The following is a 576716-nucleotide window of genomic DNA, read 5'->3' on the forward strand; positions in this document are numbered from 1 at the left end:
CATAAGGCAGAATTTAATATGGCCAGTTGCTTCATCCTAATTTAAAACACTGTTGTAGGATTTTTCTGTGGTCAACTTGGCTATGATTGTTTTTACTATAAAAAATGTACATTTTGGCTGTCAGTGGGCATGCACTTTACACTTATATTTCTTTTATATAAACTCACATCCTCTTAATTTTCCAAAACTTAAAACTTTCTTCCAAGCTTCCATCATGTTTTGTTAATCTATTCTATAATACTATTTATACTTACTTAAAGAGGAGTTCTCCATATTTATACAGTCATGTATGCACGTAGGTAGCATTAGTAGTTCAGTTTCTACATTTCATCATGGTGTCTTCCATCATGTTTTCTTTATTTATTATATAACAGCATTCATCACTACTTAATGATAAGCTCTTCATATTTGTACACTTTTATCTGCATCTTGGTAGCATTAGCAGATCAATTTCTACTTTCCAGCATAGTCTTGTCCTGGACGAGTGTCTTATCTATTTATACTTCAATTCCTGCTTCTAAGGAAACTTCTTGGAAATGGTCCTACCTGGCCTGTGTCAGTAGGCTTACATAATTATTCTATAGATCACACATCTTTAGTGTCACTTTGAAGTATCTGCACGTGTCTCTTGGTGTCTCTTGATGATGAAATGAATAAAAACTAATGCATATTTATTTACCCATATTCTATACTTTATTTAATAAACACAAGAATGCATAAAACAGGATGCATATAATTTTCAAAGAAGGACTTAAGGAATGTTCAAGGTGCCTACTAAAGATTATTTTAGCTCTACTGCTGGACAGTCCTAATCTTTGGCTGGTAAATCATTCATTTGACTATGGAAAGACTTATTGAATTTTACTATCTTAATATAATTGAGATTTCTAATCTAAGCACATAAAGTAAAACACACAATATTTTTACCTAGACTTTAAAATAATTCACCTAGTTATCTGCATTGAGATACAGTATTTATAAGGGTAAGTGCTCATGATAGACTTTATTGGACTTTGATAGGACACACAATGGACTCTTCAAAACAGATTCCATTATTTTTACATATTAGTCCATTATTTTTCCCCTGGAAACCTTTGTCCTCAATGAGAGATACCACTTTTAAGGCAATGTTGTCCACAGGTTTCACTTGGAAGCCAAAACATCCATCAGACTGTAATATCTAGAACAATAGTAAGCAAGGTATTTGGGACACTTAATTCTCTACCTAAAATTTTTTCTATCCATTCTCAGTAAGTCTTAAGACATCCCTATAATAAAACTATGTACTCTTCCCAAATGCATCATACATTATTTTGTTATTTGAAACCTTTGTAATATTTTCTTATTTACCAGTTCTGCAATTCTTTACATGTTGAACTTTAGGTTAAAGCCTATAGCACCTGCCATGTTTTGCACGATATTATCTTTTGTACCAATATTTAGATGGAATCTCTTTTCCTGACTCCCAAACCTCTTCAGATACCAATTGAATGGATTGATTATACACACTTATCACTTCCCATGGACCAAATATATATATTGACATTTAAAACTCTTTGGTCCATGTATGTATATATGTGTGGGTGTGCCCCTCCCCACCCCACACACTTATGTTAAGAGACACTGGCCACATGATCAAGCTCTTAAGAAAAAAGACCATGACTCACAATGCCACGTGATCTATTTCCAGGAGAATTTTTGATGCGAAGATTTCAGTGAGGAGTAAAATTGCATATTTAAATGTTACCTCTCACGTTAGAAGGCTTATGGAGCTTTCTGGAAGAGTAGCTCCAATAGTCTCTATGGCATTCTAATTTGTAGTCTTTTTCCACCCAGGCATATTAGTGGAGTAAATGCTGTATTCAGCAAAAATATCCACTTCCTTGAGAAAAATAGGCAATACTGAAGGTGTTGCTCTTTGTACCTCATCTCTCTGACATATTGAATCAATTAGGCCAAACCAATAAAATCTCCATTATCTTTGGTCAAAAATAATCTAGATTCATTAAATACACACAGTCCAAAGCAACACATTTCTCCTAATTCTAAATCATGTGTGACAGTTACATTGAAGTTTCCTTTTGTTTCATTTTACTGTAGGCAACATCATCTGATCATTAAGGCTAGTCTCTCTTGCTCCACCACTAGTTAGCAACAGATATACATAACACATGCGGATTCTTCTTACACATGGTAAACTGTACTGCTTGCTATTTATTTCTGCTAATTTTAAATAGAAAGTGAGGCTTTCTTGAACCTGGGCTCTTGGCTTCAAAATCATCAGTATGACTAATGTAACCTTTAGAGACCTCTAGCATAAATTTTCTCATCGGTGAAAGTATTATGGAGGTTAAATATTAGATCTAACCATGAGACACAATGTAGTTTAGTGCATGGGTGTATGCATAATACAGTGGGGTTTTAAAAATTTTTAAATAATTTATCAAACACAGCTTTCTCTGGAATTTCTAATATATGGCAGTCTCATAACAAGGGTGTTGAGGATAGGACTATAGACAATTTTATTATACTTATCCAACATGGCTGATACCACTAATACTTTAAATATACACCTACCCACAAATCTTGAAATATTTATAATAATAAGTGATAAACTTCAACTGTTGTTTCAGGTTTGACTTCCAGTATATACCACCTAGAATATTAGCACACAGAAAATGTTAACACTTAGGGATTTTTCTTTTTCTGTTTTTCCTTTCCCTCCTCCTTAGAAGCCTTGGCACAAGAGCTTTGGTGTGTTTTCTGTTGGTAATAACCACAGGCTGAAAAGTCATGGCAGAGTTTATGTAAGCAAGTTAGAGGGCTGAAAGAACAAGGCGTCCTAAGTCACATCTTGAAGGAAAACAAACAAATAAGACCTCGGTGAAAATCTTAATTACAGTGTAAACATACACGCTGCCCATAATAATCTTGGTGTTAATAGGCTATACCAGCTCTTTTTGAGACCCTTACATTTAAAAGTTTGAAGAAAATTTTTAATGAAAAATTGAGGATTAGTTTTAGAATTACATAAAACTTGAGAACATCCAATTCCCATAGACCTGCAGCTAGTTTCCCTGTTATTAACATCTTAAATAAGTACAATACATTTATAACCAACTAACTCATTTATCTAGTACTATAAGACAAAATTTATGTTCTATTAAATTCTTAATTTTTTGCCTTAGGGCAGTTTCTTACCCTTGACATCCTATGGAATTCAGTTGTCATCCTTTTTAGTCTTCCTTTATCACATGTTTCTTGGGCTTTCCTTGTTCTTGATGACATTTTGAGGAGTCAATTTAGATATTTGTTTTGGTGTGTGACCCTCAGTTAGAGGTAGTCTGCTGTTTTTCAAGTGATTATGTTACAATCTCTAGGGAATTAGATTATAAAGTTATAATGCTATTGCTTGACTTCTCACACTTGAGTTAACCCTAATCAAAATTATATATACATTTAATAACATACAGTTAATGTTATAGTTTTCTTATAAGAGAAACAACTCATTCTCTAGTCTCTAGTACTTTAGACTCTCTACTTTTGCAGCTTTTGCATATCTATATTTAATATTAAAATTAAACTTTAAAAGGGAAGTCATCGCATATATCTCCATTAATTTCTTAAGTTTTATTGTTAATTCAGTAAATACCATCAAATGCTTCATTTTCCAGTGTTATTCTGAGAGGAACTCTTAGCAGTGAATAAAGCACAGCTCTCATTCCTATGGGAAGTTAATTCTAGTTGCAAAAATATAAAGTGAACAAATAAACCAAAACATGATAGATTCAGTAATGCAAATGACTCAGATAAAACGAGGCAGAGTAAGGGGATGATGGAATGGAAGTTATGGATCAAATCTACCCAACATGTTCAGGAAACCCAAACTCCATTTGAACACATCAAGTTTGGAATTACCGTTAAGAAATTTTCCTGGAGATGTAGAAAAATGGGACTTCTTTGAAGGAAAATGTATTCTACAAAGTAACTATGAATAGATGCTGAATCTATTCACTTTTTAAAAATTATTACATTTTCCAAGATTATAATCTAACTATATATTTTTCTTCCTTTCCTCTCTCCAAACCTTCCCCTCCTTGCTTTCTTTCAAATTCATGACCTCTTTTTAACTATAATTTTTGAGTAGCCAAATTGATTTCAATATCATAACTTTAATCCACACTACGCAGAAGCAATACAAGTTTATAGGATATATGCCATTATTAATTTGTTCTGAGTAGCATAAATTAAAGGTAATTTACACAAATGTGAACATTACAAGATAAAATGTGGAGCATTTCCCAAAATAAAAGGAAAAAATTAAAATTCAAATTGTCCTCAGAGAGAACATGAAATTGAATATCTCTTTCTAATTCCAAGTAGTTAAATTTAAAGGATATTCTTTAAAAGTCTTAGGTTTTGAAAGGAGTCCATCCCTCTGTGGCTGAATGAGGTTGAGATTTAGTGAGGAAAGAGTGGTGAGTGCAGGCATTACTGTCTCTTTAGGCAGCTTGGCTTCTCAGCACTGCACAGAGAAGGAGGGAGATTATGTGCAGCTTGGCATGTACTTTAGACTTATTTATGTCACATCCGTAGCTTTCCATTGCATTCTGATTCATCTTTCACCAGAACCATGTCTCAGTCCATTTAGACTTACTAAATAGACCCCATTATTTAACAAAATCACAAGACTGTTTAGTCTTACCACACACTTAGATGTCTCAAGAGTCTGGCCTACCAGGAAAACCTACAAGGATTTAAGCTATTGCCAAATAAAACTAAGGCTTATTTTAAAAACTTATCCAAACCATTTTTTGACATCTATTACATGAAATCTAAATATTATATTCAGAAGCTTAGATTTTTAAGTTCAGAATACAGTACATAGATGACATAATCATGTAATCAACTATAGTAGTCACAAATATATTTAATGGATGTGACATGTAGCACATTGGATGCTAATGTTGAAACTCCTTCATGCATTATCTTTTTCAGGTGAACATATATCTGTAATGAAATACACACTGAATATCTATTATCTAAACTTGTTTAATTCCCCATTCCTCTTGGGCATAGATCTAGGCAACACTTCCCAAACAGATCCCAGTGCATTAGGCCGTGGCTCTGTGGATCAGTTCTATATGTTAATTAGAACATGGCCAATACCTCACAGAACCTCTTCCAGCTCTTCCTTCATATGTGGGCAGACTGTGTTACCTAAGATAATAAGAAGCCACATATTCTGCTCGTGTACACAGGTCTTTCAATCCCTGGATCACTGAGTGGAGCGTCTCTTGCTCCAAGGGACACTGATTGCAATTCATGTGAGTGAAAAATACATTGTAAGTCATTAAAATAATGAGATTTCTCTATTGTAATGTTCTATTTCTTTAATAAACACAAATCTCTACACACAAGGTTTTCATAAAGGTTGAATGAAATAGTATATACAAAAAATACAGTAAAGTTGCCACACAAAGTAAGATCCGCAAAAAATATGAATTGCTACAACAGAGTAAGTTGTGCTCAATGGCAAAAAGTGGACACAAATCATACCAGTTGGTGTTCCAGATTATTATAGATTAATTTTAACTATGGAAAAGTGTCTTTCATTTTAGGTCATAGTTTAATTTTTGAATAGTATGAAGTTTAAAAAGTCGTAGTATCAATCTAAGCAGAAGCATTCTTTTATGTGGCAAATATGTAAAAGCATTGCTGTTTATCTGTAAAATCAGTTTCCAGAGTCAGAGACAGTCCCTGTTCTCACTGTTAGGACGCCCACAAGAAGACCAAGTTGCACAACTGTCACATATATGAAGGGGGCCTAGGTCAGTCTCGTGCATGCTCTTTGGTTGTTGGTTCAGTCTCTGTGAGCTCCTATGAGCCCAAGTTAGTTGATTCTGTGGGTTTTCTTGTGACATCCTTGACCCCTCTGGCTCCTACAATCCTTTATCCCTTTCCTCAGCAGGATTCCCAAAGCTTGGCCTAATTTTTGGTTGTGAGTCTCTGCATCTGCTTCCATCAGTAGCTGAGGCTTGCTTTCACACCCTTTTCCTTCTATTGACTTGCCCAGCCTTACTACAAGGTGAGGTCTTACTCCAACTTAATATGCCATGTTATGTTGATACCCATGGAGGCCTGTCCTTTTCTGCACACAAACAGAGGAGGGGTGGATTTGGGTGGCAGATGGGAGTGGAGGCAGAGAGGACCAGGGACAAGAGGAGGAAGGGGAAACTGCAGTGGGCTATAAAATAAATAAATACATGAATAAACAAACAAATAACTAAATATATAAATATATTCTTTTAAAAGAAAATGTATCAGTGTTTCCAAAAGCAGTTTCTCTCTTGCTTTTCCTTTTGTATCTGAAAGCAAATAATAGACTCTTGGAAAGATGGATAATGCAATTTTAAACAAAAGTGGCATTGCCAATCAACTGTAGAAAGCCATCACTGTCATTCACCTTTTACGCTTATGTCATGACTGCTGTTTTAAAAGGCAAAATAAATAAGAGTCTAATGAAATAACTTTCATCTCTCTCTCTCCTTCTCTCTCTCTCTCTCTCTCTCTCTCTCTCTCTCTCTCACACACACACACACACATCTCATTAAGGAAATCTGTAAGCCCAAATTCCTTATTAGTCACCAGGACTTCCAAAATACTAGGCCATAGTTTGAATAAAGCTTTCCCCAACTTTACTTTGCATTATCTAACATCAGGCACTGGGAAGGGAAGTGGTCTGGAGAGATGGCTCAGTCAGTACTCATGAGGACTTGACTTCTACCCCTAGAATCCATGTAAAGATCTGGACACAGTACTTTTGGGTAAGAGGGAAGATGTAAACAGGTAGATCCCTGGAACTTGCTGGACACCTTGCCTAGCTTACATGGTAAAGTTCCAGGACCATGAGAGACCCTGTCTCAAACAAAATATGAAAGGTGACTAAAGAAACCTCGTTTCTTATCAAAATTTAAACTGGAAAATAAAATATATAAAAAAAAGAAAGGTGACTAAGGAGTGATCCACTCTGACTTCCATCCACATCTTCAAAACTTGTGGAGGTATGCAAGTATACTTTCACGTGCATCGACATTCATATAAACATAAATATATTAATAAATGTATAACCTCACTCAGAATAGTGACATCAGTTGAAAAATCCATTTTGTTTGAAAGAATATGAAAACTGATTTTAAAGTGACATATAGTATTTGAAAGCAAGTAGATTTAAATTCCTAATCAAGTTTCCATGTGTGAGAAATACAAATTTAATTTTGATAAACGAAGATGGAATATAACTCAATTAAAATTTTGAAGGTGTAGGAGTCAGAATAATAGAACTGCTATGTTCCATCTCACTCTGCAGGTCTACCATGTGGGTCACCCTTGTAGCTTCGTTAACTAATTCAGGACGTACTCACAGCTCTTGTCCTAGTTTGCTTCTTTGATGGTGTGATTAACATTGACCAACACTAACTTGTGAACAAAACTCTTTATTTTACCTTGTAGGTATAGTCCACCACTAAAAAAACACCCAAGGCAGTAGTTCAAAGCAGGAGCCTGGAGTCAAAGACTGATGAAGAGACCATGAAGGACCCCTGCTTATTGGCTTGCTTCCCCTGACTTGCTCAACTTCCTTTCTTACTCAGCCCAGGCAAGCTGCCTAGGATGGTTCCACCCATGGTGGGCTGGGCTGTCCTACTTCAGTTAGCAATGAAGAAAATGTCCCATAGCTATACCACAGGCCAGTGTGATGATAATCCTTCAGGTGAGAATTCTTCTACTCAGGTCTATCTAAATTTATATCCAGTTGACAAAAACTAATTAAATCCTGAAACATCTTATATAAAGCATATAAAAATTAATCAAATAGTAGCTTATAATTTTCTATACCTGTACAATTTCCTATACTCACATTCAGTATGTTTCTCATATTCTAAACTATGTAGTTGTGAACATCTTGACAACAGGATTATAGTTTGTTCGTCTATTACCAGAAAATGTCCTAAACTGAGGCCAAAATATTTGTCTAACCCAGTGTTTATTTCTCGAAAGACAGAAAGGCAATGAAGTATTTCACAAAAACTTGATTGCAGAATGTGGGACTCTCCATGAAACATGATATTTATTTGTTAGAAAGAATTCAGCATTACTTAGTAACAAGTTAACACTGGAAATGAAAAGATTCCTTTGCCAACATTCTGATTTTGTTTACTGCCTGTATGTCTGAAATGAAGAGGATTATTGAAAGTAGTTGGCATGCTTCCATGTATTGGTCACAAATTGATGATACTAAAAATCAAATGGCTGAAGCTACAATTGTACTCCTAATCCTTCTCGTGAACCTTAATCTACTTCTTTAAAGAAAAATATAATCAGATCTTTTTTTGTTCTTTTCTTATGCCTAGTCTTTCACATGGGATAGAATCATAAGCTTATGTACTTTATGAGATCATGTGGAACAACATTTTAGTTCTTCAGGACACTGTGTTCTTTGTAAGGTCACAGTGACATGAAACAAAGGCAGCTTAAATGACTAATAGAGAATCTTTGCTGTCTCCATGAGAATGCTTTAATGTGAATTTGACATTGGAATTCAAAACAAAACATGTTTCTGATTAGAACGATTAAAATATTTCTTTTTTGTTTCAGGTACAAAGCCACCACCCAAACCCTTCCTTAGCTTTGCTTTCTCAGAACTCCTGGAAGATAAGCCTTTGTGCGTATAAGGCATGTCTTCCAAAAATTAAATCACACATGTCACAATTTTCTAGGTAATTAAGCAAAGAAACAAAAACACAAAAGAAAAGACGGGGTCAAAGCTATTGGAACTCTCTGTTGTTTCTACTTAGTTATATGCATTATAAAGAAAACAGTAGTTTCAAAGGTAATCTACTCTGAACACTAATTTGCACTTTAGTGATGGATGGGCAGCGAGTAATGCATTCACATGGAGGTGTTGAGTATTCTCAATTGTGATTTCACCAATGCCATGAGTTCTCTGGTAGCATGAAGCTAGATTGCAGGGAGAAGCTGTCACTTTCTCTGCTGTCCTGCAAGCCTGGCATTTTGCCATACCCCATCACAGAAGGTTTTAGAGACTAATTCACCCATCATATGGAACTCTGAAATATGGATCCTAAATTCTCAATATATGAAGACCAAAATATGTCATGTTCACTTATGAAAGTCTTGAAAATGATTTTATATACGTAAGTATGAAGTTGTGATCAACAATATATGCATATTTAATGTAGTATTGTCTAGAAAACAACTACCCCCACCTTTCTTACTACTCTAACCCACCACTTTCTTTCCTAGTCCTTTGTACTACTCTTAACTACATAGAAAGTAGCTTTCTGGAGTTGGAGAGATGGCCCAGTGGGTAAGAGCACTGGAGCTCTTCCTAAGAACCTGGTTTCAATTCCCAGTGTCTCCATGGTAGCTCATAACAACTGTCTGTAATTTTAGTCTCAGGAACCCTCACACTGACAAACATGCAGACAAAACAATACACACAAAAATAAATTTAAAATATTAAAAAAAGAAAGACTTCTATCCATTTTTTGTTACCAAAGAATCATTTTACTTGGACATGTGTATATTATGTTTAATAAAGGTTCACATAGATATGGGATTCTGATCATAAATTTTAATAAAAATACAGTGCCTGATGATAATATTTTGGATTTTCCTTCCTTGGTAAATAGAAGTTGGATGGATGAAATCTCTCAAAGTTAACCAATATAAGGTGAGTGACAAGATCAGAGTAGAAGCAACATGAATCTAACCTGGTGGGAAGAAGTGCCCAATAGGATTGTGTAGAAATTCCAGCAGCAGATTGCATTAGTGCAAATTGTCTGCTACTTAGATGAACTTTCCACAGACAACGAGCTCCTCTATTGCCTTCATACAAGTGCATTTTCCTCACTATCTGCTCCTCTGTCTACTCGGGACACAACATGACTGCGTAGTGCCAATTCTTTGCTGTTAGCAGCTGCAAATTTCAGGACATGCATATTTGAAGACTTCTGCTGAATTTTTCTCTAGTGGTCTTGAGATCCCTTTATAAGGATGACTATCAACTCTAACACTGTCTTCACCAGGCACTACAGGTCTTAGTTGTAGATGTTTAGAATGTGCATTTCACTGGACAATTCTTTGTCCTGGCAAACAGCCTAATGCTTATGTCTAACTTGTGACCAAGTGTCCTTGTTGTAGCGAATGTGTTTATGCTAGTAGATGTCCTTGTGGCTCTTTGATAATCTGAGTCTTGTTTATTCCTACTAATACAGCTACTGTAACTCGAGTCCCATGAGATGTAAATCTAAGAGGAGACACGGATGAGGTAATATAACAAAACATAGACATAGATGCAGCTTAGTACTCACAGTTATAAAGAGAAAAAATTATACCCTGCAGGCTGATGGGAAATGGCAAGCTATTGGCAATGGTACATTCATTTCTTAGGTGGAAAGCCTGATAAGGAATGGATATATGAACTGAGGACTCTAATGTAGTATGGATGTGACTGAACAATTTCCTTGAAGGAGTTAACTTGGCTTGATGCTCAGTGGAGCTATATGCTACCTTTTTGTCATTCATTTCATCCCATAGATATTAAGCATGTGACAGGACAAAACTTTCCTTAGAAGAGACTTACAGGGAATGAAAGTTAATAAATAGACATGATTTTTACGTGGTAAATTGTTAATGTGCTCTATAGATTCTTTTTATTTTTGAAGTAAAGAGATACATTTTTATAATCTTGAAGTACCATGCAAAGGTCAGAAGGTGTAGTCAAATGTGGAAATGTAAAGCCGTCAAAATTCTGTGTAAAAAGAGAAAGCCTTAAGTTTGGTCAAGAAAAATACCATCGCCAGACTTGAGTGTTCACACACCTGAAATCCTACCATTTGGGAAGCTGGAGTGGAGGATTTTGGAGAATAAGGACCAGCCTAGGCTACACTGGGGCAAAGGGCATCAAGGTCAGAGAACAGATTTCCAATGTTGCTTCTCTCCTCCCATGTGTTTCCCTGCAACTGAACTCAGTATGTCATTCTCAGCAGTAAAGCACTCCTGTGTTGTCTTTCATCCCAGACCCACTGTGAGCATCACTTCTGAGCTCCTGTTTCTGACCCTTGTAGGAATGACTTAACTGAGATTATAAGATTAGAGTCAAGAATGTGCTGTAATAACACTGAATAGATGCTTAAGTGATGACTATGTTTCACAAGGAAAATCTTTGAGAATACTACAAAGTTTTCTTGATCTCACCAACTGCATCATTTGTTGACAATTTCACATCTGGCAAAACTAGTTTCTCTTCTGTCTTGCTAAAATTCCAATCTCAGTAAATGGTGACAGGTAACCTTCCAGACAGGGTCATCTCTAAATGATTCTGTACCTTCTGCAATGTCAACTTGATTCATGGGAGATATTTTCTGTTGGTGGACATACAAACCACTATTGCTTTTTCTTTTACTTTTCTTAGTTTTTGAGACAGGGCTTCTCTATGTTACAGCCCTGGCTGTCCTGAAAGTTGCCTTGCTCGTGCTGGGATTAAAGGACTACTTCATCACTGCCCAGCTGTGTAGACTGCTCTTCACCCAGACTTCTGATGCTGCTCCAAACACATTTTTTTCTTTTTTAAAAATTTATTTTATAGAAAATTTCATATCTGTCACCCTATTTCCTTTGCCCTCCCATCCTGCCATGCTTCTCACCAACCCCCCAACCCACCCACCACCCACACCCCATGGATAGTGAGACCCTCCAAGGGTCCATCACATCATTTGGGGGAGGTCGCAGGCCCTCCTTTCCATATCTGGGTTGCAGTAGTATCCCTCCATTGGGAATGGACACCCCAAGTACATGTGTGGCCTGGGAATAAACCCTGGCTCCACTGTTAGAGGTTCCATAGACTGTCTCGGCCTCCTAGCTGGTATCCACATTCCAACCAAATTTTTAAAAATAAAAATCTATGGCCAAATCAGGCACCAATCTCCAGGAAAACAGCATAGATCTGCACCTTAGGTTACTTTAAATTTTCTTTTGGCTTCACTTTGGAGTGCGTGGCTGTATTATACTACTGAGTATCTGTTATCAGCAAATCATCTGCTAAGGGATGAACCAGTTGGAGCCTGAAGAAGATAATTTTGAGGATTAATACAGCACTATTCACCAAAGATCCCATAAAAAAATCTCCATTTTTTAAATTAAAGTGGTTGGGAAATAATTGAGAAAATTATGCTGTATGTAACACAAAGACAGCTGGAACTATTTACATAAGTGGGAGCTTAATTATTTAAAATAGTATATGCAGAGGGAGGGTATTTTGAGATTGATAATGCAACTCTCTATAAATCACTTGTGATCTAGTTTCTGGCCAGTTCCCAAATTTTGGATATATAATTAGCCTGGGTATGAGGCTTAAGCATCTCCTTAGAATGTGAAGGTAATTATAATCTATTGTTCTTAGAGTAGAGGACCAAAACAGAAGCTGGGAAGATATTCAGTTTATAATGCAATAAATACAGATGGTGCATATGTTCATGGTTTAAGATGGAAGAAAGCTAGTGTTTCAAACAATGGTTTAAACATGAATGTTTTCAGAAAATTGAACATATTTACAGATAAAATGAAATACTAGTTTTGACACTGTTATCATTTTTCTTTTTTCTTTTAATTTTTTCTCTCATAAAATACATCCTGACCTCCAAGTGGCATCAGCTAGACACAGCATAACAAGATGCAGTAAAACTAGGCACAAACCCTCATATCATGGCTGGACATGGCAACCCAGTAGGAGGAAAAGGGTTCCAAGAGCAAGCAAAAGTGTCACAGACACACCCCACTTCCACTGTAAGGAGTCCCACAGAAATTCCAAGCTAAAGAACCACAGCATATATGCAACGGAACTCATACAGGCCCATGCAGGCTCCATGGGTGCCACTTCAGTCTCTGTGACCCCCGTGAGCCCTGCTTAGTTGATTCTGTATTTTGGGTTCTTCTGGATATTGTATAATTTTTAAATTTTTGCTGATATGCAACAAATATCCCCAAACACACAGATAATATATAATGTTTGAGCATTTTTTAAAATAAATGTTTGAGCAGTTTTGTAACAAACACTCAAAGCAAGATGATTTTGGAACTGCTCAGATAGTTCCTACATACCCTTATCCTATGATGCCTGTAGTGGGCACCCAAAGCACTAATTATGATTTCCATCTCATTTACATGTGCTGAAGAGGTCATATAATTGAAGTCACAATGGATGTGCTCATTGTGTCCCCTTTCTTTTGGCTGGTGAGTCAACAATTAGTTCGTTAGTATTTCTCAATGCTCTTCTATTCCATGTCAATGAACTTTGTGGGCACACTTTGATTTATTTCCAGTTGTAAACAACACATATGAGGTTTCTGTGAACTCTCTTCTATTTCTTTTATTTATTAAATGTCCTTTAAAATCTTTTAAACATTAGTTCAAATATTAAACGTGGGATCTCACACATGCAAGATGAATTCTCTATCATTAGACAACCCCAGGGCCTTCTGTTCTCTTTCTTATACCTTACTTTTTGTTTTTTATTGTGGTTTTTAATCTATATAAAAGTTCAGCTATGGATGCCCTTCAATAGTTCCATACACAGGTTGGATTATCTTACCACTTTTTTTAAAGTATCAACAAATTATGCCATCCATCTTTTCTTGTCTTATGAAACTCTCTAGGACATACAGTAAGTAGTTTTGTGCTGCTTCACACATCTTAGTTCCTCTTATTTTGTTGTTGGTACCTAACCCATGTTACAATAATGTAAACTTTGGTAGAGTAAAATCACAACCAGTTTATTTGTTCCTTCTTACTTTCATGGGTTTTTCAATTACTAGAGTTAGATAGTTGGTTCCCATTATATGCCTTACTACTTACTACTTACCACTTAGGCAATAACCTTAAGTGGAACTATTTGAAAAAAAACTTTCACTCATGTCGTCCTTGATGAGGGAAGTCTTTCTGTGTATATATATATATATATATATATATATATATATATATATTTCTCTTATTGACTGGTGAGTAAAACACAGACTGGCCAATGAGGCAGAAAGATAAGCTGAACTAGGACAAGGAGAATTCTGGGAAAGATAGGCAGAAAGGGCCCTCAGATAGAGTCACCATGTAGGCCACCAAAGGGGTAACAGGTTGGAGCATTCTCTGGTAAGCCAAGACCATGTGGAAATACATAGATTGGTAGATATAGGCTAATAATTAAGACAGAGCTATCCAATAAGAAGTCCTAGGAGCCAGAAAACAGTTTAGTAACTAATATAGTGTCTGTTTGTTTATTTGGGGCTCAAAGTCAGCAGACTGGTTGGAGAAAACCTACAACAACACTTGCTGGTTGACACAGACTAGCAGCCAGAACACATGTAAGTCCTTTCTACTCAAACTTGACTTTCTTCATAGTACAGTGGTGTAATTTCAAAGATGGATGCTCTGGAGAGTGTTAAGAGAAGCTTTTTCTTTTGCTAGCCGCTTTGGTTTATCCCCCGCCAGTCGCCTGGGCTCTGCTGCGCCAGCCTGGTTCTAGTCCCCAAATAAACACACAGGAGGCTATATTAATTATGAAGCTGTTGGCCTTGCTTGTCTCTTACTGGCTTGCTCTGCCTTAAGTAATTACCCCATAATTGTTAATCTAAGTATGTCTCTTACTGGAGAATAGTTCCCGGCTTCCTTCCCCATGGCGTCACATCTCGAACTCTCTCGTGTTTCTCCTACCCAGAGTCCTCCTGGACTCCTAGTCCCTCCTATCTAGATTCCCTATTGGCCAGACAGTACTTTATTGACAAATGCACAGGCAAATAACAGGACTTCCCCAACAGGAGAGAAGTAAGTGTGATAACCTTGGCTAACCTATATGGAAAAGCCTTGAAGTCATCCCATTAACTACTTTGCATTTATCAAGGAAACTACGAAGTTTTCCTTTGATGGGAAAATATCACAAAAAATTATGAGTATATTTTAACTTAGTCATTTATTTGTTCACCCCTTTCCTTATGTTTTATCTACCTATTATCTACTGATTAGTTTTCAAGTTCATCAATCCATTATTGTTTATATAATCTCTTGCTAAGCAAATACATTGCACATTTTATTTTGTGTTTTCAATTTCTATTATTTCCATCTGATTCTCTACTCTTTCCATAAAAATTGTCTGCTTTTCTACTGTATCATTTATTATATATCTGGGCTTCTATTTTATAGACCCTCTCGTAGAATCCCAGTCTCTGCATAATTTCAGGATCCACATTATTGACTACTTTATTTCTTTACTTCAGTTTCATGTTGCATGCTCTTAGGCATTTCCACATGTTTGAATCTAGAGATAGTCACCCTCTGTTATAGTTAGATGAAGAGGTCTACTAAGTAATCTTGGTGAAGGATTTGTTAACCCTTTACTTGGATTTAACTCATTAGACAAAGTGTTCACTAGTCAGCTTGATGCCTATGAGCAGGGTCAGATTTTTTCCTGATAATGTCATGTGCCTTACAACAACCAAGCTACATTTTTAATAGCTGGGAAATTCTCTCTCCTCCTGTTTCTTAACCTAACATTTGGCTTACTGTTTTGTAGACACACACACTTGCAATTCAAGAATGCTCAGAAATCCTTATAATTTTTCCAGTTCTCTTTTTCTTGATGTTAATAGATGACAGTCCAAGTATGTAGGGATGCATCCTGTGAACTCTCTTTTTCTGATCTTGCTTTCAGGTAGTGGAGGGACATGAGTGTTTCAATTAGATTCCTCTGGGTTTTGGGTTCTATCTTTCTGTGCACATGCTGAGAATCATCCAGGATTTAGGAACACCCTATATACTAACTTAGAAGGACAACTGTATTTATTTTGGCTTACCTCCTGGCTTAGGGTTTCTAATGCTGTGAAAAGAAACCATGACCACAGCAACTCTTATAAAGGAAAACATTTAGTTATGGTGGCTGGCTTAGAGTTCAAGGTTTAGGCCATTATCATCATTGTGGGAAACAAGGCAGTATACAGGCAGATATGGTGCTAGAGAAGGAGCTGACAGTTGTTACATCTTGACTCACAAGCAACAGGACATGGTCTGAGAAACTGTGTATGGCTTGAGCATATATGAAACCTCAAAGCCCACCTCCACAGTGATACACTACCTCCAAGAAGGCCACACTCACTACAACAAAGCCACACCTCCTAATAGTGACATTCCCTTTGGAAACCATTTCAAACTATCACACCTTCAATTTTAGTGCATTGGTCCCTATCTATTGTGTAACATTCATAATAAAATTTAATCCACAGGTGCAGGGCTCCCCCAAAATCTTATCTGAACACTGGACCATAAGAAGGCCATAGAAATTTGCTACAGTTAAACTTTCCAATATAACTCAAGAAGCTAGTCACCAAAACACCAAATAATCCAATTAAAAAGTGGGGTATAGAACTAAATAGAAAATTCGCAATAGAGGAATCTAAAATGGCTGAATGACACATAAGAAAGTACTCAACATCCTTAGCCATCAGGGAAATACAAATCAAAAGAACTCTGAGATACCATTTACTCCTGTCAGAATGTCTAAAATCAAAAACACCAATGACAGTTTATGTTAGAGAGAATGTGGAGAAAGGAGAACACTCCTTCACTGCTGGTGGGAGTGTAAAATTGTACAGCCACTTTGGAAATCAGTATGGTGATTCCTCAGGAAAATGGGAATCAGTTTATCACAAGATCCAGCAATTCCACTCTTAGGCATACACCCAAAAGATGCACATTCATATAACAAGGACATCTGTTTAACCATGTTCATAGAGCATTAATTGTAATAGCCAGAACCTGGAAGCAACCTAGATGCCACTCAACTAAAGAATAGATAGAGAAAATATGGTACATTTGCACAATGGAGTACTACTCAGTGGAAAAAAAAACAATGGAATCTTGAAATTCTCAGGCAAATGACTGGACTAGAAGAAGCCATCCTGAGTGAGGTAACCCAGTCACAAAAAGAGAAACGTAGTATGTACTCAGCCATATATGGATTTTAAATATAGTACAAAGAATTACCAGCCTACAATCCACACCACCAGAGAAGCTAGGAAACAAGGAGGACCCTAAGAGAGACATACATGATCCCCCGGAGAAGGGGAAAGGGACAAGATCTCCTGAGCTAATTGGAAACATGGAGGGAGGGGGGAGGGAGTTATAACAAAGAGAATGGGAGAAGAGGAGGGGAGAGGAATACATGAGAGAGCAGGAAGATCCAGTCAGGGGAGAACAGGAGAGCAAGAAAAGTGATACCATAATAGAGGGAGCCATTAGAGGTTTACAGAGAAATCTGGCACTAGGGAAATGTCCAGATATACAAGGTTGACCTTAATTAGCAATCTAAGTAATAGTAGAGAGTCTACCTTAAATGTCCTTCTCTGATAATTAGATTGATGACTACCTTATATGCCATGCTAGTACCTTCATCCAGTAGGTGATGGAAACAGAAACAGACATCCACAGCTAAACACTGAGCTGAACTCCTGGAATCCAGTTGCAGAGAGGGAGGAGTGATAAGCAAACAGATCAAGTCCAGGCTGGAGAAACAGAAACAGCTGAACTGAATAATGGGGAGCTCATGAACCCCAGACTGATAGCTGGGAAACCAGCAGAGGACTGTTCCAGAAGCCCTGACTAAGGATGTTAGTTTGGTGGTCTGATTAATTTATGGGGCCTCTGGTAGTGGATCAGTATTTATCACTAGTACAGGAATAGACTTTGGGAGCCTACTCCACATAGAGGGATACTCTCTCAGCCTAGACACCCAGGGGAGGGTCTATGCTTTGCTCTAAATAATAAAACACACTTTGAAGATCCCCCATGGAAGGCCTCACCCTCCCTGGGGAGCAGAAAGGGGATAGGATAGGGGATTGGTGAGGAGCAGGGGAGGAAATGAGGGAAAGGGAACTGGGATTGATATGTAAAAGAAGCTTGCTTCTAATTTAAATAAAAAAGAAAAATTCCATCATTAATTTATTAATTTCTTTGGTGTATAAAGAATTTTTCTATCTTACCATGAGAACGGCTGTGAGTCCCTTTTCTCACTTGAAGGGCTTGTCACAATTTTGAATTTAGTCACTCTTGATTTACATTCTTGTCTAATGTAATACAAGTTTACCCAATCTTTGTTTTTTTAAGTACGACTACATTACCAGGTTGTAAGGACACACTGGCATTTTGTGTCCTCTTATTTTAAGAATAGGACACTCTTGCTATTTTCCTTATTCTGATTGGCTATCTGTCTTTGTAATTAGAATCACATTTTCTCATTACAATGTGTTTCTTTTACAGTCACTACTTATAGTTTTATTCCAGTTTTCTTCCTTTCTATATTTGTTTGTTTGAGACAATGTCTTGTTATTTCATCAAGGTGGACCTAGAACTCATTTTGTAGTGCAGACATATTTCAACATGAGATTACCCTGAGCTGGCCTATTAACGCTAGAATTACAGGTGTATACAAACTTGTCTGGATATTTCTTATGTTTCACATTTAATTATTTTTGTTTTGATACCTTTTTAGTGCCTATTCTTTTCTAAATTTTTCTCAAAAGATGTGAGGTGTACTGACTCTTTCCCTAGGGAAAGGCACTTTAATAAGATCAGATAATATATTTTCCTTCAGCTATATTCTTTATGCCCTTTAAGGAAATACAGATTGTACTGGCTTTTATTTCTTTGGTTTTGATAGCATGGAATATATCCAAATATGCAATGAGTAGTCAAATATGTGTTTGAAGAAATAAACCCTGCTGAAACTAACTATCTTTTGTGACTCGAGTAGGAGATAGCATTGCTGGAATCTAAACCACATGGCTGAATGTAGACTTCTCAGTTTGTGATATCAGACAGGCAAGAATGACACTCTATAAAATGTAAATTAGGGACAGATTCCAGTAAAATATCTATACTACACAATCCATACCAAGGATGTACGATCTTTAGAACTAACAGAAAATAATCAAGTTTGTAAAATTACTTCCTGGCCTATTTTTTTTCCTGACATGACTTTTTTGATTTTTAATTTTGAGGTTTTTATACAAATAGACATTTTAACATAAGTGAATTAAACATATCACCTCCAATTGGAAATTTTTGACCAGAACTGTTTAGGCTACCATGAATAATTTCTTTGATCATCATACCTTTCTTAATTATTCAATGTTAGGTGAGTTTTTGAGGTAGTGGCTGTTAATTTTAGTTGTCAAATCAGTAGGATTTAGAATCCCCATAGAAACTAACTCTGGGCATGGCTAGGACTATCTAGATTAAGGTAATTAAAGTGGGAAGGTCCATTGTATATGTGATCTCAACCATTCCATGGGTTGGCCACTGAATAAAAAAGGAGAAAGATTGATGAACACAAGCATTCACCCGTCTTTGCTTCCTGGTGGTGGATGCACTGTGACTAGCTGTCTCAAGTTCCTGCCACTATGATTGCCTTACCATGATTAACTATATTATGGAAATTTCTTCCTCAAGTTGCTTTGTTAAGATGTTTTGTTGCAAAACCTTTGATCTACAATCTGTCCTGCCAGCAAAATGTGCTAGGACAGTGGTTGGTACAAACATTATGTGAGTAACCAACAGATATCTAATTTGACTTAAGGCTAACTCCATTATATGAAACCCAAGGGCTGGACAGGGGGCTCAACCTATAAAGGCTAGGCTCACAACTAAAAATATAAGATGGAATCAATGCCTGACACGGCTAGAGTGACCAAGAATCAGAGTCTAGATAGCTCAGAGAACTAGAGTAAAACCAAATAGTACAGGTCTAAAAAGAAAAAGTAGTAATTGAATGACTCCTAATATTACTCTAATTACTCACAGATTGGTGTCTTTTTCAGCCATTGTGAGAGAGGCTTCTTCCTGCAGCACATGGGAACAAATACAGAGACCCATGGCAAGACATTGATAGATCTCTCTATCAAACTCCCCTCTTCAGCCCTCAGGGAAGGAACCCATCAGAAGAGGAGGCAGAAGGAGTGGGGGATGCAGAAAGGACGGAGGACACCAAGAAAACAAGGCTCTATAAAACAACTGAGCAAAATTCATAACAACTCACTGAGGCTGAAGCAGCATGAACAGGGCCTATAGGAGTCTGTAATAGGCCCTCTGCATACTTATTATATATTTCAATTTAGTATTTTTGGGGGATTCTAGGAGGTGTAAATGAGGTCTCTGATGCCTTCTTTCCTTCTCTTGAGCTTTTAAATTTTTCTGAGAGTTCGTTTTGTCCAGCTTCAGTACAATGGCTTTCATTTTTATCTTATATTTTATTTCAGTGTGTTTTGTTGTTACCTTTTAGAAGCACGTTCTTTTCTAATGAGAGACTTTGGAAAGGGGATGGATTAAGATGGGAGAGGAGGTGAGGAGGATTGGTAGAAGCAGAGGGAGAGGGAACTGTATTCAGATTGCATTATATGAGAAAAGGATCCATGTTTAATGAAAGGGGGAAATATTTTTAAAAAGATGTTTTGTTGCATCATACAGATGAGCAAACATGATAGAGATCTGGCTTCTTAATTAAAGCAATGCTACATGGTAGGTAGCTAGTGATTCAGCCTAGGATCAGTGGACTGTGACTTATAGTCTGGGAGATGAAAACAAAAGATTTTTCTAGAGAAAAAGTAGGTAACATACAATAATGCTCATTTAGATAAGCATAGCACTCCAAAGATATTTCAGAAACACTCAGTGAATTTGAATGCTAGGGTAATTCATTGTTGCTTCATAGTAGATAGTACTGACTTAGAGAAAACAACTGTGCTGATCCCCTGTCTTTATGAGTTGAAGGCATTCTATGTTCTAAAACTCTGAATATTTAAACCTCATGCCATCTTCATAATAAGATAAGGGTGGTTTATATCTTTCTTGTTTAACAAAGGAATAATTTGAGGCTCAGAGAAGTTAATTTCCTCCTACAGTCTCGATGCCAGAATCTGAAGCCACTCTGCTCCAAACAGAAGCTCTTCTTACTTTGCCTAAGAAACCTAGAAAGAAAATGCTGCAACATGAAACAGAAAAGGTCATATAAAACTGCAGACCTATAAGTAATTTGTTAAAGGTAAAGGATTAAAGTATGCTAATGTCATTAAGAAGGCGCAAGGCTTTTTTAGTAAGCAAATATTCATTTCCATTAAAAACTAATCTGATCTGTGATTCCTCCCTTTGTGAAGCATTTCTACAACTTTCTCTTAATGTGGCAAAAGTCCCTCATTATGAACTTCTTGCTGCCAGTAAAATACTACATATTAATGATCCTACAGGGTACTATAGTTAGGACTAGGGGTGTCTTTATAATATTGAAGCAATGAAAGAAAGCATGACTACACTGGGACATTAGACATTAAATAGGAACAGTCTATAAGGCAGAGCAGAGATGCTCATAGAAAATTCTGTGATGGACAGTAAGGGATGGGAGGGGCTAAAGTCAGAAGAGTTACCTGGAGTGTTATAAATCAACATAGTAAAATTCTTTTAGAAAGCAATTTGGTAACTTGTCTGAAAGGCTATAAAGCTTTTATTCCTTCTGACCCAATAATCTCTCTCCTGTGAATTTATCCTGGGGAAATTATTCAAAAGAGGAATACAATTACATCTATAAAATTATTAATTACAGCATTAACTATACCAGTACAAACTAGAAGCAACTTAAATGTACTGCAATCAGATAGTAAATTATGAAACTTTAAATTAAAAAGAATTATCTAGTTCTTAGAGTTGTAATGAGGAAGATGGGAACCACATTATACATGCAGTGGAGTTAATGAATGTATAGAGTAACATTACTTGTACTTAATAATGAGCTTTTCTACACAAAATAAGCATGGGTATGACTTTATAAGATATAGAAGAAAATTAGAGCATGACAGCATCTGAGCAGAATCAGTTTCCTATTGGTATATTGCCTCCCAATGATATATAGTATATAGTGATAAGCAAACAAACAATAAAAGAGCATAAAAGGTCTGTTGTGCTCACTCTCCTTCCATTGACAGTTCTGATACTCAGGGCCAGCAGAAACCAGTGTTCACTCCATGGTTATTTTATGTTGTGTTTTTACTTCATTTAAATTTTCTGTGGTGCTGGGAATAATAATCAATGGGTAGTCTATGCTAGTCAAGTGCTATATCGTCAAGCCACATTGCCAGTCTTACACTAATATGTAAAACGTCCCTTCTTTGATTTGCTCACTTTCAAATCATTATGATTCTCTAACAGTATTACATAGACCACTTTTCATTTTTTCCTATTAGTTAATTTCCCTAATAGTTCACTGCTATAGTATCTTTTTCGCTGTTGTAATGCATTCTGTGAAAAAATGTAAGTATATACCCTTGATTTTTAAATTATTTATTTAATATGTAAGTTGATCATGTTACTGTAATTCACTACTATGGTTACAGGAGAAAATCTCTTAGAGGTTCTCCATGAACCTTCCTTTTTATAGTAATGAAGCAGTCCCTGCTGGCCACTGTGCACTATTTTCACTTCCTCCTGTGTGTTTTGAACATTTGACAATTTATACAAACTCCATTCTGTGTCTCTAAATGTTCAATGTACTTGTCAATGCCAACCAAAGCCCTCCTTCCAGAAAAGTCTTCCCCAGTAGATTAAGCTATTTTTAGAAATTCAGATCAATGTCACTCAATGTTACTTAGTTGAATGTTTTGGTACTATTTTGCTGTCAGGCACATACTTCTATTATCTTTGATTCTTTAGTCTAATAACCATATACTCTTAATTTTAAAGAAATGAAATAAATCTGAGATTCCTAAGGTAGAGAAACAAAGGCATCTAGTGAGGATGCTAACTGGAATGATATCTGTGATGGGTTTTACATATGTTGCACACAAGATTAACCATATATTTGTTTCTGGGTGACACCAAATACTGTCCCATATTCCCACTTTAGTAATCTGTGCATAAATGCTAAAAGCTGTAGATTACTTTATTCCCCATATCATTCTAGAAGATTGTATTACTAGACTCAGGGCCCCAGTCCATGTACTTTAACTTCTTCACAAATTTGAAGCTCAGGATGTATTTTTTATACCCTTGTAACAGAGAAATTTGCTAATATTTCCTGAATGCATAAGTCAGTTAATTGCTTTGGATGTATTACTGGTATGTATTGACATTTAAAACTCTGCATAGTCTCCTTTTGAAATACCATTTAGAAATAATAAAATAATCTGTGTTGCCGTGTGTGTGTGTGTGTATGTGTGTGTGTGTGTGTATGTGTGTGTATGTCTGTGTCTCTGTGCGTCTGTGTGTGTGCAGGAAAGGAAGAAATATAATTTCCTCCTTCCTACTTTGTGCCTAGCTAAATGACTTAACATAAGGTATTTATAAGAAATTTATTTCTTTGCTCATACTTATTTTTACAATGTTTTTAGTATTTAATATGTGATAAGAATTTTTGTCCAGGATTTTCAGTTATACAACTCTCTTTGAGACACACAGCATCACATTAAACTTTAGGCTTCATTTATATACTGATTATTTATTCCTCTTATTAGAGACTACAGACAACAAATCACAACATAATGTTTAATAGTTCTCATGTTCATTGAATAATAACCTTTACTCCTACCATAATTTTTGTAACCAGACAAATATAGTTGTGTTTTAGGTATAAAACTATACCTATAAGATTATATATGAAGTATTCAGATATATTCAAAACCACCATTGTAGTAGAAACTATGGCACAAGTAGTCAGGAATTTTATAATAGTTTAAATGTATATGACAAGAAAGTAGTAGCCCTAAGGCAATTCAATTCCTGACTAAATTATGCTAATCTTTCAGCTTCTACCATACCATACAGTGACATCTTGATTATGTGCTCTCTGGGAGGAAGGCTTATGGTTTACATGAACTCAACTGTTTTAATTTAAAACATCAATTGGAGCATAAAAATTGCCACCCCTCTAAATGAAATGTCATTCATTAACTAAGGAAAGGATATTACTATTACTTTGGTGTTTGTGTTTTACTTTCCAATGAGGTCTTGGATTAAACAAAATCTTTGTCTGACTTGACCTGAAAACAAACTCAATGTTGTTTACTCCAGAAAAAGTAAATATGCAAGTCATAATATTAAAAAGGTGGTGTCATTATTTCTTACTTCTATCCTACATTCTGATTGCCTTCTTCTGATTACTTATCTTGGAAGATAAGCGTACTAGGAGTGAAAATGAAGAAGAGATAAACCTAGTATATGTAACTGCAGGAATGAGATGGCAAATTCTATGGTTAGACATGTCCAGTTTCAATTAAAATTTTGTTTGATTTAGAAAACACTTATATTTGTTAAATATTAGGCACTGTTATAAGCATTTGGCTAGTGCCAAACAACAAAATCCTTTTAGTAACTGTTCTTGTTAGTTTCATGCCATCTCAACACAAGCTGGAGTCATCTGTGAGGAAGCAATTTCAATTGAGATAATGCCTCTGTAAAATCCAGCTGTAGAGCTTTCAAATTAGTTATTAATGTGGAAGGGACCTGCCCATTGTAAGTGCTGCTGCTCAAGGGCTGATGGTCCTTGGCTCTATAAGAAAGTTAGTTTAGCAACTCAGCTCTTGCCAACAGGTTCTTGTCCTGTTTCAGTTTTGTCCTGGTTTCCTTCAATGATGGACTATAATGGTGGAAGTGTAAGCCCAATAAACGCCTTCTTCCTCAACTTGCACTTTTGGTCATGGGGTTTCATTACAGCAATGGAAACCCTAACTAGGATGACTTGGTACCAGGAGTTGGGCATTACTGTGACTAACCTGGCCTTGTTCTTTTTGAGAGTGCTGAAGATGGGTTTGGGCACCACTTTGAACTAGAAAAGTCATTCATTAAGTGTTGAGAGCTCAAAGAAAGTGTTCTTTATGATCTTGTGAAATAAGAATGTTAGGAGAAGTACAGATGACAGATGGCTGTCTTGTGAAGTTTCACAGGAAAGCAAAAACTCTACTGGGACAGATGAGTTAAAAATTTGTGGTTCTTGTTAGCTGGGATTGAAGAATAGACTGTCATTAACAAGATATCAGACCCACTAAAGTGAAACCTTTGCTTTGTTGGGAATATAGACGCTGGTCAGCTGGAGCTGAAGAATAGCTATAATTAGGAAGAGATCAGATTGTTGAGGTTAAGTCTTCTCAGAAGTATTTCCACCAAGTTAGTACATAGAAACTGTGTTCCAAAAGTAGCCAAGGTTATACCTCCTGTTGGCAGCCAAACTTGGTACTAAGGTGATACAGGTTTTGAAGGCAAGAAGTATTCATGGAGAACAGCTGAGGCTCAGCACTGAGTGACAGAGCTAGAGTCCTTGAAGAGAGTCCAGGAGAGACTATTAATGAAAGTATAGCAGTAGACTCCAGTATTTTGAGATGTCAGTACCAAGGGATGGTCATCCAGAACAGCATCAGGTTTGGAATAGAACCAGAGTGAGTCTAGAAGACAATCTGTGTGTATGTTGCAGAGGGCAGAGCCACAGAAGTGACCCAGGCCCTTTGGAGGAGTCTAGAATATCGTGAGTGAACCCAGATAATTGGAAATGGAGTTACTTACAGTTTAGGAGTTTACTTTGTTCAGGTTGCTATTGTGCCCTGGTTCCTCCCTCTTGAAGTAAGAAATTATTTAACTTATTTTTCAGGAGCCCACAATTGACGGAATTTAGAAAGAGAGTTTAGATTTTGGATTTTTAAAGATTGTGAATCTTAATATATTAGAATTGGCAATGGCTGTGGGATTTTAGTGTCTATAAAATGTTTGATATGGTGATGTTGATATGAGTGTGTGATTTTGGAAATGAACAAGAAAAGAAAGATTGAGGCTTGACAATGATGTGTTTTTGTATCACATTGACAAAGGGTCAATTGTTCTAGTTATTTTTATGTCAACTTGACAAGCTAGAGTCACCAGAAAGGAGAAGACCTCAATTGAGAAAATGTCCCCAAATGATCTAGATGTAGGGCACTTTATTAATTAGCCATTGATGTGGTGGGGGGTTCCCACTGCATTGTGAGTGGTGCTTTTCCTGAACTAGTGTTCCACAGCTCCTTATGAAACCAGGCAGAGTAAGCTTTGTGAACAAGTCAGTAATCAGTACCCCTCCATGGCACTTACGTCAGTTCCTTCTTCCAGGTTGCTTCCCTGTTTGAATTCTCATCCCAGTACCTTTGATGATGGACTGCTCTGTATAAGCATAATCCAAAGCAGGACTGGTATGTATAATTTATAGTTTTTATTAGGCTGCAAGCACTTATTTCTGATTGCATGGCCCCCTAGAACTGTCCTTCCTGAAAAGATCAGCTTTCTTCCAATAGTACCATGTCTGTATTTGAACTGGAGCCCTTCATCATCTTTCAATCCCATATTGATTGATTCTAAGACATATTCTAATCATTTTTCTACTTGTTTTGTATCTTTCCTATTAACTTGGCATCTATACTAGCATATGGGAGTGTGTTTGAGCTAGTTTTATTTTCTTCCCAACACCCAAAGGGAGGCTAATATTTGGGAGGAATTCCAAAAGGTGAATGAATGATAATTTTCCGAAGTCTCTGAAATTTTCATCAGTAGTATGAGCTGGTAAAGGCATCTTCATTACTATGCAGGCTACAATAATGATAGCATGTCCAAGATTCAAAAATGATAAAAATGACAAATGAACCAATAGAAATTACGAGCCTAATAATTAAAGAAAAAGACACCATGAACTTAAGAGAGAGTAAAGGGGGGCTATATATGAGAGGTTGGAGAAAGAAAATGGAATGGGGAATGATGAAATTATATTATTATTTCAAAAAATATCATAAAATAATCACAGACAGATTTCACATGGAAAAGTCATGAAGAACACTGGATTTTCTTGTGACTTCTTCTACAATGTCAATTCATACCCAAATTAAAATTAAACTTCATGTATTTTTTCTGGTAAGAGATTTTATGGGGGAAAGCCAGGTTTTTATTTTTTTAATGTAGAGAACTGTAAATTTATTCATTTGTATCTAATGAGATGGATATATAAAACTATAGAGGAAATTGAAATTCTTTTATAAAATGGGCCCAGGGGAAACAATAAAAAGGCAAGTGTATGTGTTTTTAATTACTTGTGAATGGAATCCTATCTTATATATAAAAAGCAGTCAGCCCTCCAAGCACCTGTTCAACTTCGTGCCAATTACCTCCAAGTCAACTGCCTGCCTTGCAGGTCTGGAATCTGCTACAGGATGCAGCCAAGATGAACAAGGGCAGCTGTTGCTAAAGGACAGGTGTGGCTTCTTGATTGTCATCAGTAGTGTGACATAATCTTTCCAGAGGGAAGAAAGAAATTATCAAACATTTGCTTCTTGGATACTGCTTTTCATGTAAGTTTGAAATAAAAAGCATACACTAAGAAATTTAATTGGGTTATATCAAGCCTAAACAAACAATATATGCTTTTGTTGTTTTGGTTTTATTTTGTTTGTTGTTGTTGCAGTTGTTTTGGTGTTTTTTTTTTTCTAGTCAGGATTTCCCTGGCCTGAAACTTGCTCTGTAGACCAGGCTGGCTTGAAATCACAGTTATCTGCCATACTCTGCCTTCAGATTCCTGGAAATAAATGTCTGTGCCACCACCTCCCAGATACAATACTTGTTCTCAAAGGAAAATAAAAAGACTCATGGGGCAAAATTCTACAAAAATTCCATTGAGTATTTTTATTTTTGTGTCATTCAAATTGCCAATCATGGGGCTTCCCTAATGTGTAGCTCATATACCCTGTGAGACTCCACTGAAGAACACTTGTTTTTCTTTTGCAAGTAGTGATCAATTGGAGTTAGCATCTTGGATAAGGCTGAGAGCTAATGTCCACCACCCCCAGTGCTGGGACCCCACCTGAATTTAACCTGTAGAGGTCCTGCTCTGTTGGGATATTTTTAAAAGTCTTACTGGTCTTTACCTTATTTATCATGGCTTCTGATTTTGTGTTTTTATATTTTTGTATATTTCTTTCTCTCTGTGTCTATGTGTGTCTTGTGTTTTTTTTCTTTTTTGTATATTCTGGATTGTTTCTTTATTTGCCTGTTTGTTTTCCAAACAAACAAACAAAAAAGAAAGTATGGAGTTGGATGGGCAGTGAATCTGGGAAGATCTTGGAGGAGTTTTAGGAGGGGAAATCATGATTAGAATATATTACATAAAATTATTTCCAATAAAAAAGTCATGGGGGCTGGGAAGTGGGCTCAGCTAGTGAAGTATTTCTCACACAAACATGAAATGTGGAGCTAGGCAGATTCCTCGAGCTCGCTGATCTGTTGTCCCAATTGAATCAAGACCTTCACATTCAGTGAGAGATCCTGTTTCAGAAAATAAGGTACATAGCAATTGAGGAAGACAAACTTTGACCTGTAATCTCTACACACAGGTGCACACATGTTCATTAATAACAACATGTACATTCACATGCCTATAAGAACAATTAGCTACACATATCAAATACATGTGACACATAAATGCATACATGCACATAGAGAAACAATTTGGGTTACTGAAGTTTCAAAAGGAGATGACCTCATTGATGGCATTATACAAGGTGCAGGTTCATTGACCATCCCCTTGTGACACGGGTAAAAGATCAAGAGTCACAAACAACTTTTAAGTCCACACTGGGTCAACCACCCGGCTGCAGGTCACAGGTCATTGCATGATGAGCTCTTCCCACAAGAATGTGAAGCACTGAGGCCTCACAATTTGATAGTCCCAGAATGTTCTCAATTCCATCATTGACTCCAATGGCAATGTGCATGATCACAGAAGTTAGCGATTTGTAATTCACATGCAAATCCATGTTACACTCTCATTTTATGTTCCCATGGTTTCCAAACACTCACTTTTATACTTAATATAAGAATATTGACATTGAAAACTGTTAAGAGAAGCTTTCCTTGAGAGGAGCCTTCCTGGCCGCCTGGTTCCAGATCCGCATCAGTCCCAAATAAACACACAGGAGGCTATATTAATTATGAAGCTGTTGGCCTTGCTTGTTTCTTACTGGCTAGCTCTGACTTAAGTAATTACCCCATAATTGTTAATCTAAGTATGTCTCTTACCGGAGAGGTTTCCGGGCTTCCTACCCCAATGGCGTTACATCTCGAACTCTCTTGTGTTTCTCCTTCCCAGAATCCTCCTGGACTCCTAGCCCCACCTATCTAGATTCCTATAGGCTCAACAGTACTTTATTGACAAATAACAGGCAAATAACAGGACTTCCCCAACATCTCCTCTTTTCTGTTTAAACAAAAGAAAGGTCTTAATTTTAACATAGTCAAATTGTATATGACAGAACAGTTATCAAGTAAGAACACAGTTACAACATTTTGTCTATTAACATTTAGCTAGATCTAAAGAAAATATCATCTATCTCATTCTTGTGAGTCCAAAGTCCTATATGTAGCTTATCTTTTATCATAACTAAGGAAAACTATAACTATCTGTCTTCAACTCCATCAAAGACCACAGAAGGATAATATATAAACACTAGGATTGACAGAGATATCCTACTGCCTGGACAGTCACCCGAAGTTCCTCTGTAACGTTGGGGCATCCATCTTTAGCCCATAGGCCACAGTGTGTCTGGAACACTTCTCAGCAAAGCAGGAAATTTCAAACTGTCCATCTGCATCAGCAGTCTGTCAGTCATTTTTCTGTGTCCTGCAGAAAGTCCCGTAGACTCTTCCATGAAGCAGGAACCCTGTAAGACTGAGTTCAGCAGTCACTTTCCTGTGGGTCCTGCATGTCCAGATTATACAACAACAGTCAAATCGTCTAGGCAAGAGCAGTTTCTTGCCCAAATGGCTAATCTTGCCATGTTGAAAGCAAACTCCATAATGAGTTTCTTCAGTGCCCATTTTCCTCTCAGACATAATTGGTGCTGCCAGGAGCAGACATTTCTCATTGTCAAGAAAAACCCTAAACCATTTTAAATGCCATTTTATGAAGGTCGTTGAGAGGTTTGAAGACTGTTTATCTATCTCAAATATATTTCTGTATATCTAGAAAATCTAACTTACCTAACTATAAATTCTGACTATTATAAGTAACTATCTATAATCTGTATTTAATTACGCATTATATTTTAAAAGATCAGTATAAGCACAATACTTAATCAAGAGGAGAAATACACATATCACAAAATTGACCTTGAATTTGTATCAATAAATGAAAAACAATACCCATACCATCATTCCCTTTTTTACCATTAAAAGGAGATTGGTTGTGATCATTAACCAATTACAAACAATCCCATTTAAATGAAAACAAAGATTTATAAACAAGATGGGAATTAGGACGTCGCTCATTCCAAACTGCTTCCTGCTGGAAGGGGGCGCTGTTCATACCATGGGGATCATGACAAAACTCAGAAACCTGTATAAGTCCGTATTTTCGGGGTCTGTAAAGCTGCATCATCTTAGTTGGAACACCTGTTCCACTGCTTCCGGGGGTCTTGGTTCGTCAAACCACAGAAGTCTGGAAGGAATCCTCAGCTTTTCATTTTCTGTAGAAACATAAGCAAAAACTCCTTTTCCAAGTAACATATCCTTATACTTAAATTTTGAAGTCAAGGTATTTTCAAAAGATAGAAGTTGGATTAATTTAGCAGCATTTATAATCAAGTGTACTTTAGTAGCAGTTCCTTCCTGAGCAAGCAAAAAACTGAAAAACATAATAGCGTACAGTATCCAGACTCTCTGTGTATTTTCCATCTTTACGTAGCTTATTTATTTATATATTATTACTTTATTTATTTTACTTTTATTTATTTTTCTCTGAGACAGGGTTTCTCTTTGGAAATCCGCCTGCCTCTGCCTCTGGAGTAAATCTTACCGGCGTGCGCCACCACAATGCCGGCTTTTCTATTTATTTACCACTTTGTTGTTTCATTTTATCTCTCAATCTCACATGTATTTTTAAACACACTGTAAAACTTTAGAGGTTTTGTTCATCCAAGTCTGACTTTACTGTAAATCTTTACGTTTTTCTGGCCACGTGTCTTATCTGTAAAACCGTGGCTGTTTTAAACTGCCGGTTTTTCCGTCAAGATGGTGGGCGAAAGCATGATTCCAGCTTACCGCCTCAGTCCATGCTGACATCCAGCAAAAGCTGCCACTTCCAGCTGTATGTACACACCTTTCAATCGTTAGCAGAGTCTCTTAAAACAACCTTGCTGGCTGATTTTTTTTTTCTTTTTATGCCCAGTCAGGAAGACTCCGGTAAGCGAGCCACGTGAATCTCGGCTTGTTGATAGCAAAACAGAGCACACCTGAGAAAAATGCTGCTACCAAAGTCTGTGCTTCTCTCTGTTCTTCTGTTTCTAAAATTCCTTTAAAGCTTTTGTTATTTTACGTGGAAATTCATCATCCCACTCCTGATCACCATTTTGTTAAAGAAGCTTTTCTTGAGAGGAGCCTTTCTGCCCGCCTGGTTCCAGATCTGCATCAGTCCCAAATAAACACACAGGAGGCTATATTAATTATGAAGCTGTTGGCCTTGCTTGTTTCTTACTGGCTAGCTCTGACTTAAGTAATTACCCCATAATTGTTAATCTAAGTATGTCTCTTACCGGAGAGGTTTCCGGGCTTCCTACCCCAATGGCGTTACATCTCGAACTCTCTTGTGTTTCTCCTTCCCAGAATCCTCCTGGACTCCTAGCCCCACCTATCTAGATTCCTATAGGCTCAACAGTACTTTATTGACAAATAACAGGCAAATAACAGGACTTCCCCAACAAAAACTACACACAAGTAAGTTGGTGGTGGCTATATGTAAAAGTTTTATTGGAGTTTAGCCCAACAAACAATTAAATGTTATTGGCATTTACTTTTGTGCTTTAAAAATAGAGCAGTTTTGAAAAAAAACTGTATGTTCTTCACAACCCAACAACATCTGTTCCCTATTCCTTTAAAGAACTGGAGAGCCTTTGTCGATGAACCTCTCACAAGCTGTGTTAACAGGTGATTTACTAAGACACTAAGACACTTGAGCCTCAGTTGCCCCATCTGTTAGGAGACATTGATAGTAACTTCTGGAATGTTGGACAAAATATTTGCACAGTAAGTATGTGTGGGACAAATGAATGGGTGAAAAATAAATAGTTGCCTATGTGGACAGAATTTCCTATGGAATTTGTAGTTCACTTTCCAATGTAATATGAACAAAAGACATCTCATGTCACTATCCCCACATGCATATGTTCCCCCAGGGAAAATTGTCCCCATTGCCACTACTGGCCTTAATAAAAAAGCAAGACAGTATAACAATGATATGCAACAGCTTTTCCTTCATATAAATTACACACATGAGGTCAAGCAACACACTCTTTACATTCTTACTATAGACACTTGATCTAGACACCACACTTTTCTTTAAACAATGTACCATTGACAAACTCACTGAGCATTGAACAGATTTACTGGTATATGAAAGCTTGGTAAGAACCCGAATGAGGGTCACTGATTCAAATTTGAGGCATAACAAGTAGATATCAGCCCAGACTTAAGGCAAAGAACTTTTTTCTTGATATTTATCCACAGATACCTTTAAAATGAAAGCGAAAAATATAATTCAAGAATAAAGGTTGACTCATTTGAAATTGGGAACTAAATTAAGCTCTAGTGTTGTCCCTGTCACTACTACAGATAGAAAATAAATCCAGGAACTCTAATGTTCTTGGACATTAAATTACATGCATGTCAAATTTTATAACTGACTATAAGTCATTTCAAGACAACCAGGGATTTCTGCACAACTAAGCAATTGCTATTCAACATTACAAATACCAAGCAGAAAGACCAAAGGAATGGCAAGCTTACAGACAGGGTAGTGGAGCAATCTTGATTGTGCCTGCCAAGCTGTGTCACTAAATCAGCTTTATTTTAAAGACATCTTTGATATAAGGTCAACTCGAGAACATAGTAGAAATATGTCTCCTTGGGTAACTCAGTATAAACCAAATGTAATATTGGAGATTGTAGTCTTTTCTCGTGGGCATGTCCATAATTGTCTTTGTAACAGTTAGTGCAAGACTTAGATGATCACAGTAGAGTAACAGTTCAGTGTCCCATATTACTGTTCTCTGTGAATCTAAATATACACTCTCAGAAGATCTGAAGTATTCTCTTCTCTGAGGCATCTTTATTTTCTGATTCTTAATCCGTATGGTGTTATAATTTCATTTTTTGAGAGCCTCAATACTCTTAGATTCAGTCTGAAACACTCTTCTCCAAGCCTTCTTCAGTCTCATCAAAGGTATTTATTATGAATAACCACATATCATGTGCAGTACAACTTCAGGGGCAATAATCAGTCAGATTAAGGTAGAACTGGTTGCTCCAAAGTTGTGATATACCTTGGCCTGGCAAGCCACCTAAAAATTAGCTTCTGTACTGGGTCTTATAAAATGCCTTTCTCAGCAATTTTTGTAGCTCTGCTAACTATCTCAACTGATCCAATAACTTCTCTGTATTCATTATGGGAATCAACAATTATTTTATCAATTTATTTATTGCATATTGAGCATATCTGTTCTCTTCTAATCCAATGTGTTTTGGTTATTTTAGCTTTCTCTGCCCTGTACTATCTAGGTTGAAACTTATAATGTCTTACACTTGCATTAGCTCACAGAAGACTCTTGAACAAAGGTAAGTGTAAATAGATATATAAGTGAAGACTTAAAAAAACAAAATTAGGCTTTATTCTTATCAGGGTCTCCACTATCTTTTTTTCCTTGATAAATACTTATTTACTTGAAAAATTGTCAAATCATCACAGAATTGGTGAAGGAAGCATATTTGTCTTATCACAATTTTAAAAATTATAGGTTGTAAGGTAGTTGCATTTACCCCCCAAACAAAGCATATTTGTTCTATTTTTTAGCTGAGTAAATAACAGTATCCTTCTTCATAAGGATTAAGCCCCAACTCCTTGGCACTGGTCCCATACTTCCTGATGTGAGCTCTTCTGGTCTGAAGTCCTTCTGTACCACTATTTTTTTTATTTTAATTTAAAATAGCTTTCTTCACATGTCAATCCCAGTTCCCTCTCCTTCCCCTCCTCCTGCACCCCCACACCATCCGCGTCAGCCTCCCACCCTATCACCACTTCCTTCCACATAGGGGATATCTAGAGTCTGTCATTTCACTCAGGGCAGGGTCCAGGCACTCCCCTAAGAGTCCAGGCTGAGAGAGCATCCCTCTTTGTGTTATGAACACACGAAGTCCGTTTGTATACCAGGGATAAATACTGATCTACTGCCCAGGGCCCCATAGGATGCCCAGGCCTCCTCACTGACTCTCACACTCAGAGGATCTGGATCAGTCCCATGCTGGCCTCCCAGCTGTGGGTCTGGGGTCCAAGAGCTCTCCCCTGTTCAGATCAGCTGTCTAAAATCTATCCTTCAAATAGCAGTGCATGAAACTACCCAAACATTATTTGACATATTTTTGGTTCTTTAAATACATTTAAAATTCAATTGTATTAGTGGAGCACAACCTATCAGCTAACACCACTTCTACTTTTACTAAAATGTGTGTGTGTGTAAGCTGATTCAGTGTGGAACATGGGTAAATGGAAGTGGGGTTATGTTTTGAGAACAAGAACATTTCTGTTTAGTTTACAAGTCTATCTAAAGCCTGGTGCTAACTGTTTAATGAAGAGTAAGACTAAAGCTGATTGCCACAACCTTAAGTACATCTGCCTGTCTCTGATTCCATTGCAGTGATGATGTCACTTTGTATCCTCCCCTTGAAGACTCTTCCTCGTCTCTGAGGACTTGAAAGACCACTCACTCAGTGAAGCACAGGTATAACTGGAATTTGCAATTCAAAAGCAATTAATACTTTGGTGGGGAAGTCCTAACAATTTATGGCAATTACCCCAGAGTTTCTACATTTTGCATGGAACAAATAAAAATGTCTGGATAGTTATTTTTGATAAGTCCACCAAGAAGAATGATCTGGTTATCCAGATGCCATTAATGTGTGGTACTAGATTTGCACTTATCCTCCCCACTTGCCTCAATTCTGCAGTACACTGCATTACTGTCTATCTTTGAAGTTACTGCCCCAAAATTTACCAAAATCTTACCTTAGTCTTTACTTTTGTGGAAAGTCAATTTTCAACCTCTGTAGATTTGTTTAAATGTGTATTTCACCCTTCATCTTACTAAGAATTCTTTTCATGGTTTTTGTGTTACTGTTATTGTATGTTCAGTATCTTTAAACCAAAAACATCAGAAATAAATATAAATTTTTAAAATTAAGATCATTTAAAACTATGCTATAAAATTTGGGAATTCCTGCTTATGAGATATTGTTACTTTTGATTAGGTCTACCTTTTAAAACTTGACTAGGATTTAATATTTCTCTCTTTCTAACATAACAAATAGAACCATTTAAGAAATTAATAAACAAATTAAAATATCACATTAGAACACCAAAGGGCTTGAGTTTCTATCCAGGCCCTAATAGTTGTAATATTTTTTTAGGGAAAGGGATCATAAAAAGGGGAAAAAGGAGGGGGAGACAGTCTTCTGGAGACAGGAGCAGCAGGAGAGAGGAAAGACGGGGAGAGAGAGAAAAGAGGGAGAGAGAGCACAGAAGAGAGAGAGGAAAAGAAAGAAAGGAAGAAAGAAAGAAAGAGAGACAGAGAGAAAGAGAGGTGGGGGAAGGTGGTGGGCAGGGGATTTTTTAAAGGGGGAACATAGGAAATATGCACAGGTGGTGTTCTTAGCAGCTGCAGCTGAGGGTGTATCCTGTCGGAACCCCAAAGGCAGGCCAGTACAGATGCCTGAATACTAATTGTAGTAACTACATTTGCAAATGAAAATTGTTTTTATTTACATTTCTGGTCTATATTTTTCATTTTTTATAAGTTGGTGATTGAAACATACAACTTCTAAGCTAATGTTAAGCATTCACTATCAAGAAACCCACTCTTTACTAATCTTCCATACTTCAGTTACTTAAAAAAAAAGCAACACAAAATAGATCAACATTGGAAAATTTCACCAAAATAGTTAGGGAGAAGTCAAACTGTAGAATCATCTTACACCATGAGCTGTTTCTGCTGAACACAAACTCACTAATTTGTCTTGAAAGTGCTTGTTTATGCATACACATATTCATATATACGCCTACGTGCTTATGTGTGAGAATGTATAATTATCTAACACATGTGTGTGAGAATGTATAATTATCAAAATGTTGTACAAGAATTTTAAGCAGAACAGCGGGTGTGCCACTTTATGAGATAGATTTAAACTTCCTCAGCTTTTATATTTTTGGTAATAAGAGTTATGCATCCATGTGTCCCTTTTGTAATAGTTGACTATATACTAATATATCCATCCTTACTATCTTAAACATGGAATGTGTCTGATAAACCATACACCATCACTTTTTAAGAAATATTATTAAGATATTTGCTATAACATAATATAATGCTTGAGGTATGACAACTACTTAGTAAATGTTAATTAATTAAATTAATGAGTAATTTAAAAACATTATAGATACTAACACTCTAAATCTACCAAGCTTAGCTTATGGTCTACACAGCCTTCTAGTAACCTGAAATATCTACCACACAGCTTGGATAGGGTTCCTAGAAACTCAACTTGTGGAGATATTTTGTTAGACCCAATTAGAATTTGTGCCACACTCACTTTTATTTTATTCTCCAGCATTGCTTTTTGGGTTGTTACTGTCAGTGGAAATTGTAGTATTATTGTCTGTATTGACTCCAGTTGGGGAGTTAAATTCCTTTTTCTACAAGCATAATGAAAAAAATTAGTCAGTATCATTTTTCATCAATACTCTTATGGAAAATATCTGGGGAAAGAGCTTCACTTTGTTTTGTTGTTGTTTTATTCCTGCTGTCAATGGTATCATTCTGGAGGTTGGGATGAGAAGGCTCTCAAGAGGCATGTGGCCAACCATGTGTTAAACCTCAACTTTATATGTCAGACCTTTCAAATTCCTGGATCTGTGGTAGTTCAATCGCTTATGATTTTTATCTATTACTACTCTTCTTCTTGCTGTATGCACTGTACTGGGAAAAGAAATGTGAACATATTGGTCATACTAATGCCATCTGTACAGGCTGGAGATGGTTGGGAAAAACTGTACTCATTGTGACTATTCAGAATAAAACTTAGAGTTGTTCAATAACCAAAGATAGACCCAGAATTTGAGCTATTTCAAACTCCAACAAATATTAAATTGTATTGAAGTAAATAAATCTCAAATTAAATAATGTTTGAAGTTTTCAGTAGGGCTATGATTAAGACTGTTATGAACCTTTAAAGTCGAATTCATAGAACAGTAATGGTGGTGCTGTGGGGGCTGATGCTGCAATGTGCCCAAAAGTTTTAAAAACACTCACTGAAGACCAAGAAATGTGAATGTGTTATTTTATGTTTTGCTATCTTATGTTTTATTTTTATTCTTAAAGATAGCTCAACTGACATTTGAGAAGGTAAAATATTTGCCAGTAGTGATGCATCTGGTGAGGTAGCCAGGATTTGAATTTAATCGACATAACTATTTTATTCCTTCAGTCCCATTTATTGGGTCTCAACCACATTTGTATTAAGGTGCTAGAAATAATTTGTTTCTTCATCACAGTCTCTTTTTATCTTCACTTAACCAAGTAATGGTAATTCCTATTTGATCAAATAAATATTCAATTGAGGACCATGATTATTTTAAACCTTTGCAGGAAGTGTCAAGATAGCCTCATGAAGTAGAGCTGGGTCTGAATTAGTAAAAGAATTAACAGGAGATGTACTTATAGTCAAAGGAAACTTTATTCCCCACCTTAACTGTGTAATACAATTCTTTGCAGTTAAATAATAAGGTAGCAATTATTTGACTATTTATTCAACTCCTGACAAGAACATGACACATAGTGCCTAGTGCTCATTTTGTACTTGCAGTATGAAGGCAGCAGAAAGGTGACTCATCCAAGGTCATGTAGCTAGTCTATTTAACAGTAGGTGCTTGGATCTAAGTATATCTAACACTAAATCTCATCTCCCAGGCTTTTGTAAATGCTTTCACAATTAGAAATAAGAGTTTACAACTAAGAGCTTCAGTGCTCAGTGCTGAAAGGTAGAATTCAATGGTAGTAGCATATTATCTGAACTTTCCTGCCTGATGCTTTCATCCTTGGCTTGTGATCAGAAAGTCCAAGAGAGCACAGGTTGCCCTGGAAAAAACCTATCCCTTGACAAGTAGTTCATAAACAGTATCTAGGCATTGTGTCACTGGGGGCCTCTTTCCTAGAACAGATTTGTCCTATCAAGAACCCACAACCACATGGAAATAATAACATGGCACCTCTGGTAGTTCACATAAGAAATGCCCTCCATAGGCTTATGCATGGAACACTTGGTTCTCACCTGTTGGCACTGTTCCTTTATGACAGGGAACGTTGCTTGAAGAAGTACATCCCTGGGGTGGTATTTGAGGGATATCACTGCCATAATTCCTGTTCTGTCCTTCTTTGCTTTTTCCCTTCTTCTTCCTTCCTCCCTCTCCCTCCCACTTTATCCCTATTCCTCACCTTCTCTCTCTCTCTCCCTCCTGCCTTCTCCTCCTCCCCACCTCTGCCAGTCTCTCTTCCTTCTCCTCCTTTTCCCAACCTTCTCCTTCATCCACCCCCCACACACCACATGTACAAAATTAGTTGCGTGTCTTTTATAAATGTTAACAGTACACTGACCCTGTTGTAACAGTGAAACAGTGAGGGTTGTGTTCACTGTATTCTACTAATATTTCCATAATGAATTCTAGATGGACACTCCTCTGGCTACAGTTTCAGTACTTTGCTTAGATTCACAAGCCATTACTGACATAGTCAAGATGCTAAATGAATCACAGCAGAAAGAATGAATATAAGGTGTATGTGTTTGTGTATGTGTGTGTGTGTGTGTGTGTGTGTGTGTGAGAGAGAGAGAGAGAGAGAGAGAGAGAGAGAGAGAGAGAGAGAGAGAGCTGTTTGATGTTTGATGATTTGGTCCTTTTGAGACAGTGTCTACGTCTGAGGGCAGGTTGGCAGGGAGATCGCTTTGCAACTGAGAATAATAGCTTCAAACTAGAGGCATTCCTCCTGCCTCAGCCTCTCAAGTTCTGGGATTCCCAAGCATGAGAAACAATATGCCATTTTTCTTCTTTTGGGTAAATTGTAGTGTTCAACAGTAGTTGTCATTCAAATATACAACTTTCATCCCAGAGGAATAAAGTCACTCTGATATTACATGAATTGAAAATGGTGGAATACAGGATATGAAGTTCCACTGCATTTTAAAATGTGACTAACATACTACTTAACAACACAAACTGGGCAAATACAAAAAAATTGGGATTGCCAAATACTATTGGCACAAATCAGGGTTTATCCTTACTAATATGGCAATCAAAGGCATCTTGCAATAAAATCTACAAGTATTGGAGTAGTTAGCAGTAGTAGGAATTTGGTGCTGCGAGACGGGACTTCTCTCCTTCATCCTTTCTCCATCAAATGCAAACTGTGTAGCCAAGTAACTCAGGGTCTCTGGTGGGTCACATCTGTTACTATGAATACCATTTAGTTTATGAAACACATCTATTTTATGGATGGCATTTTCCAGGGATCCAAACTTCATAAATGCATAGATTGTTTGTTAATTAACTATAAACAATACACAATCAGAGACAGCCCATTAAGAACATTCCATAGATATAGACTCTCCATAGCACATGTTATTAGTCCATTTATCTTAAGGTCTAGCTATCACACTGATGAGGCAATTAGATAGGGTAATTTGCCTTTTTTCTTTTCCTGGAGTACATTCCCATTAAACAATGAATGGATTGCAGATGAGATGACTTAACTTTTTCTTCCATACCAAATAAAAACAAATGGAAATTATCTAACAAATATAAAATATACATGCCAGTGCTTTGAATATGAAATAGGTCATTGCAGTTGGAAAATATGGAATCAGGCTTGAGAAAAGTTAGCTTTCTCTTTGTAATTTGAGTCCACTATAGTTCAGTTTTCACACCTTCCCAAAATTCTGCCCTTTAGTAGTTTTTTCCCCATAAGTAGTCTTAACTTGGCCACCTGGTTTGTTTTATGGTTACAACATGTGTTCCATGCTGAAGCATGAAGATTCACAATGTTGTTAACTCTTCCACTGACTATTGATGGAAAAAAATATTTAGCCATCTTGCTAGATGATGAGAAAAAACGAAGATCCCATATTTAATCCTTGCTGAGGCTATTCTATATTATCTGCCCATATCAAGATGAAGAATGGCTTGTTTGGGAAGGAATTATACATCCCATGCTCCTTTTCAAGCCTCTGTTGTCTTCCTTAATCCTTAGATTTTTTAGGTCATAGATATATTTCTCTAACATCTGCCTGTATTGTCACATAGCTGTATGTGACATCTTATTGTGACTATGTTTCTTTATGACATTCGTGTTCCTAGAAGCATACAAGTTTGTTATCAAGAGTTTAAACAAATTCTAAATCCAGGACTAATTCATCTCAAGATCTCTATATATATATTTGCAAAGAATATGTATTTCCAAATAAGCTTTCATTCCAAATTAGTCCTAGACATGAATTTTGTAACATACAATCTGGGAATAAAACTAATTAAATGAATGTACCTTTGAAATAATGTTCAAATGAATTTTCTACTACCTTTTGAAGTGCAAGCATGGGCACATGCATATATCTCCACCACCCTACAATATCCATACCAACTGAATCTCTTTGGTGAGACAACCAAACTCAAAATAGATGAGGATTATGAGGGCCCAGCCTCTCCACTTACCCTTAAAACTGAGTCTCTCAATCTGAATTCATAGGCACTGGGGCCAAAAGCAAATGGTCATTGAAACCTGATATGTATGAAGAAGCAAGCTTCAGAAAAAGGGACAGACACTGATGCAGTCTTGCCTTCATGGTTCATGAGAAAATTGAGATGGTGATGTCATTTTTTTGTCCAGTATAGGCAGGCTGGCCTCAGAAAAAAATGAAAGAACATTCCTTACATATAGAGGAGAAATAGATTCATACCTGGGAATTAGAAAAATGTGAGAATACAGTAACTTTAATAGATGAGAAGATGGTTGAAGAAAAAAACAGAAAAACACTCGCATTAAATGTTTAATATAGAAAAGACAAGTAAATAAAAAATAAAAACAGTGTAATCTATTTGTCAAATTTTTATGGGATTACTATAGTACCAGAGAGGATTGGCACTATAATAATCACCAAAATAGATACTGGTGATTATAGATATAGATACAGATTGTAAGATCTTATTAAACCAAATGGTGCTTTTAGAATATGTAAACATGCATTACCTGAGAGTATTAGAATGAGAGTTGTTTTCTTTGCTTGGCATAGTACAACTGGTTACTAAACACAGAAAAGAGATGTTAGCATCCAGGTGTCTCCTCTGACTCAGGAATTTTCACACTCAGTATGGAAAATCTTGACCCTAATTTTGAGCGTAGAATTCATGTTTACAAAGATACTATTTGGACTACATTGGGTTCCTGGTAGCACTGCTTGTCAAAAATAACTATTATGATTAAGAAACAACAGGATATTAATGAATTATTGAAGAGTAATAAGTAACCCCACTTGTTTCAAAGAGCCTTTGCCATGTGGTTAGCACCTTCTTTGAATATGGCACACATCAGATCTGGTGTCTGCATTATTTAGGGTAAGTGTATGGCTATGGCTTGTGGATCCCCTAATAACAATGATGTAAGCTACACAATTTGTTTCTTTCCCAGAAGAGCCTCCTGCTATGACTTTGCAGTCTATTTGGCTATTCTGTGATGGAGACAAAGGTGTCTTATGGCATCTAATTACCTCAAAGACATTAGGCATAGGGATATCTTCAGTATTTAAAGCAACTTACTGATAATTCAGGTAGCATGGAGAGGAACCATGGAAAAAAAGAGTCCATGCTCTCATTTTACTTCTATTTTTTGTATAATATTTTTATTTTTGAATTTACAATATAATTATATCATTTCTCCTTTCCTCTTTCTAACTTCCCCTTGCACCCTACTCCCTTTCTCAAGTTCATGATCTCCTTTTCTTTAAGTAACATGTGTTTACATATGAACAAACACATACTCACATACACCTCCCCCACATATATATGTATGCACATATAAATGCCTATATATTATCAAATATATAAATACAACCTCCTCAGTATGCACAATATATGTAATCTCAGGAATGATCACCAGGTAGAATTGGATAACCAATTGTAGGGCTCTTCTCTGGAGAAAAAAAATTTCTTCTGTTCTCAACATTTTCTGCTGTCCATGATATTTTGTCTAGGGTTAAGATTCCACAAACTTTTCCTCTTCCATGCTATCATGTCAGATTGTGTTGTACTTGTTCAGGTCACATTTAGGCAGTCATGTTGACGAGCTTTCCTGAGTATAGCCACTTGGAAATTTCTGGAAGACTCAATCTCATAGCAAACTTCCTGTTTCTTTCTTTCTTAGCGTCTTTCTACCTTCTGTGCCCCATGATCCCCAATCCTTACATGCAGAAATTGTATTGTAGATGTACTTGTTAAGACTGGATACTGCATGATCATTTGTTGTTTTCTGAACTGGCCTGTATACAAAGAGAATTTTGTTTTATGAGGGGTGAGATCTAAACTTATTTGTGGGTGTAAGGAAAATATTTGGAATGTAGGTGGAGGTCAATCTGATTTAGGAACATGGTGGCTGTCTGTTCTCCTACAGGATCCATGACTTTGTTAGTCCCAGGCCATTTGCTTGGTTTTAAGTACTTGTTGTGCAGGCCTTAAGTCCATCTGATGATCTGTTGGTTACTGACTAACTATGTGTGCAACTATTGAACACTTAGGGTTATCATGCCTTTTTGGTTGTTGATGCATTTCATAGATGTGATAGCTAGGTAGGACTGTTGGTTCCTTCCCTTTCTTGGGAACTTTCATAGAACCTTCTAATGCTATGAAAGCTAGTTCTCAAGAAGGAAGGTTTCAGATCAGAACCAGCTCAGGTTCTCTGGGTTCTGTGGTGTCTTCAACAATTACGTTCGATCTCTGGGAGGCAAATAAAGCATGCTTTCCTTTGATAAAATGTGACTTCATTCTGTTTTTGTTGCATGTAAGAGATGACTGGCATTTACCAGTCATGAGGAAGCTTGTCAGGTGCACATTTGCCTGAGCACCCAAGTAGTCAAACACTATGAGAAAGAAGAATAGTGGGGAATTAGAAGAACAGCAACCACAACTATTAGAATCTGGAAGGATCGGGTCACCATAAGGAAAGTTTCACTATCAAAATTGACAATTTGCAACTCAAATGGAAGATACTAATTGGGCTTAGTGGTTTGTCACACAGAAAGAGGACGTGAAAATAGGAGAGGAATGTTGATGAATATGGAGGGATTGGAGAGAACAAATGGGGTGGAGGCAAACATGTTCATATTTTATTGTATATTTGTAGGGAATTATCAAAGAATAAAAAGACCATTTTAATGAAACAATGACTAGCATTTTACAACATGAAATTAAAATTAAGTTAACAAAAGTGAACTATTAAATAATATGCATGAAAGAGAATTTATGTAATGCTGATAGTAATGAAATTTATGTACATATATTTACTATTGAAAAGGTACATAGGAAATTGGGGAAAAGAAAATGAAACATTAAGCAATCATAAATAACCAATATAGCATGGACATATATGGTCAAACACACTAGTTAAAATGCAAATTTAAGGAATACAATATTGCTGAACTCTCATTATATTAAAGTTACATAAACATTTTATACTTATTCTTGCAAACATTTGAGAAAAATATACTCAGTAAATACTGGGAAAAGAGATACTGCTGTAAGTTTTGAAAATCAATCTGGTGGCAAATAGAAATTGTACAATTGTGTTCATTTTGATTTAAATGCATAGGAATCTATTGCACATAAACAAGAACCATGAGAAATGCATGTGTACTAAGGTACCCAACACAGTTCCTTTTGTAATGGAAGGCCCTGGAAAATAGTTGATGCTCTTTGGTGAATAGGTGAATAAGTTATTAAGCACCTATGCCTAAAATGCTATATTAATAATAAAGCTTTAGCTTTGGCCTTTGAAGGGCTTTAATGGGAAATCTGTTCAGCAAGAATGAGGCAGTATAAATATGCATGGAACGAAGTCTGTCCCATCACCATGTTGAAGCAGGACCAAAGCGTCACCCCCTGTGTCTAGACTGAGCAAGGTATCTCTCCATAGGAAACTGGCTCCAAGTTGGACACTGATGGGTAATGGTCTTCTGTATATATGTTTGTCTTATTAGTTGATGAATAAAGCACTGTTGGCAAATAGGGAAGCAAGATAGGTGGGACTAGGAGAGGTGGAGGATTCTGGGAAACAGAGGCACAGTCATTAACCATGTAGGATGCCAGAGGAGTAAGAGGTCCTGAACCTTTCTCTGGTAAGAGAAGACCACCTGTAAATACTCATATTGGTAGTTATGGGTTAATAATTAAGTCACAGCTAGTCAATAAAAAATCATAGCAAACGGCTAACAGCTTAATAATTATTATAGAGTGTCCTGTTTGTTCATTTGGGACTGATGTGGCTCTGGAACCAGGTTGACAGGAAGAATGATCCTTACAGGACACATTACCCTTTCTGAGAGGCAGATGGGGGATGGGTGAGGGGAAAGTGGGAGGAGGGGAGGGAGGGGAACTGGGATTGGTAGTAATAAACAAAAAATAGTCTGAAATATTACTCAGTGATCCTGTGTTTCCTGTCATGTGTGAGGCTCTAGGGTTCGGGAGAAAATTTGGCTTGAAAATTATTTCTTAATGAAATTAAATGTATATTGTATTTGGCTCCCTTGAAAAAATATGCATGTAACATATATTCTGTAAATGTAGTTGCTTGATTCCTCCAGAAATGTATGTTTAAGTCCAATACCTGAAATGTATGAATGTGCCATTGTTTGGAATTGTGTTCTTGCAAATAAAATGAAGCTAAAATGAAATTATCTGAATTAGAGACCTAGTGTGGCAGGTACCTTACACCAGGAATGTAAGAGCCACACGGCAGAGAACACTATGTTAGGGTTGGGGCAGAGGTTAGAGGGAAGAGTCTGCAAGGGAAGGACATCAGTGATTCCCAGCAATCCTGGAGCTGAGATAAGAGCATCACACAAGCCTGTGTTAAGATTTCCTACCTCCAGAACATGAAGAGCATATGCATTTTGTTTTAAGCCCTAGCCTGAGAAAGCTGATATAGCATCAGTGTTTTCCTACATAAACAACAGAACGTGTGCAAGGAAAGAACAAATGGAAACCATAGCAAAATTGTGAAATTCAACAAAAATTTAGAAAATAAAAAAGTAATCTTAGATGAACATGTGCAATTATTTAAAAATAAGTAACTTAAACATAAACAAGTATGTGGATTTTACTTTTAAACATTGGTATTTGACTATAACTGACATGTTCTCCTGATTTATGTCTTTTTCTGCTGTGTTTCCAGCAGACAAATGAAAACTAGAACCTTATGCTTAAGAGGAAAAATTTCTACTACTGAGCTACATTCCCAACCCTTAGCATGACTTTCATTGTATGCTAAAGTGTGTTTCAAAAGATTGGATTCTGAACGTAAATATATACAAGTGAACAAGAATCAAAATCATTTCAAAAGATTTACTTAAAGATTACAATGCTTAAAGCCTTTATATAAATATGACAATAGTCTACTGATTAACATATTGTACTATACCCTTCATGTATGGAGGTGTGCATAAACCTTATTAAAATAAGTGGCTGCATAAATCAGTAACAAGAGAAAACTTTTAACAGTTACTAAATACACTACTGTGTGTGTTGCAAATTAAGGCATTAAAATATTTTCCAAAATTTCTAACAGTTTTCTTATTTCCCCCTACTTTAGTGGAGTGAGTATTCATTACCCATTGTTACTACCTAGTAACTGATCCAACAAATTCTGAATGAATAGATTTACTATTCACAGGTAATATTTGTAGGAGTATGGTCGTCGAAGGGGCTAGCCATTTGCCAATAATTCCCTTTACATTGTCTTAGACTGCAAAGAAACACCACAAAATCATATAGATGGATGCAGCCAATATCTAGATCAATTAGTATTTTTATAAAGCTACTGATAGGACACAGTCATCAACTCTTCCAGACCAATTGTTGAGAAGCAGTGGATTTCACTGGGTATTTTATGTTGAGCATCTTTGACTTCAAGAAGTCAATTCCATCCAGCAGGGTAGATTGATATCCCCTGCATGCTCAATTCTTAAGCATAATACACATCAGCCCTAAGAAGTAATAACCTTTAAAAGCAAAAGACTTAGATGATCTGACAGTTGTACCGATATGCATAGTGATCAAGATGCCCCTACAGTGAAGTAAAAATATTTTAATGGAAGCATAATAATTGATCAAAGAGACACTCAAGCCTCCTGAGTCTGTAGTGAAGCTGTTCCAAGTCCTTAAATCTGCCATAAATCTCTAATGGACACCCAGGGGGGCACTTCTAACAATTTATTTTACTTTAAGTGAATTACAGGACCTTAAATTACTAGATAGAGAGCCCAGTGACTTTCTATATTAGCCTATGTTTCTGTTTCTGATTGCATTAATGATTAAGCTCAAGTTTTTTCATTGTTGGTAATCTCACTATCAGCAACAAATAGCTAGCAGACATGAATAATTGCACCTGTAAGCAATACTTGCTTATGAGCACAGTTGGGATTTTAGCATCAACATGACATTTATAAACATTGGCTTCAGCTCTCAACATGCTTTCTTGCTGCCTCTCAAAGATGATCTCAAACTGTCTTTAAAATAATATAACACTATATACTAGTGAGGCTAATATACACTCTTCACCTGCCAAAAGTTTATGTCAACCGGTTGGCATCTGAATAGATACTGATAATTATGGGAAATCTCTGAAAAGTTATTCTAATTTCTTAGGAGACCTCAAATAGACATTGACAAAGCAAATCCATTGCTTTGAACAATGTGGAGAGATGACTTCCAATTAGACTATTCAAATACACAAATGATTTCAAACTACACCTTGCCCAAATCTTGTGAGAGATTTTCCATTAGCTACCATCAAAACAGAGGAAAGTATCCTTAAAATGATTCATTTATTGATATTATTTATTAAACAAATCTAATATCACTACTGATTATTATTGTATCTCTGTGTGGTATGCATGTGTGTTTGAGTGCGGGTGTATTTGTGTCACATTGTGCATGTTCATGTACAGAGGACAACCTGCAGGAGTCAGTTCTTCAGATTCCAGGAATGGCAGAGTTGGCACCAGGCAGCTTGACCTGCTGAGGCATCTCCATGGTATGAAAGTATATTTTTTAAGAAAGTGGGATGATTGGGATGGAGGAATGTGGGAGGCAGGCAGGAGGAGAAACAGGAGGGGAAGACAGAGGGGTCTGTATGTAAAATAAATGAACATTTTAATTAACCAAAAATCCAAAATTGTGGGATAAATCTGACCAAAATGCATGACATGAAATTGTAAAAGAAAACTAATAAAAATTGGGTAAAAAGAGAGAAAAGAAATTAGAAACTCAATATCCTAATATTAAAAGCATTTTAGGTTCAAAACGTTGATTGCCTTAATCCTCACCTCCCTCATTTCAAATTTAACTTATTTGAGAAATGCAAATTCTTAAGAATCATATTATTTGTTAATTTTTCAGAATCTGGTATTAAGGTTCATTATGGGTCAGCAGTAGAGTACTTGTCTAGTAAGCCTAGGGTTTGATCTCGTGTGTGTGTGTGTGTGTGTGATTTCTTTTAAGTATTACACTTGATGAATCTTTGTCAATCTACATAGATTTGATATCATTCCCACAGTCAGGACATGGAAATATATCACTTCCAAAATTCTCTTGTGCCTTTGCACCAGGTGAAATTAATCTGCTTCCCCATCACTCTTTCCTGGAAAACATAGACATGTATGCAGATGAATGTAAGAGCTGTATACTAAAGAGAATTTGATTGTAAAATCATGCTCAAGGAGATATATCCCTCTATACACATAGCTGATGTTCCTGAATACTCATGGTTTTTTAATGTCTAAGTATATGGGATATAGCCACATAGGCTAAGTGACTACTTACAACTTTGCATATTTGTTTACAAACATGTTTCTAGTATCCATTAAAATTTACCACTATCTGATCAGCTTTACAGATATCTAATAGTGTATTTACAATAGGGGATAATTAATGAAATTATGCTCTGTGGTTCCAGATGCATTCCTAACATAACCTCAAAGGAAATTATTTCAATAAATTCTTTTAATTTGATGTGAACTAGAAGCAATTACAATTCTGATTTCATCCTAAATATCCTTGGAAGAATATTAAAAACTAATTATAAAAAAGCAAGTACCATGAGAAGCATTAAAGTGAACATCAAAGTAAATGTGTATTTCAAGAGATCAAAAGAATGCAAAAGCATTCTCAGCATTTGCACTTGTATTCTAATGACTAAAATATTTCTTACCTTACTTTGGGCAACAACTATTTTCCATTTGAGCAGTGTTTTATAATATTGAAATCCCCTAGTTCAAATGGTGCTAAAATTCTTTAAAAGAGTATAATATCTCAGAAAATTAATTACTAAGACAAAACTATATGGCATACATAAAAATCTACTTTAATTATAAAGACTCTTGAAAGATTAAGAAATAGAGAAAGACAGGGAATATCATGATAAAACTAGTCAAAAGAAAATGGAACATTTGTGTTAACTTTAGACAAATGAGTTGTCTAATAGAAAAGATTAGCAGAGATACATACAGAAAGACATAACTTGATAAAATTCTCTAGTAATATAGGCAACCATAGGGTTATATACCCCTATAAATGAACATTAAGATATGTTCTGTTTTTAATAAGGCAAAATTTATTTGACATCTTCCAATATCAAATCCAATGGTATTACAGAAAAGAATACTAGAGGTAATTATGAATATCCCTCACACACATGTATAAAAATCAACTTCTTCTCCAGGGCTAGGAGAATAGCAAAGAAGAGAAGGTATAAAGAAGGTAAGAACTTGGAGGATGGGTAGCAATGTTGTCGAATTCTTTTTTCAATGTGTGACATGGCCATTACAGTCAGGAAAGCACAGCAGCTGCAGTACCTACATAAGATCATGACAAGCAAGGATGAGACACAGAAGGGGGGGTATTCTCCAGGCCCAGCTGTGTACTGAGGACAATTGCCCACTGATAGCACCTATCAAAAAGAAAATTATTCTTCCTTGATGGTATGACCACTGGTTAAGTTCCCATGATCTGATGCCCACCACCTCTGCCTCCCACACACATGTAGGTAGTTCTAATTGAACTTGGGGTACTAGGAAGGAAGGAAGAAAGGAAGCAAGGAAGGAAGGAAGAAAGGAAGATAGGAAAGGAGGGAGAGGGAGGAGAGAGAGCGAGAGGGAGAGAGAGGAGGAGGAAGGAAAGAGAGAAAGAAAGAAAGAGAAGAAATGAAGTTGAGAGAGAGATGTGCTAAGTAGTTAAAGAAGTTGGAGAAGAAAATGGTGTGTGGATATGATATTCCATATGTATTAAATTCTCAATAAAAGTATATATATATATGTATATATATATTCCTAAATACAAATGTCTCAGTCTGTATAATGTTACTTGTATGTATATGTCCAGAGCTGACCACTTGGTATCAAATAATCAATTGCTCTGTTCTTCCCTGATGAAGACTGTTTCTCCTCCCCTCAACATTCTTTGGTTGTCTGTGGAACTATGTTGACACATTATGGGCTTTCCTCCATCCATCTGGAATATATATCATTTTCCTTTTTCATGCTGGTGAGGGTATATGGGTGTAGTTTCTAACTGTCCTAGGAGAAATAATCTCACAGCAAACATCCTCGTCCTCTGGATTTTGATTACTTTACTCTGCCTTCCTCCACTATATTCCCTGAGCTTCAAGTGCAAGAGTGTTCTGTAGCTGTATCCACTGGGACTGGGCTCCAAAACTTTGCATTTTGATTGGTTGTGGTTTTCTGTAATGGTCTCCATCTATTGCAAATAGAGTTTCCTTGGTGAGGGGTGTGGACTGCATTAATTTGGGGTATAAGGACAAATATTTAAAATGTAGTAAGTTATGCTGGTTTAGTAAAGTAATGGCTATAGGTTCTCCTCCAATAACCATGACTTCATTAGCCCTGGATAGTTGGCTATGTTTCTAGACCCATTCTTTATTTCTCTCTTGTTTAGTTGGTTTCAAGTTCAAATTCTTAATGGATCATCTCAAAAAACATTTAATATTCAAATCACAAAGTTCTATACTTCCATCTAAGTGTCTGTAACACTACCAGATAAATTTCCATTTTCATTTACCCAAATCCTATACATTTGTGTAAAATGCACTTAAGGAAAAGATTTTAGTTGATATATTGATATATAGATAATGTAATTGATTCATGATGTATAGTTAATATAAATGATGCATTAAAATCACTGTACACTTATTAACTATATGAAAGTACAAAAGGACTTTTTAATGAATGGAACTTTAGAATATACTTGATTTGTAGAGTATCAAACTATTCACATTTTATAAAATACATACAGTTATAAAATACAAGCACATGTAACTATCAAGATGATACAACTATCTAAACTTTAACCTTAAGTAAGCATTTATTTCTGAGTTTTCACAATATGTTGTAGGCAGTAATGATGTTCATGGCCAAGCTAGAAATTTCAGACTGTACATGGGAGTATCTGTCAAGTTCATCTTAAGAAATAGAAAACCAAATTGAGAGCAGATCAGAATATTTAAGTATCTGAGTGCACAGTGTCTTTTGTTTCAAGGTGTTAATCTCAAGGAAAGATGAGACTCAGAATAGCCATTTAAAACCAACCATTAAAATAGAGTGTGTCTTAAAAATCATGACTTTAAAAAAATTTTCTGTTTTGAGGGTGGGGGTTCAAGACAGGCTTTCTCTGTAGCTTTGGAACCTGTCCTGAAACTTGCTCTGTAGGCAAGGCTGGCCTAAATTTCCAGAGATCCACCTCTCTGCCTTCTGAGTGCTGGGAATAAATGCATGTACCAACACTGCCTATCTCAAAATTTTCTTTTTTGTAAAACAGATAAAGAAGGATTAAAATAGGTCCCAAAGGAAGTTTTGGGGAATTAGTGTTATCCACAATTTTATTACACATATTCATAACATAATACTAAAGGATTATTTTCATGGTGTCATTTGTTATATATGCAGCAAGGCTTAATGGTCTCTGTAACTATAAATAATTTGTAAATTGCAGGCATTGGTGAATAAATGAAGTAATTTACAAAGAAAAGTTGAAAAGTATAGAATATGCAGGATACTTGATATTATGTATCTTGTTTAAGATTAGATTGTATGTCATATTGTATGCATTTTGCACAGTTGTTCATGATTTAAATATTTATCTTGGTGTAGGTGACAATCTGTATGTGTGTGTGTTGGGGAAAATGTGCATTCATTTTAGTAAAAAAAAAGAATCATTGAAAAGTTCTAAAAAAAAATAGGTCCCAAAATACAATGTACTTGAAGCAGTCAAATAATACTCTATATTAAGTTTTAGCATGAAAAACAAATATTGTTATTTTGTCAATAATGATAGAGATTTTTATTTTCAATAATTTTAGTGATATTAGCAAATAAAGTCTTCAGTGATTTCACTAGGATTCAGGTGTGTTATGACAAAGCCTATTTTTTGTTGTAAGAGCTGAGCAGATTGACAGCATCAATGGCATCTTATCTTGTTATAGATGGAGTTTCAACTTTAGTGTAAATCAAAATCTTTTCTTTGTGTATAGACTGTTGCAGTACTTCGGACTGTTCTGTACTTCAGAAATACTATGAATATATGGGTTGGTTATCCTAAACAGAATAGAAATGCAACATAATGTGTTCAGTATGGACCACAGGTTCTTTATTGCAAGGAAGGAGGAAGAGAACGGTAAGAGAAGGGTAAAGGAAGGAAGAATGGAAGAGAGGGAGGAGAAATTGGAGGGAAGGGAAGGAAGGATGGATAGAGGAAAGGAGAAAGAGGAAAACAAGGCAAGGAGGGTAAGAGTCAGGGAAAAAATTCAAGAGCATTCTTTATGAGAGAAATTCTGAATGGTCTACAAAAATTCCTGGATACACAGAAGCAAGAGACCCTTTGATATTTTTAAGGGAATAGGCTCAGGGTATCTAGGTATTTCAGATGACTTAGCACCAAGACTTTTGCTCAAGCTATGGTAGTACCTACTCACATTGTAAATCTGATGTCCTAGTTAGGGTTACTATTTTTAAAATGAAGTCCCATGACCAAAATCAAGTTGGGGAGAAAGGGGTTTACTTGCCTTCACTTCTACAATATAGCCCATCACTTAAGGAAGTCAGGACAGGAACTGAAGCAGATTAGAACCTGGAGGCTGGAGCTGATGCAGAGGCCATGGAGAAGAGTTGCTTACTAGTTTGCTCATCACGGCTTGCTCAATTTGATTTCTTATAAAACCCAGGACCACCAGTCCAGGGGTGACACTACATAGAATGGGCTAGGCCTTCCCCATCAATCACTAATTAAGAAAATTCCCTAAAGCTGGGATTTGTGGAAACATTTTACCCAATTGAGGGTCCCGTCTTTTAGATGACTCCAGTGTGTGCCAAGTTTAGATAAAGTAGCCAGCACAGGTGACTTTTATGATGACCTACCTCTCTCAAACCCAGTAGGTAATTAGATTCTCAAGATTGCTTTTCTACCTTATGTTTCCAATATGCCTTTAACTTTAAAGGTCCTGAAGGTAAAAGAATAATAAAGGCATTCAGTAAATTATTTAATCAAACTGATGGCAACCTAATATAGCATATTTCACACTACCTTTTCATCTTGGCAGGCAATTAGTAAAACAGGGTTTTCTTTCTGTTCTAAGATTAATAAACTCAGTCTGCTGAGAAATAATACCAAAGGTGGTTTGCACTGAAATATTCTGCCTCCCTTACCTCCAAAAGTATATATTGCCTACTTCAAATCTATTTAAAATAAAAAGAAGGGTGTATCTGAACTCAAAACTAAATAGCAAAAACAATGGATGATTTTTCAGGATTGAAATTAATTACCAGCTTTTAATATGTAAAATAATATATACCCATTCTAGAAACCAAGAGTTAAACTACATGGGAGATTAGATGACCTGTCCAAGAACCACCATTAATAAAAACAGGCCAAGAGTGTGGCATCCTGTTTTTTCTTTCTTCTTGCTAGCTGATAAAGAGTCTATATGACATGGTAGTGCATAAATTGCTACAATGCCCTGATCTGCTTTGCCCAAAGACAGTGTGTAAAGCAGGCTATGCTATGGAAACAAATTATCAGAGACCAGCTGTATTAAGCTAAAGTGGTAGTAAAAACATACGGAGAAATGTTGGGTACTCCTTCACAACAATGCAGTATTTCAGCATTTTTATTTATATTGTTTCAAAATCTGCATGTGTCCATGGTGTTACTGGCATAACTGAAGAGACCTAAGACAAGGACAGGATTTTTTTGTAGTATGGGTAATACCTACCCTCACAATAAGTGTGACCTTTATCACAATCCACCTCTATAACTCACAATAAGTAAAAGAACAAGTTAGTGACTTAGGTCTATTACTTTGCTTCTCTGATTTCAAAATATGTGTTTTAGATAGAACCTTCCAAAAACTGGGACAATACATACAGTACTGTTTACAAAAGCAACAATGAACTTCCTGGAACCCTACCACTCTTTTCTTACCAGCATATTACCATTTCCACATCTTAACATGTTTGTATATTTGTGTTAATGCACCAGCTGTATTGATCAGAAAGGAAGGAATGTGTTTCTGAGAAGAGGGCATGTGAGCTGCAAGAAATAAAATCATCTGAAAAGAAAACACGAGGGAGAGCCGAGAGATATGGGCAAAAGCACTTGCTGTATACACTTAGAGACCTTAAGGCAAATTTCCCATAAACTGTAAGCTAGCCAGTCACGACCACGCACAATACCCCAACGTTTGTGTGGGTTCACAACAGTAGGATTAGCAGGGGTTTCTGTCTGCGAGCCTAACTTGAGGTGTAGTGAAATATCCTGTCTTGGGGGAACAAGGCGGAGAATGATAGAGCAGGACACTTGGGAAATACTTTCTCACTGTTGCACACACGCGCGTGCATACACACACACGTTGTGTAAAAGAGATAGAATATAAATGGTTGACTAAAAACTGTAAGGAGGGGTTCCTAATGTTCTGGGAGCAACTTAAAGCAGCAGTTCTCAACTTGAGGGTCGTGACTCTTTTCACAGGGGTTGCATGTCATATATTTACATTACAGTTCCTAACAGTAGCATAATTACAATTGGGAAGTAGCAACAAAAATAATTTTATGCTTGGGGGTCACCACAACGTGGAGGACTGTATAAAAAAGTGTCAGCATTAGGAATGTTGAAAAGCTCTGACTTAGAGAACAGAGAGCCCTCAGCTCCTTAAATGACAGCTCAAAGAAGACAGACACTACCTTCTAGAGATGATGATAACAGGAGCAAATTCAAGCATGATAATGCTACACATGGAACTAATGCTAACAATGCATGGCCTTACATTACATTTCCAGTTAGAATCCCAACTCACCATTTCCCAGCTATGGGACCTCAGGAAAATAATTTAGTTTCTTGAGATTCACTTTCTTTATCTAAAGGATGTGATAATAACAGTATCTAATTCACCATAGATATAAAAGTCTTATAAGAATAAAATGGGGATGTACCTCTGTAATCTAACCTTTGTATTTCAATAGTTATGCATTTCTTTGTCTAATGTGCATGTTATTAAGTGACAATTATATTATTTTAGATGACAGCTGTCAATTTCTCTTTAAAATGACTTGTTGAAAGGTATTCTTCATAATTGTTTGCTTAACTAAAACAGGGATTTATTAAATAATTATGCATAAGTAAGCAAACAAATCTTGTTCATAATGTGATTTTAATTTAAAACCAGATTTTGCAAAAACATTAAGTGAAATATAAATCAGTGTTTTGACTTTTTTTCTGTTTGCTCATTTTGGTTTTTGTCACTTATGGGCAATGTCTTAACTAACTCAGATTAGATATCAACTTCCTTTTTAGCCAAGGATAACCTTAAATTTCTTCTTACTTCCTTCACCTCCCAAGTACAAAGACTACAAGTATGGGTCACCATACCCAGTGTTCCTCAATGCTAGGACCAAGCCTGGGGTGTGCTAAGCAATTACTTTAACTTGGTCTTGCTCTCTCCATGTTTGCTTTTTCTTGCTATTTCTAATTTACTCTAAGAACCTCAAAACTGAGAGAAACTGGTAAACATGGATAACTAGAAATTAGTGGTTGCTGAAGAACTTGTCTGACACTATGAAACTAGACAAATAAGAACACTAAAACCTCATATCTAACTTAGATGCCAGGAAGTTGTTCTAAAATTAAATTATTTGAGCTGAATTTGGTGTCATACGATTTTGAGAGGCAGAGACATACAGCCTGCAAGCTTGAGACTAGCTTGAGATACACAGCAAATTCAGAGCAAATTAGGCACTATAGTAATTCCTATTTGAAGCCATGTTCAGGTATATGTTCTAAACTTGCTTACTGATATTGAGCTATAAGAATCATCAGAATGACAAATAGTGCACTCATAATTATGACACTACTTGACTTTAAAATGCAACATGTTGTGTCTCTGTATCTATGAAAAACTGATGAAACAGAATCAGTGAAGATTAGGAGTTCACAACCTGACCAGATAAGAATAACAGTCAGGAATGCAAGGCCTGATTTCACAATGTCTACAATTGAAAACATAAGACCTTCACAAAAGTAGGCCAGTCAAAATTCCAACACAGACAGAGGGATCAAAAAGCCCCACCAATAGTTGAAAAGATATTGACTTCTAGGAGAAACAAAATCACTTTTCTTCTGAGATGTGGTTCCTGATAGGTAGCCTGTGTTCTAGTTCCTACATCTATGCACTTACTGACAGTACTAAATGGACTAAATGGCTATTTAAAAAATATCATGTTAGGAAGGAGATGGTGTCGACTTATGTTTACTCAAAAAGAATTTCGTACTGGTCTTCACAAGTGTAATTTCTCAAGAGAAGAGTCCTGCAGCCGATTATCTCATTATTTGCCACACTAGATTGACTGATAATGCTCTACATCCTAATCCTCCAAGAATCTGTGAATGACTATTACCTTAGTTTAGAAAATCAGATTATCTGTGTAGGAATAGTCAGTCAATGATGTTGAAATGAATACAACATCTTGGATTAACTGACTGGTCCCACGTAGAGTTTTAAGTATCATAAGAGAAGAAGAGAGCTATTTGTGACAGAAGAGCACAGAAGCTGACTGGGAGCACTAAAGTTGCAGAGGTTAAAGATGTATTCATGAGTGATGGGGTACCAGCAACCACAGGAAACTGAGTTCAGAGGACAATATTTTTCCTTAGAGGAAAGTGCAGACCCTGCCAACACTTTCAGTTTTGATTTTGATCTCCAGAACTATGAAAAATCAGCCTTCTGTTGTTCTAATCTAGCCTTTTTAGAGTAATTTGTTTCAGCAGCCACAGGTGCCTGCCCTCATCCAGTCACTATGTCCCCAGAGCCTTTGGCTGTTGTGTCCCATCCCACGTATTTCTAAACTATATTCATCAGGGCCTTTATTTCTGGCAGTTATAAGTTGGCTCTGTCTTTGCTTGGGTTTGGTTAGGAAATATAGTTTTGACTGGCACAATTCCTGTGAAACACCCAAGGAGAGAACAATAACTCTGTTGGATATTCTGGCCTGTTTTAAATGTCAACTTTCCACAATGCAGAGTCACCAGAGAAGAGGGTTTCAAATAAGGAATTATCTAGATTAGGTTGGCCTTAGACAATTTTTGGGGGGTGTGCCTTAATTGCTAACTGACATGGAAATAAAGCCCTCCACACACACACACACACACACAGACACACACACACACACACACACACACACACACACACACACACACACACACCCCAGAATATCGACAATACCACATTATGGGCAGAGCCATAAACTGCATGAGAGTGAAGACAGCTAGAGGAGCAGAAAAACGAGAGCAGCACGAGTGCATCCCTTTCTCTTTGCTCTTGACTGTCGATGTGCTATGACCAGCTACATCACTATATCAAGCACCTGCCTCTGGGACCACCTTGCAATGATGGACCAGAGGCTGGATTTTGAAACTAAACAAACCATTCCCTCCTTTGTGGTTTTTATCAGGGTATCAGCCACAGCAACAGAAATGATGAAGAGACCTGGAAAATAAATTGTGGTTTGGGGTTGGGTTTGTTTAATTTGATTTGTCTGTTGTTGTTGCTTCAGAAGGCTTCAGAAGTTTCCATTTGACAGCTGTGCCTCCTCATCTACATTCATGAGGACAATTCTGAGCAGTCGTTGGGTAGTTTCACTCACATAGAACTTTGACTTCCTGTTTGTTTGTTTTGTCAATGGTCATGAATAGTGGAAGCCTCTATAGCATTGGTGAGTACTCTGTTTAGCAAAAAATAAATTAATGACACATTATGGTAAATGAAGAATATTTGTATAAGGTTGGCCTCTCACAATGAGCATGTATGTGTAACATTATTCTGTGCAAGGCAATTTTTATTTTCGAGAAAGGGTTTCTCTATGGCTTTGGAGGCTGTCCTGAAACTAGCTCTTGTAGACCAGGCTGGTCTCAAACTCACAGCAATCTGCCTGCCTCTACCTCCCGAGTACTGTGATCAAAGGCATGTGCCACCACTGCCTGGCTGTGCAAGACAATTTTATATACACATTACAAGAGTAGTATCCTATGACCCAAAACCAGAATTAAATATATTGTGTGACCTAGCAGTAGTAGAACACTGTCTGCATCACTTTAACTATCTTTGGCTCAACTTGTCATTCAAGAAATGGGATTACATTAAACTAATAGTGCTGTGGGTATTGACAGCATTTGTATAAGGCAAGATCTTAGTATCTTACTTTGCACTAATTACCAGAATTCATTGTTTCTTACATTATGGGCATTTTATGTCACATAATCTGTGGTTTTATAACAGAAGACCACCCTTATATGCCAGCATAGAATTATATGGTGTAATTCCCCATGAGTACAAAAACATTCCATTTTGATATCCACACTGAGTTCTCATCCTCATTCTCTGACCACTTGTTGTAGAAGATATAGTATTTTTGGAGAGAAATGCCATGTGATTTTTCTTTTATAATATAAATTTGTATCCTCTTAACAATATGGGGTCCTCTTTCCAGTAGAGATTTTAAGGTTCCAGTTGAAATGGTTGAATTAGTGAGCCTAATCCTTCCAAAACAATGTCTTAACAATAGTCCAAGGTACTGGATATAACTTCTTGGACTTTTTAGGGACCAACCAGAGGGGTGAGTGCTAATGATGGTGTGTGTTTGCCAAGCTCAGTCCTTGCCTATGCACCAAAAATGTGAGCCAGACCTAGTGTGGAAATGCTTTGAAGTGACAGAATGTCTTGGACACCATGATTAAAGAGAACTTGCTTACAAAACAAACTTCAAGATTACAGGACATTTTCCTCAGAAACTTCATAGAGTATGCCTTTTTTTTTTTTTTTGGAAATCTTTGAGTCATTGGACCAGATCTTTCCTTTCTTTTCCATGCAGTGAAGCTGACCTAGACCACAATAGAGAAAGTCACACTCAGGAATAAGCCTGCCAACTCTGGAGGATGCAATTAGTGGGAAACTTTAAATTGTGGCCTTAAAATAGCAGGTGGGGAAACGATCAAAAATGAAATCAGCTTGGGCTCTTATCTCTGTTTTCATTCGCCATTCATAACTTTTGTGAGTATGTAATTAAAGGGACTTCTTACTTCTGCTTCTAGAGCTATAAATACGACACTGGCAGTCATGGAGCCTTTTGGACTGGGTGACAAAATTGAAACTACTAACCAAGGAGGAAGGCCTTTGAGTATCGTGTAATTTTAAGACTTCCTCTCTTGCTTTTGTTATGTTTGTGTTGTTTGGCTTTAAAAATAGGACTGCTTTGTTTCAAAGAAGGTACTTATCACTAAACCACACTCTCCATTCCTTCAGGAAAGAGAAAATCTAATCTGGGCTCAGGGGTTAGTAAAAAGGCTGCCCTGCTTAGCCTTGTGTTTTCAGAAAACAGCCGTCTGGACAAGCATTGTAAATACTCTTTAAAGAATTGTTAAATAAATGAAAAAAAACCAAAACAACAGCAGCAACAACAACAACAACAAAAACATTAGGGTGACTATTAAGGTGACTCAGTGGTCAAGAGTGCTTGTTCTGCTAGTGGAAGTACCCAAGTTCAAATTCCCTGCATCCATGTTAAAAAGTCAGACATAGCTACACATGTTTGGACGCCAGACTTGCATGGCAGAGGTAAGCAGATTCCCACAGCTATTGGATAATTGAAGCTGGTGAACTTCCAGGTCAGTGGGAGTCAATAAAGAAGAAAGTGATAGAGGAAGGAAGGAATCTGATATCTTGCAATATGGCCAAACAACCCACATACTCGTAAGCATACACTCCCAACACATAAAGATTCTTGAAGCCAGTTTTATTTGATGACAGCAAAGGACTAGTTTTAAGGATACAGCATAGAAGTTGCACACAGGACTTCACAGCAGTGGTGACAGCATGTATAAGACCTGCATAAGTGAAAGCCAGACAAAACAGCAACATGTAGAATGGAGATGGTCATGAGGTCCCGCCCTTAGCTAAGGTGCTATCAGCAATTGATGGCTATTGGGAGAGGGGAAAGGAGAGGAAGACTCAAATATTTTTTGAGGGTGTCACTTCAGATAGGACAACCATACTGTAATTGAAGTCTACAGATCTAAGTGGATATGAGTGGCAAAAACTGTACCTGACTGGTAAAAAAAAAAAAGACACAAAATTTGGTTGGTAAAAAAAGAGGGGATATTTATATTTATAAGACAGATATAATGCATACACATTATTGTCTTGTTTTTTTTAAGGTTTGGGTATACTTTAGTCTTGGGTGGCTGCAATATCAGAGCATCATAAAGTGTATGGCTTACAAACAATACAAATTTATCTTTGTTCTAGATGTCAAGGGAGTCTAAGATCAGGGTGACGCACATGTTTGGTGTGTGCCAATAGTCCATTTCTTGCCTCATAGATGTGGTCTCACTGAAGACTCACATAATGGAAACACAAAGAAAGATGTCTAGATCGTTTTACACTAGAGTATGAGCAAATCTTAACAACCCACTAAAGGTCTAACCTCCAAGTACCATCACATCAGATGTAGGCTTAGATCTGTGAATTCTAGGGGAAAGGGACTGTGGGCTGGCTAGTTTTATGTCAGTTTGATGAAGGCTGAAACACTAAAGAGGCAGAGTCCCAACTGAGAAAATATTTTCATAAGATAAGGATGCAGGAAAGCCTATAGGGCATTTTCTTAACTAGGGACTGATGCAGGAGAGCCCAGCCCACTGTGGGTTGGGTACCACCCTGAACTTCTGGTTCTTTGTGCCATAAGAAAGCAGGCTGAGCAATCCCTGGGAAGCAAGCTATTGAGCAGCACCCCTCTGCATCAGCTTTTGCCTCCAGGCTCTTACTGTTTGAGTTCCTTCCCTGACTTCCTTATATGATGAATAGTTAAATGGAAGTGTAAGTCAAATAAACCCTTCCTCCTCAAGTTGCTTTGGTCATGGTGTTTCATCACAGCACTAATAAACCTACCCAAGACAGAAATTAGTACCATAGAGAGGTATTGCTGCGATAGACCTGACATTGTTTGGGGGAAGATTGTGAAAGAACTTTGGAATTTTGAGATAGAAAATGTATTAAGTATTCAAGCAGTGGTGAACTGTATTGTGGGAGTTTAGAAGATAAGTGTATTGAGAGAAATGCAGAAGATGAAGGACTAACTTGTAAAATTCTGGAAGAAAGTTTGAGAGTTACTTAAAGGCTCTACAAGGACCATCACATAATTTTAGTTGAGCACATGTAGTAATTGTCATCAGAGCTGAAGAACTGGCTATAATTAGCAAGATTCCAGAACCACTAAAGAGAACCTTTCGCTTTGCTGGGATACTCACATCTGATCAGGTATAGCTGCAAAATTAACAGTGAATAAGAAGAGACCAGCATCTTTGAGGTGAAATCTGGGAAGCATTTCTTCAGAGTTTGCATACAGAAACTATGTTCCAGAGGCTGCCAACATTTTCCTTGCCCTGACAGCCAAACTGGAGAGTGAAAAAACTCGCCCAGGTGATACTAGTTTTGAAGTGATGAAGGGGTCATGAAGAACAGCTAAAGGCTGTCACTGTATGGCAGGGCTATTGTCCCTGAAGAGAGCTCAGGAAATGCTATTAGTGAATGTGCAGTTCACTAAGAGCAGAAGACCTCAGAACGTTGGTGATGCTAGTACCATCAGATGGTCACCAAAAACAGCAGTTATAGAGGGGTAGAGACAGCCTGAGCCTAGAAGACAATCTGTGTGTGCTGCAGATAAGCCTAATGAGGACAGACAGAATATAGTATGTAGTGTTCTATTCCTCCCCTCATCCAATTTATTTTCTTCTCACATTGAAAGTATATCTACTATATTTCAACCACTCCCATAGTCATATTCCAACCTCACTTTTTCCAGCATAATATTTTTATTATGGGAATTTCATACAATGTGCCCCATTACACTTGCTTCCCATTTCTCTCAGGTCCACCCTCCATCCTTTAGCCATTTCCTCAAAAGAAAAATACTACACCAAATCCAATTTGTGTTGCCCATGTGTACATTGGAGCATGATCAGACTCCCAGTGGTCAGCCCATTAAAGATAACTGAGTCCTCACCCTCCCCTCTTGCCACAAGCCATCAACTGTGAAAAACTATACTTCAACATTTTTATCACAAATTTTTTTTCAAGTGAGAAATTACTGTGTTTATTTTAGTTACCAAATACAGGAGGGAGTTAAAAAGTTTAAAGCATACGTTTTCAGGACCATATTCTCTGACTTAAGTTGTGGTTCTGCTACTTAATATGAACTTTGTGACCTTGACTTACTTGGTGTCCATGCACCTGGGTTTCTTTGCCTACCAATTGTAGGTAGTCATTCCTACATCGTATGGTTGCTATGAGAGTTAAGTGAGACCGTATGTGTCAAATTCTCAGTACTTCTCAGCTTATAGCAAGTATTCAAAAGATGATCATTTTATTCTTTGCTTTTAGAAATCAGACTATCTCTTTTTGATGATGGTGATGAATGTGTGTGTGTATGTGTGTGTGTGTGTGTATGTGTGTGTGTGTGTGTATGTGTGTGTGTGTGTGTGTCCGTCCTTGGAGGCCAGAAGAGGGAGCTGACTGGAGCTGGAGTTCTGAAAAGATGTTCACAAGATGCTTGATGCTGAAAGAACAGCAAATGCTTTTTTATATGATCTAGGTTCACTTGTCCAGGGGTGGCCCCTAGGTCTTCTCACATCAATACACATAATCAAGACAGCTGACCAGAGACATGCCTGTAGGTCAACTTTATCATCCTGGAGCCTTCATCCAGTGACTGATGGAAGCAGAGGCAAACACCCACAGTTAAATACTGAACAGAACCCAAGGAACCCAGCAACAGAGAGAGACGAGCGAAGAGCAAATTGGCTAAGAATGGGCTGGCAAAACCAGCATAGACAGCTGATCCGAACAGGGGAGAGCTCTTGGACCCCAGACCGACAGCTGGGAGGCCAGCATGGGACCGATCCAGACCCCCTGAATGTGAGAGTCAATGAGGAGGCCTGGGCTAACTATGGGGTCTTGATCAGTGCATCAGTGTTTATCCCTCCAATACTAACAGACATCGTGTGTCCATAACACAAAGAGGATTGCTCTCTCTGCCTGGACTCTTAGGGAAGTGCCTGGACCCTAGCCTGAATGAAATGACAGACTCTAGATATCCCCTATGCGGAAGGAATTGGCAATAGGGTGGGAGGCTGGGGGGGACTGGGGGGGTGCAGGAGGAGGGGAGGGAGAAGGAACTGGTATTGACATGTAAAACAAGCTATTTAAAATTTAAAAAAAAGAGGACTATTTATCACAAATTTTAAGGACTCTCTGGACTTAAACAGTCCTGTCTGTACTTTTTCTTTTAGGGGGAAGAGGGCAAAGGTTGTCACAGAAATCTTCAAAGTCTCCCATTTGCAATCATGAGTCTGTACTCATTGACATCACTGCAAAAGGAGCTTTAGTGTTCATACCATGCAGTGACAGCATTGATAATGGACTTCCATGTGGTTTCCAGCGGCAACACAGAATGCAGACATCCATACAGTCTCTGGTGGCAGCATGGATCATGGGCATCAGCATGGCCTCAGGCAGCAGCACAAATGGCACTAATATAATTTTTAATATTTAGGCCTCTGTGTGATCCTGAGGCTGCAAGAGCTGACCCTGGCCCTCACTGGCTGCAGCATTCAGCAGATCTGGCTCTGCATTCACCTGGGCAACACAGTAGAGTTGACCCTGTTCATTTGGGTGCACGTGATCAGACTCCATGAACCTGTGTGGGATATCTGAACTCACCCCTCATATGGTAGAGGGGGCAAAGGAGAGATGACCTCTCCCCTCCTCCACCCCTCTGCTGCCTGTGACAATGGGCAAGCTGGACCTGGGGTCATGACTGTGGGAGAGCTTTACTGCATCTTACCAACTGCTGCAATCATGAGAGTGGACCCTGCACCTCAACTGAATAAAATAGTAGAGGTGTCCCTGGTGGTGTGAGTTCAGGAGAGCAGGAGAACTGGACCTGCTCCTTGCTGCAGGCTGCATTGGGTGAGCTAGCCTGGGCAGTGCTGGGGAGCTCACCCTGGTGATGATGATGAGCGAAACCCACCCCTCCACATCCACCACAGGTCTTTAGCCCATCTATGGTTTGCTGGATCTTGCAGGACCTGTAGATCCAAAGCTGCAGGATCTCTGTGACACAGTGCAATGAAGGCGATGAACACTTAAAGGCAAAGATGTGTGAACTAAAAGTTTTACTGTGTGTCTCACTGGGCCACTAAAGCTTCCATGATGAGATTTTGTTTGCTGCTTTGTTTTTGTTTTTGTTTTTGCCTTGCTTATTTGAGTTTTGGTTGTTCTTTGAAATTTTGTTTTGCTTTGAAGGGGAGGTTGCAGAAGCAGAGGGCAGAGGCAGTGAGTGGGATCAGGATGCACGATGTGAAATTCATACAGAATCAATAGAATGTTTCTTCTCAAAACAATGATCTAAAGTTTCATCACAATATTGTCCAAGTCAGACATCTACAAGTCTTAAGAAGTATTGACCTACAGACAAACTCTTATCCAGCTAGAAATAAACGAGCAAAAAAGTTCATCCATACGAAAAATGAAGGACACAAAGGTTTAAAACAGACATTCCATTTCAAACCAAAAAACAAACAAACAAAAAAATAGGAAAGGAAAGGAGACTTGCATCCCAAGTGTAAACTCATGCAAACTCCAGGAGACTTTAGTAGCATTCCCCACTTCAGCATTTGGCTTTTGATCATACTGAGGGGAATTTGTGTACAGGGAGTGTTACAGGCTATGGGTAAGGAGTTAAAGTTTGAGTCTTCATAGCTGGAAACAGGCATCTTCTGGACTGTGGTGAAAGAATTATATTTCCACCCATCCAAGCTTTCTGCATCATCAAAACAAACAAATAAAAACTAAAAGAGTGAACACCACTAATTGCTGAGTCACATAACGCTAAGTCCCAACTGTCTGTTTTTATTTATTTAAATTACAAACAAGCTTGCTTCACAGGTCAATCCCAGCTCCTGTTCCCTCCCTCCTCCCCATCCCCCAACCAGAACCCTCCAGTCCCCCACCCAATCCACATTCCATTCCCCAGGAAGGGTGAGGCCCTCCATAGAGGATCTCCAGAGTCTTGTCATTTCATTCAGGGCAGCACCTAGGCCCTTCCCTAGAGTCCAGGCTGAGAGAGCATTCCTCATTGTGGGATGGGCACCCAAAGTCCATTTGTATATCAGGGATAAATACTGATCTACTACCTAAGGTTCCTTAGATTGCCTGGCCTCCTCACTGACACCCACATTCAGGGGGTCTGGATCAGTCCTATGCTGGCCTCCCAGCCATCAGTCTGGGCTCCTTTCAGGGGACTGATCATGCTGTCAGTCTTGCCTAAACTAAGTTGCTTTATGATACAACAAACCTGGGCACACTTTGTCTCCTTTTCTGAACACATTCTCATTTTTTAATGTTTGATAAGCTGGTACCTTGCCAACACTTGTCATTCTAGATCCTTTATGCCTAGCAATTACAACTTTAAGTTATTTTTCTACTCTGCCATTTTATCAAAAGCAATCAAGACAGACCAAGTAGCAACGTCAACACTTTGCTTTGAAATCACTTTACACTGAAGAGTCAGTTCTGGGGCGAGCTAGCTTCACCTTTGACAAGATGCTGGAACGTGAACACAACCAACTTTTCTGAAACTTGAATGAAGTTGCAATGAAATGTTTTTCATTTCCCTCTGGGACCTGATCAGAATCCCCAGAATTATACTTATTTTTATCACTACTCGTTCCATAATTATCTAGGTGTCTTTAATATGGAGGATTTCTATACAACTTCCTGTTTTTGAGTTCCCATTAGAATTACCGTTAAAGGGCTAATCAGAGCAATATTGGCTTTTTCTAGTATAGCCCACCAATCTTCCAGCCTTCCCTCCTTATCTATTACTACAGTTACTTCAATGTTTTCATTTACTTCTTAAAGCAACAAACCCCTTATCAGTATAAATTTCTGACTTCATCAACTTAAACTTCTATAACAAAATATCATAGAGTCGATGCCCATCCTGCATGCACAGACATAAATTTGAAGAATCTTTGAAAGAATTCTCCAGATAAATGTTTGCATTATTTCCCAATTTTTATACTTCTGTACCTACCCACAATGAGATTATATTAAGAAGTGGAGTTTTTCATGCACCAGCTGAGTCCATCTTGTGAATGGAATTTGTGCCTTTATGAGAAACACTAAACTTGTGTCTCACCCCTAGACAAAGAACTATAGGCAACTTATGGCTGATGGAGAAGGAGAATTAGCCTCTCCCAGGGAGGAGGCCCCTTACTGGTTCTCCAAAGCCCTGAAGTCTTCTTCTACACACACTAACAAAAAAGGGATAAGAAGGTTGAATTTACATATTTATATTTATGTTTATATTTGTGAATGCGCCATATACATATGTAAAGCACTAGAGAGTGGGAATAACATGCCAGAGGTTCAGGGAGGTAGCTGGAGAAAGCTGGAGAGAGGAAAGAAAGGGGAAAATGTTGTAAATATATTTCAGTTAGAAACATCTATAAAAAGAGAAAATAATACTTCTCAGAGAACTTAAAGGAAATGAAGAAAAAGACTAAGACTAGAGTTCACTGTGGTAGTTTTATTGTAATTGGACCCCCATAATCTCATAGGGAGGAAGTGTGCCTTTGTTAGAGTGGGCATGATCCTGTTGGAGGAAGTGTGCCATTGTGGGTAGGCTTTGAAGTTTCTGGTGCTCAGGATCCCCCCAATGTCTTATTTGACTTCCTGTTGCCTGCAAGATGTAGGACTCTCAGGTACTGCTCCAGCATTGTCTGCCTGCATGCCACGATGTTCCCTGCCATTATGATAATTAACTGAATCTCTGAAACTGTAAGCAAGTCAACTCAATTAAATGTTTTCTTTATAAAAGTTGCCGAGGTCATGATGTCTCTTCACAGCAACAGAAACCCTAGCTAAGACAAATCCCTTCCAACACACACACACACACACACACACACACACACACACACACACATTACACAAACACACACACAAAATATGGTTATTCCTGAATCAGAAAGTAGTGAACCCTCTTTAAATTGCATCAATCAGCTCCTATATCTTCTTCATATCTCTAATGCTAAAAGAGAGGAAATCAGCTCTTTATAAACTTCTCAATCTACAGTATTGTCACAGCATCCAAAAATGATCAAAACACTGAATTTTGGTACATCAAAATAGTCTGTATCTCTTAATGGTAACTTTTTAATTTGAATATAGCAGTTACATAAAAGAAAGTTTCCCAGCAGTATTGAAATTAAACAACTCTTTAAACCAAAGTTTATGAGATTTCAAGAATCTTAGGGTTGAATATTTGTAGATAAAAATTAATTAAAGTCTTGTCATTATGCTGGTGGTAGTAACAAGAACTTCTCTTACCATACAGTTTACTTTGTTTGTTCTCCTGAGCTTTTCCCCCTAAAATTACTGTTATCTTGATTACATCCTTTTATGTTACTCCGTTTTTAAGTGAAGATGCTACAGTGATATTTATATAACAACAGAAACTTTATTAAATACTTCAGATAATGAATATGAGTGGTTCCAAAAGAATATTTTACAGTAATGAAAAAAAACTTTCGTGTCCAGTATCATAGTTCTTAGATACATGAAAATTTTAATGTGCTTAGAGATTGAGGAAATTAGTTTTTAATTGTACTTAAGGTGATTGATCTTAATTTCAGAAAAACATTGGTTTTAAATGGTATTAAATAATTGAGCTGTAGTTAGTGTAAGGAGATTAACTTTTAATTTTATGTGGTGAGTAGGTACATGTGGTGGATAGGTACCATATTTGACAGTTCATTTATAGATATTAGATTTGTGATTTATTCCCTGATTTCCCCTTAAAAATGCACAGAAGACCAGTTTCAGAGTCCAGGCAGTGATAGTTCTTGTTGTCTGGTACAAAGACTAAAATGATCAACCAATCACCAAGTGGAAGAACACATGACTCAAACCATATTATATTTCCCAACCACATTTGTCCAGAATCTTCTATTTTCTTTACTTTCACAGTAAAATTTTGGCTGTGACTGCAACCCAAATGGTCAAAATAAGGCTGTTTCTCAGGACTGCAGCTGGAAATACATGTGATGATGACACAAGTGGCAAGAACCACATGGAGAAGTCAATATGCCAGAGATTCTTAGCCAGGGTCACCATACGAGAAAGGACACTAGCAAGAGAAAAGGAATCAGACAAAATGAAATAGTTTTGTTTAGCTAGTTCAGAAAAATAATGGTTTTATTCATACTAATATAACCTGTGTAGGGGTCTTGCATTAGTCAAAACGGTTATTTTTGAAGTTAGTAGAGGATTCAATATAAGGAAAAAATTGTATGAGAAATCCAGTACTTTTAAAGACTTGGAAGAAACTTAAAAAAAAAAGCAAACAGATACATCTGTTACTTTACCCTTTTGTACGTCATAAGCCTTGGAGTACTGAACATTATGTTTGAAATTTGAGCTACATAAATTCCAAGTGGAGTATTCACATTAACAACAGTACCCATTTACTCTCTCCTTGAATTTGAAATGGAAATTAAATTATTGGTTTTCCCAGAAGTTTTCAAACGATGTGATTACAAAGGAATCCAACTCACTGCACAAAGTATGACCCCTTTAAACTGTTACCTCACTTTCACCTCTACCATGTCAAATCTATAAGTTTAACAACTTGGCTGTGCAACACAGAACATAGCTTGTCAAAAGGACCACTTCTAAGGGGTGTTTTTTAAATATCTATATATATCACAAGCAGCTTTCAACAAGCTCATAAATGAACATTTGAACCTAAGTAATGGAAATACATCTGCCAGTTATCATATAACCACAAAATCCATGGGAGAGATGAGGGTGAAGTCATAACCACAGAAAACAGCTTCCTCCATTCCATGGCCATCCATAAGAACCTGAATTGTGTATCATGTATGTAATGGAGTCTTGTGGGCTAAAGACAAATAATGTGTGTCCTGGACATTCCATTTTCATCCAGAGAGACATACCACAATAAGAAAAAAACATATTTTTAAAATGTCTGAAACACAAACCAGGAAAAAGTTGGAACTTTAGATGTTAGATATCTAGTACACATATTAATGAAAATTTTATTGATAGGGATTATAGAATTGACCACACAGTATATTACCTAAACCTAGACATAGTTAAGAATTGATGCAATTTAGAGACTCTCACAGACCAAGGAAATTATTTAACCACAGAGTTATATGTGTTTATTTCTGAGATGACTAAATTTCTTCTGGTTGTCTGATTTTTCTCTACTACTTAAGATAAATGTTTTTCAGAAACCATTTCATTCTTGCTGTGTAAGTAGTACTTTTAGCAATGGATGCAAGCACATTAGAATTTTCTTCTCTGTAGTGGTGTAACACCTGCGATCCATTTGGCATACTCACATTAAATTTATCCTTTGCTAATATTTTTGCATACTAATTCTGTTTCTATAATTATAAGGTAAACTAGATGGATAAAATATGGTACATTTACACAATGGAGTACTACTCAGCTGAAAAAAAAACCAATGGAATCTTGAAATTTGCAGGCAAATGGATGACAATAGAAGAGACCATCCTGAGTGAGGTAACCCAATCACCAAAAGACAAACATAGTATGTACTCACTCATATATGGATTTTAGACATAGATCAAGGGAGTTTCAGCCTACAATCCCACTTCCAGAGAGTCTGGGAAACAGGAAGGACCCTAAGAGAAATATGCATGGTACCACAGAGAAGGGGAATGAGACAAGATCTTCTCAGCAGATTGGGGACATGGAGGGGAGGGGAGAAGGAGCTGGGAAAAGAAGGGGTGAGAGGAGAAGGGAAGAGAAGGATATGGGGAGCAGGAAGGTTGAGTCAGGGGAAGAATAGAGGAGAGCAGATAGAGGGCATCATTATAGGTTTGAGGAGAGATCTGGCACTAGTGATATTTCCAGATATCTACAAGAATGACTCCAACTGGCAAACTAAGCAAGAATGGAAAGATTACCTTAAATGTCCCTCCCAGATAATGAGTTTGACAACTACCTTATATGCCATTCTAGATCCTTCATCCAGTGACTGATGGAAGTAGAGGCAGATACCCACAGCTAAACACTGAACTGAACTCCTGGAACCCAGTGACAGAGAGGGAGCAGTGATGAGCAAAGGGTCAAGACTGAGCTGGTGAAACCCACAGGAAACAGCTGACCTGAACAAGGAAGAGCTCTTGCGACTGAACCAGACCCTCTGAATGTGGGTGTCAGTGAATAGGCTTAGGCAATCTATTGGGCCTTTGGTAATAGATCAGTATTTATCCCTGGCATACAAATGGACTTTGGGTGCACATCCCACAATCAGGGGAGCTCTCTCACCTGGACTCTTGGGGAAGGGACTAGCTCTGCCCTGAATGAAATGACAGGCTCTGGAGATCCTCTATGGAGGGACTCACCCTCACTGGGGAATGGAGTGGGGATTGCATGGGGGACTGTTGGTGCTGGTGGGAAGGCAGGGGAGGAGGGGAGGAAGAGTGAACTAGGATTTGTGTGTGAAGCAAGCTTGTTTCTAATTTAAATGAAATAAAACTTTCAGTACCCGTGAAAGAGTTGTTCAACAAATAGCACTCTACTGGTTCATGCTCTGTGTTTTCAAATGCCTGTTTATGTTTTTGACTCCCACAAGGTCTTCCCTAATCAAGGCCACTCAGCAGTACTTGAATGTCTGACACGTAGGGGAATACATAAAGTATTGTCTTCTCAGCTACGTGGCAAGGCTACTGATAGAAGCCACTGTGTCTTAGTTCTGAAGTCCCTAAATGCACACACATATAGCAATGATAGATAGAAGACCTAACATTGGCCACTCCCACTAACATCACATTGCATACCATTTTATAGCTACCGACAGACATGTTATAAACCAGCCTTCTCTAGGAAGACCAAACAAAGAAAAAAGAGATTAGTTAACCAAAAGCCTGCCTAATTGTGCATTGTAGATCTATGTTACATGGTAAGTATGAGTTTGAGGTATTTGTCAGATATCAGAATAAAATCTTGATTGATCAGAGATGCAGAAGAGAAGCAACCAGTGACATCCCCTCTCTTTCCTTGATTCAAAAAGCTAAGTATCTCTCTAAGCCTCTCACTGTGTCTCTATATATCCTGATCCTGGACCCTCAAAAACGTCTCTGGCTAATTTTGGTCACCTAGCAGATCTTTCAAACCTCTGGTTCAAGGTAAACTTTTGTTTTCAGTCTCAAGAGTGTCAGAATTCAAACAAAATATCCCATGATGTTTCACATTTTTGGCTAAATAAAAGGGAAGTCTTTAACTCTAAAACAGTAAAACTATATACAATAAGAATAATTACCAGGTAGGAATTAAATTCACAATGCCAGTGCCTTTACATTTGGCAAAATCAGAGGAAAGACTCCAATGTCTATCCTATCTTGGTGAGTTCAAAGTTTTGTACTTAATTCATTTTCTATTCTAACTTATATTACCAACCCAAAACTTTCTTTTTGAAACCTCATAACATTTAGTTAGATAAACAAGTTAAGTTTTTATGTCTCTCAATCATATGATATGTACTTTACACATATTTTGTGAGGTTTTTTTCTGAGTTTCATAACAAGGAAAACTGTAACTATAACTATCTAATCTTCAGTCCCATCAAAGACCTGAGAAGGATATATTACCTGTGTAAACAGGAAATATGGAGCAAAAAAAAATTACAAAAGTATAGAAATGTCAGCGACAGCTGGCTGCCTGGCATTCAACCAAAGTTCCTCTTCAACATTGGGACTTCCATCTTTAGCCTATAGACCTAGAATATTTGACAGACTTTACTGTGGGTCAGGAATTTTGAAGGATTGTACTACCTTGTTTTGGCAAAGTTCTGCAATCACCTTCTTTTATGTCCTGCATGTCCTATTAGGACAACATACGGTCAGCAGTTGAGGCAAGGACAGTTTCTCAACAAATAGCTAACACTGACACAATTAAAGCAAACTCTGCATGGGTGTTCTTTGAGACCCATCATCCTTTTTGAAGTAAGTTAGTGCTGTCAGGAGCAGATATGTCTCCCTGTCATGAAAAGCCTTATGTTATTAAAAAATCTTAAAGGCCATGTGTGTCTCTGAAGTGGTTGAAGCCCATATGTCTATCCAAAAATCTCTCTCTTTTTACAGTGAAATCATATATAACATCATCACAAATTTGTTAGATGACCAGCTACTAACTTGCATTTCTTAATTACTTTACATAGTTTATAATAGTAACTTTCAAAGACTGGAAATTTTCATTACATTGTTAAATGAACTGCATAAGTACAATGCCTTAAACAAGAATAGAAACATATATAGTATAACAAAAATAATCTTAAATTTGTATCAATATACAAAATACATTAAACAAGAATAGAAACACACACACACATATATATGATAAAAAAATAATCTGAAATTTGCGTAAATATACAAAACTTCATACCAATGTAAATTTTTTAAGATTAGAAATTTCTTTTCCAGTGTAAAAGTAGATTCAATAATCTACCCTTTTATCCTCCTTCCTATATCCCCATTTTTCTTTTTCAGAATGAGATCCCTGAATTTGATCTCATTTTGTTTAGTTTCTTCCCTTGACTATGAAGAATAGCAACCTGCAACCAACCCTCCTAAATGATGATAAATATCCATAATTCATGAAACAAGCAAAAACCACCCTACTCTACCACTTGAGGATGTGAACATTGTGTTCTTTTTTTATATTTTATTTTTGAGTTTAAATTTAGATAAGAAACAAGGTTGCTTCACAAGTCAGTTCCAGGTCCCTCTCCCTTTCCCTCCCCTCCTCCCGTGCCCTCCCCCCCAAACCCCCCTGTTATCCCCTCATTCTCCCAGGGAGGGTGAGGCCCTCCATGGGGGTGTCCATAGTCTGTCATTTCAGATAGGGAGGGGCCTAGACCCTTCCCCAAGAGTTCAGGGTGAGAGTGCACCTCACATTGTTCTATGGGAGTCCAAAGTCTGTGTGTATACTTGGGATAGGTACTGATATGCTGCCCAAGGCTCAATAGGTTACCTAGGCCTCCTCACTGACACCCAGATTCAGGGGGTCTTGATCAGTCCCATGCTGGATACCCAGGCTGATGCCTGGGATTCAAGAGTTAACCTTTGTCTGGTCAGCTGTTTCTGGGGGTTAAACCAGCTCAGTCTTAATCCCTTTGATCATCAGTCCTCCCTCTCTGTTACTGGCTTTCTTGAGTTCAGCTCAGTACTTAACCAAGGGAGTCTGCCTCTTCTTCGATCAGCCACTAAATGAAGTTTCTGTTTCCCAGACTCTCTGGCCATAGGATTGTAGGCTGGCACTCCCCAGATCTATGTCTAAAATCCATATATGAGAGAGTACATGCCATGTTTCTCTTTTTGTGACTGGGTTACCTCACTCAGGATGGTTTCTTCTAATGTCATCCATTTGCCTGCGAATCTCATGATTCCATTATTTTTTTTTCTGCTGAATAGTACTCCATTGTGTAGATGTACCACATTTTCTCTATCCACTCTTTGGTTGAGGGACATCTAGTTGCTTCCAAGTTCTGGCTATTACAAATAAAGCTGCTATGAATATAGTGGAACAGACATCTTTGTTGTATGAATGGGCATCTTTTGGATATATGCCTAAGAGTGGAGTTGCTGGGTCTTGTGGTAGGTTTATTCCCATTTTTCTGAGGAATCTCCATACTGATTTCCAAAGTGGCTGAACCAGTTGGCACTTCCACCAGCAATGGAGGAGTGTCCCCCTTTCACCACATCCTCTCCAGCATAAATTGTCATTGGTGTTTTTGATTTTAGCCATTCTGACAGGAGTGAGACGGTATCTCAGAGTTATTTTGATTTGCATTTCCCGGATGGCTAAGGATGTTGAGCACTTTCTCAAGGGCCTCTCAGCCACCTTCTTCTCACCACCACATGGAACCTTCTCAAAAATCGACCACATACTTGGCAACATATCAAACCTCAGCAGCTACAAAAAAAATTGGAATAACTCCATACATCTTATCAGACCACCATGCTTTAAAATTAGAATTCAACAACAACACAAATTGCAGAAAACCTACAAACTCATGGAAATTGAATAATGCTCAACTGCACCATCCCTGGGTCAAAGAGGAAATAAAAAAAGAAATTAAAGACTTCCTCGAATTCAATGAGAATGAAGATACAACATACCCAAACCTATGGGACACTTTGAAAGCAGTGCTACGGGGGAAGTTCATAGCACTAAGTGCTCACATGAAGAAACAGGAGAACAGTTATACCAGAGAATTAACATCACAGCTGAAAGCTCTAGAACACAAAGAAGCAAACTCCCCCAGGAGGAGTAGACTCCAGGAAATAATCAAATTGAGGGCTGAAATCAATAAATTAGAAACCAGGAAAACAATACAAAGAATCAATGCAAGGAAGAGTTGGTTCTTTGAGAAAATTAACAAACCTTTGTCCAAAATTACCAAACAGCAGAGAGTGAACATGCAAATTAACAAAATCAGAAATGAAAAGGGGGACATAACAACAGACTCTGAGGAAATCCAGAGAATCATTAGGTCATACTTTGAAAACCTGTACTCCACAAAATTCGAAAATTTAAAGGAAATGGATGACTTCCTGGATAGCTATCACTTGCCAAAACTAAATCAAGAACAGATAAGCAATTTAAATAGACCTATAACCCCTATGGAAATAGAAGCAGTCATCAAAAGTCTCCCAACCAAAAAAATCCAGGTCCAGATGGCCTCAGTGCAGAATTCTACCAGAAATTCAAAGAACAGCTTATACCAATTCTTCTCAAAGTGTTCCACACAATAGAAGCAGAAGGGTCTTTGCCAAACTCTTTCTATGAGGCTTCAATAACCTTGATCCCCAAGCCACACAAAGATACAACTAAGAAAGAGAACTTCAGACCAATATCCCTCATGAACATTGATGCAAAAATACTCAATAAAATACTGGCAAATCAGATCCAAGAACACATCAAAACAATCATTCACCACGATCAAGTAGGTTTCATCCCAGGGATGCAGGGATGGCTCAACATATGAAAATCCATCAACGTAATCCACCTTATAAACAAGCTGAAAAACAAAAATCACATGATCATCTCACTAGATGCTGAAAATGCCTTTGGCAAAATCCAACACCCCTTCATGATAAAGGTCTTGGAGAGATCTGGGATAACAGGGACATACTTAAACATAATAAAAGCTATATACAGTAAACCAACAGCCAACATCAAACTAAATGGACAGAAACTCAACGCAATTCCTCTAAAATCAGGAACAAAACAAGGCTGTCCACTCTCTCCATCCCTTTTCAACATGGTACTTGAAGTTCTAGCTATTGCCATGCGACAACAAAGGGGGATCAAGGGGATACAAATTGGGAAGGAAGAGGTCAAACTTCCACTGTTTGCAGACGATATGATAGTTTACATCAATGACCCAAAGAACATTGTGTTCTTAAAATTACTTCTTGTTTTCTGGAATTGATGGCATCTTTAGGAAACCTGAGGAAAGTGAGATAATGGCCAAGTCCAGGGAGAGCTAGCTGTTTTGATATTATGCAAAATTACAAAACTTCTCTAAAGCTCTGGCTGGAGTAGTCTATGAAGCTTGACCATCTTAGCTAACACCTTGAAACTGTGCATTTTGTAGTCCAAAGCTGATCTTTGGGTGGTGTTTTTTAGCTTAGTGGCACTTCCACAATCCAAATGAAGCCATCATTGTGGGACTTCAACATATTTTTGAGGGACTTCAAATGGTCATCGTTCACTGCAGAAACGTAAACATTTTAGATATCATATGTAGCAGATCTCAGAGAGGAAAAAGGATCACAATTTGTTAAGTACATCTGGGGTACACAGACTTAATTCCTAGTTACCTGCTTTAAACTCAAGTCCGGAATCACACACAGGGGGCTAGATGAAGACTATTTCCACAATTAGTTGGTGCTCTATATGAACATTAATATCATAACATAAAGTTTAAATATATATAAATCTTATAAATTTCAAGATAATATTTATGCCTCAAGAAAAGTTTTAAAGGGCAAAAATAAAACCAAAGGATTACGAAATTAGTGGCAATATAATAGTCCTTTAATTTTGAGTTACTTCCTATAGGTAATGGAGTTTGATTATCCAAAGAACAAATAGGACATTGCATTATAATTTCCTTGGCTTGTTGTTAAGTGACAGAAAAATCTTTCTTCAAACCTTTACTATTAACATGGTATTTCTTATAAAGTTCTTGGACTTCTAGGACATTTCCTACCAATAGTTGATCAATTTTATCATTATGTTGTGCTAGAGGGCTTGGTCATCTGATATGTGTTATATACAAGGTATGATTTCTATTTCTGATTCCTTCCTGTGATTGAATAAATAACAAAATTAATTTTGAATCATCTGGAATAAGTTCAGCAGGCTCAATATATAAAATAACTCTATATTGACACTCAATAACTATATTAAAAGTTTCTGGGAAATCTAATAATACCACGAGAATAGCATATAATTCTGACTTTTGAACTGAATCAAAGGGCTTTGAGACACATTACTTAAATTTCGTGACTTATAACCTGTCTTTCCTGATTAATTTGCATTAGTATATAATGTAGGGGCTCCAGAAATTGTTGTTCCTTATACAACATGAAAAAGAAACCAACTAGTTCTTTTTATGAACCAAATTCTCTTGCTTTTGAGATAGTTGTTGCTAATTTCTCTCAAGAAATTAATGAAAGCTCTTTGCCAATGTTCAGTTTCTGCCATTAATGAGGCAATTTCAGCATTGGCAAAAGGTACAAAAGTTCTATTGGGTCTATTCCCATTAATTGGTGAAGTCTCAATTTTCCTTTAGAATCAATTCAGAAAAATTTTCTATATATATCTTTAACTTTTTTGCTCTATTTATGTGATTAAAAACTTCCATTCTAAGATACTATCTTCTCTCTGCAAAAGAATTCCTGTAGGATAATCCTTAGAAGGTATTATGACCATGATACAGTCAAGCTCTGAACTTTAGAAATCCATAGGTATATTCTGTAATTTCTCAACTACCAAAGCCATTGATTTGTCAGTCTTAGCTGATTATTTTCTTGAATCATTTAAGTCGTTATCACCTTGTAAGGTTTGAATTGAATCACTTAGTTCTTGAGGTGTCAGTCCAATTGTGGCCCATATCCAGTTGATATCTCCTGACAATTTTTGAAAATCTTTAAGAGTTCATAATTAGTCTCTCCTGATTTGTGTTCTCTGTGGTTGAATTTTCTGTAAGCTTATCCTATATCCTAGGTAATTAATATAATCTCCTATTTGCATCTGTTCAGGAGCAATTTGTAATTCCCAACAAGACAAAATTTTCTTTACTACTTCAAACATTTTTCTAAGGTATCTATCTGAGTTGAAATCACTAGTAAGATATCCATATAAAGGTATATTATAGATTGAAGAAACTGTTTATGAATTATTTCCAATCGTCATTTTACAAAAGTTTGACACAAGGTGAGGCTTTTTAGCATCCTTTGTGACAGAAAATTCCACTGACAGCTTTTAACAGGCTGGCAATTATTCTAAGTAGGTACTGCGAAGGCAAATCTTTCTTTACCTGTTCTTGTAAAGGTATAGAAGCTAGATTTATGGCTCTTAAATCTATTAACAGTCTCCATTTTCCAGATTTTTTATGACAAATACAGGAGAATTACAAGGACTGATTGATTCTTCAATATGTTCAGCATTTAGCTGTTCCTATACCAGCTGTTCTAGTACCTGTAATTTTTTCAGATGTCAGAGGTCATTGTTCTACCAAGACAGGTTTATCAGTTAACTATTTTAAAAGTAGGGATATTGTTACCTTTAAAAGTTAAGTAGCTATTGTGCCCTGCTTAGGTACAACCTGAACAGTCAGTGACTACTCTTGATAATACCTTTAGTATTTTTTCCTCAAAAGCATAAATTAGTTTATGGTTTATTTCTGAGATTGAAGAAATATTAATTTGAGTTTTTTATTGCAATTGGGCAGGTTCATGTCCTGTGAAGACAGGCAGATCAAAAGAGGCAAAGGTAGTGAGGAAAGCAAAAATGTGGATGACCTGCTTGTCACCTGGGTCATGGTGATGTCTAGTCCTGATCTGATAACAAGGGTCATGCCTGGGTCCATGGCCCTAAAGTAGCCTTGACCTGTGTTGAAGTCCATGGCTTCTGTTACCACCAAAAGCTGTGAGGATACCCAGGGTCTGGACTGCCATGTGTGGTAACATTGGTGCCCAAAGGCTATGCCTCTACAGGATCCATCCCCATCTGTGTGAACTGAGCTACCATCCAGAACCATGAAGACATCCAGGCTTGAGCTGCAGCTGAAACAATGTCTAGATCTGTGGTCCTGCCTCACCTGTGGTCTGTGTTGATGTCTGATACCTGTGTTACCTACAGGGGCCCATGTGAACCATGTGTTGAACTATGAGTAGAACCAGATGTTAAACTATATGTTGAAGTATGAGGACCTTGCTGAACTGACTGCACCCTTCACTGGCTCTGAAATAAAGGACCCTGATAACTCACCCCATCATGGGAAAGCTGGCCCTGCCCCTATTAAGAGAGCTGCCCCCTTCCATTTGGGAAACCTGTCTCTGCCCTTCATTCAAGGGGGTTTTCCCAGCACCAAGCTAACACCCAGACACACATCCTGGGCTTAGAGTAAGCACCCCTCAACATCTATGACCCGGTGAAGCTAATAAAGTGACTGGGCCTGTGGAACCACAGCTGCAGTGTCTCCATGACTTGGGTCAAGGGCAGGATAGTTGAGAGGAATTTTGGTGTAGGTCCAGTGTTGTACCAGAAGTCAGAGGCCTTGAACCTGACTGACAACACATTACACAATGAACATTTCCAAGTACAGCTGTTTGGACAAAAGGGTATACTGTGTGATGCACACTAGCTCCCAATCTGTCCATGGCAAAGAACTGGAGATGGAAAAGAGAGAAGAGCAAAGTGTTTGTTTGATTTTTTGTTTGTTTCAAATCAATATTCTTATTTCCATTTTATTTATTTTAATTTTTATTATTTCTTTTTTAGTTTTTCTTGGGCCGGGAACACTACAAGTGTAAAGGTCGAATATGGAGGTACTGGAAAATGAGGGGATTAGGGCATGTTATATGAAATTCCAAAAGAATAAAAACAACTGTTATAAGAACAAAAACAAAAACAAAGAAAGAAATTCTCAAGTGAAAATTCATTCACTTACTAGATGTTACCTAAGGCCTGAATTTGTTTAGGAAGCTATATCAAAAATACAATAAACAAGGTGACTTCACCAACAAAAATATATTTCTTTGAGTTCTGGAGACTGAGAAAGGCAAGGTTGTGTTACTGGTAGTCTGTGTCTGATGATTGTCTACTTGGCTCCTGATAGATGCAGTATGTTGCTGTGTCTTAGGTGTCAGGGAGAGGAGAACCTGTCTGTAGTCTTTGGAAAGCACTTTAATCCATAATAATCTAATACATTCTCAAAAACCCATCTGCCAAATACTGCAATATGAAGACAAAGTAAAGTTGAGGAGGGCAACTTTCAAGCTATATCAAGTACCAAAAATATCTCACACTCAGATTTTCTTGGTAATAAACAACAGAGCCTGTAGTAGTCCAAGATTACTAGAGAAATACAACTAGTTGGCTACAGCACTTGGAAGGCAGAGACAGGTGGACCTCTGAGTTTGAGACCAACCTGGTCTACAAAGTTTATTTCAGGACAGCAAGGCTGCACAGAGAAGCCCTATCTTGAAAAACTAAAACAAAAATAAAATTTAAAAACCCTCTCTTTTCAAAGACTGGCCTTAACCCTCCCAGTCTTTTTTCTCTGATATTCCTAGAGAGGCATGAGGCAACAGTACAGCATCTAGAACCATGTCTTTCTCATACTGCTTTACTTTCTGGGCAATTGTTGCAACTCTTCCTCTTTCCTTCCTGAAAATAAAACTCAGAATAAAGGAATATCCATAACCTCATGCTATGTCCTCAGTCTCCTTAGTGACTTAGTTTCTTCCCAATTGACCTTCTCTGATCTCTATGATCTCAAGCCCAGCTTTTCCCCTCTCAAAAGATAAACTTTTTGTCCTAGAGGAAGCAGGAAAGACTTCTAAAGATGAGTTCCCTACTAATCATCTGGGCTGGAGAGACAACTCAGAAGTTAAGATATCTTGCTGCTCTTTCAGAGGACCCAGAAGTGGTTTCTACCATTCACACATACATCAGTCTTTTCACAATTGCTTGTGATTGCAGCTTGAGGGTATCTGACACCCTTTTCTGAACTCCATGGACTCTGTACAGAGTGTAAATGCACACAAGCAAATGCTTACAAGTAACAAAATTATATAAAACCTGTAAAAATATTGAACTCAGTGGTGATCAAAGTCAATTTAAATATGAAGGCAGTGAGGTTCAGAGAAGTCAGTAGTAGAAGTAAACACAAGACAGGAGCAAACATCAGTTTCTGAGATGACCCCAGTTTGCCTCAGTTGACAGATTCTAGTTATCGGAGGGTGTTGCCTTTGTCATTGTTAGAACTTGGCATGTTCTGTCTTGCACTTCAGCAGGTGAGAGACTCACCCATGTATCTGAATAAAGACTGACCAGGCTGTTTTCATGCCTTGACTCATGGCTCTAAATCCTATAAATATTCCAAGGACTTCTTTTCATTCATTCATCAAGTGATGCTGAGCCACATGGACTTGACAACACCCCAAGCAGCAACAGTAAATATTGGCATACTTAGATTTCAAGGAGGTACACCTACCCAAATTAGAGGGTTCATGCCTCTGCGTTTGTGAGCAGGATTGCTTTCCTCCCACCTGCCACCAAATAGGGAATGTTCCTCCATAGCCAGCTGACACCATAAGCACTTCATGCAGGCACTGTTGATAGTCTTATACTAACGCTTTGTTCTAAATTATTTTCTGTCTCATATATCTGTAGAACCTAATACTCTCACAATATTTGCACCGACTTGTTCTGGAAGAAATCTTGATCACAGCTTGCCAGGAACAGGAAAATCTTGCGATAAGTTGGAAAGAACTGTGTATCATTGGAAATAACTTCACTGTTAAGTCTAGTGCCCCAAAATTTACTTGTGTTTTGTTTTGAATTAATATTTAACATGTATTATTAATACTTACAAAAATCTTCTTGTTTTTAAGAGTTTCTTTTCTTCAAAGTGCTCTGCATAAATCATGCCTCTTCTATGAAGTCATATTCGTAGATTTGAAACTACTCTTTCAATGCATGCTAACAGCACATTTTTCTACACTTTTGAGTAAAAATAGTCTGACATTTTGCTACATGTTTATGACTTCATATGCTATAGCAGGAGCCTTGCTGTAATTGATATCATGATCTTAGAGCAAACTCCCAGACCGAAAGTCTGTCTTAAACATTCAAGGTAAGGAAGAAAGGAGTAGCCAGGTAGTAGCATGACAACCTCCTATAGCAATGTTAAGAGCTCTTTGTACAAGTTTATTTGGCCAGAAGACTGAGACAAGAATGTCTGGAAGTGAGATTCTTTAGAAGTTAGTGATCAACAAATTTGTTTTTTCTTCAGTTAAATGCTTATATGCTGTTTATATGTGTCTATTTAAAAATTATATTATATTAAACTATGGTATATTTGAATTATAATTAAGAACACTTTGGAAAAATTACACAAAACTTTTACTACATAATATTTAGTGAAAAAACATAGTTTTAAGATTTGAAGACATCGTGCATGTGCACACATGTGCATATGCTTGTTTTGAATGTGTGTGCATTGAGTGAATGATTGTGTGCATGTATATATTCATCTGTGTAAACATATGCGTGTGTACTTGCGACTGTGTTCACATGTGCATGTGTCTGTATATGATACTGAGGTTCAGACCTAGGGCTTCACTCATGCCAACTCCATTGTGTACATGAACTATAGTCTCATCCCACTGTTAATATAACATTTCAAAATTACAAAAATCTCATAATTAAGTATGGTACTTTTCACAATGTAGGAAGTTTTCAGATTTGTTTGCATAGATTAAAGCCAACAAAGAGAACACATCTGTTTGGATAGACTTATGGAGCTGGCTAGAATAATGGAAACTATATAGCTTCTTTCAGTGTTGAGTCCCCAGAATCAATTATAGGGCACCAAGACCATTATTTTCTCCTTGTAAACAAAGATTCTTTAAAAGCTGCCTCTCCAAATTGCCCATTTTGCCTAACTCTGAATCTTCCAGTAAGGTTCACTTTAGGAACTAGACATAGCTTGAGTCCTGTGTTCACACCTTAGGCACCAGTCTATTTTTGTTTTTTATTTATTTAGAGATGTATTTATTTGTTTCTTTATTTGTTGATGGATTGATGTGTGTGACTATTTTACCTGCATATATGTGTGTTTACATGTGCATGTCTTTTGTTCAGAGAGGTCAAAAGAGGACATCAAGTCCCTGAAACTGGAATCACAGAGGGCCTCGAGTCATCATGTGGGTGCTGGGAGTCAAACTTAGGTCCTCTACAAGAGCAACAAGTGCTCTTAACCTCAATCATCCCTTTAGTTATCAGTTCTTAAAAATGAGGGTTTTGAAAGACATTTTGTTCCTTATCTTAGACTGAATGTTTTAGACATAAGCTGACTGCTCATGCTGCTTGGCTGCACTGAAAGTACGTCATGGTTTGGGTGGTTTTCTGATTTTAGCTTCTCAGGGTCTGAACAACCTTCAATCACGCAGGTCTCACTGGCACTTACTGGATTCTTCAAAATAGAGTTGTTCTTTTTTGGGTCTGGGAAGATCTTTTGTAATTATATCCAAAGAATAACACTTAGAGTTTGTATTTAAAAGAAGTATAGGTCAGGCAAGATTGAAGCTTTATTGTAACCATTGCGCAGACTCCACCCCAAAGCTGTCTTAATACAACTTTGAAGTTTTGTTATTATACTTCCTTAGACAGTGATTCCAAAACCTATGAGAGTAAAGAGAAATTCATTGCAAAAGTAGTATGAAAACCCAAGTATTCAATTGTCACACTCCAGGGAAATAAATCATAAAAGAACTGCTTTTATGTGCTTTTAAAAGTATTAAAAAGCAACCTGAGTTATTTGTAAAGAGTAGTAATATCTACATATTGGCACTCACCCTAGAAAAACAATAATTTACAACAACAGTCATTTTAGATGGTAGCTGAACGAATCTTTAACTTTATGAGTAGTATATGATACTATCTCACAACATTCCCACATACAGTGCCTGAAATTAGAATTGTCAAGAACATGCCACTGCATTTAACACTGCACTATGACACAGGTATTAATCAATGGATGAGGTCTCTCATTCATCATTTTGTATCATGTAATAAAAATATTTGATGACAAAATAATTTTATTTTCAATCTTACCGTTTTCATTATATAATTTTCTCAATCCTTGTAAAAATAATAGGGGATATATTCATAGCTAAAAATAAAAGCTCTGGACTCTTATTTCTGCAAAAAATCATATATGTAGGCTTTGAGTATAATAAGAAAATATCTAGACCTTAATTAAAATCTCATTCATATCCATATCTCAAAGAAAAGCCTTTTATGAACTAAGAAAATAAATATTCCCATCTAATGAAACAATACAGTCAATACATTCCAACACCAAGAGGCTAAAAATGGTAAATTACCTGAAAAATAATTGTAAGTGAGCTATGATTTTTACAATACTTTAAATGGAGAAAACACAATTATGGACACATAAAAGTAACTACAACGAAAATTCAAATACTACAAAAGAACATGAATTAATAAAGATTACCAAATAGATAATTTATTTTTAAAAAAAACAAAGTGACAAAAATAAAAAGTTTAGTAACATTTTTTAAAAGTGTGTATCTTTTAACTACCCAGAACATGAAGGAATAAAGAGTTTTTGGACTAGTGCCCAGGATCATTAAGCTAGTAAGAATCCCAAGTGCTATGATCAAACTTATTGTAACATCTCTGTGAGCTCACAGAATTTCTCAGTCATTGTACTATATTCTTTTTATTCATCCACAGCAGAAATTTAGTACAAAAACTATTGGTAATTCTCATACAGCCTCTAGAAGTAGGCCAGAAATACATATACCATTCTATGATGCAGATAGAATGGTGTTATGGTACTAACATATAATTGTATTGCACATAGGTACATATGTGTTTATATGTACAAATATGTGGCATATATCTACTAGACATTGAAATATGTGTGTATTCAACTGAAATTTACATTGAATTATCCTTCACATTGCTCCCAGGTAATAAATAGAATACAATAGACTGTTTATTCAAATGGAATTGATGTTTATTTTTCTATGTTTATTCAAGCAGAATAAATGTTTATTTAAGTAGAATAGGCAATTTCAGATCTCAGGAAGCCCTGATGTTAAAAGCCTGTTTAAATAAACAAGAACACTTTGGGGAAGAATTCCCACTTCCACTACATTAATATTACCCCCAAGTGCATCTATAAGTATGAAAAAATGTGAGTGATCAATTTATACAATTATTGAACAATAAGTGAAGAAAATAAAGCAATTTATATGGATTTAATTACATCACAGATTGGTATTCAGTTATTGGATTAATATTAAGGATACAAAGGAGAAAAATCTTAAAATTAAATAATGTGGTTCAAAATTATTCTGCACATTTTGTTCCTTAGAGATCTTATGTTTCATGCAGATATCACTAGCATTAAGAAAGGTTGAGGTTATTGGGGTGAAATAAGTTACTAAGAATAGTTAGTTATATAGGTACAGGAATAATTTGTACAAAACTGAAAACATTTAATACATTACCAGTCTGAATCCTCATATCCCACATGTCACCATGCTGATAAATAAACAAATGAACAAATGAAAACTTACACAGCTCTTAAGGTAGATACAAAGTAAGAAATTAATGACATTCAACACTTTTCATTTCAAAAAATTGTAAGACTATATAGAAACAAAAATGTCAGTAATGTTTAGGTTTCTGTGGCTTATTACTCATTCATCCTCAGTTAAAGTAGACAATTTATTAGGAGGGGAAACATAATACTCTTAAATCATCAGTGACCACTGTTCAAAGGTGATAATTATCTACATAGGGAGTTCGAGATAATGTATTCATTATTCCACAAGTAAATATGCAAAATTAACAATATTTTACAAATAAAAGCTAGGTTAAAATTAATATTTTTAAGATAACCATAATAACTGTAAGCATAGCACATAAATATTGGTTTAATAATAACTTAAAGGAGGACAAAAAAAGAGAATAATCATTAATATCTAGGGATTTAGTATAAAGTTTTAAATCAAGACCTAAATGTGACAGTAACGTTTTTACTTTTTATATTATCATTGTTTGATAGGTCAGAACAAAAGAAAACAATTTTTAGTTCATTATTTGGAGACAATAAAACCTGCATTTGATAACTAACAGGAAATTTATTATGACAGCGATATTCATTAAAGTCTTAGCAACAATGCTGTTCTTCCTATTTTCTTAACCTCCTGGAGTTAGACTAGCAAAATTAATGGAGACAATTCCTATTTGAGGATGGTTGATTTCCAGGTAAATTTGTTAACTTACAAAGATGTCAAACATTCTTATATTGGATGATTTATAATTTAACCTTTTACCTTCCAGATTGATATCTGTCTGTGATCTATCTATCTATCTATCTATCTATCTATCTATCTGTGTATCTATCTATGTATCTATCTATACATCTATCTATGTATCTATGTATCTATCTATCTATGTATCTGTCTACCTATCCACCTAACATCTATATATCTGAAAAGTACAGAAGTTGTTATAGTTAAAATACCAGTTGTTCCACAGGTTGATGTCATTGCTCTCTTGCTTCTGACTTAATGGCATTGTTTTATGAGGTTGTGGAACCTTCACAAGGTGAGGCATACCTGGAGAAAGGTAGTCCCAGGGGTGATGTCTTCAAGGTGATAAATGCTTCTGGTTCCCATCCAAATTCTCTTTCTGAACAGCTGAGATTTAGTATATTTCATCATAAGTTTCTACCAATGTGAACAGAACCCTAGCAGCCACTCCCTACCCTTAAACCCTGAGTCAAGACAAATCTTCCTTCTTCAAGTTGCTTATGTCAGGTACACAGTCACACCTATGGGAATAGTTACTAGAGTAGACAAATATGATATATAGACATACCTATGGGAATAGCTACTAGAGTAGACAAGTACAAAAATGCTCACATCATGGCTTACAAAAGAGGCAGAATGTAAACAACTTGAACATATTTTGTGGGGCATACAAATGTTATACTGATACACTTGAATAGCATGTTTCTAAAGGTTTAGTAGGAAGTACCAATGTATTAAAAGCATAAATAAGTACCAGCTGATAAAAAAACGAAATTGTATTGTGCTTGTTTCATTGGATGGTAGTAATCAGGAGGAAAAACTCACAATAATAAGATTCATGAAGTTCAAATTTCATAAATATTTAGTATTAATAAATAAATCAGGATGAAGGTGTGTGTTAAAATCTGTGGGATGAACTAAAGTAGTTTTACACAAGAACTATATTATAGTAGTCTCAAAAGAAACTTTAAAAATACTAACAATAAATTAATGACATTGTGAAAGAAATTAGAAAAATAACAAGAGAAAATGAATTCTATGACATGCTAGTCAGTTTTTGTTAACTTGTACATAGCAAGGCCCATCTGAGAATAGGAAATATCAACTGAAACATTACCTCCATCAGATTGACTGTGGACATGTCTGTGGGACTTTTCCTTGAATACCAATTATGTAGAAATGCCCAACCTGCTGTGAGTAGTGTCATCCCTAGGCAGTTAAACATGGGCTGTATAAGAAAGACCAGTAAGGGAGCCAAGGGAAGCAAGGCAATAAGGATCTCTGCATGGTCTCAGCTTCAGTTCTTGCTTACAAGTTTCTGTCTCAACTCTGTCCTGGCTTCTTCTGATGATGGTCTATATCCTGCAAGCTTAAACTCCTCTCCAAGTTGCATTTGGTGATTGTGTTTATCAGAAGCCATAACACATGAAAAACAAAAGAAATTCAGAATAAAATCAGGAACACGAAGTAGTGAGGCTGACAAAACTAAGAAGTGGTTATTTAGAAAACATTAAAAATGCATTAATATTTTGTTTTTTTCTAAACAATAAATCCTAAACTATGAATCATGAGAACATGTTTAAGTAACTTCAAGATAAATTTTTAATTCAACAAAATACTTCATTAATGAATTTTAGAACCTAAGCAACATGTTGTGCTGGAGAAATAAAACATGAAAAATAAGCCATGTGTAAGTAATAAAAAAGTAAATGTAATAATGATGCATACTATCTCATCAATGAACAGAAAAACTAACAATATGAGAGAAATTAAAAGTGCACATTTCTTGTGATTCTATTTATACAAAATAAACAGAAAAGCTGTTAAGTTAAAATTTTGTCAGATAAGAAATAGATCTGGTGATGGGAAAGAAAACCAACTCCCAAAGGACCACAGCGGTCTTCCTGATTTGAAGACAATATTCTGCAAATCAATAGTGATAATGGAGGTAAAATCTACAGTTCATAATTTTGTTATTTTACTGAACATTGAACTTATAGCTCATAATCTGTATCTCAATAGACCATTGAAAGTAAAATTTCTCATGAAGATCATTACCCATTAAGGTAAATAATTATTAAGGAAAAAACAACAACCTTTTTCCCAGACAAGTTCAAACCCTGGGAGAAAATAGGCTTGTAGGATTTTAAAGGTACAATTTATTGAAAACTCCAAGAAAGAACCATTAATTTTGACCCTTGTAACCATTTTAACACAATAAAGAGGAAAATTCTATGCATTTCAATATATGTGATGATATATTCCAATTGTAAATCAGATCAGCAATAGTAAAAGAAAAATTCATTCAATTGTTATATTTAACATATACTTTGAAACATCCAATATAAAGTCTCATTACTCTGAATTGCATTCTGAGTTCATAAAATTGTAATTAAATCATGTTTATCAGAGAACTATAAAGGCTAATAAACTCATTTTGGCAACTTAATGACTGTGAGATAAAAACAACAGGATTGTCTTAATAGATGCTAAAAAGACAGTAAGTACAATGATAACTTAATATGAAAATGAAACTCGCACAGTGTGGCAAATAAATTGATAGCAGACTTATATGTAGAATCTATATACATATAGATTCATTCTTATTTCAAATTATAAACAGTAAATTGTCTCAATGAAAGTTTTCCCTGTGCCCATAACAATTCATTTATTTTTATAATTACTGGATAATTTTTATGTATTATATTAAAGTACTGGTACCAATGTTGATTATTTCTTTGGCTAAATTATGCTCAGCATAGTAACTATAAGCAAGAAGCTACAGGGCATGGCACAATAAATATTGTAACTGACATTTCTGTATAAGGAATAATTATGAGTTTCTCCCTCTTGTGTCACTCTTTTACTTAAAACAGTAAAGCTTTTGGAAATCTTGCCAATATTGTTCTGCTGCTACTCATCTCTGAATATACAAATGCCCTAAAAGAAAAAAAGCCTTGTTTCTAATGTACATGAATTTAAAAAAAAATTTGTTCGAGGAAGACTGAGTCGGGGGAAGTATAGAGGAGTTCAAGAAAAGAGATGCATACTATAATAGAGCGAGCTGGTATAGGTTTAAAGAAATGTCCAGATATCTACAAGAATGACACCAACTAACAATCTAAGCAATAGTGGAGAGGCTACCTTAAATGCCCTTCCCCAATGAGATTGATGACTACATTAAATACCATCCTAGAGCCTTCAGTTAGTAGCTAATGGCAGCAGAAGCAGACACCCACAGCTAATCACTTACCCAAACTCCTGTAATCCAGTTGAAGAGAGGGAGGAGTGATGAGCAAAGGGGTCAAGACCAGGCTAGAGAAACCCACAGAAGCAACTAACCTGAATAAGTAGGAGTTCATGGACTCCAGACCGATAGCCGGGAAACCAGCATAGGACTGTCTCAGAGCCCCTGAACATGGATTTCAGTTGGAGGTCTGGTTAATCTATGGGGCCTCTAGTAGTGAATCAGTATTTATCCCTTGTACAGGAATGGACTTTGGGAGCCCACTCCAAATAGAAGGATACTCTCTCAGCCTAGACACACAGGGGAGGACCTAAGCCCTGATTCAATGATATGACAGACTTTGAAGATCCCCTATGGAAGGCCTCACCCTCCCTGGGGAGCAGAAAGGGGGTGGGATAGGGGATAGGTGGGTAGGGGAGGAGGGGAGGGATAGGGAACCTGGATTGACATGTAAAACAAGCTTGTTTCTAATTTAAATTTAAAAAGAGGTGAAAAACAGAAGTGACAAAAAGAGAAAAAAGTGTTTATTCCTTGAAATTTTCATAGATGTATTTTTTAAAATCTCTTTTCCACACACCATTTTCAATATATTCAAAACATCTCTTTCCCAATATCGTGTCCTTTCTTTTTTTTTTTAACTTACTGAGTTCAATTAGGTCCAACAATCATGAGTTTAGATATGGGGACAACCAATGGAGCATGAAGAACCCACCATACCCCTAAAGAGAAGTAACTCTCTTTCATCCAGCAGCCATCAGTTGTCAATACATCCCCAGGTAATGGTGGAGCCTTGAGTAACACTCTATCTTCTATGTTGGAGTTTTGAATGGCTTGCTTTTGTTGAGGTCTTATGCTGGTAAACACAAGTACCATGACCTCCTGTGGGCAAAAGCTGTGGCTTGTCCAGAAGATAGCATTTCTAGGACTCTTCTTGTTTTCCTGCTTCTAAATTCTCTCTATCCACTCATTTTAATGTTCCCTGAACCTTGGAGGGTGGAAGTTAATACAGATGGCCCATCTAAACCTGAGCACTCACTGTCACTTATTCTGGGCTTTTCCCCAATTTTGAATCTTCTTATTACCCACTGTCTACTGAAAAGGGAAGCTTCTCTGACTGATGTTGGTAGCAGAAAAAAAATACATGTGCATAAACATAAATATTTAGAGGGAAGCTTGACAACAAGATCATTTAGCAAGACAATCACAGTGGTTTCCCCACTAGGACCCATGACCTCCCATACCAAGCATGTGAATTAGTTCGCATGGATCAAACCTTAAATGCAATCAGAGAGTTGATGGTCATCCCCATAAATAAGTCACAGCACTATTGTACCAGTGAACTTATCTTGCTTGGTAGGTCAGAATTATAGAGATGTCTATGCCAGGGTAAATTTATGGATGACTTTTACCTATACCTGCTGGCATAATATCCCTTAGCACCATGAAAACTTGCCAGTAGAGAGAAAATTTACTAGTCAATTCAAGAATGACTTCTTTATGTTCTGAAACCAATGTGTGTGTTGTCTTTGGCAATGGGGTATTAAAATCTAGTTACGGTGGGCAACCAAAAGCAATGGTAATAGCTTCTGTTGGTTTGGGTGTCTTTGGAGATTGCCTGACTAACAACTTATAGTAAGGTAACCCAGGCCTGGTCTTCATTCAGTACCACATGTTCTGAAAGCAGTATCATCTACCTACATGGGGTACCTCTTCGATCTTTTCCTTTTTTCTCATATCTTTTTGTCCTTAAATATATTTTTAATTTAAATACAATTATGTCACCCCCTTTCCCTCCCTCTAGCCCTTCTCAGGTACCCTGCCTTCAAAGCCCCCACTCTCCAGTTGATTGCCTCTTCTTCTTTATTTTTAAATGTGTATATATGCACACATGTGTATGCACAAAAATACAAACATACCTTGCTCAGTCCACTTGTGTTGTTGAAATTAAAGTTTTCCAGCTGACCTGAATAAGGAGGAATCTCATGGACCCCAGAATGATGGATGAGAGGCCAGCATCGGACTGATCCAGACCCTGTGAACATGGGTGTCTGTGAGGAGGCCTTGGCAATCTTTGTGGTCTTGGGTATTAGATCAATATTTATCCCTGGCATATGAATGGACTTTGGGAGCACATTCCACATGGAGGGACCCTGTCCATGATGATATGACAGACTTTGGAAATCCCCCATGAAGGGCCATCCAATGTACCCATATGCACTTAAGTATTTAACTCTCAGTATTCTACTCCCTGCTTTGTTCTTTCAGAGTGCATGGTTCTACTATCAACTCTTATTTTATTTTTTAATTTAAATTAGAAACAAGCTTGCTTCACATGTCAATCCCAGCTCACTCTCCCTCCCCTGCTCCCCTCCACCAGGCCCTCAAGCCCCCACCCAATCCCTACTCCTTTCCCCAGGGAGAGTGGAGCCCTCCAAGAGGGATCTCCATAGTCTGTCATTTAGTTCAGGGCAGGGCCTAGGCCCTCCCCCAAGAGTGCAGGGTGAGAGTGCATTTCTCATTGTGGAATGGATACCCAAAGTCCGTTTGTATGCCAGGGATAAATACTGATCTACTACCCAAGGTCTCATAGATTGCTTAGGTCTCCTCACTGACATCCACATTCAGTGTGTCTGGATCATAATCCAATGACAGAGAGGGAGGACTGAGGAGCAAAGGAAGCAAGACTGGGTTGGTTTAACCCATAGAAACAGTTGACCTGAACAAGAGGGAGCTCTTGGACCTCAACTCTTATTTCATTTTGAAAAAAAAGATATAAAACATTGTGGACAAAATGGGAGACCTTCTTCATTACCTCCTAAGTCTGTTTCTATAATTCTTTCCATAGAAATAGTTACCACTTGCTCCTACCTGGCTCCCACATTCAGAGGTCTTGCTTCAGGTCCAATGTTGGTTCTACAACTTTATGACTAGGGTCTCCTTGCTCTCACAAGGTCAGGTCAACTGTTTCTGTGAGTTTCTCCAGCTTGTTCTTGGCATCTTTGCTCATCTCTCCTTCCTCTCCACAACTGGATTCCATGAGTATGGCTCAGTGTTTAGCTGTGGATTCCTGCTTCTGTTTTGATCAGCTATTGAATGAAGGCTCTAGGAATGGCAACTAAGGTAGTCATCAATCTCATTATAGGGGAAGGGCATCAAAGGCAGCCTCTCCACCACTGCCTAGATAATTAGTTGGGGTCGTCCCTGTGGATCCCTGATCTGTCTCCAAACCTGTACTGGCTCCCTCTATCAAGGCATCTCCTTTCTTGTCCTCTTCTATTCTTCTTGGGTAGTCTATGGGACCTCTAACAGTGGAGCCAGTATTTATCCCTAGTGCACAAATGGATGTTGGGAGCCTATTCCCTATGGAAGTATGCTATTGCAGCCCAAATACATGAAAGAGGGTCTAGGCCCTCTCTCCAAATGATGTGACAGGCTTTGATGGCATCCCATTGAGGGTGTCACTATCCTTGGGCTGTGGGTGAGGGATGGGTTGGGGGGTGTTGGTGAGGGGCATGAGAGGATGGGAGAGCTAGGGAATGGGAGGATTGATACGTAAAATAAGATTGTTTCTAAAAGAAAAAATATTTGTCATTAAAAATATTCCTTCTTCTTAAAAAAATAAACAAATCACTTCCTATTTTCACTTTCTTCAATGTTTGTATCTGCAAAACACTTGAAATTACAGAGAAATCCTGAGCACCTGGGAAGAGAGATGTTTCCATATTTAGTTTTGATGTCTTTCCCACATCTCCTTAGACGATGATGTAGAAAGGCCAGATTTTAACCCTCACTTTGTTAATCAGTTTAAACAATGTGGATTAGCTTCCTAGGGCTGTCTTAACAAAACTGGGTGTCTTTACAAAGGAAAAGCAAATTCTCTGACAGTTCTGGGGTCTAGAAGTACAGAATAAAGTACTTAGCACAGCTGTTTTCCTTCCTATACATCAGGAAGATGATCTTTGTCATCCCTTCTATGAGCTCTGATAAATCCCTGGCTAGTAGCAACATGACATTATCATCTACCTCATTTTTCACTTATCTGCCTATGTGACTTTGTTCCTTCTCTTGTTTTTAAGAACATGTCAGTTATGGTGGATTAGAAGGCCACCCTCATTGAGTATGACCTCATCTTCACTAATTATATCTACAGTGAACTCATTTCCAAATAAAGTCACATTCTGAGATTCCCAGAAGAATTTGAATTCTGGGAGGACATTTATTCAACTTAATAAACAAGAACTAAAAATTTTAATTAGATTTTCTCATGAAATAATGTGAAGAACTCTTCCTAAGAAAATAAAAATTTATCAATACTTCTTTCAATGTTATTCACTTGACTGAAACTATCTTTAACTCCTATGGTAATTCATTTTTGTTTTCTTCTGTCTGTCTGTCAGAAAACATGGTTCTATTCTTTATATAGTTACTGCATTGTAATCCCTGCAAGATTTGGTAGGTCCTTAGGAACTAGACATTGTTTCAATAGAGAGAGAGTGTGTGTGGAGGGTGTATGCATGTGCATGTCAGGAAAACAGAACACAGAACCTCTGGGAAATCAGCACTCCTTTATCCTTTTGTTGCCAAGGGTAAGGGTACATGAAATAGTGTGAGTTGTGTGATCCCTAAGGGTCTAAAGAGTGAGTCTCATAACCTCTTGCAACTACTCAAGACTGATGAGTATTGTTCATCAATTTTCACAGAGTAAAAAGCAGTCTTGAATAATAAAAACCTAAATGTCATAGATTTTGCTAGAGTTTTTTCCCATCAGGGAAGAAACAGGAGACTCTTGAAATTTCAGGGAATGGTTTGATTCCCTGATCTAAAAGATTGGAATAATCACAGATAGTGCCAATGGTGGTGTATTCACAGTGGAGAGAGGTGTCCCTTAAAAATCATCAGTAAAAGCCCTTTCCAATTGAGACCTTCCTTAATTTCTTCACCATGTAGCCTCACTCACTTCATTTCTCTCAAACACTAGAGATGACTTTTCAGTGACTCAGAGGCACTCCTTCTGCTGGTGTTTTCATTTTTGTAAACCAGATGGAAGCCTTTGTTCTTAAGCAGCAGGTCTTTTGCATAAGCCTCAGTGGAATCCTCAGGCTCCTAGCCAGCACAGGGGGACTCTGAGTTGCAAGAACACTCCAACATCCACATGCTTGCTGCTTTAGACTTCAGACAACTAACAGGTACCCAAGAAAACTGTGTCAAGGAAACTGTACACTGACATTTACTGTCACTCCCTGTGATCCAAAAGTGCTGTAGTGTGCTGCTCACTGTACTCAGGAGTGTAAAGGAAAGGACTGCTGATACAGGAGGATGGCTCCCAAGGATGTCAAGATACTGTGCTGTGTGAAACAAGCCAGCTAAAAAACTCCCATGTCTGATTACATTTTCATAATGTTCTGGAAATTGAAGAGCTACAGAAACTAACATGATTTGGGTTTAAGATGCAAGTCAAGAAAGTTTGGGTTAGTTCAGATACCCAAGTCATATTCTCAGGTGATGTTACATACAGCAACTTCATGCTATTAATTTGAGAAGCTCTAGCATTTCTTGAATTTGCAATTGTATATGTTAGTATAGCCAACCTTAAGCATTATTGATATAATATCACCTCTTGCATCTAAATCAAAGTATAATGAAGCTAATTACCTGACCAAAGTAACACATTGATTAATAGGTAATTCCATTATCATCCAATACAATGGCTTGTTTATGCAAACTTTCAGTGAAGTCAGCATCATGTTAAGAACATTCAGGTTCATAGATAAACACTGTTCATCTCATGTAATACACAATGACATCAGATAAACACAACTTTTTGAAAAGAAACAATTTGGTTTAATTAAGAGTAGTTAATACTTGAATATGAGCACTACAGCAACGGTGAGAACTTCAGAAAGCAGGAAGCCTACAGACAGCATCAATTATCTAAAAGGCACCACTAACCCTTCCTACCCCCAAGGAATTTTGATTGTAGTATGGGAGGTGGATTGTGTCTCCTTGAACTAAATCACAGAATGGGTATGGCTTGTTACCAACCATATTTATTGCCAGAAAAGGAGAAAAAATACCCTCCATTGAGTAATGGTTCAACTTGATTTCCCTACTTCTGCATTTCCGGCATCAAGTTCATCCATCACATCAGCACCAGACTGAATTTGCTCATGGCTCAAGGACGCCTCTTCACCTGTAAAGAAGCAATGGAGTCTAGTCTTCTTGCATGACACAGACCCTATCTGTTTCAGCAGCTTTGTTTCACTGCAGCCTACTTTCCACTCTCTCAATGTCCAATTCGCTGAGTCCCAATTTTAATTATTAAACTAGGGGAATGTGTAGAGGAAATCCAATGGATGTTTAGTTTGTTAGTTTTGTTTTATTTTTTGATCATATATCATTACTTGGTATTGGGAGTTATAAGTGTGAGGATGATGTCACAAGCATGAGATCTGTGAAATCTACTGAGTCCAGCTCTGGAAAAGATTTTTCATTTACTAGTTTAATGCTCTAATGTAAAAGTCCCAAAATTCTTAACCATTTTATGTTTCAAGTTGAATTTGGGAGTCCCATAAGACAATAAGGTGTACAAATGAGGAGAGGAGAAAATGCCAGTCTAGTGTCCTTTTGTAGGTATGGGGCTGGAATAAGAAGATTACGTAGAAGTCAACCCTACCTTCATTTCCAGACACAGGGGTAGTCATAGACAACCCTCTTTATTTCTATCATGGTTCCTTCTCTGAATAAAAATGTATGTGTGGTGCTTTTAATGAGAACAGCCCCCATATGGTTCAAATGTTTTCTGGAAAGGATTAGAAGGTGTAGTCTTGAGGGAGATAAGTTACTATGGGCAGAATGTGAAAAGCCCACATTAAGCCCAGTGTCTCTCAGCCTGATGTCTGTGAATCAGGATGCAAAGTTCTCAGCTATTTTTCCAATACCATGCCTGCCTGCATGTTGCCACCGTCCCTGTCATGATGATGATGATGGACTAACCTTCTGAAGCTGTAAGCAAGGTCCCAATTAAATGTTTTCTTCTACAAGTTGCCTTGATCATGGTGTCTCTTAACAGCAATAAAACAGAAACTAAATTAATATAAATATTCCAAGACTCAATCACATTGTCTTTTTTTTTCTATGAAGGCTTTACCAAATCCTATAAGAATCTATTACTTTCCCTTTTGATCCCTCTCCCTAACAGGAAACTGTCTTGTAGAGTGAATATTAGATATTACACAATTAAGGTTAAGGGATATGTAATAACTCAGTTGGTCGAATGCTTACTTTGTATACACAAAATAGTGGGTTTCATCCACAGCCCTAAATGAACCATAAATGGTGGCAGGAACTGTAAGTCCAGATGTAGAGGTAGGTTCAGTTGGAGGCAGGTTCAAGGACAGCCTAGGATATAGCCTAGGAGTAATCCCATCTCCAAAACAAAAATAAATGGGCTGGGGAAATAGTTCACAATAAAATACTCATTATTCAATTATGACGACCAGCACCCACATCAATGCTGGCCAGGTATGAAGGCTCATACGTCATCAAAGTACTCAGAACCTAGAGGAAGGTGATTGCCACAATAAGCTAACTAGCTAAACTATCTGAATCAGTGAGTACTGGAGACAAGTGAGAGACACTTCTTTAGTATGTAAGTTGGAGAGTGATCAAGAAAAATATCTTACATCAACCCATGACCTTTGACACACTCCAAAATATACCACACATATGCAAACACACACAAACACACACACACACACACACACACACACCATGCACATTTATATACACACAGAAGGAATATTGTATAAGTATTCAAAGATAACTGAACCCACTCTGAGGTGTAGATCCCTGCAGGAAAGGACTCGGTTTATTTTTGACACTTAGCACAATGTTCTCCATCATATTTGATTCCTGTTACTGTAAACAGAGAAGGGGTAGGAAAATGAGCATCTTTCTAAATGGTAGTCAGGAGAAAATGTCTGTGTATTTGGGTTCTAGGCTTCCAGGCAATTCGCTGTCATTCAGTTTGTTGAGACAGAGCCATGCCCACATCTCTGAGCCTTTCCTTCCCATCTTCCCACTCTCCTGGCCTGCCACCTGTTTTCAGTCTCTTCTATGTGAAATTAATCTGTCTTAAATTCACTGGGGAGCAGATTCCTTCCACATGATTGAATTTAATATTGCTGTGTTTACTTTCTTGCTTTTTGTTGAGCGTTTAAATCCAGGTGTTTACAATATGGGATTCTTCTTCTCTAATTTCTTTTCTTCCCCAGTGTATTCCTCAAAACAGCTGGTGACACATGTGTAAACAAAATCAAAATATTTGTTTAAAATCTTCTAGGATTTTAGCTCTCCTGGACCTGTTTATTTTCAAATTGACCATGAATGTTGTAATCAAGATTATGTTACCAGGGAAATGTAAAACAATTGAAATGGGGACTATTAAGAAACATCACCTATTCACTATTTAAGACAGTGAATAAAGAGGAAAGGGCATAGCACCTTTCATTAACTGGGATGCATTAAATAATAAACTGAAACTAAGAGAATATGCTATGTCCTGTGAGAGCTTGCTGGATCAAGCGCATATCTGAGGTCAGTTTGTGAGTTACAAATGATTTAGGCACAGATTATTAAATGTATTCACAAATTGCTCCTAAATAATTACTCTCAACATGCCTGATTGATAAAAGCTTGATCATTAAAATCTTCCATTAAGAAAGCAACTCTGTAGAAAGATGGGACAGGGGTAGAAAATATGTACTGATAGGGAGTGGTCATGAGGTCATTTTTCATGGTCAATTACTGAACTCAACAAAGTTGGCACTAATTTTATGTGTCCTGCACAGCAGAAGTATGGGGCAGAGTAAAGGGGACATGGTTTTTGGCCTGTGAGTATGTCTAGATACGTCTGACACAAGTCACAGAGTTCTATGCAAAGTGGTACCTGGGAATGGTGCTATGAAGGAGAGTAATACAATACAATGAAAGTCTGCACGGGGAGGAGCAGGTTTGGCCTGGAATTTAGCTGAGGATATCGGTGAAAGCAAACACTGTAAGCACTAACAGGCTTAAGCATAGAGTCAAACTGAAAGCAGTGTGATAGAAGATGGGCTGCCAGGAGACTGTAAGCCTGGACAACACCCCTCGGATCAAAGAACCCTCGGATCTTTAGCAGATAGTCAAACTCGACAGAAAATATCTGTGTAGAAGAGGACAAAAAAAAAATCAGGGAAATGAAACAAGAGGACCCTTTACGATTTTCTCAAAGCCTCTCATCCAACCCTAGAGTATAAGTGTGGTGTCCAGTATCAGGATCAACTAGAGACTGCACTCATGATCACATGTGTACATACACATACCCATGCACACACACTTATGCACACACATACATATTATTTATGTGTAAATACATACATATTTATGCTTGCACATATTAAGCCTTCTCATCTAAGCATGTAGAAGTGATCCACATCTGCTTGTCAATGTTAGAAAATATCCACATCTATCTCTAAGTGTGACTCGAGTGAGAGCAAGGCCAAGGCTCTGTAAGGTCACACAGCTGTTCAGCAGAAGATCCCTATCCTAGGGGCCATGGCCCAAGTGTAAAACTCAAAACAAGTTTGGATGTTCTTTCATTAGCCTTGTGGAGTCTGGCAGGAGTATGCAAGGCTAGGATAAAAAGGCTCAGGAAGCAGTTGTGTGTGTCAAGGAATGTATAGAAATAAAAATGAGCCAAGAACTTGATTAGGCTTTGTAGGCTCTGACCGTGGAATTCCATATCCTTGTGACTGAACGTTTGTGCTTCTTGCTAATCAAAAGCACCTGAGTGGGAGAAACACAGAAGTCATTTCCTAATTGAAAACAGTTTAGGAATCTAAATCTTGGAGTTGTTCCACCCTCACCCTCCCTAATAAAGTATGTGTAGCTTTCCCAGCATATGGAATAAAGTTTAGAGGCATGATAACATCCTGCTGCACTAACTACCAAATATGCTGGGCAGGAAGGGTGCAACTCATCCCTTATTCTGGATTACACAGATATGAAGTATATCTGGGAGCAATTGCTAAAAATTCTGATAATCTGAGCATAGAAAATCTTACTGTAGGATACCTGAGTTTTCATATGCAAATAATGGTCAATAACTACAACACAATAGTGGCATTTATCTACTGAGTTTCTTCATACTTTCACATTTTGACAGCACACCAAGAATGACAAATGCAACAGATATCTTGCCTTTACTGGACTTATTAACCAAAGCAGACACAAATTCGTTAGCAAATATGAAATTTGACAGAAGAGTAGCTGATGTTACAGTAGGAAGTAGTGGAGGTAAGACACTAGCTAAACACGATTGCCTTCCAGTACTGATATCAGTAGGTTTTTTTTAACTTGGATAGGTGGTTATATCTCTAATGACTACTTTAACTTTACAGCAGGGTTCTGCTTGCAAGGACTTCTGAACAGATGAATGTACACATTTCTAATTTTTCTGGAAAGTCTACCATGCCAATTAATTACAAAGCCCTTCTTTAACTGCTATGCTCCCAAAATTGAGAAAAGCATATTACATACATTACAAACTGCAAATCTCTGGACCACTATCAATGAGGTCTTAATCCTTACATTATAATGTAATCAGATATGTAATCATATATGAATATTTTGTTGCTTTGTATACAGATGAATTAAATGATGAATACAAATGATTGTGTTAATAAGCAAGTATACAAGTCATAATATAAACATAAATGAAGATGAGACCTCCCTGAAGAAGTTAAGAAAAATCACAATATAAGAATCTATTCATAGGCCCCTGACCTTCTGCCACCAGACCCTTCTTGCCACCAAATGCCCCAGAAGGACCTGGAGGCAGTAAAAAGCACCCAATATCATCAGCAGCCATTCAGATCTTGACCCCTCCACCCTCTGGTAGACTGAGAAAGAGGAGTGGGTAGAACCCTGAACCCATATTCACAAGGAGAGGGAGAGACACCAGCTACACCCAATGGATGAAGAGATGGGAAGACAACAGTATAAGAACACATCCAACAATAGAAAGAGTTATATGACACCACCAGAGTCTAGGGACTCTACACCAGCAAGACCTGAACCTCCAAACACAGATGAAACAGAAGAGAATGGCCTTAAAAACAACTTCATGAAAATGATAGAGGCCATCAAAGAGTATATAAGAAAAGTCCTTAAAGAAATGGAAGAAAAACGAACCAAAAATTGCAAGAAATCAACAAATGTCTTAAAGAAAGCAAGGAAAGCCAAAAAAAATAATCAAACAGATTGAGGAACCAATTCAAACATTCAAGACATATAAACTGAAATAAAGACAATAAAAAAAACAAAATATGGAAATAAAAGAGGTGGGTAAAAGATCAGTTATGCAAGCATAACCAACCGAATACAAGACATGGAGGACAAATCTCAGGCACTGAAGATAAACTAGAGGAAATACATTCATCAATTCATCCACCAAAGATAATCTTTTTTAAAAATATAAGTTAGAAACAAACTTGCTTCACATGTCAAACCCAGCTCACTCTCCCTCCCCCGCTGTTGTGCCCCCGCCAGGCCCCCCCATTCCCCCACCCAATCCCCACTCTGTTCCCCAGGGAAGGTAAGATACTCCATGAGGGATCTCCAGAGTCTGCCTAGGCCCTCCCCGCAAGAGTCCAGGCTGAGAGAGCGACCAAAGATGATCTTAAATACAAAAAATCCATAACACAAAATATCCGAGAAATATGGGACACTGTGAAAAGACCAAGCCTAAGAATAGTAGGTATAGAAGAAGATGAAGACAAAAATAGACAGGAAGACCAATAGAATCAAACTGAACATCCTGATATTAACCCATACATGTATGAACATCTGATCATCAACAAAGAAGCTAAAAATATACAATGGAAAAAAGAAAGCATCTTTAACAAATGGTGCTGGCATATCTGGATGCTGGCATGTAGAAGGATGCAGATCAATCCATGTCTATCACCATGCACAAAACTTAAGTACAAATGGATCAAAGATCTCAACATAAATCCAGCCACGCTGAACCTCTTAGAAGAGAAAGTGGGTGGTACCCTTGAACTAATTGGTACAGGAGACAGCTTCCTGAACACAACACCAGTAGCACAGACAGTGAAATCAACAATTAATAAATGGGACCTCCTGAAACTGAGAAGCATCTGTAAGGCAAAGGACACAGTCAGCAAGGCAAAAAGGCAGCCCATAGAATGGGAAAAGATATTCACTAACCCCACATCTGACAGAGGACTGATCTCCAAAATTTACAAAGAACTCAGGAAGCAAGTCTCTAAAACACCAAAGGATCCAATTAAAAAGTGGGCTACAGAACTAAATGGAGAATTCTCAGTAGAGGAGTCTAAAATGGCTGAGAGGCACTTGAGAAAGTGCTCAACATCCTTAGCCATCCAGGAAATGCAAATCAAAACAACTCTGAGATACCATCTTACTCCTGTCAGAATGGCTAAAATCCGAAAACACCAACGACAATTTATGCTGGAGAAGAGGTGGTGAAAGGGGAATACTCCTCCATTGCTGGTGGGAGTGCCAACTGGTTCAGCCACTTTGGAAATCAGTATGGAGATTCCTCAGAAAAATGGGAATAAACCTACCACAAGACCTAGCAACTGCACTCTTAGGCATACATCCAAAAGATGCCCATTCATACAACAAGGATGTCTGTTTCACTATGTTCATAGCAGAATTATTTGTAATAGCCAGAAATTGGAAAAAACCTAGATGCCTCTCGACTAAAGAGTGGATAGAGAAAATGTGGTACATTTACACAATGGAGTACTATTCTGCAGAAAAAAAAAGCAACAGAATCCTGAAATTTGCAGGCAAGGATGGAACTAGAAGAAACCATACTGAGCAAGGCAACCCAGTCCCAAAAAGAGAAACATGGCATGTAATCTCTCATATTTGGATTTTAGACATAGATCTGGGGAGTGCCAGCCTACAATCCCATGGCCAGAGAGTCTGGGAAACAGAACCTTTATTCAGTGGCTGATGGAAGCAGAGGCAGACTCCCCCAGCTAAACACTGAGCTGAACTCAAGGAATCCAGTGACAGAGATGGAGGACTGATGAACAAAGGGGTTAACACTGGGCTAGTTTAACCCCCCAGAAATAGCTGACCTGACAAGGGTTAGCTCTTGAATCCCAGACTGATGGCTGGGAATCCAGTATGGGACTGATCAAGACCCCCTGAATGTGGGTGTCAGTGAGGAGGCCTAGGTAATCTATTGAGCCTTGGGTAGTAGATCAGTATTTATCCCGTGTATACAAATGGACTTTGGACACCCATACAACAATGAGAGATGCACTCTCACCCTGGACTCTCAGGGGAGTTTCTAGGCCCTGCCCTGGATGAAATGACAGACTATGGACGCCCCCATAGAGGGCCTCACCCTCCCTGGGGGAAATGAGGGGATTTTGGAGGGGTTGGTGGGAGGAGGGGACAGAAATGGAGAGGGACCTGGAATTGACATGTGAAGCAACCTTGTTTCTAATTTAAATTTAAAAATAAAAAGGAATGTGAAGAGAAGCACAGTTCAAAGGTACAGAAAATATATTCAACAAAATCATAGAAGAAAACATAAAGAAGGACATGCCTATGAAAATACAAGGAGCTTACCAAACACCAAATAGACTGGACCAAAAACAAACAAACAATAAAAAGAGGCCCTTCACCACATAATAATCAAAACATCAAACATACAGAATAAAGAAAGATTATTAAGAGCAGCGAAGGAAAAGGGCCAAGTAACATATAATGGCAGACCTATCAGAACCTGGCTTCTCCATGGACACTCTGAAAACCAGAATGTCCCAGTTAAATGTTCTACAAACATTAAGAGATCACAGATTCCAGCCCCACAATACTATACCCAGCAAAACTCTCAATCACTATAGATGGAGAAAACAAGCTATTCCATGAGAAAACCAGATTTACACAATACATATGCATAAATCCAGCCCTACAGAAAGTTCTGGAAGGAAAACTACAACCCAAGGAAGTTAACTACACCCACAAAAACATAGGCAACAGATAATCTCACTTTATCAAAAGCCAGAAATAGGGAGAAAACTCACATATAATACCAACAAAAAATGAATCCAAAACAAACAAGAATCAACAATCAATGGACATTAATATCCCTCAATACCAATGATCTTAACGCACCTATAAAAAGACACAGGCTAAGAGAATGGATACGAAGACAGAATCCACCCTTCTGTTGCATACAAGAAATGCACATCACCTTCAAAGAGACTTTACCTCAGAGTTAAGTGTTAGGAAAAGATTTTCCAATCAAATGGCCCTGAGAAACAAGCAGGTGTAGTTATCCTAACATCTAGCAAATTAAAATTCAAAGAAAGAGATGAAAAAGGTCATTTCATATTCACCACAGAAAAAATTCATCAAGATGAAGTATCAATTCTGAACATCTACACTCCAAATACAAAGGCACCCACATTTGTTAAAGAAACATTACTAAAACTCAAATTACATATGAAACCACACAAACTTATAGTGGAGACTTCAACACCCCACCCTCACCACTGGACAGGACTCCCAGACAGAAACTTAACAAAGGAACTAACAAAGTTATAACACTATCAGGTTTAACCAACATCTATAGAACATTCCATCCAAACACAAAAGAATATACATTGTTTTTAGCACCACATGGGACCTTCTCTAAAATCGACCATATACTTGGCAACAGAGCAAACCTCATCAGGCACAAAAAAATTGGCATAAGCCCCTGTATCTTATTGGACCACCATGGCTTAAAATTAGAATTAAAAAACAACACAAATTGTAGAAACCCCACACACTCATGGAAATTGAACAATGTTCAACTGCATCACTCCTGGGTAAAGGAAGAAATAAAGAAACAAATCAAAAACTTCCTAGAATATAATGAAAATGAAGGCACAACATACCCAAACCGTTGGGACACTCTGAAAGAAGTTCTAAGAGGAAAGTTCATAGCACTAAGTGCCCACATAAAGAAACTGGAAAATAGCCTCACTAGAGACTTAACAGAATACCTGAAAGCTCTAAAACAAAAAGAAGCAAACTCCCCCGGGAGGAGTAGATGCCAGGAAATAATCAAATTGAGAGCTGAAATCAATAAAGTAGAAACAAAGAAAACAATACAAAGAATCAATGAAACAAGGAATTGGTTCCTTGAGAAAGCCAACAAAATAGACCAACTTTTATCCAACCTAACCAAAAGGCAGAGAGAGAACATGCAGATTAACAAAATCAGCAATGAAAAGGGGGATATAACAACAGACACTAGGGAAATCCAGAGAATCTTCAGGTCATACTTTGAAAACCTGTACTCCACAAAATTGGAAAATTTAAAAGAAATGGACATTTTTCTGGACAGATATCACTTACCAAAATTAAATCAAGAACACATAAGCAATTTAAATAGTTCTATAATCCCTAATGAAGTAGAAATAGTCATTAAAGTCTTACAACCAAAAACAGTCTAGGGCCAGATGGTTTCAGTGCAGAATTCTACCAGAAATTCAAAGAAGAACTAATACCAATTCTCCTCAAAGTATTCCACTTAATAGAAGCAGAAGAGTTATTGCCAAACTCTTTTTATAAGGCCTCAATAACCTTGATTCCAAAGTCACACAAAGACAGAACTAAGAAAGAGAACTACAGACCAATATCGCTCATGAGCATTGATGCAAAAATACTCAATAAAATACTGGCAAATGGAATCCAAGAATACATCAGAAAAATCATACACCGTGATCAACTAGACTTCATCCTAGGGATGCAGGGATGGTTCAACATATGAAAATCCATCAATGTAATCCACCATATAAACAATCTGAAAAATAAAAACTATATGATCATATCACTAGATGCTGAATAAGCCTTTGATATAGTCCAACACCCTTTCATGATACAGGTCTTGAAGAGATCGGGGATAATAGGGACATACCAAAACATAATAAAAGCAATATATAACAAACTGACAGCCAATATCAAAGTAAATGGAGAGGAACTCAAGGCAATTCCTCTAACATCAGGAACAAGGCAAGGCAGTCCACTCTCTTCAATATTATACTTGAAGTTTTTGCTAGAGCAATACGACAACAAAAGGAGATCAAGGGGTTACAAATTGGAAAGGAAGAACTAAAACTTTCAATATTTTCAGGTGATATGACAGTCTATGTAAGTGACCTGAAGAATTCCACCAGGGACTACCTAAAGCTGATAAACACTTCAGCAAAGTGGCAGGATACAAGATTAACAAAAAAAATAGTAACCTACTGTATATAGACAATAAAGGGGCTGAGAACAAAATCAGAGAAACATCCTTTATTATAGCTACAAACAATATAAAATATCTTGTGGGAAGTCTAATCAAACAGGTGAAAGACCTGTATGACAAGAACTTTGAGTCATTAAAAAAAGAAATTATAGAGGTTACCAGAAAATGGAAGGTTCTCCCATGTTCTTGGATAGGTAGGATCAACATAGTAAAAATGGCAATCTTACCAAAAAGCAATCTATAGATTCAAGGTAATCTCTATGAAAATTCCAGCACAATTATTCACAGACCTTGAAAGAACACTTCTCAACATTATATGGAAAAACAAAAGATCCAGGATAGCCAAAACAACCCTGTACGATAAAGGAACTTCAGGAAGCATCACCATCCCTGACGTCAAGCTCTACTATAGAGATATAGTAATGAAAATAGCTTGGTATTGGCACAAAAATAGACAGGTCGATCAATGGAATTGAAGATCCCGATATTAAGCCATACACCAATGGAAATCTTATATTTGACAAAGAAGCTAAAACTATACAATGGAAAAAAGAAAGCATTTTCAACAAATGGTGCTGGCATAACTGGATGTGGATATGTAGAAGATTGCAGATAGATCCATACCTATCACCATGCAAAAAACTTAAGTCCAAATGGATCAAAGACCTCAACATAAATCCAGTCACACTGGACCTCTTAGAAGAGAAAGTGGGAGGTATCCTTGAATGAATTGGCACAGGAGACTGCTCCTGACCAAAACGCCAGTAGCACAGACACTGAGATTGACCTCATAAAACTGAGAAGCTTCTATAAGGCAAAGGACACAGTTAACAAGACAAAACAGCAGCTCACAGAATGGGAAAAGATCTTTACCAACCCGACATCTGACAGAGGGCTGATCTCTAAAATTTATAAAGAACTCAAGAAGGTAGTCACCAAAAACAGCAAATAATTCTACTAAAAATTGGAGTACAGAACTAAACAGATTTCTCAATAGAAGGATCTAAAACGGTTGAGACATTTAAGAAAGTGCTCAAATTCCTTACCCATCAGGAAAATGAAAATCAAAACAACTCTGAGATATCATCTTACTCCTGTCAGAATGGCTAAAATCAAAAAAACCAACCACAGTTTATACTGGAGAGGTTGTGGAGAAAGGGAAACACTTCTCCAATGCTGGTGGGAGTGCAACCATTACAACCACTTTGGAAATCAGTATGGGAACCAGTCTATCTCAAGATTCAGCAATTCCACTCTTAGGCATATACCCAAAGGATGCACATTCATACAACAAGGATGTCTGTTCAGCTCTATTCATAGCAGCATTATTTGTAATAGCCAGAACCTAGAAACAACCTAGATGCCCCTCAGCTGAAGAATGGATACAGAAAATGTGGTACATTTACACAATGGAGTACTACTCTTTGAAAAAAAAACCAATGGAATCTTGAAATTTGCAGGCAAATGAATGGAACTGGAAGAAACCATCCTAAGTGAGGTAACTCAGTCACAGAAAGACAAACATGGTATGTACTCACTCATATATGAATTTGAGACATAGTAAAAAGGATTACCAGCCTACAAACCATACCTCCAGAGAAGCTAGGAAACAAGGAGAACTGTAAGAGAGACATACACGGTCCCCTAATGAAGCAGAAAGGGATAAGAGCCCCTGAACAAATGGGGAGTATGGGGCTGAGGTAGGAGAAAGAGGAGGGGAGAAGTGGAGTGGGAGGAGAACATGAAGTATCAGGAAGATTTAAGGGGAAGTGGCATTAAGAGAGCAAGAAAAGACACATCAACAGATGGCGTCATTTTAGGTTTAAAGAGAAATCTGGCACAACTCTGGGAATAGTACAGAGACTCACAACGATGACCCCAACTAGGAACCTAAACAATAGTGGAGAGTCTGCCTTAAATGTCCTTCCCCTATAATGAGATTTATGACTACCTGAAATGCTATCCTAGATTCTTTATTCAGTAGCTGATGGAAGCAGAAGCAGAAATCCACAGCCAAGCACTGATCCAAACTCCTGGAATCCAGTTTAAGGGAGGGAGGAGTGACGAACAAAGAGGTCAACACCATGCTGGGGAAACCCACAGAAACGCCTGACCTGAGCAATGGGAACTCATGGATAGCTGGGGTACCAACATAGAACCAAACCAGGCCCCCTGAACATAGGTGTCAGTTAGGAGCACTGGGCAGTCTATGGGGCCTCTGTCAGTGGAACAAGAATGTACCCCTAGAGCACAAACAGACTTAGGGAGTCCATTTCCCATGGAGGGATACTCTCTTAGCCTAGATACACGGGGAGAGCCTAGGCCCTGCCCCAAATATCTTGACAGATTTTAATAATCCCTCATGGAAGGCTTCACTCTCCCTGGGGAGTGGATGAGGAATGGGATGGGTGGAGGTATGGGAGGATAGAAGGGAGAGGGAACTGAGATTCATACATAAAATAAGATTGTTTTTAATTTAAGTAAAAAATATTTAAGAACCTATTCATACATATAGTAAAAATGTGAATAACTTTGTTGTAGAAGAATCAGTACAATATACCATATGTGTACATTATATATACATATATATGCATATATATTTTCTGTGAATGACTCAAGATTTATTGTGTATAACATTTGACATGCACCAGACACATCAAAGTCCAACATGGTGAATCAATGTGTTTTTATTGAGGTCACTAACAAGTATGGGTGAGGGAAATCTCAAAAGCAGGTATATTACCAAAAGTCCCAGTCCCATTCTATTTTATAACAGTGGCATCCCTGGAGCTCTCTGCACAACCTGAAGCCAACTCAATAATTCCCAGAGATCCCCTCCCCATAGTTCATCTGGTCATTATCCCACCTCTACATTTATTCCTTTCTTCTGTAACACTGGTAACACTGGAGAGAGGGCATTGTTTCAGCTTTCCCAAACATGCCTCTCCCAGTTTTATGAGTTTCCCTCTCTCTCGTGGAAAGTATTCTTCAGTTAGGAGAAAACTGCTACATAACATGGCTTCACTACAGTTATCTAGGACCCAATGCCTCCGGAAGCAAAGAAAGTAAGTGTGAAGATGGAGTTCAGAGAACTTTCCTACCCAAGCTGAGAGGCAAAGACTAGCTAGCTAGCCTGTGCAATTTTTTCTCTCAACCAGGAAGCAGATGTCTGTTACCCAAGGAGGGTGGGTCTTGCTAGTGGAGGTAGCAAATGATAGTGAGGGCATTAGAAGTTGGGTCATGAATCTTTACTTCCCTAGGAGAGACCGGGGTAGAAGGTAATGTCATTCTATACCCCTTCAAGAGCCCCTTGGGACACACATCTATGTGTTCTTCAAGATTGGGGGGGGTTCTTGCTTTCTTCATCTTAAAGAAGTTTCTTTCATAATAATGTTTATGTTCAGAGAGAAAATTAGGGTATTACTCTCTTTACTTCCATTTATACACTCTGGAATTCTGAATCCTGGACCACAAGTAAACCTGAATAATTTAGAGGATACCCCAGAGCTAAGCCAAGCCATACCTCAGTAGGCTGCTGGATCCTTCCATTTAAGCGGCAGGTGTTACCAAATCTGTTCCTTTGTGAAATATATGGCCAACTGTGAGAATAAGAGTAACCTCCACCAAAGTTACTCTGTTGACACTCCTTCTTTAATTTTTTTAGTTTTTAATATTCTTGTTTAAATAGGGATGTGCCCACATTTGTCATATAGGTGACAGCATGATTCATTTCCCCAAGATGTTTGCACCTATTTTATCAGAAATAAAAAATAACACTTCATAATTGACACACCCCATTTCCTCAATCCCTCACTTTTGATTGTTTAGTCATACCCTTAGAGAACCACTTAGTACCACAATAGCTTAAGGCAGTGTTTCTCAAAATATGAGTTGTAACCCCTACGGGGGGTCGCCTATCAAATATCCTGCATATCAGATATTTATATTATGCTTCATAATAGTAACAAAACTACATTTATAAAGTTGCAATGAAATAATTTTGTGGTTTATGGCCACAGCATGAGGAATTGTACTAAAGGATCGAAACATTAGGAAAGTTGGGAACCACTGGGTTACGGGGAGGTAAGAGAAATATACATTTTTCAACCTTAGACAGGGACGAATTAAGGGAATCTTGTATATGTGTGTGCCTCTGTGTGTGTGTGAGGGGGGAGGGAGAAAAAGGAGGGGGGGAAGACACTTACAAATCTTAACCTAGATTCCCAAATAGCTTAAATTCATCATTTTCTAGGAAACACAGGTAAATACTATCAGAAAATGAGACTCTCTCCTGTTCCATGCATTGAAATAAAATTTTCATTCTAACAACCCCTCTCTAAATGAGTAAGATGATAGAAGCTTGTGTTTTTGAGTACAGAAAGTGATCTGCGAGTATGAGCAATATCTGCTCACATTTGTTGATGAAATCTATGAGGGTGGCCCAGCTGTAAGCTTTTATAAAATTTTTTGACAGCAGTCTTATCAGTTTCTCTGATTATTTATGCCTATACTTGAATGACTCATATTCTCCTTCTTTCCTGCTTTGTGAGTCACTTGGAGGGATTTTTGCTGAGTTGGAACATTGCATGTCAAGGGGCAGGTATTAGTCTGTGTGTACATGTATTTGAAGATGAGCAGATGTGCACATGAGGACTGTTTGCTCTTTTACAGACCCCTGAGCAAGTTTTATGACAGCTTCAATTAAAAAAAAGAACATAACGCAGGCTTTATAGTTCTCAGTATCAACCTCAACTTTTAAAATTTTTAGAGAAAAGAAATAATTTTGTACCAAATATAGATGGAAAAACAGCATGATAAAAAAATTACACAAACATAAGAGAAAGGAATATAGGGAAAACTCCATCCATCTCATGACAGGTTACTGCTGTCTGTGAATCATTTTTAACAGGCCATGTAGGAAATGCAAAGAAAAAATCATTTAGTATTAAAAAGATCATATACCTATAATGAATCTCAAAGAGAACCAAAAGACTATTTAATAATTTGTTATCAGTGCTAATAAAATTTTTGGTTTGAAATATAAGATGATTCCTTTTTTCACCAAACTTAATTCTTATATATACATCTGTATGTTATGTCACCATATGTGGGTGTCAACAGAGAGAGGCAAAGCAATGGGTGGAGAAATGTAAAAAAGGAGCCGCCATAAGATAAGATGCCAAGTCTTTACACTGTAAAAAAGGTGTGCTGTATAGAGTTCTGTGTTAAATGCTAGAAATTTGTGCCAATCTACAGGAGGGTTTCTTCATCTCAGTACTGCTGACATTGGATCAGGGAATCCTTTGTGATGGGAACTAGCCGGCATGTTGTAGGATATCTAGGAACATCCCTAAATGGTATCAGCTGGATTCCAATACACCTTCCCCACTGCAAAAGCAAATGCTAACTCAAGATACTGTGAGACAATCTTGTGGAAAACAACCCTCTCTGAGAGCCACAGGATTCAGTGGACTAGGTTTGTTATATGGTAGACTCTTGCTGGGTGTGATAGCGCACATACTCTGCTAAGCTTGTCTCCCCAACTCCAAGGGATACCTGAAACTCTCTTCACTGTGACTCACAGTAGGTGGACTCTATTTGGTATCTTTTTCAAGTTGTTATTGTAATTAAAGACTTGACCAGTATTTTAACACTGTATAAATTTTTAATGCTTTTCACAATGTAGGATTGGATTAGTAATGAATACTTTATACTCTAATTCAACAAATACATTATACAAATCCATCAATGGGAAGCACAATGAGCTGTTTTCTTCCTCAAACTCTGATATTCTCTGTGGTCCCAGTTTCTTCCTTTCTTTGTCTTCTAGGTTACTAACCCCTTCACCAGTGACATATTACCTCTCAATATCCTTTTATGGCTACATAATATATACAAGATGTTGTAGCTCTATATCTCACTTCTGGGCCTCATTTTACACCATATATAGATGCCATGTAGATGAAAACTAGTACAGACACAGATATACAAATGTATACCATTAGCATTCATGTCTGCCTCATGCATTTATAAGTTCTGCTGAAAGAAAATGAAATACACAATTTATTTTCATTGCTACTAAAATAACCACAATTTTTTCTTACTGTCTTAAGTAGCCATTCCTCACTATCTTTGTCTTCCACCAAGTATAGGAACCCAGTGATCTCGGGTTGATTGACTATGTAAAGTTCTCATTACCACTTGAACCACTCCCATCAAAGCCAGCATCTAAAATTCCAATTAGATCATTGCCCATTTTTCTTCTTATTAAGATCCAAGCACACTGTCAGTCTATGAGACAGCAGCTCTATGCAAGGAAAACAGGCGGGATTGTAACCTGAAACTGGATCAAAGGGGGAAGAACCACACAGAGATTGAGGTGAAACTTTGACACAGTGCAGAAACATTTTCTTTGTACCACTGGCAATGGTGTCTGGTTTCTCTACAGTCAAATACTAAGAGCAAGATGTGAAAACTGAATTTGGGGTAGGTAGAATAGAGTAGGTTGACATGCTTTGGGGAGGTACATTGTCTGAACTTGAAGAAAACTGATTAATCATTCTCCAAATTTTACCTTTAACATGATTTTATTGAGCAACACAAGGCCCTTCCCTTTCATAATTACAGACTTATTTCTGGAATTGCATCAATGACTTTATATTATACCCAGCACATCCCAGGGTTTTCTTGTTCTGCATTAATATATTCAGGTACTTGAGGTATTACTGGCAGCCTCAGCACCATACATGACTAACTCAACTGGAAAAATTAAAGGAGTTTAATCACTCTAGACTATGCCTATGATAAGCTAGATCATGACACCTGTTTGGCTGAGATTACTAGCACTACTCAGGTTTTATTGCATCTTAAATATGATTTCCTTAGAAATGCTGCAGGACCTGACTGGAAAAATTTCCATGTTCAAAATAATAAAGTATATCTTCCACAAAGACGTAATTAGGCCAAGGTATGTAGGAGTCTCCACACCTTCCCAGGTGCCATCAGAGCCAAGTTTGAATCTAATGGTTATTTTATCTTTTCATCAGAAGAGTAATATTATTCTATGAGTGTTCTATAACTTTGAAGTGCAAAGGATTGGTTCTCTTATGAGAAATTAAAAGGAATCTAAATTATATTCTCAAGTAAGCTTTTTGTAGAAAGATTTCACAAATCAACCACGATATTTATACATTTACACACAGGAATACAATCCACATAATATGTGATGGATGGGTGTTTATATTCCTATGGACATACCACAGCATTGTTAGAGTGAACTTTTATCAGAAGAAGTTACACCAAACCACATTTTGTATAGTAACACCTATCTAGATCATATAGAATTGTCCTGGAGGGACAAGCTCGTGTTTTAATGGAGTGCCCAGCAACAGAGTCTAGCCTGAATGTCCTAGAAATATAAGAGAGGATACCCATGAAATCTCACCAACATTTCTGCCCAAACAAGGGTGACACCAATGAACATGGCAAACTGACATACACAACGGAATATAAGCACCCGAGGTAGGATGGAAGTGGAGAGGACGTCCTCCCCAGGGAAAAGCAAATTATCTAGGGGCAAACAATCAGCTCCAAAACATGCATCTGTATAACATTATATGGAATGAATAGGTTATATTTAAGAAATGATGTATGTATACACATATATGAATATAATAATAATTAATGAAGTCAGAGACCTTGAATTTGAAAGAAAATGGGAGGGGCACATGGGAGATTTGTAAGGGAAGAAAAGGAAGGGGGAATGTAGTCATTAAAATACAATCTCAAAAGTAAAAAAAAAAATTTGAGCAGGGAGTGTCTTTCCCCTTCTCCTCCCAATCCTATCATTCACCTTCCAGAGCACTTTCATAAGAACATTGTGTATTAGCCAAATAAATTTGAATAGGAACTTCTCTCCAAACTTCAAAACTGTGCATCCCAGAGCCTACTGTATCTGGATGCCCCACATCTATCAGTGCGGATTTCTGAAGTTATTTCTAATGATATTTCTTCATGCTCCCTATAATGGAAGCCAACAAAGATACTGTCATGGTTACATGTACATAATTTTCTTAATAAGAATAATAAGTAAACTGGCTGTACTTGTAAATATATGCCAATATCCTGAATATTTTGACAGTTCATCCTTTTCTCAAAGGAAGATTTTGTTCAAATTATAAATTATTGATTAAGGTTTTCCCCAGTTTCAGGATTGCTCCTTCAGTCCATTTTCCATAGTTTTCAGATACCTATCAAAAATATAAATTAAAAGTCATTGCCACTATTCTAATTAAACACTGACTTGTGCATTATTTGGTTGTTTTGATTCTGTTACATCTAGCTAATTCTGAGAGAAAAGCACACACTTCTTTTCCTAGTGTAATTATAGCAGTGCCTAATTTACAGAGGGGATTGTTTATGTTTCCTGAAGCTGGATACACATATAAGAGATTTTCATTAATGGAATCATTTGGAGCTGGAAGATCCATTCTAAGTCTAGGTCTTTTGAGGTGGAAAGATCCACCTTTAACCTGGGCCATGTCTCCTGCTGACAGCCTAAGTAGGGCATGGAAGAAGTAAACGCTTTATGTTTGCCTGCTTGTGCTCAGTCTCATTGGCAAGTTAATTTCCTTTACTATTATTAGAACCTACTTTTTGAGATTTAGGCATATACAGAAAACCAGCTCTCACTGCCTTGGGGAGTGAACTACTACTGGATTCTTAGACTTTCTATCGGCAAACAGTCATTTTTTGGAGTAGTTGAACCATAACCTGTAAGGCACTATAAGACATAGATAGATAGATAGATAGATAGATATAGATAGATAGATAGATAGATATAGATATAGATATCTCCAATAGAATGAACACACACACATTATATATATATATATATATATATATATATATATATATTCTGTCACCTATCAGTTCCGTATTTCTAGAGAACTCTGATTTAACACATGGACTTAACAGAAGAAAGTAGTTCACTAGAGGCAGATACTTTAGGTTATATATCCCTGGTTAATATATGTCTCACTCTTCTTGATTGGTCTCATATCCAGGAGACAAGCTTTGCTGCAATAGAGCTACTCTGCCATACTTACCCCACCAAGATGAAAGAATCCATGAGCCAAATAGATCCTTCCTCACTATAAGTTGACACTGTCAAGTATTCTGTCACAGCAACTGCAATTGTTACTAACCAGAGAAACTGGTACCAAGAAGTGGGATTGTTGTTATCAAAGACTTGATCTTTGGTGGGTTCAAAGGCCCTTGAAACTGACCCCAGGAGGAATGTGAAAGAGTTCAGGACTTTAAACCCAAGAAGGCTGCTAGGCTGTGAGCAGAGTTTTATGGGTGATTCTGATGGGGAAGTGAAAGACAAAAGTAGTGATAAAATACAGTAAAGACTGTGTTCTTTAAGCTTCGCTTGGGGTAAGATTGCATTCAGAACCAGACTGCAGACTCTTTGTGTTACATTCTGGCAGAGAATCTAGATGTGTTCTGCTTATGTCTTGAAATATCAGTGAGGCTGACTGTGGAAATAGTGGGCTGAGGAAAGTAAAACAACAAGCAGTGGCATGATTGATACTCCATTTCATCATGACTTCAGGAAGAATTTGGAGCAAAGAAAAGAATAGGTAGATGGAGAAGCACAGTAGCAAGGAAGCGCATATGTGTGTGTAAGCTTCTTTCTCTTTCTGAGTGAGAATGTCTATAGCTACAGACATCATATATTGGGATCAGATCAGCTTCTCTAGCTTTTCAATGAGGATTCAGTACTAGTGGTTCTCAAATCAATGTTTAGGTCACCAGATTGGAAATGCTGAGATGTCCATCTTCCTGGTCTCTGTTTAGAGATGCCATTATTGGAATACCTAGACCCTGTCATGTTATTCAATCCACTGAATGCAATTTTATCATATATGAATGTACAAATATGCAGGTTTTATTATACATTCATATAATAGCACATATTTTCTTCTTCCAGAGAACTCTACTACACTAATGTTCAAACGTTGTGTCATCATCTGTGTTTTGCTATTAAATTCCTTTGAAAGAAATGTCCTATGTTTTGCCACTCTGTCTTGTATGTCAAATTTTATCTACCTTTCCATTTCATCTTATTTTCTACAAGGATATTTAGCTCATATTATTTCTCATTTAATCTCCAGTTTTGTGTGACTTAATCTTCATTGTAAACATGAATTTCAGTATGTTATAACTTCAATGATATTTGTTCAGTTGCTATAACTTCAGAGATATTTGTTATCAGTTACCCCTTTCAGCATCTAATCAATAATTCAATAAATGCCTGCTGACAAAAGAATTGCTACAAGTATATGCATTTTTACATCTTTCCCATTTGTACAAATGAGATTTACCTTTATTTAAGAAAAAGTGCGAATGGAAGAGTCTAATAGAGGAGAACATTTTTCCTAGTACTGTAAAATCCTATCATGCTGCAGCTCTTCAACTGCTAACCCTGGCAAGGAGGCATTTCCAGTGATTTTCCAATGACTAATATCCTATGACCTATGCAACAGCATTCAGAGGTATCTGTGCTCTACTTGGTTATCTGCAACACAAAACCTGAAACAGAATCTCTGCCACACCTGTCTTATCTGATTTCTAGAGTATAATTTATATCTTTTGGTATTAAAAAAGGCTGTAAATGAAATTTTGATAGGTGCATTGAGGGACCTCAGAAATCTACCTATATTCAGGGCTTTTGTTCTTACAATATGCAAATCAAAATAGCCAGCAATCCTTGTATCAGAATATTTAGGTTTTATAAAACCTAGTATTCATACCAAAGATTGTGGTTTGCTAATTTATATTGTGAGCTTAGTTCTTACTACTGAAAGTCTATTTATGTATTTATGCATTTAAAAATGAGTAAGAATGCATTGCATTGTGTTCATTGCAGCATCCTTTGCTGAATATTGTTAATTATAATAATATGACTGAATCTAATGTCATAATTACCATTCAACTGTCTTATTGTTGGATGGAGACTTTCTCTGTGATATTTTGAATATGTGACCAGAGTCTGATCCACACTTATGTATTTTTTATCATTTATTTTTTCTTTTACTATGTCACACTTGTATACAATGAACTGTGTTCACATTACCTACATTGCCATAAAAATTACTAGATAGTCAATTTAATACACCCAAAATAAAGTGAAAACTTTTGAATAAAATATGTTGGATGGTGTTCTGACAATAAACAAGAATAAATATGATTATTAATTATGACATGATTCTAAAATTCCAGCTTTAAATCCACATAATTTCTACTTTTCTGAGCCTATGAGATGATAATTGTGAATAGACCAGGTAGGAGCCCTGCTCCCACAGGGGTTTGGAGAAGGAAATAAGACTCTGACTGATGAGTGAACTGATGGAAAGAAATCCAGGGAATTACAGGGCAACTCTTGAGGCAGAAGAAAAGGCCTGAGAGATGGGATTCTCACAAAAGGCCATGAAGGTGCTTCAACAACATTTGGCCAAAAACAACCAACAAAAGGGAATAACAACTCCAAATGTACTTGAGAAGAAATGAATAGCAGGTAGGATTATAACACTGAAATTTCATGGTCACAAACAGGAAATTGTTTTTTTTTTTAAGTATCAAAGGTTACATGAGTGAATTTTAAGGCAAAGAATGCCATAATTTTATTAAACTGTTTTACTGATAACTTAAGAAAACAGTATGAATACCTTCACATCACATGCACCCTGTAAATAGGACACATAGGATGAACAAACTCTTTTAGACTCCAAATGTAGGTGCGGGAAAGAAAGGAAGAGAGAGGGGGGGAGGAGGGAGGGAGGGAGGGAGGAAAGAGGGAGGGGGATGGAAGGAAGAAAGGAAGGAAGGAAGGAAGAGAAGGAAAGGAAGAGAAAGAGAAAGAAAAATAATCAGGGGTGGGAGAACATACCTCAGTTCAAAGGAATCTGGGAGTGAAGAATTCCTTCTTATTCCCAGCAGGAAAGTTTAAGTGTTATCTCCTTTAGAAATGAGGAATACATGTTAAATTTCTTAAGATTTCATGAATTTATTCATTCATTATGTATGTTGTTTATAAACAATATTTTCACTTCCTCTTCACCAGTATTTTTGTTTGTCCAATTTCAAAATTATACACTGAGCCCATGTGATTAATATCGAAGACATGGCAAAGCAAATAAATACAAGGTTGGTCACAGTTTTTTGATTCAGGGCGATTAAATGTTATAGTGACTTCCTATAAGTAAATGGGAGACATAAACCCTGTAATTGAAATGAGATGAGCTCAGTTGCTTGTCTACAGTCCAAGCTGTTTATCGTCAATCCAACCCATTTCATACATTCCTAAGACTCTCCATTTCAATCTGAAATAAACATATATACTATTCTAATCTTGAGTGAATTTCCACTCAAATGATTATATTATTAACAGGGAAAGAACAAATAAAGAAAACCTAGATGCTTATTCAATTGGACGAACCAAGCATTGGACCAGTTCCCCAGTGTAATCCTGCCTTTTTACTCAAACAGCTCATTTATTGCTTTCCTTATCTGCCTTGTGTGAAGTCAAGACTTCCCATAGAGCTTCTTCCTGAGCCTTCCTGTAGTGGTTGGATTCTCTATCCCACACTAATCTGGTATCTGCTTTAATCTTGCCAGAACCCAGCCCACTCTATTTAAGAGTGATCTACCTGCATAGCACTCATACTCAGAAATGAGGATGCTAAAGCCCTTTACACCTGCTGGAGATTCAGGTTTCTATGTATTGTTGGCATGATAAGAAGGAATGAAAACTCAAAGAAGACACATGTTTGAGGATGAATGTCTCTAACAGAGTGAAAGAACAAGCAGCTTGTGCACAGTAAAGCATAATAGAGAAAGCAATACTTAAATTTAGCATTTAAATATCACCTATTTTCATAATGCCTAGTCATTTAAATTTACTAATAGTTATCAGTACTATTATTATTAGTTCTGACTTGGGAAACCGCAAGTAAACCTGGAAGTTTCATTTAATTAAGTGTAGTTAATATGCATTTCTGACTCAGAATGAGTACACATTATTTCATTCATCTGTTTGTTCTCCTGTATTAACTCATTTCCTAAATATATATTTAGGAACCATCTGAGCCAAACTGTAATCTAATCAAACCTCCAAATACTCACGAAATAATTGTTTTTTTATTGTCTCAACAGATTGAATTTATAGATTATCTTTTGCTAGATTTATCAAGGGCAAAGATGTTGTCTGTCAGGAATGAAGCAAAAGATATTTTAGGTTGATTTATTTTATTATGTGTGTGAGTGTTTTGTTTAGTATTTTTGTCTAAATGCATGTATGTATGTGCATTATATTCATACCTAATGCCTGAGGAGGTAAGAAGAGGACACTGGATCCCCTAGAATTGGAGTTACAGACAGTTATAAGCCACCAAGTCATCGCTGGAAAATATGGAGGATAAATAGAGAGTAGAGAGCTTGGGATAAAAAGTTCTGGAAGGAGCCTGTTGTATTTTACTTTGTGACACATGAAAAGTCTTAATCAGGAACTGAGATTAGGAGAGGATGAGAAAGGAACCCACTCACAAGGGTTTTATATTCCCATCAGAATGTTTATTGAAAGTCTAGATATAAATATGAGTAAACAGAACTCTCCAGAGGAACAAAGGCAACAGAAGCCCATCAGTTCATGTATCTAAATATAATACACACACACACACACACACACACACACACACACACACACACACACACACACACACACACACACACACGATTCTGGAAGTAGAGAAGTTAGCTGACCTGCCATCTACAAATTAGAAAAACAGAAATTCGTGCATGAGATCCAGATGTAAGGCATTTTCTCAATTAAACACTAACTTTCTTCAAAGAAAGATGTTTACCTGTTTTCCATCCTGAAATCTGATAGTGGATGCAGTTTACAACCTGGTGCTCTTTTGTTATATGTAGGGTCAAGCTCTCCCAAATCCCTCAAATTGTTACATTTGTTTATCCAGACTCTCTCCAACTAGATATTGAACATTGCTTCTCAGTTGATAAAATCCGTCCTTTATGAGACATGTCACTTGTGCTTTACAACAGGCTAGGTAACTTCTGTGTTCTATTAGGGCCAGACCAATCCTGACTTTCACAGGTTATTAAGTTTACCTCAGTCATTCCCTTAGACCCTAATCTTGAGAGCATTGTTTCTGAGTCAACAGTACCCAGCATTATGAAAGATGTTGTGTGTTTCTAAAAGGAAAAATATTAGCATTTTTTCTAAAATATTTCTTCTAGGTTAAGCAATGAAAGGTCACAAAGAAGAAATAAGAACTTAAAGTCTCAAGCAAAATATGTTATGGGGTGAAAGGGCTAATATTTCTTGGTCTACTATAAAATACAATAACTAATCACAAGGTGGGCCATGCAAAACATAGTTAGCAAATATAATGATCCAGATTAGTGTTCAATAACAATTTTCCCTATCTGAATAAATGTGATGATTCAAAAATCTGGCAACCTTTTAAAACACTGTATAGAATAAGGTATAAAATTGCATTGTAAGTAGTATATAAGGACATATTAAGTAAAAGTGTCCCATGCCCACACCGAATACACAGAGTTCTATCATCTTATTATTAAGTTTTCATTACCATTTTAAACATTATCTGTTAGCATAGAAACACACGCACATACACAAATCATTTTGAAATAACAATAGAACTTTAAAATGTTCTAGAATTAGATAATAATACAATAGTAAATAAGATAATATTTGTCTACTGTACTGGCCGTTTTTGTGATTGGTTTGACACAAGCTAGAGTCATCAGAAAGGAAGGAACCTTGGTTGAGGAAATGCCTCCATGAGATCCAGTTGTAAGGCAATTTATCAATTAGTGATCATTGGGGAAGGGCTCACTCCTTTTTTTTATCATTTTTTTATTTTAATTTTAAATAGCTTGTTTTACATGTCAATCCCAGTTCCCTCTCCCTCCCCTCCTCCCACATTCCCCTTCCCCCCCACTCTCCCACACTATTGCCAGATCCTTCCACATAGGGGATATCTAGAGTCTGTCATTTTACTCTGGGTAGGGTCCAGGCACTCCCCTAAGAGTCCAGGCTGAGAGAGCATCCCTCTTTGTGCTATAGGCGCACGAAGACTGTTTGTATACCAGGGATAGACACTGATCCACAGCTCAGGGCCCCATAGGTTGCCCAGGCCTTCTCGCTGACACTCACATTTGGGGGGTCCAGATCAGTCCCATGCTGGCCTCCCCACTGTCAGTCTGGGGTCCAAGAGCTCTCCCCTGTTCAGATCAGCTGTCTCTGCTGGTTTTGCCAGCCCATTCTTTGCCAATTTGCTCATCACTCCTCTCTCTCTGTTACTGGGTTCCTTGGGTTCAGTTCAGTGATTAATTGTGTGTTTGCCTCTGCTTCCATCAGTCACAGGATGAAGGCTCCCGGATGGTTATAGACATCAAGTTCATTATCAGGAATGGGCATTCGAGGTGGTCTCTCCACTATTGCTTAGATTGCCAATTGGTGTTATCCCTTTAGATCACTCGAGGTCGCTCTGGTGCCTGATCTGTATTCGATCCTATGATTCCCTCTTCCCCCTATTCTACTCCCACCCCCTCAACCTCCTGTTCCCCCATGACCAACTCTCTTCCTCTTCACCCCCTCTCTTCTTCCCAGGTCCCACTCCCCCCCACCCCTCGCCGTGTTCCCCATCCATTCAGGGGATCTTGTCTCCATCCTCTTCTCTTGGGTACTATGCGTATATGCATATCTTTTAGGTTCTTTCCTGTTTCCCAGACTCTCTATCAGTGGAAGTGCAGACTGGCACTATCCTGATCCATGTCTAAAATCCATATATGAGTGAGTACATACCATGTTTGTCTTTTTGCGACTGGGTTACCTCACTCAGGATGGTTTCTTCCAGTGCTATCCATTTCCCGGCGAATTTCAAGATTCCATTGTTTTTTTCTGCTGAGTAATACTCCATTGTGTAAATGTACCACATAGGGCTCACTTCTTGGTGGGTGGGGCTATCCCTGGGCTGCTGGTCCTGGGTTAAATAGAAAGCAGGCTGAGCAAGCTATGTAAAGCAAACCAGTAAGCACGTCTTCTCCATGGCCTCTGCATCAGTTCCTGTCTCCAGGTTCCAACCCTGCTTGAGTTCCTGTTCTTACTTCCTTCTATGATGAAAGATGATCTGGAAGTATAAGCTTAATAAATCATTTCTTCTCCAACTTGCGTTTTGACATGGTGTATCATCATGGTAGTAGAAATCCTAAGACAAATTGGCATCAGTGTAGTGGGTTATTGCTGTGACAGACTTAAACATTTTTTGGAAAGACTTTGGAACTTTGTGCTAGAAAAAACACCAAGTGTTAAGAACTTTGTGGGATGTTCCTTAGGAGCTTGAAAGGTAAGAATAGTAAAAGCAGAAGGTGGAGGGCTAATTTGTGAAGTTTCAGGGGGAATATTAAAGACTCTTACTAGGGCCATTTTTTATTTTGAATTAAGGTTCTATGGTTCTGGTTAGCTGGGGCTGAAGAATCAGCCATGACTTGATGCTGGTCAGCTGGAAATATGAAATTAGCAGTAACTAAGAAGAGACCACTTTAAAGAAAGAAATTAAAGAAGCCCTCAGAAAATGGAAAGATCTCCCATGCTCTTGGATAGGTAGGATCAATGTAGTAAAAATGGCAATCCTGCCAAAAGCAATCTACAGATTCAATGCAATCCCCATTAAAATCCCAGCACAATTCTTCACAGACCTTGAAAGAACAATAATCAATTTTGTATGGAAAAACAAAAGACCCAGGATAGCCAAAACAACCCTGTTCAACAAGGCAACGTCTGGAGGCATCGCCATCCCTGACTTCAAGGTCTATTTTAGAGCTATAGTCCTGAAAACAGCTTGGTATTGGCACAAAAAGAGACAGGTAGACCAATGGAATCGAATTGAAAACCCTGATATTAACCCACACACGTATGAACATCTGATCTTTGACAAAGAAGCTAAAAATATGCAATGGAATAAAGAAAGCATCTTCAACAAATGGTGCTGGTATAACTGGAGGCTGGCATGTAGAAGACTGCAGATCGATCCATGTTTATCGCCATGCACAAAACTTAAATCCAAATGGATCAAAGACCTCAACATAAATCCAGCCACACTGAACCTCTTAGAAGAGAAAGTGGGTGGTACCCTTGAACTAATTGGTACAGGAGACAGCTTCCTGAACATAACACAAGTAGCACAGACAGTGAGATCAACAATTAATAAATGGGACCTCCTGAAACTGAGAAGCTTCTATAAGGCAAAGGACACAGTCAGCAAGGCAAAAAGGCAGCCCACAGAATGAGAAAAGATATTCACTAACCCCACATCTGACAGAGGACTGATCTCCAAAATTTACAAAGAACTCAAGAAGCAAGTCTCCAAAACACCAAAGAATCCAATTAAAAAGTGGGCTGCAGAACTAAATAGAGAATTTTCAATAGAGGAGTGTAAAATGGCTGAGAGGCACTTGAGAAAGTGCTCAACATCCTTAGCCATCCGGGAAATGCAAATCAAAACAACTCTGAGATACCATCTTACTCCTGTCAGAATGGCTAAAATCAAAAACACCAAAGACAAAGACTTGTGAACCAACCATGTTTCTAATCTAAATTTAAACTTAATAATAATAAAAAAAGAGACCAGAATTACTGTGGTGAAATCTTCTGGGAAGTGTTTCCTGAGAGTACAGAGAAGCAGTGTTCTAGAGGCTTGTTCATTGTAGTTGTGGTTGTAGATTTTCTGCTCAGACATGTTGATCAGTAGTGAGAACCAAGAATCCTATTCAGTGTACTCAAACACCTTTTATCTATATGGGAGGTTTTTTCTGTGTGCATGCTTGGTGACCACAGAGGCCAAAAGAGATTTTGGATCACATGGAACTGGAGTTTAGCTCATCCACAATGAGCTGCCCTGTGGATGCTGGGAATTGAATCAGGTTCCTCTGGAAGAATAGCTAGTGCTTTTAACCCCTGAGCCATCTCTCAAGTCTGAATCCATGCATCCTTAAACTCCATGTCCTTTTGTCTTTTAGAGGCAAAAGTTAAAAGCCTTTCATGGCACTTATACAATTAGGCCACTCCTTCACCCATCATCTTCACAATAGGTAGACACACCTATGGTACTTCAGTACATTAAGTCCATTATATTCTAGGGTCTTCACAGGCCCCACAGCATCTGAAAAATTCCTGTAGGTCTTTGACAGTTTATTTTTCATACCTCAATTCGCCCATTTACACTTAATTAACAACACATTTTAAAGCAGAAAAAACAACTGCTGTGAGGAATTATCAGAAAATATCAAGCCTAATACTTGCATTTTTTCACATATTACCTTGTTTCTTAGTGCTGAATTTCATCACTTCAGGCTCATCATGGCAACGTCTTTGACAACATTCTCCAATGCTTTATTTTGTGAATGCCTAATATTAATTTGAAAGACATCACAGGCTTAATTACAAATGAAGAAAACTTGTTTTGAAGAGTCCAGCTTACAATTTTTGAGATGAATGGCAGTTGCCTTAAAATTAATAATCCAAATCTTCCTCTGATTGCATAATTCTTCTGAATTCTTGACTTTACCTGGATACCTCCCTCCATCATGCACAGTTCCATGCTGCAGGCCACCATACTACCTCTCATGGACTGACCGTTGGTGCTAGTTTGGGTTTGTATACTGCCTATCTTGGAGTTTGAAAATAGGAACACTCTTTTGTCCAGTGCAACCACTCAATTTCTGAGATCTTTGGAGAATACTGCTCAAATATGTCTGTTGGGAGGCAATTATATGTGGGAAATAGAATTGAGCTTGGAGTAACAGCCCACGTCTATAATCCTAGTACTTTGACAGGTTACAGTAGGAGGATGACTATGAATTCCAGGTCAATGTTAACTACTATGCCAACTCCCACCACCATCCAAAAAAATCTCTGTCACCAAAAAAAAAATGATACTTGGTTAACTGGTTTCTATGGGGAGGTTTCAAATTTGCAAAATGAAAGATGTATCACAGGCTATGAGAATTTAAGGGTAACATAGCGTAGCTCAAACAATAGAAGAAAGGTCTCAAAACAAACATCCATAACATCCTCAGGCAAGAATATAATTTAGAACTGTATAATTAGTCATGTCTAAGGATTCATAAATTGTCTCCAATGGTCTGTACCCTAATCTTATGAATCTTTCTATCATAAGAGGAAATATATGTATTTACCAAGGATACAAAAAAAAAACAGTAAAACCTTTCTATCATCTCTGACCCAGAAGTGTCAAATCCTAGAGAATGAGAGAAGTTGGCAAAAAAAGCCTCTTGTGGAAGAGGACATAAGTTATTACAGCTATTGGAACACTAGCTAACTCTACCACATCTGAGTTTATCACACTTTATGATTCTTAAGATTTTAATCATGTAGATTGTCTTAGTAACACAAATTTCTACTGCAATATGAATCATACCTATTTTGTAATCTGTAAGTGGAGGGAGAGTGTGGCTATTTCTTACTAAGGCTCCTACACCCATCACTGACACCTTCCATGAATTATAAGCATAATTAGTCATTAAGGAAATGCATTTTGTACACTAAAACACATTCCTAGTTGGTTTAATCTTTTTATTTAATTAGGAACAAGCTTATTTTACATGTCAATCCAAGTTCCCTCTCCCTCTTCTCCCCGCACTGATCCCCTATCCAATCCCCTTTGTGATCCCCAGGGAAAGTGAGGCCTTCCATAGGGATCTTCAAAATCTGTCATATCATGTGTCTAGGCTGAGAGAGTAACCCTCTATATAGAGTGGTCTCCCAAAGTCCACTCCTGTCCTTCGATTAAATACTGATCCACTACCAGAGGCCCCATAGATTGCCCAGACCTCCAAACTGACATCCACGTTCAGGGCATCTGGAATAGTCCTATGCTGGTTTCCCAGCTGTAAGTCCATGACCTCCCCCTTGTTCAGGTCAGCTGTTTCTGTGGATTTCTCCAGCCTGGTCTTAATCCCTTTTCTCATCACTCCTCCCTCTCTGCAACTGGATTCCAAAAGTCCAGTTCAGTGTTTAGTTGTGGATGGCTGCTTCTGCTTGCATCAACTACTAGATGATGATCTTTGCTTTTCATTGTTCATAAATCTTTTACAGGTTTCAAAGATATAGTTTTTTGTTGAATTCTATGTATTAATGAAACTACTCTAACAATTTTGATAATGTAAGGATTCTATAAATAAATAAGAATCTGTATAGAAAAATAATTTCCTACATTATATACATACACTAGTATTGGACTGTAAATGGCAAAGTATCATAAAGGTCTCAAAAAGAATTTTTTATATATAAGGAGGTGAGAGATAGACACCACAACCTCAAGGAATATGTAAGTCAGCTTTAATGTTAATCTTATAAGTACACTGAGTTTGCTTGGTTTAGTATATTGGGGAACTTTGGTGAGTATCCTTTAGGTCAATGGAGAGTTGTTAGAAGAGTAATTGGATCAGGAATTTTGATAATGTAAGAGTAAAAACAAATAATCCTGTCTCCAATTTTTGGAACTTAGCATAGATTATGTAAAACAAACCTCCTAAGAAGTAACCATTACAAGGCTTATAATGTTAGTGAAGAGATTCCTAACTGGGAGAGAGGATAGGAGAAATGCACAAAAACTCCCACTGTAGGAAACTTGGCAAAACCTTAATACTGTCATCAGTAATTAAGATCATGAGACAGTAATTGTTAAATAATATTTATGGTACATTTAAATGGAAACATGTTCTTGTGAAACAAAGGTAGCTTCAAATGGTATTTGAATGGTCAATCACAAGGAATTAATTCCATAATAATTTTTCTTTCAATAGTACTCTGTTATAATGTTCCATAAGTAATATGGATGACAAGAAATATGAAAGGATGAGTTCTTTAACTTAACTCTATGACTGGAGTGTTATTTCTAGGAGAAATCATATTACAGTATATGGCATAGAATATTTCTGTTGTTGGCTTTCTAATATTGTCTTTATATTATAGTTCCTTTGGAGACTATGGGCGAAGGAAAAAAGAGAGCAGAAGCAAGAAGAACTTTTGCTGGTCCTACTCCCCAAGGCCGTGATAAATTCAGAATCTCTGAGTATGGGACCCAGAAATCAACCTTGAAAAGCAAATCTTCCAGGGGTGAATGAAATGTTTTTCACAGATAAAAATATTATCATTTTATTATCAAACTTTGCTGCATATGCAAATCATCACCATAGCTTGCTAACTTTCATGTCCCTCAACCCACTAGATCACTGGGGACAGAGTTCAAGGTATCATCTCCAACAACCTACCACATTATCTGTGTCTGTGCTTCCATCTGGATACTGATGCTCTGGAATATCACTTCCAAGGGTTTCCTAAACATAGTCAGGGAAGCCAGATGCTCAGTTATGGATGCTCAAATGGGTGGTCTGTGCATTCAAGTGTCAGTGTGTTCTGGAATTTGGAGAAAGGTGTTAAATCTCAGGGTCTGCAATTCTAATCCAGTGATTAAGAAGATCTCAAGGAAATGGGCATGTGCAGTGAAGTTTGAGAATACCTGCTCTTGTTCTTAAACATATTAGAATCATCTGTGGAATTTTTTTAAATGATATATGGACTTACCTCAGAATTCTCCTTTTAAAATCTTTTTGTCCTCAGGTTTCCTAAGTCTTGGAGAAGTTTTTACAGTGTGTTTTGATCACGTTCATCCCCAATTGTTCCCAGATCTAGCCCCTTTTCTTTACCACCCAACTTTGTGCTCTTTTTCATTCCACCCCCACATCTAACTTATGCTATCCATATGTTCTTGGATGTGTGGCCATCCACCGGAGCATTGTTGACCTACCATCAACACTCTTAAAGAAATCTGGCTCTTCTAACAGCTAACAATTGTCAATAGCACCTCAGCTAGGACTGGGATTTTGTGCCTACCTCCCCTCTCCATACCAGAATTTGTCTGTATTAAGCTTTCACAGGCCTTGAACATACTGTCACAACTATTGTGAGTTCATATGTACAACTCCCCCCCCCAACCCATGTCTTGAAAACATTACTATTTCTTTATAGACACGTACCACTTACTCTCACTCTTGTGATCTGGCCACTTTCTCTTAGTCAATGACCCATGAGACTATTAGAGACAAGATGTAATATGAGTGTTGAGAATTCTGTAGTATCTTATTCTCAGCACATGCCTTCTTGAGACTGAGTGTCATGGTTAGTGTTTTGGTCAACGTGACACAGACTAGATTTATCAGTGAAGAGGGAAACATAGTTCAGAAAATGTCTGCATGAGATTGGCCTGGAGACAATGTATAGGTAATTTCCTTAATTATTGATTGATATAGGAGGGAACAATCATTGTAGGTGTTCTTGGGCTGTATAAGAAAGAAGACTGAATAAGCCAGGAGGAGTAAGCCAGTAAGTAGCTTTACTTCATGACTTTGGCTTCTTGCATCCAGGTTCATGCTCTGAGTTCTTACTCTGGCATCCTTCCATGAGTGAATGTGACCTGGAATCTGTAAATTTTCGGTCATAGTCTTTATCAAAGAAATAGAAACCTAAACTAAGACAGAAATTGCTATTGGAATTACCGTGTTACAGGACAGACCTGGCCACTTGGAAGGGTGTATTATGGAAGGACTTTGCAACTTAGGTCTAGAAATGCCATTGAGCTTAATGATCTATTATTGTCAGCACTTAGAAGGCAGTAGGGATGTAAAGGAACTTAGAATAATGAAAGTCATATTTAATTGAAAATATGTAGTACTTATAGACTGAGATGGATGTAAGATTGGAGTATTGGTGGTAAGGTAAAAGTGACTGGCTATTTCTTGTTAAACCAAGAGGATGCAGAACATCACCCTAAGCACTGGAATACCTGGAGGAACTGAGTTAAACAGTGGCGATAAATTAGAGTCATTTTAAGAAATGATCATGGGCAGGTGGGAAAAGACTCCACCATTAAGAATGCTTGTCATTCTTACAAGGGACACATAGGGTCTCTCACAACCATCTGCAACTCTAGTTCCAGGAGATCCAATGACCTGTTTTGATCCCAAGGGCACCAGGCAAACAAGTGTTTCACATATATACAGGCAGACAAAACATCCATACAGATAAAATGAATAGCTCTTAAAAATGAATGGTGTTACTGATTAGCTATGAAAATATAATCAATTAAAATCACATTAATTATGTGATTATCATATAAGTGGTTGATAAAGGCATTAGAGATCATTAAAGAATATTACATAATTTTTATAAGACCAATGAGCCCCAAAGTCATGTTTCAGATATTCAGGGATAGTTTATTTATTGACATCCTGCCAGTAGTAAATACTGACTCATTATTTCATTTAGGTTATTTCTAGAAGGATGATCATCATAAAATATGACTTAATAGCATCCCAATAAATATCTTCTCTGAAATCATGGGCTTAGGGTTATTGGATTCCATTCTGGTATTAAATCTGACTGGTATTAGGTTGAGTTGAAATAAAATGAAATGTCAAAGGACTTTGAGTAATGTATCATCCTCAGAGAGAAACTAAGTCATAATTAAGGACAACAGGGGTTACATGACTAAAGATTTATAGCCTTTAATACTTACCAGTATCAGTGTCCAACAATTCATACAGCCTCACAAATGATACTAAAAGTTAAAAGGTGTGTTTTTTCTGTAAGTCTTTTGAAAATAAATGTTTATTCTATAAATTATTAAAGGACACTGTGAAATTCTGATATATGTATAGAATGTTTTTAACTTAATCGTCAACTCAATTGCCCTTTTAATCTTGCATCTTGGCAAATAGTTATAAGAAATGACAGCCATCTAATTTAAACTATTGCTTTTATTATAGTTACAAGGGAGCACAAATAAATAAGCACAAAATATCATAAAATATTGTCAATGCACTAGAGAGAAATCAATTTGTTTCAAACAACATCTGGTTACTTCAGTAGTATCAAAGTACATATATAATTACATATTACTAAAAAAATCAAGTACAAAAATTAAGAGACATTAAAACATCAGTGTTTATATTATTATGCATATAGAAATGCCTAGGAATACATGAATAGAGAAATCTCTTATCTAATGCTTATTTGCACAAATATTCAGGCACATACCTGACATTGCTAATGAGTTATGAAAAATGCAATATGACATTCAGATTTTTAGATATGGTAAACACCTTAATGTTGAAATGGATGTTAAATGGTTTTCTTTAAAAACCCTGTCTTTTAAAAATGTAGTGTAATTATCTACTATAAAACAGATTAGTTTATATCATTTTTCATATCTATTTGTTTCAAACGTCTGAAAAGTCAAGAAAGTAAACATACAATTGCTAAATACGTAAACACGCTTTTAGTGCAAGATAACAAAAGTGTGACTGTACTGTGCTTTGATTCTTCTTATAATCACAGTGCACTTTACACAAATTGCTACACTATAAATGTTAAGAAGTCCAAACAAAAGAAGTGCATACTAAACATTGTCATATATATTATATACAGTATGCATTCTGTATCTGAGTGTGCAAATGTTTAAATATAAATGCATGTAGGTGGGCAAACCCAGTTATATTTGGGAACAAATGAATACTTTGAAGGAATATTCATACATGTTTATTTAGGATAAATTCAACAATATTTTTTTAAATGTTTCTTCTTAAATCTGAAGCTTCCTAAGAATAAAAGGAAATGTAACCAGACAGTTTTCCAGATTAGACAGTTTGTTCCAATAAAATTGACCCAAATATGAGAGGGCTTTAAACCATCCAAACCCCAAGCCACAATGTTTACATTAAACATGATAAAACAATGTTTTCTTTTACTGATTTACACAGATAGCAGTACATATTGTAAGGTATAGGTAAAAGCTTACACATACACTATACTTAGACATAAATTTAGTATATTTTCATCTTTTCTTTTGACTGTACACTTGACCAGAGAACAACAAAAATGCTGCATATAAGCAGTTTAAAACTGCCGAACCTGTGAAATCATGTATACCCTTGAAAGCAATTGACATCCTACTTTGAAAATATTACTGATTACATAATTGAGTCCCTTAATTACAAAAATCACATTTATTTCATTGTTCAATTAAAAGTGATTCTGAAACTGTCTAATGAAATGATACAGTGAACTTTTAAAGAAATAATGGATTGCTAACAAATTGTCCAAATTCTGCAATTAGCTAGTTATTATCCCAAGCCACGAAGGTGGTGTATGTTCCCCTATGCACTGTTTGTGTCATTTCTATTTTATTTCCTTTTAAATTTGAGATATAATACATGAGGAGATCATAGTCTATCCTATCTACATTCCTTTTCAAGTAAGACTTACAAACCCTCAAATTACATACTCCATAAATTGTAGTAATATTTGCTTTAATTTCAACTGGAAATGTGATTAATTTACAAGATAAACAGTGGGAATCTGACTGAGTTTAACATGTAAGTTATATAAAAACATCTGTGGGTGCATTCTTCTGATATCCTTATTAAAACAGTAACTAGCTAAGGATGGTCATATGTGTTGATTTTCTACTTAACTTGTTCAACAGAAGTAAACCAAATTCTGGATGTAGACAAGACATATGTCGCTATCTCTGTTTTCTAAAACCATTTGAACAAAATCTTGTTGCTTGTCAATGGTTCAAAACTGTCAGTATTTTAAAAAATGATCTTTCGTCCAAAAAATTACTTTGTATTCAAAGGTGTATGCTTCATAAAATAACACCTTTTAACTCTTGATGCTTGCTTTTCTTTTTCAATTATTATGTAGCTGAAAATTCACGCTTACTTGCACAAATATGCCACATTTTACTCCAAACTTGCTTCAATAGCATAAAGAGGGAGATATTGGCAGTGTCTCTATAAAGTGTGATTTTTCACATAGTTCTGGCTTCTGTGATGGGGGAAACACAGTATTTTGATCTTCCCTTCCATCATTTCTAAGGAAATTTGTGTCTTCTCTACTAAGAAGTATTTCACACCTAAAAGCGTCTTGATGACAGCCAATAAAATTCTGTTTCTACAGCATTTGCTGTGAAAAGACTATTTGTCATAAGTATGAGTTCCCTTGGCCTGATAACATGCCTTTATATTATTTGTTCTTTGGCATTGCTAGAAATATGAGCTTTATCATGACATCATGTACTGACTTCAGATTATCTTCTGACCAGATTCATATGGTGAGGCGCATGATTTATTGTCACAGAGAGTCAGCATGATTTTTTTCTATCCACTAATGACTCTTTTCTCACAACAAACAGAAGCTCTATATGAAGAGGATGTTGACTATAGAATAGCTAATTGCCACAGTGGGCAATCATATGTTGTATAGGCACAGAGTAACAAATCTGTAGTCAAATCCAAGTGAAGCCGTCTTTCCAGATATTCCAACTCTTTCTCGTGTAGAGAGAGGTTTGGACAAATAAATGGAAATGGTTACTCAAGTTCAAATTTTCTAAACAAAAACTCCTCCAAAATAACACATTTGAAAAAGGAGTTTTGACTTGTGGCCCTGGCATGAGATTAACAGAGCACCCATGAATGACTGAGTCCAACACAAATCATTTTAGTACCTGTTTCCTTCTGAGCAATTGACCAATATTAAAAATTATCTTCTGCCTAATTCAGAGGGATATGAATAGGATAAACAGGTGAAAACAAACTTGGAAATATATTACTTACATTTAAATGTCATGAGAGGGCTCGTCTTTAATAGCAAGAATGCACATGCGCTAAGATCACAGAGAGTCCAACAAATTTTGCCCTGTGTTTGATTGATTGCCCTGAATGTATGAGGTCATAATAACTTAAATCAAGACAACAACTTGGGCCAAAACACACTTGATTCAATTATGATTTTATCTTGAAACATTTTTATCACTCTTATATCTGTGTTGTATTGATTGTTGGGTTTGAATTATAAGTCCACATAGCTGGTAAAACACAGCAACAGCATTCATTTAAGCTATTTAAGATCTCTCTATGGTATCCTATATTTGTGATTTTGCCTTTGTCACTATCTTCCTTGTACAAGCAGAACTCACAACTTCAGTAAGCATTTTATATACACAGTTTTGCCACTGATTGTTCACACACACAAACACACACTCACACAACACATGCTCCCACTTACCATTTTCCTTATTTTTTCAGAATTATAATTGGACATGAAAATATACATTAATTATAAAACATTAAAAAATTATGCTATAACATTTCAATCTCTCTTCAAGGAACTATTACTGATAAAGAATTACTAGAATTTTTTTATCAATATAGATTACAAAAATTCCTTAACTTCTGCTATATTTGGCTTTATTGAGCAGCATGAAACTATTGCTGTCAATACCCTTACAAGAAAAACTGCTAGGATAATAAATTCAAACACACTTTTTCCTCTCAGAAATATAATACTAAATTGATTGTTAATGAAGAACCACATACTGTCAATTTTAGGAAGCATAAATATTAATTTAAATATACAAAATATATGTGATAGTTTCTTTTTATTTATCCGTGGCAATATTTACTTTCAACTAACAAGTTACTTTTAAAGATATATACCATTTTTCTTAAATTAAATTTCTTAACTTAAAGTTTACTACCACATAAAGTTGAGTCCACAACATTCTTTCTCCCCTGCATTTCCTGTTTCTTCCTTGAAACAAAATAAAATAAAGAAGTGGTCATAATTCTTTGGTCATGGTGTCATAATCATTAAAATGGGTATAATAATTATAAACAGAAGGTTAAGACCCAAAAATGTAATAACTAACTTTAAAAGATTGGCAAGAAATACTTTTCCATGAATGGACTTAAATTTTGAGGAAGGTTGTCATGGAAAATACTAAGATATGTAAATTGGTATAGTTGAATGTTTCTTTCTCTATTTCTTGTGGAAAAAATCATGCCCATGAAATATTACTTAAAAATACCATGTCTGTAGTACCTTTGCTTCCACTTTCTTGAAAACAGCCATGGTCTTACAGTTTTGATTCTTCGTTCCTTCCAATGTCACAGTGAACCCTGGTCTCCTCCAATCAGATCAATGCTTCAAGGACACACATCCCTAAAAGTCATTTCTGAAAGAAAGTTTGCTACTGGAGTTTCCCATAATATTCTACTACCTTTGTGTGTAGTCTGACTAACTAATACTAAGTGCAAACACCCGGATATGAAAGAAATCCTTAGGAAGTCACTGTAGCAAAGACTGTCAGTGTTAGGGTAACATGGGCGTGCAGACAAATGTCATACTTTCACTCACTTCCCACCAACCCCCTACAAACAGAGAGCAGCAGACATTTCTTACAAATACGACATACATTCAACTTCTGTATTGCTAGCACCAGATCACATATTATGTGCTTAAATAGGACTTATACCTGTGAGCTCTTCTACAGAAGCCAAATGTGGGCAGGAGGACAAGGACATTCTCAATGCAAAAATTAATAAGAAAAGGCATCCAGGGATTACATATAAAAGAGATAACAAACCAGTTAATACCAAATTATATCATCTAGTAAACTTTTCTGATATTTCCCCAACTTAAAATATGTATAATGAATATTATTTCAGTTGTGACCCACAAACCAGCAAAATATTTACAATTTAATATGTTCTGGATTCAAAATAATCCACGACAAGAGAATGTGCCTTAATTCCAAGGACAAACACATTTTATCTTGGGCTTGTCACAGCGCCCATAGATTCTTGTGGAATCCCACATCAACAAAGAATATATGTAACAATTATCACAAGACCAAGTCAACCTCCCTTGTAATAAGCAATGTGGAGCTCACGCCAGTAGAAGCTCATATGGCAGTATCCCAGAATACCGTCTGCTGTTTAGAATAGGGTGGAGGGCTGTACTTCTTTGTTCCTGCGTTCTTCTTCCAGCTGGGAAGGATTGGCATGCTATCCTGTTTGCAAAGGCCCTTTTCCGTTTTCTGTCTAGCCTTTATTTCTTTGCACAAGCAACGCTTTTTCTCAATCATCTCAAGCATTGTATGGTCTCCATGAAACCACTGCATGCATGCCACCTAGCAAAAAAGAAACAGTGAATACAGAAGAAAAAGATGGAATGAAAATGTGTCTTTTGTACTGTTCTAGTAGCTGTCATGAAAACTGTCAGTTATTTATAGACCTACTTTTTGAAAAGTTAAAAATTGACTAATAAGACACAAAAGTCTAACAAAGCAGAAGTGACAGCATAGTTGCTATAAATAAGCATTCTACTTAAATTGGCAAATGTCATAACATAATTTAGTAACAGTTTGGACATAAATACTTCCCAAAATATTTTTGAACTCCTCGGTAAGGACAAGGACATGACACAACAAGAAAAGATATTTGTTTCCCAGTGTAGTGACCTACGCTTGGTCCCTGTAATGCACACAGTAGGAGAAAACCAACTCCTATCAGTGGTCCCCTGACAGTCTACAGTCTTTATTTTGTATTCTCTCTCTTCTCTCTCTCCTCTCTCTCTCTCTCTCTCTCTCTCTCTCTCTCTCTCTCTGTCTCTCTCTCTTCTCCCCCCATCTCTCTCACATACATGCACAATAAATTAATGTTTAAAAAAAGACCACAGTGTGGAAACAAAATAACTTTATTTTCTAAACAGATTTCCAAATATTCAGCAATTTTTATATTCGCTCCATTGTGTTATTGTTCCCAATATATCTAAATAAATATATATGAACTATCTTTCAATTACCATGTTTTAAAGTTGCTAAGGACAATTTTCATTCCTGAAATATGTTTTAAATACTTGGGTTTCTTTCTAAATATAATCAAGTACACATATTTGTAGAATAATTCCACCTGCTGAAGTGACTCTGGCAATGCACTCGAAGTTTGGATGGGTGCTCAAACATCTGTCTGCAGAGTTATTTTTATTGTAGTTTTGATACACAGGAAACATCTGAGGTGAAATCATTGCCCTCTACAAACATGGTGATAAATACTCTACTTGGTTTAAAATAAAACAACTTAGAAAAGACAGTTCATCACGTCAATTAGATTAACAAAGGAGGATCAGTGTGGACTATAGGTTTAACATACAGTAATACATATATTTCTAGACAGGTACACACTGCTCCCCTAATGTATGTAGTAATCTATCGATATTCTTCTGAAGCAATTTTTCCATAGAAAGATAGTAAGGACATAAGCCCATCAATAATCCAAAGAAGCAAAACTACATTTAATTGTTTAAGCAAATACCTCCTCTGACTGAAAGGTTAAAATAAAGCAAATGAAGTCACCAAATTTGTCATTATAATTTTAGGATGATATTTTAAACAAATCCTTATCTAACTTTAATTCTTCATCTGATGATATTGTGTTGATTTAATGACTTAATAGACCCATTCCTTGCAAGAAGGATGTTCTAAAATAAGCACTGTACATTACCATGGTCCAGTACGTGAAGCTTCATGGAAAAACATTTCCCATCCTATAGTAAATAGCTACGTGGTTGGAGATCATTCAACTCTATAACTCTGGAAAATTGCCAAGTCAAAGTAAGATTGCTTTGTAAAATACATTTACAAATATATGTAGCCTAATGTATAGAAGATCCTTATGTCAAATTTGCTATCAATCACTTTTTCTTCAGATCAAAGAAAATAACAAGGATGAAATGAATGACTGAATTATAAAGCATAGTTTATGTGGGAAGATAAACCTCCTTTGTATTTATAATTTAAGTAGGGCATGCTTAGGTTCATCTTAAAATTCTCACATTAAAACTCAGAGCTACTGCTGTGGACATTTAAAATTAAAATCTCTCCCTCCAAAGTGATTTTAAATATTATCTTTTATACTGACATAGTGATGTTAGAACGTCATGTAGTAGAGACACAATTTATCACTTACTTGAGCTAAATGAAAAGTACTATCTGTATTTATCAACCTTTATTATTTTGTTTAATAATAAAACATCATAATCTTGTTAAAATACAGCTTCACAATGACATTCCAATTCTCTATAGGTGAAACAAATTTGGATGTTATAATTAATTTAAAATAAGCCCACCAAAAACATTGTTTTAGTTTAGTTATCTAGTTAAATGACCTTGTTTATTATATGCAACCCAAACATATTTGTTATATATACAGAAAAAGCATATATATATATATATGATAATTACATACTAAGGCATAATTATAAAATAATTGTTTAATTATTTGAATACATAGCTAGCTTTGGGGCAACCTTTTTATTAACATAACTCATTAGAGATGATACTATTGAATAATAAATTCATGGGATAAAATCAAGTGAAGTTTCCCATCGAGGAGGGGAAATGAAAATGTTCTTTTGTTTGTGTGAACCATTCAGTGACATCTGCATTTTGTGAGGGAGAAAGGTGCTGGAGGTAACATCTTATGGAGAAATCTGGGTCTATGCTCTGGAACTTAGTGACCTCTCCAAATTCTTGTGTTGAAACCCGAACCTCTACCTTGATTGTCTTAAAAATGTAAACTTGGAAAGAGGTAGGGGACAATTGAGTTCTACAGCTAGTAGAAATGGCTATATAATACCTAGTTTCTGAAACAGTAGACACCCACCTGTTTGCATTCAGCCACTGAGATTTCTTTAAATATATTTGGTTTTTTAAACAAAATAGAAATGAAAATATTTGACAGCACATGGGAATAATTAAATAAAAATGACTGTATACATAAGTCAAGACTTTTAGCTTACAAACATGATTATCAGTTGGCCTACCATCTACAGAGTGGGGTCATTGAGACAGAGACTTTGTGGCTCACCACACATACAATATTTACAACATGGCCATTTGTAGAAATAAGAGATCATCCTAAAGGGGAAAAATACTAAAAACTGATACAATAGTATTGAAATAATAACTGAAGTATGAAGAAAGTTAAAAGACCAAGTAAATGGCCATCCTACATCTATAAAAGTAGAGGAAAAACAATTAACAAATCAATTAAACATAAAGCTCATGAAATGCCCACGTGGTGTTATTATTATGACTGGTTATTGGAATCAGATCAAACTCTATCATTCTCTGGTCACACTCTTTCCTGAAGATGCTTTCAACTTAGTAAATAGTGAATTGACCCTTAATAAACATGAATTAGACTTGTCTGACAGAAGATGGAAAACAATGCCAATATTGGTGTTATAAAAGGGTTGTGAAACCAAATAAAAAACATTGATTCAGACTAGATTAAGGTGGTGTTATATATATATATATATATATATATATATATATATATATATATATATATTTGACCCATCCAATAAATCAGAGATGATGAGAAACAGATTTGAAGTCACATTAGAGAACTCACTTGGGTGTGCTAGCTATATATTTTGCTGCCATATCCTTATAAGGAGAAGTAGAGTGTTTCAGTTGTAAAGTAGCTAGGCTTAGACTCTGCAATAAAGATTAGTACTAGGTGAGTCCATTCTTTTACACTAGCAGCACACTACATCTAATGTACAATACTAGTGAGAACCTAAAAACAAATATTCACTTTGATAACATTTCCCACAATTTTAGTCAATTATTTTTCATATCCACCTTTCCAAATATATTTTGGAAGGATACTTTCAACCTTACAAAGAGCAGACAATAATATAAACCTAAACCCTCAATAAAATTGAAATTGACAATAACACAGAGCCCAGAGGGTGGCAATTTTCTGAACTTGTCTGTCTATTCACTGGTAAGACTGCTTTATTTCGTAGTTAATGAAACACAAATTCTTCAAATATCACACAGAATAAAAAACGAGAATTTGTGTATGTGTCTCCTACTAAGTAAAATGCTTTGGAAAAATACAGAGGTAGCCCAACTTCCTATGTTTGTACTAAATATTTGAAAGGTAACCTTAACTTAAACTCCGTGACTCTACAGTTGGTTTATGAATACCCCCCAAATTTTCAAAAGTGTAAACCTGAGACTGAATTGATGGCTCATTAGTTAAGCTCACTGGTTAAGAGCACTTGCAGCTCTTACAGAGAACGTAGGCTCAGTTCTCAGCACACATCCATGGTGGTTCACAGTTGTCCCCACTCTAGTTCTCAGGCAGCCAATGTTTTCTTGTGGCATCCACAGGAACCAGACATACATTGACTCATACACATACATGCAACAAAAATTTCATACACATAAAATAAATGAATCTTTTTAAAAGTATAAATCCCAGGACACTAAGATGAGTGTAAACTAACGGTCTGTAATCCCAGGACACTAAACTAACGGTCTGTTTCTTTTTAATTTCTTGAAGGCCATAGTGAAGGTCTCTGCACTGATACCATGAACATGTAATACCAAAACAAGTAGAATGTTTTGATTCTATTGCCCTCAGGCTGACCAGAGGCTTTTGATATGACTTCATTGGTATTGTACATGAGCTATGTGTTGCTTTCTTACTTGAATTATTGTAAGAACTGAAGATGAAATAGAAAGAGTTCTAACTTTTAGAGTTTGCTTTTTGTTGGTGACATTTTTTCCTTTAAAAATTAAGATAGGGTCTTACTGTGTTGTTGTCCTGGTATTTTCCATGTAGTCTAGGATGGCTTTGAACTCCAATCCTCCTTTCTCAGTCTCCCAAGTGCTGGAATTATGGGCATGTATCACCCTGTCTGGTTGTTTTACTTTATTTTGTTGTTTTGATGTGCTGGGGTTTCACAAACATGAATCAATCTATTTTTACACTTTGCCTACACGATTTGGTTTCTGTGTGATGCTTAGTTGTAGAGTGGAGGTGTTTCTGACTCTTTTGCCAGTTTATGGGACTCTTTCCCTCCTACAGGGTTGCCTTGTCCAGCCTTAACATGAGGGCATGTGCCTAGTCTTATTGAATATTATACTATGAGCAGTTGATACCTCTGGGAGGCCTGCTTATTTCTAAAGGGGAGCAGTAGATCTAGCAGAGAGGGGAGATGGGGAGAAACTGGGAGGAGGGAGCACATCCAAACTTTTGTATGTTTCTCTTGTATATCCCTGTGTGCGCGCACGCGCCCGTGTGTGTGTGTGTGTGTGAATGTAATTCTAATCTATTGACTGGCTGTTTCATAATTATTATTCTCATAGATCTTCCTCTTTAACAACATGTTGACCCAGAAAATATGTTTAATGGAAGAATCATTAGGCAAGTCTAACCCTGAGCCATGAACTGGAATTTCATTCTTTATTCGCTATGTCTAAACTTAGTTTTGATATACATCTGTGTTCACAAATGATAACCACACCTTTATTTCAGATTTATTTTACAATACTAAGTAGTGGCTATACACCAATTCCCACTTTTCTCTATTTTGATCTAACTATCCCCTGGATATACAAAATCAATCAGTTACTATGAACATATAAGAAATACTGAATGTTGAATCATGTGTGTGTTTTTTTTGAATCTACGTATCTGTGCTTGCACTGGTTATGTAAATCTCAAAAATAAAAATAATTAAAACATACACATTAATGCCTCTTAATCCAGCATGGGAGTTTTAAGTTAACAACTACTGTATATTTTCTCTGCTGGTATAATGCAGACAGTGTCTAACCCTTCAGTTTTATGGTGACACTCTCTCATTGAAAACATCTCAAGTCACACACAGGGAGAAGGGTTGCTTTCAATTTTCTTCCAAGCTCTCCTAGCCTAACCTGAATGCCTCTTTAGTAATAACTTTGCTGTTTATGTCAACCCCATGTGTTTGCTTTTCTGATTTCTTTGAAATTGTATAAAATGAATAAGATAAAGAAAATGACACGATTTTTAAAAAATCGGTATTTACTGTATCTGGGACTAGTTATTTAAGTGTTCTGTGACTATGTTTTTTTTGTAAAGTGAAAACAGTAAAACCTCATGTCTGTTGAAACAATTGAATGCAATGATGTGGCATTTACTAAAAAGTAGACACACACATACATATATATATATATATATATATATATTCTTTATCTAGATCTTTGAATATAGAAACATTCTTGTTAATTCTTATACCCTTAACTTCTAGAGTAAGAGAAGTGGTAAACAATAAATGTTATTAAAGTTAGTGAATGGATGTATGAACAAATACATAAATACTGTATGTTATGTGATTGTTTCCAGAATAGCCACTTTTGAATATTTTTGTTTTATGAAATATTTAGTTTCACTTTGAATCACTTATATCCAGCAATATCCTTAATTGCACAAACTTGCAAAAATATTTATCTTGGAAGGTAGTCTCAGAAACACATAAAAGGGAATAAAAGATGTCAAAGGTATCTCTAAATAGCCCAGACACATTCTTTTAAGATCTAGTCTTCTTGTTCTCTCTCCATACTACTCTACACAATCTACAAATAAATAATCATTTGAAGGTGGATAATTAGATAAACTTTTCTCTGAGAAAATTGTTGCAAGTGCAATCCATGTATGCATGGATTTTCATGTCTGTATGTATATTTATGCTTAAGTATAAATATCACAAATAATTATATTTCTGAAGCTCTCTGAAAGCCATTCACTTGCTATATTTAATGAAAACAAAAAGGAAGTCTAAAGGGGGAACTCAGGGAAAAAGAAAAAAGTAGCACAAGCTGGAGGAAGAAATGGAGGATGATAATGACTAAAAGACATTATGTTCAGGATGAAAATATTGTAATGAACTTCAATCTCTTGACTAATTAACATATGCTAACAAAATGAAGGATAATAAAAAATAAAGGCATAAAAGTTCAAACGAATAACCTATTTACAGAAAATGAAAATGTCACTCAAGAAAAACCCATAAGACAGGTAAAGTCTCAAATACTGAAATTCCTGATGGATGTAAGGAGCTTATAATATTCTTCAGGGAAACAAGTATGTAAAATATTTGTTCCTTTCATGTGACACTTGAGTGAAGGGTTATAGAAATAAAAGTAATAATTCTTGCAACATAAATAATATAATATAATAGTGACAGAAATTATTAGTTTCCTGTAACCTATTTTGAGCAGTTGATAGGCACAAAGCTGGTATCAATTGCCTAAAGTATAAGAAAAATTAGGTATATCTTTAATGCTATTTTTTTTTGGTTTTTACGAGATAGGATTTCTCTGTATTGTTTTGGAGGCTATCGGTCCAGCCCGGCCTTGAACTCACAGAGATCTGCCCGCCTCAGCCTCCCGAGTGCTGGGATTAAAGGCATGCGACACCACCACCCGGCTTTAATGTTATTTTTGAATGGTAAAGTTAAATTAGTACTGATTAAATCACAGTGGCATCATATCCTTTGCAGAGAATAGAATTTGGATAGGCATTCATGGGACTAACTATAGTAGACACTGGTGCCTCTGCCATTAGTATCACAGTACATTGTCTCAGAGCTCATTATGATTAAAGTAACCCAAGGCAGTAGCATACACGTAGAGAAACAGACAGTGTTGATGGTACTTAGGCCTCATACAGCCAACGGCATGGGACAGTGTACTAAATTAATTGAAACAGCCAAGTTTAAGGCTAAGAAATTCACAATATTTTAAAATTACAAATACTCCAAGGGAGAGGTGAGATTTTGTGCTGATTTCTTATTATTGTCACATTTCCATCCATCCTTTTACAATCAAGGTCATGAACAAAACTGCGGTGCCAGGGCCTTCCAATGAGGACAAATAGTACTGTGGCAGTACGTTGCTTTCTTCACTTCATTCTAGACTCACAGTGCCCCTGTGATGACAGTTGTCTAGATGAGAAAAATCCAGTTTAGAAGCTCTCAAAGACTGTTCGTCAGCCTGCTCCACTGAGAGTGAAAGGGTGGCAGATCCAAGCAGGGAAACAGCCCTTCCTCAGGCTACTCTCTCCTCTTGCAGCTCATAGCCCTTGCCTCTGTCCATCAGAGTGCACCTGCAAAGCCTATTGTGTTTTTGATGGATTTTAGCATCCAAAGGTTGTTGATTTGTGCTCTTTGGTATATCACCTCCAATAGCTGACATGTTGGCATTGAAAGCACTGCCTGCACTACGTACCATACCTATGAAAAGACTGCTGCAAGTACTTTTTATTATTTTATTGACCATGTAATAGTTCATTTCTCAATTACACAGTAGCAAAAACAAAACCTAGCGATCCCCCATGCATATTTATGATTCTCCTAGAGAAATCTCAATTATTGGTGGATGATAGTTTCTTTACTGAATTTCACAAATGTGTTAGTTATTTAGAGTTGAATTAAGAGCAAAGCCCAAGATAATAGTTTCATAAAGATAAAGGCAGAGACTCATTTCATGTCTCCATGAAGCAAAGTGGTGTTCAGCTATCATTTTACAAATACTTTACTAGTAGACACACTGAAGTGGGAAGATAGCTGTGAGAAGAAGTGATGAGAAAATTTGAGATGGGTGCTAAGTTATGGTAGACAGGAGTAGATTCTTGCTCACCGCACAGCAGATTGACGAAGACTTATCTGTGCACAGTGTGTCTGAACCAGTTCGAAGGATAAAGGACGTTCAGCCATGAAGAAATGATGCATAATTTAGGAAACAGATCTATTTATCCAGACTTAATATTAAAGCACGCATGTATGTTGATATAGCACACAATGCCCTCTTAACATGTACATTATTTAGGATTAGTTACTATTTTAAAAAGTAGTGTAAATATAACTTTAAAAAATAATAGATTTTCTGTGGCTGAAGAGAGAATTCAATGACTAACAGTACTGGTTGCTCAGAAGGGCTTATAATTCCAACCGCAGTTGACTGCAGGCCTTCTGCTGGCCTCTGAAGGGACCAGGGACACTAAAGATGCAAAGACATACATACAATCAAAATGCCCATACAAATAAATTTAATTTATTTATTTTTAAATAAAAAGACGGCTAAAGGCTTATTATGACTCTGGTGTCCTACTGCACACAGATGTTTATTTCTTCAGAAAGAAAATGAAGTACAAACTGAGTAGTGTAAAATGGCTATATAAACTTTAATTAATAATATCTGGTGAAAGGACATGATCAAATGTAGAAGAAATGAATCCAATCAACCATGAGGATAAGCTACACCCACAGCTCTACACTTAAGCACAGAGCACACATGCAGGTGTAGTAAGTAGGCTACACTTGTACAGAGTTGAGCATTGCAATGCTACCAAAAAAACAATACTATAAGAGAGTCAATGTGTTATGTCATTTTTATATGTGAAATTAGTTAACTTCCTGCTCCTTTAAAGTCTGTAGGAAGTTCTGAAAGCCATCTAGTGCAGGCATAGATGATGTGTCACAGGATGTACTTCTAACTTCCAAGAAAAACTGATTAGTGTTTGCATATACAAATGTGTATAACTACAGATGTTGTTATCTTAAATTCTATGATTCACAATTCGATTTTGTACTATTGTGGGATTTAAAATTTTTGTCTTTGAAATGTAAAATGGCTATATTTAAAATAAAATACAGTTTTCCAGGAAAGAAGACACAACAGGATTCTCAAGAATTAAACCTTGTAATGACTGCAGAAATAATTCCAGATATTAATTGATTAAGCTAATTGTTTATAATAAAGAAAGCCCTAAGAAATTTACAAAATTAATTCATATGTTTTTAAATGAGTGAGATGTTTATCAAAGGAGAACTTTAAAAAGAAATTCCCTCAAGGAAAGCACAGTGTTACAAGATAAAATTCAATTACAGGAAATATATTGATATTTTCACTAAGTGTATTCTCTTAATCACCTATATTAGGAGTAATTTAATTGTAAGTTTAATTTCATTATAAAATACTGGCATTTGATAATGGATGTAGGCTTGACCCCAGTCTTTGGAAGGAGAATATAACCCTGGTAAACGGGTACTTTCTGTAGAGTGAGGTGATCTTTGGGAAACCTGTGTACTAATTCTCAAAGAGCAGACTGACAATACCCAATGAACTCTGTATGACATGCTCATTCTTACAACCTGGAATTGAGTTGGGGAGACTTGACATGCTTTTCTCCACTAAGGTGTCCTGCCCATCACAGGTAGATACATGCAGGCTATGGAAAGAGAAGCAAGCAGTCGCAAACACAGTGATCCCTTCTGGAGTCAAATTAACTGCCATATTGGTTCTGTGTGACTTGATCCACAAGTCTCAGTCTCAGGATATAAGAACCAGAAAGCCCAAACTGTGGAATATAAAACTACATTAGGCTTCTGATTTATAGAAACTACATAATATTGACAAGTTTTGAACCCACACAGAAAAATGATAATCAATTGAGATACTATAGATTCAAGAGATAAGACGTCGTTTAGAGGAGAGGGTGAAGAGCAGCCAGGAATACCTAGATTTGAGGTCCTCTTGCACATCAGAACAACAACACAACAGTCATCAGGAGCCGTGTTTCCTCTGTCTTTCCAATAGCTAGATTTTCTCACCCAGCCTAGAAATGGTGCAAGTTCAGTGCTCGGGCAAAACGCCAGAAATGGTTTTTCATTTCCTTGGTGGCAAAACTTTTTGTGTAGTAGAAAAATATGTGTTTTTGAATTCTTCAAAGTGAGAAAGTTACAACTCCCCATTGCCTCCAATGCAGATGTAGACACCAGAGTCATTGTTAAACAAATGTTTAACAATTAATTCAAAAATCGGTTATGAACAGCTTATTCCAGTTCATAATCCACAAGCTAACTGTTCAAAGAGGAGTCCCCTTCCTTTCCATCTCTTTATCTCTTCTCTTGTTTCATGGCTGCTTCTGTGTTTCTTAGTGTCTCAGAGGATGCATTCAGAGCATCTAAAATGACACACGCACACACTCACACACCACCCTATCTGAGACTGATGCTGTCTGTAAGATGGGTGGAGACAGGAAATAGAGGCTCCTGTTCCAGTCCTAATTGAAAGCCTTTAAACCTGATTTACAGAATTGAAGGCTCTTATTTCCTGTTAACCTACTCTCGTGAGGATGATTTGATGTGGTTTGCTCAAGTATAAATGACTGTGAGGAATTTCTTATTAAATGGTGGAGACTGTTTCTGGCACTAAGGGTGCAGACTACTTTAAATCTTTTCTAAGTTAATGTTCACAAAGAGCTTCTGTTGTCATGACAAGCAGATACTGTTTGGGCCTGAAAATGATTGAAGCTTATATGGAGAAAAATGAATCTGCCACAACAGGCACTGTCAAGAACCATCTCTCAAAGGACTCCATATGGACCATGATTCGATTCTCCTCTAGAAATAAGACCTAAAATTCTGCTCACTATCTTCCTCTAGAATCATGACCTGATGTGAAATCAGAGATGGGGTAAGCTTCAGTTGGGCCTTTGTCATATCTTGATTCCCCAGTTCCGAAGTCACCTTGACGTTTCCCGTTTCTTGTCTCGGTACCTTTCAGCTGAGTGTTTCGGAAAGAGGTGTCAACAAAGTTTTAGCACCTGTAGCCATGACAAGGGGAGAGTGGCAGGAGGCACAGAATATGGAGAACTAAAACTATGCAATTCTATTCATGAAGTCTGGTGTCTGTTTAGCATTGGTAGGGACCCTGGGATCAACAATATCACATTTACACAATCTAGGTTACTATGGAGACACATAGACAATAGGGAACATCTACATTTCACAATCCCATTGCCTATAGTGAGTTAGACAAAATCTGAGCTCTGGGCTTGGGAGATGACTCAGGATGCAAGAGAGTTTTCAAATGCAAGGGTCTGAGTTCAATCTTCAGCAGCTGTACAAAAATCCAGAAACGGCTGAGAGTGTTTCTGTAACTTCAGCACTGTGGCAGGGCTAGATGGCTTGTTCTTAGAGACAGGAGGATTGCTGAGGACTGGGAATTGCTCATTGTTTCCAGGTTTGGTGAGGAGACCTGTGTCTCAAGGTAAAGAATGACATGACCAGACACTCGATCGTACTCTGGCCTTTGTGTAGGCCCACAGGCAGGCACACCTACACACACATATGCATATACTACAGGTTCACTCACACATGCACACACACAGGTATGAATATACTCTACAGGTGCTGTGTGCACGCGTGCATGCACACACACACACACACACACACACACACACACACACACACCTGAATTCTCTACACCTTCTTGAAACCCATGCCAATCCTGTTTCATTCAAAAGAAAATTTCTTTTGGTTGAGACTGCTAGGTCTTCATCCTAAAGTGCTGACTTATTTTACGACAATGAAGAATTTCTTTTGGCAGCTGCTAAAGTCCAATTTCTAAAACTTCAAGGAAGTGACTGTATAACTCTCAGGGCCATTCTTTCATGAACAGTGTAATGGCGAACATCTCCTTCCAGATACAGACCTACAAACCACTCCAAAATAAAACACAAGTGGGGAAAAATGAAAATCATGACAAAGGGGAATGGAGAGGACAAGATGTTTTGTAATAGTTGTGTAACTCACACAAGGCTTCAATTAGACCTGAGTCAGCCCAAGCACTCCCAGGGTTCTACATTTTAATCTATTCCTCCTCATTTCTCCTGATTTTTCAGATATCCTAACACTTACCAGGAAATGATAGCCCCAAAAGTGTTAAAGTATTTGTTAAATTGTTGTGAGAATGTACACCTTGTTCAAGAGAAAAGAAAAACATAATTTCTCACGGCTGTCCTTAGGACCATCTAGGAAATTAATTTAAAAAGTTTGTATTTAATAATCATGTTATTTTTGTAGATATCTGCCTCAGAACCAATTTCCTCTGAACTAAATGTACATAATTTTGTAAATTGTTCAAGAAAAAATATTCAGTCTCAACTCTACAGTCCTTGGAATTAGCACATGATCGTTAACGTGTTTTCTCTGTCTCTTACTACTTTAGAGTTTAAGCAAGTGAGGTTTGGGGCAGATACCACCCCTGCTCAGAGCAACTGTCCACCTAATCCCGGAGCACACAAAGCTTTCCTGCTCCTCCTTCACAAAATACATCCCTCAGAATGCCCCCCACCTTCCTTTACACTACAGCTGTCATCATGATACTGTATTTATGTCCACAGAAATTACTGACCAGTGGTTCCTTACTGTCACACACAGCCTCATTACAATGACCTCAATTCTGAACTAAAGTTCCATAATTACATCTATCATTTCAAAATTTATTTCCATAACATACATTTGATTTTTTTAAATCAACTTCCTAAGACTGACCATGAACAATACTAGAAAAGTGCAAATTGTTTAATCAAAGGACTTTAACTCAGTGGCTGAGAGCTGGCATCATGAAACGTATGCAAGTAGTTGTCAGTTAAGTAGTTCAGGAAGCAACATCACCGTGCTTATAGTGCCTACAGGAGAAGACAATCTACTGTGTGAATAAATCATAGCTTGCTGTGTATAATAACCCCCCAGAACTTACTGCATACTTCTTCACCGAATTGGAATGTTTTTACAAGGCAGGGCATGCAGGAAGGAGAACTTTAGACACATTTATAAATCTGAGTGGCATGCCTTTCCCTGCACACAGAAACCTCTTTTTCAAACTTCACAGCAACAGAGGGCCAAATACCCATTGACATATGACTTAGAACATCAAAGCAAGCAAATGGTTTCCCAGATGAATCTGCTCTCCATGGAGAATCTTGCACTGGAAATTCCAAGAGATGGAGTAAGTCTCACAGTATGCTAAATACTATACCAAATGTTCTACAGATTACTGCCTTTAGTCTAAAATATTCATGTAATCAGATTTGTTAAAATAGCTTCGTTCAATTATAATGGACTTTTCCAATAATGGTAACAGTAATTCTTTCTACTAACATACTTTGGCCTAGTTAAGAACATCTCCCTTAGGGCTAGAGAGATGGCTCAGAGGTTAAGAGCACTGACTGTTCTTCTAGAGGCCCTGAGTTCAATTCCCAGCGACCACATGTTGGCTCATAACCATCTGTAATGAGAACTGGTGCCCACTTCTGGCCTGCAGGGATACATGTAGGCAGAACATGTATATACAATAAACAAGTCTTTGGAGGAAGTAATGTAGGGGAAGACACTGCATTTCTAGAGCGGAGTGAAAAATGTTTAAAGGGTTTAAGCTAAAGCCGATTGATTCTAGAAGCTGCCATCGTTCTACACACAAACACATGAAAATACTAAGAAGAAAATTTGCTTCAAAATAATGGTCTAAGAAAAGCTTAATACTAATAACTCATGAGTTCCACATCAATTACATTATGTAGGAAGTGCTTTGAACTAAATATTCCTGAGTACATGAGATGTGTGTGCCAAGGGAGTGGCATGGCTGTGTCAAGGCATGCAAATGGATAGAGATTAATAACAAAAATCAATGGTAAAATAGACTTTGAAAAACAAATATAAGATATTAAAAACTGCACCCAGAAATTAGAAATATATTAGTGTGTTTAAATATTCTTTCTAAATAGCATTGATGAGTAGGATTTTTTTAAATTTTCATGTATATGGGTATATTTTCTGCATGTATGTCGGAGTGTCATGTGAACACGGTGCCTGTGGAAACCAGATCCCTTACGACTGGAGTTAACAGATGGTAGTAAGCTGCTGTCTGGGTATTAGAAATAGAACCTGGGTCCTTTGGGAAGAACAGCCAGTGCTTTTAACTGCTGAACCATCTCTCCAGTCGTCTAATAGAACAATATGAAGATCACATGATTTTAAGATGCTTCTCGAACACTGTATTTAAAAAAAGTTAAGGCAAACAAGGGAGATGACTCAGTGGGTAAAGTATTGGCCATGCTACATGAAGACCTGAGGCCGAATCCCTCAAATCCTAGAGAGCACATGAAGTTGGCCATTGTAATACTTATTTGCAATCTTAGAAGTCCTGTGGTGAGATAGGAAACAGAGACTGAAGGATCCCTAAAAGCACAGGGAAGCTGGACTAGTATATAGGAAGCAAGCAAGCAGGCCAACCAACCAACCAACCAATCAACAAAACAGAAAATAAAACCCACAGAGGAAATCCAAATACAAAGCAAACTGAATAAAAAACAAAACCCACAAGTTTTCAAAAATGTTAAGAGTGAAGGACTCACACCCAAAATTGTCCTCACACACATATCTACTCACAAATAAATAAAAAACTTAAGGCATTTCCTATAAAAAATAATTGATATGAAACATATTACTTGCTAGTGTTAGTTTTTCTAGATCATGATTTTGAATTTGTTAGTGTTAATAGTATTTTAATTCCTATGTTTTTCCTGGACATAAGGCGATTGCTGTCTTACAGCATTCCTAAACAATGAGACCAAGCCTCTGGAAGCACTTGTAATCATGTCCGTGCTTGCTGAGCTACATATTCCCTGATCAACACTTGCCAAATTTCTGATACAATATATTTGATATCTTTTTCTGCTCTGGGATCAGCATAAAAGTAATGTATGCACTGTCCTTCGAGTATTGAGCAATGATAAGTAAACCAATGATACTGTCAGTCCACCTTATCATAAGTTACCTTTATCCTGCACTTGTTAGGACTATAATTACAGCCCTCTTAATTACTACCATTCTTCAGACAAGGCACCTGAGTCACAGAGGTTCAATAATGTGTCCATGGAACTCATCAGGGGAACAGTTGACACTGGGTAAAGCCTGCAGATTGCACATCTGCACATTCATATCTAATCCCAGAATCTGATGAGTGACATCTTCATATCTGACTCCAGAACCCGATAAGTGATGGCTCCCATAAATTAGAATCTCCTTGCTGGCTCCCCCAGCTTCCTTCTCACACCTTATCATGCAACACAGAAAAGAATATTAAGTTCAGGAAGGAAATAGACTCTACATGCTTATGTTTTCACTCTTAAAATACTACAAAAGTTTGTAGAATGGGTGTCTCTTTCCCAGGAAATTGTAGAAAACAACAGAAAAGGACTCAACTTCCAAATACAGGGTTGCTAATTCATCCTAAACTTTTAACTCAACAGTTATGAGTAAACAATGAGATATGAAGATGCAATGACTACCATGTATGGGTTGTGAGAGAAGACTGATCTTTTCCAAGTTTCACCATGGTAGTCGCATTCCTCACTTTGCTGAGATGTTGTTGGTTTCTACAATCAATGTGTTATTATAAATATGATTTCCAAGTGATACCTACCCTGAGTTTGGGCAGTGGTTTCATGTTAGAGCACCTGCCTTACATGTGTGAGCAACTAAATTATACCCCTCTCCAAATTACACACTGCTTTTTAATTCCGTGAGTTCTGATGACCTTGCTGTGCTTAGTAACTATTAGCAAATTCCCACACTCTATGGTGACCAGATATAACCCCAGTTTCTTTAGCAGCACACTGCTCCCAGGAGACTCTGAAAGAGATAAGATTTGGTGCATGTCATTAACACAGGATCTAGTTTACAATGGACCGTTGTAACAGGGTTGTCCTGGTCTCAGCTATCCAATGCCGAAATGCTTAGGGAGATTCTGATCACTGGTAAATAGAGGGCACATTACAAGTCTCAAGTTTCCCCAGCTAATCAGTGTCACACCATCACACACCACTTCCCTTTGTAAGGAGTCCAGTCACAGGCTCAAGGGAACAAAGACCAACATAGACACTTCCTGCCAATTACTCCCTGAGCAATTGGAATGATTTCCACATCCCAAAGATAATTTAGATAAAGAGAAACAAACACATGAGACAGATGCTAATAAACTCCTGCTATCGTTAAGTTTACATTACAAGCTATTTCATTGGATAACACACGAGTATATATAGCCCTTCTTATCATGAAACTAGGTACACACTTTAAACCTGCGTGTTGAGCCCCTGAATTCAAAGACTACCAGTGAATATGGATTCACAGTCCCAAACTATGGGAGTTAGCCACAATCTTCTCATCTGGTCCCCCCAGGAGAAAGGAAGAATTAGCTTTTGCCTTCTTTGGCTCTACCCAGAAGCTCTCAGCATAGAGAGTTAATTACTGAAAGTCTCTTGGACTCCACTCCGGTGAACTAGACCCTAACCTTTGTAGGTAGCATCACCTGGCTTATTCTGCACACCACATGGAAAATTCACCAAAGCTTCATCCTGTTTCCCAGTTGGTCTAGGGACAGAAACCTACTTGACCTTGGGCCCAACACAAAAGGGAGACAGAACCATTGGTGTGACTACAGAGAAGGCAAAAGATTCCTTTGGCCTTTTCATCTTCCCACCAAAGGAGTCCCAGCTTTTGGATTCTCCTGAAGGTCTAATACTCACTCATTTATCCTAGAATCCGATTGCTGAAAATGTTACATGACCATGGGTTTGATCCACAAGAGGCCATGGTGAAGCCCACACCTCCTATCACTGACACAGAATGACCCAAGGACATCATTCAGTTTTCTAAAATGAGGGGGAGGGCTATAGAGAATTTTGAGGAGTGTTGATGTTTAGTCAGATCTTTGTCATTCTGAAACATATGAAACAGGATTACCTTGCTAATTACTGCTTACTGCTTCCTAAGCAAGTGCTGAAAAAAACCCACTGCAGGATTTTTAGGAGAAAAGCTGAGACGGTGGCACAGGAAGGAGAAAACACTGAGGCAATACTGTCCTCTTGTGGCCACATAAGAGTTTGTAAGTGATGCGGCCATTTTAAAAGGTTTATTAGCATATGAAGCATTCACGTTCAGCATGTCATTTTTCAAACAAAATTCATTTCTGTTGCCTTTCTCTCCAGTCTCTTTACCCATCCTCCATGCTCACCTTGTTCTCTTCAAAGCCTTTCAAACGCTTTCATGTCATATGTACCCTTCAGTCCTCCTTGAATCCCTCTTGTTACCCTAGAATAATCTCCTATCTAGTTTTATAGAGTATACATTCTCACAACCTTCACATTACACATACACATTAAACAACCTGTGCATAAACAGGAATATGTAGTGTTTGGAATCTCCTACATACTCATCTCGCAAAGACTGGAATACCAACTATCACCCTTTTTGGTTGCCTGGCAGAAACCCATGGGTGGCATCTCATTGCTCCAGAAATCTATCAGTTTTAAAGGTCTTGTGATGAGGGTTCTATGACTTCCATTTCCAAAACATTCCATGGTTTGCTTTCACATCCAATAAAAATGCCATCTGCAGCAGCAGCATGGGCCCATGCTTCTAGTGGAACCTGCTTGTTTGGTTGAGGGAGAAAGCAGTATTCCTCCCCTCTGTTTCTTGATGCTCTTCTTGCACAGGGTCAAACCAGAGAGGCAGAACCACAGCAACTGTGGCATGGGCAGAGGGACTGATCATGATGTGTTCACAATACCTCACAATTAGGAGCAGCAATGCCACATTCTCAATCTAGGACAATCTGTATTTGAACAGATCAAAGTGTGCAAAGCTTCATCAGAAGACCGTGTCATTGTTGTCTTACTAAGGCAATCCCCTGATTCTGCTGTGAGCTTTATACAAACCACTTTCCTCAGAGGGGGCTTCAAAAATTAGAGGTTTTGAATGACTTAATCTATCTGTTTAATACTCTTTGCTAACCACTCAACTAGTAGAAGGAAATGAAGCAAAACTCTTCATTCTTTTCTTCTGTCCCACAACATTTATTATTAATACAAAGGTTACTTACTGTTTTTATTTGCATTTTTAGATCCTGTTAATCTCTCATTGTTTTGCTTTTTTAAGATTTGCTTTTATTAGTTTTAATTATGCGTGTGGGTTTGCGTCTGGGTGTGGATGTGTCCATCCATGTGACAGTAGGTGACTACAGAGGTAATCGGCATCAGATCTTTAGGAAGATGTCTTTGCAGGCAGTTGTGACCAACCTGAAGTGGGTACTGGGAACTGCACTTAGGTCCATAGCAAGAACGCTATCTCCTCTCATTTGCTGAGCTACCTGTCTCTTCATCCCTACTTTCAATTAATGTATGTTTACAAATAATTTAAGATATGGTATGTATGATGTTTGTATATATGTGTGTCTATATAGGTATATGTACATATTCATGTATATGAATCTGGTTTCACTCAGAACATGGCCTGTGGATAGGAATCAGAGGGGAAATTCAAGTGTCGTTCTGGACCATCCATCTTGTTTGAAACAGGGTCTGGTCTATGACCATAACACCACCAGTGTTCTGATCCTCTCTGGTATCACAAGCTGAGCAGTGTGGAGCTTGTTGGAAGAGAGACATGCTCTCTTCACTGCATACTCTAAGCTACCTGGCTTAAGAGGCCTGAGGGAGTCTCCTTCCTCCTCCTCCTATCTCTTCAAAGGAATTCTGGGATCACAGATACTCACATCTGGCTAGATCTGGGATTATAGATACTCACATCAGGGTAAATGTTGATTTAAACTTTTAGAATCATTAAGCTTGTAGAAGTATTTTTATTCACTGAGCCTGGTGTTGTTCTTCTGAAAGACTGTATTTCCCAGCTTGTCTTGTGGACTCTGGAAGTCATTTCTCTTCCTATAAGAGGCAGTATCCCACTTTCCTCATTAGATAAAACATGTCAGGTTGTGTGCATTCATCTGCAGATACACATACATTGTTTATGGATATGTAGGTCACTGGTCTTAGTCTTACAGAGATTTAAATGTATTTTGGATATGAATAATATAGAAAAATTGCTTCATGCTATTCGACTCTACAGAGAAGGCAGGCACTGGAGTTGGAATTTGGTCTGTGTGCCCCAGACCCAAACATGTTTGCTTAAAAGTTTCCTCCAAAGTCTCTGTCCTAGGCCAGGCTAATCACCTGACTTTGTGACAGCAAAAAAGACAGAAACACAGAACAGCTCAGGAAAGGACATCTTTGCACTTGAGAATAACTAATAACTAAACTATTTATTACAAATGGTAAGGTGTTTAACTCTCTGAATTACCCCCCCCCGCAGTCCCACTTTGCCCTCGATGGGGGAAGTCCTTCTGTGTATACATATGAATAAGCACTGTTGGCCAATAGTCAAGCAAGATAGGTGGGACTAGAAGTTTAGGAGGATTCTGGGAAATGTAGTGAAGTGGGTTGTTGCCATATGATCTCCCAGGAGCAATGGGCACTCAGGAGTACATCCTCAAAATTATAAGTCTTTATAAAATACATGTTAGTAATTATGGGTTAATAATCAAGTCAGAGCTAGCCGTTAAGAAAACAAGCAAACGACCAACAGCTTCATAATTAATATAGTGTCTTGTGTGTTATTTGGGGGCTAAAATTGGCAACAGGACCCAGGTGGCGGGCAGGAAGAATACAGGTTACAATCCTGCTCCCATTTTCTTGGTTTTGTTCACTATCTCTAAGGCTTATGTTGAAACTTTAACTTCCTATATTTTAGGATTTGTGAGTTCATTGAGTGTGATTTAAAAGGAGTGTATAGATAATCTTAATCTGCTATAACACATCATGTTTGTAACATGAATTAAACTCTTGTACAGCTCCATTGCAATTGCAGGGATCTACCTACCTACAATTATCCTTATTGACAGGCATTTGGTCAGTGTTTAGGGCCCAGGCAAAAGCATCCCATCTAAGACAATCCCAGATATCCATGGACATGCAATTGCTATATGCCTTAAGTTTTTGATTCATAACTGCTTAGATGGATAGAAAAATAAGCATTCCCTGGTTTTACCTAACTGGCAGACAGAGAAGCAATAACCTAAACTAAAAGATTTTCAAACTTCTTGTTTTATTAACTTAAGATTTTAATTCAGAGATTTACTGCTTCCTCCTATTTCCCCTGGGAAGATAAAGACAAAGGTAATCAGCCCATTTGCTCATGCTTGGGAAAAGTAAGCTTTCCTGAAGGCCCATGTCACCACTGAGGCCAAAGCACTGAAAGACCCCAGGTTTTGTTTCTTATGCAAATTAGACTTAGAGCCTCTCTTTGTCCTACAGCCCTGAGCAATTGATGCTAAAAGTTTCTCCTTGTTTTAGTTTATAGTTCTCTGTGTGAATCTTATCTGTCTTGCTGACTCTGAGAAACTCAAGCCTCACATGGATCGTAAAAAGAATTACTGTTGCAAATGTGTATATACCTGTACCCCAAGAACAGGGGAGAAACAAAGAAACAGAGAAAATGAAGAACATGCAGAGGAGCAATTGTGTGTGAGTCCATTCCTTGTTCCCTCAGATTTAGTTCTTCACTTATTTGTAGTTCCTTTATTTGAACTCTGAGAGAAAACTCTAAAAGCTGGACTTTTAAAGTTTTCGATAGCCAGCACATCCTAACTCATTTGAAATGGAGCCTAGAGACAAGGACCAGAAAAAAAAATAAGCCTTTTCCTATGCTTGGGCTTCTGCTTCCCTCCCACTATGTCTCCTCACTGTGATCATTCTTTCCTCATCATTATTCCAACACTTATGTTTCTACCCCATCTTTATAATGTTTAACTTGCTGAACTGCACCACACACCCAAGCAAAATGTCCTATTCAAGTTATCTCAATAGCGTTCACCATACAACAGCTCCATTTACTCTTGAAACATGTGGAAAAAGACCTTGTAGATGCCATGGAGAAACTGACTAAAAGGAACCTTCATCCCTTTCACCCCAGGCTAGATTCAATTGTTTACATCAGTCCTCTATTTCTCCTGTCCCCTTCCTTAAACTTGTTGCATTGCATTTGCAGTTTGTTATTTTACAATATACTTTGAACTGCAATTCACAAACAAAAACAGAAGAGCACATTTGGGCGACAATGGCTTTTTTTGTTTTGTTGTTGTTCTTGTTGTCATTGTGTGTGTGTGTGTGTGTGTGTGTGTGTGTGTGAGTGCGGGTGAGTGAGTGCATCAGTATGTTGGTGTGTAACTTTAAATTGCAATAAATTCATGACTGTTTAATGATTCCTAGTTCAAGCAAAGGCTGTCATGTTAACTTTGAAGGTCCTCTCTCCCCCTCTAGTGGTGAAAAACTGAATAAGAAGCTTGCAAAAGGCATTTGCTCTGGAACTTTGATGGGAATGGACTTCCGGGAATATACATAACCCAAAGCAATGCACTGAGAGTGAGAAGGGGTGAGGGCAAGTCCCCCACCTACTATTACATAATTTGTGAACATGAAATTTTGTTTGATCTGCTGCTAGTCAATTGTTTCATCTGAAACAGAGTGTTGATTTTCAGGGCTGTCGTGGTTGTCATAAGAAAACACATATATTAGACCAAATTAAATAGGTGATAACACACAAGAAAATAGAATCCTTTCTTTTTCTATATAAAATTCAAGAGGCACAGATATTTAGTCCACCTGTGGTGCACAGGTTCTCAAGATCCTTTGTCTCTGTCCCTTTTTGCCAAGAGCCAACTGATCATGTATACTTGAGCCCTAGCATTGCTGGGAAAACAACCCATATAGAATTCCAGCTAACAAAGGTGAATTCAAATGTAACTGCAAAGGAATTGTCAGAATCAGAAAGAAAAAATAAGAAAAGAAAAGCACACCCTAGCCCTTAAAATGTTATTTCATTGATAGAGTACAGATGACAGAAAACATTCATGATGGAAGTACCAGGTGGGCTGGAGGCTGGAGAGATTCAGTGTCTGCTGCCCTTGTAGAGGCCCCGTGTTCTGTTCCAGCATGCACAGGGCTCTCCTACAATCATCTGTTACTCTGGTCCCAGGTAATCAATGCCCTTTTCTGACTTCAGAGAGCACCATGCACACATATGGTGTACATACCCACTTGCAGGCGACATTCTTTTAAAAGCTCTTTGAAAAAAGAACTCTACAAAAAGAGCAAGGAAATCTATGGAACTAAAACTAATTCACACACCAGGGTTTGATTCTGGATACAAGAAGGACTTTTGAAACTGGCCATTTTGAGATTTGAAACTAAACTTCGATTAGACCATAGAATTGAATCCTTACCAGTGACTTGATTGCTTCATATTTAGGTTAGTGAAAGAGCTTAAAGGGATATTCTAGACACATTGAAATATCCAGAAATGGGTTTTAATGAAAAGAATGTGAGTCTGTCTGCTAGTATCCACATTTCCCTAGATTACCAATATTAAGGAAAAGTAGACAAGCAAATGAATGACCTTAGGAAGTCTGCCCATTTGGGCTCTTTTGAACTGTTCCCCCTTTAGTCCTGTTAATTATTTACTCTGAGGCTCTCTTCTATAATCATCTTGTCAGCCGATCCTTATGGATTATGCACAAAGGAATGAGCATTTGACTTCTAAGGAAGCAGCTCTTGGCAGGTCACTGAATATCCTAAGCAGGCCAGTTGCCTTATTCCCAAGATGGAAAGAGAATGACCACTCAAATGGTTCCTAGGCTTTCAGAGCTTAGACAACTGTTCTTCAACCCTCATGAGTGAGTTCCTCCCCATCCCCATCTTTCCCTCTTCAGCATCCATAGCTTCCTTGATGCTAGTGGCTTGCATCTAGCTACACTGACAAATCACATAGCTTACAGAGCTTCACTCCTTTGCAAGCCTGGTGTCTGCTGTAATGACCTTGTTCCCTCTCTTGTTGAAGTGCCCATCAAATGCCACTTCCTCCTTCTATAAAGCTGTACTCCACCACCTCCGGTGACATCTCCAGCAGTGGCAACTAATCCCCCGTCTTCTGTGCACCTGCTTCTTAATTATACTGATCTGTGGGTGCACACACATGGACACACACATAACTGGTCTCTTTATGGGGCTGAAATTCCTCTGAATATAAGGAGTTGGAGCAAGTTTTGCAAGCTAGAACACCTGTGAGACCACATATTGTGGCAGCAGCTGAACCATGAGAATCTGTTGACTGAATATATGAAAGTCATTAGTAAAGTCTAAGTACTGAGCATTATTGCAAAATGCCATGTCAGCTACACATGTTAGTTCTCAAGGCTTGGTCAGTGGTTCGTAAGAAGCCAGGCTAAATAGGCAGCACAGGAAATGAGCAATCTATGCATACAATGAATGACATTTAGAGCACAGGTGTTTAGAATAAGAACAAGAACAAAAAAGAATGGCCTTAAATTCCTTTTCTTCTCCTCTGTACTTTTGAAGAGTTCCCAGCTGCTGGTTTCTGGCCTATGCCTTACAAGACTGCCAGATCACTACCCTGTCCCAAGGGTCCCGGCATCCTTCAGGGGCTTGCAGCCACCCACCTGGCCTGTCAAAATGCACCTGAGGGAAAAGAAGGAGAGGTAAAGGTGGGACTAGAAAAGGTTACAGCTCCCTCAGCTTCACCTTCCTGGCCTCACTTCACAACGCTCTTTCTGACACAGGTACTGGAACCTGTCACTCATGCTGAAACCTCAGCAATTCATCCTTGCTCGAGGCGGGGGGGAGGGGAGATAAAGTGCTGCCCCTTTCAGGGTGCAAGTTGGCATGGCCTCTCTGTGAGCCCCTAACAGCACAAACTAAACCTGATAGCATTCAGGTCAGCGGAGTATCACCTCCAACCATTGTTGGTCTCTGTGAAATTTCACTTTTTTTTTGGAAGTTTTTGTCTTTCAGTTTGGCTGCAGAGGTATTCTTAAAATTTTTAAATGTGTGTGACTAATGCAGAACCACCAAAAAAGCAAGTGTTTGTGTGTCATGGCACCAGTCCTGTAAGGCTGTGACATAGCAATTCAAGGAGGTGGGATGGTGAGGATGGGGATGAGGGTGGGGTTGAGGATGGGGGTGAGGATGGGGGTGAGGGTGGGGGTGAGGGTGAGGGTGAGGGAGAGAACAAGAAAGAGAAAAACCGCAGCTTCGATAGACCTATTTTTTAAAGATAGTCTCTTGTCCTGAAATATTTGTAGGAAAGTCTCCGCTCCACTCCATTCTCTGGGATTGTACAAGTTTTCATACACTTTCATTCACTCTCCATCAGAGTTAATGTTCTGCCCCAAATACATATATGTATCATTGAAGGATAGAATGTCTTTCTCTAAGGGCACCAGTGATGCGCTATGTCCTTTTGTTGATGAAGCTGATTAAAAATAAACTTCATGTTCAGGAATGAGTCTGATGGGGATTTCTTTCCTCTAGGAGTTGCAACATTGTGTTCTCTCTCTCAGTGGGCATTGCTTTTCTATTATCTCTCTTGTTTTTCCTGGTCACTCCTAGCAAGCTAATGAACTCCTACATTTACTACCTGATGGAGAGATAAGTAAGAATTATGAGAACTGCTGTCATGAGTCTCCATGTGTCTACCAATCATTATCATAGCCTGTTGCAGGCTTATCTATTATACCTTTATCAAGAATCATTCATTCAATGCACACTCAGACAACTAGAACTTTCTAACTTGAAGTATATATTCCCACTCTAAAGGAATCTGTAATCTAATGTAAATACTTATGGCTACTGCATCTCTGGAGTTTAAAAATGTCTTTATGAAAATATTAAAATGCTAATATAGCAGAGAAATGTGATCTCTGTTTGTGTGCCTGTTTGTCTCTCTGTCTGTCTGTCTCCTGTCTCCCCACCTACGAAATATCTGACATATGTCTATAACTTTAAAACTCTGATAGTAAAGAAATTCAACTAAAATGTCCCCTGTTCATTGTTTGGGCACACATAGAACAAAAGTAGCATAAATTAGGAGTAGTAGTGGTCTTTGCTGAGAAAGGACTGATACAGTTACCCTTCAGAAATAGAGGGACTGTTCCAAGAATATAAGAGCCATGGCCAGGCCTCCAGGAGGAAAGCATTAAAAAAGGAAGAATATATTTTCTCACAGACAACTGCTGTGACCTGAAAGGGAAAAGAGAATCTTCTCTTTGAACCCAGGAGGAGAGATTCATTAACAGGGATCAATTAAGTAAGAGTATATGAGCCACAGCCATCATGGGCAGGATGATGGATATGGGTGGGTGCAAGAACAGAGGAGAACCCCTTCAGAGAAATCCTCTCAAATAAAAGAAAACATCTGTCTCATATCCTTTGGGGAAGGCATTACATGACTTAGTTCAACATAAAGTTCCTGATAGAACGCATGGAGGAGTCATCAATTGAAAACTGTTGAGCCACAATACAACATGGCTTCTTAGTTCCACTCCAAAGAGAAAGGGCAGAGGGAGTTAGGGAGACAGACAGACAGACAGATACTTTCTTCAGGTTTCAGGACATGCTGTCTCAGAATGACAAGCCTCTTCAAGGACAGGTCTGTGATCTAGAGTAATATCCTTCAGCCAATGTTTACTACAAAGTAAACATTTTTGATCATGAAGAAAAGAAGAGAAAGGAAGACATGCTTGGGATAGTAGAAACAGCTTCCTAGACTGCAGATTGCATTTGACTCTGTCCAGAGGTTGAACTGTTCCTCATGTCACCACTAGGAGGAGATTCCCAGAAGTGAGAGCTGTGCAACCTTTATGCAATCCCCTGGAGTGTCAAAAAAACGCAAAAGATTGCCTGGTAGGGAGTGTACAGTGGGCAAAAGGAGTAGTGGATAGATATGGAGAAGTGGTGGACAATTTAGTTGAACAAGACCAGGACCAACTCACCGGGATCTTGAAATCCTTTGAGTAATTGCAATGGGCAACTCTACAGAATGTCACACAGAGAAGGACACACATCACATACCATTACTCTTTTACAGGTGTGAAAAATAAATCTGGGCTGGAAATTGGAGTGGAAGAAATGGACTAGAGATACTGGTCCTGCCATAAGACTACACAGCTGTCTGCCAAACATCTGGATTCAAGAGACAAAAATTCAAAGCACAAAAGTGAGGGTGTGGTTTGCCCCTCTCCTGACCTCCTCCCAATGAATGTCTTGTTTTCTTGATGCGTGCTTGTGCTAAGGAATAAGAGACAGTTCTCTGCATTTCGGTACGCAAACAAAATGATCAAAGGAGTCACAGGATGAACAAATGAATAGCAGAAAAAGAACATTGCTGCTTTCCAACATTCTAGTCTAAGATGAGCTTTCAAATCCATTGTCTTATTTTGTAAGAATTCAGAAATCAAAAAACTTGATGATTTCACAGGCTTGGCAACACCAAGATAGTGTGTGAATGTCTGGACTCCCCAGGTATCCCTCCTCCATTTCATCATTTAGACTTCTCTCGGTAAATGACACAGATTGGGGATCTACCTAAGGTGCACTCCAAAAATAAGCAACTTTAGCTCTACAGGCTTCTCTGGAAAGTCTGGTTCATTCCTTTTCATATGCAAAGTTGATGGTTTCAGGTAGGATTACTCCTGACACTCTTAGGTCTTTCAAATGACTTCCTCATTTACTAGGAACAGAGCCATTAAATGCAGCATTTCAAATACCAAATACCATCCCTGTCAAAATAGCTGACAACCAGGGATTATTAACCAGCTCAAATGCAGCCTTTGCTTCACAAAAACAAATGCTTTGAACTGACAGTATGGTTATTTCCCCCCCTTTAAAGTGTCTGTTTATGGGATTGCTGTGGAAATCCAGAAGTCAGGTAAACCTTAATGAATGCATTAATGTCTGTTGTGCATTGTCGGCTACATCTTGCAGCTGATACTTTCAGGTCCAAATGTGAGAGGGGTTGCACTTTGTTTTCAGAACCTGCAATGTATTAGGTGTGCTCAAGGCCTAATTTTCAGAGGCATGCACACTCACATACATAAGCATGTGCACATATGCAAGCTTACACCAGGACATGCACATTTATGCATACTCATACACACACACACACACACGCACACTGTGTGAGCATGTGTGCATGAGCATGCACACACTCTGAATACTCACATTGACTTGGATGAGCACTTATGCATCCTTTCAACATGGTCAGACACTTATCCTGACACTAGTCTACACTCCACAATAGAATGTTGTAGACAGTAGATTACACCTGACACTCTTCTAGCTGTCAAGGAGCTCAGGTGTCAGCAAGCTTAGAGATCACTAGGGATGGATGCCATCCCTATAATCAGTAATGTGTAAAACTAATAATTAAAACTACAGGACTCTGGCTATTGTTCAACAGAATGGGATTTGAATTGTATCTCTGACCCTGGAAACGAGGCATGACATTTGAACTCATAGAAAGTTTATTAACAGTTAACAGCTTAAATCTTTACATGCTGTTCTCTAGCCAGTGGCTTTCTGATTTCAAGTACATCATGAGCCCCCCCCCATAGGAGTCATTTTAAAGGGGTCTACCAGCTACTTAGGCAGTGAAGTCCTCAAAAGAAAGCATATTCTAGAGACCTTAGTGACTGTCTAGAGCCAGTTGTGGTGCTTTAATTGAGGTAGCACCCAGAGTCTCAGGCATTTGAATGTTTGGTCCCCAGTTGGTGGCACTGCTTGGGGAGGCTCAGCAGACATGCCCCTGCTGACAGAAGTATGACTCTGGGAACACACTTTGAGGAGTCAACCTCCCTCATGTCATTCCTCATTTATTCTCTCTCCTTCTTGTTTGCAGTTCAATATGTGAATACTCAGCCCCCTCCTCTAACTGGATACTGGGTTCCATCTTCCTTGTCAAACCGGACAATTATCCCCCTAGAATCACAAGCCCAAACAAGCCCTTCTTTCTATAAGTTTCCTTGGTTATGGTGTTTTATCACTGCAGCTGAAGAGTAACTAAATCCACCAGCCTAAAATACAAATGGAAGCAATGGTCACTTTGGCCGTCTTCCACATCACACCCTCAGATACCTTTCTTTGGCAACAAATTCTGTCTCTTACACCCTGTCTTCTGAATTCTTTTAATGGGGAACACAAGAGTGGGAGTTGAGAGTCAAATCCCAAAGATGGAGTCACATTGACTACTTCATTTCACTTGTGGGATTCTAAGCCATATACAGGACCCTACTTGGTTGAAGTCTTGGTGAAATCTGTCCTCTCGTAAGCAGTCCTCACTTAAGAAAACCTGCATTTTACTAAGCAGATGAGCAAATGAGAATGTGAAGGACAAATGACAAAGGAGGCAAAAGAAGGTATTTGTGTGTAAGGCGTGGCTTTCATAAAATGACCTGGGCTTGCACCTGGGCAGCATATGACTAGTCTCAGAGGTTGAACTGGCAGAGACATTCCCGCTTCAGTTTGACCACTAATAGAACTATGTCTGCTTAACAGATATAAGCATACAAAGTTCCAATAGTTTATGATATGGATATGGTAATGCAGAATTCCAAGAATGGTGACAGTTGCAGGAAGAACACAAATGTTGCTTTAGGTATCTGTTTCCTTCAGAGTGGTGCTTCAACCTGAGGAATAATATTCATTTGCAGCACAGAATAAAGGGTGACAACTAAAGATCTCTAGTCTTTCTTCAGAAAGGCATGCTCTCTGTGACTGTATTTATTCTTCAAATAAGGCAGTGGTTCTCGCCCTGTGGGTCAAAGCTCTTCAGAAGTCACATATTAGATATTTACATTATGATTCATAATGGTAGCAAAAGTAGAGTTATGAAGTAGCAATGGAATAGTTTTATGGTTGGGGGTGACCACAACATGAGGTACAGTATTAAAGAGTCACAGCAGGAGAAAGGTTGAGAACCTGTGAAATAAAGTGAGGTACAGCTAGTGAGCTAGAACTAAGGTATGAGATTTCTTCATAATCCACTGGTCACCTAAGTAGAGGTAAACTTACCCACCAGAAATAAGAACTTCTTTTTGGGAAGAACTCTTAGGTTCTCATTTCAAATACCTTGGTGGCAGAAAAAAACTTCAGGAAGATATTGTTCCTTTTTGTTGAATTAATCTTTTTTTCCCCCTGCACTTTAATTTCCCTCGGTGGAAGAAGGGGAACCTTTGTTTTTGAGACACAGGTTGCATAAAGATGATTAGAATGAATGGATGATAGCATGAAGCTTCATCCATTCATAAAGATGCATAGCACTCAGGGTCATAGGATGTGTCTCCTTAGGTCTCTCTGCCCAAAACATGTTAACAGTAAGATGGTAAGTCTTTAATATAAACCCCCTTTGAAGTGCTGGTTGTAGTATACACTTCAGTTGCTAGGGGGAGCCATGTATCCACTTAATTTGTTAACTCGCTCCAAGCCATATGAGCAGGCCTGTTAAGCACCATTCATTTCAATTGTTAAACATATATTCTACAATGTGCAAGATGATTTTCAAAGAGAGCATGGTATTCAAAACAGTGGGGTGGTAAATCTTAAGGCACATTCTGACCTTAGAAAAATGTGTGCCATGTTTCCACATCTTTTGTCCTAAACACAAGGGATGATAGCATTCTATATACCTGTAGTATTTACATTGCATGTGGTTATCATTTAATTCAAGTAGGACAATAAACAATATTAGATGATAGGTGAGCTGAAATTATACCCACGGTTAATTTTCACATGCTTTGCATCCAAACTATAGTTAAGTACAAGGCCAGAAGAAAAAGACACTACTATCTAGCAAATTCTGAGTGCCTAAGTCCTCACAGTTTTATATATGGCTGGTAATACTGGGAAGAAACAAGCAATCCATCAGCATTCACCTTTATTGTAATACCACTTGTTGGAAGTACTCCTCTTAGAATTCTCCAATAAGTTGGAAATTTAATTATTGGGAGAGAAAAGTAATGCAAAGGAGGAAGAGAAATAATTAATATTTTTAAAGCTGTTAGTATCTACCTAGGCTTTTATACATTTGTGTGTGTGTGTGTGTGGGTGTGGGTGTGTTTGTGTGTATGTATATGCATGTGTGTATATGTATATGCACACATATGAAATTACACTGATTCTCAACAATACTACTAATCAATCAATATTTCTAATACTTTACAGAGAAGAAAAAAAAAAGGCTCAGAAAAAAAATGTGACACATCTGAGTGTTTCAGATCTAGCATAGTCTCTAGGATCCCATAAGCAAAGAAAACAAAACATACACGTAAAAACGTCTGGAGAGGCTGGGTCAGCCACTTCACACTAGCACTCCCAGCTGCCGAGTGGGATAGTCAGAGCACCCATCTGATAGTGTACAATCAGTGCACCCGCAGATACTCCCATAACTTCTGTGCCTTTCACACAGTTAAAAAAAACATGCTTCAGCTGGGCGGTGGTGGCACACGCCTTTAATCCCAGCACTCAGGAGGCAGAGGCAGGCGGATCTCTGTGAGTTCGAGGCCAGGCTGGACCGACAGCCTCCAAAACAATACAGAGAAACCCTGTCTCGTAAAAACCAAAACAAACAAAAAAAAAACATGCTTCAGCCAGGCGGTGGTGGTGCCCAACTTTAATCCCAGTACTGGGGAGGAAGAGGCAGGCAGATCTCTGTGAGTTCGAGACCAGCCTGGTCTACAAGAGCTAGTTCCAGAACAGCCTCCAAAGCCATAGGGAAACCCTGTCCTGAAAACAAACAAACAAATAAACAAAAAAAAAAACCATGCTTCAGTTACTTTATACATTTTCCTGGTTACTTATATTGACATCTTTGACTTCAGATGATAAACGACACAGCCAGCTACGGAGGACTGTAACACCAAGTAGCAGACACCCCAGTGTCCTTTGACCTAATTGTCATATGTTGGGTTGAAGTCTTTTTAGATAAAGTTCTAAATCATATCACTCTACCCCATACCTGGGAGTGATGGATGGCAGCCTGTTGGGGACCACCATGAGTTTGTTTGCTTTATTCAGCTCAGTAAAGGATTCCCTAAGAATCCTGGTATAAGAGTGCTGGATTCAAAAAGTGACCTCTAAATATCTTTTACTTAAAGCATTCCAATTTAATGACCATACAGTATCTAAATTATAAATATCCCATGACACAGTGGCTTATAAAGTGTAATCAGAATTCCTGCCATCTGAGTTCCTTGCAGGGTTGTAGAAATTAAATAATTCCAACATTTCAAGATCCAGTTGCCATTTAAAGGTAATCTTTCCTTTATTTAACTCAGACAGTAATTAAACAGAGTAGAGAGCACTACAGAAAACTAAAGCCTCACACTTTTCTAAATCAATCAGGCAGCATTATTGAGAGTATATATAAGATAATGGGGATTTTTCTACTTGCATTAATGCAACATCACCATAATGCATGGCTACAGGTTAGTTTAATAAGACCAGTAGTCTTTACTAACATTGATTTATTCCATATTTCACAGAGTTAGATCCCATCCTCAATAAACTGCATTGAAATAATCACTACTTCTGTAAGATACACTTTGTTAACAGAATTTCTTTTTCAGTTTGAAGTTGGTACATATAAACACTTCCCCAACACTAGCTGACTTTGTGTAATGGTCTGTGGCTGTTTTCCATGTCCCCTATTTGGGATTTTCTGTAGTTAGAAATACATGCTGAACTGACCTCGAGGTATGCTAACATGAGTGACAGATATTTTTGGCTAAATCTCTGCATGGCCCAGTGGAATCTCTACTGTGGAGAAACTTGGTGTTCAGTCAGAGGTCAGTGTTGGCTGCTACAATACCTATTCAATTTTGGTCATTTCTTCTGGTTCCAACTTATATAATCATAAATACATAACCAGACAAATAACCATAAACTACTCATATCCATACAATTGCACTGTGCAGAATTTCCTGTGTGTTGGAAGGTACTATTCTGCACATGAGTCTTTAAAAGTTTTTCAGTGTTTGAGAGACAGTGGAGAAGGGGTTCTTCTGTCACTGTGATTCAGAGGCAAGTGTGCCCTCCCCACGTATCCTGTAGTCATTAAGTAGTTAATATGGTTACATTTACTCACAAAGGCCTTTAGTGGTTTAAATTAAGACACAAGAAAGCCTAAATGATACTTGAGATGCACCTGAGAGAGACAAGTGTTTGTAGATACTAATATATTCATAAAATAAGTACTGTGAATAGTTTTGTTAGACAAAAATACTAAGAGGCACACTGTTTCTCATTATAAGATGCAATTATTTTGCTTCTTTATAATTTTAAAAGATCCTGACACTTAACGTATTTGATGAACGTGCAATTTGATAATCAGTGCTGGCCTGTTTCCTAGAAGATCTTGTTATCAGTTTTATGAAGTCCCATTTCACCAGAGAACCATGAATGCAAATACAAGAGCTGGGCAGCAGAACAATCATTCCAAAATGGCATTGTCCTGCTTAATACCTGTGACACCTCACAGCAAAAATAACTGAACATCACCATTTAAGGTATTGGTTTCCTATTGGTTAAGTTACGAAGCAAAATTTGTATGTAGTGATTGTCCTAGTTCTAAACTCCTATTCACAGTAATTCACCCAAATAAACGTCAAAACAACATATACTATAAAGGAATAAATGGTATTTTATCTTACATCTTTATTTCTCATCTCTTTTCTCCAAGTGATAATGAAGCTCTCATTTGCCATGCTTAGACACTTACATTCCCTTTCTGAGAACACTTCTGATATTTTTGGTATAAGAGAGAAATGTCATTTATTTAAAAGGTTGTCTTATTAATCTACAGCTGTTGTTAAATATTTAAGTTATTTGGTTGGCTAATTTGTCTGTATGGCCTAAAGAATGAAGAAAGACTAGCTGCCACATTCAATCCAAAGTAGTCAATAGATATATGAATATTTATAAGAACATCAATATTGACATTGTCTTACAGTCATGCTTGAAGCTAAATAAAAATCTGAGTAAATTACCACAAATATTACAGTATAGTAGGATAAGAGTTAAAATATATGTACAGATTCATTGACAACATCTGTGCAAATATTGTGGACAAAACATTTAAAAAGAAATTTACACAAAAAATAGATAAATTTATCAAATGTTGATAAATTTTCAAAATCAGTATAAAAGTACACAAAACATGGAAAAGAGAACGAATTTTTTAACGTAGCCACTATGCCTATACATATAGTGCACATTTACTACATTTATAATTTAGGATGATGGAAATCAGAGACAAAAACGATTCAGTAACAAACAGCAAAGAAAGTTTCACCAATCACAAAGAAGAAGGACATTCTCTTGGGGATGAAAACACAGATCCTGAGCCCCTCCCCTCCCCATACACACAGAGAGAAATCAAAGCAAACGCAAACGTTGTCTACAGCAACACAGGACAGACAGGTGGGAGGCATTTGGTATGTTGCATCACAGGAAGTCAATCACGATTGGCTAACGATGATGGTACCTGGGTCTGTTGTAGGTCACTGGCTTGTCTGAGAGGAGTAACTGAAGGAGGAGGAACTCCTGATGTGGATGCAGACCGGCCTAGCTTGCAGCTTACTTTAGGCTCTGTGAACAAGGGAGAGATAAAACATTAGCTGAACACCATCCAAATTTGTGGGGTGGAGCTCTGCTTCCACTCCTACTTTGCTGCCTGTGGACATGTACAAAATTATTCTGGTGTTGGCTAATAGTTATGCCAGGGACAAACATTTTCATAGCTACTTGTAATCAAAGGCGCTTTATTCACAGATGAGTTCCTGGGGAGTAGAGACAGAATCCCTTTAAGTACAGGCCTTGTTTCCCTGCAAGAAAATCACTCCATTCAGGAGTAGAGCAAATGACCCTGTTTTAGTTCATTTTAGGTTTTAGTTCCTAGGACTCCATGGCCTCAAAATGTCTTATCTAACATCTCCAAGTAATACCTTCTCTCCTTCTTTATTTCCCACTCTTGCTCCTTCCCTTCTTCTCATTCTTCCTCCCCCAATCTCTTTCCTCATTCCCTCTACCTCCTTTGTCCTCTCTCCTCCCTCTGTTGAGTGAAGTCTTCACACCATCCTGGTTCCAGAGCCACATCAGTCCCAAATGAACACACAGGAGGCTATATTAATTCTGAAGCTGTTGGCCGTTTGCTTGGTTTCTTAACTGGGATGTAGAGGACACACTCCTTTTTAACCAAGGAAAAGGCCTTCCTTTGAAATCTCTGCCAATAATGCTCCACAAGGGAAGTGGATGTTGCTTGTGAAACTTCAGTGGCAATCATCTATGATGAGGAAAAGAATTAGAGTAACATGGAAGATTCAGAAACAGACCAACAAAGGAAGATAAGAAAACAGGGCAGAGAGAGAAAGGGAGAGGGGTTACAGGTCATAATCACAAGGTGCTTCCAAGTCAATATTAACCCATTTTTCTCCCCTCAGTTAAGCACTCCGTAAATCAAGTAACTTAGTTCCTATTAGTTTTTGTGCTTCAAAAAACAAAACAAAACAAAAACTATTGAAGCCAGAGAGGCCAGCTCCCAGGATGCACACAAGGTAGCAAAAAGAATATCTTATCTTTGTGAGGGTCTTTAGGAAAGGACTCACGAGTTCTGAAGGTAACTTTCCTTATTACTGACTCTTGAAATAATCTCTCTTCTTTCTGACAATCTTTTTGTAGTTACATCTCTACACAAACAGCTATGTCTTTTGCCTCCACACATTTGTCTTCTATACACATCTCCCCTCTCTACTCTGTTACATTTCTTTACACATTGCTGTATCCCTCTTCTACATTACTCACTCACCCACTCACTCACTCACTCACTCACTCACTCACTCACTCACTCACTCACTCACACACCTCCTCCAGTCACCAAACTCTGGACAATTATGATTTATATATACAGAGTCCTACCAATTCTAATAACATATGATAAGTCACACAGTTTCTCTCAGGCTAGGGAAGTTGCACTGACCAGGAATGAAGGTTAAAGTACACACATAGCCTTAAGTGGTCAGGGCTCCCAGACAGGCCAGGCTGCCCTATTCACAATAAAATTAATGACTTAAACAATAAACAATTAGATGGTTAGATCTTGAGTCCCACATCACAAACTGAGGCCAGGAGTGTGTGCAGAAAGTCAATTGCTGCAGGGAGTTATATGTCTTAATGTTATCAGTCTGACTTCGGTTCAACAAACAGACACCTGTGAACTTGCCCTTGTACTTATTTTGCAGGGGCAATTAGTCTATTTTGAATCTGCTCTGAAGTCTAAAATCAGCTAAATGTGTAAAAAGCTGTCTTTGTAACTGAGAATATTGTAATTTTCCTATGTCAGTCTGAGCTATGAAAAAAATATCCTAGTACTATTTCTAGTCATCAAAATTATACAGTTTAAGCAGAGATCATCTTTCTGATCATCCAGGCCCAGTACATGGAATATATATGAGATAACACACAGTAAGTGGGAAAATTGACCATAGTCATTTTTAGCATTTTTAGAGAAGAATTGTAGTGGCACATGAGAAAAATTACAGAGAACAGCAGCCAGTTTTCACATCCAGTAAGCCCATGGTCCTTGCCCAATGCAGCTCTCTATCTGAGAGTCATTCATCTGGTGAGTTGACCTGTAGAATATTATCTGTCATCTGCTGTATATTCTTTTTTTTATTTGAACAATTTTTCCTTTTTTAAATTTAAATTAGAAACAAGCTTGTGTCACATGTTAATCCCAGCATCCTCTCCCTCCCCTTCTCACCTGCCTCCATATCAACCTCCCCAACCTCTCACCCAGTCACCACTCTGCACCCCAGGGAGGGTGAGGCTCTCCATGGGGGATCTCCAGAGTCTGTCATTCATCCAGGGCAGTATCTAGGCCCTCTCTCATGTGTTCAGGCTGAGAGAGCATCCCTCATTGTGGAATGGGTGCTGTATGTTCTTGTGGCCTCTGGTAAAGTCATTGCTACCAGCAGCTCTCAGCAACAAACAAACAAACAAACAAAACAACAACCATTTCTCATTTCCCCTCATTATGTGACCCAGAGCACTGATACAGAAGAAGGTTCAAGAGGAGGCAGATTTTCTGGATTGGTGTCCCTGCTTTCAGAAAGACACAGGACTACCTGCATGACCATAGTAGATGAATACATTGTCTCAAAAATGAATGAATGTATAAATGAATAATTGAAGATCTCACTTTCATCTAGCATTAAAGAAGAAAATCAACCAAATGTGGACATGCAGCATCTTTTCTCTATTTTGAGGTTCCCTTCACCAGAGCATGTACTAACAGAGACATGTCCTGGTCCCCAAGTCAGTCATGCTTTTCAAAGCTGCATTGAAGTTAGAGAGTAGTTTTTCTTCTAGTATGCAAAATTATGTTTTATTTTTAAAGATATTTTTAAAAATAACTATATAAATCATTTGAGATAAATTGACAACTTAATAAGACCTTGTGACATATTCTAAAGACATTTAAAACTTTTATCACCTATCATAACAAAAATATTAAGATTACCACAAGCTGTGAGCTAAATCTAATTTTCACACACACTTACTAATGAATTTTGATAACTTGTTTTTAATTACTGAGTTTCAGTTAATCCTATTAACATGTGATTTATTACTAGATTGGTCCTGAACTTATGAGCCTCTGACTTCACCATCCTCAGTTTAAGATTTTGAAATGTATGCAACCAACCTAGCATCATATCCCACAAAACTCTTAAACAATTGGACAGTCTAGTCTAGAAAACTTTTGCAATCATAAAGGCATCTTTTTGTTTGTAAATTTCACAACTTCACCCCATGAAACACTGTTCTTGATCTTTACATTATTGTTAACCGGCAGAGTGTGTGTGTGTGTGTGTGAGAGAGAGAGAGAGAAAGAGAGAGAGAGAGACAGAGACAGAGACAGAGACAGAGACAGGCAGACAGAGAGAGAGAGAAAGAGAGAGAATCCATCCATCCATGTGCATATGAGTATACAAGAGTATGTTCGCGCATGCACACATATATGCATGGGTGTGGAGCACAAAGGACAACCTTGCTTGTTCTTCAGGTGCATTACACTTTTTGAGACAGAGTCCCTAAGTTGCCTGGAGTTCACTCATTAGTTCAAGTTGGGTGGCCAGGCAACTTTAGGGGTTATCCACCCTTCACTCCCAAGTTCTGGGCTTACTGGTGAACACCACTACACCAGCTTATATTTGACATGGGTTCTGGGGGTCAAACTCAAGTCCTGATGTTTGTGTGACAGCCATTTTCATGATTGAGCTACCTTCTAAATCTGTCTTTTTTTCTTAGATATTTTTGTAGCTATCTGAGTAGGTGACAGGCCTGAGTGTTATGGATATGGCACCAAAGGGAGAACGAATTTGAAATTGCTATCACCATTATTGTGGCAAAGGAGAAACAGAAAAAAGTCATCAAGATGTAAAAATTTGTCATGGAAAAAGATAGCATTTCTCAATATGTTTCCAAGGAACTTTTCTCTGATGGGACAAGAAAGACATGTATGGTGTGGAATGACTTCCGGCATCCTGAGGCAGCAATGTTCTGTGAAGGGTCAAATAATATGGTTACTCTACTACTGTATGGTAGTTGTCAGCATTATCAGAGACCTGATGAAAACCTAAATTCCAAAGAATAGTGAAGTAGTCACACAGTGTGACACCTGTGATCTATGAATGGATGTGGAGAATTATAAGGGCTATTATATATAAGAGGAAGAGAATCACATACATGTAGTGGTGGGAATATTCATTCAATTCACTTTTGTGATCTGAGGGCTCAAAATCCCTAATCTCTCATATTCTTCTTTGGAGAGAGTATCAGTTACACTGTCCCCCGTATGGTGATGTTCAAGATGCTGTAGCTTCTTACAGGGTGGCATAGTGGGATGTAGCATGAACATGTTTTCCTATATCAGCCTCTTTCAGGGCAATGTGTGTTCTCTAAAGTCCTCTGCTCTATCAGCTGAGCTATCGAAGGGAGAGTAATATGTATTTTCTAAAACACCCTAGGCACTTGTATCTCTTCAAATTAATGCAAAATGTGCTTTCACTTAAAATGGTTTATTTATCTTAAATTATTAAGCATATATATACAAAACAAGATATGTTATCTATTGAACAAATATCTTTAATTGTCTTTGAAAATATTGTATCAGGTAATTCATAACTCAAATGTACATGATTAAATGAATAAAAATCTAAAATACATTGACAGGTAGATAGATATTTCATTTTGTGTTATGAAATTTAAAATACAGTAAGTTAATGCAAAGCTACTTCCATTTCATCTCTTCATTTTCATAAAAAAACATACATTTCTACCTTAAAACAATACCATTTATTCTATTACAAAATATAGAAAAGAAGAAAGTAGTAGGTTTAAATTTTTCATATTACTTAATTTGTTGATGTTAAAACTATTTTCTTCTGAAAAATCAAAATTAAAATTGGCCATAATACTAATGACATTTCCTTTTTATTAGAGTGGATTTTGTAGTAGACTAATGAGCAAACGTGAAAGTATGAGCAGTTATAAATTTCATGCTCTATTAGAGTACTATAAAGAGAAATGGCATGTTTTCTTTCAGTAGCATAAGTCTCTATGCTGCTACATTAATGACTATTACAGAGAGCAACAAAAGTACATGTGGCTGACCAAAGTTCGTTTGCAAGAGTTTCATTAACCTGATTCCATTAATGGCTATTCTTGTTTACTCTGTAACAGAAGTTCCAGGGACCCTAATATCTTTTAGGTATCAGAGAATGAGTTCAAAACTCCTTTTCTATGAAAATATTAAGATGCTTAATTCACTGTGTTAACAGATTCACCAAAATGCCAAAAGTGATGCTCACACCTGCTGTTTCTTAAAGCCATCATAGCAGAGGTACTAAACAGTGCCTGTGCTGCTCTGTTGCCTACCCCATAGGCTTGGAAAGGGACAAATATTTTCTTCTTAATGTCATCATAGCAGCGGTACCAAACAGTGTCTGTGCTGCCTTGTTGCCTACCCTATAGCCTTGGAAACGGACAAATATTTTCTTAAGAATTAATGCAAAGATTCCATGAGCTCAAAGATTAGAGGTGACAGTATCTGTTCACAACAGTAAGTTCGAGCATTTGGGCAAAACCAAATTTTGGGTACTTGGATTTATCACCATGAACTTGAGAACACCCAATATTTGGAGGCTTTTCTTGTGAGATCAATCAGGGTCGTCATTAGTGGATTTTTTAAATTGATTTTATAATGAACTGCCTTAACTTATGACAGCACAGCACTTAGGACGGTCTTGGAGAACTGGTAATTTTCGAGGCACACGAGGTTATAAATCACAGTAACTGAAAGTTGCACTTTGCAGGTCGAGAAAAATGATGGATCTTAACTTGACAAAGATATGATAAGTTTATTGATATGAAAAAATTGTGACTAAACTTTAAGATATTACTGTTCACTGTTAAGATATTACTGTTCACTGGGCCATTACTCCTCCCCCATTAACTACCTATCTGTCTATGGCTGGATTTCCTTCCTCTGTTCAACCCTAGCATGATTACGGCTGGTCCACGATAGGAACTCATTAAGTATTCATGAAACAAATTATTTTAAACCATATTTTAAAGGTGACTGTAAAATGAATTATTTTATAGTTCATATTTATATAATTGAATTTTCTCCATTTCTTAAAGCAAAAAAGTGCTAAAGTTCACTGTGTAGTCTTCAAATTAAAGGATGGACAAGATGGGGAGAGGATGAGAGAGCAGGAGAGTTAGAGTAGGTGAAAGGAAGGGAAGGAAAAGGGGCGGGGGCGGGGGGGGAGAGTGATGATTTAGAGTTTGTAGTTCCTGACTTGAACAATAGATGGCAGTAAAAACATTATGCATCCTGAACAAGTCTCACTGAGTAACATAAGTCAGACTGAGCCTTCTGTAATGGTTTCTGTGGGTTTTCAAAGAAACAGCAAGAGTGTTCTTTGTGAGTAGTGTTGGTACAGTGGACCCATGGGGTCTTGCCCAAGGTAGCCAAGTGCTGCCAATAGGAGCACTAGCAAAGATGGTATCCCCAGAGGGAGGGACAAGACTCATGTGCCGGACAGTGGAAGACCCTGGTTGCTGGAGTCATAACCAAAACTCAGCCAGCACAATGCCATCCCAGTGCTCAGGCAGGTTTAATCTTTTACTGAGATAAGTGATATAAAGCTGCCTTCTCTATCAGCTTAGCTTTCTATGTCTGTTTATGCCTCCTCAAGACACTCAATTAGAAATTAGCTGGAAAGTGAAATTACCACCAGATTGTATTATTTTTCTGTAGTGTTCAGAGAATCTCTATAATGTACAACATCATGTTCTGTGTACATTTTTGATGGATTTTGAGTTTGGTTGATATTGTAAACCTGGGAATTTGAGATTCTAGCTTAAAAGGTGGTTTCATGGGCAGGCACTCTCACAGCCATGTCAATGTCACCCAGATCCTTGACAGACCCTATAACTTTAATTGGCACCTTACTTTTGCCTCCAATTTAAAGTAAGCTGTGTGGGAAGAGTCGGCACCCACCTAAGTACATATCACATTTCTGTTTTGTGGTTTTGTAAATGAGCAAAAACACATTTGTGATTTGGTTGCTCAGACTTTCAAGGATTAACATTATAAATGGAAACACAATAACACAAGCAGCCACAACACACCTTCAAGTTAGTTACAGAAACAGAAATTGCAAGGACTGAGGAGCAAAGGAAACATTTCTCCTTTGCTTTTATAAGGTATGCCATTTGGGACAGGATATTTATCTCCATAATTCTGTTGCCCTTGCTTTAGGAGGATGATAAATTAGAGGCCCCCACTGATCACATAAGCCCTGGGTTTAAAAATCCATAAATGTCTTCCTGTCATTTTAAGGTAAGAATCAAATCACAAATGCAGGCTTTCAACTGCCTCTCTGCTCTCATTTTAGCTCCTGCACATGTGGGGCATCCAATCTTAAAGTCATAGCCCTTCTTGTCCTCTTGCTTGAATGTAATTTCTCCTAATTAACCTTGAGGCCTTGGTCTCTACATCATCAGAATGCCAGACAATGTTCTCCAAAGTAAGTGTTGTGGCTGAACTTTTACCTCCACCATTAAGTATCCCACCATCACCACCACTAGCTTCTAGTAGATACTCAATACCTAAGAATATGGCACTGAACAAAATATATGAATCAATGAATGAATGAATGGCTATTTGACATCAAAGTAGAAATAGAGAAATCCTGTCTAATTTCTGTAAGTCATTGGGCAAGGCCTACCAAGAATACTGAAAATTACACACTGTTATAACTTTGAGCCTTAGTATTGTTTTGTTCAAAAAATAATTTACTAACACCAGCCCATGTATGTGTAGGCTCTTGTGAAGTAGATATCACATGATATCATATTATGTCACACAAAAAATCTACAGAGGTAATCAGGTTCAAGTCTATAATTTGGGTCAAATATCATTTGTAATGCCTTTAAATAACTTTCATTGGATTCTATCTTCTTTAAACTAGTGTATTTAAGTGTTTAGTTGAACATATAAAACCTTATATACAGTCATAAAATATCAGAGCTTCTATTGTTGTGATTAAAACACTTTGAGCAAAATCAACTTGTAAACGAAAGGGTTTCTTTCACCTTGTGGTCCTACAGTATAGTCCATCTCTGAGGGGAATCAGGACAGAAATACAAAATGTAGGAACCTGGAGACAGAGACTCATATGGAGGAGTGCAGCTTACTTGCTTGTTCAGCTTGTTTTCATATAAACTGTAGGACCACCTGCCCAGGAATAACCCCACCCACACATGAGAGATTGACCACGCAACATAAATTATTAATCAAGAAAATCCATCACAGGCTGGCCCTCAAGCCAGTATTTTCTCCATTAATGTTCCCTTTTCCAAAATGACTCTAGCTGTTGTGAAGTTGACATAAAACCAGGTGGCACAGAAAGCCATGCCATTCTTTTCTGAGCACAAATTGAGTTTCATTCGTCCAGATCTTTCTATTACATAAGTTGTAGGCCAAAGTGTAGGGATTTTTGTTTTTGACTTTGGTAACCGAAAAGCATTCTGTTTGGGACTGAAGAAATGGCTCTGTAGTTAAGAGTACTTGCTGCTCTGCCAGAGGACTTGAGATTGGTCCTCAAAATCCAAACTAGGCAGCACAAACCACCTATAGTTCCAGGGGACATGAAGCCCTCAAGTTTCTGTATGTAGTTTCAAAGATGACCTTTCTCTCTCCTCTCTCTCTCTCTCTCTCTCTCACACACACACACACAATAAACTGCTTTAAAAGAAAATAATTTGGTTTGTAAAAGCTAAAAATACAATAATGAAATTGTAACTTAAATGTCTAATCAGGAATCTGAACATCATCTGAAGACACTTCTTCCTCACTGTTAGAGAAAGTTCTTGTAATCAAAAATGCTCTCTTCCTTTCTCATTCCTCTGGCCCAGTCCTGGATGTGCACTCTCTGAGTCCATCAAGACAGGAGCAGGAGGGAAGAGGAGAGATGAAAATTGGAAAGGGTTTATTGACTGCATAGTGTAAGCTGTCTTCTCTCCTCTGTAGATTCAGGAAATATTTGAACTTCAAAGTCTCTCTCCTGCAGATGTTTTTCCAATACTCAGAAGGCCCCCTGGATGGGTTGTCTATCACCTGGAGAGTTCATGGCTTTTGTTTTGTGTCTTTGCTTGTTTGCTCATCATCGTTAAGAGTGCCCTGAGCCAAGACATGATACCTTTGCAGAACCAACAGTGATATGTCCTGCATAGCTCCCAAAAGCCCAAATCAGGTCTATGGAATCACACTAGTGAAATGCTATCCTCTAGCCAAAATACGCTGTCATCAGTTTTAATCAGAGTAGCTGAAACTACCTACAGTGCCTAGACAGAGGGTTGGAGAAGGCCAGTGGAGACTCGCTTGAGATTCTAGACACTAGATTCTAGGCACTCCTTCCTCGTATTCTTTGCCCCTTGCATTTGTGGGTAATCTTACCTGAGCTTCATGTCATCTCAGGAGGTGCTGAAGTGCACCATAGGTAGGCAGTTAATGAAGAGGGGCCTCCAGCTATACAGCTTTAAGGAGGTCACCCCCTATGTCTAAGTGTATTTTTTTCTGTGATGCAACTATTTAGAGATCATTAACACTACAGGGTCTGTCCCGTGATCCTAAAGTAATAAAATTAATTAGTTAATTAATTAATTAATTATCTAGTGAATGGGCTCATTCCTTTAATCTGTCATCTGAGGTAAATAGAAATTTGTTCACCTTTCTCCAAGAAATGTCACACAGCAACACTTTAAACATACTTTCAGCACATAGTCTGTGGCCAAGAATAACTTCCCAAGCAGCTTTTGGCTCTGTGGTTCTAGGCTAGTCAGTTAATCAACCTTTTCATTATAAATGGAATTCCCAAATACTTGTATTCATGCACTGTACACCTGGTCACACACATATAATCACATGCATACACAATCAACATAATCACATACCCCCATACATATACACATAACATTAATGCATGTACACAATCATATACACATGCAGTAATATACTTACATAATCACACACAGCTACTCACAGAATCACAGAAACATATATACACACCATATACCTACACATGCAACCAAACACATATACATATCAATATTGTAAAATACAATCACAATAAATCCACACATGCACAATCACACACTCACACACAATCACATGCATATAATCATACATATACCTGATTGCAAGACAGTTACCTGTATACAACCACATATACAAATCACATACAATTACACATGATAACACACAAGTCACATATACCCAATTATGTGTCACACACACACACACACACACAATCATGTGTGTATAGACCACAAGAAATCACACATACATGGGCACAACCACACACATACAAATCACTCTCAAGTCACATATAAATCACACATATATCATCACACAAATTTCATATATCTAAATCACCTACAACATCATACAAATCACACACAACCATACACAAAAAGTCAATCTAAAATCCTGTCTAATACCGGGTTCTGTGTCTGCCTCTAACTGCCTTCTCAGGCTACAGAGGAGAGTTCAGATGAGGATACCAATATTCATTTTGCAAGTTCTTTCAGTGCCTTGCCTTTTTGTCTTGGGATATGAGACTAATTATATTATATTATCTTGTAATTAGCTTTTGCATTTCATACCCTGCTTATTTCCATTCAAAGTCTATTAAGAAACACTCTGACCACTTAAAATATTTAACACTCTCCTGTTTCTCCCTTTTTGGTGGTTTCCCAATGCTGTCTGAACAGTATCAGGAAAAGAAGAAATTATTCCATTTCTCTGGTTGACACAAATTCTGGTGACACAAATCACATTTTTCCATGGAGAAATAGTGGAGCCACTGGGGATATAGTTTCCATGACCCTCTGAAGACTCCACATGAGAATCTGGCCATGTGTTTACTACTAGAATTCAAAAGGCTAAACTCCAGAATGAGACAATAGTGTAGAAAACCAAGCAGCAGGGACCAGTAAATGTTTCCCCAGGAAATAACCAAGTGCAGGAACTGGGAAGAGAAGCCTATGATGAAAGTGGCTTCCGGTGCATGAACCCACTGCACAGAATGGTAGTCTGGAGGGCTGTAAATACAAAGCTCACAGCTGTGTGGGGCTGAAGAGGAGGCAGGCAGGAAGCTAGAGTGCAACCCACAGCCAACTCCACATTACAGCGAAATATACCCAAGAGCCTTGCTATTCTTGTTGCAGAATAAACATGAATGTAATGAACTCGCACCATATTTTGAAAATTAAGGTGGTAAGGAAAATTTTGGGAGTGTAGATTTTCATTTTCTTTACAAAGGTGTTAATTAGCAAGTGTATTCTATTTTGCCATTATTTTCCCATGCTGTCACAGCAAAATGAAAACACTTCATTGGAAAGAAAGACACATACGCTGATTTATTTTATTATGTGTATGTATATGGGTTGTCTGGCTAAAGGCCAGGAACTTCTGCTTCTCTCTATGTTGGCTTCACCTCTTGGCATTTTGGCACAGCGTTCCTAATATACTGGTGGGTGGCAGGATTGGGGAAAATCAGGCATAAGTCCTCATGTTTCCAGAGACTAAGGCTCTAGAGTCATGTCCAGTAACTTTCATCCCATTATATTGGTCACAAAAGACACAAAGTCAACATAGATTCACAGGATAGGAAATGGATTTCACCTCTTAGTAAAAAGCTTTTGAATGCAGATTCCAAAGATCTGAATGCAGAGCTGGGTACCAACTCTGTAGCCCTAATATTGCAAGGAGATGCAAGTTGGGAGTGGGGGGCTGGGGGGTGGGGAAGGAAGGGGATGTGGTATGGAAATCATGACATAACCTTTTAACCTTAATGTTAGCTTCTTAAAGTAAGACACAGGAAGCCATTTCCTCGTGGTCATCTGGCTACTATTTGTTATGCTGTTCCAATTTTAATAACACAGATTTCAGAAACATATGGAATTGTCTTTCCCTTGTTAAGAGGATATGCCATGTGGCTCTCTGGCATCTAGATCCCACATGATACAGAGTAAATACCAAATACTGTTTTCTTATTTTAAAATATATGATCCTAAAGACAGTGAATGACTGAACAAATGTTAAGTAAGTTGTTTATCAAAGGGGATATATGTTTGTGTGCTTATTCATACCTTCTTATGCTTATTTCCTTGTCAACACAGTTTTAAATCCTGTTCATTTCACTGTGGAGAACAGAGTGGTGTGATAAATTAAGATTGTTTTTCTTAACTATTTAAAAATTTATTTTTTGTGTGTGTATGAGCATGTGTTTGTATATGTGAATGCATGAGCCCCTCTGTGTGTGTGTGTGTGTATGTGTGTTGTGTGTGTGTGTGTGTTGTGTGTGTGTGTGTGTGTGTGTGTAAAATACATAGTTTCAGGAGTGCATTGCTATGCCATGAATATGGAAGTTAAAGAAAATTCTGGGAGTTCATTCTCTCCTGCCACTTATCAGGGCATGGGAATCAAATTAATATACAAGATTTTTTTTATCCCCTGAACGAAATTAATGGTGCAAGATTACTTTTGACAACTGTGTATACTGTTACAATAAACTGAGGTTTGCCTGAGATCATGTCTCTTAATTCCGTCTACTAATGCACACTCACTTGAATGGAAAATATTTATGCACATGGTCTAGTGTTTTACACACACACACACACACACACACACACACACACACACACACACACACACACACACAGGAGCTTGGAGCCCTGTAGCCAGTGAGCAGATATGTAGCTAAGAAAATCTCTTGGAATCTGTGGGCTGTTCTTCCCAGAGAAAACATCCTGTCTTAGTCCTAGGGAGAAAGTTCATCAAGCTTTCACATAAAGTTGAAAGGGACTCGAATATCATCAGTCTAGCACCGGCTTCACATCAGCTTCAAGTCACTTATTTCCATGCATTTTTAAAGCCCTCAATGACATAGACAATGAAATTTCTTTTATCCTAGCTTTGAATGAGAACAAAGTTCCACAACTCTTTCAAGTCATTACCATTGACATAATATTTTATTAATGTTGTTGCCTAGCATAGTTTTCTGCACTGAAAAGAGAAAGCAGGAATTGTTGTCACAAGTACTGTCACAGCCCTCAGTCCCATGATTCTAAGGTATGGACTTGTTTGTTGCTTGAGCACTTGAGATTCTTGTAACATCAGGATGTTCATCAGAAGAGTTTACCTTCCTTCCAGCATCGCCAATGGTGACAAATACATCATCATTTTCAAGAAGAAAGCATCTTCTCTACAAATGGATGGATGCAAATTCCATGTTCAAAGCTCATTCTCTTGAATTAATTGTGATTCTCTTATGGAATCTGTTTTATGTTCCTCAGACTAACATGACTCTGTTGTCCTAGATCTCCTTCCACAACTCTGAATTCCTTGAACAACTCTCTCCAGTATCTTTGCAGTTTCCTCAATTTCCAAGAACATGACTGGAATGAGAATGGCAGCTGCAGACACCTCATGAGCCTTGCTTGGCTTTGGTGTACAGAATGCTACTGTAGGGCACAGTCTCCCAGAGGACAGCACATTGCTCCTGCCTGGCTGCTGTTCTCTTGCTGCCTTTCTTCTTTCTTTACTTTCATTTTTTTAATCCAAATTCTGGTCAGGGAAAGCCCATCTCACACTGGATTTCATACAGAAAATTTTCCTCCACTATTCCAGGGTGGTGGTTTTCTTGGCTTTGGTAGGAAGACTGCTGTAATGTCCAAGTATCCACAAGAGTAACTGTGGTATTTATCTAAAATTCACTGCATTCCAGGAGCTATGCTTAGTGTGTTCCATATTTGCCTAAATCAACTCTCTCAAACTTTGCCTTTGTTTTTCTGTTTTTTCTTGTGATGTATCACTGTTATCACTATTACTATTATTTTGATTGTGAGCCTAGCCTTTAACACCTGAGACATCTTTACAGTCACTGTCTTTATTTCTCAAAATTGTTTTGTTACATATTATTATACTATTATTTTGATTGTGAGCCTAGCCTTTAACACCTGAGACATCTTTACAGTCACTGTCTTTATTTCTCAAAATTGTTTTGTTACATATTATTATAATCTATCTTTTATGAATAAATTTCAGGAAGATGAAGGCATCTGCCTAGTTTCATCACCAATATAAAACAGAATCAGCACTTAAATCCTAAATTACCCTTACTGTATTAAGTATATATGTGTTTAAAGTTAATACAAAATCCATCATACAAATGTGGCTTACAAGAAACCACATACTCTCTCTCTCTCTTTAATGAAATTACTTATCTGTCTAGTTTCATTTCTCTGAAATTGAGACTCTTTTGGATACAGAGTGTAGAATCATAAATGGCGGTAGAACATGCATCCTGACAACGCATTTTAAAATGACCATAGCTGTCCTGCAGAGGAGAATATACAATATTGCCTCTAATTTGTAGTTCACTCTGTTTACCCCTGCAGAGTCTGTGATCCAGCACAAAGGATCAAGTGGTCAACAGAATTCTGTGTTTGAAAGGTTGGGAGAACAATAATATATAAAGTGAAGCCTCAATGAAAACTGGTGGCAGAGTTTCCCCATCCATTCCCTGTCCACTCAGAGGTCTTCATACTTTGGCAGGATTCTGTGAAAGACTTGACTGCTGGTGTTCACTATTCATGAAAATCCAGACCTGCCATCTTCTACTGCAGTCTCTCTCCCTGTCTGACAATCTAGGGCCATGTCTCATTCCTAGTCTTCCTATCATTTAAATCATGGTGGCTTCTGGAGAATATAGACTCAGAGGCTTAAGTGTGTGTTGGTTCTTCTGGAACTTTCTGTGCCATGTGGTCAGAACCCATGGCTCCATTTAGCAGTCAGGTTTGATATCATCAACGAGAAAACTCACACTGACAACCTCAGGTTTTGCAAATCTGGAGGGAGGGAATCATGTTACTCAATGCTTTCTGACAACTATGCTATGTTTAAAACTTGGGAGCTTTAGGTAAAAAAAAAAAACAACCCTACAAGGGACACACTTGGAAGGCCCCAGAAAAAGGGAATAGTTAAGATCGCCTGGATAAACTGGGAAGGGGGGTGGAAGGGAAAGGATGGGGGATGGGAACATGAAGGCTTGACTCCAGATGGCTGAGTTGGGGGGAGGGACGGAGAGGGGAAGCAATAAAAGAGATCTGGATAGAATGAGCCATTGGGGGGTTATGAAGAAAACAGATGCTAGGGAAATTCCCAGAAATCCATAAGAATGACACTGCTAATACTCCTAGCAATAGTGGAGAGGGTGCCTGAACTGGCCTTCCCCTATAATCAAATTAGTTACTACCCTAATTGTCATCATAGAACCAGTAACTGATGGAAGCAGATGCAGTGACCCACAGCCAAGCACTGGACTGAACTCCTGGAGTTTGGTTGAAGAGTGGGAGGAGGAATCATATGAAAAGGGGGGAGGGTGTCAAGATCATAATGGGAAAACCACAGAGACAGCTGACTAGTTACTGGAAGCTCACAGATTCTGGAATGTTAGCTGGGAAGCTGGGAAACCTGCATAGAACCAAACTAGGCTCTCTGAATGTGGGTGACAGTTGTGTGGCTTGATCTGTTTTGGGGACGCTGGCAGTGGGACCAGGACTTACCCTTGTACATGAACTGGATCCCATTTTTGGAGCCCATTCTCTATGTTGGAATATCGTGCTCAGTTTTGATACAGAGGGGAGGGGCTTGGTCCTTCTTCTACTTGATATGCATGCTGGGCTTTGTTGACTCTGAAAGGGAGGCCTTATCCCCTCAAGAGGGAAGAGTGGATGGGGGAGGGATGGGAGGAATTGGAAGATCAGGAGAAGGGGAAGGAGGGGAACTGGAGCTAATTTCTAAAATGAAATAATTAAATAAAAGGAAACAGAACTATTGAAAAAGATGGGAGCTTTCACATGATCACAACTGAATCTGGAAATTTTGGACCCTCATTAGCCAGGGGTGCTTCTGTCTTCTTGACATGATTCACATTCTCTAACTCACTCACATGCCTATCTCTGAGTTCAGAGATTCCTAAACTTGAAATGACTTTTCCTTCTCACTGAGAAGTGTGTTTTCATTTCCGTGTTTCTACGAAATGTGGAAATGCATAGCTTAGACTGAAGGGCTTCATACTGCTAGAAAAATGATAAAATAATTTCCTCTGTGATGGTGATATATATGTTTGTTGACATGTTTTCTGTGTGAGCAAAATCATGTCTGTTTTAAAGGAGGAAGCCTTTTGCTGATATGCCCATCTTTCTGGTGAACACCTTAACTACCATCACATCCATGACCCATTCTATTACTGACCGATCCCATTACATATATAGCCTATTCCTGATCCAACTCCTCACTGATGCATGACTGACCCATTCCATCACTGACTCACCTCATTCCTGACCCATCATATCACTCACTGATCTATCCTATCACTGACCTACTCTATCTCTGACCCCTCCATCACTGAGCCATCCCATGACTGACTCATTTAATCGTTGACCGATTTTATCACTGACCCATCCCACCCATGGCCTATCCCATCACTGACCCATCCCTTACTGACTTCCTAAAACTATAAACCATCAAAGGTGAGGACAGAGAAGAAGGGTATTTGGTTTTTTTGTTTGTTTCTTTTCTGTTTGTTTTTTTTTACTACTGATTCTCTCGTTTTTATGGTTTTCATTCTTTTCTAGGCATAAATTATAAATTATATACTAATAACTCCCTCTCTGGGTCTCTCTCTCTCTCTCTGTGTGTGTGTATGAGAGAGAGAGAGAGAGAGAGAGAGAGAGAGAGAGAGAGAGAGAGAGAGAGAGAGAGAGAGACTTCTAAAAATGCTTCAAGTCAGACCAGGCTGACAATACCAAGCCAAAAATACTTCAAGCTTCACTTCTTCAACTTTGTCCTAAGTGCAACAATGTTCTTTACTCAACTGTTGATAACAATGGCTCTTGGGACGATCTGAGATCTCCATGTATATGTATCATAAAAAAATATATTTGGTTAAGTAGAATTAATGTATAATCAACAATTCTGTGGCATAATTATCCTGGAACACAGAGACCATACAACACAGTCTATTGTGCATATGTATGAATATGTGAGTATCCCCAGAAACAGCATTAGACACAAGCTATGGAAGCTGTAACTGACTGAAGTCTGAGATTTTGTAAATACAGTATTTACTCCTATAAATTCGCCCACACTCCCCCATTATATTCATGAGTATTTGAGTCCCAGTTCTCCATTGCTTTCAGAAATCACCCTCTGGGGGATTTTCTGACTTACTAAACAACAGCAGTTTAATAAACTACTGCAGCAACCAGTGGCAATGTTGATTAGAATGGGGATCTGCTGACATGTTTTCTGTACTTCAGCAATTCCTCCATTTCTCAACAGGGCTGTTAAGAAGAGCCATTCCAAGGAGCTAAACTACTTCGGGTAAAGCAATAGTTTATGTGAATGTGTGTATGTGCAAGCATGCATACCTGTATTTGTAGGTGTGTGTGTGTGTGTGTGTGTATGTGTGTGTGTGTGTGTGTGTGTGTGTGTGTGTGTGTGTGTGTGACTGTAAGGGGCACATCAGAACACCAGAGGAAGGGAACTGATATGGGAAAGAGGAGTGTGTACACAGACTACTCTTCCTCCCCTGTATGGTATCATTGATAACTATGCAACTGAAGGAAGAGGGCTGTGATTACTATTCTAGCATTTCTAGTAAGACATTAGTGGTTCAATGACCCTGTAACCCAAAGAAAATATTGAAGCGTGCGGAAGAGAAGCAGTCAGGTTTGGCTCATTCTCTACTCTTCCAAAACAGCAAGTCCAGAATGTTCTCTATGAGTGGCTAATTTCCTGTTACTGACCCAGGCCATTTTGTAGGTCCATGAGCTTCAGGTGGTGGCTGGCTTGTTTAAAACACCAACAGTGAATGGGATTTGGTTTCTCTTCATGTCTTCACTGACAGAACTATGGTGTTTTCTTAACCTTTCTGGCCCATTTTAAACTCTTAATGTTCAGAAAAATAATACTCAAAACATAAGAAACACCTCTTCCTTTTTTTCCAAAAACAAAAGAAAAACAAAACACAGTAGAAGGAAAGACTAAGTACTTGAGTAACAGTAACAGTTGTTTGGAATCCCACTTTCACATGCAAAACTTGGAAGAGAGACAACTTTAGATTCATGCCTCTGTATTTGCTTCTACATTGTGGATTTTCCTTGTTGTTTGGATTTTGTTTTTCTTCTTGAGACAGGGTCTCACTATGTAGTCCTGGTTGGCCTGGCACTTGTTTCATGGACCAGGCTGTCACTGAACTAAGAGAAACCTCACCTGCCTCTGTCTCAACAAATGCTGGTATAAAATGTATGCACCACCACCAGCTATATTTTGTATTTTTAAACAATAGAATCAAAAATTTGACACCCCCTTTTTCTACTATATATGTCTAACTGTTGCAGAACCTACAGTAGAGGGCAAAAAGGACCAAAAACATGTTTTCCATTCCCTTTCATTAGTAGATAGTTTGTTGCTCTATAATCAGAAGCACAGGCTTGGAATGTTGCAAACCAAAATAGATGCTTCAGGAGCTTGAGGAAGAAGAATGAGGAGGCTTCCTACAAATTTTTTTAAAACTCTGAACTTGTTAGAAAGTGCATGTCCTAGTGCTAAAGAACATAAGGAATGTGCTCGCCAATTTCTGTGTAACAAATTGTTTAGTGAGAATCTAATCATTCACCACATAATTCTTTCATTTCCATTCACAACACCCTAGGATTTTTAAGTCTAAACTATAGACTCCCTGGATCCCATATCAATTGCCTTTTTTCTCATGACTCCTCTCTTCTTCATGTGTGGCTCATCCACTCTATGCTTGCAACCATTCCTAAGATCTCTAGTACAGGCCTGAAGTTCTGCTGAATCTCATTGGTTGCAAACCTGTAATTCCCACTGTCTCCTGGACCTTCACTTATATATGCAAGCATGTTTCCAGATTAGCAGTCAGAATTCAATGACCAACTCTGGCTTATTACTTGCTCAACATCTCACATATACTACCTATTTCTCTGGTAATGGTCTTCTTGTCACTCAAACTTTAAATCATCGTGGGATGCTCCATAATATAAGACAGACTACATTTTGTATCTTAAAATAAAGGCTAGCAATTATTTGGTATATAATGTTCAAAACCTAATTATGGTGTGGTAGTTAAGTGCCTAAGGTTTCTCAAGTTCATTTTCCCATTATGTCTACTAGGTGGAAGCCTTTACTGAGCAAGAGAAAGGTTTTGCTCCATCCAGGGAAGGTCCTTTCCACTTCAGTCAGGAGTTGATCTCAGAGTTGATCTTCTGATCTCAATTCTCACCAGTTGGATGAAACTGAAAAAGTCAACCTTCAGTTTTCAACCCATGGCTGTGGAAAAAAATATGTAAGGAAAGCAAAGCAGAGCTATGAACTCTGAGAACAGGGTGGCATCCAGGAAAACTTGTAGAAAATCTATATCTACACACTTCTAAGTTCAATAGCAAAAGTACCAATAATGCCCACATGGAAAACTGTTAACTTGTGTTTTATGGTGAGTTTCCAGTTAACGCATGGGGTCCTTTAGAAGCTCATTTACATCAGTTGATTCCCAATAAATGGCCTTCAGTTCTTTACACTAAACACATTTGTGTATGTGTGTGGCCTGTAGGTTTTCAGATTCTACTACAAAGTATGTCATTTTCTTTCTCCCATCTTGGTGAACCTCTAGAAATTACTATCTTCTCCACCAAAGCACCTGATTATTCTTTCCAAAGTCAATGTCTTCCAGAAAGAATTCACTTGTTTCTATTTCACATATTATTTTGTACATCAATTTGCCTGAACTAAGAGATCTAAGATCATTGGTAAAATATGCTTTTAAACTCTGTAAGGGATGATGAGTATTTGAATCAATAGATGTTCACCAACATGGGTAAGCATCATGCCATCCATTGAGGGTCTGAAAGGAGAAGGACAGATCACATCCCTTCTCTCTTCTTGAGGTGGGACTTCCAATTTCTTCCATGTTTGGACATTGACACAGTGGTTTTTAAGTCTCTGAACTCAGACTGTGGCTTGTGCCATCGACACTGTGTTTGATCTTCACTACCCGACATGGGCTTTCTTGGACCATCAACTTTCAAATAGCAGGTCTGTTTCTTCCAAGCTTCCATAGTGATGTAAAGATATCCCTCATAACAAATCTCTTTGTACAGGCATATCTATTGGTTTTGTTTCTTTGGACACAACTGACTAAAATAAGTATTACATTACAATGATATAATTATCTATCAATAGATGGTTAAGAACCAATCAGTGTAAGGATTTTACTGGTCATTATGATCCCTGACACTAGGATGCTGGCTGTTGCATCACAGGTAGTCAGATAATAATTTATGTTTTTATTAAACATGTCTATTTTCTGAATATATCATTCACATACTTTAGGTAGAAGTTGTACAATTTTAGATGAGTCTATGATAATACTAATATTCTGTAAATTAGTTATCAGCCTTAGCTGGTAAGTGTTGTCTACTATTTTTATTTATATATTTTGTTTTTGAAAAAAATGTACATGCAGTGTTAATTTCACTTCTATTTGTTATTATAAAATACCATGACAAAAGCCACTCTGAGGGGAAAGAGTTTATTTTAGCTCACAATACCAGGCCTGCAGGAACTTGAAGCAGCCAGTGACAACCACAGTTAAGAGAGAATTAATGCATGCATGCTGACTACCCAGCTCATTTGATCCACTCACAAAATACTCAGGGCCCGAACCAAGGAATGGTGCTACCTGTAGTGGGTTGAATCTTCCCATATCAATTAATGTAGTTAGGATAATCTCCCACAGGCATGACCACAATGAAACTGATCTAGACAATCCCTACGTGATAACTTTTCTCGGTGATTCTATAATATATCCAATTGACAAGGAAGAGTAATCATCACGTATAACTATCGCCATTTTTACTTTAATATAAAAATCTTTTAGAATTTCTGCACAAGCATCAAGTTTTTCTTCTGTTAGTTTTTAACTTGAGCTGAAATGTAATTACTTCATAGTGTACATGGGATGGCCCCACCATCTAGCTTTACCTAATGTTCTAAATCTGGGTAGCTAGGGCTAGGTCTTTTCCCAGAAACATCCCTCCCCAAGCCCAAGATCATTGGCCTCCTGTATTTTAACTTACCCATATCAGAGAGTACACAGGTTAACTAAGTGTAAATTGCTTTCCTTGACAAATATCAAAGTCAAAAAGAACATGAAAGGATTGGTCTTTTCTTCAGAGACCTAGTATTCTTTCAGAACAGAAATCTGAAAACTGCAGGAGGTTCCTTGATTATTCACTGTTTATTTTAACTGACAGCTCTCTGTGAGTCCAACATGTAGATGAATCAAATCAAAGCAAACATATGCTGTTTTACAAAATTGATGTTTAATATTACTTATCTGTTAACCATGCAGAATTGCATTGCCTGTTTTAATCTGGAGCTATGAAATTGAAAGGTACATTAATGTTTTCTCTTTTGCTTTGGGTTTGAGAACTTCATGCCATGTCACATGCCAGTGATTGTGTGATACAAAATAGCTTCTCCCTCTTGTGCCTTCAGATTGTTATTGTTATATTTCTATCCTGTGCTTTACTTCTGATCAAATTTCCCTAAAATAGCCTTTTAAGAAAAAGAAACACAGACACGGAGTCATTCAGTTCCACAAATTGAAGTGGCTTTAGTTCAGGCCTATAGTCACTTTTGAAGACATTTAGTACTAAGTTTTTCTAGCTGTACACTACCACATGACAGAGCTTCAAGAAGCACTTTTTTTCCTTGCCATCCCTGTGAGTAGTGGCCCCGTGATGTGCTGCAATGAGTCAACCCGTGTCTGTGCGTTTCTAGGGTGGTGGTCTGAGTGGAGGCAGACTGGCCTGAGGCAATGGTTGCCTAAGTGATACCTACCTACATAAGACTACACTGAGAGAGCCATCTGGAAGGACAGGGGCCTGCTTACCTGAACTGTGATTTCCTGCCAACAAGGTGGGGCTCACGGAGCATCTGCCCATTCTGCTGGTGACCACAGGTGGACCGGGTGTTCCATCCCATTCTTGAGCTTTCCTTGGCTCTCTGGAAGAAGCTGCTCCGTGATGGCCTCTCTCTTTGCTGTCCAACTTTGGTAACGGCTCCGTGCTGTGGCTTCGAACTTTCAGCTCCTCAGTGGATTCTGTGCATTAGCAAAATTACTTGTTATTCGAGAATTAAATTCTCCCTGAAATCCTTCTTAGAAACTCGAATGTCTTTCTAAAGTGCTCGTAAGATGTTGTGGAAAACAGAGTTGTACTGGGGACCCCGGTTTTTAAAGTATGTCAGAGAAATGGGTCCCATGAGGGATTTTCTTTTTCTCCAAGATGTGGGTATGTTAGTATCACCAGAAAGAAAATAGTTTTCTCTTTTGATATATAATACCTCAATGAACCTTAACTCTTCTTTATTACCTCCCCCCTTGGTCTCACCTTTAAGGAATTCTCTTATGGGGTGTATTGCATTCCTTCCTACTTTCTATTCTCTCACATTTCCTTTACTGCACTGTGGCATGAATCCAACCCAATTATTCTCCAGTACTGCTTTTCTAAACATATAGTAGATTTATTAGCTGAAATATTTCCCACACTTCCCAATGATTGGCCAATCTTCTACCACTTGTTTTTATGTATTCAATTCTATCAGTTTCACAGATCCTTCCTTTATTTGCATCTATTTCTGGGTCAAACCCCTTTTCTCTGTCATTGTAATTTTCTTTTTTGACACATACTTTACAAACTGGTCATCTCTAAGACAGTAGCTGAGACACTGTCCTAATTCACTATAGATTCTTTGTATGACTTTTATTCTTCTGGTTCCAACAAAAGTCTCTTCTAATTACTAATGATTTCCAAAACTTTTCATCAAAAGCAAGACTGTTCTCCTTAGTTTATATTCATTATCCAATGATTGCCTTATAGATAACACAAATTTAATATTTCAGGTACTGCACAGATATTTCTCACTCACCTAATGGCTCTTCCTGACCATGCATTCATCCATGATAAGAGATTGTTGTTGTCTTTGACTGCTAAAGCTCAAATTCAAATCTATCAGTCAGAAAAGTCTACTGACTGTTTCTGAAACTTTTCTCCACCCTTCTCTACTTAGTAGCAAGTCTACCTCAAGAACCCCAGTTCAAGCTGTTGAATGAATTATCTCTCTTGAATTGTCACACATGGCTTCCTTGACTTTGTCTTTGATATCCAAGGTACAAGTCACAACATACATTTATAATACAAACATGGTCATAATATTCACCTGACAAGAACACTCTGAGGAGTTTCCAGTTCACAAAACAATAGCCAAGTTACTTATTAGAGTCTGCAATATTGGCCTTCCCTGTCTCTCTAACATAACTCTCTCATAATCATTGTAACCAAGGAACAGTGTCAAAATGGTCATAGCTCCTGTCACCCTCTTCCTCTCCTGAGCAAAACAATGATGCCTTCTACAAATTCAAGCTATGCTCTGGCTACACTTAAATCTTGTCTTTAATTGAGCAAATGAACTAATGCTGGGTGACATCAGTGTCTTCTAAAATGGTACCACTGCCATGGTCGTACCTTCTGGTCATCTGTATCGTAACATAGCATGCTGTCTTTCCACATGTTTACTTTGCCCCCAAACCCCTAATTCTAGAAAGTCTCATGCTTTGGTTTATTTGGACTGGTCTTCCTATCAGCAAACACCCTGTTTAATAAGCATTTTACTTAATTGACCTAGCAAGTTTGTCAGCTTTACCATCAGTTTTCCTCTATCTTTAATATTTCTAATTTAACCAGAGAATCAAGTGACAGTGAATGTAATAAAGGGGCATGATATTGGTAGTGTTTTTTATCTGATAATTTGATAATAATAATGATAGTAATAATAATATAAAAGTCATCAAATTAGAAGTATAATCCATATCTAAGATTTTTGATAAACAAACAGTAATAATTTTAGTAAAATTTATTTTTGTTTTCTTATCTTTTAAATTTAGCTTCCAATGTTCCTCAGCTTTTAACAGCTTAAACACAAATGTGATGTTCACTTTCTCATTATCTTGCTGTATGGGCAAAAGAGCAGGCTTCTGTGTATTGAGCAGTAATGGTCAGGGTTGTGAGGGCCTCACAGGGCTCCACTTGGCAGTGTTAGCAAGCAGTAATTGTAGACAGAAAAAGGAAGTGGTAGACAGAAATAGCCCAGTTGGTTATAGTGCCTGATTTGGAAGTGCAGTGGCTGTTTCAGCCTGTGATTGGCTGCAATGATTGGTCAACACTCTGCTATTTGTTACAAGGAGAAGCTGTTAAGTAAGGGCAAGGGCACAGTTTGTTTACACAGTGATTATAAAGAAGCACCTGTGGGCCAGTTTAATTTCACATTTTTGCCATTTTGCTCTCTCATTCCTCTCCTTGTTTTAAGACTCTGCCAAATGGAAGCCCTGAATAAACAGACTTTCTGTTCTCGCTGATCTACTCTTCTTTTATTTTCATACTGCTCTAGCCCCTTCCAGCTATATAAATATAGGGATTATGCTTTATGCGATGAACAAACCAGAAAGGTGGTCTGATCCAATCAGAAAGAGATCAGACCTCTAAAGACACCTGTTAAAAAGTTAGGTTACAGTTACACTGAACACAAATATGAGAAGACACAATATTTTAATGATAACATCCTTAAAACATACACATTAGGACAAGAACGTTTAACCGACACTTGCTATTCAGTACCCTGAGACAAATGGAATGAGATCAGCAGCAGACATGATCAACAGAGGCCATTCCCCAGCTGTTTCTCCACACTCTCAAAGAAAAGGCAACTCTGGCTTCTGAACGTTACCTCCTCAAATGTAAGGGCCCATTTGTTTCACATGAATTTCTCTTCCACAGTTTAACTCTACTACTTGCGTATCTGTGCTGTCATCTGCTTATGAAGTAAGACTCCTCTCCTCCCATCTATCTCTTTTGTCCTTCCTGTATCTCTCTGACACTTTCTCTTTAATAGCTTGCACATAAACAAGAACTACTGGAGTTGGAACAAGCCCAAATATAAATAAATAGATAAAGAACTCAAATTCAAAGCTGTGTCCAATACTGTTCTCTCAGACATAATTTTAAATATGGAAGGAGATTTGTGTGAAGGAATCTCCATCAAATTTGGTTTCTTTATTCTTATTCTTATCACACCTCAGATATCAGTGACTTAATCATTTAGTCCTCAAGCCCCAACTATTTAAAAGCCCAATTTTGTTTAGAAACAAAAAGGAAAAATGTTTCTCTTCTTTGTGTTTTCTCTGTAAGTGCCAAGGGTTAGTTTAAGGTAATTTTGCAGGTGTATTTAGAGAAACGTGAACAAAGTTTCAAAGAGTCTACACTGTTCAGGCTTAAATCTGTGTACCTTTATGTATGCTTTTCCATTAGAAAGCAGAGATGTTTAAGAACTGCTTTCAAAACTACATAAGTTTACTCAATAAAATAATGATATAACTCTTCAAAATAACTGTCAACAATGTAGAAAGAGGAAAAACTGGATTAAGAACTAATTGGTCGGACAATTAGATTTAAAACTATAAAATTAAGCAATACTTTGGGTTCAAAGAAATCTACTTAGGTAGTAAAGACAATTACCCATATCCAAATATTTTGAAAGCAGTTTTGAATTTAGTAACATAAACTATCCACAAGATCCTGTTATATCATGTGGAAACTTTCTTCAGATTTATAGTGTCTCATTGCCTATGTAGCAGCTCCCATTTGTAGATAGGTAAGGACTGTGTTTTGCACAATCTATTCATCTCACAGACAATCATGCTAACAGTGAGTGAGTGACTGAGAAAGAATAGATATTTATTTCTTATATTTCTACAACATGAAAGTCCATGACAGGAAGGCTCACAACTAGCAAGGGCTTTCAATGTGTCACCATCCCTTGACAGAAGGTTGAAGGGAAAGAGAATAAGCAAGGAAGTGGGAGGGAGAGATGGGAGAAGGGAAGGAGAGAGGAAGTAAATGAAAGGAGAGGGAAGGCCACAGACATTAATAGATAAGCAAGCTCATCTTTTATAGGAAATACATTTGCATGATAATTAATCTCTTCCTGTGACATACCATTAATCCATTCACAGGAGAAAGTCTCAAGGCCTCACGCATCATTAATACTGATAGAGGATTTAGTAAGGGACACATGTCAATCACAGAAGTGGCTTATTTCTGAAGCAATTCAGAACCAACTTCTTTCTGTTTTCTTAGATAAACACCCCGGTGAATCCACAGTGAGGTTGCATGTCTCCTTTTGGTCATGTCTTCCTTATAACACAAATGAATTCCCATTCTCTCTGTGACCCTAACCTGAACTCTAATTGCATGTTATTGTGTCTTTCAAAAACAGTGCTGTGTAGAGCTGATCACTGCCAGACAGAGACAGTTTACCTGCAAGTCTAGACAAGCACTGGGTCCTTTTGTGACCTTCTGTCATATCATTTCCTGAATCTCTAGGAGGACAGGGCAAAAGGTCTTCTGTCTCCACAATCAAAGGGCAGTGGGATGAGGGGGAAATTTTCATTCATCATTGTTACTTCATTTTTATGTGAACCCTGTCATTTGGGGTCAGTTTTGACATCCTACAGAGGCCTTCTCTTCAACACACACACACACACACACACACACACACACACACACACAGTCATTTGCAAATCTGATCATTTTAAATAAAATTGAAACTCCAAATTTTTAAAGAAAGTACACAGTATAAAATCTCAGTATCAAGAAGAGGCATACTGAAGCAGGGTTTAGTAGGCACCAAAGCCTGATGGATTTTTTTAAAAGATGGGGTCTAATGTAACAGGGTTTATGAGATGCTGGAGGGAGACAGAACCTGCAGCTTTATGCTATGAAAGTACTCCACCAGCTGAGCTCCACTGCTAGCCAAACTTTAATCCTCTGAAACATTATAGCACCCCAAAGTGCTTCTGTAACTTGCCCAAGCTCACACATGACAATTGGTAAAATCTTACAAAGAACCAGGGTGCTCATGCCCCCCACTTAGCTCAGCACACTGGAACTCTGCTGCTGACTTACAAGTCAATTGCTCTTTTCTCACGGGTGCAATGAAATCAATTTATCAATCATGTTTACTTTCCCAGGAACTTTTACTTATCCTTCTGCTAGGATCAAGTTTGTGCTGAAAAATTCTTCAGGTGTCCAAGCCAATGACTTAAGCCAGTAATAGTTACAGAGACATCTCCATCAAGCTATCTGTATCTAAAAATCATTCACAAGATCAGCAAGCAGCACGGAGTATTAAACTATTATGGCAAAGCTTGCATCAAGAAAGCCCAAGAGAGTAGGACAGAGAAACAACTTACTGGAAGACTGCCACTTACAGTTGCCTTTGTGTTGATAGGATGAAAGCTAAAAATGATCTCTGGGTTGATGCTACTCACAAAATCCACTTGCCCCTCTCTCTCTGGCCATCAAGCTAACCAACCTCTTACTCCTTGCAGTAAGAGAGAGTAATATAACCATGCTCTAGCCAGTAGTAGGTGGGAACTGGTGACTGCTCATTCAAGTTGTGCTCATAGCTGTCCCCATAGCATATTCAGGCTCTTGCTTCTCTTGCATAATGAATTTGTTGAGGTCTTGAGAACTGTTAGACCCTGTACTTGGAAATCCCCCGTTAACAGAGACTCATCTTTCAATCCATTAATTGTCACCTCATCTTCAATAAAATCTTGGTTGGAAACATGCATGACCCAAGGTTCTACTGCATGGCATTAAACCATAAATTTTGGAGGGGTTGTTATTTTTGCAGCATTTGAACTATCTGAGCACAGATTTTTTAAACATATTAGTTCACACTTCCCCCTCTATAAAAACCAGTCTAAATGTAAGATTGCTTAATTTATAAGGAAGGAAAAGATTTTATAGATATACTGACAGAAAAATTAAGGAGGAAAAATCTTAGCTAAGTTGTCAAATAAATCTCAAAAGTTTTGGCTAGCAAAATGATATTTGCAGCACAAACTTAATTTAGAACCCAGAAACCCAAAGAATTGGAGAGAATTGACTCCCCAAAGTTATCCTCTGCCCTCTTCACACATGACATGACATGCGGACATGCATTCAAACATGCTCTCACCGTACTAAATAGAAAGCTGAATTCCTCAACCTTGTTATCCTCCTTGCTTTAATTCTAGGAAAACTCCTTTATGAAATGTACAATCTTTAGTGAATACTTAAGAATTATTTTAAATACCATGGTTTTAGTAAATTTATATCCAATATAGATTAGGTAATCACCCATATGTTTTACATATATTATTCACATGAATTTGAATGGGGATGGCAGCACACCCAAATTTTCATCGTTTTCTATTCAGACTAGCAACTAATAATTATATTAGAAAGAAGTTAAGTAAGACTATTTTCTGTAGTGACAAAGGTCAATATAAGATTCTTAGAAAATACTCCAAAGAAAATATTAAACATTTCAACATGAAATAATTTCAACATAAGTCACATATTAAAGAAAAAATAAGTGTAAGCTAGTTCCCTTCCCTCCCTATGCTGGTGTGAAATTGAGATGATTTACAGTTGATACTCTCCTCCATTATGTAATCCCCGGGACTCTGAGGAAATAATATTGACCATATTTTAGATTTCCCAAATAAAATGATAAGCTTGAAACAAAAATTTTTCTAAAGATCCTTCTAAGTATCACACGTGTGTGTCTCTTTGACAGTTCTAGAGGAAAGCAAAATGACCAAGGTTTCCTTCCCTATCTCTGCTTAAAATTACACCTCTAAAAGCTCCATCTTTCTGAACATTTTCAAGCCAGGCACTCTGATTTTAAGCAGTAAGACAATGAACTGACATGGTGACCACCATTGTAAAGGGACTCTCTGAGACAGAAGCAATTACATGAAGTAAGACAGAAGTCAAGTTCTGATAAGATTCACAAGCAGACCATGATCATTGCAATGTGACTACATCATCTGCATTTTAATGATGAGGAAACCAAAGCCTACGCAGATATGTTACCAAAAACTGACTGGTGAGCAGTTAACTCCCTTTCTATTGCACTTTGATAATGAAGTGAGAGGTCTGTCAAGCCTAGGGTCTGTGCCCATCACACTACATGAACCTCCTCTTTTCTACACTGATTCTGCTCTTGGCTGGACACAGAACTTCCTGCATGAATAGTTCTGAGAGAACTGCCACATCCTTAACTACGCTTTCCCCCAGAAAGCCAGTGCTGTATGAGAATCAATACACAGGCACACAAAAAGTAGGTAAGCCAAAACTTGGGAAATGTCTAGCCACATCAAATAGCACAGGCCAGACTTTCAACCGTCAGGTAAAAGGGCAGAGGTTTAGGATCCACAATACATTCACTTCCTGATGAAAATAAGCTGCATGTGGGAAGAGTAGTATCTGAGCTGACATATAAATAAACTACAGATTTTATATTTACTTAAGTTTTAAGAAACTGGGGCTGGACAGTGGTGGTGTAGGCCTTTAATCCTAGCAGTTAGTAGGAAAGGCAGGGAGATCTCTACGAGTTTGAAGTCAGCCTGACTTACAGAGTGAGTTCAAGGACAGCCTCCAAAGTTATAGAAAAACCCTGTCTCAAAAAAGAAAAGAAAGAAAGGTAGAAAGAAAGGAAGAAAGAAAGAGAAAGATACAGAAAAAACAGGGTAAGGTAATATAACATTGCTCTTAGAGGAAATTTTAACCAGGAGGCAAAATCCATCAAAAAGGGGACATAAGAAGTTAACCAAGTCAGAGGTTCATGATTATGCCTGCTTTATCTCTGCTTTCATAAAACCCACAGAAGTCTAGACGTTCCTGCCCAAACATGAGTGTTCCACCAAGTTCTAACACATCCTTTTGCAAAGGGTTGGATAGTCCTGATGCTGAGATACTGAACTACTAAAGGTTTACTGGTGTTTCATCTTTATAAACAACTTTTAGGGTTTGTATTTAAGGTAGGTAAATGTGTGGCTATCTGTCAAGAGAAGAATTTCTCTTTGGAGATAGGATTCATGGGAACCTAAGTACTTTTCAGAAGTCGTGTTTTATGTGCACATCTCCCTAGTAATGCCAATTATGTTTCAAACTACAAAGATAAGTTTGTTCTAATGAGGTTTTAAAACGATTACATGTTTTCTTGTCATGAACAGAATATGGATGATTTTATAAAAATAATGTATTTCCTAAAGGCATAAAATCCCACACCCAGAGTCTACAAGAAATGAAGCAAAACCCTGGAAAAGTAGACATGAACAGATTTTTTTAAAAATGTCTATAATTTTGATTATTCTTCAAAACATTCCTCTTCATTTGAAGAGTTTCTTCTTAGTAATATCATGAGAAAAACAATACAGTAATTATCTATTACAAGGAATTCAAACATAGGTATTTTGATAAAGAAAAACATGGAATTCTATTGATGCAGCTACATTTTCTCTTTTTGTCTATTTTTAAGTGATCAAAGCAGAAGAATCCTTTGAACAGTAGGAGATGAAGAGAATGACTAGGGCAAGAAAGGCAGGACTCCATTAGAGGGGATTTTTCAAAGCTAGAAAGACTTTGGTGATGGGAGATGATTTTATATATCACCAAGCTTGAGTTATTCTATTGGAAATTACTAGTAAGTACTCATGAATCAAAACCAAGGTTTCTATTGCAGAGGTTATTACAATATAATTTAGAAATGGCCTAAATATTCTTAGTGGATATAAAACTGGTATAAGTTAATACCTGCAACCAGGGAGCTGTGTGTAAAGAGTCAACACCCCTTGGGTATTTTGATGTTGGGAGTCCCACCCACAGCATAGTATAGGAACAGTGATTCAGAATTGTCTTTGGAGTTATAAGCACCTGAGTACCAGCTTAGAATTAGCCTCTAACTAACTCTCAGGTCATGGGCTACACTGTCCTCTTCGGAGTACCCATGTTCTTATCTGGAGGCATTTAGATTCAAGGGTCTTCAAGGCCAGCAACTCCAGGATAAGTGCTAGACTATGATCTACATTAGACACTCTGGTTTCTTACTGCTTATTAAAGGCTTGGGGGATAATTTTTTTTAAGCTCTTCATGCGTCAGCCACAATTAAATTGAAATTTCAAGAGTTGGTCCTCAGAATGGTGTTTTAAAAACATTTTTGTTATTTCTAATATGAAGAGTCAGTGTCACTGTTGAAAATTATGGAAATTTTTATAACTGCTTAAAATAATTTGGATTGTTAACTTGGTTAGGTCCTTACTCTTTTATAGCTTTACCTAGTTTTGAATCAATTTATCCTAATTATCCTCTTTTTCTTAAGTGAAGGGAAAAAGTAAAAAAATAATATAGGGCCTTATCTATTTTCACATTTTTAAGAGTATTTTAGGAAAAGGTACAGGAAGAGAAAAAATGTTTGAGTACTACAAAATTGAAGATAATTTATATAGCTCATTTATTTTCTGTTATGATTACCCCCAACTTCTTATAAAAGGAAATATCAGGTTGTCAAATCTAAGAACACACAAATTCACACAGTGATGTGGCTGGTTTCTGATTTTTCATTGGTTGCTTCAGCTATGCTATCTCATAAAGGAAAAGGTAGACAGCACTGTTACATCAATGACAACCATGAGGAGATAAAATATGTAGTTGACCTAAGAAAGCCAAGGAAAAACCTCACTTAATATTTCTTAATGTTTTCAGCCTTGCATACCTATGCAATATTTAAAAAGAAAGATCATAGTTCAATTTATTTTTAATTTTTGAAGGAAAAGCAATATTTTTCCACTGTTAAGTGGAAAGTGTTGGTAGTTGAATGTATGCACAGGTGTGAATACCTCTAATTAAGACTCAAATCATTTTAACAGACAGATGGAAAAACCCTCCATCCTAAAAGAATTAGAAACATTTAAGCACTAAAAATATTAATTTATGAGAAGAAAAATATCATTTCTATTATTCCTGAAAGATGTGGCTCTGAAAATACAGTCATAAATGTTTCTGATGCAAACATCAAATGCAAAGGAGAATTGCACCCTGCCATAACAGATAAGAGGAGCATTTAATATCTGCCAATGCAAAGAAACAACTGAGTATTACTGCAATCACAATTACCAATGTCCATTCATACAAAAATTTTCACAAAATTGAAACAATGACTCCTCCAAAGATAATAAAACTGATGGGTGCAGCACTGAATGTACATAGAACAGTTTTTTTTTGTTTTTTTGAGACAGGGTTTCTTTGTGGCTTTGGAGGCTGTCCTGGAACTAGCTCTTGTAGACCAGGCTGACCTCGAACTCACAGAGATCCGCCTGCCTCTGCCTCCCGAGTGCTGGGATTAAAGGCGTGTGCCACCAGTGCCCGGCCTGTTTTTTTCCCCTAATTTCAACTTACCTAGTCTCTAGAAAAAAATGTTTGGAGAGAGTAAGGGTGTTTTAGAAACATTGCAAGACAATATAAAACATATCAGAACATCTAAGGGAAGAAATGCACATATATATTATATTAGGGCATGTGTGAACTGGTTTTGGTTTTCCTCCACAATGGGATATTTTCAGTAAAACTGAAATCGTGCCATTAGAATTAGAAAGCTACATTGGGAGAAAGAGAGTCAGACTCCTTTCCAAGGTGTTCAGTCTTAACTCTGCTCATCTTCTTTCCTGTGCCTATTTGTGTAACAGTGACTATGTCTGCCATGGTTTCCCACAGAAAAGTGACATCTCTGTTACAAATGTAACTCCAATCTTCATTTCATTATTTAAAATTGTCTTACATCTTACATTGTGACACTCAAAGAAAACATAAGAGAAAATTCTAAGTGACAGTTGAGGACAATTTTTTTACACTTTTTTATTATATATTTAAATTAGAATCTAGAATCTGAGTTGAGGACAATTTTTAATTTAACACTAAAGCAAAGCAACAAAATCAAAAGTAAATGAATTAAAATAATTAAAACTAAAAAAATGCATGAGTCAACGGGTGCCATAAGCAGAATGAAAGTACAGTCTATGGAATGGGAGGCAATAGTTACAAGCTAAGTGTCTAAAGGATTAATGCCACACTAGGATCTGGGAGGATGGCTTAGTGAATAAGAGCACTTGAAGTGCAACTGGGAGACACATGGTCAAATTCCTAGCACTCATGTCAAAAGTTTTACATGACCATGGATGCCTGAAACAATGCTGGGAAGCAGAGGCAGGGCTCTTTGGAAACTAGACAACCAACATACCTCAAACAGAGATTCTTGTTCAATGAAAGACGCTATTCTGAGGGAATAAGGAAGAAAGTAGAAAAGAAAAACGCCCCACGTCCCCTGCCTTCTGCATACCTGGATTATGTGTAGAAATTTTACAGCTCATTATTAAGCTCAAATACTCAAACCATACAGCATTAAATGGAAAATATCTTGGTCATATATTCCTCTGAAGATAATATGTCAATTATCTTCAAAGGCTAATAAATGCATAGAAAATGATCAGCATTATTAATCATATGGAAATACAAGTCAAACCTGACACATAAAGCTTCATGACCATTAAGATTTCTATAAAAAAATAAAAAGCTTTGCCTAGAGCATAGAGGAAGCAGAACTATTATACATTACTGGTGAGAACAAAAAAATAGTAGTTATTTCAGAAAACTCTGGCAGTTCCTCAAAAAAAATCCAACAACAGAGAATTATTACAGACCTAGAAACTACTTCTATACTCTAAAACAGAAACCCCAGGCCCAGTCAGATAATTATACACCCATGTTCATCATAGCATTGGTAACATAAGGTAGAGTGGAAGCATTCCAAAGAAGCAGTGATGAACAAATGGATAAGAGTGCTATAAGTATGGGCCTTAAAAACAAAGAAACTCTGGAGGGTTCAGCCTTGAAGACATTGAGCTGAGCGAAGTATTCCTGGCTCAGAAGGAAAATAATGTATGCTTTATTTCTATGAGTCAGCCAAAGTAGTTCAAGAAACCAGAACAGCAATTGGAATGGTGTCGAGGAAAGATCAGGGGCTATTATTCTGTGGAATATTTTTTAGTTTGTAAAGGAGAAGAAGAAGAAGAGAAAGAGGAAGAGGAAGAGGAAGAAGAAGAAGAGAGAAAAGTAATTTACTAAATGTTATCCAATTATATTACTAAAATCATAAGTTGAACATTACATAGATTTTACCACAGTAAATAAATACTTATGTTTGTACTTTTGTGGGTCTTAGGATTGGCATGAACAAATGGGAAGCAGTAGCTGATTCCTAACTCTAATGTTTGCCTTTTATCTTTAATAGAAATTTCTGAATCTTTGAATGGTTCTCATCATAGATATGCCTAGTGACTGAATTTACACTCCTTTTCCCGTCAGTCTCTCAGTTGAGATTAATGTCTGTGAAGTTTAGCATGAGGCACTATCTCCAGGATCTAGGTCCAAGAGTTCACATTAACCATCTGTGTGGGTCCACATTAACCCTTGTTGGGTGCCTACATGCTCCTTTATGGGAGAGCCTCTGTTCATATGTAGACTCTGTGTTCCTCAGTTCAGGAAGGACCATGACTTATCCATCTTGTTCCTAGTCTGATGGCCTTGGGACACTAAGTATCTAAAGGCCTTGTTCTGATGAGTCAATCCTGTTTTGCCTCCAATATAGTTGCATGAAAGGAGCAGAGGGTCTAGGCTATTGTTCTCCTCCAGCCTCAGACCCAGCGTTTGTTTACTAGAAACCACCTCATATGTAGCTGAACTCACAACTCCTTGGGGTCTCATAACTGTGGCATGACCTCACTTCCCTGTCTCCACACCTACAGTAGCCTTCTCTGCTGTGAGAGTAACAAAAAGGAAGGGAAGTCAGAGGGATGGGAAGAGGGAGAAAAAAGGGGGAAGTAATGAGAGGAGAGGAGGAAGGAAGGAGACAGGGAGGAGAGAAGAAATGATAACTGAAGCCCAAGGAAACATATTACACGCCAACCCAGATTACGAGAGCTGGATTCCTTAAATGTCAGCTACTCACAGTTTCTGAAGCCCTCCATTGATTTCACAGGGAACTAGGTCAGGGCTGCTTTTAACTGGGGAAGCAGCATCGTGCAGGTTTCATTTTACTGCGAGGAGTGGATATTAAAAATTAATGTGTAACACAAGCTTCTGCTTAATTAGCCTCTGGATAAAGACTTAGCAAGGAAAGTCTTAGAAGTTAATAGAAGAATGAGTAATGGACCAGTGTTCCCACAACTGCTTTGGCATCTGTAGATCTGCCCTTATAAATATTATTCTGGAAGGCCATTTGGCATAAAAGCCCCCCTTTTTTGTACCTGCTAGTCTATATTTTGGAGTTTAGTGCTATCTCTTATCTTTGTCTTAAAATAAAATTTGAGCACTTGCTAGTTTTTCTGAGAGTTGTTTATTATTTTCAGATTCTAAGCTTAACTTTGGAGGGAGCATTTAATGTAATCACATTAAAAGGAAATCAAAATATTTATGATATTTGAGAAATATCAGCAGTTGGATTTTAGTGACTGTCATACTACTGGCAGTATGAGGTTTGGACCTTCATATAACAAGGAAAACCAGATTGTTCTCAGAGTTGCTACTTGTGAGGGAGGGAGGTATGATGGCCCTCCATTTCCTTCCACCTCCTCCACCTGTCTTCAAGTTCTAATCTCATCACCCCTCTCCTCCTCCCTCTGCCTCCCTACACCCATCCACCCCTCTCTACCTCTCTCCGTCCCCTCTGCCTTCCTCCATCTTCAAGCCTTAGACTTTATTCAGAATCCTGAATGTTGTTCCCATGGGGGCAGGAAATAGCATAGTTGTCTGCAGTTCTTTATGCTCCAGGTACCAGGATTATTCACTTAAAATGTCAGATCCTTCATCTAACTCTAACTGAAGAGGAAGCTGCACAGACAATAGCAAGGATCTCTGACACTTTCAGTCCTTTGCATTTCCCTCTTTTGAAATGAACTGCACATTCTTTCTGGAAATAGCTGGGGTCCTGTGATCAACCTTCTAAAGTATGTAAAAAGTTAATGTTTTATAGGATGCTTCCATGTGTATCATTTTTAATTGTATCAATCTTTAAGGTAAATTTGGGGGGTGTAAAAGACTGTAGCTGTGGAAGTTTGTCTTGTTCTAAAATGGCAAGTGAGATGGACATCTATCTGCTGCCCAGGGGAATTTGACTGCTGACCTTTTACACACACACACACACACACACACACACCCACACACACACACACACACACACAATAAAGACACTTATACATATGGACAATTTGAGTTTCCAAACTATCTTATAGTATAGAAAGGTAGCTTTAAAGCTGGTTTAACAAATACATTTTAAACAAAATTGTGAAAATGAATATTCATGCGTATCTTTTCTTTCTTTCACTTTTCTAAAAATTCAACAGTAAGCAGGCCATATTCAATGCCACCTGGAGCCCAGTTAAGCTCACCAACTACAAAGACTAGTTCCAGAACTCACTGGTGAAGATCTGCGCTCTACTGTTTTATATAGAACTTATATTAATACTTATTTGACCTGAGACAAAAGTATTTTGTTTTATTTTTGTTGCTGGCTGACTCTTGTTTTTACCTCTCAGTCTGTAATTGTACTGATCCTTCCTTTGGCTAGTACATATTTTCATATTTAAATATGAAAATTACTTGTAATATAGTATGTATAAATTATCTAAGCCTCAGTCTTAGATGGGTTTTACCTAGAACCTTTGATCTTTAACTATTTTAAATAGTGTTCATCTTGGTTCTCTGTGAATAACTCAGGTTATCAATGCTTCATAATGATGATATTTTGGAATGCTATTAATAAGTTTAGATTTGGAAAAATCAGTAACTCCACAAGTATCGACTGACAATGCAAAGTGCACTCATAAGGACTATGACCATGGAATGAGAACTGCATATGATCCTTGTCTTGAAAATCACCATCAGTTATTGGGGACCAACACACATTTTAAAGATAATCCTGATTTGGAAAAACGTTAGCTCTTATGGCAAAACCACATCACATGCCCTGACCATGCCTTTACACATATGCCATTACAACTCTGTCTGTCCTAGGCCAGAAGAACCTTTAACATATAGAGTAAGAAAGCTCCTACAAAGAATGAGGGGAAAGAGTTCACAAAGGACCCTACAGAGGGTGTTTATGGCATGGCAGTGACAGAAAAGTCTTTACAGAGAAGACACCACCCTCAGCAGGCAGGACCCTCCTCTATCAATTAACAACTATGAAAATGCCCATAGACATACTCTCAGGCCAATGTAATGGAGGCAATTCCTCAACATTCTTGATTTCTGGGTGACTCTCATTAGTGTCAGGTTCAGAAAAAAACTAACCAGTGCAAGGTTTAAGGCAATCAGGACGGAAAACAGACAAGAGTCAGGTAACAAGTAGGAACCTTCATATGAGTTCAAGTTGAGTAGAAAGAAACTAAGGTTAAGATGGAATGGGAGAGGGGAGCTATAGACACCACATACAGAACATGCCTTTGAGTGGAGACCCATTGCGAGATATAGTGAGCCTTTTCTATTTTTACTTCCTCCTGAAACATCAACGGATTCTTTTATTAGTCCATAGAAGGCCAAAGTTGAATTCCTCAACATTAAGTAATATTACCAATACACTATTAAAGGAAGAGTGTGGGGTAATTTTTTGAATTTCTTAGGTTTGAAATGTCTCAGGCCATTGTGTCACTGACAAGCTTTCATCTTCTGACAGCTATCTCCTTGTTCTAATCACTAGTAAGTGGCTAATAACTAATCAGTCAAAACAGTAAAATTAGTATGCAGGTATAAAGGCAAATTTGACATCCAGAATGTGATTCTCTAATAAAGCAACATTTCACCTCAGCTCTGATCATTCTCTTGGGGCCTGCTATCAATTAAATCCTTTTAGCCATTTAGATATTTTATTTGTGTCATGAGAACAAAAAGACATGATGGGAGTATTCATCTACAGCATGATGGGGGAGTCTGTATTAGATAATAAATGGATGTCCTGATCTGGTCTATACTTGTTTCAAATTACTAGTATTTATTTATTCTTTCATAGTCACATACATATATATGCATACATTGTGCACATTGATTACATTATCCTCTCTCATCTTTACTCCTCCTGAATCCCTCCTTTCCAAAAAAATGCCCTTCCTAGCGACGTGGTATGTGTGGGTGTGTCCTATTATATTTAATTAATGATACTTGATTGGGCATGAGTGAGGGTTATTTTTATTTGAGCAACTTGAATAATTTACCATTGAGAAATATGAATCCCCTCCCCAACCAACCCTTAACTATCTGGAGCTCTTTAAGGCTGTTGATTCCCTTTTCTTACTCCCTATTGTTTAGTCATATTAATCCCGTTTATAACAGGAAAATGCACGCAGAAAGTAGAAAAATGTTCTCTCACTGAATGCAACTAAAATTGGAACAGGAGAAAATGTAGGGAAAGTTCTTCTGTTATTCATAGTCAGAAGGATAGCTAAGATATCTCTATTGAAGTGACCCATCTCCTTCGGTCAATTGTATACCTAGCTAGATAGTATGCATGGTTCAAAATCCATGTCATCAACACTCCTCTCCCTTCTCTCAGGTACTCATTAGAACTTTCATTCCTTTCCTTTGGGAATAGCAATGGCCCAGATTCTCCAGTTGATTGGCTTTTCTACTAGGAGTGGAATGTTTAATTAACCTAACTCCCATCAGCAATCTGCAATAATGAGCTTGCTTCAACCACGAATCACCGTACACTGCTATATACACCTTATTAACTTTGGAGTTGTTATTCATTTACAAACTTCTGGAGGAAATGATTTTGCAAAAAAACCACTATGAAAAGCTTTTAAAATATTTTATAAATGAACTCAATTTTACCTGAGAACACACAAACACTCAAGACAGCTAGTGGCATCATAATAGTTCCTGGGTTTCCACATTACTTCTTTTCAAAGAGATTAAATGACTTGCTTGAAGAGGTTTTCATTCTTCTTTCGATTTGTGCTCAATAATGCATAATGTTTAGTAGATTGGAATTCCTTCTTCAAAATGTTAATCTCTTACTTTCTTTTGTAAATGCACCTTCTTAATTCCAGACATCCAAAAGGGATCAATTTCCACAGCTCATTCATTGGCACAGTAGCCAATGATGATTTGACATCTACAGAATGACTTACATTGAAATGCTTCATGGTTATAATCTTTATATTTTTTATTCCAGTTAAATATGCCTGGAATGAAATGGTTCTTTAAATCATACCACTTAAGAGTGTAAGCGATGGATTCAGTATTCAGTATCACCTCTCTTGTTGAATGACTATATTGATTTCAATGTGAAATTTTCTAGGTCATAGAAGCCTGCTTGTTTGAAACTTAATGGTCAAACATTTCTTATATGATTTTTTTCTGTCAAGTTCAATAGCCTTCTCAAGTTATAATACTTACTCAAATTCAATGTGTACACACACACACACACGTATCATGCTTTGACTCTGAGAAATACACAGCAGACAAATATATTGCAAGAAATAAAATGACCATAAGGTATAGTTCTTACACTAACTGCCTTTTGTCTTAATAATATTTCTTTTAATTATGAGACATTCAAGTAGCTTACATATCATTACAAAGGTACAAGGAAAATAAACATAGTCACTATCATATGAATAATTCTAAGTTGAAGGATTCTGGGTAGCATCTCTAGGGTGAAACTGACATTGTTTAATGGAATTTATCAGAATCTCTGTGGCAAATGACGACTTCAGATAAAGAGACTCAGAGGTTTGTTTGGGGATTGCCAGGCTGACCAGACATCCACAGAAGCACAACACACAGAAACAGAAGAGATATGAGTTTTACCACGTACTAGTTTCATTTGACAAGTTGGAAAACTATGGCATAAAATCCTTATCCAAGGTCTCGATGCTTTTTTGGTTAGGACAAGATGGAAACTAGTTGTTATGACATCCAGTCTTCTATATTCCTAGATCATTTAGTTAAGTAGAGGCTGTGCATCAGGCACTATAATATGGCACTAGGAACCTTTGTACTTAAACATAGGAGTTTATTAATAATATTTGTCAAAGCTTTCAAAACCCATAACAGAAAATGAAACCCAGATAATAAATTTCCTGTTTCATCTAACTAGTCAGGAGGGAAAGAAATCAGTTGTAGTATATTCCACTGGTGTAACTTAGATAGAACGGAGAGAGTTTTTTTTTAAAAAACACAAACCAGTGTAGTTTAATTCTGAATTGACAATGTGACTGGATTTTAGAGTCTGAAGCAGCAAGGGTTCCTCTTAATGGAGAGAGTCGCTGCTTTAAATTGCTGACAAGAAATTGCACTTGAAGATTCAGCAGCCAGTGAATACAAACACTAGGGATAAACATGTCTACTTGCATCAATCAAAGACAGCTGCATCTGTACCCCCAGAAAGGTGAGCAATTATTTATGAAATTATGCTTTCTTCAGTAATTCTGAACTGCAAATCTAGGATAAACTGAGTGAAGGAAACAGACAATATCACCATTCCAATTAACCACAGAGTCACATGAATTTTACTTAACCTTATCACCCTTGATACTGAGTTTTTTTTAATTTTCAAAGAAGACTGATTAAATATACCAACAGACTGGCCCACTATTATCAAATTACACACACACACACACACACCACATATATATATGTATATATATATATATATATTAAAGACAAGTGTGTGAATAGACAGACTCACAAGTCTAAAGACAAAGAAAGTGGGGCTGAGGTCTTGTGGTGAGTCAGTTTCTGGATTATCTATTGTGCATCTGCCATTGCCTTTAGCCATATTGTTGTTGCTGTTGTGATTGCTTGTGTGTGTATGATATATGTGTGATGCATGTACACATGTATGTGTGCAGAGGACAGAGGAGGACATGGGTGTCCTTTACTAGCACAGAGTCCCTCACTGAACCAGGAAACAGGCTGACAAATAGTCATCTCTAGAGAGCCTCCTGTCACCCCCCTTCTCTTAGAGCATTGGCATTAGAGACACATGAGCACCTATTCTCAGCGTTTTATATGGGTGCTGGGATCTCAATTCAGGTTGTCACACCTGTGTCACAAGCTCTCATACCTGTAAAACCCTAGCCATTACTTGGGTTTTGGATCCATGTCTTAATTTTACTTGGAACAGTCATGAACTATCAAGCTACTATACAGTGGTGACCATGATGCCAGCACAGTCTTGACCATGATGTCAGCAATCAAATACAAGAATACTAGATTTCTAAAGTTCATGCATCTAGGGACAGTGCAGGACTGAAAAGCTGACTGTTCCAATCAGGTTAGTTTGTGAGCAGGTTCCTGAGAGAATTAAAACAATTTTTTTTAAATTTTGAATATGAGTGTTTTGCCTACATGCATGTTGTGTGCTACCTGTATACCTTGTGTTCATGGAGGCCACTAGAGGGCCCCAAATCCACTGGATCTAGTATTTAGGATGGCTGCAATATGAATGCTAGAAACTGAACTCTTATACTGTAAGAGAAACAAGTGGTCAATCAGTGGTGGCATATCCCTTTATTCCCAGTCTTTAGTAGGCAGAGGCAGGTGAATCTCTGTGCGTTTGAGACCATTCTGATCTACAGAGTGAGTTCCAGATCAGGCTCCAAAACTACACAGAAAAACCTGTCTTCAAAAAACTAGAGAGAGAGAGAGAGAGAGAGAGAGAGAGAGAGAGAGAGAGAGAGAGTGGGGGTGTAACTGAGCCATCTCTCTAGCTCCCATGAGAGATTTTCTTGGACGTTAATTGATTCAGAAGGGAGAAGGGATATGCATGGTACCCAAGAGAAGAGGAATGAGGCAAGATCCTCTGAACAGATGGGGAACACGGCGAGGGGTGGGGGGGTGTGGGAGCTGGGAAGAAGAGAGGGGGAGAAGAGGAAAAGAGAGTAGGTCATGGGGGAACAGGAAGGTTGAGTGGGGGGGTAGAATAGGGGGAAGAGGGAATCATAGGTTAGAAGACAGATCAGGCACCAGTGTGACCTCTAGTGATCTAAAGGGATGACACCAGTTGGCAAGCTAAGCAATAGTGGAGAGACCACCTCGAATGCCCATTGCTGATAATGAACTTGATGTCTATAACCATCCGGGAGCCTTCATCCAGTGACTGATAGAGCAGAGGCAAACACCCACAGTTAAACACTGAACTGAACCCAAGGAACCCAGTGACAGAGAGAGGAGCGATGAGCAAATTGGCAAAGAATGGGCTGGCAAAACCAGCAGAGAGAGCTAATCTGAACAGGGGAGAGCTCTTGGACCCCAGACCGACAGCTGGGAGGCCAGCATTGGACTGATCCAGAGCCCCCGAATGTGAGAGTCAGTGAGGAGGCCTGGGCAACCTATGGGATCCTGAGCAGTGGATCAGTGTTTATCCCTCTAATACTTACAGACATCGTGTGTCCATAACACAAAGAGGGATGCTCTCTCAGCCTGGACTCTGAGGGGAGTGCCTGGACCCTACCCTGAGTGAAATGACAGACTCTAGATATCCCCTATGCGGAAGGAATTGGCAAAAGGGTGGGAGGCTAGGGGGAGTGGTGGGGTGCAAGAGGAGGGGAGGGAGAGGGAACTGGGATTGACATGTAAAACAAGCTATTTAAAATTAAAGTAATAAAAAATCTTAAAAAAAGAAGAAGGGAGAAGGCCACTATGGGTGAACCATTCCTTAGGCCCTGGTGCTGGGGTGTATGAGAAAGCTAGCTAAGCATGAGTTGGCGAGCAAGTGAATCAGAAAGTAAGCCAGCGAACAGTGCTTCTCCACAGTCCCTGCTGATCTCCTTTGCTATAAAGTGAATTCTCTGGTTGGAAGAAATGCTGTGAAATAAGCAGACCTACCTTCAGTTCCTGCCTTGCTACCCTTCAGTGATGGACCGTGGCTTGAAAGTGTAAGCCAAATGAATCTTTCCCCTCCTGAAGTTGCCTTTTGTCAATGAGTTTTAGCACAGCAGCAGAAAGTAAACTAAAAACGTGTCTTTTAGATTATTAAAAATGCTCAAAAGTATAAAATTTTATTTTACATTTGTTTCTTTAGTTAAAGCAAAATGATTAAATGCTTTTAAATTGCTTTTCAAATGAGTCAAGTGAGAGGGAAAACACACCAATATTACTTTATCCTTAAAATGCAAAATAATCCTGGAATATTACTTAAAAGACTGAGAGCACTTGAGTCACCCATTCTGTGTTTATGATACCAACAGGTACCTACAAAGCCTGTCAGGCTGGGATAAAAGAAAGAAGATATCACTGAAGGTAGTGAAACAATTACCACCTGACTTGTAGTCATTAACAATTTTGGTTCTTATGTATCACATAATGTGTCTCAGAGCACTTCTGATTTTTTTAAACATAAAGTAATATTTTTCTATTTTCCTCTACAGTCAAGAACAATTAAAATTTTAATTACTCATTCCTACTCTGCATTTTACTTCCATCCCATTTATGTAGAATAAAATGTTGGGGCTAATGAAACAAAGCATGGCTTTCTCTGAAGGCTTGAGATACAGCTAATGGATGATGGAAAGAAACCTAGCCCTTGACTCTCAAGGGTTGCAAAGGACCCAGGTCATTCTTCCATGCACAAGTTTTGTTCTTGAAGCATGCTAATCCCTTTCAAAGTCAGACAGTGGTGTCTCTGAAATGCAACATATAGATTGATACTTAGCAGATGGATATTTCCTCTGAAATGACTTCATATTGTGGCATGGGCACTCAAAGTCTATTTGTTTGCCAGGGACAAAAACTACCCAAGGCCCCATAGATATCATAGGCCTCCTCACTGACACCCACATTCAGGAGGTCTGGGTCAGTCTCATGCTTTCCACACAGCCATCAATCTGGAGTCCAAGATCTCCCCCTTGTTCAGGTCAACTGTTTCTGTGGGTTAAATCAGCCCACTCTTAACTCCTTTGTCCATCAGTCCTCTCTTTCTGACACTGGATTCTAGTTCAGTTCAGTGTTTATCTGTGGGTATCTGCCTCTGCTTTCATCAGTCACTGGATGAAGGTTCTGTTTCCTAGACTCTCTGGCAGTGGGTTTGTGTGCAGGCACTCCCCTGAATGGGACCTCCTGAAACTGAGAAGCTTTTGTAAGGCTTAGTTAAGCTTTTACCTTTAACAATTCTAGACATACATTTTTAGCTTCCTCCAAATCAAACCTTGTACCTAAAAACCTCATGGTGTTCTTCATTAGACGTTTTGGAGCTGTTGTAAGTATTTTGGTTTTACCCTTAGGAAACTCACACCTTGGGGGTGGGGATAGAATGTATTATAACTGGGCAGACTGTCATTTTAGTGTCCACTCAGATCACACTAGTTCTTTTAACATGCCCGAAACTTAAAAATGTCTTTGTATTTTGACATTGGAACCAAACGACTCAGAAGCAAGTCCCCTGAGCTTTGCATGGGCTTAAGGGGCCTCCTTTTTGCTTTTGAGACTTGCACCACACCAGGTTGCTCAACTTACTCTCTGCAGGCTCCTTGGACCTTCGGCCGCTGGATGACTTCCTCAGCAGGCTCCGTCCTGAGGTAAAAAGGCTGGTGAGCTCCTCCAAAGGACTGGTGGGTGTCCGGGACCTGGAGCCACTCTGCGTGGCGCTGTAGGTGTTCACTGCGGCGTTGATCATCTTGGCCCCATCTTGCGACACGGGTCTGGGGGTCGAATGAGGCACTGAGGAAGAGCTTCTTGAGAGGCTGCCCGAATGCACAGCGTCATAGGGGGGAGGTCTCTTGAGACTCAAGGGCGTTAGGGACCTCCCCATGCTGACAGGGGATGGTGAGGTGGAATGACTTTTCGGATAGCCATGAGGAGATTGTGTTCTGTACAAAGTGGATGGAGGTGGAGGAGACGAGGAGAGCACAGATGCTGCTGGCGCAGGACCCAGGGCTCCGGTCTGGTCTTTAGCGTGGCTGGAGGCGTGTGACGTCAGGGAGGATGGACATGCTCCAGGTGGCTGTTTCATGTAAGACACGTTTTCCAACACAGGGAGCTTTGTGACCTCCAGAGGGGTCAGCGGAGACTCATCAGAATTAGGGGAGCAGTGTACTGGGGCTGGTGGGAACACCAGCAGGGGTGGTCTATGGGAAAGCAAGTTGGGGAAGGGTGGGGGTATCTCACAAAGCAGACCCTTAGGAGTACATGGTCCTGAAGACTTGATGAAGTCCAGGTCAGGCACCGTGGGAGTAGCACACTGGGAAGAACAACTGTGATGATCAAAGTCACATTTGGAATCATGGCCTAAGTCGTCGAAAATGGGGTATTTCATCTCCTCATACACAGCCTCACTCTGGTCATCATCTTCCTTCCTGAAGTCTCGGAGAATGTTACCCACCATCTCGATGTACACAGGCTCCTCTTCTTCGGGGTCTGCTGCAGGGCTGCAGACCTGAGACAGGGATGAATCTCGTGGCAGCGAGGTCCTCCTTGGCACGTGCTTTTTGATGTAGGTTTCATCGAATGATGTGCTAAGCTGAGTGTTAGGATTCCGTTTTGGTTTTGGAGGGGGGATTTTCTTTGAATATTCATCACTGTGGGGTCTTGGCTTGGCAGACACTGAAATAAAAAAAAGGAGTGAGGAATAAACCATGAATATATTGGAAAGCTTTCAAAGTCTACCTGTGCTTGCATTTTCCGCAATTCTTTGATGCAAAAAATAGTCAGTTTCATTGTTAGCTTGAGTCTTTGATTAAATCTCAAACTCCCTAATTCCATAGTGGCTCTCCCCATTAAGATATCTCTTTAATTGCTCCCTCCCCGCTCGGCCAACCCCTTCCTTCATGTTCTCATCACCTCCCCTCTAGAAGCTTGGATCATTCCCAAGAAACCACAAGGATGACCCCAGCTAAGACTCTTAGCAATAGTGGAAAGGGTGCCCAAACTGCCCTTCCCCTGTAATCTGATTGGTAAGTACTCCATTTATCATCATACAGCAGTAATTGATGGAACCAGATGCAAAGAACCAGACCTAGCTCTGGGAATTCAGTCGAAAAGAAGAAGGAGAGAATGTATGAGCAATGGAGGACACAATTATGATAGAGAAATATACAGAGACAGCTGACTAAGCTCATGGAAACTCATGAACTCTAGACTGACAATGGTAGAGACTCCATGTCCTCCATATGTGGGAGACAGTTGCAAAGCTTGAACTATCAGAGGGGGCCCCAGACAGTGATACACACCTGGTATATGAACTATCTTGTTGGAGCCCATTCTCTGTGGTAGTATCCCAAGATCAGCCTTAATGCATGGGAGAGTGGCTTGGTCCTGCCCCAACCTATTGTGTCAGACCTTGTTAACTCCTCATGAGAGAGAGAGAGAAGTGGACTGGGGGTATGCTGGCATGGAGGTAAGAGGGGTGGGAGGAGGATGGGGAGAAAAACTGTGGTTTGATTTTAAAACGAAATTTAAAATAATAAATAAGCTATATATTTAAAAACCCCTCAAACTCACAGTCAAACACGTCCCACAGAAAATCTTGGTGGTTGAATCATACTAACTCTAAATTTCAGACTAATTATTATCTGCTACTCATCCAACACTGATAAATGCATTAGACCTGGGGTAGTTACTACCCTGCCTTGGTATTATCAATGGAAAACTTGGTGAAGCTTCTTGGATAATGACATATAATTTGGAAGAATTAAGTGAGACTGAAATTGTTGCTGGTGGGGAGAATATTATATATGTTCACACAGTCACAAAAAATAACAGAAATTGAGATATGTTACTGGTGTGGCTGCAACGCATTCTTTCACCTTTCATTTAGAATAAAAAATACCTTAGCCTGTTGGATTTAATCTCGGTGCTGAACAAATAAATAGCTCCTACAAAGATGGATCCAAGACGTCAGAGAAATGGTTATGAAAATCTTAGGAACCTAGGCAAGTTAATGTCTAGATCTCCAGCTATGGTTTAGGGTGTATTTGTCTACCTTTCTTTAGCAGGTATCCTAAGGTATGCCAAAAGCCATCTTGGTGTGAGTTTTTTAGCACCCTCACATTTGAACTCCCTGAATAGTTTTAAAAGAGAATAACTAAGGGACAATGCATAAGCTTCAATAACTGCTAGAAACTGGGAACTTAGGAGGGGGCCTCTTGAATCCCAGCCCAATGCCTGAGAGGCCAACAGGGGACTGATCTAGACTCCATCAATGTAGTCTCAGTAAGGAGGTCAAAGAAATCACTGGGGCCTTAGGTAGTAGATCAGTGTTTATCATGGTTTATGAATGATTTTTGGGATCCCATTACAAATAGAGGGATGATATCTCAGCCTGGACACATGGTGAAGGGTCTAGTTCCTGCCCTGGATGAAATGACAGACTTTAGAGATTCCCCCCAAGGAGGGCCTCACCCTCCCTGGGGAATGATGTGGGAATGATGTGGGGATTGGGTGGGTGGTTGGGGGGTTGTAGAGGAACAAGGGAGGAGGGCTGGGAGAGGGATCTGGGATTGACATGTGAAGCATTCATGTTTCTAATTTAAATAAAAACATTACAAAAAAAAGAAACTGGGAACTTGTGACAGATGTGTATAACAATGAACTACCTCCCTGTCAGCTGGGAGTCCTATCCCTGTTTCCCACATTTTGATAGAGAAAAGCTTTCTGACACCATACTGTAAGCTAGATCTAGGTGGAAAATGTCTATGATTAAAACCTGATGTTTATCATGAGAAAAGATTATGGGATCTTCGTATTGCCCTATTACCTCATTGGGTTGATTAATACTTACAATGAATATTTCCTGATACAATCTGGCAGACCTCGGGGCTTACATAGATGGCAGTACATGAGGTAAGGTAACCTCAGAGTTTACAGGGACCAAACATGGACAACATTAACTGGACTACTCCATGATTTTCACTAAGAGGGGTGTCAAGACACAAACCAAGGAATACTTTATTTCTTATCCCTTGCTGTTTTTAAATCACATAGCTTATGACACAAAAGCCTATCTAAAATTAACTAAAGTATAGGAATATTTCTAAGTGCTGTATATGTGGTTGCTCTGTGCATCCTCTGTGTCTCTAAGATAGGAAAAATCAATTATTATCTTATGCACGTCATTTGGCTGAGTGATCCATATAATCTTGAGTATTCTCTTCTGTTTGCCCATTTCTTTAAAAATGCTTAAAATGCATCTCGATTTTTCCTTTAAACCTTAATGCTGAAAACTAGCTGTCATTTCCCAAGAGACTAACCTAGTGAAATCCTTTAGCTCCCAATTTAAAATGTCTACAGACACAATTAAGTAGAAACTAGTTAAGCAAATCCTCTTTAGAAGAAACCAAAGCAACCACTAGCTCTTCTTTCCATCACTCAACTTGGCATGAATTTTATTTATGATAAATAAAATCATATTATATACACACAAAAATTCAATATTAAAATAAAGTAAAGCTATCCATGAATAAGGCTGACTTTGTACTAGAAGAATTTTTGAAACAATGGAAAATTCAAAAAAGGAAAGTCTATCCAGAATATTCTTGAAGTGTATTTCCTGTTACCTTCAACCACAGGGAATCACCTAAATTAATGATAATGGGAATAAATTTCGTTTTGACTGTTGGGTCCTGAAAGAGGAGAGAAGAATTAGAAGACCTGTTAATAGGTGATTAATCTGAGCCTAGAATTAGGTTGATGCTATAAGATGGGTAACTTCCCTATGGAAACAATCACATTCAGAATAAGACTGTCATTCTTCTCTCTTAAATTATGTGCAAATGATGTGTGAAAACAAGCCTTGTACATTGTCCAAAGCAGCTGTGTGGACAGAGAATCCTGAAGCTCCCTCCTTCTTTCTGATACAGATTAGAAAGTAACCTTTGGAATAATTGGGATCAATGCCTTTGTTTTCCTCAACATGTGAGCAAATGGCTGTTTTATTTGCAAAAGGGAACAAAAATTAATGAAGATATGTTATATTCATGAAATGAATGAGGTAATTTTCTATTTCAGAAGAGAATATAGTATCATTAAGCTGGAACAACAAATGCTAAGAAATATGGACAAGCTCTTTAGACCATGGAGACAATTTAAGTTTGAATCAATTACAGATAACTGTGTACAAGGCAAACCAAATATGATATGTGAATTTCCAGAGTCACTGAGATGATCAAAACTGGCAGTTGCCAGTGATTGAACTGTGATCCTCTAACACACACAAACATTCTACTCAAGACCTCAATCAGTATCGTGACACCTGGAGAGAGAACTGTGGTTGACCTGTAAGCTTTGAAGAAGTCTTGAGAGTAAGGGGACTTTGTGGTAATTAGAAGCATCTCTACCACTTATCTTTATGTGTCATACCAGACCATAGAGGCAGGGCATCCATCTACAAGCCAGGCAGAAAACATGCAGTAGACTCTAAACATACTGTGTCTTGATCTGAGACTGCTAGTGTTAAAGACTATAGAGAAAGGAACTTCTGTAATTTAAATCATGCCCCATTTTGCTATGTCACCCTGAGGCAGCTAAGACAAAAAATGCATTCATTTATCACTATGTAAATATGTAAGTACCCTTTATTGTTGAATGATGGGTACCTATTTGAATTCCATCTTCTGGTATTAGGTTAATATGGGTACCTTGAAGGCATGGGTGTAATGATTTCACTAGACCCAAGATAAATGATAAATGGATATTTATTGGGGAATACTTACACAGAAAAATATAAAGACCCACAGGAGCACTTCCTATCAGATCACCTGACTCAAGAGAAAGACCACACACAAAAAATCCATGCCTCAAGCTTTCCTCTTTCCACTTCTACCTGCTTGAAGCCACACACAAAGGGGTGTGGCCACCACTACAGTTTTACTGGCAAGACTGATACAATTCCCTTTTCAGTCTGAATAAGATGGTTTCAAGCCTGACGCCAAAACTATATACAATGATAACAAATGTCAAGCATATTTCAGGAAAAAGAAAGGTAAACATACACAAATTAAAACCTACTACCAGCAAGAACAACATTGAGCAATAGATATATACTACGTGTTCAGTATACATGTCCAGTATCAATGTAAAGGCACGACAGAGATTACTCTGATAACAGTCCTAAACTGGAAAGTCTAAGATAATAGAGGATATGGCTATGACTGTCTAGTGTTCAACCACATCAAAGACCTGAGAAGGAAAATAACAATACCAGGGTAGGTAGGAAGTGCAAACATGTGACTTCCTAAAGGTAAAATGAAGATAGAAATAGTAGGCTACCTGGACTGTCACTCAAGATCTCACAGCAATGCTGGGGCAATCAACTTTGGCTAAGGCCTAACATATCAGTACCTCTGTTATTAAAATTTAATGCAGCACATCCCAAGGCATCCTTTTAAAATTTTTCCAGGCCCTGCCTCACACCATCTCACCTTTTTCAAGAGAGCATGTTTTTGTTGCACACAGCACTATTCAGAACAAATAGGGCAGGCTTCTACCACTACAATAATCATGGTTCCTCGGGATACGACTCCAGCCTGTAATGTATGCCCACACACTGACTGCCTAACTCTCACTTACTTTCTGGAGGCTTGATGCTTGTAGTTGACACTTGTTGCAACCCACCTAGTCCCTGTACCTCCTCAGTACATCACCAGATGAAGCATGCTTCATCTGGCCTTCTCTGGGAAAACCCTCACATATCGAGAGGGAAGTCTCCTCTTCACTCTCCTGATTGGTGAAGAGTGCCCAACGCCAGCATATTCATATAACTCTAGTAGTTCTTTCTCTGACCTTCCTAATTGGTATTATACAAATTTCCAGTTGGAAGAATAAGGATTATCTAAAGAGCAAATTGTTAAGTAAGTTACAACTAATTGAACCCACTCCTTCCCTATTGGAGGGAAGGTGATTCCTATACTGCATCATTACTTCATAACTGTCCCCTCCCCCAAATCTCATAGATCAGAGGCATACTCATTTTTCCAGGGATATAATTTTTCCTTTGCCCACATATCACAGGGTAGATCAACGATAATATATTTCAACTGTCACATTTTTAAATTTATCTATATATGGAAAAGTCTGAAATTGTAGGTAACATTATCCCCTAATTTATTCTACTTTAATCTATTTCTGGCAAATTAAAAAGTAAAGAAAATTAATTCTCAATGTAACTTTTTCTAAAGCCCTTAAAATAGTCTTGTGCTACATATAGAGATGCAGAATTGTTGCTAATTAAAGTCACACACACATACAAAAAGACAATAAGGACTGTGCTGCAATTTTTAACATTTGACTAAATTCAACCATGAGAAAAAGGTGATCTTATCACTGTTAAATGAATTTTAAATTATTTCTAATAAGCCCAAAGATAGAAGCAATAATTCTTGTTCAGGTTCAGAACACAAATTTTAAAGCTTAAAATAGTATAATGACAGTCTCATTGAATGAGCTGAAAGTGACATTTTTGAAATGAAATACCTGAGCACAAAGGTTATGCATGGCTTTCAGTCATGCCCAGATGATCTGTCTTTCACAGTTAATTTTGGAAATTCACCATGTCCTCTGTCAACTTATCTTTCAGAAATACACATTTTTGTGTTTTTTAAAGGGTCATATAAAAATATGCTCTAGTATTCGTCAGTGTGCATAACCTGTGAGATTAAAAAGTACACAATGCAGGTTAGCAATGCTCCCCATGGAAACACTCTGTGGTCACAGGATGCCAGAGTTTGAAGGACAATTAGAGATTATTCAGCCCAAACATTCATTCATTTAAAGTGTGTGTGTGTGTGTGTGTGTGTGTGTGTGTGTGTGCTTGTGTGTGCTTGTGTGTGTGTGTGTATTTCTATAGTTTGATTTCAGACAATCTCATAGGTCTACATAATGCATAGTGGCCATTCTTACCCCACTCTCTCCCACATCCCTACCATCTCTCTCCAACCACCTCTTCCCCACTAATCTCTCCTGTTTGTGTCTATTCAGGGCCCTCTGTGTGTTATGTGTTTAGAGCTATCTTTTGGAGCCTGGTAGTAGGTCCTTAACAGAATACAATGTCTCTCTGTCTCCAAGAATCTATGAGTAACCACTAGTTCAACAGCAAAGGTAGGGTCCTCTGAACCTCTCCACCTCCCATGAGTGATTGGCATCAGGACCAGTCTTGTGTGGATCCAGTGCAGACAACCAGAGTTTCCAAACTCTATATGACTGGTAAGCAAATAGGAATTGTTTACTACCAGTGTTTCAGAAAAGAATATCCCAAGTTCAATGTAATATTATATACTTTTTGAGACAAAGAAAGTAATAGGGGTAAGCTACATAATTCATTATTTTATCTGTGGTACACTGTAATATATTGTTTAAAATGCTACTCATCCACACAGCAGGCAGAACCAAATTGCTTTAAATCTCATTGTACATGTTTATTTAAGTAATAATTCAACTTGAGAAACAATGTCCACACTGTGTGATTCTGGAACAGGTTGATTTTGAAGGTGAGAGACACATTTCCCACTTACAGGGGGGAATTGTGCTCACAATAACTCTCTTCACAACTCACAATTCCACAGCTTAGAGAGGTATTTTTATTTTTCACAGTCACAAGCTCTAAAATACTATCAACAATTTTTAAAAAGATGTTTGTTAAGGATTAGAAGTTGCAAGGCCTTTGGTCTACTTACAGGAGGAAAAGAAAAGTATGATAAAGGCACAGGGCACATCAAGACTGAAGTTGCAGGACTCAAGGTACAGTTCCTGATAAGGTGACAAAACAAGCAGCGAACCCAAATTTATGTTCCAGCGGATCAAAGTAAACCATGGCTGGATCTTGTTTTAGCCACGCATTCTGACTTTTAAAGGGTGTCAACTGAGTGAGGCCTGAAGGAACTTTGGCTAACATCAAAGACAGGATACTAGCCTAGCTTTGATTGTCTAGCAACCCATGACACTAGGCACATCCCCTTTAAGAACGTTTTTTACTTACACTCCTATTTTCCTCCCTTTTCTCTTCCATACACTTATCTCAAAATTGTGTGTCTGTACATAATTTTGCAATGAATGCTAAGTTTTGCTTCAATCTACTAGTAGTAAAACAAACTTAAGGTCTATAGTTTTCAATTTTCTTTAAAAAATTAGAGTAGTTTTGAAGATGTGAGTTCATTTCACATGGTGAGGGTTAAGGTTGTTTCTTGAAATGATACTTATTTTGAGGTATATTGATAGTCCACATATCACACATAATTTTTACAGGTCATGGTGAGAAATATTTAAAGAACCTTAAATTGGAAAAATAAAGAAAGAATCTCTGATAGCCTCTAGTAACAGTAACAGTTCTCTTTAGCTCCTAGTAACAGTAACAGTTCTCTTTAGCTCCATGTACACATACTGTTGTTTTTCCCATTGATGAAGTCTGTTTCTTCCCACCTTCCAGGAAATCCAGCCACCATGTAACATGACTTCTGGCTTCTCTGAGATCACTATACTGGAAGAAAGCCCAGGCTAACCACAGAGAAAACAAAACAAAACAAAAAATCCAGCCAAATGAGCCTAGTAAAGCTGGCCTGTTCATCTCACTCCCCTTCTGAATTATTTCATGTAGGACAAAAGACATTCAGTCATGGAAAGATGACCCCCACCTTGTACCCTGGTGGATTTCACTAACAAAACTGTGAGTAAATATGATCTATTAGTATAATACAATAATATTATTATAACAGGCATGTGAAACCTGTTCTCCATGAGCTGCAGATATCAGAGGGTAGCCATGAATGTAGTCTAGTAGAAATTTATAAAAGTATTCAAAACATTCTGACTCAATTATATAGGTCTCCAGTGTAAAATCTGTAGATAACAAAAGCTTTTTTTGTGACAATGCCAAAAGGTTTATACACCTGCCTGAAGACAGTTCATTATGTAATGGGACATGATTGAAATGAACATCAGGACTGATGCTGGTCTAACCTAAACCACTTTTGGGACAGAGAAGCAGCAGATCACTTAAGGACAGTGTGTTGTAAGTCCAAGAAGAAGATGGAAAATGGAAAATCAGAGCTGGAGGTTGGGGAAAAATTAGCATGATTGTTGTCTGCCACCATACAGAAATAAAAAATAAACACAATAAAACTATGAAGAGATTCAGAAGAATGGAATGGCATCAATGCGTTTGTTTGAGCTACATGGAGAGAATGTAAACAGCCATGAAGATGCTGAAAGAGGAGCTGCTATATCTTCAGGCAAAGATGAAAAGAAGTGTTGCTAGTTCTGTACTTTTTTGGGAATCCTCCTCCAGACTACTAAACATTCGAAAGAAAAAGTAGGTTGAGGCTAAGTCAAATTGAGAGTATTACCAGGACAATCTGATCATGAAGGCTTTAAAAAAAAACAAAATTAGGGCTATACAATCTATTGTTGAAAACTCTAAAATATTTTAGATCATGAACTCAGGGATATTAAGACCTTGTAAGTATTCTACAATAATTCACAATTGTCCTCATGTAGAGAGGGGCCTAGCTCAATCTGTTACTTTGCTTTTCATTTAATGAAGTAAAGGCTAATTTGATTAAGTGAAAGTTCATTAAAAGTACAAAGGTGGCTTACAACCCATATTGCTAGAAACAACTCAAAATTTAAATAAAAGAACATTTTAGGAACTAAAATGTATAAAAACTGCAAGTCAGAAAACTACTCACTGTAGATAGCAGGCCACTTCTTATGGATCAGAGAAAGTAACTTGGGGAAAGAATTCTAGAAATCAGGAAATAAATAAGAAAGCATAGAGATCTTAGACCCTACTCAGTAAATATTTTCTGCCCTCAGGGTGTAGACAATCACTACAACTTTCTTCTGAGATGCTGATGATCAATGAATTTTCATCATCTTGACTTATTTTTTCCTCCATTTTTTGTCCAAGAATATACATAGTAGGTTTCTCACTCCTGAAATATTAGTGTGGTGGGTCCACCGTATTTGGATTTGTAGTCAAAGCATTTTCACAATAGAACTATAGCCAAGCCTGAGAAGCCATATCAGAGACTTATTTCAAGCCAGTGTCACAAAACAATGAAAGTTTTGGGGAAAGGTTTGAGGATATTTTATCCACTAGCACTGTTAAATATAGAAAGCACATTTTGGAAAGCAAATAGTCTTCAAAGATAGCCACCCTTAATTCCTTCCTTCCCATTATACAGTCCATTCGTCAATAGGTATAGGCTTTCTCTTCCTGAAATGGGCTGGATTTGAACATCCCTTAGCCAATAGAAAGTGACAAAAGTCACTTACTGGTTCTCAGACTTAAGCACTCTTCACACTTCTAACTCATATCCAGTGTCATATAAGTACAACCAAATGAAAGACCCTAAGTAGTGTCACAGATATTAGAATAACCATTCTTATAAGGCTAACTCACGTCTTGTAATAATGAGAAATAATAAATTATTGTCTTATCTATGCCATTTTGGGTCTGCTCAGCATACAGCCATCGATAAATGAAATAATCCAAAATTAATATCCTGTGCATGTAGATATGTTAGAAAAATGCTATTGTCATTTTTCATAGCAGGTAAGGTACTTACTGTCCTCTGAGGACACAGAAAGCATACTTTCAGATTATAGAAACTAAGGAAATAATATTGCTTCGTGAATATTATCGAATAACCATAGGGTGATTCAGAGAAGAGATATAAAAAGAGGTTACATCTTTTCTGGACCCAAAAGTCGAAATTAAAATCAAAGTGATAGTATTAACATAAAAGAGAAGAACAAACCAGAATGGACCTAGTTACCAGAATGAAAAGCAAAAGACTGACAGGACAAAGCTTGGTGGTCCAACAGATTTTCCCAAGCTCTAGATATCAAGTATATTTCTATTATGGACACAGCATTCTAACTTAAACTTAGTATCTTCATACTTCTTATGGGGCATTTGTTCCTTAACTTCAGATTTGCTTCTGGATATTTTCATAGTCTTAATTTCTACAGTGTATGAACATGCTTTTGATTTAGAAACTAGCATAGTTGAATACTGCCTTTACATAGTCATCTGTTTTGAGGTTGGTTACCATGGTTTCCACTGACTGTGTATGGTTTTTGCACCATCATTAAGTCAAAAATCTGTAAGTGAAACTCTTGCATCTGAAAATGCCTGGCTTCTTTGTGTTGCTCAGACCACAGTTTAAAGTCACCTCTTCAGGGCCATCCCACCAGCTACCAATATGAGTTCTTTCTCTAGCTTTCTTGGTTAGTTCAAGTGAGTTAGAGGTGACCATGCAAGTATTTCCCTTCACTATACTTAGATCTACTCTCTGTAGGATCATGACTGTGTGGAATAATCTTTATCTGGTCACTACAATAAGCAGGCTAGAGTAATCACAAGCATGACTGTGGTAAATATGTTTTTCACTGTTGAGTGTGAGTAAGACCTTTGACATTCTTATAGAAAGCCTTAAGACTTCAAATATTCTCTACTGACCTTAAAAAGCCATGAGCAACCCTAGAAGTCCTTTCTTTAGGCATTATTTGACTCAATAATAAAGGAGATGATGTGACCAATGAATGGTAGTAACATTTGCAAAGGAAGGGCATAAATTAGAGGGGTGTCTTTGAAGGAACACTCAGATTACCCATGTAGCAGAATAAGGATGATTAAGTATTTTATCTGCTGAAAAGGAAGGTTGGCAAAATGGAAATATTCCTGTTTCTATCACAATCACATGCGAAGGAAAAGTCAGAGATGGGAATAAAGAAGACAGTTAAAGGGAAATCAAGTTGGATTCTACAATGTATAGAGTCTAACGGTTTGTTAAGCCTTATCCAAGGCCAGGAATCAGGAGTTCAAGTGGCCTTTTCCTGGAGAAAACTATCTTTGTTGATATAAAACTTAATATATCAAAACCACCACAATCAAGGGCACCAACGTACTATATAATCCTTTAAGCTACCATCTCAGGTGTGAGAATGACATTTTACTTGGATCTCTGTGTAATAGAAGGAATAATACAGAACATATGGCAGCCAACATGTTCTTTACTTGCCCAATAGCATGTCAGAATTAATTAATATCTTTGTGTTTCCCACCGATAATGTTCATTCTTCATGTGTCCTTCACATAAGCTGAAGCAGGCAGCCATTTCCTCATGTTTCTCAGCAATGTGTTCATACTTTGCTCAGTCATTTCCTTTTCTACAGTCTTCAACTCTCTAAGGTCCAATTCAAATGCCACCACCTCTTCCCTTTCTCCTCATACCACTCATTGTTATAAGCACTGCTTTTTTATTTTGAATTTTTTCTTCCCTACCTAGTACTAGGATATCAGCTTCTCTCTTTTAGGCCCTATGAGCTTTCTGAGAATAGAATTAACTCATTTATAAGAGCCCACTAGGCTGGGCGTTGGTGGTGCACTCCTTTAATCCCAGCACTCGGGAGGTAGAGGCAGGCTGATCTCTATGAGTTCAAGACCAGCCTTGTCTACAGAGTGAGTTCCAGGACAGCTTCCAAAACAAGAAACCCTGTCTTGAAAAACCAAAATAAATAAATAAATAAGATCCCACTAAACTTAACATAGACTTGTTCCCAATAGGGAGTTTATCAATAATTACTAACCAGTTAAAGTTCCAGACAATAAACTGCAAATGTATTGTTTAAAGTTTTAAATCCCTTTGCTTATATATACCTTTGATTTTTTTCTGCATCTCTTCTATCACCAGGTTTATAAATAAATTTTATCTTCCAGAAGTTTTCAGAAACACTTAATTTAAAGATGAAATATATTTAGAAAAATGATTGAAATAATTATAGACACACATTATAACAACTATGAGTGCTGTAAATGGTTTTCTTTCTTAATACAAATCACCCATGTCCAAGGGCCATCCAAACACTAGAAACCTCAAGTTAGGAAGAGCAACATACATTGAAAACTGAGGGGCATCTGAATTGTTAAATGACAAGTGTTTTTAATGTATTTTTTCTTTGACCAAATACTTTAAAGTCATTCACTAGTTATCTCCATAAATTGACAGTAGCTATCATTTGCTGCATCTCTGCCTGCAGTGAAAGGAAGTCACCAAATAAGTTTATTTCCTGTCTTGAGGGGAAAAATGTGATAACATCAAAGTGCCCATGGAAAATGCATGGTGCTGAGCACCCAATAGACGCTCAGTTAATTTGGATTTCACCCAGGAGGATATTATGTTAAGGGAACACACGATGGAAGAGAAATCCGATTAGCGATTAGAACATTTCTCCTGTCCCTGGGGCAGCCAACCCTGTCGAAGCCAAGTCTCTGCAGTTTCACAGATAGGGTCCCCTGGGGATTATCCTTTGTAAGTTTGTCCTGGTTGTGATATAAAGATAGAAATGTTTGTGATCTTTGTAAGTATGTGAGATCACAGGGAAAACAGCTTGAAATTCCAAAGCTGCAAAGCATTTTTTAACTTCACCAAAGCTATGTTGATGTTTGCTAACATCTATAAAGGAATTATGATTTCAAAGATTAAGGTAATATCATTAATATTATTATCATTATAGAACTCTTCTATCTGATACCTCATTTCTATCAGACAGTGTACTTTGGGGGGATTACTTCTTGTAATTCTCATCACATTCCTGTGCAGTAGACACTACTATTTTTTCTGATACTAAAATTTAGTTCTAAAAAAGTTGATCCAGTTGCCCAAGTTCAGAATCTAGTTTAATATCCAGGCTGTCTAACACTACTTGTCATACAGAAAAATAATAACTTGCCTATGTGGATTATGGTTCATATTAATTAAAAAAAAACTACAAAGATAGAGTTGTTCTGTAGCTATTTCTTTCCAATTCAAACATTCCCTCCTACAGGATGAATGGAGACATAGTGTTTAGAAATAAAACTCATGCCATTTTGAAGACCTGAGGAACTTAGAAAATTCCAAGATTCAGAAGGGTCTTCTCTGATGTTACAAGAACAGTAAACAAGAGCAGGGATAGAGGAGACTCTTCAAGGGAATTGCTTGCAAGTTGGGCAGAGCACACCAAGGATGACATTTCTGGGCACTGTCATTCAAGTTACAGTAGGCTTTGCTGTGACACAGCTGCCCCTGAGATATTCATATTCTTGTAAGTCCCTTTACCTTCATGTTCCTATAAGTGACCCCAGGGAACTCATTGGTTCACCAAGTGGGATTTAGATGAAGCTATTTCTTTGATGTGCTGTTGGTGTTCTATCTATGACTAACAAATTTGTCTACATCTCCCTAAGAAAAGTTACACAGCAGGAAGATTTTAGCCACAGTTAATATTATTCTTCCATGGGTTAGATTCATTCATCCTAATTTGAATCAATTTTTGCAGCTGTAAAATGTAGGAAAAGCAAAAAATGATTTCTTTAGGCCTCATTGAACTCAACCATCAAAGGGAGCTAGCAATGTTTCTTCATATGGCCACGTGAGAATGGTAAAAATTGCTGAATTAGAGGTAGCTATGTCTAGGACATAGAAAAGACTCAAATCATGAAAGCATCATTATCAATTATTGCAAATTTCTCTATAAAACTCTTTCTGGCTGAATAGGAAACTGTGTAATGAGAGCATGTGCTTTTACATATACTGCACATTCGCTTAACATGGCGCTATAAAAATTAATGATGCCAATATCAAGGAACCACCAGCTCCAGGAAATTGTAAAATGAGTGATTACCTAGATAAACATAGACTTTATGTTCACTGAAATGTCAGATCAATATTCCACTTTCCTCATACAATAGTTTTCAATCCTGTGAACGTGCATATTTTAGAACTCGGTTTACTCTGCAAAGTAGAATGTCCTTTTGAGACCATTTACTATCAAAGTGATGTCAGTGTTCCATCCCTAGTTTTTCTCATTTTAATGCTCTTTTAGTAAAATGGAAACTATGGTTAAATATTTCATAAACACTGTCACATAGATTCTTGATAAGGGTTTATAGAATAGAACAGCAATAAAAAATGCACATAAAACAATTCTATTAGTGTTGATAGCTTTGTACATGTGTAGAATGCCTTCTAGTTATCCACCTCCTCTCTTATCTTTCTTTATCCCCATCATCTCCTCTTCCCCTTCCTTGCCAGTACCTTTTCTAGATTCGCTACTTTGGCTTTGTTTTGTGACCAATGTAGTTTAACCATGGACATCTATGTCATCACTAGATTAGGATTATTTGTGGAATATGGAGTGTTTCATGGGACTATATGGAATCTAGTCTTTATTTTAAAAGTTATGATAATTTAACAAGCTATTATTTGTTATCAGTTCAAGCTGAGGTTTTAATGAAGGGGATAAAAATGGTGAAATGTTGGAGCATGGGAATGCTTAATAGATATGGACTGTCCATGACGAATCTGCTTTCAAACCCTTGATCTCACAATTCAAGTAAAATGGTATGATAAGAAGATATAGGAAGTCATGTTTAATATAAAAAAATAGGGATAATAGTGGGACCTAAAGGTTTAAGAAGAAATGAGGGCAGAGGGTTGGGAGAAATGAGGAGTATAGGATGGATTAACCAATATCAAAGATACATGAAAAAGGCTTATGAAACCCCATTAGTTTATAATCTAACTAAAATAAAGTATATTTAAAAGAAAATGAGTTTGAACAGAAATATCCCATATTAGAAAATGATACTACTCACAGGAGACACATGTTATTGAATGAAAATATCAGGGCTAAGCAAAAGATTGCTTCCCTAATAGTTATTGTTCATAGACGCCACAGAGATAAACAAAAGAGTACTGGCTATTGTTTTTGTTCTTTGTTGACTATTATAAGATGTTAAGATCTTATTGTTGAAGACACCACACACTGTACTTTTAGCACGAAAAGAAATCAATTCTCAAATGACCAGGAAACTGTCCCTGCTGACTAAATTTCACACTGCTGAAAGGTGCTATGCAAGTTGCTACCAGAGAAAATGATGATCTTATCCTACAATAGGCCCCTCATGCTACAATACCACTCTGCAAGACGTGTTCATCAGTATAATAAAGCATGACTATTTACGGCAGGGGGACTGTTCTCTTGACTTGATTTGGAGCTTCCTTCACAGTAGAGAATTTGTGTCTGGAACCATAAACATGAACAAAATGTATGGCTAGTGAAGTCATGGGCCCCAAGAGAGAACCAATGATGTTGGTTTTCTAAATGGTCATGTTATCAAATTTATATACACAGATTGTGCTTCTCAAAGCCTTGTTCAGAGAAGCTTCTAAATGCAGTGGATAGTAGTTAATACAGAGGTGCATTGCTGTTTGAAATGCTGAGACTAAGCAACCTGAGTTGGTATACATGTATCAATTTTCAAAGAATGAATTAAATAATGAAATCAGGAAGATGACATGGATACTGAATCTAAATCATAAATAAGAAAAAAGGTCTTATCACACCCCATCTTAGTTGACTTTCTATTGCTGTGAAGAGGCACCATGACCATGGCAGTTCTTATAGAGGAAAACATTCACTTGAGGTGACTGCTTACAGTTCAGAGGTTAAGTCCATTATCACCAGGGCAGGGAACATGGTGGCTTGCCAGCAGACATGGTACTGGAGAGGAGCTACTATGTCTTGATCCACAGGCAACAGGAAGTAGCCTGAAAGACTGGGCATGGCTTGAGCTTATACGAGACTGCAAAACCCACCCCACAGTGACACACTTCCTTGAACAAGGCCACACCAGCTCCAACAAAGCCACACCTAGTAATGCCACTCCCTATGAGCTTACAGGGCCATTGCTTTCAAACTACCACACATCCAGACTACAATACTGTTTCATCATCCCTTGAAGTTCTCTCCTAAGTCCTGCTTTGCATCTTGTACTTGTAACTCAATATTATCATGAAAGTTAAACCTCAACTTACAGACATTTTGATCAATGGTGAAAATATAGACAGGAGTCTAAGCTTAATATCAACATACAATTTATAAGTCATATATGTGCACATATCTAATATATATTTATTCTTTGTGTTCATTTAGATATAGAGATCCTTGCCGGGCGGTGGTGGCGCACGCCTTTAATCCCAGCTCTCGGGAGGCAGAGGCAGGCGGATCTCTGTGAGTTCAAGGCCAGGCTGGACCGATAGCCTCCAAAACAATACAGAGAAACCCTGTCTCGGAAAAACCAAAAAAAAAAAAAAAAAGAAATAGAGATCCTTTATAAGATTATAATTATTCCATTAAGCTGACTCAATTCTGTCAGGAATAAACTTCTCTATTTCATCTTTGACAACTCCTTGGATTCAGGTGTGAACCTATTAAAGCCTATGTGCTAAAAGTTTACTTGTAGATGGTGGTTTCATTTTGAGACAATAGTTACTGTTAAAAACTGTGATTCAATGGAAGGAAGTTGGGTTAGTAGAGCATGCCTTTGAAGGAAGTTTCAGGACTCTGGTCTCCCTCTCTTTTTTTGGTGTTTGAGTAGCACTAATAAAGTGGCTTTTCTCAGCCACATGTTATCACTTTTGCATACCCCACAGCCTCATGAACATAGATTTGAATTTCTGCAACTGGGAGTGATGATAAATATTCCCACCTTTTGAAGTACTCTGCCATGGTGATGGGAAGCTAACTGGAACACCTGTGCATAAGAGCATGAAGAAGGGCTTCCACTGCCTTCATAAGCCAAGTGTCCCAGAAGCCATCCTGTTCAGGGCTTCCCTGCCAATTGCTCTTACGACATCATCATGAATTCCATTTTCTATTTAGCCTTTCAATTCCAGGGTTGACTTTTAGTCAAGGACTGCTTCCTAAAAGTCAGTATAAGAATAAGGCTCATTGGGATCCCTTTCTTCTTTTGGTCACCAGCTCTAGAGGCATATGTATTATTACTGTTTGTTGAGTGGTCTTCTTGTCCTTTAGTTAAACTGTCTCTTCCTTATCTCTAGAGCCCCAGGATCTTGCTTGATGTCTGCTTTAAAATAGAAATGGAAATAGCATAAAGTGGCAAATAAGAAGATATAAACTTTCACATTAACCCTTCGTTCTGAACATCCTGATAGTAATTCTAACTCAAGAATAGTATTTAATGAGTGAGTATCTTATATGGTCATCAGGCACTGATACAAGCAATGATTCTCCATGCTGTGAAAAGCTAAGGTTTTTTTCACAATGAAAATGAGGGAAATATCTAGTCAGAGTGCATAGAAGCTAAGATTGCTTCTTTGGCACAAACCAACAAAGGCATGTGGTGCTGAAAAAGTGCAGCTTGTGAGGAAATTTGTCTTAACAGGAACAGGGTTATAGGGTGATGGCTTGGGCTTCTCAGCAGGTACACCCACACAGAACAAACAAGCACTCGAGGTAATTGGCATCTGTGCTGCCTCTTCCACTTTTGAGACTCTGAATGTTCTCAAGAAAATTTGCTCCCATAATGTTTTCCAAATACCGAAAAGACTTGCAGAAGGAAGACAAACTGTTCTCAGCCAATAAGAATTTAGTGTTACCTTGGAGATAGCCACCCTTTTCAATCAAGTCAGTGTCCTCAAATTCTTCCACAATCACCCCCAGAGAACACAGAATTTAGACCAGAAAATAAGAGCATTCCAAAGACATGGCCCAGCAAGCGGCTTGAAACAGTAACAGGATGTCCTGATGGCAGGAGATAATGAAGACATGGGACACATATGGGGAAATGACAGGATGCCACAGCCTCTGGATATCTGGATGTGTGTGTGTGTGTGTGTGTGTGTGTGTGTGTGTGTGTGTGTGTGTACTGTTGTGAACAGATTCCATTGGGAAAATTTGCTTCTGTTCATTTGTTGTATAATTTGTCACATACCCAAAGGAGGCAATACCAACAATTCTCCCCCACCCTCCGTGAAACAACATATGTAATTCCTTGCTATCTACCAGTAAGTGAGATTCAAAACTGACAAATGAGCATGAAAAGCACCCAGGGATCTACAATGACACTCCCTCCTCCTCCAACCTACTTTGTCCCCAGATTTCCAGCAAGCTTCACTTAATGTTCTAATCCTATAGTATACAGGTAATTCCAGAACTTTGCCGAAGACAGGAAGTCAGACTTGTATCAAGTGATGGTTTTCCATTAAAGATTCACTGTGCATTTCAGGAGACAGTTGAAAAACTGTGATACCTAATTCCAGGACTCAGTGCACTGATGCAAGTGACTGATTAATGTCAAAATGACACCATACTTGTGGCAACAGAATGTTATTAACAGGTTACTGGAAAAAACCATCTTAAACTTAAGAGAGTGATTTTTGCATAGCACTCACCTAGGTAAATTGTTATGCCCTGAGTCCCATCTAAAGCCCTCCATTCATCTAGACCAGCAATAGCATGATAAAGTGTAATCTCTCTTCTTCCAGAGTTCTTCCCTAGAATACTCACGCAGTGATAGTGCTGCCTGGCTTCCTGTCTCTTCTATTCCCAGAGTCTAGCCTGGTGAATATGACATTTCACGTGACTTAACATACTCATTGAATGGATGGGTGTAATGGCTTAAAGTATGTGATAATGAGTCTAATACCACTGGGAATGAACTAAACCCAATTTTCAGTACAGTTTTCTCTTCCAAGCTTATGATGCTCCAGTCATGCTGGTCTTCTCCTAGTGTTAAACTGCCAGCCTTGTTCTGGTCTCAGAATCTCCACACTTGAGGAAAACACTCCCTCTGCCTGGTATATCCTTACTCCTGACTTCTATTTAGTATTCTCCTTTAATTCTTTTGCAATTTTGATTAAATGTTATCTAATTATTGCAAAGCTTTTTGTTTTTCTGATTATCTTATCTAAAAATGGTCAATTCCTCCGCCCATCTTCCAAGCTGCTCACTGCTTTATTGGCTTTCATACCATCCATCTCTAATTGCCTTCTTATTTATTTATGCTTACTGGCTTCCCTCCACTGAAACATAAATTTCCCAATGATATGCAGTAGCTCTTAGGCATGACTATATCCCCACACTGGCAGCAGCTCCCATCACCTACTAATTGCTCAATAAAAACTTGTTGATAAATTCATGAGGAACAGTACATAAAAATGATTTGGAAGATTTATTGTTACATGTATCTCTTCCATCTATGACTCATACAGACATCCAGGTACAGTAGCAAGCTTGAAATATGTGGACAACTTATAAATGGCATACTAAAGGAAGTTAGAATGGAACAATCAAAAAATGACTTGTATTAAAACGGTATCCACACTTCTTTGTACACACACACACACACACACAGAGAGAGAGAGAGAGAGAGAGAGAGAGACAGAGAGAGAGAGAGAGAGAGAGATCCCATTTTTTTTGCTAAGTCATTGTACTTTTAAAATTCTGAGCACATTGCACATCTCTTTCTAAGTCGTGCTTGCTCAAGGGGGCTTCTATTCCAGTTGAAGAATTACGACCTCTAAAAATACCCCAGTCATCCAGAAGAAGATGCTACTAAATTACCTAGAGCCACGTTTTGCTATGACAATGGATTTTTGAAAGAAACTGCAAATGTGTTGATGTACAATTCAGTCTCACATTTCAAATTTCTGACAGAATGTATTGTGTTTGCTTTCAAATGGTACCTGCAGGCATGAATCTCAAGGAGAGATTCAGTTACATATGAAAAGATGCCCAAGGCCCTATAACTTAGTGAACATCATTCTCTCAAAAATAAATTATAAAAAATAAAGTATTGTGTCCTTAAATTATGAGATATTTATAACTAGGTAACGATGTATTTTGTAATAGAAATATTGTCATTTAATATGCCAGGTAACATAGAAAAGTGTTTATGACTCACAAATTACAAACCTGTGAACCTGTGTGTGTGTGTGTGTGTGTGTGTGTGTGTGTGTGTGTGTGTGTGTGTGAAGAATGCACAGAGAAGTGCTGGGAGTACTGATGTTTTTCCGTAAGCTATAAATCTCATAGACAGTGAGTATTAGTTGTTCTCTGTGCACATATTGTAATCTTTATAACATGAGAAGGCTTCTTTTTTTTTCTTTTTTTGGTTTTACGAGACAGGGTTTCTCCGTATTGTTTTGGAGGCTGTTGGTCCAGCCGGGCCTTGAACTCACAGAGGAGATCCACCTGCCTCTGCCTCCCTTGTGCTGGGATTAAAGGCGTGTGCCACCACCGCCCAGCGAGAAGGCTTCATTTTTAAAATGTAGAAATATAGTAATACAAAACGGGAAAGTAGATGAAGCTTGACCTTGGAATTTATGTCATACATTTTTAATTAGGGAAAGTGTTGCACATCAGTATTGGTTCTTGAGGGAGTAGTGAAATATTATTCTTGGGTGTGAAGTGTAAATATGTATGTAGCACATAGATCATTACTGGAAAGAATAGATCTTAAAAGGCTCCATATGGAACTCTTAATGACAAAGTTTCTGTGAAGTCTTTTTTTATTTCAGTTCAAATATTTTAATCTCATGTTTGTGGTTTTTAAAATATTTTTATAGTGTTAAAGTTTCTTCTGTCTATTTTCCTTTTCACTTTTTTGTTTAATGTTTCTGCAAATTTATGTTTAGGGGCACTGGCAACAGTTATAACAACTAATTATGTTTCTTTTTATTGAATTTTGTTTTTAAAATGTATTTTTATTTTACATACCAACCTAGTTCCCCCTCCTTCCCCTTGTCCTGCTGCCTCCCAAATTCCCTCTCCACCCCACACAATCTACTCCTCATAGAGAGTAAGGCCTTCCTTGGAGAATCAACAAAATCTGGCATACCAAGTTAAGGCAGGACCAAACCCCTCCCGTCTGTATCAATGTCAAGGAAAGTATTCCATAATAGGAAATGGGCTCCCAAAAGCCACTTCATGCCCCTGGTATAGGTCCTAGTGTCTCTGACAGACCTCCCCACACCAACAGATCAAGTCATATAACTGTCACCCGTATTCATTCAGAGTGTCTGGTTCAGTCCCATGCAGTTTCCCCAGCTGTCAGTCAATTATTAGTTTGGGTAAGTTGTCTCTCTGGTTTCTCCATCATGGTCTTGACCTGCCTTGTTCATTTGATCCCTCCTCCTGCTCTTCAACTGAACTCCAGGAACTTATCCCAGTGCCTGGCTGTTGGTCACTGCATCTGCTTCCATCATTTACTAGCTGTAGGTTCTATGAAGACAATTTGGGTAGCCATTAATCTGATTTAATGGGGAAGGCCTGTTCTTACAACCTCTCTATTATATAAGAGTCTTAGCTGGGGTCTCCTTGTGGATTCCTGAGAATTTCTCTAGCACCACGTTTCTCCCTAACCCTATAATGGCTCCCTCTATCCAGATATCTCTTTCATTTCTGTCTATCAATGTTCCTCTTCCAACTTGGTCTTCTTGATCCTTCATGTTGCATCTCCTCCATTCTATCTCCTCCCAGTTTACCTGGGAGATCTTAACTATTTTTCCTTGCTGGGGACCTCTGTCGTGTCCCTTTTAGGATCCCCCTTTTGACCTAGCTTCTCTAGGTTGTGGAATGTAGCCTGGTTATCCTTTGCTTTACATCTAATAACCACTTGTGTGTGAATATGTGAATATGCCACTCAAGAAATCAGCCTGAGACACCTTCTTACACCGGTCAGGATGGTTAAGATCAAAAACACTGTTGACAGCTTATGTTAGAGAGGATGTAGAATAAGGTGAACACACCTCTACTGCTGGTGGGAATGCATACTTATACATCCACTTTGGAAGTCAGTATGGTGGTTTCTCAGAAAACTGGGGATCAATATACCTCAAGACCCAGCAATACTACTTTTGGGCATATACCCAAAGGATGTATAATCTTACCACAAGGACATTTACTTAACTATGTTCATAGCAGCATTATTTGTAATAGCCAGAACCTGGAAACATCCTAGCTATCCATAAACCATCAATCCAAGAATGGATATAGAAAATGTGGTACAGTTATACAATACAGTAAAACAAAACAATGACATTTTGAAATTTTCAGGCAAGTGGATGAAACTAGGAAAAGCCATTCTGAGTGAGGTAATCCAGACCCAGAAAGACAAACAAAGTATGTATTCACTCATAAGTGGATGTTAGATGTGAACCATTTATTTTTCATTCAGTTCTCTCCCCCATTTCTAGTAAGCACAAGCTCAAATTCAACCACAGAGTCCAAAGAGTAAGCCTTGTTAAATTTATGGATGTTTCTGAAAATATGTCAAGGAAGGGCAAAAACATGTAAGCCACTTCGGGCCCCTCAAAAGCAATCCTTAGAATTACTTCTCCTGTTTTCTAATTGATGGCAGACAATGAGAAGCTGTTCCCAATCCCCAGACATAGCACTTTTCTTCTCCTTTTTGGCATTTATACAACATTTTCATTTAAGACTTTCCTTAAGAGCACCTGCTCAGTGATAAATGAGAACTAGGGTTGGCAATCCTTTCTTCCATGGCTCTCATATTTCAGAAAGTCAGGATTGTGATTTCAGAAGCACAATATCAAAGCCAGGGCTCCAATCAGCCCCTTGAGCAAAGGCAGCTGAAATTAGAATACTGCCAGAGCTTCCTCCCAGGAACAATTTGAATCCATCCAGAACATAGAAAAACATAATGCTGAAACACACATGCACACACAAACACACACACACACACACACACACACACACACACACACACACACGCACACATAGGCAGAAGGGGGGAGAGAAGGAAAGAGAGGGAATTTGAATAAGGTTTATACCGCCAATAATAATAAATGTATCCAGTTTATCATAAAGTGTCTTCAAGGACTGTCTCAAATAACAAAAGTGTCCAGATGGAGGTCTGCAGGAGTACAAGCCCCCACATTGACTGATTTCTTACTTGGAAGCTGACTGATAATACCACACTATAGTATTTTGGTTCTTTTTGATCATTTCCAATAATCAGATTACTCTCTTTACAAATGGATTTACCTGATGATGGTTCCCACATCAGTAGGAGCTGCACTTGTATCAAATAGAAGGTCCAGCATGTAGGATAATGACAAAAAGAGATGTTCATATCCTAAAATCTAGGATCTGTGAACATACTGCTTTCCATGGAAAAATGGGACTTGGAAGATGTGACAAGATTTAAGGAGCATCGATTAAACAGCGGAATCCAGTGTAACCACAAGAATCTTTAATATAGAGTTCATTCCTTGGTCATAGGCCCTCTGAGAGATGGGACAACAGAAGTAGGGGCAGAGAGAAGTTGCATAAGACATTGCCAAGCTCTGAAGATGAAGGCCATACAACAGGGGCTATGTGTGGCTGGCAGAAGCTGAAGTCAGGAAAAGGATTCTCTCCAGTGTCTCCAGACAGATGCTGAATCTTAGTTCAGCAAGACTCACACCAGACACATTATTGCTATTTTAAGCTACTAAGTTTCAAACATTTTACTGCAGCAGTACTAGCAAACAATGACAGAGCTAAAGGTAGAAAATTTTAAAAATTCATTACCAACAATTTTAGTTCTTAACTATAATCTAAACACCTTGAATGCTGTTTAAAATAGACACATTTCTGCCATGATTAGACAACCCTACTGGAAGACCATGTCGTAGTATCAAAGCAATTAGAACCTGTGCTGGTTTTGAATTACTAAAACAGTCCCAATTAAGAAGTTCCCGAGGTAGGCTATGTTTGAAGGTTAAAAGCTTCCTTCCAGTATAGTTTCAGAAGCTAAAGACCTACATTGGACAGCCCAAGTAATTTGGTTTCTGCTTAAGGTTGAATAGTTGATGGCATCAGAACAGAAATAGATATTCAAAAGAAATCACAACTTGGAAGAAGAAACAATGGAGATCTCTTCCCACAATACGTTCCTAGCAGAACACACCTAGTGAGCTAAAGATTCCGATTAAACTACATCACACACACACACACACACACACACACACACACAAGTGCAATGAATGGAACCCAGGTCTTTTGCAATAACAAGAACTCTCAATTGATGTGCCATTGCTTCAGCCCTCAGACTGTACCTATAACTCTAAAGATATTTGCCTAAAATAAGCCATCACTTTCAAAAACAGTTAACTTTCCAAAAAAGTTATCATTTAAAATAAACAGTAAAATAGGAATAGTAATAATTGAGTATCCGTAAAATTTGATTAATTTAATTCTTCACACAAATTTAATGTATATTTAGATGCTGTGGCTGATGCATTTCCATCAGTAAAAAAATTCCTTCTCTTACAGAGTTAATATACAAGTAATATACAAGTAATAGGCTAGAGAAATGGCTCAATGACTAAACTCTTGTTAGTCTTGCTGAGTCCCTGGATCTCTCCCAGGACCACAGAGGCAATTCACAACTATGTATAACCAAGGTCTAGAGGATCTGATGCTTTCTTTTGGGCTCTTTGGGCACCATGCATAAACACGGTGTATGTGCGTGCGTGTGTGTGTGTGTGTGTGTGTGTGTGTGTGTGTGTGTGTGTGTATGTGTGTGTGGTGTTTCTGTGCATGCACACATACGTGCTTGCAAAACACTCATAAAACAGAAATAAATAAATATGAAAAGAGATTTAAACAATAATTCATTAGATTTAAAAAGTAGATTATGTGACTCATTAGAAAGAAATGGTTGTGTACAGAAACAAAAGAACAAGCATAAGGGTATTTAGGGTGGTGGGAATCACATTTTTACTGCTTAATTTCTGTGCAGAGTTACTGGAAAATGAGGGGGGGAGCATCCTCATCAACCCCTTCCATTCATATTCTTTACCAGCTATGATGCTCATTTTGGAAGAGCTAGCTCTAGTATTCTGTTCTTCCTAGGCAGGAGAAGAAAAACTACTCAGTATTAATTTTCTATAGAAGGGTTTGGAAACAGAAGCATTTGTATGCATCTTGATTAAGTGTTGTGTGGCATTCTTCTGTGTGTTCAGGAAAGCCTCTCCCATGCCCATTGGCACACAGGCCATATTTTTCAGTTTAACATTCACCATGAGCAACAAACAGAGAGTACAAGTCTGGAGTTTGTAGTTGCCACTAATAAACAATTATGTGATCTCTGAGATTATGACTAAAATGTTTGACAACATGGAATCTACAACTATAAGGACACCTTGGGAAAGGCTCTCTGGTTCATTGATTAGCCTAAATTCAACTTTATTTTTCCACATATAAGTTGCAAAACAAGAAAGTTGAGAGAATGTAAAGTATAACTCAGGTGCACAAAATATATATTTAAAACACAAGAAGCAACACGTTTGTCTTTCTACTCCCACCCTATGCTATATTTATTTTGGATGCTTATACCATCTTCCAAATATCTGGTAAAAACACAAGTTCTTCTGGGATATAATTTGAATGTAATTATTTAGGATCACAAATTACTCTGCAGAAATGACTTCAAGGCCAGGAGAATGTCTTGGGGATAAGGGCACTTAACACCAATGCTTACAACTGGAGTTCAGTTCTTAGAAACCAGATGGTAGAAACAGGGTTTATACATTATGGCAATTGTGCGGGCACACACATGTGTGTGCACGCACACACACACACACACACACACACAGAGGAAGAGATACAAATAAGCAAACTAATCAATATGTGAATGTAAAAGTGCTTAAATTGATTCCAAAGTGTCAGCCTATTTCGTATAGAAAGTAGCTCAAGATGAAAGATAGGGATGAAAACTGAAAAATGTCTACAGTTTCTGTATTTTGCTTTGATGATGGGTTTAGAAAATTGATTATTTCACAAATAAGAATCCTCTTGATCTGAGCATTAGTCATTATCAAGACAAAACGTTTCTGATGACAGTAGTAGAGTTGTTTTTGGATTGTGGATTTTTAAAACAATTCCAATAGTTTATATTAATTCCATAGTTGGAAGCAAGAAACGCCTGTGCTACTTTAAAATACATTATTTATATTATTGTTTGTAATGCAACTTTGAAATAAAAATATGAAACACAAGACACATTAGTCATGAAAATAAGAAACTAAATGACCATGAATTAATAAAATGCCAAATGATTTTTAAAATTTTCAATTCACTTTTATGTGTTTTAAATTCTGGATGAGCACTGATTTTCTTCTTCAAATCATGATAATCCAGAAACGGAAGGTATATGCACTCTTTAGAATTGTAAAATTTTAAACAATGCTTATAATAATAAATATAAAAAGTGGTAAACATACATCTAGACTTTCATAGATGGCAGTGTCATAGCAAAGGATATGTCATACAAAGTCACCAATACTAACTCCCCTTTCTTTTACTTCCCTCTTGATGTCACTGAGGAGGCAGGAAATGGAATGGTTACAAAGGCCTAGGCAGGTTATTAAGAGTTTATTACTGAGCTCCTGTCTTCCCTTCCCATGATTGACCCTGTGACATGTTGACATTCTAAACATCATGCACCTGCTTGCCTATAGTTGTTTAAATAGTGAAGAGAGAGAAGCTCCAGGATCTTCTATCAGTCTCCACACAAGCTTCATCATGCTTGACAGACAGCATCAGCATCAGTGCAGTTCCCTTCTCCTGAGCTACCCATGCCTGAAACTTCCTCCAGGCTTTTATGGTTAAATAAGCACAACCCTTTGCTTTGAAAAGATGTGTTAGTTTGGCCTGCTACAATAAAGAACATAGGCTGTGTTACTTATAAACACAGCAGACATTGATTTCTCCCCTTTCTAAAGAGAGATATGAAATCAGGGTCCTTTGGGACTTAGAAGGAAATTAACCCTTTTCTTGTCCTAGACTGATTAAAGGAACCTTTAAGATAAAACATTTTCCTCCCCCACCACACAAAATGTTGTCTCAACACCTCCAAATTCAGTTGACTATTCCATCAAAATTAGTAATTCTGTACTCTGCTGTTTTTGGAACGCGGCAATTAATTTTACATGTAATGTAATTGTATTCACTGTCAAGCTGGTTTGCACATGTTGTTAAAGCAATGATTTCACAAACACTGAAACAAGGTAATGTTTCAATTAAGGAACAAATCTATATTCTGCTAGCTTGCTTGAATTGAAAGCAAATATAGATGTATATGTTTTCTTTTCCAAAGTTTATATTGTGTGTAAATTGTCTTGCCCCTTTCCATGGCCAGGCACAATTAGGGGAAATATTTAATTGAAATATATAAAAATATGGCCAGAAAAAATGGCTTATAGGTGAAGTGACTACTGTTCAAATAGGAGAACCTGACTTCAGATCCTTAGAAACCGTGTAAAACCCAGGTGAGCTGGAAAACACCTGTAGAACCATTGCTGTTGGGTGGAGGGTGGAGACAGTCAAAGCCTTGGAATCTACGAGTCATATAGTCTAAACAAATCAACAAATTCCATGTTTGGTAAAAGACTGTCTCAAAATGTAAAGTGAAGCGAAATCAAAGAATATATCCAACTTGATCTCTCATTTTCAGTTGCACAGATGTTAAACTCATATGTGCATGTATTTACATAACAGTGCACACACACACACACACACAGACATACAAGGCAAAGGTTAGTTTTCACTTCTCTTGGTAGTACCTAAGTTTTGTGAATATTTTACACTTTGGAAGCATTGCTGAGTTTCGTTTTGTGAATTCAATTTTCTATCAGTATAATCCACCTCAATATATTTCATGGAGATGACATCCAGCAAAAGCTGCCAGCTTAGAGATGTGGTCACTACCATTTCCAGCTGTACGTACACACCTTTTAATTGTTAGCAGAGCCTCTTAAAAGAACCTTGCTGGTTTTTTTTATGCTGAGTTAGGAAAACTCCCTTAAGTGAGCCCATGAGTTTCTGCTTGTTGCTAGCAAAACAGAGCCCACCTGAGAAAAATGCTGCTACCAAGAACCCATGTTTTTCTCCGTTCTTTTGTTTCTAAAATTCCTTTAAAGCTTTTGTCATTCTATGTGGAAATTCATGATCCCACTCCTGATCCATTTGTAGAGAAAAGCCTTTTCTTGCTGGCCACTTTGGTTTCTCCCCACCAGTCGCCTGGGGTCTGCCGCATTGTAGTCCCCAAATAACACACAAGACGCTGTATTAATTATGAAACTGTTGGCCTTGCTTGTTTCATACTGGCTAGCTCTGACTTAATTATTTACCCCATAATTGTTAATCTAAGTATTTCTCTTCCCAGAAAATGTTTTGAACTTCTCATCCCTATGGCAGCTACATCTTGACTCCCTGTGTTTCTCCTACCCAGAGTCCTCCTGGACTCCTAGTCCCACCTATCTTGCTTCCGTATTGGCCAACAGTGTGTTATTGACATTTACACAGGACTTCCCCATCATACACACTCTCCTGAGGTAGGACTTAAAACTGTTCAAAATCTGGATGCTTATATAATAGAAAAGACACTTAACTAGATAGATCAACGCTGTCTCTAATGATAATCAGAGGAGCTTCCTCCTGTGGTAGAAGTAGATAGGAACAAGTACCAAGGCACACAGACAGAAAATATGCAGAGAATGAGAGACCTTGGAACACTCAGCCCTAAATGGAAGGTGTCCTTGTAATTTCTCCTTGGGATTTAGGGGACCCTTTGCTGCATCTCCCTTGTCCCCATCTCCTACTTAATACACCAATAACTACTCATCCTGTTATCATAACCTCAAACTCTAGCATGCATTCCCTAGGAACCTGCCAACCAAGTCTACCAGAGAAGCAAGAAAACCAGCTAAGCAGGTAGGCAAGTTTCAGATCTCCACATTCCTCCCTCGACTCCAAACTCAATCACCTGGTCTCATTACCAGCTCTGCAGTATACTACCTGTTGCAACCTGTCATCACCACCGATTTCATTACTGGGGATTAAGCAGATGCTGGTAGAACACCCTGCTCTCTTCACTCCTGTAGAATCCTTTAGGCCCTCCATTTTCTTAGCCCATCTCCATTCCTAAATGTCAATTGCCAATATCTAGAAACATATTTTACTCAAAATCTCCAATAGCTATACTGAGCAAAATCCCAGAATAATTCCCTACCAGGCAGGACACAGTCAAAACATCCTCCATATACCAGAGAAAGCAGCAGAAACCAAGGAGCAAAAAAACCTCACTAAATGTCAAGACAAGATATCAGTATCTGTAATTGCAATCATCCCAGATACAGATGCCTAGATTCTAGTGTCGAAGCACAATCAAAAAGAGCCAGGACAATACGTCTCCCCTAGAGGCCAGTAATTATACCACAGTAGGCACTGAGCTTTGCAATATAGCAGGAACTCAAGACAGGTGATTTAAAATAGCCTTTTTAATATGCTAGAGGTCCTTAAAGAAGAAATTAATAGATCCCTTAGAGAAAGCCATGAAAATACAACAAGCAGTGGAAGAAGAGGAATAAAAGTGTTCAAAACTGGAAAGTAGAAATAGAGTGAATTGAGAAAATCCAAACTGAAAGAAATATGGAAAGAATAAGTTTAGAAACTTGAACAGGAACCAGAGGCAAACTTTACAAACAGAATATTAGAGGTAGAAGAGAGAATCTCAGGCATTGATGAGAGAATAGAAAAAATAGATACCTTAGTCAAAGAAAATGTTAAATCTAAGAATCTCCCAGAACAAAACATCCAGGAAATCTGGCACATTGTGATAAGAAAAGAAATATAAGGATCATAGGAATAGAGGAAGCAGAAGAAACCAAGGACAAAGGCACAGACAATATTTTCAACAAAATCATAGAAGAAAACTTCCTCAATCTAAAGAAGACGACTAGCAAGGTGCAAGGAGTATACAGAATACCACATAGCTGGAACCAGAAAACTGGATGATTGCACGTAGAAAACTGCAAGTAGAACCATACTTACTACCCTGCAAATAAAACTCAACTCCAAATGGATGTAAAGACCTCAACACAAAACTATATACACTAAACCTGATATAGGAGAAAGTTGGAAATAGCCTTGAACTCATTTGCACAGAAAAAGACTTTCTTAACAAAGGCACTAAGATCAACAATTCAGAACCTCATGAAACTAAGCAGCTTCTACATGGGAAAAGACATTATCATTTGGACAAAATGGAAGGCTACAGAATGGGAAGACATTTTTACCAAATACACATCCCATAAAAGGGCTGATCTCTAAATTGCATAAAGATGTCAAGAAAATATATCTCAAATAATCCAGTTAAAAATGGGGTACTGATCTAAACATAGAATTGTCAAAAGAGGAAACTCAGATGGCTGACTGAGGAACACTTAAAAAATGCTCAGCATTCTTACATCAGAGAAATATAAATCAAAATTACTTTGAGGTTCATCTTATACCTTATACTTTGAGGTCAGAATCTCTAAGATCATTATTTAATATAAATGACATCTCATGCTGGCAAGGATGTAGAGTAATAGAACTACTCAACCATTGCTGGTGGGTTCCAAACTTATACATCCATTCAGAAATTCAGTGTGGTAGTACGTCAGGAAGATGGTAATCGATCTACCTTAAGGTAAAGTGATACTGCTCTTGGGCATATATCCAAAGGATGTTTATTTTTTACCACAAAGACATTTGCTCAATCATGTTCATTGCTGCTCTATTCATAATAACTAGAAATAGAAACAACCTAGATGTCCTTAACTGATGAATAGATAAAGAAAATGTGGTACATTAACACAACATACACATCCATTAATAAGAATAAAATTCTGAAATTCACAGTAAATGGACAGAATTAGAAAACGATCACTGTAAGTAAGGTAGACCAGACCCAGAAATTCAAATATGACTTGTATTTGCATGTATGTAAATTTTAGTTGTTAACTAAATTTTTAACAAGCTAGAACATAGAGGTTAGGTTTAAAGTAAAGGGCTAGGAAGCACAGATAGATCTCCCCAGGAAAAGGTAATAGAATAGCGAGTTATGGATGGATATGAATGGGATGCAATGGGAGGATCAGGTGGGGGATGGGAAAGAAGAGAGGGATAAGGGAGGGAATACAGGGAAAGCCACATAAAATTTAGAGTCATTTGAGGGGTATAATGAAACCTAATAGAGTAGAAGCGTCCTAAAATATGTACCTATCTAAAGGCAGTGTAAAAGCAATTGCCAAATAATGGGGAGAGAGAATCTCAGTTGGGCACATCTGGTCATGAAAGGAAGTTTTCAGCACCAGGAATAGTATTATAGGTTGCTCTCCACAAAAGATGTTCAAACTCTTTTGCTGAAGGCAACACTTATAAAAATCATTGAACATGGACAAGTCAAACTAATACCTCCATTGAGCCTTGATTCGTACATGCTAGTGTATTCATCACAGGAGACTTTCTGCACATTACCAAAGAAGTAATATAAACAACAGCCCAGCTCCAAACCCTTTGATATACACTGGTGTCCTTCCTTCCAGATAAGCTACAGCAATGGTGGCATTAAGTTTGTGGAGTAAATATTTGATTTCACTTAAGTCTTATTCTTTGAGATGGAAGTCATACCGAACACTGCTTTGGTAATTAAAAATCTGAGAATAAATAACCCAGGGACCTAGGGTAAAACCAAATACTAATGTTCTACTAAAAGAACAAAGCAATAGACTAAATACAAATGACATTCTCTTATACTCGTATATCAGTGTCTTGCTCATCCATCATCAGAGAAGCTTCCTCATACAGCAGATGATAATACACAGATGCATACTCAAACAAAATGGAGAGAATGAGAGATCTTTGAACACTCATCACTAAATGGGATGCCTCCATCAAATCCCTCCACTCAGGGCTCAGGGAACCATTTGGAAGAGGAGGCAGGATAGTGTAGGAGCCAGAAGGGATGGGAGACACAAAGGAAACAAGGCTTTCTATACACAACAGGATGGACACACACATGAACTCAAGAGACCGAGGCAGCATGCACAGGGTCTTCATGTGTTTGCACCAGATGCAGTCCTAAATCTGAAAGAAGCAGACACATGTACCTATCCTTAATCCAGGAGCTTTCTCCAATTGATAACCATTTGCAAACAAAAATTTAGTTTTCTCCAAGAGAGTCTCACTGTAAAAACAAAACTGCTCTGAAGGGTAGGCTGAATATTCAGCAATAGAAGTACAAGAGAAAATGAACTCACTGGCATATTTGGAGGTACATTGCTGCCTAACATCATGTCCTGTTGGGGTTTAATTATTTGTTTACATTTTTACTTTTTTCTTAATTTTACTTTTATCTGATTTATATACTTTTCTCTCTGTTTACCCTACAGTTCTTTTAGGTATATATTATGGTTCCCATTTAGTGTTTTAATGGGATTCCCTAGTGCCAATGACTGGAAATCAGAATCAATATCTGTTTCTTGTGTCTCCTTGGGCACCTCCTTTTCTTTATTTGTTCTGTTTTATTTCGATGTGTTAGCTTTTGTTTTAACTTTATTATATTTTGTTTTATTTTATTATTATCATTTGAAGCCTATTTGTTTTCTAATGAGTGTGAGAACAGGAGTGGATCCACATGAGGCAACGGAGTGGGCAAGAACTGGTTGGAACAGAGGGAGGGGATCTGAGACAAAACAATAGGAAGAAGCGAGTAGAAGACCATGAATGAATACCATGGAGAAATGTTTGGGAAATATGTGAAATCATAGCCTCCAACGCTAAAGGTAAACAGCAGAGGATAGGCGTGGAGGATCACCACAGAGGAGGTACAATGAAGGTAAAATTGTGGAGCAGGAAATTGAATGCTGTTATGTAACAAATAAGAGCTTGGGCAGTAGAGTGAGCAAGTACAGAAAGTCTTTCCGCATCCATCTGAGCAAGCAAGTAAGAAGAGATGTAGCATCACAGTTAGAGTAGACCTCCTGGTTAATGATTTAGCCAGTCCTAATGAGTTGGAGAAATGTAATCCTAACAATTAGAAAGATTCTATCCCATCACTGTAGACTGTAGACACAAGATTGGGGGCGTTTTCTAAAAACAAATATGTATTATTCAGTGAAATATTAAGTTATTTAAGCAATCAAATGGTGGTGGTAATATTTCAGTGCAAATGGTTTCAGGAACACATGGACAGGGTTTGGAAATATGGGAATGAGGCTAGGTTAACTCAGGAAACCTGCCTGTGAAAGCAGCCCCCAAAGCCGACTTTTAACAATGGTGGTTTCAGTTCCTCTTAAAAAGACTCCGGCACCACGCAGAAGATATTCCTCTGAAGGAATAGAGGAAAAGTGATGGCTTTGCAGAGATTATGACTAAAAGAGGCAATCTCAATGAAAGATGGAAAACTATCAACCTTCATTCCTCTGTTCCTCTTATGAAAATTATATTAATTAGCAATTCATTTGCTTTAGTGTAAATGCAAAGATGTACAGCTCTACCCAAGTCCAAGGACAGACAAATGTAGAGACCATGAGGAAAGCCAGGCTTTTCTGTTCATTTCAGGCTGCATGGTTCTGACCTTCGTTATCCATTATCAAGAACTCATAGTAGGAGAGAGGTAAGAGAGAGTTATGGGGTAGGCATGATCAGAGAACATTCTACACATGTATTGAATTGTCAAAGATTAATGAAAATGGTGCAGTCATTGCAACTGAAAAGTCATGTAACTTGAGATCACACTCTCATACATTTCATTGAAATGTTATTCACAGGCACATGTAGATCAGAAGTCACAGAGCATTGCTTTAAAAAAACAATTTCAAAAATTCAAGTGTCTGGAGAATCTCGTGGACCAAAGCAGTAGGGAGGACCATTCCTGCATCAGAGTTGATGGTGGGTCAGTCTTATTTGATCCAGAGCCATCTGGTGTTTTTTAGCAGAAAGTGACTATCTGGCCAGGTTAACATACTTAGTCAGGAGACCTGACAAATTAGGGAAGTCAGCAGTGGGAACTCTCACAGATTGATGTCTATGGAAACAATTTTAATATTAGGTCATTTTCATCAACATTATACTGTGAGTTCCAATTCCTATCCTGGGAGACACAAAAGTGTCTTCTACTTGAATCTGAAGTCACAGTAAATTTCATGCTTTCAACTTCCATGAGATAAAATAATCCAGCTGTTTTTGCCACATGGATGGTCTTCATTATATGGATAAGAGGGATGGATTTGTTCAGCAGCCCTTTAACTTGTCTGGACATTCTGTAGAATTGTAGTTTACTTATTATATTCAAATTTCCAATATATATTGACTTTTAGCATCCAATAATTGGATAGTACATGGAAAAGCAATACGCATCTACTACCCCCATATCAGGATTCTTTACTGTCTCTCAAGATTCTCACCTACAGGGACATTCACCTTGTATTATTTCCTCTCTAAGAAGAAGCTGGGCTGTGACTGTGATGACACTTCATGCCTATGATTAAGCTACAGGGTATGTAAAATGATAATTGGATTGTCTGGTCTTAGTAAAGATTCCTAACAAGATGACTCTTAACCAACAGTGGATACATCTAGGGAGCCTGTACTATTCAGGTGACATCTTTAAAATGTCTTGGTTTTGGGGATGGTTCAGTAAGTAAGAGGCTGGTGACCTAACTTCAGATCCCCAGAACCTATATAAAGCCCAATGCTGTGACAAATGATATTGCAATTTGCATATTACTTTCTTAGGATGGTAGACAGACATGGAAATATTGGAAGTACACAGGTCAGATAACCTCATGAACAGGAAGGATTCTTTCTCAAACAAGGATAAAGTCTAAGATTGAATGTGAAGTTATCACTGGACCTTCAGATGTGTGCATTGGCATGTGCACAGCTATAATTTTGCAGACAGACATGCACACACACACACACACACACACTCAAACACACCACATTACACATGCACACACCATGATATGTATACTTAAAAAAAGACCTGGTGTCTCTGAAAAGCATCAACTTATCTGAGACTTGTCTATTCTTTTCCATGCATCTGTTGATGTAATGTTCCAAACTGTATCAATATAATTTGTAAGATGGAATAAGCTTGGGCAGGGATCCTAAGCGTCAAATGAGACCCCAAGTCTTGTTTGTATCCTTAATGAAACCTTGGGGGGTTCCTAGAAGATATATCTAACCAATGTACACTGTGAAATAATAACAATGTGCCACAATTATTTGGGGTGATATATTTCCAGCCATAGAGTCATTTAGTGCCAGCCATAGAAAAACTTTAAAAAATCCATCCCTAATCACAATAGACCTTTATAACTTTGGGCTGTTGACATATCAAGGAAGACTCTATTTGTGTCAAGAAAACAGATCATGACCCCTTCAGTGAGTCTGAGCAAGGAAACGTTAGGTAGGTGTCAGTCAGACTCAGGAGAAGATATTGCATCAGACCAATACTAAGGCAGCTAGTGTTTTGTATTAGAGCCTTAGTCATGGCAAGAACAGAGAGAAACAGACAATGCACAAGGATTTGACTTGCAAACTGTTTCTTTCATTCAAGAGCCTCAGGGTTCATTTAGAGAGCAATCATCCACAGTAGTTGCACAGCCCCATCTCCATCTGAACAGTGCCTGGTTGACAGATGGCTTTTTCTCTAGTAAGCCAAGTGGCATGTGACTTTGCCAACCTGGAAAGAGAAATCCAGGAATGGAGGACTTCCACAGTAACCTCACACTTTTCATATGCATAAAATGAGCAAGAACTATCCCATGCTAGCAGCATGGAGAGCTCTCTAAAGGTTATCTTTGAGTTTAATTACTATAGGCTAAGTGGGGCTTACTGCACTTCTTAGAAACATGCTGTGAAGGACATGTGCCTCTTGTTCTGTGCCCAAAGACACTAAGGTCAGTGGCAGTTATCCCAAGAAGTTCATCAAAGGTCACAGCTGTATCCTTTGTAGGAACAAACATCCTTGGGAGTTCTGTAGGCTTTCCCACACGTTTTTAGTTTTGGTTAACTCACTCCCTAATGATAAATGATAAATAGACAGACAGACAGACAGATAGGTAGATATATATATATATATATATATATATATGTAGATAGATAGAGAGAGTGAGATGGATGGATAGATAGAGAGAGAGAGAGACAGACAGACAGACAGACAGATCGGTATATATATATATATATATATATATATATATATATATGTAGATAGATAGAGAAAGAAAGTGAGATGGATGGATAGATAGATAGATAGAGAGAGAGAGAGAGAGACAGACAGACAGACAGACAGACAGACAGACAGACAGACAAATAGTAATGAATTGGGAGGGGATGTGTTTATAGGGAGACTAGGAGAAGTTGGAGGAGAGAAATGGAGGGTCTGTATAATCAAAATGTATTTTGTACAGGCATGAAATTCTCAGACCAAAAATAAATTAAACTGTTTTGGAAAGAGGAAACGATGAGTGTGGATAAACCCATAAAAAGCCTGTAAATCCAGACAGGGCTCAGCAGATACTCTGAAGGCTTAAGCACCTGTGTTTTCTGAAGCTCACTATCTCATTTCATTTCAAAGTCTGGCTGGGAAATCCTAAGAAGACTAGGTATTAACCAGTTGCTGCTGGTGACTTAGCTCCTACTGAGGGAAGAAGGGAAGCAGGGCTACGGAGCACCTACACTGAGTCAGGAGTTCCACCTCACGCTTTTCTGTCAACAAATTTGTGAGATGCCTACTTTCCCGTTGCTAATTAAGAAGTCATAGCTTTGGCTGCTTTTATGTATTTTAATCAATATTATTTCTTAGCTCACAGTGTTATAGACCAGAGTCCTGGGGACATTCAGAAACCAAAAGGCTAGGCTGCCTGCTCAAAAACAGAGACCTTGAAATCGCCAGCAGTTAAAGAGTAACAAACACGTGGATTAAATTGTGAGAACTTTCTTCCCTAGCTAAACAGTTAACTTCAGAGAAGAAAAAAAAACAAGACAGGTGTTCTACTATCATTGCTTGCTCGGTGATCTGGATCAAATTAAGGAGATTAAGGTGAAGAATTAGATACAAGGTTGATTACAAGTAACAGGACCTCTTCTGTTGGTTAAATCCCAAATACAACATGGTAGATGTACCCAGTGTATTTACTGAATACATGGAGGTGTGAAAAAAAACATAATATTATGATTAAGTCTACTTCTCTGTGCTGGAGAAACTCACAGAAACAGTTGACCTGACCATGTGAGAGCACACGGACCCCAGTCATAAAGCTGGGGAACCAGCATTGGACCGATTCAAGCCTTCTGAATGTGGGTACAAGTTAGAAGGCCTGGACAGTCTATGGGACCTTTTCTAGCAACCTTTGTGAAGGGTTTTATTTTGTTTTTTTAAGACACTGACACTAGACACAAGTATATCATCAATTCAGAAACAACCGATTAAGAGCTTCAAATTATTAGGTTGATTCTGGATCGATGATATATTCCAGATCATTAGGAACAAGTTGAAAACATTGCGGAAGGTATTTTCATTCCCATGTGTAGTTCAAAATAAATCCACGCTGGTTGTGGAAGCCCATGCCTTTAATGCCAGCATTTGGAAGAAGATGGATGGAAGGACTGGAATTTCAGATGACTACACAGTGGGCTCTAGGTCGACCTTGGTGAATTAGACACTGACAAAAATTAAATTATATTAAAAAGGTACAACTCCTCCAATCACTTCTGTAAAGGAACATTCAAAACTAAGACAATTGTGCCAATTCAAAAAACTGTTTTTTTTTCATTTTTTAAGGAAATAGACAGACTTAAGATGACACCATAAGTGAAGTATTGAAACAGTCAGAGGAAAAAGGTCAAATGGATGCTAGAGAGATTGAATTGCCTTAGGGGATGCTGTCTTTAAGGTGCTTAAAGTTAAAAACATGTGCTGTATTCCTCATACTAAATAATATATGATATGCTTTAATAATAGTTTACTAGGGGAATATGTATTAATGCCTGAGCATTTTAATAGATTATCATACAATTATTTATTTGTATATTATAAATCTTCCAAAATTTTTAGTTCTGCAGTTGGAAAGATGGTTCAATGTTTAAGAGAACTTCCTGCTCTTGCAAAGGACTCAGGTTTCTTCCTAGCATCCACATGGCAACTCACCAATATCTGCAACTCCTGAGCCAGGTAATCCAACGCCATCTTCCTACCTCTATAACACTGGGCATATGCAGGCTACACACATGCATGTGGGTAAAAAGTCTTATGCATGAAACAAAAATTAAATGAATGAAAGTATTTACGCTTGTCATGCTTACTGTGTAGGTTTTTAATATGCATATGTTGTAGAATAGCTAAGTTGAAATGATTACTATGAATGACTTAACATAGATTTTCATGGTGAAAACATTAACTCTGGACTGGAAATATTGCTAATTGGTTAAGATCACATGCTTCTCTTGCTAAGAATCCGGGTTCAGTTCCTAACACCCACAAGTTTGCTCACTGCTATCTTCATCTCCAGTTCCAGGAGATCCAAAGCCTTCCCCTGGCCCTTACAGCAGTGCATGCTCTAGGTGGTGTACATATACAAAAGGAAAACACTCATATACACACATAAAATAAAACTAAATAAATATTTAAATACAGAGAATAGCAAGATGTACTCTCTGTGGTGTGTAAGAATATACCATGATTGACTTAGCTACCATTAATTCACAGTGAATCTCTTGATATTTAAACTAGTATCCTTTGGTAATCCTCCCCCAACTCTATCCCCTGGTAACATTCATTCTACCATGATTCTAGGAGGTCAGTTATGATGCACTCCACATATAAATAAGATGGTATGGCACTTGTCTTTTTATGCTTGCTTTATTCCATTTAACATGTTATCCTCCAGATTACTCCTTCACATTGCAGAAAAAAGTTGATTACAAAAAGGATTCTACTGTGTGCACAGACACCATTTTCCTTACCCATTATTAGCTGCCAGACGTAGGCTGATCCATATCTTGGCAATTATGACTAATTATACAATAAAGGAGTTCATGAAGTGATTTTTGCATGCATATTCTGTAGTGAAAATGTCAGATCCCACTGCAGTTTTTTTTTTCAAATTTTTGAGGACCTCACACGCTATTTTCTGTAATAGCTGCTCCACTTAACATCACCACTAGCTGTGTACAAGATATTCCCTTTCTCCAAATTCTTGCCAGCACTTTTCTTCTTTCATGTATTTATATTAGCCATGTAGGTTCCATGGTGAGGAGTGGGTGAACACATCTTCTTTGTCCCTTACATATTTGTTTTGAACACCTGTGATGTGAGGCGTACTAACGACATTTAGTGTTGTATTAAACATATCTTTTAGCAATTTATTTTTATCATACACACCATTAGCGCTGACACACTGAGTCATCATAAAGCTATGAGTACCATTTAGATTTTGGTACTGTAGATGTTATCTCAAAGTTTAAAAAAAAGTCTTGTTTTGTTACTTGCCTCTTGACTCTGTGAGCAATCTCTTGACCATGGCCAGGCAGTGTATTTTACTTATATTTAAGGAGGAATGGATTTTTTGGAGACAGGACGATGACTAAAGTAAAGCTGCATAGCTGCTTCTTTGATTGAATGACTCCCAAGAAACAGCTCATATGACCTGTTGTTCTTTCTAGAGAACTCTTTTCTGCTGTTTTCTAACAAAAACAACCTCCACAGAGAGACCAAAATAAAAAACGCAACCATGTAAATATTTGTAGTTTGATGATTGCCAGTTTGTGATGTCCAATTATAAAATTTTAGAGGCAGTACTATGGTAGAGAAATCTGTTCAAACAATGTATATTTGAATGTGATAGAACAACTTTTAAACACTAACTCTTACTCTTCCCCTTGGTGTGGCGTGTGTGTGTGTGTGTGTGTGTGTCTGTGTGTGTGTGCAAACGTGCATATGTGTGCATTCAAATTTCTTTCTTTTTCTTAATCCCGAAAAGCTATTTTTGCTAAAGTCCACTTCCTTTTACTTCTATCCACAGGGAAGGCATAATCCTCCCTTTAAATAGCAGCTGGTTACCATGGAAATCATTCTAATGCCCCCGAATCAATATTGTGATTTTGCTGACATTTCAGGTGAAAAAGAAAAGACAGGCTAAGATGTATAAAAGTCACATTTTCTTCTGTTATAATGTTTACAGCAAGCAGACAGTAAAGAAAACATGAGCTCTACAACAAACTCCAGTGAGCTCCTGATTACAAAGAGCCGAGTACTCATAAAAGACCAGCCTTCATATTTAAATAATTTTGGATTTGAGTATGAACATATGTGCACATGCTCTTGGATTCAAGAGATTTCCTTCTATCTCTGAACTGAGCCCTGATTTAACCCTGTCCTTTTATTCTAATGACTCATTAGAAGACAGTTGGGTACGTATGGCTTTGCATGAGCTCCAAAGAGAAAGGTAAATTTGCATAGTAAATGCTGTTTTGCTTTTATTATATTCAAACCATCATCCAGCCTATGTGAGATCCTTATATACCCACACAGCTAAGGGCTTTCCAGTTCATCTTGAGAGTCCTTTATGAAGAGAAATGTTGAATTGGGGCCTGGTGGTCCATAAGTTGCAGAGGTCATTAAATAATGTTTAGATTTATCTAGCTTAAGTCCTCTCTACAGAAACTTAGTCACTTTCACATGTCCTCCTTCAAATACAAAAACAATTATTAAAAGGCTACTGTCTACCGGGCGTTGGTAGCACACGCCTTTAATCCCAGCACTTGGGAGGCAGAGGCAGGTGGATCTCTGTGAGTTCAAGACCAGCCTGGTCTACCGAGAGAGCTCCAGGACAGGCTCCAAAACAATACAGAGAAACCCTGTCTCGAAAAAACAAAAAAAAAAGCTACTGTCTGTTTAATGACTATTCCTGAGGCACCCTTGATGCATAGTCAGTGTAGGTACCTGAGATAAAGTAATGGCTTCAATACATTACAAGTGGATGGAGATTTGTTCCATTTTAAGATGATTGACAGTCATCCAGGTATTGCTTCTAAGAGCAGGTGATCATGACTGTGCCCCTAGTTTCGTTCTCTGTACTTTCCCCTCCTCTTAGCAGGGCTCTTCTGAGGTAAGTACCATATGATCCTTCTAGGAGTTGGCTGCATGGCATGGTCTTGTGGCACAGCTCTTAAAATCTTTGCAGCCTGAGTTATCTCGGAACTTTCTATGTAGCCCAGGACTGTCTTGAACTTAGGATCTCCTAGTCAAATCTCAAAAATTCTATGCATCCAGCCTGTCCCACTATTCCTACCTTTCCTTTTATTTTTGAATCACTCTGGATTATATACATGTGTGGTGATATCTTGCTTGTACAAATAAAGCATATTTGAAGATCAGAGGGTGGAGTTTGATGTCAGCTAACATACAGGAAGTAAGATGATGGGGAAGAGAAAGGAGATAGGCAGGAGAAAACAGGAACTCGGTCTCTTTTCAGCTGGGAAGTTAACCAGGTAAGGTCTGACCATGGCTTGCTCCTTCATTTCTTTCATCTTCAGACATGCTTTATTTGTACAAACAAGATATCACCACATAGAGGCCTTGTCACTCAGAGATTCCTGTTTTGAATTTATAATTTTATTTGGTAAAGAACCTGATATAATTGATTATGTAGTTCTGGAAGTAGAAACAGAAGATAGTTGATTTTGAACATAAGATCACACATAATTAAGAGAAATGAAAGACACCATATTTCCCTCTTAGTGTCCTCCTTGTTACCTAGCTTCTTTGGAGTTACGGATTGCCTGGTCTACAAGAGTGGTTCCAGTACAGCCTCCAAATCCACAGAGAAACCCTGTCTCTAAAAAAAAAAAGAGTGAAGGTAAAGGTGGCATGTTATCCACAGGCATCTTATCTCTTATACTAAGTGTGAATTTCTGGGTAAAGAGTCAGGAAGAACTGGAAATTTCAAGTGGGGAAGAATTATCAGTCGAGAAAAAGATGACATGCCTTGCTTTCACTATACACAGGCCTGAAAAGTGGTATGCTTGGGCTCAGGGAAGCTTCAAACTCAAGCATGGGCAGGGTAGAAGAAAAACCGCTGGGCTAGGCAGAGATCTTCTGTTGACTCACCTCTGGCAGGATTGAGGCATGCCTCACAGCTGACACACAATCATCCAAGTGACTTGGAACAAGGGACACAATGATGTGTTCCTCAGAATTAAAGTCCTGAACACTTAAGCTCAGTGTGATGTGTTTTGGAAGGTGGTGTCTTTGGGTGATAATAGGGACCCAAAGTTAGAGCCTTTGTAGACAAGTTTACTTAACATTCTTACACCCAGTCCCATCTCATACGAACAAGGTAAGATTATCAGAAGACAAGACTCCAAATCTTTGATGGGAGCTCTATTCTAAGATCATGTTGACTCCTGAGCTTTGCAGCGGAGCTGGAGGGATGAATTTCCACTCTTCTAAAACCAGACAGTCAAAGGCAATTTGTTATAGCAGCCTAAACTGGTACAGCTGTTTCACAGCTCACTTTTGACTCCACTTCAACCAAGGTGCTTCTGGGAAAAGCTTAAGTAAGCTATGGGCTTCCTTACTCAAGAACAGCTGAGGATTTATGAGATATTAGGCTAGTGTGACCAGATTTCTATTCATATACCCATGGTAGCTGTGTTTGATTTGTGTATCTCATAGCTGAGAGGGAAAAAAAAACCTACAATGGAAAAAATAAGACTTATGAAGCAGAGGCTGAAATACTTAGCTGATACAGACACACAAGATAGGAAATGATGTACAAGTGGCTACTTCTTTTTTTTTTTTTTTGGTTTTTATGAGACAGGGTTTCTCTGTATTGTTTTGGAGGCTGTCAGTCCAGCCCAGCCTCGAACTCACAGAGATCCGCCTGCCTCTGCCTCCCAAGTGCTGGGATTAAAGGCATGCACCACCACCACCCAGCCACAAGTGGCTACTTCTAAAAGGTATGATCATAAATTTTTCTTCATATGTTTCCTGCATGAAAATCTCACACATGAAATGTTCTAATGAGCACCCAACATGTGTTTTAACTATGCAAATTACAAATTAGATAGTAAGAAAATATAAGTAGTAGATAACTTCTAGGCAAAAATAATTTTTGGATGATTCAAAGTCTTAAAAGTGCTGCAATGCTCACATATTGCCTTGCCCATTTTTGTTCTGTTTTTAGACTGAGGACTGAACTTTGGGTCCCAAACATATGATTGCAAGCACTCTGCTACTGAACTTCAGTACCTGTACTCTCCGGCTTTTCTGGTTGAGCATTTTAAGAACGATTGGCTGTTATTTGACAACAGACCATAATGCCTCCTATACTTCTGGGACCCAGGAGGAGGAAACAGGTTCCCAGAAGTTGAAGCCCTTGGAGATGACTGTGAAGTGGGCACAATGAATTTACCTTCTGCCCTCTCCAGAGGTCTCCCACTTTTACTGGCTGCCGTGCTGTTGACTGTCTCCGATGAGGTGCTAAGCTTGGTGCTGGGGTCTCGCTTGGGTTTGGGTGGTGGTTGTCTCCGGGATCCACAGCTGCTCTCATCCTCGGTGCCCCCAACGGAGTGCAGAGACTGAGATCTCACAGTGAATCCACTGGAACAGGGATGAGGGAGTCTGTCCTGAGGAGCAGGCATTGTCATGAACCCCATGCGGAAATGCTTGCCCACGTAGCTGGTGTCCTGGCCTCGCCCTACTTCTCCCCCTATGCTGTAAGAGAAAGCAGAAACCACCTGTGAGGAGAAAAGATACTTGAAAGCATATACACTACCATCATGTTCTTTTGTTTTGTTTTGTTTTGTTTATGAGACAGGGTTTCTACCATCATGTTCTTGAGAGGTGAAAATTCTCACTGTGAAGAAGTACGCCATTATACAAGGGTCTACACTTATAAGTCTAATTCTGAAAGTAAAACCAAAACAATTTGATCTGAAAAATAAAGTTTAACATGTATTTAATCTACAGGCACCTTCACTTCCCGATGAACTTACTATCCTAAGGGAGAAAATCCTGCACAACGGATTTTATCTTCAACCACTCATAAACAACAAAGCAAACAAACAAACAAAAAACCAAAATTTGGTGGTGAATCTTGTCCCATGACCTAAAAGGAGACAAAAATGTGGTGACTATATTTCCTAGACTAGCTCCTATTAAGTGATTAGACTCCATTCCTTTCATCTGAACCATCCCCAGGTGCATTGGTAGTATAGTGGTGAGTATAGCTGCCTTCCAAAATCATCCCCGATTGCCTCCTTAACATGCTAAGAAAAATAGCACAATCAAGAGAAGGAAAGGTTCCGTTAATAAGCAGTAAGAAGAGAGAACAAAAAACAGCAAAGGCAAAGACTGTGGAGGAACAATAGGGAAGCAGGAAGTGAGAACAGGGGAGAGAGGGTCAAAGGATGATAGAGTGGGAAGAAGGAAAAAGACTGTGGATGAAATCCAGACAGAGAGAGAGAGAGAGAGAGAGAGAGAGAGAGAGAGAGAGAGAGAGAGAGAGAGAGAGAGAGAGAGAGGGAGGAGAGGAGAGGAAGGAGGTGTTGGAGGGAAGAAAGGAAAAGAGGAAGGAAGAAGGAAGGAAAAGCTAAGATGGAGACAGGAAGACAGTTGTATGGAGGAAGAAAAACTCAGTGGAAGAAGAAGAGATGAAACACATTTCAAACTGGTAAGTGAATTGTCTGTTCTTTTGTTTCCTAGAAGCATTGCCCCATCCCTTGATGTTATATATGTGGTACCAATAAGCAGCAAGCTCACCTCATAGAGTAGAAGACTTTAACAAAGTTTTAGAAGACCTGATCCTGATATGACTCTACTTCCTCAGTATTGAGGATATAAACACATTCCAAATTTAATATTTTCTCAGGTTTTACTAGGGAAAATATGAAGATTTAGAAAGCTGTAGTTTGCAGTTCAGTTAGCCACAGAAGAAACACTGCTTGGGTTTCTTTCTATACTGTACATAATGGCAACTCTTTATGAAGAAAACATCATGAATATGTATGTGAACTTTTAGGACTACGATTTTCCTGGAGCTTGCTTTGTCCATCAAGCTAACTCACTGAAAGGAAAAGCTAAGAGAAAAATCATGTGTAAAATATTTGCATTTTCCTGAAATGTGTGAATTGTGAAAACAAACTCAGTGTATGAATTTTGTAAGCTTGTAGAGTCTGCCATTCTAGTATATGGATTTATTTAGAAATATTAAACTAGATTTTATCTTAATTTCTGTAAATGGTGCAATTCAAAGTAAAATTTGAATTTTGATTATTGTGTCTTTCATACCAATATGATATTCATCATACTTAAAAACACGGTGAGGGGTGGGGGGGAAATGGGAGCTGGGATGAAGAGAGGGGGAGAAGAAGAAGGGAGAGTAGGTCATGGGGGAACAGGAAGGTTGATTGGGGAGGTAGGATAGGGGGAAATGGGAATCATAGGTTAGAAGACAGATCAGGCACCATTGTGACCTCTAGTGATCTAAAGGGATGACACCGATTGGCAAGCTAAGCAATAGTGGAGAGACCACCTCAAATGCCCCTTCCTGATAATGAACTTGATGTCTACAACCGTCCTGGAGCCTTCATCCAGTGACTGATGGAAGCAGAGGCAAACACCCACTGTTAAACACTGAACTGCATTTTGTGGTGACTCCCCACCATAAAATTATTTTCATTGCCACTGTAATTTTGCTACTGTTATGAATCGTAATACAAAAATCTGATATGCCACCCCTATGAAAGTGTCCTTTGACCTCAAAGCGTCGCCACCCACAAGTAGAGAACTGATGAACTTGGAACTTGAGAGAATCACATGTATGTTGTGGGGAAAGACAAAAGATACAAGATCTTTATAGTTTGATATTAGCACTTACAACAATAATTTACTGCTTCAACACGATTCTTAATCTCTGTCCTTTCTTGCTTAATATTTTGAATATTAGACATTGTGTATGGCATCTTAGTACCATGGATGGCAGTGTTAAAGCAGGGCAATGGGCATGAAGTCCCAGGTGGCCTCAACATGTCAGATGAGTGGATTTTCATAGAGATACAGGAAGCATCCTATTTAATGTTTCTGTGCATTTTAATTTCTGTGTTTGCTTCAAGACCATCAATCAAGACACAAATGAGAAGTTTGCACAGAGTGTTTTGTGGAAAAACCATTAAGAATTTCTGGGAAAATGGGCTTTGTGGTGGGGAGAGGAGTCTTGAGCATATGGGAAGATTTCACTCTGGGATGACACATCTTTGATGTTCCCCACAGAAGATGAGATATTTGATTTCATCTAACTTTGCCTTAAATTATTTTCATCTGCATGTCTCTTTTTCATTTCTGTTGTATCACTGAACAAAAGCTGCTTTAAAGATTTATTTAGACAGCTGCCTCTTTGCCAGGAACATACTCACCTAGGGAGATCTACGCATGTGTTAATGCACACAGGCATTTATGAGACAGTTACTAGAAATAATTGTATCAGCAATTTATCTGTTACCTTTGACCTAAATAGAGCCTGTACCTTTTCCAAGATAGATAATTAGTCCTTCTTCTTTGTGTCAGGATTTTCTATTTATCAGCACAAAACAATTTTGTGTAATGCTGGTTTTGCTTATAAATATCCTGTTACACACAGTAACACTTCTACCAAGTGAAGTACAATGTGTGCTTCAAACAATAACAGGTAGAAAGATGCAAGTTTAGTTCCACCTGGCAGTGAATACATAATAAAAGCACATGGCTAAGATTGAGTTACATGTGCATGGCCTTTGTTCAAGTCAAGGTGAAGGACAAGCAGTAAGGATAATGACACACCTAACTAACTGCAAGAAATTTAGAAGTGTGTTGAGTCCAAAGCACACTGAAGATCACGGAATGAAGCATATAAGCAGTTTCTGAATCTACTGAATATCTGTTTTTTTTAACATGCCAAATGCAAGATACCCCATCCTAAAGGCAATAATAGAAACATATCTGCTGCGTATCTGTCAATATGACTCAATACCTCATGCTATAGCTACAGTAGCATGTGCTTGAGATCTTACTTGATGGAAAAACATACAATGATGGATGAAGTTAGTTGAGGAAATAACCACTTTGTTTTTTCAATTTGTTGGATATTGGCTGTGTTCTTCAAAACACATATATATTGAAAATGCAATTCTCAATTCAACTGTGTTAGGAAATAGGGCCCATTAGTGGGTATTTTGTCAGAAAGGCTCCATTGATATGAAGGGATTTGTACTGATTATAAAAGGACTGAAATGTTATAGTTTAATATCTTATGTTCCTTCATTCCATGATGCCTTAGACCAAATTATAATGAAACCAGAAATCCCTCACCATATGCAGCCCTTTTATCTTAGATTTCCCAGCCTTTACAACAGTAAGCCAGTCAGTGAGAGTTCCAACAATAGTGGGAGGCTCTTGCTCAAAAATACATTAAAGAAGACAGACAAACAGGCAGAAGAAGGGAGGGAGGAAGGAAGGGAGGGAGAGAGGGATGGAGAGAGAGTGAGAGAGGGAAAGGAACAGGGAGGGGGAAGGGAGAGAGAGGGGGAGGGAGAGAGAGAGAGACATGCAGAGTGATAGAGGAGGACACCAGATATTGACAAATGGCCTCTATAAATGCAGACACAGATGAGAGCACATGCAAACATACCCATACAAATAAATAAAACAGGAAATATCCTCGAAGTGGACAAGACCACTGACTTCGAGCATCAGAAACAGAGAGGATGGTTTTTCCAACCAAGCAGAGTAACATATGTTTGGAACATGGGTGACAGATAGCATTGGGTGTTTCTTGGAGTTTTTGTTGTGAGCCTTTCCCTTTAATAGCTGAGCTATCTCTCCAGTCTTTTGGGGGTATCTCTTGATACTCCCTTGTTTCCTTGTGACTTTGAGATGTCACATGCGGCAAATTTAGCTCATGGAGGTTGCAGTCACAAGAAGTTCCAACTTCTCATGAAAGAGACAAATCTTGTGACTACAAAGGTCAGAAAATGTGTTCAGAAGGGTCCAGCTAATTAATGACTGTGCACAAGGGGTTTGCTGAGTATAAGTTGCAGCCTCCACACTATCTGCTGTCACTGAGATGGTAATTTATTGCACTAACTGTATCCTTCTCGATTTACCCTCAGGAGGGGTCAGATGGGAAACAGCAAAGTACTGAGGGGTCACTTCAACTACATTTTGGGGACAGCATGTGACGGTTTGCAGGTGTGTAGCTCAGATATGCTTCAAGAGAAAATCTCAGAGACGAGCAGCTAACGCCTAGCATCCAGTATAATCTTCAAAACCTGCTGACACGTGAGATGTGAGGGCTTGCTTTTGCTCCATATGTGAAATTTTTGCCTCTGAGTTCCCATAGCTACAGCACCATCTCAGGCTCTTCCTGTCCAATTGTTTCTCCTTCCCTTTGTCCTTTTGTAGTTAACAGAACAGCACCAAAGTTGAGCAAACCTAGCCACCCCTGTATCTTCTTCTTCATCTCTCTCAGGAAAGCTCCTCAGTAAAACTCACTATCTGCCTCCTTGGGGACCCTAACCTGACATATGACATAGTGAAGCCAAACCTTATTCAGACCAGGTTTTATAACAAACTTTACAAAATAGGCATATTGAAAAAAGATAGTTGGGAAAGATGACGGCTGGGAACAGCTCTGCCTCCACTAAATCAGGGCAATGACATAAGCACAAGAGACACTCACTCCAGAGTGTCTGAAGGTGACCTATAGCTTGTTATACAAAATTAAAAAGAAATAAAGACTTGCGTCAATTTAGCATTTGCTGTGTTAGGGATTAAATGGAGGGCTTTATTTATGCAAAGTCAGCACTCTAACAATAAGTAGGAGCTTCGGCCCTCATTATAATACTAATGCACACATCCCGGAGTGGACATTTAAGATGCTAATGATAAATTTGACATATGAAGTCATATATAGAGCTGCAAGTAACAGAGCTTATGCAGAAAAGCACACTAGATGGATGAGTCCCAAATCCTGCAAAATGTGACATGAAAGCACTGGCGCTTTGTACAGCATTACTATTCGAGTCAGTAAACTTTCTGTGTTCTCATCCTCCTCTTTCTTGGAAGCATACCTTTCCCTAGCAACCTACTTCTACTTCTGATGCAACTGTGTAACTCTATGCAGTTTCTCAGTTGGGGACACGAGAACCTGGAAACCTTCTGAGAGATCTGCTGAACCCCAATGTCTACTATTATTACGAAACACAGAAACCAAACTAACAACAAAGAGAAATCCGGAAAACAAATGTGAGGTTCAGAAAAAAGAAGTGCTTGTGCAAATAGGTCACTCCCCTATTTCAGACTGAGCATTTAAATGATGTTGGGAATGTGAAGAACCAGTTCTACTGTAGGACTACTTGTCTCTGAGTGAAAGCTACGTGGGCTGAAGACTCCAGCACTGAAGATAGACTAAGCCTGACACATCTCATGTTATAAAAATAAAAATCAAGTTTCATAATCTTGAATTTAAACAAGTCTGTTTCTTCTCACACAGCAGAAGTAAGACAGCAGGATCAAGTTGCCTTTCCTTCTTGTGACTGCTATAAGACATGGAGAATAAAATATGGTATGGCTTAAAGCAAATAGTAATGGATTTTTCCAGAAACAATAGGTTGTGTACTTCTAAATTCCTTCCCTGTAATAGTTAATCTTAATTGTCAACTTGACAGGATTTATAATCACCATGGAAATAAATCTCTGGGCATGTGTGTTCCTTGACTGTGTTGATTGAGGTGGAAAGTCCCACCCTAACATGTGGGAAACACCATTCCTTTGGTTGGAGTTTTTAAATGAAGAAAAAGAAAGAGCTCACAGCAGCATTCAAATATTTGCTCCTTCATCAGAGACACAATGTGACCAGGTGCCTCATGCTACTGCCACCATGACCAAAGCTTACTCGCCATCATACACTGTAACCTGGGATTATGAGCCAAAATAGACCCTTACTTCCTTAAGTTGTCAACTATGTTCTTACAATAAGATAAATGACTAACACACATAATGGAAGAGATATTGGCTAATGGACAGGAGTGACAATTTGAGTGATATACACATACACTATAAAGATACATTATATGTGTTTGTATCCGTATACATATACATTGTGTGTGTGTGTGTGTGTGTGTGTGTGTGTGTGTGTGTGTGTGTTCATTATATATCCTAAGGTATCTCACTCAGTAACTGGAAATCTTTAGGTCCTGAATTTTATGGCCACTTTAAAAAATTTATTAAATCTTGATATTTGTTAGATAAACTCATCAACTTTGCCTGAGTACACCCATGAAGAACCTGTGGCATAAATCTGATGTGTGGTACATAGTCTACAATCTTAGCTTTAAAGTACTTCCTTCTTAATTCTGTCCTACTAAATTTTAGTAATAAGATCACTACTTGCTTAGTGAATCCACATATGGTACCACAGAACTTAAAAAAAAAACCTTCATGAGAAGAAAATCAAAACAAAGTCTTATATTTAACTGCAAGTAGCAAGAGTCTAGGTAAATAGATTCCTTCTTGCAGAACATTCTCAAATGCTTGCTTTATTTTCTCAAAGCAATTGTTGATCAGTATTGAAAGGGAAACTTGAGAATCATGAACTTTGAAAATCTTCTAGTACACAAATAGTTAAGATGCTCATCTGCCAGCTTATCATGATTGCTATGTTTGAGAAAACCTGATTTTCAGATAGAGACAAATTCTTGGAAAAGGTGAGTTCCTGAGATCAGGTGTCAACTTTCAAAGTGACAAGGTCATGACTTTGTCTATAATAATTTTGAAGCAAACATGCCAGTATTTTGCAATAAAGATTTCTTTACTAATAAATGTAGAAAGAAAAAGAAAAGAAAATGAATCTTAGTCTCTATTCATATGCATACATGCATTGTTTTAAATCTGTTTAGAAAGCCAGTAAGGAAACAGAAGGTATAGTTAGAACTATGCTTACTTTAGAAGAATTTTTTCAGCAGCAATTCTGTAGAGCTAGGCTTAGAAATCCATTTCTGATGCTGATTCGGTATCTAGCATATGTCTACCTTTGTGAATACCTGAGGCACTGGGATATTCTTTTGTATTGGTGTGTCTGGTAACAGCACTAGAACACTTTCGACTGCAAAGCAAATAAACACAAATTGGAAAAAAAAGAAGTAACAACTCTATAAGAGACAAGTTTGCCTGGTGGGGAAGTTGATCACTGTACTAGTTAACATTAGGTATTTCACTATGAACGAATTATGAATGCTAAGTTATCAACCCTCTGACTTCATTTGGGAAAAGAATGCCTGGAGAGTTCGTATTTGATACATTCTTCCTCTTGCCTTCTCTGTGTATGCATGAGAGTGAAGGTTGATTCCTGCTTTCTTCTGAGACACTGCCTAGCACACTCTAACAGGGGACACCTATACCTGATCAAGAACCAGGCCTCCTCCTAGTATGATCCAGAGCTACACTTGTCTGTGTTTAGGAAAATTGGGCATTGGAAGAGACATGAGGCTAATACGTCATATATAGACTGGTAATGACTCAAACCAAAATCACACAAAACAGAAATGGTTAATCATGTCTGCCTTAGTGCCTGGCAACTTATAATTAAAAAATCTTATATTTGCACAGTCAGTGAGGCCATTCAGGACTGGTGAGCATAGTGGCTATCCCAGTCACCCATCGACAGCTTTGTGAGAAACTCTTCTCATTCATGGCTGCAGATATTATCTGTCTTAGTCTCTTTTCCTGTCATCATAATACACTACTGTAAGGAATGTAACTTCAGCAAGAAAGGGTGTATTCTAACTCACAACTCAAAGTACGGCCCATTGCCATGGAGGAGCTAAGGGAGTAGAAAGTTAAAGTTTGCATCTGTTATCAGAAAGCAGAGAAAATGAATGCATATTCAGCATCCCTACAGGTAATGACAAGACCCATAGTTAGTGAGTCTTCCCACCACAGTCAATAGAATCTGGACAACACCAAAGACATGCCCAGAAGCTACCTCCTAGGCAATTCTAGATCTCATATAGTTTACAAATCTGAGTAGCCACCACATTAGTAGATCCTTTGTCAAGTAAGGAAAAATAAACACAAGGAAGTCTACCTAAGAAACAGTTAAGTGGGGGCCTTCTAGAGTCAACATATGCCATTTATTTGGAGGTTTAGTATTTCCTCCCCAGGAAAGATTGATAGAAGATTTTCTAGTCACCAGGATTAGTTTAGAGATTGGAAAATGCTTCCTCTTGGATAAATCATGGTGAACCACTGTATTGGAAGTTGTGGCCTTTCTTTTGAATATGAAAGGAAATTGGTGGGATCCTGTGTGACAGCATTCTACGGATCCTAAATCTAGCTATGCTTTAAGCTAGATCAAATCCAAGATTCTTTGGACAATCATATTGAAGTTTCATAATATCTATATTACAGGAAGTTCCAGCTGAACCAAGATGATGTTCTCCAGATACTAGTCACTAAGAAAAGACTGATAATGTGATGAAAAAGGCCACTGGTGCCATGAAAAGGCAAGAATGATAAGCAGAAAAACAAAACAGCCTACTAAAGTATTGTCCAAAGCATTCTTGTTATTTTAGCACTATGCATAGAAATAATTAACTGCCTGATATATTTGCATTGTACATATTTTTAAACGCATAGTCTGCTTTGATATGGAAACTTGGTTCCTGTAAAATTAAGTGTTCATATTTCTCTTCCAAATTATTCACTCATCATTACCCGTAATGTCTTCCCTGAGTCCCACTTGCTTATTCAAAGCCATAATCCGTGGCTTTCTTGCCTTAGGCTCCAACATTCATTTTCGGTACTTCATATCCTCTGTGATATCTGTTTTCTGCTCTTTTACTTCTAATATTTCCACTTGCCTAGGTTCTTTTCCAGACATCAATTTCCTGTGTCTGGATGTTTGTTGATGCTTCTTGGATGCTTATGTCAGGTGTTAAGATGTGTTTTTTATATGCCATTTCATTTACTGTTTTAATAAACTTTACAGAAAAGATAAGATAAATCAAGGGGGAAAAGCAGAAAAATCATCCCAAAGATATGAAACTGCTTTTGTTAGCTTCAGGTATTATATTTAACATTAATAAGGATTAAATTCTTTCTCCTAGCTGGACTATTTCAACTACATCTAAAATTTTGTATCTTAGAAAGAAGAATAAACATGCAATTATCTGTCTATTAAATAATTATCTAAATTTAGGTAAGAAGTATGTATTTTTCAATTGTCAATTATTATTATTTATATAATGGTCAGACACTTTTCAGGGTTTTTATAACAAATTTAAATGGCACAAGGCAACAATAAATTATCTACCAAGGTGACTGATATAGGTGCTATAGAATGGATGCTGTGCGCAAACTCAGTCTGCCAAAATTCATAATCTGATGCTAACCTTCAGACTGAAGACATTTGGAAGTGGTAAATGGGAGATAACTAGGCAAGGAGAACAGAGATCTCTTATGTAAGATTAATGTTCTTATTAAAGATAACTGAAGAGTTCTCAATGCTTCTGCCATGTGAAAATATAATAGTATATAAATCTTCTGTGGACCAAGAAATAGGATCTCTATGGGCCAAGACGTTTGTGAACCAGGAAGCAGGACCTCTGTGGACCAGGAAGTAGTGCATCTATGGATCAGGAAGTAAGTCCTCTCTGTGATCCAGAAGGTAGGACTGCTGCTATACACCAAGAAGTAGTCAAGCAGGCCCTCTCTATGGACCAGGAAGCATGACTTTTGTGGAACAAGAAACAATGCCTCTGTGGCCCAGGAAGCAGGACCTCTGTGGGTCAGTAAGTAGGACCTTGGTAGACCAGTAAGTAGGACATCTGTGGGCCAGAAAAACAGGACCTCTCTGTGATTCAGAAAGCTCCTTGTGAACATTGAATATACTAGAGGCATGAGTTTCACAGCCTTCAGCACTGTGCAAAGTAAACCTGTGTATAAGCCACTGAATCCTGACACTGATTTCTTTCCTCCTTTCCTTTCTCTTCTTTCTCTCCTTCCTCCCTTCCTTCCTTTCTTTTTCTTAGTACACTAGAAAGACAGTGTGTCTGTGCACATATTATATAAGTCTCTAAAATTTCCTTTCTATCATTCTGAATTTCTAAAGAGGCAGGCCTGTGTTATGATTCGTATTAAGGGCAGAACAAATTCTCCTGATCATCTTTAAGACTTATTTGAAACATGACAAGTGCTTTTAAGATTAACATATGTAATTACTTATGGTACTTTAGAATCTAAAATTAAAACACTACTTATTTCTATACACAAATAAGATCTCCATGATTTTTAAAGTACTGTCGCTTGAAGAAGAGAAGGTACATGGAAAATAAGTTGCGGTATTCTGACTCAGTTTAAATGTAGTTTACACAAGTTCACACCTTGGGAGATCTTTTCTAACAATTCAACCCAAAAAGAGGAAGTTCTGAAAAATGTTATTTTATTTATATCATGAAAACCAACAAAAATTTTGATTATGGTTTGAGAACCTGCCAACTTTCTAGAAATAAGATTGGCCAGCCATATGTAGCCTTTTTTTCCATTCTAGAAGTAGAAACTAGAAGGAGAATGTTAATAGCCTTGAACTTCCTCTGTAGAAGGCACATTTAAATAATAATTGGTTAGACTTTCCAGAATGTAATTTTTGATCAGACAGGACAACTTCATTAGGGAACTTATTTTAGTTGTTTACTATTTAGTATAGGAAAATAAAAAATCCAGGTAACGTTTGACTGGGCAACGAACAAAGCTGATTGGTCAGTAACTCAAGGAACAACAGACTATAGAACCAGCATGAACTCAGTATCATGTAGCCAGGCATGTTCTTAGAGGAAGCACCATGTACATTCACCATCCTCTGAGGAACCCATGAAATCCCATGACAGGAAGTATCTTTTCAGCTCATGCAGTACATGAATGAGATTTCATCAGATGAAGGCATCGGGTGCTGACACATGGAATCAAGAGAGCTTGAAAAATGTGACAGGGCTAGTCAGGCAGAACTTCATGGGACCTTGCTACCTTGTTTGCTTGCTGGCTCAGAGCTTGGCTCAAATGGACAATCTTTAAGGTTACACTAAATGGATGAATTTGTGTGTACATACTATGGAACAGTCAAGAACAACTCATAGAAGCATTAAGCAATGAGATAGGTGATGTTTTTACTTAACTATATTCTTCATCTCCCCCTTTCCTTTAGTTGACATTTTCTACTTTAATGATGGAGAAAGAGCAAGACCTGTGAGTGCTTATGCACAGATATCAGCATAATTCCCTCCTCTTCATCCCTCTTGACCTGCTTTGGGCTTACAGCACTCATCACTTCTGGGCTAAATTAGTGTCTTTGCCTCTTAGCTGATCTTTCCTCTGTCTCAGTGATGCCAGACTTATGCTTCAAAATGAAAATTTGCTCATGTCACTCTAAAGAAGAACCCTTGGAGTGCTTTTCTGTTTCTTTGACCTAAAAATTTACACTCATGTGATATCTGAGACCTTTTAAGGCCTGGATCCTCTATCGATAGTCCATCTTTTCCCCATCTTGAGCCAAAGAATCTTCTAACATAATGTATTCTCACTTTACCACTGCTCCAAACAGCTGATAAAAAACATCCAGGCTGAACAAGTTGTCAAAAGTTTTGAGTCTAAAACGTAAAAGTCAAGTCAGTTATGAACTCAGCCAGCAGTTGCACAGTCCTCTCTGATGTTCTGTTTGGATAAATTATGTATACGATTTTTTTTTTCAGTGTAGTTTCTTTGAGGAAGCCTTCCATCACCAGATGGGTTTGATAATGGCTGAACTCAATACCTATTCACTGCTCTGTCAGAGGATTCTACTTGTCCTGTCTGGAGATAAAAAATATCCCAACTATCCTTGTGTCATTTCCCAAGTTCTCAAAGTCTTAAATGTCAGCACATGGCCCCACTTTATCAGTTCCTTAGTTGATCTCCTCCACTGATGGTCAAGCCACCTGCAGGTATTATTTCAGAAAATAGGCAGGAAGACAAAATACCAGAAACAAAGAGGAGTTGTGTCTTCCAAGAAAAATACTAGCTATTTTCAGAACCATCCTGCTTTTGAATTCTTTGGCATCAGCAGTCTCAAACTGTCACTGAAAGGAAGCTGCAATGACTCTGTGAGGCAGGCAGGATTAGCCAGTTATTATTTTGTTATCTACAAAAGTCATATCTTCAAATGTTATTTTCCATATCCCAGTGGCCAATTTGAAAACTTAAACTTAACAACCTAAATTTCAAGCTCTGCTACTGACTAGCTCTGTGTCCTCTTAGACATTAAATTTTTTCAAGTATTACTTTCCTTTTCTGGAAATGGAGACTATCAATATATACCTGTCACATGATTTTTATAGATAATTTAGATGCCTAAGATAACACAGTAGAAGCTCTAAACAAATCATCTTGGAAACAATCTCTGAAGTGCATCTCATTCTCCCTTAACTTTGTAAAGTTTCTTACTTGACAGCCATGGCATTCTGAGAACAGCAGCCAAGTATCTGTTCTTTGTTATGCCCACACACTTATGCTTTAGAGATGAAATTGTATGCTTATGAGAGTCAGTTACGTTTGCATTCAAACCCCAAGACAGCTTGTACATGATCCTTGGAAGAAGAATACACTTTTGCTAATAGTGTTAACATACAAAGCAGTGTGGTGGATTTGAAAAAAAAAATCATGGAAGTAGCAGATGTCATGATCTTCAACACAGCTTCACTATTCACTATTTCCAAAGCAGTGTAACTGCCAGTCAAAAGGTAGATGGTGACTTCCCAAGCATAGATCATCATTTATGACATGGCATTTGACACACATCACAAATAAACACTTGTCATTATTATTATTATTGCTTTATGAGAAAAACAAATAAAATGTCTATTCTACTTTTCAGAAGCTGGATTTTCCATAATCTTGGCCGGAAAAGGATTGGTATGACCCAAAGTTATTTCTGTCTTCAAATTTCACAGCCAGAAAAATGAGTTATCTTGGATTTTGTAAAGCTCCCAATTATACTGCCAGACATTCATTGACCTTCTAGCAGAGAAATAGTATAATTTGCCAGATAAAATCACAGGACTGGAATGAAGCAATCTTTAATGTCAGCTCTGTCTCAAACATAAGGTGTCTCTCCTCCTCAAATGCTTGTAGGATGTGCATCTTCTGACCATGATCCTTGCGATTTAATGGGCATTTTAAATTTCTTGGGAGAAAGCTTAAAGACTATAAAGAATGTACTATGAGATTTAGTGTACTTGAGCATGGTGAAAGGCTTCTTGCAAAATATACTTCTCAGACCTTAGAAATATTTTTAAGGTTTAGACCAAATTATGTTGGGGAGAGGAAAATGTGCTTCAAAAATGTATTTTAAAAATTATGTTGAAAAAATGAACTGTTGATGACTAAAAATGTACCAGTTTCACAAAAATTAATGCAATATCTTCCTAAAGTATCAGTGTTGACTTAAGGTTCCCCTTGCTTACAGTCAAGGTACTTCTATAGATCCAATGAACACACCTTGAGATGACTGAAAGATTGAAGAATCTGTGGCTTCATTAATTCAAAGCATAAGCACTTCAAAATCTGTTTCACTGAGAAAATGGTGTGTTCTGATGCTTTTCATCACTCCAACCTCCCGGACCCCCCTCCACACCCATTTCTTCTATTGAAACTGTCTTCTGCAGTACCATGATGCTCTGATCCATGGAGACTAAGAACTTCCAAGTTCTTCTTCAATTCCATGAATTTATCGCCAGTATTGTAGCTATATAATCCTCATTACCATATAATAATTCCTTAGTCTTCTAGCAAGTGTTCACATATGCTTCCTGTTGTCTAATCTGTCTCCAAGGCTTTGTATTAGTGTTTGTCTGTGAATGGTGTATTGGTTACTTTTCTCATTTCTGTGTCCATATACCTTACAGTCTGTAACTTACAGGAATGAGAGGTTATTTTATCTCATGGTTCAAAGTATATAGTTCATCATAGTAGGGAAAGCATGGCTTCAGGGGCAAAACAGCTCTTCACGTTGTATCCACAGCCAGGATGCAGAAAGTGACCAATGCTTGGACTTAGCTCAGTTTTTGTTTTTCATCCAGTTGAGGGGCCACAGCCCAGGGAATGGCATCTATACCCCACAGTAGGGTAAGTCTTCAGGTCTCAATTAATATAATTTATATAATCCTTCACAGAGGTGCCCAGGGGCTAGTATCTTCAGGAATCCTAGACTTTGTCAAGATGACAAACAACATTAACCATCACAGTCACTCACATGGAGTCTCTCAGTTTTCCCCAACAAGGGAAGAACACTCCTAAGAAAGAAATAAGATGAAATCATCCTTCTTCTTTAATGTTGTTGGGCTTATATTTGAGACTGCACATATCCTCTGTAAAACAACTTAGGCTTTGTGTGACCCAGCTCAATCTTCTTTTGCATTTTATTATCAACTCATATGATCTCACTTCCCTGGGGACTTATCTCTTTCAGATTACATCTCCACTTTAAAAAAGGTATCTCTGAGCTGGACAGCGGTGGTGCACTCGGGAGGCAAAGGCAGGCAGATTTTTGTTTATGAGGCCAGACTGGTATACAAAGCTTCAGAGAGAAACCCTATCTCAAAAAAAAAACAAAAAACAAAAAAAAGGCATCTCTGATTCATCAAAACCTTGGTTGAATTCCACCCCACCTCTGAATCTTCAATCAACTATTTCTTTCTTCTTTAGTTTGAATGTCTTATCTGTTGTTGTTTTGTATTTTTATTATAGCTATCCTATGCAAACTTTAAATTCCAGAATTCTGTAAGAAGAGGATCAAATGTATCCCTTTATTTCTTATGTATTTCTTATATGTCCAACATGCTTGTTAAATATTAAAAGGAACTTCTACATGATCAGGCATTTAAATGAAATTCAGACCCACGTTAAAACTAATCTATAATTATTATGCATAATTTCCAGATATAAGCTATATTAAAGGGTATCAAGTGTCTAAAATGCATCTGCAATAGAATAAATATAACAAGTCACAAAATATTGTAAAATGGAAAGATAGCTTGGAAGGAAGCAACAAGGCAAAATATAGAGAACTGTATGTTGTTCTGAAATCCCCAGCTCCTGGAGAGAACAGTAAAGTCACCCTCTTTCCAGGAAAAACCGTCAAAATGGAAAAAGTAAGTAAATCATCTATAATCTATGTGTCTGCAGAAAAAATACTATTGATCACACACACACACACACTCACACTCACACACACGCATATGGTACCATATCCATTCTCCAACATTTGTTTTGTATCCAACCTAGTTAGGAAATTTTGTTTCTAATTCTGTTCCTGAACCATGTGTGATGATTAGTGAATCCATTCCCAAAGATAGAATCGTTTGTTTATCAAACAGGGGTAGTAATATCTTAGTCAGTGATCCCTCAGGATAGATTCTATTCATGAAGCATTTTTTCTACTTAAGAACAAAGAATATTTTGCAACTATTTTTATTGTGCATATTAGCATGATAAATACGTGGGTTGAGAAACATACTTCCTGACACTTTTGAAGGCCATTAAAAAGTTATTCATGTAATGGTAAAAACAAAATCTCTATCCTTCATCCTTATAATCAGTGACATGCAAATATGAATGACAAGAGATACTACTTTAAGAGTCAAATATTTATTCCTGGCTGTTTAGTTCCTGTAAATGGACCAGTGACCCATCTTTATGCACAACAGGTTCACATCTGCTTAATGCCCCAAATGGAGTAATGGAATAGGCTGAAATATAGATGTCAGAGACTGCCGACTCAGGGGCCAGAAGTCTGGCGGCCTGCTTTCCTGGAATGGTTTTCCGGGAACAATGCACTCTCCATGATTAGTTTCCTTTAGACAAAATAATTGAATCTAATGCTCTCATGTCAATGAAAGCACTTGGATTATCAGCTTTATGTGGTAGCCCCTAGAGGCTCCAGGGTCTGGTATTAAAACTTGCCTTTGATTAAACCTCATCTTGCTCTATACATCTTTATGCATAGCAAATTAAAAGCTATTATCACAACATATTAGCCACAGTTTTAAGGCTCATGATGCTTCTAAATGTAAAGGAAAACAACTCCACATTATAATGGATGTACTATCTTAGTTTTCCTCTTTACATTTATCATCTGTTTTATGTTACACACAACAGTACAATGCTAAACAATAGAGAAAGATACAGTGATACAAAGACACTGAAAGGTTTTACAGTGCAGTGAAGAACAAATATAAACTTAAAATTTATCCTATTAAAATAAAATCATCCTGAGGACGTCAGAGAGGACAAGGGAAACATAAATTTATGGCTATCTAATTGGAAAAGGAATTTGCCATTTATTAAAGCATGGCTCAACTGAAGAAGGAATATTAACTAGGTGATCTTTCAGAAAAAAAAGAGTTTTAGGTTTACTTTGGTATTTATAGCTGTCATTTGTAGATATTTGTTTCAATTTTCTTTTACGTAGCATCCACAAAATATGGAAATAAAGAAATCGAATCTAGCAAGGGGTGACAAAAATATTTTTGTAACATATCTTACCTAAAAGGAAATAGATAAGTTTAAGACAACTGTGTTCCCTGGGAACACAATTTCTGGGAAAAAAACATAAAGCAAAACAACTCTACAGAGACAGCATTTGCTTCCTGCATTGACCACAGCACTATGGTTCTAATATGATCTTTATGATTACCAAAACTTTACCCTCATAACTTCAGGTTTAAGCATCTACAGAGTTGATTCCCAATGCTTATCTTTCCAAATCACTTCCTCTCTTTCTCAACTCATCTTTGTTATTCATTTGAAATTTCCATCTTCTCTGTTTCTCAAACACTGCAAAACTTGTCTTCTGGTGTGTAGCTTATATTTCACAACTAATTATTATTGTCACTGCCTGGCACATCTTCTTAAATGTGATGTTCTGGGTACTCCTCTCTCATGGGATGAACACAGTTGTGTCAGCTGCAGAGGTCAAGATCAGCCAATGTTTCCCTGTAGAAAGTGGCCTAAAGAAGCCAAAAGATTAGACACTTCTGAAATAAAACATCCCTTGGCTCAGACTCAAACAGCACTTAATTAAAACTGTTTTGTTATATGGCAATGCTACATATGTTCATTTCCAGTCTCTATTGGTGCTCACAAAAGAACTAACACATGTCTGATAGGTACTTTAATTTAGAGTTACCTATGCTAAGTAGCATACTAGACCATTGTCAGTCAGCAATAGTGAATAGGATACTCTCTAGTTACCTATGCTAGATAGCACACTAGGCTATTGTCATTCAGCAATAGTGAATAGGATACTCTCTCACCAAAAACTTGGAAATAGGGTGATTAAGCTCGCTATTGTAAAGAAACAGTAGCAAGAAAGAGAAAAACGTGAATTTCTCCTTTAGATGTGGGGAATGAATAAATGATAATTCTTCCGGTACAATACCTCCTTCCACTTTTCAAATCTTTTCCTTAGGACAAGGAATGCATTCTTCTGCCTGTGGGAGCCTCTCCTAGGGTAGCCATTCTCAAATGCTTCTACTTCTTAAGCTTCTGGAATTTTAAATAAAACAGCTTGTCCCTTGAGTCATTTCATTGCCAAACATTAATTTTTGGATCCAAAAGTATATGCTTTTATTTTGTTTTCATTTGTTTGTTAAGTTTTGTGTTATTGTCAGACCTATTCTATAACTTCTGGCCTCATGTAAGTCTCTTGCCTCAATTTCCCAGTTCTGCCATTACTGGAATGCCAACTAAAATAAACACTATTAGCCTTGGGAAAGAATTGTTTTTTTTCCTTAAAAAGTCTTAACTCCTGATCATGGAAAATGTGGTTGAAACAGTATAACTAAGTGACCTGCTAAGATTTAGTTATTAGTTACTAAATTATGCTCATATGCAATTTTTGCAAGAAAGAAGCTATATAAACTCTACTAATTTCATTCTGTATAATGCTCAAACATACTGCTTTGAACACATTAGACAAATTAAGAATACATACAATTGTAGTTTTTAGTTAGTATTATTTCTTTTTGTACTAGCAATATAATGGAAAACACACATAAGTAACAGCTAGAGTCTTTCTTGTATTCCATATCACATTTTTTGAGAAGTCTAAGGAAATAAAAAATAAATCTTCCACAAAGATAAAGATGAAAATCCTACAGAGTTGAGCACACAAACTTTGTGAATAGGTATCAATTTATTCCACCCCTCCATACATTATCTCAGTCCCCAAATAACCAGTAACAGTAACATTCTCTAAAGTAATGCCACCAAGTTCAGGAAGTAACATGAAGACACTACATTTCACCTTGACACATCAAACACATATGAAAGATCTGCAAGCCAGCTCTTCCAAATAGTCCTCAAACTCTAAAAATAATTTTCTGGAAGGAATAGAATTACATACCTGGACACCTGGTATCTTTTCTCAGCACAACAGGAGATTTGGCATGAAGCTAAAATGAATGGTTATTTGGAAAAAGAATGTGAATCTTGCTGAGCTAGTGGTCACTTCAGAGTACTATTTGAGTGACTGATCCTGTTCAGTTCAGAGGGATGGGTGTGATTAACTGCATCGAGGCAAATGATTCATTCTTGCCACTGTAAGTCATATCCAGAGTTCAGCAAGTACTTCCTATTTCCCTTCAGTTATAGTGGCCTTTTTATGGTACATCAGGTGACAGAAACTTTGGTTCATATCCAGTTTGTGGGGAAGACAGAGTCATTGAGTAATGGAAGACAGTGGTCTATGTGTCACATTTTCTCACACTGAAGGAACTTGGATTTATAAAAATCTTTCTTAAGAGTGCCAAAAGCTGTCATGCACCTCATATGACGTTTTGCAATTGATGCATCTGATGCATGTCCATTTTACAAATCAAACCAGGGAACAGTAAAAAAGTAAAGTATTAAAGAACTGACACTAGCAAGGGCAGTAAGTTGGAGGTAACTGATAATGTGAGATTGATTCAGAGAGTGCAAAGACTCGAGTTACAGTGACTTGAGAAGTTATTAGGAAGATTTACAGGAGTGTGTCTAAGCTGGATCACACAGACTTGGCAAGGAAGCCTTGGTGTCTCTTCCCAACCAACAGCAGTGAGATCCTGAAAATAACTGCTATGGAGATAATTATACCATAGAATCCTGCAAAATCCACTAATCAAGTCTTTCCCTTTGTCTGTATAAAAGTAATTATTAAATGCCTTGCTAGATTTTAACAAAATAGTAACATCATGCAACCTGATTTCCAAATAAATAATGGAAGTAGAGGGTTAAACCACTGGCAGCAAGCTCAATCAGGAGGCTGAAGCACTAATTAGAATAAGTGAGGGCTTAGACTTGGCTAGCAGTGGGAGAGACAACAGGGAGTTCCCTTGGAAGTTTTGTGCTAAGTAGACAATTCCACTTGCTGTTTTGGGAGAGTATAAAAACCTACATGCTATATGTAGTCCCCTATCATTTTTCCTGTTCACACTGTACATACGAAAATAAACTAGACTGTAGATAAATCTCCCTTCCAAGATCTAAGATGATAGCCCTTTACCATCTTAGGCTTGATGTTGTGACAGTGAGTAGAGGTGTTGTTCTCTCCTGATATGTTTGTAGAATGCATTTAAAGTCACTTTCATTGAAAACATCTTATTTCACCTGAAACTATTCTTCACAAAATAAACTTTGACACAATTCATCACTTAAATAATATCTAAGTAGAACAATTTACATGTATATGAAATACATTTATTCTCAATGTGATATGTTTGTTACAGTGTCCTTATGAATATTAAGTGTAGTATTATTTTACCCATTTATAAAGGAAAAAAAACATGGTCTGGTCTATAAGTAGACTGAAGGGGTCAATGTTGTGACATTACACTCTAGGATAATCTGTCTGTTTGGGAAGATTACTATATTTGAATTCAGAAACAAAGATCCCTGATAATTTATTTTATTGTGTAAAATAATGTAGAAGTTAATTGTTCATAGCAGTAATGATAGTGATGAGAAAATAAATATCCTCTACAGTAAAGCCACTACCTGAGGTATGAACATACTCTGAACAGGTCTATATCAAGAGATTATAATTGTCCCATTTTTTCAAATGGAAAGATGAATTATAAAGATCTAGTCACCTGTTCCCAAATCTCACAGCTTACAACTGGCTGTTTTCTGAGTAACATTTGCTAAATCAGCAGCATTATAATTGGACATATAAAAATTAATGAAAAAGAAACGATATAGAATATAAGTGTGGTATTCCATGCCTGAAAGCTTCTAGTCTTAAAAACCAAAACAAAAAAATTGTTAGAATGATATTACCTCTGATGGTCCTGATGCAGACCTTTCAGTTACTTAACATGGATGGAGTAATACGGCATGTGGGTGTGAGGTGGTGTTGCTCTTTCTATCATATACCAGCCATCGTGGACATGCTTCTGACCTCAACCTTTCTTGGACATGCTTTTCCCATTGGAGTCTTCTACCTGGGTTGTTGACTCAGGTCAAACCCCTTTGATTCATTCTACCTTATTTACTCCAGATTAACATAAAATAGTTCCAGAGTCAAATAGGGAGTAGAGTTCCAGAGATAGAATGCATGTTAAAAGTAAAGATAATAAATGTTCAAATCATGAACTCTTTACTGCTTGAAAAATAACTCATTTCCTTACAAAAGTATCCTATAACCAATCATTTTATAGGGGATAAAAATCATCATGTTGATAGCCAGTCTGCAAGTAACTGCTACCAAGATTCATGGCAAATATTTCTCATGACCTAAAATAGCACTAAACATGGAGCTGGGATATCTATCATTCAACTGTAACAGACAACTCTGCAATGCAAGTGTGAGAAAAGGGCAACTAATTCATTTCAAAGACAGCTCACTGCAGGTTAAAAATATAAAGAACATTTTTTCATAAATGCATTATTTTTTTTCTTGAATTTTCCAAATCGTTGAGAGATTTTTCAATGCATAACCACTTAAGGTCTGATTTAACATCCACGATGAAAGAAAAAAGTCAGCAAATACAGAGTGAATGGATAGTGTTCAACACAAAATGTGATAGTGAATAATACAGAATGATGAACTCAGAGGTCCAGAAAGAAGCTCCACTAGCAGTGGGATACTTTCTTTCAATACAAACAAGCTATATGACTGCTAAGCAGAGTAGGGACCCAGTCCTATGTCCCCAAAACATCCATAGCCAAACCATCAGAGAGTGGTAAAGGATTAGGTAGGCTAAGATCAAAAGTACAAATGAGATTATCTTTTCCCAAGTACAAAAGGAACTGAACAAGCTGATAGTGTTTTCAAGAGGGAGACCTTTCCCTACAAACTTACTAAGGCACCTATCCTTGTCATACAAGGGCAAAGCACACTACCAAACTAATGATATCAATACCTATATAGACTAGCATGTAAAAACCTTCTTTCTCCTTGATGTAAGCAATGCAATATTGTAGAGCACCCAGGGATTCTTTGTCTAGACCGCCACTGATGGATGCCTCTGAACAACTTTTTCAAATTATGGCCACTCTCTGTAGTCTCTTCTTATTGGTCTAGTCACTGCTAGACATCTGATTTTGTTAGGAAATTAATCTCCCCTGTTGGCTTCTCGGTGAGCATGTTCCTAGAAATGTTATGTCCTTGTCTTTCATGTCTCTTTTGGGTGTAGGGGCTCACCTCACTGCTCCTGCATTCTAGACTGTGGATATTCTATGATAAACTGGTGAAGAAATGAAAGAGCTCTTTAAACAGCAAGTTCACAAAATGTGCCACTAGTTGTTGTATAGTTACACTAAAGGTAATCGGCTTCTTACCCTTCTTTAGGTAGAAACTAAAGGGTACCTACCTACCCTTCTTTAGGTAGAAACTGCATAACTTGCTTTTTTATCTGTTAAAAAATTTTCTATGTTAAGGATTATTTAGGCATCATTAGGAAAGTATGTTATATAAATCAGATAGTACTTAGAAGACTCCAAATCTTGGTTCATAATCTGTCTCCATATTTAATGTTATGTTTGGAATATAACCACATTCATAAATTACTGGTTAGATAATGTCCCTTGTGAATAATTTCATAACATCAGTCAAGAGCATTAAGCTCCTTCCAAAACAGGAAAACCAGAAAGACACATACCTCCATCCATCCATGCTGCAGGTACTCAACCCCTCAAGATAATGTCAACTACTGTCAAAACTTTATATAATGTTTGATAATTCCACATTTGAAAAAGGTCAAGGGTACATCTAAGTTGTAGATTATACTAGTTACCTCTGTGTATTAGACCCATTTGTCTAGACCTGTGCTCAGAGTCAGTGCAGCCCAGACACACATTTAGTTGCTGGGTTGGCAATCCATCCCTGAGCCACTTTGTCTTGACTGGTCACACACTAGCTTCAGCCTGTTTATCATTTCTTCCACACAGGAGTCATATCTGAAGAATAGTACTGGTAAAATATAATTTTTTTGTTTGCTTGCTTTTATTTTTTTGAGACAGGGTTTATGTGTATAACAGCCCTGGCTGTCCTAGAACTCACTCTGTAGACCAGGCTGGCCTTGAACTCACAGAGAACCCCCTGCTTCTGCCTCCCTGGGTGCTAGGATTAAAGACATGCACCACCACCTCTCAGTATTTCTTTACTTTTTATTTTTTTGTTTTTTAGAAGTATAATTTATGAGTCAGACAGACGCATTTATATCTACAAGAAAAATCTAGTTTTCTTCAAAGCTGGTCTGTTCCCTCAATTAGCAATATGTGTTTTGAACCAATGATTCTGAGCATCAGCCATGGAGAAGTTTGGGAAATTTTCTTCAAAGGATAATAATTATAGGTCTCATGCATCCTTGCAAATGGAGCCAAGCAGGAGTCTTTATGTTGTAAGTAATCAAAAAACTACCTTTGGGACATCACTGCATGCTGAATGCAAAATAACAGAACAGAATGGAATGGAAATTAAGTCTCAGAATTAGACACTGCCGAGATTCTCTGGAGTATTTTGTTTGATGATTCTCTGAACTATTCTGGCAAGCAGAAACTCCTGTAATGGTGGAGGCATGAAATACAGCAGCTCCATGGTCAAGTCAGCAGGTTTCTTGGCAGTAAGTCACATGGATTAACAGTATACAGATATGTAGTGTGAACAGCCAAGAGCCTGTCATAGTTCTCTGCATTTCTTACAGTGTATTTTTGGCAGGAATCTCACAGCAGTGTGCTCATCCTCTGGGAAAAGACTAGTTACTCAGTGGGCCTAACACATGGCTGCACACTGGATCCACACAGGGTGGTTTTTAAAGAATTTCCTTTGGGATAGAGTTCTAGAGGGTTCTATCATTTGGTTTAGTTCAGGGTTCCAAGGCACTAATGTTCAGCCAATTTTCTAGGGCTTTGCATCAGGACAGTGAAGGTTGAAAAGCTAAATCTTGTGTGAGTCCCAGCTTCATGCTTTTAAGAGCAGAGCACTTTGTTTTACTGAACATCAAATTTGACTGGAGTACCCTGCATTTCTAGGTAAAATTGGGAATTTCTGAGCAAGTCACAAAGTAATACTTATATGTTAAAAGGCAAGAAGGTTATTTGTTATGCTTTTAGTGGACAAATAAGAATCTATCCTCTTATTTTATGCAGAACTGTTAATGGCTGGAAAGCTCTGAAAGAAATCAAGCAACTTGTAATAGACGGGAATAGCATCTTCAAAGACCTAATTGTCACCTGAAGATAAGGATTTGTGTTAGGATTGGGGAGACAGGGAACATGGCCAAAAATTTCTGTTGAGAACAGAGATTGTCAGTCACCATGTATGAAAAAGCTCTTCCCTATGACTTTTCAACAAGGCATAGTCAACAAACATTCATTTCCTTGCTGGACTGGTACACTTTCCTGTTTATTGTATGGTTTTGTGCTAGATTGTTCCTGAAAGGAAATCCTTGTTTTACTATTATTGATAGCATATTTAGTGGCCGTCATGGTGGAATTCATTTATGATAGTTGAATGAATCTTTTAGTCCTGTAGATACACAAAACTCCAAAACCAGCCCCATCAGAGAGAAACAAAAAGGAGGTTGCCTGCTTAGAAAGTTTGAGAAGCAAAAGTCCTATTAAAGGAATGAAATTAAAATTCCATTAAGTTTCTGTGATTGACTTAAAAAGTGAGCAACCTAACTTCCCTCTAAATTGAATAAACAAAATCTGCTTATTGTGTTTTACAAGGCCAAGGATTATCATTGTTTTCTGGCATTTATGGCTTCATTAGGCATATGATGCCAAACGTATTTTTCCCTACTTGGAGCTACAGAGAACAATTATGATTTTCCTTTGTTCTTTTTTTTTAAGCAGCAGTGAGGTTATAAAATGAAAATCAATTAATTTTGGTTTACCTATAATGGTCAATGTGTAGGTTGGAAGAAACTTCCAAGAAGACTAAAGAAAAAACCTTCTACTGAGTCTAAGCTTTTCTAATTACAAATGGTACCCTTACTTTTCTCTCAGAAAAAGCACTCATTGGCTTCTTATCAAAGCATAATCACTGATTGTGGTGGTTTGAGTAGATTTGTCACCATAGATCTGTGCATTTGAATGCTTGGTCATCAGGGAGTAGCACTATTAGGAAGTATGTCTTTGTTGGAGTAGATATGGTGTTGTTGAAGGAAACGTGGCACTCCATGCAGGTTTTAAGGTCTCAGATGCTCAAGCCAGGCCCAGTGTGTCAGTTTTCTTCCTGCTGCCTGTGTATCCAGATGTAGAACTCTAAGCTACTCCTGCACACCATAATTGCCTGTATAACATCACAATTACCTCCATTCAGAAAATGTACTCAACTTCTGAACTGTAAGCCAGCCCCAGTTAAATGTTTTCTTTAAGAGTTCCTGTGGTCATGGTGTCTCTTCACAGCATTATAAAACCTAAATAAAACACTGTACAAAGAGATGCGCAGTTGTGTACAGAGAAAGACAGTTGAATATCTGTTTGCAATCACTGAAGTATGGAAATGCTGCTGTTTTACCAACGTGATCACACAATTCTATTGCTTGGGATTATTTAATCGAGTCTGTTGAGTAAAAAATTACCTATATGGAAAGCAGAATGGAAACTTCAGAGTAAATCACAAGTCATAGGGATCTGTCAGGAGTATCACGAGCCTATGGTATACATCTCAGAGGGGTCCCTAGTGCATGCATTGCTCACTCCCTTTATTTTTTACCAAAATTTGAGTGGGAGATGAGTGCTTCTTCAGAGTTTATCCCTGAACAAGAAAGAGAAAACACCACTGTTCTTAGAGTGATAAAGAAGTCAAGACATGCAAAAACCACACATTCCCTATGGTATCCAGAGGTATGGAAACCACAAGAGGCAGAAGAAGCTGGAAGCTATCTTTGGTAAGTAGATAGCTCTTTGGTTTTTGCCCTATCAGTGATTTCAGAAGTGCTAGTCACGCTTTCCCTGTGCCAGGGTTGGTCTTCTATATTTGTCTAACATTTCTTAAAGGGTAAGGCTCCTTGTGTTAGAATTTTTTTATCCAGGAAACTGCTGAAGGTCAGATTACATGGAGGAATAGAAAATGGTTAATATGAGATAGTCTACCCAAAGAAGGGGACCACAAGAGGCTGAATTTAAAAAGGAGGAGCAGAACTGAGGGCAAGGGGGTTTCATATCAACGCTTCTTCCACCAAGTCTCCTTCAAAATGGGTCCTTTAACTTCTTATGTCAAAATAACTATAACTGCTTTGATATCAGATGATGAGTTTAGATGAACAAAGCCAAGACACACATTCAGAGGTTATTTTAAAGGTCTTTTATGAGAAACAAATATCTCCGTGGAGAAAATCAGTTTCATTTGGAAGCAGAGATCTTATTTACCTGATGCCATAATCGCTCCTCCACCACACCTCACAGACTAACAGTAAATACTACTGTTCCTCTGCTCACACAGACCTTCATAAAATTCTCAGCAGCATCAAAGCTTGCAACATCTACCACCTACAGAAATGTTAATAGTTGGCAGTTTTCTTTTCAGCTCATCTGCTTCTGTAGCTCCCACCCTTGGTTATTTTTCCAAAGGGAGCTAGTGCCAGAATAAGAGCACTGAACCTCCTCTAGATATCACTGAGTATCTTTCACTTCTTATTTCTAGAGCATGAAAAGCAATGAAGCTTCTCAAGAATCTAGGGCTCTTCTCATTGCTCTGGTCATAAAAGAATAACAAAAGAATTAAGGTGCAGAAAGTAATGGCTGCTCAAACGCTAGCCTCATCAACTTAACCAAAAGTTGACATGTAAAAAGGGAATCAAGGGAAGGAATAATCAAGGATGTTAGTTCTTAGCCAAAACGTTGGAATCCTTACCTGTAAGAGACATTTGGCAATGGCTGGGTGTGTCTTTGGGTTGTCATGCTTTGTGCTAAGGGATGCTACTTACATTTATTGACAGGTCACACATTCTGAAAACATCCTAAAATATAGAAAGCCATCACTACACAAAGAATTGTTCAGCCCAACTGTCAGTCATTTCTCTGATTAGAGGCCTCCAGCACAGGCTGTTGTGGTGGTAATGCCTTTTCTGCTGCTGCACTAAAATCTTTTGCTTGTTTCCCTGTGAGTCAGGTCATGCTGTTCCAAAAGAGGGAGGTGAGAGCAAAAACACTCATTATACTTTTCCCTTAAATTCTGAGAGCAATGTAACCCTTCCAGACTGTTCATCTTGTTTCTTTCTTAGGAAATTTTTCAACATAAAAGGCTGTCCAAATCAAGATAAGTAGAAATTTGACTTAGGCACAGAAATTACTAGGCTGTTTGAAGACCCACTAACCAAAGGTGTAAGGACGTCAATATAGTCAAAACCCTGATAGTTATGATAGGCTTCAGAGAACCAAATCTCATGCAGAAAGCTTGGTAAAATGGAAAACAGTGAGCCAAAGACAGTTTCTGAATCAGTAAGACTAGACTACATGAAAGCCACAAATATCAATACCAAGTAGCCAAGTTCTGATGAAATGGTATGAACTATTTCTCATGGAATTTATAAGCTTGAAAGAAAAACTATCATTGCAAAAGTTCAAAAGGATGCAGCCTATGGATAGAGCTAGAAAAAATGATTAGGCTAGACAATAGCATGTAATTATTACTGGATCTTTAAAATTTAGAAACATGGTTGGTTGAGATGGCTGAGTGAGTAAAGCTGCTTGCCATAACCTAAATTAGACCCCAGGAATTCACACACAAAGAAAGAAATAACTGGGCCAGTATTTCTCTGACCTCCATATGTGCTCCCTGCCAGCCCCTCAAACACACAGAGAAGAGTGTATGTATAATTCATATACATATGTAAATGAATTAAATAAGGTAAAAAACTGTAAGTAACAAATGCATATCACATACAATGGATTTCACATGAAACACCAAGTTAGGAAAACAATTTTTATACACATCTAAGGCTTGATTTCTGTGGTGCTCAAGAAAATCAGCACACTGCAAACCCTAACCCCAAAACATGTCTTGTCTCATGTGAGTCCTTCATGCAAACAATATGGAACTACTATATACTTCTATGAAAAATTACAACCAATTTTCCTGGATTTATTTATCATTTTTTTAATCTTTGTGAAAAAGGGAGACTTTCATTTCTGGTATAATTTCATATAATCGAAAATTCCCTTTTCAAGATAATAATTTTTATGTCTGAAATTTGGGGATAACATTTTTCCAAAGTGTTTTCTTGTCATCTTATTCTGGAAAGTAAAATAGAATCAAAATTATTTCAATTACCTATGCAAAACTAAAAATTAGCTACTATTTTGATTGAGAAATAAATTAAATATTGATAGGAATTTCCTCTATGGTATATCTCTGACACTGTTAGTTTAGATAATGTTTGTATATATTTATTACTAACTTTGTACCCTCTGTAAAAACAGATGACACTTTAGGTACATGTATTACAAACAATTATAAACAAAGATACTTTAGAATTGCTTTCACTGGGCATGTGATATTTTATCAACAGCACCAGGATGAGTCAGATGTTAGCATTTTCCATCCTTAAAATCTCCTTTCAAACTAAGTAGATTAGTTTAACTTTCCCCAATTTTTTAAACTTTGGTTTGAACCACAAAAAGTTGAACATATATATATATATATATATATATACACATATACACACAGACACACATATATATATATATATATATTCAACTTTTTCAGTGAACTTAAATAGCCATGGCAATGGAGCTGTGCTTCAAAGGTGAACCATAAACCTACCTATGACCCCTCCCCAAGTTTCCAAAGTCTCATTCATTATACTTCAATTTGAGATAAGCACATAAAGTTATCATCTTACCCATGCTTTCAAGTAAATAATTTAGTGCTGTTCACTGCAGAACAGTGCGATTACTTGGTTTTTAAATATTTACTATGGATGAATTTTGTATTATTCATTACCCACATATAAATTACTAATGCACAAAACCACACAGGTACACTATAGCAACACATGTATTAGATAAACAAAACCTGAGCTCTCCTTAGAAAGTAAAAGGAATGAAGTATTTACCAGCTGTCAGAGGTGGTCCTGAACAGTCCACAGAATCCCTGAAACAATGGGTCCTCAGGCTTCACTCTTCTGCTATGGAGCATTTTCTCCATTTCTTTTAATCTCTTGTTTTTCCCATTTTCAGGAAGACTGCACAATTGTTTACCTAAGTCATTCTTTCAGGGTAGATCTGTCTGGGGAAAAGGCACCTAGGGAATGCAGCTAGGAGACCTAGAAGAGGGAATGTGATGATCCTATATGGGGAGAAAGAGATGGCAATGGGGACAGCAGGCAGCTAAGCAGCAAGAATATAAAACAACATTCTGGAAGGTTTGGTTTCCTGCTGCATCTAAGCAAAGAGATAATAAGCCATTGTGGGATCTCAGAAGTGTCTTTGATCTAAATGTTCACTCTACTCATTGTTTGTGGCTATGCTTTCCTCTTTAACAATCTCTGGCATACTAAAGCAGATGTTAAATACATTTAATATTAAAGATATTAAATACTACCTTATTGATGTGATGCATAATCTTTGCAGGAAAAATCTACAGAAGAAGGCAGGAACAGTTGAGACAAGAAACACCACGATACTAGCTTGAGCTATCCTATCTGAATCCTTCATTGCCATTACAGACATTCATGAATACAGAGGATAAGGATGGTGAAACAAACAGTTCAAATTTTTTAAGGAAAGAAAAAACAGAGAGAGTTGTTTTGCTCTCTACTGGATCCTTTACTGCAAAATGGCAGGTAGTGAGACTTAAAGGGTTTCAAATCAATTTAGCAAGGTCCTGCCAGAATCTCACTTTACAGGGACAGAACAGGATGAAATGAGAATTCTTACCACACTTTACATGCATAGGGAAGTGTTCTTTTGTATATTTCTGCTTTGCAAATTTATTCTCATTACAGTCTTCTATATGATTAACAATAATTGGTTTTCATCAATGATCACTGTATGTTTGCTTGTATGGGATGTGTCATTGTGTATATGTTTGTTTACCTTTGCCTATGTCTTTAAGTGTGTATCTGTGTCTGCGTGTGCATGATATGTGTGTCTCTGTATGTATCTGTATGTACATGTGTCTGTGTGTGTATCTGAGTATGCTTGCTGGTGTTGACTTGCTATTAAAAATCCTCTACTTTTGTCGATGAAATCAACAAGGTCAAAGGTCCCCAGACTTATCTTCTCAGTCTTAAATGTAGCATTTGGCAAATGTTTAGCTAGACTTTAAATGAAAAGATTTATTGAATAAAGGACAGATGATTGTCTGAGAGAGAGGGGAGGGGAAGGAGGGAGTGAGAGAGGTAGAGAGAATGAGAGGGGAGAGAGAAACTGTGTGTGTGTGTGTGTGTGTGAGAGAGAGAGAGAGAGAGAGAGAGAGAGAGAGAGAGAGAGAGAGAGAGAGAGAGAGAGAGAGAGAGAGAGAGAGGATAGAAGACACTGGCTTCTCAGAGTCCCTTTTGGACAAAGAATGTTAAAAACTTTACCTACTTTACATATTAGTCTTCAAGAGCATAACACATTTAGCCTTTACTTTTGAATTTTTCAGAAATATTGATTCATATTTTTTTCATAAAGAAGAATGTGGACTAAGAAGTGAGCATAGCTACTTTCAGTCACTCAGCTGACATTACAATAATAATTAATGGGTAATTATCAACATGACTGTGTTTTTCATACTGTTGTTTTCTAATTTGTTGATTTGTTTATTAACCAAAATCTTTTTATATAATTTTTAAAAATTTAAATTAGAAACAATCTTGCTTTACATGTCAATCCTAGTTCCCTCTCCTTCCCCTTCTCCCCTGCCTCTCACTAACCCCCTATCCCATCCACTTTCTGCTCTCCAGGGAGGGTGAGGGTTTCCATGGGGGATCAGCAAAGTCTGTCACATCATTTGGAGCAGGGCCTAGGCGCTCTTCTGTGTGTTTAGGCTGAGAGAGTATACCTCTATGTGGAATGGGCTCCCAAAATCCATCATTTGTATACTAGGGATAAATACTGATCCACTCCCAGAAGCCCCAAAGGCTGCCCAGTCCTCTTAACATATGCCCATGTTCAGGGGGTCTGGGTCAGTCCTATGCTAGTTTCTCAGCTATCTGTCTAGGGTCCACGAGTTCCCCCTCATTCAGGTCATCTGTTTCTGTAGGTTTCTCCAGCCTGATCTTGACTCCTTTGCTCATCACTCCTAACTCTCTGCAACTGGATTCCAGAAGTTCAGCTCAGTGTTTAGCTGTGGGTATCTGCTTCTGCTTCCATCAGCTACTGGATGAAGGCTCTAGGATGGCATATATGTTAGTCATCAATCTCATTATAGTGGAAGGGCATTTAAGGTAGCCTCTCCACTATTGCTTAGATTCTTAGTTGGGCCATCCTTGAAGATCTCTGGGCATTTTCCTAGTGTCAGATCTCTTTAAACCTATAATGTCTCCCTTTATTGTGATACCTCTTTTCTTGCTCTCCTGTATTTTGCTCCTCCCCGACTCAATCATGTCCTCCTCTCCCCTTCTCTTTCTCTTAATTCCCTCTCCCCTCCCCCATGCTCCCAATTTGCTCAGGAGATCTTGTCCCTTTCTCTTTCTCTGGGGGACAATGTATGTCTCTATTAGGGTCCTCCTTGCTTCCTAGCTTCTCTGGAGGTGTGGATTGTAGGCTGGTAATCCTTTGCTCTATGTCTAATATCCATATATGAGTGAGTAGATACCATGTTTGTCCTTTGGTGACTGAGTTACCTCACTTAGGATGGTTTCTTCTAGTTCCATCCATTTGCCTGTGAATTTCAAAATCCCTTTGCTTTTGTTTGTTTGTTTGTTGTTTTTTTCTGCTGAGTAGTGCTCCATTGTGTAAATGTATCTCATTTTCTTATCCATTCTTCAGTTAAGAGGCATCTAGGTAGCCGGGTATTGGTGGCACACGCCTTTAATCCCAGCACTCGGGAGGCAGAGGCAGGTGGATCTCTGTGAGTTCGAGGCTAGCCTGGTCTATAAAGTGAGTTCCAGGACAGCCTCCAAAGCCACAGAGAAACCCTGTCTCGAAAAACCAAAAAAAAAAAAAAAAAAAAAAAAAAAAAGAGGCATCTAGGTTGCTTCCAGGTTCTGGCTATTACAAATGATGCTGCTATGAACATGGTTGAAAAGATGTCCTTGTTGTATGAGTGTGCATCCTTTAGGTATATGCCTAAAAGTGGAATTGCTGGATCTTGAGGTATACTGATTCTCATTTTCCCAAGGAATCGCCATACTGATTTCCAAAGTGATTCTATGAGTTTGCACTCCCACCAGCAGTAGAGGTGTTTTCCCTTTTCTCCACAACCTCTCCAGCATAAATTGCCATTGGTGTATTTGATTTTAGCCATTCTGACAGGAGCAAGATAGTATCTCACAGTTGTTTTGACTTGCATTTTCCTGTTGGCTAAAGATGTTGAGCACTGTCTTAAGTGTCTTTCAGTCATTTTAATTAGATTCCTCTATTGAGAATTCTCTATTTAGTTATGTACCCACTTTTTAATTGGATTATTCAGTGTTTTGGTGACTAGCTTTTGTGTTCTTTGTATATTTTGGAAATCAGTCCTCTGTCAGATGTGGGACTGGTGAACATCTTTTCCCATTTTGTGGGATGCTGTTTTGTCTTGTTGACTGTGTCCTTTGCCTTACAGAAGTCTCTCAGTGTCAGGAGATTCCATTTATTAATTGTCAATCTCAGTGTCTGTGCTACTGGTTAAACAAAAATCTTACGTGCAAATTCTACACTAAACTTTAGAGCTAAAACACAAAACCAATAAAATCATTGACTGACTGAATTGAGGATGGTAATTTTTTGTTATAGATGATTTCCAAATAAATGGAAAGTCATTAAATTAATTGACAAGTATTAATTAGATGAGGACATAGCACTCACCGTAACTTGCTCATTTTGTGAAAATAATTGACCATTGAAGAAAACATTCATCAGCCAAAGTCATCAGATAAACAAGGATAACTTGACTATTTCTTGAAATACAGATAAAATATAGCATGATAACGGTTTCTGAGAAAAAGACACAATAAAACAAAAAGGAAACAAGGACAGGTAGCATTCAGTCAAAATTCTCCAGGTTCTGTGTCATAAAAAATAGGAATGTTTCTTACATTTCAAAGATATGTAATTCAGGGAGAAATAAGAAGAAAAAGAGAAAATTATGTTTTGTGGCATTTATTAAACACACCAAAGACATCGTAAACAACAAGGAATGAATAGCCTAAATTTCAGAGTGTTAATGATGAAACATGTAACACTTGTCACATGTTATTGAACTAAACTATACCAATTAATTTTTAAAATCTTGATAACCAAAGCTGACAAGTTAAATACGTAAAGAAGAAAAGTGGAACCGTATCATTGATTGTCCCGATAGCATTTCTTTTCCCCCTTTGTTAAGACTTTGTTGATTCCACTGAAGCACACTTCCCTCTGAATGATCCTTCATGCATGGAATATTCTTTATATCTACCTACTAAGTTAGCTACCTTCTTCTTCTATCCACACTGTGCTTTCAATTATTAATGGTACATTTCATATTATAGTACCTATTCCAGATTCATTCTTTCTCTGCTGAATATTCATAAATCACAGAGGAACAGACTACATCTCTTGGTTCTAAAATATGTACTTAGCCACCCTTACCTTTTTTCTTAACTCCTGTCAATAATATCTACTAAATCTAAAAATAAAATTAACAAATTTGTAAATCTTATAAAATTATTCTGTAAAAATTAAATGTATTAGATTATCAGAAACAATGATCTCAATAAAAGTTTATCATTTTTCAATGATTTAGAATTTATTAGAAAGTAGTACCTACTTTGCTTTAACTTTTATCAAGGTTACATGTTTGAAGTTTAAGGCTCATCAGTAGACAAGTTAAAGAATTAGAATTTCTTAATACATATTTCCCTTTGGGATTGCTCTGAAATTGAAGAGAGGAATATGGAAATGGAATAATATTTACATTAGGAAAATTCTTTAACACAAAACAGGGCTGGAGGAATGGAAGCCACAATGGGAAAATTTTGGTGAAATTATTCATTCTGAGAAGAAATGAGACACTTTGCATATCTGAACAGTTTACCTTTAACCTCTGAATTCTCTGAGCGGTGTCCTTAAGGAAACACTGGTCACAGTATGTGACATTCAAGGTGGTTACACAAGCAAATACACTTAGTAATTGCTGGTAAATTAAGGAAAGATAAAAATAAGATAGTATTTTGAAATTCTAGGCATTTCCACAGTGCATTGGAAGACAGTCAACAAAGCTATTATAAGTTATTATTTTGGCTGGACTATGAGTACCAGTGGAAAGTTGAGCCTTTGGCAAATTACACTGTTTCATTAAAGAACTGTTGATATGCATGAAAAAACAGTGTCTTTTAACTCTCCCATTGGATCATTTAGGGTAGTTGAAATTGTCTGGATATTTTTCATTTAGTTTGCTAAATAATCAGACCATGTGGATATACTTCTGATAAGTGGGAAATTTTAATAATTTATGACAACATGTGTGTTAAATTAGGAACAACTGATCTGGGGTCTTAAGAGCAGGAGACTTTCATGCAAAAGATTACAAATTTAAAGGGATGGGTTTGATGAGAGTCATTTGTTTACCTGACTTTTACTTCTGGCTGAAGGGTAAAAATAGTCACCACCACTTGGAATTCCTTCCCCTTCCTCAATACTTCTTTTCCTTGGATGCTCTTTGAGTCATTATAAATGTATTTCTCTCCCTTGACTTTCAATCTCTCCTTATTGAAAATTTAAAACTTATCCACTCCTCGGTGATAGATATCTGATTTCATATCTTCCCTTTTTTCTTTCTAGAGATAAAATCTATTTTGTAGTCCAGGTTATTTTGAAACTAATGATTCTCTGGCCCCACGCTTTTTGATTGCTGGAGTTATAGTCATGCACCACCATGCTTGACCATGAGCCAAGTTTCTTTACACTTTTGCTTTATTGTTGAAACAATTTCCTTGTTACTTGTCCATGAAGACCTATCTTCTATCACACCCAGTATTTTTCAATCATACTGCTGTACTAACAGGTGACAAGATATATTTTGAAAATTCCCTGTTTCTGTCTATCTGTGTGCCTCCTTCTAGCCCCTGTCCCTCTATCCATCCATCCTTTGTCCCCCTCTCTTCTTCTTGCCTCTAATATGATCTTGACTTATTTTCTTTAATTACTCCAATTACACATTTCATATGTAGCTTTTAGGTCCTATACTTTTCATGGAAAAAGTATCTTCCTTTCGAACTCCTTTTCCTTCTCTACCTTTCCCTCCAGCTCTGTAAGTGAACCTAGAGGAAGTCCTCTACCCATAATCTATATCACCAGCAATTTTCTAACTTTTTTTTCTTTAGACAACATCTCACTAAGTTGCTCAGGCTACCTCTGGATTTATTCTGTAACTTTCTTTCTTTTTTCTTCCAAGACAGGGTTACTCTGTGTAGCTTTGGAGCCAGGCTGATCTTGAACTCATAGAGATCCACCTGTGTCTGCCTCCCAAGTGCTGGGATTAAAGGTGTGTGTCACCACCACCCAGCTCTGTAACTTTCTTGAATTTGAAGTCTCCCTGCCTCAGTCTCCCAATTGCTGATCTTACTGGAAATACACAATTTAAAATTTAGATTTCTCCCAAAAGTTAGTAGTCATACTGCTAAGAATAAAAACAATATGATCAATGGAGTGATTAGCAGTAAGTATTCAATTTCCAGGCTACAAACTGTAACTTTTTGGATTTCTTTCTAACAAATATGTCTGTGGTCCATCACAAATATACATACATATGTAGTACATATTATTTTTTTTACTAGCTTAACAGGCTCATAGCCAAAACCATCTTATTATCACATTATTAAAAGTACCATCAGCAGTTGTGTCTTGGAGTCACTTAAACTTGGAGAAAAAAATGGATTAATAAAATTTTGTTATTTTGTTTTAATATATGCATTTATGTGTGGATGTGCATGTGTGTGTGGGTACACATAGATGCAGAGGTCAGAGACCAACCTTGGACATTATTCCTCAAGAGCCATCCCCATGTTTCTTAGAGATGGAATCACCATCTATCTCTATTTCTCGAGAGCTGGGAATAAAAAGAAATAAATAAAACATTCCAATTGACTTTTAAAATTTTTAATTAGATTCATTTTTATTTGTGTGTGTGTGTGTGTGTGTGTGTGTACACGCATGCTACAGTACATGTGTAGATGCATGGATGTCAAAGGATGATGTGTAGGATTTGGTTCTTTCTTTCCACCATGTGGTTCCCAGGAACTGAAAATCAGATTAACAAGCTTGGCAGCAAACACCATTACTTGATGAGCCATTTTGCTGTCTGTATTCCAGTCTTCAGTTAGGTTCTGGGGCTCAAACTCACAAACTCAGGTCCTCAAGCTTGTACAGGAAGCAATTTATCAACTTATCTATCTTCCCGACCCTCAAATTAATATTTTTGTTAATGAGATTATAGATAGATAGATAGATGATAGTCTTATGTAGTAAGCCTCTAAGGAAATTAGTCAAGGCATTTGCCATTCCATGTTTGATATATGAAAAACAATATCTAGTAATTTGGTAGTAATATAGACTTTCAAACTTATTAAATCAAATTCTGAATCTTTACAAGGTGTCCAAGACATTTACTTGCATGTTGAAGCTTGAGAAACAATGGGCATATACAAAATGTGCAAGTAATATGTTTAAGATATCATTTAATTAGATATGATATATTACAGGAATTATGTAATATTCCTTTACATGGTCTCTTTTTTTCTGGGAAAAAATGGGCAGTAGAGAATAACAGGAAGTGCAAGTAGGCTAATAAAGATGTTTAAATTTTCAGTGCATTTCTGATATTATTAAACATGGCTAACTTTTAAAAACATACAATAAAATTAATAATTTGATAGCTCAGGGAAAAACAAATAATCCAATAACACACTCTATTGTAGTTATCTCACTATTTCTTGCATCTCTAAGTCCTTAGGTTAATGTTATTTGCCTATTATAATGCTATGCAATGGTATAGAGATTGCTTTTCCACTCTATGTTCAGTGACCACTAGCTGATACCTTGAAATCAACTTTTGTAGTTTTGTTTTACAGTGATAATCCACAGACATTCGCAAATCAAAGCTCAGTTTATTGTGTTGAATGTCTGGATTCAGGAAAGTGACAGACAAATTGATAGCACAGATAGGTCCTATGTATGATGGCATACATACTTATGTACGTATGTATGTATGTATGTATGTATGTATATAAAGAAATATAGATAAATTAAAGTTTGTGTTATATAGTTTCTAGGACAATACTGGGTAGAGAACTACAGTTAGAATGTCCTTATAATAAACAGAAATCTGACATAACCTTTTTATAGAGTGTTTTTCAGGTATCTACTGAAGCTAATCTGCTTGGCAGGAATTTATTGACTCTTTTAGTTTGTACTGACTTTCCTTCAATACTATCCTGATATTCTCTGGTGTCATCAGTTAGTGATTCATCCTAGTGTGTTCCCCTCACATGGTTATTGGAAAGTCACCATTTGCTCTGGGTCTGGCAGCTCAGGCTTCTGTTTATTTGACTGAAACAAGAAAAACTTATTTCCTATGATCCATTTTGTTTTCTGGAATCATGATTACAGAGAAATATTCAAAACAAATAACTTCCTTAAATGTAGACACAAGTACCCCACAGTTTCTCACAGAAACAAGTTCAGAATTTTATACTAACTGGTTACTCTACACTTCTGTCGGGTCAACAATAAAATAGTTGGGCAGAATCAGGAAAACAATCACTAAAGCAAGGTATGTGACTTACTACTTCAAACAGCAAATTTCACATTTGAGAGTTTAAGTGGTTTTTCAGTCTAAAATTGGTGACAATATGATACACAGGGAGATATCGCCAGAAATCACTTCACTTTTCAGAGCATGCAGGCTCCTTTCATTATACAAGTTGGAAATTCTACTCACAACAAGTAAATAAAAGTAGGCTTCATTTTTCTCCTGTGCTCTTGTTTATGTTTTCAATATCAGCACTGTCTCAAGCTAACATTACACAGAAAATTTCAAGTCCCACAGAGGGGACAATGAAACAAAGAAGAGTTAGTACCCATAAGGAGAATGAATGCTGTTGGTGCACTGTACTGTGAGTGTTGTGTAGCCACAGTGCAGAACTCAGCTATTTAAAAAAAATCCCCAGCAACTGTCACTTTGATCAAGTTTATTGTCCTCAGTGAAATATCATCAAATGCACTTGGTGAATTTTATTGATTTATTTATATCTTCTTTTTTCATACTTTTTTTTGTTTTATGAGACAGGGTTTCTCTGTATTGTTTTGGAGGCTGTCGGTCCAGCCTGGCCTCGAACTCACAGAGATCTGCCTGCCTCTGCCTCCCGAGTGCTGGGATTAAAGGCGTGCGCCACCACTGCCCGGCCCTTTTTTTCATACTTCAAGTGCAGTTTTCTCTTCTTTAAAAAATGTCTTCCACAAGCAGAAATAAAGATAAAACTTTTTTATTTCAGTAAAGGGCTCTTCTTGAAACCGACTACTAACCTACTTGGAATTCAAGAATCACACATGAATGTTGAATGCCTCTAGTTATAAACTCACAAGTGCATTCAGAAAATATCATAAAAATGATATTTTGGGGGGAAAGGAATAATGTTATGTTTATCTAATACCAACATGAATAGAGATGTTTCGTTTACTTGTTTTCAATATAATTCATGACTTAGAATTTAAATTTAAAACATATAATATAACCTGTCCTTAGAGATTAACACTTTTGAAAATCAGAGAAATAGGCTTTTAAATATCTTGATAATTAAGCACCCCTTCCCTTTTGATTACTTTGGACTGAGTTTGAAAATAGACTAATTATTTTAGGAACAATTGAATTTTGATGCTTCCAGCCACTTGTCTATGCTCAATGAGGCAGGAAGTTCCACATGGGACTTATGGGAATGTTTAACATGATGCATGCATAAAATCCTTCACCCAAGACCTGGAAACCAGCAGCAATCCTACTACAAATGCTTCTTCAACCAATGCAACTGTACAGGTGATGGCAGAAAGCATCTGCGTAAGTCTGTTGCACATAATACAAGTATGTATTCAGTTTACTTCTTCTCTGCAGATTAGAGGAAGCTAAATGACTTAAAACAGATGCTAAGTACCATAGTATCTTAGTGCTCCCTTGTATAGAGAGGATAAAAACAGTTTGATAGAAAGTATTATTTTTCAAATATGTAATAAATATAATTTTAGATATCTGACATTTTAACCTACATTCATAGTAATAGCCCCACACATATACACATGGGTGCCTATGTGTGTGTGTGTGTGTGTGTCATACATGAATACATATATAGTCTAACAGTCTAACACAAGCACACCAGGATATGAAAAGCTACTAAGTTTTAGCTTTTTAACATGACTTGAGGACTGCCATTCTACAATATGTTCTTCAATCCATGATGAACATGTTTGTAATTTGTGTAGTATCTGTTTACTTTCCATGAACAATAGAGGCATGATTAAAATCTCTCAAGGAGGAACTGAATGTCAACGCTTGGCAAAACTTCAGTTTTACTTGCGAGAAAATTTCCACAGGTAAGGATTCAAGTTAGTCACCTTTGCCATGACTTCTGGCTTTGTCCTATAAAAATGCTTCATGAAAGATTCATGTAAGATTTTACATGTATATTTGTATAAAATATTACATGGTATTTTTGCAGCCAGATGCCATCCTCATGTGCTATTTTCATTTTTGTTTTTAACTACATCCTGAATAAAGGGCTTAAAAGTGATATTTTAGTATATAAGAGATTAAAGGTATCTGATGTTCTGCATTCTGTCAACGTCATGCCCACACCCAACACTAAGAAATAATTTTATTCCAGTTGCTTCTTACCTACAAGAAACGCTGAGTGAATTTCTCTTCAAGCATAGCAAACATTTGAGCAAGGCCAAGAGAATTCAAAAGACCCTGGACCATATATGCCAGTTTGCACTTCTGTTCTGAAATTTGGGGCTTCAAATTATTCTAATGAATACATCAAAGTCTAACCTAATGATATTTCACTTTCATTTGCAGTAACTGGGGAAATAGCACACACTCTCTCTGTCTCTATCTCTGCTTCTCTCTCTCTCTCTCTCACTCTCTTTCTTTCCCTCTCCCTTCCCCCGTGTGTGTGTGTGTGTGTGTGTGTGTGTGTGTAATAAACAGAAGTGAAGAAAATAAAGAGCAAATTTTATAGTAATATTTCAGAGGCAACATCTTATCAGATGCATTCTGCATGTGTGTACACAGGCATATCCACGTACATGAACACACATGAACACACACACACAAGTGTATACACCCATGCACACACACATCATAAGCAACATTAAGAAGTATCTATTTTCTACACTCTGCCAATGTGAAACTAACTATTGGAAGATACTTGGGACTACCATTCACTAGTTACAGAGGACCTGATAAATAAAAGCTGCAACAATTTTGTAGCAAAATCATCAGAATATCCCTACTAACTATTGTCTACTAGTACCATTTTCTTCAAATTATGCAAATAGACTCAGTGAACAGAAGAATAGTTCACAAGGATAGAATCCAAAGGTATAGAACCTATAATCCAGTTCATGGTTTTAATGGAAGCATCTATCATTACTAGGAGTGAACATTTTGTTCTGTTTCTTTTTCAATTACTCACATGCCCCCATTCTTATTACTTTTCATCTTTTACCAAACATGTATGTTCTCCAATATCTTATTAGGATAACTGAATTTTGGATCTTGCTTTTGAATCTCTTACACTGCTACTTTTTACAGGCCTTTGATTTTTATCATTGATCTTTTGTGTTCTAGATGTAAGTTGCTTTGCTTATCAGTCAAACACAACCTTATTTGGACCACCAAATCCTCCTAGAATAAATGACCCATTTCAATTAAAGCAGTGGTTTAAATAGTCTTTTTCTTCTCCTATATGATGTTCCTGTTTTTTTCTTTCTTTCTTCCTTTACTTGTATCTTCTCACTAATCTGAATATAGTCCCACACACTGGATTTCAAAATCATTTGACCAAATCTAAGTCTAAATTTCTGACTGATTCATCAGCTTTTCTAAATACTCACATCTCTCTAGTGTCAGAGTATCAGCTAGCACACAGCAGGGGCTCAGTAAGAGTGTATTGCCTGAGCAAATGATTTCAACAAGTAAACACATTCCACATACATTAGCTATTTGTGTGTGTGTGTGTGTGTCTGTCTAATAACATAGTATTATTTTTCTTTAATTACTATCCTAAGAAAATTTGAATGATATTATTTTATATTCAGAGTCACAGAGCCCAGCATGCATGGTATGTGCACATGAATGGAAAGCCAATAAATGATTTACTGACTGATTGGCCTTTAAAAATATATATCTGATTGAAATGCAGGAAGGAAATTTGATAATCTGTTCGGAGGTATTAAAAATTAGAGGAAGGGTTTCTCAGGCAAGAAAGGGGACAACAGAGATAACAACCTAGCCAAGCAGATTGGCTGAGCAATGATTTGTTTGAACCAAACAAAAATATCTTCATAGGATGAAAGATTAAAATATCTGGAGGAATCAGAATTATTGAGACACCATCTAGATAGAGTCTTCATACTTCAAGCTTTGATTCTACTGAGGATATCTTTGTTTTTATATTTAAATATATACGTTAGTGCTAAATAACATTTTAAACAGGAAAATCCTAAAAGCAACTCCTGCTGCCTCCATCCCTCACTTGGCATTACTCCTAATCAGTTTCACAATGGGGAGCAGAACAAGACTCACACCTGGGGTTTGAAGCACAACACGGGATTCTGGAAATAAAAGAATTCAAACATTGCCTGTTCTCTATTAATATTTTACACAAGTCATCTCTTTATCCTCCACATGGTTGCCAAATTCTTGTTTTCTTAATCTTAGGAATAAGGGGGGGAGGGGTGATTTTCACCTAGTGTCCTGGTGTTCATGCTACCTTCCCCACTCACACACAAAATGAACAAAATAAAGAAATGTGCACAGCCTTGTTCTGGAAAACAAGGAAATAAAAATGCAGCATATGTCAAGGAAGCATAAATCTTTTTTCTGTTTTATTTTTATTTTTAAATTTAAATTAGAAACAAGGTTGCTTCACATATCAATTCCAGGTCCCTCTCCCTTTCCCTTCCCTCCTCCCACGACCTCCCACCAACCACCCCAATACCCCCTCATATCCCCAGGGAGAGGGAGGCATAAATCTTTTGCAAACGTTTAAAGGAACAGTGTTTTAGGAAGTAGTATATTTAGAAGAAATATAGAAAAGCTATATATATATATACCTTTTTTTCCAGTTTGTTGCAAGCTAGACAAAGCACAAAGTAGTTTAGGCCACCAGGACAATATTTGCAGAGTAGATTAATGGACAATTTGGTTCCTTTCATTATAGGTGAGTTTTAATAAACCTACTTATTCCTTCTTAAGAGTGTTGTGGTTACTTTGTGCATAAGGAATTAGTGAATGTTAGAGAATAGACCATTATAGGAACTCAACAAAGGGCAGGAATATCGAAATGTGGAAAAGTAAAGTGACTTTACTGATCATGATAGGAAAATGTTCAGATTTTTGTCTTTTGTAGTGCACTCAATGAATATCAGACATGATTTTGTTTTTGTTTTGGGTTATCTATTCTATGACACAGAAAGCCATTTTAGAATATATATAGAGCCAGAAAACATAAGGAATTATAAATCAATTCACAAGTGTAACCCAAGAGAGAAATTCCAATATTCAGTAAGGCTGAGGGCGGGGAATGTAGTTTGAAAATGCTACCCTGGGCTATTGTCAAGAGTCAGTTAAGGCCAATCTCAGCCGTATGATACTGTCATAAAAGGGGAGACTAAAGAGATAGGTGACTAGATAACAAGCTTGCCAGAAAAGCATGAGCAACCAAGTTCACATCCCCAACTTCCACAAAAAAAACCTGGAAATGGTAGAGCATCTGTAATCCAAGGGAGGGGTATCCCTGGGGCTTATGCCCAGCCAGTTTAGCTGAAATGGCAATTTCCAGGTCCTGCTAGAGAATCTGACTCAACAAATAAGTCAGAGAACAATACAGGAAAATTCCAGATGATATCCTCTGGTTTGCACATGGGCAAGCATACATGCACACATATGATATAATCACCACCCCACATAAACACATGCGTGCATGTACACACACACACACACAAAGGCAAAGTCAGTAATTTTATAAAACCTTCACACTATGCCAATTTTCTTCATAAACATGCAAACATCTCAAGGAATAGTATAGCACTTCAATGAGTAATCAGCCAAGAGAGAACAGGATGTGTAACATGCACGACAGAGGTCAAGGTCCCCTATTCCCAATGCATTTTCATTGGTCACCTATTTCCTTTGTAAACTAAGAGACATCTGTACATCATCTCCCACACTACTCCTAACCTGTCAGAATCACTTGAGAAGCATACAGTTTACTCTGGCACAACAATCTCTTTCTTAAAGTCTACTCACTTCCCAGAATCAGAAAATCTATATTAATAAATATTTTCCTTGTTCTAAATCAAAAGGATCAGCAATGGTGGATGGAGAAGTCTCAATAATGAGACTGTAACCCGAAATTGAATTTTGATGAAGCCACTTCATGACTCACACTGTCCCAACATAAATGAAGTTGTATATTCCTCATCAGCTTATTATCAGGACTCTTCTATCATTTATTCTACCTTTCCCAGCCCTCAAAGCATTCCTATCCCCATACTTCATCTATAGGATGTTTTCTTCCTTCTCTGCACTTGTCTTACAGTCTTTCTAAATTTCCCAATAGATGGATGATTATACGTTGTGACATCAAGCTACATATCAGAGTTTGGAAGATACATGAGATGTTGATCAGAGAATGCCTCTAGAATCACCATGAGTAAAAGGGGTGGAAAGGAAGCAGTGATGGGAAGGCAATGGGACAGGACTCTGATGTAATCCAAGAGTTCAAACACACGAGTTAGGTGAGACAATTCAGATTTAACGAATTAAAGAGGACAAATGTTCCCTAAAAGAGGTTTCGGCAAAATGCCTCTGCTTACACTACATTCTAGGAACCAATTTGTTCTGTCCTCTTGCCAAAAATCCAATTAGATAGGGCAGTCAAGGTGTCTGTCATAGTTACTTATTTATTGCTGTGAGAAAAAAAACCACCATGACAAAAGCGACTTATGAAAGAGAACGTTTACTTTTAGAGTATAGTTACAGACGGTTAGAGTCCATGATGGCAGAATAAAGGCAGAGGGGCAGAAATTGCTAAGAATTTACATCTTGATATACAAGTAGGGGAGAGACAGGGTGGAGGGAGAGAATCCAGTGAGTAGGGAAAATATTTGGAAACCTTAAAAGTTCACCCAAGTCACACACCTCCTCCAAGAAGGATATGCCTCCTAATTCTTCCCAAATACTTCTACACACTACAAATCAGAGCAAATACTCAAAATACATAAGACAATGAGGAACATTTTTTGTTGAATATCAGATATATTGATGCTCAGAGTCTGAGGACTCCATGCTTCTCAGTTTCAGGGTCACTAGGGTGGAGTCCATTGTTGTTCTCACAAACAGTGTCCCCAGATTTCTGGAGGTGTGTCCTGCTCACTGTTCATAGCCAGACTACCTGTTGTGATTAACTAGCTATCGCCTCCTATTCTTTTTCACCTGAGTATTTTCTGGGTGTCCTAAAAAGACCTTAGTGGAGAATTTCTGTCAAAGAGTGAGATGCTGTGTAAGAAAAGCCTTCAAATGATTTGACTGAAGAGATTTTATCTAAAAGGCACAATTTGCCCAGATAGCACTGTTTAACATTGTTTGACAAGAAAATCAGCTCAGTCATTGTGGTAAGGAAGTTCTGGATTTCCAGGAGCAGGCTCACTGCTACAGACAAAGCTAAACATGGCTGTATTTTTTAAAAGAAACAACTCTGAATATAAGTCTAAATGATTCACAGTTAAAATTCACAGTTAAAATGTTCATCAGAGATAAGTCAACATTACAGATATGTGAAAAACACATGATTGGTTGATGGATAACCTATTTGGTTGGACAGAATTATTTCTACAATTTGTGTGCCACTAAATAGTCTGCTGAAATGACAGACTTTGGAGATCCCCCCAAGGAGGGCCTTACCCTTCCTGGGGAATGATGTGGGTGTGGGGATTGGGTGGGGGGCTGAGGGGCCTGGTGGAGGGACAAGGGAGGAGGGTTGGGAAAGGGAGCTGGGATTGACATGTGAAGCATCCATGTTTCTAATTTAAATTAAAAATTCTAAGTAAAAAAAATAGTCTGTTGAAAAATAATCCCAAATTCCAGAGACAGCAGTGAGCCTGAGTTTTATCTTCTACTTCAAAACTGAAGGCAAACTCTACCAATTTGCATCCTGTGGCAATGGCTAGATTCAAGTCAAGGTATGGTAAGATGCTGCTGTGAGGATTCAGCATTTGTTTAGAGATCACACACTAAAATCTGTATGAGGACTTGAGACAGACCCCCAACATCCACATGGAAAGACAAACTAAACTTAGTAGCATACTCCCAATAATCCTAGTGCTGAGAAGACAGATTTCTGGTGTTTGCTGGTCAGAAGGTCTAACCAATCAGCAAGCTGCAAGTTCAGTGAGAGACTCTAGCCCATTAAATAATGTGGAGAGTGACAGAAAGATGCCTAACATCAACTTCCAACCTCTTCGGGAACAAATGCCTATGTCCACATAAGCACATATAGACATAGGTATGCCACACATACATAATTGCACACACAAAAACAAAAAAAAATATTTCTGAAAGTTCATACGTTCAAGGATTGGACCCTAGCTGCGGATACTATTGAGATACGTGATTAAATCAAGGGTTCTAAAATTATAGTATGTCATTTAATTTATAGGAGAAGGGGCTTCTTTGAAGGAAGGAGGCCACTGAAGATACCGTATCTGATCCCCAGATCTCTCATCATGCTCCCTCCTACCTCTTTGCTTTCTGGTCCCATGAGGTGAGCAGCTTTCTTTGCCACGTGTGTCTACTATGGTGCTCTACATTGGGAAGGCTCCAAACAATGGAACTAGCTGATCTCTAAAACTGTGGATCAAAATATGTTTCTACCTTTAAATGTATTTTCTCCAGTATTTGGTCCCAGAATGGAAATCTGCCTAGCATACTTACTATACTGTGAGCAGAAATCAGGCAATGGACTCAACGAGACTCAACTTTCTCTCATTTAGGAGACTCAGCCTTCTCTCATTTACTTAACAGTGCTTGCTCATTTCTCCCAAGGCCTGTTGCATCATGCATGTTACATGTCTACAGCTAATGGCTTATTTGAGCTTTAATCTCTTGCTACAGATGATGATGAATAGAAAACAGATAATTATAGTCTCCAAAGAATATATCTATTATATAGATGAACTAGATGAAACAATGTAATGTTATTGGAACAAGAAATATTTTAAAAAAATACATATACTAACTGAATCTATTTGAGAGGTTTCTAAATGAAATTCTGATCTGACTGAACTCACTATTACTGGCAATACTTGTCCTGATTCAGGTCATTTATATTTGCAAAGTCAGGGATTTCAGTATGGCTTATGGGAATCACATTTCTTTAGACATGGCCTGGAAAAATATTACCTAATGAGATCAGGGAGATGGATGGCAGACATGGATCTCCTTTGACCCATACTCAACATCACCCATTACAGAGACATTTATTTAGATGCTAAAATTGGAGGCTGGAGTCTTCAAGTCTGGGTGAGTATATGTCATCAAGAAATCGCTAAAATTTATCAAGTAACAAGAGAAAGATGAAAGAAGTGAGGATGATGATGGAAGAAAGGGAAGGAAGTAAAAGACCACACAACAAAAGTTTAAAACCTGAAGAAAGAGAGGCATTGTTAAAATTTTCAAATATATATTGAAACCTGCTTTGACATACATATTTAGTTTCTCCCTAAGTTTATTACTAACTGCTTTCTTGTGTACTTACCCTTAAATATCTACAGAAACATATGTGCAATAGAAAATTGAAGGAAATAAAATTTTAAATAAGCTTGTGATATACATATATCAAGTATGTATAGAATAAGCATTAATATTCATAAGTTTCATTAGCTATTACACTTTACATGACAGAAATGCAGACTTCTAATTAGGATTTAACATTGTTGGAAATTTATATTTCTAATTAACTAATATTGATATTGAATCACAACACTTAGTTATAATATGTGGCAGGAAAATGTCCCACATTTTTAACTAAGTAAGATAAGTGGTAAAAGATGGAAGTGGAGAGAATTTGCCTAGAGGAGAAGAATGCTTGTTGTACAAACATGAGGATTTGAGTTTGCGTTTAATTGTCCACATAAAATGGTGGGTGTAACAGCATGTTCACCAGGTAATCATGGCAGTAAGGAAACAGATTGCAGGATTGCTGGCAATAACTGAACTCTAGCCTATTTCCTGGCTCAAAAGTAGACGCAGGATAAAATGAACATGATATTGATTGAAAGAACAGGGCATAAAACATCTTCATATGGCCTCCAAATACATAGACACATGCAAGTTCACACACAGAAACAAAAGAAAAGTATATAATGGATTCTTTTTAACTTATTACTTAACAATAACAACAAATTTGAACAATTTTAATGCAGTGAATGAGGAAGAAGTGTGATCAGAACATATTGTATGAAATTTTTTTCCATACAAAAATAAAAGAAATGAAAAAGAAAATGTTTAGATACAGAATAAGTGATCATTCAGAGCCCTGTAAAACATTAATAAATCTATGTAACATTAACTATTTTTAAAACACATGAATCATTGATTTTTGTTAATATACAGTTTTCTATATCAATTAATTTACAAAGCTAGAATTGTGGAACCTGCACTTGGTAGATGGAAGAATTCTTGAGTTTCTGACTTTCCCATGTTGCTACTTAAAATAAAAATATAGTAGAAGCTACAAGATAAAAGGCAAGACCTAGATATCTCAGACCATTGATGACAAGTAAAGGTGACAAGAATTTTCTTCTCCCAAATATAGAAAAAGGTCAAATGACCTCTTAGTCACCCAGCCTTTGTACTAGTTACTTTTCTGTTGCTGTGGTAAAACACCATGACAAAGACAACTTTTGGAAGGAAGGGTTTATTTGTTTTCATGATTCTGAATGGATAAGAATTCAACGTGGGGAAGCAGCTGGAGCATGAATCAGAGAACCTGTGTCTTAAATCTCAAGTCCAAGGCAGAGAACACACTGGGTAAAAGAAAGGCTATAAAACTTCATTACTCCTAAGCTTGTCTCCAGTGACATAATTTTTACTTCAAGTCCCCAACTCCTAAATTTACCAAAAGAGCTTCTCCAGTGAACCTTGGGTGTTCAAACATCTGATTCTATGAGGAACATTCTCACTCTCACCTCAAGAAGTCATCTATTTGTTTGAAGATTATTCTCAGTAATTGATTTTTCTCCACTGACTCCCTCTCAACATATTTGGCAATTCATTCTCTTTATATATTGCTTCTCATTTTCTGCACAATGTTCAAATGACACTCCATAAGGATGTACTGAACAATGAGAAAGTACGTAAGTTAATAAAGTGTACCATAATAAAGGTAAGAATTTCAATGCTGCTATATACATAGAAGAAGAGGTCACAATACGTTCCCAAGAATTTCAATATAGGGCATTGTGTGTCAGAAACTATCACAGCACATCTGAAGCTCTCCACTTGAAGAACAAAAGGGTATCTGTGTGTGACATTTTTTGGGGGGAGAAGCCATTATTGAGTTTTAAACTGAATGACCTATAGGTGAAAATCAAACAGTAGATGTGTGAGCAACCCTCACTTTGCTTCTCAGCAAATGAGCACTGATCTTTTCTCTGGGAATAAAGTAATCTCTCATTTAATTACCAGAATAGGTTTGGGTCACATCAATATGCACAGTGAGTCAATAACACAGAAGCTACCTGTCCATGCTTTATTTTCTAAGTACCAATTTTGAATTCCAAAGAGGTGGTGCAGCATAATTGAATACTTTTTCCCTCTGGCGGTCTTACTCCAGAAAGAAAATAAGAAAGCTGAACTATGCAAGCCCACATAGTTTCTTCCAATGAACTAGCCAGAGCACGCAAAAAATATTATACTTACCTCCTTGTATATGGGGAAAATACTAAGGCTATAGAACAATTTGTTTCCACCTCTCAGCATAAAACTATTAAACTATAAACATATAAACAAACATAGTTTTATTGGTTAAGACTTTCAATGAAATGAAATATAAGAATTCTACACACTAGAAAGCTGATAGATTTCTGATCTTTGAGATTTTTTTAGGTAATTGAAGTAAATCACTGATTGAAACCACAAGCCACCAAAAGTGCTAGAACACTCTGTGACCAACAATATATCAAACTGAATAAGAAGTTAGTTGCTACTTTATGAAATCAAGATTATCTGTAAAGGAAATGGCCAACATCTTGGAATGTATTGAAAGCTAGTATAAGTGACAGCCAGCATCTATATATTCAATTTTCTGACATATTGGGATCCATTCCATACCTAAAAGGTGATGAATAAGAAACAACACCATCCTAAATCTGTACAACTTCTCACATTGGTAGCTTTTTCCAATTATCACCACTTTCTAAAAACCATGGTCACAACCCCCCTAGGTATTAGTAGAAAATAAAATTTCCTAATTTAAGGTTAAAGAATGTTTTATTCACTTTTGAATATATATATATAAGATTTTTCCATTTAATTTTCCTTATATTTAATTAAATAGAAATATCTGTCACCTTGTAGACATGGTTCATCTGTTTATAGAAGGGGATATTCTTTCTTTCTTCTCAACAAATGGTAAGAACTGATAGGGATGATCTTCTCTGCCACAAAATGGGGATTGTAAAATGTAAAAATGAACAAATCACCCTATGTACAATCCTAACTCCAACTCCCACTGTTTTTGGTAAGACAAAGACAGCTATAAAGCAATAAGACTACAACCCACTATTCAAATAGGAAGTGGATCTTTCAAACAAACACAATTTAATCGTAGTACTGGAAACAAGTTAAAATGTTAATCTATATTTGATGGAATTTTAGATGATTATGACTCAAGGCACAAAATATTCCCCACTCTCCACTTGTTCCACTAGTATCGTATGACACCAAGGGATGTGGATATGTCCGGGGTCATATAAAGAGAACTTGGAAGATACTAAGTATGGTGTTGTGAACTAGAGGTAGAGAATATCAACAAAACACTCGATAAGAGGGCTAATCTCCAAAATTTACAAAGAACTCAAGAAACAAGTCTCCAAAACACCAAAGGATCCACTTGAAAGGTGGGGTACAGAGCTAAATAGAGAATTCTCAGTAGAGGAGGCTAAAATGGCCAAGAGACACGTAAGAAAGTGCTCAACATCCTTAGCCATCAGGGAAATGCAAATCAAAACAACTCTGAGATACCATCTTACTCCTGTCAGAATGGCTAGAATCAAAAACACCGAAGACAATTTATGCTGGAGGGGATGTGGAGAGAGAGGAACACTCCTCCACTGCTGGTGGGAATGCCGACTCATACAGCCTCTTTGGAAATCAGTATGGAGATTCCTCAGGAAAATGGGAATTAATCTACCACTAGACCCAGCAATTCCACTCTTAGGCATATATCCAAATGAGGCAGGTTCATACAACAAGGGCATCTGCTCCACTATGTTCATAGCAGCATTGTTTGTAATAGCCAGAACCTGGAAGCAACCTAGATGCCCCTCAACTGAAGAGTGGATAGAGAAAATGTGGTACATTTACACAATGGAGTATTACTCAGCAGAAAAAAACAATGGAATCTTGAAATTCGCAGGGAAATGGATAGCACTGGAAGAAACCATCCTGAGTGAGGTAACCCAGTCGCAAAAAGACAAACATGGTATGTACTCACTCATATATGGATTTTAGATATGGATCAGGATAGTGCCAGTCTGCACTTCCACAGATAGAGAGTCTGGGAAACAGGAAAGAACCTAAAAGATATGCATATATGCATAGTACCCAAGAGAAGAGGATGGAGACAAGATCCTCTGAATGGATGGGGAACAGGGCGAGGGGGGTAGTGGGACCTGGGAAGAATAGAGGGGGTAAAGAGGAAGGGAGTTGGTCATGGGGGAACAGGAAGTTGAGGGGGTGGGGGTAGAATAGGGGGAAGAGGGAATCATTGGATCGAAGACAGATCAGGCACCAGAGTGACCTCGAGTGATCTAAAGGTATAACATCAATTGGAAAGCTAAGCAATAGTGGAAGGACCACCTCGAATGCCCATTCCTGATAATGAACTTGATGTCTATAACTATCCGGGAGCCTACATCCTGGGACTGATGGAAGCAGAGGCAAACACACAACTAAGCACTGAACTGAACCCAAGGAACCCAGTGACAGAGAGAGAGGAGTGATGAGCAAATTGGCAAAGAATGGGCTGGCAAAACCAGCAGAGACAGCTGATCTGAACAGGGGAGTGCTCTTGGACCCCAGACCGACAGTGGGGAGGCCAGAATGGGACTGATCTGGACCCCCCAAATGTGAGTGTCAGTGAGAAGGCCTGGACAACCTATGGGGCTCTGAGCTGTGGATCAGTGTCTATCCCTGGTATACAATCTGTCTTTATGTGCCTATAGCACAAAGAGAGATGCTCTCTCAGCCTGGACTCTTAGGGGAGTGCCTTGACCCTACCAAGAGTAAAATGATAGACTCTAGACATCCCCTATGTGGAAGGATTTGGCAATAGGGTGGGAGGGAGGGTGGAAGGGGAGTGCGGGAGGAGGGGGGGGAGAGGGAACTGGGATTGACATGTAAAACAAGCTATTTAAAATTAAAATAAAAAAATAATGTAAAAAAAAAAAAGAGGACTCAATCAGAGCATGACATCCATGTTGGAGAAAGACCTGACTGTTCACTCTCTCCATGCTGGTCTTGAGGAAAAGAAGTAGATGTAAAGATCAGTGTAAGCCAATAAATATGTTAAAGATTCTTGACTAAAATAGTCAGAAAGAATTAGACACTTATATGAGGAAACTAAAATATATTTCATGAATTTTAATTTGCAGATGCTAAAGGTGGAACAGAGTAGCTGAAATATTCCTCTGAGCACCTGCCTAAACAAACTTCAAAAGAACAGGGGAACACAGGACTGGCTAGGATTCTTTTTTTGTGGGAATTGGTATTCAGAAATTCATATTCTAAGCAAAATTCCTGTTATTGGAGCCCAATCCCTGTGGTGAATGCCTTGCTCAGTCTTGATGCAGGAGTGAGGGTCTTGATCCTGGCTCATATTAATATGCCAGCCTTTGTTGAGTCCCCAGGGGAGGCCTTATGTTTTCTGAGACATGCATGGGGGTGAGCAGGCAAGGGGTATGTGGGTAGGGGAGAGAGGGAGAAGGGGAGGGAGGAGAAACTGTGGTTAGTATGTAAAATGTATTAAAAGATTTTAAATTCCAATTATTTCTAATTCTATTCAAACAAAACTGAGACTTTTTATATTACATTAAAACTAAAATAAAAACTCTTCAATCTTTTCTAAATAAAAGTACTAGAGAAAAGCCTAGGAACACTGACTTTATAAAAACAATAATCTGAACTACAGATTCTGACAGACATTCTGAAATCTTAAAGTTACAGAAAATGTTTAATTTACATATACTTTCTTAAACATCTTTAACTGAATTTCCTTTAATATTTGTGAATTGTCTTCATCTTTTCTTAAAAACAAGTGAAAATTAATTCTGTTGTAACAATTACCAAGTAACTAAGGAAAAAGAAAGAGTTAAGGGTCAAGTCAATTATCAAAATTTTCTTAGAAATAATCCCAAATTACTTCTGTCTCATCAAAAACTTGTGTTGTACAAAACAATGTGTATGGGTAGTCTCACCACAGTGAACCCATCTGGTTATGAAAGGTTTGTTCCCCCTCATTGTGGTCTTTAATAAAGAAAAGCAAATGTTTCATTGAATATCATCTTTTTTCTACCTGCCTGGCATATGACCTTTGGTCTTCATTAACATGAAAATGAATCGAATTTATCTCTGTGTATTTACAAATGCACTCTTGGGGCCAATGAAATGGCATATGGCATAATTAAGTCATATGCGCCATCATAATTATTATTAGCTAAACACACTCATGCTTGTGGAAATTGACAAGAGTACATGTTGTTTGGCAGACCTCTGGGTTAAGATGTCTCTCTGTTCCTTGTTTTGGGTTTAATTACATTGATATTTGATTAACAGTATGGACGGAAGTGATTTTTACAGTTTTAGGAATAGAATCTCTGTCCCTGTGGTTTATTTTCAAAGCTAACTATAATGGCATTTAAAATTATAGAACAAGTTGAATGTGTGTTTATTTTTTCTCTTTTATCAGCAAAGTAGTATATGTTGATAGACTAGTAGATTCATTGTCTTTCTAATAAACATGGTGTCTTTCTACCAATAAGGTGGGCACATTTTAAAAGATTTATTCTACATTTAATGATGCTTAAATCTCTTTCTCTGTGTTTGTGCCTCTCTCTCTCTCTCTCTCTCTCTCTCTCTCTCTCTCTCTCTCTCTCTCCTCTCTCTCTCTCTCTCTCTGTGTGTGTGTGTGTGTGTGTGTGTGTGTGTGTGTGAGTGAGTGAGTGAGTGAGTGAGTGAGTGAGTGAGTATATAGGAATGTTCACAAGGTGTTGGATGCCCTGGAGCTGGAGTTACATGTGGTTGTAAGCCACCAAACATGGATACTGAGAAAATATGCTATGATCTTCTGTAAAAGAAATATGGAACTGCTAAGCTATCTTTTTATCCCTAATAAACTTTTATTCCTGGCATGCAAATGGACTTTGGGTGCCCATCCCACAATGAGGTATTCTCTCTTAGCCTGGGCTATTGGGGGAGGGCCTAGGACCTCCCCTGAACAAAATGACAAACTCTGGAAATCCCCCATGGAGGGCCTCACCCTCCCTGGGGAATGGAGTGAGGACTGGGTGAGACACTAGGGGACTGGTGTGGGGGTGGGGAGGAGAGGATTGACATTTGAAGCAAGCTTGTTTCTAATTTAAATAAAAAAATCTTTAAAAAACTTTTTTGTATATTTTTTAAATTATCCCTTTTATTAATATAATTAATTATATCTTCCCTCCTTCCTTTCTTTCATCAAAGTTTTACATACCTATATACTCCCCTTTCCCCCTCTCTTTCAAATCCATGGTTCCTTTTCTCATTAATTGTTTATATATATACATATATATACACACACATATATATATATATCAAAGATAAAATATTCAGTCTGTATAACATCTCTTGTATGAATGGTTTTGGCAGTGCTGACCATTTGGTATTGGCAAGTCAATTGGTGTGATTTTCACTGGGGATGACCATTTCTCTCAATATTCTTTAGCTGCCTGTACTTTTGTGTAGGGCTGAGGACTCCTAGACTTTCCCGAATGCACATTAGTATGTCTACTGTTTTAAAAGAGTGTTAGCCATTGCATTATTCTCTATCCTACACTGCTTTTACAACCGAGTTATGCCCAAAATAAAAGGTATAATATAAGCCAAGCAAAGTGTGTGCATTGCAGTCACTCTGGAATAGCAGTGAATCAAGTCTTCAACAGAACAGTGACTCCACAAAGGCACTGTGAGTCAATATACACGGAAGTAACAAACAGAAAACAAAGACAATCAAATTCATGTCCTCAGTCTTAGAGTGGAGGAGAGACTGTGCCAGTCCAAAGGAAAAGTGTCAGAGTTTTGGTCTGTGAAACAGACAGAGTAAGTAACTTTTAATGACACGCAATACATCAGAAGATATGGTCTCATGAACTAAAGTGTGTCAACATTGGAAAATATTGATATGGCCATTTCTCATTCATTCAGAGCATCGCCCAAAGTGTAGGGCAAGCTGTTACTAATTATGCCAGGATGTGTAATATGTGGTAAATAACTTTCATTTGAGCTCTCCATAGAAACAATAATTATGGTGGGTATGTCTTCTAGAGACCAGCCTGAAAGTGGATGGACTCACTCATTTTCATATGAACCAGTGTTTCTTGAAATTCTAAAACCATTCATTTGGCTCCTGATTATGAGAACAGGCCAATCACAAGACTCTAAATTTTGTTTTCTGATTATAGATCTTTGTTTCACTTACTTAATGCTAACTTTCTAAGAGCTTGTTCAATGATCTTCAAGTGTAGTGATGGCTAAACCTTTAAGTCAATCAGCACTTAGCATCTCAAACACTTCACATTTCGCATTGATACAAGCACCAGTCCCTCACTTAATATAAATATTTGTATCAGCTGTCAATATGCTACCCTGTTTATTTCACTGTTTGAAAGACTTCATTAGTGTTTGGGTGAATGAAATTGACAGCTTTCATGATCATACTTTTATTAATACAACAATGAGTCAACATTTATACTTCAAATCATTGGGAGAGTTTTAATCTGTGAAACCAGAAGCTTTGCATTCCTAGTTTCATCTAGAATCTGCCTATATTTGGAAATGAAAGTTCAGACACAACATACAGCTGAATTACATGCCTCCTTTTATCTCTGAGCAGGGTGTGCTAATTGAATTTGAAAGACTCCTAAAATAATTCATAATGGTTAATTATGAGGGGATTTAGGCATTATTTTGAAACAGTCATTTTGTGACTGCCTTCCAAACCCAAGGTTAACACCAATGCTAACAACTCAGCTCTCTCCATGCCTCTCCCTTTCTTCTCTCAGTTAAGTTTTTATGACTTTTAAAAAGATTTTTTTAAATGTATGCATATGTGTGAGAGACGATCATCTGCATAACGGTACCCATGTGTAGTATGTGATGTGTGTTTATGGTGCATTGTGTCTGCAGTGTGTGTGGTATATGTGTGTGCGTATATATATGTGTGTATTGTGTATTGTGCCTATGGTGTGAGTTTTGTATGTGTGGGAGGTGTTGTGTATATGGTGTATTATGTGCATGTGTGTACTGTATTGTATGTATATTTGTCAAAGGAAAGAAGGCAAAATGCTGGATACTTTCTTCATTCATTGACAAATTAATATAAGGCAAGTTAACTAAATTTGGTTTAGGAGAAAGTCATGATGTATTTTCTAAATAAATGTACAAATGAAGGGACTTTTCACTCTCATTAACATATTTTATGACAAAGTTTTGAAACAAAGAAACGTAATATTTGATCTATTACTTTTATCTAATAAATGCTGCCAAATTAGTACTTGAGTAAAAATGAGTAATGGAGGTGATGTGAGTCTTGAAATAGAGTGAGCCAGCAGCTCCAATCTGCTCTAAAGTGGTCCACCTGTTACTTTAAATTACAATCTCAGTAATGGTTTCTGTAAAGAATACATCATCTGCTAGGTCTTATTATCTACACATGGTTTTAAAAGGCATAGAAATAATTTCCAGCCTCTAAATTACTCTTACACGTAGTGATGGCATTTTGCCAAGTCTAATTCATCAGAGCTTAAGGAAAACCTTACCTTCTTCCCTAGCTACAGCAAAATAATTTTATATATAAAAATACTAGGTTCATGTTCCCTCTTGTATGTTTACCATACAAGAAAAACACAAATATTGAAAGATCAAGTACTTTAAGGCTTTGGGCTTTTGTCATTCACTGTAGACAGGGACAGATAGAATTCTTACCATGCTGTACCCCTAGTGATTATAATTTGTTCTTCTGCCCCCAAGCCTTCCTCATTTTGTTCTCCTAGCACCCCCATTACTCACAATGAGAGGACACCATAAGCTGGCTGCTGTTTTCATTGTAGCTTCATTCATTTTTTTAAGTCGTCTTATTAGGGACCATATCACTTTCATTATTTGCTAACTACCATGTCCCTTTACATGACTGTGGTGCCCATGTTCTGCTTTTTGAAATGCTTCTTTCCTCAACTCTAATTGCTATCTTCTCACATGCCCCCCAGATAGTCTCATAAAGAGTCCACAAGTTTGGTCACATATGGGAGATTTCTGGCCATAGCAGATGGCTGAAGAAAAAGATCAGTGAGAGGCACGACTAAAGTAAGATATTTTTCTGCTGGTCTTCAACCTGGGAGATTTTAGATACCTGCAGATCCTGAGAGATGGCAAGATGTAGAATACCGTACATTTAGAGACTTAACAAATGCAAGATTAAGCTATTGAGGACTGGGGAGACAGTTTACCTGGTAAAATTCTTGTGGCTTGCTCTGTAAGTGCAAAGATCTGAGTTTACTCCCTAGAACCCATATGTAATATAATGTACTAATGCACACATGAACTTGCATGCACGTTTGCACACATACACACACAAGGTTAACTATCTTCACTTTCAGAGTATTTAGAATATTTGTGATCATCCTGTGTGTATGTGTGTACAATTACACTAATTTGTTTGTCTCTGCAATCTTACTCCCATTTACAAATGAAGTAACTGATTTAAGGGTGCCAAGTGGCATAGCTGTGACAGTATACTAATACCATGTGTTGTTTCTCTAAATGCCTATCTTTGAACCTGAAGATGTTTCTGTTGCTGCTATTTTTTGTATGTTTTGTATGTGCATCTATGGGTGTGTGTATGATGTCTGTACTCTTGTCTGCAAGCCTGGGCTTATCCTTCCTGCAGAGGTTGGAAGACAGACTCAGGTACCATTCTGTGAGTTTACCTCACTTAAGACAAAGGCTCTGAGACAGACACCCACAGCTAAACACTGAGCTTGAACTCAAGGAACCCAGTGACAGAGAGGGAGGACTGATAAGCATAGGGGTCAAGACTGGGCTTGTTTAGCCCACAGAAACAGCCAACCTGAACAAGGTGGAGCTCTTGGACCCCCAGACTTATAGCTGATCCAGGTCCCCTAAATGTGGGTGTCAGTGAGGAGGCCTAGGCAATCTATGTTGTCTTGCGTAGCAGAGCAGTATTTATCCCTGGTATACAAATGGACTTTGGGTATCCATCCCACAATGAGAGATGCTCTCTCAGCCTGGATTCTTGGGGAAGGGTCTAGGCCCTGCCCTGGATGAAATGACAGTCTATGGACACCCCACATGGAGGGCCTCGCCCCCCCTTGGGAAAGCAGTGGGGACTGGGGGTGGTGGTGGAAGGGCATGGGAGGAGGGGAGGGAGAGAGAGAGGGACCTGGGATTGACGTGTGAAACAACCTTGTTTCTAATTTAAATTTAAAAATTAAAAAAGACATAAAAAAGACAAAAGCTCTGTTGTTCACTTCTGTGACCACCAGCGTAGATGCCCCAGACCTTCAAGAGCTTCTTTTGTTCATACAATCTCACTATAGAAATTCTGGGATTTCAGATGTGTGCCACTGTGCATGACTCTACATGGATCCAAACTCGAACTGTTGTGCTAACACAGGAAGTATTTTTATCCACTGAGCTATCTTTCCAGATTATGCTGCCATGATTTTCCTCTCACTGAAGTAAAAAATGTCCCACTAAGAAATTTTAACTTGGGTTTCCCATTCTTACTAAAGACTAAGCCCATATTTTCAGAAAGAAAAGCACTTTTGCATCTCCCTGACTAAAGAAACGTTCACTAAATCTAATTTCTGAGATCAGAATTTGACATAAAAAATGTTAATTTTTCTATTGATGCCACACTGCCAGCCTAGAGTCACCATTCTTGACTCCAGTACGAGGTTGCTTTCTGATCTTCATTTGACTTACCTACACCAAGTTGGCTCATGGGACTTCTTCCTGAGGATGTGGAGTTCTCTTTCTAATGTCTATGTCATCTTTTCCCAAAGTTATATATATTCTTAAAGTAGTATGCTCCATACTAAGAAGTATTATTTAATGTTTATTTATAAGATGTCAGAAAACTTGAACTAATTGTGGCACACAGAAACTCTTATGTATCTTCAGAGCAATCCCTACAATCAGGAATAATTGACCAATGGAAATAAGACGCCTTGTGTTTTTAGTGGCATTATTTTTTAAGACAGAAAAAGAATATGAAGTTGAGTGATTAGGGAGCAAGGATCTATGATGAGTTAGAGGACAGGAACAATATGATAAAATATGCTTTATCTAATTCTCAAAGAATAAAACATGCAAACACACATATACCTTGCATATGGCTTAAGTCCTCTGTATTGGCAGGACAATAAAAATGGCTGATACTTCAAATTTAAAGTCTATTATTTTGAATTTTTATTTTGTATTATATAAATGTAAAGATCTTACAATATTACTTATACTATGTTTCATGGTCTATCAAGAAACAGTTTTTATCTGGATGGGATGGTGCACAGTTAAAATTTTAGCACCTTTAGAACCAGAAGGCAATTGTTAGGCCCTGTTTCGAAAGAAAAAGAGTCATTTCTTAAATGGCATGTGATATCTACAACAATATGAGTTCTTCATGTTTACTGAGCTTATTAGACTGACAATTTGTGGAATACATGATTTCAGTAACATCTCCTAATGTCCTTGTGCAATGTACTTCTACTGTGTTAGGAAAGTTAGATTCCAAGCTAACTGACTGCTGATGAGTAAACATAAAATATTTCAATGTATTTCTTTTACATTATTCTTCATCTTTAACCATTTCTGGTTTTATTATTTCTTGACTAGGAGAATAACTATTATTTGATAGGTACACATATAGGTATGCACTTCTGTACTCCTTACTTTTGCATATATATATATATGTATATACATATATACATGTTTCTCAATTTTATTGGTTGTTTGAGTATTTTGTACAATACATTTTAATCATATTCACTGCCCTCCTCTAACTCTTCACAGGTCCACATCCCTTTCCCTACCCGCTCAACTTTGTGGCCTCCCTATCATCCTTTTTTTATTTTTTTTTATCATTTTTTATTTTAATTTTAAATAGCTTGTTTTACATGTCAATCCCAGTTCCCTCTCCCTCCCCTCTTCCCGCACTCCCCTTCCCCCCCTCCCTCCCACCCTATTGCCAAATCCTTCCACATAGGGGATATCTAGAGTCTGTCATTTTACTCTTGGTAGGGTCAAGGCACTCCCCTAAGAGTCCAGGCTGAGAGACCATCTCTCTTTGTGCTATAGGCACATGAAGACAGTTTGTATACCAGGGATAGACACTGATCCACAGCTCAGGGCCCCATAGGTTGCCCAGGCCTTCTCACTGACACTCACATTTGGGGGGTCCAGATCAGTCCCATGCTGGCCTCCCCACTGTCAGTCTGGGGTCCAAGAGCACTCCCCTGTTCAGATCAGCTGTCTCTGCTGGTTTTGCCAGCCCATTCTTTGCCAATTTGCTCATCACTCCCTCTCTCTCTGTCACTGGGTTCCTTGGGTTCAGTTCAGTGATTAGTTGTGTGTTTGCCTCTGCTTCCTTCAATCACGGGATGAAGGCTCCCGAATGGCTATAGACATCAAGTTCATTATCAGGAATGGGCATTCGAGGTGGTCCCTCCACTATTGCTTAGCTTGCCAATCCTAAAGGAGACATCTAGATCCCATCTCATCATCCCAAGGCTCAGAAATTTTTCTGTAAAATCGTGTGGAAAGTTTATAAGAACCATAGGTGGTAAATGACTTTAGGAAAACATTTTCCAGATGCAGCAGGGCAGTTACAAATATGCATTCACAGTCGTTGAGATATGGGCATGACCTATGTAAGTTCAAGGGAGACATAATCCCAGTACAGAGAGGTGAGATGGGTGTAAAGTCCCACCCCCAGCAAAGGAGCTATTGTTTTTTGATAAAAGTTGGAAGAAGGAAAGTTAGTTTTCTTTAAGAGCAAAGGTTGACCACATTCCAGTGGAAAGTCACACAAACAAGAGCATATGGGCAGAACCATCCCTACTTAATGAGTTTAATACCAATATTTCTTATTTCTTAAATATTAAAAAGTGTATTTGATCTGTTATGTTGAATTCCACACAATGTCATGGGGCACCATAGCAAATATATTTTCACTAGCTAAAGAAGTTCATCAAACAGTTTATACAGAAATTCAGTTCCTTGCAATAAACACAACTGTGTCCTTTTACTCATCAGAGTGGGTATAGATTTGAGTATACACCAACCAGGAGGGTAATGAACGAAAAACAAAGCTCACAGTTTGCAAACTGACTTGAAAATTAACAGCCTAAACTTAGAACTTGATCGCTGAATCCCCACTGGCTAATACTGACTCTGGAGCATGACGAAAACAATGGACTGTCACCACACAGTGCTTCTAAGTAGTGAGGGTAATTTGAAAGCTTAGAAATTGCAGCTCATAGTGTGGTCTCTCTGGAATCAGAAGGAGTCTACCACTGCTTCAGTCACTTAAGCCTGAATGTGTGTATATAGTCGTAGGAAGCAGAGTACTCATTAACTAAGCTCTACAAATCAATCGTTTTGAGGCATTGTGATCCATAACTTCACTATAAGAGATTTGTTTTAGGACTAACTGCTTTGCATAGCTCTTTTTATATTATCATGCAGAGAATGAACATTTTGATTCAAATGTTTCACCAAAAGGGAGATCTCTGGGGATGGAAAGATGGCTCAGTGACTAAGAGAACTTACTGCTATAGAGGTTATAATTTTAGGTTCCAGCACCCACATGGTAGCCTGCAACAGTCTGTAACACCTGTTCTAAGGGATTCTGTCAGTGCCTTCTTCTGACCTCCAAGGGCATTGAATGCATGTGCAGTACATACATATATGCAGATACACATTCTCTCTCTCTCTCTCTCTCTCTCTCTCTCTCTCTCTCTCACACACACACACACACACACACACACAAACTTAAAGATATCTTCTTAAAAAACAGGCATACTTCCCTATCCACTCTCATTTTTAGGTTTAAATGGTCTCCTTATGTTCCTATAATCCTTTAATTATCCTCAATCCCTTTCATCCCAATTATCTATTGTAATCATTTGTGACTATCACTCAATAGTTCCTGTGCTCAAAGGCAGTGGGTGGTATGTTAATTGGTTTGCACCATCCCAGGCCCTCTCCACTTAACCTGTTCTCTGCACTCCTTTCTATGGACATGCTTTCTTGCTTTGCATCCTACCATGCTGGGTCTCTGGGACCAGCCCTAGCTGTGCAGCAGACCTTGCCAGCAAAGCTGCACAGGCCTGTTTTTGGAGGTGTCAAGCCAGGAAAGCTTCTTACACTGCTTTTTTTCCCCATCACAAGTTCTGTTCCTAAATTCCACTTCAAATGGATTCCACACCAGCATTGTTTTTACATGAAAGGTTAGATCCAAGAACAAGAACATGCTCGGATTTTGTCTGTTTGAACAGCTGCTTGGAACTGCTCTCACTGCTGTCAGAATCTTCTGCTATAATCTTTTGGTCAGGGAGCTGTAAGTTCAAATTGCTTATATTGAATTAAGCATAAATGATGCAGTGGGGCGTAGAAGCCATTGATTTTACCATTCCCCGTCATTTCTATGTTCCTCGTGCTTTGGTGCTCTGAGTACCACAGATTTATTGTATTTGATCTTTCAACCTTTTTCATCCACCCATTTTGTTAGGTTAGTTTATATATTCTTTACAGATTTAAATAATTGGCAACAGATTTGAGGTTTTAACCATCAGTTTTGGAATTTAATTGCCTTACTGTAATTTATATTTCCTATTGACAACTGTATTTAGTTGGTTTGTAACAAATGCTTTGGTTCACAGGTGGTTAATATTGCCTTAATAAAGAACCTTCTATATCTATGCATTATTATCAAATGCCATGGTGTTTTAAGATAAATTAATCAAATAAAATATTTGAATTATTAATAGAAATTAAATAGATATAGCAAATGCAATCAAACCAAAAAATAAAGTTCACATAAAGTAGCCTGAAGGAAATTGAAGTATCTATCACTACAACCAAAGGATGCCAGGGTCTAGCCAATAGTGGTCAGAAAACAGCTCAGAAAATACCAGTTGCACAGATGACTTTGAAGGTATCCACCATGTGAGTTAGGCTGGCTTTTTGTCTTGTTGGATTTTTCATAGAACATCCTCTAAACTTTTCTAGAGTGTAGTGAGTGGTGAATAGTTTGGTAAGAAGCTACCATGAGGTAGGCCAGACGTTGGTGGCACACGCCTTTAATCCCAGCACTCGGGAGGCAGAGGCAGGCGGATCTCTGTAAGTTCTAGACCAGCCTGGACTACCAAGCAAGTTCCAGGACAGCCTCCAAAGCCACAGAGAAACCCTGTCTCGAAAAACCAAAAAAAAAAAAAAAAAAAACAGAAGCTACCATGAGGAACTTCTCATTGATCTTGCGCTCCCCATTCTGCCTATGGATGTACAAATCACTGCAGACCTATGAAATAGCTTGCCTGTGGTGTAGTGTTGACCTCTCAGGATAAGAGCAGTGCACTGCTATTCTCTTGGCCTCCTTGATAGACCCTTATTGTTGAACTATAGACACTGAGAGTGACTATAATTCTGATGTTGTTATTGTTGTTTGTGTAAGTAATAAACTTTCTGAATCCATTTGTCTCCTTGGTCTCCTTAATATCCAAAGTTGGCAGATGCAATGCAAACCCTGTAGTCCTGTTAATTGCCCTGCTACTATATATAGACTGTTTACCACCCACTAAGTATATGCTATTTTTGATACATCAATAGTACACAACTGCATTTCACAATTAATTGAAAGCATTCAAATTAAAACTTCTCATTTGTGGGCACCACAATAAGGGTTCTTCCCATTTCTGATACAGTTAATATTAGTAACCCTACTCTGTGATTCTGATTAATTTGTAGACATGGTTATATTAGATTTTGTTTGTTTTATATGTATGTGTGCCTAGTGTGCTTAGGTGTGTGTACTTATGTGCATTCTGGGTCCTTATAGAGGTCAGAAGAGGACTTTGGATTCCATAAAACTGAAGTAAAGAATGGCTGTGAGACACCATGTAGGTTCCAAGAGTTTAACCTAGGACCTCTGCAAGAACCATCTTTCCAGCCATTTTATGTACATAATTAACTTAATAATGAAAGTAGCTGACTTCTTTTTCAAAAATATTTGTTTTGATCCTGTAGATTCAGCAGAGTAAAAGTGATGCAATGGATGAATGTATGTATGTATGAATGTATGTATGTATGAATGTATGTATGTATGAGGGATGGATGGATGGATGGGTGAATGAAAACTTGCAATAGTTAGTACTTATATATTTCTCGAGTTCCATCTGATTTTTAAGTCATTTATTTATTCACTCATACCAGAAATGTTATAAGGTTTGTGCAAATTTTGTATATAAGAAAATTTAAATACTAAAATATTATGAAACCTAAAGTAGAGATGAAGATCATTTAGAATAAGTAAATCAATAAAATATTTAAAAACTGGGAGGGGAAATAATCTGGATTTTGCATTTACATGTCAATGTTAGACTGACATGATTTTGTGATTATTTAAACAACTTTTTTGTTTGTTTATAATTTGGCAGTCTGACGAAGGTGACAGCTTGACAACTAGTGAAAAGTGAAGTTGACATTCTCTACTTAGAATCATTGTCCTCTGACTTTATAAGCAACCCGAGTTTGATTTTAATGTCTTCCGCAGCAAATGCCAGCCACATACTTCTAAAATAAGTTTTTTCTCCAAACAGTGTTTCCTGAGGCTTAGTTGTATGAATGTAGTCAAAGTGGTAACAAGTGTACATAGAGAGTGGTTTTATTCTCCTCTCCATCTCTTTTGTAGTTTTGAGGGAAGGGAGGATGACTGGTCCAGATTCTCAGTCCTTCTTCCTTTGGGTTTTTGAAGTGGGTTTACAGTACTCAGTCACATAAACAAGAAGTGTCATTTTCCATGTTGCATCACATTGTTGTGTCCAAAGTAAGCAGAAGAGTACTTGCATTTCTCAAGTCAGTTTTGTTTTTGCATGATTCTGTGACTTGGCCAACAAGTAGTGGAGAAGGAGATACTATTCAAACCACTCCCAGACAACACTGACTAGAATGAACTAAAATGTCTACAACCTTTATCGCCATAGAAAAAAATGTGTGAATCCACCAAATGAAAAATGACAGCTCTCAAGAAATGTTCTCTAGGTAAATATGCTTTTAACTTTTTGTATTATATGTGCATATACAAACTCAATTAACTCATTAATTTCAGGAATATATGCAAATCCCCAAGAGAAGATATTTTTAACACAGTTTCAATCTATCAAAAAATGTTTTTTTTCCAGACATGGTTTCTCTCTGTAGCTTTGGAGCATGTCCTGGAACTAGCTCTTGTAGACCAGGCTGGCTTACAACTCATGGAGATCCACCTGCCTGTGCCTCCCAAGTGCTGGGATTAAAGGTGTGCACCACCAATGCCCAGCCTTCTATCAAAATTTTGTAACCCCACTAGAAAGTTATATAAAAGAGATTTTTAACAAAACGAAACACAGACTTCTGGGTGAGCATGGCTGCTAGTACCCATAACATAACTTGTATTGATTCCAAGCATGTTGGTATTGAAAAATCAGGGCACACATTGAGTTTCTATAGAGACTTTAATGCTATAATGAATAGAGGAAATTAACTTCTTTAAGCATCAATGATTTGACACTTTTTCTCCTAGTTTGCTATTAGTTGAATGTGTACTGTTTCAACCTTTAAAACTATCACAAAGTGTAGGAAGAAAACAATGCTGCCATTAACCATGTGACTTACTAGAGGCGCACACAGATGAGGTAATAAAAGAGCAGTTTATCGCACCACAAACCATACCCACTTTAGGCATGACTAAAGACGTATACAGACATAGGCGGTGAACTACATCACTAGCCAAGCCCACTTTTGGGCATGGCTAGGGGCGTTAAGGAGGAAGGTATAAAAGACTGAACAACAGAAGTCTCGCTCTCTTTTTCCAGCTTTCGGCTTCCAGTTCGGTGGCGGAAAACTACTCAGCTCATCTGGGTTACTTGTTTGGTCTCTTGTGAGTAATTTCTACAATAAATACTTATTTTTACTTTCAGTAAGTGTGCTGTTTATCGTTGCAGCATCAACAAAGCTTATATTTTTCAAAGCTGAACAAAACAGAGGACATATAGCATGAATTTAACTCATTCACTATGAAAGTCCCTATTGGAATTATCTGTATTTACCTGAAGCTGCGAGCACTTAGCTTGATTCACAACAAACACAAGGAATGCCTAAAACTTCATGCCACAAGTAGCTAGGAATTTTTATCTACAAAGAAATTTAAACATTAGCTTTTATCTGAAGCCATTACCTGTTGATTACAAATCTGCCAGAGTACCTCACAAAGTTCAATATTCCAAACAGAAAAGAGTAACTGATAGAAGCAGAATGAATACAGCAACAATGTTGGGAAGCTGATTGGCTACAAGGACTAATATTTGGAAGTACCGGACATACAGAACAAAAAGTCATCTAGGTACATTTACCGCACAGCTTCCCTGTGTATCAAATATAAAGATTGGCAATAGGAGCAGCAAATATGGTACATTTTCCAACTGTAAAACGTCAACAAGATCTTTATAAACATAGACTTTCCCAAAAGACTGGAATTCCACAGAAACATGTGGGAAAAGCCATTATTTTTGTAAAAACCAACAAGATAAACCAGTGAAAACTCAGGTGATTCCCTTATGAGTTTGATATTGCACTACTAATCTCAGCCTTACACTGTTCTTGAGCCAGGTGATTAGTAACTTTACCTGCTGCCCTATCTCCTGCTTAGAGTCTTATGCCAAGATACCCTCTTTCCTTACATTATACGCTTATCCATTTCCCTCATCAATTCTTATTCCTTACATATTCTCTTTTGGTCTTCAAATTTGACTCCTCCTTGTGCAATCGCCATGGTACGTGTAACCTCCCACCTCATTAAACTTATATTTTCATTTAGCACCCTATGTGTCTGGGATACTTAGACTTAAACCCAATTTCTCTTTATTTTTTTCTATCGACTTCTATTGTTTCTAATGATTTCCCGTTCCTGGCTTCTTTGCTCAACATTTACTGCAATGCTTTGTCAGTCCATCTGCTTTTTATTTTATTACCTACCTGTAATCAATTATTAACTATTTGTGTTTAGCTTTTTATGAACTTTATCCAATCCTTACACCCCGCAAAATCTCCTGGTATGCAATCTGAGTTATGATCGAGAGTCTGGCTAATTGCCCATCCCTCATTCATGTTCTACTTTTTATTTTAGCCTTAGCTTAGTTTTAGGACTTTGGCTCCTTGCCATGTGCCACCAGTTCATTATGCTTTATGGTACTTTTGCAAATACTATATATGTGATTTTTATACCTTTCACTAATTAGATATATTCATTACTATTCAGTCTACCAGCTGTAAATGGGCCATTTAAATTTTTTATTTTTCTTTGAAAAATAATCTATATTGAAAATTACATAGCCACTTTTAAAAGTATTACTTATGATAAAAGTCATTTGGGTGAGCTGACGATATTGTCCAATGGTTACAAGCACTTGCTGTGCAATTATGAGGAAAAGAGCTCAGATGCCAGAACACATGTAATATGACCAATGTCCCCAAAATAACTGTAACTTCGGCTCTGAGGATATGATGCCCCTGATTCACCTCTGTGCATGCTCAGACATGTGTGCATGCACATACTAACAGAGAAACATATACACACACCCACATATAAATATTTTAGCCTTTTTATTTAGATTAGAAACAATCTTATTTTACACATCAATCCCAACTCCCTCTCCCTCCAACCCTCCCATGTCCCCCACTGACCCCCAATCCCATACCCTTTCTGCTCCCCAGGGAGGCTGAGACCTTTCATGGGGGATCTTCAAAGTCTGTCACATCATTTAGAGCAGAGCCTAGGATCTCTCCCATGTGTCTAAGCTGAGAGTATCCCTCCATGGGAAATGGGCTCCCAAAAACCCATTCATAAACTAGGGATAAATACTGATCCTCTACCAGAGGCCCCATAGACTATGCAGGACTCCTAACTGACAACCAAGTTCAGGGGGCCTGGTTCAGTCCTATCCTGGTTTCACGGCTGTCAGGCTGGGGACCATAAGCGCCTCCTTGATGCAGAAAGGGTCATAGTGCAAAATAAGTCTTTTTAAGAAGTCATTGTTAACCAGTGCCATCATTAGGATATAGCACCAAGAAAAGCTATCTGTGGCAGTTGCAAAGCTACAAGGTCTGGTCTTAAAGAAGAATTGAGCAGCTTCTGTTGGAAATTGTCCTTCACCTGCAAAGAGAGCTTCTCAGTTTGGCTCAGCACCAAAGTGGCATTCTAACTAACACCTTTCCCAGAACAACACTGATCAAGCCCACTCAAATAAATTAATGCTCATCTTTTAAGTAACTCATTTGGCAGGAACAAGCCATTTGGATGCCAATTTGAAGAGACAGAAGTAGGGCATGAGCAAAGGGGGACATTTGAGGGAAGTATCTTACTTTGTGTCAAGCCACAGCATCATTTAGTCATAGTTTTACTCTAAATATCACAGCACAGACCTGATATAGTAGAAAGCACATACATTCCAAACATTTGCACTACAAGGCTAAAAACTCATAATGAACAAACATAAGTCCAGAGGATTTCGTTCAGAAAGACCCAATGAAAACAGACACATTCTGACAGACACATTCTGGCTTCCTTTCATAAAAGCAAATCTGTATTTTCTGTTAGAAGCTTATTCTTCAGGTGGCGTTCAACCAGCTACACATTTTTGGTTTCTGGTCTTGATGACAAATGTAACTATTAAGATCTAGGCATTGAACCAGGCATGTATAAGTTAGATGACAGGCATTAATGACTTGTCCAATGCATAGTTAACTCATGTGAGATTTAGATAGGTTAAGAATATGGTTCAGCCAAGGGTTGGTGGCACATGCCTTTAATCCCAGCACTTGGGAGGCAGAGGTAGGTGGATCTCTGTGAAGTTCGAAGCCAGGCTGGTCTACAGAGCAAGTTCCAGGACAGCCTCCAAAACCATACAGAGAAATCCAGTCTTAAAACAAAAAAAACCAATCAAAAACCAATATATATATATAGTTCAAGATCAATTATCAGGCTAGTAGCATAATAGGTCTCTGAAATAAAACTATCAGATTCCTGAATTCACAAAATATCTGACTGAAACTGTTCCCTCAGTTTTATATTGAGGGACCAACCAAAATCCTGCTGAGATCCAGACTCATCAATAATTACATTTGATTTATTCTATGGAAGTCATCTAATTCATCACTATACAAGTTTAGCACTGGAGATTATGCAGAGTGAGTGCAAGCTCACCGACTCTGTACTGACAGCTGTGGAACCTACATAGGATCTAAGTAGACCCTCTGAATGCAGGGAATAATGGGTGGATTGCGTAGTTTATGAGGCCACTAGCAGCGGGTTCAGGATCTGTCCCTGGTACATGAACTGGCTTTTTAGAGCCCATTTTCTATGGAGAGATACCTTGCTCAGCCTAAACACAGCAGGGAGGGGCTTGGTCCTTCCTCAACTTGGTATGCCAGACTTTGTTGACTTCCCAAGGGAGGCCTTACCCCCTATGAGGAGTGGATGGAGGGGTAAGAGGGGGAGGGGGGGAGCGAGGGATAATAAGAGGGGGAACTGGGGTTGGTACATAAAATGAAAAATAAATACAACAAATAAATAAAAAGAAAGAAAATAAAGAATTTGGCTCAAAAAAAGGAAAGTGAAAGGATTCACTTAGCATGGTATAAAAGTGTCCTTTTCATTTTTCTGAAAAAGTCCAAACAATTACAACATGGTGTGACTTTCACTCTGATTAGCAAGCAGGCAGGGGGAATGAAATTGAATGCTGATCACTGACATTGTGCTCTGAAGGCAGGGGAGGACACCCATGGTATAAGAGTCAGATGTGACCAACTTATTTGTGGGTTAGGACATCTTGACAGTCTCTTGGCTCCAACTGATATGCATCATCAGCAAAATACAATTTTAACAGTGGCTCTTATTGTTCTTCTCTGCAGATTATTGAAGCAGAGAAACAGAAGCCCCCTCCCAATACTGTCATATGCTGAGCACTCCATATATCTTAGCCATGTTTGTTACTTTCATGTCATCTCCTTAAGTGACTTTGGAGGGGAGAGCTTGTGAAGGGCACACACTCCAGTCCACTACATCCTATCATAAATCTATAGCTACTTAGCTTTACAAGGTAAACACCAAACGATAAGATTACTCTATTTTACATTTCCTGTGTGCAGTCAAGTTAGCTGACTTTTATTGTCTGTTTCAAAGCTCACTTTTCTTTTGCATGGTTCATTCAATTTTTAAGGTCTATCAAGATAGCTTCTGCAGCTACTCAAGTCATATGCTATCCTGGTAATTGTATCTGTCCATTCAGCCCAGCTAACAGACCCTGGTTGAATAAATGAGGAGCTGATGAGAAGGGGAAATTCAGAGGATCATGCTATGAGCAGGAAGAGTGAAGGATAGTGGAACACAGTCAGAAAGAGCACACAGTGAAGGTGTACTTTGATTTGAGAACTACTAATATACCACATATGTTTAGAAAAAAGTGTACATACAAGTATGCATAGTATTGCAGAGGCAAATACACAATTTTCCCACCTTAGTCATGATGTTTCATCACTTTAAAGTAACTAGCACCATCTACAAATCTGTATGGGAAGTCCTAATTTCCAGAACTTCTAAATGGTACTGTAGAACAAGATAGGCTCCTAAGTGAATATGAGTGATGTCTCTACACAAAGGGAGATTTATACAAGAGCCCACAAAGAAGAACACCAGGCAAAGATGAAGATGAAGGTCAGAATGATGCTCCTGAATCACAAGATATGCCAGAGATTGCCAGATGAATCATAAGTATATATGAACAATTCATAGAATGGGTTTTTACAGTCCCATAAAGGAACTGAGTTTTGCCTCCAGAATCAAGAGATAATACATTCCCATTTATTAAGCCAACCAGTCTGTGGGCCTTCATTGTGTTAACCCTGGAATATAATACATTTTTAATGTTGTACGTGACTTTACATGACTTTGATTTATAGGAAAATATATAGCACAAACAATGTCATGGAAGAAACACAGTCACACCAGTTTCTTTGGCCACACATGTTAAACGAACTAAATGCAGGATATGCAAACTGGACACTGGAAGCAGTAAGCAATACAACACAATACACAGCATCTAATGCTTAGAAAGTAATTCATGAATAAACATATCTTAAAACCATGAGTGTCTACTATCTAGCACACCCCTAAGTTCTTATTTATATTTTCATTTGCTTCTGTTGTGTGATGGGGATAGCATCAGCACATCTGCTTTTCAAATAACCAAATTTATCATCAAAGAAGCTGAGTGATGCAGCTGGAAATTAAGCCAAGATCTGATTCTTCAGAGCTTTCCTTGCTACTATCTTACAAGATCCTATATTAATTTATATATTGTATCTTATATTTAATATATATTTGACATATAATGTTCATAAATATTAATATATGCTCTGCAATATGGATGTATATTTGATTGTTATGTAATATAATCTATATTATATGTTTGATTAAATACATCTATGGTTGTACATAAGGAAGAAAAGTAAATCAAAAATGATTTATTGATATAATGTAAATTCTTCCCTTTAGAATATTTGTTGAAGCAGATACTTTGCATAGACATTAACCAAAATGACCATGATGCAGAAAAATTACAAACATGTAAATAATTTAGAATATTATAAAATCATTTGGTTAAAATAAGACCAATACAATAAGCAGGTAATAGCTACAGACAAAAGAAGATTTGAAATTTGAATACTTGAGCAGTCAAATGGAATTTAACACTTAAACCTATTTGGAGTCATTTTCACAAGTTGTTTTAAAGTCTGAGACTGATAAAGAACATTTCTTGATCCTTGGGGCTCTCCATTTCAGCCAACTCTCATTAGTGATTACAACACCAACAGTGCCATTAGACTTACATTCTGCTCTGCATCTCTTTCCATAGGCTATTTTCCATTCTAACTTGATCCCTCACTGCCTTAGATATTAAATAAAATGCTATCATTTAGTGAGGAGTCAAGTTAATTGACTTTCAGAGGTTATTTGATTATGGAATACCATTGAGGACCAGTAGTCCCTCTGTCAGGTACAAATTCAGAGGATGAATGTGACTGAAACAAAAGAACACAATACAAAAGATTGCATTCATGAAAGACAATGAAGACATACATCATGAGCAGCCATGAATAAAGATACACAAAGAGTACAAGCAAGAGATAAAGCATCCTGTCGTGTACCAGTACACACTTCAACATCATCTCAGAAAAACTCTTGAGCAGCTCCATAACACCTTCAGAAAACAGCAGTGTTTCATCTAAGAACGGATTTATGCATGATTGCTGTGACACAGATAAACAAGTGTGTCATATTTGAAGAATCTCAATTTGACAGATCAACTTATTTGTGTGTGTATATGTGCTTTTGTGTATGCACATAGATATGCACCATATGTAACAATGGCAATGTCTCTATTATGAACTAACATTCTGTGAATAAGGGAGAAGATTCTTAAAAAACATGTTAATCAAGAACATCAGCTAAGCCGGGTGGTGGTGGCGCACGCCTTTAATCCCAGCACTCGGGAGGCAGATGCAGGCGGATCTCTGTGAGTTCAAGGCTAGACTGCAAAACAATACAGAGAAACCCTGTCTCGTAAAAACCAAAAAAAAAAAAAAAAAAAAAAGAACATCAGCTAGTGCGATAAAGCACTCCAACATTCATGTTACATACTCTAAGGGTTCTCAACCAGTGTGACACACCCCCTTCGAGGTTGCATATCAGATATCCCGCATAGCAGATATTTACATTAGTATTCAGAACAGTAAAAATTAGAGTTATGAAGTGGCAACAAAATAATCTTAAGGTTGGGGGTCACTGTATTAAAGGATTGCAGTATTAGGAAGACTGAGAAACCACTGCTCTAGAGTCTGCTAATAGCACAGGCACAGACAGCTCAGTCAGTCAGTATTGGCAGAACACATGAACACCTATAAAGTACAGAAGCTGCTTTGTCTGACTCGAAAAACATTTTGTTCTCAAAATTATGTTTTAAATTACACAAGTCTCATTCTACTGAATTCTAAGTTCAAGGTTATTTTGCCCTTTATTACAACAATTACACTGGCAAATAGTTGAATTTTCAGAAGGATAAAAAAAATGTGTGTGTGTGTGTGTGTGTATGACATTGTTTGTGCTGTCTTTTCTACCAAACACATTTGCACCTGTGTACGTAATACCTACAAATGTATAAAATATAACCGATTGTTGCCTCTTTCTTTAGAATTCTAAAAACCTTCAAAACCTACCATCACTATAAATATATATTATTTTCCCAAGTTTCATGTAAATTCAATGAATGAATTTGCTCACTGATGGAACCATTGTTCAATCATTCCTACTGGACTACTCAACATTTCTATATTCTTAGGAGATGCAACATGGATTAGTATATTAGAAGTGGATTTCTTAATGCATAAATGCATTTGCAAATGAGTTCCTGGAACATGCTAATAACATTTTGCTCTGGACCATTTCCAAAATGATTGCATACTAACAAGCTAATATGAGAGAGAGAGACAGAGACAGAGACAGAGTCTGGGAGATAGACAATTATTCAATGGCTCTTAACTAAAAACATTTGCACATAAATTTGATTACTTGGGGAAAAGCATTGACGTCTGATCGACTGACACTAGAAATTGAAAAAGGACACCCTTGAAGTTGAAAGCTTTAACACAAATCACAGAATTATTAATTACCTTACACAGGATCTAGGGAGTTGCCCATCCATAAAATCAGATGCCTTTATGTTCTTGGAGCTAAACTAGAAAAGCAGAATCCCAGCAAGAAATGAGAAAATTGAATTTTGTTAATTAAACCAGTATGTAAACAGAGAGTCTGAAAAAATGCAAAAAGTCTACCATTTGTTATGAGGTATGATTTTTCTGTAATAGTAGCATATGGACATCAAGAAATGGTGATGTGATTAATCTAAGTGGATTATAGAGGTAGACAGACATTTGAAATGACTTTTATAAAACACAGTCAGCATTGTCAAGAGAAAGAATCCAAAAGCACTGTAGACTTTGAAGCAAGTTTGTCTTTTTTATTTTTCTATGTGTACTTGTATATCGTGCAGGCTGTCTGTTGAGTTCACATCAGTGATATGTTGATTATTGAGAACCTGGGCCTCATTTACATTATCTGTGGAGCAGAACAATAATTGCATATAATTCACATGTAATTCATGGACTTCTTAGAGCAATTCACTGTGTGGCACCAGGCTAAATGACAGTGTGATATAAATCAATCAATCAATGCAATCAATAAATGTCTGGTAATCCCCAAGAAAAGCTTCTTAAGGGGGCAATAGTGAATAGTTAGTAAATGCAAAAATAAATTTTCACTCAATAAATAACCTCCGTGCAATTAAAATACTGACCAAGAATATAATTCCCATTGTAAAATTTTAAGAAAGGAATCTCAATAACTTTAATACTTTCTCTGAATAGTTCATGTAGGTATACATTTGTAGGCCTCTTTGCAAAGGCCTCATGTGATTCATGTCCCGCGACATCAACAGATAAATTAATAAAGTCTTAAACATTGTAAAATGCTTTTCTCCAATTGTAGACATTTCATTGAAATCCGTATTGTGAGAAAACCTAAGGTGGTGACCAAAACTTTAAGGATCACATTTCTTATCCTACATGAGTGAAAGTGTCAAAAAGGGGGAGGCATGGAGGGAAGGAAAAAGAAAGAAGGAGCGGGGAGAGAAGAAACCAGATCAGAAGAAACCAGGGAGTTGTAGAGGTCAAAATCACCCATTGTATGAGCTTACACTCACACTTTTCCTTGGCCAATGCTGCTGGCTATAGGCAAATTCACAGGACCAGGAGGAATCAGGAACGTGTGTGTGTGTGTGTGTGTGTGTGTAGAGCTCTTTGAAGCTCTTGGACTTCAGTCTAGCATGCACAAAATGTGATACAGATGTTGTCAGGGAGTGACTGCAGTAAGCACCTGATTTCTGTTTGCCTAATATGCTGCTGGAGCACAGAAGCACTGGAGTTCAAATTAATACTGAAAGAAAACAGCAGCAACACAAAGCTTCAAGGAGGCTGGTTTAAATATTCAGCATCTCTGCACAGGCTTATATTTAACACTACATGAAAATTTGCTGTATCCATGTATTATTCTTCTTAAGTTACTTTTTAATCTAAAATAATTCATATACACTCATATTTATCAACCATGAAGTCACTGTTTAATCTGCTATGTTGACATTTATACTTACTGAGATTTGTATCTTAATATTATTTTAAAAATTAGTTTTCTTAGCATTTTAAAATTTATACATAAGAAAAGATCAGAGAAATGGCAAGAAATTCCAACTATGCCCTTTTTTTAAATTCAAGACCCACAGCAGGACATTATACAGATATTATTAATGGTAGATCTCCATCTGATAGGGAGAAGAGAGAGTTTTTGAGCCAGAGGGGATGGAGGACAACAGCATAACATGGCCCACTCAATCAACTAAGTTTGCTCATATGGGCTCACAGAAATTGAAGCAGCAAGCAAGAGGCCTACATGGGTCTACACCAGGTCCTCTGCATATATGTTGCTGTTGTTAGCTTGGTGTTTTCATGGGGTGCCCACCAGTGGAATCAGGTGTGTATCTGACTCTTTTACCTTTTCTTGGGACTCTTTTCCTCCTATTGTGCTGTCTTGTCCAACCTCTACATGAGGTCTTTCTTCTCCTCTGATGGTATTTTATTTTGTCATGTTTGGTTGTTACTTCTTGGAGGCTTGCTATTTTCTAAATACAGGCAGGGGAGTGGAACTGGAAGAGGGGAGGTGGGAAAAGGTGCTAGGAGGAATGGAGGGAGGGGAAACTGTGTTTGGAATATATTCTGTGAGAGAAGAGTGTACTTTGAGCTAAAAGAAAAGGAAAGGAAATTTTGAAGATAGTGTTACAGGGTTTTACTTTACAGCTTCCCTGGTGTCCAGATCTTCAGACTCGGTGGCTCTCTGGATTTTCCATATACCCAGAAAGTCCCTTCAGCCCCCTACAGGACCACACATCCCGTATTTGAATGGTACTTTTGGAATCCTGTTAGGTTGCCTTTGGGATCTGTTATACTTGATCTAGGGAGTAGCAACTGATGGGTAGGTCACCACTTTTTTCTCACTCCTGAAGTGTTGCATTCTTTATCACTCTTCTTTTCTTTTCTAGAACTATTGCTTGGAATCAGATATACCTGAGAGTTAGCCTGAGATAAATAATCTAATATATCTCATGGGAAAATCATCTAGTACTGTGGAGTATTATTGAAGGCTTTTTAGGATAGTGCATTTTACATAAACACAAAGTCAGTGCCAATTGCCACTGTGGTCTCTGTGTAACTACTTACATATTTCTCTCTTATTTTAAGAAAATTCTTAGAAACTTTTTGTCCTAGTTTCTGCCACTGAAGTTTTATTGCGAATAAGGACCAAGAATCCAACTAGATAATTCAACAGTGAGTACAAATCAAAGGAACAAAGCAAAAGAAATAAAAGGAAAAATTAGCTTCTCAGAATTGGCCTTAAAGGAAGTAATTAGATAAATACTATCAATGTATAGATCAGAAAGTTAAAAAGAAAAACATGATGCACTGGACAAATGTAACCTGTCATGTGTTTGAAAGAGTTGCATTGGTGCACTGCCATGCCCATGTAGGTAGATATTTTTAGGTGTGATTTTATGTAAAATAGCAGAACTAACTACAACTTGAATCTTATTACCCACAAATTCTAAAATCATCACTGTCTCAAAATATTTGTTGAATCATTGACTAGTTGATATGCAGGTATGAGAATGTAGGGTCTGCAGAACAGAGTATTAAAGAGCAATACCCAAAGGAGGCTCAGAACACAATTTTGAAATCATTTTTACAAGGCTCTATCTTAATTTGTCTACTGAATGAACACAGTACAGTAGAGAACAGAGAGGGAGGAGTCACTGTGGAACAAAGTTTAATATTCTAAACCAGAAATGATGAAGTTACTCTTTCACTTCCAAAGGAGTAGAAATGTTTTCATATTAAGTCAGTACAGGGATTTTCTTTCTTTTACATATTTGAGGAAATTTACACAGACTGAAGGAAGAAAATAAACCAACATTTCTTGCTTTTTCTCAAGACACACAAAATCTAAAAAATTATCTTGGTGTGTGAAAAAAGAAGCCTAATCAAGAAGTAGAATAGAGAGAGAAGAACTGGAGATATCTGTTGTACATATTTTCAGTGAGAAGAAGGATCATTGTTTGTTGAGTTTCTGAATGAAAACCTCATTTGGCGATTATCTGACTCTCATTGTTTAAATAAGTCTCTATGTCAGAGTCCAGTTATAATTTGGTTCAGCATTACCTTGATGTTTGCAAAGGAAACACTATAGAAGCTGCATTAGATATGAATTAAGTTATTTAGAAAGTTCTATGAGACCAAATGTAAGTAAGAAATAATGTCTGTGAGGACGAGAAACAACTTCAAAGAGATGCTGTGTGGTCCAACCTGTAAAGTAGCCTGTCCATGGGGACTGTAGACACAAATGACAGAAAATCTGTGAGGAACAATTTGGCACTGAGCTTGTGAGAGAAATACATATCATCCTCTGAGAGGAATGCAGTATTTCCTCTAACAATAATGATCATCTATTCAGCTCTTGTTGCAGTGGAAATGTGGGGTATTCACTTTTGTCTTTTTTCTTGCTGTGGACATTTGGAATACTACCTAAATTAGTCCCTTTGTAGAACATGGTGAGCATTACTAATGAAGGTGATGATTTTGGTAACAATGAATGCTCAATCAATCTAGGTATTGTCTAACGTTCAATCATCTATTTTTAAGCTTTATGCAAATAATCTTAGGAGAGAAAGTTTTGATGTTCTAATGTCTTTGGAAAGTTCTTATGTTTACATTTCAGATTCTATCTATCACTTGCTTTCAGCGTCCAACAAAGAGTTAACATAATCAGGTTCATTTATATCGATAATGTCAGGAAACTAGCCACATCTCACTTTAAAACCTTAAGGATTCCCTGTATGACTACAGAGAGAAGTCTACCTTTCCTGCTCACTGGCATTCTGTGTTAATCAAAACCTAATAAGAATATAAAATAGTATAAATACAGGGATCATTCCTTTCAGTCCATAATCTTTTCTTATTGCTGTTTTTACTTAAAATAACTATTATCAGGAAGATATTTTATAAAATAATATATAAAATAATATATTTTAAGGCAAAAATAGCTATCACCATTAGGACTATAATACTACACTGTTTCTGCAGACCCTCTTAAAAAAGTGAAGCAATATTCATTCTGAAGGATTAGTTTTTTAGTTTTGATATTTGTGGCATACCAATCAAAGGAGTTCTTCCCATGAGGAAGAATTTAATAAGCATTTTCTGGTTTTCATTTTGTTTAGAATGTTACTAGGTTCTGATACAAGCATAAGTAAGATGCATAAATATGAACATTTGATGACCCTTTAAAAATAAACATTGAATGTTCACTGTTATAGTTGTGGGGGCTAGAGCAGATCCAGACACTTTCTTTTGGACAGGGATGTGGTTCAGCGAGATTAGAGTCGGTAGTTACTTTGGGCTCTTGTGTTTCGTCATCTAGCTGATGGATGCCATCAACACCTTACAGCATTCTCCATTGTTGTGAACACCAGGCTCACTTTACTATGAAGAATGTGCAGCTCAGAGTCACTAACTTGTGCACAATAACAACCCAAAATTAAGGTCAGATTCTGGCTGCAAAGATAGCGTGACCCTGTAGACCTTACTGTCACACTATCAAGATACTAAAAAAGTTTAGCCAGGAAAGGAGAACCATTAGAAAGAGAAGTGTGATATGTGTCTAATTTTGTAGAGGAAACTAGAACCTTCTTGCGATTCATTATTAATAGCTTATTCTTGGAAAACTAACTGATTCTTTTATTTATCTCATTGATTCCCACTATGATATATTAAAACAAGTTTGTACTTTAATCTCTATACACACACACACACACACACACACACATGCATACAAAGATGTAATTATACTTTCTCATAATCTTGTCATCCAACAGGAAATTAGACATGTATTAAGCATACAAAAGTTATTAGTGTAATGCTACTATATTATAAATAATTTGCCTTTGAAATTATCTTCATTAACGTGTCAGCTAATGTCTATTATAATAAAACTCCTGCTGGTTGAATAAAATTTTTAAAAAATCCAAAAATAAAACACATTTCTCCTTGATGATTCTTCATACAACAGGTAGCATATCATCTCATAAAGCAAAAATATATGTCTTACATATATTATTAATACATATTTTTAATCCATTTTCATTTAGAAACTTGACAATTGAAAGCCTACTTTAATTTTCCCTTTCATATTGTTTCTCATTCCAGTGTGTGTTGAGAATTTAATTGTAGCATGAAATTAACCAGTTATAGAATGCTGCACTTACGACCTTGCCTTCTAAAGCAGAATGCACTAAATAATTTGCTTAATGGCCTCTAACATGGGACCTCAATTTAATAACTAAAGTGCCCTTACTCACTGGATGAATTCCTGGTGAGAAGTGCTCTGTATGAAATCCATCAAAACATTAATGGATCAAATACACACACACACAAATCTGCTTGCATGCATCCAATCAGACACAAATCCATAGTTGCATACCCATACATATGCCCAAACACAAACTATATATATATGATACACATACACTAATTCTACCACCCTAACACAGCATAATCACATTTACAGAAACTAAAATATAAATACACACTCTGGCATACCAAGTTGTTAATTTTGAAGTAAACTTGTCTAGCCTATAATTTTTATTTTTGTGAAACTGCTGATCTTTTAGCTGGGCTGTGGATAGGCCTTACTGACTTAGTAGTTGGAGTGAACATGACTACTCAACAGACATGAACCCAATGTGTTCCTACCTCCGTTTTATAAAATCACTCTCTCTTAAAAAAAATGCATTGTCTTATTTTGGAATTAAAGTGGAGAGGAAGTGGAAAGGGAGAAAAATGAACTATAATGTATGAAAAATCAATGAAAATTTAGTTCTATAGTACTAGTTACAAAAGTTTAGCCTCTAGAAAGCAATGCTACTTTAAGATAAAGGAATAGCAGTTTAGGTATGAACTTGGAGTTAATTAAAGTTATTCTATAACTTCACAAAATTGCATGGATTGTGTTCCATAACCATATCTTTATAAACATGCTACAAACCCATATATTCAGAGACTGAAGCAAGGGTTTGAGACATGTCTTTTTAGAAAACTGAATAAAATTCCTTGACTTATCTCTCTTTTATTTTCTTTTAATATATCTAATTCCATCTATTGCCTTAAGTTGATAAAATTTAAGGCAGTAAGAATGACAGAAGACAATAAAATAAAAAAATTACAACCAAAAAATTGAAAATTGATAAAATACTAAACCTTTAGATTAATTTTTTATGGCTAGACAGGAGAACATTAGCAATCGTATTATATTTTTGGGCATCTATAATGATTACATTGCAGACACTTAAAGGTAATGATATGACATGTATGTATATAATAAACTCTTGAGCTCAAAAGCCGAAAGTATTTTTTTAATCTCTATGTTCATTTTTAAACCGCATGATGTGGAAAAATTCTACAGTGCTTGTAGGTGTTGTATGATTTATGTGACTGTGTACTTTGGACAGAGATGATAGTTGGGGTTTGAATAATACAAACTGAAACTAGAAAACATTTAGAGGATAGGTAAAAGGGAGGTATTCCATTAACACAAATTATATCTACAGGACAAGCAAAATAATTTGATAAAAACTCAAATTTTAATGATTGCTGTCATGCGAACTTTTAACACAGAATATCACTCTTAATTCAAATATTTCAGCCTTTTGTAATGAGTTTAAAAACATGAGGATGACAGTCTTATCCCCAAATGCTGGATATGAATGATGGTGAACTAAACATTTAACAGAACTAGTCTGACTTTAGATCCCTGGTAGTGAATTTCATTGATAATCTTAAGAATGATATCATGCACATAAAGATTAAAATGATTCCATGTGTCCATCTGACACAATCTTATGAACGACAGTATATTCATGATTCATATGGGGTTTATTAACTAAATGCCATCAAGGAATTGAGATTAGTTATTATGTCTATGACATATTGTCTGCCCAAGAACAATGCACTCTGACTACCATCAAGCAAGAGGCCCAACCTGCATGTTTAGATAGTCATTGCAAGAGGGTGATCATCAAGAGCATGATCATTACAAATGGGTAATGATATCACACACACGTTTGTCATTTTAAAGTAAACACTGGAATCCTTGTGTGTGACAATACTGGATCCCATTGTGTAGGTTTCTCTCTTTTTCTGTCTTTGCATTGTGTTTCCAGGTTCTCTCTGTGGCATTAATTCATACATACCATCAAACCTGCATTGTACTCCGCATTCAGCTCTGAGGTGGTAGAGGTCATTCTGTTCTCATGTTAACTAAATCAAAGTCTGTTTCAAACCAAGATTGCCAATTGCATTGAGCTAAAGATAGAGACTCTTTGCTAGAGGGAACTTACACAAGGGGCTATGCTTATACCTTTAAGCTGACTTCTTTTTATAATTCTAAGTCACATTGAAATGGAAAGACTTGGGCAGATAAGGTCACTGCATTAAGGACAAATCCCCAAGCAGTATTTCTTCCTAAAACCCAATACCACTCTAATCTTTCACTCCTATACTTTAATACAACCATATAACTGTGCAAGCTTAGTGTTTCCACCTTATTTCAAAATGCTCTCTTACATTCACAATATCTCCTTGGAGACTTTTAATCTTTTCACAAAGTGACAGAACACTTTCCCATTGACTATCGATTCAAAAGCAGGTGCCTGTGTTTTCAGGTCATATGTGAAATTGATTGGCTCCTTTAGAAAAAAATCCCATGATGTCAATTCAAGCCAGAGTCTCACAAAAGCATGTTGTATTGGGCTTGTAAAAAGTGTCTGTTTATAACAATGAGTACTCCTGACAGCTGCTCTTTGGAAAAATATTAGTCATGGGCCTCATCATTAAATACATCATTCATGGTTAGAAAACAGGCTACAACTATGTAATTCAAAAACTCAAGGAAATGAATCCTTACTCTGTTTTCCTTCTCTTCTCTTCTGTTCTCATTCTCTGTGACCTAATGTTACCTGATAGTTGATAGCTGTCACACTATGATAATACTCTCATTGGAGTCCTCCAGCTCTATGCTGACTTCACTTTTCCTGCTTTCTTTTTAGCTGACACTTGACAATAGTGTTCAGGTGGATTATGCTCTGCCAACTTAGTTTTGGTAGACTGCTATAGACCATCCTTTATGTTATTGAATCTCCTTCCAGTTAAATACCCTTTCTCTATTTCGCTCTTCTGTTACACCTGTATAGTACAGTCTAATTCTGTAGGGGGAAAACCATTGTCACAAATCAGAGAAATTCAGTAAGGCATGTATTTATGGGTATTGTGATTGAGTGGCAGCTGACCCACACTTAGAGAACAATTTATCTACCTGAATTGGGCCAGACATCACTAATGCACATGGCAGATTGATTGTGCAGCTTTAGTGGATGTATTCTTTATTAATGAGATTCAGCATGATTTACTAAAAAGCCTTTACTGGGAAGTAACTTTTATCCCTTCCCCCATCTCTCTTTATACCATTTAATCTGTTGAACTGTGTACCATGTTTTAAAATGTGTTCTGCTCTATTTTTGTTTGGAATACCAAGACTTTTTGAAATATCTGCAAGGGAACTGAATAGAATAATTACAAATTTTTAAAAAGAAATATTGAATTGGAGTAGACTATAAAATGAAAACCTAAATATTAAACTAAAATCCCAATGAGTCATTAAGAAATTATAAAAGTATAATTATGTGAAAAAGATGAGACAGTCTAAGAAAAATATTTGACATCTGAATTAATTTCTCAAAATGATTGTTTATACTAACAAGTCTTATAAAGACATTATCAGATCACTTTATAAATAAAATAAACAGTTCTCCTTGGTTTGCTGAGACCTAGGATTTATGAACTTCAAAAAGAAGAGAGTAGACAGTTAGACAAAAAGCATCAACTGCTTATTTCTCAGCTATTTGCTTAATAAACCAGAGGCAACAAGACAGAGAGAATAATCTGTATCGAATGTGACTTTCTAGAATACTGATATTTTTCCAAAATCCTATGGTGGATCATGTCAGAACACTGTGTCACCTGAAAAATTACTGCCTGATAGCTGTAATGGGAGGGGACACAAAGGCAGTCTCCTCCCTTGTCCTGAGAGAAGGATGATCAGTGTGGTCTTGGTCTGCTGCAGTTCTGTCACTGTTACCTTTTCTGTTCATTTCTTTATTGCTGACCTCTACTGCACTTCTGTTAAGTCACAAAATACTGTCTCCTCTCTAAATAAAATACAATATATTTTAGACTGTTATATATTTTGACTATTAACATACATATCAACTATTTAAAAGTTATATATGAAAACTGACAACAGACATCCTTGGAAGTTAAGCATTTCCCCAGGAAAATCTTAAGAAGTTCAGTTTCCTCCATGGATGTCTGGTACACTTTGTCAAAAAGCTGGACATGCCTGAGTTATAATTACTGCACCAAAGAGAAAGAAGTAGGAAGAGCTCGTTCCCTAGGCAAAGGGTAGCTGAGAACACAGCAAGGCCACCCTGCCCAACATCCAGAAATACTTGCAGAGCCAAGAAGTATCTTGAGAAGAGTTTGTGCTCTGGTACTGAAAATGCACTGCTTGACTGAAGAGGAATACAAGCACTGAAAGACATCATTTTAGATGTGAGCTCTTGAGGTATGCCATAGTTGTTTTATCTTCATGATACATTATTGATGGATTCTCCTTAGCTACAGAAAACTGTTATACCAGTTGGACAGAAAAAAATGTGTTTCCCTTAAAAGAGTGAAAATGTTAACAGTTTATAGTCTAAGAAGGCAAATGTTTAAGGTAATTCCTCTTAAAAATGTGGAAATTGGCCAGGCGTTGGTGGTGCACACCTTTAACCTCAGCACTCGGGAGGCAGAGGCAGGCTGATCTGTGAGTTCGAGGCCAGCCTGGTGTACTGAGCAAGTTCCAGGACAGCCTCCAAAACAATACAGAGAAACGTTGTCTCAAAAAAATGTGGAAATTGATTTCTAGATTGCACTATGAATATCATGTGTTGTGTTAGATTATTTTACAATGCCACACTGTGTGAGTTCATCCCAATTTGTTGTGACAGAGATTAGAAAGCGTACTCTCCATAAGAAACAGTTTCTTTCTCCTGGCTGTCAGTTTACTAATTAAGATCCAAACCCATCAAAGACTGCCTCCTTTTAAATCTATTTATATAACTAATTTTCTTCCTATGATTTTTAAGAATTTTAGAGAAAAGAACAAAATATGTGGATATGATGAAACAGAATGAAAAAGTTGGAAGTTTTACAGCAGTACGTGTCATTTGTTAACCTCCAAAGGAGAAATACTTCTATATTGGTTTTTAGCCTCCATGGAACTAAAAACAATGAGTAACAGAACAGCCTTATATGATAAAGAAGGGGAAATGGTGGTTACAGAATCAATCACAGCCATATCAACAACAATGCTTGCAGTAACAGAGGCTGCCAGCTCTGGGCAACTGTGTGTTGACTGCCTTACAAGCCAGTGAGCCCCACATGATGTATGTACCTGTTATGTGTTTTAACAACTGAAAATAACAAATACTATTTTTTCAATAAAGAATAAATGAGTAAGTTTAAGATTAAAGAACTTTATATGGATCTCACTAAATTTAGCAAGTAAAGACTCTAACCTTGTGTTTAGGAACTTGAATTTCAACACTGTTCGGCTATGCTTCAATCTGATTACATACACAGCAGGGCTCCAGATTTCCTCCTTACAATGGGATAGAAATTGCAGGTTTATCAAAAGACCTTAGAACAGGGAATGTGTCCTATATACATCAATTAACAGGCTAATTACTCATTTCTCCAGAGTTGCTAAAAGACCATACATGAACATTACCAATGGCAATAATGATTGGATCTATTCATTTATAAAGGCATTGTTTCCATTTTAAAACATCAAGTGTCATACAGGCCTCCATCTGTGTTTCATATTGCTTCTTAAATTACAGAATTAGAATTGCTAGCTGTAACCTACACGAGAAATCCCCCAATGCATGGATTACATAGCTCTGAGAACTCAAGATCACTTATTCCAATAAACACATAAAATCAATTCCTCTGGGCAATTATCCATTTGTTCTAGTTAATGCAGATGCTCACCCTCATTTGCTCTTCATGAATATAAGTTTCAGATTTGATGAGTGAAATTACTGTATCATACAATGACAAAATGTTAGTAGAATGGGTAAATCATATGTCCAATATTTTCATTATAATACTAATGATAATAAAAAGTTTCCTTGAACTTAAATATGTGTGTATATATTCATAATACACATATTATTAATTCACTGGAAGCCCAATAGGCAACCGAAGCAATATGTATGACATCTTTTCTCACTACCCTAATTCTTGTCTCCTCAATGCCAGTTAAGGTTACCATCACTCCTCTATGGTACTCTCACTCCCACATCCAATCTGACACAAATTTGACCTATCCTGCCTCTGAGAAAGATCTAGAGTTTCACCTCAGCTCCTCACATCCAGGCCATAGTCTGCCCTCAACTCAGTCTTTCTAGAGCTGGAGGACCTTTCTCTCTCCTTGTTAACCCACAGATCAGCCAAAAGGCCATCATTCTTCATCCCAAATGACTCTAGCAGTTTCCCATTCCATGCCAGTTTCTCTGACTGAGTTCAAGTCATAACAGTAACCCCAAGGTCCCTGAAAGACCATGCACCTGACCTGTCTGTCTCGCCTTTTCCACCTCACTGTTTCAACCCTGTTCTAGCCACACCCTTGACTTTCCTCTCTTCTCACCAAAGTGCTCCTCTGACCTTTTCCCTTGATGTCCCTTCTGGTAAGTGAGCTTGCTGCTCCAGACAGCATGGCTCCCTCCCTCTCTCCCTCTGAGTTCTTTGTTCATATGTGACAAGCCATTTGAGATAGCTTGAGCAACCTGATTTAAACTACACTCTGTCAGTGCCCCAAAATGCAATTCTCTCTATGCTGATGACTTTGGCACTTAACCTAGGCATGGAGAGTAATACTTGATATAAAAGATGCCCAATGATGGGGTGATGAAAAAAGTGTGATATAGGTATCAACTAGCTATGTAGTACACATACGCATTAGCCTGATAGAAAATCACATCTCCTTGGTAATGTTAATTTTCATTCCTCTGAGCCACAACATATACTGAGTGCTTTACTTAGCCCCAAATCAAAGACTAAAATGAAATTTACCAATTAAAATAATGAATTCTAAAAATTGCTATGTTTTTGTGTTTTTAAGACATCTACCTGGTACAGCATGCTGAAGGTGCTAGGTTTTTAGAAAAGGAAAAAAATTCTTCTCTCTTTTTCTTGGCAGACTATGTCCATATTCTGGTGTGAATATTTCCAAGTATGAGTATTGCTGCAAATAACTTTTTACTAGAGGCATATGTCTCCATCAGATACTCACAAGGAAAGGTTTTATTTCCCTTCTATCAACTTATGATTATAATTAATTTTGAGGTAACCCACACATTTGTAATGCAGACATTTTCTTTAGGCAACCTCAAAGTTGGACAGAAATCTCTGAAGCAATTTTATTAGCATGCTTGGGGTCTACCCTGGCAATTCCATTAAATTAGACATGTTCTACAGGAGCTATTTCACATTTAGTAGAAAAATAAGAACATTCACTGATTGACATTCTGTTCCACAATAATTCCTTTTTTGTATTTGCTATTTTCGATATTTTATAAATGCCATATTTACATAAAAGGTTGAGAATATTCCCCTATAATTTAAATTGCATAACAAAATAGCCTTTGATGGGAAATGGTAACCAAAGATTCCCCGAGGATCTATAAACAATTTAGTACTATATATTAAGAAAAGGGTACCTTTACTTTCGCAATGAGGTTCCTTTAAGTCACCCAGTTGTCTCGGAGTTAGGTGTCCAGAAATCTGCTGCTTCCTCGACATCAGAAGAAATCACCCTGGGAACTGCTCTGTCTCTATGTGGCTCTGTTTTAAAAAGCCCCTCCTCTTGCTAGCATCTGTCTATTTATTTCAGATACAGAACAGATACTGATCATCTTAAAGCATAAAGCCAATGCTAGGACCAGGATTTAATTGAAGTAGAAGCAACAGAAAAACTAGTTGTTCTAAAATCATTCTGTTAGAAACTGAAGTAGACAAATCCTACACAAGGGAACTGAAAACCCCATTCGTGTGATCTCTAATCTCTACTGCTAGGTGAATAAGTATGGATACTGGCCACTGTCTTTGAAATAATAGCATCATGCAAATCACAAGTTGATGATTTGTAAAAATACATGCTAACCATCTTAGGACAGGGGGTGACCCTTACTAAAACTTTTGGGATGGTATAACCAACACCATTTATTTAGCACAAGGGAGTTCTTAGATATTTGATAACATTAACTTATACCACCATCATTGAAAAACCTTTTATAGGTTGAGATACACATAGCTAGCTATCCTTGGAGACATTCTTTATGGCTCAGTAAAGAACAGCCACCATGGGTCATCAAGACTGCTTACTGAATTTTTTCTTCTAATTCCAGGGTTCTATGGATTAAAATAAAATTCTTAAGTATTTGGGAAAGTACCTCAAATTACTGCTATGTTTGCCTATCTCGTTCAACTCAGCAAAAGACTGTCTGTATATATAAATTTTAACACTAAGGACAAGTAAAACAGCTTGTGGTACTCTGCAATGATTAATAGAAAAGAGGTTTGGATTAATCACAAAGACATGAGGAAGCCAAAATTAGAGATGGCTATTACGAGATTCTGCTGTTTAATCTCACTCTGTATGGAAACATTAACCTTGTTTTCTCTGCCTGAACACCAAGTCCTACAGTAAAATTAGGTCAGAAACTCACATCACATCAGATCAACAGAATCATGGCAGCACAGGCACTAGCAAGCTGCGGAAGACAGAGGGCTTAGCTCCAGTGCTTGTCTAAGCCTAGAAGCAATGGCTAGCTAGAGGCTACCCCTGAGCTACCTGGAGATAATTTCTTTATACCGTAAGGCTAGCTGTAGAGCCCTATTTCTGAACCTTTGTTCATTTAGCTGTCTTCACTTTGCCTGTGGAATGATGCTTTTGATGTACTTTCTAATGCAAATGTAGTAAACTTGCCATTGTTGCACGCCTGTGTTGAGAACAGATGCATTGGGGAGAGCTGTGTGTGACCAGAGTGGCTGTTCATGCTACACTGCTGATATATGGCATTTACAAAATTCACATCAATGGATTTTCTCTGTTAACACAATGTTTTCCATTATGTTGTGAGTATGATTCCAAAAGCCAAAACTAAATTATTTGTATAAATGACCATATGCCTGTGATAAGCATTCTCTGTGTAATGATGGCTATGTAAATAAAACAAATTGATTTGCAAATTTGGTATCATAACCATGTCCTTTTGGGGTGATAGTAATTTAGTACATGAATAATACATTTAAAATTCTTATATGTTTAATGTAGCTTTCTCCCTAAAAGTACAAGAGAGACTTTAGTAGCACTTTGATTCCCTGTGTATAACAGGCAATCTGAAACTCTTCAGTCTACACAGTTTGAGTCCATACACAAATATACAACTGTATGCCTTTTTTAAAGGAACCATATGTAATCTAATTCTATTTCAGACTGTCACTTTTAAAGAGGAAATATAACCTCATATAGATCCCTTGAGGGCATCCATGGGGAATAGAGACATTGGTAATCAGCCTAAGTAGTCCTTTGTGTCAGAACCACTTTGCTAAAGTCAAGAACTGTCTTCCAGACTCACAATGTTTGGAGAAATTTCACTAATGCACCGTTTCTTTCATTAGAAGAAAAAAAAACAACTCTTTGCTACAGAGAAGACTATGCTTAAAAATATATGGACATTTTCTTGTTGCTTTTCAGTTAGTTGTATTTCTTACATTGTTTTCAAAATAACCAAATACGATGGTGTGAGAACTAAATCTAGAATTCAAAATTAATTTTGTGCAAAATGAATACCAGAAGTCAGTGGAATCTGTGGTGACTAAGATGGTCTTTTGATTGTTCATCTTCTTCAGTGACTGTCCTTATTTGATGACCTAACAAGGGGTGACTTATAAACAGAGGACCTCCACGAAAGCCTGTTCTCAGAAGTGCTTGCAGATACAGGTCACCTCTAGTTCATTGCTTCCTTCCTTCTTATTGGTCACAATTGAATACACTGACAATCAAAGTTTGTTCCTCACCATTCTCCATATTTATGACCAATTAGGGCATTCTAACCCATCTTAAATGAACTATCTTGTTGAAAGGTACTTTTGCATGTTTGTTTTTATTCGGGCTACTTGATAAAAATAAATTTCATTTACTTGGGCCTCTACAAAGCCATTGGGATTTACAATAGCGGAGACAGTGAACCCCTGAAATAATTGCTTTCATTCATCACTCTCCATTAATTTCCCCCTTTAAGTGTTTCTCTACTTCTTACCAAATAACACTTTAAACTGGTAAGATAAGCACTAAGAATGTCACTCTTTTCTTTATTGTTTTCACCAGCAAGTCTTTTCAGTAAAGCCCATATGACAGATACAGGGGAAGATACAAGGAAGTTAATAGTGACAAGGGCTCAAGTTGATTTAAAAATAAGGAGCTGGGATCAGAAAGCCTAAGTGACTTAGATCACAGAAAAATCGAGGGCAACGTTGTTTGTCTAAGGGCTCTGTGTTAAAGCTTCTCAGCTTGAGCACAAAAGGCATTTCCGCAGTATGTGGTCCAAAAAGCCAAGCACATGAAATCCGGTTTCCATGTTTTAAGCATGCCTTGGCAGTCTGCACATTTTTGAAATTGCAACTGGCACATTTCACAGAGAATTATCATCAATGCCTTTTCAAGGTCAAATGTGTTACCTTTTAGGATTCCTGGCATTCACGTCCCCGTATAGTAAATCACAAAATATATTTTGAAGGCATTCAAAGACAGATGACGTAATTTTAATTAATTAGATGGAGTTAATTAATACCTTGCTGACTTTTTCTACTTGATATTAATTGCAAGGTTAAAAAAAGAAAACTGAAATATGAGTTTGATTTAAATATGAGTGTTCTGTGTTTTTTGTTATTTGAGGATCCCTCAAAAGCATGTTTAAATAGAACCCACTTGATGAGTTATAAAAAATGAACATTTCTTTTGTGGAATGTTGAAGTGATATGATAAAAAAGCAAACACTGAGGAGAGATTATCACCACTCATATATTACCATACCCCTGGGTCACCAGTCCTTTTATTAGCAAAATAAAACTGAATTCAGACATTAAAATGATACCTAGGCTGTACTGTTGGAGGAAAGGTCACAGCCAGTCCTTTCCCAAGGCAGTAGGGAGGCTTTTAGACTCCTTCTCAGAGACATTGCTAGTCTGGTTTTGTTCACTCCCCCCTCCCTCTCTAAATACCTCCCCAGGCACATTCAAAGAAATCTATGCCATTTTGCTTTACATGGGCTTTTAGAAAAGAAAAGTGTTTTGGAGAAGTTTCAACAATTTTGGGCTCTCATGGGATTCTTACACTTCCAAGATATTTACACATTAAATTAAACTTCCAGAAAAAGATTTGGGGTAGGGTTGAATAAAGAAGAACTGAGTTATAAATAGAAAGACTCAAACCATATCTTTATAGTTCCTAAAACATTCAACCACTGTGGGGCAAGAATTAAATGTTATTTGGGGTATGGTTGTCCTTACCTAGGCCTAGAGGATGCCCATTGGTCTCATTAGGATGCACACTTGGTCATTTTTACATTATCATTTAGTCTCTGCTGGGTGTAGGTGATTCTCAGAAGACTTACTTCTGTAAATCTTTTGTGACTTCCCCTTTCAGATCTGAAGTGGGACAGGCCTGCATCTTGGTCTTTTCTCTGGCGTTATGTGTTACACTGATAGCTGTCCCAAACTTCTAGGTCCTGCCCTGCTCCTATAGCTGCAGTGAAGCGTCTATAGAAGGGCAGGTTCAGTGAGTCTGTTTCTCTGTTTCTTTCCCTACTGGCTCTCCTCCAATGTTACGGTTCTGGCATTGCTCAGTGTTCCTTTGTGTCTCCCCGATTAGACATATTAGGTTCTTCCCCTGTCCTCTTCTTGTGCGGTGTTAGGTGCCCCGAGGAATAGTCCTGAATTTTTTACCATTTTAATATTTAAGTCCTAGTTGTCTTTGTTGTCCTGTAAGCTCATGATTTCAAAGCCTATAGAAGATGAAGATGGTTCTCACTCTTACTATAGAGAACTCTTATTATGTTATCTACCCAAAGTCTGGGTCTTTTATTCCAACCTCCACCCAGAATCTCTCCCTGAGCAGTTAAAAGGCTTTGTAACATTTGCACATCAAAATGGGCTCCCATGCCCTATTATTTGCCTTAAACTTGCTTCACTTTCAGTCTTTGCCATTTCATTAAATAGAAATCCTGCTAAGTCCAGCAAAGGCAACACACATAGGGACCAACAACAGCAGGTCAACCAGATGTCCTTGCCTTTCATTCTCCATACACTATGCCGAAGTTTCATCAATCCATAAGTTCATCTGGTGTCTACAATGTAGCAACTTGACCCAACATCACAGCAGCCATATTAATTCCAACCACCATCAATTATAAAACAAAAAATAACAAAACAAAAAACAAACAAACTAGAACAAAACAGGAAAGCTGATTTACACATGGTGTCTATTCTCTTCTCAAGCTACACCAGACTTAAGCCTAATGTACAAGGTGGAAATCAATGCAGACCATTTTCAGTGTTTTCTTTTCAGCCTACTAAGTGATCTGAGCTACCAGAAAGCATCTGATTAATCCAACAAAATGATCTCAAGTTCACATAACCACATCTCTGAAACAGCCCATCAAGGAGTGGCAGGATTAGGACATATCTCTACCTATCTAGATACTTACTCCCAAGTGCTTTTGACTTCAGATTTCCACATTATTGTTCATGCCTCTTTATACATATGTCAAGAAAGCATTTGAAACCCAGCCACTTCTGTTGTCACTACATTTGGATATTTACTCAGAACCCTATTAAAGGCTATTAATATAACATGGAAGCTAGTGGGATGGTTGTATATATTGTAGTGCTAGGAAGAACCAACAGGATGTTACAGTAAATAAGTCTATTTGTATACTTAAAAATTTTAATTGTTCATTTGCAACTGCAAGATTGCAAAACGTTAAATATATTGTAGTGCTATTAATTCTCTAGAAATTGTATAACCAATCCTCTTTGCTTTGAATTTTTAAAAGTTCAGCATTGAATATTAAAGTAAAACACTCATATATATGAAGAAGTGTCAGAAATGTTACAGAGAAAAAATAGCATGAAAAGATACCTGGTATATTACAGCAAAGAATAAATTTTTAAGTTAAACTGAATAACATTTTAATAATTCAGAATCAAAACAGTACATTTTTTCAGTATATTCTTCTAAAACATCTCTTTCTAGCTTTGTCTCTCTCCTTCTCTACTCTTTCACTCCATACCTCCACTCTTTCTCCCTCAATCTTTCTCTGACATGTAAAAAATTTTCTTTAAATTACTAGTTTGGTGCAACATTGCCTTGCCACTTTACAACTTAAAAAATTGAATAAGTATTTTTATTTCCTTAATATCATGATCTTCCCAGAGAGTATGTGACTAACATATTAGACGGAAGTCTTCTATAAACATACAAATATCCTATCACTTGTCAGTCATACAGTTTATTGAAAGGAATAATTTTCTCCATTTTGAATTTTTGAACTTAACAAATGAACTCCAGTTCCCCCCAAACAGCCTCCGATCATGGGGAAACACATCAGGGGAAAAACAGTGTTATTTTTCATTAGAAAACCAAAGTTGTGCATCATTCCTTTGTGTACACGTACTAGGAGCTTTAACTTCTATTTGGAAGGCTACAATCTGTGGCTCATTAGCTTGTCACTAGTGGTGTTACATCACGAAAGCAATTTTGTTTGAAAAAACTTGGAACGATTGGTATCAAACCAAGAGGTGTAATGGCCATAAAAATTGCTCAGGAGCATAAAACCAAGGATTCCAAGTGCCTTCAGAGGCTCACCCATATCTAATTATTTACTATTCTTGGTCATATTCTAGGAAGAAGATGAACTCTGTTTTCAGGTAAGAACTATAAACACAGGCTGTTAAAGGTGGACAGTCTCATATAACTTTAGCTGTTAAAAATTTGTCTGTGCTCCCTGGTGCTTTTACCAAGAGGTTCTTCAGCACAAGCTTTTATGGAGAGAAAAATTGAATTCTCTCCCCAGCCCATCTGTACCTCCATATGCACAAAGAAGAAGCAAATAACTGTTGTTAACCAAGGCCAGGGTCTGTCAGCAGGATAAATGAGCTTTTGGTAGCATCCAGGTGTCCCTTTCACTATGTATCCGGCCAATACTCTGACCAGCTCCTTCTTGGCCAGGTGTCAGCCACACAAACTTAGTAGGGATTGTAAACTCCCTCATGGAATCCAGTGGTCTCTACTTACCGTTTGATTGTTTCTTCCTGTCTTCGCCGTTTCTCATTCTTCTCTTTCAGATAAGCCAGATTGGTTTCATTTCTCAAGCGGTCATTCTCTCGGGCAATGTCGGATGCATTTTGAATAACCAGACCATCATATGCCTTCATTCCCATATCCTCAATATACTGGAGAAAAGTGTCCAAAGGGTCTTCTTCAGGGTTAGCACTTATCATCTTGGAGTGTATCATGGAAAAGGGATGCTTCCTGAAGATGACAACATATCATACCTTTAGCAAGTTTTGTTCCTAAGGTTTTGTCATCCCAAATCTCAAACGAATTACTCGACTCCTCAGGATGTATGTAGCTCTGGTGAGGTGTTACACTTAAATTAAGGGTCATTGAGATGACTCTATGGGTAAAGATGCTTGCTGGCGGGGCTAATAACCTGAATTCCAGCCACAGAATCCCTGTAGTGGAAGAACATAACTGACTTCCAAGTTCAACTCTGATCTCCACACTTGCACCATGTGCTCATTTATGTGTACTGCTGTACTGTAAGTAAATTAATGTGTTTAAAATGTATTTATGTTCTGGTGAGTTAGAGCATAAAGTTGTTATAGAATACCATTAAGGAAAATGATAGAGTCAAAAAGGATTGTATCCTGTTTGCATTATATGAGACCTCTGTGTTCCCTTGAATGAAGCTGAATTTATATAAACAACTCAGATTTATACATTTTAAGTTTTCCAATGAAGAAAATACCTCACTATAAAGTACGCACTCTCAGAGTATTTGAAATAACATGAAATGTGGTACTTGAGTGTCCAATGCTGCATCTAACCAACAGCATGAGCAGGACAAAGGACCACAGTTCTGCCCTAGCACCTGTAAGCATTGTGTCCGAAGACAAATATTTGGTTTGCATCATTACAGTCATAATTTTGTGTCTCAACATATGTTCTTATAATGCCATAGACCTAAATATTGTATTTACATTATCATAATGACATTTCTATGCATATTTAAATTAAAATTGTCATGTTAGAGAAAAATTAAATTATGTTTTCCCTTAAATACTTAAGTGATAAGGTATACATCTACAATGGCCACACAAAATATAAAAGCAACCAATGAAAAACACATTGACCATCTAATTTGTATACTTTTGTGTCTATGTTATTTTCAAACTGGCCGTGTATAATTGCTTCATATCACAATTTTCTATGATATATATTGTGTATTGGCAGGACCACATACATGTTCAGGATTCTGGTAACACTAGCTTTGATTTTATCATAGCATTGCTAACTAGAAGTCTAAAAATTTAAGTCACAGATGCAATAACTTGATTAATAAAAAGCAAACCAAGCCATAGTTTAAAATATGGAACTTTGACCTTGTCTATCTAGCTCTCAGCTATAAAAGAATGACAACTCTCCCACTACGTGCTGTGATTTGTAGCAGAGATGGCTGTGAAGGGTTTAGATTAGAACTCAACAGTAGCATGCGCATTAAAGCATGAAAGTGCACTAAGATCATGATAAAGTTAGTGAAGAAACTGGACAACAACATCAACGTGAAGTGGGTGTGTGGGTTGATGGAGGCATGCATGCATGATGAGTGGTTAGGAGGCTGGATGGTCAGACAGGCAAGTTTTAGAAAACATGATGTGTTGACGAACTTTCAAAATATTCAAGATGAGATAGAAAAATTGCTTTAATAACATTAAAGAACTAAATTACATTAGTGGCACACATCTTTAATCCCAGTACTTGGGAGGCAGAGGCAGGCAGATCTCTGTGAGTTACAGGCCAGCCTGGTCTACAGAGTGAGTTCCAGGACAGCCTCCAAAACAATACAGAGAAAACCTGTCTCAAAAAACAAAGAAAAAAACATAAAAAGATAATATTTTATGGTAATAAGGCTTCTGTAATTCTTTATTCACCGTGGTGTAGAAAATCGATACAAGTAAGTGGAATGTGGCCTGTCTGTCGTGTTTAGAGACCCTTTCCCTAAACAAAGACTTACAAAGTACTTTACGGCTCTTCCTTTAAAAATCACAGAAATTTTGATCAGTCCACCTATTTACTACAAAAGCCAAGAAGTTTCTCTTTTTTTTAAGTATACATCAAAGTCTTTCTGAAATGAAAATCATATTTCATAACCAGGGTAGCAGTTTTGGAAATCTCAATTCATATCAGAATTTATTAGCCTTTTAGCTACCAGTTAACTCAATTTTTAATCTCATGCTGAACTTATATATTTCTTTCCAAGTCTTTGATATTTTAGAAACTGGACATTGTTTGTTGGCTTTGGATTTTTATGTTAAATTTTTATTGTGTTTCATTTGATTTTTTTAGCTCCCGTTGGTTAGAACTGAATAGTCTTTTAATTCCAACTTTATACTGCATTTGATTGTATATAATATAACTGAATTGTATTAAGATTATATACGTAAAAGATAGGCATCTAAAAGAGAAGACATTTACCACTGTGAATGAATTGTATGTTGGTGGGAGGGACTCAGGAAAGTATCTTCAGCTATCTAAAGCTTAACCAATATTAGGAATTCACATGCATCAAGAACATCCACAGTAGGGACTCCAGGCTAAAAAAAAGACTAGCCTAACTTCATGACAATTAATCTTGCCTGAGTTAAGCAAGCCAACTCACTCTTATAAGCATGCTAGAGGTAACACCTCAGGCTAGAATGAGTCCTCCCACTCCACCCTCCAGCAAAACTGTATTTTTTCTAGGTACAAGAAGCATGGTAATCCAAAGGGTTGTATTTTATTTATTTATTTTGCTGAGGTTTTCACCCACCCTAGTGACTCTTACACAGGGTACATGTTATAATTAACAAAGTAGTTGATTATTTCTGGATATTAATTATCATTATTAAAGCACTTCAAATTACATGGAGTTTAAATTGTTATTCTGGGAAAATGTGAAATAATATTATTGCAAATGTTTATACATGGGAAAGATTTTTTGGATCATGTGGATTTTTTTTAGATGAAAATCAACCTTAGTTTCAAATCCAACTCCATATTATGAAAATGGGTCACGTGTTTATGTATGTGCCCATACCCACCTCCAGGAAGGTATTTGGCCATGTGGCAATCCATCTATTTAAGAATACATTGGGCACCTGCTGCAAAAAGGACACTGATAAATTCTGAAGTATAATCTTCTAGATAACACATTTGCAGAAGACTAGAATAATAATTACATCTCATCTGATTCTCATACTGTTTACATCATTAGTTGGCCATAAATTTTTTTATTGCCACTACTTTTGAGAATAAGTAGGTATAGCTTCTCAAAATGATACATGTTCTTTAAAATAAGATTAGCAATCTGTAAGTTATTAAGCTCACAGTATTTTGTTTGCTGATCTCCATGAAAATTAGTTTGTGATGTGCAGGGGCTCTGAAAAAGTCACATAGAGCACAGGTACAATTATTTCCTTGTGCACTAATGAGCTCAAATAAAATGTTTCTATGTCTATGGCTTTGCATTAACAAATACTTTTAAACTTCACTTTATATTTTAAAAAATGATGGTAGCGGGAATGGACCACGTCATGAGAATTTGGTTTAAAAATAAAAAAGGAAAGGATGTTTGTTCCATAAGCCTGGTAGTGATATTGCTAGTAGAGTCTTTCACAAGCTCTTTTTAAATCAAACATTTTTATGACCTTCATTTATGTACTTTTTAATTGGGGGGTATATGATGCCACAACACCTATGTGAAGGTCAGAGGATAACTTGAGGTAACTGACTATCTTGCCCCATCATGAGGGTCTTGGGGATCTAACTCAGGTTGTCAGGTAAGTGCCTTTATCAGGTGATCCATCTGTCACCCACCCCTACTGGTGTTTAAAATAAACTTGTTTTAAAAATGATTATTTCTGTCTGCATATGTATGCTTATTTGTGTGTTTGTGTGTGTGTGTGTGTGTGTGTATGTGTTCAGGCATGATTTCCACTACATGAATGTAGAGGTCAGAGTCAAATCTTACTAGTTGACTATTCTCTCCTACCACCTGTAGGTTCTGGGTCTGATGATAGAACTGAGGGCATAAAACCACACACTACTGCCTCTACTTCTGAGGCACCATTCAGTCCTTGCCAGTTCTTAACTGCAGGAATTACTATGTTTAACAGCATGGATCCTTGATAAATTAAACTTACATTGAAACATGTGGATAGATTATTTAAAGCAAACACTTCCTTCATAACAGATGTTCACACGAGGACAAAATAAGGAGTAAATCTATTTATTCATTAACCAAATAATTTGTAATCAAGACACTTATACATGTCACCTTCCATTGTCTAACAAGGGCACTAGGATCTGTGGATCACAATGTTCATTCCATCTTGAACCTTCCAACTTTGCCATTTGAAGCTGAAGGATATGTTTTATATGAATGAGTCATAGCTCTCTGATGGTCAAAAGATTCAATAGAAAATTGAACTGTGTTATTTGACTACCTTGTTATAACTGCTATCATTGCTGCAGTGAGCATGAAAATGCAGTAAATCATAACTGTGTTTTCATAATGTATATTTATGGATAAGAGAGAGATTAAGTAAGGCATGTTCCATGTCTAGCCCATTTAAGACTTGGATGTAGTTTCTGCTTTTTTTGTGGGGGTGTGGTTTGAGACAGGGCTTCTCTGAGGCTTTGGAGGCTATCCTAGAACTAGCTCTTTTAGACAAGGCTGGTCTTGAACTCACAGAGATCCGCCTGCCTCTGCCTCCCGAGTGCTGGGGTTAAAGACATGTACCACCACCACCCGACATAGTTTCTGTCTCTTAAATAGCAATTCTGTTTAAACAGACACAAAATTCCTCAGTTGGTCTCAGGAATTACTGCTAAAATGAAAATGTGCTCTTGTGTTCTATGTAGCATATTTAGGGTTTCCTCAATAAGTAACCACTGCCTTCACTTGGCTTCTAATTAGGTACCGAAACATTAGAATGCATAAGGTTGAAAGAGAACTTCTGCCTTCTTATGGCTACCAATAATTTTGTGTGCCCATTTTTTCTTTTGCTTAAAATAAATGAGATACTTTTTCTGCCTATGTATACTCTTAGAGCAGTGTCTTCTTTCTAAGAGAAGATATGCTTTCCTTGGAAGCCACAGCCCTGATCCAAATAGTGCAGTTAGTGCAGCGCCATGTATGTGGTTAGTGAAATTCGTGACTAAATTTAAAAATCATATCAAGGATTCTCCTGGGATATTATGTTAAATAACCAGCTCAGAATCCCATGCAATAAACTGGAAAATTCGGTCTTTACTGTATGACTTCCTAGACATCTGTGCTCTGCATTTTCCAGAGTTCTGTTCATTTAATATTCAGATTACTATGCCTATATCATGACTGATTTAGCAAAGCTACAGATACAAGGCTAAATATTAAAGTGGATGACTATTTTTCAGCATTTCATTTTACATTATTCTTTCACTTTGTTACTTATAACTTGTTGACCACACCCTTCACAAAGACTACATTGTGTAATATTGTGAGACTGTCTAAAATTAGAGAATTTGACTTAACTGTAATGCACTAAATTCTTACCATGGCCAAGGGAAATAAACTAAGCATTTAACTTTGGATTGAGTTTTCTACATGCATATATATATATATATATATATACATATATATATGCCATTATTGTTCCTGACCAGTGCTGAATATAAAACTGATAGTGATATTAATTCCTCAGAAATGTTCACACAGAAATAAAACACTCCATTATCCAAACACATATCAAAAATCATGTAGGTCCAAATAAAATCGATAGAAACATAGAATTAGAAAATTCCCATTTTCTTCCCTTTTTGTAGCTGATACTTTCCTCAAGGAAACTCAAGTTCTAAGCCATTCTGTAATACTTCGTATTAAAGAGGAATTTTAAAAATATGGATTTATTTTGAAAAAATAAATGCATACGAATTACACCAAGATCATGTGCTTATGTAGTATTTTCCCTCCACCAATAAAGAAAGCTACTGTGTGCAATGTCAGTTTACAGAGTCTATTTAATATAGCACCTACTCATGGTGAGACTGAGTTTCTCAAAGACACAGGCTGGTGTGGGAGAGAAGTCAAACAGAAAGAGTCAAATGAATATTTAGGCTGCCTGAATCTTTCTCATCTATGTCTAAGCATCTCTCATGTCTCTTCCCTTTGTTTAAAATTCTGAAGCAATTTTTCATTTCATGTAATCTCCTGCATGACTAAATCCACCACTCCAGCTCTGTAAGGTGGGCTTGACGGAGGTGCACATTCACACAATGAGACTTAGGCCTGTGATAAATCTGATAGTTCCCCTTACCCATGTAAGAGTTGCATAAGCACCAATATCTAATGAATGAACCAGCCCAATAGCTTCCTCGACATTGCTACTTTGTTGCTTTTCTTCCTAAACTATTTACCCACATTTCTAAGATGAAGCTATTCTCTATATGAGATTTGGCTTTCCAAAGCTACAGAGTGGTAACAATTTCTTTAATCTTTATTTTCCCACATATACTGAATAATTGAGAGTCAAAAGCAAATCTGATTTGGGAGTGAATTGTTTCCCAATATTAAAGACTCATAAGAATTTCTAAATTTTAACCCCCCCCACAATGAATACTGAAAGGTAATCTTATGACCGGGACAAGGTAAAGCTTTTTTTACATTTGTTATCACAACGTGTTTTGTGATAATGCGGACACATCCTAATACCTGGAAGAGAGCTAACGTCTCAATGAAAGCCTGGATACATGACCCTTACTTTATACTTACGTTTCAATTCATTTACAGATAGTGCATGTTTCCTAGTTCCCATTCTTTATATATTTTGAGGTATTTAAAGGACACTTTTATTAATGTTATATGAAGTTCTTGGAATTTGAGTTATTAAAATTTGGTTTTCCCTCTTGTTCTCATCATAGCATTGTCCTTGAGATGGGGACCCCGAAGGGTGTAGGTCCAATGAACACATCCCCAGGTGATTTTGAGTATTTCTCTTTTTATTGTTGTGTTGATGAATTGTTCAGCAATATAAAGACTAGTTTACACTATTTGCATCTACTTACACTAATCTAAAATCACACACCACACACTGAATGTGAAAATATAAGTATTTAGTAATCAGGCTTCACATACATATGCTAAATGCATATGCAAATTCTTATCTAAAATTTGCTAACTTCATAGACTAGGACCAAACCAAGACCAGCTAGCACAGTTAAAACCCATAAGCCAAGCCATGCCAAAATTGTTTCAGCATTAAGAGACTTATAAACTATCAAATACTAGTGTCTGAGATTTTGACCTGTGCTTGGAATCCTGCCCCCTATCCTGCAAATGGTCTTGTCCCTAGTCTCATTCTCAGAGTTCTCAAAATGCAGCTGTTCTGCACAAAATGTGGAAAGAAGTTACCACCCACAAAGCCTGCAGGAGTGACTACAAAGGCACTGATTGCCTCTTTCTCAGAACACAGATTTCTTTGCAGGGAGTTTTTCTCCACTACCTCCCTCCCCGAAACTGGGAAGTGGGCATAGATGGTGCAAATGCAGTAGCACAATGTATCAGGCATCTCCCTGACTTCCAGGTTGTCATGGTGTCTTTTACCAAAGTTCTTAAAAGATTGGCTACATCCTCTCTAATATGAGAGGCTCAAGCAAAGTGCCAGTGGCTAAGGGACTTTGTGGTGCCTTGGGCCAATTGGTTCCAGACGCTTACAAGGCAGTATTTGCAAAGCAGATGTAGTCAGTTTATTAAATTGCAAAGCTGACTGGAGCTGCAGTGGAAGCCATCTAATTGAGTTGATAGTCTATGACTGACTGGTTTATTTTAAACAATAGCCACCATTCTTTTCCCAGAGATTTTGACACTTTTGCACAACTTTACAAACCATTCAAGTTTTACAACTCTGCTTGTCCCTTGTAAAGTTGTAGCATTTTCAAAGGTCTGTTTTCATGATTTCCTAAATACTAAATGTCTTTCACAGAATCCCCTTCTCCTCTGAGTTGAATGAAAGTATTTTCTAAATTTCAAAGAAAAACAAAACCATTTGTACATATCTGGCTCTATTTGCTCATTAATTTTTAAGTTAACACTTTAAAATACACCAGATAAATTGGAGCATGTCCAAAATGTGAAAAGTTTGGAGATTAATTTTTGTTCTTGCTCTCTATTCATATTTCTATACTAGTTGATTTTATATTTGTGGATACTAAAATTATCAAAATTATACAATGTAACCTCTTCCATTAAATGTCCTTATATTTTTTGCCACATTTAGAAAATGTATTCCTTTAGTACCAAAACAACTTTAGTATTTTTCAGGAAAGATGAACATTTTTAAACAATATTTTCCCAAATGTGCAATATCTACATTTCAAATATTGAATATATTCCTGGGTAGTTTGGAAAATCAGAATGGGAACAGTCCAATGAAATAAGTGCATTTTCCAAGAAAACAAGTCCACCGAAAGTTCTACAGAAGATTTTTATGAGACGAATGAAATATTCCTGATATTGACTGCTATTAAAACACATTTTCAGGAAAACGTCTATTGGGAATTATCCAGAAATAAGGAGTTTCAGCTTCAAAGTGTGTCTAACACTTTGGATATTTCTTTCTGAGAATGTAAAATTGATCTCTCATTGATGACATGAATGAACTGAGCCTGTTGTAAAAATATTTATCGTATGGAATTAAGATAAATAGCAGCACACACTACTTGAATAGAAATTAATGACATTGAAATACTTTAAATTCTTGTAATAATTCAACATATCTTATTTTACTAATAAAGAACTATCTAACATTTCCATGGTAATCACTAAGTGTGTAAGGGATTAAAAATAGCCAGAGGCTCACCAACGTTGTAGATGCCCATGTTGTATCTTTATTTCTGCTCCACCTAGTAAAACATGCAAACTTCAGCATTAAGTATCCCTAACTAAAATCCTTCCCATTCCATAACCAATTGCCTCCTTTTTTTAGTTCTGGATTCAATTAGCATGCTTATAAATCTGAAAAAAAATGACATACATACCCAAAATTAAGTCCCCGGGGAAAGCTAAGTGCAATAGTCAGGAGGTGACTTGGGTCTGTCAGAGCCCTCTCTCAGGGCTGGTCTCGGGGCAGTTCGGTAGGAGTGATCCAGCACCATAAGAAACAGACTTGTAGGTCAATTCAGCTTTTCTTCAATTAAAGTGCGTTATATCTGGATGGGAAAAGTGTCGAATCCAAGATTCTTCATCACTAGAGACCAGAGCATTTTCGGTGTTCTTTCTATCTATCGGATAAAATGCCCTTTAAAGTTTGCTAGGAAGATGCTGTGGCAGAAGACAGCTGCTTGCTTCCTTAAGTCGACATTCAGAGAAAAGAGGGCATAGCTAATGGGTGGGGATGAGCGCACAGCCCCTCTCCTTCCAGGTCCAGCAGGAAAGAAACTGAACGATTTTACCCACTTTGCTACACAGATGATTACAAGACCCGAAGCAGTCACCAGTCTGGCTAAGGTACCTCATTTGATCATGTTCTGTGAAGACAAAAAATATATGGAAACAAAAATCAGATACATCCTCTCTAAATGTCTCCTTGCAGCCCCAAAGAAGATGCTCTTTCTCATTGCATACATACAGAAGGTTTGGAGAAGCCTAGCTTGTAACATCGTCCCTCCCCCATGACAACCAGCTTGCTCTGGCTCTGGTGCTCTGGTGTGTTCCTCTCTCTCTCTCTCTCTCTCTCTCTCTCTCTCTCTCTCTCTCTCTCTCTCTCTCTCTCTCTCTCTCTCTCTCTCTCTCTCTCTCTCTCTCTCTCTCTCTCTCTCTCTCTCTCTCTCTCTCTCTCTCCTCCCTCCCTTTCCTGGACTCCCTCCCTTCCTGTTTCTCGCTACTCTCCAGCTGCCTTAGTCTGTTGATGCTGCCGCTGCTGATTAATCAGGGATTCTGAAACAAAGAACCTACCTTCTGAAATAAGCAGTAATCTGTCTCCTCTGCTTCTGCAATCCGCCCGCATTGAACGGCCGCATTCTAGCACCTTGGACAGTTCCCACACCCTAGGCCCACTGAAAAGGGAGACAGAAAGGCTGAAGAAATGGCAAGAACCCTGAAAGCAGCACCGATTTCGGCTCCCCAGGGACTCTCATCCTCATTAAAGGCTTCCCATTCAAGCAACAGAACGTGTCCCTTTTATCTAACTGAGCTAAATTCTGATTTGTCAATTCCAAAATAAAAAGAGGATAAAGAAACCTCTTCATTTATATCCACTATTTAGCACTAAATCAGTCTGCTTCGGAGAGAAAATTTAAGTCCCTCAGGACTATTGTTCTTGCAAGGATAGTTAAGTTATAAGGCTTTTTTTTACCCCCAGTGGGGCTCAGAAAAATGAGCAGCAACTTAAACGGGAACTATTGGATCTCAGTTTGATGCCCTTATTTGATACCAATTTTGCCTCCACCCACCCTGCACAGCAGAGCCATGCACACAATTACTGCTGACGTACTTCAGGCTGCTGCTTTCGGAGTGGGGGAGGAGCCTTTTAACCTCATCAAAACAGCTTGATACCACCTGCTCCCATGGCATGAGAACAAAACTAGCCCACTTGGAAAGAATGTGCACCGTGCATGTACACAGAACAAAGGTCTCTCCAGGACCCTGATGCTTTAACCAAAGTGAAATATACAGTTTTCACTGCATATGCACACCTAACTACTTCAGACTCACTGCAGACATGCTTTAAAGTCATTCTATTTCTTTCACCTAAAGAGACTACAATCCCTTCTAAATTTGTTATGCACTATGATTGACAGATGTGTATATACTTGTGTCCACACAAAATATATTTATATGCCTGGGCAAATATATACATATATATATATATGTGTGTGTGTGTGTGTGTGTGTGTGTGTATGAAAAATCCAAATTTTCAAACTTGTCTCTCCTCACAGTAAATGAGGAAATAGATATTTGACATGGTAAATTTGAATAGGGTGTAACACGATGATTCCTGGGTCTTCTGTGGAATGACAAGACAAGAAGAAAGATGGAGTAAAGGGATGTAGAGAGAAAGTAGGAAAGAAAGAGGAAAGGGAATGGGGAAATAAAGGAGTACTCTGGTAAAACTAACAATAAGAATCCGGTTTAAGCTACATAGTGGTAAAAAAGAGTTTTTCATGTGCAAATGTGTCCATATAATTGCACAGTGGTCTCTACCTTTTTCATGTCACTTTCCTCCCATAACTTTTATCATAAATGGCTGCATACTGGGTGCTTTCCTTTGAGTCAAACACCTCAGTTCATAAGTAATTCCATATGGAAATATCCTTATGTACCAACAAACCATAAAAGCAGTAATCTGGAGGTCACCCTTCCTAATTCTTAGATGAAAAAGAGGATTGAGCTAAGATTTCATATATTTTGTTTTGTGAGTTTAGCTTATAAGTACCTGGGGAGAACTAAAATCAACACATTATATTGCTGTACATATCCCTAATATATATTACTCTATGTGACTTGATATTCTCTACCATACATTTAAAAGCTGACCATGGATTTCCAGGTCCTTGAGTGCAACAGGATCACCATTTAACGTAAAGAGATGCCCTTGAAGATTAGATATATGAAAAGAAGGGAGAGGAGTACAGAGGGAAAGGAACAAGATCATATCAGATGTGTCTTTCTCAAATACTTTCCCCATTCCCTTTCCCAGACAGCCACCCTCTCTAGTGTTAAAACCTTAGCACATCTCAGTAAACAGACTCAAGTACCACTTATAATCTGGCAACAGCTCCCATACTGTGATCAAGAGGATTACTAATGTGTCATTATTTTTGGTAGTAAAGTGCTCTCATGAGTTGTCTTTCATCTTAGAGTCAAAGTTGAAAAGCTTTTTAAAAAAATTACAGAAATCATGTGACAGACATTTTGGGAAGTGGAAATATTTTTAACATGACTGATAATTTAAACAGGTTTAGATGAATATACTTTGAACTACAGAGAGTATGAAAAAACAAGGGTGAAATCCTTTGCACTAATGGGAAAACAGTACTCAGGCAAATGAAATGACTTGCCACCAGTATCACCAGCTAAGCAGGAGCAGAAACTAAATCACTGACTCTTATTGTAATTGTCTAGCACTGTGGTTTTGTCACTTTGACTCCAGGCCAGAGAATAATTCCCCAAAGAGTAAAACACATAACAAAGGACAGAACAAGTTTTACCACAAAGTTTCCAAAAGGAAAGGTTAGTTTTAATCTCAAAAGAAGAAAAATAAAGTATGCATCACATAGACAGTCCTTGAAAGTGTACATTCCTAATGTTGAGAAATTGTACAATATTAGCTGCCCCTTACTTCCCTTTTCTATCTTTCCTGTCTTACTCTCTTCCTCATGGCCTTCATTATTCTTCTTTTCTCCCTTCTGACTCTTCTTTCCTCCCTTCCTTCCCTTTCTTCTTCCCCCTCTTTTATCTTTCCTTTCTCCCCAATGTTTATTTATTTCCTTATTTTCTTGTCCTTCCAGCATAGAGAATAAGACCTAGAAATTACGTTGCACCGTGCTCATTTGCTCAATCACACATTGCCCTCATTCTAGCCACAGTGTATTCTAATTGGACAACTTTGTATCTGGAGATGCATGGGTGTCTAGCAGTTTGTGACACCTTTTAGGTTTGGTGCCTCAAATATCAATGAATAAAACAAAAATGACCAATTGTTAGTTTTCAAATAATCTTAGAACCAAATGCAGCTTCATGTCAGAGAAATATGCATCAATAAAAATTAAAATTGAAAATCTTTATAAGGATAAAGATGTATAAGAACTCAAAAACCTCAATGTTTAGTTATGTGATTATTTGTTTACTTTTTCTATATTCACAAAGCAGCTAAGTTTTCTGGTATTCCTAGGAAATCAGATACTGGATGTTTTGTGTGATTTGAAAATTCACAAAGGTCTTTATTATGAGCATTCAATGGGATATACATACTTATGAATACAGGACAATGTGAAAGCCATCATAGGTTCAGCTGCTGTGTTCCGCCATTCTGCCCAGGGGAGATGAGAACAATCACAAATATTACTGCTGTTCTGATCACCTATCTCCGAAGAGAGTGCAAGAGACCCCCTTCTCTTCCTTATAAGAGATCATGTTCACACACAGAAGCCACGCCTTAAGGTTAGTATTCCAAACACTGTTGGTAGAATGGGTTCCCATAATACTTGTGGATGAAAGTTCTCTAAAAATCCTTAAGGCAGGGTAAAATCACCTCTTTTTGTTGTGCTGTTAAAAGCAGTAGGTGTTTTGTGGGTTAAATAGACCACCTCTACACTAAGAGGGAGAGAAAAGTTCTGGACATGTGTCTTATGCTATAAACCAGCCAGATAGGAGGAATACCTTTATGTGCAAAATTGACATACATGATAGAAGTAATAACTGACATAAAACAATATAGCTGCCTAAAATTCAAGTCATCAAGCATTCCCTGAAGTTTTGTCATAGTTTTTAACAAAGCCTTTTTGGATTTTTCTATGATCTGTTTAGGTAGATGAACCCATGTTATAACAGTTATTCTACTAAGTTAAAAGCTAATATCCTTTCCATCCAAAAGGGTTGTTTAAGCCACCCAGCAACAGCAGGAAAAGAAAATCTTGAGAGAAAAAGAACCATTTACCCCTCTTTATTTTACCTCCAAAATCTTAGATGTCAGCAGAAGTCATACCAATGACCCATATAGGAGCTGGTGAACTCTTTGTGGTACAGGTGCTGCCTGACCCAGATACTTTGTGACTAAATAATGATTAACAGTATAATAATACTCACAAAGCTAAACTTATAGCACCTGTGGACAATCTGATGTTCTGTGGGATATTCACATTTCAAGAAAGATAAAAGAGTTAGCTGAAACAGACACTACTGCTTCATTTGAACAAATATTATTTCTTAGTGAGGGTTCATTAATGTAGTTGTTTTCATTTCTATTCTCAAACTTTTAAAATTCCTTATAAAAAGATATCCCATGCCTAGTTATTCAGACACCTGCACGACAACCTTCTAAATCCTTTCTTTGAATGGGTAACTACCTACCCAAGCTTTCTTATCCTTCAAAGCCTGTCCTAACTAACTACAGTCAAAATTGGTGCTTGCCGTATGTTCTATGAAATATCCAGTGAATGATTAAAATTAAAGTCATGAGAGTTTTGCCAAACACTGCTCAACATATCTGCTTATACTGTTTCATATGTGCTTATGTAAAACTCCTTAAGGAATGCTATTTTCCTTTCTGTCCCTAGAGTCCCGTTACAATGACTCCTTCCCACCAGGGTTGAAGATTTGCTGAATGGAGGCAAAACTCCAGGCCTAAACAGATGGCAAATTATGCACACAAGTAGAAAATTCAAAGTACCTATGTGATGAGCATAAAAAGACCATCTTACAGATGAAACTATAAATGAATATTTAGAAAATAGAATTACTAAGCCAAATCCTAAATGCTTAAGAAAAATCCACACTTTTTCTACCTGAAAATTCAAGACTTCCAATATGAAATTAACTAGAAATAAAGAAGGATTCCACATGAAGAGTCACTAAGGGTACAGATATGTGACTCATATTTTAAAAAGACACTTATGTACTTTTGAAATATTGTGCTAGTCTGAAGTTTGTAAGAAAATACCACATTCTGTGTTCCTTACACATTTATAGTTTTCAAGGCCAAGATCAAGGTGCTTGCAGATTTTTCTCCTTGTGAGGACCCTTTCCGGCTTGCTGAAAAGAAGGGACTGGTTGGTTTCTCTTCCTCTCCCTATAAATGAACTAATGCAGTCTCAGGACCTCACTCTCGCAACATTATCTAAACTTAATTACATTTTGAAAACTTGGTTCCCAAAGCATTGCATTTGGGGATGTAGATTTCAATATATGCTTTGGGAGGTGTAGTTTATAATGGAGGTATGAAGGAAGTATGGTGGAAATAGAGATACCGCTTTTGCAATAGATAGGATCAATTTTATAAATAGTTATACTTTATAAATTCATTATAGCTAATGTGGTTTAAAAATGATTAAAATTAATAATGAAGGAATTTGGTAGCTATTGGTACATATGTCCTCAACAGACAATTAAAATATTTTATAAAGCTACATTGATTTACTTGTACAGGATAAAATTGTAAAATGATAGAAATTAAAAAGACTAAGAAAAGCATGTATAGGTATTATTTCACATGACAAGCATATGCTTTAAGAATTAATGAAATTAAATAGAAATACAAATGTATGCATATATAGATGCTTCATGAATTATATTATAAGAATGGATATAAACACATGTAACTCAAAGTGTAGTGTAGAATCCTCATGTGAATATTATTTGGGGTCTTGTTAAATATGCAGAAGTCTGGGTTACTTCACAAACTCTTTCATCAGTTTGGGACACTACAAGCAGATCACATAGAATTTACGGCATAGATGGACTGTCTTAAACAGCAGAAAGTGATTTCTCCAAGTTTCAGAGGATGGGAGCAAGATTTCAGGTTGCCGATGTTAGCAGGCTTAGTCAATGACACTCTTCATGGTTCTTCATATAAGGGGGGAGATGATTCCCAGAGAGGCAGAGACAAATAAATGGCAGACAGACAAGCAGATGGACAGACAAATAAAAATATGGTAGATGATAGATATGTAGATAATAAATAGATTCATCATGATAATATGTAGATAGCAGATAATTGATAAAAATTTATAATTGACATATTTAAGATAGATGATAGAAAGAGGGAGGGGAGGGAAGAGAGAAGGAAGGAAAGGAGGAAGTTAGGGAGGGAGAGAAGGACGGTAGGAAGGAACGGAAGGAGGAAGGAAAGAAAGGAGAGAAGGAGGGAGGACTAGAAATGGTCCACCCACTGATAATGCAAAAGACAAAGAAACTAAATGAAAATCAAGAAAAATGATTCATAAATATTCAATACAATTAAGGAAGAAATATAGAGTGAAGTGATTTAGCTAAAAACTGGGAAATTATTTGCAATACAATATATATGAGATCTACCATTGACATATGACTAGGATATTTTTTAAAAATCATTATATACATATAATAGGTAAATATTGAAGTACTAGACAATAAAGGTACTGGGAATGTATCAATCATTAAATGAGAAAATAAGATGGGGGTAAGTAGAGGAAATGATGATTAACTTTAGTTAGACAAAATTAAATTAAATCAGCAGTGAGTCAGGTTTTAATAATTGTCATGCTGTCATACAAGAGGAAAAATGGACATCTGTGTGAACATATTCAGTTAAAATGCAGGTTAGTCTAATAGTGCTTTAGTGTTTCAGTGGGCACAGTCAGTGAAATATTACTCCTACTTTAAGTATGAAATAAGTGTAAAGCTCTATATTTGAAGGATTTTTTGTACTTAATAGCAACAATTTGAAAGTTCTCTACTTGTAAATCCTACAAGACGAAAATTTTAATTGTTTCAACACCTACAAAAATATTTTCATTGCTCTGAATGTAGCTATTACAAGGAGTAGGGCAAGGACAGTGTCCTTACAACTGCCCCATGCCCATACAATTTGCCTTACCTGTGTTCATGTGACAATGCTCAAAGTCATGGAAGCTTTCCTTGCCTGAGTTCATTAATCTGGAAAATGAAAGTAATAAGAGTATAAAACCTGTTTATTATAAAGACTAGTAAAAGTTTCATTCCAGTATATAATGCACTGTAGCTGTATTCAATCCCATTACCTTCTCCTGTGCCTTCCCCAAACTACACCCGACTGCCTAACAGATGTCATGATAGTAACAGGAAGCAGAATGGAAAAGATAGCTACTATTAAATATGTCTTTGGCAGGTTACCATTTGGTTATGTTACAAAATCCAAACAACATTTGTCTTTCATCATCTCACTTGAAATATTATTTTACGTAATCTTCCATGATCTTGTATTGTTGCTTTTCCTCTTATTTGAGCGACCTCCCCTTCTTGATGCCTTTGCCATATCTACCTTGACAAAGCCAAGCCTCATAATAGTGACACTCGCCCTGAGCTTATGGAGGCATTTACATTCAAACTACCACATTGACTATAAGTTTTATAGTTATTTTTGCTTTTGCCATTTTTTTCTAAGATGGAAGCCCAATGAACCAGGAATCTTGCATGTATTTGCTTAACTTTGCATCCCAATTCACTCTTCAATGCCTATGGGTAGGAGACATGGAACTAAGTAATTGGAACACAAATTTATATGAAAATAACATACCAGAGCATAGTATGTTAATAACAGTAATTATGTACAAGAATAACATTCACAACAGCATTGTTTGTCAGCAAACACATATGTAATGTTCACCATGTGCTGTGCTCCCATTAACTCATCCATCCCATAACCACACTGATCTCATGAGATGGACAATCTAATTTCTCTATTTTACAAATTAGAATCTTGAGGCAAAGAGAGTTAAATTGATTTGCTTGAGGTTATGCAACTATTATATGCACAGGGAAATGTTCAAGGCCCGAAATAATGATAAGGGCTAATTTTCTTTATACTAGGTAGGGGCATTTTCATATGTCTTAAAAATAGATAAAAGAGATGTTTCATTTTCTACAAGTATATACTGTTTTATAATTTAATAAGGCAATTTTAAATAAAATGTAAAATTCCATCTTCCACAGTGTCCCCTTGAAACTTTCCCCTTTAGAACCTATGTGTTTCCTTTTAATTTTTTTTTTTGCACTGAGAAGGCTGAATAGGAGGTTTTGTTAAATAGAAAACTTGCATTGCATTATTGGGTTGGCAGTGACTGAAATAAAGAGGTAACTCAAATAAGTATGAGCACACTGGTCATATATGATCTGGTAGAAGTTAAGAAAGAAGTTGATTGCAAGTGAAAGCACAACTTGTCTAATGAAACAATTTAAAGCTCAGTGCAAGTGTTTGTTGGGCTGGTGAAAAGTTAGATTTCTATGTCAGTTTTGCATGATACAGAGCTACATCTTTCTGAAACATCAAATACTATAAATATCTCACTAGACTTTTGACATTGTAGTTTTGCTTACATTCACATGGGGTGAGTGAGTATTTGAAAATATCCATTGGTAATCAAAGAGAATAATAGAAGAACCAATGAAAGCAGGAGTTTACAGTAGCACCCTTGAAACTCGCATTTCTTTACCTCATTTGATCATTTCATCTAATTATAGTTATCAGAGGGACGTCTAAGGCAGATGAAGGAGACCATGGAGGGTTGATCACTGAAGCAAGACTGAAAACCCCAGCACATTCATAAATCATGACTATAAACAGAAATAATAAATAACAAAATTCTGACCCTTGGTTAGAATTTTACATATACTTGGACAAAGTTTCAAATTTCTCTAACTCACTTGCTCCCTCAAACCTTTCCCCCAAATGTTAAACTCACCATTGCCTTCACTCTGAACAGTCAGCACTGAGGGCTGTGAACACCTGGACTTATATTTCCACTGTAGTCTCCAGCTATAGAAATTTGACTAATTGTATGCCTCCTATGTGGTTCAGCTTCCTCACTCATGTAAATGTAATATTATCTACCAGATAGTGTTGAGAAAATTAAATAAATGAGAATCTTCAAAACACACATTAGCTCCTATAACCCTGATTTATTATCTTTCATACATTCTATTATATATCATTGACCTACTAATACACTTAATGATGTATTTATTGTCTTTCTCTGCTATCATAATAAAATTCTGGAGAGAAGGCAACTCTACTCCAGGAGCTCTGAATGACAGGCAACAGTGTCACTAAGAAAAATTGTTTAGAAGGGGGCTGATGACATCTTCCCTCCTTCTCTACCTTTTTTCTCTTTTCCTCTTCCCTCTTTCCCCTCTCCTCCTTTCTCTGCACGCCTCTTATATTCAATGGCTCAAACAGAAGGAGGAATATGTTAAAAAAGCCATTTTTTGTAGAAGATTCATACTCATACACAGACACATAATGTATATATTTTGAGTGATGTAATGAAATGCAGAGGGGAATAATTTCATGCCCATTACATGTCCCAAATGGACTACAAACTTGTTGCAATTGAGAACTCAGCTAGACTTTCATTGTATACTGATATTAGAATGAACTATTTAAATGAACTCATATTTGTAATCTGTGTTAGTAAAACAGGAGTTGTGAGCTATTCTGACTATACCAAAAACCTTATCAAAATGATAATATTGTTATAAAGGGATCATAATACATTAGATTGCACAGCATGAAACAACCATTTAAAATTCATTTTCAACAATTTCTTAATTGAATCTGGAAATTTCACCTCATGCACCCCAATTCTGCTTACCTCCTAATTCCTCCATAGCCTCACCTTCCAGCTTGCAGCAAACCCCCAAACAAAAAATTAAAAATCAGACAAAACAAAATGAACAAACAAACAAATACAAAGAGAAAAACAAAGAACCACAGAACAACAGCAAAATCCACCTCTTTCCAACCACTCTAATACCTCTTCATTCATCCTAGTGGCATTGAGAACCATAGTATGTCGTCACACAGTATCCCCTTTTGTCTAGTCAGCCGATCTGGTTCAAGGCCTCTCTGGTTTCTAGTTCACCACCATCTTTGGATCCTCATTCCTCTTGGATATTTTGAAGCCACTGTGAGTCATGGAGATACTGAGGTTATCATTATGCAGGACCAGTCCCTTCACAAGCTCCAGCAGGTCCTAAAATGTGCAGATGTGAGGGTGGGCCAACCCCAGGCCCAGATGTGGACCTCAGTGGTAGTTGAGCTGGTCAGTCCAGAATACTGAGGCTGCCCTCTTTAGGCAAAGGGCACAGCCCACTCCCCTGTGTCGATGCCATCTAGGTGAACTGTTCCCTGCCTGTGGTGAGGAGTGGAGCCATCTCTGATGAGGGTGTGCAGGGAGAGGCATGGTCTCTCTTGAGGGTCAGGGCCAGCTCTCTTGCCATAGTGTCCAGCAAAGGGCAGAATCAGCTATCCCAGGTCCAGAGAATGGCAGGGCCAGCTCAGCATCACACATGGTTACCATGGCTACATGAGGGGATGCAGGCCAGAGAGATGGCTCAGCCATTGAAATATAGACTCACAACCAAAAATAAATTTAATGTTTAAACGTCTCTTTTTATAACAAAGGGACATGAATGTGTGATTTAGGTGCTGTATCATTGACAATGCTATGGTTAGAATTTATTGCTGTACTCCTGTGTGGCATTCTTCCTCCTGCCAGGCCTAGATGGGACAGGGTGAGATGAGATATGACTAGCTTTGGGGATCTTCATCTAGGAGATAATATGTTGTGCCGGAGTGTGTTTCTCAGCATGGTTTTTGGGAAACATCACTTAGGGAACAGTCAAGTGTATGTAACTAACCTGAGATGGAATAGATTTCAAGGAATTCTAGATCCCTTGAATCCCCATTTGTTGAGTTATAACTGAAAGTATTTTCAACTCACTAATGGCGCAGTTAAAAATCTGAAGACAAACAGGGAAATATGAAACTGTACTATGAAGATTCAATTTCAACAAATTCCTGACTGCAACCTGTAAGATATGTAAAAGTACAAATATACACACTGAAGCATGTGTATGTGAAATAGTTAACACATTACCATAATCATAAGGTTTACCATAATTCTAAGTTTTACCAGTCTGAGAACTTTATCAACTTGAAGTTTAATAAAAGTATTTACATTTTAAATATCATTCTCTCTCTCTCTCTCTCTCTCTCTCTCTCTCTCTCTCTCTGTGTGTGTGTGTGTGTGTGTGTGTGTGTGTGTGTGTGTGTGTGTGTGTGTTTGAGAGAGATGGGATGGAGGAGAAGGAAGAAAGAGATGCTTGTCTGGGTGTAAGTATGAAGGCCAGAGGACAACTTTTGTTCCAGTTCTCTCCTGTTCCCTTTGTAAGATTCCTAGGAGGAAATTAAAGTCATTGGATTTGAGCAATCACATCCACCCATTGAGTATTTATTCTGAATTTTACTTTATTAAATAGATCTTGTGTGGGGAACACAGTGTGGCCATCCCATTAGAAAATTAAAAGTACATGGCCTATGTAATTATAACTGATATTTATTACCATAGTTATTCTAAATGGAAACTGTATAATAAAATACTTAAAACCATTATCTGTAATAATTTTCTAAACAATTTTTAAAGAAAACATACAAATGGTAGATTCTTACAATACATAGAAACCTTTGAATTAATGCTATATATTTAACAGAACATTGTTTTTACTATACCAAATATACTTAAATATATTGATAAATAATATATCCTAACCTGATTGAAAGTAATATATTTTTAGAGTCTGGAGAAATGGCTTTGGAGTAAAAAGCACATGATATTCTTTAAAAGAACCCAAGTACAGTTTCCAGACCCATACTGAATGTCTAGTTCTAGGGGATCCAATGCTTTCTTCTGGCCTCTGAACACAAAGCAATAATGTGAACAAACCTACACACAGACAAGCACAAATACACATAAATAAATATTTGAAATAAAATATTTAAATATAATACATGCTTTTTCCTATGTGCAGATCTAAAACCTGAAATTTATAATAACTATATACAACTAATAATTTAAATGATTTAAAGAAATCTCAATTAATTATCATATTTTGTTCTAAATATATCTAAATATTCTAAAAATATCTAAATATCTAGTATATCAAATATATCTATGTATTTTCTATGTTTACTGATGTGCTTTTGCTTATAGACAAACAAAATGAGTGAGTTACTTCAATTGCAAATCTTCAGTTGATTTTCTTTCCAACTTTCTACCTAACTCACACTAGTTACTGGATTTTCCTTTTCTGTAATTTTATTACCTGTTGACTTTGGATGACAAGGGGGCAGTTCTGTGTTCCCAAAGTTAACCATTCTTGTCACAGAGTCAACCTTAATTTGTGAATCAGAAATTTTTATTACAGAAACAAGAATCAAGTCAACTTGAAAAGATAAAGCTGAGTTACTGAAAAAGTACTTTTGTAGGTGAGTCCACGCTAAAACAAAGCACTCATGACAAAGGGAGTAAGACAGACTTTATTCTGGTGTCAAATATGAGTGACTGTGACTTAGAAGAAAAAACTCAGGTTACCCTAAATATTATATTCCAGTGTGGTAACACTATCATGAAGTTTTTATATGAGCAGAACAAAGAAAGGCATTATTTAAGATACTTTAAAAATACTTGGTGTGAACATGAGGCAAGTAGGTTAGAGCAAAGTGGAGACCTCTCTAAGGTAGGCATTAGATGACATCTAATGACATTCTTAGTCTTTGGGCCAGCAAGAAATCTGTTAGTATATTTCATTAAGATATTTTCTTTAATACTTATATATGCACATATTGTTTGTGAACAAATATATTACCCATCCCTTCTCTTCCCATTTTCACCTATCCCTTCCATCATGTTCTCTCCCAATTTCATATGTTCTCTGTTTTTGAAACTGTCATAATACTCACTGTGTCATTTTATCACTACCTATGTACACAAATGTGGGATCCTCTATAGGAGCATGATAACATCTCAGGGTAAGAACCCTGAAGAGAACTGACTCACATTTCAGAAGGACTTATCCATAGTTTCAAGGATAGATGTTTGTCAGACAATGAACTGAGAAAAGAACATAAAAGATAGCTCAAGATAATTTGGCTCTGGGCCTGCGACATTTAATCTCTCTCCCCTTACAGAAAGTCCTAATGAGGTTATAAGCTTTAGAAAGTCTTTCACACAGATTCAGCTTTCTTTCTGGGAAGCTCACTTCATAATTCCCTGATCATTCATTGATGGTCTGAACAATCAATGGTGAGAGGGCCTGGGATAGGTGCACATAAGAGAGATGTTCAAGGCTCAAGTACAGAAAGGGAAGCCTCAAATGCTTAATCATAGTCTCTCTCTCTCTACCCCCCTCTCTGTCTCTCTCTGTCTCTCTGTCTCTGTCTCTGTCTCTCTCTGTCTCTGTCTGTCTCTGTCTCTGTCTCTGTCTCTGTCTCTCTCTCTCTCTCTCTCTCTCTCATGAATATCGGCTTGATTTCCTTTAAATACAGACTAAATGAAAAGTCCCTGGGCATAGAAGTACCTTTCACTCAATACCTCTAAAGGTTCATGGTCACAATTCTTGTTAAAAGGAACTGCCCATTTTTTGAGTTCCCGCAAGAAGAGAGAAATCATAACCTGAAGCCTGCATGAATCATTACTACCCAAATCTTACCAGGCAGAATTTAGACTCATGGTCAAATTTAGCTGCACAAGAGACTTTAAAAGTTGTCTTAACCAGGACAGCCATACATTTAGAGAGCCATATGGATTTCAAAGGACACTACAGTACAGACATGATAGGGATAATTCTAGTGCTGATAGATTGCAGGAACTGAAGCTGGAACAGAAGGACCAAATGAGAGTGGGTTTCAAAAGGAGACAGTGAACATTAGAAGATGTGCTGTCAAGAAAAGAAACAATTAACTTTGAAATTATTTTGTGCTTAGCTGGATAATTAAAATTGAAACCAAGACCATTTCAGTTTTGTTCTCTTCACTAAATTGTTTTCATTTTACTTCAAAAGGCTAAGCAGGGCACTTTTTAGGGAAAACAGCAACTTATTTATATTCAGAGAAAACCTTGTTCCCTCGATTAAAAACAAAAAACATCTAACCAACCAACAAACACAATATTGGATTCTAGAAATGGACCAGCCATTTAGGGTTAAGAGCTAAAAGCATTAACTAATCTCGCAGAGGACCCAAGTTCAGTGTCCAGCATCAGTGTCTTCTGGCTCACACCCACTCGGACCTCCAGGCCCAGGAGTATCTTATGGCTCTGGTCTCTTTAGAGACCTTCACTCATGTACACATAAGAACACCTCACCCCATACATACACATAATTTAAATTTTTAAAATAACTTCTTAGCCAGGAGGTGGTGGTACAGAACTTGGGAGGCAGAGGCAGGCAGATCTCTGAGTTCAAGTCCACCCTGCTCTACAGAATGAGTCCCAAAATAGCCAGGATTACACAAAGAAACCCTATCTTGAAAAAAAAACAAATAAATAAATAAACAAATAAATAAAATAACTTGTTAAAATATTAGATTTTCTCTAAGCTTCTGCTGAACCAATCAAACATAATGTGTGGTGATCCTCAACAGGGTGAAAAGCTGAGCATTTGACACATAATAAATTTCTAGAACAAACAAAGCTGTGTTGTCTACCTTCCTCCATAAACCTGAGTCGTTCAAACATGCCCAACCTGGCCTTCTTTGCAATGATTGCCTCATTCCACACACAAGCAGAAAGAAGAGCCCTTCTAGGTTTCCAAAGACAAAGATACTCCTGGTTCAAGGCAAGTTTTCTGTTGCCATGGTAAAAAAGTCACTAAAACCAACTCAGGGAGGAAAGGGCTTATTTTGTATACAACTAAGATTTCACCATTGAATGAAGCAAGGGCAGAAGCCAAAGTAGGAGCCTGGAGGTAGGAATTGAAGCAGAGACCACGGAGGAAGGACCTGTCCAGGGTTAACATCAACCAAAGTGGGCTAGGCTCCCCCATATCAGTAATTAAGAAAATGCCCCAAATGGACATTCCCACAGGCCAGTCCATTGAGATTCCCTCTTCCCAGGTTATTCTAGTTTGTGTCCAGTTGACCAAACCAATCCAGATACCCTCAAAATACTTGCCAGTAGAGGTATCTCCTAAATGTGATGTCAAAGATACTTTCTAATGGAGACTTTTTTTATTATGTCCTCCTAAATATCTTTGCATTTTAAATCTGATGAACAATCCTTGGTTTCACCTCCTACCAGAATATCTATTGTATATTTTAACTGGGAGAGGATGGCTGCCATATAGCTAAATTGGAAGCATGGGTATTTTTAGTGCTTGGTGAAAAGACTTACATAAAGAACAACTCTATTCACTCTACTGGGATCTTCTTATGTAAAAGGCCTGGCATGAGTGTAAGGTATTATTATGACTATAAAAGCTCCTCAGTCTGTAATCATAAGAAAGGCAGTTCTATGGAGAATACCATGCAGTTGCATGGCAACTGAATCCTCGTGGAGTTAGTTGCCATGCAGAGGAGAACTTGTGAGTGTTTCAAATCAACCCAGCCAAAAAGACCACCCAGACCACAAACAGATAAACACCCACCTGTTGCATAAAGACATTTTCTCCTGGTAATTGAATAGAATTGAAGATGAAGATGTAGTTATTTCCTGTGCAGATCCTGAGTGCCAGTTACACGGGCTTTGTTTGACAAGTTTTCAGCTCTCCCCCCCACTGTGAAAATGAGGACATGTGCACACGATTGCTAGCAACGCTGAGATGTCCACAGCTATGACATCTGATGTTTCAAAAGAACTCTGGAAGTGGAAATGCAACCCACTCACTTGTAACATGGTTCTGACATCTCAAGATCCCAAGCAGGTATCCAGGGCATCTGCCAAAATTATTCTGTTCGATAAAAAGTACAGACAACCTCTACAGGAGATCCTCCTTGCCCTGAAAGAAAAGGCAGCCATGGCAGTGGAAGGCCCCTGAAAGCCAACCAGAACCAAGCAGCCACAGTCCAAACAGTGGGAGGTACCCCACTCAAAGATTCAGATATGGAGGATATCAAAGATCAGAGAAAAGCCCCCATCTCTCCCATCAGATATTCTCAACTAATTTATCCAGGCCTGGTAGTGTAGGTCTGTGGTCTGAGTTACTTGGGAAGTTGAAGCAGGAGGATTCCAAGTTTGAAAAGTACCTGGAAAGGTTAACAAGACCTTGTCTCATAACTAAAGCAAAGGAGCCAAGGAGAATGATGAGAGGTGGGGATACAGATCAGTGGGACAGAACTTAGCATGCATGAGGGCTAAGGTTCAATCCGCTCTACTGCATAGGGAGAAATAAAGGTTCAGAAGTCTCTGTGTGAAGTAAGCACTACATACTGGCCTATAGCAACAGGACCCTTTCTGATATAAGATCAGCCACTCATATTCTCTTCTCTTTAGGTCACTTGTTCTTAGACTCTGTTTATACCATGACATGCCAGGCAGCCTTTAATCAATTCCGAGGAACTCCCATCACACCTACCTCTTTAGCACAGCAGCAAGACTGGGTTGTTCAGGGCTTTGACATTTAAGGAGCTATGAATGCCATCTATATTCCACGACAGGACTGAGACTCCTTTATCCTGTTCTCCCCTCCTCTTTTCTAAGATAACTGGCATCTCCAAGGGCCTTTGGGGTTATGCTGGGACATCTTCTGCATAAGGCTTTTCTCTCACTTGCAAAACTCCTCTGCAGTCATAAATCAGCAAGTGCAAAGAAAACATGTTTGGAAAGGGAATGAAATGAGAGGAAATAGAGAAAGTACAAAAAAAATCAAATGACTGTCGTATTCTGTTGTTTCTACAAAATAGCTAATATACATTGGTTTGTCACAACAGTCATGGTGACAGGCAAAAAAATATTTAAACTTTGTCAGCTAATGACGATCTCCCTACTTCAGTCACAGTTCAATGGTGTACATATTGCAAGTAAATACCAAACAATGGTCTTCATCAGTTGGCCAGCTACAAATACCTAAATATGCATATGATGTGCATATCAACTTAGTGGCAACTTGAAAATGCAGTACACAACATTAATTAAAGTCATTTTATTTATTCTCAAACATTCTTAGTAATTAAATGTTGTACAAAGATACTGACCATCAACACAGAATTTCCCATAAGTTTGCAACATACCCAGGAGTTCTAAAGTGCAGTTTGGTTGCCTTCATACTCCATTGTTTCCTCAGGATATCCACAGCCCCATGAGTACAGAGATTTACATTAATCACATTGTAAGAGGAGTAAACCAAATGAGTCAACCACTCGTTTATGTTCAGTAGTGTATTACTCTTATCTAGAACAGAGGAAAACAGTTTATATAAAGCAGCATCGCCGAATCCTGTCCTTGTAACCACTCTTCTCCAAAGACTAAAATCAGAGGGTGGGGTATTCATATATCACCTGGTCTTGATAATATCATTTTTTAGATTCTTAGACCCCTCACACAATCTCTAATAAACACTGGATGGATGCTTGATGCTGAATCTAGAATGAACATGATCTCAGAAATCTGCTGACACTGGGGATAAGAACTCAGAGTGAGTGTGACTCTATAAAGCTGCAGGGACAAAGGGGAACAATCAGACTGACATTTGTCACCACAGGGTCATCAAGAGAATACATCTCTGGGCAAGGAATATTTTGGAGGATAACTTGAAATTTTAACAGACTTGACAGGAGCTGTAGGTGATAGAGAAGCATCACCATGACATCATGTTTGTTCGGTCCCAAACCCCCAAAATGGCAATGCCAATGATAATGTCCTAAATGATAATCTGGGTTCAGTTCAGGCCATGACTTAGAAGGACTGCTGGCAGATAGACAACATATACTTATCATTCTTCAGAAAACTGCCCAGAAAAGTCACTTCCCTTATTGTCCCTTACCTCAAGAAAATGGGGCACCTAGCTACATATCAAAGCCCCACACTAACCTCCAGGTCCCTCAGGTCCCTATTAACAACTACCTAAAAGGACTGTCAAAGACACTAGCTCTTCTGGCCCTAAACTCCCAGGCTGTTCCAGCCTGCAGTTTCTTCCCCACCATGGCTACTTGCTCTCTTGGTAACTGGCAAGGCTTTCTCTCCTTTTTTGACTGCTTATTCTGTTACAACCACCCCTGCCACCATTAGAGGTTGTACATCATGATAGCTTTGGGCTCCTCAAAATGCCTCTGGCTATTTTTTCTCTACCAACAGAGCGATAGCCACATGGCACCCATACATTTATGATAAATTTTCTTCCCATCCGTGGTGCAGTCTAGTTCTGTGGTTTCATTGCACTCTCTCTTAGAGTTTTGTATGTTCTTCACGTGCCATCTGCAAGAGCAGCAAAGTGTCTTAACCATGGAACCATCTCTCCCACTCCCATGTTTTTCTGTCTTTTGTTTTAACTTCCACACTTGAAGGAATATACCTTATATTTGCCTTTCTGTGTCTGTTTTACTTAGCTTAACATGGTATACACCAGTTCCATCCTTATTTTTGCTGCAAATGATGGGTTTTGATGTACTTGAATATATTTTAGTCAAAAATGCATCATAATAAATGGGTCCTGTAGCTGTTGGAGAACTGTCAAAATGAGATTAGTATGAAAAAGCTATGTGGAGATCTATTGCATAAGAAATGGACAACTACAACAAACAACAAGACTAATGTTCCTGGGAGCTTATATTTCTTAGGAATTGTGGCTTTTAGGACCCACTGCTCAAACAACAGGAGACTTCAGATCCTCACTAACCGTACACACTGCCCTTCCCTTTTATGCAACATCAATTTTTTCCTTTTCTTTTCTAACTTCGTTTATTTTCCTCATTTTGGGGGAAGTTGGAACATGATAACAGGTAGACTATGCTTTCAACTCAAGTATCTCCATCTCCACGAATACAAACCAAAGTTGTACATGTACATAGCTGCCAGGAAGTTTTGGGTTAACCACAAGCTTGACTCTGGGAAGTTCCTATTGAGTGTTCTGAATAGAAGCACACATGACTGCAGTTACAAATTCTGTCCAAGATATCAGGCTCAGTGAACAGGGCAGGGCTACAATAAATGTGAATTCCAAAGCCTCCTTCAAGGGCAGAGCAAGGTAGAATTGGCTCAGTTACAATCACACATACCATAAAAAATGCTTAATGATACATTTTCACAAGGCTTTGCCATGAAGAGCCCCATGTGTCTGATCTTATAGTAGCAATGCTAATGGACTAGCATTTGGAGAGAGATTTATTACAAAATTAATAGGAAAGTGGTCATATACCAATGATGCTTATACTATATCGAGCATGTATAATGAGCTGAGAGCCACATGAGATGTTTCACAGATCTGCTCAACTCTCTAGCAGCTCTGACAAATAGATAGGGGCAGGTCCAGCTTCACAGACAGGGACATCAATTTAAAAGTGTCATGACATTATCCAAGAATAAAAGCAAAAACACAGCCTAAACAAGGTCATGCAAAAGCTGTTGGCCAGCAGGGACTTGATTAAGGACAAACTAAAACAAAAAATATCATTTCCCAAAATATTTGTGCAGTAATTTTTGTGACATGTTACCAAGAGAATTCTCATATTCAGTTCTAAGGAAGCAATGATAGCTTCTTGAAAATAATCGTGCTGATCAATTTCGTTCTTTGACAATTTCATACATGTATATGTTATATACTGGTTCCTATTCTATTATCTCTGCCCTACCGAATTCTAACTCTTCTGGGTCCACTAGTCACTTTCTTGGATTCCTTACTATGTTTTGTCTTGTCCCTCGTTAGCTTAACCAGGCCCATGTGTATGACCATTGGATTAGAACTTTGCATTGGATTTGAGCATTGCATTGCATCCTGGCAGGGTCAGGACAACAGAGGCAAAGACGATACCTCTCTCAGAATCTTCCAGTAGCAGTTTATCAGTGAGAGCCTCTTCTATGCCCCTGAGCTCCCAAGTCCCTGAGCCCCTGAGCCCCTGAGCCCCTGAGCCCCTGAGCCCCTGAGCCCCTGAGCCCCTGAGCCCCTGAGCTCCTGAGACCCTTCACCATCCATGACCAAGATCAGTTCTATTCTTGTATAGACCCAGGACATGCATTTGAAACTACTATGAGTCTGTAATTGCAATGACTGTTCATCTTGCCCACAAGATGGCTATGTTGGCTAATCTTGATTGTCAACTTCGCTATAAATGGAATCAACTAACTTACAAGTTGTTTGGTGCTTCTGTGGAGGATTTTCTTTATCAGATTATTGGAAGTGGGAAGATCCACCCTAATTGTGTGTGACACCTTCTGGTAATAGGCCAGATGAAAGGACACAGAAGAAGGAAAGTTTGTTCTTTGCCTATTTACCCTCACTTTTGCTGGTAAGTTCATCTATCCATTTGCTGCAACATTCCTTTGCTGATATTAGAATCAATATATTTGGGATGCAATTATAGTCTGGAGACCAGCAGACCTCTAAGAATATTCTAGATCCTTAATGAATTAGTATGGCTAAGATACACAGCATCATGGACTAAACAACTCCTGGACACTTGACTTCTCTAGTGTTAAATAGCAACAATAGGATACCCAAACCACATCCTGTAAGTGAATCCAATGAGTATGTATGTATGTATGTATGTATGTATGTATGTATGTAGTATGTATGTATGTATGTATGTATGTATGTATATCATGTATTTGTTCTATCTGGTCTGTCTTTGTAAAGAATCATGGTAATACACAGCCCTTCTCCCCACAATTTTACTTTTCCCTACTTTCTTCCCTATTCCACAATATTCTCTATGCCTTAGGAGAAATAGCATAAATATCTTGATTGCGACTAAGTCCTCATCTGTTACTTACTGTGAATTAAAGAGGTTAATATTGTAGCATGGCTAAACTGATACAGTCAAGCTGCCTGCCAGATTTTATGTTTCTAAAAATAGACAATTGCTACTCCTAGTCTTTTCAAAATTATTATTTCTATTATTTTTGGTACCCATACCAGAAGGTCAACAACTCTTCAGTCTTAATGGGAGAAGCTTCACTTTCCAGCAAATGGAGATAACACAGAAACATTAACTCTTAAAGCCATGTTTTAGACACCAGCCTAAGCGATGTTTCAGATTAAAAATATAAAATCAAACAAATACAGAATTGCATGAAGGTCTTTGTGACCATTTTGTAGAAAATATTTTTTGAAAAAGATTTTAATTCTAGGTATTAGAGATACATATAGTCCCCATAAAATGATGATTGACAAACGTTTTTTTGCCATAATAGCTTACAAATTGTGCCCCTATTGGACCATTTCATCATTTTTATGTTTTTCTTTTTGTTATTGTTGCAATTTTTTGTTTGAGTGTGTGTGTGTGTGTGTGTGTGTGTGTGTGTGTTTCTAGTGTAGTGGCAATTTTGATCAATAATGTCCATGATATAAATATTGCACAAGAACAACAGGAATACATTGAAATATCTAACATTATAGTACAATATTAAGGAAACATGCACTTTAAAGCATGTATCTTTTTTAAGTGATATCTTGTCATCCTGGAACCCAGAAAGACATAGTATTAAAGAGATAGTATTTAAACTGTTGCTTTCCATATACATACATAACTATCATAATACTTAATTTATGTATTACACATGGTAAATTATTCACACTGATAAATAATTTCAAACTACAGCAATCACAAAAATAAAGTACAATAATAAAACTTGTTTAAAAATATCATAATTCTAAACTGCCACACTTTAGAATACATCTGGAACAAAGGTTTATCAGTATTTACACTGTCAGGCATTACACTTTTGTCAGACATCTAATGATACCTATCTTTGTAAAATTTAAGACTATACTCTAATGAATCTGTTTTATACTTCAAAATATCCACAAACACTGAAGATAGAAAAACAACTATCTAAACAGTAATTAAAGCATGGTATAACAAATATTATGACTATCAAAATATTCTGTTCCTATACAACATAAAATTGATACCAGTGTTTCCTCAAAATTGACTAAAATTTTTCATTTTAACTATTTTGTAAGTTCGGATTGGGCATAACATGTGAGATGGCTCACATGGCCAATACAAGAGAAATTGGATCCCAAGTGTATGTGATTCTCACCATTTCAGTGTAGAGATGGTTCAGTTTGTTTGTTTTTTGGTTATTTTGTTTTGTTTTGTCTATTAACACTTAGAGTGCCTCATAACTCTGGTCTCTGATGTTGGGTGCTCTAAATGCCTATATGTTGACAGTGGTTCTTGTATCTCTGATACTATTATCTTCTATAGATTGGACAGGCTTCAGTAGAGTATTCTAACACAGCTGAAATTATGCAGGCCTATTAGTACATAGGATTGCATTCAATGGTAGATTCACTTTATAAACCTTCTTGGGAAGATTACACATTATGGTGTCATTTCAAAACATATCTATAGTCTTTTTTATCATTTTTTATTTTAATTTTAAATAGCTTGTTTTACATGTCAATCCCAGTTCCCTCTCCCTCCCCTCCTCCCGCACTCCCCTTCTCCCCCACCCTCCCACCCTATTGCCAAATCCTTCCACATAGGGGATATCTAGAGTCTGTCATTTTACTCTGGGTAGGGTCCAGGTACTCTCCTAAGAGTCCAGGCTGAGAGAGCATCCCTCTTTGTGCTATAGGCACACGAAGACTGTTTGTATACCAGGGATAGACACTGATTCACAGCTCAGGGCCCCATAGGTTGCTCAGGCCTTCTCGCTGACACTCACATTTGGGGGGTCCAGATCAGTCCCATGCTGGCCTCCCCACTGTCAGTCTGGGGTCCAAGAGCTCTCCGCTGTTCAGATCAGCTGTCTCTGCTGGTTTTGCCAGCCCATTCTTTGCCAATTTGCTCATCACTCCTCTCTCTCTGTCACTGGGTTCCTTGGGTTCAGTTCAGCGATTAATTGTGTGTTTGCCTCTGCTTCCATCAGTCACGGGATGAAGGCTCCCGGATGGTTATAGACATCAAGTTCATTATCAGGAATGGGCATTCGAGGTGGTCTCTCCACTATTGCTTAGCTTGCCAGTTGGTGTTATCCCTTTAGATCACTCGAGGTTGCTCTGGTGCCTGATCTGTATTCGATCCTATGATTCCCTCTTCCCCCTATTCTACCCACTCCTCCTCAACTTCCTGTTCCCCCATGACCAACTCTCTTCCTCTTCACCCCCTCTCTTCTTCCCAGGTCCCACTCCCCCCCAACCCTCGCCGTGTTCCCCATCCATTCAGGGGATCTTGTCTCCATCCTCTTCTCTTGGGTACTATGCATATATGCCTATCTTTTAGGTTCTTTCCTGTTTCCCAGACTCTCTATCAGTGGAAGTGCAGACTGGCACTATCCTGATCCATGTCTAAAATCCATATATGAGTGAGTACATACCATGTTTGTCTTTTTGCGACTGGGTTACCTCACTCAGGATGGTTTCTTCCAGTGCTATCCATTTCCCTGCGAATTTCAAGATTCCATTGTTTTTTTCTGCTGAGTAATACTCCATTGTGTAAATTTACCACATTTTCTCTATCCACTCTTCAGTTGAGGGGCATCTAGGTTGCTTCCAGGTTCTGGCTATTACAAATAATGCTGCTATGACCATAGTGGAGCAGATGCCCTTGTTGTATGAACTTGCCTCATTTGGATATATGCCTAAGAATGGAATTGCTGGGTCTAGTGGTATATTAATTCCCATTTTTCCTGAGGAATCTCCATACTGATTTCCAAAGAGGCTGTATGAGTTGGCACTCCCACCAGCAGTGGAGGAGTGTTCCTCTCTCTCCACATCCTCTCCAGCATAAATTGTCTTCGGTGTTTTTGATTTTAGCCATTCTGACAGGAGTAAGATGGTATCTCAGAGTTGTTTTGATTTGCATTTCCCTGATGGCTAAGGATGTTGAGCACTTTCTTAAGTGTCTCTTGGCAATTTTAGCCTCCTCTACTGAGAATTCTCTATTTAGCTCTGTACCCCACCTTTTAATTGGATCCTTTGGTGTTTTGGAGACTTGTTTCTTGAGTTCTTTGTAAATTTTGGAGATTAGCCCTCTGTCAGATGTAGGGTTAGTGAATATCTTTTCCCATTCTGTGGCCTGCCTTTTTGTCTTTTTGACTGTGACCTTTGCCTTACAGAAGCTTTTTAGTTTCAGAAGGTCCCATTTGTTAATTGTCGATCTCAGTGCCTGTGCCACTGGTGTTATGTTTAGGAAGTGGTCTCCTGTACCAACTCGTTGAAGAGTATCTCCCACTTTCTCTTCTAAAAGTTTCAGTGTGGCTGGATTTATGTTGAGATCTTTGATCCATTTGGACTTAAGTTTTGTACAAGGCGATAAACATGGATCTATCTGCAGTCTTCTGCATACCAGTACCCTGTTATGCCAGCACCATTTGTTGAAGATGCTTTCTTTTTTCCATTGTACAGTTTTAGCTTCTTTGTCAAAAATCAAGTGTTCATAGGTGTGTGGGTTAAAATTAGAGCTTTTGATTCGGTTCCATTGGTCTACCTGCCTATTTTTGTGCCAATACCAAGCTGTTTTCAGGACTATAGCTCTATAATAGAGCTTGAAGTCAGGTATGGTGATGCATCCTATTGTATAGGGATGTTTTAGCTATCCTGGGCCTTTTGTTTTTCCATATAAAGTTGATTAATGTTCTTTCCAGATCCTTGAAGAATTGTGATGGAATTTTGATAGGGATCGCATTGAATCTGTAGACTGCTTTTGGCAAGATTGCCATTTTTATTATGTTGATCCTACAAATCCAAGAGCATGAGAGATCTTTCCATTTTCTGGTATCTTCTTTAAAGACACAATGTTCTTGATATACAGGTCTTTAATTTCCTTGGTTAACATTATCCCCACATATTTGATGCTGTTTTTGGCTATTGTAAAGGGTGATGTTTCTCTGATTTCTTTCTCAGTCACTTCATCATCTGTATATAATAGGGCCACTGATTTTTTTGAGTTTACCTTGTATCCTGCCACATTGCTGAAGGTGTTTATCAGCTCTAGGAGTAACCTTGCGGAGTTTTTTTGGTCACTTATGTAGACTATCATATCATCTGCAAATAGTGAAAGTTTGACTTCTTCTTTTCCTATTTGTATCCCCTTTATCTCCTTTTGTTGTCTTATTGCTGTAGCTAGAACTTCAAGTACAATATTGAAGAGATATGGAGAGAGTGGACAGCCTTGTCTTGTTCCTGATTTTAAAAGATATCTATAGTCTTTATTCAAACCCACATCCAAGGAAAAACTTACTGTAGCCTTCAATTTCTCTTGTTCTCTGCCTTTCACTAGCACAGTTACAGACTCTTGATGAGATTCTCAACCTAAATATCTGACATATTTTCCCAATTATACCCAAATATTTACCAAATTTACTCAAATATATCCATTGTTATTTAGTATCCCATCAAGAAATTTAAAGAGAAAAATATAACTGGCATGACACTGGAAGTAATTTGCTCCCTAGCAGTGGAAAAATAATTAGCCAAAGTCTCTTTCTTTGCAAAATAAATGAATATAGGGGCCAGAATAAGGCTATAAACTTTGGAATATATAAGGGGGCACAATGAACTACAAAAAAGGATCATTAAAATAATGAAAATACAAGAGGACTTTTGTGGAGGAGCAGGGATTCAATGGAAGAGAAATAAGAATGGTAGAATATGATCAAAATTATGTATATAATGTTGTGAAAAACTGAATAATTTTAGAATATATTTTAGGTGGTTCTGTATGTATGTGTGTTTGGGTAGGTTGTGTCTCTGTGTCTGTGTGTTCAGGTGCCTTCAGAAATCAGAAGAATGCATCATCTTCCTTGGAATTGGAGTTCCAGGCAATTTTGAGCCCCTAGACTTCAGTACTCAGAGCTGAAGAACTCTGGTCTTCTGCTAGCATATCAGATACACTTAACCACCAAGTCATCTCTCCAGCCCAAAATAAATCTAAAAAAATAACTGTCCTGGTTTGGGGGGTTAGTTGTGAATAAGTGCATAAAATATATTTTATGATGAAAATGCAAAAGTTATTGTGAGGCACCACAACTTCAGAATGGCTATTTTAACAGTTCCTTGAAAGGCAAAGATTTATGGTATTGTAACATGGGTGTGTCTGATAGTATATGCTACTTCTTTACAATAAAGGTTTAATAAGACTTTTAAAAGAAATGAAAAAAGAGGTATTGGTTAACTAAATTTATATAAATGAACCAGAATAGTTTCCCTCTATTATTTGATTTTTGACTTAAGAGTATCTGAGAATTATAGAATTGAGAAGATAGTCTAGATATGACGTGGGTCTACTTGTCCCATCTCCTTATGAGGGAAATACAAAACATCACACATGTATACCTAGCTATTGGTTATTCAAATCCTCACGTTAGTTTCATTAAACTTGGTTGTGGGATTCATTGAAATTTAACATATTCATCATGGGTAGCAGTTTTTATTCACTAAAAGTAAATAGTCCATGTTCAGTGACAAAACTCGCAATTTTTTCCCTTAACCACGAAAACACAGAACAATGTTGAAAAATACAGTTGTAGCTTTCATAAGCTATTTTCCCATGATGATCATTTGGCTTTGATTCATACCTTCATTCACTGTGTAACAACTTAACTTTTACATAGGAACTGGGTTCTTGAAAGCTTTATTTAATTTCCTAGGGAAATATAAAGCGTTCAGCTCAGAAGCCAGTTTCAAAAGGCAACTTCATGGACAAGCATGGTTGCTATTGATTCAGACATTATGAGAGACAAGTACTCATTTTAGGAAGCACTTTCAAATTACAGCATCATCTATGATGGGTTCCTCTTATTCTTTCATTTCAGTCTGCATCCCTCAATTTCTGACTATTACAGACACAGCTTTCAAGAAAGAAATTAAGATTCCTTTCAACTCCATTGTCCATTCTCATCTCACATGCTAGTCTAATGTCTGAGCTGAGAGGAAAAATGCTATATAGAAACCACCATGCAATTCAAGGTAAGCAGGTATGAGACATTTATTACAACCCTCCCAGGAGAAGAAAAAAAATCCAATTTTACTCTCAGTGACTGTCTTGGCTAATTTTGTGTTTCTCTGATAAAATGTCATGACCAGAACAACTTAAAAAATAAGGTATTTAATTGGGGTTCATAGTTCCAGAGCATGAGAATTCATGACCATGCCAGTGGGTAGCATGGCTACAGGAATGGTGCTGGAGCCGTAACTGAGAGCTTACATCTAATCAACATGCACAATGAAGACTGAGAATGGTGGAAGCTTTGAAATCCTTTTAGGAACCTGGTGATATAACTCCAAACTCTTTCCCAACATTTTCAACAACTATGAGTCAAATATTCAAATATATGAGTTTACAAGAACCCTTTCTCATTTCTACCACCACAATGAGTAAGGCATGAAGACCTCTTCCCACAGCACACTGGGGATTTGGAGTGAGCCCATAAGTGTGAAATTCTCCCCATGAGATTGACCAATGATGCCTTCCTGTGACGTTCCTCACTATCTGTTGGCCAGAACTCACTAACATGTGTGTTTATTAACAAAAATGAAAAGAGTAGAAAGATATCTCAGGGGCCAGCATGGGAAAGAGTCATGCCTTATCACCTGTGAACTAACACAGAGAGAGGGTAGAACAACGTGAAATAAGCTATGTGGATGGTGTTTAGTAATGACAGTCCTTTGAGGGGTGTGGTTACTACTAATTATGAACCTGAAAGGATATGGTATGACATAGAAACAAGCCTCAATGTGTACCTTTCAAATAGATTAACTGTGTAATACAGTCCTTCCCATCTTTAAATTGCTTTTGACAGTGCATTTTATCACCCCAACAGAAAACTGAGTGAGACAAGGAGTAATGCAGATAAGTGTTGTGGCATATATTTTCAAAGTGGTTTTTTAACATGGTTTAAGATGGAATAAATTAATAATGAATCCCTACTTCTCCTTTCTCTAAGTATCTAGAATGATAAATATAAATTGGCCTTATATTTGATACTAGTGTATAGTTTCTTGAACTACTACTTCATATAGACAGGTATTTATGGAATTCTAGAGGCAATATTTAATTAGCAGCTCATTGAAATAAATAGCAAAGCAGTTAAATATAAATATGTGAAAGTTATACAATAGTGAATAATAAATTGCTTAGACTAAAATTTTGCTTTCAAAAGAGCAATTTCATTTATCCAGCTCAAAAAATGGGCGGGGGGGCATGTAGTAGTTAAGGGATTTAGACAAAAGATTATACAATAGTGGTTGTCCTTGTCTTGAATCCTTGTTTTTTTTTCCTGTTATGAAACCAGTAAGTTGCAAATAAATTTCATCTTTTTGACTTAGCTAAGTCTACATTTTGAATTCACATGTCTTAGAAGACTGAAGAGCATGAGCTGTGTAATGATTTATGTGTGAACATGGCTAAACCATATGCATATATTTGATCAAGCATTGTTCGGTTTATGAGATTGCTTCTGTACGAGATTAAGCTTTTAATAATCAAACTACACCAAAATTGCCTTGCCTATAAGGGAAGATCTTAACTAATCAAGGTGATATGAATCAAACTAAAATTCATGATAAGGGAATAATTAAAATGTGAGCATGTCTTTGAAAGAGAACAAGGAGAGGTGTGTGGTTGGGGATAAAGGGAAGGGAGAAATTCTGTACTTACAATGTCAAAAAAATTAAAAAATAAGTCTTCCTGCCTACATGAGCTCAGGTTTTGGTCTATACCAACCATCAGGATCAGACTTAGCCATCAGATTAAAAACTCAAACATGAACTTTTTGTGTGACTCCAGACACAAGGATTTTGGAATTCATGGAGTCCAGTACCTTGGCACTCAGGTTACAATGTACTTGAACCTAAACACTTGTTGCTGTATATCTCCAGTTTATGAACTGCAATTCTTGTCACTTCCTCAACCACATAATTAATGACCAATTCCTTATAATGATGAAAGAAAGGAAGAAGGAGGGGAGGAGGAGGAAAGAAAAGGGAAGAAAGAAGAGAAGTAGAAGGATGAGGAGGGTAAGGAAAGAAGGTGGAGAAGCAGAAGTAGAAGCAGAAGAAGCAGAGGAGGAGGAAGGAGGGGAGGAGGAAATGAGAAGAAGGAAAAGGAGAAGGAGAAGGAGAAGAAGAAGAAGAAGAAGAAGAAGAAGAAGAAGAAGAAGAAGAAGAAGAAGAAGAAGGTTACTGACTAAAAACTGTCAACAATACTATAACAACTACTCACCCACATTGGTCATAAGTAGGTACCTTCTGCAATCTGCATGGACTTGTGGTTGTAATTTCAGAGGATCCTCAGATGAGGAAACAATATGAAGGAGAAAGACATTATTGATTTGTGGGCAGAATCATAAATTAGCCTTTTTATAAATATAATTTTGATATGTCTGTCTGCAGTAAATTGGACAAGATATTTTGCTTAAAGAAAGAATGACTTGAGGTACAAAGTTGGAATTTGTAAACCCATTATGAGAAAGTGAAGAATGGGTTTGTTTGATTTCATGTCCAACCACTGACCATTATGTATCCTATGCTTCAGTATGAAATGCTCCTTTATCCACAATCCCTCCATTATCTCTGCCTGTCAAGCTTTGCATCTGATGTATGCACTCCCTAGAAGTGTCTGAAAATTCAAAATAGGCAAGTTTATTTTCTCTTTTCAGTTGACCATCTTGTCCACTTGTAATAGTACTTGTCTGTTTCTTCTGTGGAAGCAAATACTATCCTTCCATGCTATCTGGTATGTTGTTCATGCTCTATGTTTATCCAACTGCAAATTTGTATCTTTATCTTATTAAATTCTAAAAAGCAGGAATCAGATTTAAGCTGTATTAGCCTCCAAGCCTAAGGACTTGAAACAATAAAAACTAGTAGCATATGCTTAACCTGATTCTGAAAAGAATGGTGAATAAAAAATAAGTGACAAAGGCAAGAGGGTAATGAAAAATGAAGGTGTAACAAATATTCATGAGCTTCAAGACCATGAGTATGCTATTTTCTCTTGCTGGGATAAAACACTATAATCAACACAAGCTATAGAAGAAAGAGTTTATTTAGGCTAATAGTTTCAGAAGGTTAGAATCCATGATGGCAGAATGAAGAATTCGTGTCAGAAACATGAAGCTGAGATATTACATCTTGAACCACAAGCAAAAGCCAGAGAGAGTTAGCTAGCAATAGGTAGGGTTTTACTCTCAAAACCTGCCTCCAGTGATTTACTTTCTCCAACACATATCCGTACCCCCATAAGCTTCCAAAATTGTGCCATTAACTAGGGACCACATACTCAAATTCCCAGTACTATGGGAACAGCTCATTCAAACCACCACACCCTGAATAACTGAAATATGAATGAAAATAGTGGAGGTGCTGCAGATATATCTATGCTATGCTGGAAAAAAGAAAACTTTATAACTGGTCAGTATTCCTAGGTTACTCAGACCACAGTACTAGCAAATGGTGTTGGGAAATTCAACTCGAAAGTGTTATAAACACAGGAAGTCAAAATTTGGTCATGTTGATAACAAAAACAGTACCAAAGCCTGTCCACAACTCAGTCTCAGAGAATCAGGAACACCCTACCCCCAGCCACAACTCTCAGTTGTACTCAATTCTCTGCTGGATTTGTTCTTGAGAGGACCTTTCAATTTGGGACCTGTCAGTTCCACAATGGCATTTGACTCTACCAGAAACTATCATGGAAGATCACTCTCTTTCCCTTTTGTACATGCAGAACTCTAGAGGAGCATTGTAGACAACCCTGGCTTATGGGATGTGGAGCATGGAATATGATATAACACGTACAGATTTACGTCATGTGTGGTTTTTAGGGTCAAGGCTAGGCTTAACCCTGCCTGAGGGCTGAATAATGATGCTCCAAAAGAACACCCAAGGTTTCTTATTAGCAGATGGGGACATAACAAACCACAACAAATATGTCTCCTGTGATTCCTTTCACAATGTTATATCCTTTAATATGTAGAAATTGTAGTTCATCATCTTACTTGCAATTTTTCTGTGGTAGAAGCTATTGTGTGAATAATTCCATGGTTGGCTTTTAGTTTTTCACTGTTTTTTTCTATTATTCAAAATCACTTTGAAATGGTATAAAATAAGGACTGTGTATGGAATTTAACTATACAAAGGTAATATAATTCCTACTAAATGGATACACTCCTGATAATATTCCCATAAATGAAGAAAAGGCCTCAAACATATTTCTATTGGAATTCAAAAACTTAGTATAGAATTAAAATAGCACTCTCAGTAGAAATTGATACAACTATAGTTTGTAAAATTCAGAGTTATAGCTTGTTGAATGATCCTATTCATCCTTCAGATAATCTTGGAATGTAATTGTTTTAAACCTCCCTTTGAAGCTTGGCATTACTGAATGGCATTCCAAAATATTCACTTGTTTAATTGTGGAAGATTTTGTTAGCCTTTTATTCTATGCAATTTTAGAGTCAGATTGGGTCCAGAAATTCATGAATCAGTAAATAACTCAAAATTACTCCTGAAAGGCTCCAAATGAGGCAGTGCTTTGTAGTGAAAAGAATAATGGAGCCAGATAGTGCAGGCTATGTTTCTATACTTGACACCAGACCTGTGTCACTACAGGCAGGTCAGTTAAATTCACCGGAGTTCTCTGACCTGAGAAATGAGGAGGGTTGGTGTGATGTTTTGAAAGCCCTCTTCTAAAAAGAAATCTGTAAAATTGAAGCAATTTAGTACTCAATATCTCTGAATGCATGCTTGCTCTAACTTCAAGACTATTAATACCCATATATTTCATCTTGTAGTAAGGACAGATCTAGTAGAATTATAATCTTTAAAATCCTGAGATTATGAAGACGAGTATATTGACAATGCAACATTTATCAAAGCCAACTTTTGAGACCCCGTAAAATCAAATAGGAAATTCTCATAAGTTTCCCCAGTAAACTACCCACAACCAGAATGACTGTTTAAAAGTAAAATGTCAAGTTTTAGCTCAATGATAACCTACTAAAAGTTTAAAACAAAGTTGGGCTTTCCACAGGATGTATTCTTTATGCCATTGCAGATTGTCTGAATAATAACTTAATGTCCTTCTCTCTATCTGGATCTCTTTAATACTCATTTAATGAAACAGTCTTTTATAAATAGTGTTTAGTCCTGCTCAGATAATGATAAAATCTTTAATAAAATCTGCTTGGAACTTTGAGAGATGGTTTGTTTTGGCTTCATAAAATATCCATGTTCTAAAATGCTAAAGACCTACTTGAAATGTTCCAGAAGGAGGAATGAAAAATACCATCTGAGAAGCCTAAATATAAAATACAATGAGTATCTGTATATTGTTCTTAAAATATTTTTAAAAAGTATTCTTCACACTCTGAAAACAATTTGTATCATTCTATCTCCTACAGAACAGCATTGCATGCAGTATCTCTCAACAGTCTTTCGACATAGAACAGTAAGATTTAGAACAAGATATATATATATGTGTGTGTGTGTGTATATGTGTGTGTATGTATATGCATATATGTACATATATGTGTGTGTCTGTGAATGTGTATGCATACATGTATATAACATAATGTCAAGAAGATGAATGCAGGAGAGTACATCTTGGATTTAACATATATAAGTTTAGGAGAATTTTGTTTCGTTTTGTTAATTAATGCGTACACCCATGTTTTAGTATTTTGATAAGGAAATAAATATAATTAAATTGTCACAGTAGTCTGCAATGATAAGATAGTGTTCATTCAGTTATATTATTACACAAATGTAAATTCTAATAAATGCTATTCTCTTTACTGACTTAACAGGAAGTTGAGAAAAATTTTGCCCTCAAATGCAGCAAAGTACGTTGTCACCCAAGATTTCCTATAAAGATTCAAAACCCATTTTTCTCCCATAAAGAAAAAGAACTGAACCTCTGAAGCGACAAACATGGTGACATAGCTGCATGCAAGCTATTGAGGTCGGATTTTGGAGGGGTTGGATAAAGGAAAACGTACGTGGAATGCAGTAGAATGGCCAAGAGCAACCCTGGGAGAGAGAGTTGTTTCAGGTGTCCCCAAAGCAAAAGCTCAGAATTCACTGTGCTAAATTATTCATTCGGGAAATTTTTCCAAGCACTTTTTACAAGATAAAAAATTTTAAATTCAACCCTTTGCAAAATTTTACTCAGTCTATGGTGAAAACGGCAGCCGCCTTAGAGACTGTCCAGAGCCTTGAGCCTACAATTGTGTTATGTGGTGAGCCATCCCTGCTAGCTTCCGTCAAGTCTCACACACAGTGACCAAATGACTGCAGACAGCAGAGCTTCAAACCTTGCTTCCTGGTGTTCAAGTCTATCATAGAAGACAGAGATGGCGTGGCGGCTTAACATTGATTTTTCTCCTGCCACATCAATTATCCTTAAATGGAATTCATAGATACTTCATAGTATTGCTGTTAGACTTGCAGCAACCATTTAAATAAAGCAGTGGGCATAATAAAAGGAGTTTGGCACCTCCTGATGTGAGGTGGGAGGGAGCAACACAGGAAGGGTAATGTGGTCTCCAAAGAACGAATTCCTTAGCATATCCTTTCTGGAGATGAAATTCCAATTTGTAACATAGTCAAAAGAATGGATTTTTCTTATGCTATTTTTGGAAGGAAATTGCTTGGGCACAGGTAAGTTAATATCTACATATTGCTAGAACCTTTTCATAGAATGGGATAGCAATGCTTTTGAACTGTTAATCTACCTCACAGATGGAGGTATTTGTCTCTAAATCCCTAGAGATGAAAAGAATGAATGTGTTCAGAGCTATTGTAGTAACTCTTGGTTAGATATGTAGGAGTGATGTGATGGGGTTTTATAAAAATTATTTATTTTACTAATAAATGTTTTATTTCTTTTGAATTTACACTGTATTACTTGTTAATAGTATTTCTGCAAATACCTATTATAAATATACTATCATGTCATCATCTGGAAGTAAAGAAAAGCATTAACTGGGGAAGAAAACATCTGAAAGAAAGTTGTTTAAAACATAAAATATTAAAGTATAAAATTTAGGATATAAATAGTTTCTTAAGCAATTCTGTTAAAACCCTGTGTATCTGTCTCTGCTGGGCTAATGATGTACTAACAGACATATAAACAGCTACCTCTGTCTCAGGAAAAAGAAAATAATGAGTTATGGGAGCTCGTAGGCTAGCTCCATTATAAAATCATGTGTATCCTGGAAACATTATTTGAGTACCCCATCCTGCATCCCCAAGGGCAACTCTGTTCAACACACTGCCTTGCCACCATAATTGCTGTTCATTCTACCTGGCACATTTGCTGAAACATTCATTTTGAATGTTGAGCTCATGGGGCTTAGCCTAGGACTGTCTCACCTTGGATGTCTCCTCTTCAGGGAGGCCTCCCAAAATTTGTACTGATTTCTTCATTCTAAAATTTTATTTTGCTTTTAAACCATGAACTTCTTGGACTCCATTCCTCAGCATATCCTTATAAACTTAGGATACCATACAGACAAATAATGAAAACATGACGCAAGGGGACAAGTTTTTGTTTTTCCCTATTGAAAATATTTCTTGTTACCTTCTATAGATATATACAAGGGAGTTTACTCATTTTCACTATACAATCCTCCCTTCTAGTTCATCTTGGACCCCTGTCCACATTCCCTTATCAACTTCATTTTTTTTCAAGTACTTATATATTTTTATAGCTCAGTGAATCTAATCAGTACTTCCAGCAAGTACATGGTTATAGGGCTAGCTCTGGAGCATAAACAACAATGTCAATTGATTCAAACCCAACACAAAACAAAGATGCTGTCCTAGTTAATTTTATGTTCCTTTGATAAAATGCCCATTACCAAAAGCAACTTGAGGAAGAAAGGGTTTATTTCAGGCTACAACTCTAAGATCTCATCCATTACTAAGGGAAGTCAAGCCAGGAACTCAGAGTGGGAACCTGGAGACAAGAATCCAAACATAAGCCATGAAGCAATGTTGCTTACTACATTGCTCCTCATTGCTAATCAGCCTGATTCTTATACCTGCCAGGACCACCTGTCCAAGTGTGGTACCAACTGCTATGAGCTGGATTATCCCATATCGAACACTAATTAAGAAAATGCCTGTCAGAATTGATTATAGCTTAATCTTTTTTTTTTTTTTTTTGGATTTTCAAGTTAGGGTTTCTCTGTATTGTTTTGGAGGCTGTCCTGGAACTTACTCTGTAGTGTTGGGGGAAGTCCTGTGCATTTGTCAATAAAGTACTGTTGAGCCTATAGGGAACCAAGATAGAAGGGACTAGGAGTCCAGGAAATATCTGGGAAGGAGAAACACAGGGAGTCGAGATGTAACGCCATTGGGGTAGGAAGCCCGGAAACCTCTCCGGTAAGAGACATACTTAGATTAACAATTATGGGGTAATTACTTAAGTCAGAGCTAGCCAGTAAGAAACAAGCAAGGCCAGCAGCTTCATAATTAATACAGCGTCTTGTGTGTTTATTTGGGACTGATACGGCTCTAGAACCAGGCTGGCGGGAAAGCGGCTCTGGAACCAGGCTGGCGGGACGGCTCCCTCACAAGGAAAAAGCTTCTCTTAACACTGTAGACCAGGCTGGACTCGAACTCACAGAGATCTGCTGCCTCTGCCTCCCGAGTGCTGGGAGTGTATGCCACCAACGCCTGGCTGACTATAGCTTAATCTTATGAAGACATTTTCTTAATTATAGTTTCCTGTTCTCAGATAACTAGTTTGTGGTGGCAAGTTTAAAAAAATGAGGATAATTGACCCTTTTTCAACTAGAAACACAAACACATTATTTTTAAACCACAAACTTTTCTTTCTTGCTATTCTTAAGATTTCATGTTAATATTAATATTACTGTTAAACAGTCTAACATTTTTAAACATAATAAAACAAAATACAATATGAGAAAATAAAAATACCACATTGAATTTAGACAAAGGTAAACCAACAGAAGAAAAAGAGCCCAGAAGGCACACTCAGGAGTACCATAAAAATACCAAACTGAAAGCTATTATATATACACACAGGATCTGGTAGACCCTGTGCCTGCTGTTTCAGTCTTTCTGAGTTGATAATGAACTTTGCTTAGTTGATTTAGAGAACCTTATTATCTTGGTGTCCTCCATGTCCTCTGTCTCTTGCAATCTTTGTTTCCTTTTCAACAGGGTTTCCTGAACTCTGAGGGGAGGACTTTAATGAAGACATCCCTGTAGGGGAAAGACCACATACACAAGATACTGTCTCTTTCCTTTTATCCTTCACCTGTCCCACGTTTCCCTGTCCATGCCCCTTTGGCATGGACAGTATCTTGGGTATGTGATCTTTGCCCTACACATCCCATTATAGCTATCTGTTGCAAGGTCCACCCCTCCTTTCTCTCTCTCTCTCTCTCTCTCTCTCTCTCTCTCTCTCTCTCTCTCTCTCTCTCTCTCTCTCTCTCTCTCTCTCTCTCTCTCTCTCTGATCCCATTTAGAGCTATGTTTCCAAGATCCACCCCTGCTCTCTCTGCATAATGCCTGATTGTGGGTCTCTATTCGTTCCCATACACTGAAGGAGGAAGTTTCTCTGATGATAGCTGAATAAGGCACTGATCTATGAGTATAGGAGGATGTCATGAGGAATCACTTTGCTACTTTGTCTTTTTCTTTTAGACCAGTATTATTATTTGGCTTTACCATAGGTCTCTGTGCTATCTCATCCCTGGTTCTTGTTTACCCAAGCAGTGTCAAATATGGGTTCCATCTTGTGAAATGGGCCTTAAGGCAAATTAAACATTGGCTGGCTACTCCCAGAAACTTGTGCCGTCATTGCCCCAACATATTTTGCCGGCAGGACATATTGTAGACCAAAGGTTTTATGGTTGGGTTGGTGTTTATGCTTCTCTTTTGGTAGCCTGCAGGCCAAGTCTTAAAAGTCTTTAAAACTCCAAGCTCTTTAAAAGTTTAGTCTCATTGAAACATCCAAAGTCTCTTTAAAGGTTTAAAGTTTCTCTAAAATAACTAATTCTCTAAAAGAGCTGTCTCTGAACATCTAAAATTCCAAAGTTTCTTGACTGTGGTATTCTGTAAAATCAAAAGTAAATTGCATACCATCTTTTCCCAAGAGATAAGAATCAGTGCATACTCACTGGCAAATCAAATCAAAATCAGAGTACAGCAGTGTAAAAATTTCAGCGTCAGACACAGGAGACTCTCTCATAAACATCGAGGCTTCAAAGGGCCAATGTATCCATCCAGAATATACACAGAATGTCTTGTAGGTTTAGGCCAGCTCCACTACACAGCTGCTACTGTCCTTCATGGTTGTCCAATGTTACTGGCATCACCAAAATTCTGGGGTCTCCATTGCAACTGGTCTGCACCTTCACCAGTAATCTTTCTGTGCTCTTTTCGGGGATTCTTACCATGGCATACGGTGCCACTCTTCAGCTGTGCCCTATTATCCCTTCGTGCCTTCCAAACCAGTACCACCTGGCAAACTTCCACACTATCAAGTTCAGCTGCCAGCACAATGCGCAGCCTTGGTAATCCACAAATTGTGTGTTCTGACCCTGAGGAAATGCTTCCTGAAGGATTTTGCCTCAATGATTCTGGTGTCATCTTAGTCACAGCTGATTATTTAGCCTTAGCTTACCAGTATGAATTGTCACAGAGACTTTGTTTTAATGGTTCTTAATTAAAAATATCACAAAAATGACATCAACAGAATCTTCACTTTCCTTTGAAATTTCCTAAGCCTCGCTTCTGTCATCTGCACTGTTCTCAGATTTACCTTTTAAATTCCTGCAATAGTATCACATTAAGCTGTGACCAATGGCTTCTTTAGGCCAAAGTTCCAAAGTCCTTCTACAGTCCTCTTAAAAACATGGTCAGGTTTATCATAGTAATATCCTAAAAGCTTGACACAAGTTTCTGTCTTTTGGGGGTTTTATCACAGTGATAGAATACCATGTCCTAAGGCAATTGGGAGAAAAGGGTTTATTTCAGGTTAAAACTCTCAGGTAATGGTCCATCAATGAGAATAGTCGTGTTAGATACCTGGAAAAAGAAACAGATGCAGAAGCCATGGAGGAAAGCTGCTTACTGGCCTGCTTCTCATAGGTTGTTCAACATGCTTTTTCATATACCCCTGAGAGCAAATGCTAGCACCACCTGAAACAGACTGAGCTCATCCACACCATTTATTAGGCAACAAACTGCGCTATAGGCTTGCCTACAGGCCATTCTTATAGAGGTATTTGCTCAATGTGATTCCCTCATCTCAGATAATTCTAGCTTATGTCAAGTTGACCACAGAAAAACCTAGGGAAAAATGTCCATAACCAGTATTTTAAAAGTTGTTATAGGAGCTATGAGAGGTAGATCCTGGCTGGAAGAAGTGTGACACCAGAGATGTGACTTTGAAATCTGTGTTTTGGTCTGAACTCCTCCATGTTATTTGTCACACTGCTTTCTAGCTGCCATCAGACTGGTTACCACAATCATCGGCCTCATCACCAACCTGAAAGAGATGAAACAAGGTGGCCATGAAGTATAATCTTTAAAACTGTAAGCCACAGTAATGACTTCCTCCATTAGATAAGCTGACCCTGGTACTTGACCAGACATAAAACTAACTAATACCCGTGGTAAGAGTTTTATATGTTCAAACATATTTGTCATCCACCCAATATGATTCAGAATTGACTAAATGAACTTTCATGTGTACCCATGTGTTCTTCCTGTACGAACTCTCTAAGCTAGTTTCACTGAAAGCCAATGTGTGTCCTTGTGTAACACAAGGGTTACTGAGCACGTGTTATGAACAGGAGAATATAATCAGATCCAATACTCCAAACCTAATATTCTTTCATGGCCTTGTCTTCTAGTCAATGTGAAATTACATGGCAGTTTAGAAAAGCCCAGCAACAAGTTAGATGAGGTAAATTATACTACAAGAATGCTAAATTCCAATTAGATCTTAGGAAAAGATACCATGAGGTCTAAACAGAATGAAGTAAATGGAAAGAGAAAACCAGGAAAATGTGCAGTTACAATTAGAGGCTATATTTAAACTCAATCTCAGTAATTGTCTGTTAAGAATAGGACTCTATAGGTCTTATAATGACCTTGAACAAATTATATAATTCTTTACATGAAAAGTCTACCCTGTCTATAAATCAGATGTCGTTTTTCCATTAAGTGCCCCCAAATAATGATAGCTACTAATTTTCATTACATGTTCTCTTGATCTTCCTATAATTTTTGTATGAATATAAACCATTATTGCCTTACTGAAAACTAGTAATAGCTTGGCACATGCATAGAAACTCAAATAAGTATAAATACATCCTTTAATATCTGGTCAACTATGTTCATAGCAGCATCATTTGTAATAGCCAGAACCTGCAAGCAATTTAGATGCCTCTCAACTGAAGAATGGATAAAGAAAATGTGGTACATTTATACAATGGAGTACTACTCAGTGGGGAAAAAAATCATTGTAATCTTGAAATTCACAGGCAGACTGATCGAACTAGAACAAACAAACCTGAGTGAGGTAACACAGTCACATAAAGAAAAACATGGTATGTACTCACTCATATATGGATATTAGACATAGAGCAAAGGATTACCAGCCTACAAGTCACATTGCTAGAAAAGCTAGAAAACGAGGAGGGCCCTAAGAGAGAGAAAGGGAAAGGGACAAAATCTGCTGAGCAAACTTGGAGCATGGGGTAAGGGAGAGGGAATTAGGAGAAAGAGAAGGGGAGAAGAGGAGGGGAGAAGAGGACATGAGGGAGAAGGAAGGTTGAGTTGGGAAAGAATAATAGAGAGCAAGAAAAGAGATAGCATAATAAAGGGAGTCATTACAGATTTAAAGAGAAATCTGGTAATAGGGAAATGTACATAGATCTACAAGGACGACCCCAACTAACAATCTAAACAATAGTGGAGAGGCTACCTTAAATGTCCTTACCCTATAATGAGATTGATGATGACCTTATATGGTATCCTAGAGCCTTTATCCAGTTGCTGATGGAAACAGAAGCAGTCACCCACACCTAAGCACTGAGCGGAACTCCTGGAATCCAGTTGTAGGGAGGAAGGAGTAATGAGCAAACAGGTCAATACAAGGCTGGAGAAACTCACAGAAGCAGCTGATCTGAACAAGGGGGAGCTCATGGACCCCAGACTGATAGCTGGGAAGTCAGAATAGGACAGACCCTGACCCCTGAACATAGGTATCAGATAGGAGGCCTGGGCAGTCTATGAGGCCTCTGGTAGTGAATCAGTATTTATCCCTAGTGTATGAATGAACTTTGGGAGCCCATTCTACATAAAGGGATACTCTCTCAGCCTAGACACTTGGGGGAGGGTCTAGGCCCTGCTCCAAATGATGTGACAGACTTTGAAGATCCCCCATTGAAGGCCTCACCCTCGCTGGGGAACAGAAAGAGATGGGATAGGGAGTCATTGGGGGGCAGGGGAGGAGGGGAGGAAGAGGGAAATGGGATTAATATGTAGAAAAAAGTTGTTTCTAATTTAAATTAAAAATTCAAAAAAGAAAGTTATCCTTCATATTAAAACATAGAATGCATGAGTTTCCGTTTTATTTATATTACATATCTCCACAGGTTCACAACACACACACACACACACACACACACACACACACACACAGCTCTAACACATGTGTGGTCACACATACTCACAAATAAATAGCTAAAAATATAATACAAATTATAAAACCTATCAAGTTTTGTGGAAGTAACTTCAAAATATTATGAAAATATTTAACAATATCTAGCATACTATATGATAACAATGTGTCTGTTTTATTCCTACATTGTTGTGGAATATTTCTTTATTTATGTAAAAATGTGTTGCATTTATTTAACTAAATAAAGATGTGTTGCTCTTTTACCTTGCCTTCTTAAGGCACCTGATTGATCTAATGCAAGCTGAACAACTAATAGCAAGAGAGAAGGTACAGGTGGGACTTTCTGGCAGACAGAGCAAGTAGGATAAGGAATTTAGGATCAGCAAAGAAAGAAAAACAGACATAAAAAGGGACATCAGGGAGACACCAGGGAGATGACAGGAACCAAACCGACAGACACAGAGGAAACAGGAAAGTAGAACATACAGAATAAAAGAAACATAAAAATCCCCAAAGTAAAATGTAGATGGTTAGAAACAGGTTAAATTAAAAGAGCTAGTGCAACAAGCCCAAGCAAATGCCAAGCATTCGTGTCTTTATATGGGGTCTGGTTGGTGGCCCAAAGAAAATTCCAACTGTACTACACAATTCAAAAATCTTGTTAATAAGACTTTAAATTGATAGTACCAAGTACATTGTCATAGACGTGCGCGTGCGTGCGTGTGTTTGTGTGCAGGTTTGCAGGATGGTTCAATAAATGAGTGAACTTTTAGTCAAACTACTAGTAGCATAAGTTGATCAAATATATGACTATTATCCATTTTACTTATAGCTGTATGCTGTTTCCCTGAGGCTTACAGTTGGATGTCTTCAATACTTATTGACCATTCTAAAAGATTGAGGCTTGGCATTGACCACAATCCTTCCTCTAAGGCTCCTTTCTCCAGAGTTTTCCTTGCTTCCAGGACATCATCTACACTTCATATTAAACATATCACACCAAGAAAAAAAGGCTATTCCACTTATAGACTATGGATGCAGTCAACCATTATCCCCAGTTTTTATTGTGTGCCTGAATTCAAGCTATATCCTTCACATGTGTCTATATGGCAAAAAGAAAAAAGAAAAAGGAGACTCACTAAAACTTTGCCTTCATTGAAATTATAGTCTATTTAGAGAGACACATTAAACAGTTAATTAAAAATGTAAAAGACAGAATTAGAAAAATAAAAGTGGTGTGGATTCAGTGATGCAAGCACAAGGTTAATTTGGGGAGTTAAATAAAGACCTGATTACTTGTAGTTTGTTTAGTTTTGTCCCAGTTACTTATTTTGGAGGCTTAGTGCTGAGCCCATTTGTTCATTCCCCAAATTTAATCAGTTTGATAGCCAAGGCTATCTAGATGAAACTAAGAATAATCATCAAAGTGATAGGAAATATTTCATTTATTGCAGAGACATTAGACTGATAGAATGGGACTTTTAACTTAGACTTTATATTTAAACTAACACAGAAACAATGTATTTTAGAAATAAATGTAACAAATTATCTGAATAATTTCTTCTATCCCATTTTCTAAGCATGACTCATGTTTATTTTTCTGCATCCAATTTTTACAGTGTTTCAACAATTACACCAATTTGGAAACAAAAAGCATAATGTTTCCTTATTTTAACACAAATCCAAGGAGTAAAGGTCATATAGCTATTTTATCACTTGGAGTTATGAGAATTACTGATAACTTCTAGAAGATATAATGTCAGAGGTGAGGTACATTTTATGTCTATACAGAGTCGAATTAAATGAAGGTAACACTATTAATCCTTATCTGCTACATTTTGTTATTCATCTGCCTCACGTCATTTCCCAACCACATTATCATTCCTCTTTCCTTGCATGTCTTTGATACTTAACAATGGCTTAATTATAGTTACTTAGATTACAACAGAGGACAAAATGATTATGTAGGATATTTAATTTCCCCACATTGGCCATAAAATAAGTTTTGTCTCAATGATTATTTTTAATTATGGCCCCAGATCTATAACAATGCATTAGCAAAAGTGCTTGGCACTTTACATTCAACAAAAAATAGATTTATTTATTTTTATTTACCTTACATGTATGAGTATTTTGACTGAATTGTGGTGTGAACTACTTGCCTGCCTGGTGCCCTCAGAGCTCACAAGAAGGGACTGGATCCCCTAGAACCGGAGTTATAGATAGTTGTTAGCTACCAAGTAGGCCCTAGGAACCAAACCTCTGTCCTCTGCAAGAACAATAAATGTTATTAACCTCAGAACCATCTCTCCAGTCTCCCTGTCTCAATTTGTGAGACAAGGAATAGGGTATTTCACACTGATCTTAAATTCATTATGGCCAAAGTTGGCCTTTAAATACTGATTTCTTCCAACCCCTGAGTGCTGGGCTTACAAGTTTTCAATGGCCTGCTGAGTTTATGTAATGCTAAGGGTCAAACCCAGGGCTCCACTCTTGGCTCCGATTCAGGTGAGTGTGGGCTCTGCTGGGGCCCAAACTCCTGCCTATCACCCCCTTGCTCGATCTTCCTGAACCTTCTCCTCACATTGAGTGGACCTTCCTACACAGGAAGGACTTAAGTTTGCTACACCTCATTTTTGGCTCCCCTCTGCCCACTGGCATCTGCTTGAGTGAGAAGAGTACCAGGAGAAGCCAGACCATCTAGAGTTGCAGACACTGAAGTCTTGGCCCACATATTCCACCAGGAGACCAGTGGAGACAGAGAGACCCCATCTGCACTCACCTGAGAAAGGGATGGGAAGACAACAGTATAAGAACACATTCAGTAATAGAAAGACCAATATGACAGCACTAGAATCTAGAGACTCCACACCAACAAGATCTGAAAAACCCGACGCAAATGAAGCAGAAGAGACAGACCTCAAAAAATATTTTATGACGATGATAGAGTCCCTCAAAAAGGAAATGAGAAAATCCCTTTAAAAATAGAAGAAAAATCAAACAAAAAATACATGAAATGGAGGAAAAGACAAACCAAAAAATTCAAGAAATAAATAAATCTCTTAAAGAACATAAAGAGACCCAAGAAAAAAAAGTGAAGGAAACAACTCAAACAGTTCAAGGCTTAAAAGCTTAAATAGAAACAATAAAGAAAATACAGAATGAGGGGATGCTGGAAATAGAAGACCTGGGTAAACAATCAGGAACTACATATATAAGTATAACCAACAGAATATAAGAGATGGAAGAGAGAATCTCAGGTGATGAAGACTCAGTAGAGGATATACAGTCATCAACCAAAAAAATCTGAATTCCAACAAATCCCTAACACAAAATATCCAGGAAATGTGGCACACTGTGAAGAGGACAAACATAAGAGTAATAGGTATAGAAGAAGGTAAAGATATACAGCTCAAAGGTACAGAAAGCATATTCAACTAAATGATAGAAGTAAATATCCCCAACCTAAAGAATGGCATGCCTATGAAAGTACAAAAAGCCTACAGAACACTAAATAGACTGGACCAGAAAAAGAAGTCCCCTGGCCACATAATAATCAAAACACCAAACCTACAGAATAAAGAGAAAATATTAAGAGCAGCAAAAGTAAAAGGCCAAGTAACGTATAAAGGCAGACCTATCTAAAGTACTCCCAACTTCTCAATGGAAACCATGAAAGCCAGAAGGTCCTGGATAGATGTTCTACAAACATTAAGCAAACATGGATGCCAACCCAGACTACTATACCCAGAAAAGCTTTCAATTACTATATATGGAGAAAAAAGATATTCCATGGCAAAACCAGATTTAAACAATACATATCCACAAACACAGCCCTACAGAAAGTACTGGAAGAAAAACTCCAACCCAACAAAGACAACCACACTCACAAAAACATAATCCCACTTTATCAAACACCAAAAGAAAAAAAAAGGGGGGGAACCCACACACAATAACACCACCACCAATAAATCCTAAACAAACAAGAATCAACAATCAATGGTCATTAATATCACTCAATGTCAATGGTCTCAGCTTGTCTGTAAATGATACAGGCTAACAGAATATGCATGAATCTTTCCTTCTGCTGCATACAAGAAACACGTCTCAACAGCAAAGACAGATGTTACCTCAAAGTAAAGGGTTGGGAAAAGATATTCCAATCAAATGAACCCAAGATACAAGCTGGTGTAGCAATCCTAATATTTAACAAATTAGACTTCAAACTAAATTCAATTCAAAAGAGATGAAGAAGGGCATTTCATATTCATCACAGTAAAAGTCCATCAAGATGAAATCTCAATTCTGAACATCTATGCCCCAAATTCGAAGGAACCCGCATTCGTAAAAGAAACATTACTAATGCTCAAATCACATATAAAACCTCACACACTTATAATGGGAGACTTCAACACTCTGCTCTCACCACTAGACAGGATCACCAGACAGAAACTTAACAAATGAGCAAAAGAACTAACAGAAGTTATGACTCAATTAGTATTAACAGACATCTATAGCACATTCCATCCAAACACAAAAAATATACCTTCTTCTCAGCTCCACATGGAACATTATCTAAAATTGACCACATACCCCATAATCGGCAACATAGCAAACTTCCACAGATACAAAAAAATTAGAATAACCCCCTGTATCTTATCAGACCACTATGCTTTAAAGTTAGAATTCGACAACAACACAAATCAAAGAAACCCTACAAACTCATGGAAATGGAACAATGCACAATTACACCATTCTTGGGTCGAGGAAGTAATAATATAAGAAATTAAAGACTTCCTGGAATTTAATGAGATTGAAGACACAACATACCCAAACTTATTGGACAATCTGAAAGCAGTGGTAAGAGGAAAGTTCATGAGAGGAGGCTGGGAGTACAGGGAAGTAGCTGTCCCTCCGGCAGCATCAGGTAAACAGGCCGGCTTCCCGGCCTGTGTTCCAGAGCCTGCAGATCGCCTGGGAACTGCACAGAGCTCCCAATCCCGGTGGGAGCATCAGGTAAACAGGCCAGCTTCCCGGCCTGTGTTCCAGAGCCTGCAGATCGCCTGGGAACTGCACAGAGCTCCCAATCCCGGCGGGAGCCAAGCACCCCAGACTCCAGATCTTCTCTCCCACCAACGAGACTAGGAAACGAGAGGAGGCTGGGAGTACAGGGAAGTAGCTGTCCCTCTGGCAGCATCAGGTAAACAGGCCAGCTTCCCGGCCTGTGTTCCAGAGCCTGCAGATCGCCTGGGAACTGCACAGAGCTCCCAGTCCCGGCGGGAGCCAAGCACCCCAGACTCCAGATCTTCTCTCCCACCAAAGAGACCAGGAAACTACAGGAGCCAGGGAGACCAGGGGAGTAGCTGTTCCGGATCAGGTACAACAGGACCCAGCATAGGGTCCAGGGGACCAGGTAGGAGGCTAAGCGCCCCAGATTCCTGTTCTTCTTCTCCACCCACGGACCAGCATTTGGACAAGGTATAGAAGAACCACCAGATTGCTGGACTTACTAGCACCCACCAAAAGGGAACTCTGGTCCCCAGACCAGGAAGGGGCTCTTTCTGCACCCACTAGAAGAAGAGATGGGAAAGAGACAATACAAAAACACAGTCAGCAACATAAAAACAAATATGACACCGCCAGATTCTAGAGACTCCACACCAGCAAGACCCCAATATTCCAACGCGAAGGAAGCAGAAGAGAACGACCTTAAAAGCACTTTCATGAAAATGATAGAGGCCCTAAAAGAGGATATTGGAAAATCCCTCAAAGAAATGGAAGAAAAAACAAACCAAAAAATGCAAGAAATGGAAGAAAAAACAAACCAAAAAATGCAAGAATTGGAAGAAAAAACAAACCAAAAAAGGCACGAAATGGAAGAAGAAATGAAGCAAAAAATGCAAGAAATGGAAGAAAAAGCAAAGCAAAAAATGCAAGAATTAGAAGAAGAAACATACCAAAAAAGGCAGGAAATGGAAGAAGAAACAAAGCAAAAAATGCAAGAAATGGTAGAAAAAACAAAGCAAAAAATGAAAAAAATGGAGGAAGAAACAAACCAAAAAAGGCAGGAAATGGAAGAAGAAACAAAGCACAAAATCCAAGAAATGGAACAAAAAGCAAACCAAAAAATGCAAGAAATGGAAGAAAGAACAAACCAAAAAATTCATAAAAGGCAACAAACGGACGAACAGATAAACAGAAAATTGCAAGAAGCAATGCAAACACTGCAAGGGTTGAAAACTGAAATAGAGACACTAAAAAAAACACAATCTGAAGAAAGGCAGAAAATAGAAAAGCTGGACAAACAGTCAGGCACTACCAATACAAGCATTACCAACAGAATAGAAGAGATGAAAGAGAGAATCTCAAGTGTTGAAGATACATTAGGAGAAATGGATTTATCAACCAAAGAAAACCTTAAATCCAACAAATCCTTAACACAAAACATCCAGGAATTATGGGACACCATGAAAAGACCAAACCTAAGAATAATAGGTATAGAAGAAGGAGAAGAAATCCACCTCAAAGGGGCAGAAGGCATATTCAACAAATTCATAGAAGAAAACTTCCCCAACCTTAAGAAAGACATGCCAATGAAGGTACAAGAAGCCTACAGAACACCAAATAGAGTGGACCACAAAAAAAATCCCCTCGCCACATAATAATCAAGACCCCAAACATACAGAATAAAGAAAGAATATTAAGAGCAGCTAAGGAAAAAGGTCAAGTAACATATAAAGGCAGACCTATCAGAATTACACCTGATTTCTCCATGGAAACTCTGAAAGCCAGAAGGTCCTGGATAGATATTCTACTTACACTAAGAGACCATGGATGCCAGCCCAGACTACTATACCCGGCAAAGCTCTCAATCACTATAGACGGAGAAAACAAGATATTCCATGACAAAACTAGATTCAACCAATATGTGTCCACTAACCCAGCCCTACAGAAAATTTTGGAAGGAAAACTCCAACCCAAGGAAGCTAACTACAACCAGAAAAACATAAGCATTAGAGAATCCCTCTCTACCAACAGCCAAAAGAACAAAGGGGTGAAATTCCACCCATAATTCCACCAACAACAACCATCGCAAATCGAAGAAGGATGAGCAATCAATGGTCATTAATATCCCTCAATATTAAAGGCCTTAACTCACCCATAAAAAGACACAGACTAGCAGGATGGATTCGAAGACAGAACCCTTCCTTCTGCTGCATACAAGAAACACACCTCACCCTCAAAGACAGACATTACTTGAGAGTTAAAGGTTGGGAAAAAATTTTTCAATCAAATGGACCCAAGAAACAAGCAGGGGTAGCAATCCTAATATCTAACAAACTAGACTTTAAAATAAAATCAATCAAAAGAGATGAAGGAGGTCATTACATACTCATCACAGGTGAAACCCACCAAGATGAAGTGTCTATCCTGAACATCTATGCCCCCAATACAAAGGCATCCACATTCGTTAAAGAAACATTATTAGAACTTAAATCTCATCTAAAGCCCCACACAGTTATAGTGGGAGATTTCAACACACCACTCTCACCACTAGACAAGAATACCAGACAGAAACTCAACAAAGAAGCAAAGGGTCTAATAGAAGTAATGACCCAACTGGGATTAACAGATATCTATAGAACATTTCATCCACATAAAAAAGAATATACCTTCTTCTCACCACCACATGGAACCTTCTCAAAAATCGACCACATACTTGGCAACATATCAAACCTCAGCAGCTACAAAAAAATTGGAATAACTCCATGCATCTTATCAGACCACCATGCCTTAAAATTAGAATTCAACAACAACACAAATTGCAGAAAGCCTACAAACTCATGGAAATTGAATAATGCTCAACTGCACCATCCCTGGGTCAAAGAGGAAATAAAAAAAGAAATTAAAGACTTCCTCGAATTCAATGAGAATGAAGACACAACATACCCAAACCTATGGGACACTTTGAAAGCAGTGCTACGGTGGAAGTTCATAGCACTAAGTGCTCACATGAAGAAACAGGAAAACAGTTATACCAGAGAATTAACATCACAGCTAAAAGCTCTAGAACACAAAGAAGCAAACTTCCCCAGGAGGAGTAGATGCCAGGAAATAATCAAATTGAGGGCTGAAATCAACATGGTAGAAACCAGGAAAACAATACAAAGAATCAATGCAACGAAGAGCTGGTTCTTTGAGAAAATCAACAAGATAGACAAACCTTTGTCCAAACTTACCAAACAGCAGAGAGTGAATACGCAAATTAACAAAATCAGAAATGAAAAGGGGGACATAACAACAGACTCTGAGGAAATCCAGAGAATCATTAGGTCATACTTTGAAAACCTGTACTCCACAAAATTCGAAAATTTAAAGGAAATGGATGACTTCCTGGACAGCTATCATTTGCCAAAACTAAATCAAGAACAGATAAGCAATTTAAATAGACCTATAACCCCTATGGAAATAGAAGCTGTCATCAAAAGTCTCCCAACCAAAAAAAGTCCAGGTCCAGATGGCCTCAGTGCAGAATTCTACCACAAATTCAAAGAACAGCTTATACCAATTCTTCTCAAAGTGTTTCACACAATAGAAGCAGAAGGGCCTTTGCCAAACTCTTTCTATGAGGCTTCAATAACCTTGATCCCCAAGCCACACAAAGATACAACCAAGAAAGAGAACTTCAGACCAATATCCCTCATGAACATTGATGCAAAAATACTCAATAAAATACTGGCAAATCGGATTCAAGAACACATCAAAACAATCATTCACCACGATCAAGTAGGTTTCATCCCAGGGATGCAGGGATGGTTCAACATACGAAAATCCATCAACGTAATCCACCATATAAACAAGCTGAAAAACAAAAATCACATGATCATCTCACTAGATGCTGAAAAAGCCTTTGACAAAATCCAACACCCCTTCATGATAAAGGTCTTGGAGAGATCTGGGATAACAGGGACATACTTAAACATAATAAAAGCCATATACAGTAAACCAACAGCCAACATCAAACTAAATGGACAGAAACTCAACGCAATTCCTCTAAAATCAGGAACAAAACAAGGCTGTCCACTCTCTCCATACCTTTTCAACATGGTACTTGAAGTTCTAGCTATTGCCATACGACAACAAAGGGGGATCAAGGGGATACAAATTGGGAAGGAAGAAGTCAAACTTTCACTGTTTGCAGACGATATGATAGTTTACATCAATGACCCAAAGAACTCTACCAGGGAACTGTTACAGCTGATTAACACCTTCAGCAAAGTGGCAGGTTACAAGATCAACTCAAGAAAGTCAGTAGCCCTACTATATACAGATGATAAAAGGGCTGAAAGAGAAATCAGAGAAACATCACCCTTTACAATTGCCACAAACAACATAAAATACCTTGGGGTAACGCTAACCAAACAAGTGAAAGACCTGTATCGTAAGAACTTTGAATCTTTAAGGAAAGAAATTAAAGAAGCCCTCAGAAAATGGAAAGATCTCCCATGCTCTTGGATAGGTAGGATCAATGTAGTAAAAATGGCAATCCTGCCAAAAGCAATCTACAGATTCAATGCTATCCCCATTAAAATCCCAGCACAATTCTTCACAGACCTTGAAAGAACAATAATCAATTTTGTATGGAAAAACAAAAGACCCAGGATAGCCAAAACAACCCTGTTCAACAAGGCAACGTCCGGAGGCATCACTATCCCTGACCTCAAGCTCTATTATAGAGCTGTAGTCCTGAAAACAGCTTGGTATTGGCACAAAAATAGACAGGTAGACCAATGGAATCGAATTGAAAATCCGGGTATTAACCCACACACGTACGAACATCTGATCTTTGACAAAGAAGCTAAAAATATACAATGGAATAAAGAAAGCATCTTCAACAAATGGTGCTGGCATAATTGGAGACTGGCATGTAGAAGAATGCGGATCGATCCATGTTTATCGCCATGCACAAAACTTAAGTCCAAATGGATCAAAGACCTCAACATAAATCCAGCCACACTGAACCTCTTAGAAGAAAAAGTGGGTGGTACCCTTGAACGAATTGGTACAGGAGACAGCTTCCTGAACATAACACCAGTAGCACAGACAGTGAGATCAACAATTAATAAATGGGACCTACTGAAACTGAGAAGCTTCTGTATGGCAAAGGACACAGTCAGCAAGACAAAAAGGCAGCCCACAGAATGGGAAAAAATATTCACTAATCCCACATCTGACAGAGGGTTGATCTCCAAAATTTACAAAGAACTCAAGAAGCAAGTCTCCAAAACAGCAAAGGACCCAATTAAGAAGTGGGCTGCAGAACTAAATAGAGAGTTTTCAATAGAGGAGTCTAAAATGGCTGAGAGGCACTTGAGAAAGTGCTCAACATCCTTAGCCATCCGGGAAATGCAAATCAAAGCAACTCTGAGATACCATCTCACTCCTGTCAGAATGGCTAAAATCAAAAACACCAATGACAATTTATGCTGGAGAGGATGCGGTGAAAGGGGGACACTCCTCCATTTCTGGTGGGAGTGCCAACTGGTTCAGCCACTTTGGAAAGCAGTATGGAGATTCCTCAGAAAAATGGGAATAAACCTACCACAAGACCCAGCAACTGCACTCTTAGGCATATATCCAAAAGATGCCCATTCATATAACAAAGATGTCTGTTCCACTATGTTCATAGCAGCTTTATTTGTAATAGCCAGAACTTGAAAGCAACCTAGATGTCCCTCACCCGAAGAGTGGATAGAGAAAATGTGGTACATCTACACAATGGAGTACTATTCAGCAGAAAAAAATAATGGAATCATGAGATTCGCAGGCAAATGGATGACACTAGAAGAAACCATCCTGAGTGAGGTAACCCAGTCACAAAAAGAGAAACATGGCATGTACTCTCTCATATATGGATTTTAGTCATAGATCTGGGGAGTGCCAGCCTACAATCCTATGGCCAGAGAGTCTGGGAAACAGTAACTTAATTTACTGGCTGGTTAAGTACTGAGCTGAACTCAAGAAAGCCAGTATCAGAGAGGGAGGACTGATGATCAAAGGGATTAAGACTGGGCTGGTTGAACCCCCAGAAACAGCTGACCAGACAAAGGTTAACTCTTGAATCCCAGGCATCAGCCTGGGAATCCAGCATGGGACTGATCAAGACCCCCTGAATCTGGGTGTCAGTTAGGAGGCCTAGGTAATCTATTGAGCCTTGGACAGCAGATCAGTACCCATCCCAAGTATACACACTGTCTCTGGACTCCCATAGAACAATGTGAGGTGCACTCTCACCCTGAACTCTTGGGGAAGGGTCTAGGCCCTGCCCTATATGAAATGACAGACTATGGACACCCCCATGGAGGGCCTCACCCTCCCTGGGGGAATGAGGGGATAACGGGGGGGGGGTTGGGGGGAGGGCACGGGAGGAGGGGAGGGAAAGGGAGAGGGACCTCGTACTGACTTGTGAAGCAACCTTGTTTCTTATCTAAATTTAAAATGGAAAATAAAAAAAATATTAATAAAAAGAAAAAGAAAAAAAAGAAAAAAAAACACACACACGCATGCACGCGCGCACGCACACACACACACACCCCCACACACACGACATGAAAAAGGAAGAAAACTTTTTGGAAAGAAGTAGTACAAGGGAATGACAGTGAGATGGGAGGAGGAAATAAGGGGTGAGTAATGTTCAAAATATATTACATAGCCATATAAAATTGTCAAATAATAAACTTGTAAAATAATAAAAAACAAAAAAAAAAGAGGAAAGTTCATAGTACTAAGTGTCCACATGAAGACTCTGGAGAATAGACACACTAAGGAATTAATAGCACAATTGAAAGTTCAAGAACAAAAAGAAGCAAACTCACCTGAGAGGAGTAGACCCCAGGAAATAATAGAATTGAAGATTGAAATCAATAAAATAGAAACCAGGAAAACATTACAAAGAATCAATGAAACAAAGAGTTGGTTCTTTGAAAAAATCAACAAGATAGACAAACCTTTATCCAAACTAACCAAAAGGCAGAGAGAGAACATGCTAATTAACAAAACCAGAAATGAAAAAGTGGGTATAACAATGGACATTGAGGAAATCCAGAGAATCATCAAGCCATACTTTGAAAACCTGTGTTCCACAAAATTAAAAAATCTAAAGGAAATAGACAATTTTTGGATAGAAATCACTTACCAAAATTAGATCAGCAACAGATAAGCAATTTACCCCTAATGAAATAGAAGCAGTCATCAAAAGTCTCCCAACCAAAAAAAAAAAAAAAAAAAAAAAAAAAGCCAAGGGAAAGATGGTTTCGGTGCAGAATTCTACCAGAAATTCAAGGAATAGTTAATACCAGTACTTCTCAAATTGTTCCACACAATAGAAGCAGAAGAGAAATAGCCAAACTCTTTTTACGAGGCTACAGTTACATTGGTACCCAAGCCCCACAAAGACACAAGAAAGAGAACTACAGACCAATATCTCTCATGAACATTGATGCAAAAATACTCAAATACTGACAAATCAAATCCAGGAGCACATTAGAAAAATCCACCATGATCAAGTAGGCTTCATCCCAGGGATTCAGGGATGGTTCACCATAAGAAAATTAATCAATGTAACCCACCATATAAACAAACCGAAAAAGAAAAACTACATGATCATCTCACTAGATGCTGAAAAATCCTTTGACAAAATCCTACAACCGTACATGATAAATGTCATGGAGAGATCAGGAATATACTCAAACATGATTAAAGCAAACCAAAAGCCAACATCAACCTAAATTGGGAAAAACTCAATGTAATTCCTCTGCAATCTTGAACAAGGCGAGGCTGTCAACTCTTTCCATATCTCTTCAATATTGTACTTAAAGTTCTAGCTAGAGCAATAAGAAAATAAAAGGAGAACAAGGGGATACAAATTGGAAAGGAAGAGGTCAAACTTTCACTTTTTGCAGATCATATGATAGTTTACATAAGTGACCCGAAAAATTCTAACAGAGAACTCCTACAGCTGATAAATACCTTCAGCAAAGTGTGAGGATACAAAATTAACTCAAATAAAATCTGTAGCCCTTCTATATACAGATGATAAATGGGATGAGAAAGAAATCAGAGAAATATCACCCTTAACAATAGCCACAAAGAACATAAAATATCTTGGAGTAACACTAACCAAACAAGTGAAATACCTGTATCACAAGAACTTTGAGTCTTTAAAGAAAGACATTAAAGAAGATACCAGAAAATGGAAAAATCTCCCATGCCTTTGGATAGGTAGGATCAACATAATAAGAATGGCAATCTTGCCAAAAGCAATATACAGATTCAATACAATCCCCATCAAAACCCCAACACAATTCTTCACAGACCTTGAAAGAACAATACTCAAATATATATGGAAAAACGAAAGACCCAGGATAGCCAATACAGCCATGTACAATAAAGGAACTTTTGGAGGCATCACCATCCCTGATTTCAAGCTGTATTATAGAGGCATAGTCCTGAAAACAGGTTGGTATTGACACAAAAATACACAGGTAGACCAATGGAAATGAATTGAAAACCCTGATATTAACCCACACACGTATGAACTCCTGATTTTTGACAAAGAACCTAGAGTTATACAATGGAAAAAAGAAGGCATCTTCAACAAATGGTGCTGGCATAACTGTATGGACATGAAGAAGACTGCAGATATATCCATATTTATCACCATGCACAAACCTTAAATCCAAATGGATCAAAGACCTCAACATAAATCCAGCCACACTGAACCTCTTAGAAGAGAAAGTGGGAGGTACCCTTGAATGAATTGGTACAGGAGAATGCTTCCTGAACATAACAACAGTAACACAAACATTGACATTGACAATTAATAAATGGGACCTCCTGAAACTGAGAAGCTTCTATAAGGCAAAGGACTCAGTCAGCAAGACAGACAGGCAGCCCACAGAATGGGAAAAGATGTTCACCAACCCCACATCTGACAGAGGGCTGATTTCCAAAATATAAAATGAACTCAAGAAGCTAACCACCAAAACACCAAACAATCCATTTAAAAAGTGAGGTGTGGAACTAGAGAAGTCTCAACAGAGGAATCTAAAAAGTCTGAAAGACACTTGAGAAAGTACTCAACATCCTTAGTCATCAGGGAAATGCAACTGTAAACAACTCGGAGATACCATGTTACTCCTGTCAGAATGGCTAAAATCAAAAACACAAATGAGAGTCTTTGCTGGAGAGGACGTGGAGAATGAGGAACACTCCTCTATTGCTGGTGGGAGTACAAACTTGTCTGACCACTTTGGAAATCAGTGTGGTGGTTTCTCAGGAAAATGGGAATGAGTCTAGCCAAGATACAGCAATTCCTCTCCTAGGCATATACTCAAAGAATGCACATTCATACAACAAGGACATGTGTGCAACTATGTTCATAACAGCATTGTTTGTAATAGCCAGAACCTGCAAGCAACCTAGATACCCCTCAAGTGAATAATAGATAGAGAAAATGTGGTACGTTTACACAATGGAGTACTACTCAGTGGGAAAAAATAGAGTCTTGAAATTTGCAGACAAATGGATGGAACTAGAAGAAACCATCCTGAGTGAAGTAACCCAGTCACAAAAAGAAAAAACATGGTATGTATTCACATTTATATATGGTTTCTAGACATAGAGCAAAGGATTATCAGCCTATAATTCATACTGCCAGAGGATCTAAGAAACAAGGAGGACCCCAAGAGAAAAACACATGGTCACCCGAAGAAGGGAAGGGGGACAAGAACTCCTGAGCACATTGGGAGCACAGGGGGAGAGAGGGGAGAGATGGAAAGAAAAGAAGGGGAGAAGAGGGGATGAGAACAGGAGGACTGAAACAGGGGAGGAATAGAGTAGGGCAAGAAAGGAAATGTCTTGATAAAGGGAGCCAGTAGAGGTTTGGAGAGACATGTGCCACAGAGGAAATGGTAAGGGATCCATGGGGATAACCACAACTAAGAAGAATCTAGGCAGTGGTAGAGAGGCAGCCTTTGATGCCCTTCCCCTATAATGAGATTGATGACTACCTTGGTTAATATTCCTAGAGCCTTGACCCAGTAACTGATCAAAGAAGAGGCAGGCACCCACAACTGAGCACTGAGCCATACTCCCAGAATCCTGTTGGGGAGGGGGAGGAGAAATGAACAAATGAACCAAGATGGAACTGGAGATAACCACAAAAAACAGTTGACTTGACCTAATGAGAGCACACAGACACTAGTAGCAAAGTGAGGGAACCAGCATTGGATCAAGCTAGGCCCTCTGAATGTGAATGCCAGCAGGGAGGCCAAGGCAGTCTATGGAGCCTCTAACAGTGGAGCCAGTGTTTATTCCTAGGTCACAAATGGACTTTAGGAGCCCATTCCCTGTTGGTTGATAGTATTGCAGCCCAAATGCAGAAAGGAGGGCCTGGGTCCTCCCCCAAATGATGTGATGGACTTTGATGATCCCCCCTGGAGGGTCTCACTGTCCCTGTGGAATGGGTGGGGAGTGGGAAGGGGGTCGGTGAGAAGCATGGGAGGATGGGAGGGTGAGGAAATGGGGGATGGATATGTAAATAATAGTGTCTCTAAAATAAAAAAGAAAAAAAAAGCAAAAACAAAAAAAACCCAGGGCTTCACACATGCAAGCATTCTATCAGCTGATCAACATCCAAGCACTGCATTGCTTCTGTTGGCTATGTACAACAATCATTAGTCATGTATGTGTGTACTGGACCTTCCCCACTTGTCATTACAAACTCTCCACTTCCCTTTGCATGTTGTGATGCATGACTAATTACAGCAGCTGAAGCCTAACTTCAAAGGAAACAACAAAAGCCACCCTCCTCTCCACTCTGTTTGAATCACTGGGGAATCTACACACTAAAACACTTTGCAAGTCTCTCAGTGGGGGCACCCAGGGCCTAATGAACAGCCAGGAAGTAACCTTTATTGAGAGTCAATGATTGCAAGTCACAGCAGCTCTGGATGCTCTGAGATTATCATGAAGGTACTAAAGTTCCCAGAGAAACTCTACCAACAGCATCTCTTAGAGTCAAAGGCAGTGATCAGGTCCGGGATAAATCTATGACTTTACAAAGGAGAGCTGTGCCTGCTAGAGCTTTCTCAGTGACCTACACTCTTCAACCTCTGGGTTCATTCTGATTACATTGTGTTATAATCCATCTGCTGGCTCAGTCTCATATAGAGAAGTTAGTTATTCCAAGGAGAAATTAATCAAAATGACTTCTCAATGATTGAAAACATCATCATAGACTCTGTGGAAATAATATTCCCTCAATGTTGACAATTATATATGCTAGATATTGAAGTTTGTTTGTATTTAAGAGTTAACTCTACTGCAAAGTTTAGAAATGTCCATGAAAGAAACATTTACTATTTAACTGTAGACTATGTTTGATATTCTCACCTTTGAGGAGGTACAGGTGGGTTATGGATAGTGACTAGAGAACAGAAAATTTCTCATTGAGATGTGTACTAGTCAGCTTTTACTGTCAACATTACACAGCCTAGATTCACCTGGGAAGGGCATGCAATTAAGCAAGATAAGATTGGCCTATGGCCATGTCTGTGGAGGAGTATCTTGATTGCCCCAGGTGTAACAGGGTATGGTCCACTTTGGGCAGAGCCAGTCCCTAGGTGAGTGTGCCTGAGCAATATAAGAAAACTAGGTAAGCATGAGCCTGTGATCCACAGGCAACATTACTCTAGGGTTTCTACTTCATCTTCCTATTTGAGTTCTTGCCTGACACCCTTCAGTGATCCTGTAAACTAAAATTTAACCCTTTCTTCCCCTAAGTTGCTTTATCTCAGTGTTTGTAACAGCAACAGAACGAAACCCTCACAGGATATTTAAAATAGTTTAAATTTGGTAGTGATACAACACTCAGGACATAATATACTTTTAAACAGTGAGTTATGTTATATGACAGGTATAGCATCAATGAAGCTGAAAAAATATTTAATATTCTGTTTTCATGAGATTTCACCAGATAATAGTGGCACAGTCTTCTCTTGATTAATCCTATTTGACTGTTTACAAAATTCATTTACTGTTTTCTCTCAGCCAACATAAAAGGAGGAAAGGCTTTGCAAGCTGGGCTTTTAAGAGTCTGCATCAGATGTTACCTAGCATAAATAAAAAACATTTTTAATTACACACCTGCATTCAATTATCCAAAGTGCAGACAAAACATATATTTGCTCCTCTCATCCACTGCCTTAGAGAAGCCCCACTCTGGAGTGCCTTCCCTAGTCTGTGTATGTTGGTTCCTTGGTACTTGCTTTCCTGCTTCATCTTTGCTTCAAACAGCCCTGAAAACAGCTATGCTCTTACTCGAACAATAGACTTGGAGAGGGCAACCAGAGCACTTCACTAAGGAACACTTGGAAAAATTCCTCTTTCTTTTTGTAGAATCCTAAGTACATAAGCGATACTTTAAACATATTGTGCTTTCCTTAAGTAACTCCTAGAAAATGGAGATATTGTATGGTTTTCTTGCTTTCATCTTTTTCAAAATGACTAAAAAAAATCAGAAGAGAGGACTATAAAAGCCTAACAAAATTTAGACAACTTCAAACAAGCAAAACTATATAATCATCCCAGTAGTGGAAATAAAATAAAAACTGAGATCAGGAGAAATGACAAGCTAGCCAGTACATAGGAGCTACTTTTTCTAGCACAACTGAAAGGGAATTCTAATCCTGGCCTTTGTTTCCCCAGAATATGTTTCTTAAATTGATATGATGCTAAACCAGACTCCAAGAGGTTAAGAACATATATATGCATTGATTTTTCTTAACTTTATCATAATTTCTATTAATCCACAGTTTGAAAAGCTCCTATAATTCAAATTGATGCCAAATTAAAAGCTAAAATTAATTCAAAGAAAGTAATGAAATTAATAAAAATTTAGGAGTAATCCAAGGAACACCCCAATGTGCATGTCGTCCTAATACCCTTTGGATCACCAAAGATCAACTTGTAAATGTATAACTAACATAAATATTAGCCTGACCAATCAAAACAGCAAAAATTCTCAGGGACTCTTGAGGTTGCCAATCATGTCCTCATAATTCAATGATGGGATCATTAACCCCCTCTTCTTTCCTGTCTTATCTCTTGTTTGTCACTCTCTGAATTTCTTCAAAGTTCTTTCCTGGGACTTCACATTTTTTGTATTGTATTAAGAAACAAAGAAACACTTTTATGGAAATCCCAACTACTCAACTACTCAACTACTAAGTTCCAAAACTCATAATAAAACTGATAAGATTCTTCTATTTCATCACCTCCTTTCCTTTTATTAATTTTGGAGTTTTGACTTGGCCCTGGAGCCAAGTTGGACTTTAGAGTTCTTCAACTAGTGACTAACAAAATTTAGCATCAAGTTAGCAAAGCAAATGGGCCATGGTCTTGTTATCTTAGAGTATGAAAAAAAAAAAACCACACAGGTTAAGACAGGAGTAGAAAGGTAAAGCATGGAAGATGAATTTTCTGTTCTTCCCCAAATCCCTATCTGAACTCTTGTTCTGTCCTGGATGCTGTTATGATTCCCTGACATAAAAATGCTGGACATTTTCACATCATTTTCCTTTTTTTCAAATAGCTTTTAATGATTTTCCATTAAAATTTTACGTAATGATTTAAATTTTTCAGTTTCCCTGTATATTCTTTACTGACTTGTGAAGCTTCAGTTAATGTCCATTTTTAAATTACTAGAGAACTTAGAGTTTATGTAAATTAGACTATTGATTAATTTCTAAAAGCTCTTCTAGTCTCTATATTCTCTTGAATATGAAATGAGTCCTTCAGGAATAGAAATAAAGTGATGTAGCAACATTGGAAAATAGACTATCATTTCTACAAGGAAAGGAAAATAAAGCCATAGCTGGCTCAGTAGAACGAGGGGACAATGTCATCTAAGGAAAAGTTGTAAGCTGACATACACCATTTCTCCCTTAAATTCCCTTCTCAGAGTATTTTATAATAACAGAAATGAAACTAGGGCAGTAGGAATAATAGATACCACCTTTCCTTGGCCTCTCATGATTTCAAAATTAAAAATAAATAAATAAACCTGGGCTAGCAAGGTGTCTCAGTGAGTAAAATCACTTACCATACAGGCATAGTGACCTGAGCATCATCCCGAGAAGCCATTAATGAAGGAGAGCAAAAACTAGTGAAAAATGTCTTCTGAGTTCCATACAGGCTGGGACAAATATGTGCCTACACACACACACACACACACACACACACACACACACACACACACACACACAAACACACACACACACAAACACACACACACACAGACATTCCAGTGATAAGCACAAGAGGAAATTAAAATCTATGAAGATATTCCTTTTTCTATATTTGTTTGTATTTCAGTTCCATGACTAAAGTATAAGAGCCCATATTTGCACAATTGTAGCTTCCTTTGGGCATATAATCATAGTAGCAGGATGAATGCTACCCCACAGAACTACTGATAAAATACTTGAAGGCGGTACACCCCCAAAGAACTTCTGAAACCCTTTCAACTATGTTTACATTACCAGTCCTTAAAAATATGATTAAAGGGTCTGAGAGCCTCATAAAAACCCAAAGCAGAAAGGCAACAAGGATGAGCCTTCTTGGTCTAGCACAGAGACCAGAAACACAACTCAAGCAAGTTAACTGCTTGAAAGAGAAGTTGAAATAAAGCACTTCCTAAAGTTGCACCTCTACAGTCATTCCCAGCCTTTGTTTCAATTTGTTCCAAATGTATGTATCTCCCAAGCCAACTGCTTGTTGGCTAAGTTCTGGGACCTTAGTTCATATCACTGTGTGCTGCTGAGATCTCTCAGGATACAATCCATAGTGAAAGAATACCTGGAGGGAACAACTAAAGGGAGTGTGTGTGTGTGTCTGTGTGTGTCTGTGTGTGTGTGTGTCTGTGTCTGCGTGCATGTGGGTATGTGCATGTATATGTGTATGCACAGTGATGCACATGTATTTATGTGTGCACGCACATGTGTTAGCAATTGTGTGCCCATGTGCATGTGTTTGTGTGTGTGTCTATGCCCATGTGTTCACCACACTATTCTGTCAGTTATGAACTGTCATATAAATATGATTCAAACCATTTTGTGTCTAGCATATTTTTTTCAACACAATGTTCTAAAGATCTATTGAAGATATTTTTGTATCTATACTTGAGTCCTAGTAGTTTCTGGGTATTATTCCCATGAATGATTATACAGCAATTTGTTTATCCATTCTTATATTGATGGATACTTGGGGCGTTTCCAGTTTTTGACTCTCATGAATACAGCTGCTGTGAACAATCTTGCATAAAGGTTTTGCAGACATGTTATTTCATTCCTCTTGATTAAAGACTGAGGACTGCAATTTCTATTTTACAAGTGAGCATCTGTATGGGTTCATCACACAGCAGAAATGCTTAACCATTTGCAGAGCTACATATTGCCTTACATCCCTGCAAGTCTAAGCTCCTGGGAAATCGCTCCCATATTGGGGGACTGGTGGTATTTTTACTTTTGTTCCTTCTGATAAGACTGCTGATACTTCATTTTGCTCTTAACTTCCTGTTAACTATATTAATTACCTGGATGTGTGCTTATTGGACAGTAATAAGTATCTTTTACTTAAGGTTTTGTCTGTTTTATAAATTGATTTATTGTCTTCTTAATTGCAATAATTATTTATGTATTTTTAGAATCATTACTTTGAGCAAATACAAGGCTTTGCAAATATTCTCTCTCAGTTGTAACTGCTTATTAATTTAAAGATCTGTCTGAAGTTTAATTTAAACTAATATTTATGCTTAAGGTAATTATTGTATTCTCTGAGAATTTTTGTGTAGTGAGAAAAAATTTAAGTTTTCTTGGAGAAGAAAAGCTAACACTTCAAACTCACTATAGAGATTTATGGGTTTAGCTTAAAATTTTATTTATGATCAAATGAATGTCTTTTAAGTATCAGTGTATGACTTTATGGGGGGTATTCATATTCAAACCACCACAGTCATTGTAGATATAGGTAGTAAAATTGAAATCTAGCAAAAAATTGAATAATTATATAATATCAGTGCTACATTTTCTGGATATGCTATGGTTCTTTGGTTGTATAACACAAAGTGTTCTTAGAATACAAGGATTGCAATATTACAAAAATATCTGCTGTTTCATCTCTAATATTTTTAGAAAAAATTAAATAATAAACAGATGAAAGAGATAGGTGGATGGTAGATGTATGACAGATGACAGATTGATAGAAATAGAACATAGAGGATATGTAGAGGGTAGATTGATGACATGTAGACAATAAATAGATGGTAGATAAGACGGTGGATAGACAGACAACGATATGTAAAATCTATAAAAGCTTTAAATTTTCTAAACTTCTTTAAAGTTTAGAGGTCTTTATATGATTTTTTTGAAATATTATTTTGTTTATCTATTTACCTCTGTGTGTGTGTGTGTGTGTGTGTGTGTGTGTGTGTGTGTGTCTATCCCATGGAACATATGTGGAAGTCAGAGGAGAACTTTCTGAGTCCCCTTGTCACCTTGCACCCCGTGGGTCCCAGTAATCACACTCAGGTCCTCAGTACCGGTAGCAAGTTCTTACCCACATAGTCATTCTTCCAGTCCTTTTACATATTTGTGAATCCTTTCCTTTCTGTAAGTTTGAAATCATACAGGAAGTTATAAAATATTCATTTCATTTTACTCTAAATAAGTAATTCTATTGTTTGTTCTCTTAGAATCACAGAAGTTAAGAACAAAGCTATACACCTATTTCTCTGTTTACACTTTATATTTTAGTTTATACTTTCGTAATTTCATACATGTGTATAACACATAGCGGTTACTCTTCCCACACATACTCTCTATTATCTCTCTCCCACTGGAGTCAAGCCTTCAACCCCTATCAATCTCTTTCCCAGATTCATGACTTCTGGTTTGTCTTGTGACCTGTTTAGTTTAATCAGGACTACATGTGTGACCATTGGATTGAAACTATCCTTTGAAGACTGAGTCAATGGTGGGTATGTAACTGAAGAGGGTGACTCCACCTCTCCCTGAATCTGTCAGCCTGGAATAATTCAGCAGTGAGGGGCATTGCCCTTCTCTCTAAATTTGGATTCTTATATTTTTGTACTCCTATTTCTTCAATGTCATCATGTCTTTACAGTGGACGTATAAATGTCTTAAACTAATCAGGCACTTACTTTAGCTCCATAGCCATGAAACCCTGCATTTCCTAATAAATCTAAGAAAAGAAAGTAGCCTACACAACCATGGATGAATGGCAGATAATGAAAATGTGGTACATACAAGGTAATACAAGCCAGGAGTCAGGAAAAGATTTCACTGCATATTCCGTTCAATATGAACCCTAACCTTGAATATTTAATTGTATTTATCCAACCTGAAGTTCCTGTAAAAGCCAAGGATCTAGAAAAAGTCCATTAGGAGGGGGAGTCCTTAAAAATGTGGGGTGCTAGAGCATAGGCAATATTAATAAATACAGAGCAGAAGGATGCTGGGAGCAGAAAGATTTAAGCAAGGTGCAGGATAGGAGATAAGTGAGAGAAGACTGTGGTGGGTAGAACTAACCAAATGGGGCACATTTAAAACACATATAAAAATCTAACTTAATTAGAACTTTAATTTATAAAAAATAAACCCATTGCCAGACTGGTAAAAGCTTCTACTGAAGGTGTGGGTTGTTATACAATACCTAAGTATCAGGAATGGAATACCTCTTCATGAGTTGTTGCTCAGGGAAACTGCAGTGACTCCCCAGACAATACTGGATCTTCCCATCCTCTTGACTATGCAACAGAACTAAATTTAAAAACCCTGCTTCTAAATACATCATCACACTTCATAACTGCATGATACAGAGAAATACAACTGGAGCTAGCCCAGAGGCTTCTTCTCTGTCAGGTAACATTCATAGTCTGGGTAGGTGCTATGCAAACTGCAGAAGGAGAAAAGACAGAAATGGCATTGCCTATATTTGTACCTTACAAACTATGAGGGCAACCATGTAGGCAAGGTGTGTTCAACAGGTACAAGAGTTACAATATCAGAATGGGGTGACCAACTGGTAGTATCATTAGGCAGGTCTTGTTTAGGAAACCATATTTTTGAGATTTTATTGGTACCACTTACCTGCCATATACAGAAGACACTATCTCTCAACAGATGTCCTGGTCTTCTAGCTCTTACACTTTTACTGTTCCCTCTTCTACAGTGTTCCTTGAGTATAGATGTAGGAGTTGTGTTATAAATGTATCAACTGGAATTGGCCTGGGCACTCCATGATCTGATGTTCTTTGCATTTCCACAAGTAATGAATTTCTGTAAGATACTGTCAGTGTCAAAAGTAAAGATGAGAACTACAATTGTCTGTTGAATAAAAGGATATATCTAGAATGTAGCTAGAAATTATATTGACTTTGTAAATTGACAGAATTGGGTTCCTCTCTAGGGTCCAGGATTTTACCAGAAGGTAGTATGCTCAGTTTACAGTATCAGACATAATTACTCTGCTACTGAGTGGGTGGGTGAGCTTCAATCCAAAGAGACAGCTGTTGGTTATCCCTGAGAAATAAGTGTCACTACTGTACCACTGGGTATATCTCACTACTATGGTCATGACAATTGTTCAGAGGCCTTACATTAGAAAGTATTTTACTGAGTATGGTAATCTAGACCCAGAAAGACAAATACCCAAATACCACATGTTCCCTCTTGTTAGTAGATCCTGGTGAATCTTTAGATTTGAATATATGTATGTATATATACATATACGTATATATGCATACATATGTGTGAATATATAGATGTGAATATATTTATTACCAGATATAACTGTGGAAACCAGGAAATTTAAGAGGGACCACAAGGGGAGTGAGCTCTAGAGAGTGTGATAATGGAAAACAGGGATTATGAAGGGGAAAATGTGAAAAACGTGGGTGGGACTTAAACTGAGTCATTGTTGAGAGGATAATACAGGAGAGAAGCCAGGAGAGATAAATGACACTAAGTATACTAAAATGGCATAATGAAACATTGTTTATGTTTACTTGGAAATACTTATGTAATATTTATGAGTATATGTGCATACACACAGAAAGAGATTAATAAAGTTGTACTACTTAGAGTGATATTGCCCCCCCAAGAGCCATAGACCACATAACAAAAACTCCAGTGACAGGCATGTGAAACTTACCCTTTGAATTGTTGGTCCAGGAAGTTCAAGAGACTCAAAAACAATATAGGTGATTACTGTTGTCCTTGATTGCTTCCCAGAACTTGAAGGTGAGACCCTATTGCTGAACACACCACACACTTTAGACACAGGACTTAGAATAATCAAACTGGGACATTCCTGGATACCTTGTCCCTGAGAACTATCTCTCAAACTATCTTTTACCTCTTCTGTTAAATTATAATATTTTATATGTAAATTATATTACAGTAAAGTGATTAAAAGCCAAATGCATCCTTCCACTCACCATTACATTAACTAAGTACACCAACATCTTCATTCTCAATTGCTCTTAAATCAGCAAACATGCAAATTATATTTTTATATATGTCATATTATGGACAGAATAATGTTTTATTTATGATAGTTTATTAATAGTTGACACACATTTTTATTTGCCATACGTATTACTTCTCTTCTTTCTTTCCTTTTGCCTTCACTCACCTCCTTCTTAGAAAACTCAATGTTAGCAGATTGCATATATTCTTCTACTTTATCTTACACCAAATATGCAAGTATATATGTTCATACACACTATAACTCATTTAAAAATTGTAAGTTGTCTAGACATATGATATTGTTAAATGCAGATTTGTAAAGGGAAGCTAACAGTCTACTTGGTCAAGCCAGGATGCTTTCCTTCCAACAAATCAATCTAGAACAATTCCACCCCCAGGACACTGCTACCTTTAGTTGATTATGATGGTCTCTATGGTAGAAGGTAGCACTATGGAGGTCAAAGTAGAAGTTGCACATATGTGAAACACATACACAGATGTATAGCCCATACTTACCTTATCATTTGGATACTTCACAATCAAAATTTTGTTGTCCTTAAACTTCTGAATGGAATGTGCTGCATTCAGAACAGCTTGCCATTTTTTCTATGAATCCTTTCACATGAAACACTTAATCATATAAAACATTTATATAATGCACAAAAACCACAATTTTCATTTATCAAAAGTCAGGAAAACATTGCAACATAAGAATTGAGTCTATTTTTAGTTACTTATGATAAAATAAGAAGCTAGCGTTTTGTAGTTGTTATAGGACAATATCCAACTTAACAACATGACATGTCTTGTATCATCATTAAACCATTATTAATCAACAGTTTGTGCAGACTTAAGACTGACGAATATTGCAGAAAACTATCAGGACCACCGGGTTGCATGAATCTTTTCTTTAAAGTCTCCAATCATGTGCTACATATTCTAAATCAGCTGCTGTGTGTGTGCATCAAATAACATATGATTGCAGAATCTGCAAGATGCACTCAGTGTGCTCCATCACACGGGAGATGTGATGGAGTAACGTGAGAACTGAACTCTTGATTACCAGTAACTTTGACACACTGGGTGAAGCGTTAAGTAGTCAGAAATGTGCAGGTGGGCTTTGCTGTAATATCTTCTGTCCTCATTTTAAATATCCCTACTCTATTATATGTAAGCCAGGGATACAAGGTAATGAAAGTTAGGGAATGAAAAAAATTATCATATTTTACAAATTGCATTTGTATTCATTCATTATTTTGTGTACATGAAAGATAAGCAAACATATGTGATGATGTGCATGAGGAGGTCAGGGGACAGCTCATGAAAGCTGGTTTGTCCCTTCCACTGTGTGTCTCCTGAGGATCAAACTCAAGCTTGGTGCCAAGCACTTTGACCTGCTGAGATATCTTATCAGAACCTTTACATGTTTTGTTACTGAAAATAATATTCCTTTCCTGTCTGACTTTTACAGACTAGATTAACACATAGATTTACTAAGGATACTATAGGATTCTGAATTGCTTCTGTCTTCAAACACTACTTTGAGTCCAGGAAAATGATGAAATAAGTCTGCTTTATGTTTTCAGTAATTGTACTTTGTGTACATCTTCTTATATGTACATCTACAATGAGTGCATGACTATCTAATAAATTCATAAGAGGTGTGTTGTCATTGTATATTGTCTTATGTTAAACTTTTAACCATAAGATTCAATACAAGCTTCATCCCTCAATTCTCAAGTTAACAGAAATGAAATTGTGTACCCTCTAAGATCAAGTCATAATTTTTTGTGGTTCAGAAACCTCTGTTGCCTTTGAACTATTTGAAATGTCAGATTGATATCCAAACTCTTAGGTGTCTCATTGTTAGGAGACAGAGGGGAAAAGTAGATAAGTGGGATGTTGTTTGCTGCAAAGGTTTCTCTACAACCTTTTGGTCAATGAACAGACTTGTGGTACTCAATTTCTGAGTCTCAAAAGTGGAAGAAATCAGAGGCTGTGGTAGCTCACACCTTTAATCCCAGAACTCAAGAGGCAGAGGCAAGCAGGTATGTTTGAGTGCAAGGCCAGCTTGGTCTATCCACAAAATGGATTTTAGGACAGTCAGGGCTTGTGTAACAGAAAAATCCTGTTTTGGAAAACAAAAACCAAGCAAACAACAACAAAAACGGAGAGTGGAGAAATATATTTCCTTTCTTATGCAGTCATAGGAAAATAACAAGTATTTATAAGGATCTTCCTCCACTGTCCTGTCCCTTTCTAATTTGCCTAAAACATGTACTTCACATGGTCATGGATTTTTACCTGATAGATTGACTGTAAATATCATTCATGAAGGGACTGTCTCAGTGATATCACTGCTTTGGTACAATTCTTGTGATTTTTCTATTGGTCTCACATATAGGGGAGGAGAAAAAGACATACACTGAAGGAGTTCCATTTTTGAACCTTCAATATGAAGTAATAGTCCAATATATTTACAACTTTTCTAGACATGATAGTTCTTGTCTGTAATCACTCAAGAGGATGAGGCAGGAAGATCACAGCAAGTTCAAAGCTTACATGGGCTGCTTAATGAGTTCAAGGCCATCCTGGAATACAAATCAAACTCCTACATCAAAGCAAACACCACAAGAAATTAAGATTATAATGTTCCTAAATTAATCAGGAAGCAGAAAAACTTTTTCTATACTAATTCCTGAAAGAAATTTGGGACCAACTTAGAATAATGCAAACTCAAAACCACAAGTATTTATAATGCAAATGATTATCTTTAAAAGCTCCTTTTCCAATTAGTTTATCAGCCATGATAAGGCATGGATCTCTGTTAAAACTGATGGACCTATTCAACCCATATATATAGAAAACCATACACATATGTTTACCCATCCTACACAGACTTGGAAAAAAGGCCACTTAGTTCCTCTAATTAAAATGTCAAACCCATGCACAGTTTGGCTGCTATACACAGTGATAAGGAAACACAGGCATAGTTTAATTCATTCTTCTAAAGTGCCAGCTTACAAGCTTCCATTGAATCCAGTCCAGGCTCAAAAGCATAATTGATGGCAGTTCAAATTCTCAGCCAACAGCCAACGACAAACACTGAATCTGTTGCTGTTGGCTTTGTTTGGGTTTCAGGTGCAGGGCCCCTGCCATATGGTATCCTAAAGACAGAGCTTTTGTTACAGTGTGTGTGGGTGGGTGCTGGTGTGTGTGTGTGTGTGTATGTGTGTGTGTAGTCTAATATTGAAAATACCCTTAATGCAACAGTGAAAAAGAAGGCAAACAATGAAAAGAGAATCTATTCATTGCCTGAAACCACTACAGACCACAAGCTGCTGGGCTATTAAAGTTACATAGCACTTCAGACAAACAGAGGCTTTATCCAAGACATTGTTTCATCACTGAACACTTTATTTGCCCTTTACACTTTGTTTTCTTTTCACCACCAAATGGTTATGCATTCATAATTAATAAGATGACACTGTATTGTAAATACAAAATTCAAGACAATTTGCAACAGACCAGTATACTTTGGGGGAAGTTTTAGACCTAAATTGATTTTTGAATCATTATTGCCTGTGAATGTTCAGCATTTTTACATATGTGAAAAATATTTTAGTTCAAAATGGAAAAATCCTTTGGATTAAATTACAGTGGATGCATGATTGAAAAAGAGACTGAATAGGTAATAAACAATTGAACAAATAAAAAGTACAGATTTCTATGATTGATTAGCATCAAATTTAATACACTTGCAAACATCTTACCTCCTTTGTTTATGCTAGTAGAATGCAAGTTGCCCAAATTGCTATTATCACCAAGGAACTAAGGAAGCTTTATGACAAACAGCAGTCTCTACACTCAAGAACAAAGAGTTTTCCTGCCTAGCAGGAAGTCATTGGAAGCTGCAGTAGCTAATATAGTCAGTATATGATTATTTTAGGATTAAAAGCTCCTACATAGAAAGCTACTAACTGTCAATAACTGATAAGAGAACGGGAATCATTCTTCTCCAGAAGTAAGTCTCCTGACAGGTTGTCCAATCACAAGTAGTTAGTCCTTTAAACATGTGTACATAAAAGCCACATTAAATGGAGTGTGTGTGTGTGTGTGTGTGTGTGTGTGTAAAATAATTATACAAGAGTTCATGAAGTTGAGATGGAATAGGGATGGGACATCAGAGGAGTTGTATCTAAGAAAGGGAGGGGCTGAAAAGATGTAAATACAGTCTAGATACACAGGGGAGGGCCTAGGTCCTGCCCCAAATGATGTGACAGTCTTTGATGATTTCCCCCTGGAAGGCCTCACTCTATCTGGGGAGTGGATAGGGGTGGAATGGGAGGGTCTGGGTCTGAGGGGGACATGGGAGGATGGTAGGGAGAGGGAACTGTGATTGATATGTAAAATAACTTTGGTAATTCCCCATGGAAGGCCTCACCCTTTCTATGGAGCAGAAGAGGGATAGGACTGTGGTCTGTGGGGAGAATGGGAGGGTGGGAGGGTGGGAGGGAGAGGGAACTGGAACTGATATGGAAAATAAGATTGTTTCTAATGTAAACTTAAAAACATCAAAAGCAAAAAAAGATAATTTCTAAAATAAAAAATATAAAAAAGATGTAAACACAGGACTCATATATGAAATTCTCAAGAAATAATTATATAAAAGGGAAGTCCAAGGACAACATGAACCCCAACATGTCCAACAAAGGAATTCAATCGCAAGATGATTGTAAACAGTGAATTGACATATTTTACATCGAAAAAGAAATTAGATCCATTACAGCATTCCAGGAAAGACTCATAATATGAAGGAAGTTAGAAAGCAGTAGTAACTAGGAATGGCTAGGTCATTTGCAATGATGCACCCCCAGAGAATAACACAATGATTCAACTGACAGGCTTTCCAAGAAACTGGTTTCCAGACATTTCAGACCTGATGTCATCGAGAAGTGTTTTCATTCAAAGCTTAGGTTATTGACAACTCTCTGCAATCCACTGATGGTATTTCATTAGATTCTAATGATGGGAACATCGCAGTAGCCTTATTAGGAGTCCTCTACTTTGCTACTTTTTGCATGAGAAAATATTGCAAATAAACTTGAATATAATATCTCCAACTAAAAGAATAGTTTAATAGTAATAGCTTTCACATCAATCAAAAAATTGTGAGAGAATCTTAACCCCATGTAAGTTCACATAACATGCAGCAATGATTAAGTTTACAATCATGGTTGTTGCTATTCGATATAAGCAAGCTATAAGATGATGCCAAAATTCTAGAAATATGTGTTCTTAATTAGATTAACACTTTTGCTATAATTGACACCATAATTGAAAATAATTAATCAAGATATCCCAATACAAATACATTAACTAATAAGAAAATATAATATGGTAAGATAGATGTTATGTTGTTTTGTAAGATAGCTTCTTAGAGAGTTACATTTTCCAAAAGAATAGCAGGTGGGTTTCCTATTACCATTATTGTACAGTACCAAGAGTTCACAAACTAAAAAAATAATTACTCACTTCACATCTGTTAGATTCATCTCTGTCATATTCTTCTTCTAAACCTTTCTGCATCATGTAATTTAAAAAGCCAAGTATATAGAACCAACAGGGAGATTCTGGTGTTCAACTAGATTGAGTTGAGTCCCTGCTAAAAAGCATGGATTCCTAATCAGTTTGTCTGAGCACTTCTCTGGCACTGATCAAGATCTAGTTTGAAAACACACTATCTTATACACTGGGAGAGTGTGTTGATGGGCACTCTGACTAAATGATCTTCCTGCATGACAGTTACAGAAAAGGATTTCTGCTGGTTTTCAGAAAGTTGTTCTATCAATACATAACAGACTTCTTCTGTGTGTTTCATTAACTGCTTCTTTGAAAGGTCAGTCAGGGCTGACCAATTTTTCCTGTGGGATATTGAATTTGACCTTTGGATTGTTGTTTCCCCTTCCTGCTAATCCTGCCTCCTGGATACACTTTTTCATGTGTTTCAATGGAACATGGTTGGAGGCCACAAAAATAGATTGCTTTTAGGTGATTTATAAAATATCCTGGGTGCCTTATGAGGTATTTTCAGAACAAGAATAATCAGTATGTACTTATTATACAGCCATTTCTTTGAGGTACAATGTACAAACCTTAGCTTGCAACTGGAAAGCCCCTAGTAGCCCTTGCCTTTTATTTTCTGTTCAATGCCCATGCCCTACATCAAGTAATTAAAACAGAACCTCTAGCTTTGGGACCCAGATATCAACACTTTTCAAAACCTACCCTGGAAAGTCTGATAAGTATTCAAGACTGAGAACAATGGTAGAATGTGCAGAATCATAACAGATTTTTGTGTGATGCATCCAATACATCATGTGATATTTTCAAATCTCTGCTCTTGTGACCAAAGTTGAACTGGATCGGTGCCATTTGCCTTTAATATAGAACTATATTATGATATTTGTGCTCAACCTAGCATTTTCTCTAATTATCTCAACTTTCTACCTGGTTCTCTGGAAAATGAGAGAAAGGAAGTCTTTGTCAACAGGATGTCACCATCATTTTTCTTCACTGTATTGGTAGTTGTAGTGTTGAGGGACATTCCTCAACAGACTAAACCAAGGAAAATAGCCAATTTACAGTATCTTCCCACAGAAACATTTAGGCATACAGATGAACAATGGTGGTTTTATTTCACCATCTAAATTATGACCACAAGTTTTCCCTTCCTTCATCTCACACCTCTGCTTCCTGTTGTGTCTCATATTGAGGCTCCATTGAGTTGCAGGCTAACACTGCTCTAACCACAATGTAAACAGCAGAGTGTGTCTCTTCCAGTAGGTTGTATCAAATCTTTAGCAGTTATTTTAGTTGGCTTTTCTTATATTCCTGAAGTAATACCTCAGGCAATTATGATATACAGGGATATTTTGGTTTACACTTATGTCAGTACTTACCATGTCCTCTTGATAGAGTCAGAGATAACTTGTGCCTGAAGTGCACTACTTGAAATTGGAGTAGTTTATAGAAAAGTCCATGCTCCTGGAGTGAGTGACAGACTCTTATCTGAAGCACACTACCTGAAATGGGATAGTTTCTACCAAAACCCATGCTACTGTTGTCTAAATAGAAACCATGAAGCCTGGACTTCAGATGACATACAGACAGACTTCCACTGTGGAGCAACTGAGTATTTTCAGTGTGAGCTTTTGTGAAGAACTAGCAAGCAACAAATGAAAGGCATCAGAACACCTCAGGCATAGTCAGCTCCCTATCAGCCATAGAGCAAATATGATCCCCATGATGTTTGAGGTGTACAAGGTCATTTGGGAAGAAGAAATCAGTGCAAAACCATCACTACTAAAATGGCTTCCTTAATGATATCTATGTTGTAAAAACAGCTACTTAAGGAAGAAGGGAGACTGAATGTAATTTTAGGAAACAGAATGAGAAAGAACTGTTCTTTTGTTTTTATTTACATCTTTATCACTTTCAAAAATGACTTGGAGGTGACATGAATTTTGAATGAGTCTATACATACTTGATTAAATAATCCTGTGGACACAAAACATATAACATCATCCAATATCCTTCTCCCTACCCTTATGAAGAATATAGCGCTTAAAGATTACCTGAGTTTTCATCACAGGAGAAATCCACCAAGATGAACTTTCAATTCTGAACATCTATGCCCTACATACAAAGGCATCCACGTTCATAGAAGAAACATTACTAAAACTCAAATCACATATAAAGCCCCACACATATATAGTGGGAGACTTCAACACCCCACTCTCACCACTAGACAGGAGATGCCAGACAGAAACTTAACAAAGAAGCAAAGGGTCTAATAGAAGTTATGAACCAATTGAAATTAACAGACATCTATACAAAATTCCATCCACATAAAAATATACATTCTTCTCACCACAAAATGGAACCTTCTCAAAAATAGATCACATACTTGGCAACATATCAAACCTCAGCAGGTACAAAAAAATTGGAATAACTCCATGCATCTTATCAGACCACCATGTGTTAAAATTAGAATTCATCAACAATACAAACTCCTGGAAATTGAATAATGCACAATTGCACCATTCCTGGGTCAAAGAAGAAATAAAAAAAGAAATAAAAAACTTCATAGAATTCAGTGAGAATGAAGACACAAACCTATGTGACACTTTGAAAGCAGTGCTACGAGGGAAGTTCATAGCACTAAGTACCCACATGACGAAACTGTAGAATAGTTATATTAGAGAATTGACAGCACAGCTGAAAGCTCTAGAACACAAAGAAGCAAACTCCATCAGGAGGAGTAGACACCAGGAAATAATCAAACTAAGGGCTGAAATCAATAAAGTACAAACTAGGAAAACAACACAAAGAATCAATGTAACGAAGAGCTGCTTCTTTGAGAAAATCAACAAGACAGACAAACCTTTATCCAAACTCACCAAACGGTGGAATATGAACATGAAAATTAACAAAATCAGAAATGAAAAGGGGGACATAAAAACGGACTCTGACGAAATTCAGAGAATCATCAGGTCATACTTTGAAAACTTGTACTCCACAAAATTCGAAAATTTAAAGGAAATGGAAGATTTTCTGGACAGCTATCATTTGACAGAATTAAGTCAAGAGCAGATAATCAATTTAAGTAGACCTATAACCCCTATGGAAATAGAAGCAGTCATCAAAAGTCTCCCAACCAAAAAAAGCCCAGGAAAAGATGGCCTCAGTGCAGAATTCTACCAGAAATTCAAAGAGCAGCTTATACCAATTCTTCTCAAAGTATTCCACACAATAGACGCAGAAGGGTCTTTGCCAAAATCTTTCTACGAGGCTTCAATAACTTTGACCCCAAACCACAGAAAGACAAACCTAAGAAAGAGAACTTCAGATCAATATCCCTCATGTAAATTGATGCAAAAATACTCAGTAAAATACTGGCAAATCAGATCCAAGAACACTTCAAAACAATCATTCACCACGATCAAGAAGGTTTCATCCCAGGGATGCAGGGATGGATCAACATACAAAAAACATCAATATAATACACCATATAAACAAGCTGAAAAACAAAAATCACATGATCATCTTACTAGATGCAGAAAAAGCCTTTGACAAATCCAACACCCCTTCATGATAAATGTCTTGGAGAGATCTGGGGTAACAGGAACATACCTAAACATAATAAAAGCTATATACCATCAAACTTAATGGACAGAAAATCAACGTGATTCCACTAAAATCAGGAACAAGACAAGGCTGTCCACTCTCTCCATACCTTTTCAATATGGTACTTGAAGGTCTAGCTAGAGCCATACAACATATCAGCGCAATTCTTCACAGACCTTGTAAAAACAATAATCAATTTTGTATGAAAAAACAAAAGACCCAGGATAGCCAAAACAACCTTACTCAACAAAGCAACATCTGGAGGCATCACCATCCCTGACTTCAAGCTCTATTATAGAGCTGTAGTTCTGAAAACAGTTTGGTATGGGCACAAAAATAAACAGGTAGACCAATGAAATCGAATTGAACACCCATACATGTATGAACATCTGATCTTTGACAAAGAAACTAAAAATACACAGTGGAAAAAAGACAGCAACTTTAAGAAATGGTGCGGGCATAACTGGAGGCTGGCATGTAGAAGAATGATTATACATCCATGTCTATCATCATGTACAAAACATAAGTCCAAATGGATCAAAGACTTCAACATAAATCCAGCCACACTGAACCTCTTAGAAGAGAAAGTGGGTGGTACCCTTGAACGAATTGGTACAGGAGACAGCTTCCTAAACATAATACCAGTATCACAGACAGTGAGGTCAACAATTAATAAATGGGACCTCCTGAAGCTGAGAAGCTTCTGTAAGGCAAAGGACACAGTCAGCAAGACAAAAGGGCAGCTGACAGAATGGGAAAAGATGTTCACCAACCCCACATCAGACAGAGGACTGATCTCCAAAATTTACAAAGAACTCAAGAAGCAAGTCTCCAAAATACCAGAGGATCCCATTAAAAAGTGGGCTATAGAACTAAATAGAGAATTTTCAATAAAGGAGTCTAAAATGGCTGAGAGGCACATATCCCTAGCCATCAGGGAAATGCAAATCAAAACAACCATGAGATACCATCTTACTCCTGTCAGAATGGCTAAAATCAAAAACACCAATGACAATTATGCTGGAGAGGTTGTGGTGAAAGGGGTACACTCCTACACTGCTGGTGGGAGTGCCAACTGGTATAGCCACTTTGGAAATCAGTATGGAAATTCCTCAGAAAAAATGGGAATAAACCGACCACAAGACCCAGCATCTCCACTCTTAGACATATATCCAAATGATTCACATTCATACAACAAGGATATCTGTTCCACTATGTTCATAGCAGCATTATTTGTAATAGCCAGAACTTGGAAGCAACCTAGATGCCCCTCAACTGAAGAGTGGATAGAGACAATGTGGTACATTTACACAATGGAGTACTATTCAACAATGGAATCCTGAAATTTGCAGGCAAATGGATAGCACTAGAAGAAACCATCCTGAGTAAGGTAATCCAGTCACAAAAAGAGAAACATGGCATGTACTCTCTCATATATGGATTTTAGACCTAGATCTGGGGAATGACAGCCTACAATCCCATGACCAGAGAGTCTGGGAAACAGAACCTTCATTCAATGGCTGATGGAAGCAGAGGCAGACTCCCACAGCTAAACACTGAGCTGAACTCAAGGAATCCAGTGACAGAGAGGGAGGACTGATGACCAAAGGGGTTAAGACTGGGCTGGTTTAACCCCCAGAAACAGCTGACCTGACAAGGGTTAGCTCTTGAATCCCAGACTGATGGCTGGGATTCCAGCATGGGACTGATCAAGACCCCCTAAACATGGGTGTCAGTGAGGAGGCCTAGGTAATCTATTTGGACTTGGGTAGTAGATCAGTATTTATCCCAGGTATACAAATGGACTTTGGGCACCCATCCAGCAATGAGAGATGGTCTTTCACCCTGAACTCCCAGGGGAGAGTCTAGGATGAAATGACAGACTATGGACACCCCCATGGAGGGCCTCACCCTCCCTGGGGAAATGGGGTGATATTGGAGAGGTTGGTGGGAGGGTGTGGGAGGAGGGGAGGGAAATGGAGAGAGACCTAGAATTGATATGTGAAGCAACCTTGTTTCTAATTTAAATTTAAAAGTAAAAATAAAAAATAAATATAAAAGATTACCTGAGTTTTAAAATAGTGGCCTGTTGTGTTTTAGTTCTATGTGATATCTGGTTGAGATCTCCAACTAGTCCAATTAATTGTAATGGTGTGGATGTAAAAGCTCATGCGTGAACTTTCAGTCCGTCCAGTAATTGCATTGTTCTGCAACATTGTAGAGCTTCCTGGTAACGAGCCCTAGCTATCAGAAATGGGTCACCTGGAGAGGGCTTTTGAAGATTACATTCATTTCCAGTTCTGGCCTGTGATCTCTGTGTGTGAGAACTCTGAGATATGCTATGGACACTGCAGATCAAGCTACCAGAGGACATGATTTGCACCATGACTGACTGAAATCTCTATTCTACCAGTCACCAAAACTATTCTTCATTAGTTGTTATTGTCAGATATCTTGCTTATAGCAGGGTGAACAGTAGCTAATACACTGTCCTTGGTCGGGACCCAGCAATAGTTCTTACACGGGGCATGGTGAAGTGAGTCCACCTCACTCACTTCCTCTCCTCCTTCCTTTTATCATAATTATCAACATATGGCAATCAGTGTTATTTAATCACCAAGGTCACATGCTATTTTTCTTTAAATGTATTAAATTGAGCTACAACCTTTTGCCTGTTATCTTACTAGTCTACTTACAAACCTTGCTTCCATAAACGTCATTCTTTATGGAAAAAGAAAGTATGAGCTGCCGGGCACTGGTGGTGCACACCTTTAATTCCAGCACTCGGGCGGCAGAGGTCAGCCTGGTCTACAAAGCGAGTTCCAGGACAGCCTCCAAGACAATACAGAGAAACCCTTTCTCGAAAAGCCAAAAAAAAAAAAAAAAGAAAAAGAAAGAAAGAAAGAATGTATGAGCTATAATTATGCCATTTAATCTCAGAGGCCATTATGTTTTGGTAGTTTCCAGCCCTTTTCTATACGTGGTTTGAGCTTTTCTCTTACCTCCATGATATTCTCATCTTTACCAGATCATATGGTACCAATTCACCAAACACACAAGTTCTCTCAATCTCTTTACAGTATCCATCTCTCCCTTCCATCAATCACCTTACTTAATGTCTAGCACTCTTAGATTCTCACCAGAGATTTCTGGTGTTCTTCCTAATCCTTGCTTCTAATGCTGTCAGTTCTGTACCCTGGGGACAGCATGGTTCGCTTACATCTGTGCATTTGATCATCTAATTATTCTGCTTTAAAACGTGTGGGTGCAGGGACTGGGGGACAGCTCAGTTGGTAACAAGCTTTCCCACAGGCATTAAGGACCTGAGTTATATGTCCAGAATTCATAGAGAAAAAAGAAAATTGGTATGATGGTAAATTTTTGTATTCTCAGCACTGAAGACATGGAGACAAAAAGGTCCTTGGAGCTTCCTGAGAAGTCAATGTAGATGAATTGGAACGTGCTACGTGCCAAGCCCCAGTGAAAACTACAATTAAAAACAAGACCCCCCTCCCGCAAAAAGAACAAGGTCAAAAGCTTCAAACTCTGGGTCCAATGCAGAGGTCTTTGTGCAGTGCACTTATATTCTGATCTCATGATGCCATCTCAGCCATCATCTGCTTTGTTTACTAGGAGGCTACCTCTTCCCTTTGTTGCTGTATTTTATAGAATGAGAACCTGAGAAGAAAATTATCCATGTCTATACCCATGAACTTTGTTATAGCCTGGTCTATTATTGCTTATTATCCTTTCATTGTGTTGAATTTCCTACAACAGATTTTATATTTTAAAGTTTTATATTATTTTTTAAATATTTGGGGGGGTGGATACAACATGAGTGCAGATTCCTGAGGAGGTCAGAGGCATCAAATCTCCATGAAGCTTGACTTAGAGGCTTCTGTAAGTTACCTTACAGCTGGGAAAGGAACTGACGTCATCTGTAAGAGCAGGAAGTGCTCTTAACCATTCATCTGTCTCTACAGCCAGCCAGCCAGTCAGCCAGCCAGCCAAGTCTTCATCTAAATGGTGCTCTCCGTTTAGTGTTCAAATCTTAGTTCAGGTATTAGATCTTCTCTAAGTGCCTCAGACACAAGAGTGAACTACTATGCAGTGTCATAAGACCTGCCTCAGCAAACTCCAAATCTCTGGGAAGGACTCAAAACAGTGCTTTCTGGAAGGACACTTTGAATGGAAGCCTAGGGGGCTTACCTTGGAGATACACTGGTATAAGCAGCATGATGTTTCCATCCTATGCCTCATGAAAATGAAGATGATATAGAAGCTGATGTGCTGCCAACTTACACATTAGCACGGCAGGGTGGCCTCTCTTATACAAGTTGCACATTAATTCTCCTGTTGTAAATCTGCCTGTCGGACTAAAACAGCACTGTAAGCCCTTTGCAACATCCTGTTCGTCTTTCTCTTCCATGTTCTTGGCAGAGAACTGACTATATATAGGAAGCTCAAAAAGGGTAGAATGAATGTGTGCAGCAATGAATGAATTGGTGATTTCCCATCGTATCATAAGTTCAGAATTTTTCCTCTGAAATTCATCAGGATCCAGACTAGAAACTGAGTGTTTTCAATTATCTATAACCAAAGACTCTGACTGTCAATAACATGTGTTGCTATCTAGGTTACAATACTTTAAACAAATAAGCCAGTAATGCTCTTAGACAATCTGTTCCAGTAAGCACCTTAATTACTTCTAAAAATGATATTTTCACAAATAGTTCACTTCCATATTGGTATTACATATAGTACTCGTGCTCTATCTAAAAATTAAATATTTTTGAGAACATGCTTATAGTTTGTATAATTTAGGTAATAATGGTAATTGTAAATATTAATGTTTTTAGAATGCACAAAATACTTAGTATTCTCAACCTGACAGAACATAGAATAACCTAAGAGACAAGCCTTTGAATATGGCTGCTGGGAATTACCCTGATTGTATAAATTAAGATAGGATGGCAGCCCACCATGAGACGGACCATTCTCTGACTAGGATGCTGAACTGTATAAATGGAGAATAGGAGCCTCAATCAACATGATTTCATCACTCACTGCTTCCTGAGTGTAGGTGTGTTGTTACCAGATGTTTAATGCTACTGCTGCCTTGACTTCCATTTGTGATATATTATACCTTTAAACTATGAGCCAAAATAAACTCTTTCTCTCGCAATTTGCTTTTCTTAGAGTGTTTTATCACAGCAACAAAATAGTTACTTAGACAAATGTGTCTTACTCTTTTATCACATCAAAACAGACCCCACAGAGACAAGTGGTGGCATTCTACACAGAAACCTAAGAGCCAAGGCTGCAATATTTTGTTCAAAATTTGAGGGAGAATAAAAATGATAAAGAGCATCATGCAATATACTACTCCATTCATACATCAAATGGAATCATGTAGGGACACAATTTTAACATGTTTATTCTATCATTAACTACAATGTTTGTGGCTGAATTTCTGTGAATCAAGTACTAGATTATTTGTAGAATTCTCTTGTATAACTCTCAGAGATGTACTTTATGGAGGTCTGCTCTTCTTTCTCTGTAGAATCAGACCCTACCTATGGCTCAACACACTTTCTTATCTCCCCAAATTAAGGAAACAGAGAAGGTTGCAGAACCTGATTTGAACTTTCTGTAACTTACCTTATATCCACAGCCTGGAAATTATCTCTATAGCATCTTGATTTTATAACTATAAGTTTGGTTTAGTTCTTTCAGGCATGAAATTTCCTTTAAAGCATCATTTGGAATTATAGGTATTTCTAAAATGTAACCTTTACAATGTTTTGATTTACAGCATAAAATTACTGTGGGGATGAAATCAATGTAAAATATCAGATCTGGTACACAGCTCATAAATACTCAGCAAACATGATAGTGGTGGTGGTTGTGATGATGAAGATGACCTTGATAATGATTATGATGGTGGTGGTGGTGGTGGTGGTGGTGGTGATTTCCTCTGGCCTCCTCATGATTCAATGATTCAATAAGAAACTGGCTCACAGTGAGAAAATAACAAGGACTTAGAGGAGAATGGTGGCAGAAACTGATACTCACCCTCTATAATGCAAACTTACTTAGAGATTGCTCAAAGGCATTTTGCAAATATAACTGTGATAATTTCGGCATGTGAATTAAAAATGTGGAGGAAATCAGGGTGATGTAGGAAATTAGGGTGATACAGAAAATCAGGGTGATACAGGAAATCGGGATATAAAGTAAATCAGGATGATACAGGAAATCAGGGTGATACAGGAAATCAGGGTGATACAGAAAATCAGAGTATACAGGAAATCAAGGTGATACAGGAAATCAGGTCTTGCTCCACGAAACAGCAGCAGTAGCACTAGTATCTTATAAGAAGCAGACACTTGGCAGCTCCCCAGCCTCGGTGAACTGCAACTTACATTTGACACATTGTCCAGTGACTCCTAATTTTATTAATGGTGGAGCAATGACATTACACCCCTTCTAGAAGTAAACTGAAGATCAGGGAGGTGGGCTGTGCAGAGAAACCAGACTTCAATATTTTCCACTGTTCATTATATAATGAACTTTGAACAGATTCTCAAATGCCATGTAGCACTTTAAACACCAGTTCAGTTTCTTTTCTTATCAATCATAATGATGAAAACAGGACAAGAGCACAACATTAAGAAGCATATTTTAAATGACAAATGTGAGTGGATATGGGGATAAAATAGAGAGAAATTTTCTAGGGCAATTTTGAAATGGTTAAGTTTTGCTTTTTATAATTACACACTTGTACACTTGTTATTTATAGAGTTATATTTTAATAATTGTTCATTCTCAGATAAAGATCATATTCATACAAGGTAAAGGAACCTTGATAGGAGAGACTATTTTGAACTACGTCTATTTCCCATGTCTAGGACCTTAACCATCTTAGTTGATCATTTAAGAACATCTTAGTTTTATTAAAATTTAGATTGTATAGAAGTGACTGCTTTGCATTCAGTGAGTAGAGAATTCACTCGGTGATAAAGTTGGTCTAATTTTGTCAATCTTCAGTGTAGTGTAGCACTGAAATATTGATGAGATAACCCTTTTCCTGGTGTTTTAAAGTCAGTCTGGCCAAATAGAAATGAAATAAATTCACACAGGGTTTTGTGTGGTCTTTCTATCCCCAAGCACCAAGGCCTTATTTTGGAATTCAAAATATGATTGTCTGAAATCGTTTGTCAAGCAAAAATGTTAAATAATGCTAAACAGAAAAATAATGAAATGACCATCATTTGTGGAAAGATTAAATTCTCTCAAGCAGCATGAACTTTTTTACCAGCAGAGCTTTGGAAACAGATATACCATTAGAGGTACCATGATTCTATATTCCTAATTATGACTGACAGTGATGACATGTGTTTGTGTTTAGGAGAAGCAGATTTGGGAGCAACTTAAGTCACATGATTAAGACTGGCCCAAACTCCAGTCTGTATGTAGGAAACTAGGAAAAGGGCATTTTATAAGTGAAAATGGAAAGTTTGTCTACACATATGGCAGCATCAGTAAATCCACTCTCCATCACAGAACTAAAACTAAAACTAAAGCAGAACCCAAAACCTTGTTTGGGTCAGTTTCATAGGTGAAGTATAAGTGATCCAAACCCTGAGTAAGCACCAGATGACCTGAGCATGAATCTGATAATGGGATAATATCTTTCTCCTATTAGGAATAATTACCACTCTTTTTTTCTGTAAATCATGAGCAAATTATAATTTAGTAAAATTGACTGTCAGATTTATTCCACATTTTCATTATCTAATGCTGTTTTGTAAATATTCTGCCTGGAATTGGGACAATAACATTAATGCCCAGTTTAGGACAACAAATTCTAAATTACCTCATGGAAGAGGTAAAAAGCAGTATAGACCGACTGATTTTAGTTATAAATGAATACATCCCTTCAAGTTACTAACCAAAACCTCAGTTGTGACAAAGGTCTTCTGACCTATTTCTCAGTAAATTATTCATCAATAAAATGTAGGGCTTAATTTGTGGCTATCATAATCACCTCTCGTTCCATCACCATCACATCTCAGCATGGATCTGTGGGGATTACTTGTCACTACTGATTTTCTATCGCTCTAGAGATCCTTGAAATATTATATTTGATAACCATCCCAGACCTGATTAAATCGCCGAGATAAGAGTCTTTTATCCTTGCACCTCAGCCAAGTAGAGGAATCATCTGGAGCAGTTAAGAGCTTGTCAGAGTGGCAACCATCATTCTTTTATAATCAAGGTCTGGTGAAAGGAGATATTTTTCTGAATGTTGTAGTTAATATGCATCCAATTTCTTCCTCTCTCAACAATGAGGCCTCACGAGTATCTAGAAAGACGCTCTCTTTTCAGACTTCATTCTTTCCCTGAAGGCTTTTTAAATTAAGTTTTTCTTATAAATATCTGAAAGGGTCACTGATCTTAAGATGGCTATTAATTATGTGGACTCCCATGCTTTCACTAATAGCCACAGCTCTGTAGAATTTCATGTTTGTCTTTGCGGTGTTTTGCTTGCCAAATTAACATTTTTACCAGGTTACAAGAACAAGCTTTAAAACACCACAGTGTATCATTCTCCAGCCTCATCTACAATCAACTCCTGCCAAAGACGGCACTCATTTTTGTCCATGCTATTCCTTCCTTGTCTTTTTTTCTTCTTTCTATTTTTATGTCTTTATATTCATATACAGGGTCCTGATGCTAATACATTCCGTAAGCATAGTAGCAGGCTGAAAGGCATAATTGCTGTCCTCTAAGACTTTACTAGGAAGCTTGGGGAACAGAATCAATCAGAATACATAGAAAATATCATCAGTAACCTGATTAGTGTCAGGCAAGAGAATCTCCGTAATTAAAGAAGGGGAGGGTAAGATTATGAGAGGTGCTAAGGTAGGTAGATACCTTAAAACAGGAAATTATCTTTGAAGAATCCGATTTGAGCTGAGGACTAAACAGCAAGTGGGAGGTTCCTAGGTAAGGAACAGGATTAAGAAACCACATTCCAAAGTCTCAATAGCAGGGCACCCTAACAGGAGAGAGTAAGACTTTGCCAACATAAAGCCTGTGAAAGCAGGGCCCAGATGAATCTATTGTGACCAGCATAGACCGGCACACACAAGCCTTAGAGAGAAGGGGAGACATGCCTCTCTTCTAAGAGTTGAGTGCGGTTGCATTTTACATCACCGGGATAACAAAATGGTCATTTGGAAAATCCCCCTGGTTTTGTGTGGATGGGGATTGGATTAGCAGATCTATAGGTGAAAAATGTGAATGTTATTAACTTAAGAGGGAATTTAGGGAATGGAGATGATGGTGGATTTGCTGAATATTGAAAAAAATAGAGTTGAGAGAGGCTGGCCGTCTTCTTGAGCATCGAGTTCTACATCTCAGAAGCTGGTGTGAGCTCGAGTTAGACGGCTGCCAGTGTGAATACACACTTGGTGTGTGCCAGTCTCCCCTCTTCTCTCTGCTGCTCTCTAGCAGTTTCCTGGGAGACAGGAAACCCCATGGGTTGGCATTCCAGCCTCTCATACTGATCCTCCTCACTCCTTAGGATGCTCTTGCTTTATTTTTTTTCCCTAATAAATTAACGTAAAAATCTTTTATGGCTTCCTTTGTCCTTACACCCAATACTTTGCACCTTTAGCTTAGTTTGTTTTGGGGGTGATTTTTGTGTCAAAGTTTTACACTGTTCTTTAAAAGTGTAATTTGTCAAAAAAAACCCAAATTTAAAATATCAAGAGCACTCATTTTCTACATAAATATTTACTTAAAATAGTTAAAAATCATTTAAATTACAGAGAATTCAGTGAAAAGTTGACAGCCAAGCATTGGGCCAATCAGAGGACATTTCTAACTTCTTTGCTTCCTTGAACATCAATAAATCTGACCTGGACTATCCCTCAGAAGCTTGTCTCCAAGGTGATTGCAGGTCCTGTCAAGTTGACAGTCGATAAGTCGATATTTAACTACCACAACTGCATCCACTGACAGACCTCTTGCTAACCATACCCATCCCACCCAACTCTCTTCTGTTTCCCACATTCTTTTTCTCAGGTTCTCTGCCTGCCAAGCCCAGCAGCCTGTGTCATTTAGCCATCCTGCTCCCATAGAGTTTTAGCCTGTCACTAACTGTGTACCTCTTCTTTATTCTTTTCATGTTCTAAATTTTAACTACACACCTTTCTGTCTTTCAATGAGTCTATATCTTATTTTGTTTCAACAGTTTTCATTGTTTTAATATTCATTAATTCTGTGAGAACGTCATACAATGTTTTTGGAGCATATTCATCACCACTCTTCCCTCTATCTCCCCATAAATCTGCCCCGGACTTTCTGATTGCTTGATTTTTTTATATAATACAGCTAGCACAATTTGTGATGATTATATACTCCTGGTCATATACTCCTGAATGTTGGTCCATCCATTCATTAGACATTGGTCAACCTACAAGGGTCTACACCTTTAAAGAAAACTAGGTCTCTCACAAAAGCTTTCAACTGAATGTAGTTCCTCAGTTAGAGTTGAGGGATCATGAACCTCTTTCCCCACAATTAAAAATATTACTAGGTAAACTTACAACCCATGAGCCCTTTGCCCAGCATTTCCTCACTAATTCTGAGCAAAGCTCTCCTTTCTTGAATCATAGTACACACTTCAGAGAGTAAAAGTAGGCATGTGGCAATTAACTAATTAATCATCATACATATAAATGTAAGCAAATATTTTCTCCTAGTGTGATTATTGAACCTCTATTCTTGATGTTCAAAATTCATCTATCCATGTAGAAACAAGTCAAAGCCTTTCTTCATATTAACCTTGTTTCATTTTTATGACAAGTTGACTGTCTTATTCTAAATTTGTTTCTAATTTGTTTGGCTTTTCCCATTTCTTTGTCCATCTGTCTCCAATGGTAGCCATTTGCTTGACATGCATTTAATGTATTTTATACACATTTTTAATGCCTCCCTTTATTATTTTCTCCATCTAATGCTATTTCGAGCACATACTCATTTTTAAAAGTGGTGTAGTCCGTTACTTCAAACTTTACTTTGTATTCATTTTCTATTGCTAGTGCAACGAATTACCATACACACAGTCATACAACACAATGGAAATTTATTATTTTATAGTTTGTGTAATCATACAAACTGACTCTAAATAGGCCAAAATGAAGATCAATATTTTGTTGCCAACATATTCTTGTATATGTGTTAGAGGGATTGTGCATGCAAGTGTTTATACATGTTTATATAAGTATGGGAGCATCTATGAGTTCAGGTGTGCACACAGGTTTTTGGGTTCAGTCATGATGCTAAAAGTAGGTTCTAACTGCTAAATCAGGAATTAATACAATCAGAGAGTAATTGACATCTGTGTCACTATTGCACCAGTGGGCATATCTTGTTAAGTCAGTCATTAGTGTAAGCTACTTCACAGTTGAGTAAGACTCATGGTTATATTTCTTCTCCACTAGTGTGCACAGGACCTTCAGCCACTGTGAAAATTAGTCAGTAGGGATTTCCATGCTGTACACCTCAAAGGTGCAATATCTTCATTAAAAGAGACTAACAACCAAGTTCTGGAAGGTAGATAATCGAAGGCAATAGCTGTAACATGTAATGTGTAGAGGTCTATGGGTCCCACTGACCAGCAATTCCAAAAGACATAACCCATTCTAGGAACTAGGCTTTTTATTTGTTAGTCTGCAGTATCTATACAGGCACTTTTGCCCCATTGTAGGATAACTCCACTTAAACTCCTTTTTATTTTTTGAGATTATTTCATAATTGCATCATTTACCCCTGACATTTCTGCCCTTCAAGCTCTCCCATGTACCTGCTACCACTCTCTTTCAAATCCATATCTTGTTCATTTACTTGTTGTTACACACACACATATATATACATATATATATATATATATATTCCTAAATACATAAATATACTGTACTCAGTTCTTGAAATGTTACTTGCATGCATATGTTTTGAGGACTCACCATTTCATATGAGACAATGAACTGGGATGTGTTCTTCCCAAGGTAAGACCATTTCTCCCACTCCCAGAATCCCTCAATTGCCTGTAGTTCTTTGCATAAGGTTTCCCACTTCCACATTAGAATGTCTGTTAGTGTTGTCCCTACTCAATTCATGTTTCAGCAGGTATGTTATATGAGTATGTATGTTAGGAAGCTTCTATAGTCATAGGTTTCCATCTAACATTTTCAAAAGATCTTAAATGTCAAGTATCCCTCCAAATATCATTTTCTTGAACTTGCCATCCCATCTTCGCACCCTACCTTAGCCCTCCATGTTCTGTTGTGGAAAAAAGCATTGCACCTCTACAGGTCTATTTTCTTATTTCTCAGGTAATACTGCAATCACCAGTATTTCTCATCCCTCTCAACTTTGTTGCAGTGAATTCTCAGTGAGTTTCCCTTATTCTCTCTTCCTTTTCCAATACAACTTATATGACTTAACTTTGATCTTTTATTAAGATGTGCTAACATCCTTTGTGTTTACCCCCATGTGGTTAAAAAACGCTTTAGCCGATAAAGTACTCTTAGTCTGTGTAGTCACATCCCTTTGGGTACAGGTTGGTTTGCAAATCCCCCTATATTGAGGCCACTATGCAAATCCTGGTGCATCATCTTTTTTCTCACAAGAAACATCTTTCTACTCTCTCAGCACATGCTGAACTCAAGCTTCAGTGTGCTCATGCATTTCCACCATAAATCCTGCTCTGAGTTCTTCAGCCACAAATGACAACAAAAGCAAAAACAAACCAGAAGAGTTCCTAATGAGCTTAAGCAAGGCCATCTGTGATTTATACCCATCCCTCATCCATGAGCTTCTTTTTATCATCTTCTATTCATGTTAATCCATTATATGAGAAAGGTCATGTTTTTATATGGCTAAGAGTGGGATTGTAAAATCAGACCCAACATACTGTATTATACATGCATATCACATGCTCAAATCCCCATTTACAATAGAAGATAATGTTCAAGGGTTCTAGAGATTGGAAAATAAATATTCTTGAGAGACATCACACTTGCACAGGAGTTAAATACAATTTCAGGACTTTTGTGTACCTGTAGCCTACAGGCATTACATCTATTATAGTACTTTGTAATGAAAATAAAAATTAAAAAGTTAGATTCTTGTTTCATACAACCACACCTTATCATAACTATTATTTGCAAGACAATTTAACATATAGTGTAAAACTATGTTAAGAATGTCAAATATCATTCAGGCAGTGGTGGTATGTGCCTTTAATGCCAGCACTCAGGAGGCAGAAACAGGTGGATCTCTGTGAGTTGGAGGACAGCCTGGTCTACAGAGTGAGTTCCAGACAGGCTCCAAAGCTACACAGAGAAACCCCATCTTGAAAAACCAAACAACAAAATAGAAAGAATATCAAACATCTTGTCTAATTTGATCATTCTCATCCTCATACACTAAATTTTTCCATTTCTATTACCTTCTATGATGTTAATTTGTTTCACAAAAAATCATTTATATTAGGGACTCAAGAGAAAATTTGTGAAAGGCTTCTGGTCATAACTTAAAACTATAAAAAATCATGGGTATAAATGATATGAATAAAATTACCATTACTGGTAGTGAGAAGAGGAGGTAGGAGAGAAGGAGGATGAAGAGGAGTGATTTGGGATCAGAATAGAACCTGGGACTTTGTACACCTTAACCATACACTCTCCCACTAGCCTGCTGCCTCACCCCTAATAAAATTATTTTAAAAGTTTCTTCTAGTTTAGAATGGTGAGGAACTAGAAAGAAACAGATATTGGAAGGATCAAACGTTGACAGAATACTAAACAATTATTCTGAATCTTAAATGCTTTCTTAAATATTTGATAAAGGCAGAACTCTTCGTTAAATATGTTTAATATTAACAAAGATATGAAAAATAATGTCTTAATTAATTTCATCTCTGTTTTAAATATTTTTATGAGTTAAATATGAATAAATTCTTCTACCTTTTTCATATGAAATTAAATATAGTGTCCTTTTGCAAGATAAACAAAAGACCCAGAAACTGATATGGGGGTTCAAGCTTCAAGCTGAAGATCAGAGAAGCAAAGCAGTTAAGCCAGTACCTCTTACTTCCACACAGCTGAAATGGCAATCCTGTCTCCACAAATCCTCAGAGGCAAAAGGCTCTGAATTCCTCTCTCTTCCTCCTTATATTCTTTTCTGCGCCAAGCTGTATCCTACTGTGTCCACCTCCCAAGTGCTGAGATCACCTTTGTGTGAGCTATTTCTTTTGGGAAAAGATCAATTTCGTGTAGTCAGTGTGGCTTTGAACTAGCAACGATCTATCTACCTCTATCCTGAGTACTGGGATTGAAAGCATGTACCTCCACTGCCTGATCTCTCTAACTGGCGGTTGGTTTTGCTTTCTGAATCCTTGGGCAAGCTTTAATAAATGACAAATGATATATTACCACAGTGTCCTATATGTGGATAGGCCAGACTCAAGTAAGCAAACAAATATAATTGACTCTTTGAGATGAAATATTATTATCCCTTTAAACAGGTCAAAATGTTATATCCAGATTTCTCTATTTATAAGAGTAAAGCCAGAGAAGTTCATAGCTTTTCCTTCTATTGTTTCCTTACTCTCAAATTGTAGCACACTGGCTCACACATCATAGCATTTTACTCTTCCCAGGAATGCTATACATCAGCCTGGAAGATCATGGAAGGCAAGAGGTACTGCTGTGAATGATACAGAGACCAGATGGAGAAGGCAAAGCAGTCAGCAGTTTGCCACACTCTTCCAGAAGACACCAAGCTAATAGAGTCAAAGACTGTACACTCCAAGATCTGTTTCTGAGAATCTCTGGATAATGTAAACATTATCATTGTAGAAAAATGAGCATATATTTCTTATTATGGAAAGACAGTAGTTTAAAACAACGTTGTTGTTGAAATAAGATGAATTCAATAAAAATAAAATTAAAGAGATTTTCCTGTTTTAGTTTTAGGTGGTGATTTCAAAAATTGAGTTTTCTTTTTAATTCCATTGGCTGTTAGCACAATGTAAGTTAGACATGACAAGTTGCTGAATATGTATGTCATATTGACCCACTTAGAAACAGGGATTTTTAAAGAATTTGTTTCAGAGACACCCCCTCTTCAGCAGGAAGGGAGACAAATACAGAATTATCAATACAAACTCAATTTTAACTTTTCTACAAAGATAGACCCGCTAGCATTTTCATAAAAAGTCTCTCCATTTTTTAAAAGCTGGGTGTTTATTTTCCTTTGTATCAGGTAGGTTCTCAGGAGAAATGCATCTTAAGAAACTCAATAAATGCATTATTTATATGTCTTTGTCTTGTGGTTTGTGGTTTCTACTTTGTCACAATTTCTAAAACATTGAATTTGATTACAGTACATTACTATTTGGTTTTCTCATGTATTTTATCCATTTAGAAAGTCTAATTAATGTCACCAACTTGTATCTAAGAAGTTGATCGGAATGCTTTTATTTCTTGACTTCCCTAGAGGAAGTCTACATGGGCAAGACTCTTCTCAAGTCTGAAGTTCTGTGAATCATTCTGTTTCTCGGGCAATGATATGGCACATGGGACAGTATTAAAGGCATGCTCATCCCTTTTGTAAGTTGATGGTCAATTTTATAAGGTACTCTGACATGGGCAGTCTTTACATTTTACTTCTTTTTCTTTAAAGCCTAATACATATGAATATGCTTATTAATACATTCATTAAAACAGCCAGCATTCAAATTAGATGGCTGCTTAGGGTCATATGATCACTGACCTTTTAAACACAACCAAATCTCCTATCTTCTACAGTGGAAACTGATCCAATGTTGCCTTTGAATTTGAGTGTTGTTTTTCTACCATACCCACTCCCCAGGCCTGTCTCTTTCTGGTCTTCTAATCAGTGTTTTGCTTGCTATTCACAATGTCTGTGACTCTTAAAACATATACTGAGACTGGATTCTCTTGGCAGCAAGTAACTGGCTAAGCATGTGACATTGTTAAGGATGCAAAGGTTAATTTTAAGTTGTATGACAGTGTAACATGCACAAATTAAAGACAAGTCTAGAAATTTACTGACGTTAGACTGAGGGAAGATTTCAATTCCACACTAAGGACATTAGTCATTCTTTGGTAGCATATTTAGAACACTTTATGGAAGAAGAAAAGTTTTATAAAGATGAGTGTGGGAGAAAAAAAGATGTGAAGACAAAATAAGATAATGCATAATAGCAGGGCCCATGATGCCATTGCTGATGTGGAAAAGAAGTAGACTTGAGTAATGGTGAAAACAAATATGAAGTTGACAGTAATAGTTCAGTAGTATCTGTGTGTGACAAAATAGTAATCCAAAATCAGTGCTCAGGTTTCAAGCCTTTGTAAAAAAGATTTGATTCATATGAAATGATGATAAGCTAATATGAAGATACAAATACTCTGAAGACTATTTTCAATTGCATTTATTTTGTGCTTTTTTTCCTTAATGGGGCACACTGCGAAAATTTTTTTATCTCTACCAAAAATTAGATTTCAAAAATATGTGTTCCCAGCCCAAGCCTCCTTTGACCAAAATAGAATGGGAAAACAATTACACACACTAATGTTCAAATTAACTGGCTATGAAATAGCTGAAATGGAAATTTTGGCCAGCAAGCACATTTTTAGGAATAAATAAGTGTGCTATTCTTCCTAGTGATCGCTGACACTCTGGGTGAGCTGCAGTCGTATGCCAGGAGAGGGTTAGCTCTGACAATCTGTTCATTTTGGTATGCTCCAGAACCAATGGGGTGAAGCCATGCATACGGTGCCTGCCATTGAACATGAAAATGACAGAAGCCAGCACACTGGCAAAATTATCGGCCATTCATTTTCCATCTAGATGAGTACTTCATGGGGCTTTTGTGTCCAGATTTGTCTCTCAGTTTATTTTTATTTTCTAGTCTGTTTTTAAATCAGGAAAGCAGCTCAAGTTCATCTAAAATAAACAGGTTAAATTTACACAATCAATATGCAGTTTTTATTTGAGTAGATTAAGTGGCAAAGCCCAGGATTTCTTAAGAATCAGTACCTTGGTAAGATTACAATGTAGAATTGGCATCTTCTGTGACAATAATGAGAAAACATACAGAGCAATTCTCAAAGGAAAGTAAATTACCAAACATTCAAAATTGATAGTCAAATTAAAATAAATGTATAATAAACTCTTTGGGTCATACACAAATGTCAAAGTAGGAAGAAAATATGAAGAGAATGAGGGTTCTAGTCTGAGAGGGAGGGGACTGGAAGAGCAGAGTCAAGAGTGGAAATAGCTATATAAATGTACAAACCTATCAAACAATTAAAAATAATTTTAACATATGTATGTTAAGAAATGCACAAACTCAAGCTATATAAAATATCAATATGAAGGGAGCAGAACTAAGGTGCTATTGACATTTGACATTTGGTAGCTGTTGGAGAGGGATAGTCAGTTTTATTAATGGTTTGAACCCTGGTATATTGCCATACACCAGGACAGGCACTTCACTCAAGAGTAGTTGACCAACACACACTGAACTCCATGGGTCTGAAGGAGAGAAAGAGACAAAGAATAGATCTAGAAGGAACTGGGGGAGAGACGCACTGAGCTGAACAAAAGAAATCCAATGACAGAGAGGGAGGACTGATGACCAAAGGGGTTAAGACTGGGCTGGTTTAACCCCCAGAAACAGCTTACCTGACAAGGTTTAGCTCTTGAATCCCAGACTGATGCTTGGGAATCCAGCATGGGACTGATCAAGACCCCCTGAATTCGGGTGTCAGTGAGGAGGCCTAGGTAATCTATTGAGCCTTGGGTAGTAGATCAGTATTTATCGTGGGTATACAAAAGGACTTTGGACTCCCATTCAACAATGAGAGATGCATTCTCACCCTGAACTCTTGGCGGAGGCTCTAGGCCCTGCTATGGAAGAAATGACAGACCATGGACACCCCCATGGAGGGCCTCACCCTCCCTGGGGAAATGAGGGGATATTGGGGAGGTTGGTGGGAGGGCATGGGAGGAGAGGAGGAAAATTGAGAGGGACCTGGAATTGACATGTGGAGCAACCTTGTTTCTAATTTAAATTTAAAAATAAAACATATATAAAAACACATGATCAAAATACATTGCATGAAATTGTCAAATAATTCATAAAAACATTTTTTACTTTTTAAAATGTAGATGTTAGCTGGACATGGTAAGGACTGCAGATCTCTATGAGTTGGAAGCTACCGTAACGAATCAGGGATACATAGTGATGCCCTGTCCCGTGTGTGTGTGTGTGTGTGTGTGTGTGTATTCTGAGAATTGTAGAAAATATATACATTTCACCATTTTTCAAAAGAATTAAAGGCTTCTTGAAATATTCTGAGAAGGAATAATCTCATGCCTTCTGTGGGACAGTGTAGGTGTCATGTGAAGAAATAAACACGATGAGTTTTAAAAACATTTTTAAAAATAATGAAGCTGCTGCTTCTGCTGATGCCTTTTATCTATGAGACATAAAACATAGTATCTAGCAGTGTCTTCTCTCAGTCCTCATGAGGCAGGAATGTATCACCTGTGTTTTACAGTTGGATAAACAGGAACTCAATCAAGTTTAAAATCACATGATGGGAGAGCTAGAAGGAAAGCCCAGAAGATAAAATTCCCAGTTAGTAGCCAAAATCATTAGTTTTGCTCTAAATACGTTGCTCTCCTTGGCTTCAATGAACTGTGACCCTAGACAGTGGGAAGAAAAAGGAGGGAGGGAGACCTGAGGAAAGAAGGATGGTAAAGAAGACAGATGGAGGTCGGTTGTACACTTCATTTTATATGTGTGTCCAGTGTGGAATAGACTGGTGAGTCTACCAGGTATTGCTTTAGAAGATGAGCTGTAAGCATCACAAACACACACTTAAACACATTCTTTTCATCTTGCCCTCCTCACTTCTCCACTCCCATCCCCAAAGGGAGCATTAATTTGATCATCTTAATACTTAAACAAATTATTTAAATTGTTTGCACTCAATTTACTTATGTGTTATAGTTAGCAATTATTGTAACTCCTACTACATAGTACTAGTAAAGCAGTTTAAAGAAAGGTTTTCATGACGGGCGTTGCTGGCCCATGCCTTTAATCCCAGTACTCGGGAGGCAGAGGCAGGTGGATCTCTGTGAGTTCAAAGCCAACCTGGTCTACAGAGCAAGTTCCAGGACAGCCTCCGAAACAATAAAGAGAACCCCTGCCTCAAAAAACCAAAAAAGAGAAAGGTTTTCACACACAAAGGGTGACAACTTTGCCACTGTATAGTCCTGTACAACTATGTGTAATAAAGACTGGTGGCTTTGTTGCCCTTGTCCTATATTGCAAGAGATTTCTCTGTCAGTTCTGGAATCACAATAGAGCTTTTCAAAGCAGGCATTACTCATTCAAAAGGTATCATGTAAAAGATGAAAAATTCTAAGTCACAATTGAGAATCATTTCTTCTGGAAAGCCTATAGGTCTCAACAAACCTACTTGATGGGAAGTTTTCATCAAATCCCAGAAAGGATGGCTAACATTAGAACTAAAAAAGTGCAGAGCTCTCACTCCCAAGGCAGATGAGCTTAGTAACAGGCCAACCCTGAACTGTCTCTCCTTTGCAATACCCTGGAGACTCTGGCCGGTGGCCTCTGTGCAAAGATCTTTCACCTTCTCCACTCTCTGCTTCTCTAACCCAGGCAATTTCTATGTTGTAATTCTCATTATAAATATTTGAAAAGATTATTTTGCATTACCTTAGTCCTATCCTTTTGTGCTGCTGTCAAATGTGGCCCTCATGAAGACCTTGGTCCAATGTTTTGGTTCTTTGCATCATTTGAAAAATCCAGACTACCTACTAAGGAGTGGCTTGTAAATTAATGTGTGAGATGGGTTCTAATTGGTCTTATTAATAAAAGCCCACAGACATATATCGGGGCAAATGCTGAAATATCAGAGAGAGGAAAGAGCAGCCACAGCCAACTCTTACCTTGCTAATCCTCAGCATAAAAAGACTGAGTTTCTGTCTCCTCTAGCTTTAAATTCCTCTCTCCACCCAGCCACATCACTTCCTGACTGTCTACACGGACCTCCAGACCTTTGTGGTTAACTAGCGGCTAGCTTTGCCCTTTGATCTTCTGAACAGCTTTATTTGTTAGAGTACAAACAAGATATTAACCCACTAAATAGTGTACTTGCTACCAAGAAATAGTGAGGTACATACATCAGTCTGTCCTTCAATCAGCTCACAAGTCAGTGGAAGAGACCCGAATTACTTGGGAATGTTAAAGAAAAATAATAAGAATGTTTTAAAAAATCTATGTACAATACTGGATTGGTCAGAAGAAATATGTTTGAATTTGGCTTTTTTGGAGAAGGGAGGGAGGGGGAATTGTGATTGATATATAAAACAAGATTGTTTTAAAAAGAATAAAAATAAATATAAAACAGAAAAATGGGAATTTGTTTTCAAAATAGAGACTGATGAGAAAGGAATTTCAGATAGAGTAGTCAGTGTAGACAAAGTGAGATCTGGAAGTCAAACTGCAAAGAAATCATCTCATCTGATTAGAAGCAGAAGCAGAGGCAGGAATGATGAGAGCCAAGGGGTTGGGCCCTGCCATGTTCTTTTCTAAGCTATTCAACCATGTGAGGAAGAAGAAACCAATATAAATGATGCATTCAGGTGTGTTTGCTATCCCAATGTAGTACCCATTTACCCTAACAAATGTTGCAATAAAAGGTATCAATCAGATGCTAATGACTCTTCCAGTAATCATAAAGTGTGTAACACAGATTGCAAAAGCAATATACAAAGTGTATTCTTGTATCACAAGTTAAAATATTTGATTACCTGAAAATTATGCTTTATAAATGACTGTTGGAAGTAAATTAGTCTATGTAATTGATTCCTTAATGTAAATGTTATATTAACAGGGGTACCTTTCTTACAAGTAGAAAAAATGAATGGTGATTTTTCCCAATGAGAATGCATAGTAACCAGTAAACTCCATAAGATTCAGTTCAGAAAGAAAAAAGAGTTTACACACAGTATTTAGGTCTTAAATTCACAAGAATTTACCCAAACCATAAAGACTGATGACTTTCTAAAGGAGATATTCAGGCCATAGGTGGCCCATTTCTCTTCATGACTTTTTAATGTCTGGCCCAGAATCTGTGTTTCAGTTGTCATAGAAATCAGCCAATGATGAAAGATTAATCATGAGATTAACTTTGTTGATTTTATGATATTCCTGTTAACAAAACCCGTTACAAAATAGGGCTCTTGGACTATAACATATAGAAAGAAGTGAATGTGGGTTGAATGATGTCAGTCATGGACTGCTGAGGGAAGGTGTGCCCTGTCTTCCCAATCTGATGTGTTCTTATGATGAGGAAATACTTTGACACAAATACATACACCAGAACCCATATGTTTGCATATGAACACATTGATCCCCATGAATTGGTCAAATTGGAGATAGATATCCTATTGGAATTACACACATGCTTCATTTCTTGTGGATATCCAAATCTATGAGAATTCTATCCTAGCCAACTATATTGTGATTATCATTTATTTTGGTTTTCTATGTTGTCTTTGTCCATTTATGAGCATAATCATATTTTTTGTTATAATGTTTAATCAATTGGAAAAAAATCAATGTTTTAAAGTTAGGCAAGCACAACTTTCTCTTACTTGATTACTAAGCATGGTCACTATTTAAGGACTACCCATCACTTATATACCTGTGGATATTTATATGCTCTTTCCAAAAAACTGTTACCCACCCTCACTGTGGACTTTGAACCTGAAGGAATTATCTTTTTTCTAACCAAAAGAAAATATTGCCTGGTCTATAAGTCAATGCAGCATTGTCAGAGAGTTAATGCTCCTGAAAGCAGATTTAACCAGTGGCAAGGAAAGAACTAGTGTAGAAAACTCTGTATCTATTGACTCTTGCTTAATATGACCCTTTAGTGTTATTTATTCTGATTGTCTGATTCCTTCTGAGACTTGTACTCCAATTGCCATTGTGGAGGCTAATTTAATGGCATGCACTGGTTTTCTGCACTTTCTTCTCTCAGTTCATCCTTACTGATGTTTCTCAATGCCCTCCACCCTCTCTACTCAAATCTCAGTCTTCAGGTTTGCTTCTGGAACAATCTAGAACAAGTATGTCTGTCTAAAAATGTCCTGTCTGCTTTCACTATATTTATGTCTGTCCAGATTGTGTTTTCTTAAGAACCTTCAGGGTTAAACAATTCACAATTATCTGAGTTGAATTCATTAATTCAGACACCTGAAATACTTGAGGCAACATTCTTCCCAGCCCGCCTAGGTTGATGACTGGGTTTTACAATCCAGTCACTATAAAATAAGCACTTTACTCTCGAAAGAAATTGTTGGTGGCAGTTATCATATTGAGTCATAAAGGATCTAAATAAACTCAACTGACTATGTATGATGTCATTGTGTAGCTTTTGTTATATATTAACATTTATAACGTTCACCTTTTTCACTGGTGGGGAAAATAACACCTGGCAAAAGCAAATTCAGAAGGGAAGGGTATGTTTTGGCTCACAATTACAACATACAGCATATCACCACAGGCAGAGATGTTATGGCAGAGTTCATGACAGCAGGAGGAACATATATCGGGGTTCCTCTTGTCGAGAAAGACTAGGAAGCAAAGAACAAGGTAAGCTGCTGCTCATCTCATTTCCTGCATACTTAATTGTTATCCATTCCTGGACCTCAGACCACATGACAGCATCCATATTCTGTGTGGGTCTTCCCTCCTCAGTTAACCCTTTGTAGAAACACCCTCAAAGACATGAAGAGAGCATTGAATCCCAGGTGATTTTAGATAGAGTCTAGTTAACAATGAAACTTATCCAACCCAATGAATTGCTTGTCACTGAAGCAGCCATTCTGGCTTTGACAGCTCTTAAACATCCTACATTCTGGTGATGGACTTTGAGTCAAAGGCTAATATCAGTAAGTCTAGAATTTAAAGATAGTGTATAAAAATTTTAAAGCTAGAATTCATTGTGATGATACCTTGTTTATACTCTAAAAATGAATGAAGTTCACCTGAAGATCAGAGGACAAAACTAGCCAGTAGTTAACCACAGAGGTCTGGAGGTCTGTACAGACAGACAGTAAGTGATATGGACGGGCTGAGAGAAGAATATAAGGTGGGAAGAGACCAAAACATGGCTCTTTCAGCTGAGAAGTTTGCAAGATAACAGCTGTGGCTTGTCCTTTTCTCCTTCTGATCTTTTAGTATTTGCCCCAATATCTGGCTGTGGGTTTTTATTATTAAGACCAATTAGGAAGAAACCTATTGCTAGGCTGACTTCCAAGAATCCACAAGAAGAACCCCATCTAAGATTCCTAACAATTGTAGAGAAGATTCCTGAACTGGCCTATTCCTGTAATCATATTGATGAATACCCCAACTATCATCATAGAGCCCTCATACAGTAATTGATGGAAACAAACTCAGAGATCCACTACCAAGAACCAGGTAAAACTCCAGGAATCCAGTTGATGACAAAGAGGAGGGAGCATATGAGCAAGGGAGGCCAAGATAATGATGGAGAAATCTACAGAGACAGCCGACCCAAGATCATGGAAAATCGTGAACTCAAGACTTACAACTGTGGAGACTCCAAGGGACTGAACTAGGACCTCTGTATATAGAAAGCATCTGTGAAGCTTGAACTATCAGAGGGGACAAGGAAGTAGGACCACAATACAAACCTGGTACATGAACTACCTTGTTGGAGCCCTTTCCCTATGATGGGATGTCATTCTCAGTCTTAATGCCTGGGAAAGGGGCCTTGCGCTGCCCCAATCTACTGTGCCAGACTATGTTGACTCCTCATGGGAGCCCTTACCTGTGAGAAGGAGTGGGGGTGGGCTGTGGGGGGAGGTAAGGGGATGGGAGGAGGCATGGGGTGGGTGGGAGGGACAACTGTAGTTGGAATATAAAATGAAATTTAAAAATTAAAAATGGAAGAGAGGAATTTTTTGAAAAAATCAATTAGAACTTGTGTTACAATGCATTACAAGTAGAAATTGGTGTCACAATCATATATAAACACACTAGAAAATGTGAAATGCTATTCCCCACATAATCCATATTGCACCTGGGTGCAGGAATTGAGTGATGTTAGAAATAATAGCAAGTGAAACCTTAGGATTAACCAAAAATTAAAGAATAATATTCAAAAATTTGAAATAAACAAAGCACACACTCATGAACACACATGTATACATATGGAGCATAAGATAAAGACTTGACCTGGAAATTTGTAAGATCTTTGATTTCTCACCTGGCTAAACTTAATTGAAAGTAAACCTTTACCATCAGAAAATTTCAAAGGAAACAGGTGTGGTAGAGGATTAAAACCATACATTGTGTGAATTTATTTAAGATGTGGGAGCTTAACATCCAATATACAATCTTAATATACTTCACTATTTGGCTAATATGTTTCTTTCCTTAGGTGTATACCTAAGGAAATTGTTCTTTGAGATCAAATAGAGAGTGTTTCTATCAACACTATGAACTCTAAATTTTAAAATGCTTACTACGTGGTGTCTCAGATATTTGCACATGCTATTTCAAGTACTTGCATCTCTGTAAGTATATCATTATTGTGTTCTTCAATGAAATTAAACAATGTGTCCCAACAGAAAAGACTTGTATGACAAAGCCATGTATGTGATACATTTCTATTTAGTGATTCAGGAATACAGAATATATCATCCTTCAAAGACTAACTGTGCATTGTGTACACTTGATCATGTGATAAGTATAACATGTCCCCAACATTTAACAAGAGTAAAACAGGATTCTTACCACAGACAGATGACACCACCTCTCTCAGTAAATAGCCATCTTCACTCACTAGTCACTGGGAAGCTATCTTACGTTCATCTTTCTTTGGTGACTCTCTTTTTCTGTACAGTATGCTTTTGGAAAGCTACATCTACCTCCAGTTAAGCAGGACAAGATGACACTATATAAACCAACAAAATGAATAAAAGCATGATTTAGGAAAAAAGAAAATGGAAAGAGATTAGAGTCTTTGGATTTGGTCTTCTCACTTTGAGCAACATGGTCACCTTCACAGTAAAGTTTTTCTTTTTTTTTCAGGTTGTCTTTGTGTATTTAGGAATATACATGAATTTTCATATATTTAGGCAACATCAATTAATGAAAAAAGAGGTCATGAATTTGAAAGAGATCAAGGAGGGTTACAGATGAGGTTCTGGAAAGAAGGAAGGGAAGTGGAAAATAATGTAACTATATCATACTCTTAAAAATTGAATACCTTTTTTTTAGAGAAGAAATACTCAGGTCCAATTTGAAATCAAACCTTTGATTGATGTTGAAATTCTTTCCCCTCATACCCTTTTAAAGGTTTGCTCCCATGATTCTATTTGGGGGGGGGTAATTTAAATTAGAAACAAACTTGTTTCACCTGTCAATCCCAGTACCCTATCCATCCCTTCATCCTATGTCTCCCACCAACCCCACAAACTCCCCTCCCGAACCCCTCTTCACTCTCCAGAGAGGATGAGGCCCTTCATGGGGATCTCCAAAGTCTGTCATATCATCCAGGGAAGGGTATAGGCCCTCTCCAATGTGTTCAGGCTAAGAGAGCTTCCCTCCATGGGGAATGGGCTCCCAAAGTCCATTCAGGTACCAGGGATAAATTCTTATCTACTACGCAAGGCCCCATAGATTGCCGAGGCCTCCTCACTGACACCCAAATTTAGGGAGTCTGACTTGGTCCCAAGATGGCCTCTCAGCCATAAGTTTGGGGTCTATGAGCTCCTCCTTAGATAAAGGAGGGGGAGAAGAGGAGGGAAGAGAAGAACATGGGGGGAGCAGGAAGGTTGAGTTGGGGGAGGAAGAGAGGAGAGCAGAATGAGAGGTACCATAATAGAAGGATTCATAATAGGTTTGAGGAGAGATCTGGCTGTTGGGGAAGTCCTGTTATTTGCCTGTTATTTGTCAATAAAGCACTGTCTGGCCTATAGGGAATCTAGATAGGAGGGACTAGGAGTCCAGGAGGACTCTGGGAAGGAGAAACACAAGAGAGTCAACATGTAACGCCATGGGGTAGGAGCCCGGAACTATTCTCCGGTAAGAGACATACTTAGATTAACAATTATGGGGTAATTACTTAAAGCAGAGATAGCCAGTAAGAGACAAACAAGGCCAACAGCTTCATAATTAATACAGCATCTTGTGTGTTTATTTGGGGACTACAAGGTGGCAGAGCCCAGGCAACTGGCGGGGATAAACCAAAGTGGCTAGCAAGGAAAAGCTTCTCTTAACAGAATGGTTGTCAGGAGTGGGATTGAATTTCCATGCAAAACAACAAAAGATTTAAAGGAATTTTAGAAACAGAAGAACGGAGAGAAGCACAGATTTTTGGTAGCAGCATTTTTCTCAGGTGTGCTCTGTTTTGCTAGCCACAAGCCGAGATTCACGTGGCTCGCTTACCGGAGTCTTCCTGACTTGGCATAAAAAGAAAAAAAAACCCAACAAGGTTCTTTTAAGAGACTCTGCTAATGATTGAAAGGTGTGTATGTACAGCTGGAAGTGGCAGATTTTGCTGGATGTCAGCATGGATTGAGGCGGTAAGCTGGAATCACGCTTATGCCCGCCATCTTGACGAAAAACTGGCAGATAAAACAGCCGAGGTTTTAACAGATAAGACACGTGGCCAGAAAAACGTAAAGATTTACAGAAAAGTCAGACTTGGCCGAACAAACCTCTAAAGGTTTACAGTGTGTTTAAAAATATACGTGAGATTGAGAGAGAAAATGAAAGGCAAAGTGGTAAATAAATACAAAAGCCGGCGTTGTGGTGGTGCACGCCGCTAGGATTTACTGCAGAGGCAGAGGCAGAGGCAGGCAGATTTCCAAAGAGAAACCCGGTCTCAGAGAAAAATAAATAAAAGTAAAGAAATAAAATAATAGATAAATAAATAAGCCACATAAAAATGGAAAATACACAGAGAGTCTGGATACTATACGCTATTGTGTTTTTCAGTTTTTTTGCTTGCTCAGGAAGAAACTGCTACTAAAGTACACTTGATTATAAATGCTGCTAAATTAATCCAACTTCTATTTTTTGAAAATGCCTTGACTTCAAAATTTAAGTATAAGGATATGTTACTTGGAAAAGGAGATTTTGCTTATGTTTCTACAGAAAATGAAAAGTTGAGGATTCCTTCCAGGCTTCTGTGGTTTGATGAACCAAGACCCCTGGAAGCAGTGGGCCAGATGTTCCAACAATTGAGACAACTAAGATGATGCAGCCTTACAGACCACGAAAATAAGGACTTATACAGGTTTCTGAGTTTTGTCATGATCCCCATGGTATGAACAGCGCCGCCTTCCAGCACTAAGCAGTTTGGAATGAGCGACATCCTAATTCCCATCTTGTTTATAAATCTTTGTTTTCATTTAAATGGGGTTATTTATAATTGGCTAATGATCACAGCCAATATTTTTTAATGGTAAAAAAGGGAATTATGGTATGGGTATTGTTTTTCATTTATTGATACAAATTCAAGGTCAATTTTGTGATGCTTATATTCTCCTCTTGATTAAGTATTGTGCTTATACTGATCTTTTAAAACATAATACATAATTGCATACAGACTATAGATAGTTAATGATAATAGAATTTATAGTTAGGTAAGTTAGGTTTTTCTAGATATATAGAGATGTATTTGAGGCAGACAAATAGTCTTCAAACCTTTCAAAGACCTTCAGAAAATGGCATTTAAAATGGTTTAGGGTTTTTCTTGACAATGAGAAATGTCTGCTCCTGGCAGCACCAATTATGTCTGAGAGGAAGATGGGCATCGAAGAATCTTGTTTTGGAGTTTGCTTTCAACATGGCAAGGTTAGCCATTTGGGCAAGAAACTGCTCTTGCCTAGACTGACTGTTGCTGTATAAACTGGACATGCAGGACCCACAGAAAAGTGACTGCTAAACTCAGTCTTACAGGGTTCCTGCTTCAAGGAAGTGTCTACCAGACTTTCTACAGGACAGAGAAATGACTGACAGACTGCCAATGCAGATGGACAGTTTGAAATTTCCTGCTTTGCTGAGAAATCTTCTGGACACATTGTGGCCTATGGGCTGAAGATGGATGCCCCAACGTTACAGAGGAACTTCAGGTGATTGTCCAGGCAGTAAGATGTCTCTGTCAATCCTAGTGTTTATATATTATCCTTCTGTGGTCTTTGATGGAGTTGAAGACAGATAGTTATAATTATAGTTTTCCTTAGTTATGATAAAAGATAAGCTACATATAGAACTTTAGACTCACAAGGATGGGATGATGATATGTTCTTTAAATCTTGCTGAATGTTGATAGACAAAATATTGTAACTGTATTCTTACTTGTTAACTGTTTTGTTATATATGATTTGACTATGTTAAAGTTAAGACCTTTCTTTTTGTTTAAACAGAAAAGAGGAGATATTGGGGAAGTCCTGTTATTTGCCTGTTATTTGTCAATAAAGCACTGTCTGGCCTATAGGGAATCTAGATAGGAGGGACTAGGAGTCCAGGAGGACTCTGGGAAGGAGAAACACAAGAGAGTCAACATGTAACGCCATGGGGTAGGAGCCCAGAACTATTCTCCGGTAAGAGACATACTTAGATTAACAATTATGGGGTAATTACTTAAAGCAGAGATGGCCAGTAAGAGACAAGCAAGGCCAACAGCTTCATAACTAATATAGCCTCCTGTGTGTTTATTTGGGACTGATGCGGCTCTAGAACCAGGCTGGCGGGAAGGCTTCTCTCAAGTAAAAGGTTTCCCTTAACATCTGGCACTAGTGAAACTTCCAGAGATCTACAAGGATGACACCAACTGGCAATCTAAGCAATAGTGGAGAGGCTAACCTAAATGCCCTTCCCCAATAATAAGATTGAGGACTATCTTGTATGCCATCCTAGAGCCTTCATCCAGTGGCTGATGGAAGCAGAGGCAGCTAAACACTGAACTAAACTCCTGGAAACCAGTTGCAGAGAGGGAGGAGTGATGAGCAAATGGGTCAAGACCGGGAGGGTGAGACCTGCAGAAACAGTAAAGTTGTTCTTAGTTGTATGTTTGAAGTGCCTCCTCTTCTCATTGCCCCTTCTACTCAACTGCAAAAGATGTTAAAGGCAATATGTCTTCCTCTTGACACTCTTCACACTGTGCACAAATTAAGTTAGTGTTCTGTACATCATTCTTTACTATGAAAATAGTAAGCTTAGGAACTAGTCATGCATTCCATGAACTTTATAAATTAAATTATTTGCAAGTGATATTATGCCCAGCTCCACATCATCTAATAACTGAGTTGTTTATAGTGCTGAAGACTGGAAATGACACTAAAAGCACACAGTGATTTAAGAGAATAGCTTGATTCATGTACAAGCAATGGTTGGAGACCAAAGAACACTTGGAACATCTTCACATTCTGTGGTAGAATATTATTTTAAAACGTGTGATTTTTGTATATGCTGCATTTATTTAACTCTGCGAAACTGTGTTATTGTGCCTGTCTAAAACACCTGGTGGTCCTAGTAAAGACCTGAACAGCCAATAGTGAGAAGGGAACAAGGACAGGCAGGCTGGTAAGCAGAGAGTATAAATAGAAGGAGAAATGAGGAAGCAAGGAGCAAGAGAATGAGGAGAGGGGGACGTCAGGGTCAGCAACAGCCACCCGTCCAGCCGTGGAGTAAGAATAAAAGTAAGATTTACAGAAGAGAAAAACAGTCCACATGAAAAAGGAAGACAAGTTAATTTAAGTTTAAAAAAATGCTGGCTATCAGCAAGACAAGCTAAGTTCAAGCATTCATAACTAAGAACAGAATAAACCATCATGTGTGATTTATTTGGGATCAGGGTGTCGCCCCCCACAAAAGAAGAAATGAGTAAACCAAAACACAACAACCTTCCCCACTGCCCTACAAACCTAAGGCAAGTAGTTTTAAATTAAACTAATGTGTGTCCACTCATCCATGACTTTATAATGAGCCAACAATTAACCCATGGGTTTTTAGCCCTGTCATGGAAAGTCTATCCACCCCCTCCCCAGTTTTAATACAAAGCAGGAATACTGACATGGGCTGCAGTGACTAATGGAAAGATAATAGCAGAATTACAAGCATAATCTCCCCGGGTATAACCTGGGCTGTGAAGGACAAAGGTACCTTGGAAATAATGCAGTATTTCCTAAACTCTCTGAAGGTGTCAATCAATGTCCTTGCTTTATTCTACCATCTTCAGGTTGATTGAAGAAACAACATCTGGTCTTTGTCCAGGCTTATTGTAATGAATAACCCTTTCACTCTATCACACCTTTGGCATCCAAAGGACCAAGTCTAAGACCGACCTTAGGTAAATATCAGAATTAGTCATTAGTCTTTTTCTCTCTTCAAGCCCCCTGATTTTGAGCCTCATCCACATTTATTTCAAATTTAAGAAGAAAGTTCATTGCTACTTCCTCCCGCCTTTTCTGATGAATCAGAAACCACAAGAATGCTTTCATTCTTTCAACATTTATTAATATTAGCCCTTCCAGGTTCACAAACCATTCTCTGCTCTCCCTAAAAGGAAAAAACTGGTAACATTCATCACATTTCAATAGTCTGATGTCAAAAATGACAAGTATCTAGTGAATGGAACTGTCCCAAGGTGTGTCATGGATGTTTCATGAAGAACACAAAATTTCCCTTACTGTAAACTAGCTTAATCCTAAAATATCTGAAGGCAAGTCAAAAATGAGAATAGAGGGATGAATGGCAAAATAGAGTTGTCCACTTTGTACAAAAGACACCCAACATTCCACAAGGAACTAGGGTCTTCAAACATGAAAGTTTTTCAAAGAGGTTTTGGTTTGAATATTGGTGTGAAGGAAGTAACTAAATGAATAAAGTGTAAGATACTGAAGACAGAAGGTAAAGTCTATTTAATGGGACAATGTATGATAGAGCATGGTAGGTATCTGGCATCAGAACTAACACTATATCTGAGATCATCAGGAGGACAGGAGCAAAGAAGAGGAACCAACAAAGACTTAGTTTTACTGACAAGACTAAAGAATTGATTTACCATGTACAGCACCCAGGGGAAGCAAGAACATCAGCATTGTGTGGTGGAAGGATGTGGGTGGGAAGCAGAGAGATAAGTGAAGCTGTTGCACAATCATTTGAAAATGACATCAGATTAAAGAATGGGGGAAGTATGTAGAGTCTGGCATATTTAGAAGTTGGTGATTGACTGGAAATTGAATCATTAAGAAGAGAAAGTCTAGATGGAGGAAAACATTTAAGATTCTTACTTGGATAGGTAGTCAGTCACTTCTTAAAAGGAAGCAGAAGGAATGGGAAGGAAAAGACATCACCAGAGGAAAAAAATGTGAGTTCAGTTGAACTTTGGGAAATAAAATCATGTAAGTTATCAAAAATGCTAAGTAGATCATTCCCATTATAAAAAAGGGTGTTTTCTGGTGTTATAATCTCTATAAAATGAACAAATGAAGAGAGAGGATGGGATCTATGAATGGAAAAGGAAGGCAAATATATAACCAGCACATCATGGTAGTCATGGAAGTTCAATGTTTCAGAGGGGAATATGTGTCAAAGGACTGTATTTAATTAAGAGGTGCAGATTAGAGGAATGTATTAGTCAAGGTTCTCTAGAGGAACAGAATTTATAGAGTATGCAAACACAAACATAAAATATACACAGATTGTGGTACAGCTAGTCTAACAATGGTTGGGGGGTGGGAGTGAGGAGGAACTGGGATTGATATGTAAAATAAGGTTGTTTCTAATTTAAATAAAATTTATATACAAAAACCATGTAAATTCAAAGAATTCAATAGTTGTTCAGTCTGTGAGGCTGGATTGCTCAGCTAGACTTCCTAGAATCCCAAAGAAATAGGCTCTGATGTCAGGGAAGGAACAGACTAGCTAGTGCAAGAGCAGAGAGAGAGAGAGAGAGAGAGAGAGAGAGAGAGAGAGAGAGAGAGAGAGAGAGAGAGAGAGAGAGAGAGAGAGAGACCTTCCATTTTTTACCCTAGGGTTTTAGACATTGGTTGTGTCTATTGTTTAAAAGTAAGTTCACTTTTCTTTATAAATATATAGTATCATTAAGGCAAATATTTATGAATTACTGGAAAATGGGTCCTCTGACCAGTTTTGTCCATGTCCTTTATTTGGACTGCTAGCAGAATGTGTGCTCTAGATTAAAGGTGGATTTCTCACCTCAAAGATTCCGATTAGACAGCTGGGTGGTGATGGATCATACCTTTAATCCCAACACTAGGGAGGCAGAAGTGAATTTCTGTAAATTCCAGGCTAGCCTTCAAATTCCAGGACAGCCAGGGCTGTTATAAAAAAGAAACCCTGTTTCAAAATACAAATGTGGTTTTCCCACTTCACGTGATTTAATTAAGAATATCTCTCACAGGTGTGTTCAGTCAGTCATGTGGGTTTTAGTTAATTTCATATGTAGTCAAATTGATAACCATAAATAGCCAATAAAAGACAGTCATGAATGTTGAATATGGGAAAGCATCTGGAAATAAGTGACAACAATCCAAGAGAAAGTAGGTGGTAGACATGTGAGTAGATTTGGGTATAAATAAGCATAAAAAATAGAAAACAAAGAATGAAGAAATGATTCAAAGGGGGAAACCTCTGCCATATGTAAGTAATATACTTTCAAATCTTCACTGTAAGTAATATATGACATTTGGAATTATATCTACGCAAAAGAGATTTTATATTCTTGCTTCAATTTGTTTGAATTTTGTTTAATAAAATGTGATCAGAGATCCAATCTGAAGGGAGCAGTTATAACTATGGAGAGGAATCCAAGGACGAAGGAGGTTCTATGGTAACCATGGACAGTGACAGATGGGCACAGTTTTAAAAATATTGGAAAGTATAACCTGTGATTGGAAGGTAGGAAGTGAAATGAATATCAGTAAAGAAGAAATGTTGGAATAATCTGGTCAAAAGACTATGCCCTCCTCCAAAGTCTCCACTTTCTTCACAAGGTTTTCAGTACATGCTATGGTGGTGGGACATCATTGTGAGCATAGAGAGAAACCGAAGGACTCAATGGCCACTCAGTGATGACCCGATAGATTTGAAGCCAACGTTGACCAGTAGCATTGAGAGAGCTATTAGAACTTTGTGTTTTGAGACCTATCACTTTGCTCATTTGAGTTCTTATTTGCAAAAAACAAATCCTGCAGACGAAGGTGAATGGTGCATTGAATTGAGAGATGAAATACTATTGGGTAAAAAGATGATGACAGAGACTCTAGGGGCATATCCATGTCATTGTACTACACTTCTAGACAGGGAAGTAGAAGAAAAGGCCATAAATAGCCACTTTTAGTGATTCAAAAATGGAGGATTAATTTAGTAGGCAGCAGCTCATAATTCCACCTAGACTTATTCATGAACCCCAATTTTAAACCCTTTCAACTATCTCGTAATGGCTTTCAAGAAAAAGCAAGATTCAATGCGAGCGTTCATACCAAGTACTCAATACTCTGTCTATATTTTTACAGAGGGACATATAAACCTGGATTGTCCTAATCAATTCAGGGTTCTATATCAATTTACCATTGACAATATGGCTTACAAATAGCACAAGTTTGTTTTGCAGGGTTCACCATGGTCAGATTTATTAACAATCCTCTTCTGGATTGTCAAATTCTAATTTCATTCTTATGTTGAGGACAAGGGACTAAAAATCTCTCCAAGATCCTTTTGATAAATCACCAATTTTATTCATTCAGTTTCTCAAAGTTCCCTTCTCCATATGTAATCAGATTATGGGGTTAAAAATTAAACATATTGTGGCTGTCCTGGAACTAGCTATTGTAGACCAAGATGGTCTCGAACTCAGAGATCTGTCTGCCTCTGCCTCCTGAGTGCTGGGATTAAAGGCATGTGCCACCACCTGGCTAAACATATGAATGTAAAGAGTGGAAACCACAAACATTCTGTTGAAAATGAGCAATTTAGAATGGCTGCGAGCCGTAGGGAAGAGTGGAGTCTTACACTTTTCTTCCTGGTGCTGTGATAAAAATATCCCGACAGAGCACCTTATGGGAGAGTGAGTTTTACTCTGCTCAAAGTTTAAGGCTACAGTCCATCATGGAAGGAAGTAAGAAAGAAGGAGCTTGAAGCCAAGGGTTGCATCCCATCCACAGTAGAAAACAGAGAAGCTACTACTCAGCTCCCCTTCTACATTTATACAGTTCGGGATCCCAGCCAGGGAATGACCCCATCCACAGTGAATGAACCTTCACAACTCAATGAATGTCATCAAATAATCCATCCAGGGCATTTCCACATTCCCTGTCACAGATTATTCCAGATTTTGTCAAGTTAAAAATCAACCCTAGCCATTCACAAATGGTCACATCTGACCTTTGAGATATAGAAAATGATGACAAGTTTCTGGATGTGTTTGTTTAGCTTGCTAGTTGTCAGATCCTGAAACTAAGGCAAGAAGAGAAAACCACAGAAGGACTATTGTAGGCTATTGCAGTATATGTTTCCTCATCACAAATGCTGAATTTTCCTAAATAAAGGAAAGGAATTTATCCATCTCTCCAAATTTTGAATTAAATGGATTTATTAGAAATATATAAATGCCACCTAGGAGAAACAACAGAGAAAGTAACACCAGAAACCTCAAGAGAAGAAAACTAAGAGCCCTTTCTGATTCCCCCAGACTTAAGTGAAATAAAATCAGCAGTAACTTATTGCTAACAGTACCATGCTAGATGTTGAGGTGGTAAGGGATGTTTAATAATGAACCATTTAATCCTTTATATGAAATATTACCTTTCCTCATCTTGTAAAACAAGTTGAGCATTTAAAAATTAAAGCTTTATCGGGAAAATGAAGAAGGCTTTTCTTAAAAATTTTTGCCCTGTGGATAACCTCAGTAAATGCTTGCTCATTTGAAGGTTGCTAGGAAGTTGCTAGGGGATAGTGTACATGGAAATTTAAGTTTGACTTTAACTGTGATGATCCAGCATGCAAGGAAAAAATACTTTTTTTCTCCAGGAGGCAGCAATCTCTGAGCTTTCATTCCTGTCTTCATTTCAGTGTCTGCTTCTACAAAGTGTTCAATAAATAGATGTCACATGGAAAAGAATCTCTGTGACTACCCCTTGTTCAGGACGATTCATATTAGATTTTATTAATTATCAATTAATCAGCTTTAATTTTTATTTGATTATGGTGCCTCTAACTTGGTTGTGATTAATCTCCTTCCATTTCCTGCCTTCAGGTAAAAAGGCAAGAAAATCCTGAGCAGGGAAGGAGAAAGAAGACAGCTACTGTTGAGATGGGCAAAAATATTTAAAGTCCCCCTCAAATGACTGCCTGAAGCCCATTATCTTGTTTTTGTCTAGCTAGTAGGCTGCCCTTGTAGGAGTGCTTTGTACACTATTTTCAAGTGGCTGTTCATATAAAGGCAATTCCCAGTAAACACTATTTGTTCACACAAGAGTATGAAAACATCCTTCTTTTGTCATTTTTTCCATTTTTTATTTTTTGATTTCAATTTACATTCCACTGACTTTCCTGGAATTCACTCTGAAGACCAGGCTGATGTCAAACTCAGATGCTCCTGTCTCTGCCTCCGGAGTGCATGGATGACAGAAGTGCACCACCAGTACCTGGCATATACATTAAAATGTCTGAGTTAAGCACTGAGGCAAAAACTTAACATAGACACATTTTAAAATGATTTTAATAGTTCCGTTATAGAATTTGACAATAAAGATAAATCTTACCCGCCAATGTTACCCACCGTGAAATTCTAGGGAAATTATGAAATTGAATCTCCCAAAGCTGGTTTAAATGTATATGAATATCTGATGACACTCTGGAGAAAGGAAGATGCTAAACAGAAAATTATCAGAAAAAATGATGAAAAATAGATGCATTACTTTTGAAACCTTTCATTTAGATTTGTAAATAAATGATTGAGCACTAATTTTATAATCAATTTGCTTGAAAATATGAAAATTCATAATCTAATAAGCAAAAGAAGCATTGGATTCCCCTGGAAATGGAGTTGCAGGCAGTTGTGCATTACCCTTTGGGTATTAGGAATTGAAAAGAGTCTTTTGCAAGAGTAGTAAGTGCTCTTAAACACTAAGCTATTTCACAAGGCCCAAGTTTCACTTACTGCTGGTTTAAAAAAAAATGAACTGTCTTGTGCTAAACACCTCAAGTCTCTTGCTGTATTTTCTCTGTCATGCAGTGAATTCTGAACATTTCTAAAGACCAACATCTGCACCTCTCTACCTATGGACCCCCTCTGGTCCACCTTATGGTGGGCTAGAAATGTCAGGAAATGCAAGTCTCCTCTTTCAACATCCAGTAGTCCAGGAACATCAGGAGTATGTAATCTAATCATACTTCTTGAGTCTTGTAGAAAGGCCACATCTGAATTTTTCAGTTACATGATGGTATCAGAGTCCCCAACCACATTCTGATAACCTATACAATAGGCATACCTATTCCCACCTCACCTCCCCACTCTTTTACTAGCATTCTAGGTTGTTTCCCATGTTCTAGTCCCAGGACAGCTCCTAGGAAACCAAGTTAATATATGTTAATAAAGCTTGTGTATGGGGGTGGAAGAGAACAAACCACTAGTGAAGAAATGATAAATAGAAGTCACCGCACTCATAACAAGGATATAAACATTAAAGTGAGAATTTGCTTTTTTATTCGTCAGATCACCCAAGTTCAAAAACAAATTCTTGGCATTATAAGGCCTTGTCAAGGGAATCATTCCACAGTCTGTTAATGAGACTACAAGTTGGTAAAACCATGTGAAAAGAAAAAGGTTCGGGTGTTCGGTAGAGGATATTGTTCTAAAATTTGTGTGTGCCCTTTGTTCATTGTCTCTCCTTTTACTACTGCTTTATCCACTCACTCATCCAATTAAATTAAGCTAATTAATACATTTTGATTTATAGCATACTCTGAACTACATATGCAGTCAGAGACTACAAACACCTAAATAGAAACAATCATTATAAGAGAAGACACTACGTGAGTGCAAGAATAAGGCTGATGATGGACTTCACTGGATTCACCTTCCATTCCCCTTCATTCATCCTTCAGCCCCTGAAGTCACAGTGTTCCACTACCCTGGCTCTAGTGCTCATAACTGTTTACGTCTTGACCTCTCCTTCCCTGGACCTATTAAGAATCTCTACTCATACTAAGTGATAAGATTGTATTTCTGGCTATAGCATGCCTATTTTCATCTTATTGCAAGATTAACTTGAGTCTTATGGTATTTTCAATGTCATTTCTCTTACCATCCAATGATAACTCATTCTCTTACATAAGACATTATCAGCCAAGCTACTGCTCTATGGAAAGAATACAGAGCTGTGTTCTGTGATTCAATGTCATGTGTCAACTGGGCTGTTTTACAGTTCATTTACTCAACAGATAAATGTAGCACTAGAGACACTACAATGAATTCTGGAGTCTGAAGATATGCTTAACATATGCAGAGGGTCTGAATCTTTACTTTTCTGCAAAAAATATATTGGAAATAATGAAAATCATCAATAAAAGTTAGGAATTCATAGTTTTGTTTTGGTGTGTGTGTGTGTGTGTGTGTGTGTGTGTGCCTTTTTCATACTAGCATCTTATCCTCTTGAATTTTTGCCCACAACAAATGATATCAACAATTAAAGACATGAAGTTTTCAACCTTCTTACCCACTAACTATGGGAATATTTAAAGGTATAAACCTTCTGGCGTCTTAAGAGCAGAAAAGAAATTGTCTTCCTCACTCCCAGAACCTGAAGTGATAGGCTCATTCATGGCAGCCACATAACCCAAGAATTCATTACTACTTGATGAACTGGCTACCTGCCAAGATGTTCTGGCGTCTACAGGAAAGTGCACAAATGACTCCAAACCACAATTTATAGATGTCACCACAGATGATAATCAAAGCTGCTGCTGAAGTTCAGGTCACAGGAATGCCAGAGGGTCATGTTGCAAAGTTAGGCTTGCATCTTGAGGGAAAGAAGCTTATTCTTCAGTCTGAAGGAACGTCACTTATTTCTGTGTCCTTATAAGAATAAAATGCAAATTTATTTAAATTTAAATTTATTGTGAGCTATTAAAAATTAAATTCACTTTTATTTATCTGTGTGCTCATCTGTCACTTTAACAGAACAGAAGCTATGCAGCAAACATATTGGTCTTCCTGATACAAACATGTTGAACTGGTCTCTGTGGGACTGTGATAGATTTGTGAGATCACACTTGAGGCTAAAGCAGTTCCTACTCTGGAAATCTATCATGTGCTCTTTGTTACTTAACCTTCACATGCCTGATGACTACATTTGATTTCATGTTACAATATTTGAAGCCCAGAGTACACATGTCTAGACTTTGCATTGGCTCATGACTGAACTACATAATTGGAGTGGTTTTCTTTAACCGGAAATGCTTTGAGAATACTTAATGTCATATGCCAAGTAAAATGGTTTTTTAGACTTTGGAGATATTAAGGTATGAAAGTCTTACATTTACTGCTACTTTGCCCACTCATTCATCAAATTAAATTAAACTAATTAATACGTTCTTGAGTTATAGCATACTCTGAGCTACATATGCAATCAAAGACTAGAAACACCCAAATACAGACTTTGTGTGTCCATATCACAAACAGGGATGCTCTCTCAGCCTGGACTCTTAGGCGAGTGCTTGGACCCTGCCCTGAGTGAAATGACAGACTGACAGACTCTAGATATCCTCTATGCGAAAGGAAGTGGCCATAGGGTGGGAGGCTGGGGGGAAGGTGGGGAGATGTGGGCAGAGGGGAGGGAGAGGAAACTGGGATTGACATGTGAAACAAACTATTTAAAATTAAAATAATAAAAAAGAAACACCCAAATAGAAACAATCATTATATGAGAAGATACTAGGTGAGTGCAAGAAGCAAGGCTGATGATGGACTTCAAGGAATTTTTTATTTTATTGTATTTATTCTTTTCAAGGTATTTTAACTGAACAATTTGTAACCCATGTTTACAATGTGCTTAAGGAAAAAGAAGCCTGAGATATGAAGTCCCATTTTCCAAATGGGACAGAGTAGGGTGAGGAATTTGCCAGAGATCAAAGCCTTTCTGGTAAAACATGACCTGGGATAAATATCCACTTTGTTTCTTCTTTGTGTTTTTTAATACAAATGACCTTCAAACAGATAACCTTCTACTCTCATAAATTTCTACTTGATATGAGTTATGAATATTTATTGGTTTTCCAGGTAGCGTTTTAGCAAATCAGCTCTAAGAGAGAGAGTTATTTACTTAACAGTAGAGAGAACTGCTGCATGAAATTTACCATGTTTATAATTATAGTCTGCATGTAATGAATTTGCCTTTATTATATGCCATTGGGTTGTTTATTAGAAATATTGTTTCAGGATAGCAATTCAATTAACTATATATACCATTTGTGATTTCTAAAGATTCCTCACTTTTAAGAATGAAGAACAGAGCCTTTTGTGGCTTTTAATATGACTTAAGGGAGAAACATTTGTTAAACGTTATTCTTTAGCACAAAAGGCCAATAATGATGTCAAGCACATCAACAATCGCATGAGTAGAAACTAACTGAGTCACCATCAAATCTGAAGCAGTATAAAGAGCTGTTTAGTCCCGAAATGGAAAATAGAATCTCTAAGGTGGAGTCTGTTATATGTATACCACGAAACAAGCTCCCTATTGACATGATCCCAACATGTGAACTACTTTTACATAACTGATATAAAAAAGATAATAATGGGAATGTAGCCTGCAGCTTTGGATCCACAGGTCCACCCCTTCACATGCTCCAGCAGTTCACAGATGAGGTGGGTGGTGGGACAGGCTAACACAAACCCTGGATCTGGGTCTGGAATGATCATCCAGCTAACTCTCCCTCATCTTCACCACAAGCGTGAGCTCTCAAGCACTGCCCCAGATAGCTTATCTACTGCAACAGGCAATAAGGAACAGGGCCAGCTCACCAGCATTCATGTCACCTGTGTTGCTACCAAGGGCTACAAGGAGGTCTGGGGTCTGGGCTGCCACCTATGGCCAAGTTAGTGTCTGTGAGCCATGCTTCTACCAAGGCCATACAGATCTGAGTGTCCTGCACTGCCACCCAGGGTCATAGTGTCATTGGTCCTGGGCTACTGTCAAGGACCACGTTTGTATCCACAGCCCTGCCACATCCTAGGTTTGGGTTGATATCCATGGCCCCTGTTGCCATGGAAGACAGTAAAGATAGGGCTGAAGAGTTGGCCCCACCTCTCATTGACTTCACACTAGCAAGAACTGGTCTTCCCTCTCACCAACTTCAGCATTCAGTAAAGCAGCCCCTGCACTACACCTGACCAGCACAGTAGACCTGACTATGTTGACAGTGGTGGAGGTGAGTCAGCCCTGAAGGAAGGAAAGTTGGAGAACTATCTCACTATCAGTCATGTAATGGCATGGGTGAGAGAAAGAGTTCCCTCTCAACCCTTGCCACCTACCACAGGCAAGAAAGCTGGTCCTGGGGTCATGAGAGTGGGAGAACTGATCCTGCCCCTCACCAACTGCAGCACTTAGGGGAGCAGGGCTTGCACCTCAATAGAATTGACCCTGTTGGAGGGGGGCACAGGTGATCCAGCCAGAACATGCATGTAGGAGATCTGGGGCCACCACTAATTTGCCATATGGTAGAGTGGGTGAAGGAGAGACGACCTCCCACCTCCCACACCCCTAGAAGCCTGTGGCAGGTGAGAGAGTTGTCCTTGAGATCATGAAGGACAATTCTTAAAATCCTTTGCCAATTATAAGGACCTTTTGTGGTTTAAACCAGACTTCTGAAGAAATGTCAGAGCAGTGTACCATGTTATAAATTTTCAACTTCTTTCCATCAGGGCATATTCCTCCCCATTACTTATGGCATCAATTTTAAATTAGTGAGGTGAATGCTGTGATTTAAATATGGAGAATGTTGGTACACTCTAGCAAATGGCACAACAGGTTCAAGGAGAAGGTATCACTCAGCAGTCTATGTTATCACTGAAGAGTGACATTGAAAACTGGGTGAGAATAAAGTAAGGCACCATGGGAAAAAAACACTTGGAGCAAAGCCAGACTGATGCCACAAATGAAGCACATGGTTTAGGACAAGTGAAGATTTGGAAGCAGGCCAAGAGTCAAGCAACAAGGAGTGTCAAAAGCAGGACCTGCTGTGGCATCAGAGCCTGGAGAAGATGTCAAGAATTCATGGGCCCCTGGTCTGTGAATTCAGCTGAACCTTTCCATACTGAACATGATACAACTGATAATCTGGCAGTCTGACTCTAACAATGTTTTATTTATAACTTTATTATTAACACACAGGAACAGTAAATCATTTCCTTACTTATGAGATGTTATTTTTCTTAGATCAGAAAATAATGACAACAGATATACCAGATAAGTGTTACAAGCATGTATATACCATAGCAGTTGTATAGAATTGCACCTTCAGAGTATTCGAGCAGTGACCTTGAACCTTGCTGAATAATTAGGAAGTAAAAGGTGTTTTATTTCCTTTGATTTTCTTCTTTTGTGACTTTTATATAATTAAATGTGTTAAAAAATAATATTTTGATACATGGTTATATTGGGTAAAGTCAGGGTAATTAATAAATCTATCACCTCATGTGCTCATTTTTCATAATGAAAACAAAATATACTCTTGAAAAGTGTGAAGTTTAAAAAAGTGCATATCATATATGTATATATGTATACAGGTGTGTGATATATAATATATACATTTTATATAAGTATAAATATTCTTCAAAGTGTATTGAAGTTTGTATTACTTAGGGTTATTCTTATTGTTTTGTTGCTTTGTTGTTCAATGGGTATTAATTGTACATAGTAACAGGGCAGGATGTGGTGTTTCAATACATGGCTTCTACATTAACTACTCTGATCCACAAGATATCCCCTACATCAGCCTCTCTAGTAATCACAGTCTCTGCATTCAGGTCATTGAATTTTTTTTCAGCTTCCATATAAAAGAGATAACATGCTGTCTTCCTGTGTCTGGTATATTTCACCCAATGTCTTCAACCCATCCATCTTGTAGCAAATGAGAGGATTTCATTTTTCTACAGGAAATTCTCTAAAAATTGTCTTGAGTGAAAACAATTGATCTGGTTAGTAACCCTGCATCAGAGAAAAGGAAAGTGAGATGAAGAAGGATGGAAAACCAGTGAGCTGTCTGTTTTATGTTGTTGTTTTGTTTTGCTTTTTGGTAGGCTCCCACTCCAAGTCATTTCTCAGAAATAGATGAGGAAGCAGGGAGGTTTCCATAATATGTTTCCATAATGTTTCTTGCCATCCTGTGCCTGGGAGATGCTGAGATGTTGAAGATTAACCTATGCTTTCAATGTCCCATACATGACCAGAAGTTTGCCCAGGAGAAGAGTTCTAAATTCTGACTTTACTCTAACAGTGTTCGCTAAGTAATTTGGAATAAGTTCTAAGCTGTCTTCTTCAGGCAGATTGTACTTTCAATTGCAGAGTCAAAAAATCCTTTGATTTTTGAATAATATTAATGAATCAGTTTTAGAAATTATTCATTTGTGTTTCCTCCTATATACCCATCATTGCTCTCTATCAGATTCATGGCCTTCTTTTCATTAATTTTATATGTATATGTATATAAATGTGTGTATGTGTGTTTATCATATGTAGAACACCATACATTTATATGTATTTTTAAATACTTAAGTATAATCTCTGTCTGTATAATGGTACTTGTATGAATGTTTTCAGGGCTTACCACTTGGTATAGAATATCCAATAGGTATGATTTTCCCTGGGGAAGACTGTTTCTCATACTCTCAGCATTCCTTGGTTGTCTGTAGTTCTTTGTGTAAGGTTGAGGCCTACTGGGTTTTACCCTGTCTGTGTTATCATATCTATTGTTGTCCTTGTTCAACTCATGTTTGGGCAGTCATATTGGTGAGACTTTATGAGTATAGCTTCTGAAATCCTTAGGAGATAAACTCTCACTGCCTTACAAAGTTTTTTCAATTTTTTCTCCATTTTTTATTCTTTATCAGTTTAATACCCTACATAACAAATTGTAGTGATTTCCATCTTCCATCCCTTTTCTTCATCCCTCTCCCTCCCCACATAACCGGAACACATTTTCACAAGCCTCCATCCTGTTGTCACTCTTTTCTTTTTTTGTTGCCCATGGAGTTACTTGGCTAATCTTTGATAGGAAGGCATTCAGCGGAATAAAGGGACTATATCTGTAACTATACCATAATACCTCTCCCACAATAAATATTAACTATACATAGTTCCTCTGGGAAGAATGGAATCTTATGGTCCCTTCTTTGTTCATGATGAAATGTTTGGAGCCAATCTTGTGCAGGTCTTATGCTGCTAATCACAACTTCAGGGAATTCATAAATACAACAGTTTTGGAGGGGTTTTATGTGCATGTTGGGTTTTTTGTTTATTTGTTTGTTTGATTGGTTGGTTGGTTGGTTGGTTTTTGTTTCTAGAAGACAAAATGTTGCTGCACATTTTTCCATTTTGGCTCTTACATTCTTCTTGGAATTATTATATTACCTTAGGCTTGGAAAGGGTTTTATAACCATCACAGTTGAATCCAAGGATTTCACCCTGTTTATTCTCAACACCTAAGGCAGTTATAGGGTTCTGCATTAACCACCACAGGCTGAAGTAAGAAGTCTCTCTGAGGAAGGCTGGAGGTAGCACTAAACTTTCAGTATGAACATTGATACTTAAAGGCATCTTGATAGCATGATTGTTTAGCAAAACAATCGTAGTAGGTTCCTCCCTAGGTTCTGTGACCTCCCCAACCAAGAGCTTCTCATCAGGTTTACAGAACTAAGCCTGAATTTCCTCCAGAGAATCAGGCCTCAAATACAATCAGAATGTGATTGGATATCCTTATAACTGTCATGCCACTATTGTACAAGAGAGTCCATAGGTCGTTATTCTAGCTGGCAAAGTTCACAGCTGGCTAATTCTGTTGATGACTTTTCTCTTCCAGAAGCCCACACAGCACCTTCTTGGATGATGAAGGGTAGCCAGTGTGGTGAAATTTTCCAGTTCATTTTTTTCTATCACCTGTGGCCAAGCTTGGTAGTATCTTCAGCAATCACCTCTTACCATCAAGTTCTGGTATGCAATTAAAAATTTATTTAATTTTCATGGAGTTTTTCTATACAATTTTAAGATACTGTGGGACTTATCCATAGGCTTTATTCATTGTTTTTATACTTAAAACCTCTCCCATAATTATATCTAGTAAGTATCCAATAACATTTTGTTAGATTCTATCTTTTATAGGTACTGTTCAGTTCTATAAGATAGATTTTAATACACAGTAACTAACATACTATCCACCAGAGTGTAACCTTTCATCATGGTTTCCTCTCTTAGCATCAGTCAAAGATTTCTTTCAAGAACCCATCCATCATGGCACAGCATTTGCTAAACTGTAACTCCTGAGCAATAGTTGCTAAGATCATCGTGACCTACAGTCCCTTGTCTATGAATTCTTCAGGTTCACAGGACCTAAAATAGGAGCTCCTCCCTTGTGGGGAGAGCACATATACTAGTTCACATTTTGTTCAAATAATGCTTCCTCTGTGGTGATGAAAATGAGGAAGCCACAGCTATAGTTGCTCCTTACATCCATATCTCACTCATACATGGTAAAAACATGCTAAAAACTAAGCAAATAATGAGAGGTTCTTTAAGGTAATTGTAGTTGACTTACTAGTAATCTTAACTGATTTGGGCAGCTACATTTTTATGGGACCACCTCATAACTTTCTTTCTTTTTTGAAATACATTTTATTTGTTTTCCTTTGCTTAAATTATTATCCTGATTTTGGAGGAAATAATAATTTTTTATGATGAAAGATGCTGTTTCCTAGGTTGGTCTCTGACTTCTGAGATTAAGCAGTCTTTCTAAGTAACGAGACCCTATGAATACCCTATCATTTCCACCTAAAGATACATGTATTTTCTCTGCTAAGACCATATTAGACCAATATTTAGAAGAAAAGGAAAGTGTTCCAAAAGACTTTATAAAACACAACAACAAGGTTTATAGCAACAAATTAAAAATAGTGTTACCAAGGACAGGTGTGTGACTATTTTCTTTCTTCAGCCCCCAGTTGGAGAATACAGTTATTTACCACCACATCTCAAAGAAAACAAAACCTCAACAAAAAAGCTACAAATGTTTTCAGTATACATATTTGAATTAATGAGACTGGTGTATTAATATTCAGAAATTTTTCTTGCCCAGGGGGAAGTAACATTTTTAATAAAAACAATGAAAATGAAACTAGTGTTCCCTGGTCTCATTTGTCATTGTTTTGTCAGTGGCTGAGAAGTCTCGGGAAGAGGCTGTTTAACCTGCATGAGTCTCACTTTCTATATTATTCAGTTTGACTAGATTCCCTACAGTTCCTTGGAGCTTGCTTATTTAAAGTTATAAGTATGTTCTTATTTATCAAGACACATTTTACATAGATGCAGTCTTACCAAAAAACAGGACCTATTTTGGACTGTGCATCAGCCAATCTGTTGCTAGATCTCCCTATGGAAAACTAAAGGCATTGCAATGAATAATAGGTAAAACTATTTTTTATTTATTTGTTTATGGTTTTTCGAGACAGGGTTTCTCTGTATTGCTTTGGAGCCTGTCCTGGAATTCGCTCTGTAGAACAGGCTGGCCTCATACTCACAGAGATCTGCCTGCCTCTGCCTCCCGAGTACTGGGTAAAGGCAAGTGCCACCAACACTTGGCATTTTAAAAAAGATTTATTTATTCATTATGTATTCAGTATTCCTTCTGCATGTATGCCTGCATGCCAGAAAAGGGCACCATATTTCATAGATGAAGACATACAGTCAACAAAGAAATGCAGAGACTGAAATGCTGAGAGGGGGAGAAATAGTCTGAGTTCCTTAATTGGTTATCCAATACAAAGTGGCCAGCCTTGAAACATACATACATACATTTAACAACAAATTGAGCAGGTTGTATTTATACATTTAGGCGTGTGGGGGTGGGTAAAACAATAGCAAAAAAAGAAATAAAAGTCATAATTTCAAGAGGGAGCAAGGAGGTATACATCAGAGGACTTAGAAGAAGAAAAGGGAAGGGCAAATAATGAATACCAGATGTATACGATCAAGCCTCCATTTGTTTAGTGATTTGAGAAGCATTTGTTAAAGGTGAGTGAATTCTACATATTAATGTGGTAGCATTCATGTGTGCTCTTTATAAGTACTCCATTTGCATTTTCTGATGTTCCAAATACATTTATGCATACAGCTCAAGAAGAAAGTCTTTAAGCTGCCCTACATATTATTAGGGTCAGACTTTCCCTTATTACAACAAAAATTTTGCTGTTTCACTAATTTCATTAAGGATGTCAGACTCAAAATAAATATCATTGTTGGAATATTTACACCATTTCCTCTTTCCAATCAGGGATGGAGCAGAATGGTTTTATTTGCCTGTTATACTTTCTATTAAAGTAACACTGTGAAAAGAATGATGTGCTATTCGTCAATTACACAATTTCGGTGTGTAAATGAAACCATGCTTCTTTTAAACCAGCATGGGTTATGAGCTTTATGATGAGTGTGTTTTAAAGTTGAAACGCATCAAATGGAGAAAAGCAAAATAAGACAATATCAGAGTATGAAATCATTACATGATGTGTGATCTGGGATGTTACTTCACAAGGTCAGTGCTATTTTACTATTATGTGTTGAAAGAACTATCGGTTTTGTTAGATATGTGCTCACTTTTTTTGATTGATACTGGGAGAGAGGGTGAAAATATGGAAACATCAAACTCATTATCAGGGATGGGTATTTAAGGTAGTCTCTCCATTATTGCTTAGTTTGCCAGTTGGTGTCATCCTTGTAGATCTTTGGAAATCTCACTAGTGCCAGATCTCTCCTCAAACCTTAAATGACTCCCTCTATTATGATATCTCTCATTCTTCTCTCCTCTCTTCTTCCCCCAACTCAACATTCCTGCTCCCCTATATCCTCCTCTCCTCCCCCTCACTTTACCCCAGCTCCCTCTCCCCTCCCCCCATGCTCCCAGTTCACACAAGAGATCCTGTCCTATTCCCCTTCTCTGGGGTATCATGCAAATCTCCCCTCCCATGATGAGAGATACTCTCTTATTCTGGACTCTTGGGGAAGGGCCTAGGCCTTGCCCTGAATGAAGTGATAGACTCTGAATATCCCCCACAGAGGGCTTCACCCTCCCTGAGGAATGGAGTGGGAATTGGGTGGGTGGCTGGGGAGGCTGGGGGGCTGGGGGCGGGTGAGGAGGGGAGGAAGAGGGAGCTGGGATTGACATGTGAAGCAAGCTTGTTGCTAATTTAAATAAAAATGTTAGATTGAACAAGGTGTTCTTGCACAGTAATTCTATAACATAATGTATACATTTTAAGCAGACATGGCATAATATACTCAAATTTTGAAACATTGTGTGACAAACCAATAATAAGTTAAGGTTTGTGCATTATTTAAAAACAATTTTAATTTAAAAGTGAATTCAATCGTGAAAAACTACTAACTTCTATTATTCTTATGATGGCAACAGTCCAAGAACCATATTAAGTAATTTTTGTTTTGTTTTATGTAGCTAAAATCAGAGTAAATCCAAGCCATTTTGGGATGTAACTATCATAGTTAATGCCAAACTTTATAGCATTTCTAATAATACATTTTGAATTTTACATTCACAAATAATTGCCATTTTTTGGTTAACTGTTTTTCAGACTGGCATATAGTCTTTCTTGGATATTTGTAGTGAAGATATTTCATTCCATGACTTTTCAATGGTAAATTTTTTTGTTAAACCTTCAATGGATCCCTAAGTCCTCAGATCATTATGCTAGTCCCACTACAGTTTGTTTTATTTGAATTTCTATTATGTTCTGAAGAATAGAATGTGGTTTTAAGATTTAAAAATGAGTCTGGTGTGATTTATACACTTTACGTTTTCATTGAGGATCTCAATTTATCTTGAAAGCTGTGGCTATAGCACAAGAAAGCATATTAAAGGAGAGGGAAAATCAATTTCTGACATTTCTTGTCCCTTGAGTCTGGAAATATCATTTTGTGCTGAAAGATTTAGAGTGAGCCCTTTACACCTGCAAGCTACCTGTTTTAATGGGCATTCAAAGAATGTAAGAATATAAGGGAAGATTTGATAAGGAACAGACACAGATTTTAAAGAAGTCTATAATACACTGTGGTCTGGCCAAAGGTTTTAGTAACTTTTACTGCTGAATTGCCAAACATACCACACACACACACACACACACACACACACACACACACACACACACCTTCAATGATCAGATCTTCTGTTCATTTTTTACTGATTTACATAATTAAAAGTGTACTGACTTCACACAGCACCAACCTATTACTTCATTCTATAGGTCAGAAATCTGACACAGTGTCACTGTGTCTTCTCAGATATCACAGCCTAACATGGGCTCTCAGCCATGGATTTGTTCTCATACTGTAGCTAGTCTGGGGTGAAATCTGCTTCCATTCTATTTGGGTTGTGGACAGAACCTAGCCCCTTACAGTAGGTTCCATTTCCTTGCTGGCTCTCAACCAGGGAACTCTCCTAGTTAGACATTATCAATGTGTCTTGCCTAATTCCAATTTCAAGCCAGAAATGGTGTGTAGTGCTGTGTTTGAAGCTTTCTGATTCCCTTGTTTCCTAACAGGCAGAGCAAGCTGTGTTTTTTTCAGCATCCTCATAGTCCCTGAAGGCTATGCCTCCCTGAGTCACAGTTATATTCTTTGTGTATTATAGCAGACATTTGTACCTAAGGACACTCAGGGTGCTGTGTACCCTTTATGAGAAGTCTTTTTCAAGTTCATGTGATGAGCACATTTCGCCACTCCCACTGGTCTCTTCAAATACTACGAAGTCTCAAGCAATGATGCAGCCTTGACTGAGGGAGGAAGACATGTTCAAGAACTATAACTGAAACAAGAATCCCCTCCCATAGAAATATTTCCAGAAACAACCTGAACCAAGATGAGGTATAAAAGACACAGGGATATGAAGAGTTAAGAAACCATGTCAGATTGGTAGAAGTATCAGTTACATGTTTGCATCAAGCTGAGTGAAATGCTGCTCTGTCTCGTTGGCCTGGACACCTCACTTTCCAGAAAACTGCCATTCCTCAGTTTACACACATGCAGAACCCCAACCCAGCCAGGTTAAAATCCATAAAAAATATGGTAAGTGAGATAACTATGGAAACTAAGTTTATTAGAACCTTATTAGGAAAACAACACAAATTAAATATATACTACCATTGTGTGTGTGTGTGTGTGTGTGTGTGTGTGTGTTTTCCTATGAAGGCAGTGGATAAAATTATCTGGTAAAGAATCAGTGACCTAGAAATGATGGAAAATATTTCAGAATATATTCAAAACATTAGTATTATTTGAAAATACATGAGGTGACTCTGAGCAGTGCATTGTATGCTTTTAGCATTCGTGTGTCTGGGGGTTGTGCTTATACTAGCAAAAAATGATAGCTGCTAATTAAAATTGTCTCATGAGAAAGGTATTTTTCCCATCTAAATTCAGAGATCCTTTTGATTCAATCCATTGACTCCAGTTAGAATCCTGGCAGAAAACAGTAGTTCGGTGCTCTGAATATTTAAAGAAGGTGGGGAGGAAAAGGGATGCAGAGATTGTTCTTCCTCCCTGCCCCAGGCAAGAAGATTGTTCTAAAAGCAATTTGTATGTGATTTCTGAATACTGAGCTGTGCCCTTGTAGCAAGAACTAAAGTGGTAAATAGAAAAGAAGATACATAAAGAAAAATTAAAATTTAAACTAAAGAATTTCCAGTCAGACACATTCTGAGTTTTACAATGGGGCTTCAGCATTTCCCAGAGGGAGCCTGGTTTCAATTATTTAGACTTATGTTTGATCTAGTTTAACTAACCTACTTTCAGCAAGACTCGGCTAAGAAGGAGGGGAAACACAAAAGATCATATTATACTGCATATTTGTGATAATTCCACATGCATGACTGATTCATCAAAGATTGTGAAAGTGCAAGATTCCTAAGTGGCAGTAAATATTTAAAGCTTGGATGGAAACAGAATGAGAAGGGGGAATTAAGTCATCTAATCCCTGCCCTGCTCAGATGCCCAGGGAAAGCTTAATGAAAGAAGCCCTTGGATACCTTGGGAGGGCACACCTATGAACTTCCCATCCATTACTGAATGCATGGAGAGAGTCGTTTTTCATATTGACACTCACTTTTGAAAATGGCTTCATGTTTTATAATAAATCCAACAAACACAAAGAACTCATTATTCTACAGGGTGAGAAGCAATAAGCTGCTTCATGTCATGAGAATAATTTTAGGAAATGTCTTATGCAAATCATGTCCAAAGCTTTTTCTTCAAATTAAACCTCAAGGAACTAACCAGATTGCCGACTTTCAAGATGCAGAAGTCCTCGGCACATTAAGACTAAAGGGAAAAAATTTGGCTATCACTTTGCTTTTAACCATGCTTTTTGACATGTTAAGTTGCAATTCATCACCATATCAGACCATGTAGTCACAGAACAGGGCCCACAGAAGGTACTTTTAGCAAGACCTGGAAGTAAAGAGCTTATAATTCATTAGAACTCAGCTTTGGAATCTCCGTTGCCGTATGACATTTTCTAGGGAGACATGAGCAAATGTTTCTTCACCTCAGACCAGGCAGTGCTGACAGATCAAAGAAATGATTCCACTCTAGTTAAGCTTGCTGAACCAGTGAGCTTAATGGTGTGGCTTACAAGAATATGGGTGAGGGGTTACTTACAGGAGCATAGAATACAAAGCAGTTGCATCACTAAAAAGCCCACCTTAGCATGCAAAATGACTTTAAAAAAACCTCCAGGCTTAGGGTCCCTGTATGACTTGCAGGTAACTTGGGCAGCTGGGATTTCTTCTCTTCTTAAGTAACCTTGGACAAGAAGCCTTGTGAGCCTTCTAAGTTCCATGAATCAGAACACGCCGCCCTTCAGAAAGGAATGTTTCAGTTATTTGGAAACACAACAAACATTCACCAAGAATTTGACAAGATGCCAACACTCTAGCTCTAGTCCGGATTCGAACCACCAAGACGTGATCCCGTTCTGGTACCAAGAGAGGAGAATAAATGATATTGAATCTGACCGTCAGCAAGGGACCTATCCTCACAAAAACCTAATTTTGTTTCTGGGAAGTACTGATAACAATTTCACTTGAAGAATTATCAGTATTTAATGAGATAATGTATTTGATTTGTAACTTATGTCTCAGACCTATAAATCCTGAAATTCGGTTGATTCTAAATATAATGTTCATCATCCATTTTATCGCATTTTATTTTTCAACGTATTTGTTATATATGGATTATTAAAACTGCACACAGTGTATAAAGCCAGTGGCTCTAATAGAATATATGTGTATATCCATGAAGTCATTAATATAATCAAAGGTAATGAATATAAAGACTAATCGTCACAGAACAAGTTTCTTTTAATTTTGAAATAAGTGATTCCATTAAAACAAACTCTAGCTGCTTAGGCAGAAGATTTCCCTGAAGTATCACATACTGCAATTAGGCAGGAATCCCCAAAGCTGTGTATGTGTGTGCTCCTAAGTACAAAGGAATTCAGTACCCAGCAGAAAAAGTAAGACAGTAGGCTAAAGACATGGCTTTTGTTTTGCTTTGTTTTCCTGGAAAAAAAAACTGTCAAATTTACAAATGACTAGACTTAAAGCATGCTATGACCTCTTAAAATAATTAGCTTCAATCACACATTCCTGAAAAGAGACCAGTTTTCAGGCTAAAAATTAAATAACAAAATATCAAACAATCCAATAAACAAATAAGCTCATGAAATGAACACATAGTTCTCAAAAGAATTACAGTCAGCTAATAAACATGAAAATACTCAATATCTTTAGCTATCAGGAGGTGCAAATTAAAACAGCATTGAGATTTTATCACCCCAAACAGAATGGCCATCACTAAGGGAACAAAAAAGAGTAAATGCTCGGTAATATGTGAAGAAAAGAAACCCTTTATACACTACTGTAGGGATGCAAATGAGTTCAGAGAGCATGGAAATCAGAATGGAGGTCCTCAGTATCTAAAGGTAGAATGACCATCTGACTCAGCTACACTACTGAGGAGAATATTCTTGAAGGACTCAGAGTCAGTATATCAGAGATATTTCACATGCCTGTATTAATTTTTCCTCTTCACAGCAGCTACATTATAGAATCAGTCTGGAAACTATCAATAGATGTAAAATAAAGAAAACAGTATACATAATATGGAGTTTGTATTAAGTTATAAAATAAAGTAAAATTATATTGTTCACAAGAAAATGGAAAAAACTGGGACTCATTTTACTTTTTATAAATTAAGTCAGACTCAGAAAGACAAGTATTACATTTTTCTCTAACTTGTAGGTCCAAGCTTTTATGTAAATACATAATTGGATATGTACATATAACAGAAAAGTGAAAGTATTTGTACCAGCATATATACTAGTATCATAGTGTCTTTACGAAATCATCACTTTAGACAACGAATATTCACCAAAATAAATTTTGATTGAGAAATAACTCCTAAGTCCCAGAAATGGGGAGATATTAACTTTTAAAATGAACAAAATGTTTCAATTGGCTCCTTATCAAAGAAGATGTGCAGATTAGAAGAAAACAAAGTGATATTCAGAATTATTAGTCATAAAAATATAAGATATATAAAATGGAAAAACATAATATCTAAGTGCCTAGTTATTCCAAAAATACTGATACCACCAAACATGGAGTGTATAGAAAGCAATTAGAGCTCTTGTCCATCATCTCCAGGACTTTGCAGGGTTGGTGTGAACCAGGCATTCCTTAAATAGAGAACATCACAAGAATTATCAATAGAAGAATGAATAATAAAATACAGCTCACTTGTGCTATGGGATATTAGTCTATAAGCGAAGAAGCATTAAATAATAGAGATGAAATTAGGAAACCTTATGACAAGAGAAAGAATACTAATAGGAAACACTCAACTCAGTATGATGCCATTTATGTTCTAGTCTAGAATAGGACTGAGTTGAAAACTTATCAGACCAGTTGGTCTTTTGTGCAAAGGAAAGGAGGTATGAAGATTAGCAGGAATAAAGCACGCACGAAGCCTCCATCTCTGAAGTAATGATGCAGAATAGGATACAGAGATAAACACACTCATCAACTCAACGAATGCATATTTAACAGGTCAGGTCAGCTGTTTCTCTGAGTTTCACCACCCCAGTCTTGACCCCTATGCTCATCACTCCTCCAGCTGGGTTCCAGGAGTTCAGTTCAGTGTTTAGCTGTGGGTGTCTGCCTCTGCTTCTCTGTTACTGGATGGAGGTTATAGGTTGGTACGTAAGATAGTTGTCAAAATCATTATTAGGGAGGGGCATTTAAAGTAGTCACTCCACTACTACTTAGTTTGCCAATTGGTGTCATCCTTGTACATCTCTGGAGTTCTCACTAGTGCCAAATCGTCCCTCAAACCTAGAATGGCTTGCTTTATAATGGTATCACTCAACCTACTCTCCTCTATTCTTCCCCCTCTCTGTTTCTCTTGTCTCCCTCTCTTTTTTCCTGGCTCCCTTTCCCCTCCACACCCTGTGATCCGAATCTGCTCAGCAGATCTTGCCTCATTCCACCTTCTCTGGGGTACCATGTATATCTCTCTTAGGGTACTTCCTGTTTCCCTGCCTCTCTGGCAGTGGGATTATAGACTGGCACTCCCCTGATTCATGTCTAAAATCCATATATGAGTGAGTACATACCATGTTTGTCTTTTTGTGACTGGATTACCTCACTCAGGATGGTTTCTTCTAGTACCATCCATTTGCCTGCAAATTTCAAGATTCCATGTTTTTTTTCTGCTAAATAGTATTCCATTGTGTAAATGTACCATATTTTCTCTTCAGTTGAGTGGCATATAGGTTGCTTCCAGGCTCTGACTATTACAAATAGTGCTGCTATAAACATAGTGGAACAGATATCCTTGTAATGTGAATCTTTTGGGTATATGCCTAAGAGTGGAATTGCTGGGTCTTGTGGTAGACTGATTCCCACTTTCCTGAGGAATCTCCATACTGATTTCCATAGTGGCTGTACAAGTTGACACTCCCAAGAGCAGTGGAGGAGTATTCCCCTTTCTCCACATCCTCTCCAGCATAAACTGTCATTGGTGTTTTTGATTTTAGCCATTCTGACAGGAGTAAGATGGTATCTCAGAGTTGTTTTCATTTGCATTTCCCTGATTGCTAGAGATGTTGAGCACTTTCTTAATTGTCTCTCAGCCATTTTAGGCTTGTCTATTGAGAATTCTGTATTTAGTAGACCACTTTTTAATTGGATACTTTGGTGCTTTGCAGACTTGCTTCTTGAGCTCTTTGTAGATTTTGGAGATCAGTCCTCTGAGAGATGTGGATTAATGAATAACTTTTCACATTCTGTGGGCTGTCTTTTTGTCTTGTTGACTGTGTCCTTTGCATTGAAGAAGCTTCTCAGCTTCAGCAGGTCCCATTTATTAATTGTCCATCTCAGTGTCTGCGCTACTGGTGTTATGCTCAGGAAGCAGTCTCCTGTACCAATTCATTCAACGGTACCTCCTGATTTCTCTTCTAACAGGTTCAGTGTGACTAGATTTATGTTGAGGTCCTTAATCCATTTGGACTTAAGTTGTGTGCATGGTGATAGACATGGATCTATTTGCAGTCTTCTACATGACAGCATCCAGTTATGCCAGCACCATTTGTTGAACATACCTTCTTTTTCCATTGTATAATTTTAGATTCTTTGTAAAAAACCAAGTTTTCATATGTGTGTGGGTTAATATCAGGGTTTTCTATTTGATTCCATTGGTTTGCCTGTCTATTTTTGTGCAAATATCAAGCTCTTTTCAGGACTATAACTCTATAATAGAGCTTGAAGTCAGGGATGGTGATACCTCGGGACATTGCATTGTTGGACAGGGTGGTTTTGGCTATCCTAGGTCTTTTGTTTTTCCACATAAAGTTGAGAATTATTTGCCCAGTGTCTGTGAAGAATGGTGCTGGGATTTTAATGGTGATTGCATTGAATCTGTAGATTGCTTTTGGCAAGATTGCCATTTTTAATATGTCGATCCTACCTATTCAAGGGCATGTGAGATCTCTCCATTTTCTGGCGTCTTCTTTAATTTCTTTCTTTAAAGAATCAAAGTTCTTGCAATACAGGTTTTTCACTTGTTTGATTAGGGTTACCCCAATGTATTTTATGTTGTTTGTGGAAGTTGTAAAGGGTGCTATTTCACTGACTTCTTGCTCAGCCCTTTTATCGTCTGTATACAGTAGGGCTACTTATTTTCTTGAGTTGATCTTGTATCCTGCCACTATGCTGAAGGTATTTATCAACTGTAGGAATTCCCTGGTAGAATTTTTCAGGTCACTTATGCAAACTATGATATCATCTGCAAATAGTGAAAGTTTGACCTCTTCTTTTCCAATTAGTATTCCTTTGATCTACTCTTGTTGTCTTACTGCTCTGGCTAGAACTTCAAGTACAATATTGAAGAGGTATGGAGAGAGTGGGCAGCCTTGTCTTGTTCCTGATTTTAGAGGAATTGCTTTGAGTTTCTCTCAATTTAGTTTGATGTTGTCTGTTGGTTTGCTGTATACAGCTTTTATTATGTTTAGGTATATTCTTGTTATCCCTGATCTCTCTAAGACATTTATCATGAAAGGGTGTTGGATTTTGTCAAAGGCTTTTCCAGCATCTAGTGAGATGATCATGAGATTTTTGTTTCTCAACTTGTTTATATGGTGTATTACATTGATGGACTTTCTTATATTGAAAATGAAACCTACTTGATCATGGTGGATGAGTTTTCTGGTGTGTTATTGGATTCGATTTTCCAGTATTTTATTGAGTATTTCTGCATCAGTGTTCATGAGGGATATTGGTTTGAAGTTCTCTTTCTTAGTTGTGTCATTGTGTGGCTTGGATTTCAAGGTTATTGAAGCCTTGTAAAAAAGAGTTTGGCAAAGACCCTTTTGCTTCTATTGCATGGAATACTTTGAGGAGAATTGGTACAAGCTGATCGTTGAATTTCTGGTAGAATTCTGCACTGAGGCCATCTGGCCCTGGGCTTTTTTTGGGGGGGGAGGTTGGGAGTCTTTTGATGACTGTTTCTATTTCCATAGGGTTTATAGGTCTATTTAAATTGCTTATCTGTTCTTAATTTAATTTTTCAGGTGATATCTATCCAGAATGTTGTCCATTTCCTTTAAATTTTCAAATTTTGTGGAGTATAAGTTTTCAAAGTATGACCTGATGATTCTCTGGATTTCCTCAGTGTCCATTGTTATGTCCCCCTTTTCATTTCTGATTTTGTTAATTTTCATGTTCATATTCCACCGTTTGGTGAGTTTGGATAAAGGTTTGTCTGTCTTGTTGATTTTCTCAAAGAAGCAACTCTTCGTTACATTGATTCTTTGTATTGTTTTCCTATTTTCTACTTTATTGAGTTCAGCCCTCAATTTGATTATTTCCTGTTGGGTACTCCTCCTGGGTGAGTTTGCTTCTTTTTGTTCTAGATCTTTCAGTTGTTCTGTTAATTCTCTATAGTGTCTATTCTCCAGTTTCTTCACGTGGGCACTTAGTGCTATGAACTTTCCTCTTAGCACTGCTTTCAAATTGTCCATGAATTTTGGTATGTTGTGTCTTCATTCTCATTGAGTTCTACAAAGTCTTTAATTTCTTTTTTCGTTTCTTCTGTGTCCAAGGAGTGGTTCAATTACGCATTATTCAATTTCCATGAGTTTGTAGGGTTTCTGCAATTTGAGTTGTAGTTGAATTCTAACTTTAAAGCATGGTGGTCTGATAAGATACATGGAGTTACTTCAAATTTTTGTACCTGTTGAGGTTTGATATGTTGCCAAGTATGTGGTCGATTTTTGAGAAGGTTCCATGTGGCACTGAGAAGAAGGCATATTCTTTTGTGTTTGGATGGAATGTTCTTTAGATGTCAGTCAAACCCAATTGGGTCATAACTTCTATTAGTTCCTTTGTTTCTTTTTTTAAGTTCCTGTCTGGTAGTCCTGTCTAGTGGTGAGTGTGGGGTGTTGAAGTCTCCCACTATAAATGTATGAGTTTTTATGTGTGGTTTCAGTTTTAGCAATGACTCTTTTACGAATGTGGATACCTTTGTATTTGGGGCATAGACGTTCAGAATCGATGCTTCATCTTAGTGGATTTCTCTTGTGGTGAATATGAAATGACCTTCTTCATCTCTTTTGATTGATTTTAGTTTAAAGTCTAGTTTGTTAGATATTAGGATTGCTACCCCTGCTTTTTTATTGGGTCCACTTGATTGGAAAATCTTTTCCAACCCTTAACTCTGAGATAACATCTGTCTTTGAAGCTGAGGTGTATTTCTTGTAAGCAACAGAAGGATGGATTCTGTCTTCGAATCCATTCTGTTTGCTTGTGCCTCTTTATCGGTGAGTTAAGACCATTAATATTGAGGGATATTAATGCCTTTGATTGCTCATTCTTGTTTGTTTTGGAATGGTTGATGGTGGTAGAATTGTGTGTGGATTTCCACCCCTTTTGTCTTTCGGCTGTTGGTAAAGTGGGATTATCTATTACCTATGTTTGTCTGGTTGTAGCTAACTTCCTTGGATTGGAGTTTTCCTTCTAGAACTTTCTGTACAGCTGGGTTAATGGATATGTATTGTTTGAATTTTGTCTTGTCATGGAATATCTTATTTTCTCCATCTATATTGATTGAAGCTTTGCTGGTATAGTAGTCTGGGCTGGCATCCGTGGTCTCTTACTGTTGATAGAATATCTATCCAGGTCCTTCTGGCTTTCAGAATTTCCATGGAGAAGTCAGGTGTAATTCTGATAGGTTTGCCTTTATATGTTATTTGAGCTTTTTCCTTAGATGCCCTAAGTATTCTTTCTTTGTTCTGTATGCTTGGGGTCTTGATTATTATGTGGCGAGGGGACTTTTTTGTGGTCCACTCTATTTGGTGATCTGTAAGCTTCTTGTACATTCATTGGCATGTCTTTCTTTAGGTTGTGAAAGTTTTCTCCTATTATTTTGTTGAATATGTTTTCTGCTCCTTTGAGTTGTGTTTCTTCACCTTCTTCTATACCTATTATTATTAGGATTGGTCTTTTACAGTGTCCCATATTTCCTGGATGTTTTGTGTTAGGACTTAAGATTTTCTTTGTTTGATGAATATATTTCTCCTAATGTGTCTTCAACACCTGAGATTCTCTCTTTCATCTCTGTATTCTGTTGGTTATGCTTGCATGTGTAGTACCTTTTTCCCCAGTTTTTCTACTTTCAGCATTCCTTCAGACTGTGTTTTTTTATTGTCTCCATGTCAGTTCTCAACTCTTGCACAGTCTGAATTGTTTCTTATAATTTTTGCTTCGTGTTTTCCTCCCTTTCTTGCATTTGTTCGATTTTGGGGGTTTGTTTTTTCTTCCATTTCTTTTAGGGGATCTATCATTTTCGTGAAGATGTTTTTAAGTCATTTCCTTCTGCTTCATCTGCATTGGAATGTTCAGGTCTTGCTGGTGTATAATCTCTAGACTCTGGTGGTGTCATATTTGTTTTTCTGTTGCTGAGCATGTTCTTATATTGTCTCTTTCCCATCACTTCTTTGAGTGGGTATAGTAAGAGCCTCTTCCTCTCCTGGTGGGTAGGCAACCAGGTTTCCCTTTCAGTGGGCACAAGCAAATCCAAAACTCTCTGGCCTCTGCTCTCTGTCCTCTGCCCTCTGCCCTGAGTGTGGGTGCAAGTAGACTGGCTCTCTCTGCAGGCTCGTGGTCACTTGGAAGTCCGGGGTCGAGTAGACCTTACTGTGTTCCCCAGGCCAGGAGATCTGAGAGAGGGCAAGCAGAAGGAATTCAGGTCTAAGATGGGCACCAGGAACCAGCACAGTTTTAATATGCATTTCATGTATTTAAATTGCTGTGCAATCAGTAACATTATCTGAATTTAGGTCTTGTCTGTCACTACTAAAAATAATACTTGAATGAATTGAACTCAGTCCCTCTCCCCATCACTTCCCTGTCTACCTATTTGGTCTCTGCCTTTTTGGTTTGTTTATTTTGGACAAAGATTCAAAAGGTAGAAGGATAAAAGCAATACCTTATATTCTATATTTGCTTGTAATGTAATGTTTTGAACACAGTGAGAATCTTAGTGATGAAGAAGGTCCAATATGTTAGACTATATTAATTTAGGAACACACAGTACACCCATATTATATCTTTGGTTGCAAAGATTCCAACTTTAAAAAGATTTAAAGCTTCATATACATGTGATCACACATTTTATATTTACCACAAGCAAGTGGGTAAAATTCTATATGCATCTGGCAACCAATATATTGAATTAAAAACTGAAAAAGAATGTTTTAAATTTGAAGTCAGCTTCAAATTAACAGGTGTTCATTACAATGTCTGCATTTTAATATTCTTATGAAGAAATTTAGAACTGTTCCTATATTTTACTTTCTTCCAGATGCTGTGGCCCTGTGGCACTGAAGTTCAAACAAACTTATCACAGAGTATTAGCTGCTTAAAAATTTTGAACACTGGACTAATGTCTCATAATAATTCACTCAAAACAATTGTAGAAATGGACAAACCATTAAAAAATCAAGTACCAAATTGCAGTAGATAAGGTGCTGGCACTGTATATAGGAGAATATGTAAATAAAGATGCATTTAAGATAATGTTTAGCTTCATTATCAAAAATTCAGAGAATTGTAATGAATCATCAAAATATCTTTGTTGGGTTGTTTCTTTCATTTTCAAAGATTTTTTAAATTTAATTTTTATTTAAATTTAAAACAATCTTATTTTACACATCAATCCATGTTCCCTCTCCTTCCCGCCCGGCTAATCAGTTTCTTCAATGATTTGGCCTCTGGCCTCTTAGAGTCTACCCATGCTTCAGTAGATAGTTCAACTTTCATGCCAATATAGGCAGCATTAAGTAGAATCCAATGCCAATGCAGGCAGCACTAAGTAGGCTCCACGGTTTAAAATGAGCACATAAAGTTGGGAAAGGAAAAGTTCTGCGACAAGGGAAGGAATCAGAGAGGAATCAATGGAGGTGGATTTGATCACAACACTTTACATGACTGGATAACAATGTCAAACAATACAATAACAGGAGTAGATAAGGGGCTGTATTTGAAAATCTCTGTTTGCAGGTGGCTCATAGTTTTCACCTGCCATAACTCATTATGGTGCACAAGCAGTGTACACTAATCATTTAGTCAATAGCATATCTATGGTATAAGGTATTGAAAAAATTCTAAATTATTTCCCAATGTATATATTTTAGTTATCATACTTCAAAGTCATATACAGCTCTACGTTTGGGAAATTTAAATATAAATTGTTGTTTGACAGTATCTTAACATTTATATTTATATTAACAACTCTCCCCCATTCCCTTCTACCTCTCCCATTGGGACCCTCCTTCTCAACACAACTCTCTCCTACTTTCTCAACTTCTTTGTATGTGTGTAGCCCAATGTATTCAATGAGACTTTCTTTCCTGAGAGTAGATGGGAGACCATTTTATGGAGCAAAGGAAACATACAAGAACTCTAAAGCCTATGCAGAGATGGGGGGTATTGACTTTTCAAACCACCAGTTCTAATGGGAATAGGAATGAACCAGCTTTTCAGATTAATTAAATGCATATCAGAGGAAGCACTTATTAATGCCACTCTGCCTGTGACAGAAACTCTACTCAAGTGCTATACTAATCATAGCTGGTTGACAAAAGTATTTTATATATTTATTATAGTGGCCACACAACTATATATATTTTCAGAATTTTCCAAATTAAACTCTTCAAGACGTATAACAAAACAGGGTGTGCTGACTTAGGCAGCACATATACTAAAAACAATGCAAAACATTTATTTAGAAAAAACTACTGACATATTACTTATTTTTCCTAGGATTTGCTATTCCAATTACAACCAACACTACAGGTGTTGGGGTTTCCTCATCCAGAAAAGCATATAGATCAGTCATGGTGGTGCATTTGAGAGGGTGAAGAGAAGTTAGAAATTCTTTGCAACATAGGGAACTCAAGACCAACCTGGGATACACATTATCTAAACCACACTATATCTATCCCCATAAATGCATTGGATAGATAATGAAAAGTTTAGAAAATATTTTGTTTCATATTTTCTGCCATAGGTAGACACATACAATTTACAGTTTAAATACTATTTTTATATATTGTGTATGGCGATTTAACAAGAATCTTGCTTCAATGAAATCAAGAATTTATTTAGTACTATTTCCTGTAGTTTGTATAAATCCCAATTAATATTAAAAATATCCACTATGAATTGTATGATGGATATTCAGAGGTCTTTTAAAGTAGTCTTTGTAGATCCCTTGGTTTGCCTTTTATTTGGAAGCTGAGATAAAATTTATTCTCAGTGAAAACTCTAATATTTTGCCAGTAATATTTTTGAAGACACGGTCAAGTACATAGGCAACATGGCCTTTGCAAAAAACATGCTATTGTTCTAGAAAGTTCTTAATGGGATTGGTATAATACAGAAGGACCAGCTGCCATTTAAACATCTTAGGAAAAAAGGTCATGTACTCATTGTAATTCATGTGAATGATGGGAATAAATCAACAGAAAAATGTATCTCTCTCCGCTACTTGCCAACCTTTTTTTCTATTTATGGAAAAATTGCACAAAAATGATTTTAGTCCCATTTGTGTTTGTGACAATTTTATTTTATCCTTTCTTCATACGTCCTTTATTCCTATGATAAAGTTGTAGTCTATTATCATTTACCAAGTAGTTCTCTGTGGATGCAAAAATCCAGATGGCCCCAGCAGATGGAGCCTTAGAAGCCTGGTTGAAATGTCCCAGACACATCCATCATGTAAACACTCCATAGGAAATTTGAATAAAGCTGAAGATCTGAAATTCTATGGACTGTAGAAGATAGCCAGCTGTAAAGTTCATGTGCAAATGCGCAGTTGCTTATGACTTCTTAAAGAAACTTATTATAATGTGCTCTTTATGCATTATTTAATCATTTGACATTTAAAACACTCCATGAGATCATGATGGCAGGGAAATCCTTACTCAGGTTTCCCAATTCTGTCATTAATAGGAGTTACAAAGAAATGAAGAACCTTCTTGAAAATCAGTTCAAGGATTGGAGTTGCTCTGTTCTTGGACAGAAACAAAGAAATATTTTCATTTTACTTGATAGTAGTTAATTGGGCAGACAAGTTCATAATGTTATTTGGAATACAATTGAGTTAGTTTGTCTTAAACCTTTACAAACATAGTAACATAGTAAGTTTCACTGCTGACAAAGTAATATGGATTCTCATATTAAAATATAAAATATGCTATTGTGCTTTTACATAGTAAATGTCTTATATTCTCATTCTTTTGTATTTATTTTCTTAAGTATTAAAATTTAGGCAGGTAGTAGGCAACAATTAAAAATTTCAGTGATCCCGTGAAAGGTAGCTGAATAAATTTAAAATTAAACTTCAACCTTCCCCCCCCCAAAGTCAATTACGCTAGTGAATTTAAAACATAGTCATCCTTTATGTTACTCTGCCTTCATATCTGAGTAGTAATTTTGAGAGGGGAATGAATGGATGAATAACCTCATATCATGTTTATTATACACATACACATACACTGGAATGAAGGTTACTGGAAGATACTTAAAAACATTGCTTTATGATTAACAATATTCTGATGGTCACAATTCAGCCTTCCTATCATTTGGGGGTCATCTGGTTCTGTTTCACATATAATATATTTGAACTAGATGTGTAATGTGGAATTTTGAGTAATATAAAAGATGCTTTTAAGCATGGGGCAGGAGGAAAAACTTAGCCAGAAGCAGCCTGACTAGCAAGAAACAGTGCTTGAACCAGAATATAAGTCAAAAGCCACCTTCCCATTTGTACGAATTGTACAGGGGAAAAGACCAGGAGTGTGTTTTAAGTGATTGTACATCTAAAGGCCTGGGCTATACATTTTAATACATGTACGTTTTTATGTGCTTTTTTTATTTCTGAAATGTGATTCTGTCTTTCCATTCATTTTAGCAGCACAATTTCTCCTTTCCCGTACTTTTTAAATTAAACAGCAGGATGTACTATAGTATACAAATGTGAATAGATAGTAATGGTGAAAGTAGAACTGTGGAGGTAGCATGAATGAAGTTTGGAGCACAGGGCTCTGTGAGAAAATGGATCCTCACACTTGCACACCCAGATGCCATTCAGTGTAAACAGAACGGCTGGGTTTCTCACTTGATGAAATTCTTTCAGATCCATTATGAAATATTTCAGGACTTTCCCAGCAATCTTTTCCAATCTGCGTGAGTTGTTTTTAGCAAACCCTTTCTGTTTATCAATAATTCATTTTTTCCTTTCCTGTCATTTTACTTGAAAAATAAAATTAATCAATAATAGGTTTAAATGCATAAATTCACTTGCCCCATTTTAGTGTTTGTATTCCTTTCTGTGTATCACCACTATCCTAATTTCTCTTCTATTACGTTCAGTTCATGACTAGTCTTCTGCTCTTCTGAGATTGAGACATTTTATAGGTTAGTGCTGGAGAAAACTGACCAACTTTTTATGTCTCCTGTAGTCCTGATGCAGAAACATCCTGAGATTGAGACATCTCATAGGTTAATGATGGAGAAACCTGACCATCTATTTCATGTCTCCTGTGGTCCTGATGTAGAACCACTGGGCAAATTAATATTGTTCTGACTTGGATAGCAATACATAAAATGACAATAGCTTCCATCCTAGTGACAATTACTTTTATTTCTGTGACTTACATCATTTTTATTTCTTGTATTTTTGATTTGTTTTTTCTCCCATTTCTTTAAGGGATTTCCTCATATCCTCTTTGAGGGCTTCTATCATTTTCATGAAGTTGTTTTTAAGGTCATTCTCTTCTGCTTCATCTGTGTTGGGATGTTTAGGTCTTGCTGGTGTAGAGTCCCTAGACTCTGGTGGTGTCATATTGGTTTTTCTGTTGTTGAATGTGTTTTTATATTGTCTTCTTCCCATCCCTTCTTCCAGTTTGTGCAGGTGGAGTCTCTTCCTCTCCTGGGTCCAAGGTTCTCTTCCAGTAGGTGCAAGCAGGTCCAAAACTCAAATGTCTCACCTCTTTCCGTGGATGGAGACAGGACTAGTGTGGGATGGTTGGCAGACTCTGGATGGTCTATTCTTCAGGCAGGAGGAGTTTTCCATGTGTAGGCTCCAAGCCCCAGGGAGGCTATGAGCAGGGCACTGGAAGGCAGGCTGGAAACATGCCCATGCTCATCTTCTCCTGTGGGTGGAAGTGGCACTAGGATGCTGGCAGTCTCTGGATGGGCTGGACCGCCAGGATGGGTTCCCCAGCATGTAGTCCCCAGGCCTCAGAAGTCTCAGAGCAGGGCACTGGAAAGGTCGTGACTTACATTTTTATGCTGTCCCTTAAAAAAGAAACTCATCTCCCTGTACACTGGGTCTCTGATCTTGAGTCTGATTGAAGGTTGAGATTATTGGTCTGAGAGGAAGGAGACTATAAATTTTATCTCCTCCCAATAATTTAAATAAGTCTTGACTGTATTTGTCCTTCATTGTTGAGAACAAATAGAAACTCACTGGACATCCTTAGCAAATCCATAGTTTTAGGAGATTCAAACATGCTAAAAATGGCTGTGATATAAAAGGGTGACTCTATGGAAGCAGGCCAGAAACCTGAGGAAATGGAAATCCTTGTGAATTACTTTTCATGCATTTAAACCTTCTACATTTGCATTGGGAGTGCTCTGTCCTTGTAGAATAAAATTTAATTGTGGAAGTAATGGTATATAAAGCATTGGATGGATGGGGGTAATTGCGGATAACTGTGAGCTTCCATGTCCTCATTTGTAAATGAAAGAAACAGAATTTCAGAGCTTTAAAAATAAGTTAAGTTTTTTAATGTAGAAAAGGGGATAAACATAGCAAATTAGATGGTCAGAACTTTAATTACAGGGGAGCTTTTATTACATTTTTGTGTATGTGTCATCTTGATGACACACGGATATTTCTCAGTGTCAGAGCGGTTGACAGTATGTGATAATGCCAATCTTCTGTGTCAGTTTGTGACAGTAGCCAACCATCAGCTATGGGGTGTGAAATATGTGCTGGAGACTTGACTAATTGGTACAGGGGCTACGTGGGAAAGAAAGTACTGTCTCTCTAAATATGTTTCCCCGAGACAGTGAGTGTGGCATGGAATTTTTGAGAGTAGTAATTCATAGAACTTATTGCTGTTTCTCCAATATCAGCTCCTACTAGTGCAGATCCTTCACAACCCTAAAGAACTAGAAACCATGGAGGCAAGCCTAGAAAACAGAGAACTTTTATACAAAATCAGTACTTATGATGTATGCAAAGTCAGAGAACTGTCAATTACAACTTGTTTTATTAGGTGTAAGGGCACAAATCAGTACACTTCTTTTCTGTGGGTGTGACAGATATAAATACAAAACATAGCTTTTAGTAAAATCTAATTAAACAATCAATAATTTGAGTTAAATGGAGCATACACCATTTTTGTTTTTAATGTAACTTACTTTAAAATAGGTATCTAATTTTTAATGTTTGTTTTAGCAAAAAGTTTTCAGATTCCTGGAAATCTGGCAGCCAATTCTTTTAAATAAACTAATTACAAAAAAGCACTTGGGTAGAAAAGCTTTCTTGTCTTTATCATCTCAAAGCCTGCTTCTTTATTGGTGGTGGAGTACCAGGCACACAGACGTACTGTACATTAGTTACAGTATTCTGAAACCCACTATGCCAGTACATTATACCAAAGGGGCAGGTAAGACTCTAGGGAGAACATGCTTTGGAAGATGTGACATGTTGCTAAATTCAGACAAAAAACTACTGTCTAATTTTTTGTATTTTTTATCCAATCAGATAAATTATGCTTTAGGATTTTAATACACACATGTATACACAGATACACACAAGAAGTCTACCATTAAATATGGAATGTGTTCTATCTCTTGAAAGATAATTCTCTTTTTTTTTAAATTTTATTTTCCAGTTTAAATTTAGATAAGAAACAAGGTTGCTTCACAAGTCAGTTCCAGGTCCCTCTCCCATTCCCTCCCTTCCTCCCGTGCCCTCCTCCCCCCCCCCCCCGTTATCCCCTCATTTCTCCAGGGAGGGTGAGGCCCTCCATGGGGGTGTGCATAGTGTGTCATTTCATATAGGGCAGGGCATAGACCCTTCCCCAAGAGTTCAGGGTGAGAGTGCACCTCACATTGTTCTATGGGAGTCCAAAGTCCGTGTGTATACTTGGGATGGGTACTGATCTGCTGCCCAATGCTCAATAGATTCCCTAGGCCTCTTCACTGACACCCAGATTCAGGGGGTCTTGATCAGTCCCATGCTGGCTTCCCAGGCTAATGCCTGGGATTCAAGAGTTAACCTTTGTCTGGTCAGCTGTTTCTGGGGGTTAAACCAGCCCAGTCTTAATCCCTTTGATCATCAGTCCTCTCTCTGTGTTACTGGCTTTCTTGAGTTCAGCTCAGTACTTAACCAATGGAGTCTGCCTCTTCTTCGATCAGCCACTAAATAAAGTTTCTGTTTCCCAGACTCTCTGGCCATAGGATTGTAGGCTGGCACTCCCCAGATCTATGTCTAAAATCCATATATGAGAGAGTACATGCCATGTTTCTCTTTTTGTGACTGGGTTACCTCACTCAGGATGGTTTCTTCTAGTGTCATCCATTTGCCTGCGAATCTCATGATTCCATTATTTTTTTCTGCTGAATAGTACTCCATTGTGTAGATGTACCACATTTTCTCTATCCACTCTTCAGGTGAGGGACATCTAGGTTGCTTCCACGTTCTGGCAATTACAAATAAAGCTGCTATGAACATAGTGGAACAGACATCTTTGTTGTATGAATGGGCATCTTTTGGGTATATGCCTAAGAGTGGAGTTGCTGGGTCTTGTAGTAGGTTTATTCCCATTTTTCTGAGGAATCTCCACACTGATTTCCAAAGTGGCTGAACCAGTTGGCACTCCCACCAGCAATGGAGGAGTGTTCCCCTTTCACCACATCCTCTCCAGCATAAATTGTCATTGGTGTTTTTGATTTTAGCCATTCTGACAGGGGTGAGATGGTATCTGAGAATTGTTTTGATTTGCATTTCCCGGATGGCTAAGGATGTTGAGCACTTTCTCAAGTGCCTCTCAGCCATTTTAGACTCCTCTATTGAAAACTCTCTATTTAGTTCTGCAGCCCACTTTTTAATAGGGTCCTTTGGTGTTTTGGAGACTTGCTTCTTGAGTTCTTTGTAAATTTTGGAGATCAACCCTCTGTCAGATGTGGAATTAGTGAATATTTTTTCCCATTCTGTGGGCTGCCTTTTTGTCTTGCTGACTGTGTCCTTTGCCTTACAGAAGCTTCTCAGTTTCAGTAGGTCACATTTATTAATTGTTGATCTTACTGCCTGTGCTACTGGTGTTATGTTCAGGAAACTGTCTCCTGTACCAATTCGTTCAAGGGTACCACCCACTTTCTCTTCTAAGAGGTTCAGTGTGGCTGGATTTATGTTGAGGTCTTTGATCCATTTGGACTTAAGTTTTGTGCATGGCGATAGACATGGGTCGATCTGCATTCTTCTACATACCAGTCTCCAATTATGCCAGCACCATTTGTTGAAGATGCTTTCTTTATTCCATTGTATATTTTTAGCTTCTTTGTCAAAGATCAGATGTTCGTACGTGTGTGGGTTAATACCCGGATTTTCAATTCGATTCCATTGGTCTACCTGTCTATTTTTGTGCCAATACCAAGCTGTTTTCAGGACTATAGCTCTATAATAATTCTAATTTTTTTAGGCTGGGGAATGAATCAAGCCCTCACATGTAACAGGCAAGTGTGTCCCACTAAGTTCATACCTAATCCTTAGCTGCATGGGCAGCTAACACCACCGGTATAGAAACATTGACATTGTATTTAAGTTTTTTATTTCCTGTTGCCTTTTGCTCTCTTCCCGTGCTTATTATAAGAATTAATTCGGTATTTTCCATTCCCTAACTAATTCTTAGAAAGAAAACATGCCGGTAGTAAGATTCCAAATAAAAGGACATACTGGGGTGAAGAGATCATCAGGCATTCTCTATGCGTCTACATAATTGTGTCAGTGTGAATAGTTTACAGGGAATAGGGACTTAGAGAGGTGGTGGGAGGGAAAGAGATTACATACTCACATGTGAAAAGCAGCCATCCATGAAATGTAGCCAAATACCATCAGCTGTCTTTCTTATCTCCAGGCCAAGGACCATCTGGGCAGAGAAGATGGGCAAGGGGAGGAAGGAATTGAAGGAAAAGAAAGGGAAGTCAAAAGATGGGAGCTCTATGAAAGTCCAGCCTAGAGAGCACTTCAAGTCAAGGAAGGTGTTTATTGAAAGAAGGCATGGACCATCCTGCTGGATGCTTTCTGTTTCCTTTGATAAACACCTGCTTTCAATAAACAAACCCAAACAAATAAACAGGGATGACTCAGCAGTTAAGAGCACTTGTTGCTCTTGCAGAGGACCTGGGTTAAGTTTCCAGCATCCATGTGATGACTCACAGCTTTCTGCAACTCCGGTTTCAGGGAAATGCGATGCCCTCTTCTTACCTGCATGGATGCTGCACACATGTGGTGCACAGGCATGCATGCAGAAAAAAAACATCCCCCCACACAGACACACACAAACACACACACACACACACAAATAAATAAATAAAACTTTGAACCAAAAAAAAAAACAAAAACAATGAGGGGGCAGTGTATACAATATAATTACCTGGCAAGCTATACAGAATGGAAAAAAAACCCATTTTCCAGTCTTTGTTGCTCCTTGAAATTTTTGAAACTTAATGGAGAAAATAAAAGATGCACCAATGAAACAGCTCTCTTTCATAATATTAGGATGTTATGAATACCCAGAAGAAATTAATATGGAGGCTTTCTCTTCCCTGTTCTTCAGCAAGCTCAAGTAACTTCACACTAGGCAACATTCATCCCCTGCCAGGAGATTAAAACAGCATCATGAGGTTGCTATGACACCAACTGAAAAGATGCATATAAAACATTTAGCCTGGAGTCCTAAAGTCTGCCATGTAGTGATAGCTCGGTAGTGGCAGACAGTTAGAAGGGATGAGCATGTTCAAGTCAGTATCCTCACCACAGGTGGCCTGGGTCACCCAGACCTTCACAGACAAACATAGTGTATAAGAGCTTCATAACAGCACAGTAGCAGACAGACCCTATAAAAATAGCACAGAGGAAAAAATCCTGGAGCATATGAATAAGTCTAAACTTCTTTTGTACCATGGCAGAAAATGATGTAGGCGAGGAAGGTCAGAACAGTAGAGTGGAAACTAGAAGAGCAAGCAGACTGCAGTCAGCCATTCCTTTGAAGGGAGAAAAATACAGGCCACACCAAATTAAACTAAGCTTTACTTCTTTAGAAGTTTCACTCATATAGATAAAATATGGCCGTGTGTCTATCCTCAAAAGTGGCCATTTGTGCGCTTGGTCCTCCCCTTGGCTACAGACAGACAAGAGCGGAGGTAAAGGGGAAGCAGAAAAGAGGGCAGAGGAGCAACACAAGGAATCCTTAGCTTTGCTGAAAGACCATCATGTTGACTGGTGATGGTCTCTTGAAGAACTTAATAGGGAGGGCAGCCATTAACACCAGAAGAAAACTCCTGGTCTGGGTTATCAGTGTGGCAGAGCATTAAAGTTATCAGCAGGGGATGCCCACTAGTGGGATGGGCATTATACAGTTGAACTAAGAAAATTAGAAGGCCAGAGTTATGCTGAAAGGCAACCCCACTCTGCATGAGGCTGCTTATGTCTCTGAGGTGCCTTCTCTTCTTCTGTGTTTGTGTGTTTTTAAGACACTTGCTTGGTGGGGCCAAGCTGAAGATGCTGTCCAGACGTGAAATGTCCTCTTATTTCTCTCTCTGTCTATGATGGTTACTGGTGGCATCCTCATTTCTTCATCATAATCCTTCAGTGGCTTCTCCCCCTATTCTTTGTGAGGAGATGTATACATGGGATAGAGGTATAATTTACTAATGACTTTTTTAAAATTCCAAAATACTATTAATAATTCAAGTGAGATGATAGAACTGTGTTAGCCAGAGAAAATAGTCAAGTTTTGAAATAAGCATAGTGGACCACCCAGAGAGAAGAGGATTCAGAGAAAGCCCTGCTTGGTTTATTCATTGGTATTGCAGAAATTCTTGGGGGGAACTGAGAAACTTGATTGGCAGGGTCTTTTTGAGGACGGAGATTGCTTGGTAATTTTCAATATCCATATGCAGTCGGCATGCTCCCTGGCAACAGATTCTATATATAGTAGCTTCTGTCCATTAAACTTCTTAATTCAAATCTTTGCTAGAGTAATTGGGAAGAGTGGTCTATGGGGTAAGATGAGTACTATTTGTGTTAATGCAGTCACTATTCCCTAGTGTGCTATTTAGCAAATAAAGTGTGAACTTTATAAAAGAAATCTAATAGGCCTTTTATCACAGCTGCAGGCTGATAGGAAGACACCAATTCACATTGTTCAGCCAGTCTAACTATACATTTTCCTCCACTTTTAAAAAGATAACCAATTATAAGGAGTATTTTTGAATGTCATCTTCCAATAGGTTTATTTATAGGCAACAGGAGTAACTTCACAAAGGAATTTTAGGCAGGGAAAATGACACTGGCTTATGTCCTGTCGATTACAATAGGGAAAAACCAGATGCCATGATCACACATAGGATTTGGAGGTGGCAGGACCATATTGATGATAGCATTCTGTGTGACCTTAATTAGGCCATCTGATTATGCATCATTAATGGGAGGCTTTGAGAAAGTTCCTGCCTTTTATAGTCAGCAGACCTCTTCCTGCTTCCCTGTCGATGCCACTGATCTTCTAGGTCATTTTCAGCATCTTGCACTGTCGATGATCATCAGTAAGATCAGCCTCCTGTCTCTAAAAGATGCAGTCATTTCCAACACTTAAAGTATGGCTTTATCCACCTGGACAAAATGAACCAATTTTGTTCAAAGACAGACTCATTCTGAGACCTAAAACTTGAAGTGGAATCATCCACAGGCTGTGGCATGCTGCTTCTAAAGCTGCAGATCAGACAAAATAATGTTTAGGTTTTACTTTTCCTACATTCTCACACCACAACCAAAACCACAACCAAGCAAGCCATCGGTTTGGAAGGATACCACCATCAGGGTGACCTCTATTCCAGTCTGAGGAAGTCAGGCCAGGAGGTAGTGTCAGTTTCCATAGGTTGGGCCTGTCTCCAAGCCTGATTCCCTTCAATATCAGTCACAAATCTCGGATTGTTTTCCCCACTGCTTTAGAGGTTTCCCACTGCCCTCTTCTGATTTGATTCATTTGCTTTGAGTGGCTTGCAGAACATGGACGACATCTGTTTATGTTTTTTAAATTATAAGTGGATTATCTAATTGAGCTGTTAGCCAAAGAGGCCCCACAGGAATCTCCGAACAACCTAGGCTCTTTCCAAGACTCCATGTTGCACTCTACAAATTGACCACAAGGCACCATTGCTGAAGACAACACCTACAGAACCCAGTGAACACATCTCCATTGATGGAAATGTCAAGCTGGTCAAGCTGTTGCCCACATAGAGCCTTTATCACAATATTCCAGTATCTTTGGAATATGTAAGTACTTTGTACACTATCAAAAGAGAAATGTAAAAACCAAGCCAGGCACAAACCCTTTGTGTATAATTGTGTACTACCTGCAAGGTATGCTAGGGCAATGGTGCTACAAAGCTTGTGGGAGTCACCAACCAATAACTGGCTTGACTTAAGCCCACTCCATGAGATAGAACCCACATTCAACACAGAAACTAAGACAAGATAGTTCAGGAAACTAAGGCAAAAACCAAATAATAATGGTCTAAAAACAGAAAAAATGTACTCACTCATAAGTGGATATTAGCTATAAAACAAAGGATAACGATGCTACAAGCCACAGACCCTGAGAGATAAGGTAATAAGGAGAGTTCATGTGGGGATGCCCAGAACTCACTGGGAAGGGGAAATAGAAGACATTTTATGAGTGGACTGACAGTGGGCAGGGTGGGAACAATGAGTGGTCAGGTTAAGTATGGAGTGGGAGAGTGGGGGGGATGGGGGGAGGTGTTTCAGAGTCTGGTGAAATCCTGGCTCAAGGGAATCTCCCATGAATCTACAAAGATGATCCCAGATAAGACTCCTAACAACAGAGGATACTTAGCCTGAACTGGTAATCTGTGACCTCACTGGTGTCTAGCCCAGTTGTGTCTGAGAGGCTTCATCCACCAACTGATAGAAACAGTTGCAGACCCATAGTCAAATATTAGGCAGAGTTAAGAGAATCCTGCCGAAGAGGGGGAGAAATGAGTGCAGAGGCCAGAGGAGTCAAGGACACCACAAGAAAACTCACAGAATCTATTTACCTGGGCTCAAGGGGCTCACAGAGATTAGACAGAAAACAGGGAGCCTGCATGGGACTGACCTAGGCACTCTGCATATATGTTGCATTTGTGTAACTTGGTCCTCTTGTGGGACTCCTAACAGTGGAACAGAGGCTGTCTTTGACTCTTTTACTTTCGGGACCCTGATCCTCATACTGGGTTGCCTTGCCCAGTCGAGGTGTTTAGTATTACTGCAACTTGACATGCTGTGTTTTGTGTGTCTCTCTATTGGAGACCTGTCCCTTTCTAAACATAAATGGAGGAGGAATCGATTGGAGGGTGGGAATAGATGGGGATGGGGGGACTAGGAGGAAAGGAGGGAGGGAAAACTGTAGTCAGGATGTTAAATAAATACTTTGATTAATATGTTCAAACAAACAAACAACAAAAACACTAGAACCTGGCAGGAGAAATCTCCTTTGGTCAGGGGAATCCAAGAGATTCCTAAAACCGTATAGTATATTGCTGTTGCCCTTGATTGCCTCCTAGAATATGAAGGCAAGTCCATATTTCTGAGGGTGTCATGTACTTTGGAAGCATGACTTAGAGGAGTTGAGATGTATGAGAACTGGAAGCTTTGTCCATGATGTCTAGCTTTCATCATGCCAGAAGTTGCTATACAAGCTACCAATGATGGAAAGCAATTGATAATCTTACCTACTCGTGACATCTACAAACTACAGCAATGATCAGCATGGCAAGATATTACCAGAGGTACAATAGTGCCATTTATATCTTAGGTGTAACCAAAAACTTCCTGATTGGACTCATGATCCACTCAGTAGGAGGACTTGTACTATAAAAATAGCCAAACCTATTACACTAGGGGTGAACCAACTACTGTCATTTTCCCAAACACGTGTAATTTCTAACTACATTATACATATTTATCCTTACACTTGAATGTAAGGATAGCTCCCACCTTCATCAAAGGAGATTTGTTTGTAGCAGATGGAGTCCCATACATAAATACAGAATGCTTCAAAGGGGAGAGAGAAACTGAGTGTGGAATGCTCAGCCCCAATGAATACACTGACATTTAATACATTTAATACATTTAATAGTGTTTATCAACATATTTAAAGATATTACAAAGACCAGTAAGAGATACATGGAGATTGATTTGGGAATATCCTGTAAGTTTTTGGCATTCTGTCTGACATACATGGACTGCTCATTGTTACAAGAAAGTTTCTACTCCCCAAACTCCATGATGATTTTGAAGCTGAAAAATGGAAAAATTGCATTGGAACAGTCTTGTTTTGGGGCAGAGACTCTTCATTAAGCTAGAACTCTGCAATCACTATGGTGGAAATTGATAAAAAATTAAGGACCACTACATGCATACACACCCCTTCAGAAGTGGGGCCACATGTATGTAAACATGCATCCATTCATACATTCAAACATGCATTCTCACATGCACTCACATATTTATAATACACTTCTTAAATAAATGAGTGAATGTGGATTAAGGTTAACACAAAGCCTTCTTACCCAGATTTCTGTTTTCCAGTAGCATACATTGCAGATATGTCTTATGCAGATAATTATTCTTGTGTTATAAATACAACATATTTCCTTACAAGATTACGGATAAAAGTTAGTAATGAAAATTTTACAATTCGCCAGAGTTACCTCAGGTTTCTGAAATTTGTTCTTGTTCAGAAGTTACAATACTTAAAACATTTTGAAATAATTTAAAAGATTAAGTAGAGGCACCAACCTGGAATCCAGCATTTGGGGGTTGAAAGCAGGATAATAAGGACTTCAAGACTAGTCTTGGCTACATTGTGAGTTTCAGGCCAGCTCAGGGTACATGAGATTTTGTTTCAAAAAACTCAAATACAATAAAATATAAAATTGTTATAAAAGTAGTTAAAGGTTGAAATGTATATTTTTGTAAAAATTGAATAACTATTTTAAAACTCATACTTTTAGAAGTTCTTAAAAAGTAATTACTGCTAATAAAACAGTTATTGTTATATATTGCCCTGCAAAACATATTTTAAATTAAGCAAGTCTTAGTGACCTTTTGGTATGTCCTCTTCTTTTCAAGAATGCTCAAATTAATATCTATATGAATAGTGGAGGTGAACTCACAGGTTAAGTCCAATAATTTATAGGTTGGCAAAATATTTTTGAGGTCTGAAATATGTATAATTTTAAATTTGAAAATTACTTATTTTTATAGGCAAAGCTCTTCCATAAGACATAATTATATCTCTTATTCTTTGTTCCCATAGCTTCTTAATGCTTTAAAATATATCCTAATCTTCCCCATAAGAATATTGGATTTTGGATGTTAGGCCTACAAAATTAGTAGTTTTCATCCATCTAGACCAACATTAGTTTCTCTTAAATCTGTTATTTGGATACAAGCACATTTACTTAGTTTCAGAAGGGCTGTTCCATGAGAAACATGCTCAGACAAAAGTACAAATGGTCAAGTGATGGGGAAGTACTGTGTATATGTCAATGAAGCACTGTTAGCCAATAGGGAAGCAAAATATGTGGGACTAGGAGTCAAGGAGGACTCTGAGAAGGAGAAACACAGGGAGTCATCATGTAGCTGCCTTAGGGGTAAGAAGTCCAGATCCTATTCTCTGGTACAAGAAATAGTTAGATTAACAATTATGGAGTAAATACTTAAGTCAGAGCTAGCCAGTAAGAAAACAAGCAAGGCCAACAGCTTCATAATTAATATAGCCTCCTATGTGTTTATTTGGGACTGATGCGGCTCTGAAATAAGGCTGGCAGGAAGGCTTCCCTCTACAAATGGTGTCAGAAGTGGGATTAATGCTGAATTAATCTAATTTACATATTTCAAAAATGCTTTGACCTCTAACTTTAAATATAAGGACCAGTTACTTGGGAAAAGAGTTTTTGTTTATGTTTCCACAGAAAATGAAAAGCTGAGGATTCCTTCCAGGCTTCTGTGGTTTGATGAACCAAGACCCCCAGAAGCAGTGGGCCAGGTGTTCCAACAATTTAGACAGCTAAGATGATGCAGCCTTACAGACCCCAAAAATAAGGACTTATACAGGTTTCTGAATTTTGTCATGATTCCCATCGTGTGAACAGTGCCCCTTCCAGCACGAAGCAGTTTGGAATGAGCGACATCCAAATCCCCATATTGTTTATATATCTTCGATTTCATTTGAATGGGGTTGCTTACAATTGGTTGGTCAATGATCACAACTAATCTCTTTTTAAAGGAAAAAGGGATTATGGTATGGAAATGCATACTTGGTATGGTTTCTCATTTAGTGACACAAATTCAAGGTCAATTTTGTGATGTGTATATTTCTCCTCTTGATTAAGTATTGTTCTTATACTGATCTTTTAAAACATAGTGCATAATTGAATACAGACTATAGATAGTTACTTATATTAGTCAGAATTTGTAGTTAGGTAAGTTAGGTTTTCTAGCTATACAGAGATATATTTGAGATATATAGATAGTCTTTAAACCTTTCAAAGACCTTCAGAAAATGGTATTTAAAATGGTTTAGGGTTTCTCTTGACAATGAGAAATGTCTGCTCCTGGCATCATCAATTATATCTGAGAGGAAAATGGGCATCGAAGAAACTCGTTATGGAGTTTGCTTTTAACATGGCAAGATTAGCCATTTGGGCAAGAAACTGCTCTTGCCTAGACTGCTTGACTATTGCTGTATAAACCGGATATGCAGGACCCACAGGAAAGTGACTGATGAACTCAAATAGTCCTTCAGGGTTCCTGCTTCATGGAAGAGTCTACGAGACTTTCTGCAGGACACAGAAAAATGACTGACAGACTGCTGATTCAGATGGAGAGTTTGAAATTTCCTGCTTTGCTGAGAAGTCTTCCAGACACACTGTGGCCTATGGGCTGAAGATGGATGCCCCAACATTACAGAGAAACTTCAGGTGACTGCCCAGGCAGCAATATGTCTCTGTCAATCCTAGTGTTTATGTATTATCCTTCTGTGATCTTTGATGGAGTTAAAGACAGATAGTTATAATTATAGTTTTCCTTAGTTATGATAAAAGATAAGCTACATATAGGACTTTGGACTCACAAGGATGGGATACATGATATTTTCTTTAAATCTTGCTAAATGTGGATGAACAAAATATTGTAACTGTGTTCTTGCTTGATAGCTGTTCTGTTATATATAATTTGATTATGTTAAAATTAAAACCTTTCTTTTTATTTAGACAGGAAAGAGGAGATGATAGGGAAGTCCTGAGTATATGTCAATAAAATGCTGTTGACCAAAAGGGAAGCAAGATAGGTGGAACTAGGAGTCCAGGAGGACTCTGGGTAGGAGGAACACAGGGAGTCACCATGTAGCCGCCATAGGGGTAAGAAGTCCAGGCCTTTTTGCTGGTAAGAAATACTTAGATGGGTTAAATACCTAAGTCAGAGCTATCCAGCAAGAAACAAACAAACAGCCAACAGCTTCATAATTAATACAGTGTCTTGTATGTTAATTGGGGACTATAACATGACAGAGTCCAGGCGACTGGTGGGGAAAAACCAAAGCTGTTGGCAAGGAAAAGGCTTCACCTAACAGTCAAGTGTTGGACAGACTGCTTGATGAGTAAGGATACTGCTGTACCAATTCAGCATGATACTATATGTGTAAGCAACCTGGATACCAACTTAGCTTCATGTTCTCTGAAAGCTCTTTTCTAAAACTGAACAGAGTTGAAAGTAGGAAAGCGGGACATCTGATACCCTCCAGTAACCTTCTTAAGTGTGAATCTGAACTCATATACGCATACGGACATATAAACCACACACAAACATTCTCTCTTTTTTTATTTAGAAACCATCATTTTACATATCAACCCCCCACCCCGTTCCCTCTCTCCCATCCTCCCATGTCCCCTACCAACTTCCCTAACCCAACCCACACCTGCTCCCCAAGGATGGTAAGGCCTTCCTTGGGGGATCATCAAAGTCTGTAATATCATTTGGAGGAGGGCGTAGTCCCAAGGCCCTCCCCCATGTATCTGGGCTGAAATAGTATCTCTCCATGGGGAATGGGCTCCTGAAGTTCATTTGTGCACTAAAAATAAATACTGGTTCCACTGTAAGAGATCCCATAGACTTCCCAGGCCTCCTAACTGACATCACACTCACAGGGTTTGGTTCACAGTCAGTTTCTGTAGGTTTCTCTAGCATGGTCTTGACTCCTTTCTCATCCTTCCTCCCTCTCTATAACTGGATTCCAGGAGTATGGCTCAGTGCTTAGCTGTGGGTGTTTGCTTCTGCTTTCATCAGCTACTGAATGAAGGCTCTAGAATGTCAATTAAGGTAGTCATAGGGAAAAGGCATCAAAGGCAGCCTCTTCACTACTGCCGAGAATTTAGTTGGAGTCATCTTTGTAGATCTCTGAACATATCCTTAGTGCCAGATTTGTCTTTAAATCTATAGTGATCCTGTCTGGAAAGGCAGGGAGCTGAGGAAGAGGGAAGAGAGCTGTGGTTGGCATGTGAAGCAAGCTTGTTTCTAATTTAAATTAAAAAAGAGAAAAAGAACCTATACTGCAAGACCAGCCTGGTCTTCAAGAGCTAGTCCCAGGACCCTCTCCAAAAGCCCCAGAGAAACCCTGTCTCGAAAACTAAAAAAAAATAACAAAAGAACCTATACTGTCTCCCTCTATTAAGGTATCTCTTTTCTTGCTCTCCTCTATTCCTCCCCTGTCTCAGTCTTCCTGATCCCGATTGTTCTCCTCCCTGCTCCTCTACTCCCCTTCTCTTTTTACTAACCCCCATGCTCCCAATTTTATTTGCAAGTTCTTGTCCCTTTCCCCTTCTTCGGGGGACCATGTATTTTTCTCTTAGGATCCTCCCTGTTTCCTAGTTTCTCTGGTGGTGTGGATTGTATGTTAGTAGTCCTCTGCTCTATATCTAATATCCATATATGAGTGAGTACATATCATGCTTGTCTTTCTGTGACTGAGTTACCAGCTTGTTTTACATGTCAATTCGAATTCCCTCTCCCTTCCCTCCTCCCCTGACCACCACCAACCCCATCTCATCCCCTTTCTGCTCCCTAGGGAGGGTGAGGCCTTCCATGGGGGATCTTCAAAGGCTGTCATATCATTTGGAGCAGGGTCTAAGCCCTCCCCCATGTGTCTAGGCTGAGAGAATGTCCCTCTATGTGGAATGGACTCTCAAAGTTCATTTGTACACTAGGGATAAATACTGATCCACTACCAGAGGTCACATAGACTGCCAAGGCCTCCTCACTGACACCCACATTCAAGGGGACTGGATCAGTCCAATGCCGGCCTCTCAGATATCAGTCTGGGGTCCATAAGCTCCACATTGTTCAGGTCAGCTGTCTCTGTGGGTTTCTCCAGTCTTGTCTTGACCTCTTTGTTCATCACTCCCCCCTTTCTGCAACTGGATTCCAGAGTTGAGCTCAGTGTTTGGATGTGAGTGTCTGCTTCTGTTCCATCAACTGTTGAATGAAGGCTCTAAGATGACGTATAAGATAGTCATCACATGCACATACAATATAAATGATGAGAGAAATCTTAAAGTTTTATAATACAGTCTTTAAAATATAAAGACTGAGCATGGTGTCATATTTCTTTGAAGAAGAGAGTGACCTCAAATAGGTTGTTTTTTTCCCAAGGTGCAGGGTTGTGAGAAGAGGTTATCTGTGGTTTCTAGTTTTAAAAGACCAGACTTGTCAGTGTGTTCATGATAAGAAGTGCGATTTCAGTGGATCCTGTCTGACTTTTAAGTAATTTTATATATTTATTTGTGTGTGTGTGTGTGCGCGCGCGTGTGTGCATTTGTGTGTGTGTGTGCATGTGAGTGTGTGCATGTGTGTATGCATTTGTGTGTGTGTGCATGTGTGTGTGTGTGTGTGTGTGTGTGTTTCTGTGGCCATTTGCATGCCATGTCCTATGAATAGAGGTCAAAGAACTTGAATGAGTCAGTTCTGGTTCTCTCATTTACCATACATGTCCCATTGGTTAATCTCAGGCTGTCAAATTTAGCAATGAACACCCTCACCAGCTAAGCCATGTTGCCAGTTCCCACAGCCACCTTGTAGCAATTAATTGCCACTAGGGATCATGTTATCTTGGATCAATAAGTGAGTTTGTTTTAAACTGAATATAACCATTTAGAAGTCCTAAGTAATATAATAATGTTGCACTTTCCTAAGGAATTAAAGAAATAAAGCAATCAATACAAAACATTCCGTTAGGAATAACTGATCTTATTTGAATAATAGACACAATTTCTGCTGGGATGGAACAGACCAAAGCTTTCAAATGTTCTAATACTCATACAGTTCTTCTGTGAACATACTAGGCTTCACCATGTAACTTTTCTTAATGGGTTTTAACTGTTGCTCAGATTAGTTCTATAAGATGTCTAATTTTATCTGATCATGAAATAAGATATAATGAGTCACTCCATTGTAGACATTTCTGTAGGCAAATAGGAATTCTGAGAATTTGTATTACACAGCTGTCAACTGGGTTCAGTTGCTAAAACTGTGAATATATTTACTTGTGCTACTTGAGGCCCTAAAAATTACTGCATTTCTCCTTCTCTGTAAGATTGACAAGGCATCGTATGATTAAGAGAATGCAAATAGCCTTTACAAAGAGAACAGAATCATATTAGACATTTGCTATAATAATATTGAAGTCAAAATAAAACCAGCATATTTATGTGATCTTTGAAGAGAAAGTATTAAATCTCTTCATCTATTGAGTTGTTAATATGAAAATGAAATTTCTTAATAAGACAGAGTGTTTTGGGGACACTTAGTTGAAAATATTCTAGAGATCTATCATGCTTTTTGAATAATGTTAAATGAAAAATATCCTATTTCAAAGCAAATATTATGTTTCCCTTGATGAAGGATCACATTTATTGTGCAGTCAAATAATACTCATAATTTTATACATTTTTGTATATTGTGTAAAGTTTTTAATATAATTGACTATTTTACTTTTCAATTACTGTGTCAGTCATTGTTGTGAGATGCAATTTTAGTCTTTCTCTGATTTGTGATTGGAATTTGAGCCATTGCTTAGAATATAGCCTTGAAATTACCCCCACATTCACATAAGGGAACCAGCATGGTATTTAGAATATGACACTCAGAAACGTATCCCTGTCTTTATGTTTTCATCATGCTTCACAAATAGAGCAACAGTCACACACACACACACACACACACACACACACACAAACCACTTACACATACAGAGAGACCCACAGACACAGACATGCAGACACACAACAGAACCACATATACACACATTATATGTGTGCATACAATCATACAATAACATATACAGACACAGATGCATGCACGCACGCATGCACAGACACACACACATACACTCACAAACACACATACAGAGAGACACAGACATACATAAATATACACAGTACACTGTGCATACAAATACAGACACAGACAGACATACAGACACAGAGAGAGAGGGAGAGACAGAGAGAGAGACAGAGACAGAGACAGAGACAGAGAGACAGAGACAGAGAGAGAAGGCTAAGACTTTCCTTCTTGTGATGTTACATCAAACTGAAACCATACTACCATGATGATTTTGCAATGCAAGAGATGCTGTAATTTGTACAACCCATTCCTGCCCAAGTAGCTTCAGTAATCAGGTCTTGCTGTTTGAAAAAACTTCCTCTGTGATCACAGGGAGGGTGATGATGCCTCAATTCATCCCATTACCACATTCATGATGATGTGAATATGTGTGAAAAAAATCAACTTTCTGACAATGGTGAAACAAAATAATTGAGCATCAATGTTCCCAAAGATGGAGATTCTGTAAAGTGATATCCAAACCCTTTTCTCTGTTTGTGGAAGCTTGCAAAGCTAAAACCATAACAAGTAACCTGAGATCCAACTAAGAGGCTGACTGTGACTCAGAGCAATGCAGCGACAGTAAACAGAGCTGAAGGGTCTGTGGGTCCCAGTGGATCTGGGAACTGCAGAGGCTATAGAGGCTCCTTGCAGGATCCAAGGAGCTCTTGGACTTGGCCAATGGTTCTAGGCAAGAGGAAATTTGCTTTTAATTGTTTTGTCATGTATTTTATAATCAAATTCTTGGGAGGTGGAGAAAAAACTCAGGGTACATGCATGTGCATGAGATGTTTATTTTAAATGCTCCGTCTTGTTCCAAAATATTAGGCAACAAAATTACTAATGAAATTGTTTTATCACCTATAAATCATAAGATGAGAAAAACTAAGTTTATGTAAGAAGGGAGTAGGAGTCAAAAATATAAAGTGGGTCAAGGAGATGGCTGAGTCAGTTAAGCACTTGCTTTGTAAACACTAGCACCTGCCTTCACTTAAAAAATAAAGAACACTCATAATCTCAGAGCTAGGGATCTGAGGGCAGAAGGAGGTGGATTCATGGGGCTCTCTGCCCAGTCAGACTAGCCTATGGGGTGAGCTTTGGACTAATGAAAGACATTACCACAAAGAATAAGGAAAATGTTCCTGAAGACAATACCTGAAGTCATCATTTTGACTCTATTCATGCACCACCACCAGCTGCTGTGTGTGTGTGTGTACACACACATACACAAACACACATACACATACACAAACACACACAAATACACAAACACACACACCATCTCCCACACATGTGCACACATGCACATCTGTATCATAAATACAATGCACCAAAATATTAATGTACAAAATGAAGACATAGCTGTTCTATAAATTAATGAGGTCTAACTTCAGAAATCCAAGCCAGAATGGGAATGTCATAATGAGCTTGTTTAAAGCTAATTTTTAATAAACCAAGGTAAAAAATTAAGCTGAGTCTATATGCACTGCTAAAGTCCATTGCTGAGGAGGTATGAAATTTTTCTGATTTCTATACTTATTTTCAAAATTTAAGTCCATTTATCCATTCTTCTTCTCCTTCTCTACCCTCTGGCCTATCTCCCTACCCCTTCTTTCTCTGCACAGGATTAAATTCAGAACCTGTGCCATTATAACTATGTACAGTATCAATAATTCCTAAACATATTTCCTTATCTATGAGTCATATACAACTCTATGATCAGGTATTTTTTATAACAACCATTCATAAAATAATACTTTATATAATGATTTATTGATGGGATATAAAGAATTTTAAGATTTTGATTCAATTTAGACATATTGTCTCACAATTAAAACTGTATTACATCATTGAAATGCAAAGCATTTACCTAATTTAATATACATGGGTTTGATATGTTAATATGTATTTGATGTTTTACATTGCTATAGTTAAAATGCACAAATCAAACAAGTGAGAGAAATCTGAATATTTTCTTCTGTTACAAACAGACACTAACCCATTGGTTGTTACAAAATTAATTTTAGACAGAAATATAAAAATATGTCATGTAGTATGAAGAATCAAAATAGTAAAGAATAAACATATTTTCAAACTAATTTTTATAATAAAGTATAAAGAATTGATATGTGATTACTATAATATTAGAGATAGAATTTTAACTAATAAAACTTAGAGCCCAATAAATTATGTCATATATGTAACAATTATAATTAAAGAATAAGAGGCCATGAATATGAGGGCTGTGAGAAACATAGGAGGTACCAGGAGAGTGAGAGACAAGGAATGAAGTAAATATACCACTCAGGTATGACATCTCAAACTAATTAAAAAACTAAAGCCCACATATATAATAATTATGAAAGTTATTTGGAATATATTAAAAACTGAAGCTAAGAATGTAATGAAAACGGTATGACCTGAGTTTGGTGAGTTATATGTCTGACCTTTGTTTTAGTTAGTTACCAGCTGTGATATCAGTTTTGTTTGTTTTCCAGATTTATATCTGTGAAATGTGTAGAATGGCTATGGATAGACTGTAGAAGCATAGGAAAAGGAAGACACACAAAGCATCCATTCCACACTCTGACACATGATAGAAATCTAGCACATCACAGAAATATACACTGAAATCAATTTTCAAAAATTAATCTTTCTGTGACAGATGTAATTTTCTTCCTTCCTGCCTATTCCTAGCTGTTCACAGTAATAAATCTCATTATACTGAGAGAAAAAGATCATACACAAAGGAGGCATGATATACGATTCCTTTTCTGTAAAATATTGGGAAAACCCAACTTGTAGTGGTAGGAAAAGAGGTTAATAGAAGTTATGAGATGGATTCTAATAAGGTTCTACAGGGTGATGGTGTGAGTGTGCGTGCGTGCGTGCGTGCGTGTGCGTGTGTGTGTGTGTGTGTGCCTATGCATGTATGTTCATGTGCAGAGGAATATGTGCTTATGTACTTGTGTGTGTGCACTTATTTTCATGTTTATGTGTGAATGTATACTGCTCTTTGTCTTAATTGTGGTATTTATGGTGTACTTAAACAATTGAGCACTATTTAAACAATTTATCTATGGTGTAAAAAATTACACACTAACAAAATAATCATGACACATCATTCAGCTATTAGTGAGGTATGAGATGGCTCCAGAAGATGTGAAGAGAATCAGGAGAGTGTTTGGGAACAGTGTGTAGTTGGCAGCGATTTTGACTGTGAATTTAGTGGCTGTAACTCAGGTTTAGCAGGAATATTCTGAGATAATGTATCTGTAAAAGTTAGAAGGAAACTAAGATGACATGCAAGCGACAGAAGCACGTGCATTCTCGAAGAACATAAGATGCAAACCTAAAGCAGCATTGGAAAGCAGGCAAAAGTAAGACACACCTCAAGACAACAGTTGGAAAGTAACCACCAGAAGTAAATACTGGTTGTGTTCACAACATTGAGAAATCAGAGGACTGTCTATCAGGAAGTCAGTATTCTGTTTGTAAATAGATCTCAAAAGATGTTACTGAGCACTGACTTGTTGGCCTCTCAGGCATCAGTCTGGGGTTCAAGAGCTCTCCCTTGTCTGGACAGCTGTCTTTGTGGGTTTCACCAGCATGGTCTTTGATCATCACTCCTCTATCTCTGTCACTAGGTTCCAGGAGTTCAGTTCAGTGTTTAGTTGTGGGTATCTGTCTCTCCTTCCATCAGTCACTGGATGAAGGTTCTAGAAAGGTATATAAGACATTTTCTAAATGATGAGAGGTGAAGAAATGTAAAGGAGGTCCTCAATATGCAGTATAGATAACCTTTGTAAAGTTTTACATTTAGTTTTTATGGTGTTTCTCATAGACTTTTAAATTTATCTATTTATAGATTTAGAAAGTAAACAATATAAGCATTTTAAAGAATAAGATGGGCCGGGCGGTGGTGGCCCATGCCTTTAATCCCAACACTCAGGAGGCAGAGGCAGGTGGATCTCTGCGAGTTAAAGACTAGCCTGGTCTACAAGAGCTAGTTCCAGGACAGCCTCCAAAGTCACAGAGAAACCCTGTCTGAAAATCTAAAAAAAAAAAAGAATGAATAAGATGGGGGAGGGATGGGAAGGGAGGGAGAGAGAGACAGAATATGAACCCAATTCTTTATAAACTCCTAGAGTGGGCAGATTTGAGAACTGCCATGGTTAATATGTCCTCCTGACATTTTTCCTTTTTTTTTTGAGTTGCATGATTCTAAATCAGATTTTATCATTATACCCAAAGAATCAGAGGTGTAGAGGCTCACAGTGGGACTTATACACTAGATCTATTCATTTTGACCTCAAAGCACAAATTATTCATAGCAAATCATTTCCTATTATTTTCTTCATCATTCAGTAACATCTGTCCACCACTTACATGATCATTTATTTCAGTATTGTGCCATTTTGATGAAAAAGAAATTGTTCTACATATCTAAATACAAGGCCCATATTAACAGTACTTTTTAAATCCCCACAGATGTGGGAAATGACCCCTTTCCATCCCTGAAGATTGCAATTGGGTCAGTCTTTAGTACACTTTGTTCCAATAGAGAGAGACAATTTTATTCATTAATGTGTGTATTCATTTAGCAAATAGTTTTAGAGCCTTATTATATCAGGATTTTTTTGCCAGTTTCATTATTTCTGTTTCTATTTCTTGGACACTCTTCAATTATTCTAGACTCTTTTAAAGGTTGTTGATCAATATTAGTCATTATTATAATAAGAAACATACTTGCTAAAAGGTTTAGATGTTAACTTTTTCATTTTAATGTTATATTAGCATTTTAAATATTAAATCTCTTCTGTTTCTTAAACCCTCAGTGATAGCTTTGTCCTGTTCCAGTCCTAGGAAACTATGTGTGACACTATGTGTTCAAACACCACCCAGGTCTTTTCCATTTCCTACTAATTACACTCAGAAACCCTTTTTAGTGGCTTATTATGTAGGTATTCTATTTAACACCGTGATCTTCAGTATTGACTGCAAGCCCTCCTGAGATGACCAGATGTCTGTGTCTCATCCTTAACATCATTGGGTGGCTAGGCTTTCCCTCATCCACACTCCCACATTCACGGTCAGACCCGGGGCTCTTCTGCTGGTTCCTATCACAACCTCAATGATGTCAGTCCGGAATAGATGGCCTTTGTAGCATGGGACTGATACAAGCCAGCTTCTGGCAAAATGGCGCCCAATGTGTGGTAAATTATCCCACTTCTGATGTCAGATGTCCCATGGGAATCAAGATTAATTAGACTCAGTACAGGTTAAATGAGGTTTATTGTGAGTGATTACGCTTGCACAAGAGGAGGGGGCTGCCACAGGTTCCAGCTCCAGGCTGTTTCCTGTGACCCGACCAACAGCAAGAGACCCCACATTTCGTCCTCTCCTCTGTCACATCCTCACCTGTGACCACACCCAAACATATGTGATCAGTGCTACAGTTGTGGACTGGGATGTATACAATGGCAACAAAAAATTAGACAAGGGAAGACAATTGTCTTAATTTTATTTTCTTAAGTAAGTAAGATGTTTAAGAATATTAAAATGAAAAGTTGAACAGATGGCTCAGAGGGTAAAAGCACTTGGTGATTTTGCAGAGAATAGAGTTTCAGTGTCCAGCATCAACACCAGCAGCTTACAATTGCCTACATTTCCAGTTCAAGGGAATGAGACATCCTCAACTGATTTCCAAGGGCATCTTCACACACATGGTGCACACACTTATACTTAGGCCCACAGGCATCTACAAAATATAAAAATAAATAAATCTTACAAATAGGTAATGATTTTTAAATATTCTTGTACCCTTGACATTGGCTTGGGAGTCATCACATATTCTCTTCTTATACACAAACTGATTAGTAAAAGAGTTGTTGCTATTTCTTAACCATCTGAATATTAGTAATACTTATCACGACCATTTTGTAGGACAGAGTATAGCTGAGATTCAGTCTCAAAATCCATCTATTTAGGGTTGTCTAATACTTCATCATGATAGTGAGATTCAAGTAATGCCTCTTTGACAAGAAAACTATGGAACTGATGCTCATTTGCAGTAAAAGTACAGAAACTATAGCTTCTGTGCATTACCTCAGGAGTCATAGATAGCTTTGTTCAATTAATTATGAATATTTCTTCAGTTTATTTAATTGAGGTGAATATATTAGTTCTGATCTTGACACTACGGTACTTATCCATTCTGGGTTGTTTGGCTTGAAATGTTTTGGTCAGACTCAATGGATGGTGCTTAGCCAACTTTACAAATGTCTGGCTGTACTTTGTCCTTTAAAACATTCAGGTCAAATTTATTATTATTTCATCACAGAGAGGTGTCTTAAGGAGGGGTAACACTGAAATAGGTAAAATTAATGTAGAAAAGAGATTGGGGACAGAAAGCTTTAAGCAGCAAGGGTGGAAGGATAGGGGAAACAAATGTTTTGGGGGAATTAGAATTTACCAGATTTCTTCTTGAACAGTCTTTCCATATAAAGTTTTTATATCTTTCATTTTTATTTTATATGTACATCTCTGTGCACCCTTTGTTTGCCTTGTGCCCCTAGAGATCAGAAAAGGGTATTGGATTTCCAGGAACTGGAATTACATATGGCTGTGAGTCACCAAGTGGGTGCTGGGAATTGGGCTTGTTTCATCTGAAGTGCAGCCAGTGTTCCTAACCCCTGAACCATGTCTCCAATCCCTAATTTATTTTATATAATTATTCAGCTATTTATGTTCCAGAGAAAATTGTATCATCCTATTTTCTTTTTACTACTTCTTACTTTAAGTGATACTATCATCAAATCTTTTTGTATATTTAATTTCTTGTACTACAGTGTAAAGTTTATAGAAGCAGTAACCTATCTTTTTTGTTATCTGCTGTGTTCTCTAAATTTAAGACATTGCCTAGAATGGAGAACATTTCCATAAATACTGAATGAGGGAATGAAAGTATGAAAGAACAGTGCATCAAACTAACAGACCTATTCAAGGGAAACAGCGATTCAGGTTTGAAATGTGACAGCTTGGTCAGAGGAAGGTAGTGGTTAAACAGTGGTTTTTAAAATAGGAAGTAAAGCAATCACAATGGAGGGAGAATACTCAGGCAAACACAGTAACCTGTGTTAGTACAGAAGCCTAGACACAGTGTATTCACTGGACTTTAGACAGATCTATAGATGCTAAAAATGCTTCAGACAATTTGAAGATATTCCATAGACAATTGCAGCCCCCATTGTAACTGATGAATTCTATATTCTTAAATTTTATTCTTAAATTTATTTTAAGTATCTTCCTCAAATATAGCCCTCATTATAGAGCCTGAATTCAGCTTCCCTTGAATGTTCCTAACAACCTTGTGGTTTCTCCATTTCACTATGAACTTCACTCATGAATGTCTTCATTCCCTTACCCAGACCATTACTGGGAGGAAGACACTCCAAAAGGGTTGCACTTAAATGCTAACTGTTACAGCTTGAGTATTAAATGGTCCCCACAACTTGAGAAGTCTGTATTCTCAGCTTGCAGCAGTGCTTTGGAAGTTTGCTGAATCCTCAGGGATGAAGCCCCGGCTGGTGGAGGTGAGTCATGGAGAGCACATCTTTGAGGATTGTAATCTCATCTAGTTCTAGTTGATATCATTGTTTCATGGTTTGTATCACACAAAAAGTAACATCACATCACATGCTGCCACTGGCAGAGCCACCAGGGTCACCACTGTCATGACTGTCATGGTGGACCCCTTTTTCTTAATGAACCTTTTCTCTCTGAAGTTGTTTCTGTCAGGTATTTGTCACTGCCAGGAGAAAATGTATTCACTCTTTGTAATAATAGCAGGATTGTTGAATATGTGATTCATTTTACAGTTATTTAAAATAATGTTTTTGGTGTAACATAACAGACACTAACATTTATTAAGGGATACATTAAGGATATATGGTCTAAGTAAGACATCATTAGCTGGTTTTCAACATATTCTCTACAGGTACAGATTATATATTCTATTTTGAATGATGGCAGGGAAATATAATAGCCAAATATATGCAACCCAAATGTTTGAAAAATGTGTTGGTAAGAAGCTATACCTGTTCTTTGAATCAATCAGTCTAGCATTGACTAGATGGCAGAAATTCTTTGCACATTTCTTCAAATTATACTTGGCTATCTTTTCTATGAGGATTGACCAGGTATTCTAGTGGCTTCTCATTTCAAATTCTGTTGTAAAATCCCTGAACCATAATTTCCTGATTTGATTTCAAGATTTGTGGAATGGGAGCCAGGTCATCTGTCTATTTGAATTCCTCAAAGTGAATCAATGCCTTATAATGTGCTATGGATTTAGAAAAATGGATCCTCATATCTAGCAAAATGAATAATAGAAGTTGGTTACATTTTTGTCTCATGAGAAGTTCAACTTTTTGACTTAGAAGACATCTTGGAGAGAAGCTCATCTTGGCTCAGCATGTTCATCAGAGGTGAGCTAAAGATGAGATTGGCCACACTTTTTCATTTTGGTTTATTACAGTTGTTCTTAGAATATCTCTGGCATCTGAGATACTAATTTTCAGGCACATAATAACAGAATTTCATCCATCTCCACATTGCCTGTTGGGAAATGAGTTGTCACAAAAAAACATACATTTACTTTCAAAATGAATTTCATAGAAAAGCCTTTATTTTGAAAATGTATATGCTTTCATTGCAACTTGTACCTGATAATATGGAAATTACTATTTCATATACTTTATTAGAAAAATACATTCAGACAAATAACAGAGTAGGTGATTCGAAAGAAAATGCATTTGATTTGAAGCAACTTGGTATTCTTTTAAGGCAACTTAATTTCCTTCTTGATTGAGAAAAGAACACAAACTGCTAAGTTGGGTTTATTATACAAGTATTCATTTCAAGCTGTAGAAGAGTTCATATAAATTATGTAAAAGTTTGGAAATATAAAGAAGACACTGGTTATAGCTTGCAAGTCTTATTCATTATCCTATCTGAAAACTGGAAATTGGAGCTTGGGCACTTTTGCTATGGTACATAACTAAAACAAATGATGTTCATAATTAAGGTGGTTCCGCTTTTTTTATGTGTCATTGGAACACATCCATGCAGACAATCTCTTATGTATTGGGAACTATTGTGTTCTTCTTATATTTTTGTATGTATATAGGTGTTTCACAGTGCCATTATTCTCATTTTCAGAAGACTTAACTGAGGCACAGAAATATACATGCAGCTGGGACTCATTTCTGTCACTGGAAGATTGCAATTAAATCTAGGTACATGAAAAATATTTCAAGTCCTTTAGTGAAGCAGGGAAAAGATGTGCTAAATAGTTGATAATTATGAGTCCAAGAGACGACTATTTACTGTTTTAATTGATGTTATCACTGCGATGATGAAATGACTATTTGTAATCTTATTTCTGGTGTTTCACACAATTCTTAGCATATTGTTATGTCTAGAAAATGCCTGTCACACTAATGGCTCATAATATCATCTTTCGAACCTTTTGAAACATAAATATATGATATGTAGTTGATTACTAAGATAGTATGGTTGTATCAGTTCACTTTTTTCTAAGTGACACTTACTTTCATTTTGTATTGATTTTGACAGAATCCTGAGAAAAACACCAAGGAAATCATATATGCCACACTCTGATTGGTATGAGAAGGTAGTGAAGCCATGAGTCTACTGCATGGACACCTTATTCTTAAAGTCCTTCAACACTATTCTCTCCAGATATAGGCATTTATTTTAAGTAACTGGGCAAGGAATATTGTAAATGGGTCACTGTTTTTTATATCAGGTAATGGTTTCTTAACCTATTAGCTGATTTCTGTGAAAGCAAATGATGTGTCATATTGAGATGACAAACTGGATTGTGATTGAGGGTTCATAAAGATACAAATACATAGAGTATGACCATCATTTTCATTAGTAAGTATATTTATTAAGATTCTTGAAATTTCAGTTGATTTTCTTTCCAGTGTAATCATGCATAATAAAAACAATCTATATGAAAGTAGGCAGAATAAAACCATCAATGGATACCATTCAGAGGGACTAAATTTGATCATTGCTCAGAAAATAGGCTTCTAAGCTTATTGCCTGTATAAGTACCAATTTTAGCCAATAGACTGCTTCATAATGGAGTATTTGTGGATGAATAGGGTCTTAAAATGGAATGGCTGAATCCTAGAAAAGAAGAACATGAGTGATGACGAAGCTTAGAAATAAATCTAACCGAAACATCATATTATACTGAGAAGTGCATGTTCCCTTCAAAGTCCCCATTATCCATCCCACTGTTTATCAGATTAATCATTTATGCATGTGAAGATAAACAAAATTTCTTCTCAGGATCGTGATTTTTGTTATAGTTTTAGGACAGATATTCCAACTGAATGTCCTAGGATAAATTGATTTTGTACCCAATTGTAAATGGAATGAAAACCATACAATATTCCTCCACCACAATGTATTTATTTCAAATTTTATTACATTCTTTAACATAGCTGTTTTAGCTAACTAGACCACAGTTAGGATACCAAGGCTTTGATCTAATCCTCTATATGGCCATTTTGTGAATAAATGATGAATTTAATATGAATAAGATTAACAAATTTACTTGAATATCAAAAATTATTTTGAAAGCATGCAAAATGTTAATTATACACTTTGAAAATGGGTTATTATAGTTTGATGACTTTGTTTGGAAAGCATACATGGGATTTAAAAATAAAATAAAACAGGCAAGCTATTTTCCATAGAGAAAAATAAATCATTTTAATTAAGGGAAAATGAGATAAAATGTGAACTGTATGAAATTCTATTTTTGATATATAAAAGTATTTCTAATTAAGATAAATATTTACTGATATTTTCAGTGTTATGAACTATAATATATATGTATGTACATTATTTCATTTGAATATTTATACACAAAAAATGCGTTATTCTTAAAACAATGTAGAATAGTGATAGTTTTGTCCTTAAAATGTAAAACCACAGTGAGATACTGAAAATTGAATACATCATTTTAACTAATTCAATGAATTTGTTAAATGCTAAGAGAGAGACTGACTTTAGGAGATTTGTCTAAATGATCATTAACTGTTATTAGACCAACTTGAACTTATATTTTTAGAATAGAACTTATATTTCTCGAATAGAATCATCTTTGTTTAACTTTGATGTGCCATACTTTTGCATATTCTCAGTAAACGAATTAAGGAACTGGTGAAATACTGTAAATGCAGAATTCAAAGAAGATTTGTTAGGTTCTATGTGAGTCCCCAGACTGTGAAACTTGAGGCTGAGCCATTTCTCCAACACCTTTCTGTCTTTCAAGTAGATTTTCTGTGGTGTTGTCACAGTGATGGAAACAGGAGAAAACAGTAGAGCCTCAGAAGTACAAAAAGCATTTCTTGCACTGATTGGCTGCAAAGAAGGAGGGAGGCAAGTCTAGTAAACAGCCAGCGGTAGGCACCAAAAGGCAGCCGCCATGGAAACAGAAATTTCAGTTCTGTGACCACAGGTACAGACATCCTCCACAATGAAAATGAGCTTGGGCGTAACCTTGAACCCCAGAGACTCCAAATGAGAATGGAGGGAGTGAACCTTGGCAGATTCCATGGCAGGCAAGGGCAACAGAGACAGAGGGACAAACATGCCAGGCAGGAGACAGCTTAAGTGAGAAATTTTATTAGAAAGAGAGGCAGGGAGAGGAGGAAAGACAAAAGAAGTAGAGGCACAGAGACAGAAGACAGAAGAGGGAGACAGGAAAAGTTCTGTCTGCGCCAGGGGAACAGCAGGAAATAGAGAGGGAAAGAGAGCAGGACAGAGAACAGGAAAGAGAGAGCAGAAAGAGAACGCAAGTGGGCAGAGGTCTTTCTTTTAAAGTGGACCTGGGCACCTGGGCTGACCAGGGTACTGCCTGAGTACATTCTGTCAGGTGACAAGGGCAGGCCAGCATAATGCCTGAATCTTTATACAGGACACAACTTGAGCAGCCTGGGAAGTCATACTGCACCCCTGTGAAAGAAACGATAATATTTCTGCAGTTTTATGCTGTTAGCAGTAATTTGTAGAATAGCAGTAGAGAATGAGTACAAGCAGCACTGGTGAAATACTAGCTTTTGGTATACTGGGAAATAAAATAGATTGATTTTCTACACTTGCCTGTTTTTAAGTAGTTTATGGATTTACAGGGGGCATACTGGTGGCATTGAGTAAAGTTTGTTTCTATTAACTTCATTAGCAGAGCACTCGGGTGCACCAGGGCATTTTGGGTGAAGAGATTGTGTATCTATGGAAACTGATGGTAGGTTTCCTATCTTATTTATCCTGCTCTGTCTCCGTGTTGCAGGAGGATCTCTCTAGGGCGTATTTTCTTGAAAAATCCCTCAAATTAAAGTTAAGATTTCAGTTTGTTTTTCTTTGTTGTGTTTAAAGAATATAGCATATATCTTTTGTGGGGGGAAAACAAGTATATTTTTTGGAAAAGATACAATAAAGTAATTGGTAATTCTGCTCAGATATTAACATGTGGCAAATGTGTCACTGGGGAAAGGACTGGGAAGTGGGAATGAAATGGTGTAGTTCCAGAAAAGGGAGAGAGGCTCGAATGCAGCCATTATGATGATAACGAGAAAGACTTAGGAAGGAATAGGACAATTGGGAAATAATTAGCCATTCAGAAATAATTTCAGAGGTCTACGAATGAAGAACCCTGAATGGATAAACACACAGTGGCTTAAAAACTATAAAAGTTAATGATGTAAAAATGGTCATAAACAAATTGTGGGACTAATTTCAAAAGAAAAGCCAGGTCAAAGAACGATTATAATTCTTGAATTTATTCTAAATTTAATCTTAAAATGGGTGATATGCTCTTTTTCTTTTTTCTAACTGTACTATAACCTCAATTAAAGTTAATGGGAGTTATGAGCAGGGCAATGTTTCTAAATCACAGCCTTTTGGAGGCTAATTATTTTGAACTAATTTATTAAACAGCAACTTTCCCCACTCTGGTAATAAGCACATACCATTATTCACATTATAGTAGATTTGAAGAAAACATTCATGAAGGCATTTCTTCAATTGTTCTAAAACTAAGAAAAGGTTAATTAACTCATATCCTTAATAAATATTATCATTATAACAAAATCAGTGATAACTTTTTATAACTATAAGATGCCTATTCTGTTATCTTTAGTATTGGCAAATTCAAAAGTTTGGGAAAATCATCTTGTTTTTACTACTTCTCTCATGCAGACCTCCCCTTCTGTATGTGTTTGTGTGTGTGTGTGTGAGAGAGAGAGAGTTGCATTTGCATTAATATATATTTATTCCAAGTCCCCTTCCCAAGCTAGGTGTTGGTGGCACACACTTTTTAACCCAGCACTTGGGAGGCAGAGGCAGGCAGATTTCTGTGAGTTTGAGGACAGCATGGTCTACTGTGAGAGTTCCAGGACAGCCTCCAAAGCTACAGAGAAACTCTGTCTTATAAAATCAAGTGTGTGTGTGTGTGTGTGTGTGTGTGTGTGTGTGTGTGTGTGTGTGTGTGTAATCCCATGTATGTTTGAGCAGGTTTGTGTTTATGTATGGATGTGTTTCATGGCCTGAGGTTGACTGCTGATATCTTCTTCAACATCTCTACATTTTATATGTTGAGACATAGTTTCACATTAAAGCTCATTGATTCAACTAGTCCAGCTAGTTATCTTGCACTGGAGACATGTCTCTGCCTGCCTCCTATATTCTGGAATTATAGGCAGATGGTCATGCCCACTTGACATTTATGGAGGGGTGAGGGTCTGAACTCTGGTCTTCATGCTTGTTCAGCAAGAATTTCAACCAATAAGACATCCTTCCCTTGGCAAGTTCAACAGTCACTTTTCTTTGTAACCTGCTTGTACAGTTCAAACAGCAAGCTGTCAAGCAGACCAGACAAGAACAGTTTCTTTTACAAATGGCTATTTCTTCCATGTTGAGGATGAACGCCATAATGACTTTCTTCGATGCCCATCTTCCTCTCTGATGTAATTGGTGTTGCCAGGAGCAGTTGTGTCTCATTGCTAAGAAAAACCCTAATAAACTATTTTAAATGCCATATTCTGTGGGTATTTGAAAGATTTTGAAGAATACCTATCCATTTGAAATATATATCTACATCTACAAAGCCTAACTAACGTAACTATAAGTCTATAGGTGACTATTTGTAATCTGTATTTAATTATATGTTAAAATTTTAAATAAGCTGTATAAGTAAAATACCTAAACAAGGGTAGAAATACACTTATAACAAAATTGACCTTAAATTTGTATCAATAAACCAAAATCCACACCAAAGCAAAGTATTCGTTTCTATACCATATTCCCTTTTTTCTTTAGAAAGAGATTGATTGTGATAATTAACCATGTGTAGCCACCCCCATTTAAATCAAAACAAACATTTATAAGCAATATTTGGGAATTTAGGCTTAGTTCTCTCCAAACTGCTTCCTGCTCTTTGGGGGTGCTATCAATCCCATGGCGATCCTGAGAAAATCCAGAATGCTGTTCAAATGCTAGATGTAGTAGTTGGTAGGGATGCATTATCTCAGCTGTTTTGGATGTTGGATCATCTGGGACACTGCTTCACGGTGTCTTGACCAAACCATATTTAATCTGGAAGGAATCCAAGGTTTTCATTTTCTATGGAAACAAAAGGAGAACCTCTTTTCCAAAGTAACTTGTCCTTAGACTTAAATTTTGAAGTAAAGGCATTTTCAAACTATATAGGTTGGATTAATCCATCAGCATTTATCTTCACCTACAATTGCCTACAGAGTCTGGATACTGTATGCTATTGTGTTTTTCAGTTGTTCACTTGCTAAGCAAGGTATAACTACTGAAATATACCTGGTTTTAAATGCTGCTACGTTAATCTAACTTATATATTTTAAAAATGCTTTGACTTCAAATTTTAAATATAAGGATTTGCTACTTTGGAAAAGAGATTTTATTTGTGTTTCCACAGAAAACGAAAAACTGTGGATTCCTTCCATACTAATATGGCTTGATAAAGCAAGATCTCCTGAAGCAATATCCCAGGCAGTCCAGCATCTGAAACAGCTGGGATGATACAGTAGTATAGACTACAAAGACAAGGACTTAGCTAGGTTTCTGTGTTTTGTCATGAACCCCATGACATGGACAGTGCCCCCAACTAGCAGGAAGCAGTTTAGAATGAATAACACCCAAACTCCCAAATATTGTTTATAAAATTTTGTTTTCATTTAAAGGGGGTTGCTTATAAATGGTAACGATCACATTAAATCTCTTTCTAAAGAGGAAAAAGGGAATATGATATAGAAATGATTTGTATTGGAATATATTTTCATTTATTGATACAAATTTAAGATTAATTTTGTGATATATATATATCCTCTTATTCAGATATTGTTTTGAAACAGCTCTTTTAAAATGAAATGTATAATTAAGTACAGATTATACATTGTTGCCTGTAATAGTCAAAACTTATAGTTAGGTTAGTTAGGTATTTTTAGATATACAGAGATGTATTTGAGATGGATGGGTATTCTTCAAACCTTTCAAAGACCTACAAAATATATGGCATTTAAATGGTTTATGGTCTTTCATGACAGACACAACTGCTCCTGGCACACTAATTACATCTCAGAGGAAGATGGGCATCGAAGAAACTCGTTATGAAGTTTGCTTTCAACATGGCAAGATTAGCCATTTGGGCAAGAAAGTGCACTTGCCTGGACTATTTGACTGTTTCTGTATAGACTGGACCTACAGGACCCACAGGAAAGTGACTGCTAAACTTGATGGACAGTCCTAAAGGGTTCCCGCATCATGGAAGAGTCTGACGGACTTACTACAGGACACAGAAAAATGACTGACAAAGTGCCAATGCAGATGGACAGTTTAAAATTTCCTTCTTTGGACTTCCATCCACACTCAGGGCAGAGGACAGAGGTGAGCTCTGGGTCCCCATCTTAGACCCGAATTCCTCCTGCTCACTTCTCTCTTGGATCCCCTGACCTGTGGGCTGCAGCCAGGACAACTCAACCCCCTGACTGATATCGAAGCTACCAGGAGCCTGCAGAGAGAGATGGTTCACTTGCAACCACACTCAGGGCAGAGGACAGAGAGCAGAGAGCAGAGGCCAGAGAGTATTGGCTTTGCTTGCACCCACAGAAAGGGAACCCTGGTTGCCTACCCAGCAGGAGAGGAAGAGGCTCTTACTATACCCACTCAAAGAAGTGATGGGAAATAGGCAATATAAGAACACACTCAGCAACCAAAAAACAAATATGAAACCACCAAAGTCTAGAGATTCTACATCAGCAAGACCTGAATACCCCAGTGCAGATGAAGCATAAAGGAATGACCTTAAAAACACCTTCATGAAAATGACAGAGGCCCTCAAAGAGGATATGAGAAAATCCTTTAAAGAAATGGAAGAAAGGACAAAGCAAAAAAATCCAACAAATGCAAGAAAGGGAGGAAAACATGAAGCAAAAATTACAAGAAACAATCCAAACAGTGCAAGAGTTGAGAGCTGACATGGAGACAATAAAAAAAAACACAGTCTGAAGGAAGGCTGGAAATAAAAAAACTGGGGAAACGGTCAGGTACAACAGATGCAAGCATAACCAACAGAATACAAGAGATGGAAGAGAGAATCTCAGGTGTTGAAGACACACTAGGAGAAATAGATTCATCAGCCAAAGAAAATCTTAAGTCCAACAAATACCTAATAATAATAGGTGTAGAATAAGGTGAAGAAACCCATGTATCTTATCAGACCACCATGCTTTAAAGTTATAATTCAACAGCTCATAAACATTTATGCAAAAATACTCAAAAAAATACTGGCAAATCAGATCAATTCAAGAAAGTTAGTAGCCCTACTATATACAGACTATAAAAGGGCTGAGAAAGAAATCAATTTCCACAAACAACATAAAATACCTTGGGGTAACCCTAACCAAACAAGTGATAGAATTGTATAACAAGAACTTTGAGTCTTTAAAGAAAGAAATTAAAGAAGACACCAGAAAATAGAAAGATCTCCCATGCTCTTGGGTAGGTAGGATCAACATAGTAAAAATGGCAATCTTGCCAAAAGCAATCTACAGATTCGATATAATCCCCATTGAAATCCCAGCAAATTTTTTCACAGACCTTGAAAGAACAATTCTCAATTTTATATGGAAAAACAAAAGACCCAGGATAGCCAAAACAACCCTGTTCAACAAGGCAATGTCCAGAGGCATCTCCATCCCTGACTTCAAGCTCTATTATAGAGGTATAGTCCTGAAAAAAGATTGGTATTGGCACAAAAATATCCAGGTAGACCAATGGAATCAAATTGAAATCCCTGATAATAACCCACACAAGTATGAACACTTGGTTTTTGACAAAGAAGCTAAAATTATACAATGAAAAAGGAAAGCATGTTCAACAAATGGTGCTAGCACAACTGGATGCTGGCATGTAGATGACTGCATATAGATCCATGTCTGTCACCATGCAAAAAAACTTAAGTCCAAATGGATCAAAGACCTCAACACAAATCCATTCACACTGAACTGCTTAGAAGGTAAAGTGGGGGCACCCTTGAACCAATTGGTACAGGAGACCACTTCCTGAACATAACACCAGTAGCACAGACACTGAGATGGACAATTAATAAATGGGACCTCCTGATACTGAGAACCTTCTGCAAGGCAAAGGACGCAGTCAATAAGACAAAAAGGCACGCCACAGAGTGGGAAAAGACACTCATTAACTCTACATTGACAGAGGCCTGATCTCCAAAATCTACAAAGAGCTCAAGAAACAAGTCTCCAAAGCCCCAAAGGATCCAATTAAAAAAGTGGTCCACAGAACTAAATAGATAATTCTCAATAGAGGAGACTAAAATGACACAGAGACACTTAAGAAATGTTCAACATCCCTAGCAATCAGGGAAATGCAAATCAAAACAAATTTGAGATACTATCTCAGTCCTGTCAGAATGGTTAAAATTAAAAACACCAATGACAGTTTATGCTGGAGAGGATGTGGAGAAAGGGGAACACTCCTCCACTGCTGGTGGGAGTGCCAACTCGTACAGCCACTTTGGAAAGCAGTATGGATATTCCTCAGGAAAATCGAAATCAGTCTACCACAAGACCCAGCAATTTCACTCTTAGGCATATACCCAAAAGATGCACATTCATACAACAAGGACATCTGTTCCACTATGTTTATAGCAGCACTACTTGTAATAGCCAGAGCCTGGAAGCAACCTAGATGCCCCTCACCTGAAGAGTGGATAGAGAAAATGTGATACATTTACACAATGGAGTACTACTCAGTGGAAAAAATCAATGGAATCTTGAAATTTGCAGGCAAATGGATGGCACTAGAAGAAATCATACTGAATAAGGTAACCCAGTCACAAAAAAGACAAACATGGTATGTTACTCACTCATATATGAATTTTAGGCATGAAGCAGGGGAGTGCCAGCTTACAATCCTACTGCTAGACAGTCTGGGAAACAGAAAGGACCATAAGAGAGATTTACATGGTACCCCAGAGAAGGTGGAGTGAGGCAAGATCTCCTGAGGGGAGAGGAAGCCAGGAGAAAGAGAAGTGGAGGGGAGAGGAGGACATGGGGGAGCAGGAAGGTTGAGTTGGGGAGAACAATAGAGGAGAGCAGGATGAGAGATACCGTAATTGAAAGAGCCATTCTAGGTTCAAGTGGAGATCTGGCACTAGAGAGATTTCCAGAGATCTTCAAGGATGACACCAACTGGCAAACAAAGCAATAATGGAGAGACTACTTTAAATGCCCCTCCCTGATAATGATTTGGGCAACTATCTTATATACCATCCTAGAACCTCCATCCAGTGACAGATGGAAACAGAGGCAGACACCCACAGCTAAACACTGTACTGAACTTCTGGAACCCAGTGACAGAGAGGGAGGAGTGATGAGCAAAGCAGTCAAGACTGGGGTGGTGAAACCCAGAGAAACAGCTGACCTGAACACAGGGGAGATCTTAGACCTCTCAGACTGATGGCTGAAGGGCCAGCATGAGACTCATCCAGACCACCTGAATGTGGGTATCAGTGAGGAGACTTAGGCAATCTATGGATCCTTGAGTAGTATTTATCCCTAGCACACAAATGGACTTTGGGGGCCCATTCCACAATGAGGGATGCTCTCTCAATCTGGACAAAGGGCCAGGCCCTACTCAGAACAAAATGACAGACTCTAGAAATTCCCCTATGGAGGGCCTTACCCTCCCTGGACAATGGAATGGGGACTGGGTGGAGAACTGTGGGGATGTTGGGGGGGAGTGGATATTGAGGGAAGGGAGAGGGAGCTGGGACTGACATGGGAAGCAAGCTTGTTTCTAATTTAAATATATAATAAAAATGTTTCAAAAACTATGCTAAAAGATGATCTCTTTTATAATGTATATAATGTCAATAAAACTTATATAATACACAAAGTAAAAGATGTAGAGGATTGATATGGAGGTAACAGAGAAGATGCAAACACCAGCAAGGTGCAAAGCATATAGGCAAGGGATTCTGCTTTTCCCTAGGACTTTCAATGTTTGCACTGCCCACTCTGTTAAAGGATCTTCTCCTCAGTTCATCCTATTTGCCAATGTCTTAATACCCTCCCCCAGAGATGGATTCCAGATACAATCATGCTGACAACGAAGATTAGCCATTCTGTTAACTAACAGGAAATCGGGGCAGGGGAAGCATAACTTATTTACAGATTAAGTTATTACTTAGGAAGATGATCCCATGCAACCCACTTTTAAAAGTCTAGAGAGTTTATCCAAGTCATAGAATATAAGTCACAGAAGGAAACATTATGACTGTATCTGAAAATACAAGGTAGGTCCATTTCAATAGCACCAAGACACAACAAATACAGTGGTGAAACACACAAGGATGAAAGCTGATTCTCTTGTCCTAAAACTGACAAAACACTCCTAAGACAAATCAAAGGCCTATGTTCCTAATTTAAAAGACTCACTATTGGCTATCTTTGAAAACATTTAACGCATCTATAGATTGTAGGGGAAGTCTTATGTCAATAAAGCACTGTTGGGCCAATAGGAATCTAGATAGATGGGACTAGGAGTCCAGGAGGATTCTGGGAAGGAGAAACACAGGAGAGTTTGAGATGTAACCGCCATGGGGTAGGAAGCCTGGAACTATTCTCCGGTAAGAGAAATACTTAGATTAACAATTATGGGGTAATTACTTAAGTCAGAGCTAGCCAGTAAGAAACAAGCAAGGCCAACAGCTTCATAATGAATATAGCCTCCTGTGTGTTTATTTGGGACTGATGCTGCTCTAGAACCAGGCTGGCGGGAAGGCTTCTCTCAAAGAAAAAGCTTCTCTTTACAAAATGGTTGTCAGAAGCGGGATTTAATTTCCACATAGAATGACAAAAGCTTTAAAGGAATTTTAGAAACAGAAGAACGGAGAGAAGCACAGATTTGTGGTAGCAGCATTTTCTCAGGCGGGCTCTGTTTTGTTAGTAGCAAGCAGAGACTTGCGGCTGGCTTAAGTTAGTCTTCCTGACTCGGCATTAAAAGAAAAAAAAACCCACCAAGGTTGTTTTAAGAGACTCTGCTAACGATTGAAAGGTGTGTATGTATAGCTGGAAGTGGCAGCTTTTGCTGGATGTCAGCATGGACTGAGGCGGTAAGCTGGAATCATGCTTACGCCCGCCATGTTGGAAACGACAGTTTAAAACAGCCGCGGTTTTACAGATAAGACACTTGGCCAGAAAAACGTAAAGATTTACAGTAAAGTCAGACTTGGATGAACAAAACCTCTAAAAGTTTTCAGTGTGTTTAAAAATATTCTTGAGATTGAGAGAGAATATGAAACGACAAAGTGGTAAATAAATAGAAAAGCCGGCGTTGTGGTGGCACACCCTGGTAGGATTTGCTGCAGGCAGATTTCCAAAGAGAAACCCTGTCTCAAAGAAAAATAAATAAAAGTAAAAGAAATAAAGTAATAATAGATAAATAAATAAGCCATGTAAAGATGGAAAATACGCAGAGAGTCTAGATTCTGTACGCTATTGTGTTTTTCAGTTTTTTGATTGCTCAGGAAGGAACAGCTACTAAAGTACACTTGATTATAAATACTGCTGAATTAATCCAACTTCTATCTTTTGAAAATGCCTTGACTTCAAAATTTAAGTATAAGAATATGTTACTTGGGAAAGGAGATTTTACTTATGTTTCTACAGAAAATGAAAAGCTGAGGATTCCTTCCAGGCTTCTGTGGTTTGACGAACCAAGACCCCCGGAAGCAGTGGACCAGGTGTTCCAACAACTGAAACAGCTAAGATGATGCAGCTTTACAGACCACGAAAATAAGGACTTATACAGGTTTCTGAGTTTTGTCATGATCCCCATGGTATAAACAGCGCCCCTTCCAGCATGAAGCAGTTTGGAATGAGTGACGTCCTAATTCCCATCTTGTTTATAAATCATTGTTTTCATTTAAATGGGGTTGTTTATAATTGGCTAATGATCACAGCCGATCTCTTGTTAATGGTAAAAAGGGGAATCATGGTATGGGTATTGTTTTTCATTTATTGATACAAATTCAAGGTCAATTTTGTGATGTGTGTATTTCTCCTCTTGATTAAGTATTGTGCTTATACTGATCTTTTAAAATGTAATGAATAATTGAATACAGACTATAGATAGTTACTTATAATAGAATTTATAGTTAGGTAAGTTAGGTTTTCTAGATATACAGAAATATATTTGAGATAGATAAACAGTCTTCAAACCTCTCAAAGACCTTCAGAAAATGGCATTTAAAATGGGTTAGGGTTTTTCTTGACAATGAGAAATGTCTGCTCCTGGCAGCACCAATTATGTCTGAGAGGAAGATGGGCATCGAAGAAACTTGTTATGGAGTTTGCTTTCAACATGGCAAGATTAGCCATTTGGGCAAGAAACTGCTCTTGCCTAGACTGTTTGACTGATTCTGTATAAACTGAACATGCAGGACCCACAGGAAAGTGGCTACTGAACTCAGTCTTACAGGGTTCCTGCTTCATGGAAGAGTCTACAAGACTTTCTGCAGGACACAAAAAAATGACTGACAGACTGTTGATGCAGATGGACAGTTTTGAAATTTCCTGCTTTGCTGAGAAATCTTCTGGATACATTGTGGCCTATGGGCTGAAGATGGATGCCCCAACATTACAGAGGAACTTTGGGTGACTGTCCAGGTAGCAAGATGTCTCTGTCAATCCTAGTGTTTATATATTATCCTTCTGTGATCTTTGATGGAGTTGAAGACAGATAGTTATAGTTATAGTTTTCCTTAGTTATGATAAAAGATAAGCTATATATAGAACTTTGAACTCACAAGGATGGGATGCATGGTATTGTCTTTAAATCTTGCTAAATGTTATGAGACAAAATGTTGTAACTGTGTTCTTATTTGATAACTGTTGTTATATACAATTTGACTGTGTTAAAGTTAAGACCTTTCTTTTTGTTTAAACAGAAAAGAGGAGATGTTGGGGAAGTCTTATGTCAATAAAGCACTGTTGGGCCAATAGGAATCTAGATAGATGGGACTAGGAGTCCAGGAGGATTCTGGGAAGGAGAAACACAGGAGAGTTCGAGATGTAACCGCCATGGGATAGGAAGCCTGGAACTATTCTCCGGTAAGAGAAATACTTAGATTAACAATTATGGGGTAATTACTTAAGTCAGAGCTAGCCAGTAAGAAACAAGCAAGGCCAACAGCTTCATAATGAATATACCCTCCTGTGTGTTTATTTGGGACTGATGCGGCTCTAGAACCAGGCTGGCGGGAAGGCTTCTCTCAAAGAAAAAGCTTCTCTTTACAATAGATGAATCAAAAATATTTGGAAGTTTTTGTTTCCCCAGCATTTGTGAAATGCACTTGGTAATACGAAGACTAGTCAAAACCTCCTTGAAAAGGAATCCAACTAAATGATTCAAAGTACCTTTAAGAGGTGCTATAAACCTCCATATTTTCCCTAATGCAGTAGGTTCAGTCCTAATGCATGCATATAAAAATAATGTTAAAAAGACCCCATAGGTTGTATACATGTGTGTGTGTGTGTTTGTGTGTGTGTAACAATAATAAGGAAGAGCTAGTAAATTTTAAATGGAATGGGAAGAGAGGAGGGGTTGGAGGAAGATGAACTATAGTGAGTTACATACAAAGTTCATATATGAAAGTCTCAAAAGCACTAATTTAAAATTTAATCTTATTTTAAGGCATACTGTTTGCTTAAAAATTGAGCCAGATACATCCATGGAAGAGGACAGAACATTCAGAAAGAATCCCATACAAATATGGTGTGTTGATTTTGTTCTGAAGAACAAGGTCAATTAGAGGTGAACAATAGTGTCACCATTAAATTATGGTGGAGTTGGATTGCTTTTTTAGGAATAAGATGATGAAAGAGCACAAAGTAGGTGGCTTAAAAAATAGAAATGTACTATATTACAATTGTGAAGGCTGGACATGTTTATAAATTGTACTCCATCCAAATGAAAATTTCTGTTTCCCAAAAGATGATCTTCAGACAAAATATCAAGCCCTGACAGATGGAAATTTCATTGAAACAAATTTGACTTAGGTTTTGCATATAGGATACATGGGAAGTTCATGTAATCTGTAAGAAAAAAAGCAGCTCAGGTCTTCTAAGGGAGTAAGGTTGACCCAACATATCACACAAGAGAAATACAGACAGTCATATTAAGCACTCGTGGCATCATTAGGGATTAGGGTACAAGTTATGGTCATAATTTAGTATCCACACATATCTAGTAGATTGGCTGAAAGTAAAATGTCTGGCAGCTGGTAATGAGAATAAAAGACACTGCAAATGCTTGTGAGATTTTTTTCTTAGTATTAATTATGTGACCTAATCATTTCCACCCCTAGGAATTTATCTAACAGAGTAAGAGCAAATGTGATCCCACAAACATCCATGGTAGCTTTGCTAATGTTAGCTGAAATTATGAGAGTCATTTGAATGTCTGTTCAATTGTCAAATGATAGATACTTGTGGCACACCTTAGTGAAAACTGCTCAGCAAGACGAATGAACACAATATTGTTACCAGTAACTACTACTTACATCTCAAAAATCACAAAGCAAAATACTAAACATAGACTATAGGTAGTCTGTCATGACATTTACAAAAACTGTTCATAATCTACTCCACAGTAATAGAGACCAGACCCGTGCATGTCTGAAGATAGGCAGAAAGTGATAGATAAATTACAAGGGAATGGACCAGAACTTGAAGATGGTTTGACATAGCCATTTTCTAGTGGAACATTGCCTAATCTTCTTTTATTAAGAACCCACTTGTGACTAATAAACATGAGAAGAAGGCTGAGAAGTTCCAGAATCATTGTTCCCTTAAATTAAATGCTAACCAACAGTATACCAAAAAGTACATAACCATTTTGGTCTACAGGTGTTACAACCTAAAAATGAAATTGAACTGTTGTAATGACAAGAGTGAAAATCATGTCTGCCTGCTAAAGGTGGCAGAGTAAGAACACAAAACTAGATTTAGGAAACATCACTGAAGCATGCCATTAACGAACCCAAGGAGTTTCCTTCCTCCATATCCTTTATTATAAAATGAAAGAACTCCCTAATTATTAAATGTTGCCTGAATGTATTTCTTTTTTACTGTATTAAGCATGTAGTATTAGATGCCTGTTTATCCCTTTTTCAGATACAGGTGTTGATCTAAGATATAAATTGCATTTGAAGCCGGGCATTGGTGGCTCACGCCTTAAATCCCAGCACACAAGAGGCAGAGACAGGAGGATCTCTGTGAGTTTGAGGCCAGTCTGGTTTACAGAGTGAGTTCCAGGACAGCTTCCAAAACAATACAGAGAAACCCTGTCTCGAAAAACCATAAATAAACAAATAAATTGCATTTGATATCTTCATAATATTTCAGAGTTGATGTCCACCCTTGGATTTATGGGTAGAAACAACATTGCACTAGCACAAACACAAACACAAACACAATATTTATTCATCACTGATCAAACACAAAGAACATGAGCCATCAGTCATCAGAGTATTTGGAAGGCAAGCATCATGACCGCACCTTCCCTCCGTTGCCTGTCTTGGTCTGCTCCTCTTACAGGCACTCAAAGGCATACCACTGTGGTTAACAGGCTTCATAGTCCCTTCCAGTGGGTAAGATATGGCAGTTAGTACAGACCTATGTCTGACTTACAAAAGAACTCTTTAAAAAGTTGTGCTTTTAACATGGACAAAGGTTTAATATGTTCACCAAAGTTTCACTCATGAGCAAGTTACCTGGCCACTTCACCCATTTATCTATCTTAATCTTTGCCACCATATTGACATTCAGACATATGTTTGAATGTGTGTGCATTCTCTCTTTCTCTCATTCACTCTTACTCTCTTCTTTCTCTGTCTCTGTCTCTCTGTCTCTCTGTCTCTCTGTCTCTCTCTCTCTCTCTCTCACATGCTAATAATGAACTTAAGAGGCAGGACAAATGAATTATTTTCTGTTTTTAGTACCATTCTTTCTTCATGTCTACCTAGTCCTGCGGCGACAAATAAAAATATCGCCCAAACTAATTAGAAGAGTTTGGAACTACTTAATAGTCACATGAAAGCAGATCACTTTATGTAAAAGAAATAAGAAGGACCGTGCACTGTTGGAAAGTCAGTGTTCCATCTAGTTATGGTTGGAGAGAAGCAGGAGGTAAGAGTTTGTCATGTGAACTAATAGAAGTTCAATGCATCAAATTTGAAAGCTCACACTGAACTAATGGAAATTCTGTAAACATGGTGATAGCTACTTCTAATTGACTGAGAAGGAAAGCAGAGAGAAACATCTGGAAATAAGTGTAATAACTGTCAGCGGGAACAGTTAAAGCTCATCTGTGATGCTCCCTGTAATGACTGCTTTCATCGCACTATCTGATTAGTTTGATTTCAGCTATTAGATTAACAGTATGCACTGGCTTCCCTAATGACAATATGCACTACTAATACAAAACCCCCAGGAACTCAGAAATATAGATCAGTTTTTACTAATGTCTGATTTTAGTAGGGGGTGATGGAGCTGCAACAGTAACCCAAGCAGTTAGCCCATGGCTGACTGCCTACTCACTTAGAGTGAATAATCATATTTAGGTTGTTCACACTAAACAAGCCAAGCAAAAACTCTTCTGCCCTAAAATTAAAGTTGAAAATGTGACCGAGTTTAGACTTCTCACCACTGCGTTGGCTATCATGGCCGTTCTCTGGTCTTTCCTTTGGCAAACTCAATCAAAACAAATCTTAGACAAATTGGGAGTTTATATCCAGTGCACAAACCACAGCATCCTAATAAAACTTACTTGATATCTACTAATAACTAGTTCATAGTTTAAGGATTAAAATCCTTATTTATTATATGTGATTAATAATATATGATAGTGTTTCACCTTTAACATCTTAAATCAATGTCTGTGTATTTATTAAACATAATCTCAGAGTTATCAATATGATACAAAAATAAGCTACTTCAAAAGTTTTCACATGATTTTACCCATTGCTTCTTCATTCATTAGGAGTAACAGAGAAAGTAATCAAAATGAAGACAAAAATGCCTTGCCCTCATCCCTAATCTAGCACCTTCAAAGAAGACAGAATGGGACCAGCTCTTAATAATGTCTCCACGTTCACATATATTATTTTCACAGGGTTCCTTAATATGTTATTTGAAATATAATAATGTTCTATTGTATATGCATCTGTGAATGACTTAAAGATGGGGGAACTGTTCTTAAAAATGGTGATATAATAGTCATAACTCCATCACATCCACAAAGAATTGTAACTCTTGATCTAGCTTTCATTTCCAAAGACCACACCCCTGTTGAAAAGTCCCACATAGATGCCCCTTGTGTCCAGAAGTGAACTGATACCTAATGCATTTGTAAATAGGGCATGACCTCATTATTACCTGTTTTAATTCTTGACTTGTTTTCTATCATTATAAATCATTTCACAGCTGTTCCAGAGTTAAATGGACCTTTTATTTTTAGTTCAGAGAATATTCTTATTCTGTTTGATATCCAGAGAATCATATTATATAAAAAGTTCTTCCTGCCAGATACCCTTCATATGGGTGAACAAAGCTGCTCCGAGAAAATATAAACAAAAACTCCATGTCAGACATAGGATTTCTCCCTAAAACTTATTGGCCAGGGAGTCTCCCAAAGGCTTTCTAAACAGTATAGGCTCTTGCCAATGATTTTGTTGCCCAACATAACTGAATTGTAAGTTCATATTTCTTAGGACACCACACAGTTTGGCTGTAAGGCATAGCAAAATCCATCTTGAATTGATCTGAAAACTTCTTCTCTGTTCATTAGCTGTCATGGTCTAGAAGGTTCTGAGGGCAGAGATATCAATGGTCAGACCCAACATCAGACTACACATGTTAACAATACCAACCAACCAGGCAAGGTGTGCCCACTGATCTGGAGCCATGTGATCCTTATGGGGAAAATCAATCACTTTATGATTGGATTTAATTCCTGTTCCATATGAAGGAGCTCAAGCCTGATACTATAAGCTCAGTGAAAAATATCATGGATGGGGAGGTCATAGGCCCTAGTAGAGATCCTAATACTGTTGTTTTGCCGAATGAACACGCTGCCAAACTATCATTATGGTTATGCCCATTGATTAACACTGCCCTCAACCCTGGTCAGAGAACCTTCATTGTGTAGTGGACAAGCATTAATGCAGAGAATCATAACTCATCAAAGTGCTCAGAATAAATGACTGTTGAGTGTTCACCAGACCCCATCTATACATGAAGAGCTATTGGTAGTTGATGGGTACCACTGGAAATGGAGAATCCATTTTCTTCCTATATGTAGTCACCATGTTCCAGTAGTTGGCACTACATCCACGGAATCACAGGTAGTACTAAATGAACTTAGAAATTTTTGTTTTAAAGAAGACAGGGAAGTGAATAAATATCACATCCCTTTCTAGTCACAAAGTGAATATCAAATCACTCAAAATGAGATAATCTGGGGATTAAATTGTGTATTTTTTATCCATTGTATGTTTATGTTGTTGACTTCTTCAGAGTCTTTATGTAAGTCATATATATTAATACTTCATAAGTTAAAATTTTAAATGCATGTTATTTCATTTAAACTTAATAATCAATTCATAGCAGGTTAAAATAAAAACCTATATTTTAAATACCTTAAGCTTAGGAAAGAACTTAGTTTATAAAAGGAATGTTATTTTTATAGTTCTTAAAATTTCTTTAATTCTGACTTAAAACAAGACAGGTGGACTTGGATTTCCACGACTGAATTTGTAGAGAGTTTTGGAAAGTTGGAAGTGTTTTGAAAGATTTTTCAAGTATTCATAGTTATTTTCCTTTGACCTTACACCAAATCTCCACAATTGTTATATTCCAGGAGATCATTGTAATGTATAATACACATTTCTATTCATATTATATATTAGTAACCATAGTAAAATCCACTGGTCTATCATGTACTTAGATGAATTTTTAACCAGGTATTTTATATCTTACATTGAACATTTGAATATTATTAATTTATTAGGCTACAACATCTTTCAAATATTCACACATTTATTATAGATTAATGTATGATGCCATTTCAGAAGCACATCAAAAAAGAAGCTCAAAATTCTTATTTACAAGGAAGTCTGAATTTTGTTATTAGCAACACTCAGTCAAATGTTTTCCTTAAATAGAAAGCTTATTTTGTTCATTTCAGAGAAAATATTTTACCAAATATCGCCATTACAGTATGCATAGTTTGTTACCTAACGTTCAAGTGAAAACTGTCATGCCTACTGTATTCATGTTGTCATCACTCATGTAGTATGAAGTAAGAATGTTTCATACCCACATCCTTCTTTATCATAAAAGTCATTTAAGACAGTTTAACATAGGGATATCTAATAAATATATAATTCCATTGCTTCTTTAAGGCTATTGTTGAGTGACATGGTGCCTTTCCTACTTTCCTAGCACTTTCATACTTTTGCTAAGATATTTCATCTACATGGATTTTGTATTGTTTACAAAAGCCAACCCAGTGAAAATGGTAAATACTATACTAGTATTAGTATGAAATTTGTAATTTGGTTTTATTGATCAACACAATCCCTTAAAAAGCTCAAAAATTGTTCTTTGAGAACAATAGGTACATAAATAGCTAAATAATATATTTTATAAATTGACCTGAACACATTGAATTTCTATAAAGACTGGTGTATTATTTAATTCGGTTTTTGTTACTCTTGACATACACACATATAAATATGATTTAAGATGTGCCAACCACAGCAAACTCTAGTAGATCTTATTCCTGCCCACTCCAGAGTAATAACAGTTTATGAAATGTATAATTTACATAGACACTATCAATCCAAATATTAAACCTTATTCTTTTCTAAGACCATTATGTAATTAAAATTAAAAGCAAGAGTTAAAGTAGAGTCATAGCTGTTGCCTCAGAAGCAATACCAGGAATCACTTAGTAAGCATCATTCTAAACCTGACAAGGTTAACAAGCATAAAGCTAAGATGAGTGTGGTTAGATCTATAGATATGTGCTTTTCAATGACAATATGGAAACCAGTTCATTTCCTGCAAACAGCAAAACAAAAATTGGCTTGCCATAATTTTAGAATTACCTACATCTAAATGCACTACGTTTCAGGTAGGCTCATGACAGTAATCATGAAGACCAAAGATAGAATCAAGTGCCTTAGGGTCAAACCCTACCTTGAGCTACCTTTAAGAGTGAGAGATTCCATAACATTTTTAGAAGTGTTTTATTGTGAATAGTAATGAAAAAAACCTTGCAGGGCTAAGTGAATATATGCAAAGTTCTTAATACGATGTCAGTAATAGATGCAATGAACAGTTTAATTTTACTTTTTGAAAAGTCATGAAAAATGGAAATGGGTGATGAGACTTCTGTGTATTTATGGTCAACCCTCTTGTGCGTTTTCAGTCTTTACTATCTTTGTGTGTTTATAATTTTAGAAAAGTAGTGGTGATATTGCAAATATTTATTAAGTAAATATGTGATTGTATGGTAGATATAAATAAATTCTACAAACAAGCATAAATGTACTTTAGCATTCCTGGCTGCCTAGGTATATATCTGTTTCTTGGGTTATTTGCACACATCAATGACTTCCTGGTCACTTTATGTAGTGAATTATAAAATGTTTACAAATCATTAATTTTATATTTGTACTTCATGTATTAAATATTTCAAAATTTATCCTTGATATAGTATTTAAATATATTAATTAAAAAGATTGCTATGAGTAAATTTTATATAATTTTAGAATGTAGCTGTACAAAGTGGTATGGCTTAATGATGACCACTCTGGAATTTCCCAAAATTCATCATGTCAGTGACTCTGGCTTACTTTTTCAATACTGGGTGAACACCAAAAAACAGACACATTATTTTTAAATCAACTTTGCTAATATATTTAGGCTTGATTTTTCAGAATACTTAATGAAAAAGTATTCCCACATACTGAGAAACCTACACATATACTACATTTTCTATATGGATCTGCAGGGTACTTCTCTGTCCTGTCACAGTAATTTTAGATGATTGAGTGTTCTATCCAAAGTTATTCTGAAACTGCAAGAAGCAAATTTTCAGTTGCTCGCCTCCTACTCTTTTTCCACAGCTGCCCTAAAAATTCACAGAGCTGCCTTGTGGAGTGTGTTTGTTTGTTTTTCCATTATGTTATAAAATCTTACTTTAATATTTTAAATGGCATTTATTACAAGCACATTTTAGAACAAAATCATGAAGAATCCTTAAGTCTAAAAGGCATATTTTACAATTCCTTTTATTATCTAAAACTATCAATACAATAAAAAACAGGAAGTCACAAGGCAGGTACTTGTGTGAGCTGTTATAATGTAGACAATGGGAAAACATGTTACAATGGCATCAATCTTATCGCAGCTCTGTACTTGTGAATATCATGCAGTGACTACACTTGATGAAAAATACTTCTATATGTCTGCTTCATCTATTAAAGAAATACTTTCAGGGTTGTAGATGGAAATACTTCCTGTGATTAGGAAGGGTAACTAATTCACTAATTTAATATACCAACAACGAACTTGAAGAGACTATAATATTCAAGTATTCAAGAGAGTCTAACATTCAAAAAAATTCAGGTGCTTGTTGTCAATATTATAAAAATATTAAAAGTACATATATAAAGCAATTTTGATGAGTATGTAGAAATACTATGTGAAGATATAAAATAGAAATGAAGTTTTCAACCAAAATACCTGACAATCACTACATCAGTGCAAATTTATCAAATACACAGAATTGCTCATTTTGTAGAAAAAACTTAATATCTGAACTTGTTCATCATTTCAGTCTAAGAAGAAAGTCAGTCATTATCTGGCAGCCATTGGAAGAGTGAAAAGGTATCCATCAACATGGCAGAACCAGGCTGCACAGCAAAGCCTGGGAGTTTTGCCAAATGCACGTCTTGATGATCGCAAAGCAGGAAGCTGCAGTACAGATTGGTTCCTGCACACCAAATTTCTGGGATTCAATTCTGGTAGACCCAAAACTAAAACCTTCTAGAAAACCCAATGTTTGGTCAATAAAAGATTCAGTGTTCCCAGATGACCAGTAATTACTTGTGCATTTCTCAGTGTAGATTAGTTCATTTTATTCTGATATCAAAACTGATTATGGTCTGGCATCAACAGTGTCAAACAATGTCTGCTCCAGAAAGACTTAAACTAGCTAGAAGACTGTAGCTCAGTCAATTCTTGTAACCCAGGAACACAGACAGAAAGAACTTGGTGAAAAATGGGGTGAAATGAACACTTGTGTATGATCAGAGACTAACGTGATAATGTGGCCTCTCTGCAGGACTCTAAAACCAGACCCAAAACAAAAGTATCATTCTCCATCACTGCTTTTTGAACACTCATGGCGTATATGGAACTCTGGCAGGCAACATAAAGGAGAAATAAGAAGAGTGCAGCTTTAGGAAGAAAAAACTCTCTAAGACTTTGAATTGTAATGCAATATTCAAGAGAGAAACATGTTATCTTTACAAGCTCTTTGGGTGTCTTGGGGTCTCAAGTGTTTCATCATCACTTCATCTTTTTTCTTTGACAGTGTTCTAGTCACTGGATTAATTTAAAGATATGAGTCAATATAACAACATATCTTTCTCCAACTACTATTTTTCATTGCGTAACTACAGTTATGAAACACTGGGGATGCTGGGCGGTGGTAGCACACACCTTTAGTCCCAGCACTCATAAGGCACTGGCAAGTGAATCTCTTTGAGTTCAAGGCCAGCCTGGTTTACAGAGTGAGTTCCAGGACAACCAAAGCTACACATAAGGAATCCCTATCTCTAAGAAAAGAAAAAGAAAAAAAAGGAAACAAACAAACGCACACTGGGGAAAGAGTTGCTTTTCCAAGTGTAAAATGAGATCATTTCAAGACTAGAAACTGAACAATTCTTCTTTTCCTCTAGATGGGTCATATCGAGGGACCCATTTTGATGCATAAAAATGCTTTATTCCCAACTTTGAACATACCAAGATAATGTAATCCTAGTCCAAAGCCCATAACTGAGGAGGTCATGTGCTCTAGGGTAGAGCCTGCTATTGTTATTTTGTTAAATGGCCATATTATCAAATTGTCATCTAGGTATTTATGTTTGTCAATGAACCTAGTCTGCTCTCTCCCTTGGTTAGAGAATCTTCTTTTTGCAGTGGACAGCAGGCAATGCAGAGATTAACAATTGAACCAAGTGTTTAAAGTGGAAGACTGAATGCTCAGGCCTAAACATGACATCTTTGTTAATGGACTCCCTGCATGGCTCAAGGACCATTAAAGGAGAGGGGATGTGAAGAATTTAAGAGTGAAAGTATGAGAAGGAGTGCTGTAAAATGCTGTCTACTGAACACAGGACATGTCTATTTTCCAGTGCATTGGACTTTTTGTGTAGGGTAAGTGTGAGGTTGAGGATGTAGCAAAATTACAGGAGTAGACAAATGAACAACAGAGGAATTTATCATTGCAGGGGGGACCAAGTTATGAGAGGCTGTCTGAAGGCTTCAAGCTCCAGTATTTGCCTACATCTCAGGGCTAGTGCTGAGTCCCACATCTTAGCAAAGATACGAGTCAAGTCAATTTATTCACATTTCAAAGGAAATGAAAACTTTTATTGATGTCTAGATTATCTAATAAGTTCCTACTGAATTTGTCTTCGAGCAATTATGGATGCTATCATTTCCTTCCTTTTAATTGAGTATTGTCTTGGTTTGCTTTTTATTACTGAAATAAACATGATTTCTCAAAGAAACCTGGGGAGAAATGGATTTGTTAGGTTTTTACTTTCATATCACAGTGCACCATCAAGGGAAGCTAAGGCAGTAGCTGAAGAAGAGACATCTTCAAAAGATCCCACTTACTGGCTTATTCTTCATAACTCCCTCCATTTGCTTTCTTATACACATAGGATAACCTGCCCAGATATATGCTTGAAGTAATTGAAGTTTGGTATCTTCACTGTACTGATGGAACAATAAATGAACAAAACAAAACAGGTATAGAGCTCAATTGTGTGAGTATGTGCATCCCACATGAGTACATCAGTGGGTTGCATCAGCAGTGTTAATATCCTGGTTATGATATTGCTCCATATAATATTATATTTGAAGGAAATTAGATGTTATTAGTATCTCTCTGTATTTTTACTTGTAACTATATGAGAACCAGCAGTTATCTCAAGATGGAAAATCATTAGTAAATTCACTGCCTAGTATTCTTCTCCCTCAGCAGTTCAGTTGACCCAAATAGTCTAAATAGACACTCATTTCCTTTTTCTGTTCTGTCTTCACATAGTTGTCATTTAGAGTTTGATGAGGGCTAAGATTCAGACTTTACCTTAAGATAGAAGTAAAATTCATTATGGTCAAGTCATCCAATTCACCATTCCTGACATAATGAGATACAAAAGGTATTTGTTTACTTGTTTGTCTGTCTGTTTGTCTGACTGTCTATTTACCTGACATTCTATGTGTATTTGTTCCTGAGGTTTAAATGGGAATGACCCACATAGGCTCATATGTTTGAATGGCTTGTCTCCAGTTGAGGTACTGTTTAGGAAGGATTAAGAGGTGTGGTCTTGCTGATGGAGATGTGTCCCTGATGATGGGCTCTCAGGTTTCAAAAGTCCATGCCAGACATGCACAGTGTCTCTTTCTTTCTCTGCTTTTGGATCAGGATATAAAGTTCTCTGCTACTGTTCCAACTCTGTGTTTGTCTGCTCCCTATCAAGAGAATAACAGCCTAACCCACTGAAAATGCAAGCAAGCCCCCAGTTAAATGCTTTCTCTTATGAGTTTCCTTGGTCATGGTGTCTCTTCAGAGCAACAGAAAAGTCATTAAGATAATCCACATGGAAATTATGAAGGCAACCAATCCTGCTCTGGAGCAGTGTGCTTATAGTCAAATGTCCTCTTATTAATGAATCTTTTCAAATAACATGCCTCTGTTTGCTTTCTCTTGCTGCAACAAAATACTCTGGTGAAAACAACAAGGAGAAAGGGTTTATTTCATCTCACGATTCAGTGTGTGCTCTATTATGGTGTTAAAGTCAAGGTACCAGGAGCTTGAAGCATCTGGTTGCATTGTGTTGGTGTCGGAAGAGAGCAACATATGTATACATGCTGTTTAATGCACTTCTTCCTTTTAATTCTTTTCAGGGACCAACCCATGAGATGCTGCTGCTGACATTCAGGGTGAGTCTGCCAACCTCAATTAATCCAGTAAGAAGATCCTTCATGGTTGGATGGGATGGGATAAGGGGTTGGGAGGGGAAATGGGAGGACAGGAGGGAGAGAGAACTGGGATTGGTATGTAAAATAAGATTGTTTTTAATTTAAATAAAAATTTATTTAACAAAAGATCCCTCACAGGCATGCTTAGAGACCCATCTCGTATGTGGTACTAGATTCTCTCAAGTTGAAAATTAATACTAAAGATCACAAATCACATGTTTCTCAATCCAACATTAAATATAGTTATCAATAAAATAATATTTTCTTTAAGTTTTGGAGTTTCTGGTACAACCTTTGAATGGACATTGAGAAAGTGTCAAAAGGACATCAAGACTCAATGAGTGCTTGCCATCAAGCCTAATGACCTGAGTTTGATCCTGGAAACTATATTGTAGAAAGAGAGAAACAACTCCTATAAGTTGACCTCTGACCTACACACACACACACAAATAACTGAATAAATAAATGTAATAAAACATTTTTAATAAAGAAAGCACATAAATCAATTTATGAATTGACTCTACAGGGTTACTCTGGACTCTAGAAATACCCTTTGTACAAATCTATTTGTATTTCTCTCAAAAATGCTATACTTATACACAATTGCTACCATCATCATGGTTTCTATGAAGCTGGCTCGTATAATTTTTTATTCTCTTCTAAGGTGTGAACATATGGATAAGGACCACTTATTACAAGAGCAGTTACTCTTCTCTTTGTCACTCAAGGCAGAAGCAAAGAATTTTACTTAGTATCCTCTATCTCTATTCGTGATGTTTATAGTTTATATTCTTCAGAGCTGTGGCAGGAGGTCTTTGCGTAAAACATCCATTGTTTACAGAAGCCATCAGAACAGCATTGGCATCACACATGTTATCCTAAAACATGCTTTCCTATTTCTGAGAGTGAGATGAGCAAGATGAGAGACAAGATTTTCTCAAATCCAGTCTCAAGGATGCTGTAGTGCTGAAGCAATCACATCCCAGATCAAGATTATATAGGCCTGTGTTTCTTTAGAAAATACTGATGCAGCCAGTTTCCTTAGGATGTAACTGGTGAAACAATTGTCAGTGATGGAAGAGGGAAGTTGGTGGTACTTTCTGCTCTGTCATTTAGAATGTGATCAGAAATAGAGGAAAGAGTACTATGTTGAACAGTTATAATGTCCTTGTCCTTCCATCTACCAGGAGTTCCCCCAGAAAGAAGAATCTAGAAGTTGTATCTAGGTTAAGGATGTGGCCAGCACCCCAGCTTTCCCAGATCCCCCAAAGATGAACAATGTCCCTAGGTCAGAAGGAAGTAGTATTGAGAACACAGCATCCTCATTCCTGCCTCACCTGCTACCCATTTCTAAACCCCATCTTTTTATAATAAATAAAAAGGAAGAATGTTAGTATTCAGGCATCTGTATTGGCCTGCCCTTGGAGTTCTGACAGGATGTGCCCTCAGCTGCAGGCACTAAGATCACCACCTGTGTACATTGACTGTGTGCATTGACTATGCTCCCTTTTAAAAGGGCCCTTCCCACCTCTCATCTAACTCTTTCTTTCTCTCCCTTTCTCTCTCTGTTCCTTCCTTCCTCTCTGTCTCTGTCTCTGTCTCTGTCTCTGTCTCTGTCTCTCTCTCTCTCTCTCTCTCTTTCCTCTCGCCCACTGGTGCTGTGCCCAGAGAGCAGTCCCTCTCTCCCTACCCCCATTTTATGATCCCTTTCCCCTAATAAAAAGCCCTCCCATGAGAACTCTATCAAATGGTATCTTTCACATGTCGCTTTTTAAAATTACAACAAGGTTGCATTTACCTAGTTATTTTCTGGATTGCTTAAGTTTTGCATTTACATTCTCAGCATAATTGTCCCTCAGTCACTGGGATGCAGGCTGGCTAAGACATTGGAATCTTTTGTGGCACTATTTGAACAATGTCTATTTAGAGATGCTACCCTATGAACCAACATTAACTTGGTTGATAAAAGAGATTAAGTTTACATAAATTGTAAAGCTCTGTAGTTGGTACTGATACACAGATGAGGGCATGACATGATAACCTCACAGAGTTCAATATTCAATAGGACTGAAAATCTACCCGCAGAGAGCAGGAGGTTGAACTGGGACATGGTTCTGGACCAACTTTGAGCAAACTGTCAGGAAGCATCTCTTTTTTCCTGGACTCTTTTTAAATCCTACATCTACCCAAATATTACACTATAAGAATTATACACTCCTAGATACCTTAATTTAATTTGGGGGGAATTTCTGTTTTCAAGCTCCAATAATGTTTTGGGTTTGTTTTTTTTTTTTCACATCATATGACCAGACACTGTAATGGATAACTAAAACATTGCACTTGTTAGCATCATAAGATTTGCCCTACTATATTTAATAGTGCCAGGATGCTCCATATAGGCTACTGAGGGCAGGGATAGAAAAACATGAATGATTTTATCCAGTATTGGGCCTTGCATGTCACACTACTGACCTACCAAACAAGATGTGCCCACTGTTGCAACAACAAGGCAACTGTTACAGGGTATCAAACAGCTTTCTGGTTTTATTTGCGGCTTTTCTACAGGAAGGAATTTCACAAGTCTTATCTTCATAGGTCTTAGTGGCTTTCTCCTTGTCTACCTCAGTATATTGCAATAGCTGCTCTAAAGCTATATCTACAATTCTAAATATTTACATGAAAGCATTAAGTCAGCAAATAGCAAATATAGCTTCTCTTTAAGTAGAACTATGCAGTCAATCCCCACATTAGTATTTTTTAAATTCTTCTACCCTTGAAAGTGTAGTGGAAAGAGTTGGGAGTAAAAGACCACATTTTAACACTTTTGAGGTCGAATAAACATGTTCTGGCAAGAGAAAAACACAATCCCACTTTCCACATACTATGCATGAGATAGATAGATAGGTAGATAGATAGATGATAGATAGATAGATAGATAGATAGATAGATAGATAGATAGAAAAATCCTGTATCTTAGGTGAGTGTGTGTGTGTGTGTGTGTGTGTGTGTGTGTGTGTGTATTTAGGTAGTGTGTAGTCTAACAGTCACTCCCACTAAATGTCTCCTTCCTTTATCCATTTGTACCTCAAAAGCCCATGTGACTTGTGTTTCCTCTTCTCTTGACATCAATCCTGTATACCGAAGATAACATGTTGCTCTTTTTCTTTTCCATTATGATCTGTGATGACCAAACATGTAGTACAGAAACCTCTCCATGTGACCTTCACAGCCATATGCTTTGGTCATATGCAACTCTCCAAAGATTTCCTTTATTCAGAACTTGCATTCTGCTAGAATGTGGATAAATCAAAACTGGCTTCCCACCACCAGGAACTCCTCTCTACAGTACCTTCTCTGGAGCAGATGGAGACGCCCCTGTACCTCCAGTTTCCATTTCAGTCCCCTTTCCTAACGGCCCCATCTTCTCTGTGCAGATCTCAGAAGAGCTTTACAAAGTTCACCCTGCTTCCTCAATTAGATCCCACATCTTGTCTACATTATAATGTATAGTTCCTTTTAGATAAGAGTGTCATCTTTCTTTTTCTATTTTTACCAAAAAAAACAACATTTTTTCTTTCATAATTTAGTTAATATCACTCCTTGTATTCACCATCTGCCTCTGTCTGTCTGACTCTTATCTCTGTCTATCTCTGTGTGTCTCTGTCTTTGTCTCGGTCTCTGTGTCTTGCCCCTCTCTTTCTGTGTGTATGTCTCTATCTCTGTCTCTGTCTCTGTCTCTCTCTCTCTCTCTCTCTCTCTCTCTCTCTGTGTGTGTGTGTGTGTGTGTGTGTGTGTGCATGAAGTTATCTATGTGTATATGCAGGTTGGTGTGGAGACTAGAGTTCGACCTCAAGCATCGTTCCTCAAGTGTAATTACCTTGTTTTGTGAGACAGGGTCTGTTACTGAACTGCTACTCACTGACTGCTTAGTTGGCTAGTGAGCATTTGTGTCCATACTTGCATTGTTACATGGAAATTCAGGGTCTCATGATTGCTTGGCAAGTTCCTCACTGATTGAACCATCTCTCCAATTCCTTCTTGTATTCTGATATTCCTTCACAAAGCCCCATCGGCATTTCTCTCTCCATATATTGTATAATCCATTCCCACTGCTTCTGCACAGGATGCAGATCTCCCCCATCTTTTCTCTACCTCCATCTATAATGTCTCTACCATCAATCCCTTTCTCTCTCTAAGAGAACTTCAGACAGTAAAACAGTTGGTCTTTGATGGCCCGCTTCACATGGAACAGTGTTTCCTAGTGTCTAAAGCTGGTACAAATATAGTATCCTTTCTGTCACATTTGTAGGTCAAACAAATTACAAGAATAGCCCGTAATCAGCAATATGGAAAAGAGATGGTGCTATTGACCACGGAAACTTTTAGCCCCTACATCTGTAGACTGTTGTGTGCACACAGTAAGGAGTTTAATCTTTTCTCTTAAATTCATAGCCATTTTACCTAGCAAGAAAATTATATGATGTATTTTAAATTTGAAAAAAGATGCATAAGGAAAAGGCAGATGATTTAGTTATAAATTCAGGTAGTGATCCTTTCACTAAGTGAGCAAGCTCAGCGAGCATAAACCTGTGAGAATCCAAGAACTGCTGAGTCTCAAAGAACATGGCTGAAAACTCTACAACTGAGACATGCACTACAGGCCCAGCGTTCTGCATGAGATACATCAATAACTTCAGAGATTTTTTTACTTGACTCTTTCATCTCCCAGGTCACATAGTTTATTCCAAAAGCCGTGAGCTGTACCTTTGACCCTAGCTAGTAACCTTAGAAGGTAATAGTTGGCTGGACTCATAACACCAAAGCAAGAGTCAATGGTACCTAACTCCCACTGTTAGGAGTCCCACAAAAACCCCAAGCTGAATAACCACAGCATATATGCAGGGGACCTAGCACAGGCCCATGCAGGCCCCTTGCTTGCCACTTCAATCTCTGTGAGCCCATGTGAACCCTGCTTAGTTAATTCTGTGGCCCATGTTCTCCTCGTGTCCCTGACCCTTCTGATTCCTACAATCCTTCCGTCCCTTCTTTTGAGGGGTTCCCTGAGCTCTGCCTAATGTCTGGCTGTGAATCTCTGCGTCTGCTTCCACTAGCTTCTGGAGGAAGCCTTTCTGATAATGGCTGGCCTTGGCGCCAATCTATGAGTATAGTAGACTAACATTAGGAAACATTTCATTGACTTTTTATCAATTGTTTTTGGATCTAACCTAGGTTTCTGTGCCATACAGCTTCCAGTTCCTGGCCATCCAGGCAGCATTGGTCATGGGCCACCTCTCATGGTTAGAACAGTAATTGCTTGGCCATTGCAACAATCTCCAAGCTACTATTGTCCCAGCACATCTTTCAGGTAGAACAGGTTGTGGATTGGAGGTTTTGTAGTTGGGTTGGTGCCCCAGTTTCACCACTGGATGACTTGCCTGGTTACAAAAGATGGCTGGTTCACACTGCATATCCTCCATTATTAGGAGTCCTCATGAGGGTCATCTTCATAAGTTCCAGGAAGCTTCCACTGCACTAGATTTCCACATTGCCTCCCAATTCCAGTAGTCTCTCCCCTTACTCTATCCCTCCCCAACCCGATCCCTTCTGTTCCCATCCTTACCTGACCCCAGGCCACTGGCATCATCTATTACTCTATTTTCCCTTCACAGAAAGATCCATATGTCCTCTCTAGAGCCATCCTTGTTGTTTAACCTCTCTGGGTCTGCAGAGTATAATGTGATTATTCTTTACATCTCATATCTACTTATAAGTGAGTCTAAAAAACTTACTCTGTTTGTCTCTGTAAGAGAAATGCAGATCAAAACCACTCTGAGATTCTATCTTATGCCTGTCAGAAAGGCCAAGATCAACAACACAAGTGATAGCACATGTTGCCAAGGATGTGGAGCAATGCAAACTTGCTCAGTCACTATGGAAATCAATATGGTGATTCCTCAGAAAATTGGGAATTGATCTACCTCAGTACCCAGCTATACCACTCCTGGGCAAAAGAGTGGTATAACCAAAAGGTAATCAATACCACCACAAAGACAATTGCTCAACTATGTTCATGGTAGCGTACCACTAAGGAAGAGGTGAAATTCTTTAGTTTGGGGATGAGAAATATAGAGCCTGCTTTAGTATAGCTGATGTAGAACCCACTTGGTTACTATCCTGATTGAATGTACTCACTAGAAACTTGTAAGACTAACAGTCGTAAGTACTACACCTAGCTAGAGAAATCTATTATCAAACTCAGGCTCTGTAAAAGTGTCTTGATATTTGATTCGTATGTTGCAAAAGATCCAATGCATATAGAGCATAAAATTACTAGAACATAGAAATACACAAAGTCTCAAAGAGGCTCTAAAAGTTATTTTCTTGCTACCATGGAAAAACACCTGACAAGAAACAAATATTTTGCCTCACAATTCATGGGTACAATCCACCATGTTGGGGAAGTCATGGAAGTAAAAGTTTAAGGAACCTAGTCATATTTTTATCCACACTGGAGAATCAAAGGTAATAAACACTGGTACTCAGTTCACTTTCTCTTTTTCATTCAGTCTGGAATCCCAGTCTCTGTAAGTGCCACCCACAGTTATAATGAGTTTTCCTAATCCAACTCAATATAGATAATCCCTCAAAGTAATGCCCAGGGGTCTGCCTCCTTGGTGATTCTGAATCCTTTCAAGTTGACAGTCCATATTAACCACCACAGAGACCCTGGTAGAAACCCATCAGGAATGTAAACCAAAGTTACATCCCCTGCTGCAGAGGAGTCACATAATTTAAGAACCATGGTGGATGTGTTATCTTATCTTCATAGAAATGAATCTTAACCAAAGTACATCAAGTTAGCAGGGTCATCAGGCACTCATCGTAAATTGGAATCCTTTGGCACATCATGCTATAAATTTGGATATGAGCAACAGCATTACATCATGAAATGGAGGAATTATATAAAATATCAGGCTTAAAGAGGTTCTGGGGTATAATTAAATTGCATAAGCAAAAGGCTCAGGCTTCCATGGCAACCACTCCTACAGCAACTACTCCACAGTTCTCCATACACCAAGGCTAAATCTACAGTCCATACTCAGTTATGCCTCCCAACATTAGTAACAAAATTCACTCTATGAGGAACACTAATCTCTCTCTCTCTCTCTCTCTCTCTCTCTCTCTCTCTCTCTGTGTGTGTGTGTGTGTGTGTGTGTGTGTGTGTGTGTCTAGAGAGTTGGAGGGCATTGTCGTATATCTTTCTTCCACTAAGAAAGGAACTACAGTTTCTTTTTCCTGCAGTATAGGTATTATGTTCATGGATTTGTGCTTCTTGGCAACAAAAATTCTTTCAGTATCACATCTGTGAGTGTAAGGAGATGAAATGGTATTTATTCAATATGGTATGGATTCCAACCAAAGAATCCCTTTTATATATAGGAGATTGTTCCTCCTTTCCTTATGTTCACTCTAAATAATTTTTGTTTTCATTCTCCAAACCTGACAGAGATTTTCCAACTCAAAATTATTTCTAAGTAATGAATAAATGAAATTCTAATAATATGTTCCTAATTTATTTATCAAATCATGCATATGAAACGAAATACATATGAACAATCAGAGACAAATCTTGTGCTCCCACAAAGTCTAACCCTTAAAAATACATGTTCTCTCCCATACTGAGAAACTGAGTCATTACATTATAATTTACAAATATAGTCAGGAAAAAGGAGATAAAGATTCCAATCCATTTGTTCTCATGGACTTTTGAAAGGACATAATTATAAATCCTCAGCTAACAGTTATTCTCTTCTGATTCACCAAAAAGTTTTAAGTGACTAATGTGTTGATGATAGTGAGGGAGACTCCAAATAATGAATTTAGTCACCAGCTCATGAAGCCCTCACTGAAGGAAACAAGCTCTAATGACACAGTAAGCACACATGGTAATTGAACTCCAATGCTCAGAAATTCAAAGTGCTACCAGAGTTGGTATTCATTGTTTCCATTACTCAAAGTCTAAATGTTCTGTGATGTGTGGGAACAGAATTGAGTGTCTTGCTAACAGGATAGTGAGGGTACAGCTTAAGTGAAAAGTGCATGAGTTGGTCTCTGTTCCAAGTCACAGCTGGATAAGAGACCATGTAAATTAGAGGAAGACAGGAGGCCACAGACACACAGAAGGAAACAGGAATTGTCAGCACACTCTCCAAACTTCGGGGAAAATGAGAAGGCAAGAACAGGAGGTTGGAGAGACAAGAAAAGTAGTTCCCCTGGGTAGGTTATCCAATCCTTGGAGTCAGCTCTAAATATACATATGAACAACACTAAATGCATTCAGCAGGTTGTATGCTTATATACATATGTATACATATATGTGTGTACAGTGTCTCTCTATCTCTATCCCTCTATTTATTCTCTCTTTGTATGTATGTGTGAGTGTAATGAGAATAAGTAAAGGAGGTCATCATTAGTTTGAGGAGGAGGGGTGATATAGGTGGAGTTAGTAGAGAGAGTGGAGTCAAAATAGTGTAAATACAATATTCATGCACTCAATTCTCAAAAAAAATGTCAAAATGAAAGAAAAATAAGTACCTATAGATCATAACCAAACTGAAAACCTGGGAATGAGGAGAAAAAAACAAATGGAAGCAGCCTCAGCTAAAAGGAAAGACCTGAGATTTGCTGCAGGTGTCGCTACTTTTCTTTCACCCCAGAGGAAGTCACCCAAGAGTAGAACCAGCCTGCAGACTGCAAAAGATAATAACGGAACATCTGGCAGCATAAGGAACGCACGTATGTGGAGCAGACTTGATTCTCTGGTAAGGGATTGCATCCCTGCAAAACAGAGCTTCCCTGTAATGTTATCCACAAGCTCCACATTCATGAGCTGTGCTCCAAACAAGACCCTGTTATAATGAGTACCTTTGTGAATATTTCCAAGAACTCCCAACCTCCTTGGAGAGAGTCCAAGGTAGCCCCCGATGCTCATTTATAGCATTTTGGATATCATGTTATGCTATAGTTCCACTCAATAAATAAGGAATTCTTAATGCAGCCACATGCAGTCACACTGTACTGAGTGTGTGACATGAAATCTGTGTTTATCTGACACAAAATGAGGTGAAAATGATGATCCCTTTGACAGCCTGGACATGCAGGCTATAGAGTATAAGGCAAGTGTGTGTTTAGAATTGCATGCAGACTCTGATTGATAGGCCCCTTTTCACTGCAGAACACTGATGTAGCCTAAATGTGAGCTTAAACTGAGACATACAAATTAGCTTTCAGACAGAGTTTACTCTTGAAAATCTCTAAATATATAATTTACTAGTCTAGGTGAGCCAGAGCTTTCCAGTGGCAGAAGCAATAGGTTTCTCTAAGCTTCCACCTGACCTATTTTCTTCCATGCATCTCATCCCCATGAGATAACAGCCATGAATATTAAATCGTAAAACCACACCCTGCTCCTCTGCTGATTTTCTGTAAGCATCATTTTGACCAGGTTAGCCCAGGAAAGAGTGGTAAGATCTGGGCAATGATGCTATTAGCAAAAATAAAACCATATCTTGACACCAAGTCAGGATTGATCCACACACTCAAATCATCACTATGATAATACTTGTCAGATATTTTGATATGCTGAAGTTATTCTCACCATTTTAAACTTCATACTGGTGCTATCAGAAGACTAACCCTAAACGAGTTGTAAGGTAGTACTTGAATCATCACCCATGTTTATGCAATGTATGGACAATGCTATGACTGCATTCCTGTTTTTGAAATCAGGAACACTACTTATGACTTTACCAAAGGGCACATAGAAAGAACTGTGAAACGTAGGACCAGGTACATTCGAGATGAGAAGGTATGTTGCAGGATTGTTTTAACACCTACTCTGTATTCATGAATTAACTAACTTCATGGAAAACTTCTACCATGGCCCTTGATTTTATAGAAGACCTAATCTAATAGGTCACATAACTTTTATCTTCCTCAACTGTGAGGTTTAAAGTGTACACTTATTTAAGCCAGGTAACTTTCTATGACATGCGTCAAATACTTAGGTCTTATAACTTAAAGGAGGAAATCTAGAAAAAGCATACCTATTCCCCACATATAATTCTAATCTTACAGTCTCTTAAGTCATGTGCAAGATAGCAATCTCCTCTGAGATTCAGGTCAAACCAGACATTATCCAAATAGCATCAACAGGGATACCAGTGGTAGAAGGAGAGGTTTTCAGATTGCAATGGCCTTACAAGCTATTTAGAAACCCGTAGAGCACTAGTTGCCAGTGCAGCTGTTGTTGCTATAGGGATGGATTCCTGGGAGTATTCCATCTGCTGCAAGAGGGACAGCTTGGAAAACCTCTCACAGGTCTTAAGAAGAAATGAAGCAAACAAATGACTCATTTGGTTAAGAAGACTGGCTGACTAAGCGTCTACTTCATCAGATTCCAAGCATATGCATGACACAAATCTTTGTTCCATGTATTTAAAAAGTATTTCATTTCATAATCATGTGCAAAACAATTCAAGTCTCAATTGCTTTGAACAAGTGCCTGTTACCCAAGTGCAATGTTTTGCAAATTTTTCATCTTAAATTTAGCAAATGAACTTTTATTTAAGCATTTAATCCCATTTTCCAAGACAATTAATATTAGCTTCCAAACAAAATTAAGGGCTCATTTAACAGGACCAATTTGAGAAATGCAGCAAAAACAGCCTTGCATGATATGCCCATATGGAATTTAGGGCCATCGACCAAGCTGAAAAAGATTAATTCAAGTTTGTTTGCAATGTAATTTTGTCATTGCCTTTCAATACTACACAGATAGACTGTTAGTAAACCCAAATTTATACTAGTGTTACTTTTGAGCTCATATATTCATCCAAACACTAACTAAAATAATATCTGATCTAGCTCATTTGAAAAAAATATGAAAACCTCTAATTTTTATCTAAAAACAAACCCAGTATCCTAAATGGATAGGACAATGATGTTTGGGGAATGTAAGTATTTAAAGATACATGTGAGAAAGGCCACTACTGTGTGTTTTTGTTTTCAATAAAATAATGTTGTGCATGGTTATTTGTGTTAAAGTCTAACAGCTGCTGACTAATGTGCCTTTCATTTTATCTAAATGTGAAATTACATGATTTAGTTAATGCAACAGGATAAAAATTCTATAAACTAGATCCTGGAGGAGTTTCCTAAGAAAAGTGTGTCTATGCATGAAAATGACCTTTTAGAATTTGTTTCTTCAATAGCCTCACTATTCAAACTTAATAATGCAGCAATTAAGTGTTGTGGAGTTATATTAATCAAAAGAAATAATATCTCTATACATCAACCCTATTGTACCTGCCTCTAAACAAAATAATCTTGTAGCTGCCATGCTTCCCTAATGTAGACACAAACAGGAGAGTTGGACAATTGAATACCAACAGTTTAACATTTTTCTTGTCTCAAAGTTTAAAAGAAAAGAGAAGAGGGAAACCCCTATATGCAATAGATAATGCATTCTGACTGTGGCTCACAGCCCTTGTACTGTCTTCAGGTGGTCTGAACTCCTGTTTGAACCAAGGACTTCTCACAGGTCCCATCTTGCATCCATGACTGTTTTCCCAACTTTCCACAATCAAGTGTGTCCATCACCATCCTCATTTCTTTCCAGTATTTCTGTCTTCTCATTCCTTCTAAATTACAATGATTATTTGTGGCATCCCTTTAACATCTCTCCTCTGTGAGGTACTTGGAGTTCTCAATCCAGTCCTCCCCTTTTATGTGTTAATGAACTCATTCGTTCAAAGCATTACACAAAAAGCAAAGGGACACTTTTAAACCATTCAAGGGAGGTTTTCAGTCCCTCGTGATGACACATAAGAAACCATCTGTCCTCCTGAAGTTTAAGACAAGGTCTTTACTTTCCTTGAATGCAATTTAGTATTAAGTTGTCAATTGCATTCATTTATATACTGAGATTACTTGGGAACTGTTTAATGTTTTCTGTATGGTATTACATGTACATTCTATACTTTAAGTTTTGTTTTCTCACTGTATAATAATTTACAATCCACATAGGACATAATGGAATGTAGAGTGTTGCCCACTTAATGCAGAGGAAAACAGAAAGGCAGGTTCAGAATCAAGAGGAATTGGAAAGTAATGGCCAAGTAATTGGTTCTGACAATTTACAAATCTCAAAAGGAGAAATGAATGGAGGAGATATAGGCAGACTAAGAGACAACAAGAAAGAAATTTTGTGATGTTTTATATTAAATAAATATATTTGATGATTTCAATCATCTATAGCAAAACAACCTCAGTAAATGTTTACCAAGACAGCGTAAACAAAGATTTGGATTCCTCAAGATGTCAAGGAAAAAATTAGGGAGATAACTGGCAATAAAGAATTCTACAACGTAAGTGTGGGATGTGCAGGTATACTTGAATGTGTGTTTGCATGTGTGTGCAGGTGCATATGCATGTGTGTGCATTGTGTGATAGCCCAAGGTTAATGTTGGGTGTCTTCCTTGACTGCTTGCCATTTTACTTATTGAAACAGGATCTCTTGCTGATCCCAGAAATCACTAATTCATATAATGTACAGACTGCTCGTACTGGAAATCCTTGAAGGTGGAGTTTCTGTCCCACCAGGTCCTGCAACCCTTTAGTCCCAAATAAATACACAGAGGCTTATATGAATTATAAACTGTTCAGCTAATGGCTTAGGCTTCTTACTGACTAGTTCTCTCTTAATTATTAACACATAATTATTAATCTATGTATTGCCACATGGCCTTATCTTACCAGAGAATGCCCGGGCACCCTACCTCCCCAGTAACTACATGGCGTCTTCATCTCCACTCTACATCCCTCTCCCAGAATTCTCCTACTCTGCAAGCCCTGCCTATACTTCCTGCCTGACTACTGGCCAATCAGAATTTATTCATCAACCAATAAGAGACACATATATTCACAGCATACAGGACATCCCTCATCAAATCCTTGTCTCTGCCAACAAGGTACTGGTTTTACCGGCAAATTGCCATGCCAATGCAGGCTGGGTTTTTGTTTTGTTTTGTTTTCTCTTGTTTTTTAAATGTGGACTCTGCGAATCTGACCTCGAGTCCTCACACTTACATGACCAGTACTTCATCCACAGAACTGTCTCTCCATGCATGAGTGGAGAGTTTTTAAAAGGGGAAAGAATGTGGAACAAAAGGAATTCATGAACTGGTTTATAAGTTCTAGGGAACTCCAAAAAATTGCTAATGTTTTTGGATTCCCTCAGATACATTTTCTCTAATTAGTTATCAAAAATTCCAATTAAAACAATTACTTCATAGAAGTAGGTATGAAATAGAAAGGAATGGCACTAATTACACACATGAAAACTTCTTGAAGAATTTTTTTTCTCTAGCACCTAGACCAACATGGGAATTTTGAGGGTAGAGTCCAGGAGGAAGGAAGCTGAAGATTGCCTCATCTAACCCTCCAATTTCATGAAAAATGAGTCCCCAAGAAGCTAACTGCCTGTGGTTATACACAGAGAGAAAGACAGGGCTCAAGCCTTTGTTTATTCTTTTTTTTGTCTCAAATGGAATCAAGTGAAACCTAGAAACCTGGACACTAACTTCTAGACCTTTCTGACAATCTTGACATTTTCATTAATGTCCAGCATCTGTATGAAAAAAATAATTAATAAAGAAGCACACTGAGGCACTCACCAAGGGCCACATCAAAACATACAGAGGGAAATTCAGAAAGTACACAATAAGAGTTTATAATATTTAGATTATATTATTAATTTAAGGATAATTCACGAAACTTCATTTAAGCAGTGTCTTTTATTTGCTTAGATTTAAAGAGAGGGAGAAAGACATCTAATGTGAGCTGCCTCTGCATTTCTGGTATCATCATGAGGAAGAATATTAGAGCAATATGGCATGGCATTGGAAAATTCACTTGAAAAAGAAAGTGAGGAATGAATATGAATTTATGGAAATTTGTTTTCATATAATTATACAACTATTCTGATGCATAACCACTTAAATTAGTATATGTAAATACATGATAAAATTACATAGAAAATATATAAAGGGAATTATATAGAAAATACATTTACATGATTTTGGAAAACAATACAAATGTCTTTTAAGACAAAATCTCATCAAAACAGACTACAACGTGCAATGTTGAACAAGCACACCTTAAGTTCACAGAGATCTACTTGCCTCTGCCTCCTGAGTGCTGAGATTAAAGATATATGCCACCATGCCCAGGTAATATTTGGTTCAGGATTGTCAAAATACAAGCAAGTTTTAATCATTCTAATTTAAACTTTTCTAGTTGAAAACATTTCTTTTTTTTTCATTGAATATACTGACAAAGAAACATCTTGGGTTAAGGAATTAACCTTTAAACAACAAAATTTTTTCAAGGACCCAAATAGAAAAGGTATAAAGTTTCCTCTACAAAGTTCCACCTGTTTCCAAGGCTGAGGACAAACAGAAAGGATCATTAATCACAGGGAGAAGCATTGATCGCTTAAGGCCAAAGAAGCTAATGAGTTTTCCTATGTTCTTCTGTTTGAAATATATCCCACTAATTTGTTTATCACTCTCTGCCACATACCAGGAAAATTAATACAGCCCGTGAAGTGAGATATTAACCCATCAGTCCTAATAAACTTGCTATGAAGTGACTCTTCCTTTCTCCTTCCAGATTAAGTCTCCTGTTTGTATTTTTATATTGAAAACATTGCAAATTTGTCAGATAATTTCTATCCTTCTATGTACCTTATATACATGTGTGTAGGTATGTGACCTCTTTAACAACAAGATAAAAACACTTTTTTTGCACACAGTGCTTGATTTCATTTCTAAACTGTCATTGCAAGAAGAATATCTATATGTCGCATTAATAATGCCCAGCAATACTCAACTAGGAGCCTAGTAGGTATTGAGTATGCTGGAATTTTCCATTACACAGATGAATAAATGGAGAGTTTCAGGCTAAGATTTTTGTAACGTGGCATTCTTCACAGAAATCAATATGCTAACATTTCATTGTGATCATTCAGATCATGAATGTTATGATGAAAGACAAACAAAATATGCCAAGCATCTAAGGACAGGCTGTACAGGTTGTAACTTTCCCTTTTCATTACCAGTGAAGACAGAGGTCAGACAAAAAACATTGAAAGGTTTATCTTCAGACAAATCAAATATGAGAAGTTCACAAGGCATCTATTTAGAAAGGAAATTGTCTTCTCTGACCTTTACAAATTCCATAAAAGATAATATACTCAAGGTATCAAAAAGATGAAAGGTGTGTTTACTGAGAATTAAGAGGAGTGGCAAAGCATAATTTTACTTTCAAACTTTGTTTTTTAAAGAGACCAGTTCACCCTGGCTCATGGAACATCAAATTACAGGATACTCTGGCGGTCTGTGATGAACATAGAGGCCACATAGTGTAAAAGACAATATCATATAAATATGGCATATTTTAAAGAGAATGAAACATTTTGAAGATAATCAGTCAGTTTGACCTTTTGAATCTCCTACTCATTTTACAATTTAAAAACAGCAATGTACACTTATTTCTGTTGTTCATTCTTTCTAATGAGTAGAGTAGGGGACATAATTCCTGTCATTTTCAATATCCATAGGCTCATTCTGTAATTCTGCTAATTATTTAATACAAATACACACACACACACACACACACACACACGCACACACACAAAGAGGAAGATGCAAACTACTATGAGATTTTGCTCATTTTTCTTTTAAATTTTAATTCTCTAAATGAAAATCACAGCAATATGCCTCACCTATAGCCAAAACACCTTGGAACTTAATCCTCCTGCCTTCCATAATTCATTCACTCAATATATAGTCATTTTGTGTCGAATCTGTGTCATGAATTATAAGGGTACAAATCAGTGCTAAAGTATTCAGGCAGAGATCCTGAGACATGGCATTGAATAGCTCAGTGTGAGAAAGTGTATGATAAGCATTATTGATAAATGAAGGATATAATGTGTCCTTTGAAAAGCAAAGGAGAAAGTGTATTGAAGTGTTGAGAGGAGAGTCAACTTTTAATGGGATTGGTAGAAGGCAAACAATGATTTGATGGAAGTAAGAGATGTGGGCAGTGGGATAGGCTGTAGAGTGTTGCACTCAGAGGGAAGAGCCAATGAAATGCATTAACATGAAATGTGACTTCTGGGTTTGATGAACAGCAGGACACTGGTTCTTTTGGAAGACCTGAGCAAGGGGAAGAGTGACTAGAAGTGAGGTCAGATGGTCCCAGGACACACATGGACTTGACTACCTGAGGGATGCTGGCTTTAGTTCCAGAGTAGGAAATGGTACAGCCTGCCCTGCTTCATGACTCACATTAAGACAATCACCTCAGTTACACCCACAGGCCAGTCTGATCTAGGCAATCCCTCAACCGAAGACTCCTTTGTTGTATGGTTCTAGCTTGATGGAGCAACCTCTGGGGGTTGGGGGTCACCAAGGACAATAGCAATAGACTTTATGTTTTGAGAATCTTTTGGGTAGTCCTGACCAACAACTCAAAAGAGGGCTTCTTGTGTCTGGTGTTGGGGTTTCTGTTGGATAGTTTTTGGCTCTTTCTGCACGGTGAGATGAGGTATAGGAGGTATGTTAGAAAATCTGAGGCTCTTCTGCCAATACTGTTCTCTCTCCACTTTCAGTTCATAGACACGGCACTGAGTTGCTTACTAAAGGCATGCCCCTAATCAGTTCTAATCACTGCACCAATAACCTCCACAATAAACTTCTTGAAATCTTAGCCCACATTGAGTGCTGCTTTTGAAACCAATCCAGTACACCAACCCACTCACAGAACACCAGGGTTGTTCTAATTCAGTTTTGTGTTGCTTTGATGAACACCATAACCAAAAGCAACAGGAGAAGGAAAACGTTTAGTTTATTTTACACTTCCAGGTCATAATCCATCATTGAGGGAAGATGGGGCAGGAGCCTGGAGACAAGAAGTAGAGGCCATAGAGGAGTTCTGTTACTCGTGGATTTTCTAGGTCTCTTATGCTCAGGAGCTTGTTGTTGTTGTTGTTTTGAGGGTATCACTGAGTCCTAAAGACTTTATAGACCAGACTCACCTCAAACTCAAAGAGATCACACCTAGCCAGTCTAGTCTATTAAGTATTGGGGAAGAGCAGGGATGGAGCAGGGGGAGATTATGTGGGAGGGGTGAAAATGATATCGATAAGAGAATAGAGGGAGAAAAAGCTAAAACTGAGGAGCACTGGGGATTAGAAACCTAAAATAGTGACAACTTCTAGGAATCTATAAGGGTGACCCAGTAAGGACTCCTAGTCACGGCAAATGCATAGTATGAATATACATCCTTTTGTAACCAGGAAAAGCTGTATTCAGCTGAGTTGTTGGCCAAGAGGGTCCTGTGGAGATCCCTAAACAACTCAGGCTGATGCTAAGACAGAAAGTCACTCTCTGAAAATGACAACATCCATACAGCTCATTGAACATAGAAAGCTCGAGCTAGTGCGTGCATAGAGCCTATACCCCTACGTTCTAGTTTCTTTTGGGTGAAGAGGTTGATACGTTGTTCAGTCATCTTCACAAAGGCTTCCTGTCTCAGCAGGAGCAGTTGCAGAGACCCAGAACCAGACACCGTGCAGAGAGAGATTCTAAATTGGAGATCTCCATGGGGTCCCTCCCCTTAGAAATCAGGGAATGAAGAGGGCGAGGAAAAACTGTAGGAGTCAGAGGGGATAGAGGATACCAGGAGAATGGGGTCCACTGAATTAACTTAACAGTGTTCACATGGGCTCACAGAGACTGAGGTGGCAAGCAAGGAGCCTGTGTGGGTCTGCACCAGGACCTCTGCATAAATGTCACAGCTGATAGTTGGTGTTTTCCTGGATTCTTAAAAGCAGTAGCAGGTAGGTCTCTGACTCTTTTGCCTCCTCTTGGGACTCTTTTCCCCCTGTTGTGTTGCCTTTTCCAGCCTTGATAGAAGGGCTTTTGCCTTGTCTTGTATCTTGTTTTGTCCTGTTTAGCTGTTGGCACTTAGAGGCCTGCTCTTTCCTTAAAAAGGGAACATAGTAGGATTGGATCTAAGGGAGAAGGCAGGTGAGGTGGTGGGAAGTGGAGGGAGAGGAAGCTGTGCCCAGGATACGTAGCATGGAGACATGAATCTGTTTTCAATTTAAAAGAAAGAAAATAAAAGAGTATAAACATCTTCATATTACAAATAATTTCTTGCTATAAAATTTTACTTGTTGAAATATAATAATAAACTGTAATGTATTTAACTGCATATTAGTTTGATGTATTAATTCTGAAATATTTTCTGTTTCTTTCTTTGTGTTCTAATAGCTCTTAAGGTCCTGTAAATATTTGGGTTAGTGAAGGAAGAAGAGAAAGAGGGCGCCATTACTAAAACGCACTGCTTTACAAACAGCTCAAGCACTTATGATGGTAATTGCTATCTTTTTAGATGCTTTGCATTCTACAAGCCACTCTATATCCATGGGAAATACCTAGACAATTAGTCACATCAGTCTCCAGGGAAGGAAAGATGCATGGAAGACTGATTCCTGGGTTGTCTGTCTTCTGTCTTTGTTAGTAATTAATTTATGCTTCATACTACAATAGATTCTATAAGTATCCTGAAGTGTATGAATTACAACATTGAGCGAGAGAGTGGCAGAAGAGAGGAGGCCTACAATCTGAATAGCAAGAAGCTGAAAAATAAAGTCGGTTTGTGAGTGACAGGGGAAGGAGTGTGAAAATTATTCTTCTGGAATGAAGTCACGCCCATGTTGAAATTGGCAAAAGGTTAGAGATGCAATGTTGTGCACAGCATCAAATGTGTATAACCTCGGCCCGCTAATGAACACAGCAATCCATTTGACCCTCCAGACAATACTTTCTGCCCTTCCAACTCTAATACACAGCCCCACTCTTATTCCCTATTCTCTGGAGAATTGGGCTTCAGACTGGAGGAGTGAACACTTGCCTCAGTCACCCTGATGTTATACTCCACATTAATCACCTTCAGGATGAGAAGGAATTTGTCTCCACAGACAACCCGAGCCCTTTACAGAAAAGGTTGTAGGTAATGGTATCTTTTTGCTGACTGCAGGAGAACACTTTTCTGATATGAGCACTTAGTTATCTCATAGTAAGTGAATTAAGATTTGAAACCCTTGCATTAAAGCAACCAAATAACTTCATTATCTACTCAATACCCAAACCCATTTCTAGAAGCTATTTCTCCAGTGTCCCCATCACCACACCACCAGGAACATGAGCAGAATACATTTATTGAAGGTCTTCCTTATCCTTTTTGTATAATTCATAATTGGTCCCTGAACAGGTTATAGTTTTCCAAGCTGTATCTAAATCTGCAAACATAATATGGTCCAATAAATAGGCAGTGAAGCAGCATGTTTCAGGGTGCATATCTAAGATGCTATAACACATTGTAGATCTCTGATGCCCATCATTTTCCTCTTCATTTGAAATAGAAATCATGCAGTTACTTTACAAAGAAATGGCTACATTCCCTGCATAATGCTCTCTTGCAAATTGATGCAATATCAAGGCATTCATAGAAAGGAATAAGAAAACAGCATTCAACCTTAAGATAACAAATAGTTTACAATTAAAGATGCTCCCATTATTCTGCACACCCCTGTGGAGTTCTGAGTCTCCTTGACTAAAGCCTAAGAAAATTACTAAAGAGATGAAACACCACTGGCACTCAGAGTCATTCACAGAACTGAAATATTATGCATAATCATTCATGTATCAACTGCTGCACTGTGCAGCCATGGTAAAGTCAAGTTGTCTAGAATATTCTCAATCAGGAAGAAAGAAGGAATGCCTGTCTCTTCCTGAGTGTCAGGAATCCCTTCTGTGTAGTGACTAAACAGGAGAAATCAGAAAAAAATGTATCTCATTTATTACCTATGCTTAATTGGCTAAAATCAATTGGAGAATCAGGAGAATACACACACAGACACGCAGACACACACACTCTTGAGCAGATGCACACACATACATACATACATGCACACATGCAGAGAGAGAGAGAGATGAATGAATGAATGAATGAATGAATGAGAACAATGAAATATTCTCAACACTAGTTCTGGCTAAGTTATTACATAAGAGTGCCAGGTCCTCCAAAAATCTGTTTGTTTATTTATGAGCATTGATTAGGAATATCCTCTTTGGATTTAAGAAATGCAGTACCAGCTAAGAACACTTGCAACTATCTAGAAATCTTTCACAGTAACAAGATGGAGTCACTGGCAAATGCCAGGTGTCTTTTCTTGGTTCATATTTTCTGTTGTGCCTCAAATAACAAGCATTGGGGAGACAGAATTTTAATAATGGCATTTTAGTAACTGAAATATTTAACTAGAATGGTGGTAGCAGCAATAACTTGATTCATTCTGTGTGTGTGAGAGAGAGAGAGAGAGAGAGAGAGAGAGAGAGAGAGAGAGAGAGAGAGAGATTCTGCATTAAATTTTGCTTGAACGACTAGGTTATCACAGTATCTGTCCCTACCCCAGCAGGTTAGTATACACACCTTAAAGCTGCAGACCCCAAAAGTGAAGAAGGTGGGTAATTAATTTTCCTTGACCTTGGAGAAAATATAAAATCACAAGCATTTCCTCTCAGTAAGATTGCTGATTCTGCCAATTATGTTTAAGTGAAATTGATAGGGAATGACTCTCCAGGAAATACCAAGAAGGCTTCAAATCCCATTTTATGGCTTATTCAATCATAAAAGGATAATGAATGTGTTTCAGCCTCTATATTACCTACTCTTTGGCTAGATGGGGGGAAAATCATATGCTGGAGCTGGCACAGATATGACTGCCTCCTTCCTCTGCTATCTTAAACAATGTGGACTGACATAACTTTGCCTGGAGAAGTGACTTTCATTAAGACAGTCATTTAATGACACAAAGAATGTCACAGGCCCTGAGTAGACTCTGTTACAGCTGATAGGTGAGTCTTGGCACACAGCACATGTGTTAACATACTACTCATTTTCAATCACTGCAGTAAAACTTCAACTGGGGTACTCGAACTCGGTTTTTTGGTTTTTCGTTTTGGTTTTGGTTTTGCTGTTTGCTACTGAACAAGTCATCTACAGGAATATTTCTGTAGATGAAGCATACATCCACTTTCCAATCTGTTGTTATCCAGGCAAACCTGGCCCCACCTCTTGGGTACCTGGCAGAGTTGTGATCCCGGCACACAAGACAGGCAGTACTCTGGATCTGCACATAGGTGCAAAGATCCCTTTAAGAGACAAGCTCTGCCCCCACCCCTCCTTTATCCTTTCTCTCTCTTCTCTTATTCCCTTCTCTTCCCCCAATAAATTTTTACATAAGTTCTGCCTGATGACATGTTTGTCCCTCACCATGGGATCCACAAAAGCCCCCCACCCCGCTGCCACATATCATAACACAATTTTCTCTGCTATGTTTTGAATTGTGCCGGCCCCATATGTATTAAAGGCTTAAAACCCTCAATTGCTGTTATTAAGAAATATGCTGATGTCAGTGAAAACGGAGTCTGGTGGGGAAAGTCCTGTGTATATGTCAATAAAGCACTGTTGGCCAATAGGGAAGCAAAATAGGTGGGACTAGGAGTCCAGGGCGACTTTGGGTAGGAGAAACACGGAGAGTCAAGATGTAACCGCCATAGGGGCAAGAAGCCCAGAAGCTTTTCTCCGGTAAGAGAAATACTTAGATTGGCAGTTATGGGGTAAATACTTAAGTCAGAGCTAGCCAGTAAGAAACAAGCAAGGCAAACAGCTTCATAATTAATACAGTGTCTTCTGTGTTATTTGGGAACTACAACATGGCAGAGCCCAGGCAACTGGTGAGGAAAAACCAAAGCGGCAAACAAGGAAAAGGCTCTCTCTCTCTACAGGAGTCTATGTTGATGTCAAGAAGCTAAAATGGAGTCTTGAAGTGGCATTAAGTCGAGCCTTAAATCTAATCTGATCAGAGATTTGCAAGGAAGGCAAAGACAGAAGTTATGATGCCCCAAGTCCAGGAACAGTCACCGGCAATCACCAGACACAGGAAGAATGGAAAAACAAACTTCCCCAGCATCTTTGGAAGAAACTCATCCTTAAAATGACATTGACTGACCTGACATTAAAATGGCCTTGATGTTGCAGTCTCTGTAAGGACAGCTGCCCTTGCCCATCACCAGGTGCAATATGCAGGAGAACAGGCCCTACACTTCACATGGGCAACAAAGTAAACTCATCCTCATTGGTGGAGGTGTGGGTGGGCCAGCCCCGATGTTATGGCCATGGGAGAGCTGTCCCGGTTATTCATCTGCCATATGGAAGCATGGGGTGGTGGTGTTCAGGGGGGCAATGCCATCCCATCCCTGTCCATCGAGGCCTGAGGCAGGTGCAAGAGCTAGCCTTGGAAGAGCTGTCCCTGCCTGCCACCAGCTGCAGCCATCAGGAGAGCAGGCCCTGCACCTTGCCTGTGAAGCTAGTAGAGCCAATCCTGTCAGCAGAAGTGTAGCAAGACAGCCCTGTAGTTGTTAGCATGGGAGAGTTGCCACCATTACTCATCTGTCATGAGGCAGCATGGGAAGAGGAGAGATGCCCTCCCCCCCCCTCTCACATACTCACACATACCCTCAACACCTGAGACAGGTGAGAGAGCAGGTCCTGAGTTCATAAGAGCAGACCCAAAGCTGCAGGATCTCCACAACACAGGGCAATAGCCACATATCCAAGAGGGGTCCCACTGAGGGCACAGGACCAATAATGTACCAGAAACTAGAGGCCTCAAACCAGACCAATGACTCTCTTCAATGAAAATTTGCAAGTAAAGATGTATGGATAAAAGAGTTTACTATCTGACTGACTGTGTCACACTACAGCTTCCATGATGAGATTGATTTTTTCTACTCTCTTTTTTTTCTTTTTTCTCTTATATTTTATTTTGGTGGGGAGGTTACAAGGGCAGAGGGTAGATATAAAGGGATGGGTAAATGAATGAGATGGAGATGCACAATGTGAAAGACACAAAGAATAATAAAAAGGAGGAAAAATGAAGGCTGAATAAGCCATGGAGGGCTTATTGCCTCTGTGTCAGCTTCTGCCTCAGGCTCCTGCCCTGATTTCTCTAGATGAAGAAATAAAGTCTTATTTATTAAGATGAAATAAAGACTTTCCTACCAAAACTAAAATAAAAATAGCTTCAGTCTGTATAAACTAAAAGAAAATATTCCATTGTTCTGACTTGTCCACTTTGAGAAAGTTTGTTATAGCCGATCTAGAAAACTAACAAAAAAATTCTTACACATATGGAAATATATTAAAATGTAACTTATATTTGTTAAAGTTATAAGAAAAAGATAAACTCGTGTTAATATATGAAATATATAATATTTTATACTGAGTTCACAATATGTTTCATACCTGGGTATGTGTATGCATCTGTATGCATCTATACATATGAATTTATAATACAGATTATAGATAAAAGATACGTAGATAGTTACTTTTTCAACTTTGGGGGTTGTTGGTTAGTAACCAGTGTGTTTCTGCAGGGTTCTTTGAATACTGAACTCTAGAATTGTGTTTCAACTGGAACATAGTTTTGCCTTCAGATTTCCATCCATGACTACAATACCTAACATCAAAGAGATACTTTTCATTGTTTTTCACACCACAGAGGAAAAAATGCACTTGAGAAGTGATGTCAGCGAATTTTACAAATTTTACATAATCTATATGTGCTTCATCATGCTTTACTTTATTTGGCGTGCGCATATGTGTGTTGGTATTTACATGTGTGTGCAGGTGCACATGTATGTGTGTGAACTCTTGAATGGAGGCTAGATGTCAGTATCATATGTTATCATCTCTCATTCACCAACTTAACTTCTTTTTTGAGGCAGGCTGTCTCACTGAACCTGAGGTACTATGGAGGAAGCCAGAAAACCCCAGGGATATTGCTATCTCTGTCCTCCAATATTATAATTACAAGAAACCGCAGCCATGGCCAGCTTTTCATGTAATTGCTGGGGATGGGACACAGATCCTTATGTTTTCAAGAGAATCACCCAGGTCATTATCTTTCTGTGACAAGCACTTCACAGACTCACACCACTCCTCAGTTCCTATTTTTATAACTTTATCTATTCAGGAAAGCTGAGATCTTTTTAATTATACACTATATTTAAAACTAGTTACCACTATCATTCTGAGCAATTGCAGCTAAACAGTAATGAAGAATGTAGCCTGGAAGCCTGACCTTTTTTGAATACTCTATTATAGCTCATATTTTTCCAGTTGGCTCTACCTTTTAGAGGTTGGAATATTAATGTCGAGGAGAAGAGAGCTGACATTAAATTTTAATTGGACTGAAAACTCAAAACTTTATGTCTCCTTCATTTGCTGACATTGGCATAATGGCTTTCTTTTGTTCCTTTTATTTCCAGATAATTGAGTTAGAATATCTCTGTTAAACAAATCCTCTTTTAGAACGACCTTTGGAT

The 576716-nt window shown here is 37.6% G+C and overlaps 1 protein-coding gene and 1 long non-coding RNA gene across 4 annotated transcripts; both read right to left on the reverse strand.

Annotated features, from left to right (window-relative positions):
- Nucleotides 1–94893: 94893 nt before the first annotated feature.
- On the reverse strand, nt 94894–96106 carry LOC121142776. Its single transcript, XR_005879872.1, has 2 exons — nt 96069–96106; nt 94894–95265 (listed from the first exon to the last, which is right to left on the reverse strand). It is a non-coding gene; the product is annotated as an uncharacterized LOC121142776 (long non-coding RNA).
- Nucleotides 96107–129351: 33245 nt separating this feature from the next.
- Nyap2 (neuronal tyrosine-phosphorylated phosphoinositide-3-kinase adaptor 2) lies at nt 129352–368306 on the reverse strand. 3 transcript variants are annotated; one of them, XM_021234357.2, is made up of 9 exons: nt 368274–368306; nt 361655–361755; nt 360739–361227; nt 351697–351933; nt 257640–257941; nt 213061–214146; nt 190497–190706; nt 168368–168471; nt 129352–134585 (listed from the first exon to the last, which is right to left on the reverse strand). In XM_021234357.2, exons 4-9 carry the CDS (start codon nt 351915–351917, stop codon nt 134358–134360), a joined length of 2151 nt encoding a protein of 716 aa, XP_021090016.2. In that variant the 5' UTR covers nt 351918–351933; nt 360739–361227; nt 361655–361755; nt 368274–368306; the 3' UTR covers nt 129352–134357. The 3 variants fall into 3 exon arrangements, with proteins under 3 accessions (XP_021090016.2, XP_005082571.2, XP_040609162.1); XM_005082514.3 differs by lacking the exons at nt 361655–361755; nt 368274–368306 and adding an exon at nt 361329–361434; XM_040753228.1 differs by lacking the exons at nt 361655–361755; nt 368274–368306 and having other exon boundaries at nt 360739–361419.
- Nucleotides 368307–576716: the final 208410 nt, after the last annotated feature.

Source organism: Mesocricetus auratus, unplaced genomic scaffold, assembly GCF_017639785.1.
Source record: "Mesocricetus auratus isolate SY011 unplaced genomic scaffold, BCM_Maur_2.0 Super-Scaffold_100010, whole genome shotgun sequence".
Lineage (NCBI taxonomy): Eukaryota > Metazoa > Chordata > Mammalia > Rodentia > Cricetidae > Mesocricetus > Mesocricetus auratus.

What these genes read in the sequence shown, in the direction of transcription:
- Nyap2 (XM_021234357.2), bottom strand. Translation starts at nt 351,917, where the DNA reads ATGATACACTCCAAGATGATAAGTGCTAACCCTGAAGAAGACCCTTTG. An exon ending in GTCCAAGGAGCCTGCAGAGA is followed by an intron (nt 190,707 to 213,060) that starts GTAAGTTGAGCA and finishes GCTAATGCACAG; the next exon opens with AATCCACTGAGGAGCTGAAA. An exon ending in GGCAGGAAATCACAGTTCAG is followed by an intron (nt 168,472 to 190,496) that starts GTAAGCAGGCCC and finishes CCTTGTTCACAG; the next exon opens with AGCCTAAAGTAAGCTGCAAG.